The sequence below is a fragment of the Watersipora subatra genome, chromosome 2 (genome assembly GCF_963576615.1).
Source record: "Watersipora subatra chromosome 2, tzWatSuba1.1, whole genome shotgun sequence".
NCBI classification, from domain to species: domain Eukaryota; kingdom Metazoa; phylum Bryozoa; class Gymnolaemata; order Cheilostomatida; family Watersiporidae; genus Watersipora; species Watersipora subatra.
This window is the reverse complement of record NC_088709.1, coordinates 41,857,134-42,433,849: the sequence shown is the minus strand read 5'-3', so window position 1 is coordinate 42,433,849 and position 576,716 is coordinate 41,857,134. Positions and strand designations below refer to the sequence as shown.

Sequence of the window (576,716 nt, the reverse complement as noted above, 5' to 3'; positions counted from 1 at the left end):
CAGTTTTTTGTCTATAGCCTGTGTTTTGACATGGTATATACAAACAGTAATGAGGTTGTGTCGATAAAATGTATATGTTTAACAGCACAGGCGGTATGATGTCAATGCAGATACAGCATTATCACCTTACAATAATAAAACATAACGCCAACATGATAGCCTTTTTATGAGATACAATAAGGATAACGAAAATATGAAAATATAAATACATATATATATATACTAAAAATTATATTAGAAAATGCTGCATGTGGTATAGCAGAACATGAAGAACATAGCCTCACATAACAATAACACAATGTTAGTTCAACGCAACACTTGCGGATAGACAACATCTTTTGTTTTTCTGTCGGGTGTATAAACAAACAGTTTTCGGCTTGTGCCTACTTTTCAGCAGGCGACGTACAGCTAGTCATGGCTAAAGCAGGGTGACAGTAAGTCGATACCGGCTGCTCTCTTTCTTTTCACCATCGCCTATCGCAACCCTCGGAGTACTCGTGCAAGTTCTGTAGTAGCAAGTTCAAGTAGGCCTACTCGTAGCTGGAAAAAAAGTTAGTAACTCAGCTGCTGAAGGAAATGAACTTGTCCAACTATCACGAACAGTGGCAAATCCAACGTTAAGTAGTTAAGGTGTGGCAATTCATAGGCAATACAACATTAATTAAAAAATACTAACCTTTTCGATGTAGAAGTTTAGTAGGTAAAACGCAGTAGCAGTACCTGTGCAAGTTCTGTAATAGCTGTAGTTCTGTAGTACTCGTAGCTGGAAAAAAATTAAAAGTAACTCAGAAGGAAATGAACATGTTTGCTATCACAAACAGTGGCAAATCCAACGTGTTCAACCCTTTCACCGAAGTAGACTCATGCGTTTTCTATGGTCGACCGCCGTAGACACATTTTTTGCGACTTTTCCAGCAAGTGCTAGTAACTGAATTTTATTGTTTGTTGATAACATAACCAACGATCTTTAAGACTTTTATGGTAGTGACAGTGTTGTCCTAAGATTTCTATATAAAATTAGCCTAAAATTCAATATTTTAATATTTGTTTGTAGAATTCCAACTTAAAAACGAACATTTTTGTTTAAGTTCATCAAAGGCGTCCGAATAAGAAAATAAATGACTACTTATGTTGATGACATTTTAGCCGATTCAGATTTTGTGATTACAAAGTTAATTAAAATAGCAATAGCAGCACTGACTCTGATGGCAATGAAAGTAATGGTTTTGTAAAAATAAGGAACACTGTAGAGGATCGTTGTGCTTTGTAGCTTCACATTGCTTTATCAATGCACAAAGTGTAGATACAATAATTTTTTTGTGTAGTAGTGCTTGTTAACATGTTGGCAAAATAAAATATATAACCAAAACAAGCGTTCTAGATAGAGTTTGAAATTGAAAAAATATTGTATACATATTAGGCAATATCGGCAAAATGGCTGGCAGTGGGCCGACAGCTAAATTTGTACATGAACGCAAATGAAAGGGTTATGTAGTGGAAGTGTGGCAATTCATAGACAATACAACATTGAATAAGAAGTGCTTACCTTGTTTTTATGTAAAAATTTAGTTGGTGAGAACTGCGTTTTTTTCCAGTGACCGCAAGAAACCAACGTTCGCGTGACCTTTTCGGTACACATTTACAGTAAATATTAATTGCATGTAAATTACTACTAATTAATTTATTTTACTTAATGAGTAGTACATTTGTATAGCTGTATAGGCACCTTTATATAAGCCGCAGAACTCAGGACGGTGCTTTTTAACACGGCACCAACTTTGTTGTTTCAAATGCACCAGTGTGGTTGGGCACCGTAAAGAGGCGCGCGCTAACTGGAGATGATGTGTTTTTGTGTAAAACAGATGAATAGGTTATGTATAGAGGCATGTACTAACCGGAGATTTCCATTAGTGTGCCCTAGATACCTAGTAGCGGCTAATAGTTCGAAAAGTACGGTACTCTACAGGGCGGACACATACATACACAGATACACAGACAACGATTACCAACGACAGCTAATCTATATAGTAGATTAGCTGTCAAAGGTTGATTAGCTATAAATAGAAGATGTCTTAAAGAAGCGGGTAGTAAACAGCAATTACTAAATCTTTCCTTAAACCATGGTCTTCAGTGAAAGTAAGTTTAGTCAGCCATCTTGTATCTCACAGACAAGCGTTGGTGAGAAGACATTTGACGAATAAATGTTCCAAACTTTGTGGAGAAAGCATTACGGCTTCGGCAAATCACAATCACAGGAAATGACTACCAAACCAGCTAGCCATTCTGTAACACATGATATCGAAAAGGGAAAATTATGACACTGCGTTTGAATTGACAGTTTTTAATGTAGTTTTGGAAACTACCAACCGAAATTCCGCTGAAGTTTTAGAGATCAGGGAGAAGCAACTCTTCGAAGACCACAAAAGCTTGAAGAAAGTTTTAGGTGTGCAGGTGTTGCTTATCCATGAAGAGTTGCAATAGTTCACTTTAAATTGCAATGAATTATTTTACATTTTCTAGGGCTAATGGATAGATCTTTGAACACTCCACAAACATATTAATTTTTGCATTTTAGTGCTATATATAAAATGTTACTATCAATACTGTGTAACGGGGGTTTTAACAAACTGTATAATTTTTTAGCATATATATATATATCTGTTTAAACAAATAATAAGGTTTTAATATTATAATTTCTAACTAACTACTGTGAACACATGATTTCTCTGTTGACAAGCAAATGTTCAGATGCTCAAAATTTCAGAATCCTTTGTATTTAAAAATATACATGTATATGTGAAGCTTTGCTCTGGAAAAAGACATACATATGCATTCTGAGCTAAAGGATTGGCATTTTATTGGTGGATAAAAATGAGTTTCCATCATAAATATATAAACCTAGATTGGCCAATAATAGCTATTCCCATCGGTTGCCTTGTCAGACTTAAATAGGTAGCATGGCGCAATGTCATTGTATTGTACCTCATGCTTGACTGCACTGTTGTTAACAATGGAGCTAATGAGGAGAAGGTGACAAAATCACATTTATGTTCCCATAAAAACCTTCATGGATACATAATCCAGTAAACTAAAGCAATTATGTGATAATATCTGATAACTACCATAGATTAAAACTATAAAAGCTATGAATTGTTGCACACAAATCATGAGCCATCAGGGCTTCATTTGCCACCCTCTCCTATCCCCATTCTCTCTTTTCCCCTTCTCCAAAGAAAAAGAGAGAAGGGGAAAAAAGAGAAGGGGGAAAGAAGAGGGGCGATTAGCTCACAAACTCAAAGAGCCAAACACTGGCTAGGTAAATAGACTAATATCATGCTGAACTGAACATGACTAAATATGATGAGTATGCAAGTATGCCTTAAGTCAAAAATGAGACAGAATGATTATTTTACAGCTGGCTATGTAGCTGGGTAGGTCACCAAAGATGAAGTGTAATGATTGTATCACTAGCATCGTGGATGTTACAAATTATGATGTAAACCAAGCAACGAATTCCCTAATCACAGTTAAGAATCGTGGTGGCTTTACTTTGTCTTCGCCTGTGGTGATTGAGGTTTGCAACCACAGTGAAAAAGCGATGAGAGTGTTGCTTAGTTGTGCTGGATTGGTGAAAAACTTTCCCTGGCTAGCCCTAACTGCCACCATGGAGAAGTTGCTGAGGCTCACCATCATGCTATTGTTTAAGTGTAATCATCAAGCTAGTAGCCTAGCTCGTGAGATAGCGAAGAGATATATTTTGATTAGGGCGCATTATGAAGCTAAGAATAGGGCTGGCACGAGTAGCTCGTCTGGTCTTGACCCACCGGGTCAGAGGTGCTCGAGTCGGGCCACTCGACCCTTGGGTATTCTTATACCAAAACACGGGTAGGTTTATAGCTAAACAACAGCGGTTATATATTGCTTTTTAAGCGCGATTGAAATGGCGTCTCATAGTAGTTCTAGCGGGGAAGGACCAGGCGAAATAAAACAAGGTGAGTCAAGACTATATTTTTATGTCTGCGGCAATAGTCTTTGGATTATAGGTTTCACAACAATTTTCGGCAAAAAATAATCAAAATGTCGGTGGTCTGGGAGTTCATGAAGAAGCCAGTCACGAAAGGAAAATACCAAGTTATTTGTACAGTATGCAAAAGCAAGTTAAAGGTTGACTTGCAACAAAATTCAGATTTCAGTTATCTGGTATCATAAGATTCACCATGTCTTACTCTGTTGTGTTGTAGGTGGGAAATATATGGGAATGTGATTACAAGCTCTTAAAAGCTAAAAAGCGAACAGTTAATCGCAGCCACACGAGACAGCCGTAGTTTGGATTCGCTTTCCAAAACGGCTCAAATGGGACGTAGTTGTTACGGCATGGTTTCTGTTTACACTTTCATGCAACCTCATTCATCGAAATATTCTTACAAATATACTTCACGCATTCAATTAAACCATGTCTATTGTTCTTATGCGTCTGCTTTATCGTCATTGTAATGCTGTCACTTTTAGTATTGATATTTTATAACTTACCGTAAAAAATCGTTAAACTTTTTAACCTTAGCTCGAAGGAGTACATAATATCATTGTCTGATAATCATGACGAGCCTGTTGGTCACCTGTGATAATCAAAAAGTGCTGCAAAAATTGTTTTTGAAATATTGGGTCACGTGATCAGATTACGACTTGACGATTGAATTATGCCGAAACAAAACTGTAAAGTAGCGAGCATCTATATTTGATACGGGATATTCGGTAAAACCCGAAGTGTTTGTCACAAACTAGTGCTACGAAAAGTTTTATATTGAGCTTTTTATTGGCTTTTCAATTCACGTGAGAACATCACATGACAAGATGATAACCAAACTGTAATGACTACGCCAGAGAAATAAAGAGATTCCAATCTACGGCGGCTTTTCGTTTTTGAGCTTTTAAGAGCTTGTAATCATATTTTTACGTATTTGGCACTTACAAAACAGCAGAGTAAGACATGGTGAATCTTTTGATACCAAATAACTGTAATGTGAATTTTGTTGCAAGTCAACCTTTAAGCTACAAAGAAGGCTCCACCTCAATACTATTGAGGCATTTACAATGAGGGCATCCTGAGGAACTTAAAAGCGAGTCTAAGAACCTTCAATCCAGCAAATTTATTTTATTTTTAGTTTTTTCCCTAATACCAGAAGTTTTAGAGAAGTGATGGATTTTTGTTTTCCACTATACTGAGTTATCTATTTCTATATTTGAAAAGTATTTCTTAACTAATCTCTTGTTGATTATAATAACAGTTGAAAATAAAATCTGTAATAAAAACACTAGCCAAATCATGCCATTAATCTATCACCCATTGAATACCTTTGATCCCCCAATGTCTAGCCATAAATTGTAGATTGCATCTATAAACCAAGCCACAAAAGACAATGATTGGTGTAATAATAGTTTCTTTTATCTTAGTTTATTGATGTCACAACATTAGGCTGTCATAGAACTATCTTTTAACTTTAAATTAATAAAAAATTGTGCGTGCTGATCCAGTCCGACGTGATCTTGGCCCTCATTGCTGACCCTGAGTCTGGTTCGAGCCTGCATTCCTTGGTCTCGTTCCAGCTCTAGCTAAGAAAGCCATTGATTCCATTTCCCTGATCAGATCAAAACTTCACAGGCTCATCATATTTAGTCATATTTAGTTCAACATGATATTAGTCTTTTACATTTCCAGGGTCTGGCTCTTCGGGTGGGTGGTCTATTTGCCCCCCCCCCTCTCCTTTCCCCCTTCTCTCTTTTCTCCTTCTCACTTCTTCTTTGGAGAAGGGGAAAAGAGAGAATGGGGATGGGAGAGGGTGGCAAATAAAGCCCTGATGGTTCATGATTTGTGCGCAACAATTCATAGCTTTTATAGTTTTAATCTATGGTGGTTATCAGATATCATCACATAACTTCTTTAGTTTACTGGATTATGCATCCAGGAAAGTTTTTATGTGAACATAAATGTGATTTTGTCACCTTCTCCTCATTAGCTCCATTGTTAACAACAGTGCAGTCAAACATGAGGTACAATACAATGACATTACGTCAAGCTATTTAAGTCTGACCGGCTTTTTCTCTATTGGTCAATTTAGGTTTATATATCTATGGTTTCCATTTATTTCATTTTTAAAATGTATTTTTCAATCTATTTTGCAAAATTTCAGAAGCTTTTTAACCCTTGATGTGGCTAGAGGATACAATTGAACATCCTTACAAACTCAGGGTCGTTAAAAGTTCAGAAACATTTAAGGTAACGATATGGCCAAAAGACGCACATGGACATCGTTACAGAAAAAGATTGTCACTATTACAAAAACATAACTGCACATTGATGAGTACTCACTGATGCCCAGATGAAAATTGTAGTACAGTCACATTAATTTTTTTGTGGACATCTATGTGATTGCATTAGAAATGCAGTTGCAGTAGTAAGCATGTCACATTCACACAGTATAATTGCATTGTATAGTTTTACTACTTTGTCATAAGCTATATATACATTTACTATCACTATTTTCTAATGCACAGTAATCAGTATTGATGCAATGCAAATATTGCCTACTGCACAAAAGTAAGTACTGTGCGCAGTGTTGATACTGCGTATTCTGTAGTGCTAGATGTAGTAGGAGCTTTTGTTACACGATTCATACATGCACAGCACATTTTCACGAAAACTCATTACCAAATAAAACATTAAATCAACTTTGGCGCAACCACAGTACATTTGCAACATTGTAAAGATGTACAACACATATGAAAACTTTTTGGAGAAATCCCCTTTATAAACTAAAATGTGCTATTGCTGAAACAGCTGAAATGTTTGCTAAAATCGACTACATGGAGGTAAAACCAAAACATGACCAAGCCCAAAAATAACTATATCTAACAATACTCTGTCATATGCCTTGCTTTGAAGCGTACACTGTACATTCCTTAAGTAAAGTCTAGCCTACCTTGCAAAAGTTAATGGTTTGACCATATGAGGGCTGTTTTACAATTATTTACGATTTTCTTGTCTTAATTTTTTATGTGCAATCCTTACAAATTTTAAGCAGTTGATCGTCTTTTTGGCTTAACACTATGTATTTAATTAAAAGTAATTTTCGTTTCTCAACCCAATAACATAATGTACCGAAAAATAGCAATAAGAAAATGAAGCGCGACCTAATTAACTGCATCGTATTCACTATGTTGAATTAGGTTGGCATTTCTGTGCGTATCGTTATATGTTGTATTGTTATATGTCACATATTGTTATATCTTGTGTTTCATTATATGTGTCTAAAAATAAACAAACCGTGACAGCTGCTAAAATAGTGCTCGTTAATAATTTGTTCAGCCAATGAAAAGCGTTTCGTCAACAATTTCGGTGTGCATGCACAGCTTTGACTGTTCTGTAAGTTTTGATAAAATATTATTGTATATTTCATGAATTCAACCAAATACTTTAGGACTTTTAAACCAATAACCTGGTCAAAGAATTTGGTTTATTGAAGTGAAATTAAATAGATAGCTCTTAAATTTAGTACCCAGATCTACGCAGCTTAGGTGTGTGGTGCGCTTTGCAAAGTGGCAGCAAGCAATGGTGAGTAAAGCTTCTTCATAGCTTGTTGTAGATAAACTTCTAACAAAATTATCACAAGGTTTATTTTCTGGTGCAGTAATGGAATCTTGCTCTTCATGGATTAGAGTATATATATTTTTAGTTCATGCATTTATCCATTAATATAGGTCAATGGCTGAGAGAGCCATTACTGGAAGAGATATATTGAAAGAGGTGAATACACATTGTCCAAATCTACAAATGCCAGAGTGAATACACACAAAGATTGGCACATTACTCAGAAAAAACTTGACAGGTATGGACAGGTTTAGGTTGGAGACTTTCATGTTATCTCATTTGTGCCACATTCAGAGGTGTGTCCTTGCATTATATCCTTGCATATAAGCTGAGTTTGAAACAAGGAAGTAATCAAATTAAGGGGTCGATCTTACTCCGATCAAACAAACTGGCATTATGCTAGCTTAATGTCGAGAACTAAGGTTGTGGTTGGTAGCCTGTTACAGTTTACTTTGTACTGGAATGAGGGCATGCGCTTGAAGAACAACCGCATGTGAAGTTTCCTTGATAAAGATACAATCAAACTGGCGCATTTTGGTCTTTATTCTGTCATGATATGTGGTGCATGTGAAGCAGCGCTTGATTGATGAGTGTATGCTATGAGAACAATAACAGTCTGTGATTGGTTGATGAGTGTATGCTATGAGAACAATAACAGTCTGTGATTGGTTGATGAGTGTATGCTATGAGAACAATAACAGTCTGTGATTGGTTGATGGGTGTATGCTATGAGAACAATAACAGTCTGTGATTGGTTGATGAGTGTATGCTATGAGAACAATAACAGTCTGTCATTGGTTGATGAGTATATGCTATGAGAACATTAACAGTCTGTGATTGGTTGATGAGTGTATGCTATGAGAAAAATAACAGTGTGATTGGTTGATAAGTGTATGCTATGAGAACAATGACAGTCTGTGATTGATTGATGAGTATGTGCTATGAGAACAATAACAGTTTGTGATTGGTTGATGAGTGTATGCTATGACAGCAATAACAGTCTGTCATTGATTGATGTGTGCATGTTATGAGAATTATAACAGTCTGTAATTGGTTGATGGGTGTATTTTATGAGAGCAATAACAGTCTGTAATTGGTTGATAAGTGCATGCTATGACAACAATAACAGTCTGTGATTGGTTGATGGGTGTATGCTATGAGAGCATTAACAGTCTGTGATTGGTTGATAAGTTTATGCAATGACAGCAATAACAGTCTGTCATTGATTGATGGGTGTATGGTATGAGAGCAATAACAGTCTGTGATCGGTTGATGAGTGTATGCTATGAGAACAATAGCAGTCTCTGATTGGTTGATGAGTGTATGATATGAGATCAATAACAGTCTGTGATTGGTTGTTAAGTGTATGCTATGAGATCAATAACAGTCTGTGATTGGTTGATGAGTGTATGCTATGACAGCAATAACAGTCTGTGATTGGTTGATGAGTGTATGCTATGACAGCAAGACTAGTCTATGGTTGGTTGATGAGTGTATGCTATGACAGCAATACTAGTCTATGGTTGGTTGATGAGTGTATGCTATGACAGCAATAATAGTCTGTGATTGGTTAGTCATCCATATGAACACCTGCGTGTTCATGTTTATTCCATATTGCTTTACACACAGTTTATTTGCACTAACAGTACTGCTAGCAGCGCTGCAAATATGGAACAAGTGTAAACATCCAAGTGTTCATATGCATGAATAACCAATCACAGACTGTTAAAGTACTGCTAGCACAGTTGAAAAAGTTTACCATTATTTATAAAAACAAAACATAACAACGATGGTTGTCATTTTTATTAAATATCTTCTGCAATTTGTGCTGTAGTAGGTGTATCTGGCGTGCTATTATTTAGGGTCAACTTATATACACATTTTTTATAAATTCACTGCTTTAGTGCTTTTCTAGGGTTGGCCTACACGCGAGATTGCTTGATATGCAAAGATATATGATAATTTTTCTCAAATAAAATTTTTCTGATGAAAACATCTTTCCAATTTCTATTTGGAGACATATCATAGCAGCAACATTACAGGTATAATCGGGTTAGGCTAGGGAGTTTCATGTTGTCTCACTTATGCCACAATGGGAGGTATGTTCACACTAGGCTAATTAGTTAATGTACTTATACATGTATGCTGATTACTGGCATATATAACTCGGAGACATGTCTGACTATTGATATTAAATATTTCGTTGTTATATGGCATAATTTTGGTAATTAACATCATGATCTATTAAAACTGTCAACCACAAAAGTGACTCATAACAAAAAATAAATCATTAAAGGCTAATGTATAAATACTGGTACATTTTATTAGATGCTGAAGATGAATGACAAAGAGCTAAACAAGTTGACTGTCAAATTATGTTATTACCCCAATAAACAGCATGTTATAAATTCACGGGCTTTCATAAACATTTCTCACTGCAGTACCATTCTTGTTGTGACCCTTATTATTATTGCAGTTGTTTCTGCCAATATTGGACTAAATTGGGAGTGATGTTACGGCTGTTGTCTTGTGCTTGCCATTGAAACAATTTCAGAGTGATATGAAGTGAAATATTTTTAGTTTTTTTCTACTGAATGTGATGTTACGGCTTTACTTTTTATCATTGAAACGAGTCCAGCATGAAAAGAAGTAAATTATTTTTTCTATTTAACTAGTAAACTAGACAGTCTATCTTAAAACCACCTTTTTGTAGTGATACACAAAGTTAGAAGTTTACAGATTAAACTTTGGACATTTTGAGACTCAATCCTGCTACAAAAGTTTTTAATAAAATTATAACATGTACAATCTGTTGATTATTGGCCACCTTAACTGCCAACTAAAATCTCTGAAATCAATTCTGGCACCCAGCAGGTAATTAGTACATAAAATAAGTATATTTGAATATCCTTAGGTTCCTTTGATAACCAAATTTCATATTGCTTTTTGTGGTGATATGTATTTACTAGGTAAATATTTTTAGCTGGTAGCTATGTGTCAGTTAGATTGTCTATTGCAGGTGAAACTCATGATAGAGTAGGGATGAACCTGGTGAAGATAATAACCCAATTGATAACTGTGATGGTAGAGAAGCTAAGCTAAGGTAAAGCTACTAACTGTATGACTGGTGAGGATGATGCAGATTACCTTACAGGTTACAGAAAGATAAAGTAGCATTATGACTTATTCACTTCTATATTAATAGTGGTAATTGATTCTGTGTAGTGTTTATATCTAACTATCTTTATATAGTGTTACTAGCTTAATGCCCGGCATTGCACAAGTGTTAAAAATCAAATTATAGACAGTGACAGGTAATGTAGTTGCCTGCTACTTGCCATTAACCTGGCACATTTTCAATAGATAGGTTGAGTAAGGTATCTGATCTGCTGCTCTTACTAATATAAGCCATGAGAGCAAGCATAAAATGACGTATAATTTGTTGCAGCAAATCATCCAAGATGATAAAGGTGTTTTGGTACTTTTTATCAAATTTATTACTTTTTACATACATGCATATAATATGCCAGATTGAAGCTTCACATTTCAACATTGTAATGAGTTATATTGTATCTAAATATACAATTAAGTAACCTTGTTCGCAACTTTTCTAAACTTATTACTGTTTATAAGTGTAACTGGCTGAATAGCTTTTATAAATTTTCAGAGTCCAAAAAACCAAGATGGGCCAATTAGGTTGCCAAATAAACCATCTAGAAGATTATGTTTAAAAATAATATCTCCTTCACATATTGTCAGCAGTATTGCATGCAAAAGCTAAAAGCATTGCACAGGGCAGCATCTCAACCAAGCTTTGAGTGGGACAGATTGTAGTTTTCTCCTCTTGCTTCACAGAGACATCCGAGTACTCAAATTGTGGACAAATACTTTTTACTATCTCAATCCCTTAATTCTTTTAGATATCCTTTTATCGTTTTCTTCCATATTTTGATGAACAAATTTTAATATTTTAGCTTTAATAAATTTTAGTTTACTAAAAACATACTTAAAGCTAAGTGTTAATCTGCTACTGAACTTACTTCATTTTCTTCGTTTTAATTTTTCATTATCCGTTTCCGATTTGGTCTTGCTGCCTTGCGTTTAATATAACTTTTAGCCAACTTTTTAAAAACTTTTTTAAACTGATTTAAGGACAAAGACTTAGTGATTCTGTACTCAAAAGACTTAGTGATTCTGTACTCAAAAGCGGCATTTCATCCTAGCATTATAGTGGCTTTCGAGAACTGGCTAGTATCTCAAAGATTTTTTGTATTTCAAGAAAGAAGCATGCCTAAAATTATGCTCTTATCTTGATTTTCTCATATGTCGAGGTATATGACTGTATCAGCGTTTCTAACTTTGTTATTTCTTACGTCAGAGCATTATCATTACCAAAACTTGTGATAAAGATGTTGATTGTTGTCTACGTATGTTATTTTGTTTGGTAACTTTTCATGATGAAAAATGACTCATAAATAGAGAATATCTGCATTAATACTAAACAACTCTTCTTTGCTTATCTGTACAATATTACTCCCAATATAATCTGTAGCATACATAAGATAGGACCTGAGGGCATGACCTTTAACCTTTAGCCATGTTGAATAGGTACACAGTGTAACTGAGTTAAGCACTGTGTCAACATGGTTACCTAAAAGATAATTTGAGGTAACTGAGTTGCTCTAGCCGAGGGTAGAACACTCAGCAGGAAATGCTTTGACACAGTGCAGCTGTCGGATTACATCTGTACGGATATACATGTAGAAACATGTAAATTGTTAAAAAGTTCCTTATTAGTGAATATCATTAGGTATGTAGATTACTAAAACTTTGAGAATATACGAAAATCCATATTGTTAAAATCTGGTTCTGAATGAACTCAATTTTAAAAGTCTAAATTACATAATGTTCATTTAAGATTATCAAATACAGTGTAATTTCACTCATACAGATGCGGTTTGATCAAATTCTGCACTGATTCAATGGTTTGGAAAGTTCCACAACAAACACTCTCATTCACACTGCAGGTGTCTGTCAGCTACACCAGTGTTCACACATGTCAGACTATCATCAGGTTACTGCCCGTACCAGGGGGTTATTGAACCTGATGCTATGACACTGATAGCTGTAAGAGCCAATAGCATTTAAGGTAACTGAAGTGAACCCTTTGTCAAACTTAAAAGTCCCTTTGTTGGAATTGTACGCTTCCAAACCATAATTTATTTAAGTGAGTTATATAAATGTACACAAGATTGTTTAAAGACAAACATAGAAGTATTCAGAGAAGACCAAAGCAAAATGAATTTTACAAAGACAGCACATTCTAAGAGAAATATACACACATTAGAGCTAACCATTTGATTCGTTAAAGTGATTTGACTTTTAACCAAAGGGAGATAACCACAAAGATTAAATGCTATACCACTCAGTAGGATTATTAAAACATGAAATGTATTAAAGACAAACTTGCGTGGGAAAATATAAACATTTGGAATACTGTTAATACTTATACTATGGTATAATACAATATAACATGATATACATGTATATTGTTTTCAAAAAAAGTGTCAAGCAGGCATAGGAGCATACTAAAGATAAACTTACATATAAAAATATAAAACATTCAGAATTGGTATTTAGTATTAACTTTGCATGTGTTCAAAAATTAGCTATCTTCAAGCTTATATGCAGAGCCGTTGAGCATTCAATCATCAGTAAAACGATACAGCCAATCATATCTCATATAAGTTGGTATGTGTAGCCAATCATATTCCATTTAGACTGGTATGTGTAGCCTATCGTATCCCAAATAGGCTGGTATGTGTAGCCAATCATATCTCATATAGGTTGGTATGTGTAGCCAATCATATCTCATATAGGTTGGCATGTGTAGCCTATCAAAGCTCACACAAGTTGGTATGCGTAGCCAATCATATCCCACATAAGTTGGTATGTGTAGCCAATCATATCCCATATAGGTTGGTATGTGTAGCCAACCATATCCCATATAGGCTGGTATGTGTAGCCAATCATATCTCATATAGGTTGGTATGTGTAGCCTATCATAGCTCACACAAGTTGGTATGTGTAGCCTATCATAGCTCATATAGGCTGGTATGTGTAGCCTATCATATCTCATATAGGTTGGTATGTGTAGCCAATCATACATGTATCTCATAAAGGTTGGTATGTGTACCCTATCAACGCTCACACAGGTTAGTATGTTGTAGCTAATCATATATCACATAGATTTATTCACTCCAAACACAACTGTTCAAATATTTACCAAGTTAATAAAGCTAAACAGTTACCTACTAAAAGCAAAATAACATTTCTAAGCCAGAGTTACACAGATTTACTGGTATACTTTAATAACAGTTTTAAATACAGTTTAGTTGTAGCATACGGTGTCCGTAGAAGAACATCTCGGATTCTGGTATGTACGATCTCATCCGGCTATTATCATCACACTAACTTGCTATCTTGGTGTGCTTTGAAATATTTTGAGAAGGACTTAAACAAAGCTTCTTTATTCCCATTTGTCTTCTCAACACAGGGCAGTATCTGCAACAATATGAAGTTTTGAAAATAGAAGTTGTCTTTTCCATGAAGTCATTTTTGGTCAAGTCATTGTGAATCACTCAGATATCCAATTTATTTTATAGTTTGCCGCAGACTATACATCAAAACATGTCTAGACCAAGAGATAAATAATATAACAAATATAGATATAGAGGGCAATAATAGAATGTGCATAGATGTACATAATATAAATAGAATAAACAAAAATATATAGAAAGAAATAACAGAGTACTCATAGACATAGATGGGAACAATAGGAAATACATGTATCTAATGTAGTTGTAAATAATAGCAATGAAGCTTGTATAAGCATAGAGAGGAACTTTATAGAACACAAGTGAGAGTTTACATGTACATGTAGATCTAATACAGAATATGTAGAAGCATTTTTGTTAGACAGGAACCATGCAGTTGATTCATAGAGTCTATAGTTTATGCATAGACAAGCACTCCAGAGTAATAATAGAACACAATTGTTATCGATGTCTATAGATCAGTTATAAAGTAGAGAACCTTGAGAGCAGCTTTAATATTCTTCCTGTTATTCAATCGGTCCATATCAATATCTTCTAAAAGGAATATAATTGTACGCTTGTTTAGCGCCAGAGATAGGCTGAGAGACACATCTGACCAATCACAGGCCTTTTGCTCTTCTTCAAACATGTCATTGGATAAGAAGGCTATTACTTTATCCGATGCTTTTAGGTTGAATGATATTGACTTCGGAGTTGCTGCAATACGGAAAGAGTCTTGCTTCGTTATGATTAAAAGTAGCGTAACTCGAAGTTGCCAAATATAGACTCAAAAATAGAAAGACACAAAGAGACATGGTGAGACAGAGTGAAATACAGAGAGAGACAAGGTGAAACAAAAGGAAATATATAGAGAGAAAGAGACAAGGAGCCAAAGCAAGAAATACAGAGAGACAAAAAGACAAAGCAAGACCCAGTGAAACAGAGAGAGGGAGAGAGAGAAGGAAAGGGGGAAAGAGAAAGAGGGGGAGAGAGAGAGAGAGGGAAAGAGGGGCAGAGAGGGGGGAGGGAGGGAGAAAGGGGGAGAGAGGGGAGAGAGGGGAGAGGGGGAGATATGGGGAGAGAGGGGAAGAGAGGGAGAAAGAGGGGCAGAGAGGGGGAGGGAGGGAGAAAGTGGGAGAGAAGAGGAGAGAGGGGGAGCAAGGAAGAGAGAAAGAGAGATAGAGGAGGAGAAAGGAGGAGAGAGGGAAAGAGAGGGGAAGAGGGGGGAAGAAAGGGGGGAGAAAGGGGGAGAGGGGAGGGAGAGAGGGGGGAAAGGCGGGAGAAAGGGGAAAGGGAGGGGGAAGGAGAGAAGGGGAGAGAGAGAAGGGGAGGGAGAAAGAGGGAGGGAGAGAGGGGGAGAGAGGGGGAGGAAGGAGAGGGGAGAGAGGGAGAGAGGGAGAGAGGGAAAGGAAGATGGGAAAAACCTGTGAAATTCAGAAAGACCCAAAGAAACATAGAGATACAGAGAGATACAAAGAAGCAAGAAGATACACAGTAAATACAGATAAACAAAAAGGGCTTGTAAGAGACAAGGAGATACACAGAAACATATGTTGAGGTGCAGTACACCATGGAACATGGTGAAACACAAAGAGAAAGAAATGGATAGACATGGTAAGGCGAAATGAAATATGGTGAAGTGCAGCGATATACAAAGAGAGATGAAGAGCTGGAAAAAACATGAAAACAAAATTTGAAGATATTTTGTAGCTTTGCTGTAGCTTCTGTAGCTTCTGCCTCACCATTCAAGCAACGGACCACAAAAAAGTAAAGAGCATTAGCAAACCATCAAGATAAGACGAGTCCCAATAAAATAAACAAGAAAGAATTAAAGGAGAGAAATAAAACAGCAAAAAATAGTAAAAATATAAATTCAAAAGGGCAAATGATGAGGAGAATAGAGTTATACAAAATGTTAGCAATGAGAAAAAAGTAAACAATTTGGGGACAAAAAATAAAGACAATGAAAAAGAACCAAAATTACTAGCATTTATTGACTATTATAGATTTTACATTTCCATGAATCTACAAAGGATATATGTGGTACGCTTACAAGCTCCTGGAGTGAAATATCTATCAGCTATACAGAGTGAGAGGTTAAACTGGTCTTCTAGAAGTCTTATAGCAGTTGAGACAGATGGATGAGTAACACTCCTGTAGATGATGTAGGCATCATATTTATAGTCATCTACAATGTAATATATTAGCACAGATTTTAATTAATGATGTCAGTTCTGGAAGATGATTGAAATTACTAAATGAAGGCTCATTGATATAGTTATTGATAATAAACTTTGCTTCATCTCTATAGGAGCAGTCATCAAGGAACTCAAAAACTAAGCAAAAATATTAATACAGACATAATATACAGACTGTTTTCCTGTCAGTTCTTTACAATAACATATAGGACAAGGATAATTATAAAATTTCATTAAATGGTAAGAATTAAAATTATAATAAAGTAAAGATTTAAATTAGAGTATAAATTGAAATTATAAAATAATCAGTTATAATCTTGCACTTTGTAGTTAATAAACTATGGTTGTTTATGGTGTAGTTGTTACTATTTCACTAGAAAAACGCCTAAATATGACCTAAATACATGTATACTATGAGTGAACAGGTTGCAAAAATGCCTATTATCATGGAGTAGACAGCTCATCTAAAATACAAATGTTTGACCAGTTGACATAAGCTCAGTTTACGATTTATACCTTTTTAAAGGAATTGCATGCTTGCAAGCTGCCATGTTGCAATACGAGAAAAGGCAACTTCGCGAACTTGCAATGTTGTTAATTGTCAAAATAATTCTCGGTTTTTATTACTACCTCTTAAACCAGGAAATCTCAATTTTAAGAACTCTTTCCACAAAGATGATGTTGTTTTAATAACTATCAGTGTTCAGAGCAGTAATAACAAGGTTAAGATGGTTACATCTATGTAAAATACATAAAATCATAATAACAACTCATATGATTCATTAACTTTCATAGATTATGTTATTCTAGCTAAATACGTTCATCATAAAACTGAGACAAACTAGAGCTATTAAAGATCCTATGAAACCATTCTAGAGTAGAACGACAACTCCGAATTTTTTATTGGATATGTATACAACATTATTATGCTTCTTTGCCTCATCGTTACAGGATTAACCTATGTTTAGCCCTAAAAAGGAGTTATCACACCTTCGTACTCCAAGTTCTTCTTTATGATGTTGAAGAATACTGCAAACTGATCTAAAGCATTCCTTAATCAAACTACAATGTCCAGATGTGGTCCTGCTGGAGGACTGCAACTAACAATACGTCATAATCATGTATCATATGCATAAAATTGTCATAAGATTTTGAAAAAGCTTACCTGAGGCAGCCTTTAGTCTCTGCATTATATAGACTTTGTACCACAGGTTAGCATAAGAGTTGAACCTGACCACCAGGGCTATCACGATGGTGACCAGAACAATGATCACTGCAAGGGTGATGCCTGCCTTTAGTGACAGTTTGTCTTCTAATTTTCTTCCTTCAGTTGTCACGGTTATTTCTACAAAGAATCATTTGATCAGGTTTCATACGCTGCTATTACTACTTACATAGACTGTAATCTTCTGTTGCTAATATAGACAATATTTATTACTCAAAGGTAACAAAATTGTAATAGAGTTGGTTTCTACCACTAGTTGTTGTTAGTAATTAGCGATATATCATTCAGTTCTACGTGTGAATAACCAATGCTGATGTAGCAGTCAATCGTAAGCCAAAAGAAAAAGAAAAAGGACAACACATTTATACCAAGAAAGAAACGGAGAGACTTTATGCCACAGTGATGTAAGTGATGGTAGTACCAACCATAAACACACAGAGATTTTTGAATATTTTTTAAAGATATATATTTTCAAATTGTCAACATTAACCATGTGATAAATACAAAATTTAGATATATTAATGTGACAATAAAGCAATGTTCTACAATAGCAGAAAAATAAACAAAGTACATGCTTCGTTTAGAATTCTAGGCAGCCCTGACACTTGTGGGTTAGGGTTGCTTTAGCCACTCGGAGATGAAAGGCATAGCGGCTACCACTGTTTACAATCGTCAGTGTTAGTCTGCCAAACAAGTTGCCTGCTGTTTTCAGGATCGGAAGTCATATTGTCTATTAACTCTCCAGTCTTTGTCACCAGATCAATAAGACGAACATCGTTAATGAACATGGTCGATTTGTCGTTCGAATATAAGTATATTTATTTACATACAGTGTATCAGTATATTAAGTAACTTGATTGACTAACTTCGGAGATAGAATTGATTTGTACTGGAAAAGTCTACCTGCATATAAACATCAATAAGACTTCTAGAAAATTCCAGAATGGACATACACACTAGAAATTCCACTGTCATACAGCCCACGACCAAAGAGATGGCCAGAGATATTGGCAAAAAAATAAAGGGTACTGATGGTTGAGAAATGCAATATTAGCAATCAAATGGCTCTGCAGTGCAATAGGATAACTGCAATGGTAGCTGTAATGTACTGGGTGTGGGTGTTATTATATACAACAAACAGCAATAATGAATGGAAAAGATGTTTATATTTTCCCCCTGCAATAGGAGAAATGCAATATTGGCCAATATTAGAAGTAAAATGCACTGATATTCTTAGAATAATCAATTTTATTAATATAGTAATAATAGAAAACCAATACACAATTTTGTTTACATTTCAAAACGTCATAGGTAGCAATATCGAGAAGTTGTGGTATTTATATATGTTTTTTGGAAAACTTATTTAAAAAGTGTTTGGTCATGACAAACAACAACAATGAAAGGAAAATATTACACGTTTATATCTCTCCCTTGCAATAGGAGAAATGCAATGTTGGCCAATATTATAAGTAAAATGCACTGATATTATTAAAATAACCAATATTGTTAATATAGTAATACAGCAATAATAGAAAACCTATGAGCGTTCACGCGTCTCGAAGATTTCTGCAAACTGCAGCAAAATAAAAGCTGTTATAAAAGTGTTATAAAGCTGTATGCCTAATTTACTGTAATGTATGTAAACTGTGTACTATACACAGTTTGAAAGTTGGTTGCGTTGAATGTAGAATGGTTTTGATAAGCGATCTTTAACAGAAAGCCAGTAGGAGCATTCACGCGTAGAAAACTGCAGCAAAATAAAAAAAATGTTATCGTCATAAACGGGCGTTGTAGTTCGGCCCTAGCTGGTACGTAAGTTGTAAAGAATTTCGGCTAACGTTTTAAATAATGAAACCTTCGGTGATTGGACAAAAAACATAGGCTGATAAACGGTGTACCACAATTTCGTACCTGTAAATCGGTCTACACCTCAAACGGTCTACGTTTATTACAAAAACCTTCGAATAAACTCGATTACAAGTAAACAGCACCATAGACTGGTGAAATGAACACGGTTTTCTCGTGAAATACGCACTACTAAATAGTTCTACAATCGGTCGCATGGCTTTATTGGCGTTTCAATTTTCGGTCTTAACTTTTATTAAACCGAGCTTTTCAAGCTTTTTGTGGCAATTTCCGTTCAAATAAATCTGTTTATTTGTGTATAATCCGACCAGATGAGTAAGTTTAAAGATAATACCGACGGTTTACAAAGACTTGGTAACATATTTAAATAGGTTTAAATGTGTTTTGTATCGTTATTATACTTCAACGACTTTACATTCTGATGCTTAAATTTCTTGATGAAATTTCTAGCCAAGGGTTCGTCTCATTGTTGATGAATAATTTTCGCAAGTTGTGTGCACATGCATTTATCATAAAAACTCGCACACATCGCTCCGCTCGTTTGCTCGTGGGATTACGGATCAATTGGGCAATCATGGGAAATACATGATGAGCCATGCAGTGGCCATCCGCAGAGTATAATCAAATAAACTACGCAGTAGTCCTACAGTAAACCTTGCTGTGTCCACAAATAACATTAAGTGCCAGCAATACAATAAAGTTATTAGAAACAAAAGCTAAAGTAAATAACAATAAAAGTACACAGACATCTACATATACTAAACATGTACAGCTAAGCTCAGTCTATGTACCAATCTTGCAGTAGTTTTCTTTAGAATTTAAACTCTTTCAAACAGTAGAAATAGAAACCTACTATTCGTTGCCTCATACCATCACCATGATAGTGAATTGTTCGCCAATATAATTTTCTAAAATAGGAAAGGGCGTGATACTCAGAAATGTTAGCTCATGGTCCTTAAAGAAGCTGGTGTTTCTTAGCATTAGTCTCTTAGCAGTGCACTGCAATACTCATTGCACTGCAACTGTAGTCCTTCTGACATGGAAGTAAAATGGTTTCTTTTCTTTCTGTTTTGATGATGTCTTTCCTTTTCCTGCTATCTATTGTGTTTGCAGACTGGTATCACAACTTTTAAACCTTTCCTATTCTTGCACCTCCCCTACTATTAAGCAGTGCTTCATGCAGCGGCTATAGCCGCGTACATGGACATAACAGATCTGCTTCCACATTAGTAGGTACAGATTCTCTCCAAGCCATCTTTTTGGCAAGAAAAATCACAGATGGACAATGGTATAACAGGAATAATGCAACCGTGGACGCTATAGAGCCGAGAGCAACTAGTCAAATCTGCCAGTGTAAGTAAAGAAGAATGAGTAGGTCAGACAGTACCCTTAGTTATCTCCTACATCTTGTTTATATACATAAGTGTACGAGTAAAACAAGAGATGCTGCTAATTTCACCTCCTTATTTTGGTCTCAAGCATGAACAAATAGACTTGTAGAGATAAAGTCATGCTCTTGCCCACTTTGTAAGTGTCCACATTCATTAATGCTGACACATTCCTTCAGGCATCAATCACAGTGACTGTCCAACTAAGCTGAATATGCTTGCCCAATGTACTTGCCCAATGCTTTTCAAAAGGTAGGTCAACTTTTGAAAATACAGGTTACCTTTTGAAATATTTAGTCAATGGATATAACCAAATACATGAGATATTCATAAGTACATTTTCATTCTTTGGATGATTTCATTCATCACAGAGACAAAATCTGTGTCCGACTGCCAGCATTGAGCTGTTAATAAACTGTATGAATTGAGCTTAAGATGAAAATATCCAAAACTCTTCACACTTTTATAGTTACTCAGTAAAATTAACAGACAATTTTAGAGTATGATTAGAAGATTTCCTTGCTCACCTGGTAAACATACACTGATGTAGATAGTGTCAATATACTGAGAAGTTACTCGAGCTTGGCATAAGTATGATTGATTTAGGTATTCCTTGCTGATGTTCCATATTGTCACATTAAAGCTGACATCGTGTCCACTGTAAAATAGGATGTTCATTGAGCAATCAAGCTGACCGCAAGCAGGATGTAGAATTGTTATAATTGATAAACAGAAGGTACGGTGTATATTATAGTATACGACAGGAGGTAGACTGTAAACTATAGTATACAACAGAAGGTAGACTGTATATTATAGTATACAACAGGAGGTACAATGTATATTATAGTATACAACAGGAGGTAGACTGTATATTATAGTATACAACAGAAGGTACAGTGTATATTATAGTATACAACAGGAGGTACACTGTATATTATAGTATACAACATGAGGTACAATGTATATTATAGTATACAACAGGAAGTACACTGTATAGTATACAACAGGAGGTAGACTGGACATTATAGTATACAACAGGAGGTACACTCTATATTACAGTATAAGAGTGTTCAAAATTACAAGGCTGTTCTTATTTGAAGTTGTCTGCTTTGTTTTGATCAGCCTCTAAGAATTTGTATAAACAAATTAATTATGACTCATAAGGCTGGTTCAAACTATATCGCCGTATGGTGGTATTAACCACACTATACTTTGGTAAGTGTCTGTAATAACAATGTTCACACCGTCACAAACCTATCAAAGTTTACGTCAGCAAATAGTCTGTGGTATGGAGTATTCATTATACAATGTGGGTACTCAAACTCTGAAATACTAGTCTCAGCGATAGTCATAAAATAAAATATAAATCAAGCAATCATCATTGTCGAAGTGGTGCACATTACTTAGGCTGTCATAGGTGCTCAGAGTGCTATCGGAAAAAATTGATAAGTGCAATTTTTCCCGACGCATTCGTGCTGCCTTGGCGATGCCGTCAGTTACGGTGCACATAGTCAATTAATAATCATTGAGAGGATGACTCCAACATATAGCGATATAGTGTGATACAAACTATCAACTCGCGATTTATCTTTAAACAAAATTTTAATAAACAATGTACATGACTTATACAGGGTCTGGGTAGGTCTATGTGTGACTCATACAATACAATACAATACAATGCACTATGTGGACAACTCCAGAAATCATCATGCGTGTAAGCAAATTAGAACATCAACTTTAATATATTTCATAAATGCCTTGTGATTCTATGATACCAGTAAACTTACTTTAAACGTGGGGCTTTGTTTCTTACTGTTGATATTATAGTAAGATTCTATGTAACCTAAAGAGTAGTACATGGTAAAATAGAGAGATACTGAAACACCAATGTACATCAACAATAACATATCTATCACTGTGCCGGGGTTCTACTCTACTTGTATGACTTTTTGAAATGCCAAATTTGGTTACTTTTATCATTTGGTTTCACTTAGTTATCTCAGTAAAATTCAACTCGGTAAACTCTACTGAGGTTGGATTCACAAGAGTGAGGGTCAGATTAAACTAACAACAAGTTAGCATACTATTAGTAAGATTAGGCAAGAGAATAAGTGGAGTATAGTAGAAATACTTCTAAGGAAAAAATCCAAAAGAAGAAGAAAAACTGTTTTTATATTACTGAATGCTAACCGTAGTCAACATACTATATATCATTGTAGGAGTGACTTATTTCTCCTGGTTTCTCCTTTAGCTCTGTGTTATTTCCTATCAGGATTTGTACCTGTCGGTGCTGTTGTGGTTCTCTTTCATCATAAGTTACTTGACAATGTATGTGTAAATCATCACCTTCATTCACACACTCAGGTGCCTCAAGTTTAACAAGAGCTGGATATTGAGATACAGGAACAGCTATAAATTCAAAACATAATGTTAAACAATAGACTACAGAGTAAATAAATGTTTACTTTGCTGGGTAGTAGAAAATATACGGAATTAATAACACTTTTAGAATATAAATATAATTTTTTGTTTATTATTTAACAATACAATATTATTACCAATGTACTAATATTAATTTCAGCTAGTAGAGTGTTAAAGGTTTTAATAGCATCAAGTTCAACTAAACATACATTCAGACTACTAGTATTTACTTTCCTATACTGGTTTAGTTAAGGATAAAGGTCAGATCTATTCTAACATCAACAACATTTATTTTTCTGAAATACTTTGTTTGCTTGTGATATACAGATATATATAGATAGTAGTACTTCTTTGAAAAAAGTACTCTATGCACTTCTTTCTCTTGTTTATCAAGAGGGTAGAATGTGACAAATCTTAAAGGCTGTGTGACGTCATAACTTATCAACGTAAGATAGTAATTGTTTTTGTAGTTGTTGGTTTATAAACAAACTTATTTTAAATGTGCCTCTTTAAGTTATGTCTGTTCACTGAAGAGATAATATAACTGGTCAATCATTATGTTTCCTATTAGGCTGATATGTTTTAAGAATGAAATTGGTAAAAATGAAGGAGTCTCTGATGGGTTAAGGATATCATTAACAGCTGTACTTTCCACTAGACCTTGAAGTGTAATGTTAAACCTGCTCAACTTAATAAATTAGCTACCTACAACGGATATTCCATAACTGATCTTTAACACGGCTTACGTGTTTGAAACAGAAATACTGTTATATTGTGGGATATGTTCTCTTGTTCATCTGTTGAATAAGCAGCGCAGGTAAAAATGCACTTGTAAAATGGAGTGGATGAGTCTTGCCTGCAGTCATTTTCATCTAAAGAGTAATAGTGAAGGAATTCTCGTGTTGTATCATTGTTATATCCATAAAATCGCCCACTTCTATCTTCCAAAGCTTCACCATCTTTATACCTGAAAGGGTTGAGAGGACTGATTATTACAGATATATCTGGAGTTATCTATCCATAATTAGAATGGTTGGTAAGGAGATAACTTTGCAGTATTTCATAGACTAGCTCTCAACCTTGTAAGTTAACTATAATAATATATAATCATAATAATAATAAATATCGTCAAGATTAGCTATTCTTGATATCCAAAAATATATCAGTTCTAAGAATGTATAAGATAAACACAGTTGATCCATTTAGCAGAACTACCGCTAACCTCCTACACATTAAATAATTCTGGTTTCCATGACAACTGTGTATCTGCTGCTTGATGTTCATCATAATAGTCAACAACCAAACAAGGCGATTTTGAATATTTTTAAAGAAAATACAAGCCAGTTCTTACACTACAGGTGAAAAAAGTTAAAACTAATTTGCTTATATTTCCAACATCCTAGCACATTGGCATTGTAATAAACAAAAGAAAATACAACAGATGTGTACTTCTCGAACAGCAGGAAGTAAAGAGTTGTGTTTTATTTAGAGTCATCTTTGGACTTAACTACTTCTATCAGCTCACCATCTAACATAAGAATATGTTGTTGGACAGCAAGACAGCAGAATCTGTCTGTAGGTGTAGGCATGTACAACCGTCATTATCATAGTCTGGTTCACTTGAGGCTGCCACTGTAACTCTGAAAAATTAACACTGAGCTGTTTTACTATGTACGAACCGTGCCATTTGTTACTTGGTATATTGGAATTAAAATAACTGAACTAGTACCCTCTTCATAATATTTATTCTACACAAAACTGTTATTGACATGAATCTAGTGACCGGTGTGTTTGTGATATGTCTCTGGTTACATCTGGCTTTGTTACCTTTTATATCTGCTAGATATATGTTAGATAGTAATCATGAAAAAATTATAAAAAACCTATTAAAAACATTATGCTTACTGTAGTAATAATAAGAAAGAATAATTAAAAGTAACCTTTTATGTTTATAATATTAAAAATAATAATTTTTAGTGAGGGAAGCTACTCAAGTAGCTAAAGTGGAAGCTAGAAGTACTACTGAAGTATTACTTTGGTAATAACAAGAGGAAAGAAAATAGAGGATACAGGTGTCAATATGGCAGAAGGACATATGTTGCCAGACTAAGAAGACAGTTCCTATAAGTACCTAGTAGTACTAGAGACAAGTGAGATCAAGATGAAAGACATGAAGGTGTCAGTATGGTGGAAAAACAGGTGTTGCCAGACTTAGGAGACAGTTCCTATAAGTACCTAGTAGTACTAGAGACAGATGAGATTAAGACGGAAGATATGAAGGTATAGGTTAGGAAGAATAATAAAATTGCTTGAGTCAAAACTGAGTAGACGGGATATAGTTAAACTATGAACTTTATAGACAGCCGCAGCAGTGAATTACACAGCAAGAGTAGTTGATTGAACTGTAGATATAGACCTGCACAATTTGCTTCCCCATGCCAATTCAGTTATAGACCTCAACTTCAATCGAACACCGTTTATAACTGACACACATGATGACTCACCACAGTATCAAACGATGTCACAATTGCTTGCGGTTAACCTGACATCGAGATCACCTGAACATACTCATTTCATAAACCTTAATTTCGAATTTTTGTATTGAAATATAAACAGCTTTTAAGAATGGATGTGATATCTACATATATGTAAAGCAAAGATTAAAAAAACTCTTCAAGAGAAAATAGTATCAATTTCCATGGAAGATTCTGCGTATCCGGTCTAAGCGTGCAGGAGCAGTTTTTATGATATGGAAACGGAAACCGCACCAAAAAACCGCACTTCAAACTCTCACTGGTTAGCCAAAGTTTCTGGTTTTGTCCGATGTCCGAAAATAAAATATTTAACTCGATTTAATAGAAACTAACCGCAACCACTGGATCAGACCAAAACATTATGCAGGTCTAATTGTAGATGAGTTGAAAGAGCTGGATGGAAAAACAAGAAAACTGATGATGATGAACTATGCAATCTACCTAAAAGCAGATGTAGACAGACTGTACATCAGCAGAGATGTAGGTGGTTGAGGATTGGTTTCTATTGACGAATGTGTGAGGAATGAAGAATACAGCTGGTCAGACTATGTTAGGGAAGTCTCTTTAGTCGGAAATTCAGTTTTTGGTAACTTTGTGAAAGACAAGACACCAGGAAAGCAGAAGAGAGAAAGTACTACAGAAAGGGTTGAGGAAGGGAAGAGGAAGTCTTGTCATGTTCATTATCTTAGGAAGGTCGGAGAAACAGATACCACCATTTGAATTTGTTGAAAGCAGGATGCCTGAAGAAGGAAATAGAAAATATACTCAGCTGATCAAGATCAGGCACTTTCTATGATAAATTACAAAGTTACTAACATTATGAGGGAGTTGAAAGCAAGAAGTGTAGGATGTGAGGTGTGCGAGATGAAATGGTGATGCACTCGCTTAGTGAATGAGAGAAGTTAGTGTAGGGAGAATATAAAAAACCCGATCGTGTAGCCTCCGTCATCTAGTTTGTAATAGTAATAATAATAATAATAACATTAATCCCAAGAATACTAATAGTAATCATAATAATAATATTACTGACATGAATTACTGCCATATTGCTCACAAGATTTTGTGAGCAATATGTCACCAGCCTGGATATTATTACTACGTAAAGAGTACGTATGAGTCATCATGATAAAGTAGGAGAGCGTGTGATCAGTCTTGCTAGTGACTTTAGTATCAACACCATGCTCCTTGTCTAATATTTTTCCCTAAAATTTATCGTTACAAGCACTATACATTTCTCTAGCATAGTGGTAAAGCTAGCTAGCAGGCAATTTGTCTCTAGAAGCTAGGAGATAGATAAATAATTTTGTAATAGTCTATTATCAATCATTATCAATATCATTATTAGTATTTACTTTTTGTTCACTAAATGTATACCGTGAGTGTGAAATACATCACGCCATATCCTAAGGTTTGCTCACTTGCCATTGCTTAAGTAGTCTAGCTTAATATCAACAAATATGCTAAGAACTGACAGCTGCATGATTGGTTGCCTCAAAAGCACGCTTAAAGCATATTTATTGCTCTGTAATGGGCAGTAAAATAAACGTTTTATAGTCATTTAATAGCATTAATCTGCGTAGTTTAAACCTATAGTCACCTTCTACACTACTTGTAATATATGACAGATTTGATTTCTAATAAAGAGATGCGTACGAATTGCCAGAACTTTCTGGTGCTGCTTTTAAATAGTGATACTGTTGAGACCAACAGCAGTGCTCAGCAAACAGTACAAAATTAAAAAAAAATACACAAATTGTATAAAACAAAGATTTTTTAAAGTTAATTTTGATTTTTAATGTACTGTGAGTCTATATGTATCATCAACAATACCTTGCCTCTTTTCTCCCTCTACTCATGTACATCAATTAAGCACCACAAACTACTTGTATCAAAAGTCGTCGTGATCTACTTTTATTTCATGAATATCATTTTATTTATCTTATTTTCGTAACTTTGTGTTCAGATGCTTTTTACATGTCGTTAATTATGAGAAAATAATGTGTTATAATTATTCAGAGTTAGCCTGACAGATTCTGGAAGGACAGAAATAAATTAATAGTTTTTCATCTATTACTTATGAGGGAAATCTTTTTTTAAAAATATGAAGAATTCTATTACTATGTTAGTTGAAAGACTCCACTGCTTGTTAAAAGACTTTGATTTCTAATCTTAGCTCAAACCATCCTTGCACAACACTATAATAGATTTTATAAGAAAATATCAATATTTTTCAATCATTTGCAAATGTTTTTGATGTTTGTGGTGATCTGACTACCAGGTTGTTTTAAGATTAAATCAGAAAAACTTGATTGCAGTTAAAACGCTCAGGCCAATGTAATTATGACATCTATAGTAGCACCGACAGAATAAAGACACGTAATCCTACTACTCAAATACAATATCCAAGATCAACCCGAGCAACAATATTAACTAGTGACGTCATTTCACAAATATTTTTCTTGTGAGTTTTTGGACCCCGATTCAGTTTTGTTAACTTTAACCTTGCACTTAAAATCCTGGCAGTCAGATGAACTCAAACATTAAAACAATCACAAATAATAGAAAAATAATTATTATTTCCTACAAAATCTAATAAAATTCAGACAAGTTCATTTGTAAATGAATTTGTCTAAATTTTATGTGCTTGATAGTATAAACCTGTTGTATTCATAGTTCATGATTGTACAAAAAATTTTTTAAACTGAATTTACTTGAAATATTAAATCTGAAATTAATAGAGTCTTTGTGAATACAGAACTTTTGCTCTGGAAGTACAAGAACCAGGATAAAGGAAAATCATACCTGCAGTGCTGTTGCTGTCTGGGCATCGGTTATTTCTATAAATCGGATTCTGTTCTGTAGAAGTGCAAAGACATGGGTATAGTATCAGGCACCAAAGTGACAACAATGACAAAGTCATGACGATTATCTCCAGGTCTGTGTTATCTGTAGAGAAAATGTGTGAGTCTCTATGAATAAAGAGTATAATTAAACAGTTAAATGCAGACCCACTCTGTTCTAAGGTTGTGATATAACCTCAAAGTTGAGTAACACAAATCAAGATGTACCTCAGACTATTACACAACTCAAACTGCTGTATATCTTGAACTACTGTATAACTCAAACTATTGTATAACTCAAACTACTGTATAACTCAAATTACTGTACAACTCAAACTACTGTATAACTCGAACTACTGTATAACTCAAACTACTGTACAACTCAAACTATTGTACAACTTAAACTACTGTACAACTCAAACTATTGTACAACTCAAACTGCTGTATATCTTGAACTACTGTATAACTCAAACTATTGTATAACTCAAACTACTGTATAACTCAAATTACTGTACAACTCAAACTACTGTATAACTCAAACTACTGTATAACTCGAACTACTGTATAACTTAAACTACTGTATAACTCAAACTACTGTATAACTCAAACTACTGTATAACTCAAACTACAGGATAATTTAATAGGACAACTCAAACTAATAATTAAGTCACTCACACAGGTGCACAACATTGCATCATGAGATTATTAAAATACAACAGAACTGACAATAAACTGAACATTGGAAAATTATTAATGAAAAAATTTAAGCATTAAATTTACTGAAAGCTACAAAAATGTGTAGCAAGAAATAGTTATGCTATAGCTGGTTTCTTTTATTGCTAGATTATACGAGCTACTGTTGCATACACCCTGTGGACAAACACGATATAAAATTTCCTTAGACTAAGATGTTTACCCGTATTTACCTATCGTGTTGTAAACTAATTAATATATTCAGCGATGATATGGCTGTTCTGTTCTCCACTGTTGTAAGCCAAGCAATGTAACTAATAATCACTTATTTGAGCATTAGAGCTAGGAAATGGAGCAGAACCCGTTAGCATTGCCATAGATTTAAGAAAATATTTATGATATGTTGGCTTTACTCACCACAGCATGACATCAAAGATGTTTATACGCTTGACATTCTTTCATGTAAAGTTATCAGAGCAGAAAATGAGAGTTAGAGAGGATGATGATGCTGGCTACTTACAGCCCTAACAGTTATGAGACTTACTATAGGAACTTCACAATATGTGAGACTAACACTAGCTCTGTCAACATATACATGTTAATAGTTTGAAACAACTTAGTTTAAAATACAGTACTTTTATAACTAATAACAGTTTGTAGCTCTTTTGATACAACTAATTACATAATCTTGGCTTGAAGATTAACTTATACTAAATTTTAGCTGATTTTATCAGAAATTATCAGTATTGTTTTATCATTTGTGATTTTTTTCATTGTTTGAGGTGATCTGACTGCCAAGATGTTTATAGGTTACAATCAACCAAACTTAATTGTAATTAATACGCTCCGACCAAGTGTAAGTGTGATTATGACATCTATAGTTGCAAAGAGACATAATAGAGAAGCGTAATGCTGTAACTTGAACGCAAAAGCAGATATCAATTAAAACATAAATTAATCACATCATTTCAGAAGTATTGTTTTCTGAGTGTTTTAACCACTGTCAAGCTCTTTTGATTTTAATTTTGAAACATCCTGGCAGTCAGATCACATTGAACATCACAAACAATAGCAAATAATAAAAAAATACTGAAACATTCTGATAAAATCTAACAAAATTTAATCTTGAAATAATTCTTTAAAATTCTTTGTTTACTTTCAGCTCTTTAACTTCCTGTCATATTACTATTTTTAATAACTAGTTGGTAATTACTGAAATGTTAAAAGCTAACTGCTTATAATAATAAAGCTATTGTGAAAAGAATCCAATGAATACAGAGAAAATAATGGTGTTCTATTATTTACATTATTAGAATGATTATGATATTTCTTATTTGAATGTACTTGGTCATAATGTTCATCATGCACTTAATTTTATAGCAGCATAAAGTTTTGACAAATCCTACGATATTCTTCTTGCCTCATGATATTTTAGCTAATTTTTGTTTATGCACCATTTTATTTTGTATTTGCTTCATTAATGATTCATAAAGGTAACCTCATCTGATTGGCTAGAGCACGAGAAGTTGATCTCTTGATCAAGGATGTACGAGGAAAAGAAACAAACAACTTAAGGTCATTGATAATAATCTTAAACACAGGTTAGCCTCAGTACCACTAATTGAAGCTCACCATTGTCAGAGAATTGAGTCTATATATCTGAGTGATAATTCAAGTATAACAAGGCTTGATTATTTTGAGTTTTATGAAGTTTTATCAAAGATTTTTACTTGTTTCTATGACTAGGTATTTGTCAACTAATACTTAGTAATGTTTATCTGAATAGAGTGAGATTTAGTTAACTCTATTGTTTTCCATTCAAGTGTGTCCCTTTTAATGCGTGGCTATTTTAGCATTAACAAGTGCAAGAAATGATTTTAATATAAATAACTGGAGGTTTCCAGAAAATGTTTAATTCATTACTGGAAGTAATGAATTAAACATTGTCTGTGGTATAATACAAACCATTTGACAATTATATTACAATCACTGTTGTGCAGAAAGGTGGAGCTCATGTATTTACTAGTACAACTCCAATCTTTTGCATAAAGATGTTGATTGTATGTGTATTGACTGTAATTGTAATAATTGTAACATTATTGACTTGATTGCATACAAAATGATAAGAAATGTAGGGCATTTCACAGAACCCTTAGGGTTTATAGAGGAGAAATCATATCTAATAAACAGTGTATGTACGTGTTCTTATTGGGTAACTCATTGACCAATCGACATTGGATTGTGTTTCCTTGGCAAGTAATCCAGCTTTTATGACTATTTCCTTGTTATAATAAATATAGTTCTTGCTTGTAGATACAGGATAGAAAAGAAAACAAAGTAAAATATTTCAGATCTTTGTCAAGAATTTTAAGCTATATATCATGAAATGTGAATTTAGTATGGCAGTCTAGCCCATTACAACGATGTGACTATTTTTATCTTATAATAGTCTGTCATGTTAGTCTAAGGTATGTGACTTGGGCATATTTCCATCAATATTTATCTGAGGCCTAAGTGCTTACTTGACCAGGTAGATGATGTCTGTAGTAATAAGTGCTTACTTGACCAGGTAGATGATGTCTGTAGTAATAAGTGCTTACTTGACCAGGTAGATGATGTCTGTAGTAATAAGTGCTTACTTGACCAGGTAGATGATGTCTGTAGTAATAAGTGCTTACTTGACCAGGTAGATGATGTCTGTAGTAATAAGTGCTTACTTGACCAGGTAGATGATGTCTGTAGTAATAAGTGCTTACTTGACCAGGTAGATGATGTCTGTAGTAATAAGTGCTTACTTGACCAAGCAGGTGATGTCTGTAGTAATAAGTGCTTACTTGGCCAGGTAGATGATGTATGTAGTAATAAGTGCTTACTTGACCAGGTAGATGATGTCTGTAGTAATAAGTGCTTACTTGGCCAGGTAGATGATGTCTGTAGTAATAAGTGCTTACTTGACCAGGTAGATGATGTCTGTAGTAATAAATGCTTACTTGACCAGGTAGGTGATGTCTGTAGTAATAAGTGCTTACATGACCAGGTAGATGATGTCTGTAGTAATAAGTGCTTACTTGACCAGGTAGGTGATGTCTGTAGTAATAAGTGCTTACTTGATCAGGTAGGTGATGTCTGTAGTAATAAGTGCTTACTTAACCAGGTAGATGATGTCTGTAGTAATAAGTGCTTACTTGACCAGGTAGATGATGTCTGTAGTAATAAGTGCTTACTTGACCAGGTAGATGATGTCTGTAGTAATAAGTGCTTACTTGGCCTGGTAGATGATGTCTGTAGTAATAAGTGCTTACTTGACCAGGTAGATGATGTCTGTAGTAATAAGTGCTTACTTGACCAGGTAGATGATGTCTGTAGTAATAAGTGCTTACTTGACCAGGTAGATGATGTCTGTAGTAATAAGTGCTTACTTGACCAGGTAGATGATGTCTGTAGTAATAAGTGCTTACTTGACCAGGTAGGTGATGTCTGTAGTAATAAGTGCTTACTTGACCAGGTAGGTGATGTCTGTAGTAATAAGTGCTTACTTGATCAGGTAGGTGATGTCTGTAGTAATAAGTGCTTACTTGACCAGGTAGATGATGTCTGTAGTAATAAGTGCTTACTTGGCCAGGTAGATGATGTCTGTAGTAATAAATGCTTACTTGGCCAGGTAGATGATGTCTGTAGTAATAAGTGCTTACTTGACCAGGTAGATGATGTCTGTAGTAATAAGTGCTTACTTGACCAAGCAGGTGATGTCTGTAGTAATAAATGCTTACTTGACCAGGTAGATGATGTCTGTAGTAATAAGTGCTTACTTGACCAGGTAGGTGATGTCTGTAGTAATAAGTGCTTACTTGACCAGGTAGATGATGTCTGTAGTAATAAGTGCTTACTTGACCAGGTAGATGATGTCTGTAGTAATAAGTGCTTACTTGACCAGGTAGATGATGTCTGTAGTAATAAGTGCTTACTTGGCCAGGTAGATGATGTCTGTAGTATTAAGTGCTTACTTGGCCAGGTAGATGATGTATGTAGTAATAAGTGCTTACTTGACCAGGTAGATGATGTCTGTAGTAATAAGTGCTTACTTGACCAGGTAGATGATGTCTGTAGTAATAAGTGCTTACTTGGCCAGGTAGATGATGTCTGTAGTAATAAGTGCTTACTTGACCAGGTAGATGATGTCTGTAGTAATAAGTGCTTACTTGACCAGGTAGATGATGTCTGTAGTAATAAGTGCTTACTTGACCAGGTAGATGATGTCTGTAGTAATAAGTGCTTACTTGACCAGGTATATGATGTCTGTAGTAATAAGTGCTTACTTGACCAGGTAGATGATGTCTGTAGTAATAAGTGCTTACTTGACCAGGTAGATGATGTCTGTAGTAATAAGTGCTTACTTGACCAGGTAGATGATGTCTGTAGTAATAAGTGCTTACTTGACCAGGTAGATGATGTCTGTAGTAATAAGTGCTTACTTGACCAGGTAGATGATGTCTGTAGTAATAAGTGCTTACTTGGCCAGGTAGATGATGTCTGTAGTAATAAGTGCTTACTTGACCAGGTAGATGATGTCTGTAGTAATAAGTGCTTACTTGACCAGGTAGATGATGTCTGTAGTAATAAGTGCTTACTTAACCAGGTAGATGATGTCTGTAGTAATAAGTGCTTACTTGACCAGGTAGATGATGTCTGTAGTAATAAGTGCTTACTTGACCAGGTAGATGATGTCTGTAGTAATAAGTGCTTACTTGACCAGGTAGATGATGTCTGTAGTAATAAGTGCTTACTTGACCAGGTAGATGATGTCTGTAGTAATAAGTGCTTACTTGACCAGGTAGATGATGTCTGTAGTAATAAGTGCTTACTTGGCCAGGTAGATGATGTCTGTAGTAATAAGTGCTTACTTGACCAGGTAGATGATGTCTGTAGTAATAAGTGCTTACTTGACCAGGTAGATGATGTCTGTAGTAATAAGTGCTTACTTGACCAAGCAGGTGATGTCTGTAGTAATAAGTGCTTACTTGGCCAGGTAGATGATGTATGTAGTAATAAGTGCTTACTTGACCAGGTAGATGATGTCTGTAGTAATAAGTGCTTACTTGGCCAGGTAGATGGTGTCTGTAGTAATAAGTGCTTACTTGACCAGGTAGATGATGTCTGTAGTAATAAGTGCTTACTTGACCAGGTAGATGATGTCTGTAGTAATAAGTGCTTACTTGACCAGGTAGATGATGTATGTAGTAATAAGTGCTTACTTGACCAGGTAGATGATGTCTGTAGTAATAAGTGCTTACTTAACCAGGTAGATGATGTCTGTAGTAATAAGTGCTTACTTGACCAGGTAGATGATGTCTGTAGTAATAAGTGCTTACTTGACCAGGTAGATGATGTCTGTAGTAATAAGTGCTTACTTGGCCAGGTAGATGATGTCTGTAGTAATAAGTGCTTACTTGACCAGGTAGATGATGTCTGTAGTAATAAGTGCTTACTTGACCAGGTAGACGATGTCTGTAGTAATAAGTGCTTACTTGACCAGGTAGATGATGTCTGTAGTAATAAGTGCTTACTTGACCAGGAAGATGATGTCTGTAGTAATAAGTGCTTACTTGGCCAGGTAGATGATGTCTGTAGTAATAAGTGCTTACTTGACCAGGTAGATGATGTCTGTAGTAATAAGTGCTTACTTGACCAGGTAGATGATGTCTGTAGTAATAAGTGCTTACTTGACCAGGTAGGTGATGTCTGTAGTAATAAGTGCTTACATGACCAGGTAGATGATGTCTGTAGTAATAAGTGCTTACTTGACCAGGTAGGTGATGTCTGTAGTAATAAGTGCTTACTTGATCAGGTAGGTGATGTCTGTAGTAATAAGTGCTTACTTGACCAGGTAGATGATGTCTGTAGTAATAAGTGCTTACTTGGCCAGGTAGATGATGTCTGTAGTAATAAGTGCTTACTTGACCAGGTAGATGATGTCTGTAGTAATAAGTGCTTACTTGACCAGGTAGATGATGTCTGTAGTAATAAGTGCTTACTTGACCAGGTAGATGATGTCTGTAGTAATAAGTGCTTACTTGACCAGGTATATGATGTCTGTAGTAATAAGTGCTTACTTGACCAGGTAGATGATGTCTGTAGTAATAAGTGCTTACTTGACCAGGTAGATGATGTCTGTAGTAATAAGTGCTTACTTGACCAGGTAGATGATGTATGTAGTAATAAGTGCTTACTTGACCAGGTAGATGATGTCTGTAGTAATAAGTGCTTACTTAACCAGGTAGATGATGTCTGTAGTAATAAGTGCTTACTTGACCAGGTAGATGATGTCTGTAGTAATAAGTGCTTACTTGACCAGGTAGATGATGTCTGTAGTAATAAGTGCTTACTTGGCCAGGTAGATGATGTCTGTAGTAATAAGTGCTTACTTGACCAGGTAGATGATGTCTGTAGTAATAAGTGCTTACTTGACCAGGTAGACGATGTCTGTAGTAATAAGTGCTTACTTGACCAGGTAGATGATGTCTGTAGTAATAAGTGCTTACTTGACCAGGAAGAAGATGTCTGTAGTAATAAGTGCTTACTTGGCCAGGTAGATGATGTCTGTAGTAATAAGTGCTTACTTGACCAGGTAGATGATGTCTGTAGTAATAAGTGCTTACTTGACCAGGTAGATGATGTCTGTAGTAATAAGTGCTTACTTGACCAGGTAGGTGATGTCTGTAGTAATAAGTGCTTACATGACCAGGTAGATGATGTCTGTAGTAATAAGTGCTTACTTGACCAGGTAGGTGATGTCTGTAGTAATAAGTGCTTACTTGATCAGGTAGGTGATGTCTGTAGTAATAAGTGCTTACTTGACCAGGAAGATGATGTCTGTAGTAATAAGTGCTTACTTGGCCAGGCAGGTGATGTCTGTAGTAATAAGTGCTTACTTGACCAGGTAGATGATGTCTGTAGTAATAAGTGCTTACTTGACCAAGCAGGTGATGTCTGTAGTAATAAGTGCTTACTTGACCAGGTAGATGATGTCTGTAGTAATAAGTGCTTACTTGACCAGGTAGATGATGTCTGTAGTATTAAGATAAACAAGAGTGTTCTTCAGGCTGCTGTCAGTGATAAATCTGTTTCATTTAACCAAAGATGCTGTTTGATATTGTCACTAGCTTCCTTCACACTAAAATATCTGAGATGCTATTTGCTAGAATAAAGTTTTCACTAGCTTTCAGTTTGCGAAGAAAAAAGCAATACAATTTGTAAACCTACTGACCAAAAATAATACAGCATGTAAATCTGCTGACCAGCTATAATAACATTATATTACTAGTAGAAGTGATACAACTAGTAATACTATTGTTGAGATCCAGCAGTAATATTACTAGTAGTACAAGAGATACTACTAGTAATACTGTTGTTGATATCCAGCAGTAATGTTACTAGTAGTACAAGTGATACTACTAGTAATACTATTGTTGATATCCAGCAGTAGTATTACTAGTAGTAAAAGTGGTACTACTAGTAATACTATTGTTGATATCCAGCAGTAATATTACTAATAGTACAAGTTATAGTATTGGTAATACTATTGTTGATATCCAGCAGTAGTATTACTAGTAGTACAAGTGATACTACTAGTAATACTGTTGTTGATATCCATCAGTAATATTACTAGTAGTACAAGTGATACTACTAGTAATACTATTGTTGATATCCAGCAGTAGGATTACTAGTAGTACAGGTGATACTACTAGTAATGCTATTGTTGATATCTAGCAGTATTATTACTAGTAGAACAAGTTATAGTACTAGTAATACTATTGTTGATATCCAGCAGTAGTATTACTAGTAGTACAAGTGATAGTACTAGTAATACTATTGTTGATATCCAGCAGTAGGATTACTAGTAGTACAGGTGATACTACTAGTAATGCTATTGTTGATATCTAGCAGTAATATTACTAGTAGAACAAGTTATAGTACTAGTAATACTATTGTTGATATCCAGCAGTAATATTACTTGTAGTACAAGTGATACTACTAGTAATACTATTGTCTATATCTAGCAGAAATATTACTAGTAGTACAAGTGATACTACTAGTAGTACTATTGTTAATATTCAGCAGTAATATTACTAGTAGTACAAGTGATACCACTAATAATACTATTGTTGATATCCAGCAATCGTATTACTGTAATTCAAATTACAGTTTGCAAGTTTTTTTCTGAGAGTTATGCTTGCTGTGGAGCAATGCAGCAGAATCATTAAAATATTTTTGCTTGTACTGTATTAAATCCAAATTAAACACTGTTTTTGTCATGGTGGCACATGACAAAAAACTTTTAACTCGCTTTGACATCTTAACTGTAGTGGAGTTGCCTGTCCATACCTTGTAGTGACTAAATCAGTGATAAGGCTTACCGTTGCCGCAAATGAGAACATGATGAATTATTTTTTGTGTCATTTTTCCTGCTCAGGCTTTGCACATGTAGAGTGTTTCATAAAACCCACCAAAAATAATTGGATAGGTAAAGATTATTTAATAAAAAAGCACAACTTCTCTGTTGTTTTCAAAATCAGTAGTGCCAATGTTGAAGGGATTTATGGCTAAATCATTTCATTCTATTGTAGCATATAGATCAATATATTTGTAATAAATTTTATGTAAATTACATTTTATAACATAAATATAGATTATTAAATTTAATTTTTTTACAGTTTATTTTTAAGTTAAGTAATCTTGATGAAAAATATCTGTTTTTGACTAGCAAGTGTGATCAATGATATACAGCCCCCAAGGATAGGCGACAGCTATCATATGGGCGGGGTTTAATGATCATGCTCTGTTAAGATTGCGCTAGCCTGGGTTTCGGAGCTAACACAATTCTCGCGAGGCGGTCGCGTTGACTTGTTAGGTTTTGGAAAACAGGACTCGCTGTTATGGTGTCATTAGCTCATTCAGTCAGTAGGCCCCGCGGTTCACAATGGCAAACACCTTAACTAACAAAATGGATTCATGGAAAATAAAACATTTCAAGCTATCTACTTTTACTAATTTTGAAATTGATAGGTGTCATAGTATATGCTTGAAGTTAAATATAATTTACCCAAAATCCCCCGAACAACAGCCTTTTGTCCATAGTTTTTAATTAAGATTTTGCCACCCCTAATATAAAATGACAAAGTCTTTCATCGTTGTCATATTGTTTTACTTGGCCAATAAGATGGGACAGCAGGCAGAGCTGTGGAGTGTAGTTTTTATACTCAAAATCTAAACATAAAACCGAATTTGAGCTATTTTACGATTGTGACTAATAATATCACGAATGCTTGTGAACGGCAACTGGCTGATCATAATGGTGACAAAACTGGGCAATCATACTTATTAGACAACAAAATGAAACCAACAGATCAGTAAAATAACCACTATTGTTCATAATATTTGGAAATTTACAAGGGGCTTTATTCAGCATATTTGTTTGTTCGGGTGCTGTGTTTGGGTTCATCCCAAGAGAGCTCAATCATTAGGCCCCGCCCACATGATGCCCGTCGCCTATTCTTGTGGGGGCTGTATATCATTGGTGTGATGAACAATCAATGAGAGCTATTCACACCCATGAAGTTGGAGCTACCCTCTACAAACTATTTTCAACAAAATTTAGAAATCATCATGATCTGTTAGAAGAGGTTTTGCAGACGAGTTTATTGTTAACATTGGGCATTGCTAACGCAGTCAGCCAGAATAGTTGTAGCTTAAAAAGCGAAAACTACACTTTTTAACGTAGAGTCATAGAGTTATTCACATGGTTGAAAGAGATGATATCCTTTTAGTTAGTAAACAAATTACCAGATATTTGCTGAAAGTAAGGTACACCTGGTTAAAGCATTTGGTTTAATCGTGAATTTTTTTATAAAATTTTAATAAACTATATTATATGACTATGTTATATATACTAGAAATTCCACTGACATACAGCCCACAACCAAAGTGATAATGGAAAAAAGAAAGGGTACTGTTGATTGTTGAAAAAGTAGTTCTCAGCAGGAATCGACAGAGTAAAGTGTAAATGAGACTTGTTTGAGATGATATAAAATAAATTTGAGGGAGCACGACTCTAAAAAGGTGCAACTAACAATTTATTTTGGAGGTAAAGTTGGGTTGAAACCAGGTATAATAATAATTGGTTAATTGTTGATATTACAATATCTGTCATAAGTATACAGTATCTGTTAAATGTCGCGCAGTCTAGTCTCCTCTCTTTTGCGTTGTAAGATTTGGTCATTGATAGCTAATCGAGTGATGCGCTCCCTAGCGGAGTTGTTAACATGTAAGTCATTGATGTTTCGAACTCGATAAACGATATTCCAGCGGTCATTCCGTGGTGACCTATATCAATTATAGCTTTAGCCGTGGTAGGACCTTGACTCTTGTGTATTGTCAAACCTCATGCTAGATCGGAGGAATGCCTCGTCATAAAGGGCCATTGTAGTTCGGCCCTAGCTTGTACATAAGTTGTAAATAATTTCGGCTAACGTTTTAAATAATTCAATGAAACCTTCGGTGATTGGAAAAATAAAACAGGCTGATAAACTGTGTACCACAATTTTGTACATGTAATTCGGTCTACGCCTCAAACGGTCTGTCCTCAAACTGAAATTAGCACGGTTTTCTCGTGAAATGCGCACTGCTAAATGGTTCTACTATCTGTCGCACGGCTTTATTGGTGTATCGTAGACCGGTCTTAACTCTTATTAAACCGAGCTTTTCAAGCATTTTGTGGCGACTTTTGGCCAAATAAATCTGTCTATTTGTGTATAATCCGATCAGATGGGTGAGTGTTAAGAGAATTTCGACAATTTACAAAGACTTGGTAACATATTTAAATAGGCTTATATGTGTTTTGTATCGTTATTATTATTTAACGACTTTACAAAACGATGGGTAAATTTGTTGATGGGATTTTGGTACAAGGGTTTACGGCGGCCACTAATGAATAATTTTCGTGAGTTGTGTGCACATGTGCATTTATCATAAATCTCCCAACCAATCGCTCCGCTCGTGTTTGGTCGTGGGATAATATACATACATATATATTATATTTTTTTTTTCATTTTGTGCTATATATACTATTACACAATTTAAGATCATATAATATAACATATATGTATATTATGCAATATGATATTATACAATATAATATAACAGTAAAGTATAACATCAAACTAGTTTAGTTTAAGATACTGCACACACAGATACATTAACAACTAGCCTGTCTTGGCAAACTGTTGTTTTTGCGAAGTTGTCCCTCCGTCGAGCAGGCGAGCAACACAATAGCTTGTCATAAGACGTACTGCACCTGATGCATCAGCTGCACTTATAAGGAGTTGTTCTTATCTGTCTATGCGGCTTGGTTGCGATGTTATGTCAGTCGCTCCATTGGTAATCAAAACGAATTTCGCGCAAAAATATATGTAGAAAATTAAACTTACAACGTTTAACCAGCGACCAGTCTCTGCGGTAAACTTTAGTAAAACTTGAGAACTTAGGCAACAACGGCAACTAAACATGTCGTTATTTGTGCGCTCAGTCAGTTTTATTTCTATTTTTGTATCAGTTAGTTTTATTTGTTTTTATGGATTTTATTTTCAATTTATTTTATTCTTAAGTTCTACTAAAGTTTACAACAAAGACTGGTCTTTGGTTAAACGTTGTAATCTAATTTTTTTCTACATAAATCTTTGCGCAAAATCCGTTATGATTATTAATGGAGCGACCGCCATAACATCACAGCCAAGCCGCATAGACGAAAGAAAACAACTCCCTTTTAGTGCAGCTGATGCATCAGGTGCAGTAGGTATTGTTACAAGCTGTTGTAATGCTCGCCCGCTCGACGGGGGGACAACTCCGCAAAAACAACAGTTTGTCAAGACAGGCTAATTAACAACGTGCAAGTGATATTCCATAACTGAACTGTAACATTACTTACGGCTTCCAAACAAGGTATTGTTATATATCCAAAAAATCTTCCACTTCTTTTTTCCAAAGCTACACCATCTTTATACCTGAAAGTGTTGGTATACCTGATTACTACAGATCTATCTGGAGTTATCTATCTATAGTTAGAATGATTGATGAAGAGATAACTCTACAGCATTTCATAGACTAGCTCTCAATCTTGTAAATTAACTATAATAGTATATAATAATGATAATTATTATTATTCCATAACTAAACTGTACCATTGCCTACCTCCTTGAAATAAGAATACTGTTGTATTGTGGGGTATGTTCTCTTGTTCATCTGTTGAATAAGCATCGCAGGTAAAAATGCACTGGTAAAATAGAGTGGACGAGTGTTGCTTGCAGTCATGTTCATCTAAAGAGTAATAGTGAAGAAACTCTTGTGTTGTATCATTGTTATATCCATAAAATCGTCCACTTCTAGCTTCCAAAGCTACACCATCTTTATACCTGAAAGTGTTGGTATGCCAGATTATTACGGATCTACATGTATCTGTAGTTAGAATGGTTGATAAGGTAATAATTCTGCAATATTTCATAGACTGCCTCTCAAGCCTGTAAGTTAACTATATTAGTGTATAATAATAATATACAATAATAATATACAGTGATAAATATTATCATGACAAGCTATTCCTGATATCCAAAACATACTCGCTCTAAGAATACATCAGATAGACATATTGTAATGCATTTAATAGAACCACAGCCACCCTAAGTAATAAAACATTCTGGCTTCCATGACTGTTTCATACCTGTTTATGATTAGGTAAGAATGATTTGATCCGAATAGAGTTTATTCAGATAAATAAACTCATATCTGAATAAACTATGTATATCTGAATATAGAGTAAGATTGAGTTAACTCTCTTTGTCTAGCAAAGAGTTTCAGACTAATATCTTTAGTAGGTCAGGTAGATTTTTAACATTTTCACATTGCACTAAATTGCAGCTCCATGCTAACTTGTCAACGTGCCAGGAATCGCTGAACATCCTGGAATAACTAGATAAAAACTGGCACTTCTGATATAAGTGCAGATTATACACAATTAACATTTTCAAAATCTTGGTTTTTCTTTAATATTATTGGTTAGCTTATAAGCCAATCGGCCTGCAGCATTGACCTGTCTCATGTTTTTGTTTCCTTGTAACTGTAAATACAGTTTTTCGCTAGAAAGTAGACTTAGGATAAAAATAGAGAAAACAAAGTTCTTGGATGAATGTCAAATACTTTTACAGCCAAAACAGCCAAATCTTGGCAAGCGATGACAACCTGATTTGATGTTTACTTTGTTTGTCAGACTAAATCTATTGTAGATTAATTATTTTATATAAAATAAATTAGATTCTGTTGAAACTTGTCCTACACCCCACAAACTTAATGATACATACTTCAATCAGTTATTTACAGCAATGAAACTTCCTTTTTTTTAATTTCATGAAAGTTAATTTTTATAAACAACCAAATTAAATGTAAGAAACTAAATAAAGTAAAGATCAAAAGAGTTTTATTATCATTATTGCTAATATTATTTTTAATAATATTAACTTTTACTCTGAAAAAAGTTAAAAGTGTATCTGTGGGTATAAAAACAGACAGTGAGTAAACAGAGGTGGGAATATAGATATACAGTTACTAAAAATTAAAATATGTAAGCATCAAATTAGTAACTTTTGTTACATTTCATAACTTTTAGAATTTTTTTATTTTTATTGTTGTGACCTCCTTTCCAGTTCTACTGGTTTTAGGCTATGACTTACTTTGCATTGCTTTTATTCTCTTTCTTGCAATAACTACTAGCTGCTTGCACTTCTGTAATACCCTAGGACACTTATATTTCGCTAGTATTTAGTTTCGTGAGTAGCTCACAGACTAAAATTTCGGAGCAACTTAATTTCGCAGCTCTGATGAGTGCGAAAATATAGTAATGTGAAAATAAATGCAGTGGAACAAACATAATTAGATTCCTCAGGTTCAGTTCAGCGATAAAAAAAATTTCAATTTGCGACTAGGTTGTAATTGTGAACCGCAGGTAGAATGGTGTGGGCAAGGTCGATAATGCAATTTGATCGCTTGCTGCCATTTGTTTCTTGGACTATCAACAGGCCCGTTTTCACTGGGGCAGCTAGCTGGCCGGCTGAGCCGCCCCAACTTTTTGGGAATTTTTTACGGTAAGTGCAGTCCAACTCGAATAACTCGCCCTCGGATAAAATGTAACATTTCATCTCAAACACAAGGTCAACTCAAACGGATTTGTTTGGTCAATTCCAACGCATTGATAAATTCCTTCAGATAACTCGACCTCAACATCATTTATTCGAAAAGTTATTCGCCCAACGGCCATGGACGCGGTTTTTATCGCTGTGGAATATCACTTCATTCCAAGCCATAGAGACAAACCTCAACTTTTAGTAGTTCTTAGGCATCATTATTATCATCATCAGAGGCAAAATATTTTTGTTAACGACTTTTATAAAGGTTTGCAGAAGATTAAGTTTTATCAAACACCCGCTTGGCCATGTCCCATCGAAAACGTAAAAGCCTCCGAATGAACTTAAAATAAAATCCGCAAAATTGATCTTTGTTAAAACGCTCAAAAGAAAGAGATGTCTTTTTCTGAGCATTTTAACTGCGGTCATGTTTTGCCTATTTTAATTTAAAAACGTCTCGTCAGTCACATCACTTAAAACAAAACAAATCTCAAAAAATTACAAGTTATTGAAGAGGTGTCAGTGGTGAATCCAAACCTTTCCAGAGCCATGCTGCTTGTGTAGTACTGCGAGTGTCAGTGCATGTGTCTTATTTTCTTTCAACACGCGGTGCTCACTGCATTGGTTGATGTCCCCAGCAAACGATAATCTACTAATTCGTGTGCATTGACATCAAATTCCTATCATTATAAATCATTCTTAATGGGAAAATAATCATAATTAATTGCAAAATAATAACGTAATAAATTTTGATAGTCAAATTATTTTGTTGGTTTATATTTTAATGATGCTATGGTGGTCGTTAAAAACGTTAAAATAAATGTCGTTATAAAATTCCATTCTACAGTATCAATGAACAAAGCTATTTAGTTTCGCTTTTTCGCTCGTTTGTTATGATAGTTTAGTTTCGCACATGAAACTTTCGCGAGAGGATGACACCGCGAAAACGCGAAAGTTAGATGCCGCGAATACATAAGTGTCCTAGGGTATTGTACTTTATTAGCAAGGGCAGCATTGCCTTTTGTCACCACTACTACCGTAATACTACTATACTAAGTAGGGTCCTAAATTTTAAAACATAAAATTAGAATGTTTGAAGTACTGTTTAATATTATCCAAATACCATAAAACTGAACTATGCAAAAAAGAACAAAGGTCATTATATTTATTTAAAAACTGCAGCGTTTTAAGCAACTATAAACATCACGTGTCTAAATTTACTTAAGATGTCAAGAGACTGTACTTGCTCAAATTCAGCATTTCAAGGAACTCAAGTATTAAGATGATCATAACTCGATGTTTGACTGCCTCCGAGTTCTTAAACTTTGTCTTGCAGCCTTCTACAGTCACACATTACAAATGTGCTGCTGTTAGTACAGGTTCACTTGGAAAGTTGTCATGGTAGTATAAGGCATGTAGGTGAGGCTTGTTTTAGCATAAACATTTATTTGATGTTTACGCTATACCCTATGTGAGGTCATATGTGCAGTCTAATGTACCATGAATTGGCACTAACACAGAAAGTTTGTATTGATAATTGAGATAGCTAGCTTGTGCTCCTTGATTCACTTTTGTCTACTTATAATAATATGAAGCAATAGTTTACTAAAACAAAAGCTAACTTTTAGCATAGCTCAAACCCATTCTTTTCCGACTCAATGCAAGGTGGTACAATTCATAACACAAAGCATTATAATATGAAGCAACATCGTTCGAGATGATACGAGCTATTACAATACGATGCTAGATTGTAATTTGAAATATGATGTAATACGATGAAAGACGATGCAATACTGAGCAACGTAATACAGTAGGACTCGATCTTAGATGATATAATACAGTATAATACAACGCAGTCAAATACAATTCAATAAAATCAAATTAAATTTAATAAAACAAAATATAAAATAATAAAATAAATCTATATCACAGTGTGATAAAAACAATCCAATTAAATATAATCTGATACAGTGCAATAAAATATCATATAAAACGATATAATACAACATGATATAAATTAACTTATGATAATATACAGTCCAATGTTGTACAATTTCATGCTTCGTACAGCAGTCCAGCAGTCAAGCACAATGCACTATCTATAATGCTATGTAATGCAATGACATGAAATACAATATGAACAACATTGAATTATTGGACATTTTAGAAATATCAAAGTGTAATGTGACAACTCGTAAAGGTTCAGAAGTAAAAACACAAAATATTGTTTTTCATCCTGTGACACCAACATACTACATCCACCATCATATGTTTCAGTTTATGAACTTTTTGTTACTACAACCTCCAATTCACTATGTTGATTCCTTTGCAATACTATTATATGACCAACTTTTAAATACTTTTGTTTGAATAATTCAATAATTCCTGATTTTTGTTTTTTCCTGTTTGTTCTTTTTTGTTGGCATGTAATGAACATCATTTTGTTGATGAACACTAATGCGAGTGAAAGTTTATACATACAGCTCAATACAAATTATTCAATGTACATACATGAAAATATCTTCCATGTATGTACATTGAAGGTACTTGTATGTATGTCCCTTCTTACATAACTTTTTTGTATGTACTCTTCTATGTATTTCATAGAAGTACCTCCTATGTATGTACATAGAAAGTACTTCTTTGTACTTTCTATGGCACCTTCTATCTACACACATAGAAGGTGTCTTCATAAGTTAGTTTTCAGGTTTTCGGCACAATTAGACACTTTTTTGTCTTCTTATATAAAGTTTATTATGAAATAGCAAAAATTATAACGAAATATGTACACCATAGAAGTAACAGCCCAACTCACTTAGAGAGCAGTTAGAAGTCAAAGAGTATGCACATCTATATGTACATCTATGTCTAGGCAAATTCATGAATTAAACTCATGGATATAATCACATGTCTGAGAAAGATCATTTGTTACAGCTATAGAATACATAATAAAAGTATAGATTTATATCACCAAGTTTTGTATTTTTACAAGCCAGTAGAATTCTGAAATATAAACTAACATTCAGTAATGATGATATGTCAGAAGTTAATAAATTATTCTGTATTTCAGAATACATCACATAGAATTGCGAGTAAAGTAAAGGAGGCATCTTTAAAAATGAACTTACACAATATTTTAGTAGATTTTAACAGAAAGTATAAGTATTTTGCTATCATTAGCAGTAGTTTTTGATTGAAACGCCAAGATATTTTAAAAATAAAATTGGCGAAATTTTATTGAGGTTACGCTCAGAAAAATTCGAGCAAAATGATATCACTAGTTTTTATTGTTGCAATAGTAGATATCGGCTGTTGCAATCAAGTTTGTCTTTATCCTGATGGTCTCTTTCCAACTATAAATATCAAAATCACACTTTCTCTTGATCTGAGAGTTTCAACCATGATCACGTTTCGTCAATTTTAATCTATAAACATCTTGGCAGTCAGATCCCCTCAAACATAAAAAAAACCTCAAATGGTAGAAAAATATTAATACTTTCATGTAAAATCTATTGAAATTTTGTGTAAATTTATCTTTAGGGTATATATTGAGGCCTTTGAGGCTAGCTTTTTAATACGGATTTTTTTTTAAAGAAGGTGTGTATCATCTGACGTATTCAACTGTGTCAGCTCTTGTTTATCAGGAAAGAAGGTGTGTATCATCTGACGTATTCAACTGTGTCAGCTCTTGTTTATCAGGAAAGAAGGTGTGTATCATCTGATGTATTTAACTGTGTCAGCTCTTGTTTATCAGGAAAGAAGGTGTGTATCATCTGACGTATTCAACTGTGTCAGCTCTTGTTTATCAGGAAAGAAGGTGTGTATCATCTGATGTATTTAACTGTGTCAGCTCTTGTTTATCAGGAAAGAAGGTGTGTATCATCTGACGTATTCAACTGTGTCAGCTCTTGTTTATCAGGAAAGAAGGTGTGTATCATCTGATGTATTTAACTGTGTCAGCTCTTGTTTATCAGGAAAGAAGGTGTGTATCATCTGACGTATTCAACTGTGTCAGCTCTTGTTTATCAGGAAAGAAGGTGTGTATCATCTGATGTATTTAACTGTGTCAGCTCTTGTTTATCAGGAAAGAAGGTGTGTATCATCTGACGTATTCAACTGTGTCAGCTCTTGTTTATCAGGAAAGAAGGTGTGTATCATCTGATGTATTTAACTGTGTCAGCTCTTGTTTATCAGGAAAGAAGGTGTGTATCATCTGACGTATTCAACTGTGTCAGCTCTTGTTTATCAGGAAAGAAGGTGTGTATCATCTGATGTATTTAACTGTGTCAGCTCTTGTTTATCAGGAAAGAAGGTGTGTATCATCTGACGTATTCAACTGTGTCAGCTCTTGTTTATCAGGAAAGAAGGTGTGTATCATCTGATGTATTTAACTGTGTCAGCTCTTGTTTATCAGGAAAGAAGGTGTGTATCATCTGATGTATACAACTGTGTCAGCACTTGTTGATCAGGAATGACTTTGAAATATTTCTGTCAAGGTTATACTGACAAGTGTATTCTTCATCTAGCCAACTCTCTGTCACATTCCTTATCATCACATAGAGTGATACCGAGTCAGATCTGTAAATATAAGTTATACTGCTACTTTACAACAAACATAGACTAATATTGTTCCATTCTTAGAAACCATATTTCTACACAAAACACTTCTCTCATGATATGTAGTTTGAAAGTTAGAATGGCAAATGTTGTTATATGTTAAATACAAATCAATTTTCTGTCCAAAGACTTTTCTATTACCCGGGCAACGCCGGATAGCATCGCTAGTTTTTACTATAGTAAGATCCGTGTCTGCCCGTACATTCATCCGTAGTCACTTTTAGTGGTTAGGAAAAAATATTGCTTCAGGCAGGATTTGATCTCACAACATTGGTTTAGCAGCCTTACCACCTGCACCTATCAACTGTCTGATTACAAGGCAAGAATAATTGTGTGTATAGTTATTATATCTGATGATCTCTCACAACACCAGACTGCCAGAGTACTAGTAATAATACTACGATTCTGATCCAAAGAGTTTCTCAAGTCACAGGTGCATTATGGCTTACAATCTCAGAGAGATTATTGCACCGTCATGTGACTTGGTCTTATTAAAAATGAACTCGTACCAAATTTTACTAAACTTTATTCGAAAGTATCGGCACTTTTCTATCAATTGTGACTGTTTTTATGCTTGAGGTAATCTGACTGCCAAGATCTTTCAGGATTAAAATTGGCAGAGCTTGATTGCGATTAAATCGCTCAGAAGTTGCTACTGTTGATATACATGTAGTTGATATTGGCTATGGTGTACATGTCACCATGCATTATGTGACTTTATTCTATCAGTCTCTTTGCAACTATAACCATCATAATTTCACCTTCACTTGACTTGAGCATTTTAACTGGGATCAAGTTTTGTCAGTTTTAACCTTGAAACATCCTGGTAGTCAGACCACTCCAAGCATTAATAACATTCCCAAATTATAGGAAAATATTGATATTTTCTGATAAAACCTACTAAAGTATTGTGGAATTAGTGGATTTGAACTCACATCACAATTCAAAGAATATTCCAACATTACCCAGGCTCTAAACTAGGCAGTACTTGTTGAGTATTATGGTATTACTGTTCACAGTAAAGTTTCAACTATCAAATCTCTAGCACAAAGTTTATTTGCTTTAAAAATACCTGTTAAGATTGCAATTATTTTTATTTTTTTAACTCATTACAATGCCCAAGAACTTAAAATAGATACTTCAGTTATTTACGCTTAGCCTAAGTTCTTAGTCTAAGTGCATTATACGTAAAAACTGATGTATATGAAAAAAACTAAATGGATACAGGATAACCAATACAAAAGCTTTCATTTATTACTTTGTAGATAAATTCAATTAGATAATAAATTAGATAAATAAATTCTAGAAATAAGGTAATGATGAGTAGGTTATGCAATATGTACATGTAAGTCAGGGTGATGGTGAAGAGATGTGGATATAACTTACTCTTACTTACAGGTAAGTGTAGCCAGAACTATCATAGCTTATATATTTGTACGTTTGCAGTTTTTTTTAGCCTCACTACCCTCACATATAAAACTTCAATATTTTAAAAAAAGTCAAAACTTGTACTTAGAAGCAAATAATTTCTAAATTTATGTTGGCCAGATCTTAGCTAGAGATTTTACTGCATGTCCTAACATCAACCAGTTCTACACAAACCAGAACTTGTCTGGTACTGTGTTTAATCTCTTTACATAAAATATGCTAAATTAATTCACCTCTTAGTAAAAGAATTTTCTTACAATAGATATACCCGCTCTTGAGAACCCAAGCGTATCACAGTATCTAAGGCTATGTGGTTACCCAACCACAGCACAAGAGAGGATTTACCACTTAAATCAGCTAAAATGGCAGAAGGTGAAACTTGATGCATACCTTTTCATCCTGCTGTAGAGGCCATCTATTGAGGAGATGGCAATAGAGGTGCCGTTACGGTATGTCAGCAATATGTACCACATGTCAAGGGAGTCACTCAGTGGGTAGGAAAAACTGAGTTTACAATATATCCTTACAGTGTCTCCTTTTCTGTAACATGCCTTTTGATGAGGCATTATACTCAATGTTGGTGGTCTAGCCTCAGGGGGTGCATCTGCAAGTAGTGTGAGATCCTTAAATTTCAATGAGTTTGTTTAATGTTTCCATACTATCTCCCACTAGCTGTACAACAATTACTTCTAGTCAGAATTCTCTATACATACAAGTACATGGATTTTGTTAAAGGTCCACAGCTGCCAACTATGTTGGTTATTAGTTACACTGAGTGTTATTAGTATAAAAGTTTACCTTTTACCATGACTACACTAGCTGTTACCATAACTACAGGGTCACATTAGCGTAATGACGCACAGACAGATGTGTAGGCTCCCTGATTAGTAAGTAGAGTTGGTGTTACATGTACACAGTAGAACTCACTCTGACTTAGACTATACTAAATTTAAACAAACCTTTTAACATTCATCTAGCCCCGCCTTCCTTCAACTAGCCCTATGTTCTATTATACTTATTTTACTAGAGTGACTCTCTAGCCCCACCTTCTTTCAACTAGCCCTATGTTCTACAATACTTATTTCAACAGCATGAACACCATTGGTCCTAACAGCTAAAAGTTCAAAAACAAAAACTAGCTTTGACACTAAACAAAGATGGATGGCCAGTTAGAGTCTCTCACCTGCTGACACCCCCTGACACCTGCTGATAGCTCAATTATTCAATCACTCACATACAAGTGTCTACTTATGCAGTTAGCTGCCTGTATATATTTTCTCTCACTGTATTCTTATAAAACATAGAATATAACATAAAATTAAAAACTGTTTTCTGCCATGGTAGCATATGGTATAAAACATTTGACTTGGGCTAACAGTTTTACTAAGACGGAGTTGTCTGTCCATGCCTGGCAGTGGCTAATACAATTATAAAGCTTACCAAAGCCACGGACTAGAATGTGATGAGATATGCTGTGTGTCCTGTTTGCTGCATAGGCTTTGCACGTGTAGACTGTTTCATGGAACCCACTAGGAAGGGGCGGAGAGGTAAAGGCGATGCCATAAAGTAGCATAACTTCTCTGGTATTCTCAAACTCATGAGTGTCAAGGTTGGAGGGGCCTAAGGCTACTCCATCTCGTTCCCTTGCAACAAAAATGGTAGATTATTATATTTTTGAGCAGTTCAATTGTACTGCCTACAAATACAGCAATCATGAACCTAGACATGTAGATTAGAGTGGTGACAATGGTTAAGTCTGATTATAACAAAAACAAAAAAGGTTTCCATCTGTTCAAGATGAACTTATACAAAAATCTTTGTAGATTTTATTAGAAATTATTAGTATTTTATTTATTTGCAATTTATTTTAGTGTTTGAGGTGATCTGATTGCCAGGATTTTTATAGATTAAAATCAATAAATTTGGTTGTAATTAAAACGCTCAGAAGAAAAATCTATGCAAAATTATGTCACTGGTTAAATTATCGTTGTAATAGTTGATATCTGCTGTTGATGTCACTAGTGGCTATAATTGCTGTAGTTGATATCTGCTGTTGATGTCACTAGTCGCTATCATTGCTGGAGTTGATATCTGCTGTTGGTGTCACTAGTCGCTATCATTGCTGGAGTTGATATCTGCTGTTGGTGTCACTAGTCGCTATCATTGCTGGAGTTGATATCTGCTGTTAGTGTCACTAGTCGCTATCATTGCTGGAGTTGATATCTGCTGTTGATGTCACTAGTGGCTATAATTGCTGTAGTTGATATCTGCTGTTGATGTCACTAGTCGCTATCATTGCTGGAGTTGATATCTGCTGTTGGTGTCACTAGTCGCTATCATTGCTGGAGTTGATATCTGCTGTTGGTGTCACTAGTCGCTATCATTGCTGGAGTTGATATCTGCTGTTAGTGTCACTAGTCGCTATCATTGCTGGAGTTGATATCTGCTGTTGATGTCACTAGTCGCTATAATTGCTGTAGTTGATATCTGCTGTTGATGTCACTAGTCGCTATAATTGCTGTAGTTGATATCTGCTGTTGATGTCACTAGTCGCTATAATTGCTGTAGTTGATATCTGCTGTTGATGTCACTGGTCGCTATAATTGCTGTAGTTGATATCTGCTGTTGATGTCACTAGTCGCTATCATTGCTGGAGTTGATATCTGCTGTTGGTGTCACTAGTCGCTATCATTGCTGGAGTTGATATCTGCTGTTAGTGTCACTAGTCGCTATCATTGCTGGAGTTGATATCTGCTGTTGATGTCACTAGTCGCTATAATTGCTGTAGTTGATATCTGCTGTTGATGTCACTAGTCGCTATAATTGCTGTAGTTGATATCTGCTGTTGATGTCACTAGTCGCTATCATTGCTGTAGTTGATATCTGCTGTTGATGTCACTAGTCGCTATCATTGCTGGAGTTGATATCTGCTGTTGGTGTCACTAGTCGCTATCATTGCTGGAGTTGATATCTGCTGTTAGTGTCACTAGTCGCTATCATTGCTGGAGTTGATATCTGCTGTTGATGTCACTAGTCGCTATAATTGCTGTAATTGATATCTGCTGTTGATGTCACTAGTCGCTATAATTGCTGTAGTTGATATCTACTGTTGACGTCACTAGTCGCTATAATTGCTGTAGTTGATATCTGCTGTTGATGTCACTAGTCGCTATAATTGCTGTAGTTGATATCTACTGTTGATGTCACTAGTCGCTATAATTGCTGTAGTTGATATCTACTGTTGATGTCACTAGTCGCTATAATTGCTGTAGTTGATATCTGCTGTTGATGTCACTAGTCGCTATCATTGCTGTAGTTGATATCTGCTGTTGATGTCACTAGTCGCTATAATTGAGTTGATATCTGCTGTTGATGTCACTAGTCGCTATAATTGCTGTAGTTGATATCTGCTGTTGATGTCACTAGTCGCTATAATTGCTGTAGTTGATATCTGCTGTTGATGTCACTAGTCGCTATAATTGCTGTAGTTGATATCTACTGTTGATGTCACTAGTCGCTATAATTGCTGTAGTTGATATCTGCTGTTGATGTCACTAGTCGCTATAGTTGCTGTAGTTGATATCTGCTGTTGATGTCACTAGTCGCTATAATTGAGTTGATATCTGCTGTTGATGTCACTAGTCGCTATAGTTGCTGTAGTTGATATCGGCTATTGCATTCAAGTTGAAGCATTACGCATCTTAATTCTGTCAACCTCTTTGCTATTACAGAAGTCATAATCACACTTTCAATTGAGCTAATCGCGATAAAGTTTTATTAACTTTGATTTTGAAACATACTTGCAATCAGATCACCTCAAAGATCAAAAACAATCGCATATAATAAAAAATACTGATACTTTCTGATAAAATCTACTAAGATTTTGTGTAAGTTTATTTTCAAGCTAATGTAAGTCTCTGAACCAGTTCTGGTGTATGAAACTAGTTTTACAGATTTTAGTGATTTCTGTACCATTATGAAAAAGTGTCTCTCAGTGCAACAAGTTTTACCTAGAGCCGCTACTGCACCAACTTTATGAATTACAAAGTCAGCTGTTTCCTTTCCCATAGTTTTATATTGTTGGGTACTCAAACTATAGCTGTGGTTATTTACTTCAAAAGATCACAAGTATACCAGGATGATGGGTTATTCCAGAAGAGACACTCCCTGAACATTTGGAAGAGTGAAGCATTGTTAAGGTGGGAGTTGTCTTTTCTACATCTGTTTAATTCTGTGGCTATATATAGTATTCCCAAGTATAATTCAAGTTTTTCCTTTGCTACGAGTGCTATTTAACAACTCGAAGCCCATTAACTGATGTTGTAGTCATGTCATTATCATTTTCATTATTATTATTATTCCTAATACTATTATTAATGGATAGAATGCATCTAGAATTTTGCAATAAAAATGCTTAAACATGACTCACCATGTAATGCCAGAGAAGCCTGTAGAACAGCAGCTGATGATGAAAGGTCGACCAGTATATGTATAAATAATTACAGGAGGATAAACAGAAAGATACTCCATTCCAACGGGTTTCACATGTGAGAGATCTATAGGCAGAACAATAGAATATAAATGAAAACTGTTAACAGCATCATCTATATTTTTACTACTAATAATCGAACCACGAACAGCTATAGTCTAAGTGTACATCAGTAGTAGGTAGGTTTGATGTATTGGTTACAGGCTTTTTTCCTACCTGCAAGACATCTATGAATGGCAACCTAAAGTTATGGTTTATTTGAGGATAGCTGTTGGTGTTTTAGTCATTATCTTACAAAAGCTGCACATCATGGAAACATTATCTGATGATTACAACAGTATAGGAGCTATGCTAAGTACCTCAGCTACATATACAGTCATTCGCTTATCATGTATTCATGTGTTTTAGCTTCAGTTCCAACTGATGGATTGTTGGAGAAGTTGCTCCACACATATTTGCAGCTTGGGTAAACCTGCAGCGACTATAGTGCACCCTCGAGTTACGGTGTCCCTGTTATACATTTTTTTCAACTCATGATGTAGAACATAAGGAATTTTTGTCCGCGCCATATGATATTTTTTTCGCCATACAATATCAACAAAAAATGTCTTTGAAATTAAATTTTGGCAGTTGGTGGGCTGAATATGTCAAAATAACAAAGATACCGATATGCTATTCGCCGAAATGCTTCTCACAACTCCTGAAAGAGATACGATGTTCTCTCTCTCAGTTCAGAGCTATTTATTATAAGTTATAGGGAAATTGAAACCGGAGACAGCTCAGTGATAAAATATTAGACAATGATAAAGTTGAGTAAGTATTTTTTGATTTTGTAAAAAAAGCATTTAGAACCATATACATGGTATAAACTGCATAGCATTCCTTATAAAGAGAAAATGTTATAAATTGTTATATATTGTAACAGAGGGTTTAGCACATTCACATTGTAAGCTTATTAGCCTAAAAATTGCTGTTTGCAGGTAATTATTTATATACCCCCACTCTGCTTTTTTCATACCTTCGGTTAAACCTGAACAAACGCGTGGCTATAGGTATAGTAATATTAAGCTATGATTATCTGTAAACTTGGAGTTGCCTTCTACTTGACTTATTGAGCAATAAGTGACTGACAATAATTATTCTATTTTTAGCAGCCACCAATCTGTTTGCTGTAAGAGAAACGTCAAGCTGATGATCGTGAATTATGGGAATTTAATCAAGAAGCAACCTGCTTGTGTTTATAGATTGTTGATGAACACTCCTTCACTTAGTTTCCATCTACCCTTGTGTACTACCATGACAGTAAAAGTCAACAGTAAATCTTTTACAAGGAAGGAAGAGATGTTTCATCAGAGTCCAAAGATCTCAAATGTGCTTTAATAGGAAACTCTCCGCATGTCTCGGCCAAAAAATGAATCTAATGATAGATCTTATTAACTTTTTCTGCAGGTGTTTGAAATCAAACTATTGGAATGTATATTTGAACTGTGTTTGTGTCTATTTTACCGAGTTGTTAGCAAAATCAGTTGCTTTAGTTTAAGTAATCCTCGGAGAGAACCAAGTCTCTTTACATCTTCTCATCAGTAAAATACTCGTATACAAAAGTTGATAAACTCAGTAGCTGCATTGAAAATGTTCTGAAATTATAGTCAATACTGACACTAAGGTAATACGATGGTACTCAGACTATGGTACTTTACTCATTTAAGAAGTTGGTAAACAGTTAGGAGTTACTCCGCCACTGTCAGTAGATCGTCAATGTTTAATAGATTTTTAAAATAAATCATCACTATTACTCTTAGACCATTACTGGTTTATTGATTAGATCGATATATTGGGTAGAAAATGTACCACAGTCTATGATAGAAATTTGAACAGCAAGTCTTCAATACATTTGAAAATTAATAAATACCGTAAAACCTTTAATTGAACCCAACCTTTATTTGAAATCTTTATTTGAAAATTAGAAGTGCTACCTGTACTTAGGTCATTGACTGTGGCTTAATCAGAGCTCGTGACTCATTTCGCTGACTGAACAGCAAAGGTTAAATTATTACGCATTTAGTAGCAAGGAAACAGCAGAATCAACTTTTGCTATCAATTATTACAGAAAAAAACAAAAGATGTTTTTTTTCAAATTTGAAAATGTTTTCAAAGATTTCAAACTTCCAATTTTTTTAAAGATTTCAAATTAATCTTCATTATTCTACATGGCCAGCTGTGGTAAAGAATTGTGTAGTAAACTTTATGAAATGTGTAACAAGTTCAACAAATATTGTACTTGTCCAAATCTAAAAAGCAACAACAACATCTTGCAGCTTCCATCTGTTCAAATAGTTTATATCTTTAATAAAATGTCACTCTCTGTTTAACAGTTGAAAATGTTTTTCTAAAGCAGTTATCAAAGCACAATCACCTGAGATAGCAAATCCAAATTAAACCAGCATTCAGTTAAGGGTACATGTTTGTATCAGCATTCACTTAAGAGTACCTGTTTGTATCAGTATTCACTTAAGAGTACCTGTTTGTATCAGCATTCACTTAAGGTACCTGTTTGTATCAGTATTCATTTAAGGGTACCTGTTTGTATCAGTATTCACTTAAGAGTACCTGTTTGTATCAGCATTCACTTAAGGGTACCTGTTTGTATCAGCATTCACTTAAGGGTACCTGTTTGTATCAGCATTCACTTAAGGGTACATGTTTGTATCAGTATTCACTTAAGAGTACCTGTTTGTATCAGTATTCACTTAAGAGTACCTGTTTGTATCAGCATTCACTTAAGAGTACCTGTTTGGATCAGCATTCACTTAAGAGTACATGTTTGTATCAGCATTCACTTAAGGGTACCTGTTTGTATCAGTATTCACTTAAGAGTACCTGTTTGTATCAGCATTCACTTAAGGATATCTGTTTGTATCAGCATTCATTCAAGGGTACCTGTTTGTATCAGCATTCACTTGAGGATACCGGTTTGTCTCAGCCTTCACTTAATGACTTTAAGGATGAAATTCAATTATGTATTCTTTAGTATAGGAATAACACAATACTTATTCAAGTACATCAGTTAAGACCCCTTAAGTCAAGGCACTCAAACTCTTTTATACATACTGCTACCACCACACCTTAGTTGTGGTATCCTAGGAGAACCTGACACTCTTATCTTATATTAAGGTAATTAGGACAATATTAGACAATTTGAAGAAACAAACTTATATATCTTACTCATTTAGTAACATAGCAGGGCTATAAGAGTAATATTCTCAGACAGATAAGACCAACTTCTTCCACATACCTGAAGATATGTTGTTGCCAGGGCAGATGATCTGATATCCTGCTGACATGTGGCTTAACGCTGCCAACAATGTCATCACAAAATAACTTTTCATATGTTCTATTCCTTTTGGTAGCATGTTGTCTTCTTCCTTTGCAGTCTACCTTCCTTTTAACTACACAAGTAATCACCTGCTTTGTGTGTCACTCGTGATAGTGATTGTAAAGTGAACTTAATTGCTGAATGATTGCATCAACCAATGGAATCAAGCACTTGTATTACTCTGTCAAAACCTTTTGGTGGCTTAACTTTATGTAGTCAGCTTTGATTTATACCTGATGTGGCCTATCTATTGGGTGATTAAACAAGAGCGATTCATAGCCTTTATAGCCTTTGTTCCCACAAGCGAGTAATCATTGTATATTCTAAGAGAAAATGCAGGCACTGAGTCACCTTTGACCTCAGCAATGATTGGCAGTTAGGCAAAGCATTATAGCCGCTATGCTGCGGTTCCTTCCAATAAATTTATATGCAATCAAACCTCTTCTCACAATCATCTCTAAAAATAAACTTGCTGACACCTGATGTAAATTTTGAGCTAGTATTTGACTTCACACCCACAAAAATTCTAATTTACAATTTTCAAAGTTTCACAAAACATTGCAGGTTTTTAAGTGGAAAAAGGATAGGTAAAAGTTACAAGAGAAAATTTGAAAATAACTGAATATACTACATAAAAACTATAGAAAACTAAAAAAGCTAAAAGACTATATAAACTAAACCAGTTTAAGCATTGCTTAGTTCAAATTTAAAAAAGTCACATGCATATCTCTATAATATTCTCTACTTCCCAATCTACAAATACTGAGCCAACACTTCCTTTCACATGTTGAAGTTACATTCAATCATTCATTGATTATCATTCAATTTTGTTGATTTGTTCTTTTACATATAATTCAGTTTTTAACTGTTGTTTTATATAGTTTTCTGCAATGTGTATGTTTTAATACTATGCAAAATTAACTACCTGCTGTAAGGAACGACAATAAATTTCTGCTCAGTTAAACGAATAAAGATAATCACTGTGTATTCAGTTGAAAATATTTGATTCAAGATATGATCGTTTTAACATGAAAAGTAAATCTAAAAATGTTATATTTTTGTATGAAGAAGTTGGACTGTATTTGAGAAAATCAGTTATGAGATTTACCAACTGCTGTGTTAACAACTGCTGTTTTCAAATGTCAAGCTAGATGGTATTTAAAAATGATTTATCAAGTTATGCCTAATTGTAAGGCTAAATCCATGTTTGTGCCTATTCTATATATTTTTCACATACAAACTATAAACCAATACTCTGAGATCTCACATCTCAGTATAAACAAGTGTTTCCCATTCTTTAAAATATTACCAACTGAAGCGACTTAGTCTCTGTTCTTGTACAGAAAGGTCAGCAGAAGATGTCTTACAGCTGCCAGTGAAAGATGTTTGTCACTGCTTTATACTCAGTACATGTACATCTCTCCTAGTCTGAGCTGAGCTGTTTGATGTGAAGGGAGTTCATTGTTTCATTTCAAGTTTTTGTTTTTTCATTTTTGTATGATGTTAAGTTTTGAATATTAATCTTATTGCATATCTTACATTTTACAACTGCTAGAAGAGTAAAGTTCGGTCTAAATACATGCTCAGCATTGCATCTAATTTAGCTATGCTGGCCTAAACATACTGTTATATAATAACATACTACAACATAACATAAGAAGTTTAATAAAATATGTTATTCTATCATATGTTGTAGTATAATATAAGGTGATGTGATCTAATTCTGTTTAATACAACATAAAATTATATGTTTTTATATATTGTTATATAATACAATAGAGGATAATATAATAACTTATGATACTATATAAAACAACATAATATGTTGTAGTATAGAATAAAATAAAATAATATTATATGTTGTAATATATCATAATATCCTAAATTGCAATATGATAATATAGAATGTCATGGTACAACATAATACGCCAAACTTTAATACAATACAATGTTATAGCAATATAATATGACATGAAGTGACTTAAAATAGTAAAATAAAACAAAGTCTGATATAACACAATTATAATATATGAGTTATTAATTTGTAGCTCAATGATATTGTAAGATTTAGATGGTATTAATATGTATAATTAAAACTACAAAATAAGTTAATACCTAGCGTTAACAGGTTTCCTAGTAACTATTGGTTTAATGGTATCTATTGAATGTGACAAGTATTGTGTTTATAACCCAAAGGGGTGTCTTTGTTTACCAAATCACCATGAAACATATTTAACTAGGTGTGACTAGAATATCATGATTAGTATGCATATGCAAATAAAACATGTTGAAAAAATCCTTAATCTTATTTCCTATCACAACCTGTTGGCCAGCGCTTCAAACAAACAAGTGCTTGCTGTGAAATACTAGCAAATTCTTCATTTTCATTCCTTTAAAAAGTATTTCTACAGTTTGATATTTATTTTTTATTGAATGCTTGATAAGAAATCTTTATAATGACAGCTATACCGCCGGAATGTGAGTTGGTAAGCGACAGCAACAGAAGAAAGAGAAAAAGATATAAAATACCTATAATATACATGTAAGTCAAATTAGAATAGTATGTTGAACTAAAATATACAGGAGCAGGAACAAAACATGAAATCTAATAATACATTGGGAAAGGTAAATATATGTTTAAAAATAAATCAACTAAGTATATACATAAGGAATACTCCCTAAGTACTATTGTTAACTAAGTATATACATAAGGAATACTCACTAAGTACTATTGTTAACTAAGTATATACATAAGGAATACTCACTAGATACTATTGTTAACTAAGTATATACATAAGGAATACTCACAAGGTACCAGTGTTAACTGAGTATATACATGAGGAATACTCACAAGGTACCAGTGTTAACTGAGTATATACATGAGGAATACTCCCTAGATACTATTGTTAACTAAGTATATACATGAGGAATACTCCCTAGATACTATTGTTAACTAAGTATATACATAAGGAATACTAACTAGGTACTATTGTTAATTAAGTATGTACATAAGGAATACTCACTAAGTACTACTGTTAACTAAGTATATACATAAGGAATACTCACTAAGTACTATTGTTAACTAAGTATATACATAAGGAATACTCACTAGGTACTATTGTTAACTAAGTATGTACATAAGGAATACTCACTAAGTACTATTGTTAACTAAGTATATACATAAGGAATACTCACAAGGTACCAGTGTTAACTGAGTATATACATGAGGAATACTCCCTAGATACTATTGTTAACTAAGTATATACATGAGGAATACTCCCTAGATACTATTGTTAACTAAGTATATACATAAGGAATACTAACTAGGTACTATTGTTAATTAAGTATGTACATAAGGAATACTCACTAAGTACTACTGTTAACTAAGTATATACATAAGGAATACTCACTAAGTACTATTGTTAACTAAGTATATACATAAGGAATACTCACTAGGTACTATTGTTAACTAAGTATGTACATAAGGAATACTCACTAAGTACTATTGTTAACTAAGTATATACATAAGGAATACTCACTAGTTACCAGTGTTAACTAAGTATATACATAAGGAATACTCACAAGGTACCAGTGTTAACTGAGTATATACATGAGGAATACTCCCTAGATACTATTGTTAACTAAGTATATACATAAGGAATACTCACTAAGTACTATTGTTAACTAAGTATATACATAAGGAATACTCACTAAGTACTATTGTTAACTAAGTATATACATAAGGAATACTCACAAGGTACCAGTGTTAACTGAGTATATACATGAGGAATACTCCCTAGATACTATTGTTAACTAAGTATATACATGAGGAATACTCCCTAGATACTATTGTTAACTAAGTATATACATAAGGAATACTAACTAGGTACTATTGTTAACTAAGTATGTACATAAGGAATACTCACTAAGTACTATTGTTAACTAAGTATATACATAAGGAATACTCACTAAGTACTATTGTTAACTAAGTATATACATAAGGAATACTCACAAGGTACCAGTGTTAACTGAGTATATACATGAGGAATACTCCCTAGATACTATTGTTAACTAAGTATATACATGAGGAATACTCCCTAGATACTATTGTTAACTAAGTATATACATAAGGAATACTAACTAGGTACTATTGTTAACTAAGTATGTACATAAGGAATACTCACTAAGTACTATTGTTAACTAAGTATATACATAAGGAATACTCACTAAGTACTATTGTTAACTAAGTATATACATAAGGAATACTCACAAGGTACCAGTGTTAACTGAGTATATACATGAGGAATACTCCCTAGATACTATTGTTAACTAAGTATATACATGAGGAATACTCCCTAGATACTATTGTTAACTAATTATATACATAAGGAATACTCCCTAAGTACTATTGTTAACTGAGTATATACATGAGGAATACTCCCTAGATACTATTGTTAACTGAGTATATACATAAGGAATACTCACCGAGTACTATTGTTAACTGAGTATATACATGAGGAATACTCCCTAGATACTATTGTTAACTAAGTAATATACATGAGGAATACTCACTAGGTACTATTGTTAACTGAGTAACTACATAAGGAATACTAACTAGGTGTTAATCATTTTGGCATACATAAAGGGCTATATCCTTTCCTTGCTTCATTTATCACACATGATATGGAGTCGAAATCCTATTTAAAATAGGAATATTGCATTTTTGTATCATGGCCGACATCAATTATATTACTAGCAGTTGTTATATTAATAACTTGATTGATTCACAAATTATACAGTTTCAAGGTATATTCAGTAACACTTTTGAAAATCTCCAGACAAAACACTCCATTAAGTTTCAGCTATAAATAGAAACAATTGCTATTTGTACAGATTGAGACTTAATGGGTTGTCTGAGGTTTAGATGTACCATAAAATTCAGGTACAGGTGGGTTCTTACAGAAATTTCAATAGTATAAACCAACTCAATGATTAATAGCGTTATGATTTATAGCCTCAAAATATACTTTTTGCAGGCACTTGAAATAATACAAACTTACTAGAATTAATTGAATGTTAAATGTTCAATCATCTGTTGTCACGTATCTTGACTCTGACAATGAGTGCAGCTTGCCAAAGTTTTGCTAGCAACCTATATTTGATTGGCCAATCCTTCATAATCCAAAGTAATTTGTTACAAATACATTCCAAGTTCACATTGGTTGTCATGTTTATCGATTATCTCATTTCAATTTGACAGCTTTTCAACCAATGAACAAGTGCAGTTCTACTGATTCCTGAACTCTTATTGGTTGATATGTCAACCAATAGGCAAGAAAAGAAAATAGTAAGAAACTATTCATCCGCGAAAAGTGATGCGACTTTTAACAATTGAAATTATCTGTGATTCAAAAACAGCTAAAGGCCATATTTTAGGATATACAACATATTTGTGAATTTAGTCATCTGAGAACAAAGGTCAGAACTGTTAGGGATATATTAGCATATCACAAGAAGTATTTAATTAGCATTTGTAATAAGCCTGGTTAACCCTCTTCATTCTCCCTCTTAACTACTCTCTCCACTCCCCCTTCCCAGCACCTCCCACCCCATCTCTCCTATCGATTGATTATAGATCAGCCCTTTAGGTAAACAATAGGTCTGGATTAACTTGTCCGTCTCTTTAAAATTTTAATTAAGCATTCTAGTTGTATTTTTCAATATTAAACATAAATGTCCAATTTCAATAATTAATTTAAATATCTAATCTTAATATCTGTCCTAAATATCCAATCTATATGAATATATATATAAATATATATAAATATATATATAAAAATATATATGAATATATATATATATAAATATAAAAATATATATAAATATATATATACATATATATATATATAAAAAAATTGTTTCCTCACCCCGGTTAACCCGTATGGCTGGTAGTTTCTGCTCTCACTCGGGTCTCCTACCAGAGACCTGGGAGTTTGAGCACTCGCCTCAAGATCTTAGCTGTTCCCAGTAGCGCACTTTTCTGCAACTCACCTGAGTTGATTGCTGTTGGTATTTGGGCAAGCCACATTTTATGCGCCGGTGTTATTGCACCCAGTGCCCCAATGACTACTGGGATTACAGTTGTTCTTACATTTCAGCATTTTTCAATCACTTCTCCATGAGGGAGATATTTCTCTAGCTTTTCTTTTTCTTTGCTGTCTATATTGTAGTCATTGGGTACTGCTATATCTGTTATAGTAGCCCTCTTGTTCTCCTTGTCCACCACCACTATATCTGGTTGGTTTGCTAGAACATGCTTGTCAGTCTGGATGTAGAAGTCCTAGAGGATCTTAGCGCGATCATTTTCATTGACCTTACCAGGAGTTTCCCACCAGTATTGTGGTTTATTAAGGCCATACTCGTCACATAGACTTCTAAATACAACACCTGCGACATGATTATGCCGCTCAGTGTATGCATTACCTGCTAGCTGCTTGCATCCAATGATGATGTGTTGGATGGTCTCAGGTGCATCTTTGCACAGTCTGCATCTAGGATCGTCTCTAGTGTGTTAGATTTTATATATATATATAATAAATAAATGAAAATAAATAAAAAATAAAATAAAAAAATATATATATATATTCATGTATAGATGAGAGTATATATATTCTCAAATATATATTTGGAGTTGTCCTATGCCCGCTGCTTGTGATGATATGTGCTAATTACACTATCTATTAGAAAATAAGCAAATAATAAAAGGGTTCATATCAATAATTTTATTCCAATTGGGATAGGCTAGCAATTAAAAATGATTTTAAATGACATGCGGGACCTTATACACCCATCTTCTATTGAAAGGGTTTTAGCCAATCTAACTAATGATAAATTATATGTTTTGAATAAACTATAGACTAAAAAATCAGCAACTTATTGTATGTGTTTGACAGATTACTGCTGGTGCTACATGCAGCTCATTGTATGTGTTTGACAGTTAACTGCAGGTGATACGTACAACTTTAGAAATGAACAGGTGTCACAAGTTGGCCTCAGTTGTTCCTTTTCACTTCTTGCACTTTCATTGGCTGGTAGGCGATTTATGAAAGAGATTCTTCTTCACGACCATATCAATGCCTATCAAAGTATCAAGAATTATTTTGAGTGGAAATATATTTACAAAAAACAATAATAGTCTCTGACCCGTCAAAAATACTTTCATATAAAATGCAGATCAGCAAACAGAACAGAGCTTGCTTTTGTGCATCAAAAGCTAGCAAAAACTCTAACTTTTTTGGCATAATTCCAGGTTATTAAAACCTGTTGGCTATTTGTCAATCACATATCTAATCCCAATAAACCATGGTTTATCATATTTCCACACACCTCAGAACAAACCACACAGAAAACGTCACCAGGTACAATGCACCTATTAACTTTGATATTGAATGGAATCGCCGGGCAACTTGCTAGTTTTCTTGTATGAATAAGAGTAAACTGCACCTAAGGACACAAGATAATCACATAAACCTCTCAATGCTGAGCATGAGTGATTCTACACCACTGCATTTTATTCCCATAAATTAGACTCAGATAAGAACATGACTTTAAAATTTCAAGCTTATGTCCTACTCATTCATCTATGTACATTGTACATTTCACAAAGTAGATACATTTTTGTGTTTGCTGTATGCACCAAAGGGTATATACCAAATGCATTTTAAGTATACTTCTGTTACGTATAATATATATATATATATAATATAGTTTTAATAACTTCTAAATTTGTATTTTGTTTTATATATCTCACTCGTTGGGGTCTACTGTATGTTCTTAAAGGTTGACTTGCAACAAAATTCACATTACCGTTATTTGATATGAAAAGATTCACCATGTCTTACTCTGTTGTGTTGTAGGTGCAAAATATGTGGAAATGTGATTACAAGCTTTTAAAAGCTCAAAAACGAACAGAAAATCGCAGCCACACGAGACCGCCGTAGTTTGGATTCCCTTTCCAAAACGGCTCAAAGGTGGTGTAGTTGTGAGAGATGGTTTCTGTTTACACTTTCTTGCAATCTCATTCGTCGAAATATTTTCACAAATATGCTTCACGCATTCAATAAAACTATGTCTAAATTGTTCTTACGCGTCTGTTTTATCGTCATTGTAATGCTGTCACTTTTAGCACTGATATCATATAACTTACCGTAAAAAATTGTTAAACTTTTTAATCTTAGCTCGAAGGAGTACATATCATTGTCTGATAATCATGACAAGCCTGTTGGTCACTTGTGATAATCGAAAAGTGCTGCAAAAATTATTTGCGAAGTATTGGGTCACATGATCAGATTAAGACTTGACGATTGAATAATGCCGAAACAAAACTGTAAAGTAGCGAGCATCTATATTTGATACGGGGTCTTCGGTAAAACCCGAAGTGTTTGTCATAAACTAGTACTACGATAAGTTTTATATTGAGCTTTGTATTGGCCTTTCAATTCACGTGAGAACATATGTGACAAGACGATAACCAAATTTCGTGGTTACGTCATCGAATTAAAGATATTCCAATCTACGGCGGCTTTTTGTTTTTGAGCTTTTAAGAGCTGGTAATCACATTTCTACATATTTGGCACTTACAACACAACAGGGTAAGACATGGTGAATCTTTTGATACCAAATAACTGTAATTTGAATTTTGTTGCAAGTCAACCTTTAAGTTTCTCAATCTTTTTTGTTCCTTTCTAAAAGTTGTCTTTACCTGACAAAGTAGAGACAACTTTTAATGCTGTGCTACAACTCAAGTCTGTCATTCATTTATCGACTTGGATATAGTGAATGTTTGATCGACAGAGAACTAATTTAGAAGTATGAATAAATATCAATATATTTGTTCTTTAATATCTAAATTGCATACAAAAATACTATAAAAATTAATTGTCATACGTTAACATAAACTTTCACATATTCTTTCACATGTTGGTAATACAGAGTCACTATCATTTCTATAGAAATTTCTAAATGTGTAATTTGGAAAATATTAGCTTTAAATCCATACACTGCTTGACATTCATTTTATGTTTAATAAAGCTATCCAATTAGAAAGTCATTCAAAGTCGCCATACACTGCATATCAAATACATTCAAAACTGTTTAGTCGTTCAATCTATGCTATGATAGTTTCTCTTCAATTCCGGTAGCCAAGTGCTGCTGGGAAATTTCCATGATATCTGACCGGTTGGCAACGGGCATTGCCGAATATAAAACATTGTAGAAGCTGGATAGGTTATCTGCGTTTGCTTTCTTTGGGTATTTCAGAACTTTTGAAACCTGAAACAAATAATTATTATGTTTAAAAAGTTGCAGTTAAACATTTAAAAGCTTTATAAAAACCAGTTACATTTGTCATGCATATCATAGCAAAGCATTCTCAAGGTCAATAGGGCAAGTAAATATCATGTTGGTCCTAAATAAAGAAAAGTGTTTTATTAATATTTATAATTGTTTACTAATATATTATTATATTAATATTATTACCATAATTTAATACATTGATGTTATTAATTTATTATTTATATTTATTATTTTTTTGCTGTATTATTCATATTTATGTTTTATGTCCATGTTATTCACCTTTATTATAATAGATTTTTTATGAACAGATATTTTTATTAATGGTTAAGGGATTGTGTACATCTAGTGACTAGCAATTTCTGATATACATGTAGTAGCAAATGTAATGTCTAGTGGCTAACAATTTCTGATATACATGTAGTAGCAAATGTAATGTCTAGTGGCTAGCAATTTCTGATGTACATGTAGTAGCAAATGTAATGTCTAGTGGCTAACAATTTCTGATATACATGTAGTAGCAAATGTAATGTCTAGTGGCTAGCAATTTCTGATATACATGTAGTAGCAAATGTAATGTCTAGTGGCTAACAATTTCTGATATACATGTAGTAGCAAATGTAATGTCTAGTGGCTAACAATTTCTGATATACATGTAGTAGCAAATGTAATGTCTAGTGGCTAGCAGTTTCTGATATACATGTAGTAGCAAATTTAATGTCTAGTGGCTAACAATTTCTGATATACATGTACATGCAGTAGCAAATGTAATGTCTAATGGCTAGCAGTTTCTGATATACATGTAGTAGCAAATGTAATGTCTATTGGCTAACAATTTCTGATATACATGTAGTAGCAAATGTAATGTCTAGTGGCTAACAATTTCTGATATACATGTGGGAGCAAATGTAATGTCTAGTGGCTAACAATTTCTGATATACATGTAGTAGCAAATGTAATGTCTAGTGGCTAGCAGTTTCTGATATACATGTACATGCAGTAGCAAATGTAATGTCTAGTGGCTAGCAATTTCTGATATACATGTAGTAGCAAATGTAATGTCTAGTGGCTAGCAGTTTCTCATATACATGTAGTAGCAAATGTAATGTCTAGTGGCTAGCAATTTCTGATATACATGTAGTAGCAAATGTAATGTCTAGTGGCTAACAATTTCTGATATACATGTAGTAGCAAATGTAATGTCTAGTGGCTAACAATTTCTGATATACATGTAGTAGCAAATGGAAGTTGTCACTCCTCTGTCACTTAATTCTATATTAACAAGTTTCACTTAAACAGAAGTTGGTGAGAGTTAAAAGGTATTTCCACAGTATTTTGAAGCAGCGAAAAGTAATTACATATAAATGATTGAATATTTGTTATTTCAATCATTTGAGAGTGACAAGCAAATACTTCTTTTACTTTTTAACAAGTACCGTCTGATGACATAACTTTTCTTACTAAGAAGTAAAATAATATTTAAAAATATATCTGAATGAAAATGCTTTTGATCATTTTTCTTTTCACAGTGTCGTGGCGGAAATTTGATCAATTCTTTTAGAGAATATTAATACTTTTACACGTAAGTGCAACAAAAGAAGTTCTCACTGTACACTAACAAGTATTACATAAGAGCTAACTAATCAAATGTAGCATTTAAATAGTAAAGCTATTAAGTAGTAAATAATCAATAATCAATATCAAAAACCAATCAAGGTTATTACCTAAAATACATATAAATTTTAAGACACTCCGCAAAATAATAGAAAGCAACACGCAAGATAAAGACTGTTTTATCGTTCACATGACTTCTTAACGAATAGGAACGCGAGTACGCTTACAAAGGAGTTGTCTGTTCATTGTAATTATTCAGCCACTACAGATAGCATACTAAATTTCTCCAACCATTTAAAACCAGACAATAGCTATTGTCTGGTTCCAGCGTATAAAATATAGAATATAAAATGTGAACAATAGACTAGCTGCTATACTATTGTTCACATTGCTTTGGCAGTATCATGAGTTGTCTTATCAACAAGTGAAAATTAGATTGCGCTTAAAAAGGAGTTGTCTGTTGGTTGTAACCTATTTAGCCTTCACGAATCGCTCAAACTTCTTAAAACAAGGAAATAGTATTACGTTACAAAAATTGTCAGATGTTACTCACAGCAAGAGCAGCGGAAAGTTCTGGTCTTTCACTAATCATTTCATCTAGTTTCTGTTTGTCTGCTGGATTGTCACTAGAAGGAGGCTTGACAAAAATAAGAGGGATGTGGTTGGCTATAGCAACATTGATGGAAAGGTCACAGTAGTCTGTCTCCAGCAGATTAGAGCTTGTTATGACAATGACTCTGAGGCTACGCTTCACGTATTCCGTCATTTCTACTGGAATTACTGTAACAAAATTTACATGGGTTCATTAGATTACAGATTTGGCGCATTTGTGGAGATTCACTTCTCAAATTCCTCTATTATTGTTTTGGTGTTGTATGTGGTGGGGATATAGCTCAGTGGTAGAGCAGTCTGATAGGCTGTCAGTTCAAATCCCAGTGTTCCTTGCATCGTGACTTTCTTTCGATGAAACCAGTATATTTTTATTAATCATTACAGTTATTCAAGATTTTGTATTATTTTGAAAAGAAAAACTTCAAAAACACTTTATTTTGTTCTTGACAGTTTTATGATGTCAGTTGGGGATATAGCTCAGTGGTAGAGCAATCGGCTGCAGTCCGATAGGTCCTGGGTTCAACTCCCAGTGTCCCCTTTGTACTGGAATTTTTGAAAAAGAGTATTATGTGCTTTTTTTGAATGAATTATTACTGTTTCCGATTATTTTGTGTGCTTTTCCGAATGAATTAGTACTGTTTCCGATTATTTTTTATGCTTTTGAAAAGAACAGCTACGAAACGCATGCTTGTGATTTTGTCAGAATGCCTGTCAACTTTTCAGGATATAGTTCAGGGAAAGAGCAATCAGCTGAAGTTTAGTCAGCCCTGGGTTCTAATCACAGGGTCTCTCGTTTGCTACCAATCAATATAAGTAAAGATGGTTTTTGCATTGATTATAAATATCATAGCATATTCTAGATTCACAGCAGTGCACATGCCACTAAACTCAGAACAATGAGCTGTTGGATACAGAATAGAGTTTAAAACAATTCCCAGCATTCCCTGCTTACATAGCATTTCCTTAACGCACTCTTCATGCTTTAAAACGAGACCAACTGATAACTATGATGAATTGAAAACTTTGGGTTTACCTGAGCCAATGAGGAAATCTCTGTCAGGAATGCAAATGTTGTAGTACTTTTCTAGCTCTTTTATTAAATGGCTTGTAAGGAATTCCTGATCTTCCTGGGTTTTCGAGCATACAATATAGGCATCAAAGTGTCTTTCTTCTGCAATTTATGATATTTCACTCGGTTGCATAATAATAAGTGACAGAGGCATATATTTATTATATTTTTTTCAAGACCTGTTCCAACTATTGTATGATTAGCGCTGACCAGTCTTTTTGTAGCTTAGCCTTAGGCCTATGAAAAGGCGAACTTAATAGGTGTTCTATCTAGGTTTCTGGCATGAAAAATAAACTGGGTTTTTATTTTCAACATATAATAGAAATATATAAGGTATATTTCTAGTATTAGTAGCATTATATAACATAGAATAGAAATTTGCGTACAAACCACAATAGCAATCATATATTCAGTGCATAAGCTTTAAAAATAATACTTATATTTGGAGTTTTGTTCCCTTGGCTTATCTAAAGCCAGCAATTATTAAAAGGACATGTGTATATGGAACTCTAAAGTATTAAGCACTGGAAGAGTCTGGATACACTATAGACATAAATACGCAAACAGTCAAACATGGATAACTCAAACTTCACGGGACCGAGCAAAAGTGTTCGAGTTATCAGAGCGTTCAAGTTATCAGAGCACTGTCACAAGTCCATGTATTTATTTATTAGTAGATATATGTACATATACAAACTATAATATAAATCAACAGCATAAATGGCTTGTTTCAAATTAAATGTTGCTAATGTAAAATTTAAAAAATATTATTCAAAAGGTATAGAGATTTTTCTACCATTTGAGATTGGTTTGTTGTTTGAGGTGATATTATTGCCAGGAAGTTTTTTATATTAAAATCGGCAAAACTTGATCGCTGTTGAAATGCTCAGAAGAAAAGACATCTTTTTTCTCTGAGCATTTTAACCAAGATCAATTTTGCCAATTTTTCTTGAAGTTGATCCGAAGGTTACCTCACTTTTCCTTGCTTCCGAAGGGCCATCGCTAAGCGGATGTTTGGTAAAAATCAAATTTCACCAAACCTTTAGAAAAGTCATTGACAAAAATATTTTGCCGATGATGGTAATAACGAAGCCTGTGAACTACGAAAAGTTGAGGTTTACCTCTATGGCATGGAATAAAGTGATTTCCTAAAGCGATAACAACCGTTTGGGTAGCCGTTGGGCAAAAAACTGTTCGAGTTAACAGAAATGAGATCGAGCTATCTAAAGCAATTTATTATTACGTGGGAGCGGATCAAAGAAACCGTTCAAGTTAACCATGTGTTCGAGCTATTCGAGGGCGAGTTATCCATGTTTGACTGTATATATATTTTATATATAATATGAACTTGTATGATTTATAAATATATATATAAATCAATTTATATATATTTATAAACCAATTTATATTGGTTCATAAATATATAATTTATATACTTATAAGCTAAAAGGCCTTGTATTATTCAATTTTATTATATTATGTTTATAATATTAACATTATATAGTATAATAAAGGTAATATATGTTATATATAATATATATTATATATAATATAATAATATAAGTATGTATATTATACATGTAGATTATATTGTAATTTATTATATTAGCTGATGAATGCCTCTACTGCCTCCAGGCTTATGTCACCCGCAAGCAATGAGGTCTGTTATATGAGTTAAACTCAAGAGATATTCGGTTAAGATTGTTGGCTAAAGACGTAGGCTAAAGTTGTGGGCTGAGGTCGAAAGGTACGGCCACACGTAACGAATTATTCATTACTCTGACCGAAATCACAAAATTCACAGATTTATTCGACCGAATATCAGAGAACTATCTGAGCTGTGCATGCACACCGAATTCGTCGACGAAACACTTTTAATCGACTAAACGAGTTATTAGCGAGCACGATTCTACCAGCTATTGCAATTAGTATAGTCCAAGACACGTATTACGACACACAATAAAAGTACAAGTACAATTCAACGTAGTACACATGATGCAATTGCTTAGATTGCGCTATTGTCTGTGAGTGAGCACGATTCTAACAGCTTTCAAAATTTACATAGTCCGAAGCACATAAGGCGGCACGCAAGGAAAATATTACGACAATTCGCCGTAGTAGATACGATACAACCGACTTGATTGCGCTCAAGATGGCAACTCTTTCTACCACGGAACTTTTGCTGCTAAAAAGAAAATTGTTATTATTAAAAAAGAAAAGATTCGTAGCCATAGTGTCTGAACGATAAAAACCAACAATAGGGCAATCTAAGCAATTGCATCATGTGTTCTATGTTGAATTGCACTGGTACTTTTATTGTGTGTCGTCATACGTGTCTTGGACTATAATAATTGCAAACGCTGCTAGAATCGTGGTCGTTAATAACTGGTTTAGCCAATTTAAAGCGTTTCGTTTCGTTGACGAATTTGGTGTGCATGCACAGCTCAGATAATTCTGTGATATTCGGCCAATTAAATGTGTAAATTTCATGAATTCAGTCAGATTAACGAATAATTTGTTACGTGTGGCCGTACCTTTAGGCTAAATTCACCACTTCAACAGCCACAATAGCTGACAAAGTTCTGTGCCCACCTGAAATGTCTGAATGTTTCTGGCCTGCATTCCAAAGGCACTTGATGTATGTGTTCCAAAGTATCGTTAGCTCTTTTCTATAGAGATATAACAAGGCTGCAGCAAGCATGACCACAAAGGCTATAACCAGCACGAAAATTGTCACTCTTGTTGCTATCTTCTTGTCCAAAGGAGTGGTTGCTATAACGTCCATTGTTTTGTCTGCAAGGGATGTGAGCAGAGTTGAGGTTGATATCTACATGAGTGAACCAGTTTGATTGGTTAAACTTTCCTATCTGCTCTTTTAGAATACCTGAGTTGAGCTGTTAGCATGTACACTATACAGTCACCTTTTACACCTCTTGGGTTTGACTGTACAAGTTTAGGGTTTGACTGCACACGTTTAGGGTTTGACTGTAAATGCCTAGGGTTTGACTGTACACGTTTAGGGTTTGACTGCACACGTTTAGGGTTTGACTGCACACGTTTAGGGTTTGACTGTAAATGCTTAGGGTTTGACTGTACACGTTTAGAAATTGACTGCACAAATATAGGGTTTGACTGCACTCGTATATGGTTTGACTGTACACATACAGAGTTTGACTGTACACGCCTGGAGTTTGACTGTACAACATCTGAATTTTTTAAAAGACTTAGTGCTTAGGCAAGCTATACAGCCAACCCCTAACTATGGTAAAACTTTTATGTGTTATAATAAGTGTTTTCTTAGCAATATATTTCAACTCAATTAAGATGTGCCGCTCCTCTACAATCTATAATAACTCTTTGATGACTACTTTGGTAATTACGTAGCGTGAAAGAAATGTATTATGTTAAAAACTTTATGTAAAAAATTAAACTATCAGAAAAAAAAACTAATTTATAGGTGAAAAACTAAAATTTATGTAATAGAAAGCAAATTATAGGTAAAAAAATTAAGTTTTTTTTACCTATAATTTGACCAAAAAAACTAATTTTATGTAAAAAAAGTAAATTAATAAAGAGGTCATCAGTAAAAAGAGATTTTGCTTTCTTTAGAGATATCTACAGTAGGAACTGTAGTCATGGCAACAGTTGGGTTGGTGGTAGGGCTGGTAATAAAGATACAGAGCTTAACTTACTCTAACCAAGACTGTAAGAAATTTCAATTTCTCTCTCTTGTATAAAACTGTAACGCTTTGAGAGCCCTCGATCATCTTATGTTGAAAAGTACTCTGGGGGTAGAATTAAGCTTTATACTGAATGTTGGAAAAATTATAAGGTAAAGTGGTTATATGCAGGTGTTTGAAAGGTCACCCAATGTTAATCACAAGCTTATATTTGCATAATCACCTGGAAAATAGGAAAAATGTTGATCGTTCTCAGATCTTCCAATTCATCTCAAATATTAAGATTTTAATTGCCTTTTTGCGGTTTTTACAGTTAGATAGCTTCTGAATCGCTCACTATTAAAAATAGTATTTTGCTACAAAATTTATTTGGGCTTTAGGACTTTTCAGAAATTTTTTGGTAAAATGGATTGTTTCATACAGATGAGTGGAGAGGTCATTTATACAGCTGATGGAAAAGGTCATTTATTCAGCTCATGAGAGGTCCGGTATTGTACTTTGATTCAAAATAGAGTGAAAAAACAAGGATCAGAGGTTTGCTGTTTGGGAAAAATGCTGCCTCTCTCACAAACCCCCTCAAATACAATTTAGTCTAATAGAATGACATTGGAGCAAAGATTGTGCTGATGCAATACACAGTATCAGTGCTAACTGACAGCTGTAGATACTAACTGACAGCTGCCAGTACCAACTGACAGCTGTCAGTACTAACCGACAACTGACAGTACTAACTGACAACCAATTGATAGCTGTCATTACTAGCTGACAACTGTTAGCACTAACTGACAGCTGTCAGCACTAAATGTCAGTTGTCAGCACTAACTGACAGCTGTCAGCACTAACTGATAGCTGTCAGCTAAGTTTAGTCCAAGTTCTATTTACTAAGAAACCTACTTGAGCAGGATCCAAGGAAGTTGAAGCCAACTTTCATATAGCTGTGAGTGCGTGGCATACAGTAAAAGGTCATGTTGAGCTGATCCTTTGTTATCTCATAGAATGTGATGCTACCAAGTACTGAGGTTGCTTCATCATCTCTAAATAAATGTAAGAAAGGAACAATTAAGTTTCCTTTGAAAGAAAGCATTACTGAAGCATCTATTGCACAGATCTACATGTTAGTGTTCTCTATCCCATTGATGCGGTTTGGTAAGCGGATGAGGTTGTTCAGTAAAAAGTTGGATAAAGATCAGAGATTGAAGATTTTATTCTTATTCCAGTTTTGTGAGATAAATGGCTTGTTTGAAAAAGTTATTATCATTGTTATCAATGTTATCACTCTTTTTGAAATTGTGAGATAGAATGAAATGGTTTCAACATTCTGTTAGTTATGATCAGATTTTTTATGCCCATAAACATAGAGAGTAGACATCCTTTATGCTCATAAACATAGAGAGTAGACAACCTCTATGGCCATAAACATAGAGAGTAGACAACCTCTATGCCCATAGACATAGAGAATGTGACTGTAAATAATTAAAATTTAACTCTGCACCTATGGTTTTCCAGTCATCTGAAGTACTGCAATGCTGCAATAATGCGGATTTTCGCAGAGTTTTCACAGAATTTCATGGAATTTCCCAGAATGCAATACTGCATTCTGTGAAAAAATTTTAAATTTTTTCACAGAATGCAAAAATGTTATTTGCAAATGTTAAAGTTAAATATTGAAAAAAATTTCAAGATATAAATTTAAAAACATATAATGAAGCTTTTGGATGCTTTTAATAGTTTTGTAATAATCAATACGTGTGTGTAGATGTTTCAAATCAAAAATAATCAACTGAAGTTTGCGCTATAAAACCAAGTAACAGAAAGCGACAAAACAGAAATGAAAAAAGTCAAGTTACAAAAAAGGTCACAACTTAAAAGTGAACTGACAAAGATGGCTTAATGGATCTCTTCAAATCAAACAGATGTAAAGTCTCGACTTTAGTGATAGTTTGTCATGCAGCTCTGCTAACCGCACAAATAAGAGATATTGCAACGCTATTCACAGGTAAAAGGGAACACGACTTTATTTATAAATACAAACTGTATTTATAAACGAGAAGGAACACGGCTTCTTGTTTATAAATACAGCTTCTTAAACACACAAATAAATGTGAACATAACTCAACACAACACATAAATAAGAGAGAACACAACTCCATCTACAGATAAGAGGGAACACGATTACAATAAACATGAGGACAAGAGTTTGCACACCTCTATAAACAGTATAGATGAAACATGACTTAACTTAGAGCTACCATGTGGCCACTCTAAGCACAGATGATAGAAAGTGAACATCAAATTACAAATACCAAGATTACACAAGTTTTAGAAGGTATAATTTTCTGCAAAGATCAATAGAAACATTCAAGCTAGCCAATATAAGAGGGCGAAGGTGAGAAGAAACAGAGGAAATATACAACTAACACAAGAAACAGAACTCAGTACGTAAAGAATGTTAGACAGAAAATAAAATAAAGGAAAATTCACAAATGCAAAATGTGTCAATTATTGCGCACCGAGCTAAGGGAGGACACAATTGAGAACATACAAAAAATGTCTTATATATTGCTAATGAGAAACTAATAAGTTAATGCATAAATGAGCGACTTTTTATAATTAAAAAGTATGTCTGTCAGGTGCCAAATGGCGAACATTTATCTAATTAAGGTAGAGTCTGAGAAAACTATGGGTAGAGCTACAGTACAGCTGGACTAATGAGATATAACAATTAAAACTGTACTTAAATCAATTTTCCAATTAGGGGTGCGAGCTTTTGTTCACCGAGTGTAAGAATCAGTCATTATGACGACAAAACTGTATTTGTCGACGCAAAAAATCTAAGTTCAGATTTTTCTTCATAGCTAGTCACAACCTATCAGCAAATTCAATAACATAAAATCAATGTTTTTATACACTCTACTGAGTGTCTTGATAAAAATAATCACAAGTTATAAGTTATTAAAAGATTTTGTTCTGAGGTACCAATTGACAAATCTCTCTTTGCTTTCGGAGCATCGGTAGAATGGCATTCCAATAACATACTGTTTTCATATATTTCGAATATCTCTGCTTTTAACTATATTTGGAATGTTTTTTGTTTCACTCATAGCAAAGGAGTGTGAGATTGCTCTCATCAGCAGTAGGGGGGTGATGAAAATAAATAGTGAAGCACCAGCTTCAATGTAGATTTGAAGCTAATTTCATTCATCAAAATACCATCTTACGGTATATTTAGTTGGTCCTCCACTCATTGAGTTCAACCTATACTTATTGACCTCTTCAGAGGTTTGTATAAATAACAAACTTACGCTTTCACAGTCTCCACTTGGACATTCTCATAACCTTCATGAAATGAATTGATGAATTGACCATGTTTGTCCTCAAACATCACATCTTTGAAGAATGCATCTATGCAGCCGCCATCACCAAAGTGCACCTCGCACTGAAATGTAATGTTATCACCCGGTGATGCGCAAGAACTTTCCGGTGCTATCGTATAATAAGGCGCTGGCTCTTCACAATCTGTAAAAAAATAGATTTTTAGTTTTAAAAATGTTTCTACTAATATTTGCTTTCCTGAGAGCGTTTATGCTATGAGTAATTGCTTCTTTCAGACTGTCTACGCTACTAACAAATGCCTGTTGCGTTTGCTTATGCTATTAGCAAATGCTTGTTGCTAATGTGTTTTTGTCGTTAGCAAATGCTTATTGCTAGTATCTTTGTGCTACTAGCAATTGCTTTTTGCTTGTGCTATTGGCAAATGTTTGTTGCTAATGTGTTTTTGCTGCTACCAAATACTTTTTGCTAATAATTTTTGTTATTAGCAATTGCTTTTTGTTAGTATTTTTGCCGCTAGTTTTTCTTGTTGTTGTTATGTTTATTCAGAGACTTCAAATACAACATTCAAACACTGTAGACGACTAAAATTGGACCATCTTATGAGTAAAGGAAAAAGTCACAACATGGTAAAAGAAACAAAGTTAACACTGAGTTAATTAATGCAATATTATAATCCAAAATGTCTAATGTTTAGCTCCCTGAGAATAACATCATTATTCCAGGATTAGTGATACCAAAGCTGGAGGAAAACAAAAAGCTTGTATATTAAGATGGCTCCATCTGTTTTTATTAAAACTGTTTAATCAATTATATTCAGATTAAAATGTTTTTGTGCAGTTGTAAGCCTCAAAATGAAAACGTATTAGTAATCTAAGGGTCTTTGTACTACCCCCCCCCTTATTTCAAACTTTGCAATAGCCTTAGGAAAAAATCAATCAAGTTAATATTAATTAACTTTTCATATACCACTAAATGCCACTTTCAGCGTGATATTACTATAAGTGAGAAGCTCTGTTGCAATGACAGATAAAAACCATTAGCTTATTGCATCAAAGCTAGCCACGCGGCCTTCTCGTGGGAGAGCAATTATATTGTTGAGCCGCCTTAGCTCAATATTTCGTTTACTTTCAAACTCATTTCTGAAATATTCCATCATCTTTATTTTGCAGCATACTTATTAGTCATATTGGGGATATAGCTCAGTGGTAGAGCAATCGGCTGCAGTCCGATAGGCCCTGGGTTCAACTCCCAGTGTCCCCTGCATTTTAAAAAATCTTTTTACAGTTCCGAATCATTGTGTATTCCTCTGTTTAGGAAAAAACTTTCAAAAGTATTTATTACACTTGCTGGAGGTACAATTCAGGGATGGAGCAACTCGCTGCAGTCTGGTAGGTCCTGGACTTAATTTCTTGTGCCTCTCATTTGTTGGCATTACAATGATACAAGGGCTCTAGAACTAAGCATGTAAAATGCAAAAAGTTTCATAAAACCAATTTTTTTAGCATTAGTGTTACTGGCCATCGTGTTTTTTTTTTCGTTCAACTTACTTGTGTTAAAAAATAACCTACAGACGGCTAAGTCTGACAAGTGTGATTTAAAGGGAAAATTGTAGCAGGATTGAACATTGATTCTAGTTCAAGCCTGTGTACTGCAGGTGTCTAATTTCAGTCCTTCTTTAGTTTGGTCTTATATAAAGATGTAGATATTATTGTTATTCAAGTGTTAACAAGGCCAAAGTAACTCATAAAACACACTCAAGTTGCAGCATGACACGTCTCTATTCTGATTGTTTTAACATTTAAGTTGCGTCTCTATTCTGTCAGTCTCTCTGCAATTATAGACATCATAATCGCATTTTTTATTGATCTTACCATTTTAATCGCAATTGCTGATTTTAATCGTGAAATATCCTGAAATTCAGACCACCTCAAACATCAAAAACATAAATAAAAATAGAAAAATACGGATACTTTTTGATAGAATTTACTAAAATTTACTTTATGTTCATATTTAAATATTGTATCACGCTGTTAGTGACCACCAAGATATCGATTATAGTGACTCACTTGCAATCACTTCCACCAGCATGTCATGCCGTAGAGTCTCGCTCTCATTCTTTACCAGCTCACAAGAGATCCTGCTGAATCCTACTGGGTCAGGCTCCAGCCAATGAAGCACCTGACCTACATCGCTTATGTCAAACCTCTCATCTGATTGGCTGATCACCTCATTGTTGAAATACCTAAACAGATACAGCTTGTTGTTGGAATACAGTTAAAACCTCTACTTACAATCGCCTCAACATGTGATGTAAATTTTCAGTAAATATTTTGTTTTGCAATTTTTGGAAATCTAGCAACTTTTTTAGTTGCATGAAAAAGGCTGATTAAAATTGAAATGTAAGTTAAAAAAATGTTTTGAAACATTTGATTGGCTCGTCACCTCATTGTTGAAACAATTAATTGGCTCGTCACCTCATTGTTGAAATAGCTTATCTGTAGTATACATTCTGGGCAAAAGGATGATTTACCTTTCATACTTTAGAATATTACAATAGAACTATAAACTTTACCACAGAACCATAGAACGTCACAATAAAACTATAAACATTTTACCACAGAACTATAGAACATTACAATAGAACTATAAACTTTTTACCACAGAACTATAGAACATTACAATAGAGCTCCAGAACATGACAATATAACTATAGAACTTTACAATTGAACTATAGAACTTTACGTTAGAACTATAGAACTTGACAATAGAACTATAGAACATGACAATAGAACTATAGAACATGACAATAGAACTATAGAACATGACAATAAAACCATAGAACATGACAATAGAACTATAGAACATGACAATAGAACTATAGAACATGACAATAAAACCATAGAACATGACAATAGAACTATAGAACATGACAATAAAACTATAGAACATGACAATAGAACTATAGAACATGACAATAAAACCATAGAACATGACAATAAAACCATAGAACATGACAATAGAACTATAGAACATGACAATAGCACTATAGACACTATAAACATTTATACTCTTGCATTTTTTACAGCTTCGTTATGTTTTGTTCTAAGTATATGCTCGAGCCAGTCATGTGATAGTCAATGCTTGGCAATGGAAAGCTCAACAGGGCGGGTGAGAGGTACTTACTCCAAAGCTTATTTCTAAATCTACTCAGTGTTATTCATAAGTCCTGATCATAAATGTCTTTCTCTATTTTTTACTTATAAGTAATTAATCTTTTTTAGGCAAAAACATGCCTTCCTGACAGACTTAGCGGTACGGCTTTCGCGGTTGGCTTATGCGATCTACCATGAAACCTCAAATTCTATCATATCTAGCTGATAAAGTCCTATGAGACAGTTAAACCTGCCTAGTAAGACTCGGGAGAGACAAACAACACGCTCTATTTAATACTAGCCTGAGCTTTCACCGATTCCTTAGCCTGGAACAGCAGCCTTAGGAAAATTTATCAACTAGTGGCAAAGCTTTAGTAACTTAGGCTCTAGGATTATTTTACTCATGTCTTTCCCTTGTATCTTTTGGCCTTTGTTGCTCTTATATGCATATCATATCAAGTCTGTATTGGTTGTTTAGGACAACCTTGATTTATGTTTTGTAGAGATTATTTATATACAAAAGCAAAAAGAATTTTTAAGATTGCATGTAGGCATAGTTAAAACTCATGAACAAAGAGACACGAGGGTACAATAATGTCACAGCGTAGCAGCTGCTTAACTAGATAAATTCCTTTCTCACTTCTCACCTCTTACTTTTTATTGTCATACAATGTATATAGGACTAAAAAATAATTAAAATACTTCTTCTGCGGACATAAGGATTGATTAATTTACGGAAAAATGATTGATCTGTATGGTCGCAGCGTTGAAGAATCTTAAATAAGCATATTATTAGTTAAGTGATAAGTGGGGTACTTAAGTACGAAAGGTGACTTGGTTTGTAAGCTTACATAACATTAAGTAGAAACATGCACGTGTGTTTAGTGCAGTTTGTGAAAGGCATGATGGTAAGATGATTTGATGTGTGGCTGTTCTATTGGTATATGCTTTTCATTCTCTCTTCCTTGTACAGACTCTCTCTAACTCATACAGACACGCTGACCTTATAAAGATTCTTTTTTACTAATACAGACTGTCTCTACCTTATACAGACTTTCACCAACTCGTTTAGACTTTGCCTTAGCTAATACAGACTTTGCTACCTTCTAAAGACTCGTTCCATAGCTAACACATTGTTTCATAATCCATGTATCAAGCGACCCATATTTATAAATCTCATACTGTGACAACAACTTGCATCATACAGGTATTTTACAATTACTCACCATGTAACTGTCTGGTAACCTGTTCCACAACAGCGTACCACTTGATATCTCCCTTCCATGCAATATATCAGCTCTGGTGGAAAACTTTCAAGGTGCTCCGGTCTTGGGTTTATGAATTTCAAATCTGGACATAAATGGTTCATTGAAATTCATTTTTTACTATCTAACTTGACTATCTATTAAAATTGATTTAACGATGAACAATATAAACACTCTTTCAGAATAAATGGCATATTATTCTGCATTTCCTATTTATTATCAGATGTCTTCGTGAACTAATCACAACATTTTTAGAATGCACTTTGCAGCCATTGGTTAGTCTGAAGATTTAGCATTTTAACCTTTAGTTGGTTAGTTATTAACAGCATACTCAAGGCTGTTTTAGTCAAGAGGTCTACATTCCAAGTCTTGTAAAGACATGGAGGGTCTGTTTTTGTAGAAAAAACAATTTGATAAAAGATAAAGCATCTAGCCTAAGTTTTGCTGTCTGCCAAAGCAACTATGTCTCGAGCTACACAAAGTTCCTCTTCTAAATGAAAAAGCTAAGCAGTTTGACAGTTTATAATAATACTTTATTATTATAAGCTGTCGCATAATAATAAAATGTAATAATATTCTATTATTATTCTAATCTGATGCTTGCAAAACATAAGTTTATCATTTCTCTTGCTCTAAACCAGAGTAAAGAGATTTAATGATCTGCTATTTTTTAAATTTAGCATTCGCAATTCAAAATTCTGCGTGTATGGGACCGGTGCTCAAGGTTTTCACCAAAAACATCATGCAGTTTTTACTGATGGTTAAATTAAATATTGTGTTTTTTGAGCGAGGAGTTGTCTACGCTTGATGGAAGTCTATGACAAATAGACTGTCATCCATCATTTTAGTGCCAATATCAATTATAGTCAGAGGCGAAAACAAAAACATCAAAACTAATTGTTTTATAGAACTTCAGTGCATCTGTCATCTGTAACTGGCAGATGGCTAATTGGATTAGCGGTATTCAAAGTAATCTTTTGACTATAAAGTTTTGTGTAATTATTGGGACGCTAACAGAGCAGCCACAAGCGTCTGTGGTTCTTAGCCTAGGCAAAAACTTCTAATTGATTTTAGAAAGCTGTGACTAAGAAAGCCCTCAATAGTGTTGCCAGTAAAGTTTTGCAGTTGCCGGAGCAGATCTCGGTAAAATCTCACTCATTAACAATCATAGGCAAATCTTCTGTTATTGGCATTACAGAGGTATTTCATACAGTTTTGTACTGCTAGATGATAGAATATAGAGTGTAAAGCTGGTTCAATATATTTCTAGCAAATTAGTTTCTGTAAAGCGCCGACTATGCTATACAGTGTACTACTGTATACATGCTACTGTGTATTTTCCTCTCTCTCCAAATTCCCCTTTTTTTTCAAACCGGCAACCTCAACTCACTAGTTAACAAGTGTCAGTAGTTCATTCTACTGAATACCACCAATAGATCGATTTAATTGATTACTGAAATACAGTCAAACTTCTGCTTACAATGCAATTAATACATAAACTTTCCAACATATGATGTGAACTTAGAACAAGTTCAGTCACGTCTCTATTTGCAAGTACAGTCAAACCTCTACTTACAAGTACAGACAAACCTTTACTTGCAAGTACAGTCAAACCCTTGACTTGCAAGTACAGTCGAACCCTTGACTTACAAGTACAGTCAAACCTCTACTTACAAGTACAGTCGAACCTCTATACTTACAAGTATAGTCAAACCTCTCCTTACAAGTACAGTCGAACCTCTACTTGCAAGTACAGTCGAACCCTTGACTTACAAGTACAGTCAAGCCTCTACGTACAAGTACAGTCGAACCTCTACGTACAAGTACAGTCAAACCTCTACGTACAGGTACAGCCAAACTTCTACTTACAAGTACAGTCAAACCTCTACTTACAAGTACAGTCAAACCCTTACTTGCAAGAACAGTCTGACCTTTACTTGCAACCTTTACTCGCATTTCCAGCGCATGATGCAAATTTTGACCTCACAGTGGACTCTATATTTGATGTAATTTCCACAAGTGTTTGAAGATTTTAGAAAAGCTGTGGTTTTGTTCTGGTGAACATCAAAAACACACTCATACCACATATTTATAAACTGGGTTAGTTGAAACATCATCTAATGTAAGAAAGGGCAAGTTATAGCTATATATAGAAACCTTCTTTTGCCTCTGAACTTACGTATTGCCGCACCTTCATTCAATTCACGGGTTTGTAAGGTATGAAAACTCTTTTGTGTCAATGAACACTTGAATTTAGTTGTTGACATACAGTTTAGTATTTTACTTTCAATTGTTTAAATAGCTTCCTATAATACATCTACCTTATGCGCTGTGTAATCACTTACAGGACTTATTCATACAGTGTACTAGTAACCTGTAAGTCTGGTGTGCTGCGAGAGATCGTCATGAGTGCCAATAAAACACAGAGAATAAGTATGTGTACAATAATTCTGGCATTGTGGAAGGTGATTGATTGAGTTGCAGCGCGCTGGGTAGAAAAGTTAAAAGTTTAGGGTTTAGATTCTGTGCAATGTAATCTTTTTTTAAACTTCTAGCCGTAGTTTCACACAGATAGAAGGACAGATAAACACAGCCCTTATTATAGTCAAGATTTTAAAATTTTAGTACACGTTTCTGGATTGTGGAACAAATCAAACGAATAATTAAGTATTCACATGAAAATATCTGCAGCAACATCTGATGACTTTAATCTATATATATATAAATCGCACAGTTTGTCGTTGTCGCTGTCTGTCTGTCTGTCGTCATTCTGTGTCCATCCAGTTAAAGTGATTAAAGTCTAGCAATGAAAAATTCACATCAAAGAAGATATGATCGTGGAACCTCAAATTCATGAAGTGACAAGCTAGTCGAATAAGCTACACGGGATGCAATGGATCCATTCGCTGATATGAGCCATTATCTGGGTTAAAATACACATAGTGACTCTGTGATAATGTTACTAAAGCTTGCTCTCGCAGCTCTTATTAGTAAGTTTAGCAATACGGATACTAGCTTACTCAAATTAGACATCAACAACTACATTACCTGCCAATGTTTATAAGCCCCTTTTTAATACCCGTGCAATGCCAGGCATTCACCTAGTATATGTACAAAAAAGGCTTTAAAATGTGTTAATTTTATCTGTACAAGTCTCTAGACCCTTTAAAAGAAAGTCGACTAAACAAACATCAACGAACACACAGGAGGCACTTTTTAAATTATAAGTTTTACAGCTTATTGTATAGAAGCAGTAACATAGAAGCAGTAACATCCAAAGGGTCCTATGTTAGCTTTATTGTAGGAAGGTGAAAGATGGTATTCTTTTGTATTTTTATGGAACCTTCCGTAGACCTCTTAATATAACGCTTTTGTACACTTGCTGTTTCTATTTTACAAGTAAGAGGGGGTACAAACACTCACCATCATTTGGGCTGTAGGCAGTTGTACAAGCTGCAGCATTGTCCAGTGTCTCTGTAGTAATCACGGCAGCATCTGCCACCAGTAAAGTCGTCACACACACAGTCATCAAGTACATCTAAAATATATTACAAGTTAGCCCATAGAGTTATCATTCCTAGATTTTGCATGGATTTGTTAAAGTACTTTTTTGTTTAAAACAAATACATATATTTTTTAGACAGAATGGTAGTAAACTCAGAAATTATAGGAGCGGCTAGACAAGATGCTAACCCGATGACAAGTGATATCCATCTAATTATCTGACTGCTAAATGTTGCTCATGATATGCAATAAATGAAATATATAACATTCATCTAGTGAAATATACAATGTACAAGTTACCATGTAGGTACTTGTATATTGCAGGTAACATACACCGCAACAATGTGATTCATAGTAGACTATTCACTAGCAAGGTCACCAATGTAGGTACTTGTATATTGTAGAGTAGACTATTCACTAGCAAGGTCAAGGTCACCAATGTAGCAACATTTGCAAATTCCGACACAAGTTTATGTCAAATATGTTACGCAAAATATATTTCTGTTGTGTGATGACATACAATATTAATAGTATTGCATGTCGTTACACATTGTATGTATTTATATTTTAATGGTATATAAAATGGGGTGCTAATATGTAATGATAGCCCATATGGAGGGAAGACATCTCCAAGCACCCGTCAGTAGCTGACATGCATGTATGCAGTGATGGAGAGGAATGACAAGCTTTCCTATCATTCACTGTAGTAAATTGACATAAGAGTAAAGATAGTATCTCCAACTAAACAGTTTATGCGAGTAACTGTCTCACTGCTTCACATTCTATAAGACTTACCTTGTTTTGTAGAACCATTGTACGTTCAAGCATCAGAGCTAAGAGACTACCAAAGCAGAAGTGCTGAGAGATACATTCTGTCATTCAAATACTACTCCGCTATTACGTGGTAACCCACAAATCCTTGCATAATCCGTCCAAATGTTCAAAACAATGTCGCCAGTCCAATTCAAGCTTAATGTTTATTGGCTAGATTGTTCTTTGTTCAGAACCAACCAGAATCATTGGAATATATTAAATTTCTGCAGCCCATCTTCTACAAAGCTAGCCAATAGCACGAGTAAAAACAAAAACAGGCAAGCCACGAACTAGTTATTAAAAGCATATCTTTGGTGCGGTTTAAAGAGCGATAGTCCCAGCAACATACGAGTGATTGTTGATGCACAGCGCTGAAATATGTGAAAGGCATGTCATGCGGTTAATACTGCCTAGACATTACCGCTATACTAACCCCAAAAAAACATTGATAACGGTTTTTTGCCAATTACGTAAACAAGGATATCAGAGAATGCGAGTTGAAGTCTGACAACTTGTCAACAAGATATCTTTCTCAAAGTATAGAGTATTACCTCATTTCTTTAATTGTAAGGGTATTTTCCGTTAATACGCCAATACTAGCTGTACTTACTGACATACATGTACATTTTGTCTCACACCAGTAATGTTGATTTTCAACAAAAAAAGGTTGACCAATAAGTTGTGGCATCATTTCAAACAGTAGGTGTGGATTCCATGGCTCACTGATTGTACAGTGAATTGTCCCATGATTAATTACATAATTATATTAGATCTTTGTGGATACATTAGTTTTACCTCTTACCAAGAAACACGGAAGGTTAGAGGTTTCCTCATCAGCAATTTAATGAACAAAGAAGTATTTTAACCATAAAAGTGAGCTATATGTTGCTATTGAGGTAATAATTTTTATGAATTACTGGGTTATAAGACAGTATCCAGGCCTGTTGGAAAGAGAAATTAGCTAATCAAGTTTTGATGACCAAAAAAACATTCTACATTAATCTTTAGCCTTAGTTTCTAATACTGGCTTACAAGATCAAAGAGACAGCTAACCTCAGCTGGCGTCATTATAATCTTAATATAGTTTCTGAACAGTATCATGATACTCTTGTATTCACATTAAGCTAAAGTGCAATTATGGTGTCTATCGTTGCAAAGATACCGACAGAATAAAGACACACAACGCTGCAATTTGAACACAATAGATCAGGGATGGCCAAATGATTTTGGTCATGATCCGTTACAGCCAAGTCTGACTAACTAAAGATCCAAAATGAGCTAAAGAGGTGCTTTACTTTTTTTCACCATACATAAACATGCAATTATTATTTATGTATATCTTAAAACAAGGCTTCAAAAGCAACTTAAAAAATTTTTATTATTATACATGGTTTGGCGAAAAACCAGTGAATGAATGTGCTTTAATAAATATGTCTGACATCAGTGAGAAAAATGATGAGTGGGCTTTTACTTCACAATACTATCAAAATGTGGTTTCCTGCTACTTACAGTGACTCTTAAAGTTCATGAAAATGAGTAGGGGTAACGGGGGCACAGTGGACATAGGGGCACAGTGAACACCCCTCTTTTGTCAGAGGTACAATTAGTTGAGTGTTGTCACACCAATTATAGTTAATAGGAAATGATGGCAGGGGTTTACTTTTATTATTTGGTAATAGATAGCTAAAAAAGGAAAATCTCAGGTAAGCAAAATGTAATTTTTCATAGTAAAAGTAATGTATGACATGCAAGCTGAAAATGAACATATACATTACACCGTCATAGGTATGTATCTCTTAATGTGAACAGAGATAGGCATAAATGTTCTCTTCTTTTTTCAATATTCAACATAAACAATGGATGGAAGCTGTGAAAATTTCAGCTCAATTTTTCTCACATGGTATGGTTGGGGCACAGTGAACAATTTGAAGTGGGGCACAGTGAACATGGTTTACTATACCCCGCTTTATTCTCAATGCTCCTACACCAAAACAAGCGTAATAAAAAGGCAATTTTAAGCTAAAATACAAATAGGCTAACTTTGAAACGCTTTCCCCTCAGATCTCCAGCACTATTTGTACCAATAATAATCTCCTCAACCCACTAAGTTTAGTTGCTCAAACTTACTTTCCCTCATATTTGAGACAGGTTTTAAAAGGCATTTGTTTATATATGTTATTTTTAAATAAAAGCATCAAGATTGATAGTGCTATTGAAAAAAGAGAGAGATAGTGCATACATATAAGAAAATGGCTGACAGCCATGATAAAAATTGAACCCTTGCTGCTGAAATTAGGACTGCCATAAAGATGGTGCTTGAGGAAGGCCTAGCAGCGCACAGGGTCGCTGAGAACCTGAAGATCTTGAGAATTATCATGACTCGTTATGTAAATAAGGCAAAATACAAAGGAATAAATAATGTTGAGTCCATTTCCAAAAAGAAGCAAATAGAACAGTTTTTACAGTTCATCAAAAATTTTTACTGAAAGAATACCTGCTCACAGCTTTAAGGCATCATTGAGGGCTGACAGAGAAACAACTAAGAAAGTTAGCACGGGCCTATGCTAAACAAAACCATTGTAGCTATCCTCCCAGATGGGATGAGAACAAATGTGCTGGGGAAGACCGAATAAACGGGTACTTGAAAAGACAAAGAGAGTGACATTTAGCTGAATACATTGATTTTTCTTGTCTCACGCTTGCTTGTTATCCAGTAAAAATAGATAAAGTTTCATATAACTCACAAAGATAAATAATCACATTAAAATCATTGTGATTTGATAACATTATGACGGAATATAAGTGATGTCCAGCGTGCCCCATGTCATGGACCACTGTACCCCAGCCATGGGGCACAGTGGTCCAAAATTTTTATCTTATGTAATACGCAATATTTTTTACAAGGATTGGCATAGAGCCAGAAGGCTTTCAGATATGTTAGAGAACATATTTCTTATGCTTTCATATCAATTTAAACTTAGTTGATCGACTATGAGCAGGGAAATTTTGAGTAAGGTAAAAAACGGCCCACTGTGCCCCCGTTACCCCTATTTGTGAGTCATGTTCTAAGATTGTTTTTGTTTGAATTTACAAAAATTCTAAAAAAAGTTTACAATTTTTTTCAAACTAAATTTTTAAAAAAATGTTTCAAAACCTTTTTTGACAGTCAGCTTGAAAGATCCACAAAAATACTACAAAGATCCGAATCCGGATCTAGATCTGAAATTTGGTCACAGCTGCAATAGACCATGTAAACTAGCAACTATAGTAACTAGTGATGTCATTTAGAACATATTTTTCTTCTGAGCATTTTAATCGTGATTAAATTTTGTCGATTGTAATTGTAAAAGATTCTGTTAGTCAGATCACCGCAAACATCAAAAACAATTGCAAATGATATAAAAATACTTTCTGATGAAATCTACTGAAAAATTTAAGCAAGTTCAATTACTTTAGTGGTGGTTTCATGCTTTAGCCATCTGATCACAGGTATATTCTAGGTGGGTGGTACAATGATTGGATTAGGAGCTAACAAGGTCAGAGAGATTAAGGTAGAGGCATTTATTAGCCGCTGCACCAGATGTTTACAATTGTAAATCATGCCTGCAACTTAGCAACAAATGATATTTTGTTCAAGTAGGTCAACCAGAGTTGAGGTATGAATGTACATATACATTCATGTATAACTTTTTATTGGCCTCTGTAATCATAAACAAAAGTATTTTTATTGGTAAGTCACACTATTGGTTCACACTATATCACAGTATCTCGGTGTTGATGCCACAGTATCTCGGTGATCGTCAATGCCGACAATGTTCACACTATCACAAACATATCTTCGTTTGCGTCAGTGATGTAGTGTTCTCATTTTTTATTGTAAATTTTTATGAAGAAACCTCTTTTTTTTCGCATGACTGGAATCAAATCTGCAGCAACGGCCATAAGTGGAATAAACAAATCACGCTATCGCCGACCGCGAATTACCATCGCCGAAATGGTTCACATTTGAAAGGCGAAATATCGGAAAAGTTTCACAGCTGCAAACTTTTTCGGCATGTCTGCATTGTTTCATTGATGCCATAGGTTTACGGTTTACATAATCTACGATGAACACCAAAAGGCAAACACTGACATATGACGATATCGTGTGAATCAGCCTTTACATGCCAAAAAAAAGAAAAAAATGAAAAGTCAGAAATTAGATATAATTTAGTGAATTGAATAGAAGTGTTTTAAAATGCTTCTAAACTCTTCTATTTAAAACAGAAGTCTATCAGTGGGCAATCTAATCGTATTGTGAAGTCGGGGTAGTATATTGATGGGTGTAGTAACAGAAAGTTTATAAATGGAAACATGCGATGGTGGATGTAGAAGGTTGGTGCCACAAAATAAAAAACGAAGTTTGTTATATGTTAGAAAAAATAAACACAAAAAATCTAGGCAGAGTCTATACGAAGGATTTTAACACCTGTAAACACCTGTAAACACCTGTAAACACCTGTGAACGCCTGTAAACACCTGTAAACACCTGTAACATCAATACAACAAGGAGCAAGTTTGGAAAAAGACAATATGTTCAAAGATTTTGTGATATTATGGATGATGGTTGAAAGTGTGATTAGCTGGAACAGATGATCACAATGGGTCCACAAGTATTAGTGAAAGCTGGTGCTGCAATTGCTCTTCATTACCTGATAGCAGGTTCAATTATCACCTGGTGATGCCTGTCACACTTTGGCAGCGCAAAAGCTCATAGCTTAAAGGTTTACTTGCAACAAAATTCACGTTACAGTTATTTGGTATCAAAAGATTCACCATGTTTTACTCTGTTGTGTTGTAGGTGCAAAATATGTGAAAATGTGATTACAAGCTCTTGAAAGCTCAAATACGAATGGTTAATCACAGCCGCACGAGACCACCGTAGTTTGGAATCTCTTTCCAAAACGGCTCAAATGGGACGTAGTTGTACAAAATGGCTTATGTTTACATTTTCGCACAACTTCATTTGTCGAAATATTTTCACAAATATACTTCAAACATTCAATCCGCTGTTCTCTTTTTGTCATAGAGTCTCTTTTAAACATTTTTGGTTAGTTTTAATTTCTGTATTCAATAGCTAATATAATATCATTTTATTTTAGAATCTGTTCTAGAATAACAGATAAGTTAAACTGTATATTACAATATAGCATTTTATTATATCTTATTATACTATGGCATATTGTACTAGTGCACTGGCAGTTTAGTGTGTAATTGTTAGGTGTAATAACTATAATCACAATTATTCCAGAACGCCAGCAAATTATCAGATTATCAGATTGACGGGTGCAATTGGTAGAGCGTTGATGCACCATGCTGAAAGTCACAAGTTCAAATCCTGCACCACACATGCTTTTCCTCAACATCTGGCCTTGACTATAGACACTACTCTTATTATAATAAAGACTTCTTAAGACTGTTCGTAAATAATATAATAGTAATATAGTAGTACTATAATAGTAATATAATAGTAATATAGCAGTAATGTAATAGTAATATAATCGTAATTAAATAGTAATATAGTTGTAATATAATAGTAATATAATAGTAATATAAAAGTAATATAGTAGTACTATAGTAGTACTATAATAGTAATATAATAGTAATATAGCAGTAATGTAATAGTAATATAATCGTAATTAAATAGTAATATAGTTGTAATATAATAGTAATATAATAGTAATATAATAGTAATATAGTAGTAATATAATAGTAATATGATAGTAATATAATAGTAATATAATAGTAATATAAAAGTAATATAGTAGTACTATAGTAGTACTATAATAGTAATATAATAGTAATATAGTAGTACTATAGTAGTACTATAATAGTAATATAATAGTAATATAGCAGTAATGTAATAGTAATATAATCGTAATTAAATAGTAATATAGTTGTAATATAATAGTAATATAATAGTAATATAATAGTAATATAGTAGTAATATAATAGTAATATAATAGTAATATAGTAGTAATATAATAGTAATATGATAATATTATAGTAGTAATATAACAGTAATATAAGAATAATATAACAGTAATATAAGAATAATATAACTGTAATATATAATAGTAATATAACAGTAATATAAGAATAATATAGCAGTAATATAAGAATAATATAATAGTAATATAAGAATAATATAACTGTAATATATAATAGTAATATAATAGTAATATAATAGTAATATATTAGTTATCACCGGTCATAATACAGATTATATGATGTTGAAGTTTTTCGTTGTTGAAATTTTAAGAATGTTTGGAAAGTTCACAAGGTGCTCATCAAGGTGTGAACTAAATTAAGTCCAGCAACAATATATAAAAATGGCTTTGATAATCCAAGAGTTTTTCACTCTTTTTTCAGTTTGAAAAGAAAGAGGAAACTATTCCTAATAGCTTGTTTATATGGATTATCTTGTTTCAATGGGCAGCTGTTGGTGATATATTTTGGATCCAATCATGCAAATGCTATTTTAGGTTGTGAAGAGTCATGGTATGTGAATTTCAGGCTTCCCTGAAGTGGAAGCTGGTTGGTTTCCCTCAACCCTCCATTATCTGTAGTTCTGTTAGAATCCAGGTGTTACCAGCATGTTAGGCAAAACGGTTGCAACAAACATACAACGTGTTAACAGTAAATAGATAACGTGTTAACAGCAGTTAGATAACCTGTTAACAGTAAACAGATAACAAGTTTAGAGTAAAAAGATAACACATTAACAGCAGTTAGACAACCCGTTAACAGTAAATAGATAACAAATTAACAGTAAAATGAAAACGTGTTAACAGCAGTTAGATAGCTTATTAACAGCACATAAATAATATGTTAGCAGCAGGTAGGCAGCAATAAAGAAATTGACCTCTGTCACAAGTTAGGTTATCAAATTAAATGCTTTTGTTCTGTGGAATAATGATGAATGGATGCTACAATGTGTGTTCTATTCTTATCAGCTCATAGAAAAGGAAAGATAACTCTGCAGCAAGTAATCTTGCGTTGATAATGTGTGAATTACATGTAATATAATTGATTTTTTTATTCGTCTTCAATATATACTGTTTTTACCAACAACATAATCTATCAGTAATTGTGTTGGAACATACTGTAGGTTTCACAACTTCCAATCCGATTTACAAATATTTTTAAATAGAATCAAACATCCCATAATCAAAAAATGATCATAAAATAGAGATGGGTTTAAATTGTAGGGCTGCCTGATAACTCTTGCCTGACAGTTGAAAAGACAGCATGGCAAGTGCATACCCTTGACAACCCTTGGCAGCACCTGACTCCACACTAGAGTTACTCTACGCTCTTTGGCAGCACCTGACTGCACTCTAGGGTTACTCACGCCCTTTGGCAGCCTGCCTTATAATTGAGCAAGAATACTTGAATACATTACGCCTGAGGCTGTCTAACACCTCAGTCTAGAGATAATTCATTACGGCAGCGTACAGAGTACTAGACTTATTATCAGCCTGTCTGGCAGTAGGAAGAGAGCTGTCTCAGCTAATAGATCTCTGTGTATCAAAGTTGGAATGCTTTTCTTCTCTGACGTGTGTCAGAAGGGATTGTTTTCAGTTTGTATTCAAGCCGTCATAAGCTTGCAGTGTTCGAAAGAGTCAGGGGTGAGTTGTACGATAATTAAACATTTTTCAACCTGTATTCTTTGCCTGTGCTAAGTAGTAACATACTGGTTGACACAGGCACAGGTAACATACTAGTTGGCAGCTAACTCAAGTATTTTTTTTGAAATAAAATCTATTAAAAATTACTAAATAAATAACAAATCAAACATATAATTTTGACAATTGTATTGTTAAACTTAATAAAACTTGTTTTTGCGTACAGTTTTGATTTTAAAAAGTTTTCATTTAAAACTAAAACACTAAATAAAACGGTATGCTACTTTTTATTATTATATATCAATTAATAGATATAAATGCAAAGTTAGGTATGATAACAGATATAGATTAATTTAGATTCACTGACTATCTCTTAGTATTCTTAATTAACTACATATGTTCATAGGCAGCAAGCCTGAGAATACACATAGCAGGCTATGAAATAGCTGTGTGTAACTCAACTAAAATCGCTGTCAATGGAGGATATAAGCTGTATCCTGAATTGGCATTCTAGGGAGAAAGCCTTTTGCATTTGCGTATGTGGGCATCACTAACAAATTATTATTTATTTTCATTATTTTGAGCAAATATAATATATTTATTATTTTATTTTCATAAAATCGTTTTACTAGTATACCTTTGATGGATCAAAGTTATACTTGTAAAATGTCAATTTACATTTGTGTATTTAAGTTGGTAAATTAATGACATATTTTATAGAATATTAATAACTTATTTTTAATCATGCTGATATGGTCTAGATCTGTTGAAAAAATCCTTCAATGTACAACTTGTCACTAAAAACTGCCACATACGTGTATTTTAAGCGATATTCTCAATGAACAATGAATTATGTTTGAGTCTTGAAATTATCTTTCCTTAGAATCAAGTGATGCGAGAAATTAGCTCAGGATTATCATTTCTCAGCAGTTTAGTTTTATGTCAGTTGGCAGCCTTTTCAAGTTTTATAGACTGCAATTGCTTATCAACTCTGTCAGTCGTTGAGGGTGTTTTCAGGTTTTTTTATACGAATTGGTTTATCCGAGGCATTCAGATTCCAATCACGAAACTCTTGCTATTTCAAGAGAAGTTTCATTTTTTTTACCCTGGTTGAGGCACACAACGGTAGGTGATAACTGAGCCAGGAAGGTTTGCTGACAGTAGGTAGGCACATGCGCGGAGATATATCAGCAAAGGTTGAAGTCCAAGGTTTTTAGAAATATTGTAATGTTTTAGGCTGAGATAACAAAAGCTTTCTTTACAAAAAAAAACTCCTGGCATGTTAAAAATATCTTATTGGATTCCTTTGAAGGCTATTAATACAATGATTCCTATATTAATAATGTATCGCTAAAAGCGTCGCGTAGATGATAACTTCAAATTTGTGCATAGGTGTTGGCCTAGATGATAGCTGATCATGATAGACATTTTTTTCAACATTTTGTCTTGTCTACCGCTCTCGGGTACCCACGAGAATCGGAAAGCAAGCTGCTTGGAAAGAACATATTTTATTCAATGTAAACTTGCATGAGATTAACTGACATAGGGTCCCATTAGGATCATTGATTCTATTGTATATAGAAATATGGATATTAGGCTGAATGCTGCTCATGTCTCCTTTCTGCTGACAATGTCATGCATTCTAACATATTCCAAAAAACTCTTTTTGGACCATTTCTTATCTTTACACTCTCACACGACCATTTTATCCTGCCACCTTTCTGCAACCTCACTCACCCATCACTGTGAATGTTATAGCTGGTTATGTTTATGCTGTGGGGAATGCGTTGCTAAGAAGCACATTGAATAGTAAGAGGTATTTTCTCAATTTGCATCTTTTTATTCTCACAGGCCGCTAGCTTATCATATTCCGTTGGTTGACAACAAAGTACATATTTAACTGTGTTTGGTTACGGGTTATAGCAATGCTGATTTTATATCTAATCCATTAAGGTTTTAAAACTAAGTACTTTGCAACCATAGATGCCGACACAACCAGTCATATGTACTTATATAGCCAATCATACGACTGTGTCGACTTGAATAGCCAATCATACGACTGTATCAACTTATATGGTCAATCATACGACTGTGTCAACTTGAATAGCTCATCATACAACTGTGTCGACTTGAATAGCCCATCATACAACTGTGTCGACTTGAATAGCCAATCATACAACTGTGTCGACTTTGCTTTAACTTATACTTACATCCCTATTGTTAATAATAATCTCCATCTCATTTGGCACCTTAAAATTGTGGCAAGCTTCCAAAAAACTTAAAGAAGAACTTACAATAGTTTTAGTAGATTTTATCAGAAAATACGAATAGTTTTTCATCATTTGAGATTGTTTTTGATTTTTGAGGTGATCTGACTGTCAGGATGTTTCAAGATTAAAATCGACAAAACTTGGTCATAAGTAAAAATGCTCAAATCAACCTAAAGTGCAATTACAATGTCTATAGTTGCAAAAGGATTGACAGAATAGAGACGCAACTTAAACACTATAGCTGATATCAACTATAGCAACGATAGCAACTAGCGACATCAGTTCGGCACGTATTTTTCGCTTGAGAGTTTAACTGCAATCATGTTTTGTCAATTTTAATATTGAAAGATCCTGGCTGTCAGATCACCTCAAACATCAACAAGAATCGCAAATGATAGAAAAATACTGATACTTTCTGATAAAACATGTTAAAATTTTTTGTAAGTTCAATTTTAAAACGTCATCATTTGTTATTGAGATAGCAAATGTTCAAAGATGCCTTGTATCCGTCCATCATTTATACCAACCATGTTCTGATAGTTGATATCTGACTAAAGACTCAACATTCTAACAGCCAGAAATGGTTTTTAATCATCGTTCAAGAGGTGAAAAATATTGCGTGGAGTAAATCCTTTCATCTTGGTGCGAACAGTCTATGCGCATGTTATTAAATTATATAAATAGAGTATAACCAATATCATTCTGTATATTTAATTCTGCAACCCTTCATTGATTGTATATTGTTGAATGTTGAGTGAGTTCATACATGAGGTAAGGGCATCACAGGTGCCACTCAATGACTTAATAACCAAGCACTTGATGGCACCAGACTAATGTTCAATTATTTTACAAGTGTAGCCCTAGTTCTAGGTCAATTTTATTTGCATGTTACCCAAAAATGAAATTGCATATAAGTTTAGTAGATTTTACCAGAAAGTATCGGTATTTTTCTATCATTTGAGATTGTTTTTGATGTTTGAGGTGATCTGACTGCAGAGATGTTTCAAGATTAAAATCGACAACACTTGATCACAGTTTAAAGACTCCATTTACAAATTAACTTCAAAACCTGATTTATTGATTCAAAATGCGTTATTCTGCATTAATAGTTCAATGTGAGAAATGTAAAAAATGTAACTGGTGTTCACAGTAAATAATTTTGTTAGCGATATAAAGCGTGTTAATTGGCCGGTCATCAGTGTGAACACTGTGAGTATTTTTATACCATAGAAACAACAGTCGATATTTGTCACCAATGAAGACAACAATGTTTTTGATAGCACCAACACTATAAATAGCAAATCAGCTGTTGGTCTCTCCCTTCAAGTGACTTGGGTTGTTTAAGCATTATTAATAAATTCACTTATTGCCAAAGCATGCCTATTCTTTTTTCATTTTTAAAATTTACCATAAACAATCAGTCTTCTTTTAAAATAATTCAATTTAAAATAAAATTTAAAAAAAGACACTTGAAAATAGTTTTGGATCCTCAAATTCATCAGCCAGTTTAACGTCCCCCTCTCCAACCGCTTTTGACTTACACTCTTTCTCCATTCTGCATTGCAACTCACAGACGCATTGCCATTGTAATTATCAAATAATGACTTTGTAAAAATAAAACAGTTTTGTTCAACCTATTTCAGCCATGGTAACCTAGTAGCAATAGCCTGCTCATTAGGAAACTGACCCTATATCTATATGATGGTTTTTGTTTGATAAACTATGTTTGTCAAGGAGCATCCATCATCTAGTAGCTAGAGTTGCTGGTTGTGGTGCAATTACTGAAAAGGCTGTTGGTGGTCCAACCTTCAGTTGCCCTTTAGTGTTGGGCCACGTTTTTGGGTACAGTGCTCATACATAAAAGAGCTTACGCTGGCGTCGGATGCCTTCTCTCAAATATATTAGCCCTGTTTTCCTCTGATGTGAAGAGAGCTTCAGTGATAAAGCACTACTGGAATACTAAATGATAAATTGATGTCTTCCGCAAGTACCGGTCAAGCACCTGTGATTGGCAGCCATGACAAGTGCTTGCGGAAACTAAAAGGTTTTGTTTGCATAAATATAGCACCATTAGTTCAAAGTTTAGATCAAGACAAGTTCTTAAAAAAGAATAGGCCTAGGTGAGAATGTGTGTAAGATTCCATAATGTGACAGCATGTTGACCTGTGGAGAATTTTCATGCACAAACATTGGTTAAAGTCTGGTCCACGATTGATAAAAACAGCTTTCTGGTAAAAGATGTGGTTTAAAGCCCAGTTTACTCTTCAAAAAAACCAACGTTGAAAAAAAATATACGATATATTATTTTAATATTTTCTGGAAAATGTCGATATTGTATCTTCAATCAGTGAGAGCTTGCTAAAAGTTTAAGGCAAATTGATTTCGTGCAAAGAATACAGTGATAAGACATTGATGAACAGAGCTCTTTGACAGCCATCAGCCATTGGGCTATAGTAAGTACAAGGACCATTCATCAATGTGCCGACTCATTTTTGTAAATTGACACTGCATTGCATTCTGGGAACTTACCACCTGCCTATATTATGTTGTGCCGCAGTATGTAACCTTTCTGCAACATGTAACATGTTATCAATTGTTATGTATGCAAATTAATTTATAGTATTACTAAAATGTTGTGCTGTGTATGTAACACAGACTCTATAGGGTATTTTATACACGGTACATATGGTATGTAATATAAGTTGCATATACATCACTGTATCATATAGTATATATGTATATATCATATATATACTATATGTATCATATAGTATATAGACAGACCTCAGTCATAGGGCTATAGTAAGTTGATGGATTGTTATTCAATGTACTGACACATTTCCGTATGGGTGACAATCTTTGACACTGCATTGCATCATGGGAACTTATTGTGTGCTGATGGTATCAGAGCTGATCAGATAACAACTATGTGTTAGCTAAAGGAGCCACAGATTGACATGAGTTTAAGGGAAGAAAATTTTCTGTAATAGTAATGAAGTACAAAATGGACTCGCTAATGATAAATTAACCAATCAAATTTGTTAAAAACATCGCCATTTAATCTTTTCTAGTTATTTACTGTTTTGTTTTCTTGAATAAATTAGCAATTTAACAATAAAGTGATATAATATAATATACAATATAACATTATTGAACTGTCTAATCAAATTTAAGCATGGGTCGCCTGAACCGAATCAACATTACTCAGTGTTGCTAGCTGTCACCCATGTTTCTAGGCTGTGAATGCTCACCAAGTAAGCTATCCCAACCTACCAAAATTTTGGCCATCTTTTCCAAAGCTTCTAGCGTTTCAAGTTAGATTTAGATGGTTCCTTGGCCTCTCTTCATGTTGGCAGTTATATGGCTTCCACAGCTTCCTGAGGATAAATCAGAAACCTTAAAACATTTTAGTAAATATGTTATTTGACAACATTTGAAATTTTGAAGGCAGGCTCTATATTCAGAGACACCTAGGACCAACCGCTATATCTATGCTGATGACACAAACCAATGAGATTGCTCCTTCAGGTCACTGTTGCTGCCCCAATGTATCAGAGTAGCTAGTACTTTCTTATTATATATTCTTATGAGCAGCGCAAGAAGACAAATATATCTTAAGATGAGACTTATAACGACTCTTGAGCTGTCTCTGCCAGACATCAGATTCAATTAAAAGTGAGAATGCCAGTGATTTGCGCTAATTTATATCCAAGGGTGCAGAGGTGATTGCCATTTGAGTACTGCCTGCCTGTCCTCTTAAGCCTTCCATATGTACTTTAAAATGGCTGTAAATCACCTCTCGGTAAAGCTGCAATTCTTCCGCTGGCTGCTTTTTTTCTTGATGAACTTACATGTACTTTCTATAACTAAAATATTATTATGTTTTATATTAAACAATAGCTTTATGCCAAAATCATCTTTTACAACTACAGTGCTCTAAAAACTCTAATAGCAGTACAAACGAAAAAGTACAAAATTTCCTCAATTCCTTCTGTGTACCCTTAAAAAAAATGAAATTGATTTTATTTTTAAATTTATAGGTTTAGCTAATAGATTGATTAATTTTGGGTAAATCCATCTTTACAAGCTTTATATACTTTATAAAACTTGAGGTTTCTATATGTTCAACTGTAATTGGATTTTACTTGGAGTTTTATAAAATATTATAGAGTATTATATAATGAATGTTTATTATATGGTATTATATAGTGAATTATATGGTATATAGTGTATTACATATAGTACACAGTTTGTAGTATGACATATAACTTATAGTATAAATTATATGGTATGTATTAAATACTACATGGTATATAGTTTAAAGTATATGTTATATACTAAATAAACTACATAATAATACTATATCGCTCTGGTACATATATATATATATATATATATATATATATATATATACGGTAACTATTATTATAATATATATTATAATATATTAATATATAATAATATTGTATATTGTATAATATACTTTAATATATTAACTATAATATATTACAAACCATATTATATTCCCATGACCAAACACTAACAAAGCGATTGTTTGAGAGCTTTATGATGAGCGTATGTGCACACAACTCACGAAAATTATTCATGAACGGCCGTTGTAAACCCTTGTACCGAAATCTCATCAACAAATTTAACCATTTTTCAATGGTGTCATTCAAGTATAATAACGATACAAAACACATATAAACCTATTTAAGTATGCTATCAAGTTTTTGAAATTTGTAGACAATATCCTAAAGCTAACCCATCTGATCAGATTATACATAAATGGGCAGATTAATTTAGCCTACATTCGTCATTAAGACTTTGACAAGCCTTTTTTAATCAAAATTAAAACCGGCCAACAAATCGCCGATAAGGCCGTGCGACAGAGAGTAGACCTATCAAGTCATGTGCATTTTACAAGAAAAATGTGCACATTTCACCAGTCTATGGCATTGTCCAATTGCCGAAGGTTCCTGTAACTATCGTAGAAGTACTGAAAAGTAATCGTTTCTTTTTTGCCGATTTCAAAGTAACTGACATTTTGGACATTTATAATGAGTATTTCGGTATTCCAACTGATGTCTAAAGCAGTGAAAGTAAAGGAAATGACAATGATATTTTTCTAACAATTCTTATAAGATTATCACATTATTTGATTATAAGAATAATTATTTGATTTTATAAGATTTAATTATAAGAATAATCATTCTAATTTACAAGATCAAAGTATATAGTGACCGATGTTGGGCAATATGTTACTGTTATTATTTTTTCTAAATAATTTTCTTAAATAGATTTTCTTAAAATCTAGATAAATATCACAACTTCTTGATATTGGTTGCTATGACGTTTTGAAATGTAAACAAAATTGTGCATCGGTTTTCTATTATTACTGTATTACTATATTAATAATATTGGTTACTCTAATAATATCAGTGCAATTTACTTCTAATATTGCATTCTTCCTATTGCAGAGAAGAGGCATAAACATATAATCTTTTCCTTTCATTATTGCTGTTTGTTGTATATAATAACACCCACACCCAGTGCATTACAGCTACCATTGCAGTTATCCTATTGCACTGTAGTGCCATTTGACTGCTAATATTGCATTTCTTAACCATCAGTACCCTTTCTTTTTTTCAATATCACTTTGGTCGTGGGCTGCATGACAGGGGAATTTTTAGTATATATTATATGTATGATAAGTATTATTATATTTTTATTATATATTCTAAGTATATAGAATATAGCTTAAAGAATATACTATATATAGTATGTAGCATATACATGTAGTATTTAGTATAAAGCATTAAAGTCGTCGTATATATTATGTAGTATATACTATATATCATTATATAGTATATAATATATTCTAAATACCGTATAATATATATTATGTAGTATATACTATATAGTATATTACATAGCAATTACATATAGTATATAATCTGTGGACTATAATAGAGTATTTCTCAATCAGTTCTGATTCTGTTCAATAAAACACAAGAATAAGAAATCGTTTGCGAGGCTCAAAATATTCTTAATTAGTTTTTAGCAAGCTGACCTCTATTTGACCTCTATTCGTAATGTTGGTAAGCGGTGTTAATACTCTAAGCTTTTAACCAAACAAGTACTCTGTACTTTCAGTAGGCTGTTCTATGTGGGCGTGTGTGAATGATATCATACAGGGTATACTATATATATATATATATATATATGTATATTACTTTATTCAAATAGAAATGTTTTTTCAAATTATGCCATACAGCAATAGTAAAAGGAAAAAGGGCAAAAGTTGACATTAAAATCCAATAAATTGTTTGACAAATAGTGTTTAAAATGCCTTTCTCTGCTAAGAGAACGGATATTAGGTGGAAGATTGTTAAAGCAGCTGGCAATGATATTTTTAAAATGATTGTTAGTGATTGTATGCAATTTGTTCACATCACATAAGTTGAAATGAGTTGAGAACCTGTAACTGTCATGTAAAAATGAGGACACAAACCCTGAAAAATCTTGAAACCTTTAGTTGAAGCAAAATAAATATTTAGCATAGGCAGAGTAAGAAGATGCAAAGATTTGAAAAGATCATTCGTTAAAATAATATATGCTGGAATATGATGTAGATTTGCAATTAGTCGAAATGCTATTTGTGCACGATATCACTGATATCCTCAGTGTGTAGCCTCTCTGACCAGCACAACTGTATCACAGGTTCTCTAACCACATTAAGCATTATTAGACATGAGCCCAGAAGTGTTTTGTTTGAAAAAGTATATTTATATGTCTGGCGGTTATAAGGTTGCCTTGCCAGTTTACATTATACATAATAGAACAGTTTTATGCAAAAATAGTGGTTTCTTTCAATACACCTAATTCTACTTTAATATTTTCTGTTTGTCTCATGGTCTTATTTGCTTCAAATAGCACTGACCAGTGTAAACAAGTGGATATCTATACATCTAACATTTAGAACATTTTCAATATATTGATATAAGCTAAAACTCAATTAAAATTTGCCCACTTTGGTCTGTGTTTTAAACAGCAATACAGTCCCCATTCTGATGACTGGGCTATTGTGTATGTATGTGGTAATTCACCGTAACATTGTATGTAGTAGCACTAGACAGTTTACATATTATAAATAATAGATTCCTCAAATTGTGTTTATAATATTTCAGTAAGCTTCGTAATAAAATAAAATTTAAAACTCAGTTCTATTAACCTTTGCTGACTCTCTAAATGATGCAATAACAGTATAAGATGACTTATATTGACCAACTTAATTAAAGTTAATACCTATCTAACGAAAATGTTAAACATCGACCAACCTTTGTACACTAGAGAATTCTGGATACTTAGAACAATAAAAACGCTTTTTATTTATTCTGTGAGAAAAATACTAATATAAAAATAAAAGAATTTTATGAAATAGCTAGAGGAAAGAGTTAATACTAACTAACAATCATAAAAGAACACGTAAATAATAAACTGATAATTTAGTATTTTTTAAATATAATTATTTTAATTGTATTGGAAGGAACTAAAATGGAAGTTTGGTAATGTTTGAAAATCGAAATCTATTTTATTTTTTAAAACAGCAGTAAATAAAAAAGTGTTGTACAGAGCTGTTGGAATGCTGTTAGTATCCATGAATGCTCAAACACGTATTCTGTTAATTGTTCTGGCACTTTCAGGCTCTGCAAAACTTTGCATCACATTGATAAATAATTTGGCCAATGAAAGTTGGCCTCAACCGTGTCATTGCAGCGTTTTCTATTTCTATATTATTCATGTATCCTCAGCACATTTATGAACTAATATTAACTATTATATAATAACAATAATAAACATTAACTAATATGCATCATCAACATTTTGTGATCACAATAACATTCGTGAAGCTTTTTGCCTTGGTATACATCACCCAAAGAAAAAAAAGGTACGCATTGAAGATGAAAACACATGACATTCATACCATAAATCAAGCTATAGACAAGAAAGAATTATCAAAAGGTTTCATGAACAGTTCTGGTTTATACCAGTGGCCGTTTTATATGTACGTATCTGTTGCAATTAAGCATATTTATTTGTAATAGTTGTTTGTGGGAAGTTCTCTTGCATCATCATTTAAAATCGAATCCTATGTGAAACTACCTTGTAATGGAAATGAATAAAATGGAATCGTGATCATCATAATCAGCTATTTTAGCCAATTACAGATGCATCAGTTTTATCTCAACTGACGTACACTAACATGTTCATTTCAGAATGATATAATGAAAACACGCTACGAACAAGTCACCAACGCATTAGCTAGGTAAAAACACCTTATGTTAGTGAGTGTAGCCGTGTTGCTAAAACAGATGATTAGCTGTGGTGCAGCCCATAATCTTTTGGGCAAAACTAGTATGTCACAGCTACATCTCTAGGAATTCTAGCTCTATATATGCGCTATATCTCTATGGATTGCTGGATCTTTCTAATCACTATATTTCTCTCAGCACCATTTACGAATGTTGATTATGGTGTTTCTTGAAAGTAGGTTCAGACATCTCTTGCCTGAACTACAAAGAGCCAAATTGCATTATCAATATCATAATTAACTTTAATTGGATCATTTAGAAGGTTTCATTACATGTTAGTGGTTTTCCTTTAAGCATTGTTGGTGGTTTTCCTTTGAACATTGCCCAATAATCTCTTATCACATCTTCTCATATCAGTGTAGGAATAATTCTACTAGTTTACTCTATGATCTGTAGCACTTTGGTAAGACAATATATATCAAAATAGGTTTGCAAAGAGCTGCCACAAATGTATTCTAAGCATTGTAAAGAACTGTAGATGTTTCAACAGTGGCTGACGGTTAATTTTATCCAATCAGTTGTAAGCAGAAAACGTTAACAGGTAATTTGGTTCAAACAGTTTTGAGCAGAGAAGGTTAATGATTACATTGGTTCAATCAGTTCAAGTAGGGCGGGTGCATGGCTACTTTGGTCCAATCAGCTGCAAGCAGAGAAGGTGCATGGTTACTTTGGTCCAATCGGTTATCAGCCAAGATGGTAGTTAGTAAGTCTGTTCATGAAGTTACCAGTCAAAATACTCCTTGGGAAAGTTAGCAATAACTAAAAATATCTAAAGTATAAGGTCCTGCAATTGACACTTACATTATATAATAGCTTTATCATTACCAAGGTAACAGAAAAACAACAGCAGCAAACTACCTAGTAGATGATAGGTATTTCATGCAGGCTGTTCATCTTTGTCAAATACACACAATTTACCTACAGCGGGTAAACAGCAGACTACAATATTTGGCTAAACAGTGATACCACATCAGTCATAAACACCTGTATTTGGAACATTACAGCAATAAAAGCTGAATTGTTCTTATAGTTATATAGATCAAATGGCTTTACAGCAGTCGGAGTGTAGTCCACCAGCAGACCATAAAAGTCCTTTCTCTATTAACTCCGCTCAATCCTATTCGCAATTCATATGTCACTTTCGAGAGGTCTCGTAAGAAGCTCAGAGCTAGTCACTTTGGCTAATTATCATCGCTGACACATTCGGAGATGCTGATAATTAAGTAATAAACTCAATAAGAAATAATAGAGTATGATTTCATTATATTATGCGATATTATGTAACCTTTAGTAGCACAGAGGTAATAAGCTTAAGGTTACCCCTGGTCTTGTACTACCTTAAAATACCATTCGCCTTCACAGACACATCTGTGGAAACCTTAGTGTCTGCCTAGTAGAATAGTGCTTATAGATGGATTATTAGTTCCTTGAACTGACTTAGAAAACTTGAGAAAAACTTAAACAAGTTTCAAGTAGTGAGTGGGCGAGGCGGACGATGCACTTGGTTAAACTTGTTACAGGGTAGACAACTTTATTTCATGGGCCAATTTATAATTGTCTATCATGTTAGACCTATAATTTAACATGGGTCAACTACAAACGTGAGGTATTGTCATTGACTCACTGACAAATGAATGCCTTGGGAATTGGGCAATTACTACATTATTTTGTTGTTCAGGGTTTTAAAAAGAATCGTTGAAGATAGCCCAATATTAACTCTAAAAAAGAAATGATCTGCAGTTTAAGTATTTGGACTTCCCATAAATTTTAGATAAACTTTGCTAAAGAATTAAAATCTATCACATGCCTCTGTCAGTCATTCTTTACGATAAGAAGAGATGTGTCCATCTGTCTGTCTGTCTGTCTGTCTGTCCGATGCCAAGCAAAGAGCGTTAGGAAATAATGATTGAGAATCAAGCCTTCATATTTGGGCTCATACCCATGCTCGTTACCACTACCCCACTCGATCACCTTTCCACAATGAAAAATAATTGTGCACAGACTTATTCCACTTCATGATTTCTCACAGTGCACAGGACTGTCAGTGTACTAATATGAATATTATATACCACTACTGCGGCTAGAGAGTCGGCAATGTGCAATATTAGTTGTTTTTGTTACTGTTATTTAACTATTACATTAAAAATATGGAAGCCTTCAAATTATTCAATTTTTTGTGCGATTGGTTTTATTATGAAAAGTTTCATGCCTAGCAGTTGTGTTGCAGCATACCAAGAGAGGCAAATCTATAATTGGTAATTATATAAATCCAAGACGAAAATGTTATTGCTGTACGAATAGGTTAGACCTTTGTGTCACGCATTAGGATGAACTTGCAGAAAAGTTTTTGGTTAATTTTATCAAAAATTATCGCTATTTTTCTATCATTTGTAATTGTTTTTGGTGTTTGATGTGATCTGACTGCCTGGATGTTTTAAGATCCAATTGAAAAAAGTTGATTGCAGTTAAAATATTCAGATCTAGTGAAGGTGTGATTATGATGTCTATAGTTACAAAGAGATTGACTGTGTAGAGACACGTAATGCTGCAGCTTGAAAGCAATAGCTGATGTCAACTATTACAGGGATAACAACTAGTGATGTCATTTGGCACATATTTTTCTCTGAGAATTTTAATTGTGATGAAGCCTTTTCGATTTTAATCTTGACACATCCTGGCAGTCAGATCACCTTAAGCACTAAAAACGATCACAAATTTTAGAAAAATTACGAATACTTTCTGATAAAATCTACTAAAACATTGTGTAAGTTCATTTTCAAGACTGTCAAGTCTAACCTTGTAGACACAAGCAGGTCACTTGATCCTGGATCGTATTAACTACTTGAATTTGAATTTTCAGGGCCGTTGTTGTTGATAACATATGACAAAAAAATCCTGTAACAAGGGGATGGAAAAACATTGGGTTCCACATCAAAAGGCAAAAAATCTGTTAAACAGGGAGTCGTAACCCGGGGTGCGCTGTATCTCAGGGAATGCACTGTATCTCAGGGGATGCGCTGTATCTCAGGGGATGTGCTGTATCTCAGGGGATGCGCTGTATCTCAGGGGGTGCGCTGTATCTCAGGGGGTGCGCTGTATCTCAGGGAATGCACTGTATCTCAGGGGATGTACTGTATCTCAGGGGATGCGCTGTATCTCATGGGATGCACTGTATCTCAGGAGATGCGCTGTATCTCAGGGGATGAGCTGTATCTCAGGAGATGCGCTGTATCTCAGGGGATGAGCTGTATCTCAAGGGATGCGCTGTATCTCAGGGGATGCGCTGTATCTCATGGGATGCACTGTATCTCAGGAGATGCGCTGTATCTCAGGAGATGCGCTGTATCTCAGGGGATGGGCTGTATCTCAGGGGGTGCACTGTATATCAGGGGTGCACTGTATCTCAGGGGATACGCTGTATCTCAGGGAATGCACTGTATCTCAGGGGATGCACTGTATCTCAGGGGATGCGCTGTATCTCAGGGGTGCACTGTATCTCATGGGATGCACTGTATCTCAGGAGATGCGCTGTATCTCAGGGAATGCACTGTATCTCAGGGAATCCGCTGTATCTCAGGGGATGCACTGTCTCTCAGGGGATCCGCTGTATCTCAGGGGGTTCACTGTATCTCAGGGGTGCACTGTATCTCAGGGGATACGCTGTATCTCAGGGGATGCACTGTATTTCAGGGGTGCACTGTATCTCAGGGGATACGCTGTATCTCAGGGAATGCACTGTATCTCAGGGGATGCACTGTCTCTCAGGGGATCCGCTGTATCTCAGGGGGTTCACTGTATCTCAGGGGTGCACTGCATCTCAGGGGATACGCTGTATCTTAGGGGATGCACTGTATTTCAAGGGATGCACTGTATCTCAGGGAAGGCACTGAATCTCAGGGGATGCGCTGTCTCTCAGGGGATGCACTGTATCTCAGGGGATGCGCTGTTTCTCAGGGGATACGCTGTATCTCAGGAAATGTGCTGTATCTCAGGGGATGCACTGTATCTCAGGGGATGCACTGTATCTCAGGAAATGCGCTGTATCTCAGGGGGTGCACTGTATCTCAGGGGTGCACTGTATCTCAGGGGATGCGCTGTATCTCAGGAAATGCGCTGTATCTCAGGGGGTGCACTGTATCTCAGGGGTGCACTGTATCTCAGGGGATGCGCTGTATCTCAAAGTATGCGCTGTATCACAGGGGATGCCTTGCACCTCAGGGGATACACTGTATCTCAGGAGATACGCTGTATCTCAGGGGATGCCTTGCACCTCAGGGGATACGCTGTATCTCAGGGGATACGCTGTATCTCAGGGGATGCGCTGTACCTCAGGGGTTGCGCTGTACCTCAGGGGTTGCGCTGTACCTCAGGGGTTGCGCTGTACCTCAGGGGTTGCGCTGTACCTCAGGGGTTGCGCTGTACCTCAGGGGATGCGTAGTCCTATCTAAAGTGCAAGTTTTAAAAAGAAACAAAGCAAAACTACTTACTTAGGGTATGATTTGTTCTATTAAAAAATCTGTTTTACAATAGTAAAGCATAATTTCAAGGCTGAAAAAAGCCAGTGAAAGTCCATGTGGTAGCATCTAGAACTTTACCGTTCTAGCTGGTTACTATAGCTATATATCGGGGTGCCCCATCTCATCCCACTTTCAAACATAGTTCTGTAGCTTTTGAAAAACTTCCTTTATAAAATCACCAACGCCAAGCAACGTATTTTGTTAAGTATGGCTTCTCAATTGTTAGCTAATGACTGCTGAGCTCAAATTAAAAGCATACAATATGGGTGGTCTAAATTGTGCTATTGAAATGGGCTATTTGTTTGAAACGGACAGCAATTAGCAAATCAAAAAATTTCGAAATTGAATAAGGAAAAATGGTCCCAGAGACTCCAAGTAGAGATTGTTACAAGCAGGTTTGGATTGTTAGCAAATACTTAACAATGAACACTCAAGTAAAGTTGTTTTCTCACTAGATCCTACGCCCGAGTAAACTCGGGGGTAGGATATGATGGGAAACAACTCCCCGAATGATCTTAGGCCCAGGTCTTAAAGTGTTAACCATGCTATCTAAATAGTATAGTTTGATTCATTAACTTACCTCATATTTTACCATTTTTATAAAGTCTCATTTCAGCAGTCCCATTTAAAACATATTAAAACTTCCTCATCATTCCTTTTTATTTTTAGATTTGAAGGTTAAAGTTTTAAGAAAAGATTTCAACTACGTTTGCACCACAACGAGGACAAGTAACTCAGCAGAGATGACAAACTTTTCAATGAACTCATCCGCCAACCTGACAACTATAGACAACAGCTCCGAAGGCCTTAGCCCTGTAGCTGAGCGAATATTCTATATGCTCTACATTCTCGCTATACTACTCGGAGCCAGCGGAAACATTACCTCCCTCGTCGTCTTCACCAATGGCCGCCGATGTAACACTGACATCCGCGCTTTTCTTATCAACTTGGCTTTGGCAGACCTTCTAATGGCTGTTATATGTCTGCCGTTTTCGTTCTCATCTGCTCTTCTGTATAACTGGACATTTCCGGAACCTCTGTGTCCCATAATTCTCTTCATGCAAGTATTGTCCGTGACCGTAAGCGTCTACACGAACACGGCTATTAGCATCGACAGGTTTATAGCCATCCGTTATCCGCTGAAATTGCTGCGTACCACAAGGAAGCATGTGCTATGGGTAATTGCGCTTATATGGATTGTCTCTAGTTGCCTATGTTCTGTTCAGCTATGGGTGGCTAGAGCGAAAGCTGACGATCAAGGCCTAATTCTCTGTAAAGAGTGGTGGCCGGAAGGGACACTTATTGACATCAGAAAAGTATATACCATAGCTCTGTTAATAATAACATACGTTATACCAGTACTCGTCATTATAAGTATGTACAGTCTCGTGTGCGTGCAACTCTGGTATAGGACAACTCCTGGTGTCGAGGACCATGCAAGAGATATAAAGCAACTGAACAACAGGCGAAAGGTAAGACTCATATTGTGTCATAGGTGAAACTAATAGATTGAGCAAACACACTGATCTGACACACTATAACGCTGCATACTATATTATATTATAATAAAACTTGCAATAACATGTTATGATATAATTAAATATATAATTATAAAATTTAATATATTTTAATGTAATATAAAGTAATATGATTTAAAGTACAATATTATTTGACTATATTATATAATATTATAACCACATAATATTTTTTTCCTATATTATATTTTAGTAATGTATTATATAATTATATTAAATTAGTAACATAGTATATCATAGTATAATATAATACCACATAGTATAATTCAATATGATATAATACAATTATATATAGAGTGGCATTATATAATATAATGGAATGCAATTGTAGATGCGAGGCTCACGGCTAAGGGTAAAAATTCTGTTTTGTTTTAAAAAGACCCTACACTGTACCAACAGGCAGCACCATCCAATTCATCAAATGCTTATAGTTCTTATTTGTTCGCTGTCTGCCATGTGTGCTACAAGGTTCCGTAGTATTCTCATACATGTGCTCCTGAGATCTGTACTTTTTAGCAGCTTTATACAGCTATCTCCGCTAATGCTATGACAGAAACTTACCAATAACATAACTACTAGGAGTTATTTGAAAGTGATGAAAACTTATTTTATTGGCAAAAAGCAAATTTTGACAAATTTGTGCTACATGCACTATTCTAGTTGTACAAAAACAGCTACAAGTAAAAAAGTGTCTGTTTGAAGGAAAAGATAAGATAATATTGTTAGCAATTTATTTTTATTTGATGTGCCATTACTATGAAAGACAGTACTATTTAGCAAAGAATCAGTGAGTTATTTCTCTTAGCTGTCAGTCCGCTCTCAAAGGAGAAATTAACAGACAACAGAACATCTCGCTCAGTGACTATTTTTTTAAGGGTTCATTGTTAAGTATTTGATAAAAACTCAAACCTGTTGCTTGAGAAAATTTCAATTTGCAGAGTCTCTCGGACATTTCAACATTCTTTAATTTGCTAATTGTTGCCCATTTTAAGCAAATAGCACATTTCAATGGCGCAACTTAGACCACCCATATTGTATGCCATTTTATTTTTGTGCAGCAATCATTAGCTATCAATTGAGCGGCCATACTTAACAACATAAGTTACTAGGTATTTGTGATTTTATAAAGGAAGTTTTTCAAAAGCTACAGAACTGGGTGTGAAGGTAGGATGGGATGTGAGCACCTCAATATATAGCATGGTAACCAACTCGAACAGTGGTTCTAAACGTTTCTACATGAATTTTTACAGGCTTTTTTCAGCCTTGAAATCATGCTTTACTACTGTAAAATAAGTTTTTTGATAGAACAAATTATCAGTTATTTCTTAAAAATGGGATTATGTGTAGGGGTATGAGTTCTTTGTTGGTATATATTGCTTGGCAGATTAATTTATTATACAAAATCTGATGTAATATTGATACTTACTTTATTTGAATAAAGTATTATACTTTATTAAGTATGTTGTTTACAGCAGAGTAATGGCATTAATGAATATTTATATGCTGCAATATCATTGAGGAATGCGATGGCTCTCATAAAGTCTTTGGAACGTATTAATTCATTTGCCGCTTGTTTTAGACTCCATAAAAAAGATTCAAATTGCAAATTTTATGGATTAATTGCAGAACAAAAAAGAAGTATTTCTAAAGTTTTGATAAAAATGTGGAAAAAGATGTTACAGTTACAATGTCTTGAACTCGTCACCCTATAGAAAAATCTGTCGATCTAATAATGCAGCATTCAAAAGAATCACATCAACCCCTGTTATTTATACATAACACATGCCTGAACAAACCATATCCTATCAGTTAAAATGCTGCAAGATCATTTTTGTCAAGGTTTTATACTTTAAAGGCAACTTGCTTTTAGCCCTGTACATTACAATATTGTGTGTAGACAACAAAGGAGAGATATGATAACCGTACAACTACACTTTGTACATAAGATACACTTTGGAGCAGGAAGCGCTACTGCATTACATTATTTTTTCTTTTTCAAAGCAATGTATAATCTAAAATGGCATTTTAAACCGGCTGTGTTCAAAAACAAAAATGAACTAATTGGAATAGCTAGCATGCTAAAGGATTATTTTTAAATCATTAGACTTGCTAATAAAGGTTGAAGATCTCCATGAAATCTTTTAATATTTACCAAGCATCAGTATTCGGTGTATTCGATGAATTAATTTGATGTATTTATTTAATAACTTTAATGAATTTGTTAATGGATGTTATGAACGTTGTCTGCTGACAGGTCATAAAGATGCTGATGACAATGAGTCTGCTCTTTACGCTCTGCTGGATGCCCCTCTACATATTCTTCCTCATTGAAGACTTTGGTTTATCAGAAAGAGATATCTTAATTATCTACTTCAGTGTCAACTGGCTAGCCATGTCTAACAGCTTCCAGAATCCAATCATTTATGGCTTCCTCAATGACAACTTCAGGGTGAGTAGTGCACCTGCTGCGCTTGTCAAGAGCTGTAGATGACAGATAAGACGTGTTAATAAAAAGCATTCATGTAATAGAATTCAGTTCAGGTGCTCCTAATAAGATTGAGGCTCCACTGAGAGAAAATAGAGAAAGAGGATAGAAAGCAACCTTAGAGTGAGCTATTGAACATGCCATGTGTGAAGCAGATTTGTTTATAAAGCTCAAAAAACGAATTGGCTATTTGTAGAGGTGGAACGAGACAGGTTTTTTATGTTCGAGACGAAACTCGAGACACTGTCTTGTAAAAATTCGAGACTCGAGACACGAGACAGTGCAATAATGAGCATTTGGTGATGATATCACAACACAAGTACTAGCGTACTTGGTATATATAAAATTGATAAACCTCTTTTTAAATTGAATTTTCACCTGGTCTAAACGATTTGAATACAACATTTTAATAGTGATATGCATGTAGTTTTTGTAAACAAAAGTGACACAAACAGCTCTAAAATACCGAAGTTATATATTCTAAGAATATTGAGCTTGATTGATCATAACTATTAAAACATATTGCTTTGTACATGTATATTTTTAACATCTATTGAATAAGTCTTACATTTAATGTAATGTGTAATGAAACCGATAGCCGTCGCTCTACAAAGAAATACCGCAACTAAAAGAACACACGATAACACTTTCATTCTTATCGTTTCATTAATGTTAAGTTTTGTTTGTGTATTAACTGTAGTATGTGAATTATATTTAAATTGTACTCATGAAATTATATGAATTACTGTATACATGTACACGTGTATTCTTATATTGAACTAACAATAACGGCATTGTTAACCGAACACGGACTATGGTCGACACGGCCTTCTGTTCGTTTCTCTGTGTCCGGGCAAGTTTTACCCGCGATTGGTAGTATATAAAAGAGGCCCGAATTTTATGAAGGGTAGTTGGTGTTTAGACACGATACGATAAAATACAGACATTTTACCCGCAATAGTCTTATTATCCGAGGATTATCCGAAGAGTAATTAGATACGACCCCCCCCCCCGGTATCTGTTTCAAGGACACTGAACCGAACTACAATATTTTAACAGGGCCGTTGTCCGGACTACATGATTAGACTCGGTGGCCAACATAATCAATAGCAACAGGTAGTAACGGACCGGGTATAACTTTAAAGGCAGTTGCCCGCAATCCATTACAATATATGGAGTTGTTGCTACCGCAAGAAGCCATGTTTTAACAACCGTGCGCAGGCGCTTTAGTTCTATTTCCTGTCTCGAGTTTGGCAATAGTCAAGTCGAGACGAGACCGATACGAGACGACACAGGTCGATACTCGAGACGTCTCGTGTCTCGTTCCACCTCTAGCTATATGGCTTTTGTCCAAATGGGTGCATTATTAGTGGGCCACGTTTTATTAATGAGATAGAAGCTCATCATGCGTATCGATGCTCGTTGGTTTGTAAGGTGATTTTGTTAGCCATTTTCAACCACAATCGGAAGACCTAATTTTTTGAGGCCAAAAGAACTAGCAGTAAGAATCCTGCTACGCCATCATGACAGGTAATCTACCAAGGCGTACTTACCTGTGACAACTAATATTTGCAATCATGTCAGCTTTATAGCTTTCACATGGTTTTCTTAAAATTTAAAAGTGGCCCGCTACCAATTACTGGCATGGCCAAAAATTTCCCTAATAACAACATTGTCAGAGTTAGGATAGTTAGTATAGGCCATAAGTCAAGGTCACATATTAAAGCATATGAGAGTAGTCCAGTCTTAGCTCATCTATTGATATATTTGTAAAATTCGATTTAGTAAAATATGTTTTATTGTGTGACTTATTTGAATAAAACTGCCAATTATTTAAAGGTTTTATGCCAGGTGTTACTTAGAAGTCAACAATGTGCTTTGTTTTAAACAAGTACAGTGTATCAGGCATTTATAAATAATTAAATTGTAACGCTCATAGTAAATGCTCTGTTTTTAAATTATTTTTAATACAAATTCATGTTTTAGTTTTATATCAAGTGTATATTATCATTCTGATTAAAAATTGACCTAAAATTATCAAGTAATCAAGTGCAGTTTTAACAAACTTTGAGTTTTAATTGTACTGAGTGCCGGCAGCCATTTTTTGGAATTGATTATGACTTGGCTTACATTGAGATATAATAGAGCTCACAAATAGAGTGCCAGGTATTTCTGTTTGATGAAACGTTTTATATGTGAGATGCTACACACACAAGTAGCCATATTAAATATTGTTTCACTCAGGAATATAGATATATGTATATATATATGTATATATATATGTATATGTATATATCTATGTATATATATATATATATGTATATGTATATATCTATATATTTATGTATATATATATATATACATATATATATATATGTATATATATATATGTATATATATATATATATGTATATGTATATATCTATGTATCTATGATAGAATATGTATAAGAGATTTATTGAAATTAATCTTTTTCCATAAAAATGTTTTACAGATATGATATCCAGAAAAAAAGAGCATTTAATATAAAAAACACAATTATTTTATAATAAAAATATTAATAATAATTAATTATTACAATTATTACAATAAAATTATGCCTTTAAAGCATGGATTAAGTTAAACTGGTTTTTAAATAGTAATAGATAATATAATAGATTTAAAGTACATATAAGCATAACAACAAACCATTAAATATTAAAAGGTGGCCTATAATAGACTGGCTTATGCCAGCTTCTGTCACTGTCTTTACGTATTATTACTATTATTATTATTATTACTATTATTATTATTATTATTACTATTATTATTATAATTACTATTATTACTATTATTACTATTATTATTACTATTATTATTATAATTACTATTATTACTATTATTATTATTATTACTATTATTACTATTATTACTATTATTACTATTATTACTATTATTATTATTATTATTACTATTATTACTATTATTATTATTATTATTACTATTATTACTATTATTACTATTATTACTATTATTACTATTATTACTATTATTATTATTATTATTACTATTATTACTATTATTATTATAATTACTATTATTACTATTATTACTATTATTACTATTATTATTATTATTATTATTACTATTATTATTATTATTGCTTCTACACTGCTTCAATCGTAACTATTCCGGTTTATAAACATTTGAATGGCCTCATAACTGAGGAAGGATAATCTGCCTTAAAACCGAATATAAAGCTGGAATGTGGATTGACTGGTTAAACCAGAGGCGATGCCACACAAATGTCGAAACGATGTAACAACGTCCATTTTTGAGATGACAAGCTGCTAGTCATTAGGCCGCTGTTTGAAAAGATAAAGTGGTACACAGACTGGGGGCTGTTTGCAAAGCAGCGAGAATACGCCTGAAATATTGTCAAGAAGTTGAGTAGATTTGAGTACGGCTAGATGAGATGTCCTATTAACCTTCCCAAGGGACTAAAGAAGACAGCCATTAGCTATCCATTCTATGCTCTGAGGTCATTAATTGGAGTTGAAAGTGTAGGCTGGCCCCTACGCAGTGGACAGCAAACACCTAGTTAGAACTTGACCATTTTGAACTCTGAACTAGGCTGGACCAGATCCCAATAGTTTCACAAAGTCTCCCGACTAACGGTAGCGTATACGGGAGCTCGCTCGTTTCCAAACAAACAGACCGCGCCTACTATTTTTATATAAGTTATAATGGAGAGGTCACAACATTAACCAACAAAAAATTACTCCCATTGGCAGTCGCTTCTAAATTGATTGTTGTATAATACACCATTTGAAAGAGAACGGCATTTCCTACAAAAATCTACTAATAACGTTTTTGTAAAAACGTAAAGTAAATGCAAAAAAAAGCGGTATTGAGAGCGAGTTATGAATATTCCATTAGAGATCAGTCGCGTTTTTGTTTCCGGTTTTTGATCGCGAGACTTTGTAGAACTATACAACTCTGCCAGTACAGAGCTGTATAACTTCACAGAGTTCCGCGTAAAAGTTTTGCTCCACTAAAAAAATTGTTTTGACGCTAACATCGACTAGTTCTGCAGTGCAGAAGAAGATTTGAAGTCTGAAGACATTGTGGAAGGGACTGGACAACCATCGGGACTTGAAACCATGTTTTCAAATTTAGAATGAAATAAAAATTAAAAGCTCCTCTAAATGGCAAAGCAGGACACAGGCTATAATATCATCACGGATTAATTGCAAACAATAGATACACATTGGTAGAGATATTTGTTGACTTCTAAATGCAAGGTAAGTTAGTAGCTTTAATGCACTCAAAAAGGTTAATATCGCTTTATCGGAAACAGAAAGCAAAATATACATGTAGGTTGACATTCACTACACCTGTATTAAGGCTAAATTTATCTTCTCAAAGTGCTGACAAGCCATGTAAAATACAACGCCAGCCTCTATTTGACCTCCACTATTCAAAAAGTGCTGAAAAATTAACTCCATGGCCTTTAATTAGAAGTTTTACGGTATGTATAAGAGACACTAGCCAGTACTCCAGCCTATGTCAAAGTCGATGTGAATATCTGAACTAAAGCAATACACAAACATAGTTTACGTCTAAGTGTATGATGGTTGTATTGATTATATGACAAAGGAAAGGTTTTTATGGGCGAGATGGTTTAGTCTAAGTTACATCTAAGATTTGTTGAGGATGATAGAATAATAGGGCACCAGAGCAACATACAGTCAAAATATAGTAAGCAATTGCTGACGCCGCTGTTTTAGTCACTATGTTTACATGACACACATGATGTGCAAATTTGAGCCAATCTGCAAGCTAACCGCATCATGAAAACGGCATAAATCCGCAAACTAAGCGAGTTTTGAGATTCGCGAAACTTTATCGAATCTACCATGCTTGCGAATAATGGTAACAGCCTTTGTGAATAATGCTCATTAAAATACCACGCCAGCTATTCAATTCTAAACATTTTCAATACTGCCGTTGTCCTTTCTCGATCGAGTTTCATGTGTTTAGGTTACTAACACGTGCGTCGCTAATTATTAATGTATAGCGGACAATTCCTTACTTTTTTTCAACAAGGCGACGGAGTCAATCCGCATCATGCGAATGTCCATAGAAACAATTAATTTGCGTGGTAACGCAACTTGCACACATCTCCAAACCCGCATGATGCTCGTCATGGAAACATGGAAGAGCACAAGGAAACTAATAATAATAGTATAAATCATTTTGATAATTTGTCCGCAACATTGTGTCATTCTGATCAATAAAATATGCAAAAGGACCTAGAAGTATCCAACAAGAGAAGTTGACGCTAAATTGTTTCAATATTCTTATAAAATGTCATCCCTTCGACCAATGAGAATTTACTATAAGAGTCCATGGGAAATTTCCAAGTTTAGATTTAAACTGGGTTTCAACAGTTAAAGTTTTGATCCACCTAGTTCTTTGGTATATCTCATTTAAAGAACTACCCTATATTGCCATGATCCTCAAGACTTACTCATCTCTCTAAGTTGATACTTTGAAATCCAAGATAATTTGGGGAGTTGTTTTCCCACCAAATCATACACTGGATAAACTTGGTTACATAGTTTGCTTTGCTTTTCTGTACTTCTGATTTACATAGAATTATGGACTTTATGCACTGTGTGTAGTATATGCACTGTGTGTGGTAATATATGCACTGTGTGTGGTAATATATGCACTGTGTGTGGTAAAACATTGTATGCGCTGTGTGCGGTAATATATGCACTGTGTAGCAATATATGCACTATGTGTGGTAATATATGCACTGTGTGTTGTATGTTATTAGTATAATTCTAAAGTTTCAAGACAACTGAATTATTAGTTCATGAGATGTCGTCGAAATACTGAGAACTCTTTCAATCAATCAAAAAATGAAAATGACTACGGGCAAAACAGAAGTTTTTAATGACATACTGCCTGGAATTTTTAACATGAAATCAAAAGTAGGCAAAACTAGAAAGATTCTCTTCAGCGATAAGAGCTTTACAATAAAACTATTTGTTTTTCTATTCATAAAAATATATTTTTATGAATATTCTATTGTGCACAATCTATTAAACCCGGTGTACATCAACATTGTGTTTTTTCAGCTCCGTCCAAAATCCTAATTTTGAAAGAGTGTGAAAACTGTGAACTATATTAGATTATTACTGTTTTGATTATTATTATTATAGTAATAATATTATTATTAATAATAATATTATTATTATTAATAATATTATTATCATTATTATTAAATTGATTACTGTTTTTTTAATTTAGTTCTGCCGGCTTTGAGCTTTGCAATGATATTCAGTTCAGAAATAATTGTACTATCATAAGCGCTTTCACATTTGATAGATAGTTTTTACTATGGTCTAGGATCCGGAACTTTCTATATACGCTAAAGTATGCAGCTCCTAGCTGACCTTACGCATATTAAGATCGGCAAATGATGAAGAAACATTTTCTCTGTCTGTAGTCGGACTTGGCAGAACTAGTGCTGAGGTGCTGCCCGATCCTATCAAAAGTAAACAGCATTCAAAGAGCAGCAAGAGCTAATCCACCCTTACACCGACTCTCCACCAAAATGACACTCATTTCAGAAAGAGGTGACAGCAGAGCTGACCTTTTCAAACATGGCCGACGCTCTGTCTCAAAATGCGCTGAAACCCCAAGCAATGGATTGGTAAGTTGTAACTAAAAGATATGTCTGAGTATTGCATTAAGGGTTGATGTCTTAAAAAGGTCAGCAAAAATCTATTAGTCTCACACTATTCAAGAAACTGTTCTGTAATGAGTGCAGTAGAAAGATATTTCTATAGTCAACATCTCTAATTCTAACTCATAGTCATTATGTATCCAAAAGGTAAGCTATAATATAGTAAAACCTTTATTTGAGTGCCATGGGGCTGTATTTTTCAACCCTTCCCTTATAACGGCGTTGTATTAGAGGTGTCATTCAAGTAGAAGGAGGTACTCAAGTAGAGGTTTGTGTAAAAGTAGATCTTTACTGTAATAAGAGCCATGTTCATCCGTCTGAAGCTACACTAAGAGTGTCAGAAAACGATTTCACACTACACAGGTATCAAACACGTATATTTGGCTTCCTAGCCTACTATCAGTGACAGTTGGTCCCTTTTCGCATTGCTGAATACTTGTGCAGTTACTTATTACACCTGACGGTCTCTAACTGCGCAGGACTTTAGAGCAAAGGCTAAGAGTACTGCCAGAGTACTATTATAGTTATAAATTATTACACGTACATTTAGAGCAAAGGCTAAGAACGATTACGAAAAGAAAGATAATAGTAATGAATACGTACCTCGACATACGACTGCTCCAACGTACAAACAGAATTTCTATAGAATAGTGTATATAATATATGAAAAACATTTAAAGTACTAAGTAGTATTATAAGAGAATTCAGCAAAGACACATGACAATACAGCATTGATTCTTGTGGCATTCGTACAAAGCCTGTAAAGTGTCACTAATTCACTCAAGTCACTTATTGTAGAAAATGATATGAAGTTGATAAAATGTTAGATGAAAGTGAAAATATTGTTGAAAGAGTAAAATTGAGTATATACGTCGAGTGTACGTCGAGTATACGTCGAGTGTACGTCGAGTATACGTCGAGTGTACGTCGAGTGTACGTCTAGTGTACGTCGAGTATACGTCTAGTGTACGTCGAGTGTACGTCTAGTGTACGTCGAGTGTACGTCGAGTATAGGTCTGTTTGGAATTAAAACATGTTGCAAATAGGTTTTGGAGAAAAGCAACTGAAACTTGTTACAACACAATGATAATATATATTTTTTCAGGCTCGCAAACATAACAGACGACCAATATACGGCAAAAATGAAAACACAGAAGACTGCAGCAAAAGCAGACTCATTGAGGGCGGTGCCACTCATAGCAAGCACTTGCCAGACAATGTCGAGCCATGTAAATCCATCGAAGATGAATGCGTTGAGGGCAAAGAAGTGATCAAAGGAGAGGAGATGAAAGATGATGAAACTTTTAGTGAGCATCCAAATAAAAGTGTAATTGATGGCAAGCACCCTGATAAAGATGTCACTCGACGATCAGGCAATGACACTCATAACAACAGACGAAATAGAAGCGTTCGAATCAGATCTGCTTCCGCGACTGAAGAGGAAGAACTTTAGCAGGTGAAGATGACGGTTTACAAATACATACAGTGAACAGGTTTGCTGGCAAGCTGCCAACATTTTTTAATAGATTTTGATAGAAATTTGAACAGCATGTGTCTTTTTATGGATTTTAGAAAACTGAACCTACAGATGGTTTTGTATATATTCTGATGAAGACTGATGTTACATGTGCTTTTTATAGATTCTGATAAAGTTTAGAATTGTAGACAATAATTATTTTTAGACTTACGCATAAAAACAATATAAGAATTATAATATGGTAACAAAAATTTGTCGTGTGAGCAATAATACTAGAACAGTGTATTAGTTAATCTGCAAAGGTTATTATACATCAGTTTTTAGTAGTCGTCTCCTCCTTGCGTTATAACCTTCTATATTTCACTATAAAACTTTTACAGTTATAAACTTTTCCTAATTTTAAAATTTTGTGCTAATAAAGAGTAAGCAGATGCATCAGTTGTTAATACGTTGAATGACAAATAATATTTAATGTTTTAATCTTAACTTATTGTAAACCTGTAGTGTATGCTTTGAGAACTAAGGTCTATGTATGATAGTACAATATAAGTGTACCATGTTATCATTACGAGAATGACTGTTATTATATGTTTCAACTTTATTCACTCCTACCTGTAGAAGGGATACAATGATGTGAAAATATGATTTTTTAGCACTTTCAGATCATTACAAAATTTATTTAGTTTGAGGGGTTTATTTTAGCGAGGCCATGCACTTATATGTCTGTCGATTAACTAATTGGAAATATATGTCAGTTTATATAAAAAAAAAATAGATACCAAAAACAGTTGAGGTTTTAAAATATACATATTAACATGTATGGTCATGACTTGATCTTAAATGTACTTGTCTTGTTGGAACAACTTTTCTTAGCTATATCAAGACGGAATATTGAGATTCAAGCTGGAAAACTTGCTGAGTCCAAGTTGACCTTGCCACCGTCAGCCACCTTTTTTTAGTACATTTCATTGCCCTTGCGAGCTTTTGATAAACATGTTAGAGACTAAATCAATGAGTAAAAAATATGTATTATATAGTTTAGTGGTCGACAGTGTGGAAAAGATTGATTAAGAACTCTGTCAGTACAGGAAATGCGCTTGGATCTTCTTTGTATTGATCAAGCGAGAAGGGCAATATAAATACATTTAATGGAGGGCCACTTGAGAAATCTATGATCAATTGAACTGCTTTAAATGGGGTCCACATTTAAAGCAGTTCAATTCTTCTGCCACTCACATGTCCAAGTGGTGGCAGAAGAAGCTAATCAAGGTTAAATTTTTTTCCTGCCTCCAACAATGGTTTTTTTAGAGAATCCATGCTAAGCTGTTGTTTGTAGACCAGGTGCTCTGGACTCCTGACCAGGCCACCTATTCTTAAGCAGGACTTATAGGGTTGGTGGGTGATCCGTTTTAGCCGATTGTCCAGTTTAATCAATGAGTCTGTCAATATATAAACCTCAAAGTTTGCGTGTCTGTTATTCTGTGATTCTGTACTTTGATTTGTCCAGCTATTATAGCTGGACAATATAGCTATTAAAAATTGGAGTAAAGAATCCGTATTGCAAAAGATTTGATCTCGGAACCTACCATTTGCCAGGCAAATATCTTACCAATTAAGCTACTCACAATTGATAGATTCGTTTGGCGATATATGTCGATATGTGAGTGAAAATATGCTACCGCCCTCTGTTACGGCGCAACCTAATTTTATGCCTTCTCTCAGGGCTCTTATTCAAGAGCCATAGATGACTAGCTGACTCAAATTAGTCATTGGCAATGTGCCAAGCTGATGGCAAGTGGCAAGCTACTACATCACCTGCCACTGTTTTATACCCGTGCAATGGCCAGACATTCCGCTAATGCATGTATATAGGTCTAAATCACATTAATAAGGCCCTTATACTTGTACACTGCGCTATATGCTGAGAGCTGCACTACACTGTACTTTAAATATTTAGTCATTGAAAAAGGAATTTATACTTTAAATACAAACAAGTAAATATTTATTTACTTATAATAGTGGATGACCAATGAGATTGAGGTCATGGACTTTAGTTGGTGGTAAATGTATAAACACGGAGCACTATGGTGTAAATTTGTTGGAATAAACAAACTGAATTCTGGCGAGAACCTTGGCTGCATAGGTGAACGTAGAGTGTGTTATCTATTGGCAACTTTGGTCACTATCTTCTATACATCGGACAACTTATCTTTATGGCTGTAGATGTTCACCTAATCCGATATCTAAACTAACGGTGTCCATTTTAACATAATATGTTAAATAATCGAATGTTTTATAATATTATTATAAAACATTCGATTATAACAATATACAGTCTATAACCTCTAACTGACATAAGAATCTTCCGGAATACTGATGGCATAAGAATTATGGATTCATGCAAATAATTGCTGGTCTGAGAACCTATAATTACTAAAATATTAGTTGACTTATAGCACAGGCTGAAATGAGAAGGCTGCATATGGTGAGCTGTGGGAACATCATGAATGTAATCAGCACGGCTTAACACCTAGCTACAGCAGCCTTAACACCTAGCTACAGCAGCCTTAACACCTAGCTACAGCAGCCTTAACACCTAGCTACAGCAGCCTTAACACCTAGCTACAGCAGCCTTAACACCTAGCTGCAGCAGCCTTAACACCTAGCTACAGCAGCCTTAACACCTAGCTACAGCAGCCTTAACACCTAGCTACAGCACGGCTTAACACCTAGCTACAGCAGCCTTAACACCTAGCTACAGCAGCCTTAACACCTAGCTACAGCACGGCTTAACACCTAGCTGCAGCAGCCCTAACACCTAGCTACAGCAGCCGAAAAGTCTATAGAAACTTTGGCAGAAGAACATTGCTAGCTTCATGCAAAAGAGAAAGCCCATTTTTCCATATTAAATCCCAAATAGCATAGCAGTACAAAAGAAACTGCATCGACGTCCAATTGCAAATAATGGTAATCAAGATGAGAAGTCTTCAGCCTACCAGCTTGCAAATGTATTGATCTGATAGACATATTGCGTCATGGCATCGTTTTTATGTTATCATAACAAAACAAGTTATTAAGTTTTAATAAAATTAGTAGCCCGAAGTCACTGCATAACACATATTTAGGACCTTATGTGCGTCTATGGGACTTTGATTATTGCATAAAGGTAAACAGAGTTTTCCCATGGGTGACAGGCTCATCAGACTTCAAGCAAGAGGAGGGCAAGGCAAAGACATGAACGTCAAAGGTTGTATTTAATGCCATAACATCAAACAGTTTAGATTAAAGTAGGCTGTTTGTCATTTGTTGGTCATGAAATTGAGCAACAGCTGTAGATTGCATGATTTTATAGTATGTATACGCTGATTATTGATTATTATCTAATCAAAGACTACTCTTTCTAAAATAAATTATTTATGTTGTTCACGAGTGTTGACAAACTTTAATTTGTTTCAAAAGATATTTACATACTATGTGTTGTTTTTTATTATATTACTAGGCGTCAGATGTCAGCCAATAAGTGTGTTCCTTTTCTGAATTCCTCCAAATTATTAACGTGAATATTACGTATATATATTGTAATGATCACTCTGCTCATTGTTTGGTTTTACATGATCAAAGTAAAACCTTTTAGTAATGGTAAGATAACAAAATGAATCATCGCTGGTCTACACAATATACCCTACTCGCATGCTTTTATAATAACATCTTGGTACTTCCGATATTCAAGATGGTTTCATAAAATCTGTTTAGTTTATGAAAAATATTCACAGAAATCTTAAAAACTTTTATATTAAGAAGAGCTGATCCAAATGGGATATTTTTAATAACTGTGTTCAGCCAAAATTTATAGTTTCAATTATGCAAAAAAGTAATGCATCAAGCAAAAGGATGGCCAGCACATCGACCTTTCCCTAACAGTAAAAGATTTGCAACAATAACCAAACATTTCAGCATGCTTGAAGTTATATTCATCAAATTGACCACAGGGTAAATATAAAACATAGGACAGTCACAGAAGTGAGGACAACAATATAGCCAATTACAACTAACGAGATAAAGAAAGCTAACAGGAGTCATCATACTCCATTGGACAGAAAAGACAACTGCTAAACACACAGTTTCCTTATCACATGAGTATAGAAGTAAGGAGTGGGATAGATTAGCATACAATATGCTGTTGCTATTTAGTCAATATCCTCTTCATTTGGTCGGGCTGCTCTCGTAGGACCTGAATATACAACCAGAAGTAAGATATATGGTTGTTGAGTGTACACTAGAAACATGTAGCTATCCTATGTTCTAGCTGTTAGAAATCATAGAGCTATACAATCTCAATGAACAGAAATAACTGAGAGCGTAATAAGTAAGAGCAACATAATAAGAACCTTATTATGTTGCAATGGTTCTTTGCTTGCGTGCAAACTAAGCCATAGCTACCTAATGATTTAGCATTGACAAACCATAAAGTTGTACAAGCTCAATTGGTAGAAAGTAGTAGAACTCATTTGACCTATCAAGTTTTCATGGCTGTTGGCTTGTATGTCTGAGCATTGATAGTTAAACCATAGCTACCTCATCAGTTACCATTGAAAAACCATAAAGTTATACAATCCTAATTGGCAGAGAATACTGACAACTACAGAGTCAATCGGGTCGTATGTATGCATGCATATGAACTGATAGAACATAGGTAACCTCTTTGGTGATGATAAACCATAGAGTGATACCAAATGCATCGGTAGTGAGGAATGGAAACTACAGACTCTACAAAGGTATCAGCCATGTGGAACTATAATAATATACATGTACATAGCTTAGCATTATAGAGTCTCTACAAGTATTTGATAAAATTTATTTGTATCAATTATCATGATAAAATAATACGCAAGAGTTAAAGGAGACGTGGCAATGGTAAAGTATTAGCGCCAAATAAAACAGTTGAGGGTGGACAACCCTATTTATATGATGGGAAATTTCTATGGAATAGTTTATAACTTTCCAGCATATTTTCCATTGACAGTAGCACGAGTCGATAACAAATGCAGAAACTGCCATTACTATAAACTCTATGTTTTTAGTAACCAAATAAATTCAAAGAATGATATAGTCGTAAGTGGTTTGTTTCTGAAGCTAATTTTATTATGGATGCATTGCTAAGGAGCTGAGTGTAGGATACGGTATTATTATATCATCGCTGCAATGTCTTGTGTGTCAACTAAACCTATTATGATTCCATTTTCAATGTTATTTATTACCGAGATCACTGAAATATTATAAAGCACATTAATTATCCTACTTTTAATTGTACTAGAAATAAAACAAAAGCTGAATTGTACAAAATTTGACTATAAAATATGGTATTTTTACATATATCACAGAGCTGGTAGCAGCAGAATGCATGATTAGTAAGATTAGAATGTAGCATTATGCAATGGCACAACTTTGAGAAAAACCAATTTTTGAAATTATTTTTGATACTTTTTAACATTTTCAAATCATAGCTCATTTTAATAAAATACCTCTAAAAACAATACACAGGGTAAAATTTTGAGGGCATTAATTTTCCTACCATACCAAATTTATAGCTGGGCATTGCAGTTTACAACTTACAGTACAATGAAATCTTAACTCTATCGCGTCAAATAAACCAAATACACTCACTGAGGCTACCTGGTGGAAACCAGGGAAAGCATGGAGCTTCACTTAAATATGATTCACTTGTAATATGAGAACTCAAACTGTCAGCTTTTCCCTCAGTGCTTGATAGGATCAGGTCACTCTAAATGCGAACACAAGGAAATGTAACGTTTTAGTATATATGTTATATTTGTTAGTATAACACCAAGTTACACTGAGAAATCATTGTTTTAAACAAGTGAAATGAGTATGAAATAAAACTAATAAACTTGTAAGGCCTCATTTATATGCAAAGAAACAAACATAATGTTATATACAGCTGGAGTATTAAGGTTGATATCCAATTCCTAACTGGACTAAAAAAAATAAAGATTCAGTAAATCCCACAAGCTGGCTTATAAGGTTATGAAGCTCTAGATGGATCAGTTTCATAAATATAAAAAATCCAGTAGTATGTTTAGTATTGGAGTACAGTAGTAGCATTATCTTCTTCACAGTAACTAATCAGGATGTTACTATTCATATCCAGCTACTATCATCCACCCAGCTCCTATTAGATGGTATCTACATGTACTAGTGTGAGACAACCAATCACTATCAACCAATCAGCTACTAATGGATGGTATCTATTAGCGTGAGGCACCCAATTACTATCAACCAACCAGCTCCTAATAGATGGTACCTACTAATGTGAGACACCCGATCACTATCAACCAACCAGCTCCTAATAGATGGTATCTACTAGTGTGAGGCACCCGATCCCAGTGTGTCATGATAATTTGTCTAATCAATTGCCGGATAAAAGAATAACATTTCTATTTGAGTGCCATAAGTAAACCAACTATGTTTTAAATGACAGCAACACGTTCCAATCATCTTGTCAGAATATTCAATTAGGGCTTTAGATTTTAACTTTTGATCTATGGAATTCTTTAAACCTGCATGGTAATCAGTTTGAACATAACTGGCCCTTGCTTGTAATTGCTGTTTCACCAATGCATACTCCAAGACAGCCAGAGAGAAGTCAACATAAGTTTTCATCTGTATTGCAACCAAGTTTAATGAACAAACTATTCTGTGGAAATATACATTCTAAACAGATAGGATATATGCTATGATATATGTTCAAACCGTAACACTTTATTTCCTTATAAAGTGAAAAGTGAAAAAAGATTGGAGTTGTCATACCTACACAATACAACAAATCTATGAGTAAAGTCAAAGCATGTGCTCACATTGATCTCTGGAGATAGTCTCATAGTAATGTCTTCTTTTATAAGTTTACCCTCCGAATCAACAAAAACATTGACTCTCGAGTTAGAGACACTTGCTTTGGGACAGTTACTTGTAAGCCTGTTTTCCTAAAATGATAACCATTCGTAGAGATACCAGAGCAAAATGTGGTCCATAGTATATCAACTTTGGCTACCCAGTAAGTTGAACCAACTTAACACTCTTGAGCTATTGACAATCATAATAAAATGTCATTATTATATAATTATTCAATGATAAGAACATACAGTTGAGTAATATCTCTGTTTATTAAAGGAAAAGTGGTTAATCCTTTTAGTCCTAAAGAATTTAAGTCTTGACTCAAGGCACTCCTAGTAAGCTATTGTAGCTACAGAGTCAAACATTTACAAACACAGTTAATGTTTTTTGACGCTTTCTAATTTAATGTTTTTCTGTTAAAATCATTTGTATGTTGGAACAAATATTTATATTAGAATTTACTGCAATGCATTTAGTTTGTTTAGCAGGCAGCAACTTCATTAGTAGGATGTGTTATACATGTATACATAAAGTAATGATGCGCGGATTTTCTTTTATTTTTACTCTGATTTCCAAGAGGCGGGTGTTTAGAGGCTGTTTCTCAGGAATCAAGCAGAGTTTTTAAGTCAAACCTTTTTGGTGACCTAGAAGATGGTGCAGAATAAATATGTGTAAATTTAGGACAAAGCCAGCCAAAAAATGTAGAAATACATAGTGCTTACGCAGACTAATAGACAGACAACGCGCATACACATTCACACACAGAGACACTGCACGCACACACCTCCTTGCGCACACGTACGCACACACACACACGCATGCGCACCTCCTTGCGCACACGTACGCACACACACACGCATGCGCAAATACGCATGCACACACACGCACACACACAATGGCAAAGTAGGATTTATTAATATAGATACAAAAACAATGATCACACGTCTAGATGGTTACATCATGCTGCATATCATTACGGTCACAGCTTGTGAGCTTTTTTGACAAGTACAAGCACGTTGTTGGCCATTTAACTAATTTAATATAAAATTCACAAAGGTTTAAATGTCTATACTGGAAGAAGCTTGTACGCATACATGCATATACTCTTTGAACCCATAATTTAGCTACCAAGGGAGCAAGTCTAAGGAGCCCTGCATGTAAAATTGCACCTAGCATTTACAGTTTTGGTGTAAGCTGTTTCAATGGTTGCTTGTATGTTAGCAATGGTGACATTAAATAGCTATTAATACAGATACACACCCTGCAATATGATGTGGTGCACACAATATATAAAGGAAAAATAAGTTCTCGCATCAAAGCAACCATTACACAAAATAATGACTGCTATGAATAATACAGAATAGCAATTATTATGACTTACCTTCCTAATGACAGGTGTTGGTCTTTCCTTTTTAGAAATGCTTTGTCTCTTACTCTTTAAATGTGAGCATTGGCTAATCGGAACCACCTGTTCAACGTTCCATGTTGGATCGGTTGTAAGTAGAGATACATCCTCACAACTCGAGCAGGCACTAGCAACAATGTAACTTTGGTGTAATGGTTCAGCAAAAGTTCTGGAGGCCGGTGGTCTAGAATTGCACATCAATTGTGGAGTCCTATCCTGAAACTTTGACAATGAGGATGGAGTGCTTTTAGACAAGCCAGGGCAAACAACAGCCTTAGGCAACCTTTTTGGAACATTCGGGGGATTGTAAGAAGGGCAAGCATCAAAATTGCTACACATCCTTTGGCCTTTACATTTTGGTTTAGGGAGAAAGCCACTGTTATTTTCTGAGAGGGAATTCTTTAAACTAGCACATGCCAATGACATAATGTATTCATCTGTTTTAAAGTCTGATTGTGGTTGACTATATAAAAGCTTGTAAGAATAGTCGAGGCTGTGTTTACTGGCAGTCGATGTTATACCATCTCCTTTGTGTTTTGCACTAGAACTTGACCTTTTTTCTTGTTGGCACAAGCTAGCAGCTTTAGGTAGGATGGCTAAAATTGGCTTTGGATCTTTTGCAGATCTATTTAAGCAATTATTCACGACGTCCAAGCAACTTTTATCTGTAATTGATATAGAATCAGAAGCAATTGAAACCAGCTTCTGTTTTCTTTTTTGATAGGGCTTGTTAATGTCAGCAGCATCTAATTGCCTGTTTTTCTCACTGTTAGAAATGGTGGCATCCAGTTGTGTTCCACTTTTGCAAATTGCCATAGTTTTATTCAACGGTCGTCCTAAGCTACCATTCAGGGTCACATCTTCCAGTTGCAGTTCTGTGCAGCGGTTTGTCATATTACTGTTCAAAAGCCCTCCGCTCTCATAGGTTTTAATCACACTATTTGGAGACTCATCATTACTATCATCTGGGATAACATGCAACCGCTTTCCATTTTCACTATTACTATTAACATCACTTGGCTGTATTATTTTTTCATTGCCTCTGCTGATTTCTTTTAGTTGACATCCATAACAGGTTTTGACACAATCCTTAATTAATACTTGTTTCCTATTGGTTTCGTCGTATGCGAATTGTTTCCTCTTTTCATCGGGCAAAACAGAAACTGTTGACTGCACTGCATTGACATCAATTACTTGTTTGGCTTCTTTTTTAGAGTTAACATTCTCTGGCCCTCTATTTCCACAGCTTTCAGCAATATCAATCAGGTGCATTCCCATTTCCTTCGGTGTGTTGGTATCATAAAAGCTGCTTGAATGCATTTTGCCAGCCTCATCTATATCATGAACCGCTACGACAAACTCATCAGCCTTGTTCACTAATTTATTTTGTAAATTGGTTAAGGTAGCATCAGATTTACTGAAAGAACTTCCAGTAGAAGGTAATTCTGCGAAAGCTGTTTTATTCATATCATTCTTCTTGGGCACGGAGAAGTGCACCTTTTTCAAGCATTTTGCAGGAAAATCACATCTAGTTGAATCATTCACATGTGTGCTACAAGGCTTGATACTTTTAGCTTGACCAGTGTATGAATTGTAACAGGTGTCCTTAGAGAATTGACTAAAGGTAGTACGGCCAGTGTCCAACTTGCAGTCGCTAGAAGATAATGTAGAAGCAGTTTTGGTCAACAAACTAGACTTTTTTACAGCTAATGTGTCTGCAGAAAATGATAGTTGCTTACTGCCATAGTGACAAGGAGAATTATCAGCATTATGTTGGGAATGAGTAGCAGAGAGTGAATACTCAACTAATTTGGATGATTTGCATTTCATGCTTGAGGTATTCGGTGCACTCTGAGTGACAGAGGATGAACCACTTGAGTGATAATTTGAATTGTCAGCAACTTTTTTACCACATACATCTGAGTCATATTTAAAAGTATCTGCCAGAGAGGGTTGATCCTCATTTTGTAGTTTATTTTGAGCGTTGTTAGCATGAGTGCAAACACTGAGCTGATTCGTCAGATTATGATTTGTTATAAAGCTTGAAATATTCTTGGAGTCGGTAAAATGTGAGCCAACAGGTTTAACTGAGCATGAGATAGTAGGAGCGGATATGGAGGAATTACTTTCGCTCTCACATGCACTGTTGCCAATATTACAGGGTGATGCATCATGTAGTGACTGGCGATTTGACTGAAACACTGCTGATGTTGAGTTGGTGCCATGAGAAGTCAATTTTGAATTAGCATTAGTATAATCACTAGATTTTAGCGCGGCCTGGGGCATTTCACAAAAACTCTGGCTAACATTGTGATCCGTATTATGCCTAAAATTATTAGGATGAAGTAAATTTTGGCAAGGTTTTATCACTGCTTCAAAACAATCAGTGTTGGTTTGCCCAGGAAGTAAAAAAGTATTTGTAGTGCATGGCCTGACTATTCTAACCTCCTTGATTAACGTTTCACCATCTATTACACTTTGTGAAGGAGTTGCTGATACCGGATCTATTAAAGGCTTGACAGCCTGCATTTCGGTTAGCAAGTGTTTTTCTACAGCGACAATGGTCGCAGGGCCTTCTAGAATTGGTGATACAATAGCACTTTCGGCACAAGTCCTTGGCAATTCGTTGTTTAAAAATGACCCTTTGTTGGAGTGTGGAAGATTGGGTGAAGATTGATATGTGTCAAGACTATTGTTGTTATTTTCAAAACAATCTACACTAAACATGCTACAACTTGTTGTTTTAACAGCGACACGATTCAAAACCAGTGTACCATTTGGCAGAACTTGGTGATGCCTTTTCACCTGGCAAGTCATTATTTTGTCTGCTGCTTCTTTTGTGCTACAAATTTTGATGTACGGTACGGTTTGGAATTTCTGAGAAGTTGAAGGGTCTCCAGAAGCAGCACGGTACCCATAGCGGTCAGGATAAATTTTATCAGTAGGTTTATGGGATTCACTTCCTATTTGGGAAACAAGTTCTTGCAAGCCATTTGGTGAAAATGCGAACGTGTCAAGCCCATCTTGTTTCAATACTGCCAAAGAGACGGAATCCTTAATCGTTTTCTGCGCAACACCGTTTTTATACATATGATGGTTAAAATACATCTTAGTATCTACTTCTGAAAATAATGAATTTTCTTTGTTTACGCAAACCACTTTAGCGCCATCGTGAATTACTTCAGCTTGATCCCCATTTAACGAAATTGTCTGAAATGGTTCTTGTATAATACTTGTTTCCCTTGTAGCTGATATTTTCTGTTTAGGAAGTTCAGCAATACATTCAAAATGGTGACCTTCATGGGTCTCAGTATCTGAAGAGGTAGTTATATATTCACCAATCGATGCTACTTTGATTGAGTCTACAGTTGTATCAATAGATTCGTCATGACAAGTAATCGTTTTCATTGCATCTGGTGGTAGTAAATGTGCAGAACATAATGGTGATAGATTTCCTTTTGAAATGTTTTTAACGCTCAATAAATTCTCAACCTCCTTAGTTGAATCTAGAAGATCACTACAAGATATTAAACTTTCAGTTACATTAGATAAGGTCTCATCAGCAAGAAATGATGAGTTCATAGTAGAACCATTGCTGGGGCCAAATTTATGCTTGTCAGCAAATGTGTTATACAATGAAGATTGATGGCATTCTTTGTTGACATTTCCACATGGTACAAAACAGGAAATCATAACATGACGTTTTTCAGATGCTTGGGCTGAGCTTAAAAAAACATCAGCGTTCTCTGATGGAGGTAAACAGTCAGTTACTTGAACCTGTTGCATGCTGCCAGTATTGTAAGTTTGGATCTGGTTCATATCTGAAATAGAAAGAAGCAACTCTTCTCCTATATCAGCCCGCTTGGAGTGTGTCTTGTCATTTTCAACGTGTAGACTCATCATTGAGTTGGAGCTTGTACTTTTCCCAGCAGAACCCATACATTCACCCTTAACTGGAAAACATTCAACTTTCTTGTCTTCTACGTTGGTTGGCAGCTGGACGACATTGGGTTTGTTTTCAACGCCAATGCTCTCTAAATCTATTTCCTTCATTCCTTCGCAAGACTGTACAAGAGATTTCAACAGACTACTTGATGAGTTTAAAGAATAATCACTTGTTTTTTGGGGGTTGCCGCAAGAGAATTTGCCTGAAGATGGTTCTGTTAAATTATCGTCTTGCACCGCATATTTGTCACAAGTGAAATCCAATAACACATTATCAGCTTGGGGTTGGTCATCATTCAAGCCACTATCCCTGACAACTTTTGACGATTCGTTACTGACAGCCTTATCAAGATCATCGGCATCTGACAGTGACACAGACTCTGTACAAATGCCGCAATCTGATAACCCAAGCACGATTCCACTACTGAGGTCTTGTTTGTGGAGTTGCTTGACCGATTTCTTACAAAGGAGCAGTTCTGATGCAGGTTTGGAATCATCTGTGTTGTGCTGTGAAGAAATGAATCGTACTGTACATTCCGGATCACCTGGTTTCGAAAGCTGGAAAACAAATTGGTCTAGTTCAGTTCAACAGTTACATGTACTGAAAGCCACTATCAGTCAATGCCAGAGTAAATTTCTTTACAAACCGGTACTCATCACCAGTGCATATAATGATATTTGGAGACATGCTTCTACAGTGTCAAGACAAAGCCTGAGTGCCACAATCACAGGTATACACACAAATATTATTAGTAACCCTTTTTCAGGCATAGCGACATTATTGTCGTTGTGCGATACTGATGATAATGGGCAGAGTGACTATTATGTCGCCAAACAAATGGTTTTTATAAATTGATTTCTGGTTGGCTTATCGCCTTTTTTTGTTTAACTTTTTTACCAGTAGTAAACTACAATATACTGGTCTCTGTTAGCAACAAAAATACGCCGTTTAAAAAAATGGATCGTTTTTGCAATACTGAACAAATGAAAAATCTAAAATAAAAACATACTTAAATAAAATTTGGTCATTTTGTTAGCAGCTTGTTTCTGTTTTTTTCTGTTTCAGAATGTTTTCCCAGAGTGCAACAACTTTATTTTAATTTCATGGTTTCCTCCAAAGGCTTTAGACAAAGACAAGGCTATAGACTACAGAGGAACAAGAATAAGCACATGGTGTCAAGACTGCTGTGTAAGCCTCTGAAAGGGCAAATGCTTCCAAAGGTACCATAGCTAGAGAAACAGTTATATGAAGAGTTGACTTGGAACATGTTTATTTGTATTTACCTGTATCATAAAATCATACAAGTTTAAAATATCATAAATAAGAGTGTATTAAAGATATTTTTAAATCGATTTGTGAAAAATTAATCTGCCCAAGGGTTCTCAAATAGTCCAAAAAGCCCGCCTGCAAAAGGGTTAAGACGTAAAGCATTCAAACAATCAACGTTCACGCTGGCTCACATTGGAGGCAGTTTGCGAGCAGCACTGATGTGAAATTAATGGGTCATTTCTGTAAATATAGAGTTAACTATACAGTAATACCTTAAACATACGAGTGCCCCAACAAACATGTAAGAGGAATTTAAGATACAATAAGAATTTAAAGTTTTTGCCTTGAGATGCATATTTGAGATATGAGCATACAAGCCGGTTCTCGATGCAGCAGCTAGGTGGCCAAGATCATCAGATCAAGTTGAAAAAGTCCTACGAAGGCCAGCTAAAAGTGATCGCGAAAGCGAAGCACGCAGCGCCAAGCTGGAAGACAATAATAAAAAGTGAAAAAAAAGACAAAATTAGAATTAAGTGTGGTGTAAGATTAAAACTTATTTTTTGGTGTGTGCGGAGGGGGTTTAATAAGCTAAATTCATTTTAGTTAATTTACAATTATTTTTAAATTATTTTATGTTATGAAAGTGTCACAAATGTGTCACGTGTTGAAAGAGTTGCCGTCAAGTCTTTATCACACTGTCATTAGCTACTACTGCCTGTCTTGAAGGTAAAAACTATATGGTACTGTACACAGTAATGTTACAGTTTATTAGGGCTCATAACCTCTAGATAAGTATTTGTTACTTTCTGAGTGCGAGTAGTGAATTGAAACAGCTAAAACACGTTTTTCATCATAATATCCTGTTTTTAAGTGTTTTTTAGAAGATGGGGAGGTGTTTTTTGTATTTAGTTAGTTTATATAAAAAATATTGCTTTGAGATATAGAAAAATTGACACACAAGCTTAGTCCTATAATGCATAAAGCTCGCATGTCGATGTATGCCTGTATACGCGTGTCTTCTAATGCCAACAGCAAAGTATGAAATCAAAAAGATTTCACCTCCATAATCCAATGTGTGCCACGACTGCGTAGAGAGCACCTGTGTGGAAGGAATTGCCTTTCAGTTGCTAAATTATCACAAATTTTAATCGTTTCACGAATAGTTATGCTGTATACTGTTTAAGCATGTTATAGCAATTTGGTTTTCCTACATTGTATCGTACACAAAAAAATCTGCAAAACATTCAACCGATTATGCAAACAGCTTCAATTTATATATCAATTGAAACTATAAATATTTATCTCAAACAGCATTCTTCTAACAAATAATCATACTTCAAAAAGGTTTCTTGTTAAATTTCATGGCTAGGTATGTTGAATAATAATGTTCATACAGTTATCAACCTTGTCATACAAATCGGACCCTTTACCTAATTTATGATAATGGAAGTTCTGATTGCAAACAAAAATTATCGATTCTGAAAAACAAGTTCTGATCACCTTCACCTGCAAAAAACATTGCAACAAACCAGTTTTTATAGGGTGAGTCTAGATTAGCATGAAGACCAGACAATTAACAAAAAACCCAAAATGTTTGCATTTCAGAATAATTCCTGAAGGTATAGACAGCACTGTTTTGAATTTGGTTCAAACGGTGCCCAGTGTGAACAAGATAAAAAAATTCATACATGTTCTAGCGATGACCAGAAATATGCAGTTGTTTACAACCTTGTTTACAATTCGGTGCTGTCCAACTTTGTTCCATCTATCAGGTGCTGATGAACATGTCTTCAAGGCAGGCTTGAGGGATTTTGTGGAATGTGGAACTGCTCGAGTAGTGAGCAAGGGACTTCGCTTGTACTTCAAAGATTTACGGGCAACGGTGGAAGAAGTAGCTTTACCAGCAATAGAAACAGTTTTGCTGTGAGTTGCCGCAACGGAGGCAAACCTTGCATAAGGGTCTGATGATGAGCAAGTAAGAGATTGCAGAGCTGAAAAAAGAGATTAAGGGAAACTAAGTAATAAATAGAAGAGATGAAACAGGCTGCTCTGTTAGCATTTTCATCGTAGACTAATATGATGAGGCATCCAAGTGTTAAGAAATATAAGGTGACCTTCCTCCAAGTAGAGAGTCAACCTATACAATAAGCTCCAAATTAATTAGTGTTGACTGGTGAAAACGTAAATGTAAACGAAAAAGCAGCAGGCACGAAAAAAAGGAGCGCAAGGGTGAGTAACACTTAGACAGTCCGGTTATCATAAGTTGATCAGAAGAAAAACAGTAGGAGACTGAATGTTAGCAAACCAGACTTGAAGTCATATCAGAAGGCATACCTGGTTCAGGGGAGTTGGCAGTCAAATATGACTTCAAGCATTTCCTCGCCTTTGCATAACTTGTCAACCCGTAGCGTGAGCTCCCTGGCCGCTTTGGAGCATCTATTTTGTCACCTGCAAAATGTTATGCCATGTGGATGCTTAGAGCTATATAATGGAAATATGCTAGCACCCAAAATTAAAACAAGTTTTTTAAAGGTTGACTCGCAACAAAATTCACATTACAGTTATTTAGTATCAACAGATTTACCATGTCTTACTCTGTTGTGTTGTAGGTGCCACATATGTGGAAATGTGATTACAAGCTCTTAAAAGCTCAAAAAGAAAAGCCGCCGTAGACTGGAATCTGTTTATTTCTCTGACGTTGTCATTACAGTTTGGTTATTGTCTTGTCATGTGATGTTCTCACATGAATTGAAAGGGCAATAAAAAGCTCAATATAAATCATATCATAGCACTAGTTTATGACAAACATTTCGGGTTTTACCAAACCCGTATCAAATATCGATGCTTGCTACTTTACAGTTTTGTTTCTGTTTGGTCAATCGGCAAGTCGTAATCTGATCATGTGACCCAATACTTCGCAAATAATTTTTGCTGCACTTTTCGATTATCACAGGTGACCAACAGGCTCGTCATGATTATCAGACAATGATATGTACTCCTTCGAGCTAAGGTTAAAAAAATTACACGAATTTTTACGGTGTTATAAGATATCACTGCTAAAATTGACAGCATTACAATGACGATAAAATAGACGCGTAAGAACAATAGACATGGTTTTATTGAATGCGTGAAGTATATTTGTGAAAATATTTCGACGAATAAGGTTGCATGAATGTGTAAACAGAAACCATCTACCACAACTACGTCACATTTGAGCCGTTTTGGAAAGAGAATCCAAACTATGGCGGTCTTGTGTGGCTGCGATTAACTGTTCGGTTTTTAGTTTTTAAAAGTTTGTAATCACATTTCCACATACTTTGCACCTACAACACAACAGAGTAAGACATTGTGAATCTTTTGATATCAAATAACTGTAATGTGAATTGTGTTGCAAGTCAACCTTTAAAACACTAACACGTAACAAGCAATGAATAGGATAACTATAACTAATGCCAATATTACTAGAAGGTAAATGCTTATTTAAAGGTTGACTTGCAACAAAATTCACATTACAGTTATTTGGTATCAAGAGATTCATCATGTCTTACTCTGCTGTGCTGCAGGTGCAAAATATGTGGAAATGTGATTACAAGCTCTTAAAAGCTCAAAAACAAACAGTCATGGCAGCCATCACGAAAACGCCGTAGATTAGAATCCCTTTCCAAAACGCCTCAAATGGGACGTAGCTGAACAGGATGGCTTCTGTTTACGCTTTTATGCAACCTCATTAGTCGAAATATTTTCACAAATATACTTCTTGCATTCACTAAAACCATGTCTATTGTCCTTATGCGTCTATTTCAGCCTTATTGTGATGATGTAATTTTGAGCACTGATATCTCAAAACCCACCGTAAAAAATTGTTTTAATTTTTTAACCTTAGCTCGAAGAAGTGCATATCATCCTCTGATAAACATGACGAGCCTGTTGGTCACCTGTGATAGTTAAAAAACGCTGCAGAAATTATTCGCGCTGTTTGGCAGAAAGTATGGGTCACATGAACAGATTATGACTAGACCAGGCCGAAACAAAACTGTAAAGTAGCGAGCATCTATATTTGATACGAGCTTTTTGGTAAAACCCAAGTGTTGGTGATAAACTAGTTCTACGAGAAGTTTTATATTAAGTCTTTTATTAGCCTTTCAATTCACATTCCAACCTATGGCGTTTTCGTGATGGCGGCGATTAACTGCTCGTTTTTGAGCTTTTAAGAGCTTGTAATCACAATTCCACATATTTTGCCCCTACAACACAGCAGAGTAAGACATGGTGAATCTGTTGATACCAAATAACTGTAATGTGAATTTCGTTGCAAGTCAACCTTTAAGAAGGGCTTCAGGTTAAGTAAAAACAATGCTCTCTACTTTTACAGCATATGAGTAATTTCAAGAGTTGATACTATCAATCCTATCAACGATAATCAGTATCTATCAACTTGATAGATGCTCATTAGAAAAGAGCATAAAACACAAGTATTAGTTTTACCATGAGAAAACTTAGAGATAGGCTTTGAATTGGTCTTTATTGGTAAAATAGACTTTGTTTTATTTGGCCTCTTGGGAGAGCAACTGTCAGGTTCTTTGTTTTCTGGAGTTTTGGTTTTAAGCTTAGCCAAACTGCTGACTGGTTTGCCTTTAAAACTATATAAACTTGGTTTACTTCTAGGTCTGCTTGTGTTTGGTAGAGAGGTACGACCACGCAACTTCAATGGTTTATTATGATTAACTCTATCAACAATAGAGGTAATTCTGCTCTACAACAAATAATATCAATAACACTATTTTGAGTAAATAACATGCAGAGAATAGCTAAAAAGTTTCATGAAAGAGGAAATACAACTGTTAGGGAGTTATCTCCACTGAAAGATGGATACAGTATTAATGTTTTCAGCTTCAATAGAGATGATTTTACAAAGCTCAAACAGGTATTGATGAAGTTTACACATGATGATTATGAGCATAATGTTTAATTCAGATGTTCTTGTAGATTAAAACGGTAATCTTTTTTGTTGTTTCTATTGCTTTCACAGAAAACTTTCTAAAATCACTAAAGTTCAAGGATCGCTACGCTGACCAAGATCTGAACAAGGCACTTATCGAGCAGGTCTCTAGTTACGCATACAGCAAACGTAGGTGCACAAGTTGACCCGGTGCATAGGTCGAGGAGGTCTAAAGCTCTGAAATGTACCTGCCATATAAGTCAAATCATTTTTTTGGCTCAAATTGTTTGATTGCCAATAGTTCAGATGGCATCAGAGGCGGGCGATATGTAGTTGAGGAAATGGCATTCAAAACCGCTATCAGTAACAACGGCAATTTTTGTGTCGTCGACAATATGTGCAACAATTAAAGAGACAAAAGTTTTAGTAAAGACCATAAGATATGAAAAACAATACTTCGCCATTGTACTGGCCCGCCTCGCCTATAGAACGAAACTGTTACCTTTGATAATATGCGCATTTTAAACAGAAAAGCCATGTCACATGACAGATTTCTGTCAGGAATCATAATTAATGTACAAGAAAATGATGGATGGATGATAGCGGATGTCGTCAAATGGATAACCCAAGTGTGGGCTTGTGGGCAAATACTATGAAAAAGCATTAACCTTAAAAAAAGCACATTATTCCAGAAGAGAATCTTAGCAATGACAATTTGAATGTTGAAGAATGGGACTTGGTTTTTGATCCATTTCATGGTAAGTAGGATTACTAGTATTTCACTACTTTATAAATAAATCCCTATATGTCATATTATGCAATTTTAAATTGTGATGGTTTTTTAAAATTGAATTTTACTAAAATTCATGTCACGAAAAATGTGACTGCCGTGTAAATCAAAAATGGCGGTGACACATTTTTTTGAAATTCGGTGACACATTTTTTACTTATATGGTGGAATTTGCGGTGCCTACAGGTAAATAAACCAATTTTGTTATATTTCATGGAAACAGTTACCAAAACACATGTCACTAAAGCAACTTTTATGAATTTGGGAACAATTTAAAGCTCATCAGTTAATTATTAATTTTAAAATTTAAAATTAAGATAAATATTAATTTAATTTTTTTGAATTTTACATATTCCAGAGTTTTTCATAAAACACTCTGAGTTTTCACATTTTCTCCAACTATACTTATATGCGAGACAGGCATATAAGTATAGTTGGGGGTGCAGACAGGCAAAAAAAGGAAAAAGTTTTTGTTATTTAACAATATCTCATCATACTTGCATACTCAAAATCAAGTTATTAAACCTTTGAGAATGTTGTTTCTTTGCTTAATTGTAAGAGAAAACCTGTTTTTTATTTAACAATTCATATGCTTAGTAAGGGTTCCAAAAAACGAATATTTGTTAAATATAAAAACCAAGTTTAATCTTAAAGCAAACCATCAGTTTTAGAGGGTGAATGAAAATTCGCTCAGCAAGAGTTTCATGTTTAATTGAGCTACTTTTACTTAGGGCATGTCAATCAGAAAGCAGAAAATGACAAACTTTGCAAGCATAGCACTTAGATGGGATGACAAACAAGGTCTCTACTGAATTTCCATACATGAAGTTATCATGGATTTTCTAAGCAATGAATACTACTGAGGCAGATCATGGTATGGAACTATCAAAAACTACCGTGTGACTTCAATAGCTTAGCTCAGAGGTTTTAGACCATAACATAAAATACACCTTGGCTAACACATTAGACTGTAGCTGCTGTGCCACATAGCTGTCCAATTGTTTAAGCTGCTCTGTTGAACCGTCTTTCTCTGCTGACTTAGCATTTGAAGCCTTTGCCTTTTGCTTAAAAACACCTTTGGTGGATTTTTTGCTAGAAGGGCTCTTAACTGGATGTTTTGGTGTGTGAAGCTTGATATTTTTTGATGATCCACTTTTGAGTGACATCTAAAACAACTATTACAGTATAATGCAGGTCATTGATTTAACTATTGGCACAATTAAAAACGAGCAGTAGAAAAATGGAGGTTGATTTACTTCCACACAATATTGCAGTTCAAAGTTAATTCCCTTTTAAAAGAATTTTGGTTGTTCATATTACGAATTACTGGTAGACTATTTAGCTGTCGAAAACTGGAGCCCTATAGCTTGTTAGTTGTTTTTTTAAACATCTTATATACTCTGTAATGAATATTGAATATACAGATTTCAATATACAGAGTAAATTTGTTAGAAAATTTGTTTTACATGTTAAAACCAATGCATCTTCAAAAAATTATTTTGATGACTATAATTATGGTGAAATTCGCTCCGCAATCTGAAAACCTACAACAGCCCCTTAATAAATACTGCAGGTGATTTTACATAGCATTAAAACAAATGCATTATATAAAGAATGTTAAAAAATTATGTAAGAAATTAAATTACATAAAAAAAACTTTCTGTGTACTACGAGCTGTGTAGCGCAGCTCGGTACAGAGTTTGTGAATGGCCAAGAGTTGCATGGTGCAGCTTAAGCGGACTTCACACAAAACATTTCTGATTAGTGTGTAATTAATTATTTGGCTTATTGTATCAGTACTTGAATGAAAAGAAATAATAGCCTGCCTGCATTCAGCCAATAGAAGCTATGTTTGTAGCCTACCCTGAACTTAATTTAGCTTTGCAAAAACTTTTTTTATCGCAATTTCTTCTTTGTAATGACCAGTCGCCTTAGACGTATTACAGCTACGGAAGTTTCACAATTGTTGATCAAGGGACTTTGGATGATCAGCTATTGAACAATAGCATAGATATATAAACCTAGATTGGCCAATAGGGAAAAAGCCTGTCAGACTTAAATAGCATGACGTTACATCATTGTATTGTACCTAATGCTTGACTGCACTGTTGTTTACAATGGAGCTAATGAGGAGGTGACAAAATCACATTTATTACTACATAAAAACCTTCTTGGATACATAATCTAGTGAACCAAAGCGACTCTGTGATAATATCTGATAACCACCATAGATTAAAACTATAAAAATTATGAAATGTTGCGCACAAATCATGAGCCATCAGGGCTTTATGTGCCACCCCTTCTTCTATCCCCCTTCTTTCTTTTCCCCTTCCCCTAAGAAGGAGGAAGGGGAAAAGAGAGAAGGGGAAAAGAGAGAAGGGAAAAGAGAGGGGGAGGGCAAATAGCCCACCCACCCGAAGAGCCAGACCCTGGTTAGGTAAAAGACTAATATCATGCTGAACTAAACATGACTAAATATGATGAGTGTGCACTAATATTTGAGTGTGCACGCAGCAAGTTGAAAACTCAACTCTGAGATTGGCCCTCATCGACCTCTCTTATGAGAAGGATTGCAAATTTGGCCACTGTGGCACAGTATGTGCCAAAAACTAAGATTCACACAGTTAAACATCAGTGCTATTATTGGATTGACTTTACAATTTTTCACTTATATCGTTCATCGAATTTACAGTAGCTTTCTGTTTAATCTTGTTGTAAAATATATTTAACTGTTGAAAAGCATGTAATACATTTTGTGTTAGTTGTTCACTGCTACCAGATACCAGATTTTTCTTCTATAAAAAACTATAATAGTTTTTCTGATGGTATGGTAATAATAGAAATGGTTCTGCAAAACCAATTCTATTTGTTCATTGATATTTTATTTTCAGCTCAACCCAAGCTTGTTTCTAGTAATCTTGACAAGCAGTAGTATTAGAGCTATATTTCAGTTACTTCTGCATTGATGTCATGATACCTAAACAAAACTATTTCTCCATTGCATCAACAAATGCACAGAAAACTGAGAAATAGCGTTTGCAGGGCATTATGTTATCTTAGTTTACTTTACTACCTTTTCTGCTCGAGAAAAAAAGGGTCAAGTTATGAGCAATAGCCATTATTATAGATATAATATCTGTAAAAGTATTTTAAGGTGTACATTCTTTCGCGCTTAAGTCAATGATACAGATTGTCTATACTGTTCAGAGAGAAGCACACACTTGTTCATATGCTATGCGGGCTAACCAGCGTTTAAAAATTAATCAGCGTTTAAAAATGATTAAATATATCTATTAACAGCTTAAACTAGCAATCTCCATAGTACTTTCCTAACCTTTTAGTTAAAGAATTTACGTAGCAAAACGTTAGAGCTTTCCAATGAAACTGTATACAACTACTGTGAAACTAGTATGTCCACGATCACCAACCTCAAGTTCATCAAATCATGACTCAATCGTAGAAAGCAATACCCTTTGGTCATTCACAACGTAGTGGATTAAAACGTGTAATGTTGTAGACGATCGACAAATAAGCCTAAAACGATATAAAAACTGCTACATCTTGTACGATTCCAAACACTGGCAATGTTCCAATCAACTGATACTTGCAGTCAACTGATACTTGCTCAGACGCTAACCAATAGTTGAGGTCGTTCTGTTTGCTGCCATATTATAATAAGATAACGTTCGGTATCCGTTCAAAAGCTCGAAAGCTCTTCTGCACTGCTTAACCTCGCAATACGCAAACAATCGGTATTCGAAGATTGTTTCATAGCTGCAGGCTAACACATGTCAGATGAATCGTCCGACTGCAATTGCAATCATAAGCGAGCTCATGATTGCAATATGTAATATATTTATTTGTATCATGCCCATTTATCTACAGTTTTAGGCGAGTTAGTTCGATTAGCAGCAGGCAAACGAGTAATTGCAAAGTAATATGATTCGTTAAAAAGTATCGGCTGGAAGTGAGGTCATATACCGCCAAACATTTTTTATTCGAATCCCGTAATTCCCAGCCGCACATTTGCTTTTATTTAGTTGTCAAAAGAAAAAATAGGCAGGTAGTTTATTTTCTCATAATTTCTCATTTTCTCTTTTTTTTTGCAACTTTCGTCAATCAAATTAAATTTCTGAATACTTTAAGCCAACAAACTGGAAGTAATAACATAGACACATTAAAAAGGACATCGAAACAAAAATAAATATATGTAGGCTACACTATTCCATCAGCCCTACACGAGTTATTTAATGAGAGTAAGGCTTAAGCTGAATAGGATGCAAAGTGAGTAGCAAGATATTAGTGAGCGATTAGAGAGGGTAGCGAGATTAAATATTAAGAAACGTCAATGCAACTATTTGGAGTATTCTCTTGTTCATGGCTAATCTTTGAGTGGCTAATCTTTGTTTTATCAAATTTGTATAAATTATTGTTATATTGCCAGACTAACCAAGAGACGAATATTTAGTATGGCTGAAAGTGATTTTGTCACTCCTATCAAGCCTGTGAAAAGAAAATGGCCATCCAGAGACTCTACCAATGTTTCGGTATCCACTCCTTTGAACAAGGAACCAAAGACTTTGACAATTCCACCATCACCGTTTTTGAAACAACTTGGCTATGGCACTGGAATTAATGTATATTTGATGCAGCAACCTGCTACACCTAGTGGCAGGGTAAAATCTCCATGGGCTGTTAAGAAACTGAGCTCTTTGGTGAACAAGAGCCCAAATGGACTTAAAACGTAAGTTTTTTGAGCTGTAGGCCTACTATCATATATTGAAGCGGATCACAACTGCTGGAATGAACCAATAGTAATTGCAGTTGTAATTAGTTTTGTTTGTAAAAAACGATTTCATGATCCTTCGAAATGGAAAGTACTGCAGAGAAGCATCTTTATATTGTAAGAACAGTGTTGTCAGGAAACTATCTAATATTATTTATAACCTAGTCACCTACATGTGCCAATTTGAACTGACCGTAACTGATGTATTTTACTGAGCTGTAGCTAAATCAAGTTTGTATTTGACATGAAATCAGTTACAAACTGATTTGATTAGACATCTAACAAATCGAATTGATCATTTGCCTGCTGCACACTAATTAATGATTTTGAAATAATTGACACTATTATGTGCAAAAATGTATATAGGAAGCAAAAAAAGAAACTCTTCAAGATAAGGCTGATTACCTTATGGTAACCTCGAAATTCCTCAAGGTTACCATAAGTTCTTTCTTTTCAGCCGCTGATTGAACAATGATGTTGTAAAGTGTACATGCAAGTGATTGTAATATGTAGATGACCATTAAAGTAAATTTCTAACTTTCTATTAATATGTAAGTTGGGTATATTACATGCATCTTTCTATCAATAGATAAGTTGGGTATATTACATGCATTTTTATGTGAGAACAACACTAGGTAAAACATAAGATATTGAAACTAACCAAACCTATGCCATTGAAAATTTATTGCATTCTCCGATTCATAGAGAGAATATTCCAAACTCATTTTATCACTCACTTATGGCCATTGCATTTCACAAAAACAAGTTTGAAAAATTGATCTAGCACTTGAGAATTTCACCTTGGACACGTTATGATTCTGCTTTACTAAAAACGTTTTCACTTTGAGCAGTCACTACAGAATAAACAATACACCAAAAACAAGCTTAGCTAGCATTTGTTTTATTTTACTTGTCAGAGTTATATAATATATATATATATATAATGTGATTCTACATGTTGATGCGATGCATTAATTCTAAAATCAATATAAAAGTAATAATCATTTGCAGGTTTTAATTATATATATATGATGATTCCGTTCTGATTAGTTTCACCAGTAGTATCATATCAAGGAACTGTAATTAGTTAACCACAAAATTGGCATATAGAAATGTGCAACCTAACAAAAGCTAAAAACATCCAATGGTTAAATGCAGATACGTAATTTTTGTACCGTTAATGTCTGCCATTGATTTTCATCGTCAGAATTTCAATATCAGAATCATTACCAGAACTGTTTTAACTGCAATTACACAATAGCTAATTTGCTTTGGATAACGTACGCATACACATTTGTTTCAAATATTCGAAGCATCACTGATTTGATTGCGGCTATGGTATTTTGCAAATAGTTTGCCTTGGGAAACTGCTATTAATGATATATTCGTATATGAACAGGTATGAGACACGGCTAGCATATGAAGCAAACATATTAAAAGGCCTTGACCACCCTAACATAGTAGGGTACAGGGATGCAGTAAGGTGGGTACCAGTTTTCCCTAACATGCTAACATTCCTGAATGCGCTTACCCTACTACTATATGTGAAAGTTTGTATAAATAAGTGTATGTTAGACCCAGATACTACTTCTTGTTACTATTGTTCTGTTGATAATGTAATCAGCCTGTAGCTGAGGGTGTCTTGTGCTCATTCTGGGTAATATATTAGCTGACTAAACAGCTATAGTAACCATGGTTGTAATTGTATGTAGCGGCTGCCATTCTTGCGTGATTCTTTTGGGCACTTCCTCATTTTACTAGAGTAGGTGGGCTAGGAAATAGTCACCACACTCGCTGAATGTCTAAGGGAGAGTATTTTGGTTCTTAATTCCTTATCAAGCAAAGATTCTTGGCTCTGTTGCAGAGGTGATGATGGCAGATTATGTCTCTGCATGGAAAGTGGTGAGAAATCACTCAATCAACTAATTGAATTACGACAAGAGGAAGGAGAGCCATTTCCTCCTAACAAAATTCATAAAGTAGGTCTGGTCAATTGTACTGGTCATTGACTCGGTTTTAGAAGCTTGTAAACAATATTATCACTCTAACCAATATATGTTCAATCAGACAGCGGCGTAGTAAGATAACCCTTTCTAAAGTTTTCTCCGTATGACATGATTGTACATCTTGGAACAAATAATCTTTTATGAGTACGTTGTATTTTATTTAAGTAAACCAATATCTCAGAGCAGTAATGATAAAAACTAAAGGTTATATATAGCTATAAAACTATTTGATATAACAAATCTGTTTTATAACATTATGTGAAAATCAAATGAAAAAAATATTAAATTATATGTTAAGGAACTAAATTAATTGAGTGATAATAGTCATTAAAAGAGGTGTTTGTTGTTACCCTGGAATCATGATGAAGGAAGTGCAAGTACGGCAATATGTATGCTCTTAGGTGATAACTCTGTTGCAATATTTGTTTTATTGAAACAAAAATATTTGTCGAAACTCATATGTAGGAGCAAATATAAGTACTCAATATGTTCTGTTGATTTGTTCACCAGCTTGAACGTTTAATAATGAAAATTTTTTATAATTATATATAATATTAATCTACCAAAATAAATGCATTTCATAACATAAAATTTTGGTGCAAAAAATCAAGTAATAGTAAAAGAGGTGTATTTTTGTTACTCTGTTGGAGAAATTCACAATCGTAAATTAGATTTGACTTACGCACTAAGTTGATTTTAGAGCTGCAGTATCCTGTTTATTATCTGTTGTTGAGATGTTGAACTACTTGTTATCTCTACTTAGTATTGCTTCTTTTTGTAGAAGCAAATGTTATACGAGGAGTTGTCTTCTTGTTACCATTTAACCATACAACCCTTAAAAATGATTTTTTGTTCTCTAACGTTTAAAAAAAATGGAGGAACTGTTTTTTTATATTATTATGCAAAGTCCAAGTTGTACCACAGCGTAATATTGATGAGAGCTTTTTGATGTACACTTAGTTTATAGTGATGGCCAACCGTCATATATTTTCTTAACGTTTTACAAGGTTGACAGGAGTGTTTCGGTAATAGCCTCGAGTGTTCATCAGTGAAAAACCACCTTCATTGTTTGCACACATGAGCTCCTTTTTGGAGAATCAAATTTAACTATCAATTTTACCTGTTTATCACTGACGTTTTATTGTTGGTCAGTGATTATCATTAATATTATCATGCTACACTCAAATTGAACGGACAGCCATAGCTGACATTTGGTGGATGGAGGTCAAAAGTGAAACCACCGAGGGACATGATCATGCATGTTCAACTTTGTGAAGCTTTGAGTCACATGAGCCAGAAAGTGTTAACTCAATAGCTCTTACTTCGCAGTTGTCTCTGCACGAGTCCACTCATTTTCTTTATTCTTTTTATGATCATTACGTTGCGCAACATAAAAGTACTAAGACCGAACATCATACCCATCACTGAGTAAAACTTTTGTGGAGGAGAAAACTCTCTACATGCATTCTCGAAGGGGCCCTGCAATGTCGGTTTGTCTACTATCATCTCTACTACAGGTTGTGTATGCAGCCAGTTCAGCTCTAGACTACCTCCATAACAACAAAAAACTACTTCACGGTGATATCAAGAGCCACAATATTCTTGTAAAGGGAGATTTTGCAGAGGTCAGTGGTATTTTTCAAGTCGCAAGTGATATACAGTAGACGCTCCTATAACATAAATTCAGCATATTGAAAATAGTTTATGTGAAGTTTTTGCTCCGTACCACGTAAACGTTCCATATAACATAAAGTGTCAGTTTGGTGGAAGTTCTTAAATTCGATTTGAATAGCGAGAATCGTGTGTTCGCCTTACAAATATCGCTTTTTCTTCCGTTGCACTTGGGAGTGTAAATGACGTGTGGGGTTACCTTATCTCTATTATATGCTAGTACCCTGGTATTCTTGCTCGCCATGATAGATCGACAGGCGTGTTGACAAAGCATGGAGAATGAATAGCTGCACAATTAATCAGAAATACTTAAAGGCGATCTATTGGTGCAGGTGTTAGGGTCACGAGTTGTAGTCTTGCTAAAAGTTAATTTTTGTCCGAATCTCAAAATCTGGTGATGGATAGACAGATGGACTGATGCCGCACTTAGTATAGCAAAAATACATTTTTCTTTTGTCTTGTTTTAGACTTGAGGAAATTTTTTGTTATTCTTTCTTTGAAGAATGAACATGGTGGTCTAGAAGAAAGATTGGACAAATTAGATGTGAATTGACATTGAAAGTGTGCACTCCTCATGACCTTTTTTGTTGTAATCATAGACCACAAACTGTGTGAAAATGATTAAAAAAATGAGAAAGTTGCCGATACAAACTAATACTACATTTACTGTACAATCATTAAATGGAAACATTAAGTCTAGTTTTTCCTTTTTGAAGGGCTAAAGAGGTGAGTTTGGGACGATCTTACAACACATTAATCAATTTACATGTGTTTTACAATTCATATAACATAAAATCCCTATTATGGAAATGTTCCTGAAACGGATTATTTACGTTGTAGGCGCATCTACTGTACTAACTAATATATAGCAGTTAGTATGTAGCAAATAACTAGTGTTATCGGTGTATGTAATATAATATCTATATGCAGATAAAGCTTTGTGATTTCGGAGTTTGTATGAAACTGAAGGAAGATCTGCAGGGCCTGGCTGATGACTCTGATGAATATGTTGGTACCTCGGCTTATACCAGCTCTGAGGTTCTTAGTGGAGGTACTCATATCATATTTTCACACTTGTCATCATTGGGCTAACAAGAATGAAAAAATATTGTATGTCTACAATAAAGTAAACCAGAAATATATATTTACTATTCTAAGAGCTGTGTCTTTCGAATTTGGCAACTTGCTCCCACTTGATGCTTCATGTTATATGGAATTTCTTATGTAATATGAAGCAAAAACTTTACATGAATTCTTTATGTCAAGTGAAATTTACATCATAAGATGTTTACGTTATTTAAGCATCTACTGTAGTACCGCTATGGCACAAGTATGCTAAGATTAAAAAGTTTTCCACGACACTCATAACTGTTTCCCCAAAGTGCGATGATTTTGCGGGTGTCACTTCTTCAAGTTGGAGGAGAATCCTTTTAGTAGAAATTGATCACGGTATAGTTTGGAGGTGGAAATGCTGAGATTAAAAGGTCAAATATCAGACACTGAGCTAATATTGTGGATATGCTGATATATGCATTATGATTAATGTAACCAAGGAGCTATGCGCCTAGCTTCTAGTTTAGGCAATATTAAGAGAACATTGTTGTTGGATATTCAGACTATTGGACAGGCTTGTCTAGACATGAGGGTATTCTGACTTGGAATTTATTCGAAACTTTTCCATAAGGTTTGTCAACCTTAGTCCAGTGTGTCATTTTTTATGTCTAAAAAGCGTGTGCGTGTGTTTTATCTCATCAATTAGTAGAAATATAACATTAAGCAAAAATGAAGATATATTTACAATATTGATTAAATGAAAAAAATTAAAAGCCTAATTCCTTCATATTAAGGAATTATTATGATGAGCCCTAAATGCAGTAGCACTGCAGCTAGTCAAGGCGCTTGGTTCACAGAAATTGGCATATTTTGACTGGTCAGTCTAAATATTTTGTATATTTCATCAAAATTCAACTAGTAGGTCTTGATTAAGGCTTAACAAGTGGCTCCTCACGTTTCTTTTAAGGCTAGTAAATGCTGAAATTTTTGCCAAAGCATTTTGGAAGACTGTTCCATTGTGATGGAACTCTGTATTCAATTGTTTTTTGACCGGAAGTGGTATAAAATATTGATAATGGTAGATTGGTTTTCAAAAATCTAGTATTATAGGGAGAGTTTTTTAACTTTATAATCACTTGAATAAAATTCTGAATGCGCCATCAAAAGAATTTTATCCTGGTAAAGTTTATCAACAGGCATAACAAAAAAGTTTAACTAACAGCCAGTGAGATGAAGTCGGCGGTGGTTCATCAATAATTATGCGCATTAGATGCTTTTGTGGTATTAATAGTTTTTTGAAACAAAAAAATGGAGCATTTTCCTATGACTCCAGGTAGCAGCTAATTTTAGAGTCCATAAATGTGTTGTATATTAGTTTCATAATATTTCTGGGTAAAATTTTAGAAGATTTCCTTATCAGGCTCAACATGGATCTTATCTGCTTATTTAGCTATTTAACGTATGCAAGTTAATAATTAGGAAAAAAGTCTTGTTATTACGTTGTTGAGGCAACAGAATTGTAGTCTTAGTCCTGGATTTCAACTTTCCTTCCTTTTGGATTAATTTGCCCCAACTTCTATAGTTTTTACCATTCCTGTGTAATTTTTATTTGGTTCTTTATCTTTGCTTATGAAACTGCAATGTTTTGAGAAACTTCAAAAGTAGTATGTTGGAGGTTATTTCTGGTGTAGATTCATGTATTTGTTAAAAGTTTACATCGAATGCGTGTTTGAGAAGTCATACACTGAATGGTCACTGTACAGTCATACCTCAACATACGAGTGTCCCAATATACCAGAAATTTGGGATATGAGGAAAATTTTGAACAAGTTTTCACTTCTACTTACAAGGTAAATTTGAGGTACAGTAGATGCCCTTATAAAGTAAACCTCCTTTGATGTAGATTTTACATAATGTAAAGAATTTATGTAAAGTTTTGGCTTCATATTACGCACGAAATTCCATATAACTTAAAGTGTTAATGCATTGAATGGATTTGGATAAATTGATATCATGAGATGATCACTGTGCATGAATTCCTTGTATGCTACACTCAATAGTTTCTGTTCTTTGTTTTAGCCATGGTTGTTATTTTCCAGTGTTTTACACTTGTGTGTCACCACTCTGAGGTATGAATGTTGGTGTTACGCTACATGTTAGTATCCCTCATGAAATGGGCATAATTCTTGCTTCAGTTTTAAAAGTAATGATGATGAAAAGCTATCATAGTATCAATTGGCGTATGAAATTCCTTGATTAACTGCATCTTTATTTCTTGCGTAGGGCTCATCACCGACAAGGCTGATATCTACTCTCTTGGTTGCGTTATCTATGAGATGCTCTCTCTTACGATGCCTCACATGCCACACATGCTGGATGACAGCGAGCTGTCATTCGACGAATCAGCTTTCAGGTAAGTTAGTGTTTCACATCAGCGATTGCAGGTTTTGGGAGGGAATTCATTAAATGTCCGCTGAACGATCATCTATATTCTATATATATATTTCTTAAAAGTTGGTCACATGTATATATGTGTGTAGTTCCAGCTATAGCTATTAAAGTCACAGGGTGATTGCGTAATGGCACGGAGAGGGTAGCTCTTATTAGTACGCTTACTCAAATTATCCATTGGAGATGTGCCACGCTAATAGCAAGTAGCAGGCAACTTTCATTACCTCTCATTGTTTATAAGTTGATTTTTACTACCCTGGCAAAGCCGGGTAGCACAGCTAGTTTAAAGGTTGACTTGCAACAAAATTCACATTACAGTTATTTGGTATCAAAAGATTCACCATATCTTATTCTGCTGCGTTGTAGGTGCATAATATGTGGAAAGGTGATTCCAAGCTCTTAAAAGCTCAAAAAGTTAATCGCCGCCATCACCAAACCGCCGTACATTGGAATCAATTTATTTCTCTGATGTAGACAAATGATTTGGTTATTGTTTTGACACGTGATGCTTTCACGTGAATTGAAAGGCCAATAAAAGGCTCAATATAAAACTTCTCGTAGCACTAGTTTATGACAAACACTTCGGGGTTTTACTGAAAAGCCTGTATAAAATATAGATGCTCGCTACTTTTCAGTTTTGTTTCAGCTTGGTCTAATTGTCTAGCCGTAATCTGATCATATGACCCATACTTCCTGCCAAACAGTACGACTAATTTCTGCGACATTTTTCGACCATCACAGGTGGCCAACAGGCTCGTCATGTTTGTCATAGAACGATATGCACTCCTTTGAGCTTAGGTTAAAAAATTAAACGAATTTTTACAGTAGGTTTTGGGATATCAGGGCTCAAAATGACAGCATTACAATGATGATGAAGGACAATAGACATGGTTTTATTGAATGTGTGACGTATGTTTGTGAAAATATTTCGACGAATAAGGCTGCATGAAAGTGTAAACAGAAGCCATCTTGTTCGATTGCGTCCCATTTGAGCCGTTTTGGAAAGGGATTCTAATCTACAGCGTTTTCGTGATTAAAGATGTGGTTGCGTCAAATTTGATTTGATGTTAAAAGAAAGCAATTTTTTATGTCTATCAGTTGATATGTTGTTTGTTGTGTTAGCCGATCTCATTGTCAAGATATTTGAAGATTAAAATCAAAAATAGATGATTGCGTTAAAAACGCTCAGGCCAAAAAAACTGCCCAGACTTGCCCAAAATGATGTAACGAGTGATACAACCTGTCTTTATCTCTCGTATTCACATCGGCTATTGCAATAAAAGCCTAGTCCTATGTGGCTCTATTGTCATAAATTTTGTTTTGCTAATGTTGGCTAGAATAAAATTTTTAATCTAGCTACAGATACATTATTATGAATGTCTCAAACGCCTCAAATAAGGGAAATTAAAAACTTGTCATATTAGCTTCATCTAAATGCTGTGTAAACATCTGAGTACCGATTACGATTCTGCCGGTCTACGATTCTGCCGGTCTACGGTAATTACAGTGGTGTGCATAAACTTGGAATCACATTGTTTTGTTCACTCTATATCGAATGGATTTTCCATTTGCTTTCTATTTTCCCGCTAATTATGATGCCATGCCAGATATTATACATCAATCTGATCAGCAGAAGATGTGCTTTCAAACAATGCATTGATTGATTTAACACAATCATTTCTGAGTGATTTATAATAATCCTATTAAACAGATTAGCAATTTTATCTCGACCGATTAGCAAGATCTCGACGGTGTCAGATGGTGATCAAGAACAAGGGCTGGCCAATAAAATACTAATGCTCAGCTCAAGACACCTTACCAGTCCTTCTGAAGACCAACAATAACCCAACGGCCCTTTTCAGGGCCACCAATTTGTATAAAAGAGTTTGTTTGTATCCTATTTTATCAATTTTCATTAACAACATTCATAGCCTGCAATAAGTCTGCCTTTCGGTAGATCCACCCCCAGCGATAAAAATCTGAGAATATTTTCGAATATTTGGCATCATCTTGTTCTTCAGAATTTTCCCTTTCAAATGATATATATATTGATGGGGTTGAGGCACTTAACTCCAAAGAATTTCTTAGACAACAGCATATGAACATACATATTTGAAGATTTAACTGGTGATTCCAAGTTTATGCACACCACTGTAGGTTGCCGAGTTAACTTATTTCATCGCGGACTTTGTATCAGCTAAGTTTTCAGTTACTACTCACACCGGAAACTAGCTACTAAACAAAATAAGCACACCGCCATCTTTGGAAATAATATGTTGAATATATGGCGAAACCAACTGCATCCCAAAAAGTCATGTATAGTCAACGTTATCTAGTCATTATCATCTAGTATCATTATCAATTTGTAGAAAAAATTTGCTGGTCACATTCGATTGGTTAATTCAAGTACAAAACAAATGGTTTTATGAGTTGACCGAAATAGTGAACGGAAAACGTCAATTTCGTTGAAATAGATTAACCCACCTATTCTGGCAAAGGATTACTAAAGCCATTCTCGCACCTGGTTGGCGGTTTGTGGACTCACCCGTTTTCACTTAGTAGGGTGGAGCATAAAGTTTTTTGAACTTAATATTTAGTCCGTTGGAATTGAGTCGAGCTATGCAAAAGTACCTGCCAATACAACTCATTACACTTCATAAATCCATATATCAGACAAAATTTCAGCACAGAAGGCAACAGGGCTATGATGTATTCAATATGTTCTGCAAATTGTTTTGCATTGTCTTCAACAATATTATTTTATTATATACTTTTACAAGCCAAAGAATTTCCGTCGCAGCACAAAGTTTTTATTAAACCATCTATCCAAGTCGTGGCCATTTACATAGTTTCATCTCATATAATAAGACAAATTAATCTACTGCAGCAAACTCAAACAAAACATATTATGGTTTGTGCAGGACCCGTTCGTGTCTCTCTTTCCCATTTATGGCAGTTTCCAGACCGACACGACTGCTTCGCTAGTGAACCACATGAACATCCTGTAACAATAAAACAAAAATGTCATTCGTATATACGTCGTTTTAACGCTGATGGCTTTCTACTGATGGCTTTCAATTTGAGAGTTAGAAGTAGTATAGTGAGAGCAGATCTACACATTTATGCACTTAAAGTTGGATTTTGGGTACATTTTAGCCCGAGAACCTCGGAGAATGGTGTTGTCTGATGGAAAGTTTGGGGGGGTAGGTGTGTGAGTGTTGGGAGCTAAGGTTATGAAGTTTGAGAGGAATTGTGGGAAGGATGCGGTGCTGGTCGAGAGGAATTGTGGGAAGGATGAGGTGAAGAGGGCGATGGTTTCGGGTTTCGATGGGTTTGGGGTTCGGGTGTCGACGAGTTGAGCGATCGATCGTCGAATGGTTGGGGTTGGGTTGGCGACCGGTGGGGTGAACGGTGTTATGTCGTTTCGGTTGAATGAACGCTGATGTTGGACGAGTTCGGGCGTGTCTATTCGTGGAATCGATTAACTGTCCATTCACTATTTATAAGTTAAGAGTTTTATATATATGAACATTATATCATTGAGAAGTTCAACTAGAAGGAATATAAAATTATGGAAACTATTCATAAGGATAATTCTAAAGTTTACAATTCTTGTGAAGAAGAAAAAGATGAAACAGATGGATTAGTTGAAGAGGCTGTATTATTACATAATCATTTTGATAACATCACTAAATCTACATCAAAACCGCTTCGACAAAGTTTGCTTCAATTTTTTGGAGTGGTTTTAATATTAATTGCAATAACTGTAGCTTCATCTTTGATTGAATATTTTTTTATTCGGATTACAGGAGAAAAGATGAATGCTACTGTGAACTATGTAGAAGTATTTTTTCAAAATCTTGTGAATAATGAAAGTATGATTTTTGAAACATCTCCTCATCATTATAATTAGTTTAAATGAAAACTTCAAATGTTAGTAATTATCAAAACATGGAGAAAGACGGACTACAATCAATTGATGTGAGGTTACATTCTCCTTTCACATCTATGATAACAGGACCAACAGGATCAGGAAAAACTCAACTCGTTAAACGGTTGATTGAACAATCTCAATTAATATCTACTCCTCCTCCTCCAATCGAAATTATATATTGCTATGGAATATGGCAGGAAGCTTTTGAGGATATGAAAGGGGTGGAATTTCATGAAGGATTGAAAGATCCGAGTACTTTTCCCAAAGATGGAGAAAATAGATGGATGATCATTGATGATCTAATGGAGGAATTATCATCAAATATCAAGATGGCTAACAATTTGTATACTCGAGAAAGTCACCATCTAAATATTAGTATTTTTACTATTACACAAAACTTATTCTTTGGTAAACTTAGAACAATTTCGCTGAATAGTCACTATTTTTTTATAGGAAAAAACCCCAGGGATTCTACATCAATCACATTTTTAGGAAAACAAGTTTTTCCTGGACAAGTTAAATATTTTCAGGAATCCTACCGAGATGCAACATCTTCACCATATTCCTTCATGAGACTGGACCTCCGACAAGAAACCGATGATACAATGAGAATTATGGGAAATTTCCCTCCTGTTGACTCTACGCCTATGATTATTTATAAGCCTAATTAAGCAAACGATTTTGATTTGTATTCCATAATTAAATAAAACAAGTATATATTCCAAGTTCTCTTTAAATATTCATCATACCACTTCTGTATCTTCCTCTGAGTGATTACTATAACATCACTAAAATTATCACATAGATATGGCTGAAACAAAAAGAATTCAACGAAATTTACTAACTTTATTATCTCTAGTTGGAGATTCTATTTCTTCTCAACAATCGATTATTAAAAATGCTAAAACGGATTTAATTTTAGCAATTATTGATTGTGTGAAATTACTCATTAAAAGAAAAGAACGACTAACTGATGCTCAGTATAAAGCTTTGAGTCGACAAAGTAAAAACATCGCTCGACTGATTAGTCCTAGAACATCGAATTTGGAAAAGAAACAACTTTTGCAAAAAGGAGGGTTTTTATCGGCTTTACTAGGTCCGATCGCGGGTGCTATACTCCCAGGATTAGTTGAACCATTGCTCGGAGGATTGTTTAAAACACGAAGAAGAAAATAATTAAGTTATCATGGATAATTCTCCACTTTCTAAGAGAATGAAAAAAAACAGAGTAATTCTGCAAATACTGAACAGTCTTACCGATGAACTTGCAAGTTCTGCTTTACCTCATATGAAAGAAGAAGTAATTAGAACATTACTTGAAATTGTTAAAAATATTATATATGGGAATGTACCTTTAACGAAAAATCAATACCATTCTCTGAGTCAACATAAAAAGGAGTTGATGAATATTATCGATGAAAACAAACCTCTTAAATATAAACGAAAGATTTTGCAAAACGGAAAAGGATTATTGAAACGGATTATAAAGCCATCCCTCAACTTGTATTAATCATTCAGCAGGAAGATGAGCTTTCCTAAGTATACAAAAAAATTTTTTTTGGTTTCTGAAGACGAGTACAAAAGGAACCAATTTAAAAGTCAACAGGATTCAAAAATTATCAATGATGGCTATAGTTCATCACTTCGTTTCAATCCATTAGAAAATCCAAGAGTAAGTAAGGTTAAGAAGACCAGAGATAGGATGCGTCAAATTAATAACGATAACACTATTTCAGACTATAACAAAGTTAATTTGTATGCAGCTGAACTTCAAAAATTTTTAGATGAAATGAATTCAATTCGGAGTTATCCAATTCAACAGTCTCCGACTATTCGAAATCCGATTTCAATGATGTCACAAACACCTTCAGCTCCACAAAATTCAAAAGAAACTCTAAAGAAAGATACACCTGAATTACCCGAAGATAATTCGTCTCAAGACTCTACAGTTTTAAAAGAATCGCCAAAAAAAGAAGACACATTATTACCACCGAAGTTAAACGAAGAAGAACCATCGTCAAATTCTTCTAGATCTTATTCCATTTCTTCAATAGTTGAAGACTTCGGTTCGATTCAGGATCGAACTAAAGCGAAAAATCTTCTGGAAAAATTGAAAAAGTCTGGAAATTATGATTCTTTAACCGGGAAAATAACAGGATCTACAGGAGAGATTAAACCTGAGAACTTACGAAATCTTCTTGAAAGAAAGATTCGAGTTAAAGATAGTTCAATTGTATCTTCTCCCTTTTCTCCAAATTCATTTGAGAAACAATATAACTTATTTGAAAAAATTATCAAGGAGCCGAACTCGAATTTATCAAATAAATCAAAATCCAATTCGAATAGATCGTCTTCACGAAAACCTTATGTAGGAACAAGAGGAAAATGGACGACTTACTAAATGAATTCTATTATACCCCGGATCTACCATCTTCATTAGGTGGAGCACGAAAACTGAATGAAGCACTTCGGAGAAAAGAAAGCGAACAAGAAGTTAGAGATTGGTTAAGTGGTGAAGATGCTTATACGTTACACAAACAAATAAAAACGAAATTTAGAAGAAGACCTACAATTGTTGCAGGAGTTGGTGAACAATTACAGGCTGATTTAATGGATGTTAGATCTCATCGAGCTGAAAATGATGGAATTACATTTTTACTTACAATGATTGATGTTTTTTCAAGAAAAGCATGGGTAGAGCCTCTTGTTAACAAATCAGGTATATTGGTAGCAAAAGCCTTAAAAAAAGTATTGGATGGAACTAATTATAGAGTTTTTCAAACAGACAAAGGAAAAGAGTTTAATAATCGAGATGTCAAAAAAGTTTTGAAAGAAAATAAAGTAAAATGGTTTACATCTGAGAATGAGACAATTAAAGCTTCCATCATAGAACGATTCAACAAAACATTACGGGTGAAGATGTATAGATTCATGACATATTCGGATGATCGTAGATATATTGATGTTTTACCACAAATGGTAAAAGCATATAACAATACTATTCACACAACATTAGGAATAAAACCGAATGATGTAAATTATGAAAATCAAGAAAGAATCTGGAATAGGATTTATGAAAATGGAGAATATAGTTCTGACAGTACTCCCAAATTCAATATTGATGATTACGTTCGTATTAGTAAAGCTAGAACAGTTTTCGAAAGAGGTTTCACAATAAATTGGACAGTTGAAGTTTTTCAAATTACAGAAGTGCTTGATTTTGAAAGACCGATTATCTATAAATTACGTGATTTAGCAAACGAACCGGTTGATGGAACTTTTTATGAAGATGAACTACAGAAAGTAAAAAAACCCGTATTTTTTCGAATTGAGAAAATTCTCAAATCTCGGAAACGAGGAAGAACAAAGGAAATACTCGTTAAATGGATGGGATATCCTGATTCATTCAATAGCTGGGTCAATGAAAGAGATTTTGTTAAATAAAAGAGGATGATAAGGAATTGAACTTCATTGAAAGAATTGAAAATGTCGGAGTTCGTAACTCTTCCTTCTGATGCTAGTTTTAGTGACTTTCCTAAAAATACTAATTCAAACTTTACAGTTAGACTAGCCAGATATGTAGATTTTACAAAAGGACAATGGGAAGTTGCTCTAAAAGATATATCGTTTTTAAATAATTGGCCAAATGTAGTAGAAGGAATAATAAGCATCACAAAAGCGGAACTTAATGGGAGATTTCGTCGTTTTGACATAAAAATTGGAAATGGAAGATACGAAGATATAGATGAAGTAATTCAACGAACTCATGATGTTCTAAAACCCTTCAATCTCCATCCAACTATAGAATTCGAATACGACAAAATATCCAACAAATCTATGTTGTATGTAAGAGATTCGAGTGTTCAGGTTTCGTTTTCACAAGATTTCGCAAATATCTTAGGATTAGATCCGAAGATAACTTATAATGTGGGAAAACACGGAAACATCACATCTCCGGATATCAACTATGGATTTACATCATTATACGTATATTCATCAATTGTAAGTAACAGACTCGTTGGAGATGCAAATGTACGATTGCTACGAGTTGTCCCAGTAAGTGGAAAGAAGTTCTCTCGAGTTTATACAGAATTCAGTCAAGCGCATTACGTTGAAGTGGATAAAATTTCTACTGATGTGATAGAGACCCTTATAACAAGTGATGATGGAGAAAAAGTACCATTTGATGGAGGGAAGGTTATACTAACGGTTCATTTCAGAAAGAAACAATGAATTCCATATTAATTCCATATACTCCAGAAGACTCAAAAAACTTTTACATTCAATATTACACGTCTAATCAATCAGGAAATGGCGGATTGACACCATATAAAGGAAAGAGAGTGATGGGAAATGGACGACTATCAGGAATATTTAAAAAATTAGCAAAAGCTGTTGCGCCTCTAGCAAAAAAAACGGCTATCTCATTAGGGAAAAAAGGGTTAGATGCTGCATCCAATTATCTTAATAACATGGTAGAGAGACCAAAAGAAGAAGAAGAAGAAACAGATGAAGTAGTAATTCCAAGAGTTAGAAAACCTGGGAAAAGAAAATTAAATAACCGTAGCAAACCTGCAAAGCGACGGAGAAAAGCCACTCCAAATATTTTTTTAAATTTGAAAATGCTTTATATATTATTATCTCAATATTTTTTAGTTCATTTCATTGACATACATCAGTAGTGAAAGATGAGTTCTGGAGAGATTGGTTCAACAGGTTTAAAAATATCGGGTTCTCCTTTTACGATAAACGAAAGTTTGGGTATATTTGATGTTCCAGGCACACATAGTTCGGTGGAGCGCGGATATTATAGTGAATTAGCTCCGTCACGTCTCAGTGAATATGGGCCAATTGAAATTGAAATACCTGGAGATGTAGATCACTATATCGATTTAAGTAATTCATATTTGCAAATCGAAGGAAAAGTAGTCAAGGACGATGGTTCCAATTTAAACAATACTGCTGCTAATGTAAATGTTGTACCAGGGGATGCGTTTTTTCATTCGCTAATCAAAACAGCAACATTCAAAATTAATGGATCTGTTGTTGAACATTCAAGTGATTATCCTATGAGATCGTTCATAGAAACCCTTCTCAATAATAGCAGAGAAGCAAAACAATACCAATTAAAAGCAGAAGGATGGTTTCAAGATGATAATCTTGCAAAAGATGGTGCGGAATTCGATAATAGTGCGGCTACAGCAAGAAAGAATCTTATTAGAGGTTCAAACTCATTTGAGTTTTTTGGACGACTCCATCTTAGCATTTTTCAACAGGAAAGATATCTCATTCCAGGATTGAATTGTAAATTAGAACTAGACCGAAGTAAACCAAGTTATTGTTTGATGGCAGCAACAGCTACTCCTGGAGGAGGGGGAAAAGTAAAGTTGACGAAATGTGTACTTCATCTTCGAAAATTAAAAATCAACCAAACAATTCAGCTTTTACATAACGAAAAACTACTTAATGGTGTTAATGCAAAGTATCCTCTTTCTCGGGTATACACCAGATCTTATAATGTGAATACTGGATTAACCCATACTCAAATAAAAATTGCTGATAACACACTTAGACCAAATTTAATACTTGTTTCACTTTCATCACACGATGGAGAAAATGGATCATACAATCGTAATCCTTTCAAATTTGGTCATTACGATGTGAGTCATGTAGAACTACAAATTGATGGACTACCTTTTGGAAAACGATATACTCCAAATTTTGTAAATAGAATGTATACTCGACCATATGTACAACTTCTAAATGCAATGGGAAAAGATCTTTCTTCTGAAGGAAGTGGAATTGGACTTAGTGAATATGAAACTGGACTTGCAATATACGCTTTCGATTTGACAGGAGATCTCTCATCCGAAGGATTTCATTTAATGAGACATGTTTCACTAACAATCGATATCGGTTTTCGGGTTGCAACACCAGAAAATGTCTATCTTAATACATATATACAAAAAGATGGAATGATGGAAATCGCTTCTGACTTTAGTGTTCGACTCAGTGGTGGAAGCATATTCTAAGGATGAATACAGCAAATATTTTCGATGTTCTTTCCCAAGATCACATGACTAATAATCATTTTTTTGCTGTCTGTGCAAGAAATTAATTTATAGAACAATTTTTATCGAATGAAGGAATATATATTTTTAACACATACTATTCTTATCAACCAGGAGAACACTGGATAGGAGTTATTCGAACAAAATCCGAAATTAATTATTTCGATTCAACAGGACGAGATCCTTCAACATATCCAGATGTCGCTCAAATCTTAAAACTTTCTGGAATAAAGTTAATTAAATGGAATGATGTTCTACTCCAAGGTTTTCTTTCAACAACATGTGGAGATTACTGTCTTCTCTTTGCAATATTTTGGAGCAGAGGATGTTCAATAGAAGATTTTCTAACAGTTATGCTAAAAATTTCTGAAAAAGATACACGAGATCATGTAGTTCGAAAAACTATACTAGATAGATATGATTGGAATGGAAAAATTAGTAAAAGTCTTAATAACGAAGAAAATGAAGGTATTGACAATGTACATATTCAAGGAACTTCCCAAATTGTTAAATTACTAGAAGAACTGACATAAAAATTTTTTCTATATTTTACAATTGAATATACATATATACTTTATATCGAAATAAACTTGGTAAAAAATACAACCGAATGTTATTTACTTTTTTTGTTGAATATGTGTGTAGTTAATGCTGTAGAACGTATATTATGAATAACGAACAATAGTACATGTGAATAAGGAATACAATACAAGAGCATTAGAAAAACGTGTAACGCATCCTCGAGGATAAAAACAGAACTGCGTGCGCATGCACTAACCGGAAACGGCAAAGCCAATGATTCAATAACGTAACATTTTTGATATAAGTTTTATATATTGATATACTCACGCTGAGTTGGAGTTATCCTCAAAATAATCCACATATTAATCCATGTATGCCTCTTTACTAGTTCATCATCTTCATCTATTTACTGGTCGAGAGGCTGTTATGGAATGGTTAAGCCAAACCAAACAGGAGAATTCCATAGGTAAACCTAGGAAAACAATCAGGTCGAATGCCAAGGCGCTTGTCCACACAACAGCCCCTGAAAACAGCGACACTCAACGAACTTAATCGCGAGTAGCCGACTAACCGAATTCTAGCTGAAGCATACAAGCCTTATGGTATCAACGCTCGATCGACCCAAATTCTCAAATATAAGTAGGCATCAAGAGATGGTTAATGAGGCAGAATATTCCATCAGATCATGCAATGCTTATATAGTGAATTGAAGAATGATGGGTGTGTCCAAAGGAATTAATGAGGCGAAAATAGCAAACAGATTTTCGCGAAATTGAATTTCGCGAAAGTTGACTATATAATATATATGATGTGAAATTTCGCGAAATCCAATTTCGCGAAAGTCACTTTCGCGAAATTCAATTTCGCGAAAGTTGACTATATAATATATGATGTGAAATTTCGCGAAATCCAATTTCGCGAAATTCACTTTTCGCGAAATTGAATTTCGCGAAAGTTGACTATATAATATATATGATGTGAAATTTCGCGAAATCCATTTTCGCGAAATTCACTTTCGCGAAATTCAATTTCGCGAAAGTTGACTATATAATATATATGATGTGAAATTTCGCGAAATCCAATTTCGCGAAATTCACTTTCGCGAAATTCAATTTCGCGAAAGTTGACTATATAATATATATGATGTGAAATTTCGCGAAATCCAATTTCGCGAAATTCACTTTTCGCGAAATTCAATTTCGCGAAAGTTGACTATATAATATATATAATGTGAAATTTCGCGAAATCCAATTTCGCGAAAGTTGACTATATAATATATATGTGTAATTTCGCGAAATTCATTTTCGCGAAATTGTAAGCATAGAGAAATGTTTTGTAATCTATTTATAAATTTTCATTAAACTCACTCAAGCGTTTTACAGATGCTCAACTTTATAAAAGCAATCGAGAACAAATCATTATTATCATAACACTCTTCATAAGCTAACAGAATTCTGAGAAGGGTAAAATGTCAGAAGGGAAATGTACAGATAGTTGTGTTCAAATTTGGGCTACACCATGGGAATATTGTACACACGGACTACTTTCCTGTACATGTGGACATGTATATGATGGATTAGCACAATGTGTACATTGGTAAGTACATTTTGAAATTTTAAATTCTAAAGTTTTATATGAATATATAATTATTCATTTTATATACATCATCTTTTCTCAATTTTCAATGGATTTTCAAAAAATTATACAGGTATCAAGAAGATGGTGAGGAAAGTGATGAAAAAAACATCTCGAAAGAAACAAACTCTCAAAATAGTGAAACGGAGTTGCAATTGGATTTACCATTGGATTATCCTATAGACAGATTACCTTCCTGCACATGTGGACAAGACGTATACGATGGCTTAGCTCAATGTATATTTTGGTAAGTAGATTTTGAGAATTTTAAAACCAAAGATATATAGTTATCCATTTATTTCATCCTTTCTCATTCTTCAATGTTTTATATATTTAAACAGTGATGATGCAAAACAAAAAGAAGATGATGAGAAAAGCGAGTCAAGCAGCACATACTTCTTTCTCGATAAGAAAGAATTACAATATTCTGAAGTGACAAGCTCTTCATCTCCACAGAAAACTGACAATTAGTATTTATAAAAAAGATTTTTTTTTTTTTGAATGAATATATATGCAAATCAATAGAACCTTTAGAAATAAAATCTTCATCTCCAAAGATGGAGAATTTATATTTTATTGTATATTTTAAGATACTATTATTAAAATAAAATCAATACAATATTCACATATCATTTTCATTGTGGAATAAAAATTTAGGAAAGCATGAAAATTAGATTACAACTTTAGCAGCAGCATGTGATTATGATAAAAAATTTCGACATCCTGTAATTTGTCTACAGAAAAACTTTCATTTCCATAGCCTCTTTCTTTATTACTTGGAGGGGTATTAGTTATATTTCCCTTAAGATTTTCAGATGATGGAAGAGTTGTGATTCCACTTGCTAGAATGATGGTAGCGAGTGTAGTTGTGGTGGTAGTAGGAATTGTACTAGCGAGTGTAGTTGTGGTGGTGGTAGGAATTCTGGATGTATGTGTAGTTCTGATGGTGGATCGAGTAGTGGAAGAATTAATTGGAGCTGTAAATCTACCATTATTTTCTTCGAATTGTGGATGATAACAAACAAACTTAATAGGCATTGATCTCCATCCACAAAAGTTTGAACGAGCTGAGTTGCCTACACAATATCTCGCTGATCGTGAAGATGGATAAGCCCATTGAACAAGTCGTTCAGTAATTCCCAACCTTTGAATAATTTCATAACTAGCTATACCATAAGTACAATCCGAGGGGTTATGTTCAAATTGAATTAAATTTCGTAAAAATTCACCGTTAACCGGAAAAAATCCAAAACTAATAAATAGTATTGGAGAAATTTGAATTATATCATCTAGTTTTCTATAAAGACTCTTCATGTCTTCTCAAAAGAAATTTTTCATAATGAATAATTCATTCGACTTTCCCCTTTTTTATTACTCATCTTTAAAGAGTTTTATAACGAAGGGAGACTTAACCGATTCCACGAATAGACACGCCCGAACTCGTCCAACATCAGCGTTCATTCAACCGAAACGACATAACACCGTTCACCCCACCGGTCGCCAACCCAACCCCAACCATTCGACGATCGATCTCTCAACTCGTCGACACCCGAACCCCAAACCCATCGCATCGAAACCCGAAACCATCGCCCTCTTCACCTCATCCTTCCCACAATTCCTCTCGACCAGCACCGCATCCTTCCCACAATTCCTCTCAAACTTCATAACCTTAGCTCCCAACACTCACACACCTACCCCCCCCCCCAAACTTTCCATCAGACAACACCATTCTCCGAGGTTCTCGGGCTAAAATGTACCCAAAATCCAACTTTAAGTGCATAAATGTGTAGATCTGCTCTCACTATACTACTGTTAGATAGATTGCGAGTGTAATTTTCAAAATGAATAAATGTTTAACAAAAGCATAAATACGCAAAGCCAACAATTCGAAGCTTTGTTTCTGAGAGTTGAAGATGAGCATTGATCAATCGATTTTTCTCACTTTCTACAAGGGAGAAATGAACATGAATTCTAATCTTAAATTTAATTTACTAGCTCAAATTGCAAAGGAAAATTTTCAGCAAATGTTATAGCTAGATGAAACGATAAAAAGTTGTGAAACGATGATTCGTGATAGCAAAAGGTTATAACTTTACTTATTAGTAGATGCATTCATGAGTAATAAAATTATTAGCGTTAGTTTAGAATATATGCAAAGGATACTCATAGTTAAAGAATAGAGAAAGCATAATATTATTATGCTTTATTAGTTATCTTGAGATGTTGACTGATTTTCTAAAATAAGAATCAAGGAGATTGACCTACTAGAAGCTGAGATATAGCCAGCCAAACACAGGTCTACTTAATAACGAATCAGAGGAAAACCCTTCGAAAATCCTGGAAATTGTGACGTATAAAATCGACTTATTGGTCATATGCCGGAGTTGTGCACCCTTACCGCCGTTACGTATAATGATTGTTTTAGGCTACGAGATGTGAAACGCCTCTCGCGATAGTAAAGAATTTACAGACTAGCTCTGGTTTCTCAGGAAAATCAAGCAAACATTGTGTGGTAAAGGCATTTGCCCACAACCCCTCGCCATGATTTTTCAAAACAGAAGAGCAGATTTTGACTATTGTGCTTCAAATTTTAACTCGATCTCCACGGATATGCTCCGAAGATCCTCTGTTCAACGAACGGCGCGTGTATAGTCTATATGCGACATCCGCGATTTGCAGTTTGTTTAGAATAAGAAATGGGAATGTGAATTTTTGTTCATTCATCATTTTTCTACTGTGTACCTACGGCAGCATTCAGTTGATTTTCATGATTATCATCGTCACTATTAACAGACTGTAAGTTCACTACAGCCATAATTTTAAAAAGAATAACTTGACCGTGCTGCTGTTGCTGTAAGAAAAGAAAACGATAACTTTTGATTTGATTTTTCTATTTATCTATTATCTTATCTATGATTATTTTTTATGATTAATATAATAATCATAATGCATATTATGCAAAATAATAATATAACTGCGTATAGAATAAATGATGTAACTAATATAATTTGTAGAAAATTTCAAATGATAACCGAGATTCAAGATTGATTTAATTGATTCCATTTATTAGCTATAGTTAAAAAAATCTGAACAGCGCTAAAGATGAGTCTGAATAGGGAAGCTAAATGGGAGAACAACAAAACTGAGCTGAACTAGCAAGATGGCGAAATGTTGCGAAATAATAGATGCGTGTAATTATTTTATGCTAAAACTAATCTACGCGTCAGAGGGACTGGTTCGGAATTCTCAGAGCAATGATTGTTAGGCCCAATTTGATTGTTCTATACTTTCAGGGATTAAACCAATTAAAACGCCGTGATTGTTATAGGAGAGCGCATTAATTGGCTTAATTGACCAATGGCACACAAGTCGATTTCATACTTCATATAGTGATGATTACCAAAACATGTTTTTTGGTAGACCTGTGTTTGGCTGGCTATATCTCAGCTTCTGATCAGTCAATCTCCTTGATTCTGTTTTTAGAACATCAGTCAACACCTCAAGATAAATATTAAATAATAAAGCATAATAATATTATGCTTTCTCTATTCTTTAAAGATAACTTTACCTCTATTCTCCTATCTTCCTCTGCAGCATAACGCTGTTGACTCCTGTCAGCTGTAACCATAACCGGTCTGCCCCAATCTTTAATCACCTGACACTCAGAAAACTTAGTCACCTTCGCATTGTTACAATTCTGTTGTTCGTCAATAAAACGTGTCAGTGCAGTAATTCAGTAAATTAACGATGTCAATTAAATATCGATGTCTATGCGCGTAGCTAGTAGAATCTAATACTAGTCAATGCGCGTGACTAACTAGTAATATAGTAAGATCCCTAATAACCAGAATCTTCAAAATCACAGACAACCCATTTTACGAGCGATAATATTTAATATGACCTATATAAAAATTTCGTGCTAATGATTGGCTAATAAAGAGATTTTATATTTATCACTAGTTACGTCACGAATGAAGCACCCGCACGAATCTGAGCTTTTTAAAAGATGGCCTCATTCAAACGCGTATATCTCTGGACAGGGTTAGTCTACAAACACAAAAATGACATCAAATTGTAGCTGATGTTTTAGCCTTTTATTGGTCTTAATTTCATTCAATTAACCTTTTTGACGCAACCACACCTTTAACTGTTCGTTTTTGAGCTTTTAAGAGCTTGTAATCACATTTCCATATATTTTGCACTTACGACACAGCAGAGTGAGACATGATGAATCTTTTGATAACAAATAACTGTAATGTGAATTTTGTTGCAAGTCAACCTTTAAGTATATTTCGGTAGCTGTGTGGTGAATATGTCACTAATGCATCGCTCGCTACTAGTTGGTGACAACTGTTTTATGGTCTAACTTGCCCTTAATTGTCCAGTTGTCTGTATGTTGGTAGATTTTAACAGTTGCTTATTTAAGGAGGCCTAATAATTGATACCAAGGGTTGCGAAGAATCTCAAATAGAAGGCTTTAGTTTGTGAAATATTCCATGATGTTTATGAAATTCCAAAATTTTATAGGTTTGCTTACTTTAAGTGTTGCATCATTGATACAGCATGACACAATGAATGATAGTGAAATTCACACATGGCCTTTAATGTAATTTAACTAAATCATTGTCAGTAGTAAAGCAGTCAACCAATGGTTATTCATTGTGACTAATGGCTATTCATCATATGACTAGTAGCTATTCATCACATGACTAATAGCTATTCATCATGTGACTAATAGCTATTCATCACATGACTAATAGCTATTCATCACATGACTAATAGCTATTCATCATGTGACTAATAGCTATTCATCACATGACTTATAGCTATTCATCATGTAACTAATAGCTATTCATCATGTGAGTAATAGCTATTCATCATGTGAGTAATAGCTATTCATCACATGACTAATAGCTATTCATCATGTGACTAATAGCTATTCATCATGTGACTAATAGCTATTCATCATGTGACTAATAGCTATTCATCATGTGACTAATAGCTATTCATCATGTGACTAATAGCTATTCATCACATGACTAATAGCTATTCATCATGTTACTAATAGCTATTCATCATATGACTAATAGCTATTCATCATGTGACTAATAGCTATTCATCATGTGACTAATAGCTATTCATCACATGATTAATAGCTATTCATCATGTGAGTAATAGCTATTCATCATATGACTAATAGCTATTCATCATATGACTAATAGCTATTCATCATATGACTAATAGCTATTCATCATGTGACTAATAGCTATTCATCATGTAACTAATAGCTATTCATCATGTGAGTAATAGCTATTCATCATGTGAGTAATAGCTATTCATCACATGACTAATAGCTATTCATCATGTGACTAATAGCTATTCATCACATGACTAATAGCTATTCATCATGTGACTAATAGCTATTCATCACATGACTAATAGCAGTCATGATGAAGCTATAATAATTCAGTCACATGATGAAGCTATTCATCATGTGACTAATAGCTATTCATCATGTGACTAATAGCTATTCATCATATGAGTAATAGCTATTCATCACATGACTAATAGCTATTCATCATTTGACTAATAGCTATTCATCATATGACTAATAGCTATTCATCATGTGACTAATAGCTATTCATCACATGACTAATAGCAGTCATGATGAAGCTATAATAATTCAGTCACATGATGAAGCTATTCATCATATGACTAATAGCTATTCATCATGTGACTAATAGCTATTCATCATATGAGTAATAGCTATTCATCACATGACTAATAGCTATTCATCATTTGACTAATAGCTATTCATCATGTGACTAATAGCTATTCATCATGTGACTAATAGCTATTCATCATGTGAGTAATAGCTATTCATCACATGACTAATAGCTATTCATCATATGACTAATAGCTATTCATCATGTGACTAATAGCTATTCATCATGTGAGTAATAGCTTTTCATCATGTGACTAATAGCTATTCATCATATGACTAATAGCTATTCATCATATGACTAATAGCTATTCATCATATGACTAATAGCTATTCATCATATGACTAATAGCTATTCATCATATGACTAATAGCTATTCATCATGTGAGTAATAGCTACTCATCATGTGAGTAATAGCTATTCATCACATGACTAATAGCTATTCATTATGTGACTAGTAGATATTCATCATGTGACTAATAGATACTAGTCATATGAGTAATAGCTATTCATCACATGTCTAATAGCTATTCATCATATGACTCATAGATACTAGTCATATGAGTAATAGCTACTAGTCATATGATGAATAGCCACTAGTCACGTGACTGGTGGCTATTCCCCACGTGACTAGTGGCTATTCCTCACAAAAAAAACAAGTATTTTATGTTTATTTGTGTATGCCATTACCTCAATCCTTAATTCTCCAGATTCTATGGCCATAATGCTCGTATTCTTTGTGACGCCATTGTTGAAATGCTCAGGCTTTTAAGTGCCACCAAATTGCAAATTCTTGTTAGGTATTATCTCTTGAAAGCATATTTAGTTTGTAAGCATCCAATTATTAGCATTTTTGGCAGCCAAAGTTTTTTTATAGCGAAGCCCTAGGAACTGTTCCTGCCTTACCTGACATGTCTTATGACAAGTTGCTACACCCCTACATCGCTCTCATGATGATATGCTGCCGAGAGGATGCGGAGAGAAGACCAGCTGCACGTGAAATCTGCGAAACACTACAACAACTCGTTGAGAAACCAGGATTACTTGAGTAGTGTTAGTGTTAAAGGTGACCTCGAAAACTACAGCCAGTTACCAGTGTCAGTCATACTGTACATCCTCATGAGACTTACTATACATTAGTGCATTTCTTACACCTTTCACACTTACCATGCTCAGTTTGTATAGCTAGCAGCTCTCTTACACCTTTCACACTTGCCATGCTCAGTTTGTATAGCTAGCAGCTCTCATTCGTATGCTTCATATAAGTTGAGATACTTTTTAAATAACATTTGTACAAATAGCATCATTTTTTCCAAATAATCTAACAAGTTATGTTTTTTATAAATATTATTAGGATTCATAAAAAGTGTGTAGAGAGATAATATATGTACATAAAAACCATGTGGATTATTTTTGGTTTGCAATGTGAATAAACTAGTTATAATATTCCACTCTAGTGATGTCATCGAAATGAGTGCATTTTTCTATAGTGACATTGTAGGCAGCTGCAGGCCAGTGCATGTTACAAACAGCTGAGGACAATCATGTCTAAGCTTCACTTTACGCCCGATGATATTTGTCACCATGACAACATTTCTGTAAAGGAGACGCCATCAGGCGCCTTTGAATTGGCCTATCACGGAGCAAGGGGAACAACTGTGAAGACCAAAGTAAAGACTGCAGAATGTTTTGATACCTCCAACAAGTTGGATTCAGGAACGCTAAGTGATGGTGACCGCGCCGCTTTACAGGCTGCCGGAAATCGAAAAAAGGAAAGAGTTCTCAAGGAAAGGAGTGACAAAATAAGAGTAGTGGACAACAAAGTGATGGCTACTCCTACCAAACATGACCCTCTTTCAAATAAAGATGCCGTTACAGCTCCATTTTCACCAACTGCGAAACGCAGGCTTAATCGTAGTCTAGGTGTGCTAGATCCTTCCTTGATTCCAGATGACATTAAAGTGAAGCTTGATGATGTAAAACCTGCGTCTAGAGTTGCGGACGTTCGAAAGAGTACTTTGCTCACCACACCGCTAGACAGTTCGGCAGCCAGAAGTAAAAAAGAAGTAAACATAACGCCATCGACGACATCTAAAAAATCAATGATGCAAACAGAAAAGCCGGTATCATCAAAAAAGTCTGAGAATACCCAAGAGAGAAGAACCGAACTACCCTCCGCTCAGCCATCAGCTGTAATAAACCCACCCAATGAGTCGGAGAATGAATCTCTAGCAAGATCTGGAAAAACTACTGAAGAATCTGTGCAGAGGTGCAACAAACTGGCTACATTTACCGCTGCTTTATATGGAGATGCAAAAAGGGTTACAGAGCTTTCTGCCGAAGTGAGTAAGCTATGCAGAAAAAACAAGCTTACTATTATGTCCAAGTCTATTAGCATCATTCCAGATATGTAATTTTGTGGACACATTTAATTAATAAACTTTCAGATGTAGAAGCCCTGATGTACACGTGACATTTTAAATAAATTTACATGTTTGGTGTTAGCCAAGGTTCCATTAGGATGTTTAACATCTCTCTGTTGAAAGGGAAGCAGAGCAACAACTAAATTCATTTGTCATTACTTAGCTGATGTTATGTCTGTCTGTGACAAGAATAAATACTACTGTCACTGGATTAAAACCAAATAACCTCTCTTTATTTGTAATTATTTTGCAATTTTTTACAAGTAATGCCTTTCTTATCTGGCTTATATCATATACAGGTGGTATAGCTATATATCATAATGCAACCTCTTCATTGTGAAAAGTTCTTATTAACACAAAACTTACATATCATGATTGTGTGAATCAGAATCTAATTTGATAAAAATGTTTGTATTCTTGAAGCATGTACCTACATGTTCTTGTAGAGATTGCCTTCAAAATAACTTGGTATGATTCGTCAGTTGTTGTTACTTAGCGACCCATTTTACTGTATAAGAAGAACTGTGAAGAATATTATTAATGTACAGATTGTGAGCCGACACATTGATTGATAAGCCTATTTTCTGATCACAATGCTCAAATTAAATACACTGTAGAAAGAATAATTTATAAGGCTGTGATGGCCCTCAATAATTATTTTATGATAGAGTCTTGTGAGGTTAAATGCTGAAAGCGATACAAAGCAATACATTCCCGTTGTATGCATACAATTTTATGTGGAGGGAGAAGCAGAGTTGCGTATCACAAAGTTAGACCATCAAATACAAGCGACATATGTTAAAGCAGGAAGTACAAAAGCTAAATAAACCAATAAATAGCAGACATGGTTTGTCCTTTGATGTGTAATGATGCTACTCTGTATAAAACACTCGGACCGAAGCTGGTTAGACAAGACCGTAAACACCTGAAGACTTGAATGAGTGATAGATGGTATATCTAGAAAGTGGCTTGATCTCCTTGGCAGACATTCTTTGTCAGCATAAGTCTTTAGTCGCTGTCACTATCCAATGCTGCTCGTCTCCTGTCAAACTGCAACATGTATGATATGCTAGCCACGTACAGTCAAACCTCTGCATACAATGCTTTGTAAATAAAACCTGTGAAAGTGTATGGAAGAGTAAGTAAATATTCCAATAAGAATATTATAGTTTACTGCAATTGATTTAAATCTCTCCACAGATGAAATACCTGTGATAACTTCTTAACAAACATGGCAGGCATTAAAGCAAATTCATCATATGACACTGTAAAAAGCTAAAAGGAAAGTTGTATGTAAAATCCTAAATTAAATAATATGTGTTTCTACTACGTGTATTATACAGCCTTGAAGCGCGTTGACAAAAGCGCAGGCATGGGAATGCATAAGCAGAGGTAGTGAAAAAATACTTAGCTTATATATTTTCTTTTTATTTACATATTTTTTTGAGTTCTATTTTAATTTTCACTAATCTCCTCACTTATAAAACACAATAGCTTGAGGAACTGGGCTTCCTATGCAGTAAGTTACATTGAGAGTCCATCCAAATGCGCGTTAAAACTGTACAACAGTATTAATACTTGGTATGTTGAGGTCATTCATTGTATGTTGCAGTTTTACTGTACTTGTTTGCCTCGCAAATTTGAAAGCCTTCAAATTTTTGACAAAAACATTGATATTGTTACTGATTCACAGATAACAACGAAATAAAAATCGTTTTGTGCCAGCCTGTAGCCTTCATATAAATTTGGTGACTAAACCACTTTGCACAAAGCACTAGTAAAGGCAGTAATTAGTAATAAACCAGAACCTGATATTTGTTCCTACATGTTTCTTACGTAAAAAATTCCATATAATGTAAAGAGTCAAGTCAGTGCAATACCTCAAATTGAATAATTAGGTCTCATAGTTAGCCTTAAAATTATCGTTTTCTCTCTTGTCACACCTCGGAGAGAAAATGATGTAAATATATATGGGTAAATGTAAACTCCTATGTATACTAGTACCTTCGCAGTGTCGCATTCATCAGGTGTGCCGATGAGCACAGATAATAATTAGCTACACAATTATTCAGACATACTTCAAGATAGTTTATTGGTGCAGGTGTTAGAGTATCGGTCTATCAATCTAAATGTCACGAGTTGGAGTCTCTCTGAAAGCAATCTTTTATCTCAACTAACCCTGGCTTCGGAAAAAACAAATGGTCAGACAGACACCGCTCTTATGATAGTACCAGCTGGCTGCCCGGCGTTGCACGGGTATTAAAAACAGCGTATAAACAGTGGCAGGTAATGTAGTTGCCTGCCACTTACCATTAGCCTGGCACATTGCCAATGGATTAATTTGAGTAAACTGCTATCCCAATTGCTCAACTTACTAATAAGAGCCGGGAGAGCAAGCTTTAGTGATGTAACGTAAAGAGCTATGAGTATTTTAACCGACATAACAACTCACATCGTCTAATGAATTCATTGCATCTCATGTAGATTAATTGGTTAAGTTATCATATGGTGAATCGGGAGGTGCAAAGATTCTTTCATACCTAGATTTAATTGTTATAACTGGACACACCAAACGACGGACTCTGAGATATATATAGACGTATATATTGTTGTTTTACTTTATTTTAGGCAGACAATATTTCTTTCTGAAAGTGTTTCAGTTTCCTTAGCATAAAATTACAATAATCATGAATCCTACACCAAGTAAAAGTGATTGAAAAATAGAGAAAAGTACCAATGATACCGGTCAGTCACTGTACGGTCATTAAATTAAAAAGTCATGTTTAATTTTTTTTAAAGAATTCAAGGGGTGAGTTTGGGATGGTCATAAAATGCATTAAGCAATTTCCATGTATTTTTTGTTTGTACAATGCAAAATCGCTATAACGAAAATGTTCTCGGAATGGATTATTTACGCTGTAGGAGCGTTTACTGCATCATTGAAAGTAGGCTTTCATGCTAGCACCTATTATGAAAACATAGGAGTCATCTTCTACCTTCACTGAGGAAGTCTTTTGAGTCTGTCCACTGATTTGTTCCAGTAATGATTTGAGCTGTGCCTCTCCCAACTGTAATCACAAAAAGTCATAGAAAGAATTCTCAACGCAGATCAAAGCACTGAGATTTGTTGACTTTTTATTTGCAAATTTTTGTAGATTTTACAAGTATCAGTATTTTTCTACACTTGCGATTGTTTTTGATGATGAGGTCATCTGACTGCCAAGATGTTTCAAGATTAAATCGACAAAACTTTATCGCTGTTTAAACACTCAGATCAAGTGAAGGTTATATTATGACATCTATAGTTGCAAAGAGACCGACAAAATAGGGACGCGTAACGCTGCAACTTAAACGCAATAGACGATATCAACTAGTGACGCACATATTTTTCCTACGATCATTTTATCTGTGATCAAGTTTTTTTCTATTTTAATCTTGACTCTTGAAACATCCTGGCAATCAGATCGCCTCAAACACAAATTCGCAAATGGTAGAAAAACACCGATACTTTCGGAGAGACCTACTACAATTTTGGGTAAGTTTATCATTGAATGTGAATTAAAATTTTATTTCAATCATATAATTTGCGAACAAAAGCAATATTTTCATCATGCATTATTAGCTTGCAACATCACTGCATCATATTGACCTGCAAATAGCCTTTAGTATAACATTTGAAACGCAAGGATAGATCTTAGTTGGAATGATTGCTGTCATAAAAGGAGATGATCATGCTGTCATTGTAGCAACAAGACTGAGGTAATTGCAAGCCAACAGGCTTCTCTATTGCGATGAGAGTTATCTGCTTGGTTCACCTTGAGTGTGTGACATGCAGATGTATCAAGTCTGTTAGGGCGATTAATTGAACGGAATTACCTTCTCTTGTATCTGACCTGAACGAGCCATCTGCGCGATCATGTATTCCACCTTCTGCGCCTTCTCTGGTTTTGTTAGTGCAATCGTGTTCACTGAAATATTATGAACACTGTACCAGTCAGTAGGTCTGGTAGAAGGTGACTGTGTTACATAGCAATTCAGGACAGCTATGAAATTTTTAGTAGGCACATTGAGAAATACCATTTGTATGATTTGTGATCACAGGTGATCCATATGTGACAGGCAGATTGTCGACTATATTTTTTCATGCACAAAAATCATATACACAGCTATTCTGGAACCCCAAAAATCAGTCGATTGGGCTCAGGTGTTAGAGTATCGGTCTACCATACTGAATGTCGCGAGTTGGACTACAGCTTATAACGATCGCTGACGAGTGTGACACACAGTGAACACACACATGCTATTGTAAGAAGCTATCTACTAGCCTTTTCCACCTACAATGCATAAACTTTCTTGGAACGGTGACATTGGGAACGCAGACAGACAACAATCGTTGTTAACAGACGCTTGACATCTACATATTTTAGAGCAGCGACCAAAATAAAATAAATAGTGAACAAGTTTACCTTTTGTTGGATCTTCTCAGCGTCTATTTGGGCTCGAGCCAAGTATAAAAGTTGCAAACTAGCCAATTACAATTGGGACTGTTTACAATTTTATTATCATTTTATGTAAATTAACATAAATCAACAAAAATTCAATGTTCAATTCAATTCAATCATACAAAAAATCACATTAATTCAAATCTGAGACGTCAAGTTGGAACAAATAACCAACACAATGCAAAAAAGATTATTTGATTATTCTGTAGTAAATTGAAAATATAATTCTGTGAATCCATCAACCGTTTTTCTTTTGTTCCAGCAACCGTAATGACGATATGACAAAAACATAAAAACAAAGCGATTGATGAATTTCAATTGATTATTAACACATCTATATTTAAGATAAAATAGTGTGTATAAACTGTGTGTGTATAGTCATGTGTGTGTATAAACTGTGTGTGTATAGTCATGTGTGTGTAGAAACTGTGTGTGTATAGTCATGTGTGTGTATAAACTGTGTGTGTATAGTCATGTGTTTGTATAAACTGTGTGTGTATAGTCATGTGTTTGTATAAACTGTGTGTGTATAGTCATGTGTGTGTATAAACTGTGTGTGTATAGTCATGTGTGTGTATAGACTGTGTGTGTATAATCATGTGTGTGTACAAACTATGCTGCTGAGAATCAGCTTCTTCAAGATTAATGATAAACATACACAAATTTTAGTAGATTTTATTAAAAAGTATCCGTCTTCTTCTATATGACTTTCAAGATATTTCAAGATTAAATCAACAATCACGGTTAAAATGGTCAGATCAATCAAAAGTGCGATTATGATGTTTATATTCGCAAAGAGAACAACAGAATAGAGACGCGTGACGTTGAAAGTTGAACGCAATATTACATAATTACATAATTTTTCATGTAAGTTTCTTCTAAGCATTTAACTGGGATGAAGTTTTGTCGATTTTAATCCTAAAATATCCTGGTCATCAGATCACCTCAAACATAAAAAAATTGCAAATAATAGAAAAATACAAATATTTTCTGACAAAATCTACTGAAATTTTGCGTAAATTCATCTTTAACAGGTTCTAGCCAAGGTCTCTTATAACCAACCTGACATGGAGGTGTTCACTCCGCCGGATAACACAACTGATATTCTTTACTTCTAAGGTTTATCTCCCTATTGGTTATAAGAATACACAGTCTAAAGCGGTATGTTTGTCAGGGGTATGCAGCTTTAGGTAATACAGAGGTGTTGCATTAGAGCGATTGGCCAATTTTAAAATGACAGCCGCAACAAATTTAATGCTGGCAACTCCGTCGTAAGCAGTTGATTAAATGTTCACGGATTTAAAGTATTCTGATGTTTCCCATATCATAACCATGCGAAAAAGACTAACTCTATTGATGGTCATTTTTGTTTTTGCCACAAAAATATTATTGCACATGTTAGACATGTTTGATATGTTAAATAATTGCCTAATCAAAAATAGATAACGAGAATTAGCTATACACGTAATTACTGACTTCAATCCACTCCAAATAAAACTCTTTGTTGGTTTAAGATTACTTTAAATGACTGTTTCACAAATTGGAACTTCACTAAGTATCTAATGACGTTCCGATTTTAAGTACGTTATTAATTTTCAAGCGTTTAATTTTAATTTTTAGTAAGCGTTATAAGCAAAACCTGGTGAAATTTGTGTCGCTCTGTACACAACTTTCATCAGTAGAAAGTATTACTACTAAGTGCATTTAAAATTGAAACTGATTTCTGTTGGTGATTAGATCAAATAAACCTCCTTAAGTGGGATTTCGAGCTTTTTTCAGGTTTTTAGGTAGTCAGAAGTGAAGCTATCAAAATGAATTAAACTTATTGTTTTTAATATGCTTCTGATTGGCTACTAATCAAAAAGTCATCGGCATCATCGGGCTTTTAGCTAACATTGTCTGATAACCAATTAATGCACACGAGCTCTCTATGTGTGTACATTAATATTTGCATATAGGAACCTAGTATAGATAATGAATACGGTATAGTAAGAAGCAATAAGACAGCGTGATGTGCAGTAAACCTACATCGAGCTCTCGCTTCTTGATTTAGAACTTGAGAAAGTATGCTATTTTTCATTTCTTCTTGCTGCCTTTGCATTTCCTCCTGAGAATTTCTGGCCTCCCCACCGGCCTGTAATAGTTACTATGTATTTTATAAACTCAACAACATGCACAAAAGTGAACTAGTGGACCAGTTTCCAAGACAAGCCATCCCATGTCCACTTGCCTCACGTCAACGCATCGCCAGACAACTTGTGCAGCCACCCGGCTGGTCTGATGGACCTGTTAAAAAAACTAGACAGTTCAACAAAATTTTTTGATTAATTTATGTAATTTTTTCTCGGGAATAAAACTTTACCAGATAAACTTACTTATCTTATTTAAATTTATTATATTTTTACTTATTTTGATTGAGTAATGAATCTACTGAATGCAATGCATTTCTACATTTAAATTTATTATTTGAATAATAAATTTAAATTAATTAAATTTAAAATAATAATTTAAATTTATTAGCTTTGCAGACAAATCACAAAGCCATATCCATGATAAAAGCATCGCCATTAAACATTTTGGTTGTGCTTTTCTCGTGACGAAGATGAAAAAGATGGGGCATTACTTGCAAAAAAATACTACTATTGATGTTAGATACAATTACGGTATAGAAAATTTCAAGCAGCTAAAGTTGGAAGCCGATTCAAACAAAGCACATACACCTGAAATAATTTACGGCTAAATTTGACATACGGTATGAAATAGTTCCTTCTTAATAAATATTCACATATTTTCAACTGTATTCTAGACAATTTGATGACATTTATCTTAACAAAAGGTTAGTCTGTTGTAATGTGATTTACTTGCAAGCAATGGAATTATTTTACAACACAATCTAGCTTTTCTGGTTATCATCATGAATTTTAGGGAGATACAGACACTGATCAGGTCCAATACTACTGCCATAACAGCCAACAGACAGACATTGCAGACTAAATCTGTAAACTAACTAAATCTAAATTAATATGAACTGCAGTGCCAACCATATTCTGAATTGGATCAAAAATCAAATTCAGAATATGGTTGGCACTTTTAAATGTATGTCTTTTTACATCAAAGATGTAAAAAAGGTGTAAAAAATACATCAAAGAAAGATCTTTGACGTATTTTTTACAAATTTTGGTGTACAAATTTTCTTTTTTATATCTTTGATACATCAAAGATGTAAAAAAAGAAATTAAAAGATTTATGCTAAAAGCAAGCAAATCCTTCTAGTCATAAAAATCTCTCTAAGTAAAACTAGCAAGTAAAGTCCTTCTTATTTTTCATGCCGCAAGTACGATGCACTTGAATATCCCAAATGAAGTTTTCTTGAGTTCTCACAAAATTGAAAATATAGTGGCTTCTTTTTACCATTCATCTGTTTTGGTTGTTAGTTTTTATTTTTGAGAAGCATCACCCTAACAACAAACCATCCAAATCACCCCCAGGTTAGACCATTCAGCTGTTAAACTGCTAAAAATACATTTGCCTGGATCTATACCAAAAACACCCCATGGTATATCAGGCAAACCAACAGTAAGATTTCACTTGACCTATATCAAACTTTTTGTCATAACTATTAAATAAATTTACGTTACCTTGGTTAAATGTATTACTTTGGAACCTTTCATATAGGTATACTATGGAGAGATTACAGGTGGTAAGAAAATTGGCATGAAATGCAAAAACAATTATGCTCATTGACATCCCGTTGGGTAAACGAAGATTTTCATGCCAGGACACTAATAAACTGACCAGAATAGTCCACAGATATCTTTCAACTCAAAGATAAGTCACGAAAGTATGGAGTACTCTTTTTACAAATACCTGAATTATTTCAAGAACTACTTTAATCGAAAACAAAAAAAGCTTCAAAAACTTTGTGACCAGTCCACTTGAGAAAACAGATTAACTATTTGTGATTTACTCAGAGACTATGAACAGACCAGCTTGCATCTGTTCACATGAAAAAGCTTGCTCAACAAAGTATGCTTGAAGAACACAGGCACAACGAAAACTGGGGATGATTACCTAAAGCCACATGTGCGAGTTGAAGGCTTCTTGACATCTATAGAATCAGCCTTGATCAATTTTGAGAGATTACATACAGCATTTTAGACGCAATAAAATTCTTAATTCATTATCTTATAAATTAAACATTAATTATCATATTTTTGCTAAATTTTGTTAGCAGTCTTGCGAGTAGTAGCATATTAGTTACCTACATTCGTAGGTCAGCCATGCATATTTACTTTGTTCATATTTACTATGCATCACCCTGTTCATAGACCAGTCTTCTACAATTGTATACCCGTCACCCCAAAACAAAATTGTTTGCTCTCTCGCTCAATGGCTCAAATGGAAAGAGTTGACTATAATCCTGTACAGGAAACTAATCAGCAAAAATTATTTAGCCATGTTCTACTGACTAACCCAATAAAACATCTACAATATACAAAACTTGAGGCTGCATAGACGCAATTAAACAGTGGTATCTCTTTAGGGTTAATAGTTTATTAATACATCTGACACTCAATTTTGTTCCGGCGGCTACAAACGATAAGACTTTTTAATGTTAACTGCGGTAAAGCTTAAATAACAAACCTGTGATGATTGTGCCTGTAATTCCTTCATCCTTTGCGCTCGTATTGCTTCTAAATCGTCAGACATCTTCGAAAATGATGTTTTACTGAATTTAGTAAACTCGATGAAGATAATGAACTTACAAACGCTGTAAAAGCTACGTAATGGAATCGTCTAAGAATAATGGTTTTTATTTCATTCCTGCTACCATTCAAGTTAAAATACATAAAAAACGTAATTCAATTGTTAAATTTTATTTATAGTGTTAATAAATAAAAATATATGCTTATTACCAAAGCAAAATATTAAAAATAACAATTTGAGGCTATATTCTTCACAAGTTGAGAAAAGATAACTCTTGTGAAACAAGTACCTGGCATTGCAATACACTTCTCATTGCAATATTTTTAATGCATCATTGAGAAATCACTGTAGTTAATATAGTTAACGAGGTCAACCTTACGAGTCAATATAGTCAAAAGTACATTGCGCTGTGATTGAGCTGTACTGCACCTTGTTACTTTGCATTCTCATCATTGTAAGCTTCTGACATCAGTTTGATACCTGCATAATTCGCATGCTTAGAGTAACCTAGAAAATTTAACTTATACATTTACAAGCATAGTGGTCAAGTAATGCTAATGATTTGCAGTTTATACATTTACACAAAGAATGTTAAGATCACCAAACTATGGTTATGTAGAACAACTCTAGTGACATGTACATCCTTGAAACATTCAATTTACATTTGATGTAAGAGTCGCTTCATAGTAACCTTATAGATAGGTGGTATTGAATAACCTTACTTTCAAGTAAAGCTTTTAATTGGTTAATTGCAAAACAACCGAGCTGCTGTTTCCAAACTAAGCCACTTCTGAACAAAACTCGAAGCTGGAATACACTAAAAGGTAGATATACCAATGAACCATTCAACAAATAACAAGCCTTTGATGAGCTGTCTAGTTTTTACTATATTTTTAGCTTATATACATCTCTTATCATTAATTAATAATTATTATCTTATTATTAATTATTATCTTATTATTAATTATTATCTTATTATTAATTATTATCTTATTATTAATTATTATCTTATTATTAATTATTATCTTATTATTAATTATTAATTATTATCTTATTATTAATCATTATCTTATTATTAATTATTATCTTATTATTAATTATTATCTTATTAATAATTATTAATTATTATCTTATTATTAATTATTATCTTATTATTAATTAATTTTTCACCTCTTATTATTAATTATCTGCAAAATCCAATTGAGTTAATGGCCAGCTAGCAACTGATGGTCCTGAATGATCTGCAAACAAGAAGATGTGATTCAACTACCAAGAAAGGCCACTAATGGTAACAAGAATGGCATCCAATCTTAAACTGCTCTCCACAACTGGGCATGTCTATGTCTATGGCCAGTTATCAAAGTTTCTTTGTCTCTGGGCTCAGACATGTACATCACAGAATTATTGTATGTGCTACATTTTTCCTACACGCCCCGCCTCTGCTGGCAAACATCGGACATGACATTTTTGTAGATGTTGACACCTCGTGATCTTTCTGTCAATGTCTAAATATATTGCCCTGCCTATTTTTGCTTGGCTCACTGCTTTTTTTAAACTTTTTTTACACTAGTCACTGCTACACTATTCACTATGTTAGACAGCATTTTTTATAAACTCTGCAGCTATAAGCTATAAACTATAGCTTCTATCAATATACTTTGATCAGCTTTTGACATTAAACTCTGGAGTGCATTTAGTGTCAACCTGCAACATAAACTTAAACACAATCAAGGTCAAAGGTCAGATGCCATCATTACTCATAATCTAGTTACATAGTTAATGCAATGAGTACTTTTGTAAGCGGAATACCGATTTATAAAAAACTGCCTGCATCACTCGGAGAGTTGCAGTAGTTAAATCTACACATTTCTTCAGCAAAAAGCTTCTCCGCTAGCAAGTCATCAGCAGTCATAGGTTTTATTTATGGCTTCACGTAGATGTATCCTTCTTTGTGTGGCTTATGCAGTGAGATAAAAATAAGGGAATATTGAATTATGGGTGGCGTGAAAAATTATAGCCTCATTTAAGATGTAGGTAACTATCATATTATACTTATCCTGTCTAACTGCCTTAGCCCTGCTTATACAAGTGTCTGTTTCACAGCTTTCGCACTCAATCAGAAAAATCCTTCTTTTTAAATTTCTGGTATCTACTATTTTAAAATTCCATCATTTTATACTTTCTGTTGAAGGGCTTATTTATTTTTAATGAGCTTGCTTCTCGTTCTCTTTTTTAATTTTTTATAAAATGAAATTGTATTTTAGGCACTTCTCTGATGTCAAAGTTTTATATCATATTATAGGTTTCACATTGAGATGAAAGTTCCCATCGAGGGTTGTTGATCATGTTTGACATTCAGAGTACCTTGAAGTCTAGCAGTTGATAATATAACCATATTTATGTAAAGTAAGTACCCTAAAGAGGTGCTCAGAAGCACTTGAAGTTTAGGTTAAAGTAATTTGCATTGAGATGTATTGATCTTTTAATTGCTTTCAATGATCTGACACTTCTTGTTTTAAAAGGAATAGAAATTACTGATACCTTTTTGAAAAAATCTAAAATTGCTATCAAATTTAAGTCAGCAGTTTGAAAAAATCCAATTGTTATCAGAACCATTATCATTATCATCTTTACAAGCCATTATCTTTGTGTTAACATCTATCGTAGTGTAAGCTAACCACTACCTTTATGATAACTACTATCTTTCTGCTTTCAATATCCATAACAGTCTAAATCAGCCTTCAGGCTGTTATCAGCCTTCATTTTGTACCTAAAATTCATTTAGGCACAAAATTCATTTTGTACCTAAATGAATTTTTGCAGCATACCAATTATAGTTGTAGTGAGTTAGTTTCAATAGATAGATATTCAGTAGTTTTTCATAGTTTTCTTACGAGTATTCATATAATTTGCATTGGCTACTTAATAGCATTGTCTGTTCAGTTTCACTTACAAAGAATTAGATGTGTGAGAATTATAGTTGTTCAAAAGGGAATTGCTTGGAAGTTCAAACTGTAGTTCACCCAAACTATTATTTTTGACTGGAACAATGGCGGAATAAAAGTGCTACATAAAACAGAGTATATTATAGTTTACATTTATAAGTGTGTTTCTATTTACTACCCGAGAAAACAATCTGTTATTACTTTCTGTCAGGATGATGCTTTGTATTATAACTGTTCAGAAGCTCAGAATGGTCAACTAACTTTTCAAGTTATTTAGGCAAGTTGCTTTATTTTTAAAAATAGGCAAATTCTTTAGTTGTACGATTAGTAAAAAATCATACTGTTCATATGATTTAACCTAGTTAATAGAAATTCTACTTTTACGCATTTTAAAATAACAAAATGTTCAAGGTAACTACATGGAAATGACAATTTTACCTACTTCAATGAGTTTTCAAGTGCCTTTGCCAAGCTGCAAACTTGTTTCTTGTTTTCTAGCTGTTGGCGTCTGTCTATAAAACTAAATATACAACCCTTAGTCAAAGACTTGTATCAGGATAGTAGAAACATCCGCAAGCAGCTTTGAGACCAGCAGCATGAGACTCGATGCTACCTATAAAGAGTTTTTTGTGACATTCTCAAACGCTAAATCATCATGGAAGGCTTGGTAGCTCAACAGAAAGCTATGGAACTTTCTGTAAACGACTGCAGTATACCGATTAAATTAGTTGAGATTATTTGTTTTATGAAAAGTACTAGCTTATTTACCACTTGAAATAACAATTTTCTTTCTTGATAATCAATTAAACAGCACCAATTAAATGTACTTCTGCCTTAAAGTTGCAAAAACTAAATTAGGAGACAAACAACTGCCGAAACCATACAGCAGGGGCTATGCCTACAAAAGGCACTACAAACAAAAAAATTGTTACAAAACACTAAAAAATCATGTATTTTTGAGAGAAATTTTGGAACACAATAGATAAAAAGTTAATAATTTTATTTTTCATTGACTTAGAGAGGTTGCAGTGTGTTGGCATATTTACCTAACATCTTTGTTTTCTTTCAGCTCAATAGCATCACCGAAGTTTCAATTTTAGCTAGCAAAGTTCAGTCAAACACAAAGTGTTCATATAGGTTTTCACCAGATTAAGTTAGTTTTCTTTTGCAACTTCACTTTCATGTACTACATTAAGTGTAATAATACTATGACTCCATAGAAGGGCTGGAGAATTGGGTGAGAAGAAAAGAGTTGTCTGTTCATACAAACAAAGTTACAGATAACCAGAAATTTACAAAATGATACATTTATTTAATCCCTCTTAAGAGTTTGGCATAAAAAAACAAAAAAATGAACTTTTACATTCCGTACAACTCTCAGTTTTATTAAATGCACAATATTTGAGCTCGAACATGTACATGTTTTTGTTGCAGGTTGTGAAGAGCATTTGTACTGTAAAACCTTTTAAATTTTAGGTGCTTTGAACTTGGTGCTTAGAGTCTTTTATGGTAAAGAATAACTCCTTATTAGAAAAATCTTTGCATTACAAAAAAGCTTTCAAGCCGAATACCTATCTTGCTCATAAACTTTGGAATACAAATACCATGAACCATGTATTTTATGACTCATGCCTACAATTTTGAAGATTAAAGTGACTAGAAAAAATCATTGTAGGCCAGACTTATTTTCTCTTTCCATAATTTGCTCCTAGTATCTGATGTTGTGCAGCTGTGAGCTTGTTCTCAGTATTTTTAGAGCTCCTGCTCGTAACCATCAACACGATCCTTTTGCAATAATGTCTCTAGTTTTGCTTATATGTAATCCTTCAATCTTTGCTCTGCGGTTTATTCCTGTTTTCATTTTATAGGCTCTAGATTTTACATCGCTTATTTACTGTCACACTAAACACTTTGATTAGCTGTTCTCATTGGTTAAATTTTACAAACTTCGGTGTTCGTATCGACGTTGATATTTATAATCTACTGTTTCTTTGATGCACATTAATCCTTGTCTCCCTTGTCTCATATATTATCTAAAATTCAATAAATACAGCCATTTAATCTTTCTATAAGCAGCTGTTTATTACTTTTCAGGTTGCGATTTTAATTTTCTTCCGCTCCTTTGTTTACAAACATTTACTCTATCAATTTTCCAGTTATAGGTTCTAACCTAATGACCTAGTGACCTAATAAGATAAACAACCACACTTTAGTTTTGTCTTCTCCTAAACCGACACATTTCCAATTAATCTTTTTATGCAATCTATAGAATATGTCAAAACATACTTTTATATGTGACCCTTGACTCACTATCATGACATTTGTAGGTTTTTCTATCAATAATCCCCATTTCCTTTACAGTATAATGCAAAGTTTCAGCTATACATTGTTGCTTTGTACTAGTAAGATGCTTCTTACTCTCATGATGAGATTAAGGAGTTCATTCTGATTTAAAACACCTAAATGAAGTACTTTTTATAAATAAGGCAAACACAAAGTGTTTCAGTTGCTACTATGGTGTTTACCAGTGTTAATAAACATTGATTCCTTTACCATTGCACAGTTTATATGATGCGCTAGCCATGCAGGAAAAAGTCCTACGCAAAGGCGATGTCTTACTGCTATGTAGCTTCAACTTGATATACATAATTGAATGTATTTGATTAGCTGAAAAAAAATCCTGTCAAATACTTTCTACAAAATCTATATCGTTGTGAAAATCTAGAAATCATCATAATTAAAACACATACAAGTATTATATCATGAGTTCAACTTTTGCTGCTAGATGTTGCTTCAACTTCTCACAGAGTCAAACTTTAATAGTTTTAGTTTAATTGACGATTAAAGTGGTTTAAGTGTCAATTAAACTAAAATTAAAATTAAACAATTAGTCTAAATTAAAATATGTGAATGAAATCAATTTGTGGTTTAAAATAAAATTCCTATAATGAAATAACCTAATTATAACTTTGAATGATTTTGAGCTCTTAGAAACTCATATAAAACATAAGTCATGATGACGCTTGAGATGGTGTTTGTTAACCCTTAGCTTTAGGAGTGTTCAAACTACTCATACATGAATTTCCAATGATTCCCTATTGGCTTGCATATAGTGACTACTCATCTGACATATGCAATATGTTTCAGTGGCCATAAGGTTAGTGAAGAAGAATAAGCGGAAGATAGGTAATTGAAACACAAATCTCTGTTATTATGCTTTGTTAATTTTTTGTAGAGCAAAGCTGTTGATTACTTTGGCTTTCAAAATTAACTTGAGTTTTTAAAAGGAGCTGCCAACCATTAGATTGAAGGCATGAAGGAATCAGGAGAAAGCTATCAATAGAAATGACTTGACAACCATTAGGCTCCAAACAATTGTAAACTAGATTCTAATTGGGTGGAGAGTGAGCCCAACCAAGGCCTCGACTACTGCATGATTAGGTATGTAAGTTATAAATGGTTTGAAGATAGCCGCGATACATAAATAAAAATTCTTATGTGAAGAAAGGTAAAGCAACTAATTATAAACTTTGGGAGCTAAATTTGAGGAGCTGAGATGGTTTTCCATGTAGTACAACACATTTATAAATGCTCAACCCAAACCACATCATTCCTGTTATTAGGAAACATAAAAATAATGTTTTTGTATCAACATATTATATAAAAATATGCATGGCCATTTTGTTGAACAAAACATTTAAAAAGTTGGACTTTCTCTGTATAAAGTTGCTGCAGCTTAACATCTGTGGGTGTATCAAACTAGTCTTCCTACTGATTTATAGAGCGTTAATCAACTTCAACAGTGATTACCTAAATAAAATAATGTGTTTGTATACAATGATATTACAGGAATACCAGCTCGCATCGCTGTTGAAGCATTCTGCAGTAAACTTTACAGTACAGTAGTGAGAAAGCAAAAATAAATAAGGGGAAGTGTTTGCTAAACAAGTATTTCTAAGCACCGTGGTAGATCATGATTGTTCAGAATACTCATTTTCAACGAAGGAGTAGCGCTATTTTATATTCGTACTTTTGTGGCACTATACAATAAATGTAGAAGCACTACTAGAACAGATGCATCTAAAATGAAGTGATTTCCGAATACTTAGTGAGATACATTTGATTTGCTATGTCATACGAACTAACTCAGAAACAGTTGGATCAAAGGTAAAACCAAGTTTAACATCATCCTTTTTGAAGAGAAAGTAAGAGTATTCTCTGTCAGTATATTTCCAAATATCTGTTGTAAGCTGCCTCACACCATTGTAACAGCCAGCAAAAATACATTAGGTAAAAAATTATTTAACTAACCATAATCATATGTTAGAGATTAGTAACTGAAGCGCTAACTGAAAATTTCACATACACTCTCATAAAACAGTAAATATTAGTTACACTCTGAACAAAAAAAAGTAAAATGTAAATAGGTTAATAGTATGCTTTGCGCTGTCTAATCACTTTCTAGAGATACTAAAGTACAGGAGTAGTATATATAGTTTTACCTGGTATCAAAAGTATGACATGTTTTATATAAGTATTCAGATTGCAATTTATTACTGTACTAATTCCGTTAAAATGGTAATTATTTGTTTGATAAAACATGTTTTTACACAGAGTATATTTATAGCTGAAAGAGAATAAATATGAAATTATACAAATCATGCTTGTGGATACTGAAGAGCTGATATTGTCAAAGGATACTGGTGGATGCTGATATTGTCAAAGGATACTGGTGGATGCTGATATTGTCAAAGGATACTGGTGGATGCTGATATTGTCAAAGGTTACTGGTGGATGCTGATATTGTCAAAGGTTACTGGTGGATGCTGATATTGTCAAAGGTTACTGGTGGATGCTGATATTGTCAAAGGTTCCTGGTGGATGCTGATATTGTCAAAGGTTACTGGTGGATGCTGATATTGTCAAAGGTTACTGGTGGATGCTGATATTGTCAAAGGATACTGGTGGATGCTGATATTGTCAAAGGATACTGGTGGATGCTGATATTGTCAAAGGTTACTGGTGGATGCTGATATTGTTAAAGGTTACTGGTGGATGCTGATATTGTCAAAGGTTACTGGTGGATGCTGATATTGTCAAAGGATACTGGTGGATGCTGATATATTGTCAAAGGTATACGTATTTGTTCAGGTCAAAGTATGTCTCTAATGGAAGTCTGTTTAAAGTTTTTTCATAAAATAAATAATGAAAGGCAGTTTTTTATTATTTTTTAAGAATATATTTTATTTTTATATAATTATTTTTGTTCAAAAGGAAGTTACTTTCTGACGGATCAATAGAAAAACTCAATGAATCAGTTTGAGAATACTAGCATTAGTAAGCTACGCATTGAGAGCTAAAACATTCCTGCATTACTGTCAAAAAAAGTTAGTTTTGAAGCAGCCAATCTTAAAAGTAAATTTGCATATCAAATCGAGACCAACACAATTTTCACGGTTTACATATATAACATACTATTTCTGACATTTCCTTTATTTACTAGCAGTTTAATACCCTGTTAGGACTAGACGGCTCTGCAATTATTTAAGCAAATTTGACATGAAATAAGAGCTGAGAAAATCAGTTCATCAAATGTTCAAAGTAAAACTAACATGTTTAACAAAGCTATGGCAACAATTGAAATACTCGTGAAACAATAAAGTGAGTTGGGAAAACAGGAAACACAGCAGCGATGAAGGTTATTAATAACTCAGGGGACCAAAGCGACTGTAATAAAAATCAATTAAAGTGTTAATTGCAGTTCATAAAAGAACAATCGTCCTATGGGTAATCAATAACTCCAATATTCAAGACCACTGTGTTAAAGTCAATTCACACATCGTCAGTACCTTCTCACGTAAACACCGAAAGTTCTCTCTACTATTTAGCAGTTAACATGCTGACATTGTTAGTCATCTGCTTTGTAACGTTTAGAGAAATGGTATGTAGAAAAATAAAATATCAGATTCACAATTTTGTGATTTATTGAGTGTTTAATAAATACTCAAAAACCTAATAAGCTCAATAAGTAGAGCATTTTCATGAGTTATGAGCAATAATAATAATAATAATAATAATAATATGTGCATAACTGAATTAACTAAAGGTTACTAAGAGTTATTTAATTGAAATAAGGCAACTCTTACTTAAATTTTTATATTTCAGACATGAAGGTGATTTTAAACCATGTTAATATTTAAAATTGCTTCACAGAAGCACCCTGATGCTACGCTATAAACTAGACATGATTTTAATATAAGATAATGTGTAAAGTACTGTGATATGCAAATTAAGTGGATGTTACAGTTTAGGCTCACCCTGCACACTTTGTCTCAAGTAACTACAGTAGCAATAATAATAATAATAATTTTAGGAAGCATTGGGAGTGAACTCAAACGAGCAGATGTTTCACCGGGAAGATTACTGTCTAAAGGAGGATGAAATGAATCGACAATCCGACGTAAAATCTGAATTGGAGTGCATGATTCTGTGTATGTCAACAAACAGCACATGTATAGCATGTTATTATGAATCGAAAACATGTTTCTGGACAGATGTTTTGGGACTCCGGTGCCAACCTCAATTTCCAACTTACCGTGGTAAGTTTTTACCAGTTTCATTATCTTCCATATAGATTCTGCTTACTTGTTGTAACTCCTCTTTTAAGTCTGAAATGTTGTGAGCTAGGCTTGCTATGTTGGTCAATGTTGTCAATGTGAGCTATGTTGGTCATCTAAATAAATAAATGAATAAATGTCTTACTGTTGAATAAACACAAAAGGTAAACAATGAAGTTTTTTCAACGTTTCTTATGTTTCCTAAGATCGAAAAATCAAAAACTTTCTTAATTGCAAACATCTTTTTAGACCTGAAAAACAATTTATTTGCTTGAGTGATTTTTAAGCATCTGAAAAAAATCAGATAATTTAAAGATCTTTTATATATTTTAGCAATCGACGTCTGTCCAGAGAACTACATATACAACCCTCATTCAGAGACATGTATCAGGCTGGTAGAAACAGCAATGAGCTGGTCTGATGCCAACAGCACGTGTCGTGATGCGGGAGAGTATCTGGTGACATTTGCAACTAGCGAGTCATCACAGTGGCTCAGAAACCAGGCAGCTGAACGTTCTACAAGCAATCCTTGTAAGGTCCAGCATCTCATGAACTTCACTCGAAAATCTTTTGGCTTGTTGTCAACGATTTTTAGTCATTTCATATTTGTGCCGCTTGTTTAGAAAAGTGAAGCAGTATATGGAAAAGGAAAGTTTGAATACTATATTTGAGCGCAAATTATTGATGTTTATTTTACTGATAGTTTAAAATCTGGAAAATCTCCCATCAAAAGTGGTAAAGCTAATCATTTGATCAAAAAAACTTTGTTAACGACAGTGTAATAGATCTGTGAGAACAATATTTTTATACGTGTATACATATTTCTTCAAGTATGTCCGTGGATATGTTGGTACACATTCCTACTAGAGATCTTAAAATCTTGGAATAAAGATTCCTTACCAAAGAAGATTTGAACTAGTACTCTGCCCTTCACCCATTGGACACCCTACCCATTAGCCTACAGAAATTGAATTGCTCGCTTGCCGATATAAGTAATTATAGGGGAGCAAATACCTACCGGCTTTGCATACGACGCAGGTCATCGCATAACGTCACAAGAAGCAGTTCACTCACATTATTAAATGTACTGGCTAATAGCGCGCAGGCTAATAGTGAGCAACTCTCACCACTTCTCATTGTTTATAAGACAAAACACTTTTCTCATGACATGTACAGTAGTTTGAAAGTTAGAATGGTAAATGTTGTTATAAATTAAATACAAATCAATGTTCTGTCCAAAGACCTTTCTATTACCCGGGCAACGCCAGGTAGCACAGCGAGTATGTATATTTAGTATAAACATATTAGATGGAGATATATTGTATAATTATAATAAATGTATAATTTTAGCTATATATAAAAAGGTATTTATTGACAATAATTTATATATACATACATGTATATAGGTGAAGGTACAAGTAAATACATTTGTTTATATATTCCTTTATATTATATAACATAATATATATTATGTTATATAATTTGGATATCATATAACTTATATGTTATGTTCCTGTATGAATAATAGCACAAGATGTGGTTTATTCACTCTCATAGTATGTATTGAATTAACATGTAGAGACAACAAGGAAAGTATAACAGTAATAAATTTTACCTGTGTGAATAATAACACAAGATGTGGTTTATTCACTCTCATAGTATGTATTGCACTGTTGCCTTCCAGACCTAGTTTATATAAGCCTGAGCTATGACTATGTAATAAATAGCTAAACAAAAGCATCACTTGTATTATAATATTTAGCTATAGTAGAATAGATAGCTCAAAGTTAGCTTTATTTAAGCTTTATGATGGCAATCTAACAACTCCTCACTAGTCTGAAGATAATATGAACAGACGAAACGTTACGGATAAAGTTGTGTTTGCTGTCTCCTAGATGACCTGCGTGGATTATCCGATCCATAGTCACTGTCTATAGGATGTCTAAGATTTGGTCTCTTCGGTTGACGCACTGGTTCTTTGGGAGGTACCGGGATAGGTAGTCTGTCATTATCTTAATCCGATGTTTGAGATAATATCTCCAGGGTGTAGGTTTTCTTGTGTGCTAAATCTAGGTTGTAGTTGTTCTACATGCCTTTTCCATGTAGGTCCACTTGGCCATACTCTAACGTTAACGCTTCGCTGGCCATAGACTTTAGTCACTAATGCTGGAACCCATCGAGGCTGATTAGGTCTTTTAGGGCCGCAGTATAACGCATAGCATGGTCTCTAACTTGATAGCTGTGAATCTTGTTTACCGTGTCATTCAGAAGCTGTGTACTTCTAGATTGTCTCTCTTGAGCCGAATGGGCTGGTAATGGAATAATTGTGTCAATTTTGCATCGGAATTGCCTTTCATTTAGCAGTTGGCTTGGTGAATATCCAGTCTCTAAAGGTGTTCTTCCATAATGCATCAGGAATTCTGACAATGCTGCATTAGGTGGTAGGGTAGACTTCCTCAAAGCTTGTTTAAACGACTGCACCATTCTCTCAGCAGCTCCATTTGTTGCAGGACGATAAGGAGCTCCTTATAAATGTGTAATTCCTCTTTCTTTGCACCAATGTTGAAACTCTTCTGATTTAAAGGCAGTAGCATTGTCTGTAACTAACGTGTGTCGATAGCCAAAGTGTGAAAAATCTTGTTCTAAAAGGTCAGTAGTTGATTTTGTCAATGTAGAACTGGTCCTGTGAATGCAGGGATATTTAGTGTAAGCAGCAGTGAACTAACCAGTTACTTCCCATTAAGTTGATAGCATGATCTAAGTGTAGACAACTCCATGGTTTCTCTGGTAGCATCCACGGATGTACAGGATACTTTGAAGGTAGTCTCTGATTTTCAGCACACGATGTACACAACTTACTTGTCTCCACAATGTCAGCATCCATTCTAGGCCAGTATACTGCTGTGCGTGCTAGCTGCTTCATCCTTTGTATCCCAAACTGTCTGAGATGCAATATCTTCAGTACTTCTTTTTATAGGCTGGTAGGAATTACTACTCTGTTTCCATAGTGTAGACAACCATTACACACAGATAGTGAGTTTTTCAACTTCTTAAATTTTTTGATTTCAGAAGTAACTGGAGTTGCTTCTTCTCGATGTGGCCATCCTTCTGATGTATATCTCATTACTATAGAGATAACAATGTCTTTAGAAGATTCCTTGACTATTACTCCTGGATCTGTAGGATTTAGTTGAGCTCCAATAGTTTTAATGGTGCAAATGATGTCTATGTTGGCATTGCCTTCCTCTTTGTCAAACTCAACATCTGGTCCAACAGGTAGCCGACTAAGAGCATCTGCATTCCCATGTTTGTTAGTTTTTCTACATGTATATTCAATTTCATATTCATAATTATTGACTGAGTAAGAGAGCCCTTCTTGCTAATCGGTGGCCATCGGTTAGCAGCAAGTGCAGGAGTTCTTTTGTTAGGTGCAAACATTGATGTCAATGCTCTGTGGTCAGTAACGATGGTGAATTTTCTGCCATAGAGAAATTTGTGAAACTTCTTCAACGCAAATATGATAACTAGTGCCTCTTTTTGAATCTGACCATATTTTCTCTCTGGGTAACCGTCAGTGTTTTAGAAGCATGCATAATAGGTCTTTCACTATTATCCTCATAGCTGTGAAATAAAACAGCTCCAATTTCTTTTTTGGAGGCATCACATGCTATTCCTATAGGCAGCTTTGAGTTGAAATCTGTAAGAACTGTGTCAGCAGTTGCTTTAGCTGAAGAAAACTGGTTTCCTGTTCTGCACTCCACTTCCACTGCAAATTCTTTCTAGTTAGCTGATGTAATGGTTCTGTAATCGTTGACAGGTTAGGTAGGAATTTGCTGTAGAACTGTACTGATCCAAGGAATGAACGTAAACTGTTTATGTTAGTAGGTGCAGGCATCTGTTTAACAGCATCTGCTTTTAGTCCTTTAGAAATTCCTTTTGCTGAAAGGTTATGACCAAGATATTCTACTGAGGGTTGAGCAGGATGGCATTTTTCTTTACGACATCGTAAACCTTTCTCATTCAGTCTTGTAAGTAGTCGTCACAAATTTTGTAAATGACTTGTAACATCAGTACTACTAACCAGTATATTATCTAAATATACGGCTATATACGCGTATATACGGCGTATATGCAGCGTATACGCCTGGTAGATCAGCTGTCAATTGTTCCATAATTTCCTGAAAATATCCAGGTGCTGAACTGATTCCAAACGAAAGTCTCATCTGTAGCAGTACCCCTTTTTGAGTGCTAAAAGCAAGCTTTTTTGACTGTTTGGCTCTAGGGGGATTTGGTTGTATGCATCAGCTAGTGTATCCGTATCCTCCTAACTTGTTCATCCGGTCTTCAGGCAGAGGTATAGGCTGTCGATGAATCTCTAATTGTGGTTTGGCTGTTTGTGAGTAGTTTCTACATACTCTGATCGATCTTTGAGGACTGTTAGAAAGTTACGCTTTCCTTACCGGAACTACAGGCGTAGCATATTGATTAAACTGTACTGGTTTTCAAATTCCTCTTTGAATTCCAGTTTTGTAGGCTAGATTTAACTCATTTTGAATAGCAAACGGAACAGGTCGAGGTTTGTGAAACACTAGTTTTGCATCTGCTTTAAATCTTATTTCCAGCTCGTAATCCTTTAGACAGCCTAAATCGTTGTTAAATAGATCAGGAAATTCATTGCAGAGTTGCTCGCAAGATTGTTGTAGACTTTTGTCAGCTGTTTCCTGGTTTACTACTTTACAAGTCATAGTAGTTTGTTGACTGAGCAGGTTGTCTATTGATATCCCCAATAGTTTGATTGCTCCTCGTCCTATCAGGTTGAGATTTGGAACCCGGCTAACTACAAAGTTCGAAGCAATATGATTTCCCTTTACGGTTTTAGTATTCAACTGGCACTGTCCAATTACTTCAATAGGATGTTTTGAAGCAGATTCATAGTTTGTCATTGTTGTAGAGAGTACAGGTTTTCTAAGTTTACACCAGACTTCTTCAGTAATAAAGTTGTCACAGGCTCCTGTATCTAACTCCATCACTATGATCTGTTCTTTTATCTCAATATTCTGTTGAAGTTGGTCCATATGTATTCTTCGAATAGTTTTAAGCTGTTGTTTTGGTGTAGATTTCTGTGCACCAGGCCTTTTATTAGTAGTTGCTTTTCTTTTTCGGGAGGCAACTCCTACATGTCCTAACTTCTGGCACAATTTACAATACATGTAGCAGATCTGTATGGACATTTCTTAGCAGTATGTGTAGTTTTAAGCATTGAGGTGCGTTGGGGTGAGTTTTGGCTGAGTCTGTGGGTGCTGAGTCTGTGGGTGCTGAGTCTCAGCCCACTGGCTGAGTCTGTGGGTGCTGAAAAAGATGACGAATATGAGTTAGTTGTCGATTTGTCATACAGTAGCGTGGGTATTGTTACATGTACCATGTACAAATAATAAAACTCTCTATATGAACTACGTACCTTCACTAGGCATCTCAATACTAGACTCAGTCTGATTGACATGCACCGTCGCTGCAAGAAACATTAGGCTGGTGTAGTATGGCCAAGAAGGTTGATAAGTATCTCCAGCCCCTGCACCTGACCTCTGGGAACTGAGGACTTTTTTGTATTCTTTAAGCCAGTACGTGCGTAGCCCTTGATACTTGGCTTTGACAATTTGAACTAAAATGAGACAAAAAACTAAATAAATAATTAACACATTGAATTCTTGTGTAGGTAAACCAACGAGATTGATCTCTAATAAAACCATCAGCATTGATGAAAATAGGTTGCAGTTTGGCGAGGGTTCAAATAAAAGCGATCATTATTAAATTTGTTGTAATAAACAAACTATTAACATAAACATTAATAATTTTTAATTACTACATGTTTACTACCTTTGCTAGATCAGCTGTTTACACAATAGATAACACTACACTGCGCACTAGTGCTAGACCTACTAACCTGTACTGTTCAGCGACTTGGCTAAATCCACATACTGTCGTTGAGCCCGTGAAAAATGCTCCGGATGCGTATGGTTCCATATGTAGAACCGTGGTTGTAACTCTGTGATTAACTGCTCAGAGCTCAGTGTTTTCAATGCTAATCTTAACTGATCTTTAGGAACAACGGAATAAACAGCCATGTTTTATGATTGCTACGATTGCTAATGATATTACCCGCGCAATTGCGAAGTTTTGCAATTTTACGAGATATGATTGGTCAATTTATTGTTTCACTCCGACAAGGACGGCCGTCAAAATCGGACCAACATAGTATGTAGCATTTCACCGATTTTGTGTCTTTGACGGAGACGATGCAGTTTTTACAACCGATTTGCCTTTTACACCAGGCCGATTTTGTCGGAGTTGAAACAACTCCGACAAATCGGCCTGGTGTAAACGCACCTTTACTTGTATTAGAATATTTAACTATATTAGAATAGATGGCGCAAAGTTAGCTTGACTTAAGCTTTATGATGGCAATCTAACATTATATATGAATGTATGTAATGTATATACATTATATATGAATGTATGTAATGTATATACATTTTCGTAACAGCAATTGTAATCTAAGGCATAATTTTATGCTATAGTCAAACTAACTTACTACTGATATATAAAACAGAAACTAAAGATTTAGCAATGAAAAGACCTTTAGCTTTTCATTCATTTCCATATTTTGAAAGATGAAACAGCTTCAAAGATATGAACTTACTTAATCGAGTCTTTTATCTTCTGTATTTGCCGACTTATGATGGGAATTAGTAACATATATTTTTGGTTTCATCATAGCATGGAATGAGTTTGTATGGATAGGAGGAATGGAAGAACCAGGACAAGGGTACCAGTGGAAGGGACTGAACACACATGATGTTCCTGGTAATGGTAATTTAGAATCTGATTGGTCAGCTTCAGAACCCAACACAGCTACTGAATATTGTATGGCTATGTGGTCAGCAGACGGATGGCATGATGCTGATTGTGATACACAACAGTTTCTATTTTTTTGTGAAGGAAAGTAAACAGTTGAACTTGGTTCTATTGAACGCTGACATTCTTACACACAAGAAAATACACCTTTACAGTAAACATGTAGATATATTAGTAATTTTACTGCAGTGAACTTTTCATATAATGGTAACTCTGTGTGTGTCACTTGATTGCTGTGATGAACAGATTTTCAGACTGTTGTACCAAATTTCATAAAATATTGGATAATACTTTAAATGTTCGTTTAATAACAGTATTAGGTAGAAGCTTTACTATAATTTTATGACAGTGTGAATCAGCTTTGAACGTGGGAGTATCACAACTAATGTGTCATAGGTCAATAGGTCAATTGAAACAATTATTAAACTTGTGATCTTATAAACGTCACAATCTACGATTTATGAAGTACAGGTAAAATTTGTTTCTTTTTTAAAAAATCCCTCTACGTTTCATCGATACATTTGATGATCTTTCATGTCAAACTAGACTGACATGATCTGGCATGATGTGTATATGATAGTGTGACCAGAGAAAAAGCAATATGTTTAGGCTAACTACAATATTCTGGTAAGTAAAATAAAAGTTATGAAAGCATCTAGCGTATTTGTAACATGATGGGAAAGTGAGAAAATCAGTTTATTAGGTGTTGATATGAGAATTATTAGGTTTTGACCGCTCAAGATAAAGACTCAAATAATATAACCGGAAACGAATTATTGATTCTAATGTAATCTCTGAAGTGAAATCTGAGCCAGAATACATGTCACTATGTGTGTCAGGAAATGTGTATAGCATGTGAGTATAAAGCATGTGAGTATAGGTAAGAAGGCTCCCTGTTGACAATGGCCTAATGGCCAAATGGCCTTCATTATTTTGGGTGTTAGTTGCAAAATCAGCTAGGCTATCAAGGCTATACTCAGTTTTTTTTTGGCTAAAACAAGTCACATTATAGCTTATATATTGAAGCCGAGTAGCATACTGTACACAAGACCAGCTGAGCTTGAAGGAAGCAGAGCCTACAGTATATATAATGAGCACTGTTGACCCAAGGAAGACAGGTATATCAAGCAGTCTATTACATGCAGACTGATACAAAATACATTTTTTATTGATGACGAATCTGTTACCCTTCTTAACAGAATTTCAAAAGAAGCTTATTTAAAGGTTGACTTGCAGAAAAATTCACATTACAGTTATTTGGTATGAAAAGATTCACCATGTCTTACTCTGTTGTGTTGTAGGTGCCAAATATGTGGAAATGTGATTACAAGCTCTTACAAGCTCAAAAACGAACAGAAAATCGCAGCCACACGAGACCGCCGTAGTTTGGATTCCCTTTCCAAAACGGCTCAAACGTGATGTAGTTGTGAGAGATGGTTTCTGTTTACACTTTCATGCAACATCATTTGTCAAAATATTTTCACAAATATACTTCACGCATTCAATAAAACTATGTCTATTGTCCTTACGCGTCTGTTTTATCGTCATCGTAATGCTGTCACTTTTAGCAATGATATCTTATAACTTACCGTAAAAAATCGTTTCATTTTTTAGCCTTAGCTTGAAGGAGTACATATCATTGTCTGATAATCATGACGAGCCTGTAGGTCACTTGTGATAATCGAAAAGTGCGGCAGAAGTTATTTGCGAAGTATTGGGTCACATGATCAGATTACGACTTGCCGATTAGACCAAATAGAAACAAAACTGTAAAGTAGCGAGCATCTATATTTGATACGGGGTTTTCGGTAAAACCCGAAGTGTTTGTCATAAACTAGTACTACGATAAGTTTTATATTGAGCTTTGTATTGGCCTTTCAATTCATGTGAGAACATACGTGACAAGACGATAACCAAATTTCGTGGTTAAGTCATCAAAATAAAGAAATTCCAATCTACGGCGGCTTTTCGTTTTTAAGCTTTTAAGAGCTTGTAATCACATTTCCACATATTTGGCACTTAGAAGACATCCGAGTAAGACATGGTGAATCTTTTGATACCTAATAACTGTAATGTGAATTTTGTTGCAAGTCAACCTTTAAGATGAACAGAACTAAAATGGAAACTATGATTGGCTGCATGAGGGCCAGTCAGTGCAACCTAATCACACGTACCAAATTAAATCTTTCTCGATAGCGGGTGGTGGCTAGATGCCAAGTAAGCGACTTTAGAATGTAATGCAGCAGTTTTCTACAAACTGCACAAAACTAAACAAAACCAGAATCATAATCTCCATTTTTAATTTATAATTTAATTTTATAATTTAATTTTTAATTTATCTGTTTAAATTCATAAGGAGTCTAAAAAATGAAAGGTAATGTAAAACTGCCAAATCACATATAAAGCTGTTTGTGCAGCTTTAATATTAAGTTCATAAAACTGAGGTTCTTATACACTATTTTTGCATTTTTTTGTGAGTTCTAAAAGGCTGTTGCATTATTCACTCTGAGTGTTTATATTTAGTACATATTTAGTACAAATATTCAGTGTTTAATAGAAGTGATTAGTAGGTTATCAGATGGTGCGAGATTCCTATTTAGTCATTAATTACTTTCATAAGCAAACCCTTTATTTAGTTGTTACACGGGTAGTCGGGCCCTTTGTGAGAGATTGTCGCTCTGTAATAACTATGCGGCCGACTACCAGATGTAGAGGCAATGAACTTGACCATTTGGCTACACGAAATACAATTGGTTATTGGGCAAATAATCATTACATTCGTTATACCTCTTAAGGCAGTTGCTTGGGGTTAATAACTAGCACTGTTGGCAGATAAAGATTGTTAAGCTGGCCCAATTTGTGATAATTGCTTTGGTAAAGATTCTAGCTTTCTAGGTAAGTTACTCAAGTTCATTAGGTAATTATTCTGTTACCCGTGCAATGCCAGGCCCTTGGTTAGTATTGAACTATTACTGGACGGTTTTAATAAAATATATAATTTGAACCTAAAATAAAACAATGTTTTTCTGTTTGCATGAAATTCTTTTCCTCTCTCCGGATATCTGTAATATTAAAATAACTCCATCTGCAAAAATTTTTCCATTGGCTTGATAGCTTGGAAAGCATCTATAACTGTGGAAAACTTTCTGGTTCTTCTCTACATAGTATGGTGAGAAATGGGTATGAGTGCGCTTCATGTTATATTATATATAGTTATATGTTATATAACTATATATTGATCTATCTTATTGATCTATCTTATTCTAGACTGACTGAGTCATAAGACATGATTAATATATGAGCCTGTATGACAAGAGAATAGTCAATGACCTCTAATCTAGAAACCTGGCTATGTGCTGGATGAAACAGATTTTATAAGATCTCTAGCTCACCAATTTCTAAATTTTTCCCCATGATTTTTTCACAAGAAAATACTACGGTTTCAGTGAGAGCAACACTTAGAATAATTCCTGCTACGGTTGACAAGACGAGATGCAGTGTTTACAGAGATTTTATTAATTACTTTTGGAAAAAATTTCATAAAACCTCAGGGTCAAAATAAAATGTAGTTCAATACTCAAACGGGAGCAGTACAACCGCAATCAACTATTTAGGTATAGAGAACTCAAGCTAATGTAGGTTAAGATCAGGTTCTCCTAAACTGATCGCTCACCATCGATAATATATACAATAGATTTGATTGGTCAAATGAAGTGAGCACCTTTGGCTTTCAAATTTAGCTTGTGAACTATTTTTATACAGTATTTAGCCTAGTTTACAGCAAAATGCATTACATAAGTGATGGCGTGTACGTTTTCCGCGCAGCCATATTTTATAGGTCAGATATAAACATGTTGCTGATCCAGCCCAATGAGATCCGAATTGACAATATTTGGGCATATAAAATAAACGACTCAATAGAATTGTTGCTCTGTTACAACACAGAATAAAGAGCAACTTAAGATACATATATAAGTGCAAAAACGTGTAGACTATGATAATATAGAATATTGTAATAATGATGATACAAGTGCATTTGCAAATAATATTTCTAATAAGCTCGAAGAGGCTAGTCACTGCCTTCCCCATAGTGTCTGTACTCTGACTTCAGTTCATACATATTCTTATGAGGAGCCTTGAGGTTGTACTTGCAGATGTCCTTCAATATTTCTTTTAGATGGGGCTAAAACAGGAAGCATTCTAAATATCAAAACAAACCTTCACTGCTATGGTAAAGGGATGACAAACATAAATAGTTCAGCATCAACATGCCTATGTGTGAAGAGACATACACGTACCATGAAATCAGATGTAATAATCAAAACAATTAAAAGATTAATTGAGCAACACAAACAACAGAGCAAATTAATAAATGCGAAAAGAGAATGTCTCATCCTTCCATTTTGACTAGAGTCTCATAGCGGTGTCATCCATGTATACAACTAAGCTCCATATCACGCTGCTTATAAACGCTATACTAGTGGTTTTAGCCTTATATTCATTGTACTATTAAACAGAAATAATAAATGAATTATAAACCTTCAGTGATTAAAATTAAGCCCCAACCTTTGGCATTTCTCAAAGTATGTGTGTATGTGTGTCCCTCCAGCTATAGCTAATATTAGAATAGCTGTAGCTGGACAACGCTGACACAACGTCATGGTATACATCATTAGAAGCCTAGTGCTTATTAACTAGCTTACTGGAACTTTCCATTGGCAATGTGCCAGGCTTATAGCGCGTGGCAACTGTCATTACTTCTCATCGTTTATAAGCTGATTTTTAATACCATTTTCTATTGGCAATGTGCCAGGCTAATAGCAAGTGACAGGCAACTCTCATCATGTCTCCTTGTTTATAAGCTGACTTTTAATACCCGGGCAACGCCGGGAGGCACAGCTAGTTATAACTAAAAATCAAACATGGTGAATAACTGCTATTAATGTAGGACAATTTGTGTCGCAGCGTCTGGACATATTTAAAGACTGAATAAATCAAATTGTTTAGCATGGAATTAATAGCAAGAAACTGAGTTCGCTATCGCAAAGAAAGCAGCTACAACACGAAAGAGCTTCTCAGTTGTAATAATCACAAAAAAACATATTTAAAGTAAATTACAAAACATTTGGAAATAATTTGAAATTAATTTTTAAACTAGAGAGAGAGTAAAAGAAATTTGTAATACACGGAAAGGCTGAATGGTTTATGATGTAATAGCAGCTGCTAAGCAGTTGCTAAACATTGAGCTCTGATTCATGCCGATCATTTGGTATATTATAAAAGTTCTATAATATAGATGTTTGCAGCTGTTATAAGGCTGGAACTGTTTATTGTTTCTACAAAAATAATGATATCCAATACCCAATGATCGACATGAATCAGAGCTCAATGTTTCCAAATTTTGAACATTGATGGGCAGACTGTTTACTAGCCCAAAACCTTATATTGGATGGAGGCAGAAGGACATCCCCCACTTAATAACATATGCTTGATTGAGTTCTTAGGCTGTATGAGGTGAAACCTTGATAGTAGAGAGCAGTTGGTACTTTTTCTAACTAAACACACCTGGAAGAGGGTCCTATCAGTTGACCGTTTTAAAATGCATGTCTCAGCTGATCATCACATTAATAGCAGGTCTGTATCTAGTTCATAACACACAACTAATGCTGGTTCACACTATATCACAATATGTTGACGTTCATCACACAATACATCTGTAGACGTCTGTGACTACCATGTTCGCACTATCACAAACCCATCTACATTTACACCGTCGAATAGTCCCCGACATACTTTTCTCATTAAACAATGCGGTTGCTAAAACGATGAAATACGAGTACCATAGGAATAATCAAGAAGGGAAATATAAATGTAGATATAGCAATCCATCACAGCAAATCGCTATTGCCAAAGTGGTGCACATTAAACAAGATTGTCACGGACGCCTGGTGAAATATCGGAAAATTTTGACAGCTGAAATGTTTTCCGACATACCTGTGCTGCCACGGCGATGCCATTGGTTTATGGCGCACATAGCCGATAAATAGCCGTTGAGAGAACATGCTGTGATACAGTGTGAACTAGGTTTTATAACATTTAAATACCGACACGTTTGTTATCAACTGCAACACCAGAGCAGAAGAGGTTCCAAAAGTAGAATGATAAAGAACGGTATAAGAAATAGAGACATTATATCCTCTGGCAAAAAACGTTTGAGGATTAGTGATATAATATCGTTCACTTGTGCAAAACACTGCCGAAGCTAAACCAAACTAACCATCGGTTGTTTGGTGAGCGCGTGGAGGTCCTTCAGAGCATAGTACTGGTGTTTCTCAAATGCTTTAAACAAGAGCTCCTTGACATGCGCAGCATCATCGCGAGATCTCTTGCCATCTGCCTTCTTCCTTGCTTCATGCTCAGCCTGATTAATACAATATCCTTCACATTCTCCATACAAGTTTTTTCTAACACAAGCCTTGAATATGCACATAACAGCAAGCTCCAGCTAGACAAGAAGTCTTATATACCCTAGGGCACTTATATTTCGCTAGTATTTAGTTTCATCAGTAGCACACAGAGTAAAATTTCGCCGCAACTTAAATTCGCAGCTCTGATGAGTGCGAAAATATAGTGATGTGAAAATAAATGCAGTGGAACAAACATAATTAGATTCCCCAGGTTCGGTTCACCGATGAAAAGTTTTTTCAATTTGGGACTTGTTTGAAAATGTGTGAACCGCAGGTAGAATTGTGTGGCCGAGATCGATAATGCAATTTGATCACTTGCTGCCATTTGTCTCTTGGACTATTAATGAACAAAGCTATTTAATTCCGCGTTTTCGCTCATTAATTATGATAGTTTAGTTTCGCTCATGAAATTTTCGCGAGAGGACGACTCCGCAAAAACGCGAAAGTTAGATGAGGCGAATACATAAGTGTCCTAGGGTAAGATTTAGCTCTAGGTTGTAAAGGCATATAATTGAGCTTTAATAATTGTAGATTAGAAAGGCTAGTGATTGGATAACTCTAGATAATAGAAGTTTATGACTAACTCTATGTCGTAGTCAGGGTTTATATTTTATAATTTCAAACTTCAAAAGCCTATGGCAGGCTAAAACATACGTGACAGTAACAGTGTGGCCAAATGTTTCAAAGAACAGACATGTATATCTTCATCTGAGACAATGTTCTAAACAAATAAATTATAAGACAAGAAGTTGTGGAGGACAATTATGAACGCACACTACTGGCGTTATGGCTATGTAACAGACTATTCACTGGTCTAACTAAACACTTTAACAATAATATTATTACAATATAAATATTTAATACACTTAATATTAATTTAATACAAATAGTTAATACACTTTATCACACTGACGATAAAATGACTAAAGGACAGACTGAGGGCACATTTGAGGGTGGCATCTGACATCTGAAATTGGTTTTGATAGAAAACCAAATAGTAAGAGGTATCATTATACAAACTATTTAAAACTCTTGAGCACACCTACAGGCATGGAGAAATTAAAACAAAATTAATTTTATTCATTGTTATTATGGTTTCCTGGATTGTCTATGAACAATATTAGGGAAATAACTCGACTGAAGGAAGTTATATGTAAGAGAGGAAGAAGATAAGTAAGAAGGAAGTCAGGTAAAAGGGAAGGAAGTCAGGTAAGAGGGAAGGATGTCAGGTAAGAGGGAAGGAAGTCAGGTAAAAGGGAAGGAAATAAGATAAGAGGGGGAAGATAGGTAAAAGAGAAAAAAGAATAACTGAAAGTTTTGCATGAAAAGTTGCAAAGAAGAGCTTGAAATATTTATGTAACCGAGAATATAAAAAGAAATCCAGCATTATTCAAGACTGACACTCCTCTATTTATCACAAAGGACAGACTGTTGAAGTCGGGTACAATATGTATCAGACAGATGGCCTGTTGGTAATCTGTCAGTTCAAACAGTCCGAGAGAGGATAACGTACTTCACAATTGGCAGCATATTTAGTCCCGCTGCTACCACCCCGAGCAATCTTAGGCAAGATAAAAACCTACACTATTTAGATTGGCTAAAAACAAGGTGCATAGGTTACCTGTAGGTGAAACACAAGTTAAGAACTGAACAGAAACAAGACAAAAAAGTCTTGTCAAGCATGGCAGAAAAAGGAATTAAACACTTGCTTCATTTAAAAATGAAATTTACCACTTACAATATGAGCGTGAGTAGAAACTGGTTTGTACGTGTTCACGGGGTTGTCTATCTGAATGACATATCTTTCAGGTTTGTTACTCTCTTCAACCTGGTGTTTCTTGTACTTAAGGTAATTCTGATCAGCCTGGGGCCTACATTCCATTCTCTGTATAACTTTTCCATCTATGCTTAATCTTCCAGCCTCTATAGATAAATCCAACATATTCAAACCAGCTTGACCCTCAAGTCATACCAGACAGTAGCTGTCAGTAATAGGAATGATCGAAGACTCCGTCCTAGATTAACTATTGTCAGGTAACATGTGACACAGCCTACTCATAGATGAGCAAAATTTGTCCGAGTCATGCAAGGAACAATTGTTGGAGGATCAAGTCATCTGACTCGCCCTCGAGTGGAGACAACCTAGTATAACACATGAGTGGCAGCTCATTAGTTTTATAGTTTACAAAGCAACTTATTCGATACATGCGCGTCATTTTATATTTGTCATCATGACAGAATAACAAAACTACACGTATTCAAAAGACAAAACAGTGATGCGATACGATAATGAAGAATACAAAATAAAAAGAATTAACCTTTAAAATAAACTTGCACAAAGATTTGGTATATTTTATCAGAAAGTATGTTTCTATCATTTGTGATTGTTTTTGTTGTTTGAGGTGATCTGACTGCCAGGATGTTTCAAGATTAAAATCGACAAAACTTGGTCATAAATAAAATGCTCGAATCAACCGAAAGTGCAATTACAATGTCTATAGTTGCAAAAAGACTGACAGAATAGAGACGCAAAGTAAATGTTAAAACAATCAGAATAAGATTATGTGCAAAACGAGGTCACTAGTTGTTATCCCTGTAATAGTTGACATCAGCTATTACTTTCAAGCTGTAGCATTACGTGTCTCTACACAGTCGATCTCTTTGCAACTATAGACATCATAATCACACTTTCATTTGATCTGAGCATTTTAACTGTAATCAGTTTTCATCAATTTTAATCTTGAAACATCCTGGCAGTCAGATGAACTCAAACATTAAAAAACATAATGATGGAAAAATACTAATACTTTCTGATAAAATCTACTAAAACTCCGTACCAATTCATCTTTAAAGTCAAACACTCATAATAAGAATGTCAAAAAAATGACTATTGCAAACAGATAGTGGCTCGTGCTTACAAGATTTCCTGTTTGGGAGCCCAACCAGGAATCTCTGTTAGCTGGTTTAGCCTAACAAGGAATATGTTAGCTGTGGTGGCCCAACCAGGAATCTGTTAGCTGGTTTAGCCTAACAAGGAATATGTTAGCTGTGGTGGCCCGACCAGGAATCTGTTAGCTGATTTAGCTTAACAAGGAATATGTTAGCTGTGGTGGCCCGACCAGGAATCTGTTAGCTGGTTTAGCCTAACAAGGAATATGTTAGCTGTGGTGGCCCGACCAGGAATCTGTTAGCTGGTTTAGCCTAACAAGGAATATGTTAGCTGTGGTGGCCCCACCAGAAATCTGTTAGCTGGTTTAGCCTAACAAGGAATATGTTAGCTGTGGTGGCCCAACAAGGAATCTGTTGGCTGGTTTAGCCTAACAAGGAATATGTTAGCTGTGGTGGCCCGACCAGGAATCTGTTAGCTGGTTTAGCCTAACAAGGAATATGTTAGCTGTGGTGGCCCAACCAGGAATCTGTTAGCTGGTTTAGCCTAACAAGGAATATGTTAGCTGTGGTGGCCCGACCAGGAATCTGTTAGCTGATTTAGCTTAACAAGGAATATGTTAGCTGTGGTGGCCCGACCAGGAATCTGTTAGCTGGTTTAGCCTAACAAGGAATATGTTAGCTGTGGTGGCCCGACCAGGAATCTGTTAGCTGGTTTAGCCTAACAAGGAATATGTTAGCTGTGGTGGCCCCACCAGAAATCTGTTAGCTGGTTTAGCCTAACAAGGAATATGTTAGCTGTGGTGGCCCAACAAGGAATCTGTTGGCTGGTTTAGCCTAACAAGGAATATGTTAGCTGTGGTGGCCCAACCAGGAATCTGTTAGCTGGTTTAGCCTAACAAGGAATATGTTAGCTGTGGTGGCCCAACCAGGAATCTGTTAGCTGGTTTAGCCTAACAAGGAATATGTTAGCTGTGGTGGCCAAACAAGAAATCTCTGTTAGCTGATGTGGTCCATACTGAGTGTGCATTATAAAAAGGTAATATTTCCTCCGATAAGAGGCGTGTCCATCCAAAACCATGTTCACAAGTTGGGGAAAAAATTGCCTTTGAACAAGATTCAAACTTGTAACTTTCGGTTGATAGACTATCTCTCTATTTTTGTCACATTCAGGAATACTTGTGCAGCTAGTTATTACATCTGAGGATCTGCCTACCAGAGGATTAGTTATTATAAAAAGAAGGAATGTGGAATTGAATTGGACAGAGATCCAATAGCTACGAGACATCTCAAATCTATGTGAAGCACATCTCAGCTAAAATAAGAATAGAGCCAATGCTGATACACATACCATAAAACCTGTAATTGTGTAAACCTCTAGTGTACCGAATGCATTGCTGTCAAGTTTCTTTCATACTGCAGTTAGCCACTACGTCTGTCTCGAAGGTAAGAGCTCCATACAGTACTGTACCTAGTCATATTACATTTTATTGCAGATCATACCCTCTAAATAGGTATTAGTTATTGTGTGAGTGTAGGTACTGAACTACGACAATTAAAAATGCGGTTTTATCGTAATATCCTGTTTTAGATGGTTTTCTCATATAATGGGAATAGATTAATTTTTGTATTTAGCTATTTATATAGGAAATAATGCATTGCGATACGGGAACAATGACAGACAAGCTCAGTTCCAGAATGCATCAAGCTCGTATGTTGACGTATGACTGTAAAGACAAGTTTAATTGTAAAATGTATACCAGTGATGTAATTGTAAAGTTGTCTTCTCTTCACTGCCCAGGGTTGACAAGTCCCATCAGATGTTGATGCATATTGACACGTAAGCATTATAGGAAGTTCAAATGAAGACAATGCCTTAGCTATCAAAGTTAGCCTGGGCATGGCTCTCTTGTGGGGTGGGGGAAGAAAGAGAGCCTGGGACACATAGCAACACCCAAGGAAGACAAATTTAAAAGTCGACTTCTGCAGTCGCTAATATAACAATCGTTATTTCCGAAGGAGTATCATGTGACGGTCTTATTTATGATCTACGTGAGTATTATGTATTATTTTAATCTGAATTGGCAAACAAACAAACGCAGGTTGGTAAGTATGAAATGTTGGTTGCATAATAAATCAATCACCGGAGTTATATTATTTCATGTTTAATTAAATGTGTTTTGATTTAATTATAATAAAAAAATAAATCAATTAAATAAAAAAATGTCACAATAACAATACAAACATAGCAAACGAATAGCAATAGAACAACAAAAATAAACCACACGCTGCTAGTAAAGAAAAGTTTATCTAGTAAAAAGTAATCTGTTTTATTTTACTCGCAAGTAATATGATTACTCGCGACAGTTATTATGAACAACTCGGACCTACCACTTCAAAACAGTGCCATCTGAAAACAAATACTCTTTCCGAAGCCAGTAGGAAAAACTATAAATTGGCCAAAACCTGTAATAACATGTTGTAAAGCTTGAGACTGTTCCGGTCTAAGTGTGACTATGCCTAGCTTTGATAGATGATTTTTGAATCGCTCCATTTTTTTACCATGATATGAAACTGCAAACGTGAAACCGCGAGAGAATAGTAACCTATGGTTCTAATCGTTTTGTTATCAAACAGGGTTTTACGTAACCACCCAGCCTATTGAAAACATAGAACCTTTTATTAGATCAAGTCACGTGACTGTGACGATAGGCTTTTAAACGCGCCACATCCAATACATCATGAGATCTGAATCTATCGACGCGCTTCCATTAGTAACAGTCTGAGCGTCATATGTAACATATGTCGCTCGTTTTGCAGAAGTTACTTTATCTTTTTTTCGCTATGTGTCCCAGGCTCTCTTTCTACCCCCCTCAAGAGAGCCATGCCCAGGCTATATCAAAGTAAACAGTGATTGATACAGCAATCATGTGAATCAACCTACACTTTTGACCAGAATAAACAATTTTGCAAAATAACAATGAAGAGATACATGTAAAGTAGATGGAAATACCTGTCTGTCCAAGAACAGCAAGATGCTGTTTGTACTGTGGTGTAATGATGACCTTGTGTGTAGTTGGGGTGGATTCTTGGGGCTGCTTTAATCTATCGTCTAATGAGTACAATATTTCCGTCTTCCCGCTCTTACTGCAACGACAAACACTAAAACTGAAACCTAGCTAATCGCTTAGATTGGTTCACCCATCAGTAACAAGAGTGCGACTTTCCATCTTACAAATCGGTAGTTGCAGCTGGATGCATGTTGCATGTGAACTTGACATACTTCGTAACAAACACCTGTGTATTTATTGAAAAATTTAGCAGATATTTCTAGGAATCACTTGTGCATGAAATATGGGCTATAAATTTCCTTCTTTTTGTTGACAAGTTCATATGATATGACACAGCAATCAAATCTACACTCCGGGTATATCTGTAAAGCTATGCAAGTTAATCCTGGATTATTTTAGAAAGATGAATACCTAATAACCAATGTATAGTAATGTGAACCTCCTATAGCTTGAGACTCATAGATCAGACTCTGACATGTCCCCAACTAATACTGCTGCTACACGAACCACTTGAAACTCATAGATCAGCCTCTGACATGTCCCCAACTAACACTGCTGCTACACGAACCACTTGACACTCGTAGATCAGACTCTGACATGTCCCCAACAAATACTGCTGCTACACGAACCACTTGACATTCGTAGATCAGACTCTGACATGTCCCCAACTAATACTGCTGCTACACGAACCACTTGACACTCGTAGATCAGACTCTGACATGTCCCCAACTAATACTGCTGCTACACGAACCACTTGAGACTCATAGATCAGACTCTGACATGTCCCCAACTAATACTGCTGCTACATGATCTACATAAAGGTGACCCAGCTTGAAGGGCTCTATAGAAAAACACTTTTCTTCTCAAGCCCTACACGAGTGGCCTAGCAACCGAGTTGCTCTGTGTGTGTATCACTAGGTTTTTGCTTCATGTGAAAAAGAGAAAATGTTGTGTGAACCTGCTGTTTAGTTTGAAAAAGTTTTTGTGATCAGTCTCTAGCAGAAGACCTCCTTTCCGGTGGCTAATTTCAGCTAAAAATGCAACATGTTTAAAGGTTGACTTGCAACAAAATTCACATTACAGGTATTTGATATCAAAAGATTCGCCATGTCTTACTCTGTGTAGTAGGTGCAAAATGAGTGGGAATGTGATTACAAGCTTTTAAAAGCTAAAAAAACGAACAGAAAATCGCAGCCACACGAGACAGCCGTAGTTTGGACTCTTTTTCCAAAACGACTCAAATGTGACGTAGTTGTGGGAGATGGTTCCTGTTTACACTTTCATGCAACCTTACTCGTCAAAATATTTTAACAAATATACTTCACACATTCAATAAACCCATGTTTATTGTTCTTGTGCGTCAATTTTATCGTCATGGTAATGCTGTCACTTTTAGCAGTGATATCTTATAGCTTACCATAAAAATTCATTTAATTTTTCAACCTTACTTCAAAGGAGTACATATCATTGTCTGATAATCATGACGAGCCTGTTGGTTACCTGTGATAATCGAAAAGTGCTGCAAAAATTATTGGCCAAGTATTGGGTCACATGATCAGATTACGACTTGCCGATTAGATCAAGCCGAAACAAAACTGTAAAGTAGCGCGCATCTATATTTGATACGGGTCTTCGGTAAAACCCGAAGTGGTTGTCATAAACTAGTGCTACGATAAGTTTTATATTGAGCTTTTTATTGGCTTTTCAAATTACGTGAGAACAACACGTGACAAGACAATAACCAAACTGTCATGACTACGTCAGAGAAATAAACAAATTCCAATCTACGGCGGCTTTTCGTTTTTAAGCTTTTAACAGCTTGTAATCCCATTTCCACGTATTTGGCACCTACAACACAATAGAGTAAGACATGGTGAATCTTTTGATACCAAATAACTGTAATGTGAATTTTGTTGCAAGTCAACCTTTAAAGTTATTAAAATGTCATACCCCTAATTTTAAGAATATTTAAGCTGCCCTTGCAATAAAAGTTAATTTTGCCTATTGCATTTTGTAATGTTCAGGAAATAGAGAGAAGGAAAGATGAGAAGAGAAAGAAAAAGATAGAAAGAAAAATAGTGAGATAAAGAGACAAATCAAAAGAAATTAAGAGGGATAGGAGGAGATAGAGAAAAGATAGATAGTGAAAAAATATAGAAAGAGATAAAGCAATTTGTTGGATATCTCAGTAAACTCCAAGGCACACATTTTCTGGATGATATTGTATGCTCATATGTTAAGTGCTGTTTCATATTACATATACACGCAACTGTATACATAATATATGTATATATATCCGATTACGTTTATATATACGTAATTAAGTTCTTTGCAAAGATTTTATTAATGAAATATTTAAAGATAGTCATCTTCATCTCTTCCCGAAATACCTTGGAGTCAAATAACCAGCAAAACAAATTATGTTGCAAGGGAAACCTTTTCGCCCCATTGAATCCTTAAACGCTACAAAGACTAATTTTAGGAAACCCAATGCTAAACAACAGTCAAACCTCAACTTACAATCACCTCCACATATCAGTTTGTGGAGGTGATTGTAAGTTGAGGTTACATATCTGCCCATGTTTTAAGTTGATTACAACTTAAAACATGGGCAGATATCTTTCTTGACCTACAAACTAGTTATAAACTTCCAGCATATGATGTTCCTGAAACATTGTAGTTTTGTAAATCAGTACACTCATACGAAGTTCGTCTCTATATACATTTGCTCTACATGCATGTCGATCGACTAATATTTAACAGTGCTTTATATTTCCAAATATTTAGTTTTAAAATTATGGATCACAAGAAGACCAGGGTGAATAGTAATCCTGGCAACGGAGACAAAAGGTAATGCTTCCCTTAGACTTGATAACTAATGGTTGTTTGAACAAAACCTTGTTAGGCTATCTGCATGAACTAACCAACCTATGCTGACCATCTATCTACAGGTATGAACTAAAGGACCAATCTAGCTAATCTATCTGTATGAACTAAAGGACCAATCTAGCTCAGCTATCTGTATGAACTAACAGGCCAATCTAGCTAATCTATCTGTATGAAAGAGCAAAAAACTTTCTCCCTATCTGCATGAACTAGTGGACACTCACTGCTAATCTACCAGTTGATTCACAGCACTTTCGTAGTCATCTGTATAAACTAGTAGACAAAACCAATGAAAGACAACAAAAAACTGGCTAGTCCTATCTTGTAGGGGTGATACTCGTTAACTAGTCTTCAGAGGCTCAGCTACTAGTCTCACTTACTCCAGAACCAAATTAAAAGTAAAAATAATAACAGAAGATCTTAGGCTACAACTAAGTAGGCATTTAAACAGTCTATTAAGATTATATAAGACTTACAAAGTAACCTTGAGCATTGTATATAACGCATATCACAAAATATGACCTTTGCATTTATATGACACATGAAATGCCACACACTAAAGTGCAAGAAAAACTGACAGAAGTGGATTAGGTGATTAACCTCGACATATGCATAAATTGACACAGTTACTGATAATCATAGTTACTAGTTAAACAGCTTGAAAATGTTTAAGACTGACCTGGATGGTATCATTGAGATTTGGCCTAAGACCCCGTTAGCCTTCTTCATCTTCTCTGCTACATATTTAGGCACCTTCAAAAATTACAGGACACCAATTAATAAATGTGACAAAACATCACATTCCCTCTTTCTTATAAAATATAGGCTACAATTATTATCGACATAATTTATAGATAATATTGTCCAACATTATTTTATATATCTTAATCTTTTCATTACCTAGAATAAACTGAAAATATTGTGTCATCCTTTTACGCCGTAAATCCTAGCTCGATATCATGTAACAATCTTATCTCGATATCATGCAAACAGTGTCAAAGTTTTAATTTGGTTGCTACATAGACATTTTACTATCTACTAAGCCAGACAAGGGTAACATATCAGATTGATAACAATCAAGAAAAAAACTTTGGGAAAGTTTTTATTGGAATTTATGTGAGATATATGTAACTACTATTTGGCCTAACATTGACCGATTGCTATATATATATATATATATATATATATATATATATATATATATATATATATATATATATGAGCAATCTTAATCGTGGTAATCAATAGTAATATCAATGATATACAGCCCAATGGGGCTGTATATCATTGGTCATATATTGCTGTTGCACATCAACTACTATGTCAATAATAACTGATCTGCAAACAAATTTTCGTTTTGGTTACAATTCAAATCTGTATTCTGTTTACACTGTTCTACATCGTTAATATGCTAACAAGCAACCGAGTAGCTGACAAAAACTTTATATCTAGAACGAAATCATCTGTAATCGAAGATACCACCCAACTTTTACAACCAAAATACTATTTTGGCTGAAGTTGAATACTGTTATAGATTTAGTTTAGTTATTAGTTTAGAGGTCATATTGTGACTTCCGGTAGACCGTGAGACAACCTCGATGCTGCTTGTGTTATAACTTACATAAATAAATCCTAATAAATACTTGTTTATACCTGACATCTGATCCTGTAATTAATCAAAACTAAAACATGGCGCTGCGAGTAGGGTCACCAAGCACCCTATGATTGAGGTGAACTGTCAGGAGTGAGACATTGTCTCAACAAAGCGTGCCACAGGCAAATCAGTCTATCAATGTAATATTGATCTGACTTTAAACCTCTCAGATAAGTGCAGTATAGTAACCATATAGTATTCTTCAATCTACAGAAATTATGCCAGCAGTAAAACCTCCCAGTGAACTGGATTTCACTAATGCCAGTGAAATGTGGCCTGAGTGAAAAAAGCGTTTTGCCAGATATAGGAGTGCAGCTGACATTGATGCCAAAACAGCCCAGAAACAGGTGGACATACTCATTTTTGTAATGGGGGAAGAAGCTGAAAAAATATTCCTTTTGCTAACAGTAGCACCTGATACTAGTGGTACACCTGCGAATACATTGTATGCCAGAACATTAGCTGCGTTTGATGCATATTTCCAACCCAGAGACTGCTCACTACACTACAGTATACTGTTTTCTAACCGTGTTCAGGGTAATCATGAATCTAATGAGGAATACATTAGGGCGCTATATGAGTTAGTCACCAAATGTAATTGGGGAGATGAACAACAAGTGTCTGTGTTGAGAACAAGAATCTTGGCTGGTATAAAAGATAAAGAGTTATCCAGGGAGTTGCAATTAGATGACCGTGTGACTTTAGATGCAATTAAATCAAAAATGAGGGCCAAAGAAATAATTCTCAAGCATCAGAGAGAGGAAGTAGATGGGCTAGGCAGCTCTAGCAGCTCAGTAGTAAATTCAGTAGGCCTAGGTGCTGAAGGAGGAGTGGCACCAGTGAATGCAATAAACCGAAAGTGGAAAGGTCAAACGACACCTCATTCTGACAAAAAACTGGTTTCTGACTGTAAATATTGTGGGGGTAGCCATGCACAAGGCCGGTGTCCCGCGTATGGAAAGCGGTGTAACACATGCAATCTATTCAATCATTTTGCCCGAGCGTGCAAACAAGGCCGACGACAGAAAAGTGACAATTCTCTAAAAACTCTATCTGTAGAAGTAGATTCTCAATAGGAGGGTAATGCGTATGGAAAGCATCAGGCACTGGCGGTGTCTCTAGGAAACCCAGACTCTGAAGAAGAGAGTGACATTGAATTTTCAGTTTTTAGTGTTAACGGGGGTAATGGGGGTTGGTTCTTAGATATTTCTATTGTGAACAAAATTGTAAAATGTCAAGTTGACACGGGGGCCCAGGTAAGCATTATGGACATGTCTACTTTGAAGAGTTTGGGGGTTAGTCGCATCAAGAGCACTAGGATTTCACTACTGGGTTTTGGGGGCCAACAAATTCGGCCACTCGGTAAAGTCTCATTGCGGGTGACAATCAATAAAAGGGCATGCGAAATGATGTTTTATGTAGTCGATGGTTCAGCGCATCAGAGGACTCTGTTGGGATTACCTGCCATCAAGGATTTGGGGCTCATACCGGGTGTAAATGTAGTAAACGAGCTGTCAATCAGCAATGCTGGTTCTAAAAAATGTGAAGACATTGTGAAAAGTTATGAGTGTTTTCCAGGGTTTGGGTAAGCTTCAAAACGAAATCAAGTTTCAGTTAAAGCCCTCAGCTGTGCCTAAAGCAGTAGCACCTAGAACAATACCACAGGGTATTAGACAAAAGTTCAAAGATGAATTAAACAAACTGGAAAATGATGGCATCATATGTAGGGATGACGAGCCCTCCGAGTGGCTAAGTCCAACAGTAACTGTTAGAAAACCAAATGATAAGATCAGAATATGTTTGGATCCACAGTACTTAAATACTCAATTGATCAGAACACAGTGTCTCATTAGTACCAGCACAGAGATATTTGCTCGTCTACATGGGGCTAAGTATTTCAGTTGTTTAGATGGGAAGCAAGGCTTCCACCAGTTGCCGTTGACTTATGAGTCTTCGAGGCTCACCTGTGTCGTCACACCATACGGTAAGTTTAGATACCTCAGATGCCCTATGGGTATATGTTACGCACCTGAGCTATTTCATGCCAAAATGGTTGACATGTTACAAGGCATTGAGGGAGTAGAGGTATATATCGATGATATTTTGATCCATGCCAAAACGTTAGAGCAGCATAATGATAGGCTACGCCAAGTTTTAGAGAGATGTAAAAGCGCTGGCCTAACCCTAAACAAAGAGAAAAGTGTTTTTGGACAGCAAGTGGTGACTTTTCTAGGTCATGAGTTATCCGAACACGGCGTCCGACCTGGGGCCGACAAGGTAAGTGCTGTGAAGAATATGGTCATACCCACTGATAGCAAAGCAGTTGAGAGGGTACTCGGATTTATAAACTACTTGTCCAAATTCATTCCAGGGCTGTCTGAATTGACTTACCCTTTGAGAGATGTGTGCAAAAAGTCGAAGGAATTTAACTGGGAGATTAAGCAAGCCCAGGCTTTTGAGGCATTGAAAAAGAGTATCCTCGATGCTCCCACTCTTTCTTACTTTGATCCAAACTCTCCAGTCACCCTCTCAGCTGATGCTAGCTCTCATTCTTTGGGAGCCGTACTCCTACAGGATGGTAGGCCCATTGAGTTTGTGGCTAAGTCTCTAACGGAAACCCAACAAAGGTATTCGCAAATCGAGAAGGAGCTGTTGGCTACTGTTTTTGCATGCAAACGATTCCGATATTACTGTTTGGGCAGACATGTCACCATTGCCACAGACCACAAACCGCTGTTGGGTATCATGGAAAAAGAGATAGCCACGCTTTCCCCTAGGCTGGCCGCCATGCGACTGGAGCTGCTAAGTTACTCATTCACGCTGACTTATGTTCCGGGTAAGGACATGGTAATAGCTGATACTCTCTCCAGAACGTGCCCTGCAGGTACAGGGCTGGTAGAAGATCTGGGACCGGATCCGCTTATGCAGGTTTGCAATGTGGTAATTAGATCTGAAGAGACTATGTGTAAGTATGCCCTGGCTACGAGGAATGATGAAGAACTGGCTGTAGTGCCGCAGTTCATCAGGGAAGGGTGGCCAACTGCCAGACGAGCATGCCCAAGTCGGGCTTTACCCTACTGGAGTCTGAGAAATAACCTAGTTGAGGTAGGGGGTATTGTATTTTACGGCAGCAGACTAGTAATTCCGGTAACATTGAGAAATGAGGTTTTAGATACATTACATTCTACTCATCAGGGTATAACTAAAACATTACAACGCGCTCAGACAGCTGTCTTTTGGCCTGGCTTAAGACGGCGGATAGAAGACAAATGCATGGCTTGTGAGCCTTGTCGTACAGTGGAAAGAAAAGGTAAGAAAGAACCACTGATTCCGGTACAGATACCAGATTTCCCATTTCAGAAAGTTGGTGTCGATGTGTTTAGTTTCAAAGGTAAGGAGTACCTTATGGTAGTAGACTATCTTTCCAAATGGCCGGCGACAAAAGAATTGGCGACCACAACTGCTAAAACTGTGGCACAAGCACTATCACAAGTGTTTTCAGATTTTGGGACTCCGCAAGTACTGGTATCAGATAACGGTCCTCAGTTCTCGTCTTCATATTTTAGAGGATACTGTAATTCAAAAGAAATTAAGCATGTCACCAGTTCGCCGCTTCATCCCTCAGGGAACGGCCAAGTTGAGCGAACTATTAAAACGGTAAAGTCGATGATGGGTCGATGTGTTGACTGGTGGGAAGGGTTGACCACTCTCCACAACATGCCGGTTGCAGAGGGCTTGCCTATCCCTGCCCAGCTGCTGCAGGGGCGCTCTCTGCGGGATGGTCTGCCCTCCCAGAAAGTAGGTATCAAGTTCAGACATACGAGTTAGGTGATATCAGATTAGCATTAGGCGAACGCAAAGCTAAGGATAAGTATTACCATGATAGAAAAGCTGGGCCTGAAAAAGAAATGTTTAGATCAAAGCAACAAGTATATTTCAGAACTGCAAAGGATACATGGATACAAGGTGAGATTGTGGATACACATAGTGATAGATCATATTTAGTGAAGACAGCCAACAACATGATATTCAGACGTAATAGTATAGATATACGAAGTAGTCAAGTCAACAGCTCAGGGCCTCCTAAAGAGTTTCCTATGCCCAACAATGATTCAGAAATTATAAAAAATGCAAGTGCTGGGGATCCAAACAGAGTCCGCACAAGCGAACCAGGGGGTTCTGATGAACTGTCGACTAGCATCGCGAGCGCACCGCAAATTGTCCCAGCATCGAGTCCGGTGGTAACGCAGTCTAGATTTGGCAGAGAACTAAAAAGACCTGCGTATTTAGATCAGTATGAGTGTTCATAAGTGGGTCCTGAGCCGTGGTCGGCTGATACCTCATGCTCTTGGGTGGGGTTCCGGGTGCTTGGGTGGGATCCCGTGTTTTACTTAGAGATTATAGTTTTTCTGGGTAGTTAGTAGTTGTAGTTTACTTGTTTGATATTATATTGTTTGACAATCACATTTACAAGTTTGGGTTCTACCTTTTATCTCTGGAAATGGTTTATGGTTTAAACATTTTGGTAGTGAAGGGAGATGTTATAGATTTAGTTTAGTTATTAGTTTAGAGGTCATATTGTGACTTCCGGTAGACCGTGAGACAACCTCGATGCTGCTTGTGTTATAACTTACATAAATAAATCCTAATAAATACTTGTTTATACCTGACATCTGATCCTGTAATTAATCAAAACTAAAACAAATACCACCCTTACACATATCATGTACGCACTAGTCTGAAAAAAACACGAAAACCTCTAGCCCAAAAAAGGGCCATTCGTGAGTAAAACAAAATACAGAAGGACGCAATGAAATATAGTTATGCTGTTGTATAAAACACCAAAACAAGATACAAACAGGGCGTGAAGCCAGACTACAAGATACATACCCAAAATGCAAGTACATAAAATTAAAAAAAATTCACTTACTTTAACCAACCAAACGTTTTTAGCTAACTGATTATCAACTTCTTGCAATTTGTGAGCTTCTATCAGGTTAGCTTTGGAATCCATCACTTTTTATGAATTATAAAACGGATGCGAACTGAATAATCCAAACGCGTCGACACATCATAGAAAGAACGGACAAAAACCTACAGTTCGTTTATGCAATAGAGAATATTAATTTGGGCGAATTTATTATCATAGGGCAAATTTTAAGTCCGCCTTTGTTACAGTCGTCACAGAAGCGTGTTATCGTACAACTGATCGCATAAAGGCAATGACCTGAGTAAAGATTTGTTTAAAACTTGCTATTCAGACAAGGGCGTCCATCGAAAGGCCATACAGACAGCAGCTTAGGTTCGCACATGTGTATATCTTTTGCGGACCCATTCACTTCATTTATGTTTACATTTGCGGTGAGTTTGTTGGAATTGGCGCAGTGAATAGTTCTCGCACTCAATTCAGATTTTCCACCGAAAATCGTTTGTGCGTACTTACATATAGTAGTGGGTAAGTTTTGAAGTTTTCTAGATTTGGTGCTTGTTTTTTGTTTTGCTATACATCCAAAATTCAGCAAAACTGGTAGATGCTGAAAATAAAATTTAACCAAGTGTACTGGTTTTTGTCTTGGTCTACCAGTGTACCTAATGGCGACCTGACAGGTCGGCTTACATTAAGCTTGCCGTGCCTATAACTGTATGTGATTATAGAAGACCACGTCAACCCTAAGGTCCGTCGTCTGATTAGCTTAGGTCGACCTCTCTTCTATCAGATCAGATAAAAATTTTCCGCAAAAGACCCTCCAATGGAGGTAAAAAACAAAATAGCGGAACTCAGCTTAAAAGAGCAAGCTAGCTATTCAACCTCGGCACGAACTTCCCTCACCGTCCGAGGCCAAAAAGAATATCTTAACTGATCGGTATTAATGTGGGGCAAGTAATACTTCCCAAATCGAGTAGACAATGCAGGAGGCCTTTCCTCTTTATCAGAACCGCTTTCCCTGACTTTAACTCCCACATTTATATCAATATCGCCTCCGACGATTCTACCAAAAATATTTTTACGCAGTCTGGATCGTCTCTCCTCCAGGGATTCAAAAGAAGTATTCTCTCTTAAATTAGTGAAACTAGTAATTCCTTTTTTCTTAAAAATAAATCTCAGTGCTAGGTTTTGTGTCTGCTCTAATGATAAAATATCTTTTTTAAGATGTGGGTCCCAAACCACGCACCCATATTCAAGGCCTGGTCTTACCAAGGATGTATATGCAGCCTTTCTAGTTCGAGCATCCGCATCTCGGAGTACCCTTCTAAGCATCCCAATTAATCGCTTCCCTTTAGATTCAATTTTGCAAATGTGTTTATTCCATTTTAAGTCACTCTGGAGCTCTACTCCGAGATACGGATTAGATAAAACGCTTTCTAGTTTTTGGGCACATAAGAAAAAAGAAGTCTCTTTATTTGACACGAGATGGGATTTTCCCACTGAAAGGTGGTAACATTTCTTTGGATTAAAACTCATCTGCCAGAGATTCGCCCAAGCCTCAAGTGCATGCATATCTTGTTGCAATGTATTGGCTTGATCTCTTGTGGCATATACCAGGGCATCATCTGCAAAAAGTCTACACTGAGAATTTACCTTATCAGGAAGGTCATTAATATAAAGTAAAAACAACAATGGTCCGAGCACCGAACTCTGCGGCACACCAGAAGTTACAGACACAGTATTTGACAGTTCATTTTCTACCTCGACTACTTGAGTTCTATTCTCTAAAAATGATGTTATCCAGTTTAAGACTTGATCTTGTATTCCATAATTTCGAATTTTATAAACCATTTTTCGATGATTCACACAATCAAATGCTTTAGAAAAGTCTTGTATTATTATATCTGTAATCAAATTTCTATCAATGTTCTTAGCTAGATCATCTATTGTGCAAATAAGCTGTGTTTCACAGGATCGTTTAGCACGAAATCCGTGCTGCACATCTGTAAGGATATCATATTTATCTAGGTGGGCACTTATGTGGGAATGGATAATATGTTCCAATAACTTACAACATACGCTAGTTAATGATACTGGCCTATAATTGGCCGGATCATGCCTTGAACCTTTCTTATAAATAGGCACTACTTTTGCATGTTTCCACACTGAAGGTAATTTCGCTGTGTTTATTGAATATTGAAAAATATTTGTGAGTGGCCGAGCAAGAAAATGTTTTTAGTGTAATTCCTTTTATGTTGTCAGGACCCCCAGCCTTGCCAACTTTTACACCATTCAAAAGTTTAAGTACACCAATTTCAGTTATTTCTATGGGATTAGTGTCTTTAAAACGAGGTGAAGCTGTTGCAGGTAAGTAATCATTTTTATCCAAAGTAAAAACAGATTGAAATTGTTGGTTTAGTGCATTAGCTTTTTCAATTTGTGTTTTAGCCATCATATCACACCCTCTCAGTTCAGGAATGATTCCACCATCATTTGAGCGACTGTCTCGCAAATATCTAAAAAAAGGTTTGGTTTCACCCTCCTGCAAGGGAACAAATAACTTGTCAGAGAGATACTGAGCCTTTCTCTTTTTTATAATTTTTTTATTTTGTTTTCTAAGTTTTTCATATTCACTGATGTATGTTTGCAACCCGGTCTGCTTCATTTTGTTGTATGTATTACGCTGTTTTTTAATAGCCTTTCAGTTTGCCTATCCATCCATGGTGGTTGAGAGGATTGTTTTTGTATCTTAGAAGGCACACATTCAGTGATAACATTTTCCATAGCATGTTCAAAAAGTGACCAGAGGACCTCAATGTTATCATTTTGAGCTATTTTCTTATCAATGTCCTCACTTAAAGCAGACAAGATAACTTCTGCCTTTGTCAGGTCGGCTTTTTTATAGAAATATATCTTTCTCTCAGTCCTCTCATCATCTTTTACATTTAAGTGTGTCTCTATGTCAATGATGGAATGGTCACTTAGTAATGATTTATGAACAATGATAGATTTAATGCAATGTACATTACTGAATACTATATCAAGGATATTTCCTTTTACATGGGTAGCTTCATGTATATGCTGGGTTAAGTTTAGGTCTGCAACACTGTCTAGTAATGCTTGTGGTACATCCCCAGTTGGTACAGTATACTCTGCCCAGTTAATAGATGGCATGTTTAAATCTCCACAAACAATGAGGCGGGTTTTTCTAGAATTAGCTATACCAGTCACCGACTCTAAAAGGTCCGGAATCAGGTGTGGCTCATTACTCGAAGGAGGTCTATAGAACACAAGAATTAGCAATTTGCTATTTACTATCTTTAGTTCAACTAAAAGTGCTCCTGTTTCTGGAAGCTGCATTGGAATCTCAGTTGCTTCAATATTTTTGTTTACAGCAATTGCAACTCCCCCTCCGTGACAATTTCGATCTTTCCTAAAGATTTGAAAACCACTTGGTGTAATTTCTCCAGAAGCAATACTACAATCTAACATAGTTTCTGAGAGGCATAACACTTGTGCCCCAGATGTTTTAACCTCCCATTCAAGCAAATTCACTTTGTTTCTCAAGGATCGTATGTTTGTGTATGATATATTGACATTAGCGCTCAAAAGTATTTTACTTTTGTTTCCTAGTTTTTTTGTGTAGGTCTACTGACAACTGCTCCCCTCTTTATCATCACATCTTCACCATTTTCTCTCCTTTCTTTTAACTCTTGTCTTAAAAAATACTGTTTCTCCCTTTCTCGTTTGGTGAGATCAGGATTTACAAATATAGCGGCAAAAATGCCGTCATTCTGCAGTGCAGCTCTAGCCTTACCAGCAGTCATTCACTTTTCTCTCTCAGACCCAAGTTTGACAAGCAGTGGTCTATCAGACCCGGTTCCTAACCTAATAGTCTCTCCTATGTTTATAGATCTATCAATCTTATGGATCAACCTTTCAACCAGGCTCTCATCTCCATCTTTTACCCCAGAAATCACTATATTGCACTTTCTCTTTTCTCGCTCACTAATCTCTTGAGCAATGAGATCAATATCAACTACTGCTGGTGCTGGAGGAGAAAATACAGGCATGTTGTCATGCTTTTTTGACAAGTTTTCAATACTCTTCTTAATTTCTCCAAGCTGCTTTTCAACAGAAGTCAACCTATTTTCAACAATAACCATTTGATCGAAGAGTTTTTTAGACCCTATTTCACATACTCGACAATACCAATGAACCCCTGATTTCTGACCATCCTCAGATTCTAAAAACTTAACCAATGCTTCACTAGCCTCTGCACAAGGAGATTTAGCATGATACCAAAATTTACACAAGCTGCATTGAATAACAGACTGAGTTTCCTTTACAGTCTTTTTACAACTTCCACACTGGTCACTCATTATGAGATTAAATATCAAAATCAGAAACAGAAGCAAACAACAAAATGAACAAGCAAGATCACAATTGTGAAGACCGGAAGTACAAACAAAGTGGCTCTGAGTACAAGCACACAAAACGAAAACCAAAAACTGAAGATTATATTACATAGAAAATTTCCAGTTCCACACACAGAACCCAAAGTAATCAAAAAGTAAATACCAGTTGCACAGACAGCACTTCAACACTATATTATAGTGTGCAACAAAGACTGAAGTGCTCCACAACAAAAATGACAAAAACAAAATATATTCACACTCCAGGCAGACAGAACTAATTCTGAGACCTCAACTAGTAGTTTTCTTTTCCTTTTATAAAATTTTAATATGCATATAGTTGGTTAGTAGTTAGTAGTAGTATAGTAACAAGTATATAAAGAGTTAGTAAAGAATGAGAATAATAAATAGGTATGGAAATGGCTGTAAGCAAGAGCGATCACAAAAACACGTCTGCGCGCTAGCTATAACCGGAAACAACTCCCCTATAATTAGGTCGACCCAGTCAGGGCACCTTTAGCTGCTGACCCCGTAGTCAACTAGCTGACCGATGATGCCTATACTGGTCGTCTATCCGGCATTAATTCTTTTGCTGACTGCTCAAGCAAGAAATGAAGAGAGAGTGTATGTGTGTATAATTGTATTGACTATATTACAAACAACTGCCCCCACTGCGGGCTATGCCTTCCTTTATATAGGTTGCAGCTCGCCCATATAAGGGCATAATGACTATATATGGTAATAACGACCATATAAAGGTTAATGACGCGGGGTTGACTAATAATATAAGTAAGCATGCACTTGAAATGAGCTGGATAATATGAGGAGTAACAAATCTGCCACATACGCCGCCCCTATAGACGGCCATCCGTCTATATATACATATATATAAAAATAATAGTAAAAATAATAATAAGAAAGGATAGTAATGGTGATAAAATAGCGAAGGAAATGAGTTCCAACTACTTGTTACCGTCGTAGCTACGGTCTGGCCTCTTGCTGGTCTGCCAGCTTTTCTAAGTATGCGGCCGTCTTACGCAATTGCCGAGCTTCTAACCTCAACCGGTCAGCGGCCGACATTGTCTTCCTTGGAATCGAAATTTCTAACCTCTCCTAATGTACATTAACAGTCCGAACGGAAGTCTGAGGCGAGGGGTCGGAGGGTAGCGCCGGCAGGCACCTGGAGGTCGTGGTGGGTCGAACTATTTTGCTTCTCACCGCTACCGGGGGTGACGGAGATCGACTGGCCTCGGGTGCAGGCGCCCTTCTTTTCTTAGCAGAGTGGGTCGGAGCCTCCTTCCGATTGTTATTAGCCGTCCGGGAGTACTGATTGTAAGACTCCGGCTTTGGGAAGGGATTCCGGTCATCTAGAGCGACGTACTCGGCCCACGTGTAGTAATTGTCTGCGTCGACCTCATAGAGGAGGCCCTCCTTACCTCCGTGTTCCTTGGCCGCGTCCATCTCCCTCAACCGTTTTTGATGCTTGGACATCATGTCTCGGGAGGTAGAATTTCTCCCACACTGGCAGTAATATCGAGTAAAATGCTGTCGATTATGGATCTTTCTCCGTCTAGGGGTCGTACAGCTGTATTGACATATCGGACAGGCCATTCCTTTCTGGTCGGTATGTTTTCTTATTATCTCTTCCGTATGGTCGTCCACCCATCTTAAAGTAGCAGGGGCGACTCGAACTTTCTTGGCCTTGGTTGTAATTGTTTCGAAATCGTCTAGGTATCCTTCTAGTTCTTCCTCTATAATTAGTTCTACAGGGTCGTCTTTATTTGGAAGCATCGGTAATACGTTAGTAGGAAGAGGCGACTTCTTAACCGTTTCCGAAGTGACATTCATGATGTTGGCACCGCTTGTAGAAATCTCTTGACAGGAAGGCTGGTATTGACTGAATGACTGGGGCATGGCAGCACATTTTAAATTAGCCGCTGCCGATGACGTAATCGCTCCCGAATCGTTTAATTGGATACTGTTCAACTCATACTCCCGCAGGTGCGGAGGCAAATTCCTACTCCTCTGAGGCCTGCTAACATTGTCTGGCTGTCGGTGGACTGCTGGCTCTCTTGCCTCCGCACTTGCTGGAGTGCAGTTTTCTGTATCTTGGCATTGTCCACTGGAAGGCTGGCCCTCTGGGTTGTCAAAAGCTTCCTTAGGAGTTGTCCCATCGCCACCTTCGGAGTTGTCTTTCCTATTTGCCTTTTCTGCATTTTCAGCTTCTAAGACGGGCTCTGCCTGAGTTTTTCCATTGTTTTTCCTTACTCCACGCATGTTAGGTCTTCTACTAGGCTCAAGCAAGACTGGGGCTTTTCCATGATAATTGCTGCAGGGTTTGTAAGCTCTCAACCGGTGTTCAGACTGTACAGAACGCTGTCCCCGGCGTTCGATTGTGTACGTATGATTTGGAAAGCTTTGGATTACCCGGTAAGGCCCAATTCTCTTGGCCAACAACTTGGAATTCTCCCCCTTCCGTCGACGTCTGCGGGTCATCCAGACCAGGTCGCCAGCCTTGGAACAGTGGTGGTTCAGTGGTGTCTTCATCCACGATTTCTAACTGCCTGTGCCTGAGAATCTCATGGGCTTGTAAGAGCCGATCTTGGATTGCAATAGCGTACTCTTTCATACTCTGAAAAGATTCCACCGAACTCCCATGTTGGAGTTGGTCAGGGAGGCGCAACTCCCGACCGAGCATCATGTAATTTGGAGTTTCTTTGGTGGCTGAATGGGGAATCCCCCTCAGTGTTCTCATTAAATGTGGTAACACGAGATCCCACTCCTCCTGTTTTCTTCCAGTAAGGAGGGCTCGCAGGGAGTCTCCGAGTATTCTGTTATTCCGCTCAACTATACCGTTACCTTCAGGCCGGTATGGAGTCGTCCTTGACTTCTCGACTCCCCAAAGTCGACACAGCTCCTGGAATAGGTCGGATTCGAACTGGGCCCCCTGATCAGTATGGATTATTTCTGGCAATCCGAAATAACTGAACACCCTTTTCTCCAGCGTACTGGCCACGGTAGGCGCCACGGTAGGCCACGGTGGCATCTGGAATTGCGATAGCGTCTGACCACCTAGTGAAGTGGTCGGTCATCACAAGAGCCCAGATCTTTCCTTGGGTGGTTAAGGGTAGGGGGCCGACCAGGTCTACAGCCAATCTCTGCCACGGTCGACCAGCGTAGAGCCTCTGTTTATTGGAGGTTGTTGCACTAGTGCCATGTTTGGCCTGTTGGCACACTTCACAGGACATTACCGTCCGACGTACGTCACTGGTCATTTCTGGCCAATACCAGTCCAACTGGACCCTTTTTAGTGTCCGATCTACGCCACTGTGGGCCTGTCTATGTGTCTCCCAGATTAGGTCTTGCCGCACAGGTAAAGAGCAGACGGTGACTGCTTTGCTTCTACCATTTCCTGGGATTGTCGCTGTCAAGACCCCGTCGGGATCGATCCGTAGCTGCGAAAACATGTTGGCTAGCCTCTTCAACTCTGGGTCATCAAGTTGTAAAACTTGGGCATCTATGGGTCTACCACCATCTATGGGCATGCACTTGAAATGAGCTGGATAATATGAGGAGTAACAAATCTGCCACACAAGTACCAATAGTATGATGAATTGCGCATTATTATCAAATAGTAAACTAATAGCCAAGTATTACTAAAACTATTGTTGAAAACATTGCCGCTTTATTTAGTTTGACTACTAATAGGCGAACGACTCTTCTTACATTCATTTTAACCAATAATTACATTAGAGGTAAAGTTCAAGTCTGACATAGCCACAGGTGTCCTTTAGCGGGATATTGCCGAGGCCGGGCCGTAGTCTACACACACAAAACAACGACAGAAAAGAGAGAGCCAAAGAGTTTGGGAGCACTCAGCAATGCCCTGATAGTTAGTGAGATGTTGAATCAGGACATTAGGTTAGGCTAGCGGCGACCATTACTAAAACAGTAATCAGACAGTCTCAATTAATAGGGACTTTGGTGCACGTTTTGAGAAACCATAAGGTGAGTTGTGTAAGACATGATTGAAAACTTGGAATATTTTGACATGATGGGTGGCTCTTGTCACAGTTTAGCTGGTATTAAGTTTTTATTTTGCAGATACGTCCATCCAACTTGCACGCGGTCAGCAAAAGTAAAAATACGCAGATCAACTCTGCTCACATAAGGGTAAAGGTTATCTGGAGAATATTATTATGTATAGCAAAGGAGACAACTCCGATATGTAGCACAAGTATATAACATCCCCTTTTTTGGGTTAAAACTAAGTAAACTGAACACAACTACGAGTAATGAATGGGTACTACAGGACAAACAAAGAACTAATATAGAACAAAGTCCTTGAGAGCCATTTAGGCCGACTAGTCTGGCGACCTGCTCTAGATGTGTGTATATGTGGTCTCAATGTGGGAGGGGAGGCAGGTAACTCAGCGAGTTCCTGATCAGTAGCATCGAGAACTGCTTCGGGTTCAGGCACAGCTTGAGCCTCAATAGAAGCAATAGGAGCTGGTTCAGCCTCTGCAGGAGCAACTAATGTTCTCCTTATATCAATTCGATTACGCCTGTACTCAAAACCTCCCGACTCAACCATGTACGACCTATCACCCAAAACAGCATTGACCTGACCTGGTATCCACAAACCACGAGCCGTGCGGAAATGCACCCAATCTCCAACCAGAAAACCTGTCTTGTCACCACGACTGTGGTTATCATGGTAGTGCTTTTGCTTAGACTGCCTCTGCTCCAACTTCTGCCTAACAACCTGTAAATCTGTGATCTGTAATCTGTAAATCCCTGAACCACATAGAGCTGAGATGACACTGGTAATCTAACCCGCAGTGTTCTACCTTGGAGTAACTGCGCGGGAGAAAGCAAACCCTCATCCACTGGTGTATTTCTGATCGCTAACAAATCTTCCCAACACTAACCCCCGGACATCATCACTTTCTTCATCATAGCCTTAACTGTGCCTATGCACCGTTCCACCTGTCCATTGCCGGACGGATGTAGCGAAAAACTAGTAGTATGCTTAATGCCTTTGGACTTGAGAAACTCCTGGAGTTTACGACTGGTCAGCTGTGGACCATTATCAGATATGATATAGCAAGAGACTCCAAAATCAGCACACACTTCTCCAAAAGCCTGAATTAACGACTCAGACCTCACAAACTCCAGCAACTTAACTACATGCCATTTCATCAAGTAATCTACAACTGCTAGGTAGCTCTTACCGGAAATTTCAAAAGGATCGATACCTATTACCTCAAAAGGAAACTTGGGGATTGGCATGGAAATCAAGATCTCTTTAGTGTTAGCCCGCTCTACACTAGCACAAGCCTCACAAGACATACACTTCTCCTCGAGTCTTTTTCGCAAGCCCGGCCAGTACACTGATGACCGGGCTCTTTGTAGAGTCTTAATCACCCTTTGATGTCCTGAATGCAAACTTTCTATCAATTCTGACCGACAAGCGTTCGGCACCACTAGACGAGAACCATAAAAAAGAAGACCCTCAGCTACCGACAACAAATGCCTAGTGCGCCAGTATAAAAGGGCACGTGTGGCACATCGTTTTCTCTCCTTAGGCCTTCCACTCTGAGTAAGTTTTGTAACCACAGACAACTCTTCATTCGCAGCTGTGTAATGTTTGTAATTCTCAGTGGTATCCTCAGAGCCAAAAACCTCACAAACAAAAAAAGACATCGGATCTGTATCTACGACTGAATAACTCTGCTCGTGCTCCGACGGACACGATCTAGAGAGAGTGTCCGCTAACACTAACTCCTTGCCAGGCTTGTACTCGAGAACAACACCAGGATACGCCATCATCTGCAAACGCATTTTTGCTAGACGAGAAGTGAGGACCCTCACTTCCTTCTTCACAATACCCAAAAGCGGTTTATGATCCGTCTCAACTATTACCTCTGCACGACCCACAATGTAGAATTGAAAACGCTGACAAGCGAAAACTATAGCCAGGAACTCCTTTTCCGCTTGAGAGTAATTCTGCTGACTTGCAGACAGTGACTTCGCGACAAATTCTATAGGCCTATCATTCTGCATCAGCGCTGCACCCAGAGCATGTGAGCTGGCATCACTTTGAGCCGTTATAGGCAATGCAGAGTCATACAAAGCTAGCTCAGGTGACTTAGCAACAATACCCCGAATCTTCTCAAAAGCCTCAGCCTGAGCCGACTCCCATATGAACTCTTTGTCTTTCTTACACACCTCCCGAAGTGGGTGAGTCAGTTCAGAAAGATTGGGAATGAACTTAGCTAGGTAAGTAATGAAACCTGAATACCTGTGCACAGCCTCTTTGTCTGTCGGCACAACCATGTTCATAACTGCCTCCACTTTAGACCTCTGCGCCTGTACCTGTGAGCGTGTGACCTAAGAAATCAACCTTTTCCTGTAAGAACACACGCTTCCTCCTGTTCATCGTTAGTTCTGCCTTCTGCAGCCTATCGAGAACCTGTCTAATCCTTTGATTGTGCTCAGACACACTAGCACTATGAACTAGAACATCATCAATATAAACGCAAACTCCTGGAATACCCTTCAGGGTATCAACCATGATCTGGTGAAACAACTCGGGCGAATTACACGTACCCATCAGCAGCCTCACGTACCTGTATTTGCCAAACGGTGTCACAAAACAGAACAAACGAGAAGATGCCTCATCCAAACAAATCTGGTGAAACCCCTGTTTGGCATTAAGACAGCTAAGGAACTTGCTACCATGCACGTCAGCAAAAATCTCTGTTGTAGTAGGAATATGGCACTGTGTTATGATCAACTGTGTGTTTAGATATGCAGGATCAAGACAGATGCGAGTAGACCCATCTGGTTTTTCAACCAAGACCAGCGGGCATAGCCATTCCGAAGGCTCACTATCAGGCACAATAACACCTTGACTCACCAGACTGTCCACCTCAGCTTTCAGACTGGCTTTCTTGCTATGAGGTACAGATCTTGGTGGAACTGCCTTGGGAATTGCTGTGGACTTTAGATGCAGTTTCACTGGTTCTCTGAACTTGCCTATGCCCTGAAACACTGATTCAAACTCCTCTAGAATTGAATCTACAGATTCTGAAACTTCAAAAACCCGATCAGGCTCAGAATCAACTATCTGCAGCTCACGAGTAGTATGTAACCCCAATAGAGTTATATCAGATGCAAAATACTCATCATCTACTATATAGAAAGTAGCAGTAACTGTACAGTCGGGAATATCTGCACGCGAAACTTTCAAGACAGTCTTACCAATGACTGGTATCTTATGACCTGTGAATCCTACCAATGACGATTTGAACTTGGTGGCTTCCCTCCGACCAATGGACTTCAGGACCGACTTGGGAATTACGTTCACTTCAGCGCCTGTATCGATTTTTACAGAAACCAACGAGTCATTCACATACAAGGTCTTACGCCACTCTCATTTACAGAAAAAAACATAAAAATTTTCATCATTATCTTCAGTCTCAAACTCTACTACACTACAAGCATGCATTCTAGGTTTAGTACTGGGTTTACTACCACTAGATTTAGAGCTCTTACACACTTTAGCAAAATGATTGAAAGATTTACAGTTATTACAGCGTTTACCATACGCTGGGCAGGGTCCATATACATGATCTCTGCCACAATACTTGCAGTTGGCAACGCGTCTTGTCTCTTTACCTTTTTCTTCACCCCTCCCCTGACCAGGGAATTTTGGCCAAATGCCCTTGATACTCGGTCTGCTTACAATTATTCACTGCAGCGACAGACTTCTCACCGTCGATTTCAATTCTTTGTTTTTTTAGAATTGTCTCTTTTGCTCGCATTTTTGTCTTAATAGTCTCTAGTGTGATGTTTGCATCTAACTGCAGCTCTCGTGAAAGTGCTTTGTATTTCATTCCCGCTAATAGTCGCATCTTTATCATCATATTGTGCCGGGCATTGTCAAAGTCGCACTTACTTCCCAGCTCATACAACTCGGAGATAAATTCCTCATTAGTCTGACCTGCTTTCTGCTCGCAGCCACTTAGAAGAATACGAATAGAGTAATGAAGAGAGTTGCTAGTCGGGTTGAAGTAGTTTGTGAACGCAATTACTGTGTTGTCATACAGTACGTTAGCATTATCTGCTATCTTTTGCTCTGTTGGAGCTGTTATAGTTAGCTGTGTATACACTTTTTCTGACTTTTCGCCCATTACGTATATCAAAGTATCTATCTGTTGTTGCACTGGCTTTCCTGCCAGTCTACTGGCTGTTCTGTAGCGACTGAACCTCTTTATTCAGTCTCCCCAGGTCTCCTGGGCATGAGAAAAGTTCAAGGGATTAGGTGGTTTTATGTCGGGCATTCTTCTTACTCAGTTACTGTCTTCACTTCTGCTAAACTGCTTTATTGAACAGTTTAATATGTGTATTATTAGTAATGCTGAATTATTTCTTGACTAATGGTTTTTACACAATCCTGCCTACGACGACGCCATGTCACATTTTAGCTGGTATTAAGTCTTTATTTAGCAGATACGTCCATGCAACTTGCACGCGGTCAGCAAAGGTAAAAATTCGCAGATCAACTCTGCTCACATAAGGGTAAAGGTTATCTGCAGAATATTATTATGTATAAAGAAGGAGACAACTCCAATATGTAGCACAAGTATATAACAGCTCTGTCGAGTGGTTTAGTTTTTGTGTGCGCTGCTCATCAGATTGGTGAGATATTTGGGTGGATACTTATGTTTTTGCTCATAACTACGTGGACCTTTGTTGTTTTTTGTGTGTGTAGACTACAGCCCAGCCTCGGCTACGGCAATATCCGGCTAAAGGACACCTGTGGTAAACACCATAATTTACGGGAGCATATCTGTGGTATTGTTGATGGATGCATCTGATAAAGTAAGAGATTAATCAATGTCGATTGATCCATGAGATAGGTGACAGGAAACTGTTGATTGACAGGAAACTGTTGATTGACAGAAAACTGTTGATTGACAGGAAGGTACAAAGTGGGACCGACAAAGTATGCAAGTAAAATACCAATAAGGTAGAGGAAAAATAACTTTAAAGTACATACAACGATATTTAAAAGTATCATCAATTGTCTCATTTTTGATAAAGAAAAGTCTTCTTTGATTGGGACTTCCTAAAATTATTTTTAGAATTTTGAACAACTCTTTGTAATATGATGGCTCTGAAAAGGGTTAGAAAATTAGCTGTGGTTTTTTGGTGGGTTTTCCTTTTTGGTTGCTACTCTATTCCTTGCATGCTACTCTATGCCATGCCTTGACAATTCAGTTTCAGCTTGCTAGCTTTTCAGTGTTTCCAAGATGCTTTTCCGTCTCGTCCATAGATTTTTAATGGGTTTTAAATCTCGTGGTTAGGCGGGACTTACCATTCTAGTGATTCCATGATCCTCAACCCACTTGTTAAACACCATGTATTGATGAGATGGTGCATTATCATCTTGAAACATCCAACTTGTGCCTTTAATATAGTTTTTGTGCAGTTGTCAGCTGCTTGTCTTCCAGGATCTTCAAGTAGTTCTGGCTGTTGATAGTTCCCTACGGAAACTCTATTTTGCTGAAACCTTTTGCAGACATGCATACCCCACCTTGACCGTTATTGGTTGTTTGGTAGTTTGATGTAGACATTCTTGAAGAAACTCTTCACAGATCTTTTGCTAACTTTTGCGTTACTGTGATGACACTCTACGGTGAAGGAACTTTCATCACTTAATATGGCTTTATGCCAATTTTCAACAGCCCAATTCTTATGAGTCTTGGCCTATTCCATTATTTCTTTTTTATGCGCAGTCATCTGCAGTGGGCCTCTTTCTGGTACACTCTATAGATCATCCTAATTTACAGAACGTTCTGTCTTGCTGCTCACTAGACATTCGTCTTTGGCTAGTCATATACATGTACATAGGTATGTTGCAGGTATGTTGTGTAGTCAATATGCCAAATCCCTCATAGGTTTAGTCTATGTTACATATACACTAAAAGACTAAAAGTTCAAGTCTTGAGTGTAGACAGCATTACAATTAGTCTGCAATCATAACTCCACAGCCCACTCACAGCAAAGAGTTATTTACCACTAAAAGGCTGTTTGAGCAGACCTTAGTGTAATATGACCTTGGAACTCTCAGTGTCGCTGTAGAGCTCAATGTGATATTTTGGTAGATGTACTTTTTTGCAAAGTTGGGGATACTGGATATATGTTTTGATTGTTTTGATGAAACACTGTCCAAAGGGCACTTGATAGTCTGAGCTTATAGCCTTCTGATGCATTTTAATAAACATAGGTTATGGTATGCTTTTACTCTTGGCATTACTGATGTTCTATTTTGCCTACACAAAACTTTTACTAAGGTGATCTGTCAGTAAGTTAGTGCATTGTGAAATTACTGCTCGTTGCACTCAAGATACGGTAAGAAACTGAGGTTGACAGGGTGCTGACGTAATAAATGGGAGCTGAACAGTAAACAAGGTGTAATCAGTATGGCAATTCAATGCAAGCGAAATCCATTTAAATTTTGAAATTTCTAGCATGAATTACTTTTTAGTTAGCCAAACAACTACAAAATTAGATTTTATGATCAGCTTTAAGACTAGTCTGCCCTGATATTAGCAAATTTTAAGCTGCTCAATGACATCAAATATTTTTTACCATGTCCACATATGTGTACACCATGCATCCGTTCACCGATTCGCGTTGTCCACATAAGTGGATGTAGAGCTAATTACAGGAACATTATGCTGTTTACGCTGTCATATTTGAACATTTTGCAAGATCTATCACATATACGTGTAAGACATATATATTTTGACACATATTTGTATCACTCAGCCAACATATATTTCACATACATCACAAAATTGCAAATGCACTGTGACGACCTCAAATCATGAGGTGATACAGCAATAGTTTTTGTATACAGACGAGTGTCTGCTCGACGAGTTGCTAGTGATAGTCATCAAAGCACTCTGGACATAGGTAGACTTGGCAGACACCACACATATACCTGCATCGCCTTGTGCAAGCCATGCTTCTGCATCGTCAAGCATTTTTCTGCTCTTTTTTTCTGGAAAATGACAAAGCGACAGATTCTTGCGGATGATAGCTGGAGGTTGTAGCCGAGATAATTTAGCAGGAAGTACTGTTTGAGCAGATGGTGGAGGACCTCTGCCTTTCTTGCTTCCCATTGATAAACCCTTACCGATTAGGGTTGTTGCTACGCTGCTTCGAAAAGCCAACAGATCAAGGGGAGAGTCTTCTTGAAGCCATCTGTAAATGACCCAGCAGTTTGAAATGGCAAGATTCAAGAAATGAAAAAGATCCGAAGGCACCATTTCTTCTGCTTCAAATTGTGGCGATAACAAGGCACAAGGAAATCTGTCAAATCCTCTCACTCATGTGCTGATGGTAAATTGCTATAGCAAATGGCCTTTTGATGTTCACTTTCCCCTTCTCTTTTTGTCCCATCTCTCTACATAGCTTAGAGGCTCGACTCCAGCAAATGTGCATGCTGTATAGACAAAGCTGTTGTCATTTTATTTTACAACAGTGACATCACACTGGCTTGTTGCATGCACAAATTCTTTTCGTCTTTTCATGCTCTTATCCTCAGCCAAAACGTTCTCAGGGCCCAACAGCCTGTTTTTCCTCGGCGAACCAGTGATGAGAATTTTTTTTCTCACAAAGTGTTTTAACATCTCCATGGTGGCGAACAGGTTGTCGAAAAAACTGTGGTACTTTACTTCTAACCCTAAACACACGCGCATCACTACATCTGCACATAAACCCAACTCTTTATCAGGCCGATTTCCATTAGCTCCTTAGTAGATTTAAAAATCGTAAACATACCCAGACATACCTGACCTTGTATTCTCACTCATTAGGTTTACTGCGTATGTACTGCTTTAGCGAACTTCATCATGGTACCATCATCTCATCTACACTATGAAACTCCTCAGGTGTGACAGCAGACTTGAATGTTGAATTTATTGCATCAAGAAATGGTCGAATCTTTTTCAAGCAAAGTGTAGAAATTGCCGAATTCTCTCAAATTTATTCGCAGACATGGCATTAGCAATCAAGTTGCATCTTATCTCAGCTATACTCCTCATCGCTGCTAATTTCAGTCTCCACGTATTCTTTCAACTGATTTTGTGGGCTCCAATCCTCATCTAGGTCACTGTCACCACTTATCAAGTTATCCTCGCTATCGCTGCCAAGTGCAGCTGCAAGCACATCATCTGAAAAAATCCTTGGATTGGTACGCTGCCTTCTCTCCATCTAAAAACATAATAGTACATGTAGTTGTGTAACAGTGCATTAGTCTCTCCAATAGCATACTGTGCATATATTTTATGCTCATAAAGCAACTCATGCTTTGAAATCTGCATTCCAGCAACAATGGATGCCATGCATAATGTACACTTGTTGGTGCAATGCAAGTTCAATTGTTGCATGGCATACATGTGTGTGGACATCTAATGAAGTGGCCTTACTTCTTTAGCCACATAATTTACTTCAATTTCTGTTTTTATATTGCATGTTTGTCACTTTGATACACAAAAAAAACAAAAATCAGAAGGCTTTACAGATGCACAGCAACCGAATGGCACAACAAAAAATACCAGCATATTTCAGTGCTAACCTTTGATTAGCACTCCAAACTGATTTTCTCTCCAAAACATTGACCTTGACCTCATAACCAAAATTCCACTCACATGGTGAGAAGCCAACTCCAGAATCTAACTAATGATTCAACTGAAGTTGCAGTATATGCTCAAAACAACATTTTGTAGCTTCTATAAAATAGTGTACACATGTGTAGATGTTGCGCATGAAAGGGGGTTAAATTTTGAAAGTACATGCAGAAATTACATGCATTTTAATTACATTTGAAAGTACACGCAGATCTAACAATGGCTAAAATGTCCATAAACTTGCAGTAATTGTTAATGTAAACCAGTGTCAAAATTTCTTTTCACTATAAAGTCTTTGAACTGGCCGTCAGCCTCTGAAATTGCCTCCTCATTCGCTCATTAGCCATCGAACTGGCTGCCAGCTTTCGCATCTTTGTAATCGGATCTGAAGTTGGCAGCCAGTTTTAAATGTTTTCTTGTTGATCATCTTGTATGCAGCTGGCAGCCAGTTTTCGCCATCTTATTTGACAGAAGGACTGGCAGCCAGTGTCACATTCATTCCTTTTTTATCTTCAAGTGTTGAACTGGCTGCCAGCTTTTGAATTCTCCAAATTGTCATTGGCTATAGAACCGGCTGCCAGCTTTTGATATTCTATTGTTTTCTGATGCGAAGCCAGCAGCCGGTTTTACACATTTTTTTCTGACCTTCCTGTATGCAGCTGACCATCTTCTGACATCTCCTCGTCTTTGGAAATGAAGCATTCAGTTTTTCACTACATATATATATATAGTAAGCGTTATTGTTTTATGATGTCATTGAGAATTTCAACAATGCAGTGTGGCTAGTTCAATTTATATTATCATACATATGAAAGCTCTGGCACATCGATGGTGTAGCAGTTTACGAGGTCTGCTTTGTACATACATGTACACCAGACAAGCTAATCGTAGTTAAGTAATTGTACTGTTTGTGGTGAGCGTTTGATTTCACTGGTGTTTATTTATTGATTCCAACTTCCACCGACGCTGGCTAATAAGTAACATCTACAATAAGGGAAATCTACAATAATATGTTAATTACGGATAAACACGAGTAAGTTTAAAATCAAGTAAAATAGATATCAACAGTTGCTGAATGAATGGTATCTGAAAGCTCAAAATAAAAGATTATAATAGTAGTTTAAACACAAAATAAAAGATTATAATAGTGGCTTAAACAAAACGAACCTTTGGCTCTCTGTCACGTTAGCTTGCCATAGTTTCTGATAATAAAATTCTATGTATTCAACACTTTATTTGCGTTTTAAAGCTAAGTATAATATGTTCGGTTCAGCTTTTAGTGGGTTCAAATGGCTACTAATGCAACGATCTTTCCCTTAGTCTAATGGTAAACAAGTCCTGCTCCCCATTGGTCGCCCATACCATGCCATCCTAACCCACCACTCCCATTCGTCATTGTCCAATGCAGCGGGTTTGTCAAACTCATTAGTCAAGTGATCAAACGAGCGAGCGTTAACTACTGAATATAGATTCTGTATGGATATACACAAATTTGTGGTTGATCAGCCGCCTACTATAGTTACAAAATTTGCTTGCCTGATAAACAACACACAATAAGTCCTTGCTAAAACTATTTTAAAACTGATTTATTTATTTAAGCAGTGTAGTATAGCAGTGGTTATAATAATAAGAAAAATTACAAGTTAAACAAATTTCAAGTTAGCTACACTCCTACCTTAATTTTTCCTTTGCAAATTTATCAAGAGTTTTAGTTTTATTATAAAGTGGTTATAACGTATTTTAGCATTTTATAGCATTACAGGATCTGCATGCTGTGGAAGTTGGATGGAGCTGACGATCGTCTCACTCGTCTCTCTGGAGCAGTACTAACTTTTGAATGGGTCTTTCTAAGGTGGAGCCTTTCGTGATGAACTTCCCTTTGCTGTCAATTCCTCGGCTGGACATCTTTACCTTCACTTTTCTTATTTTACTATCTGCGCTAGCAATCGTCTCCTCAACCATTCCGTAAAGCCACCGATTCCTCGAAATGTTTTCGTCTGTTAACATAACTAGTTCACCTTTCTGAATATTGGGTTTTGGGTTCTCCCACCTTTGTCTCTTAGTGATTCTATTCATGTACCCAGTTTTCCACAATGTCTAAAACTCTTCAGCAAACTGCTGAAGTTTTCGCCACATTTTCCTGCTATAAATGTCCGTTCTTCCAATGTTTCCTGGTGGCGAAGTCACCTCCTCCGCTTTCGATGTGATTAGGTGGTTTGGCATTAGAATTGGCACATCTGGGTCATCCACGTGGTTGACTGCTATTGGTTGGCTATTAACGATGGCCATCGATTCATAGAAAGCTGTCCGAAGTCCTGCTGTGTCTAGTCTAATGTGGTATATTTCGACGAGCATTCCATCTAAGACAGCTCTCACGCTACGAATTTGGCGCTCCCATACTCCCCCGGCGTGGCTTGCTTGGGGTGCGGTGAATTTGAACGTTATTTTTTTGTCCAAAAGGAAAGTTCCTAAGGCAGACGTCTTCTTGTTCAGAGACTGTAGCTCTTTTGAAAATTCATTTCTCGCTCCGAGGAAGTTGGTCCTTTGATCGCAGTATATGGTGTTTACTGCTGCTCTGAGGCAGATAATTGTGCGAAGGGCATTAATGAAGGAGTCGGTTGTCATCATTTAACAGCTCGATGTGTATAGCTTTTGAATAAAGGCATGTGATGAGCAGTCCCCATCTTTTTATTTCTGATCGTCTTTCTTTTACAACAAATGATCCGAAGCAATCTATCCCAATATTCAGGAAGGGTGATGCAGGCTCAACTCTCTCTAACGGTAGGATCGACATTATTTGCTCCACGGGTTTACCCCGTAATCTTTTGCAAGCAACACAGTTACTCAGAACGGACTTTGTCAGTCTGGGTACACTTATAATCCAATATCCAGCATTTCTCACGGCGCTCAGGGTATATGTTCTACCTTAATGATGCGTGCTGTTGTGATAGCGGCGTACGATCAAGGATGCTACGTGGGTGTCACGTGGCAAGATTATTGGGTGTTTTTCTTGGGAATGTAGGCTCTGTGAATTCTGTAGCCTTCCACCTACTCTCAGAATTCCTGTTTCATCGACAAATGGGTTTAGCTTAGACAGAGTGTTTTTTGCCCAGTCGCTGTCCACTCTTTATCAAGGTGTAAGAATCTTCGAAGTGATGCTTTTGAACTTCGCAGATGATCTTGTTTTCGGAGGTGCGGCCGTCTTCTACAGCAATGGGTTTTATGGACCACGATTTAGTACAATTTTTTTTAATGTTCCTAATTGCGCTAATGGAGTCTGGTCCATCTTAAGAATTTATCAAACCTAGTGACGACTGTAGTAAGCTGCTTGACGTTTGCAGTTTTTGACACATAGCTTTTTCAGCTCAGAATATGTTAGATCTAGAACTTCCAAATGTTGCGGATTTAGCGTGTACTGATCAATGGTTGCAGCGTTCAAGAAATCTGGTCCAGAGAACCACGCCAAATCTGCCAATTGATCACATGAATTTCCTCTCGATGCAATGTCTGCCGGGTTGCACTGTCCCGGTGTGTGATTCCATTGTTTAATTTTTGTTTCAGAAGTTATGATCCTGATCTGATTGTGAGCGAACGTGTTGAATCGTCTAGAGGCGTTAGATATCCAGCCTAGAACAATTTTTGAGTCCGACCAGAAGAACTCATCGTATTCCATATCTAACTGCTCACGCAGCGTTTTGATAAGTTGTGTTGCCATGACGGCGCCCACAAGTTCCAGTCGTGGTGTTGTAAATGAGCCTTTCGATGGTATCACTCATGACCACGTGTACATAAACCCTGTCGTTAACCTGGCGGATATAAGAGCATGCTCCAATCCAACGTCACTTGCATCACAGAAGTGATGCAGTTCAGCTCTGACAACTTTACCAAAATCTTTTGGCTTGAAGCATCGTGGTATGTTGATTCGTTCTATTGCTGGCAGTTGGGAGGTCCATTTGTTCCATTTAAGATATATTTCTTTGGGTATTTGCACGTTCCAACTAATATTGGCTTTGTTTATTTCTTGCAGGATGTTTTTGCCAATTAATGTGTACGGAGCTATAAAACCAAGGAAATCGTACAATTGGCCAACGATCGAGAGGATTCCTTTTCGTTTGCTTGGTTTTTCCTGAATCTTTTTCACGAATATGAATGTGTCGGACTCCATCGACCATTGTAGGCCCAGGGTTCTTTGTTCGGGAAGTGAGTTTGCAAGTAGGTCTCTGTAGTGTACTGATCTTTCAGATTCGGGGAGGGGCGAGAGGACTTCCACGCTACTAGATAAAAATTTATGTAGTCCCATGTTACCCTTTTTACAAATTTTTCGAGATTCGGCTATAAGGCTAACGGCTTCTGTCTCTGAAGCTACACTGGTGATGCCGTCATTGACATAAAAGTCGCGGATTGATAAATGCTGCTGCTCTCTTGGAAATGCTGCTATGTGCTGAAATGCAATCTTGCGTAATCCGCATTTGGCCACAGCAGGCGATGACTTGGCACCAAATAGGTGCACCTTCATTCTGTAGGTTTTTTGTTGGCCTTCTTCGTCGTATCACAGGAACCTTAGATCATCTCTGTCGTTAGGCGCTACCAAAAAATTATAAAACATTCTTTAAATATCGCAGCTAATAGCCACTTGCTCCCTCCTAAATGTCCCTTATCTCCCTTATTGTCTTCGCCTTTGATAGCTTCGAGAGGGCAGAAGGCGGAAGTACAGTGGCACCGATCAACAGGCTCACGGGTAGGTTCATTGGTGGTGGCAGTTTTTCCGCTATCTTTTGCAGGTGAGGGTGATCCAATACGTTGGTGTGATTCGCAAACTCACCGGTCGAGTTTGGGATACTTAACCACTCATTTGCTGATGGTAGTTTAACTTCTCCGCCGTTATAACTTTGAATGGTGATGTCTCCGACCATGTTTACCTTACTCAGTTGTACTTCACCAGTCATTGTTTTCAAGTTAGTTACAGATGGAATAACTGTTTATATAAATAGCAATACCTGGAACTTGACAATCTTTATATAGTCCATGGAAACTTTCCAAATACATGAAAAATAGTAGTGGTAGTACTGGTGTTATATATCAAAATAATGCTCATAAATTAAATGGAATAACGCAACAAACAGGTCTGCTATTTTTAGATGTCATCAAAAGTTGCAATTACAAATTTATTCATCACTAGGTATCAGCTCAAATTCAATCATAATGCATTTAGTAATTCTCAAACTAAATGCAATCTTAATGCATTTAGTAATGCTCAAACTAAATACAATCATAATGCATTTAGTAATGCTCAAACTAAATACAATCATAATGCATTCAGTAATGCTCAAACTAAATACAATCGTAATGCATTTAGTAATGTTCAAACTAAATACAATCATAATGCATTTAGTAATGCTCAAACTAAATACAATCATAATGCATTTAGTAATGCTTAAACTAAATACAATCATAATGCGTTTAGTAATGCTCAAACTAGCTACAATCATAATGCATTTAGTAATGCTCAAACTAAATACAATCATAATGCATTTAGTCATGCTCAAACTAAATACAATCATAATGCATTTAGTAATGCTCAAATTAAATCAATTATAATGCATTTAGTAATGCTCAAACTAAAATCAGTCAAAAGTATTTGTAAGAGTCTGTCTTCATATAACATTGCGTTGGAAGTTTTAAAGTCATGCTGTAGAAATTATTCATCCAAAGAACTGGTAGTCATCTGAGCTTATGCTTGTTTATTTGCTGCCGTTAGAAAGGACCTTGGAAGGCCAGCTCTTTATTGCCAACATCCATCCAGACCTTTAAAGGTCATGCAGTTTTGCATGACCTTTAAAGGTCATGCAGTTTTGCATGCATTAGTTGATAATATTGTTTAAATATTGTTTCAATCCAAACCTTTAAACCTTTAAAGCATGACGAGTATAAAAAATGTTCCACTTTTGGCTGAGTAAATTAAAGAATCCATAAAGCGCAGACAATACCTGTTTTAAACGTATAACGCCTTCAGCCGCCTCTATCTTGAATTGGTGTTACCTGCCAACATACGTAGCTCACATCCAATAAAAGAGAAGGAAATATAGTTATTTGAGAATTTTGTAAATAAACTAGTTCCGATAAGAAGCATGTCAAGCATTAGAACAGATTATCCGCCGCACTTGCTCACCATCACAAATGCCATCAATCTACCATCTGGTTGCTGTAAACATCGTTTTAATCTGACACGATTGCATCATTTTATAAAAACTCAGTCAAAAATCTGCTTTCTTCAGCAAAAATAGTGATTAATTCTTGTGAATACTTCGATGTACAGCCAAATAACAGACCATGTGTTTGTAGTTTGTTTGTGCTGGTGCCGCTGTTTTTTAGCTTGACCTATGAACTTTCCATATAAACGATTAACGGAAGAATCATGTAGAATAAAAAACAAATAAGTTAATATTCTGGTAAACATTTAATAAAATCAAAGCTTGTCGCGTGTCATTGGTTCTTTACTCATGGCTATAAAAATCATCGCGAAAGGGTGAAACAGTTTGATCTAGCAACCTACTCAGGATTACTTACCCTTGTTCAATGAGCTATTTAAGTTTTCGAAAGTTTGAAATTACCCTAGGACACTTATGTATTCGCCTCATCTAACTTTCGCGTTTTTGCGGAGTCATCCTCTCGCGAAAATTTAATGAGCGAAACTAAACTATCATAAGGAATAAGCGAAAGCGCGGAATTAAATAGCTTTGTTCATTGATAGTCCAAGAAACAAGTGGCGGCAAGCGATCAAATTGCATTATCAATCTCAGCCACACAATTCTACCTGCGGTTCACAATTACAAACTAGTCCCAGATTGAAAAATTTTTCTTACCGATGAACCGAACCTGAGGAATCTAATTATGTTTGTTCCACTGCATTTATTTTCACATCATTATATTTTCGCACTCATCAGAGTTGCGAAATTGAGTTGCATCGAAATTTTACTCTGTATGCTACTCACGAAACTAAATACTAGCGAAATATAAGTGTCCTAGGGTATTAGAAACATTCAACTGTGCGATCTCTCCTCTGACAGTTTTAACATTACAGATAGACTAAAATATCCATGTCAGTTGGTAGTGTCAGTTAATAGTGTCAGTTGATTATGTCAGTGGAGAATAATAAGCATTTGATATTGCCAGTAAGTATTGCAAGTTTATATAGATTTTGGGTATGTTACAAGTATGTTGTGTAGAAGATATGATGAGCTGTTCACATATATGTACTTGGGTATGTTGCAGGTATGTTTTGTAATCAATATGACGTATCACTCATAGGTTTAAGGTATCCTACATTTATGCTAGAAGCCTCAAGTGCCGATCTCAACTCTTGAGTATAGGTAGTATTACAATTTACCAAAACATTCAATTTATAGGACAATAGAGGCAACGAGTCAGACCACTAAAGGGATGTGTGAGCAGACCTCAGTGTAACATCACCTTGTAACTCTCAGTCTCTCTATAGAGCTCAATGCAATATTTTAGTTTGAGCACTTTTCTTGCCAAGTTGGAGATTCTGAATATCTTTTGAGATGGAACACTGCCCAAGGGACACCTGATTGGCTGAGCTTATAGCCATCTTATGCATGTTGATAAACATAGCTCATTGGGTACTTTTACTTTTCTCATTACTGATGTTGTCCAACACAAAACTTTTACCAAAATGATCTGTTAGCAAATTAGTATGTTGCAAGATTACTGCTGGTTGTACACTGAATAGGGAGAGGAACTGAGTTTGACAGGGTGTTGAAGTAATAAATGGAAGCTGAACAATAGAAAAGATATAATCAGTTCAATTCGAACATATATTTATTTAAAGTTGAATGCACATGCAGAAAGTACATGCATTTTAATTACATTTGAAAGTACATGCAGAAAGTACATGCATTTTAATTACATTTGAAAGTACATGCAGATTTAACCGTGACTGAAATGTCAGGAGACTTGCAGCAGTTATTAATGTAATCCAGTGTCAAATCGTTTTTTATCATGCAGTATTAAATGGCCGCCAGTCGCTTCAATTCTCATCCCATCGAACCAGCTGCCAGCTTTTGTGTCCTCTGTGTATTTGGATCTGAAACTGGCAGCCAGTTCTAAACATTTTCTTTTTGATCATCTTGTATGCAACTGGCAGCCAGTTTACGCCACCTTCTTATTTGCCAGAAGGACTGGCAGCCAATGTCACATTCATTCTTTTTCTATCTCCAAGTGTTAAATATACTCGTCAGTTTTTGAATTCTTATCTTCGTTGACTAGAGAACCGGCTGCCAGCTTTTTGATATCCTTTTGTTTTCTGATGTTGACCCGGGCAGCCGGTTTTAAACATTTTCATTCTGACTTTTTCGTAGGCGACTGGCTAGCTTCCGCCATCTCCTTATCTTCGAGAATGAAGCATCCAATTTTTTCCTGCATATATATAATATGTTTTTGTATTATGATGTCATCGAGAATTTCAACAATGTAGTGAAGCCAGTTCAAAATATATATATTATCATACATATTAATGCCATGGTACTTTATTAACTGACTGCTTTTATAAATAGCAAAATCTTGGCCTGACAATGTTTAGGAAGTCTATAAAAAGTTTCCAAAGACATGAAAAGTTGTAGCGTTCGTACTGGTGTTAGATATTACAATAATATTCATAAATTAGATTAATGCAGCAAACATGTCTGCCCATTTTTAGATGTGTGTTGGATCCTGCGACCAACACGTAGAGGCGACCTGGGTCGGCTTACTCTACCGGTCTGCATTCACTATCCACAGGGGCTGTGTAAGGGTTGCCCGTGACCAACACGCGGAGGCGACTAGGTCGACTTACACCACCGGTCTACATCAACCACCTTACACCAGGAATTGCTCCCTGAGTGATATTATACTCGTTCGACAAGGTCGACCTGAGGTCGACGGGGTCGACAGTGTTTCTGTGGCTCTACGCCCAAAGCACAGTCCATAGACTGAGTCTTGGAGTAAGGTAAGTGCTCAGTGTGATTCTGTTATTGCGCAAAGTAACAGAAGAGTGTGGGTCCAAATGCAAAGCATGTATTGAACGCTTTAACTGAGCCGAAGCTCGGCCTTAAATACAATCAAATATGTAAATGAGGTGGCAAGGGCCAGCCTCCTCTAGGGGCGTGACTACATAAAGGAACAAAAAAAAGAGAACACAACTCTAACGACAATCAGAAAAGGAGATGGTAATGCACGTTTCCATCACACACGCCGCCCCTATAGACGACCACCGGCTATATAAACCAAAAGAAAAGAAAAGAAAAAAAAAAAGATACAAGAAATGTAAGAAAACACCAACTAGCTACAACATACAAAAACAAGAAGATATAATAACATGAGAGACACCAATTACTAAAACGTACCAAGAGAAATAATGATAAACAATGTCGATCGTATCTTCTAGGAGGTCGACATGCGGTTCGCCAGGTCCTCCAGACGACGAGCCGCCCGTCGGAGGTTAGAGGCCTCCTCCCGCAGGACGTCCACCGTGACCCGGGGTCGAATGTCCCCCAGCCGGCTCTGGACGCTGCCTATCGTGGTCAATTTTCTGGGAGCTGGAACCGGTCGTTCCAACTTGGGCGGACTGAACCACTTCTTCTTCGGGGGAGAGGGGAGAGGTGCCTGGGGCCCTCTTCGCGTAGGCGGCTTGGCTTTAATTGGCCCGTAGGGTGTGGGCTTTTCGAAGGCTGGAGGATTAATTAGTTGGACCTTCTGGCTCCATGCCGGGTAACTAGCGCGGTCGACTTCGTAGATGGTAATACCTTTTCCGCCGTGAGCCTTCCGTACCTCTGCATCTTTAATTCGAGCCTGATGTTTCGAAATGGTATCTCTGGACGTGGAGTTTCTCCCACACTTACAGAAGAAGCGTGTGAAATGTTGGGCTATATGTATTCTGCGCCGTCGAGGGGTAGATAATAGTTGTTGGCATAGTGGGCAGCTAACACCCTTCTCCCGACATAATTTCGAGATTGTCTTAGCTATATCCTCCGAGATCCATTTTGTCGGTAGTGGGGAGTGTGGAGCGTGATTCTCCTTCAACGAGTCCGTCTCCGAGTCATCCAGGGTCTCACCCGGCGCTGGGTGGAGCTCCAGTGGCATGGTCGTCACTTCAGACAATAAGGGTAAGGCTCCGATGATCGGTGCAGCCTTCTTCACTGTTTCTTTAGTAATTTCCATGTTTAGAAGGGGTATAGGTGCGTGCGCTTCGAGTTGACAACAAGTAATGAGCGCGCTCTGTCTGGGGCTCAAGATGGCCGCCTTCTGACCTTGAACTCTGATGGCTTCTCCCGATTGGACGGCGCTAGTGTCGTAATCGGCCAAATACGCGGGAGGCCTCCTTATTCGTTGGGGCCGTGATGCATTCCCAGCCCCGGTATTACTAGCCTGGGCTCCCGTATTTTCCGTGGTTCTTTCCTCTTCGGTTGTCAACTCGCCGCCAGGGTCGGGGTCAGTCATCGAGTTAGGGTTGCGTTCCCCTGGGGAGACCAAGGAATCTTCGCTGGGCAATCGAAGTGCTTCTGACCTTCCTGGCGACTGGGGTGTTCGTAACTCCGTCAGTCGGCTAGGCAGGAGTGGTTCTGGAATAGCGGCCTTTGGATTATGGTTTCCTCGTGAGATTTGTCTTCGGGGTTGACCCCTCATGTTAGGACGTCGAGCAGGCTCGACTTCAACTGGGGCTCGTCCTTGTTGCACCGGACTGGGGCGACAGAGTCTTAACCTTCCCTCAGCTTGAATGGATCGCTGTCCATACCTCTCTATTTCGTAAGTATGATTTTCGTGACTCCTTAATACGCGATAGGGTCCCAAGTACTTGGCCGCTAGCTTCGGGTTTTCCCCTCTTCTCCGCCGCTTGCTTAGTAACCACACGAGGTCACCCTCATTGAATAGCGGAGGCTCTCTCACATCAGTTGACACAATTTCCTTCTGTCTGTCTCGGAGGAGAGTGTGGGCTTGCATCAACCGGTCGTGGACAGTCTGAACATACTCATGTATGCTTGTGAATGATTCCAGCCTGTTTCCATACAGCAACTGGTCAGGAAGACGTAGTTCTCGACCCAACATCAGATAATTGGGTGTTTCTTTAGTGGCGGAGTGCGGTAACCCTCGCAGCGTCCGCATGATTTGTGGCAGTAACTGATCCCAATCTTCCTGTCCTCTGTCCAGTAAGAGAGCTCGTAGGGAGTCACCCAATACACGATTGTTTCTCTCAACCACACCATTCCCTTCGGGGTGGTACGGAGTGGTCCTAGATTTATCGACTCCCCACAAGTCACATAGCTCTTGGAATAAAGAGGACTCGAATTGGCTCCCCTGGTCGGTGTGGATAACCTCGGGTAGCCCGAAGTAGCTAAATATCCTCTCGTCCAGGACCTGAGCTACCGTTGGGGCCGTAGCGTCGGGGATGGCTAAAGCATCTGACCACCTAGTGAAATGATCAGTGAGCACCAACACCCAGCTATTTCCTCGAGGGGTCTGAGGTAGGGGTCCCACCAAGTCTACGGCTAGGCGTTGCCATGGCCTCCCGGCGTACAGCCGTTGTCTGTTCCCGGAGGTCCGGCCTTTTCCTGTTTTGGCCCTCTGGCAAACTTCGCAAGAGAGAACTGCTCTCCGGATATCTCCAGCCATACCCGGCCAATACCAGTCCAATTGGACGCGTTTCAAGGTCTTCTCCACACCGCAGTGTGTTTGCTCGTGGGCTTTCCACAGGATTTCCTGTCTCAGTGTTTTCGGGCATACCACCACCACCCTTTCTCGCCCATTCTGGGTGATATGAAGGGTCAATACACCCGACTCGTCGAGCTGGAGCTGGTGGAACATCCGGGCCAATCGCTGCAGCTCGGGGCTGCCTACTTGCAGCACGGCCTCTTCTACTCTCCTCCGGTTCCTGACGGCCTGGTAAATGACCCCTAGGTCGGTAGCGGCTCTCTGTTGTAATGCCCGTACTTCATCCAGCGAAGTCTGCACCACCGTCAACCGTTCTGGAACCTTTGGGACCGTGCTTTCACCAGTTCCCTCAACGATTCCGGTTTCGCCTGTTACCTTGATGGCCTGTAACCGAGGATTCTGAAGCCTTCTGGGAGGGTCGTCCGACACTCCGGGTGACCCCGCACCGCCCGGCAGCTGTACTGGGACTGGACTGGCTGGTGTGGGAGTCGGGAGGCCGGGCCCTAAGGCAGGTCCGCTGCCAGGTAGTCGAGGCCATTCATCTTCATCCAACTGGCGGAGGTTGGGACTGGATGTTCCTGTGCCTCTTGGTGGCTGTACCGGAACCTGGTTCACTGGCACAGCAGTTTCCCAATTTGTTCCTGGGGTTACTAGAGAGTCGCACACTTGTGACCTCGTTGGCCCCTGATCCCGCTTCTCAATAGCAGCACACTGCCGGCAGTCGACGCACTGTCGTCGACTCAATCCATCGGCGTTCCCGTGCTTATCGCCTTTTCGATGGATAATTCGGTACTTGTGCTCGGCCAGGCTCTCCAGCCATCGGGCCACCTGGCAAGAGGGTTCCTTCCTCCGGTGCAACCAAACCAAGGAGGCATGATCGGTCCGGATGGTAAACTCTCTGCCATATAGGTAGGGCCGGAAATGCCGGACAGCCAGCACAACTGCCAGCAACTCTCTTCTGGTTACGCAGTAATTGCGTTCGGCGGAGGAGAGGGTCTTGCTATAGTAGGCTATGGGTCGCTCCTTTCCCTGCTGGACCTGGGATAACACAGCCCCGGTCCCTACGTTACTAGCGTCGGTATCTAGCACGTAGGGCAAGGAGGGGTCGGGATATGCCAGTACTGGAGCGTGTGTCAGCGACCATTTGAGCCTAAGGAAAGCTTCCTGTTCCTCTTCTCCCCATTTCCAGGGGACCCCTTCGCTTGTCAACAAGGTGAGAGGTTTGGCGATCGAGGCGTAGTCAGGCACGTATCTGTGATAGTACCCAGTGGTACCCAAGTATGACCTTAACTGCGTCACATCCTGGGGTACTGCCCATCCGCTTATGGCCTGAATCTTCTCAGGGTCGGTAGCCACTCCCGTGTCGCTGACTATGTGGCCCAGGTACTTGACTTGGGTCTGGAACAAACTGCATTTGGAGGGCTTTAGCTTCAGCCCGGCCTGTCTCAATCGCTCTAACACCTCTGCCAGCCTAGTGACATGACTAGAGAAGTCGGCTGACATGACGATGATGTCGTCTAGGTACAGCAGCAAGGTTTTCCAATGTAGCCCTTGGAGGACGCGCTCCATCAGCCGCTGGAAGGTAGCCGGGGCGGAGGTCAGTCCAAAGGGGAGCACCTTCCACCTCCACAACCCACTGCGTGTGGCGAACGCCGACCGCTCCTGGGCCTCGGCGGAGAGGGGTACCTGCCAGTATCCGCTCATCATGTCCAAGGTACTGAAGAACCTACTGCCAGACAAGGCGTCCAAACTCTCGTCAATCCGGGGGAGGGGGTAGGCGTCCTGGCGAGTGACACTATTAAGTTTTCTATAGTCTACACACAATCGCCACGCCCCGTCCTTCTTCCTCACCAAGACCACCGGAGAGCTCCAGGCCCCGTGAGCGGGCTCAATCATGCCTTGCTTTTTCAGGGCCGAAACCTGTCGTTCGATTTCGACTTCTTTCTCGTGTCCTACACGGTACGGGTGTTGACGGATGGGTTGTGCCTCTGGGAGGAGGGGGATCTCGTGTTGTACCAGGGTGGTACGCCCCATGTCTTCACTCCCTTGGCTGAATACATCCGCATAACGGATCAAAAGGTCTTCCATCCTTCGGTGCTCGGTAGGGGACGAGCAATGTGGTGCCGCCTGTTGGAGCAAGTCCAGCATATGGGGAGGTACGTTGGAAACAGGAGGGGGAGTTTCTTTGGAAATCTCGGCTTCTCCCTTCGCTGTCCAGGGGACCCCTATTTCGTCCGGCCCGACTCCAGTGTATTGTCCCACGACCGTTCCTGCCGTCACGTTGACGGGATGGTCGGTGGGGTTCATACAACGGATGGCCACTCTCCCCTTCTCACCGGGTTGGTGTAAGCTGGCGGCCACCATATATCCGTTTTTTGTTCCCTCGATTAACCCGACCGGTTGATAGGATGAGGACGTGAGACGTCCGGCAACCAGGACCTCGGTTCGAGGGGGAAGCGTTGTGGCTCGCATTATTTGAACGCTGCTTGTCAGAGGTCGACCCTCTCGGTCAGTGCAAGTCAACTTCTGTCCATTTAACACCAACGTGGGTTGCTGAAAGTTCATCTCACAGTGGTGGTCGACCAAGAAGGGCATGCCCAGGATGGCGTCCTCCTTCAGGGCACACACCACGAGAGATACAGTAACCTGGACACTCCTGACTCTGACCGGGAGAGTGATGAGTCCGTGAAACTGCAGCCGGGTACCATCTGCCATTTGTCCATAGTCCTCCCGAACCTCTAATTTGCTTTTGACATCTTTAGGTAATCGCTCAAAGACATGTCGTCCCAACAAATTAGAGGTGCATCCGGTGTCCACGAGGAATTGGACGGGCTGACCTCCGATGCGACCTGGCAAGAAATAGCTGCTATTATGTGGCTTCCATGATTCGTCTCCGTGAGTCCGTCTGGCTTTGCTTGTCCTCTGGGGGCCTTTTTTGGAAGGCCGAGACGGCTTTGGCCAGACGTACGTTTCGTCCTTGGCTTCTGAGGGTGGGAGACCTGCACACTCAGGTAAGGGTTGATATTGGTTATGCAAGGGGACCGGTGGCGAGCAGGGGGGGAGCCTGTGTCGCCTAGTCCGTCGTGGCCGTTGCCACTGACCTTGCAAGGGTATATTTGATCCACAGTCAGTACTTCCCCCTACTGCTGTGGATGGTAGCCGTTTCCCGACCTCGTGACTTGAGGCTGTTGTCCTTGGGAGGCTTGGGGGCACCGGCGTTGGGTGTGCCCTGTCTGGCCGCAACCCCAACAATTTGGTCCCCTTTTTTCCACTCCCCGTTGTCCCAACAGCTTTCCTTTCCTCAGTCCATCCGCTAATCCCTTTATAGCCATCAGGACGTCGTTCAAGGTGGCTGATGGGGAATCCGAATGGACGGGGGCGACTGTAGCGGGGGTAACCTCCTCCTCCTCCACCGTCATTATTAGGGGTCGGGCACCAGGCCGAGGAAGAGTGGGCGGGATTTGCAGGAACTCATTCCCCGCCTGCACTGCTTCCTCCAAGCTCTGGGCCTTCATTGCTAACAGGTGGCGTTGGAGGGGCGTATCTCCCAGAGTCAGAGAAAACGCATCCATGGCCATACTGGACTGGTAGGAGTCTGGAAGGTCAGCGTACGCTATCTTCACCAGACGCTCCATCTCTGTGGCATGTTCTTGGAGGCTCGTCTTTGGTTCCCTCTTGAGGTGGAGCCTACTCCTAGCCTCTCTCGGGGAGAGCCCGTACTTCGTGCGTAAAGCCGAGAAGATGGAGGCAGGTGAGTCCCCTTGACTACAGCTTCTGGCTCCCTCCTTCAGGGTCTCCCGCAGGTGGAGGAGCGTGGCCTTCTCACTCCACTCATTAGCTTCCGCAACCTCTTCGAACTGGGAGATGAATAACTCTACATCTTCACTCCCATCGAACTTCGGAGGCTTGAAGCTAGCTTCCCCTCTGGGTATCTGTAAGGCTCTAGTGATAGCCTCTGTCAGCTGACCAATCTGGTCGACCTGCTGTAACTCTGCCTCAGCCAGATCTCTGGTAGCACTCCGTCGGCTGTTTGGCATGGTTACTAGGTTCGTCTTATAAGTCCTAATTACCGCAGTTAAATCCCACTGCTGCCACCAGTGTGTTGGATCCTGCGACCAACACGTAGAGGCGACCTGGGTCGGCTTACTCTACCGGTCTGCATTCACTATCCACAGGGGCTGTGTAAGGGTTGCCCGTGACCAACACGCGGAGGCGACTAGGTCGACTTACACCACCGGTCTACATCAACCACCTTACACCAGGAATTGCTCCCTGAGTGATATTATACTCGTTCGACAAGGTCGACCTGAGGTCGACGGGGTCGACAGTGTTTCTGTGGCTCTACGCCCAAAGCACAGTCCATAGACTGAGTCTTGGAGTAAGGTAAGTGCTCAGTGTGATTCTGTTATTGCGCAAAGTAACATAAGAGTGTGGGTCCAAATGCAAAGCATGTATTGAACGCTTTAACTGAGCCGAAGCTCGGCCTTAAATACAATCAAATATGTAAATGAGGTGGCAAGGGCCAGCCTCCTCTAGGGGCGTGACTACATAAAGGAACAAAAAAAAGAGAACACAACTCTAACGACAATCAGAAAAGGAGATGGTAACGCACGTTTCCATCACAGATGTCATCAAAAGTTGCAATTACAAATTTATCCATTGTGAGATGGCAGCTCAAATACAAACAAAGCATTTAAGAATTCTCAAGCTAAAGTCAATCAAAAGCAATTTGTAGTTTTCGAAAAAAATTCAATGGTTATTTCGATGATTTAGCTCTGTAAAAAAGAAGTGCAATTCAGTGTTTCTTTCTCAAGTAACTATTTGTTTACAAATTAAGAATAGAGTGTTACTACGGAAAATCATAGATTATCATCTTTTAATTATCTCAATGAATTTCCTGTTTTACTAGAAACGTCATTTTGTTTGATCCATATCAAGAAATAGCAGCTTTATGAAATGTTTGTGTCTCAGCTTTAGGTTAAAAGTTGTTAAGTATATCAACAACAGAGTCATAGACATAGTCTAATCATAAACACCAACTAAATGGTTTGGTTTCATATAAGTAATGTAATATTAATCACTTAGTTTGTCTGAAAAAATTGCTTCATATAATATGGCATTGAAAGTTTTAGTCACGCTTTAGATATTGTTCATCCGAAAAACTGGTAGCCGTCTGACCTTTTGCATTTTTTGCTGCTGGTAGGAAGGGCCTTGGAATGCCTGCAATTCATTGTCAACATCAACCCAGACTTTTACAATTCAAGCAGTTTTGCATGTATTAGTTGTTAATATTGATGATCATAATGGGGTCTTGAGAGCACACAACTCCAGTTCTGTGCATATTGGTTGGCGTGCCGCTACAGCAACACATCAGCCTATACGCAGAAAAGGGGAATGATGTCAGTGAGATATTGTAAGGATTATTCTTCAATGTGCCGAGTCATCTCTGTGAAGAAGCAATGACAATCTGCAGCTTAGCATTGCATCATGGGAACTTAGTGAATGATTATTTTTGTGACGGGATAACTCCCATATTGACTGGAATTGGTTCACAACAGTAGTTTATTTGAAACCTGTACCCTGAAATACGACATTTAAAAATAGAATAATAGTATTGTAAATAATAGTATTGTAATAAAACAATTCAAGCAAAATTAGATATTATAAAATGCTAATACTATAATATAATACATGTGCTTACTAATCTTAATATCACTGTTGGGTAATTGGCCAATTTGGCAGACCAATTAGAATACCAAATACTGGAAAATATCATAACCAAATACCAAATAAAATATCAAATACTCACAATTTTGTAAATCAAATACCAAATCAAATAGTACCATTGAGAAATTTAAAACCAAATACCAAGTGAAATACTAAATACTGGCAATTGTTCAAACCAAAAATCAATTCAAATAGTAATACGTGAAAATTCCAAGACAAAATACCAAATACTAGCAATTCTTGAAACCAAATTCCAAATCAAATAGTAATACTTGGAAATTTCAAAACGAAATACCAAATAAAATATCAAATACTTGGAAATCTCAGTACCAAATACCAAATCAAATAGCGATAATGGGAAATTTTATATAAAAATACCAAATAAATTACCAAACACTGCAATTTCTCGACATCAAATCAAATGGCTATTTTGTGAAATTTCCGAATCAAATACCAAATAAAATACCAAAAACTGAAAGTTTTAGACGGTTGATGCAGATCTCTTTCGTACAAGTTTTACATGTTACTTTATAAGATCCAGTGGGTGGCAATATATCCGGAAAGGTGAAGTAGTCGCTGAATTGTCGTGTACGTTTATCTGCCATGGTCAACTGAGGTTTAATTCAAGTAATGAAATACCCTGCTTTTATACCTTTTAGGCTTTTAGCCTCTACTGTGAAATCTAAATTGTAACACATTTTTTCTGAGTGACGAGTGAGTGGATTACAATTATTATTATAACGATTATTATTGTAAACCGGTATTTTCGAGTCAGAACAAAGATTTATACATTTCTAATCCATAACTCCCACCAGCGGTCCGGAGCCAAGAGCCCAAAACTGGATTATACATGAAACATTATTGTCTTTTCCTCCAAATTTTCGCCAATTAATATACTGTGCACAGGGTTACAATGATTCAACATAGCCAGCCAGGCTGCAAAACCATTAGATAAGTATTAGTGGATTCTTTGATGTTCTCTTTGCCTTCATTGTTCATAAGTACTTACTGCTTTTCGCTCGGAGTCCGAGGTTATAAATCATGAGTAACATGCGACTTGGGTGGGTGTTGTTTTACATACAAGCGCAGTGCAGACCAAAGACAAAAGGGAGGTTTGATGGTTTCTGTACTGGGTTGCCATTAAATGTGCGCTGTGAAGGAGAAGCTTTCTAAACATCAGTCGAATATCCATATTACATGTATTTCTAGCTAGCGGTTATAAACTTACACCAACCGAAATCAAAATTGATGATCAGAATGCAAAATATTAACGAATATCAAACACCAAATACTACAAAATATTCATACCAAACAATTAACCAAAATACCAGAAAAAATATTGGCCAATTATAAACCAAATTATGATACCAAAGCAAATGCCAGATACTGGACAATCTCAATTATACCGAACTTTACCAAATAAATTAGCAAATATTTATAAATTCAGAACCAAATACCCAATAAAATTTTAAATACTGGGCTATCTCAGAACTAAAATATCAAATAAAATACAAAATACTAAAAATTTTCCAAACCAAATACCAAATCAAATGATATAATACACATAAGAGTCTCTAGTCTACTTTTCAACCAGCTTCAGCTGGCAGCTAGCTTTTCACTGTCTTCTCCCTTTGAGCTATCATGCTCTATTGAACATGGCCTATGACCTCATGATGAGTAGGTTTGATACCAAATATGGTCGTTAGAAAAGCTATTACATCAATGCTATGCATGACATGACACAATAGTACTGACAGAAAATACTACTGACAGATAATACTGACAATAAGATAATACTGATAGAAAAGCTATCGCACCAATGCCCTGTATGTCGTGACACATAATAATACTGACACAATTTTATACAGACTACGTACTTATGATGGTATAGAATAAGTAGTGTACAATACATGGTGTAGGTATAATTTGTTCTTCATGGATTTAGAATATGTTACAGGTATGTTATGTAATCAATATGGTTAGTCACTCTTAGGTTAGGGTATGTTACATATACGCTAGAAGCCCAGACTTTTAAGTTCAGTTCTTGACTATAATAGGCAGCGTTACATTCCGTCTGCAATCATAACTCTATGGTACACCAGCAGCAAACAGTTATTTATCACTAAAGTGCTGTGTGAGATGACCTATGTGTAATATCGCATTGAAATTCTCAGTGTCACTGTAGAGCTCAATGTGGTATTTTAGTATGTGTAGTTTTCTTGACATGAAAACTTTCCAAAGACATGAAAAGTTGTAGCGTTCATACTGGTGTTAGATATTATAATAATATTTATAAATTAGATTAATGCAGCAATCTAAGAGAATCTCTAAGCAACAGAATCTCCAACTTGCAAGTTGGAGATTCTGTGTATCTGTTTTGATGAAACACTGTAAAAGGGCATTTGATTAGCTGAGCTTATAGTCATCTCATGCATTTGATAAACATAGGTTATGGTATGCTTTTATTCTTGGCATTACTGATTGTCTAATTTGCCAACACAAGACCTTTACTAAAATGATCTGTCAGCAAATTAGTGCATTGTGAAATTACTGCTGGTTGTACACCGGATAGAGAAAGAAATTGAGTTTAACAGGGTGCTGAAGTAGTAAATGGGAGCTAAGCAGTAGAAAAGGTGTAATTAGTATGACAGTTCAATGCAAGGAAATATTTATTTAAAATTTGAAAGTACATGCAGAAAGTACATGCATTTTAATTACATTTGAAAGTACATGCGGAAAGTACATGCATTTTAATTACATTTGAAAGTACATGCAGGAAGTACATGCATTTTAATTACATTTGAAAGTACATGCAGATTTAGCCATAGCTAAAATCTCAAAAAACCTGCAGCAGTTTTTCATGTAAACCAGTTTCTAATTTTTTTATCATAGTGTTATGAACGGCCGCCAGTCGCTCAATTCTCATCCCATCGACTCGGCTACCAGCTTTTGTATCTTCTTTGTGTATTTGGATCTGAAGCCAACAGCTGGTTTTAAACATCTTATCTTCCTGTATACAACTGGCTGCCAGTTTCCGACTTCATTCAGCCTCCAACTGGTGATGATAAAGGCAGCACTCGTCACATTCTTTTTTATCTCTAAGTAAGCACAGAACTAGCTGCCAGCTTTTGAATTTCAATGCAAGAATATATTTATTTAAAAGTTGAAAGCACGTGCAGAAAGTACATGCATTTTAATTACATGCAGAAAGTACATGCAGAAAGTACATGCATTTTAATTACATTTGAAAGTACATGCAGATCAAACCATGGCTAAAATTTCAGGAGACTTGCAGCAGTTGTTAATGTAATCCAGTGTCAAATTTCTTTTTTTCATGAAGTTTTGAGCGACTGCCAGCCGCTGACATTCTGTTTTCATCGTTGGCCAACCAGCTGCCAGCTTTCGTATCCTGTTTGTGTGTTCGGATCTGAATCCAACAGCCCGTTTTAAACATATATTTATTTTCCTGTATAAAACTGGCTGACAGCTAGCGACTTTATTCATCTTTTAAGTTGTGAAAACGAAGGCAGCAGTCAGTATTTCATTTTTTTGTTATCTTCAAGTAAGTGTAGAAATGGCTGCCAGCTTTCTTATCTCATCATTGGCTACAGAACCGGCTGCCAGTTTTTAATATCCTCTTGTTTTCTGATGCGAAGCCGGCAGCTGGTTTTAAATGTTTTTTTTTTATTTCCTTTTATGCAACTGGCATCCAGGTTCCGCCATCTTTTTATTTGCCAGAAGAACTGGCAGCCAGTGTCACTTACATTCCTTTTTTATCTTCAAGTGTTGAACCCAACGCCAGTTTTTGAATTCTTATCTTCGTTGGCTACGAAACCGGCTGCCAGCTTTTGATATCCTTTTGTTGTCTGATGTGAAGCCGGCAGCCGGTTTTAACCCTGTTTTTTCTGATTTTTCTGTATGCAGCTGGTTAGCTTCTGACATCTCCTTATATTTGAGAATGAAGCATCCACCTTTTTCCTCCATATATATAGTATGTTATTGCATTATGATGTCATCAAGAATTTTGACAATGCAGTGAAGCCAGTTCAATATATACTGTCATACATATGAATGCTTTGGCCCATTATTAACTGACTGATTATATATATAGCAAACTCTTGGCCAGACAATGTTCGTGAAGTCTATGAAAACTTTCCAAATACATGGAAAGTTGTATCAGTCGTGCTAGTGTTAGATATTAAAATAATGTTCGTAAATTAGATTAATGTAGCAAACATGTCTGCTATTTTTAGATGTCATCAAAAGTTGCAATTACAAATTTATCCATCGCTAGATGGCAGCTCAAATACAATCATAATGCATTTAAGAATGCTCAAGCTAAAATCAATCATAAGCATTTGGTAGAAGTTATCAAAAAAAATTCAAATGTTATTTTGATGACTTAGCTCTGCAAAAATGAAGTGCAATTTAGTGTTTCTTTCTCAAGTAACTATATTTTTACAATTTGAGAATAAAGTGTTATTATGGAAATAGTAGAGTTTTGATGGAAACTCTCAACTTTTTTTAACGCATAGGATCATTTGTGAAGTGACTTCACTGGCTAGTATGCAGGTTGCAACCTTTATTGAGTACAGTGAAACCTGTAATATCTAGTAAATAATCTCATGGCAGTCGACAACTTAATAATTAAGATCAGTATTTCAAATCTGGCTGCCTTCTACAGAAGATAGAGAAACGTCACGCTATGAGTTGAAGGTTGACTTGCAACAAAATTCACATTACAGTTATTTGATTTGAAAAGATTCACCATGTCTTACTCTGTTGTGTTGTAGGTGAAAAATATGTGGAAAGGTAATTACAAGCTCTTAAAAGCACAAAAACGAACGGAAAATCGCAGCCTCACGAGACCGCCGTAGTTTGAATTCTCTTTCCAAAACGGCTCAAATGTGATGTAGTTGTGAGAGATGGCTTCTGTTTACACTTTCATGCAACCTTATTCGTCGAAATATTTTCACAAATATACTTCACACATTCAATAAAACCATGTCTATTGTTCTTACGCGTCTGTTTTATCGTCATCATAATGCTGTCACTTTTAGCAGTGATATCCTATAACTTACCGTAAAAATTTGTTTAATTTTTCTAGCCTTAGTTTGAAGGAGTACATGTCATTGTCTGATCATCATGACGAGCCTGTTGGTCACTTGTGATAATCGAAAAGTGCTGCAGAAATTCTTTGCGAAGTATTGAGTCACATGGTCAGATTACGACTTGCCGATTAGACCAAACTGAAACAAAACTGTAAAGTAGCGAGCATCTATATTTGATACGGGGTCTTCGGTGAAACCCGAAGTGTTTGTCATAAATAGTGCTACGATAAGTTTTATATTGAGCTTTTTATTGGCGTTTCAATTCACGTAAGAACATCACGTGACAAGACAATAACCAAATTTCATGGCTATGTCATCGAAACAAAGAGATTCCAATCTACGGCGGCTTTTCGTTTTTGAGCTTTTAAGAGCTTTCAATCACATTTCCACATATTTGGCACCTACAACACAGCAGAGTAAAACATGGTGAATCTTTTGATACCAAATAACTGTAATGCGAATTTTATTGCAAGTCAACCTTTAAGAAAAACCTTAGCTTATGACTCAACACTAGCAACTACCATTGGTCAGCATGGATTAGAGCTCTATAGATATTTTAGTTTTTGCTCTTTTTGCCAAATTGAAGATTCTGAATATCTGCCAAGGGGCAGTTGATTGGCTGGGCTTATAGCCATCTCATGCATGTTGATAAACAGCTCATGGTATAATTATACTCTTGTCGTTCTATTTTGCCGAACACAAAACCTTTACATAGGTATTTACTTACTTTTACTAAAATGATCTGTCAGCAAATTAGTATATTGCAAGATTACTGTTGGTTGTACACAGGATAGGGAGAGGAAGTGAGTTTAACAGGGTGCTGAGGTAGTAAATGGAAACTAAACATTAGAAAAGATATAATCAGTTCATTGCAAGCATATATTTATTTAAAATTTAAAAGCACATGCAGAAAGTACATGCAGAAAGTACATGCAGAAAGTACATGCATTTTAAATAGATTTGCAAGTACATGCAGATCTAACCATGACTAAAATGGCAAAAAACTTGCAGCAATTTTTAATGTGAACCTGTGTCAATTTTTTTATCATGAAGTATTTAACGGTCGCCAATCGCTCCAATTTTCATTCCATCGAACCGGCTGCCAGCTTTTGTGCCCTCTGTGTATAAATTTGGATCTGAAGCCGTCAGCCAGTTTTAAACATCCTCTTTCTATCTACCTGTATGCATCTTGCTGTCATTTTCCATCTTCGTTCGGCTGTTGTCTGGTGATTATGAAGACAGCAGTCAGTGTCACATTCTTTTTTATCTTTAAGTAAGCGCATAACTGGCTGCCAGCTTTTGAACTCTTCATCTCATCGTTGACTAGAGAACTGGCTGCCAGCTTTTGGTATCCTTTTGTTTTCTGATGTTGACCCGGGCAGCCGGTTTTAAACATTTTCATTCTGACTTTTCTGTAGGCAACTGGCTAGCTTCCGCCATCTCCTTATCTTCGAGAATGAAGCATCTACCTTTTTCCTGCATATATATAATATGTTTTTGTATTATGATGTCTTAGAGAATTTCAACAATGTAGTGAAGCCAGTTCAATATATGTTATACATGTGAAAGGTTTGCCACATTGATCGACTGCTTATATACATAGCAATATCTTGGCCTGACAGTCTTTATAAAGTCCATACAAACTTTCCAAATACACGAAAAGTAGTAGTAGTAGTGCTTCTGTTATATATTACAATAATATTCATAGATTAGAATAATGCAGCAAACTTGCTTGCCTATTTTTAGATGTCATCAAAAGTTGCAATTACAAATTTATCCATCACTAGATGACAGCTCAAATACAAACATAATGCATTTAAGAATGCTCAAGCTAAAATCAATCAAAAGCATTTGCTAGGAGTTTTTGAAAAAAGTTCAATTATTTATTTGATGATTTAGCTCTGTAAAAATGAAGTGCAATTCAGTGTTTCGAAGTCAAGTAACTATTTATTTACTATTCAAGACTAAAGTGTTACTATGGAAATTCATAAATTATCATCTTTTAATTATCTCAATCAATTTCCTGTTTTACTAGAAACTTCCTTTTGTTAATTCCATATCAAGAAATACAAACTTCATGAAATGTGTCTCAGCTTTAGGTTAAAAGTTGTTAAGTATATCAACAACAGAGTCATGGACATAGCCTAATCATAAACACCAACAAAATGGTTTGGTTTCACATAACTAATGTAATATTAATCATTTAGTTTGTCTGAGAAAATTGCTTCATATAATATGGCGTCAAAAGTTTTAGTCACGCTTTAGATATTGTTCATTCAAAAAACTGGTAGTCGTCTGACCTTTTGCATTGTCTGCTGCCGGTAGGAAGGGCCTTGGAAGGCCTTCAATTCATTGTCAGCATCAACCCGTACCTTCAATATTCAAACAGTTTTGCATGTATTAGTTGTTAATATCGTTGACCTTAATGGTGTCCTAAGAGCACACAACTCCAGTTCTTTGCATATTGGTTTGGGTGTCGCTACAGCAACACATCAGCCCATACGCAGAAAAGGGGAATGATCTCAATGAGATATTGTAAGTTCGAATATTATTCTTCAATGTGCCGAGTCATCTCTGTGAAGAAGCAATGACAATTTGCGGCTTAGCATTGTATTATGGGAACTTAATTAATGAATATTTTATACAGACTACTTACATATGATGGTATAGAATAAGTAGTGCACAATGCATGGTGTAGGTATAATTTGTTCTACATAGATTTAAAATATGTTAGGGGTATGTTATGTAATCAATATGATTAGTCACTCTTAGGTTAGGGTATGTTACATATACACTAGAAGCCTAGAATTTTAAGTTCAGTTCTTGACTATAGACAGCGTTACAATTGGTCTGCAATCATAACTCTATGGTACACCAGCAGCAAACAGCTATTCACCACTAAAATGCTGTGTAAGTCAACCTCTGTGTAATATCGCATTGAAATTCTCAGTGTCACTGTAGAGCTCAATTTGGATTTTAGTATATGTATTTTTCTTTGCAAGTTTGAGATTGTGTGTATCTGTTTTGATGAAACACTGTACAAGGGCATTTGATTAGCTGAGCTTATAGTCATCTTATGCAGTCTGATAAACATAGGTTATGGTATACTTTTATTCTTGGCGTTACTGATTGCCTATTTTGCAGACACAAGACTTTTACTAAAATGATCTGTCAGCAAATTAGTGCATTGTGAAATTACTGCTGGTTGTACACTGAATAGGGAGAGGAAGTGAGTTTAACAGGGTGTTGAAGTAGTAAATGGGAGCTAAGCAGTAGAAAAGATATAATCCGTTTAATGCAAGCATATATTTATTTAAAACTTGAATGCACATGCAGAAAGTACATGCATTTTAAATACATTTGAAAGTACATGCAGAAAGTACATGTATTTTAATTACAATTGAAAGTACATGCAGAAAGCACATGCAGATCTAACCATAGCTAAAATGGTAAAAAACTTGCAGCAATTTTTAATGTAAACCAGTGTAAAATCGTTTTTATCATGCAGTATCGAACGGCCGCCAGTCGCTCAATTCCTCATCCCATCATTAACCATGGAACCGGCTGCCAGCGTTTGTATCCTCATCTTGTATTCAGATCTGAAGCCGGAAGCCAGTTTTAAACATTTTCTTCTTTATCTTCTGGTATGCAAATGGCAGCCAGTTATTGCCATCTTATGATTTGCCAGAAGAACTGGCAGCCAGCGTCACTTACATTCCTTGTCTATCTTCAAGTGTTGAACCCATCGCCAGTTTTTGAATTCTTATCTTCGCTGACTACAGAGCCGGCTGCCAGCTTTTGATACCCTCTTGTTTTCTGATGTGAAGCCGGCAGCCAGCTTTAAACATTTTTTATTCTGACTTTTCTGCATGCAGCTAGCTTCCGACATCTCTTTATCTTTGAGAGTGAAGCATTCACCTTTTTCCTCCATATACATGTATATAGTATATGTTATTGTATTATGATGTTTTAGAGAATTTCAACAATGCAGTGAAGCCAGTTCAATATATATTATCATACATATTAATGCTGTGGTATTTTATTAACTGACTGCTTATACATATAAAGCAAAATCTCAGCCTGACTGTGGAGACTTTTACATCCCGCTTATAATTACTTGGGGTTGCTTGAAGAAGGAATAAGTTTCACTGCTAGTCTTTGTTATATTTAGACTACCGTGAAGTCCTTGTTTCCTTTCAACAACCTTTGTTTAATAACATTGTTCTGTAGTAAACACTGTTTTCAGCACTAAGCTTTCTAAATTAACTGTTTCCAGTACCATGGCTTCCAATTAACTGTCTCTGAAATCGGCTGACTTATTTGAATTTAAAGAAATATAAACTAGAGCATCAAATGGGTCCTCGGATTAGTCAATTTCTCTGTGGGTGCACCTGACGGTCCAATCAACGTCAGGACACGCAACCGGCCGACGCAACAGGCCAACGGTAAAAACATGGACTTCACAACCAACGCACATAGGTGTGTTTAAAAAGTTTCTACCCTCCCACTTAAATTTGCAAAAATTTACAACCAGTAAATAATATGTAATTAACATCAGGATAAATCAAGGCTATAATAGCCTTGATTTATCCTTGTAATAATTGTAATATATAATGTAACATACGTAATGTAATATGTAAGCATGAAATGTTGTAATTTTTACTCAGCGCTTACAATTCTGATCAATTTTTGAATGGGCCTGTCTAAGGTAACTCTTGGGTGCCTAGGCTTGCCAGAAGTATCCAGGTCAGCTGTACCAGTCATGATTGAGGTCTTCCTTTCCAAGCCGTCGGATCCTTAATGGACGGCCACTACTACTCCAGTTTTCCAGGAGTTCCGGGGTTCGTTATTGTCAACCATGACAACCAGGTCTCCCACTTTGTTATTTTGTCGGGGTGCCTCCCACTTTGGCCGGTTCTCAATCTTCGGGAGATATTGCGCCTTCCAGATGGTTGTTGAAGTGGGAGATCATGGATCTGCACTGCGGTCCTGCTAGAAATAATTCGTGTGGAAAGCGGAGGTTGTGGTGATCGTGCGTTGCCAGGCTCTAGTCTTTTCCTTGCGGTGCCTTCTGTTATATCCGTTGTAAGGCGATTATCAGGCTTTGTTGGTGTACTGGTAACTCAACTTTGTGAAGATCGTAATGAAAGAACTAAAATAGGTGCTAATCTCTGCCTGCTTCGCTTTCTCTCGTTGTACAGTCTCATTTTTTCCTCCAGCTGCTTCCTCATCTCTTGCATTGCTGCTTTTTCATCTTGCAGCTCTTTCTCTTCATCTTGTTGAACTTCCAATTGCTCTATTTTTTGCTGTAAGTGCTGCTCCACAGTTTTAAGCTCTTTGATATGCTCAGCGGACATGTTTGTAACAGTTCAATAAACTTTATTGTCAGAAATAATTTGCAATTCCTCATACATTGAATCAAATTGATTACAAAACTCATTTAGCTCTGTCACATTATTTTGTAACGTTTCAATGCTAACATCAACACCATCAATGTTTTTCCTAACCAAATCGATAACATTCCGGTGATCTAAAATTGTTGTGCCGATAATGTTCATTAGCTGCATAGCGTCATTGAACTTCTTTAATGCAGCCAATCTTGAAGAGCGTCTAACAGTGCTTTCATTGATTATAGCGACATCTACATTATTGTCAGCATTAATTGCTTGCTGATGACTACTAGCACTATTTGAACTGCTCAGTTTTTCAGTTTCAACTTGATTTTGCAATCGTGTACCTTCACCGTCAGTGTCTGAGGCGTCAGTATTGTGACTCCACCGTTTCCTCGCTCAGCTCGGCATCGGCCATCCCGGCGCAGCACCAAACACGCAAGCAGCACCACAAATGAGTTAAGCCAATAGCGATTAATTTCTAGCATAGCAAATGTTTTTGAACCTTGAGTAATGATTTTAAATTTCAGCCAATTTCGGAAACAGTCAATTTTACAATAACTGAAAAGACAAAACTCAAGATATGTACACTTGTGTATAAGTACAATAAGCTCCTATTGAAAAATAAGAAATGTACTGAATACTAATCTGCCCTCTGTTGCTAAAACCACTTATCTCCCTTAAAAATGATTTTTTGTTATGCAGCTGGTCAATTTTGCTTTAATAGGTTAGTTTGAGCTAAATTCTGTTACATAATCGCTTCAACTATTATGTAATTTAATTTCATCAATAAGGGATTAATCCCTATGTTAATCTATTATGAGTAGTTCTATCTGCAGTTCCCTATAACAAAGTGCGAGAATTCTGCAGATAAAACTAGTTATCAGCTGATAAGTCATTTTATGCGCAGTTGATATAATCTTATTTATGCAAGGGCTGCTGCTTAAACTAGTTATGAATTATGCAAATATATCTGTTGTTTTGATTAATTTAAATTTAATAATATCCACTATTAAAAACTAATAATTTTACGACAAAATTTTCAAAACAATACAAGAGTTGCCGAAACCACTATCTTTTGATGAATATATATTTTGTATTTCCACACAAAACTAATAATTAAATTAATTATTAGTTTTGTGTGGAACTAAAACACAAATTAATAATTATGACAAACAAAAAACAGCCAAAAAATAAAAATTGTATATAATGTTATATTTAGCGGTGTATGTCCCAATTTAAATTTAGTCAAAGTTATCTATAAGATCATTAACAGATTCAACAGGTAATTCCTGCCAGAATGCTCGTCGCGATTCAGGCATAAGTTCGATCAAATGTTTTACAATATCGGTCTTGTTTGCTAACAAAATGTCACGTGGTGCGTTCAGTGCTGCCGGCTTTGATAGGTCAGGTATTGATTTCAGGTAATCAAATGTAGAGAAATCTTCATCTGTATGTCGCAGCTTATAAAATAGTACTTTATGGCAACGGCAAAACTGAGCAACTTTGATGTCAGATAGCATCGGTCTATCAGCCCGTTTTAGTTTAGACTGGCTTTGTTGTCCCTCGTACTGACAAAAATCAGAATGCGTGAAAGAGAGAGAGAGAGAGAGAGAGCACTTTTGCTCCAGCCCCACTGACACTTTCAAAATCTTTGAAGTCAAACACATTTTCTCCCTGTTTCATGTCTTTCAACAGCGACATGACAGCTGTCAGCACTCATGAAAGTGTGGCCAGCTTCCAGATATTTTAAAGTAATTGTCCTAGCTTCAATTTCTCTGCTATTTACTACTCTTATAAGAGATGTATATAAAGTGTGATGTTTGTTCTGACCAGCACAATTATCCATAAAATAGACAATGTGTTGGACGTCACGATCCTCTCTGCGTGCAGCGTAAAATGCAGTCGTAATATCTTCACATCTTCTTCCTGATATACATTCATTCCAAATCGTGGACGTTGTGATGGTACTTTTTGTATATTCTCCAACTGGTGCAAAGGTTAAATGAAAAGCAACTAGACGTCTCGTGAAACAAGCTGACTTGTAACCAGGAAGTCTCGGGAGCATAATAACTTTTTGCAAGTCAACACTACGAACAGTGGTATTAGGAGTAATGGTTTCACCTTCTTTCTCATATACACTCCTCACTTCATTCACAAGTTCCATTTGGAGTTTTCTTTTAATACAGACTTCACAGGTTGGCATACAGCCCGCTCCTGACCTCTTATGAACTTTCAGCTTAATTTTAGCGCACAACTCACACTCTTCTTAACCAAGAACTGCAAAACTGATGTTCATGTTGCTGATTCGTCTCATATATGTTGTGTAGTCAATTTTTCGATTGCTATTCACTTCATTAAAGTTAGCATGCATATCTTTAATGCATAGTTCATGTGGGAGGTAATATCTGTTTGGAGCATGCTCATGACGATAATGTGATATGCAAGGATTGTATGACCTTATGTGAGAATCGATCATCTCATGAAGTAGACTAACATCAAGCTTCTTTTTGCCTCTTTTATCAGGTGTGGCCGTCAGGCTGCTGGGGGGCTGTTTTAGCAGTTCTTACTACAGTTGAGGTTTTGCTGTAGCCAAGCCCTCCTAAAAAATTTCTTGCAAACGATTTGTTGGACACTTCTCTCATCCCTCATTCTGTAGGCGTAATAAACCTAAAAAATAATGCAGGAATAATTACATTAAAGTAAGTAAACCTTGCATGTACTTGCGAATAAATATTTAGCAAATTATATGTAGAGTATTATACAGAGCAGCATAAGCAAGATTATGTAAAATGGTATTTGGAGAATAATTGAATGATATATGAAAAATGTTCCATGCACAGTTTCATATATTAAATAATATATGAATAATGCCATGTTATGATTACTTTGAACGCCATGTAAAGAATAATATAAGTAAAATATATAAATTATTATGCATACTTACTTCTCTATTTCTTGTAGCAAAAGTAGTTTTATTGGCTGTTTGCTGGTCAACGCTCTGATGAATAAACGTTTTTCTGTCATTGTAACTGATGTTCCAAAATTCTATATATATTCGAACTCTTCTGAGCTGATTTTTTTTAGAATGCATAATTTTGAACAATCACAGGAAAGTCTCAACGGATGTTTAGATCTTTGATGCTGGAGCTGGTCTTCTAAAACACATCGCTGCTTTTTAGCTGGTTGTCGGATAACTTCTTGAGATGCTGCTGATTACATTTGCTATTACATACAAATGAAATGTAATTTGACAAGCTGCCACTAAACGCTGTCAGCTGCTACTTAGCTGTCGGGCTATGCTCAGGGTTGCGGTCATACAGCAATCGTCTTCTCTTGAGATAACTCTGTAGCCATGCCCTCGCTTGCTATTCTTTACCTTCTTTTAGGAAATACTTCACTGTGGAGACTTTTACGTCCCGCTTATAATTACTTGGGGTTGCTTGAAGAAGGAATAAGTTCCACTGCTAGTCTTTGTTATATTTAGACTACCATGAAGTCTGTAAAACATAGCTTCACATGAACTAGGAGAAAATGTTACATAATACTAATTAATTAATAAAACATAAACTGGACAACACAATAGTGTAAAATAGCACCCAGTATACATTATAAAAGTCATGGAACTAACCTTGCCATTAAAAGCTTTCCAATTGCCAAAATTAACTTTGTTGAAACATGTATTTTTACAGCAAATATAAGGTATTACATCAAAAATACATACATTAAATTTATTGACCTTTGTCTCCTTTTAACAACCTTGGTTTAATAACATGGTTCTGTAGTAAACACTGTTTCCAGTACTAAGGCTTCTAAATTAACTGTTTCCAGTACTAAGGCTTCCAATTAACTGTCTCTGAAATCGGCTGACTTATTTAAATTTAAAGAAATATAAACTAGAGCACCAAAAGGGTCCTCGGATTGGTCAATTTCTCTTTGAGTACACCTGACAGTCCAATCAACGTCAGGACACGCAACAGGCCACCGCAACGGGCCAACGGTAAAAACATGGAATTCACCACCAGCGGACATGGGTGTGTTTAAAAAGTTTCTACAATTGGTGTCCAACTTTTTTGCGCGTCCACTGTTTGGTTGATAATTTCTGAATACCTGCCAAGGGGCTCTTCTCTTAATTGGCTTATATTCATCTCATGCATTTTGATGAATATAGGTTGAGATAATTTTACTTTTAGCGGTGTTCTATTTTGCCAACACAACATTTTTATTAAGATGATCTGTCAGCAAATTAGTGCAAATGCAAATTAGTGTGAAATGACTGCTCAATGTTTACTGAATAGGGAGAGGAACTGAGTTTGACAAGGTACTGTATTAGGGGAAGAGTAGGATATATGGGCCTCGAAAACGGCATTTTTCTTTCGACGCTAATATCTAAATAGTCTTGCTAAGTACCTTATTGAAAATCAGTGATGGAATAGACCTACATAAAGTCTACCTGAGCAGCAAATAGCAGCATGGTGCAACTACATGTAATCACAGAATCTGCCATTCAAAGTGGTGGCCCATGTATCTTTCAAATCAGGACACATGGGCCACCATGTAGGATACATGGGCCACCACCAAGGATACTTGGACATGGGCAGTTCAAGAATCCTCTTCAAACATGAAAATCACAGTAGTTTGTATTTCATGTTAGGTTATATTGGTGGTCATGGAATATATGAAATTTGACAAATAGTGTATTGCACTCAGGCTTGGGGCCACTAGTGAGTATTGAGCGCACTGCACTATTTGCTGGCTAGACCACAGTAAGGTGCACTAGGCACTGCACTAGCACTAGTGCATGGCATAGTAATAATATAAAATGCACTAGGCACTGCACTAGCAGAAATTCTTGTGCACTAGGCACTGCACTAGCACTAGTGCATGGCATAGTAATAATATAAAATGCACTAGGCACTGCACTAGCAGGAATTCTTGTGCACTAGGCACTGCACTAGCACTAGTGCATCGAAAAGTGAACTCAAAAATGCACTAGGCACTGCAATAGCAAAAATTCTTGTGCACTAGACATTGCACTAGCACTAGTGCAGTGTAAAATCTTAAATGCACTAGGCACTTCACTATTAAACTTCACTAGGCACTACACCAATGAGCTTTTTTGCAATAGCAGCTGCAAGAATTGCTTGCTAATCAACAGATATCTACTGCTATCCACTGCAATAGTACAATTATAGTCGTGCAAAGGATGTCAGCCATGTATTTGTCAAATAAACTAGCCTCACCTAAAATTTCAAACAAACCATAGACCTACAACAATGCTCAATATTAAATAGTGCAGATGACAACAGATATCAAATAGTGCAATGTATTACAATTACAATACCTAAATATACTAAGCAAGCATGGAATGGAAGAATTCACTTATTACATAAATGTACTATGTACAACAAGAAAATCTACCCTTGGATAAACCAGTATCATGTAAACAGTAAGTCATATTGATGGCAAAATTGATAAGCAATGATGTTCAGAGAAGATGTTTTTTAGACCGAAGGAACATTAGCCTTTCAAAGTTGGCGTCAGTCAGTTTAGATCTAGTTTAGACTAGTGCATACTATGTCGCACTAGGCACTGCACTTGCACTAGTGCATTTATGAAAAAGTTTCCAATCCGCACTAGGCATTGCACTAGAGCATTTTATGTTGCACTGTGCACTGCACTTGCACTAGTGCGTTTATGGGAATTTTCTAATCCGCACTAGGCATTGCACTAGTACATACCATGTCACACTATGCACTTGCACTAGTGCACCCAGAGACTCATGTCAAATTTGCACTAGCATTGCACTAGACATTTCTATTTTTAAATTGCACTGCACTATGCAGTGCACTAGTGCAGTGCGCACTGCACTGCTAGTGGCCCTAAGCCTGATTGCACTATGACTAAACTATTGAATGAAAAGTTACTAAATGTTTATCTGAGCTCGTTTCCAAACTCCACGTCGAATTTGAGCCCTTTCTGCTCCCTAGTTCGACTTCCAGATAAATTGGTGGGCTCAGGGAGCATGGCATGTAAATCTACCACGCTGACTGTCGCGAGATCCTTTGTAGCAGAAAGTTGGAAAATATCATCAGCTCCTCTGCGGTAGAATATCATCTCTACGCTGGAATCACCGACTAGAGTAACAATCTTTCCCACGTAAAACACCTGAGCTTTCTTAGTATCAAATCGTACCACGTAGTATTTACCAACTTCTGCTTTGATCTCCTGAAAGGAAAAAAAATTTTCATGAATAACTTTTGCATAGAGCTTTTTCACCCATCTGCTATAAAAATGCTTTATGTATTTAAGAAATTGCACCAAGTTCCCAAGTCCTTTAGTCTGTATTGATGGACTCAACTAGACATAGGTCACAACACACTAACCTCTGGGAGTTCCACTGGAGGCTCTTCGAGTTCATCCCCAGAAGAATCATCAAGTGGTACAACACCATCAATACAGTAGCAACGGTAGCAACAGCCATCTTTTTTGAAAGTGATCTGACAACTGAGGCGGGGTTTTTAAATCCGCCTTGCTTTTGCAGAGGTCTAGTCACTACCTCACTCCTAGAAGGTTGCTGGTCCGATGCTCAACCTGCACCACTCGAGGAAAGTTGCTGGTCTAATGCCCCACCTGCACCACTCGTAGAAGGTTGCTGGTCTGATGCCTCACCTGCACCACTCGTAGAAGGTTGCTGGTCCAATGCTCCACCTGCACCACTCATAGAAGGTTGTTCTTGGTCAGGTGTAGGAGCTGTATGGACATTCTGAAATGCTGTGGATAGGAGGTAATCAACATCAGTAAAGACATCTCTGTTGAGTGGCCAAATTCCAGCTGCCTTAAATCCATTTATGATATTTTCAGCGCTGCAGGCTCGTGTGTATGCAGATCCAATAAGTTGAGCACTTTGGTAGATGGTGATTGGCTGCCCTGCATGCGTGATCTGCCATGAGTTAGCTCCTGAGTTGAAATATTGAGTCATCGGACCAAAAACCGTGCGATTGAGTGGCTGGGTTTTGTTCTAAGTATGAGGAGGCAATGTGGCGATATGAATGCCATTATCTCTGCACATCTTCAGCACAGTGTAGCCACAATGGCTTGCATGGTTATCCATCACCAAGACCATCGGGGCTTCCTTTGTTGGCCTGGCATGCTTTATGATATGATCAACAACTCTGATGAACAAGTCAGATTTCATCCATGCGGATCCTGTTAGGGTGTTTGTTAGACCAAGACTTCCCTCTGGTGCTCCATTCATGAAGGTTTCATTACACCTTTTTCTTGGGAAAATCAACACTGGGGGCAACTTGTTACCGACTGCATTGACTATTGCACAACAGGTGACCAATTCACCTCTCACTCTACTTGTCTGTTGCCCGACCTGCTTTTGACCTCTTGGTGATATGACTTTGGGTAGTTCTTGTATGGTAGTGAACCCAGATTCGTCAAGATTGAATATCCTAGAGCCATCAACATTTGTACGTTTGTACACTTCTTCCAATGAATCAAAGAAGCTACTGACATTTCTTCTTGTGAAGGCCGCTGCTCTGGCAATGGAAGCTGCCTCAGGTTGTCGCAGAGATAGCTCCTTTTTTCTCGCCATGAAACCAACTAGCCATTTCTCTCCTGCAGCTTTGTTTGTTATCTAGGAATTGGGCATCTTGCTGTTGTTGTCCTTGGCCAAATCATAAACAAACTTTCGAGTAGCTTCGCGAGTAAAGCCATAATACCGATTGGAGCAGTTGATAAGTTATTCTTTGATTGTAGTTTCCTGTTCCATGGAGAACAACATTCTTTGGTGGAAGTTTGGAGTGAGAGTTGAAGAATTGTTGGCTTCGTACTTTTCCACATATCTGAAATGATAATTTGATAATTCATCTATAGCATCATGTGAAAATGACTGTTCAAACGCACAGCTTGATAATGAGGCACCAATGCAGTATTCATTGAGATATAATCTGCAACCCTATATAACTTTCACACTTACAATTTCTGTGAATATAAAAAAGGGAACTACGCTAAATATACCGACGCCAAGTCCAGAAGGCCAATTGTCAGTAAGCACAGTAGGCCATAGGGCCATGTGAAAGTAGGCCTATAGGCCTACAGACAAAAATTGTACTCACTTCTAGTAACTCACCTACTGAGAGTTGAACGCGAAATGTTCATCGCTTTTGACACGCTCTTCAATGATTCCTTGTCCTCTACCACCTTTTGTACAGTCAGCTTCATCTCCTCATGTGGAAGATGACAGCGATCAGTTTTTTCTTGTAGAATTGAGGCATTATCTGTTAATATAAAAACATAACTGCAAGAGGATGGTTGGGCCATTTGACCCAAGTATCCTTTTTACAAAAGACCAATAGAGGAGGGTACATGGACCGGTTGGACCATGTATCCTTTTCAAAAATGTCCCATGTATCCTCAGACCATGTGATTTGCAATAAGCAATAAAATCTGACAATTTATTTCAACAGCTTTTAATCTGGTGAAAATATGATCTTAACAAACTGTTCCAACATATACTTCACTGTCTAATCACTGTCATCAGTTTTATAGTGTGTACACAATCTTAAAATCAAGAAATTTAACAAAAAATATCCTGCATAAGACAACCTGCCTCCACAGCTCAGTTTTTGTATGATTTGACCTAAGATGGCAACCGTGACCTTGCTGATTGGCTTGAAGGATTATGGCAGCAATTACCAAGATAAAAAGACACAACTCTAGATATAGGGGGTGGTCCAAGTAACCTTTATGTCTATGTATCCTACTCTTCCACTACAAAGTGGGAGCTGAACAGTAGAAAAGATGGAATCAGTTCAATGCAAGCAAATATTTATTTAAAATTTGAATGCACATGCAGAAAGTACATGCATTTTAATTACATTTGAAAGTACATGCAGATTTAGTCATAGCTAAAATGTCAGGAGATTTCCAGCAAGTTTTAATGTAAACCAGTTTCAAATTTTTTTATCATGAAGTATTTAATGACCAGTGTCCCATTCATTCCTTGTCTTTCTTCAAGTGTTGAACCCACCGCCAGTTTTTGAATTCTCCATATCGTTGTTGGCTACAAAACCGGCAGCCAGCTTTTGATATCCTCTTCTTTTCTGATGTAAAGCCGGCAGCCGGTTTTAAACATTTTCTTTCTGACTTGCCTGTATTTTCTTTGGACTTTTTTCTGCACCAAAACATTGAATCTATAGTACAATAGAGGCAACGAGTCATTGACCACTAAATTGCTGTATGAGCATGACCTTAGTGTAACATCACCTTGTAACTCTCAGTCTCATTGTAGAGCTCAATGGGATATTTTAATTTGGACAATTTTTTTGCCAAGTTAGCAATTCTGAATATATTTTGTGATGGTATGCTGTCCAAGAGGCAGTTCATTGGCTGGGCTTTTAGCCATCTCATGCATGTTGCTAAACATAGCTCATGGTATAATTTTACTCTTATCGTCACTAATGTTCTATTTTGCCAAACGCAAAACTTTTACTAAAATGATTTGTCAGCAAACTAGTGCATTACAAGATTACTGCTGGTTGTACACTGTATAGAGAAAGGAACTGAGCTTGACAGGGTGCTGAAGTAATAAATAGCAGCTGAACATTGGAAAAGATATAATCAGTTCAATGCAAGCATATATTTATTTAATGTTTGAATGCACATGCAGAAAGTACATGCGTTTTAATTACATTTAAAAGTACATGCAGAAAGTACATGCATTTTAATTACATTTGAAAGTACATGCAGATCTAGCCATAGCTAAGTCACAAAACTTTCAGCAAATTTTAATGTAATTGTTTTTATCATAAAGTATTTAACGGCCGCCAGTCGCTCCAATTCTCATCCCATCGAACCGGCTGCCAGCTTTTGTATCCTCTTTGTATCCTCTTTGTATATTTGGATCTGACGCCGGCAGCCAGTTTTAAACATCCTCTTTCTATCTTTCAGTCTGGATCTGGCTGCCAACTTCCGATTTCATTCGGCTTTTGTCTGGTGATGATAAAAGCAGCAGTCATTGTCACATTCTTTTGTCTTTTTTAAGTAAGCGCAGAACTGGCTGCCAGCTTTAGAATTCTTCATTTCATCGTTGACTAGAGAACTGGCTGCCAGCTTTTGATATCCTTATGTTTTCTGATGTGAAGTCTACAGCCAGTTTTAAATGTTTTCTTTTTTATCATGTATGCAGCTGGCAGCCAGTTTTTGCCACCTTTTTACTGGCCAGAAGGACTGGCAGCCAGTGTTACATTTATTCTTTTTCGTTCTCCAAGTGTTAAACATACTCGTCAGTTTTCGAATTTTTATCTTCGTTGACTGCAGAACGGCTGCCAGCTTTTTGATATCCTTTTGTTTTCTGATGTTGACCCGGGCAGCCGGTTTTAAACATTTTCATTGTGACTTTTCTGTAGGCAACTAGCTAGCTTCCGCCATCTCCTTATCTTCGAGAATGAAGCATCCAATTTTTTCCTGCATATATATATAGTATGTTTTTGTATTATGATGTCATTGAGAATTTTAACAATGTAGTGAAGCCAGCTCAATATATGTTATACATATGAAAGCGCACTTTGATATACATTTTGATGTGTACTTGTCATCAAAAGTTGCAATTACAAATTTATCCATCGCCAGATGGCAGCTCAAATACAATCATAATGCATTTAGTAATGCTCAAACTAAAATCAATCAAAAGTACTTGCAAGAGTTTTAGAAAATAATTCAATTGTTATTTTGATGAATTAGCCCTGTGAAAATGAAGTGCAATCCAGTATTTCTCTTTCAATATCTTTTAGTTTCTAGTATCTACATGTACATGTCTATGATATTAAATAGGTGGTATTTAAGCCATGCAGAGATCAGTTTTATGTAGATTTATGGTATGTTACAGGTGTGCTATGCAGTAAATATGCTGAATCATTCATAGATTGCGGACGTGTTACTACTATGTTATGTACGTATGATGAGTTGTTCATATGCTTAGGTATGTTGCAGGTGGGTTGTATAGTCAATTTGACTTCGTAGGTTTACGCTATGTTACATATACGCTAGAAGACTGAAATTTCAAGTTCACGTCTTGAGTCTGGACACCATTGCAATTTTTTTTGCACCAAAACGTTGAATCTATAGTAAAATAAAGGCAACAATAATTGATCACTAAATTGCTGTATGAGCGTAACCTTAGTGTCACATCACCTTGTAACTCTCAGTCTCACTTCAGTAGAGCTCAATATGATATTTTAGTTTGTGCACTTCTTTTGTCAAGCTAGAGTTTCTGAATATATTTGTGATGGAACACTATCTAATGGGCACTTGATAGTCTGAGCTTATAGTCATCTTATGCATTTTAATAAACATAGGTTATGGTATGCTTTTACTCTTGTCGTTACTGATGGTCTATTTTGCCAACACAAGACTTTTACTAAAATGGTCCGTCAACAAATTAATACATTGTGAAATTACTGCTGGATGTACACCGGATAGTGAGAGAAATTGAGTTTGACAGGGTGCTGATGTAGTAAATGGGAGCATTAGAAAAGGTGTAATCAGTATGACAGCTCAATGCAAGCAAAATTTATTTAAAATTCGAATGCACATGCAGAAAGTACATGCATTTTAATTACATTTGAAAGTACATGCAGATTTAACCATATCTAAAATGGCAAAAAAACTTGCAGCAATTTTTAATGTAAATGTGTTTCAAATATTTTTTTATCATGCAGTATTGAACAGCCGCCAGTAGCTCAATTCCTTATTCTATCGAACCGGCTGCCGGCTTTTGTATTCTCTCTGTGTATTTGGATCTGAAGCCGACAGCCGGTTTTAAACATTTTCCTATCTTCCTGTATACAACTGACTGTTTCCGACTTCATTCAGCCTCCAACTGGTGATGATGAAGGCAGCACTCGTCACATTCCTTTTTATCTCTAAGTAAGCACAGAACTAGCTACCAGCTTTTGAATTTTCCATGTCATCGCTGACTAGAGAACCGGCTGCCAGCTTTTGGTATCCTTTTGTTTTCTGATGTGGAGCCGGCAGCCGGTTTCAAATGTGTTCTATTTGATCTTCTTGTACGCAATTAGCAGCCAGTTTCCGCCATCTTAGTATTTGCTAGAAGGACTGGCACCCGCTGCCAGCTTTTAATATCCTCTCGTATTCGTAAGCCGGCAGCCAGTTTTGAACATCTTTTTATCATCCTGTTTGAAACTGGCTCCCAGCTTTTGATTTCATTCAGCTTTCGACTTGCGACGATGAAGCCAACAGCCAATGTCACATCCCTTTTTTATCTTCCTGTATACTTAGAAATTGCCGCCATCTTTAAAGAACTTTTCATCCCATCATTTTCCATCGAACCGGCTGCCAGCTTGTATCCTCTTTGTATTTGGATGAGAAACCGGCAGTTATGGTTCTAAACATTTTTTTTCAATGTAGGGCTGACTGACAGCTTGCAACTTCATTCAGCTTCAAAGTTGTGACGAGGAAGGCAGCAAGTCAGCATCTCATTCCTTTTTTATCTTCAAGTAAGTGTAAATCTTATGAATTTTCCATCTCGTCGTTGACTATAGAACCGGCTGCCAGCTTTCAATATCCTCTTGTTTTCTGATGAGAAGCTGTCAGTCGGGTTCAAATGTCTTCTATTCGATCTTCTTGTATGCAACTGGCAGCCAGTTTCCCCCATTTTTTTATTTGACAAAAGAATTGGCAGCCAATGTCACATTCATTCATTTTTCATCTTCACGTGTTGAACTGCCCACCATCTTTTGAATTCTTCATTTCATTGCTGACTACGGAACCGGCTGGCAGATTTTGATATTTTCTTGTCTTCTGATGTGAAGCTGGCAGCCGGTTTTCAACATCTTCTTTTTGACCTTCCTGTATGCAAATTGCCAGGTTTCGATATCTCCTTATCTCTGAGAATGAAGCTTCTGGTTTTTCCTACATACATATGGTATGTGTTATTGTATTATGATGTCATTGAGAATTTCAAGAATGCTGTGAAGCCAGTTCAATATACATTATCATACATGAAAGATTTGGCACATTGATGGATTGACTGTTTATATACATAGCAATACTTGGGACTTCACAATCTTTTTAAAGTCCACAAAAACTTTCCAAATACACGAAAAGTAGTAGTAGTAGTGCTTCTGTTATATATTACAATAATATTCATAAATTAGAGTAATGCAGCAAACTTGCCTGCCTATTTTTAGATGTCATCAAAAGTTGCAATTACAAATTTATCTATCGCTAGATGGCAGCTCAAATACCAATATAATGCATTTAAGAATGCTCAAACTAAAATTAATCAACAACACCTGCAAGAGTTTTAGAAAAAAATTCAATTGTTTTTGTGATGAATTAGTTCTGCGAAAAAGAAGTGCAAATTAGTGTTTCTCTTTCAATATCTTTTAGTTTTTAGTGCCTACATGTACATGTCTATGATATTAATTAGGTGGTATCCAAGCCATGCAGAGATAAGTTTTATGTAGATTTATGGTAGCGGACTACATGAGCAGAATAGACTCAAAATCTTAATGCTGGAAATTTGACTATAAATTTCCTCTTGAATGGTGAGTTGTCACAGATTCTGAGTGCTGTATATAGTATCATAAACAAAGTTATAGCATGACAATAGCTATTGCGCAATACGCTGATGAGTCATGATCATAAATTTAGAAGCATTGTTCTATTACTAGATTTTTCCTGAATGGATTTTCTGGAAGTTTCTAGAATAATTGTAAGGAGGTATAAATAGCCTGACTGCAGCAGTTCAAAAGAATTCAGTTTACAGCGTGCATGTCTACAAGTCAGCAATAAAGGATTATATCATACTCTCACAGCAATCTTCTGCATATTATTTTATAGACATTATATTACTTATACATAGTTAGCCGCAATATTACACCCGGACGTCTTAACTCTTAGCCTTGTGCAGACATCAGGATACAATCACAACACCAGATATCTCGAACCTGTCACATTGCATCACCACTTTGTGACAATCTTTTAGTTTTTAGTGCCTACATGTACATGTCTATGATATCCAAGTAGCAATATCAATAGCTTGGTATTCAAGCCATGCAGAGATAAGTTTTATGTAGATTTATGGTATGTTACAGGTTTGCTATGCAGTAACTATGCTGAATCATTCATAGATTGTGGATGGGTTACTACTATGTTATGTAGATATGGTGAGTTGTTCATATGCTTAGGTAGGCCTATGTTGCAGGTGGGTTGTATAGTCAATTTGACAAGTACTTCGTAGGTTTACGGTATGTTACATATGCGCTAGAAGACTGAAATTTCAAGTTCATGTCTTGAGTATGGACACCATTGCAATTTTTCTGCACCAAAACGTTGAACCTATAGTAAAATAGAGGCAACAATAGTTGACCACTAAATTGCTGTATGAGCGTGACATTAGTGTCACATCACCTTGTAACTCTCAGTGTCACTGCAGTAGAGCTCAATATGATATTTTAGTTTGTGCACTTTTTTTGCCAAGTTGGAGATTCTGAATGTATTTTGTGATTGTATGCTGTCCAAGGGCAGTTGATTGGCTGGGCTTATTAGCCATCTCATGCATGTTGATAAACATAGCTCATGGTATAATTTTACTCTTGTTGTTACTAATGTTCTAATTTGCCGTACACAAACCTTTTACTAACTAAAATGATCTGTCAGCAAATTAGTATATTGCAAGATTACTGCTGCTTGTACACTGAATAGGGAGAGGAACTGAGTTTAACAGGATGCTGAAGTAATAAATGGGAGCTAAACAGTAGAAACGATATAATCAGTTCAATGCAAGCATATATTTATTTAAAGTTTGAATGTACATGCATAAAGTACATGCATTTTAATTACATTTGAAAGGACATGCAGAAAGTACATACAGAAAGAACATGCAGAATGTACATGCAGAAATTACATGCAGAAAATACATGCAGAAAGTACATGCATTTTAATTACATTTGAAAGTATACATGTATGTAGAAAGTACATGCATTTTATATATATTTAAAAGTACATTCAGTCTTTCAATCTCATCCCATCGAACCGGCTGCCAGCTTTTGTATCCTCTTTGTGTAGTCGAATATGAAGCCGGCCGCCGGTTTTAAACATCTTCCTAACTTCATGTATATATACAACTGGCTGCCAGTTTCTGACTTCATTCAGCCTCCAACAGGTGACGATGAAGGCAGCAGTCATCGTCCCATTCTTTTTTATCTTTTACAAGTAAGCGCAAAACTGGCTGCCAGCTTTTGGTATTCTCTTGTTTTCGGATGTGAAGCCGGCAGCCGGTTTTAAATGTCTTCTATTTGATCTTCTTGTATGAAACTGGCAGCCAGGTTCCGCCATCTTTTTATTTGACAAAAGGACTGGCAGCCATGTCACATTCATTCTTTTTCTACATCTAAGTGTTAAACATACTCGTCAGCTTTTGAATTCTTATCTTCGTTGACTGCAGAACTGTCTGCCAGCTTTTTGATATCCTTTTGTTTTCAAATGTGAACCCGGCAGCCGGTTTTAAACATTTTCATTGTGTCTTTTCCGTAGGCAACTGGCTAGGTTCCGCCATCTCCTTATCTTTGAGAATGAAGCATCCTATTTTTTCCTCCGATATATATAGTATGTTTTTGTATTATGTCTTAGAGAATTTCAACAATGTAGTGAAGCCAGTTCAATATACATGTATATCATACATATGAAAGCTTTGGCACATTGATCGACTGCGTATATACATAGCAATATCTTGACCTGACAGTCTTTATAGTCCATACAAACTTTCCAAATACACGAAAAGTAGTAGTAGTAGTGCTTGTGTTATATATTACAATAATGTTCATAAATTAGATTAATGATGCAAACATTTCTGCTATTTTTAGATGTCATCAAAAGTTGCAATTACAAATTTATCCATCGCTAGATGGCAGCTCAAATACAAACATAATACATTTAAGAATGCTCAAGCTAAAATCAATCGTAAGCATTTGGTAGAAGTTTTCAAAGAGAATTCAAATGTTATTTTGATGATTTAGCTCTGCGAAAATGAAGTGCAAATCATTGTTTCTCTCTCAAGTAACTATTTTTTTACCATTTAGAAATAAAGTGTTGCTATGGAAATTGTAGAGTTTTGATGGAAACTCTTAACTTTATTTAACGCATAGGATCATTTGTGAAGTGACTTCACTGGTTAGTATGCATGCTACAACCTTAATTGATTACTGTGAAATCTGTAATCTCTAGTAAATAATCCCATGGCAATTGACAACTTAATAATTAAGAGTAGTAATTCAACTCTGGCTGCCCTCTACAGAAGATAGAGAAACGTCATGCTAGGAGTTAAGCAAAACCTTAGCTTATGACTCAACGCAGGCAACTATCATTGGTCAGCACGAATTAGGCCAATTTGACTCGGCATGAACTCCAGGAATGTAAACTAATAAACTTTTCCTACACTCCCATCTAATTTTCTTAAATTTATTGCAATACGTAGGTTTTTTTAATTTGTTTGTTTTTGTATTGCTCTGGCAAAAGATATGCGAGGTGAGAGTCTATAATCAGCGTTATAATAATAGCGTTGCTTTAATCAGTTCAATGCAATCAGTCAGTTCATATTTATTTAAAAGTTGAAAGCACATGCATAAAGTAAAGTATACATCCATTTTATCTGCATTTGAAAATACATGCAGAAAGCACATACATTTTAATTACATTTGAAAGTACATGCGGAAAGTACATGCATTTTAATTATATTTGAAAGTACATGCAGAAAGTACATGCATTTTATCTGCATTTGAAAGTACATGCAGATCAAACCATGGCTAAAATGTCAAGAAACTCGCAGCAATCTTTAATGTAAACCAGTTTCAGATTTCTTTTTTATCATTAAGTATTTTAATGGTTGTCAGCTTCTGAAATTCTCATCTCTTCGTTGGCTATCGAGTCTGCTGCCAGCTTTTAATATCCTCTTGTATTCGTAAGCCGGCAGCCAGTTTTGAACATCTTTTTATCATCATGTTTGCAACTAGCTGCCAGCTTCTGATTTCATTCAGTTTTCGATTTGCATAGAAGCCAACAGCCAATGTCACATCCTTTTTTTATCTTAATGCATACTTAGAATTGGCCACCAACTTCCAAGGTTTGTTCATCCCATCATTTGCTATCGAACCCGCCCCCAGCTTTCGTATCCTCTTTTTGTATTCCAATGTAAAGCCGGCAGCTTGTTTTAAACATATTTTTATTTTCCTGTTTAGAACTGGCTGACAGCCTCCGACTTCATTCAGCTTCAAAGTCGCGACAATGAAGGCAGCAGTCAGTATCTCTTTTTTTTTTCAGCTTCAAATTTCGATATCACCTTATCTTTGATAATGAAGGGCCCAGTTTTTCCTACATGCATATGGTATCTGTTATTGTATTATGATGTCATTGAAAATTTCAACAATTCAGTGAAGCCAGTTCAATATACATTATCATACATGAAAGATTTGGCACACAGATGGTCTGACTGTTTGAATAAATAGCAATACTTTTGACTTCACAATCTTTTTAAAGTCCATGGAAAGTTTCCTAATACATGAAACGTTGTAGCGGTAGTACTGGTGATATATATTAAAATAATGTTCATAAATTAAATAGATTAACACAGCAAAGATATCTGTCTATATTTATAGATCATCAAAAGTTGCAATTACAACTTTATCCATCGCTAGATGGCAGCTCAAATACAAACATAATGCATTTAAGAATGCTCAAACTAAAATCAATCAAAAGCACTTGCAAGAATTTTAGAAAAGAATTCAATTGTTATTGTGATGAATTAGCTCTGTGAAAATGAAGTGCAATTCAGTGTTTCTCTTTTGATATCTTTTAGTTTCTAGTGTCTACATGTACATGTCTACGATATTAAATAAGTGGTATCCAAGCCATTCAGAGATAAGTTTTATATAGATTTATGATATGTTACAGGTGTGCTATGCAGTAAATATGGTGAATCATTCATAGATTGTGGGTGTGTTACAGCGATGTTATGTAGAGATAATGAGTTGTTCAAATTTGACAAGTACTTCGTAGGTTTACGCTATGTTACATATGCGCTAGAAGACTGAAATTTCAAGTTCACGTCTTGAGTCTCGACACCATTGCAATTTTTTGCACCAGAACGTTGAATCTATAGTACCATACAATGTAGATGCAAAGAGTCATTGACCACTAAATTGTTGTATGAGCGTAACCTTAGTGTAACATCACCTTGTAACTCTCAGTCTCACTGTAGAGCTCAATGCGATATTTTAGTTTGTGCACTTTTTTTGCCAAGTTGGAGATTCTGAATGTATTTTGTGATGGTATGCTGTCCAAGGGCAGTTGATTGGCTTGGCTTGTAGCCATCTCATGCATGTTGATAAACATAGCTCATGGTATATCTTTACTCTTGTTGTTACTAATGTTCTAATTTGCCGTACACAAAACTTTTACTAACTAAAATGATCTGTCAGCAAATTAGTATATTGCAAGATGACTGCTGCTTGTACACTGGATAGAGAATGAAACTGAGTTTGGCAGGGTGTTGAAGTAATAAATGGGAGCTAAACAGTAGAAACGATATAATCAGTTCAATGCAAGCATATATTTATTTAAAGTTTGAATGTACATGCATAAAGTACATGCATTTTAATTACATTTGAAAGGACATGCAGAAAGTACATACAGAAAGAACATGCAGAATGTACATGCAGAAATTACATGCAGAAAGTACATGCAGAAAGTACATGCAGAAAGTACATGCATTTTAATTACATTTGAAAGTACATGCAGAAAGTACATGCATTTTATATGTATTTAAAAGTACATTCAGTCTTTCAATCTCATCCCATCGAACCGGCTGCCAACTTTTGTATACTCTTTGTGTAGTCGAATATGAAGCCGGCAGCCAGTTTTAAACATCTTCCTAACTTCCTGTATATATACAGCTGGCTGCCAGTTTCCGACTTCATTCAGCCTCCAACAGGTGACGATGAAGGCAGCAGTCATCGTCACATTCTTTTTTATCTTTTACAAGTAAGCGCAGAACTGGCTGCCAGCTTTTGGTATCCTTTTGTTTTCGGATGTGAAGCCGGCAGCCGGTTTTAAATGTCTTCTATTTGATCTTCTTGTTTGAAACTGGCAGCCAGGTTCCGCCATCTTTTTATTTGACAAAAGGGCTGGCAGCCATGTCACATTCATTTTTTTTCTACTTCAAAGTGTTAAACATACTCGTCAGCTTTTGAATTCTTATCTTCGTTGACTGCAGAACCGTCTGCCAGCTTTTTGATATCCTTTTGTTTTCAAATGTGAACCCGGCAGCCGGTTTTAAACATTTTCATTGTGACTTTTCCGTAGGCAACTGGCTAGGTTCCGCCATCTCCTTATCTTTGAGAATGAAGCATCCTATTTTTTCCTCCGATATATATAGTATGTTTTTGTATTATGATGTCTTAGAGAATTTCAACAATGCAGTGAAGCCAGTTCAATATACATGTATATCATACATATGAAAGCTTTGGCACATTGATCGACTGCGTATATACATAGCAATATCTTGACCTGACAGTCTTTATAGTCCATACAAACTTTCCAAATACACGAAAAGTAGTAGTAGTAGTGCTTGTGTTATATATTACAATAATATTCATAGATTAGATTAATGCAGCAAACTTGCCTGCCTACTCTTATATGTCATCAAAAGTTGCAATTACAAATTTATCCATTGCGAGATGGCAGCTCAAATACAAACATAATGCATTTAGTAATACTCAAACTAAAATCAATCAAAAGCATTTGGTAGGAGTTTTCGAAAAAAATTCAATGGTTATTTCGATGATTTAGCTTTGTAAAAAAGAAGTGCAATTCAGTGTTTCTTTCTCAAGTAACTATTTGTTTACAAATTAAGAATAGAGTTAAGAATTTTAAGAATATTTTAAGAGCTAGAAATTCCACTGTCATACAGCCCACGACCAAAGTGATATTGGAAAAAAGAAAGGGTACTGATGGTTGAGAAATGCAATATTAGCAGTCAAATAGGATAACTGCAATGGTAGCTGTAATGTACTGGGTGTTATTATATACAACAAATAGCAATATTGAAAGGAAAAGATTATATGTTTATATCGCTTCTCCTGCAAAAAAAAGAAATGCAATATTGGCCAATATTAGAAGTAAAATGCACTGATATTATTAGAATAACCAATATTATTTATATAGTAATAATATAAAACCAATGCACAATTTTGTTTACATTTCAAAACAGCATAGCTAACAATATCACGAAGTTGCGATATTTATATAGATTTTTAGAAAATCTGTACTACGTCGTCATTGTCCTGTAGCCATCCAAACTTATAATTAATTATTGCAATAATCTCATTAGAACCGTTAGAAAAAATATCATCGTCATGCCTTTACTTACACTGCGTTAGATTTTTAGAAAGTCTGTACTATGTAGTCATTGTTCTGTAGTCATCCAAACTTATAATTAATTATTGTAATAATCTCATAAGAAACGTTAAAAATATCATCGTCATTTGCTTTACTTATACTGCGTTGGACAACAGTTAGATTGGGAAAGTATTCAAATGTGTCGGCAAATGAAAATGAAAAGATTGAAATCGGCAAAAATGAAACGATTTCTGTATTCCTATGTTAATTGCCAAAACCTTCGGCAGTTCGACAATGCTATAGACTGGTGAAAAGTGCACGTTATTTTTTCGTGAACTGCGCAAGACTTCATCGTTCTATTATCTGTCCCTCGGCGTTTCAATTTTCGGTCTTAACTTTTATTAAACCAAGCTTTTCAAGTGTTTTGTGGCAATTTTCGTTGAAATTAATCTGTCTATTTGTGTATAATCCGATCAGATGGGTAAGTTTTAAGATATTATTGAAGGTTTGCAAAGACTTGGTAACATATTTAAATAGGTTTAAATGTGTTTTGTAACGTTATTATACTTTAACGACTTTACATAACGAAGCTTAAATTTGTTGATGAAATTTCTTGACGAGGGTTCGTCTCATTGTTGATGAATAATTTTCGTAAGTTGTGTGCACATGCATTTATCATAAAAACTCCCACACTTCGCTCCGCTCGTTTGGTCGTGGGAATATATTAAGAAATTTAAGAATAAACTGTTACTACGGAAAATCATAGATTATCATCTTTTAATTATCTCAATGAATTTCCTGTTTTACTAGAAATGTCATTTTGTTAGATCCATATCAAGAAATATCCGCTTTATGAAATGTTTGTGTCTCAGCTTTAGGTTAAAAGTTGTTAAGTATATCAACAACAGAGTCATGGACATAGTATAATCATAAACACCAACAAAATGGTTTGGTTTCACATAACTATTGTAATATTAATCACTTAGTTTGTCTGAGAAAATTGCTTCATATAATATGGCGTCAAAAGTTTTAGTCACGCTTTAGATATTGTTCATCCAAAAAACTGGTAGTCGTCTGACCTTTTGCATTGTCTGCTGCCGGTAGGAAGGGCCTTGGAAGGCCTTCAATTCATTGTCAGCATCAACCCGGACTTTTAAAATTCAAACAGTTTTGCATGTATTAGTTGTTAATATCGTTGACCATAATGGTGTCCTAAAGCAGTTTTGCAGGTGTTAGTTGTTAATGTTGTTAGCCTTAAGGGAGTCTTGAGAGCACACAACTCTCCTTCTTTGCATATTGGTTTGGGTGTCGCTACAGCAACACATCAGCCCATATGCAGAAAAGGGGAATGATATCAATGAGATATTGTAAGTTCGAGGATTATTCTTCAATGTGCCAAGTCATCTCTGTGAAGAAGCAATGACACTCTGCAGCTTAGCATTGTATTATGGGAACTTAGTGAATGAACATTTGATACAGACTACCTACATATGATGGTATAGACTAAGTAGTGTACATACATGGTGTAGGTATAATTTGTTCTCCATAGATTTAGAATATGTTAGGGGTATGTTATGTAGTCAATATGACAAGTCACTCTTCGGTTAGGGTATGTCACATATACGCTAGAAGCCCAGACTTTTAAGTTCAGTTCTTGACTACAGACAGCGTTACATTTCGTCTGCAATCATTACTCTATGGTACACTAGCAGCAAACAGTTATTTACCACTACAATGCTGTGTGAGTCAACTTCTGTGTAATATCACATTGAACTTTCCGGTGTCACTGTAGAGCTCAATGCGGTATTTTAGTAAGTGTATTTTTTTTGGCAAATTGGAGATTCTGTGTATCTGTTCTGATGAAACACTGTACAAGGGCACTTGTACTCATCTTATGCATTTTGATAAACATAGGTTATGGCATACTTTTACTCTTGTCGTTACTGATTGTCTATTTTGCCAACAAACACAAAACCTTTACAAAAATGATCTGTCAACAAATTAGTATATTGCAAGATGACTGCTGGTTGTACACTGGATAGAGAAAGAAATGGGGTATTTTAGTTTGCGCACTCTGTTTGCCAAATTAGAGATTCTGAATATATTTTGTGATGGTATGCTGTCCAAGGGGCAGTTGATTGGCTGGGCTTATAGCCATCTCATGCATGTTGATAAACATAGCTCATGGTATAATTTTATTTTTGTCATTACTAATGCTCTATTTTGCCGAACACAAACCTTTTACTAAAATGATCTGTCTGTAAATTAGTAAATTGCAAGATTACTGCTGGTTGTACACTGTATAGGGAGAGGAACTGAGTTAGACAGGGTGCTGATGTAATAAATAGGAGCTAAACAGTAGAAAAGATATAATCAGTTCAATGCAAGAATATATTTATTTAAAACTTGAAAGCACGTGCAGAAAGTACATGCATTTTAATTACATTTGAAAGTACATGCAGAAAGTACATGCATTTTAATTACATTTGAAAGTACATGCAGATCAAACCATGGCTAAAATGTCAGGAGACTTGCAGCAGTTGTTAACGTAATCCAGTGTCAAATTTCTTTTTTTTCATGAAGTTTTGAGCGACTGCCAGCCGCTGACATTCTGTTTTCATCATTGGCCATCTAACCAGCTGCCAGCTTTCGTATCCTGTTTGTGTGTTCGGATCTGAATCCAACAGCCCGTTTTAAACATATATTTATTTTCCTGTATAAAACTGGCTGACAGCTTGCGACTTTATTCACCTTCTAAGTTGTGAAGACGAAGGCAGCAGTCAGTATCTCATTTTTTTGTTATCTTCAAGTAAGTCTAGAAATGGCTGCCAGCTTTCTTATCTCATCATTGCCTACCGAACCGGCTGCCAGCTTTTAATATCCTCTTGTTTTTTGATGTGAAGTCGGCAGCCGGTTTTATATGTCTTCTTTTTGATCTTCTTGTATGCAACTGGCAGCCAGGTTCTGCCATCTTATTATTTGCCAGAAGAACTGGCAGCCAGTTTCACTTACATTCCTTTTCTAGCTTCAAGTTCTAGCTTCCTAACCCACCGGCAGCTTTTGAATTCTTCATCTCATCGTTGACTAGAGAACCGGCTGCCAGCTTTTGATATCCTCTTGTTTTCTGATGTGAAGCTGGCAGCTGGTTTTAAACATTTTCTTTTTGACCTTCCCGTATGCAGGTGACCAGCTTCCGGCGTCTCGAATATCATCAAAATGAAGCATCCAGTTTTTCCTTCCATATATATAGTATATAGGTTATTGTATTATGATGTCACTGAGAATTTCAACAATGCGGTGAAGCCAGTTCAATATACATTATCATCCAAGAGAGATTTGGCACATTGATGGTCTGACTGTTTATAATATAAATAGCAATACTTGGGGCCTGACTATGTTTATGAAGTCCATGATAACTTTCCATATACATGAAAAGTAGTAGTGGTAGTACTGGTGTTATATATTAAAATAATGTTCATAAAATAAATAGATTAACACAGCAAACATGTCTATCTTTAAATGTCATCAAAATTGGCAATTACAAGTTTATCCATCGCTAGATGGCAGCTCAAATCCAATCATAATGCATTTAGTAATGCTCAAACTAAAATTAATTAAAAGTACTCGTAAGAGTCTGTCTTCATATAATATTGTGTTGGAAGTTTTAGAGTCATGCTCTAGAAATTATCCGTCCAAAGAACTGGTAGTAAGTCATATGACTTTTTGCATGGTCATCTGCTGTCAGTAGGAAGGACTTTAAAGTTTAGAGTGTCTCTTTATAGTGCCAGTTGATAGTGTCACTTGATAGTGTCAGGTGGTAGTGTCAGTTGCTAGTGTCAGTTGATAGTGTCAGTTGATAGTGTCAGTGTTGATAGTATCAGTTGATAGTGTCAGTTGACAGTGTCAGTCGATGGTGTCAATTGATAGTGTCACTTGATAGTGTCAGTTGATAGTATCAGTTGATGGTGCCAGTTGATAGTGTCACTTTATAGTTTCAGTTGATAGTGTCAGCTGATAGCGTCGGTCGATAGTGTCGGTCGATAGTGTTAACTGATAGCGTCAGACGGTCGATAGCGTCACTGATACTAGCAACTAACACTCATACTAGCAGTGTTAGTTGCTAGTATCAGTTGATAGTATCAGTTGATGGGGTCAGTCGATGTTGTCAGTCAATATTGCCAGACGATGCTGTCAGTTGATGGTGTCAACCCATAGTTTGTTTACATGTAACAGCTACAGCTTAACCATGTCGAGAATAAAATAAATAGAGGTGCTACCATTGAGTTATTCAGTATGTTAAATATTTTTATATTGCACCAATAAAAAAACAAGCTTTTTGGTGCTTTTATGTAGGACATCAATAATTTAGATTGATAGACTTCAAAGTCCATGGCTCCGTATTCGAGTTCTCCACTTCTTTACTGTTTTTTTTACAAACCCAAACAATGTTGTCCCTCCAATCAGTGAGAGCTCAAAGTTTAACGTAATGTGATTTTGTACAAAGAACCTGTATTAAGACATGAATAAACAGAGTTCTTTGACAGCCCTCAGTCAGAGAGCTATAGCAAGTGAAATGACCATTATTCAGTGTGGCGGCTCATTCGTGTCAATGGACACTGCATTGCATTCTGGGAACTTGCCACCTGCCTATATTATGTTGTAGCACAGCCACTTTAGGTGATGTCAGCATGGCTACTGCTGTTGGCTCTCCTTTATTTTGTCCAAGGAATGCCTTATGGGATACAGATAAACTTCCTACCCATAATTCTTCGCACACACGGCTTTTCCCTCACTAAGATCGCTCTCCTTAAGCTCCTATTCCTTCCCTGGCTGTTCAAGGTATGCTTATTAGGTGCTGTTTGTTTGACTGGTTAAATACATGTAATTTTTATTTTGTAAGGTTTTGCAACATTTATTATTTTGTCTTCTAAGCTATATTGAATGCGCAACTTCCTTAGATATGTAGTTGGCTTCTATAGTTAGTTTACAATGGGCGCTGGTATAACTAGGAAATAAGTTCTTTTGTGGAACTTTTTATTCGTGTTCAGTGAGGCAAATGCTGCCGATTCAGCTTTTTTATAAATGTTTCATGTTTTTAGCTCTACCAGACATTTAATCTGTTTGAAAGAACCACTCAGCATGCAGGTTAATTGTTATTTTAGCTGAAGTTTCTGATGTGAATAGAATTACTCTTTCATACCATAACAGGAACACATAAATCCAAATTAGGTCCCTGAAGTTGTTCAAGATGCTATGTTGTACAACGCTGAGTGTTTCATGAATACCTTTAATTGAATCCTCTAGTTTTAGGGAGTGCTTGCTGCACGCAGCCCCAATATTGAAAAGAGCATCCTTTAGGTTTGCAGGCCATCTGCTTGGTTTGCAGAAATTTTGTATATTATGTGCATTGAAGGCCAGTGCAGGTGTTACAACTCATGTGGTACAGCAGAGGTTTTTGTTATGACCTTAAAACGGCCTTCTTTGCAGTTATTAGCCTAATTACCCAGCCACTGTCCATCACCTGCAGCTGAAGCAAACCATAAAAAACCTCTTTTTATTGGTTTGCTGCTTAAATGTTTTAGTTTCTTCCATATAATTTAGCTTGTCTAGTTAGTTTTGCTCTAGGTGTTGTCTAATTACCTACCTTTAGAATTTATCATTAGGGTCTGCGAGTCAAATTAATTGAAACTGTTTAAACAAATTAGGCTCTTTGCTCCAACATATAATGATAATGGTTCTGAGTTGTAAAGAAAATTTTGGAATACTTTAACTTTGTATACAAAGATTTAACTATGCATATAATAAAATACAGTCAAACATGGATAACTCGAACTTCACGGGACCGAGCAAAAGTGTTCGAATTATCAGAGCGTTCAAGTTATCAGAGCACTGTCACAAGTCCATGTATTTACTTATTTATTAGTAGATACATGTACATATGCAAACTATAATATAAATCAAAAGCACAAATGGCTTGTTTCAAATTAAATGCTTCTAATGTAAAGTTTAAAACGTTTTTATCAAAAAGTATAGAGATTTTTCTATCACTTGAGATTGGTTTGTTGTTTGAGGTGATGTTATTGCCAGGACGTTTTTTAGATTGACATTGGCAAAACTTGATCGTTGTTGAAATGCTCAAAAGAAAAGACATCTTTTTCTTTTGAGCGTTTTACCCACGATCAGTTTTGCCGATTTTTCTTGAAGTTTTTGCAAAGATCACCTTACTTTACCTGGGATTCGTTAAGAGCAACACTCCGAGGCAGTTCAATTAAAAGTTTTACGAGGTTTTACGGTACATTGTATATCACTCACGCTTTTTGAATGGATACTTATTGAATGTACACACGTATTCTGTGTTTAGGTCAAACGATGAATAGTTTTTTTAGCTAAGACAACGTATACGTTTAATTACAACATATTTTAAGACGTTTTAAACATTAACATTCCGACGTTGATTCAACACGGAATCAACGTCGGAAAACTATTCGTCACGGGCTAGCCGGGTCACGCACTCAAGGATTTTCGCCACGCACATACAAAACAACATGCTGTTTTTGTTTTGTATGTGCGTGGCGAAAATCCTTGCGCGCGTGACCCGGCAAGCCCGTGCTATTCATCGTATAGCAGTATAAATCAAATTTGACCAAACCTTTAGAAAAGTCGTTGACAAAAATATTTTGCCGATGGTGGTAATAACAACGCTTATGAATTACGAAAAGATGAGGTTTACCTCTATGGCTTTGAATAAAGTGATTTTCTAAAGCGATAACAACCGTTTCGGTAGCCGTTGGGCAAAAAACAGTTCGAATTACCAGTGTTGAGTTCGAGTTATCTATAGCAAGTTACCATTATGTGGGAACGGACCAAAGAAACCGTTCGAATTAACCATGTGTTCGAGCTATCCGTGGACGAGTTATCCATGTTTGACTGTATTGTGAGCATTCAGGTGGAGTTGTCTACTCTCAGCATGGCTTAGTTTACAGCAGAAGACAATCTACTAGGTTTCCCTCTTATCGTATCCTATTTAGAGTTTCCTCTTTTCTATATGCCCTGCTTGTAATTCTTGAATAAATTCTCCATTTTTTTCTTGTATGGCATAGTTTCAGGTTTAAAATATTTTGCTAGCACGCCTTAGCTTAGTGTCTAATCTCTCTCCCTCGACATCATAGTATGTTATCAGCGTATCTACAACAGAAATCCTTTTCAAAAAACAGTTCAACAATATCTTGCTGAGTGTCATCTCTTGTCTCCATATTCTCAAAGTATTAAGGAGTTATTCTCTTTTGCTAAGTGGTGGTTCTCTAGCAACTTGGTGTGGTAAAAATGGCTGGTTTTTTGTAAAAACTTGACTGAATAGTCTTTTATATCTGCTCCAACACGTCAGAAACAAAGGCCAAATCTAGTCCCGTGAGTTGTAGAAAGCCCTCATTGACATTTTGTGTGGCGACTAGGCTAAGTTTGATATTGCATTCCTTGCACATCTTTGTCTGGAATAGTTACCGTTTAATGGGGTACTTATTGAGCATTTAAGGAGGCTCAAACATGTCTGTAAGCCTCTGGGTTACCTTCTACAGGTTGTTTCCGACAATATGCATCAACATGATCATTACATTATTGATTAGAGGATGTCCCATGTGGAGGAATCCTATAAAACAGTTTTAGTGGTCACTGAATACATTTGTTGTATGACAAATGTTTGATTATTATAGCCTACAAGCATTAGCTATTTCGAAAGATTTCGGGCTGTGATTTTTAATGATTCATTGAGAAGCATAGGCTTGCATACATCTATGAGGCCTTGGCATCTTGGTTGTAAACATTAAATCGCTTACATTATTCAAATTATTAAATTCCTCAAAAGTTGTTTGCTCTAAATTGATCAAGACCAATAGAGCACAACTCCAATAATTTATTGTAATTTTTCATTTGCCAAGCTATAGCCCTTGTTCTATTAGAATCACTAGCATTAAAAAGAGATTCTTCAAATCAGAAAGAAGTGCTCAATTTTGTTTACAAAAGCAATTTGTCAAAATATACTAGAATGTTCTAGAATATTCTAGAATGCATGAATCAGGCCCATTTGTCCTTATAGAATAGATGGCTGACCTTTTAACGCTGAATTTACTCTCAAGTTTGTTTATATTCAAAATAGTATAATGCACTTGCAATGTTTATTTATTTATCCTTATATTATGTACATGTAAATCACCCCTGGGTAGGCCTGGCAAGCCTAGAACAGTAGCTTCTCATACGACTGGAAGTGACACGGGAGAAGCAAGGGGAGGAATGCTGACTAAATTTGAATGTTATACCAACTTCTATAGCAAGATATTCTATCTTTGTTACGAACACAAGGAGCCAATTACCTATGACATTATCAAAAGTTGTCTGCCCTTTTATTTATTAGCCTTTGTTTTGGCTCACAAAAACTATTGAACTGTTATAAATATCACATTCAACGCGATAACACCAAAGCAAAGAGATATGCTGAAAGTGGTGTCAGTTATGTTGTAGTGAAGGCATCAGCAGCATTGGCTGTGGCAGGCACAGCCAACATTGTTTCATTTCAGAATAACTTTCCCTTTCTGAGGAAAATGACAGATGTAAATGGATTAGGCCTATTGTAATTACCAGTATCCCATCAGTTCAGTGTGCTGTGAGAGACCATCACGTGTGCCAATAAAGTGCAGGGAATAGGTATGTGCACAATAATTCTAAAGCATGGAAGGCGGAATGCTTGGCGCTGTGGTTAGTGCGTCTGTCTGTCTGTCTATGAAGCTGATGCTCATAAGTGTGAATCCCGTGTAATGTGTTCATTTTACCGTGTCTTCAGACGAACAGACGCGATCTTCACTATAATAAGAGCCGAAAGTTCAGCCGACCTTGACATAGGCTCTAGCCATTGTTTTTATAGAGCCTTGTTTAAGATAGCCTCACTTACCAAGTCATGGAAAATTCTGCTGTTGATATAATGGTGAGTGCTTGTCAAAGGAATTTATCAGCTGTCTCTCATTGTGAGTCTTGTTGTATTGTTATTGCTTCATTTAGAGAGTCAGCAAATGTTAATAGAACTGAGTTTTTAATTTTATTTTATTACCAAGCTTACTGAAATATTTTAAACACAATGCGAACGATCTCTTGTTTATAATACGGAAACTGCCCAGTGTTTCAATTTCTAGCTATATGCGGTTATATGAATGCCCACATACACAGCAGTGCAGTTATCAGAATGGGGTCTGTATTGTTTTCTAACAGTCAGAACAAGGGGTCTACTATATCTTATAGCATACATCAGGATATTGAAAATTTTACTTGTTAGATAGATAAATATTAACTTTATCTACACCAGTTAATGCCGTTTAAACAAATTAGACCATGAGACTAAAATAAAAAATAGTAAAGTAAAATTATATATATTGAAAAAAAGGCTCTTTGCATAACACTGTTCTATAATGTAAATTGGTAAGGTATCTGGTATAAGGTGACATGGTTTGTCTGGGGAAGTAGGAATGTAATGGATGGTCACGCAGATTGGAGATACAATCTGAGTATTTTAGACAGCGAATATCTAAAACACGGTTAGTTCATCAGCTGTTAGATGTTGATCATACCTGTCCATATCAACTAGCATACCCTGAGGTAGCATAATTTATGTTTCAAGGTGTTTAGTTTTCAATTTTTCTTTATCAGTTTTCGATAAGCGTAAAACAAAATAAAATGAACACTATATTACTCTGGTAAAAGGGGTAATGGGATTTTTTTGTTTTACACTTCTCTTTCTAAGCTGAATTAGAGCGTGAGTTGATGGTCTAGTTTTTGAGTTGTTTGCTCATGATGCTCTCCTGTGGGGGGGTCTTCTTTAACAAGTAGGCTACCTATAGATTACAGCTGTATCTTGGCAAAAGACACCATTATACCCAATGCATGACTTCCAAATCCTGACGTTGCATAGCTTCTGTGATAACTTGAGGTCATCTCCGTGTTATAATGAAAGTAGATTAAAAGGGCAGTGACAGTATTTTTATTGTAAATATAGTATATTTTACTAATGAGTTACTATAGTATGATTGTCGTGCAAGGCTAAGAAATGAGCTGTAACCAGTACTGGTTTCTCTCACAACAATAAGGTTGGATAGTCCCGAGTGTCTACTCATTACGCTTTAGGCAATAAAATGGCATTCAAAGGAAGACTTTTATAGTCAAATCGCTTGAGTTCATTATATCGCCATTACTTCCTCTGTGGCCATCTGCTGATAAGTATTTTATAGCCCTGATGGTCGATCAAAGCTGACTCCCGCCTGTCGCTGACCTGCTGAGTCTGCCTTGGCTAATGTGCAGTCTTCGTGTGAAAAAGAGGATGTAGAATAGAATCAAGCCTGGGATTGTCAATAGACTGCTAATTATACTCAATGTTACCGATAGATTGTAGTACTTGTCCCATGAGTTCCTGTCTCCTGCAAGTAAGAATACGGGCTAGTAAAGATGAGATTTTATTGCACTTTGTTCTATAGTAGGGTGTGTGCTAGTAACCTTTCTGTAATAACATGACATTTAGGTTGAGGAACATGCTGCAAAGATTGTACTGTGTAATTAGTTTGATACAAATTTCTTTTTGCTTGGATAGCGTTACGTCTGTCTATACTATGTTTCCAAAATCATTTACAGTGGAATCTTGGTTCTCGAACGCTTCGGTTTTCGACCAAAAAATTTGAGATTTGTTCGTCTCGGACCTCGAACATAAATTCGGTTCTCGACCAAACCGGAGCATGCGCAATAGAATTAAACGTTCGGGACAGCTCTGGAAGCGGCATGGAAACATTCGTTACCAAGGCTAATAAGTACCATGGCAAAACCTCATAAACCATCGTATTTTTTTTCATATGATTTTTGATGTAACTGATCTGTTGCATTCTTTGCTGTTTCATTATCAATTTCTGCAATTTTTGGTACTGTATTTTAACCTTTAATGTTTTTAATGTTTAAAAAGCAAAACATAAGAAATGTTTACTTTTTTGTTTTCTTTTTTCATCATCATAGATAGAAAATCTTTTACTAAAATTAACCCCACAGAGCCCCCTGTGACGCATACGTAACATAACATTTGAGCAGCTATGATGCCTTGTAAAATTATCATTTTCTTATTTAATTTATCTAGAGTACATAAACTGTCCTATATTTTACATACATAGACAATCTTTCCCTAGTTTACTGGGTTGTGCATTCATAGCCCATCCTGAAAAAGAGCAGGTGCCACATTGCCAGCCACTGACACAAAATGGCTAGAATCTTCAAATAATCTCAAGTCCAAAGTGCATTTCCACTGCCAAAATCATCCTTAATATTGCTTAACAGGATCTTTACTCAAAATATTTATGTAATAAATCCTTTGATGTCTTGGTTCTTTTCATAAGCAAAATTAATTCATGTTACACCGGTGTAACAGTGGGCCTTTGTTCTCATTTCCCTCACTTCCTAGCTTATAGTTGAATTATGGCTGACAAACATGCATTGTAAAACTAATCTGCATTGGCTAATATGTGGTAACAATAATATGCACTGGTGAAGTAGAAATTCCGTCTAATTATGTAGTTCTTTCTGTGTTTAAACTGAGGGTCGTCACCGATACAAATGGATTATCAAGTAAGGTAAAGGTGTATATTTTTTGCACCAAGTGAGTTGTTTTGGCAATGGTATATAAGTTGCAGAGAACTTGAGAAGAGCATAGTCACACTCTGTAGTTGAGCATAGTGAGTTCTGTGAAATAGTAGTCCAGTGTAATTAAATTTGTGAATTTTGTTGGTAACCAACATGGCTTCTTGATCTCGCATGAAAGTAGAGGATATACTAAAAATTGTTGATGGTGACGACAGTGAAATTGAAGATTATGAGGAGAGTGATTCAGATGAAGATTGGCATCCAGACTTGCAGGTATTTAGTTGTGAATGCTTTATATGTAGGAGTAAGCACAGCTGGTCTCGATATAATTGTTGCTTTAGGGTGCTAAACCTGTCCTTCGACAAGAAAATTTACATCTATAACATTGTTTCTTGATCTACTGTAGACTATTGGTGGTAATGATTGTGAGCCAAGTGATGAAGAACCTTTATGTAACACAGTGCAGGCAACTGAACCTACAGCCGGCAATGTACCAAAAAGAGTCTGGCCCTCATACCGCTGGAGGAAAAAGGTCTTTCAACCACCAATTTTGGCATTCACCGGTGCCAAAATGGAGGCTCCAGCTAACCAGAATATAAAAACACCATATCAGTACTTCCAACAATTTGTGACTGCTGATATGATTGATGGCATGGTTGACGATACCAACCTCTACAGCACACAAAAAATGGGAAAAAGCATCAATACCACGAAGAAAGAAGTAGGGCAGATGATGGGAATGTATTTTCATATGGGCCTTGTACGAATGAGCAGTGTGAGACAATACTGGAAACAAGGTACCAACTATGTACCAGTAAGTAGTGTAATGCCACGAAATAGGTTCCAACAGCTTACTACCCAACTGCACTTTGTCAACAATGGCAGCATATTAGATGAACAGAAGAAAGACAAGCTTTGGAAAATTCGACCATGGTTAGACAGTCTGAGGGATCAGTGCCTAAAAGTAACAGCAGAAGAGTGCAACTCAATTGATGAAACGATGGTACAATATCGAGGAACAACCAGCCCAATCAGGCAGTATATAAAAAGCAAACCACTTCCATGGGCATTCAAGGTATGGGGTAGAGCTGGTACCAGTGGAATGCTCTTTGACTTTGACATTTATCAAGGTGGCGATGGCACCCGAAGCTATCTTGGCCAAGGTGGAGATGTAGTGATGAAGCTAGTCTCTACACTAGAAAAGAATTCAATTTATAAGATCTATGCAGACAATTTATTTACCAGCGTTCCACTCCTGGAGAAACTTTTAGGGTGAGGATTACAGAACACTGGCACTGTCAGACAGAATCGGCTTCCAAACTGTAACATCAAAGGTGAAAAAGAGCTCAAGAAGGAAGGCAGAGGGTCATTTGACTTTCGGGTCGAAGACACTCACAACATTTCGGCTGTTAGATGGTTTGACAACCGAGCAGTGACATTGCTCTTGACCCATACCTGTGTAGAGCCACTGCGCATGGCTGGAAGATGGGAAAAAAGGCAAAGAAAAGGATCGATGTTTCCATGCCTGCAATTGTGGCAGATTACAACAACCACATGGGTGGTATTGACATACTCGACTCCTTTCTGGCAAAGTACCGATTTAGAATACGGTCTAGGAGATGGTATATCTACCTTTTTTGGCATTTTCTCTCCATGCCTCTGGTCAATAGTTGGCTAATGTACAAGCGAGAATGCCGCTTGTTGCAGTTTCCAGACACACAAATGCTCCCGCAACGTAGGTTTTAGGCAATAGTAGCTGAGTGCCTGGTATCAGTTGACAGCGACAAGAAGCATGGCCGACACACATCTTCTAACCCGCTGATAACCAAGCAAAAGGTTGTGAACATTCCATGTGCTGATGTGAAAAAAGATCAAGTGGTCCATTGGCTGGCAAAGAATGAAAAGAGAGGAAGGTGTAGGCTGTGTGAAATAAATAACACTAACACAATGTGCAGTAAATGTGGTGTGCGTTTGTGCTTTGTGGACAGTTGTCATGTACATGATTCAAAAAGGTCCTGCTCAACTGTAACAGTTCTCAATCTTATTTTCCTATCATTTATGTCATTTCAGTGATACTGGCACATGCAATTTTATAATTATAATAAAACATTCAATATTCAACTCTTGCTCTTAATTTACACTGTAATGCCCAATGTGACATATTCGTCACAAAGCAAAAAACATTAAAAAAAAGTCATGATGAATTTTTTTCTTTTTACCCTTGCAAAAAGGAAGCTGAAACAACCTAGAGTACAAAAGAAAACTTTTTTATCATGGCTTCAACCACCTGGGTTCTGCGGGGTTAAACACGATCTATATCTACTTGTTTTTGTTTATAGTATGTAGTATACAGTACAGTTTATGGGTTTAAAATGTTAAAAAAATTCTTTACCGAAGTTGTTTTCTCGACTCGAAACGGATTAAAATTTACATACATTAATTCTAATGAGAAAAATTGTTTCGGATCTCGAACATGAAAAACAGGTTTTTCATTGAAGCTCCCAGATTGCATGTATGCAGATACAGTTGAACTTCAACCTATTATTTTTTCTATAAAGAAATTCATCGATATGTGACATAGTTTTCGAGTAAATATTGGTGGTGAAATTTGAATTTGAAATTTTATTCCAACACACGATATCCAAAATTTCTCCAAGGTTAAAAAGCTGTTGGGAACTAAAAATGTAAAAATAACATGTAAGTTAACTTATATTATATCCAGTGTAAGTTGAAGTAAGTTTTGTTACATAGTTCTTTCACTTGGTCTATTTCCGAATTTGCACATTCCTAAACTTACACATTACTGAGCATAACAGTTCCCACTGTCACTAAGGCAGAGTGACAATACAAGCTTTTTGACACAGTTGTATATAATACGATAATTAAATAGCAATTAATAATGACATAGTAAACAATAGTAATGTTTGCAAATATTTATCCTAGCTTTTAGTTCTGGAACATAATAAATAAAATAAAATGTATTCCTATAAGCTCCAACATAGAGGATTTTGATGTATGAAGCAAATATTAATGAGAGATTCACTTTGTATGCCTAAAAGGCTATCATGCAGCCCTGTACGTATTCTAGAAGGTTCTACACACTTATTATTACAGTAGAAATTTAAATTTTATGAATGGCTCGGTAAGTTTTTAAGAATATCATGAAAATTTTAAAGTTTCAGTAAAGCATGACTGATTATCAGTAAATTTATCTGCAGTTTTTAATAACTAACCAGATTTGGTTCTTCATTTAGATATTCTACAAGATTGGCTGATAAGTATTCACCGCTGACAATCACATCTTTAAATACTAACTCAAAAAATTTGGCAACAAATATGACTCTTAATGATACAAGTAAAACCTTAATGTATTTTATAAACATAAATTTACAACACACTTGTGTTAAAATCAGATAAAATTGATCTTTATCTCCTACACCTCTCATAAAAGCTATGCATAGTTTTTATAAAGATACTTGAGGCGACCTTTGACCTTATGTTCTTGCGCAGTATGAGCTACAAGTGATTTGTCTAGCTTAGGTAAACCAGTTGTCTTTATAACTACCATAATAAATATTGACCCGCTGCCAAGCGCTGACACCTGCTGCCTATAGGACTAGTTAGAGCAAGTGTCAACTAGAGCAATTCCCAAGTTCTGCCTTAACATATTTTAACTTACAATCTAAGGAATAGTTCAATGAAATGCTAGTAAGGGAGTAGTGTTAGGTAACAGCTGGGGCAGCGCTTTTTATGGCACATGGTTGCTGACCTCATTGATAATCTTTCACCCAGACGGTCTAAAGTTGCAAATTTAGAAGAAATAAGAGCAAAGGTGAGCTAGGAGATATTTGTAATAACAACGTATTATTCACTATGACCAATCTATATCAACTACTATATTTTGTAATGTCGCTGTAATGACTAATGTGGATTATTATTACTGCTTCCCTAGTAGTCTGGTCCGTCGTGAGAGATTATCGGGTGTAATAAGTAACTGCATAATTATTCTGAAACACGTGAAGTCAGTCTAGAGAGTCGAAAGTTACGAGTTCGAATTTTGTTGAAAGAAATCTAGCAATCTTTTTCCTGACCTCTAAGGGTGACTTCGAACAGACAGATGGCCATGGCTCTTGTTATAGTAAAGACTGCAAGCTAAGATAGCCTTGACCTTGGCTATAGTCATTGTTTTATAAAGCCATGTTTAAAATATTTCAACTTTTGCATGTCAAGAAACGTCCTACCAGAGCTTGTGGTACTCTGTAAAGGCAATTGGTGATTTATTGAAAAAAGTATTTAATGTTTACTAACTAGTGTTAATGTTTACTAACTAGTGTTAATGCTTACTAACTAGTGTTAATGTTTACTAACTAGTGTTAATGTTTACTAACTAGTGTTAATGTTTACTAACTAGCATTAATGTTTACTAACTAGTGTTAATGCATAAGGCTGGTTAAGTCTTAGCTTCTCAAATACTGTCTTCCGTTAAAAGCTGACACTTGAGAGTTACCACTTTATCACCTTTTTCTTTGTACACATTAATTTGTGAAATACTTTAATACTTTAATAATGCTGCATAAATTGTAAACAGCAGCATTTACACGGAGGACATTGTTTACATTGATATGTTTTGCCCTTTTCGAACAATAAATGTATGGGAGCACAGACCGCTAGCGAGTAAGAATATAAAGACATTTAGCAGGTCTCTTTCAACTCTCTCGTGTCATCGAGATCAAGTGTAGTGTCTTTCAGGTGAGGGACACGATTCCCATGACCTTAGCTTAGCTTTGTTTATTGTGAGGAAATGGCAAACTAATAGCCACTTAGTAGTTTCGTATCTAGAAACCAATCGGTACATAAGCATAATTTTTCCATGATGAGCATTTTTGTTGTCATTCGCAAGATAAAAACAGCAACAATCTGCAAGTGATTTTTGTTGCTCGAGTCTTTTTTGAATGTTACATGTTTGCGAATGATGGAAATAACACTTGAAAATTATGCTCAAGAAAATGCTTTGCCAGCTCTAATATTTTTAACATATTTACACTACAGTAGTGTTTATTTCGATTTGAGCAGTTCTGAATGCTCCTAAGAGTGACAAGACCGTTACACTAATTATTACCCACATTATTACCTAAGAATTCCTCACCTTTTTCAACGAAGTGCCTGCATCAAACTGCGGCATCAGAATGCCCTTAGAAACACTTATTACATGGTAACGCGACGTGGGCACAACTCTGAATTTGCATCACGGCGCGTCATGGAAACAAAGTGATTGGTATGCTTTGAGCTTGCCCGGACACATGACTGAGTAAAATACTCCTAATTGCTCAGATGCCACATAAATGCGCTGGTGGCCAGTTGTTATTGTGTAAGCACTTTCACACAACTGTAAGATATTCAGGTTATTTGTTGAGCAATACCAAGTTTTGGTTAAGATGTCGGTAACAGGTGTATTAGTATGGTAGTTGTCTCCCTCCTACGTAATGACTATGACTGGAAGCAATACCTCAGGTTGAGTATGTTGGCTCTGTGATTTGGCTCTGTGATCTTGGCTGGACATGTCTGAGTTCAGTGGTAAAGGAACCTCGATGACTGGAGACATGCCCAGTTGCGGAGAGCAATTGAATGTTGCATGTCACTCTTTTCACCACCAGCGGTCTTTTTGGGAATTGAACCCCCAACCTCTTGCTTGCAAGTCAGTCATTCTAGACACTTACCCACGACTGCTCTTCGTATACGAATAGTTAGAAAATTTGAATTTAGATACGCCTGTTTTGTCAGTTTATGGAAAAGGCTTAGCTTTTTTTTTTCGTAGCCGAAAATTTTTAAGGTTGTTTCATTTTAGCATATCCATCATATTATAGCCGCTGTTCAAAAGAAACACATACCAGTTTGTGGGGAGATAACTAACAAAGCTAATTGTTGGAAAAACCATATTTTATAATAAATTAAAATGACACGTGTCTTGAAGCACTTGGCGTGTGGAAGAGCCAGTTGCCGGCAAAATTGATTAATATGTTTGAGCAGATACTGTTTTTTTAGTCACCTCTTCCGTATACAAGCTACGGCAATACCATTGGCACGCTTTTAACTTCTTCCGTAAAAATTATCTTGCAATGACTTCAATGAGATGGTCTCAGATAACATGTAAAGATAATATCTATAGGTAATTAGGCCAAACTTCCATCGCATACCTTGGGAAGACGCTAGTTTCGCTGTAACTGAAACTATCATCGAAAGGACAGCGAGGGTGATGCCGATGTATGTTGTGTGTATGATAGCCCACATAAATCTCTGTCTACAGTTGCTGCTTGTCTCTCTGATATCTTCCGATTTGTGATGGCATCGGCAGGTGCTTGCATGTCGCTCTGATGGTGTGTAGGGTGGTGGAGAGGATGTACTTTCCTCGTACGCTGGAAGTGATGACTGTGGGTGGGCTGAAGGGTATCGTGTGTCTTCCTCAGTTTCATTGGTCAAACCCAAAACGTCGTTATCTGAAAGTAAAGGAATTCTATGTTGTTATTTTGTTATCAAATATTTTATGCTATTATGTATGTTAGCTGTTTTATTAACACTATTAAACCTAGTCTTGCTTTTAAAAAGGGGTCCCCCTGATTCTTGACTGCATTAACAACATTTCACCGACTGTGAAAGCACTTACAACAGTGCTATTCCTTTTGAACTGAGTATCATATTTGAGCTCCATGCTTGCAGAACTCAATAAAAAAACAAAAATTAATTAAAGTAAATAGTCTTTACACTCCCAAAGAATTGATGTTTTACAAGTTACTGAAAAAGCACAATGGTTGTAGAACACTGAGTCAGATAGCGCCCGTGTAGTTATGATGAATAGGAACACAAATATTTTTAGTGCAAAGCTATTTTTTGTTTAGGAGAAAAAGCTTTCTAGCTTTTCTGACCTTTCCTTACCAAGAGTTTCAATCAGTGTCTCATTAGACACTAATGTTCTGTCAGAAGTAAATTTTTTTATTTCTCGGTTAGATAGAAGTGCCCCTAGTCTTTCAGCGATATCTTAAAAACTGATTGTTCAATTGTCTTAAAACTGGAGAATTATACTGGAATTGTATTACGCATAAATTGACCAAAACTTCGTAACCTCTCATAAACTGTAAGTGCAGAAAAACATTCAAGTTTACTGGGTCTATAGTCTCAGGTCAGGAAATAGTTCATTGAATTATCAAGCTAATTGGAGATTTAATATCCAATCATATTTTAAAGCATGGTGTCAGAAATCTTTCTATTATTCTGTGTATCTGAGATAATTTAATAGAACTGACAGAGCTACCCAGTTCTATTAAATTATTTCTATGATAGAATCTGCATTCGTTGCAAATAGACTGCATGATCATATTTTTTTAACTAGAAAGTACTTATCGTGGTGTATTCTATGTTTCCTGATTACACATGATGTTTTAAAACAGCAGTAGATCTTGAAAATCTAATTTGTGACAAATTAAAGTGTCATCACTCATAAATTCTGATCATGTGAAAGTAATATAACTTAACTCCCTGTAGGAAGTAGAAAGTGACAAGCATCACAAGTGAAAGTTGTCTTTGTATTATTTATCCGTTTAATTTTTTGCTCTCCATAAAGTGGGCTCCGCTATAATAGATACAAAATACCATTTGGAGAAATTTGAAGTCAATCTCCAATGGTTGCATAGTACAACACTAAATTAGCTCGCTGCGTCTCATTCTTCGCGTCTCACAGTTTTTACAGAGTACAGATGAACAGTATTTTAGATACACGCTACGGCTGTACTAACCTGTTAACGTCATGTTGCCTTCTGCTTCCATCGCCACTGCAGTAATTTCAGATGCTAAAAATATGAGGGTACCTTTTCCTTTTCAAGCCTTAACAACTCTAGATACGACTGCAGCGTCTTCCCACATTTATTAATTAATGATTCCCACTTGCCAACCAATCAAACGCTTCGAGATGCTACTACCGTAATTACCCTAATAAGTGCCCTGCCATGTGCTCTTGACGTCAAGTCGGCACACCACGGTACTAGAAAGCTGTGAATCAGAATGCAGGGGAAGGATGTGATATCCTTTGACCATTTAGTGTTGATTTGGTTTATTAGGATAGATCTTATAGATTCCAGAATTTATCATACGTACTATACTGGGTTTGGCAGTAACAGTCGTTACGAAATATTTCTTGCATAGGAGGATTTGCTTCATTTTGTGATTTTTAATGAATCAAATTTATTTTTATCTTGAGAGTGCCAAGCACCCCCAAGTAGAATTCTCATTGCCTCTTAATAGAGCGATGCAGAAAGAAAGGGATGATGGCTATATCATAACTAACAAGATTATATCCTTTGGCCCAGAGGCTAGTGTCAGCCTGATCTTTACTGAGCTTTACAGCCTCTGTTTAGCTGTTGGCACCATAGATATAGTAAACCCTAGATATGCGAATAATCAAAACAAGTGAGGCCTATAATTAGCATGACGCAACGTCATGGTGATGTGCAAAGCGAATCAGCTGATCTATTAACTCCTATTGACTTAGCACTAAAAACTGCTCAATTTTTCCATAGTTTGTGCATCTGAGACTGCATATTTTATTGAAAATATGTAAAACTTATATGCGGTAATACTTCAACTTACGAGTGCCCTAACATACGAGAAACTTGAGGTACGAGCCAGCTTTTAAGCAAGTTTTAGCACTAAAATACGAGTCATGTTTGAGATACGAGCACATGAGACAGTTGCCAAGTATGTCAGAGGTGTTTTATGAGAACAGCATCACTCTGTATTTTTCAACTGCTCAGATTATACTTTTGTACCATGTTTTTTGTACGCGATTTTCAGTGCAGAATTATGTGCATTAAAAGTACGGTGCGTAGACCGAAAGTTTGCCAGTAAAAGGATAGATAATGCAAAGAAAAAGCTAATGATAACAATTGATATTAAATGGAAAATTATTGAAAAATATGCAAAAGATGTATGCGTAATTGAGCTTGCTCAACAATATGACAGAAATACATCCACAATTATCAAACACAAGGATTATATTCAAGGCATTCAGTCGACAAAAGGACTAACCATAGTTTCTAAACGATGCAGCGATCTTCACGACCACTGATGGAGAGACTGCTCAGGTTTTGGATAAAAGACAAACAATTGGCCGGTGACTGCGTAACTGAAACGATGCTACGTAAAATGGCCGGTGCTATCTATCAAGACTATAAAAAGTAGACATTCAGACAAGTTGGCTAGCGGTCGTGCATTAACTCTTGGTGACAACAACTGTGTTCGTCCTGATCGCAACACGTTGAAAGGGTGACAAAGGCAAACGTCCTTAGATAGGTTTCTTTTAAAACGGCAGGCTGGTCGTGAGAGCGAAACAGAAAAAAAATTAGCTAACCAGCGAGAAACTTAAAACTATGAACGCCGAAGAAACTTTAATTACGTTAAGTTAAAGATTAAAGTTTGCTTTTAGGTTTGCTTTTAAGTTTGTCTTTTAAGACTTGGATAAAATCTAAATTTATCAAAGTCAACTGTTGTAATGAAGGATAACTTATCTCTCCCTCTCTGGCAAATGCTAGCGTTAGCCGTTATTGTATGTATTTAATTTTACATTTTAATTAATCACATTTCCTTGCATTATTTTTATTTGTTGCTTTTTGAAAGCATGTGGTAAGTTAGGACAATAACCAACATGTTCTTTCTGTTACAATATACTGTTTTGAGTGTTTTATTTGCATTTTCAGAGTATGAAAACCTATCAATATATATTTAATTGTTCTATATATAAATAAATTGCACCAACATGCAAGTAAATTGACATACGAGCTCAGTCTCTGAACGCATTAAGCTCGTAAGTCGAAGTATGACTGTAATGACTTTGGATGAGAAAGGCAAGAATCTTACACACATGGTAATGAATAATACCAATGATTTAGAAGCTTCTATATTATTGATAATACAAAGAGTGACCAAATAGAAATCAAACTAATAACAAACTATTGAATCAAATGAGGTTTAGAAGCAGTTACGCTGGACCACTGTATTAAACACCCATTAGACATGACTGAAAATAACTAGACGAGATAGTTTTTGTCTAAGGTTGGTTGAACTAGATTCCTGTTTTGAAGCGGCATAGTGTTTTCTGATTTTAGTATAGCGATTTACTATAGTTTTGAGTAGACTGTTGGCATGCGCTGTACATGTAAAACCTTGATGGGGGTTATGCAATAAGACATATATGTTACTGTCTGTGATGTTACTTGTTTAAAAGCTCTCTGTGTGATACCACAGCTCTCCATGTGTGAACGTAGGCACTTTTCTGCAGCAATTCATATTCGGCCTATCAATCTGGTCACCAATCCTCCTCTGTTTTTAACTGAGATTAAGGTTATGTCATCACTATTTCTACTTCCCACTACTTCGACATCGGTCAAGAACTTGATACGTTCATCACATTTGAGTTAGAAAAAAATCCTCATCACCGAACTCCTCATCTTCACCTTCCTCAGCTTTTGTCTCTTCTTTCTTTTTCTTTCTAGCCAGAGAATGTAGCAGGAGTTGGCCAGTTTTTTCAGCCCTGCTCACATCCAGATCAATACAGTTAACATTGGAACTTGGTGTGATATCTGCTTTTATGAGCAGTGCTCGAAGTGCAGATCTAAAGCACTGCACATCCGGGTTATTGTTATAGCCACCCTTAGATCGTATTGTGGAAAACAAAATCTCAATGTGATCCTGGTTGATCTTAAAGGTTAGGAAGTAGTTGATGTAAGGGTAGTTGCTGAAAAGATATTGAGTAATGTCATGTACAGATTTGGCTGCTGACTCAAAACCAATGACGAAATGATGATGATTTTCCTATTATTTTCCACTAGCAGCTTTCAGCTTGGTGTCCTTAATCGGCATAGATAGCTTATGATATTGTTGAGAACTTCTTGTTTTGAGTTGAAGTTCTGTTATGTTATGGGCAATTCAGGATATACCTGGGGTGTTGTGGTCTCTTCTGATGACATTTCACTAAGAATTTGGTCTTATTGTTATGTTTATGACTTAAAAACTAGCATGCCAAGCCGCTTCCACTACTAAACTTATTGCTCAATTGAAGGCTTTGATGCTGTGATGCACATCACTGCAACGTAACGTCGTGAAAACAACAGCCAATTATAGGCCTCACTTTTGCTCCATTGTATTGATAGCTATTCGCCAATCTAGGGTTTACTATATCTATGGTTGGCACCCTCCCTTGTACTAGTTGGAGTGTTTATAAGTATAGCTTTACTGCGAATGTTTACAAAGCCTGACAAAAGCAGATGGTTGCATTATAAAAATCAATGAAATTATGTAGATTGCATCGGCCCAGTTAGCTGCTTGTCTGAATTGTACTCTGCACTGTCATCAAGTTTGATATTCAGCATATTTCATGGTCTGTCCGTCTAGTGTTTGTGATAAGGTCAATATTGTGGCTAGATAGCATGATAGTAGCAGACACTCTGTTTGTCCTTTCTCTATTCTTATCCCTTCAGAGCGTGCATACATATCTATCGTTGCATGTGGGTGCAAGAGCGGTCAGTTCTGAGGCTTACTCATGCCCATAAACTTGGAGTTATCCTCTTTTGACGATACATCATTGAAACAGCAATTACCCTAACAGTTGGAAGTATCTACTAAAAATGTTTTTAACATTTTTCAAACTTCTTTGTTAAACAACAAACTTTTGTCTAGTGCAGCTAAATGAACATTAGCTATTTACATACACTAGGTTTTGACTACGCTGTGAATATTTGTGTCGTCTGCAAGATGGAACCCGCGAGTCAATGCTTGCGGAATGCTTGCTCGCAAGATACACTTGCGAATGGTGCGCAAGAAATATTGTTCAAGCTATTCCATTTCAAACATTTCCACTCTTTAGTCCTTGCTATTTGGAGATGTGCTGCTAAATGAGGCAGGATTCCGCCGCTATGACCTGTGGCGTAGAAACCTTATCTTTTTAACAAAGTGCCGGTGTAAATCCTTACTTACCCACCATCATTAATACCTCAACCACTCAGTTGTCCTGTGTCATTCATTATTCAGATAGCAAACTTTGATGACTAGGTTGCGTGTGATTAGACTCCCTTTACTCGTATAGGAAGCTAAAAGAACCTCTCCTTATCGTTGTCATTATCGCCCTTTAACTTTCTTGCCCTAACCAACTGTACAGTTTGACCCCTTTTAATCTCGCTTTCATTTTTTTTATTTTTGCATTATATAATTCCCTATCTACAGTGTTCCGGTATCTTCTGATTTTATCAATGTGAGTCATGTTTGAGACGTCAGTGATTGACCATTCCTTTCCATATCACGTATCTCCATAACTACGGCCTTTTCAATAGGCTATTAGATGCTTACAGCATTTCTCATAAAACATTATAGAGATGTTCATTCTATAACACCAATATTGCAATAGTATGGCAACAATTTTTTCTATGTCCAAAATCTAAATCTTGCAAAAGGTCTATTAAGACAGAAAGTGCTCTTTAGGTGGGATAATTCGATGGTTGTAGACCTACTAACAAAAGACTGTCGAGAGGAACTGTGAATATTTAACTATAGATTCAATAGGTGAAGACATTAGTTTGTTGTGCACGAAACTAGCTCTATGCTGTTTGCTTGTCAGAAATAATGTACATTCTACCAAGCCTCGTAAAATCTTTAAAATGAGGAGACAACTCAGGTCCAAGTAAGCTTTCGTGGCTGCCAGCTAACAGATCCCAAGGAGGTTCGTTGTTTTTATTTTCGTTAGTATGCTGCCAGCCCCGAGTGTGCTGAGAAGTCATCATGTGTAATAACTATGTCCATAATTATTCCATAGTATGGGAAGGTGGCTGAGCGGTGCAATGGTTACTACAGGTTAACATTCTGACATCTGAGTTCAATTCCCATGTGTTACGTTTCTTTTTGCTAGGGTTTTAATTGTGGCTACGGACGGACAGCCATGGCTGTAGTCTAAGTTGGGGATTTTTTCAATTTTACTTCAAATCAGTTACCCGCCTTGATAAGTTTATATGGGTCAGAACTGAGTACGGGCAAGGGCCGCAGTGAATAACTGTTGCGATGAGTTTGATGAGTATATCAATAGTATGGTTTGTACTCGATGTGTCCAAATTTATCTTAGTGCAAAGATACTCAGTTTCTTTCTCCAACTTAATTTACATACCAATTGTAAAAGTTTCCTTACAAAGCTACAGGTACAGTTCTGCAAGGAATGCTCATACAAGCGCGCAACAAATAGCAGATTCCTTCGGGTTCAGAAAAATCTTTACATCGCTTAGGCCATTTATAAATTATAAAGTTAATTTTTGTTAGTTGATTTGCCTTAGAACGGTTTACTATTTCCTTGGGTTAGCAGAAATCTGGTCCGTATCAAGAGGTAAAAATCTCGCAGTTCATATTTGCTTGTCCTAATTTGCCGATTTTGTGGTATTATATGGGCTCTCTCATTCATCAGCTACGAGCTTTTAATAAATATACTATTTTTAACATTTATAGATGACATCGTTTTGAGAATACCTCAAATGTTTAAGTACAGTCTAACCTTTATTTGCTATGGCAGTTTGTCTCGAGATCCACTCGGTATGTCAAAATGAGCAAAATGACAAAACAACAGGTTAGAACAAATATTCCCAAAAGAATACACTTTAGTTTAACCTAAAAACTTTTGAAAACTTAAGTTCTGTAATGTTCTATCACTTCTGTTCAGAGGTAGACATAGGTTGACAGAGATAATTGGTTTGATTTAGTTTAACACTAGACTAGGTAGAGTTGAAACTAAATTAGTTTCTATATTTTGTTACTTTAGATTTTAGTCAGGTTTTTTACTTTCACTTTTAAAACTGTTTTGAGAAACTTTGAATATTGGATCTTTGCAATGTCTTCAAATGTCGAATCAGGTATGCGCTCAAATTTTATCACGAATCTTAGGAAATTTTGTATGTTGAGGCGATCGCAAGAGGTTTGACTGTAATTAATATCTATTTTCGGGTTCATTAAATGGGCTGATTTTTCAGCACTCAGTTCCTTTTCTAAGCAATGCTTCAACTGTATCTCGACTAATAATTGAATATAAAGTTTTGCTATACTGGCAAAAATACCATCATCTGTCAACATCGACATAAAATTGCCAAACAAAAGAACAGTGACATTTCTCCTAAGTTGGTTGTTTCTGATTTGATTGGATTTATCATCTGAATATTTAATATATAATTGTGCTGTTAATACCAAGTTGATTGTTATGCTCGAAATGCCATGTTACACGAAAATCTACAGATGTACCAATAAGCCTGCCGTGTGTCAAAAAGAATTCTTTTACATAATCGTAACCGGCTACAGCATTCATTTAAAAAAGGAAAATGGTGTACCTTGTGCTTCGATAGCCACACTTGATTTTATCTCTTCTCATCATGACTCAGAACTCTGATCATGAAATGAAGTTCTATTTATTTCATGGCAATAGCAAACACTCTAATGTTCACTATTCCATGAATAGCTCTATGGTATTCAGATTTGCTTACAATGCAAGAATGACACAGGAATGTAAGACATTTCTAATTAGTGTCTTACATAGAGGTGTGCCAACTCCCTGCGCCTCATCATCTCTGTTAAAGTGGTAAGTGATACATGTAATTGTGACATCCATCAGGTGTTGTTGCTATAGACACAGTTCAATATATCACATTTAGCTAGCAAATATGTTATTAAATGTTATCTGATCTGTCACATGTCTCTATTAGTTGTGAATTTAATCTACTTGTTTTGCTCCGAGTGAAGTTGATCAAACTAAATGGTTTGTGAATGACTTGGAATGCTACCTAGATTCATGGATTTATCTCCCCTTGACCACAGCTATACGCATCATCGTCCAAGAAACTTGAAGTTGATGCTAATAACATGCAGGATAACAAATCTGGCTCATTTTTCATCTTTAAAATGTTCTTACATTTAAGACTTCAAGATAGCCTGGGCTCTAGAAGGTTCAGCTATATGATATGGGTAGTCTGTGACAGTTGAGGCAAGAGACTCATACGCAATCAGTTGGTGGGCAAGAGAGGTCAAAGGTCAACATGCCAGAGTTTTCAGTTTGGTTTGTGTAAGTTGGAGCAGGTATGACTCGGAGCTGGATGTTACAAATCCAGTTCTGTGAGTATACGAAAAATTATTAGTTAGCTGGGATAATTCATGCTGTATTACCCATACATAATCCATGCTGTACTACAGAAAGATAAGCCATGCTGTATTACCCATAGATAATCCATTCTGTACTACCTAAAGATAATCCATGATGTACTACCTATGGATAATCTACGCTATACTACCCATAGATAATCCATACTGTACTACAGATAGATAATCCATGCTGTATTACCCATACATAATCCATGCTGTGCTGCCGGCAGAAAAATAATCCATGCCTTGCTGCCTGCAGAAAAATAATCCATGCTGTATTACACCTAGATTATCCGATCGGTACGGCCTAAAGATAATCCATGCTGTATTACACATATACATTCCATGCGGTACTACCCATGAATAATCCATGTTGTACTACCCATGGATAATCCTTGCTAATCCATAATCCCTATAGAATGAAATGTTTAAGGTGAACAAGTTGTTTTTTTTAGCCAGAAAATGTAAAAATAAACTATGTGGTAATTACTGAAGCACACAAAAACCTTAAAATGTCCAGAAGTTACACACAGTTGGAGAAACTCATCTAATTGCCATTCAGTTCATTTTCATAGACTTGTACATGTAAAGGACTAAGGCTTCTTCGTTACAATAACGCATGCCCTGTGTTGAATTTATGTATAGTCAAAGCTCTACACGCATATTCTTTGGTCCCAGATCTGCTCCGTATGTTAAAAAGGTCGAAATTGTATGTTGGAATTTCTTTGAGTGTAAAGTGTTGGAGAATTTGAGTGTACATTGACTGTACATTGACCATACATGGACCGTATGTCGACTGTACATCGATTTTACATCAAATATACTTCGACTGTACAGCGATTGTACATCAAATATACTTCGACTGTACATTGACCTTACATCAACCGTACGTTGATTGTATGTCAATTGTGCATTGACTGTACATTGACTGTACTTTGACTGTACATTGACTGTACATTGACCGTATGTCGACTGTACATCGATTTTACATCAAATATACTTCGACTGTACAGCGATTGTACATCAAATATACTTCGACTGTACATTGACCGTATGTCGACTGTACTTTGACTGTACATTGACTGTACTTTTTTACATAATGTGAGTGATGTGATTAATTTGCAAGGCATACAAATGTGTGCTTGCAGTTTACTGCATATATCTATGTACAATTCCTAGCTGTCTGTCTCATTCATATGGAAGCTTTATCCTTTAGTAGAACAGGGCTTTCAAATAACATTGGTGATGATCCATTCAAACTTGTATGAAGATTTTAAGATGTACAATGAGTCAAATTTCCAACTTTTTACTCTGATATCTTGGCACGGTGTTTATATTTTTATAATAAAAATGTGACACTTCAACCAAAATAACTTAGTTTTGAATAAAAAAACATAAGCGTGTGAGGGATTTGGAAGTTGTAGAAGTGTAAGAAAAAAGTGCGTAAATGTGAAAGGGAAAAAGTGATTGCTAAAAATTCAATATAATCAAGTATAAAAATTAGACTTAAAAGACCCAAAAACAAGATTGAAAAATCTACGATTAGATGGAGATATATTTTATGATAATTGTACTAGTATTGTTGTGGTTGAAATCTTGGATTAATCGGACCCTTGAAACACTACTAACGACAAATCCCTTTGATTTACATAGCTATACCCAATAATAGTTTTAAAATATTTCAAACTCCATTCTATAGTTCAACTTCTACTATAGACTAATGGTCAAGGTCAAATCGATCACGCCTAATGCTGTGCTTGTCTATAAACGTTAGCTTCTGATTGGTGTGGAATCTCTGAGCCTTAAGCTTGTCATGTCAAGCATGAAAATTAGCATTTCCTGATTTCATATCCCCTAGCAATTGTAGAAGAATTACAGTAGGTTGGGTGATGGTATGTGATGGTAGGTGACAGGCAAGTATTCTTTGCAGTTTGTGGCGTACATGAATGGCACATGATGGGAGGTTTGACTGTAATCAATATGTGATTTTTGGGTTCATGAATTGAGCTGATTTTTCAGCACCCAATTGCTTGCCTAAGCTATGCATCAACCATATCATGACTATTAGTTGAATATAACATTCTGCTGTGCTGGCTACAATATCATCCGTCAACATCGACATAAAATTGTTGAATAAAAGAACACTGACATTTCTCCCAAGTTGGTTGTTTACGATGCACCATGTTTTATCTTATTGGATTTGGCCCTGTTACAGAGGTCTTCACAGTCTCCCTAAGTATATGTATGTCTCTTGATACATTATTGATAACTCTAGCCTGAGATCTTTATAAATAGTTAATGTCCTCATGCTATGAAAGGTTTTTATTTTTATTGCATCCGTTTGCTGGTCATCTTCCAATCAATAGAGTTATTACTGTGTTCACCATCATACTTTATTGAAATTGGCGAGTAGAGCATAACTCCATGTTTATTAATATGTTGAAAACGTACGAAGAGTGCGTACAGACACTCTAAATACTAAAATTGGCAAGTTTTTACTAACTGCTGGTAAAGTTACATGTTTCGTGCAAATAATTTATTTTTCATATAATCTACACATGTTATATTTGCTGTTAAACATATTAAATGCATTTAATGTGATAAAAGTGTCCACTTTGTATTAATTATTTATAAAGAGCCCAGACCACATTTGTCAGTAATGTATTAGATGATATTTAGCCTACTCATGGTCAGGCCAAGCTATTACAAGGTAATACATGTACATGGGTTGAGTCGACCGCGACCAACTCGTCTACCACTGTACATACTGGAACTGGACATACGGTGAACTGGACACCTTGCAAAACCGAAAGCATAATCTGTGAAAGCCCTGCACTATATGAGTGATGCGCCATGGCAGAATCGAGATGGTGAGGATGCCCAATACAAACCTATCTATTGGGCATCCGCAGCGACAAGATCGAAATGCTAGCGTGTTTAAACCTGTTGTTGGCTGATGAATACCCTTTCCTTCCTGTCGAGAGATTCTCTTGTCTAGCGAAAGCCAGAAATCACCTAAATGCAGCTCTATGGAATACAACGATAGACAGTCTTAGTCACCCCGACCGACTTCAAGAGAGAGATATACAGGTATATAGAACACCAGAAACCTTTAAAAATGCTTTCTTAGTTTGTTCAGTAGGAAAAGTGCTAATATTGTTGTGTACACCCGGCTTGCTCTCCCACTCACCCTTCCAAGCAGTCTAAATGACTACGGATAAGTGTGGCATTGGCTGGCGTAATACGTCCAATCAGAAAGAGGCGCATATCATGAAATGTTACAAGTGATAAATTAATCATCATTTCGGTGATGATCACTTCCGAAAGACTCAGTAGGTGTGCATGGCTGATGGCAGTGACGCATGGTGCCACCTCGGCGTGGATGTTGGCCTATAATCATTCCTACCCATCTGTCACTGTATTGTTATCGGTGCCGGAGTCGTGTGCCGGTGACAATTTTTTTTAATGTTTCGATAGTGTGTTTCTGGCAGTTATTGATATTGATGCCTTGTTGATGGGGATTATCATGTCCGTACACCTTTGTGCCTGCAAGAAGTTGCTTTCATAAAGCGCTCCGGTTTGAAATCTTTAAGGAAATAGATGCCCTAGCAGCTTATATATATGTTAAGCCTGTCCGTATGTATCAGTTGACCCTGTATGTTACAGCAGTTTAGGTTCACATTTGCATCCTGAAACATTTCTTTCCTGTTTCCTATCAAAGGAATTAGTACAGTAATGCAATCTGTACTCAAATCTTGCCTAACCATACAATTCATACGAACACAGTTCACCAGGGCAAGTCTGTGCCATCTATTCACTAATCTTTGCTATAACAAGTGCCAGTGCAACCTAAGTTTGTCTGTCTGTCCTAAGCTATAGCTAGAGATTAGGAAAAAAAATGCATCATACTGGATTCGAACCTGTGACATTTGGCTTTCTAATCTGACACCCTTGCAATTGGCCTTCTAATCATCCACCTTCCAGCACATCAGAATAGCTGTGCCCGTACTAATTCTCTGCGCTTTATCGGCACACCTGACAATCTCTCACCTGACAATCTCTCACCTGACAATCTCTCACCTGACAATCTCTCACTGCACACTGGATTGCTAGGGTACTAATTGGGAAAGTTAGGAAAAAGCGACCAATTTATTTCTAGCCACTCATGTGAAAGACATAGAGCTACTATGATTATAGATATTAGGAGTTGTCTGTTTATGGTTCTTGTCTTTTCTTTTGGCTGCTGAAACTTTGTTCGTTTCGTCCTGGTTATGAATGATAATGGCACTGGGTCACCAATAACACTGCCTTCTAAACTAAAGAGCACCAGCGCTCGCTATTTTTTCTCTCACATGGAGTGACCCAACAGTATTGCGTACAGTTAAGGCTGGTTTACACTCGCTTGCAGTCTGTCAGAGTCGTCCTCTCCGCAGTTATTTGTCGCCTCAGTGCGCTGAAAACCGATGACATCACTGAGGCAATGCAAATAATGTATGTTAGGAAGCATTGCAATTGTCAAACCTTCCCGATATTTCGCCGTGCATCCATGACAGTGTATGCAATGTGTATCACCTTCACTATGGTAATTGGCCGTCCTGGATTGCCCAATCTATGTTTTACATCATGATTGTTGCCGCAGGATTATAATTTCATCGTCTCAGCGATCGCATTGTATGATGAAAGAGGTATACCTCGGACTATTCGCTCATGTAAACGCGTACAAATTTGTGATTGTGTGAAAGTTGTTATCACAAATGATCAGAGTTGTATTGTGGGATTAATGGTGACATACGGCGATATGTGAACCAGCCTTGAAAAGCAGGCCAGAGGCTGAGTCTAAAAAGGTGTTTCTCTCTGATGTCACTCTTATTGATTGTCTCCTAGTACTCCATGTACATTGTAACAGTCGTATCTGCCTGGTCTGCCCTGGTGACTTTTGAACCTTAAAATAATATAAAAATGAATTTCTCACTAAACGCCAGTCAGAATACATTCCGCACAGTCGGTTTGATGGAGAAGACAATTTTCAAGTCAAAAGTCTTTCCTGTCACCACTGGCAGCCTTTTCTGGGAGTGACCCAAATCTCATGTTCGCATGTCAGAGGTTCTATAGGCCACTGGTTAACTTTCACTTACATTTTTGATTGTTTGGAAACCTTCGACGAACAAATCACAATATCACATATAGTAGCTCGAAACTACTCAATGGCAACATTATCTATAAATTGTATATAAACATATCTCAATGTTTGTCTTTTTGTTAAACCCTGTGTCCAGTTATAGCAACTAAAATCTAGCGGTGAAAAATACACACGGCACTGGATTTGATCTCAGAACCACCAGATCTAGTCGTGGCAAACTTAACCATTAGGCTACACGGAATACAATGGATTGGATGGGCAAATAGTCATTATATTGGTTAAGAAACTCATGTTTAAAGTGCTTGCTTGGGGGTAATAACTGGCACTGTTGACGTTACATATAACGATTGTTAAGCTGGCCTAAAACGAGGGTATTGTTTTAGTAAAAATCTAGCTTTCCAAGTAACTTACTCAAATTTATTAGGTAAGTATTCTATTACCTAGATAACACCGGGCATTCAGTTAGTTGAAAATAAAATTCCAAGTGTCAATTTTCGGCACGGCATTGGAGTAAACAAGATGAGCGGAACCAATGTAATGTTGCACAGCAGATGATGAAATGGAATGCAACAAATTTGCATGCAGTTGCTCATCTTGATTCACAGGCATAGATCGATATTCATTTCAATCAATGCTGGAGAAAACAAGCTGTTTATCCAGCTAATGTTGCTCTCTGGCTCAGGCTGATGAGCTCGAATATGAACCATTAAAGATGGTCTTACACAAAATATCAGAATGTATTGATAATTTTCTATCATTTGCGGTTGTTTTTTTTAATGTTTCAGGTGACCTGATTGCCAGAATGTTTCAAGATTAAAATTGACAAAAAGCTCAGAAAAAAATACATACGAAATAATTGCTGTTGTTTTTATAGTTGATATCAGCAATTGCGTTCACATAACTACGTTACGCGTCGCTATTCTGTCATCTTTTTGCAACTATAGACTTCATAATCACACTTTCACCTGATCTGAACATTTTAACTGCAATCAAGTTTCATCGATTTTAATCCTCCTTAGTGCATGAGCATGAAACTAAGGCTATTTTAATCCTCCTTAGTGCATGAGCATGAAACTAAGGCTATTCTCTCAAATTATCATGTTTTCCCCGGTCAAACAGCGTGTTGCACTTCACGAAGACGGAAGTAGGGCCTCCAGAAGAACCCTTTGACTGAGCAAACACGAATGTTGACATAGCTATTGATAAAAATTGAACTGCATGTTAACATGACTATGAATCAGCTCAGTGCTTCTGAAAGGCCTATTAGCTAAAATAGAGATTTTATTAAATACACAACGTGTGAATTGACTAGCATTCTTACTCATTCTTTTGCTTGAACAGTTTTGTCATTCATGGTAGTCAATTTGTTCCTCCAGATCACCTCTAACATCAGAAACAGTCACAAATGATAAAAAATACTAATACTTTCTGTTAGAATCAACTAAAATTCTGTGTAAGTTTATCTTGAACTGCATATAAGTTCGGGACAAATACAAGTCGGCCATATTTTAAGCGATGGGCGCACATTCTGTTATCATCCTTCACAAATTGCTTGGTAATACTTGAAGATTTTATTTGTCGAAAAAAGCTTTTTAATTATGCTTATTTTATAAAATTGTAAATATCAAGAGAATGAAGTCAGTAATATTGAAATATTTCAGCCAAGTGATATCACATTAACATAGTGAGTATTTGATCTGTGCCAGCCAGCATGTTATCAATGACGCTGAATGAACAGCTAATGGATGCATCGTGTTCTACAAATAAATAATAGCAAACGATATATCTGAGATTTCTCTTGAAGGTCAGTTTAGTTACGAAGAGAAGTTTTGATGAGAGTATCTCTGACTAAGACAGCACTAGTGAGGGTTTCTCTTATGCTAATTGTATTGTTTATCTAGGGCTGGGGTCAAGAATGCTATTCTATGTTTCGCTGCTTATAGATTACAGGAAGTCGCTCCTTGCTTAACTGGATAACAGATAAGTTGCTACGTCTGAGATTCTTACATCGTATTTGTAGCATATTAATATTTATACAGTTTGAATGTATCTTATTTACTACTATTAAAGACAATTTATAATTAAAAACCATTTAACATTTATCATAAGAAATGCAACACTCAAAATTGTTTTCTACCAGTAAAAACCACGAAAGTATTTATTTTATTACTGCAGTTGTCCCAAAGTTTGAATCCAGTTCACAGATAAACTTCTCAGATCTTATGCCTTCTTAACTTCCTTATTTGGAGTTATTATCTCGCTTTGCACAGCTTGGAAGTATTTTTAGCAAATGTATATCAAGTCTAATCTGTGTTTAGAATAAAGGCCATATATCAGCAACTTTCTGAAATGATAAATACAGTCAAACATGGATAACTCAAACTTCACGGGACCGAGTGAAAGTGCTCGAATTATCAGAGCGTTCAAGTTATCAGAGCATTGTCACAAGTCCATGTATTTACTTATTTATTAGTAGATACATGTACATATACAAACTATAATATAAATCAAAAGCACAAATGGCTTGTTTCAAATTAACTACTTCTAATGTAAAGTTTAAAACGTTTTTATCAAAAAGTATAGAGATTTTTCTATCACTTGAGATTGGTTTGTTGTTTGAGGTGATGTTATTGCCAGGACGCTTTTTAGATTGACATTGGCAAAACTTGATCGTTGTTGAAATGCTCAAAAGAAAAGACATCAGTACATATACAAACTATAATATAAATCAAAAGCACAAATGGCTTGTTTCAAATGAAATGCTTCTAATGTAAAGTTTAAAACGTTTTTATCAAAAAGTATAGATTTTTTTATCACTTGAGATGGGTTTGTTGTTTGAGGTGATGTTATTGCCAGGACGTTTTTTTAGATTGACATTGGCAAAACTTGATCGTTGTTGAAATGCTCAAAAGAAAAGACATCTTTTTCTTTTGAGCGTTTTACCCACGATCAATTTTGCCGATTTTTTTTAAAGTTTACGCAAAGATTACCTCACTTTACCTTGCTTCCGAAGGACGATCGCTAATATAATATCGCTAATATAAGCGGATGTTTGGTATAAATCAAATTTCACCAAACCTTTAGAAAAGTCGTTGACAAAAATATTTTGCTGATGGTGGTAATAACTACGCTTATGAATTACGAAAAGTTGAGGTTTACCTCTATGCCTTGGAATAAAGTGATTTTCTAAAGCGATAACAACCGTTTCGGTAGCCGTTGGGCAAAAAACAGTTCGAGTTAACAGTGTTGAGTTCGAGTTATCTGTAGCAATTTATCATTACGTGGGAACGAACCAAAGAAACCGTTCGAATTAACCATGTGTTCGAGCTATCCGTGGACGAGTTATCCATGTTTCACTGTATTTAGTGGGCGAGTTATCCATGCTTGACTGTATTTAGTGGGCGAGTTATCCATGCTTGACTGTATTTAGCGGGCGAGTTATCCATGCTTGACTGTATTTAGTGAGCGAGTTATCCATGTTTCAGGTTGAAACATGGATAACTCGCTCACTAAATACAGTCAAGCATGGATAATCTCGCTGGATAAACTCGCTGGATAATCCATGAAAAGTTGAGGTTTACCTCTATGCCTTGGAATAAAGTGATTTTCTAAAGCGATAACAACCGTTTCGGTAGCCGTTGGGCAAAAAACAGTTCGAGTTAACAGTGTTGAGTTCGAGTTATCTGTAGCAATTTATCATTATGTGGGAACGAACCAAAGAAACCGTTCGAATTAACCATGTGTTCGAGCTATCCGTGGACGAGTTATCCATGTTTCACTGTATTTAGTGGGCGAGTTATCCATGCTTGACTGTATTTAGTGGGCGAGTTATCCATGCTTGACTGTATTTAGCGGGCGAGTTATCCATGTTTCACTGTATTTAGCGGGCGAGTTATCCATGCTTGACTGTATTTAGTGGACGAGTTATCCATGTTTCACTGTATTTAGTGGACGAGTTATCCATGTTTCACTGTATTTAGTGGACGAGTTATCCATGTTTCACTGTATTTAGTGGACGAGTTATCCATGTTTCACTGTATTTAGTGGACGAGTTATCCATGTTTCACTGTATTTAGTGGACGAGTTATCCATGTTTGACTGTATTTAGTGGACGAGTTATCCATGTTTGACTGTATTTAGCGGACGAGTTATCCATGTTTGACTGTATTTAGTGGACGAGTTATCCATGTTTCAATGCATTTAGTGAGCGAGTTATCCATGCTTCACTGTATTTAGTGGACGAGTTATCCATGTTTCACTGTATTTAGTGGACGAGTTATCCATGTTTCACTGTATTTAGTGGACGAGTTATCCATGTTTCACTGTATTTAGTGGACGAGTTATCCATGTTTCACTGTGTATAGTGGACGAGTTATCCATGTTTCACTGTATTTAGTGGACGAGTTATCCATGTTTGACTGTATTTAGTGAACGAGTTATCCACGTTTCACTGTATATAGTGGACGAGTTATCCATGTTTGACTGTATTTAGTGGACGAGTTATCCATGTTTGACTGTATTTAGTGGACGAGTTATCCATGTTTGACTGTATTTAGTAGACGAGTTATCCATGTTTGACTGTATTTAGTGGACGAGTTATCCATGTTTCACTGTATATAGTGGGTTGATATTCTGCCAACCAAACTTTTTGTTTTGAGCCACCTAGTTTGGCAGTTAGAGAAATCAATAATATTTTTACAGTTGAGAGATCGAACATGATCTCTCACAAATATTGAGTTCGCAGATGAACCTTTTCAGCAAACTAATGCATATAGTAAATGGGAAAGATTTTTATTGTTGTAATAAATGAAAAAAAATGGATTTACTGCTATTGGAACTGCACAGTGATTGGCTCTCTTGAGTGATTTTATTGCTCTAACTATACAGTGGTATATTTTAGGATGTTTATGGTTTGTGTTGTTTTAACAGTTACAGGGCAATCTTTACAAGGTTTTTAAAAGTTGATTTTTTTACGAAAAACATGTTTGAATCATTCACTAAACAGTAAACGCGTATTTAGGCTATGCCTTGGCTGAATACAGTGTGTTTTGGTACATGAAGCTTATCTGTACGCTGTATTTGGTTACAGAGGCTTACCTATGGAAAGAAAGATTCAAAAGCTAATCAGTCATCACTTAGAATTCCGACTCTTTACAGGTAATTCATACCGCAAAAAGAGCAAGAATTATATTAAAACATAAGAAAAACAAACAGCTGACTGTAATGCGTAAAAAACAATATGGTGGTATATTATGGTACTTGCAGTTAATGATATCGGTAATATCATTCACTGCAAGAAACTGCAACTAACTTAAAAAAGAAATATACAGATATTTCTTTAAAGTTAGTTTACCACCATGTTCCATATGCTCTTCTCACCTCAATCCCAGCTTCTTACAACCTATAAAAATTTTGTCTAATAATAAAAAGATTCTTTTAATAAAATTACTCATGAGAAAACCCTATAACTCTTAACATATTAGATTAAGATCAGGCAAATTGTAATTCTCAGTCTACGGCATTTTTATTGTAATTTTGTTTCGTGTTATTCAAAGACATTCTAATTTCGGTTTACAATTTACACGCTTATAGCGGTCTTTAGCTATAAACAAATTGTGTTTGTTCAGCAAAGATTGGCAAACCCTAATTGGTTTTTCTACTTTTATTAATTCACTTTTCAAAAATAAAAATGAAAAATTTTAATTTCCTGTGAATATCTTATCTTACCAAGCAATTACACATCAGCATGTTTGACTAGAAACTCTCCTAAATTATTCATAGTCGCCTGTTTTACCAGTTATATTGGGTTCAATTGTATTGTCTACTGCTATAATCTACGGAGGAAGTGGGTAGAGATCTACAGAAATAAGACTTGTTTTCTGTACCATAATGCTTGCCTAATGTTAGCCTTTTTTATGACTTCAGATAATAGAGGAATCACGCATACGATAGTCTTGTGGCAGTGCCAGACAATACAAAATAAATGTCACTCAAGCATATCCATTGTTAAGAAATGATTTATAGGGTTTTAAAGAAACGATTGTTTGAAATGATGCGTCTCCGAGTATATCTGATGCAGTCATGAGATGAAAACTCCTTGTCATATTCTCTTTAGCTACCATGTTAAATCTTGACTGTATTTGCTGGATTTTACTGTTTTTTGATCTTTTTATAGATTACATTTTAAAGTTAGTTTGTTGTATAGTAAATTATTTATGAAAAGATTTCGTCTTTCCATAAATAATATTTAGTGAACGGATGTTGGTAATTACAGCATAGTTTCTCGCCACATGGGTGTGATGCAAGCACAATACATTCTTCAGTGAAACATAATCACTTTAGTAATAGTGCAACAGTTTCGTGTGAAATCTGTGCAAGAAAAACCTGTAATACGCCACCAATTAAGCATATGCAGATAATAATATGAGGTGGAAGATGCACTCGAGTGTGAAATCTTGGAAATTCAATGGGAATTTTTATAGGAAAGTTTTGCTGCAATCTTCACGTCAAATTTCTTAGTTTTAGTTATAATTTAGTTTTTCCTACTGCGCTTTTTAAACCTAGACAAGGTTATTTTAAAGTTTTCCAGTCATCTTCCTATCAGCAATCTGCTTATCTGTTTAGATGTCACCAAAAATACTCAGCTATGGTAACCATGATATGTTGGAGCACATGTTTTTGTAAGAATACTTCGTATTTTATTTAATTCCTTTTCTAGCACTAAACTTGACTATAAATACTTCAGGTAATTATATATTATTAATATTATACTATAAAGCTTTCTATAGGCTTTTTACATAACGCTATTATATTAAAGATTAAACTATAAAAAACGAATAACTCGAATGAAATATAAAAAATTGAATAAAATAAATCATCATTAATAAAAAGAGGTTTTTGCTGTCATCTTGCTTTTACATTAAAAACAAGTGAGTAGGGCTGTAGCTCTCGTGTTACATGACATGAGTAGTGCATCTGTAAAGATGGTGATACAGGTGCTGAGCTAGTTTTTTTTACCTGAAGTACAGTCGCCAACCACTCCACTTTAAGTTGTTTCGCGCTTTACATTTGCCATTACATGAACTTAAACAGAAGTCGAGATTGGATAGTATTTCCCTTCCATGTCTTTCCAAACACCTGGATGTGATGACATCTTAAAGCATTCATGGTCCTCTGGCGAGGACTTCATTGTGAATTTTAAGCTGGTTCAAAGAATTGTATGCAATCATTTCCACTTACCTCACATCAACTGGTTATTACTGTTACCGTTCATTCTCAGCTCAAATTTACATTTCTGGTTGCGCTTATTTGTTGTTCTTTGAATGCCATCATCAACTATGGAAAGGTAGGCAAACATTACTAGAATAGGCAGAATAGTACCTGGTTATGTGAATATTTAATTTGGCCTCATAATTTTATAGGCTCACCAGATATAGATTGCAGATGACTGTTTTTTCTAACTTTGTAAAGATGGCAGTATTTATGAAACCAGCTTGTCCTTCCTCTCATCGCTGCATCTGGCTGCGCGATAGAGTGACTATTAATTATTGGCTCTTTTCATGATAGTGCATCAATGTGTACATCTGTTCACTTATTTGTCATCTATAATACTCATCCTTGTCACCACTATTGTCTCACTTTATGACATTAGTTTTATTACCGCTCCTAAAATATCACTTTGTGCATTTTTTACTTATTGTTGAGCAAGCATGTTATTAATAGCTCTTAGTGATTACAATTTTACACTTTGTTATGGAAATACACTGACAATGGCAAGATATTAAAGTAAAAAAAAATAATTTATTACGTTTTTTACTGTTGATCACCAGCAATCTTATTTGATCATCTCTGCTCTATAGGACTTCAACAATAGCTAAGCCATGGATGACTGGCTTTGAAATTGCATCGTGCAGCGGTCAACCGATAAGCTCATCAAATCATAGAGCAGCTATCAATAACACAGCTGTGATTGACAAATGATTGATGCATTAGGAACAGGGAACAATATAACTCTGGTCAGACATGGCACCTGCAAAGAGTGATTAAAAGTGGGCAACTACTAACTAGTGACATCATTTTGTATGGATTTTTCTTCCGGGCACTTTAACAACGGTCAAGTTTAGTCGATTTTAATCGTGAAACATCCTGGCAGTCGGATCCCCTCAAACATCAAAAACAATTGCAAATGATAGAAAAATACCGATACTTTCGGATCAAATCTACTAAAATTTTTACGAAGTTCATCTTCAATAAGATATAACAACCATTTCTCATGGCCATAAATACTCCATATTGTTATATTGTAGTTGCTATGGTCACCATATGTTGATAAATACTCCATATTGTTATGTTGTAGTTGCTATGGGCACCATATGTTGATGAATACTCCATATTGTTATGTTGTAGTTGCTATGGAGACCATATGTTGATAAATACTCCATATTGTTATATTGTAGTTGCTATGGGCACCATATGTTGCTAAATACTCCATATTGTTATATTGTAGTTGCTATGGGCACCATATGTTGATGAATACTCCATATTGTTATGTTGTAGTTGCTATGGAGACCATATGTTGATAAATACTCCATATTGTTATATTGTAGTTGCTATGGGCACCATATGTTGCTAAATACTCCATATTGTTATATTGTAGTTGCTGTGGGCACCATATGTTGATGAATACTCCATATTGTTATGTTGTAGTTGCTATGGAGACCATATGTTGATAAATACTCCATATTGTTATATTGTAGTTGCTATGGGCACCATATGTTGCTAAATACTCCATATTGTTATATTGTAGTTGCTGTGGGCACCATATGTTGATAAATACTCCATATTGTTATGTTGTAGTTGCTATGGGCACCATATGTTGCTAAATACTACATATTGTTATATTGTAGTTGCTGTGGGCACCATATGTTGATGAATACTCCATATTGTTATATTGTAGTTGCTATGGTCACCATATGTTGATAAATACGGTAGCAGAAAGCAATGGCTGATGGGTACCTTGGTCCTGCAAGCTACAGTTTGCCTTCTCACAGCATTTCTACCTTTCAGCGACATCTCAACGCTGGCCTTCATGCTTTTTCTGTTAAATGTGTGCACCTCTGTCTCAGATATCTCTGTAGACGCATTAGCCGTAGAAATTCTCTCCTCTGAAGATGTTGGACTGGGCAATGTCGCTCAGGTGGTCGGCTACAAACTAGGTGGAGTTACAGCTGGTAAGAGACTAGACTGTTTTTTCATCCTTAACAAAGCAGCACATATAAAATTATATAAAAAAATTGAGTTATATTTTGTGAGTCGCCTACAGAGGGTACTTTAGTTATAGCTAACATAGGCCTACTTGTTGCCACAAAATATCGGAGAATATTTTCCTAGAAAGGCTGCCATAGCGACAATGTCATCAATAGCTACAATTGATTTGCTGCATAGTTGCCATTGGTTGCTTTGTATGTTGTTTGGCACACACAATAGGTGACAATCATTGGCAAGTGTCCCGCAACACTACTGAGCAGGCTTTTGACATAATGCAAAAATATTTGATAGATACAGTGTATGGCGAAAGCTTTACAAGTGTTCATGTCTTGTTATCTTAAGCCTGGTACAGTCTTTTTTGACAGCCATTTGAAGATGTCTATGGCAGTATGGCATTGTATAGTCATGTGCTTGCTGCTGCAATAAAAACTGGGGTAGACAACTCCATTGTGTAATATTTAGCTCTTAGATATTTCCTGCACAGTAGTCCATCATTATTGGTTACTTATTTATAGCTATAACAAATATTCGCAACTGCCTTGTGTGTGTTGTACCATAGTCTGTCTTATGAGGTTACACGTTTTAATGGTATGACAAATTCTTGCAGGTGCCCTCTACATGCTGCTCCATCATAGTTTTGGTCATGGATTTACATACCTGCTACTTGCTGTCGTCTATATGGCAACACTTTTTGTTGTGATTCCTCTCAGCTTGGGGACACATAAATCTACTTCAAGCAAAGAGAAGACGACTCTTTCACCACCTTCTCATACCATCAGAGAAGCTCTTCTAGTGCCAGGAACTATTTGGATGGTTATTTATACCACATTTTATAAATGCGGTAAGAAGCAGGTTCTGTGTTCAGTCATGAACCATGTGGTCTTAGACTCCTGCAGTATCTAGAAGATGCTGTGTTCGATAAAAATAGCTCTATCATAGACTGTGGTCCAGCACTGGTACCTTTCCATCAAACCTTATACTACTAATTTCAGTAAACTTTGAACATGTTACCTTGACACATTTTTTTCCAACTCATGAAGTGAAGCTCTATACTCCAAGTTATTTCATTCCAAATTCTGTTTCGTGTATTCAAACTGTTTTACATGTGAGCGGAATTCACATGAGAATATTTACTATAATAAGCACTGTGCTCTTATTATAGTTGTCATACTATCTTATTATCAAGTTCATATGCTTGTTCGAAGCCTCGGATGAATGTTGAGAAAAAGCATTGCACCATACAGGATATGAACTCACTGCCTTGAACGTGTTAGACTGTCAGTCAGTGTCTGTCACAGCACCTGAGGCTCTTTGATACATACTGTGGATAATTAGATTTATCGATAGGATAAATGCCTTTTATAACAGAAGTGTACCCAAATAATAACATATACAGTCATACCTCGACATACGAGTGCCCCACAATATGAGCAGCATTTTGAGATTTGGGTAATCTTTGAGATACGAGCATACGAGTCGGTTATCGATGGCCACTATATGGCCAAGTCCGTGAGATACCTTAGCTACCCGTAGCTACCCGTAGCTTTTGAGATCAGCACCGTTTAGTCTTCCTCCTCAAACAAGTTTTTAAAGGGTTGGCTAAAGGTTATAGTGAACTCAAGGCAAAAGAGCCAAATCGGAAACAGATAATAAAAATTACAATGACAACTTAAATAAGTTTAGTAAAAGATTAAAACTTAGAGATTAAGATTAAAACTAAGATTGAAACTAAGATTGAAAATGTGTTTAATAAGTTAAATTCAAAGTTTCTGTTACGTAGCGTCACAAAAGTTTAGTGTAACGAATGAATTGCTGCCAAGTCTCTCTCAGACTGCCATTAGCCACTATGTTTGTCTCGAAGGTAATAACTCACGGATGTGTACATAGCAATGTTACATTTATTGCAGATTCAACAACTAAGTAGATATTTGCTACTTTGTTAGCCCAAGTACTGAAGTACAACAATTAAAAACACATTTTCCACCGTAATAGCCTGTTTTATGTGGTTACTTTCATAGTGTGGTAACGGATTAATTTGTATTCAGTTATTGTATGTAGTAAGTAATGCCTTGAGACACAAGTTGAGATATGAGCTCAATGTCAGTATGTATTGAGTTGGTATGTCGTGGTATGACTGTATAATGGTTGGTTTTACTTGTCTAATATAGTCCATGTAGGTAATTCCATATTTTAGTTGTATTTATTACAAGAGTATGTTGAATTCTTGACCAGATTCTTCCTGCTATATATATACTGCTATATATTAAAAGACTTCAATATTTTATATTGAAAATTACTTAAAATGAATTATCGAAGGTCTTATATAGGAACTGTAAATGGATGCCGGATTGCTCGGCCAACTTGTCTACAACTGCACCCTCCGCCACACTAACTAACTAACACTACTTGTAGCACACTTACCTGTGCATTAGTTACAGTAGATACCTTGGGGTATCTACTGTAACTGTACATCTCCTTTAGTTAGCTTCATAGATATATAAACCTTTATATATCTATGGTTAGCATCAACTACTTGTAAATTCAGCGGCTTTTCAATTAGTATGATACCCTTAATTATGGTGCTTTGTTATTGCTTGATAGGAGAGAATGGAAGTATACACATGGTGCCGATGTTTTTATTGGACAATGACATTCCAGAAGGGAAAGTTGCATTATGTTCAGGAGTTATTGGCTCATGCATGACAATACTCGGCTCTCTGTTCGGTGGTTCCGTCCTAAAAAGGTTTGTTAGTTATATATGAAGTGAAGTTATTCAATGCAAATGCAATGGAACCTCTACTATGAAAGACTGCATACGAAATTTTCATATTACAAAACGTCTTTTTGTAGAAATTTTGCTAGATACGAAAGGCCTTTTGTACTTGGGCCCGTTGGTTAGTTTCATTACTTGGCCCGGTTGCTTTCTGAGGGTATAATGTAGAATGTGTTCCATCTAGTGTTTTTTGCTAGCAAAAGTCAATAAACAAAACTTTAGTTTTCATTTGTTGTGTAATTTGGAGTTATCATGTATCGCATACGGAGTAGGACAACTTTTGTTTGTGGTGATAGAAGTTTTGGTTATGAGTTTTTTAATTCATGTTGATGTGAATAAATCTTTTTACTTGTATTTTTAAAAACATGTATTTTGAGCAAAACAATACCAAAACGACAATACAACACCCCGTCTTCTGACCGCCATCATCCAATTTTCCACCGTCTTATTTTAGCCTCGACTAAACGGCCAATGCCAAAGGTACACAAATAAACCGTTCATTGTTTTTATTTGTTATTTCTGTTTTTCAATGTATACTTTTTCTAGTAAGTATTCTATTTCTATACATAATTCTACATGTATTTGTTACAGGTTTTAACCATTGCATGTATTATTTAGTATTTATACAAATGTTATTTCCATGTTTTGTAGCGGCTTGGAACAGATTAATATATGCATGATTAATAAGATGCATTTATATGGTAAAATTGATTTCTACTTAAAGGTTGGCTTGCAACAAAATTCACATTACAGTTATTTGGTATCAAAAGATTCATCATGTCTTACTATGTTGTGTTGCAGGTGCAAAATGTGTGGAAATGTGATTACAAACTCTTAAAAGCTCAAAAACGAAAAGCCGTTGTAGATTGGAATCTCTTTATTTATCTGATGTATTCATTACAGTTTGGTTATCGTCTTGTCACGTGATGTTCTCACATGAATTAAAAGGCCAATAAAAAGCTCAATATAAAACTTATCGTAGCACCAGTTTATGACAAACACTTTGGGTTTTACCGAAGACCCCGTATCAAATATAGATGCTCGCTACTTTACAGTTTTGTTTCGGCGTTATCTAATCATCAAGTCGTAATCTGATCATGTGACCAAATACTTCGAAAATAATTTTTGCAGCACTTTTCGATTATCACAGGTAACCAACCGGCTCGTCATGATTATCAGACAATGCTATGTACTCCTTCGAGCTAAGGTTAAAAAGTTTAACGAATTTTTATGGTAAGTTATAAGATATTACTGCTAAAAGTGACAGCATTACAATGACGATAAAACAGACGCGTAAGAACAATAGACATGGTTTTATTGAATGCGTGAAGTATATTTGTGAAAATATTTCGACGAATGACCATCCTGTAACAACTATGTCCCATTTGAGCCGTTTTGGAAAGCGAATCCAAACTACGGCGGTCTCGTGTGGCTGCAATTAACTGTTAGTTTTTTAGCTTTTAAGAGCTTGTAATCACATTTCCACATATTTTGCACCTACAACACAGCAGAGTAAGACATGGTGAATCTTTTCATATCAAATAACTGTAATGTGAATTTTGTTGCAAGTCAACCTTTAAGAGATTTTCTATAAATGAAACAGCTGCTAGAACGAATTACATTCCCAAGTAGAGGTTCCATTATATATTTCTACATTAAGTAGCCTTTTATCTTAATCCTCTGTCATTAGATCTTTAAAAATATGGCAAGACTTAGTTTCTTGTAAACTGAATGTAATTGTTATACCTCGCTGTTTTGCCAGCAAGAATTTACTAATGAGCTCTGATCACCATGTTCTATACATTGTACAGGTATTCAGCCTATGAGGCTAGCTGCTGGCTCAACCCTACTAGACTTTTTATCATGACAGTCATACTCATATCAGTATCCATATGGCCTTGGGTACCTAGTCTACACGCCACTATATCCAGTGAGTTATTTTATGCTATAGAGTTACTTTAATCCTAGGTACCTAGTCTACATGCTACTATATCTCTCCCTTATTTATTACCTCTCTCCCTTATCTATTACCTCTCTCCCTTATCTATTACCTCTCTCCCTTATCTATTACCTCTCTCCCTTATCTATAACCTCTTTCCCTTATCTATTACCTCTCTCCCTTATCTATTACCTCTTTCCCTTATCTATTACCTCTCTCCCTTATCTATTACCTCTCTCCCTTATCTATTACCTCTCTCCCTTATCTATTACCTCTCTCCCTTATCTATTACCTCTCTCCCATATCTATTACCTCTCTCCCTTATCTATTACCTCTCTCCCTTATCTATTACCTCTCTCCCTTATCTATAACCTCTTTCCCTTATCTATTACCTCTCTCCCTTATCTATTACCTCTCTCCCTTATCTATTACCTCTCTCCCATATCTATTACCTCTCTCCCTTATCTATTACCTCTCTCCCTTATCTATAACCACTTTCCCTTATCTATAACCACTTTCCCTTATCTATTACCTCTCTCCCTTATTTATTACCTCTCTCCCTTATCTATTACCTCTCTCCCTTATCCCATTTTAAGATTAAAAGTAATTTGAGTTCTGAAATCATTACTGAAGGTAGGAAATGGTGGAACAGTCAAAGGGTCAAGGCAGAGAATAACTCACTAGCAGTATGTCATTCATTACATTAATGCTAGTAGATGTTGCTATTAGTTGTACAGTTAATACTGGTGCGCACTGTCTCACCCGTATATCGGAGTTGTCCTCTCGGCGAACTTTTATTGACTGTGTACCATAAAGCTATGACACAGCTGAGGCAAATGTCACAAAAAATTAAATTACAGCTGTGAAACTTTCCTGATAGTTTGCCAAGCATCCATGACAGTCTGTGCAATGTGCACCACTTTGGTGATAGTGATCGGCTGTGTAGATTACTTTATCTACACTTACCTTCATTATGGCTGCTGCAGGACTGGTATTTCATTGTTTCAGCGACAGCGTTGTCTAATTTGAACATCTAGCAGTTGACTATTCACTCATGTAAATGCGAATGGGTTGGTGATAACGTGAACATTGTTATCAAAAAAATCACTGATGTATTATAGGATTAGCACTAACATGCTTCAATAAAGCGTGTGAACCAGCCTTTAGCTATATAGCCTGGTAATCTTCAAGAGTTAATTCTCTCTCTCAACCTCATCAGAAATACAATGTTTGAATTGTCCTTAATTCCTTAGAGGTGAACCTTTTAGCTCTTGAGTTTAAACTGTTTCATGATATTGTGCAGTAATGTCCATTCAAGGTCATATCAGGCAAAGCTTAGAGAGGTGGCCCCGCACAAACCAAACTAAATCGTTGGACATACATGTAGCAACTTTGGTTGAGCGAAGCATCTCAAGGCTAAAAGCCTACATTCAAATGGCCTGCTAGGCTCCTTGCGGCTCGGTCAAGGGCAAACAAATCTTTGATTTTATTGTACATCCCATCATCTCCAAATGCTGTTTATTTTATTCCTATACAACTGGTTGATTTGATCATGATTCAGAGCGCGGCGAATTCGTACAAAATAGATTGTTCAGTTCGGACTCATTCGATAGCATCTCGCCAACTTTGTTTTTTCTTTTGATATATCTGAACATTAGACTATGAGTAGCCACATCTACCCAAAGAGGGGCGGTTTATACTCCTCCCATCTTCTCTATTCCTTCGCACTGATTAAATATGCGCCCAACGCAAGTTCATCAACATTCCTTTGCTTCCAGGTTGGTAAAAATGAAACCATCATGTGACAAAACCTGTTCATATATTTTGTAGATTTGTTACTTCTCCTCGCCTGCTGCCAACTTTTCTGTAGCGGTCTCTCAACCACTGTCGCCTTCACTTGGATGATGCACCTTACCCAGCGTGCACCAGAACACCTACAGATAACGCACTATACAATCTTGGCTACTAGTGAGGTCCTAGGCAAGCTTCTATCTAGTTCACTACTAGGTTATGTGGCAGACTCACTCGGATACTCATCAACATTCCTGTTGTTGTCAGTCGCCGTCGGGGCTATTACGGCTATGATTGTACACCCCCCACCGATTCTCAAATCGCTAGGAACTGCTGCTAAGGAATGACAGCATGTGTCTGGCCAGCATGTGACAGTGAGGTTTCATATATTTTATTTATTGTTTCTAATAGTTCTAGGCAATTCAATCAAACAACCAAAGCTTTGGTTGTTTGAACATTTCATGTAATGACATAAATGAGAAAGAGAAATAGCCTTCACAGCCAGTTGTACTTGTTGATTAGAAATAGTTTTATGATTGTGTTTTGTCTTAGCAATATCCTAGCCCCAATCCATGATACAGTTTCAAGGATTGAAGAATATTAAATTTTAGTTTTTTAACTTTAGAAAGCTCAGACATACTCTATTACCGGTTGCTTTCTATGTTAACATGCAATAATCTGGAAGCTTTTCCTTCAATTTTGATTAACATCACAGAATTATTATGTTCTTCATTGAACTTTTAACAGTCTTTTGGAAAAAGCATTTATCATCTTACAACACTCACCGTGAGTTTTTAAAAAAGTCAGCAGTTATAAGCAAATACTTTGTAAGTAAGATAAATAAATAATATCAAAAAGCAATTTCCTATAATATATAATTTTACATATATAATTCTTATATAAAATTAAGTAAGATGAAAGTTTAAGATCAGTTTAAAACAATTTTATTACTAGTTTCATATTGCGAAGCAATAATCATCAAATAAAATTGCTAACACTAAAAGCGTCATGTTATCACAAAATTGTTTTACACAGAACTTTCATCTTATTTAATTTTACATTGCCCTATTTTATTATTGAGCACTTTTACCCAAGAGACTGAAAATACTGCCTCTATTATATATATAATTTCTATATATATACACATGTAACTTCCTATGACCATCTCTTTGGCAGTGTTCACTTTTTAAACTGAAAAACACAATTAACTAATTTTTCAAATGTTGATTAGACCAGATGTTGCACTTGTAAGCTTTAAAGCCCTGATATGAGGTTAATAACATCTGATTGCATGATCAAACACTGTCAGCGCTGTCACATGTCACAAATCATGTCAGTACCGGTAAAACTTCTTGCTCGACAATCATACATTACAGGAGTCCACTTGAGAATTAATCCCAGAAGATATTGGATTAATTTTTACCATTTAAAACTCGGGCAATCCTTTGCTTACTATTCCCTTCCTCACAATTCTTTCATCAAATGATTTGTAGCTCCAAAAAATATATAACTTTACACCCACGTTAATTCCCATTATACTGCATTTGTGGCGAAGAAGTTGATGAAAATTAAAAAACATGATAAATATTAAAATAATATATAGACTGATTTCTCAGACAAGGATTCACACTAGTTCAGAGAACTATAACAATTGCTACGAAATGCAAGACCGAGCTATCTGCTTTTTTCCAATGATAGCTAGAATAGCAAAGAAAATACATTTTTCAATATTTTAATTGCTAACTCTATGTTGTGAGTGTCTGGGGAACACACCACATACTTTTGAATTCAGGGGGTTACTCAAGCCCGATTTTAATATTTTATCAAAATTATAGATATTTGTCTATCAATTGAGATTTGGTTTGTTGTTTTAAGTGTACTGACTGCCAGGATGTTTTAATATTAAAATCGGCAAAACTTGATCGTGGTTAACATGCTCAGAGGAAAGACTTAGCAAAAAATGACGTCAATTGTTGTACTTCCTGTTTGTCCCTCTCATTATGACAAATGGCTATTGTGCTCAAGTTGAGCTGTGTTACGCGTCTCTATTGGCGTACACATGTATTTAATTTTGTATTTACTCATGATTGGCGGAATAAACCTTGAAATAGAGCCTCAGACACACTGCGATGTTTCAAATGATTTAAAAATAAGTTAGAAATTGGCCAGTTGTTTTCCTATAAATGCTGTGTAAACATATGAGTAGCCAATGTTAATGAGACTGTATCATTATCACTTGTAAACAATATGCATGACTACTGACATCATTTTTAGGGAAGTCTGGGCATGTCTTTTTCTTTTGAGCAATAAAGTCTTCAACTTTAATATTGAAACATCCTGTCAGTCCACATAACTTAAAGCCACAAACACAATCTAAAATGATAGAAAATCTTTCTATACGTTCTGATAAATTATTTTAAATTTTGACATGAGTAACTCTTCAAGCTTGAAATTATACAGATTATAACACCAGCGTGCCAGAGCAGTGATATTCATTTTGTATCCATACCAGGTTTAAGTGTCAAGGTTAATATCTGTAATCTATTTGTAGTGCTAATCCATAGTTACATGTTTCATGCAAATAAATTTGAATTTTATTTAAATACAATTTGGTTCATCAACTCCATCAGTACAAAATAAAAGCTTGATAAAAATCACATCACTAATTTTCCTATAAATCTCCAAAATCTTATTTCTACCTTCTGGCTTGAACATGCAAAAGCTCATGGGAAGGACGACTAGGGTCAGTCCTTGGAACATACGACTTTCCGGCTTGGCTGGCGATCTCATCGTTATATCTGTCGAGGTAAGGCAAGGCTAGTAGATAGTCCTTGTAATCAGGAAGAATGTAGCACCAAGCTTGCACGCAGGTATCGCTGAGTGTGTCATCCTCGTTGAGCTGTATTATCATGTGGTCTTATTAAATGCAGATGAAACATTAGGAGTTATCTGCACTACCAGATTCATTGTACAGTACTATGCTTTGCAGTACCTACCTTGTGCACAGGTATGAGCTCTCGTACGTAAACAATCGGGTGTCTTTCCAATTCATCCAATGCTAATAGCTTCTCTTTGGTTACCTCATATAGCTCTCCATATATTTGCTAAAACATTGCTAAACTTGAGATCGTCCAACTCAGGAAGGAGAAACCACACTGTCTGGTTGGATAAGAGAAGTGGAGTCTAACTCAATGCTTCTGAACCTTTTTGGAGGTATATGTTCACTTATTAAACTCTTTATAGTTGGGAAATATATTATATAGGTAAATATATATATTATATAGGTAAATATATACAGTCAAACATGGATAACTCGTCCACGGATAGCTCGAACACATGGTTAATTCGAACATTTCCTTTGGTCCGTTCCCACGTAATGATAAATTGCTATAGATAACTCGAACTCAACACTGTTAATTCGAACTGTTTTTTTGCCCAACGGCTTCCGAAACGGTTGTTATCGCTTTAGAAAATCACTTTATTCAAAGCCATAGAGGTAAACTTCATCTTTTCGTAATTCATAAGCGTCGTTATTACTACCATCGGCAAAATATTTTTGTCAACGACTTTTCTAAAAGTTTGGTGAAATTTGATTTATACTGCGATACGATGAATAGCACGAGCTAGCCGGGTCACGCGCGCAAGGATTTTCGCCACGCACATACAAAACAAAAATCGCATGTTGTTTTGTATGTGCGTGGCGAAAATCCTTGAGTGCGTGACCCGGCTAGCCCGTGATGAATAGTTTTCCGACGTTGATTCCGTGTTGAATCAACGTCGGAATGTTGAATGTTTAAAACGTCTTAAGAATTGTTGTAATTAAACGTATACGTTGTCTGAGCTACAAAAAACCATTCATCGTTTGACCTAAACACAGAATACGTGTGTACATTCAATAAGTATCTATTAAAAAAAACATGAGTGATATAGAATGTACCGTAAAACCTCGTAAAACTTCTAATTGAACTGCCTCGGAGTGTTGCTCTTAACGAATCCCAGGTAAAGTAAGGTAATCTGCATAAACTTCAAGAAAAAACGGCAAAATTGATCGTGGGTAAAACCCCAAAAGAAAAAAATGTCTTTTCTTTTGAACATTTCAACAACGATCAAGTTTTGCCAATGTCAATCTGAAAAACGTCCTGGCAATAACATCACCTCAAACAACAAACCAATCTCAAGTGATAGAAAAATCTCTATACTTTTTCATGAAAACGTTTTAAACTTTACATTAGAAGCATTTAATTTGAAACAAGCCATTTGTGCTTTTGATTTATATTATAGTTTGTATATGTACATGTATCTACTAATAAATAAGTAAATATATGGACTTGTGACAGTGCTCTGATAACTTGAATGCTCTGATAATTCGAACACTTTTGCTCGGTCCCTTGAAGTTCGAGTTATCCATGTTTGACTGTATATTATATAGGTAAATATGTATATTATATAGGTAAATATATATATTATATAAGTAAACATACTGTATAGGTAAATATATAAAATAAATAAAATTTACTAGCTCTGTTGAACAACTGAGACTGACTCGCCCAAAATCTGAGGTTTGCTTCAACACAAGTTAAGAACAGTTAGTCTATATACCCTAGGACACTTATGTATTCGCGGCATCTAACTTTCGCGTTTTCGCGGCAACAGCCTTTCGCGAAAATTTCATGAGCGAAACTAAACTATCACAACGAACGAGCGAAAACGCGAAAATAAATGGCTTTCTTCATTGATATTCACAATAAAATCGTCATATTAGAAATGCAGGCAATTTTCGTATGTGATTGGCTCATTGGGCAAGTTTTGCTAAACTCATTATAGCTAATACACCGACTGAGCACCTTGGCAAAACAAATTAAGATAATAAGTTTTTTTGAAAAAGCCTAGACAAATGAAGATGATGATATTAGTTTTGCCATTGAATTTGTAACTGATGAGGATGACAGTCTGGTAGGGAAAGTCATAAAATTGAATAATAATTATTGCGGTGATGAATTTTATTACCAACCAAAAGCAATAACAACCCGGGGCCATGGCCACCGCGTGCTATAAATACTTGAATTCTAATATTGGTACAACATCAGTCACTGCGGCAGTGACCTTGACGTCATTGATAGTCCAGGAGACAAGCTGCAGCAAGCGATCAAATTGCATTATTGATCTCGCCTACACATTTCTACTTGCGGTTCACAAATACAAACTACCGTACTTTTCGGACGATTAGCCGCTACTTTTTCTGATGATTTGAGCCATGCGGCTTATAGGTAGGCCTACAAGGGTGCGGCTAATCACTGTGGCTTATTCTGTGGCTTTTTCTTTCACCGCTAGGGCGCACTAACGGGAATCTCCAATTAGTGCACTTCTAGCTGTGAAAGAAAATACGAAACAATGCCTCACGGTACTGTCCTGTTAGTCACTAAGTTAAAAAGCGTCGGATAATACGAAACTGTGCCGTTCTGCACTGTTCCGTTTTAAATGGCTTAGTTGCTGCTACGTTAAAAAGCAGTCCTTAGTTCTGCGGCCTATAGTAAGGTGCAGCTTATGTATTGTTTTATTATCGTTTCTGGAAAATAAAGCACATGCAGCTTATATAGAGGTGCGGTTCCAAACAGTACGGTAGTCCCAAATTGAAAAATATTTCGTACCAGTGAACTGGACCTGAGGAATCTAATGTTTGTTCCACTGCATTTATTTTCACATCACTGTATTTTCGCACTCATCAGAGCTGCGAAATTAAGTTCCAGCGAAATTTTACTCTGTATGCTACTCACGAAACTAAATACTAGCGAAATATAAGTGTCCTAGGGTATATGAAAACTAGCTGAGACTGTTATGACAGGTCTGATATAATAGCTCTTAGGCAGCCCTGACCATGAAATATGAGGGATGCTATTTAGTAAAAAAGGGTGCTCCAGGTTCCCACTTTTTAATTAATTCGCAAAAAAATGTGCCTTTTTGTTTGATGGCTGTTCGATAATATTCATTGTACAGTCACACCTCGACATCGAGTGCCCCAACACACAAGAAGAAAACTGAGATATGAGCAAAATTAAAGCAAGAGGTACGAGCGAGTTCTCGATAACCGCTAAATGGCTACGTATGCGAGAGGCGGTTCTTGAGGACAGCATCGCTCGGCCTTTCTTGGCGAATAAGTTTGAAAAAAGATAAAAAGGTAGACTAAAAGTTATGGTGAAAGCAAGTCAGAATGCATCAGAAACAGATAATAAAAAATTGAGACAAAACTGAAGTTAAGTTTACTAAAGAGTTAAAGCGTGGCTTCAAATGGGTGTTTAGTAAGCTAAATTCATTGAAGCTAAATTCAAAGTTGGTTTTACGTTGTGTAGCGTCACAAAAGCCTTGTGTACCAAACGCATTGCTGTCAAGCTTCTCTCATACTGCCATTAGCTTTTGTTTGTCTTGAAAGTAAGAACTCCATACAGTACTGTATATATATAGTAATGTTATATTTTATTGCAGATCATAACCGGTATTTATTACTTTGTGAGTGTAGGCATTGAGTTACAACAATTAAAAACATGTTTCTCCATCATGATATCATGTTTTAGGTGGTTTTTTATTGTATAAAAATGGATTAATTTGTATTTAGTTATTTTCTAAAGGAAATATTGCATTGAGATTCGAGAACATTGACATACAAGCTCAGTCCTGGAACGCATTAAGGTCATATGTCGAGGTATGACTATAATTGCTATTTTCAATTTTTCACTGTTTAGTATCTGTTAGCATGTTGCTGGGATATACTAACATTTTTATGATATTATTGTTATAGTACAGATATCTATGGGTATACTATATATAACTATATAGTATTAGCGTCACATCCAATTGACTTCTCAGCTTATAGTTGCCAAAGGGAAGACAAATATCAATCGGAGAAAAGAGACTTTCTAGGTTACCAATAATAACCTACCAAAATTTCATATAGTTTTCTTGGTTACAGAACTGGGTACTTTTTACTTCAGAGTAGATTAAACTGCTGTATTGTGGTCTGCTAACTTACCATTCCTGCTCCAAGTTTGTTCAGCATGAATGGAACATTTAGAGTAGATGCTATCACCAAAGGTCTCTTTTCCTGGGTCTTCCCTTTACCTGACATTAATCAGAACTAAATGATGAATAACATTTGAACAACTTCTACTTCGATACTAGGACTATACAGGATTCACATTACAACAGACAATGGTGAGACTGTGCTCAAACCGAAGATGGCTACTTCAATGAAAATGTATTTTAAATATGGTGTAATAGTGTTTGCAGCTTTTAACTTTTATCTCTTAGAATATATTAAATAATTAGCACTTTCATCTCCAGACGATTTATTTTGCCCGTTCAACTGTCTATTATTGGCGCAAGTACAATGACGATTCATTTGAGAATCCTCCATTTGTAGACTGTTTAATATGTATGAACGCGTATAAACATGTATAACAAGTATAAACATGCCATAGTTGTTACAAACTGCAGTCTCAGGTAATCGGAGAGACTTGAGCTTCAAAGACTAATATATACACCGTCAGTAAGAGGTCAACTGGTTAGTATCTCTGGACAGATAGTATGATCTCCAGATCAGTGCAAAGAAGTTTTCTCCCTCACTGACTTGCAACTAAAGGATGAAAAAGTAAATGTTACTCTTGTTCAATGTCTAAGTTTGTCTGCCTCTACTCTGTGAGCAGATCAAACAACAATAGTAGCCACAAACAAGACACAAAAGCTGGTTTATGTCTCCTTAGTGACAACCATCAACTAAAATAACCTCTGCTTCATATCGACTATCTTCCATTCTGTTTTTGCACTCCATATGAAATTTGGATAACAATTCTGTTGGTTTCATACGGCCATTCAATGTTATGTTAGTCAGGACTCAGGAGTAGCAAGCTCCCCACTGCCACAAAAACCCATTTAATTTGTGACTATGAAGGGCTATGAATTAGAGCCATTGCTCGGCTGTTGTTTACCAGACACTTACCTAGATATTTGACAGAAGGGTTCTCACTTGTCTCATCTATTTCAAGTAGGGGGTGATTGGACCCGCCCTTTTGTAGCGTTCCATACACGAACACTGTTTCCATCGTAATCACTCAAATGAAACCTTTTTAAAACACAGAAATTGTTTTAATCAATCCAAATTAAGCAATTCCAAAAAATGAGTGAGAGGGTGTGGTCACTACATGAGCCCACATTCTACAGTCTCCCAGTTATCACACTGAACTGATGGTACCGATCCAGTAAATGGTAGATTTCAACATGAATTTGTGAATTGATACATGTAGGTGTTTGGTGAGCACACTTTTTCCTCTACACCAACGAGCTTGTTGCTTTAAGAACTTTATAATTTTTTTACTGCTGTCAAATTGAGTGCGACCAAACGCAACTATTGTGTGTAATAAACTAGCAGTAGAAATAACATGGAAATAGTAAATATTTCCATGGTGTTTTAATAAATGGTAGTAACTAGACTCAGTATTATGTAATCTAAGTAGTGATTGGTAGTCACAAGTGATGCACTCACTGCAATCAGTCGGTGCTTTTGGCAAAATCAGTGGTTCACTAACATTTTTTATTCATTATTTTTTACTGATTTCATCAGATTTAAAAAAGTTTTTAAATATTTAAAAGAAGGGCCTAACACAAAACCACCTAACACAAAACAAAACCACCTAACACAAGGTATGATTTTATTCTGGTCTGCTGAATCAATAACACTATAGCTGCAACACACCTACATCATTGTAAGAGCAACTGGTGTGGTCTGCTGGCAATGACCTTGACAATATAAAAAAGCACTGATTCGTCTTAAGTTTATTTTTACCAAGTGGAATTTAACTTCATTGCAGAATCATATTCGCGATAGCATCATTTTCAGCTGGTTTGACCTTCACCTTCCCTTGTTAGGAAGCCACATTAAAGAGAGTTTGACATGGGGGATTTTAAAAAACATGAGACAAGGAGAAATATTATACACCTTGGTTTATGCAAAACCATAATACTAGTTGCCTCTCATGGTTAGTCCGTTTTAGGTGATGGTACTTTTAAAAACTGCTGCCAATGCTTTTGCATCAACTGTCTATACATGTGGTTAATATAAGCACATACTATCAGACATTTACGTATGAAGCTGATTTACTTGGATGTTTGCTTCATATGTCAAAACTGTTGTATGTTGGAACAAATTATCCCATTAGAATACACTGTAATGTATTTAAACCATAACTGTCATGAACAACTGTTATCATATTTTCTAGGTAAATCAGCAGTAGTATAGTGAGAGCAGATCTACACACACTAGGCGGAGCTTAGGGAGCAGGAAGTGACATCACATCAGGATCTGTTTGATTGACAGTTGGGGGGCGGAGCTAGGCGGTGTTGAGTCATGGTGTGAGTCATGGCGATCTGTGTGATTCGTGGTGCGAGTGAGTAATGGTGTGAGTTGGTTGGTGACGTCGCGGTGGTGGTGGTGTCGGTGGCCGAGTGGTGAGTCGGGCCGCGAGACGATTCGCGGTTGTATTTGGGATTATCGGATTTCGTTGGCGTCCGGTAGAGGTCGCTCTTCCGTGCCGTTTCGGGGATTGACGGAGAGCTCGGTGGCGACGGGTTGACGGACGGTGGCGGATGGATTTCGAGATCGTCGGAGCTTGTATGTATTTTCTTTTTTCCGATCCCGAATGAGAATGATGTGTCTGCGAACGAATATTCATTTTGATTGTAAACTTCATAAATTCTGAAATTATCTATCGCCTCTAAGTCTTCATCAGGATTAAAACTTTTCAGAATTGACGGAGCATGCAATCTGAAGGAATTCAGAGAGAAATTAAAACAAAGATTATAAACTCTGTATATCAAGACAGTAATGAGTTAAGGAAATGATTTATGATTAAATTTTATATAGTTTATTTGATGATATATCATAGGGATTTAAACTTACTATCAATGGATATGTTATTGAATAAAAGTTTTGTATATAAAAATGCTAAAACATAATATAAAAAAGACTATTGAATTTCATTCAATCCCAATTTTCTTCTTCTTCTTTCATTGTCGAATGAGAATGAACTGTCTACAATCAAAACATACATTATTTTTAGTGAGATATAGTAAAAGTAAGACATACAATCAGATTAGATCATTCATTCAAACTAAAAATCAAATATAATGTAATACTTACTGAAGAAGAAGAAGATCCATCCTTTTTCTGAATGGAATCTTCCTGTTGAGATACGGGAGCCTGCAATTGCAATGATTACAGTCAGGATGGTTTACTATATCCTTGCTGAGATAGTAGACTCTACATTCACAATGGACTCCAACTTAAATTGTAAATTTCAATTGCATTAGTCATCGAATCATAGAATTATATGCAAGATGTAATGCAGACAGAATAGGATATGCAATCAGCTAGAGTAGGACATACAGACAATAAGAAAAACAAATATGTTACATCACATAGTCAGACTAGGACACACAGACAGAGGAGGATATTCAGTTAAAATAATCTGTTTTAATCTGAGTAGGGATATAACATACACTTTGCTAAGATATTGGAGTTTGCAATTGCAATGAATACAATCAGCCTAGAACACATAGTTACTACTCAGAAGAGAAGATTCATTGTATCATTCCTACATAACATCTAGATTGAATTTGTAGTACTTACTGTAAACCGTAATCTTTCGTTGAGATCTTGATAGAACTTTTCACGTAAGAGAAATCGACAAGCTTTTCGCTTCCGAACGCTTATTTCCATTCCATGAGAGCAGTAACCCCATCGCTTCACACATTTATCTACACAATGTAATCGTTCTTGAAATTTCCTTTTTCTGTTGTCTCTGGTACTCATTGTGAAGTTATGAACTGAATTGAAAAGGCATATTCGCTCGAAGGATTTATAACAAGTAGAAGTGTTGTCGCGGTTCAATAATTTTGTGATCTAATGATATATATAAACAGTTTTCGCGAAATTCACTTTCGCGAAATTCAATTTCGCGAAAGTTGACTATATAATATATATGTGTAATTTCGCGAAATCCAATTTCGCGAAAGTTGACTATATAATATATATGTGTAATTTCGCGAAATCCCCTTTCGCGAAATTCACTTTCGCGAAAGTTGACTATATAATATATATAATGTGTAATTTCGCGAAATTCAATTTCGCGAAAATCTGTTTACTATTTTCGCTTCATTAATTCCTTTGGACACACCCATCATTCTTCAATTCACTATATAAGCGTTGCATAATCTGATGGAATATTCTGCCTCATTAACCATCTCTTGATACCTACTTATATTTGAGAATTTGGGTCGATCGAGTGTTGATACCATAAGGCTTGTATGCTTCAGCTAGAATTCTGTTAGCCGGCTACTCGCGATTAAGTTCGTTGAGTGTCGCTGTTTTCAGGGGCTGTTGTGTGGACAAGCGCCTTGGCATTCGACTTGATTGTTTTCCTAGGTTTACCTATGGAATTCTCCTGTTTGGTTTGGCTTAACCATTCCATAACAGTTTCTCGACCAGTAAATAGATGAAGATGATGAACTAGTAAAGGGGCATACATGGATTAATATGTGGATTATTTTGAGGATAGCTCCAACTCAGTGTGAGTATATCAATATATAAAACTTATATCAAAAATGTTACGTTATTGAATCATTGGCTTTGCCGTTTCCGGTTAGTGCATGCGCACGCAGTTCTGTTTTTATCCTCGAGGATGCGTTACACGTTTTTCTAATGCTCTTGTATTGTATTCCTTATTCACATGTACTATTGTACGTTATTCATAATATACGTTCTACAGCATTAACTACACACATATTCAACAAAAAAGGTAAATAATATTCGGTTGTATTTGTTACCAACTTTATTTCGATATAAAGTATATATGTATATTCAATTGTAAAATATAGAAAAAAATTTATGTCAGATCTTCTAGTAATTTAACAATTTGGGAAGTTCCTTGAATATGTACATTGTCAACACCTTCATTTTCTTCGTTATTAAGACTTTTACTAATTTTTCCATTCCAATCATATCTATCTAGTATAGTTTTTCGAACTACATGATCTCGTGTATCTGTTTCAGAAATTTTTAGCATAACTGTTAGAAAATCTTCTATTGAACATCCTCTGCTCCAAAATATTGCAAAGAGAAGACAGTAATCTCCACATGTTGTTGAAATAATTGTTTCCAATGAAACAACCTTGTTGCCAATGACGTGCAACTAAATTTTTGGTTCAACATTTCCATTTCTAATTATTTTTTCAAAAACGGTAAAACCAGACCGTTATCGTCATGACAATAAGAAACACACCGAGTTTGTTCAACGCAAAGAAAAGCGTCAGGAATTTTGTGAGAGTAAGAGTTGCTAAACAATTTTACACCTATCTTGTGGAGAATTTTGTTCTGAATAAGATACATTTAAAAGTAAAACGATATATGTTTTCATTTTTTGAGATATTGCTTAAATACTAACGGTATATCGGATTTTTTAGAAAATCCGTTTGAATTAACTTGGGCAGAATAATCGTTTGGTCAACAATTAACGTGGTAGCGAAAGAGTTAATATACAAGTGAGCAGTGATTATAAATGTATATATAATAATAAAATGTGAGTAAGATAAAAGCTACTGAAGATACAATAAACAAAGCTAGGATTGTGCTAGTCCATGTTGATATACAAGGGAGCAGTGATTATAAATATATATATATATAATAAATCGTGAGTAAGATAAAAGCTACTGAAGATACAATAATCAAAGCAGGATTGTACTAGTCTATGTTGATGTACAAGTGGGCAATGATTATAAATGTATATATAATAATAAAATGAGAGTAAGATAAAAGCTACTGAAGATACAATAAACAAAGCTAGGACTGTACTAGTCCATGTTAATATACAAGTGAGCAGTGATTATAAATATATATATAATAATAAAATGAGAGTGAGTAATGTGAGTATATATAATAATACATTTTATTATTATATATAATTATAATCACTGCTCACTTGTATATTAACATGGACTAGCACAGTCCTAGCTTTGTTTATTGTATCTTCAGTAGCTTTTATCTTACTCACATTTTATTATTATATATACATTTATAATCATTGCTCACTTGTACACCAACATAGACTAGTACAATCCTAGTTTTTGTTTATTGTATCTTCAGTAGCTTTTATCTTACTCACATTTTATTATTATATATATTTATAATCACTGCTCCCTTGTATATCATCATGGACTAGTACAATCCTAGCTTTGATTGTATCTTCAGTAGCTTTTATCTTACTCACATTTTATTATTATATATACATTTATAATCATTGCTCACTTGTATATCAGCATGGCCTAGCACAATCCTAGTTTTGCTTATTGTATCTTTAGTAGATTTTATCTTACTCACATTTTATTATTATATATACATTTATAATCACTGCTCACTTGTATATTAACATGGCCTAGCACAATCCTAACTTTGTTTATTGTATCTTCAGTAGCTTTTATCTTACTCACATTTTATTATATATACATTTAAAATCATTGCTCACTTGTACATCAACAGGGTCTAGCACAATCCTAGCTTTGTTTTATTGTATCTTCAGTATCTTTTATCTTACTCACGTTTTATTATTATATATTCATTTATATTCGCTGCTCACTTGTATATTAACATAGACTAGCACAATCCTAGCTCTGTTTATTGTATCTTCAGTAACTTTTATCTTACTCACATTTTATTATTATATATACATTTATAATCACTGCTCACTTGTATATTAACACGGACTAGCACAATCCTAGCTTTGTTTATTCTATCTTGAGTAGCTTTTATCTTACTCACATTTTATTATTATATATACATTTATAATCACTGCTCACTTGTACATTAACATGGACTAGCACAACCCTAGCTTTTATCTTACTCACATTTTATTATTATATATACATTTATAATCATTGCTCACTTGTATATCAACATGGCCTAGCACAATCCTAGTTTTGCTTATTGTATCTTTAGTAGTTTTTATCTTACTCACATTTTAATATTATATATACATTTATAATCACTGCTCACTTGTATATCAACATGGACTAGCACAATCCTAGCTTTGTTTATTGTATCTTCAGTAGCTTTTATCAATTATTCTAAAGTGCTGTAAAAGATCATCAGGAGTGTTAATAAAGTACTGAGAATAAGTATGTGTACAATTATTATAAAGTGCTGTAAGAGAACATCAGGAGTATTAATAAAGTACAGAGAATAAGTATATGTACAATTATTATAAAGTGCTGTAAGAGATCATCAAGAGTGTTAATAAAGTACAGAGAATAAGTATATGTACAATTATTATAAAGTGCTGTCAGAGATCATCAGGATTGTTAATAAAGTACAGAGAATAAGTATATGTACAATTATTATAAAGTGTAGTAAGAGATCATCAGGAGTGTTATTAAAGTACAGATAATAAGTATATGTACAATTATTATAAAGTTCTGTAAGAGTTCATCAAGAGTGTTAATAAAGTACAGAGAATAAGTATATGTACAATTATTATAAAGTGCTGTAAGAGATCATCAAGAGTGTTAATAAAGTACTGAGAATAAGTATATGTACAATTATTATAAAGTGCTGTAAGAGATCATCAGGTGTGGTAAAAAAGTACAGATAATAAGTATGTGTACAATTATTATAAAGTGTAGTAAAAGACCATCAAGAGTGTTAATAAAATACAGAGAATAAGTATATGTACAATTATTATAAAGTGCTGTAAGAGATCATCAAGAGTGTTAATAAAGTACTGAGAATAAGTATATGTACAATTATTATAAAGTGCTGTAAGAGATCATCAGGTGTGGTAAAAAAGTACAGATAATAAGTATGTGTACAATTATTATAAAGTGTAGTAAAAGACCATCAAGAGTGTTAATAAAATACAGAGAATAAGTATGTGTACAATTATTATAAAGTGTAGTAAGAGATCATCAAGAGTGTTAATAAAGTACAGAGAATAAGTATGTGTACAATTATTCTAAAGTGCTGTAAAAGATCATCAGGAGTGTTAATAAAGTACTGAGAATAAGTATGTGTACAATTATTATAAAGTGTTGTAAGAGAACATCAGGAGTATTAATAAAGTACAGAGAATAAGTATATGTACAATTATTATAAAGTGCTGTAAGAGATCATCAAGAGTGTTAATAAAGTACAGAGAATAAGTATATGTACAATTATTATAAAGTGCTGTCAGAGATCATCAGGATTGTTAATAAAGTACAGAGAATAAGTATATGTACAATTATTATAAAGTGTAGTAAGAGATCATCAGGAGTGTTATTAAAGTACAGATAATAAGTATATGTACAATTATTATAAAGTTCTGTAAGAGTTCATCAAGAGTGTTAATAAAGTACAGATATTAAGTATATGTACAATTATTATAAAGTGCTGTAAGAGATCATCAAGAGTGTTAATAAAGTACAGAGAATAAGTATATGTACAATTATTATAAAGTGTTGTAAGAGATCATCAGATGTGTTAACAAAGTACAGATAATAAGTATATGTACAATTATTATAAAGTGCTGTAAGAGTTCATCAAGAGTGTTAATAAAGTACAGATATTAAGTATATGTACAATTATTATAAAGTGCTGTAAGAGATCATCAAGAGTGTTAATAAAGTACTGAGAATAAGTATATGTACAATTATTATAAAGTGCTGTAAGAGATCATCAGGAGTGTTAATAAAGTACTGAGAATAAGTATATGTACAATTATTATAAAGTGTAGTAAGAGATCATCAAGAGTGTTAATAAAGCACAGAGAATAAGTATATGTACAATTATTATAAAGTGTATTAAGAGATCATCAGGAGTGTTAATAAAGTACTGAGAATAAGTATGTGTACAATTATTATAAAGTGCTGTAAGAGATCATCAAGAGTGTTAATAAAGTACAGAGAATAAGTATATGTACAATTATTATAAAGTACTGTAAGAGATCATTAGGAGTGTTAATAAAGTACTGAGAATAAGTATGTGTACAATTATTATAAAGTGCTGTAAGAGATCATCAAGAGTGTTAATAAAGTACTGAGAATAAGTATGTGTACAATTATTATAAAGTGTAGTAAAAGTCCATCAAGAGTGTTAATAAAATACAGAGAATAAGTATGTGTACAATTATTATAAAGTGTAGTAAGAGATCATCAAGAGTGTTAATAAAGTACAGAGAATAAGTATGTGTACAATTATTCTAAAGTGGTGTAAGAGATCATCAGGTGTGGTAAAAAAGTACAGAGAATAAGTATGTGTACAATTATTATAAAGTGTAGTAAAAGACCATCAAGAGTGTTAATAAAATACAGAGAATAAGTATGTGTACAATTATTATAAAGTGCTGTAAAAGATCATCAAGAGTGTTAATAAAGTACTGAGAATAAGTATGTGTACAATTATTATAAAGTGCTGTAAGAGATCATCAAGAGTGTTAATAAAGTACAGAGAATAAGTATATGTACAATTATTATAAAGTACTGTAAGAGATCATTAGGAGTGTTAATAAAGTACTGAGAATAAGTATGTGTACAATTATTATAAAGTGCTGTAAGAGATCATCAAGAGTGTTAATAAAGTACTGAGAATAAGTATATGTACAATTATTATAAAGTGCTGTAAGAGATCATCAAGAGTGTTAATAAAGTACTGAGAATAAGTATATGTACAATTATTATAAAGTGCTGTAAGAGATCATCAGGTGTGGTAAAAAAGTACAGAGAATAAGTATGTGTACAATTATTATAAAGTGTAGTAAAAGTCCATCAAGAGTGTTAATAAAATACAGAGAATAAGTATGTGTACAATTATTATAAAGTGTAGTAAGAGATCATCAAGAGTGTTAATAAAGTACAGAGAATAAGTATGTGTACAATTATTATAAAGTGCTGTAAGAGATCATCAGGAGTATTAATAAAGTACAGAGAATAAGTATATGTACAATTATTATAAAGTGCTGTAAAAGATCATCAAGAGTGTTAATAAAGTACAGAGAATAAGTATATGTACAATTATTCTAAAGTGCTGTAAAAGATCATCAGGAGTGTTAATAAAGTACTGAGAATAAGTATGTGTACAATTATTATAAAGTGCTGTAAGAGATCATCAGGAGTATTAATAAAGTACAGAGAATAAGTATATGTACAATTATTATAAAGTGCTGTAAAAGATCATCAAGAGTGTTAATAAAGTACAGAGAATAAGTATATGTACAATTATTATAAAGTGCTGTCAGAGATCATCAGGAGTGTTAATAAAGTACAGAGAATAAGTATATGTACAATTATTATAAAGTGTAGTAAGAGATCATCAGGAGTGTTATTAAAGTACAGATAATAAGTATATGTACATCTAATCTGATTGTATGTCTTACTTTTACTATATCTCACTAAAAATAATGTATGTTTTGATTGTAGACAGTTCATTCTCATTCGACAATGAAAGAAGAAGAAGAAAATTGGGATTGAATGAAATTCAATAGTCTTTTTTATATTATGTTTTAGCATTTTTATATACAAAACTTTTATTCAATAACATATCCATTGATAGTAAGTTTAAATCCCTATGATATATCATCAAATAAACTATATAAAATTTAATCATAATATCATTTCCTTAACTCATTACTGTCTTGATATACAGAGTTTATAATCTTTGTTTAATTTCTCTCTGAATTCCTTCAGATTGCATGCTCCGTCAATTCTGAAAAGTTTTAATCCTGATGAAGACTTAGAGTTCATGTAAATCTCACTTCGATCCAATATCATGAGAGCTGGTGTCAACCATTGAAATGATGAGGGAATGTTATACTTTTGAGGTTCGATGATCGAACATAATACCACACGCTCTCCCTTACGTTCAACGAAGAATTGCAACGCAATCTCACAATTGTCATTTTCTTCAGACTTATTTGCTTGTATTACTTCTAACGAAGCTGGAATATCCAAAACTTTTAGATCAATCCATTTCCATGGTTCTTGCATTTCCTCGGTTTTAAAAACTGTTGCAATAGGTGACGTAATTTTCTCATCTCCTTCCATATAATTTTCCTTGGATTCGAATAACCGCTTTACTACCGAACTTTTTCTTGATGATCTTCGTAATGACGTAGTTCTGTTCAATCTAGACTTGGTTGGTCTTCTATAGTCTCTTTGTTTCATATTCAATTGGGAAGTTCTTTCAGAAATAATGTCGATATTCATACTATTGGAAGTTGACTCCTCAGAAGCTCCAGTAACAATCAACACTAACTAATAATACTTCATCAATTTATACATTATCTTTAAAAAAGTAGTGGAACCATAACAGCGATGGATAATTTCAGAATTTATGAAGTTTACAATCAAAATGAATATTCGTTCGCAGACACATCATTCTCATTCGGGATCGGAAAAAAGAAAATACATACAAGCTCCGACGATCTCGAAATCCATCCGCCACCGTCCGTCAACCCGTCGCCACCGAGCTCTCCGTCAATCCCCGAAACGGCACGGAAGAGCGACCTCTACCGGACGCCAACGAAATCCGATAATCCCAAATACAACCGCGAATCGTCTCGCGGCCCGACTCACCACTCGGCCACCGACACCACCACCACCGCGACGTCACCAACCAACTCACACCATTACTCACTCGCACCACGAATCACACAGATCGCCATGACTCACACCATGACTCAACACCGCCTAGCTCCGCCCCCCAACTGTCAATCAAACAGATCCTGATGTGATGTCACTTCCTGCTCCCTAAGCTCCGCCTAGTGTGTGTAGATCTGCTCTCACTATACTACTATCAGCCATGCTGATTCTGATTTTGTACTCAAAATAAAGATTGGTCCACTAACCCTCAAAGTCATTTAGGCTTTTTTAAAGCGTTTCACTATCCGTTTCGAAAACAACACAGTAGGCATTACAAGCTCCGCCCATAAATATGTGACGAAACCTAGCTTTTTCAGGAACGGAAGTTGGGAATGTTTAGTCCAATTTAGAATAATAGAGATAAACTCATTATTATCTAATTCCAGCCCGTAAAATAATCTCAGTCTTTTATGAAAGGTATATAAACTATATAAAATTGCTCGTATCTTGTTACATGATGTTCAAATGGGCTGAACGCCGAAAAAAATGAGCTCAAAAAGCGCGGTTTTATCACAAGCTAGCGTTGTTATCGCGCTTTTTTAAATATGCAATGCTAAATAGCTTATCTACCTTTCAGAAAAGACTGATATTATTTTTAAGGCTGAATTTAGATATTAATGGATTTTAAAACACCCATCTCTATTATTCTAAATCGGTCTAAACATCCCTACGTAACTTCTGTTCCTAAAAAGCTAGGTTACGTCACGTATTTATGGGCGGAGCTTGTTGTGCCGATCGCGTTGCTTTCAAGACCGATATTAAAACGCTGTAAAAAGCCTTCATTACTCTGAAAGTTAGTGGACTAATCTTTATTTTGAGTACAAAATCGGAATCAGCGTGTCTGATTTACCTAGTAAATACGATAAAAGTTGTATGTGACAGTTATGGTTTAACAGTCGGAAAAACCCTCCATCTTTAGCAAATACTGCAAGTAATTACATTCAAATTAATGTATTATGTAAAACTGTAAAAATAAATCCAAAAAAACTAAACTTATATTATACGTAAAAACTAAATGAAGTAGCTAGCAATAAAAAGATGCGTTTCATTTATCAGATATCGGGTAGAAAAGTGTAGGCTCTGCAATACAAAGGTTTAGCAATGGTTCGGAGGTAAAGGTGGTGAGAAAGCAGCGTGCCCTAACAAGCTTGACTTACATAGGCTATATTTTATTTATATATACTGCTATGCTATATTTTTAATTGTCATTAGCCGCTTTACTTCCATTTACAATTTGTAATTTTTGTAAAACTCCGAACACTGTTTGTTGGGAATTACTTCAAGAACAGAGTCAACATTTGTTTACATTTCACATGTTGGAAAAGTGTGTACATTAAGTTGATTATATACAGTTTTTATTGTAGTTTTATGCATAGCTAAACATATCAGTTATACAAACTGTATATTGCAAATGTAAAAGTCAGGCTGAAGTTTAACATTTTGAAGATTTTCTTTCATAATATTCCAGTTTCGTTTGAAAAAACTTGAACCAAACAATGAGAAAACAGAACTTGGAGGAAATTGCATGATAAAGGTTTAAGCATCACAAATTTCTATTACTTCTAGAGACTAATTCATGTGTAGCAACACGCCTTACTAGTAGTGACAGGATCATAAAATATATAAAGTTAAACAGAAAAAACTGATTTATTCTTTTTAAAAACATTGAATTCGAAAGAAAATACATTCAGATATCTAATAAAAACTCAGGTTCATAATTAAGCCATAAGCATTGATCTCTAGCCTTTTGAAAAATAGGAGTATATACATGTATAGGCTACTGGTGCGGTGGAGAAATCAAGCTAGGAGCATCAGTGTTCAAGTCACCTACTGGCTAGAAGCATCATGATAGGTGTGATGTTTCAAACTGAGTACGGAATTGCTCTCTCTCTCTTTCTCACTAAATAGCTATTATGTTAACACCTTATCCCGGTAACCCTGTTACTACTACCAAGTACTATAGAATAATTGTAAAACTTTGATGCAAATTGTTTAGTGACATACTACGGGCTGAGCGCAAAATTGTTGTAACTTCATATAGAACATAAGAGAAGTTACAACAATTTTTGCGCTCAGCCCACAATACAGACATTGAAAAAACACTTTGGAGTTGTCTCCACATGAAATGCTTATATTATACATACTGTATACGCCTATAATTGTATATTAACGCTTGGTTATGGTACACCATTGCGCACTCTTCTGTTTGACTTGAATTGCATTCCATCTATGCCTTTTTTCAATCATAGTTTTTCAATTTGGATCCAACACATTTTAATATTTGTTTTGTAAACCTACGGACTGACTAGTGTCACTCATTCAGGGAGAGTTTTGGGTTTGCGAAATAGAGTGAGCTTTTATCTTAGAACCTTGTTTTCTGCTTCTAGGAAACCTACAGCACAGAATGAAATGAAATGCTGACACATGCGTTTAATAAAAAAGTGATAAGCAATGATAACTATTCTCAGCTATAACGGTATTATTCTTGCATATACATTGGGGCTGGTTAGATCTCTTCTCAAATTCAAGAAAAGGCAACCCAATACAGAATAAGAAAAACCTACATCAACAAAACCCAAAGAATTAGCTGTAACTTTTGGTTGTAAAACATCAATTAAAACAAGTCTATGCTATCGATGACTATTGCAAGGTCACGTTAACAATCCTCATATGATATGAATACCTCATGCTCTGCAAGATACTAGAGACAACAGTGGTAACATATGTATGTAGGAGGAGAGATAATCACAAAAAATCAAATAACTAGCTATTTACCCACTTTATTGTCCAAACTTTGCTAAATCATGCATTGACACCTGCTGACAGCTTACCTCTTACAAAGCTTCTCAATAGAAATACTCCCACAGTTAGCAACTCTTTGCAAATCAGTGTAGAAAATGTAAATTATTTATGAAAGAACCTGACTTGGCTACATCAGCTAAGGTCAAAGGTCATCACTAACGTCAGATGGATACTCTTTGCATAAACACCCAACATTGTTGCTTATAAAGGTGTTGACCTCGGAGAGTCGCAAGGAATTCTTTGAAATGCACATCATTTTATTATAATAGTTTGCCTACTTAGCTCATGTATATAGGTAAGTTTCTAAAATGCAATGTAATCCATTATGATATACAAGACCTTAGGAGTGTGACAAAGAAGATTTTGGTTTATCCGTCACTAAAAACTAGAATATTTCTTTTGCATTGACATTGTACATCGACATTGTACATGCTCAGGTCTAAGCAATGCCATCGAGAGAAGTCAATGGTTAAAAAGTTTGCCCTTACTGCAAAAATATTTCATACGCTTTTAATGACACTGAAGTTTCATAGAATATTGAATAAATATGTATGAATTTCTTTTTACTACAAAACAAATCTGTATCTAAAACAAGGGTTTATCGCTTATGCTTGTATTTGCTGCTGTTTTGATACAGATTGTGCAGAATCTTGTCTTCTACTGAGGTGACCAGTTCACTGAATTCGGTAAACACTCTGTTAGCAAATGAAGGTTAAAATCAGTTTAGGATATTTGAACCATAATTGGTTATTTCACTAGTTTCACTTATTAGTAGTGACACTTTAGGGAGTTGAAGTTATAACTTTAAGATTTGTAAGCTGCAATCAAGTTCCTCAATTTTGATAAACGTACATATTAGGTCCAAGGAAAAAACTTAACTGCATTAAAGATCGGAGATGGATCGATTTAGCCCAAAAGCAGTTATTGTATATGAAAGATATATCATATGAAACAGTTATTCACATAGAACTTGATAAGCCAATATTAAAATAAATGTTTTGTAAGCTTATGAACACTGGTGTTTAGCATGTTAATAGAAAGTATTGTAAAGAATCATGGGACATCTAACCAAAAGAGCTGAATAAAAAACCACTACGATTATATTTTAGATTGTTGTTGACTCTGGCTACTTGGAAAGGCTGTATTCGCAAGGATGTTGAAATATTCGCAATGAGAAAAGTTAGTTGTTAATTGTAGGAGTTATCAGCTCGTATGAACCACACGGTTTCGAGAAAATGGTCGATGCTGGCAATCAACTAATAGCAAGACTTGCCTATCAACTACCGGCTTTTGGATTAGATGCAGAGTAAGCATATTCACAACACATAGATTATACTAGTTTCAGTAACAGCAAAATCTGTCTACTGGTCAGCAGTCTTTTATACCAAGTCAGTGATCAAGACATGCAGCAAAACAATTGCAAAAGTTCAATATTTCATTCAAACATACATGTTTGCATCTAATCCAAGCACATAGTAAGCAGAGTGTCTCATTTTTTACGCATGCTGCTGCCTGTGCCTATTTAATCCCATTGCATATTAAATAGCCTCAAACTACAAACAATATTCATGTTTGTAGTTTGAAACACACACACAAAAACAACTGTTTTGTTGTTTTTTGTGTGTGTAGACTACGGCCCGGTCTCGGCAATATTCCCGCTAAAGGACACCTGTGATGCAAACAAGCAACAAACCTGAGAAAATGTTTGTTGCATAACAAAACCGAGACAGCTTATACTTTGTCTTCTATTTGCTGTATACGATTGAATGGTTAAATCTACAGAAAAGAAATTAACCTATTGTGCGAATTAGTTTCAAAATGTCAAACCAAAACGCTGAGGTCTTGTAGGTTCAGAGTCCGTAGTATAGAAGCGGTATGCGCTTATATAGCAAGAGCTTTTTGCACCGCTAAGCATTGTGACAAAGGAGTTATCAGCCTCGCTAAAATTGACACTAAACCTAAATTGGTTCGTTTTGAAATTGTCCAGATACACTTGAATGTATTTTGTTTTACGTATTCACTATGAACGTTACGAAGATCTGAAGCTAATTAATAAAAACTTTAGTAGCGATTCCAACTAATATTAAATTTCTAAGTCGCGCCCATAGCTGGTTTCATATAGCTTGTGTTCTTTGTTATTGTGTAAAAATTTAAAACGTTGTCGAAGTATCGACACAACTTTCGACCCAAAGGCCAGTTAATTAATTGGTTCTTTAGCATCGTGCGTTCCACTGTAATTGGATTTTGAGTGACCGCACCAGGTTAGGTTTCCCTCTAAATATTTTTCATCGACTGTCTTTGGTCAAAAAGTTGCTTTATAATGTTGTTAAAATATATACATTTGGCTTTACTTGAATAGTTACATTTTATTTACGGAATGTCGATGTCTCTTACCAGAGCCTTAATTTTTTTTGTTTTAGCTTTGCACTTTGATTCGTCTGGTTTCTTCGGGTTTGCCAAAATCACGCTTAAAAACGGATTTTTGACTACAAAAAATGGGAATATGAGTGGTATTTTAAGAGTAAGAATAGGTGTGTGTCAAATTGATTAGCGTAGCACTAATCTACAAGAACAAAGACTCAACTATCAGCATGGGCTAAGATCTGACTGATCGTCCAAGCTGGCTGCACACCAGCGAGGATTCTCCTAAATATTTCTTTGAAACTACTTTGGATAAGATCGTGTTGTTTTAACAGAAAATGAATGTACTCAAGATTTCAATGTTTTCATTTATCAACTAAAACTGTTGCGGTGAAATATGCTGGCACAGCCAATCTGTAACTCACAGAGGCCATGTCTTCCTGGTAATTTTTGAGAAAATGGGCAATTTATATTCAACCTGTTAATCTTGTTATAGTCAGGGTATTTGAGTTTCATGATCTCCTGAATATAGGTTAACATGGTCATGCTGTCTAACAAGGTCATGTTGTCTTGAACATTTTTCTACTGCAGCTAGAGTATTAAGTTTTATGCTTCACATTCTATTACATCTTTACTTGAAATATTTTTTGAATTTAAGAGAATTTTTAATCTCAAGGTAATTACTATTATAATTATCAAGCTAAAAAACAATATGTTAGTCAGTGCAGACTAATCAATTGTTTTTGTATCAGTTACTGAAAGTAGTAGTAAAATCAATTACAACCAATCTGGGCACAACGGAATTCTTTGGTTTATCTAAGTTATGTTAGCAACAATTGCAACATGTCCTGCTAACTTGGTATAAGTACCTGTGCTATCAATGGTGTTTGGGATTCATAGACTTAATATGCATTTACTGTATTTCAGCTTTGTCTCAACAGCTAATTTCTATGCAGAAGATACTCGTGCAATAAAAACAATATAGCTGCTGGGTTATAATAGTGCAGAGTGATTAGGGTTTGTTGATTTAAGAATTTTTTGCTCATATTTGTATAGTTTACTTCAAAGCCAAAAAGGGCTCCAGGATGTATTTTCAGCTGTTAGCAGCTTTGCTATTATGAGCACAATCAATAATGATTAGCAAGTAAATAGTAGATTTATTTTTTAAGGTTACTAGAGTCATATAGAGTCTCTAGTGAATTATGTATACACTTTTAATTTGGCGTGTGGTAGCTTAGGATTATCTAGATCAAATGGACATTTTCAGCTTTGAATGAAAACTGGAATGCCTCATTTCGAATAACTTCTAACCAAAGGGGATAACTCTTAACCTGAGAGAATGCATGCGCAATTTAGTGACTTCCTAAAATTAACAATGTGGAAGATTCAATTTTACAAAAGTTCAATCACTTGAGTCTTACAGCTATCAACTTATCATATCATCATATCATTTTACCAAACCATCTATATCATACCATCTATATCATACCATCTATATCATACCATCTATACCATACCATCTATATCATACCATCTATATCATACCATCTATACCATATCATCTATACCATACCATCTATACCATACCATCTATACCATACCATCTATACCATACCATCTTACACGGATAAACTGATGAATTATCTTTCAACATAAAAGTTGAAGTTCATATTAAAGCAACGTTGATCAACAATTTTATGTGTGATGAGATAATGATTTGATTGATTTAATTGGAACATCTCAAATTGTAGGAGCTAACGTAAATGTCAAAGTTCTTACGGTCGCTGTTTGGAAAGATCTGGCTACGCACAACTCCCAAATACATATTTCACGGTATTTACAGGTAGTTTTGCTGATTTTTCCTGTTATGTTTGTAATACCAATATTTTACATAAATGTCAGTCAATATAATTTGCATCTACAATATTTCATTAGAATCAATTGTCATATCTTAAACCTGTAACAGTCTGAAATTATTGTCCATCATTGGTAGTTACAAAATCGAAATATCCCAATTTTGATGTAATATTTTTACAAATAAGTTTATTTTTCTTTTCTGTGAGTGGTTTAAAATTATTGCTGTGTATAACTCAATCATGTCACTGCCTGCTTCCTATTTGTCACTTTTAGTCAAAGTTTATGCTTCTATATATTTAAACAGTAGCTGAGCGACCCGGTGTTGCCCGGGTATTAAAAATCAGCTTATAAATTATGAATGAGAGTTGGCTGCCACTTGTTATTAGCCTGGCACATTGCCAATGGAAAATTTCAGTAAAGGTTGACTTGCAACAAAATTCACATTACAGTTATTTGGTATCAAAAGATTCACTATGTCTTACTCTGCTGTGTTGTAAGTGCAAAATATGTGGAAGTGTGATTACAAGCTCTTAAAAGCTAAAAAACGAACAGTTAATCGCGACTATCGCGAAAACACCGCAGATTGGAATCCCTTTCCAAAACGGCTCAAATGGTACGTAGTTGAGCATGATGGCTTTTGTTTACACTTTCATGTAGCCTCATTCGTTAAAATATTTTCACAAATTTACATCACGCATTCAATAAATTGTCTATAGTCCTTACGCATCTGTTTTATCATTATTGTAATGCTGTCGCTTTGAGCGCTGATATCTCAAAACTTACCATCAAAATTTGTTTAATTTTTTAACCTTAGCTCGAAGGAGTGCATATCATCTTCTAATAAACATGACGCGCCTGTTGGTCACCTGTGATAGTCAAAAAATGATGCAGAAACCATTCGCGCTATTTAGCAGAAAGTAAGGGTCACATGATCGACTAGATGATTAGACCAAACTGAAATGAAACTATCAAGTAGCGAGCGTCTATATTTGAGAAGGGCTTCTCGGTAAAACCCGAAGTGTTTGACATAAACTAGTGCTACGAGAAATTTTATATTGAGCCTTTTATTGGCCTTTAATTTCACGTAATAATATCATGTGTCAAAACAATAACTGCAATGTTTGAGTATGTCTTCGAAATAAAGAGATTCCAAACTACAGCGTTTTTGTGATAGCTGCAGTTAATTGTTCGTTTTTGAGCTTTTAAGAGCTTGTAATCACATTTCCACTTATTTTGCACCTACAACACAGCAGAGTAAGACATAGTAAATCTTTTAATACCAAATAACTGTAATGTGAATTTTGTTGCAAGTAAACCTTTAAGCTTACTAATAAGAGCTCGGCTTCTAATGACGTACGTCATGACTTTGTGTCATGGTATTTGCTCCGATATAGCGACAAATATGGCCTAGCGAGTCTATCAATCTCTGTGGCTGAATCAGTATGGCGTTGGACTGGTGAACGGGAGGGTTTTAGATCAAACCATCTTTGGTACGGATTCTTTATTCCAAGATTCTAATAATATCTATAGCTGGACATACTGAAAGCAGACGACAAACTTTGAGAAATATGTGTATAGATAAGCATATACATGAACTAGCCGAATGCTCGGCGTTGCACAGGTATTAAAAAACAGCTTCTAAACAGTGGAGGGTAATGCAGTTTCCTGCTACTTGTCATTAGCCTCGAACATTGCCAATGGCTAATCTGAGTAAGCTAGTATTACTATTGCTAAACTTACTAATAAGAGCCGTGAGAACAAGTTTTAGTGACATTGTGCGTAATCTAGACTACTAGGGATATTTTAACCCAGAAAACGGCTCATATTGCCCAATAAACAGGCATCTTGCGTAGCTCCATGGGTTAGGTTATCGCCTGGTGAATGGGAGGTTCTGAGATCGGATCTTATGTGACATGGATTTTGATTGCTAGACGCTAATCTCTATAACTGGACAGAGGAAGGACAAACTGAGATATATAGATAAGATCTAGAGTCTGTCTGTCATTCAAATGTCCAGTTAATTGACTTTGGCTAAAATCCGGCACTTGTAGTCTGTGAGATATCATGTGTAGTCTGTGTAATGACTATATGCACAATTGTTCCGAAGCCTGGTAAGGTGGATGCTGTGGGTAGTGGGCTCGGCTTCACATTCATACATCTAAATTTATCGGTTCAATTCCCGTTAGCCACAATCCTTTTTCCTAAAACTCTTAGCTGGCTTCGGACAGACCCGGCCCTTATTATTGTAAAGATTAAAATATTAGCTTAAGTTACTCAAATTCATTGTGATAAAAACTTAGCCAAATGCAACTGCATTACCTGTCACTGTCTATAAACTATTTTAAGTGAATGTAGCATAAAGAGTAAGGAATGTTTTCCAACAATCTGTTTTAGCTATGCTTTCAAATATTTGCATTATTCATTGGCCGGACACATACAGAAACAGACAAATATTTCCGTTTAAAAATTATTATAGTAAATGTTGTATATATGTGGATTAAAAATAAATTTTTTATGACAAAGGTGACAAAAACTTTTTTATCACCAGTGCGATGCCGGGCATTCAGTAGTATTTATACATTTCTAAGGCATCACCTTTGCAGGGGAAGAAGCATGTCATCTGCTGACTCCCTCCTGGCAGGCCTGGATCAAACTCAGATTGATCTGCTGAAGGAGGAGTGTATACTTGTGGACACAAATGATGTCAAGGTTGGCTCTGCCTCCAAGAAGGACTGCCATCTCCTTAAGAACATAGAGAACGGCATGCTGCACAGGGCCTTTAGCGTTTTCCTCTTTAACAGTGACAACAAGCTGTTATTGCAGCAGAGGTCACTCGCTAAAATAACTTATCCAGGTATTTCTAAGGTTTGCCAGTTTACCTCCCCTGAGCAACTCCTATACTGTTACAGTATAGGAGTCCCCTCCATTCATACCTCCCTTGAGCAACTCATTCCATTCATGAACGCTCAGCTTCTATGATGGAGTGATAGCAGATTTGACAGCCTGATTGTCTCCACATCTTAAACTTTCCTAAATTTTTATGTAATTTTTTGCTTATATGAAGTTGCTACTACCTAATCCTTACTAGAATAAAAGCCGTGTCCATCTGAAGCCACGCTAAGAGCGTTAAGAAAAATGATTGTTCCGCACAGAAATCCACCCCAGATATTCGGTTTCCCAGTCAAGCATGGTATAATCTCACCACTCGATCACCTTTCCATATTTAAGAATAATTATACGCATACTTATTACATATTATGATCTCTCATAGCACACTGGACTGACTGGGTACCATTAACAGGTAAAAAAGCAGAGTATGACCACAGATACTTTCACATACGAAGTTAAACTCTTTCTGAGATATACCTCAAATGTGGGAATATGTTGTGAGCGCTGATTTTCTTCTAAAACCCATACCTGACAACAGCTCCTTGATAACTGCTGCTGATGAGTACAGCATCAAAATAAATGTTTTATATGAAGTTGTGTGAAAAAACTAAATTAATAACAAATAATTAATAATCATTGAGGTTCTTATTGATAATTTATTTTACTTCACCTGAATAGAAGTGTGGGCTCAGTGATTTGAAGGTCGAGAGGTGAAAGGTGGTGATAGAAATATGCGATGTAAACTAACTTAGCATATTGTGATTTATCATTTTATACCTTTTTACTTTTTAATTTTTATGAGTTTCTTCATTTTTATTTATAGAGTTGCAATGTTTCTAGAAACTTTAAATGTTGGATGTAGCTTCAGGTGTAGAGGCGGTTATTCATGAAATTTTACATCATATATTGGAAAATAGCGCTTCGTGGCAATCATACATGTTGGTAGGAGTTTTATTGGGTGACATTTCATATCCTTCCATGTCAAATTTATACTGATGAATGCATGGTAAATAACGCGTGGTCGTATCACAACTTTGCTCTCATCTACATAATTGACACTGCTGGAGTAGGAGTTTGCAGATGATCAAGAAAATGTTACACTAGAGGTTATTTTCTAAATAAATGCAAAGATGATCTGGATTCAAGTGCATGCGGAAGTGGTTGCTCATCTCTTCTACATTCTTATAAATTACCATTTTAATTTATGATATTATATTTATTATCCGTCATTTTTAGTCGTGAAGATTTATACACACCAATTTATCTCAAGAGAAAACATGTTAAAAATAAAGTTACCATGGAAGTCTTATTATGATTGTAGGGCATTTTACAAACACCTGCTGTAGTCACCCCCTCAACATGGAAGGAGAGATTGATGAGGAGAATGCTATAGGTGTCCGCAGGGCAGCACAACGCAAACTTAAACATGAACTAGGCATAGAACCTGCACAGGTATGGGCACCCTATTGTACATAAATTGTATAGACGGCAGCAGCTTTCAACTGTACTAGTATCAGCATGACTGGTCTAGCCATGTTTCTCACTAAACCCGTCTGGTTTCGACACAAAATTGAGAGGTAGCTTGTTGATGGTATTAAGTTAGTGTTTGTCATTGGTTTCCCTTGCAGCTTGCGTAATCACATTTACTAGTTACAGTGGACCCTCGCCCATTTACTAGTTACAGTGGACCCTCGCCCATTTACTAGTTACAGTGGACCCTCGTCCATTTACTAGTTACAGTGGACCCTCGCCTATTTACTAGTTACAGTGGACCCTCGCCCATTTACTAGTTACAGTGGACCCTCGTCCATTTACTAGTTACAGTGGACCCTCGTCCATTTACTAGTTACAGTGGACCCTCGCCCATTTACTAGTTACAGTGGACCCTCGCCCATTTACTAGTTACAGTGGACCCTCGCCCATTTACTAGTTACAGTGGACCCTCGCCCATTTACTAGTTACAGTGGACCCTCGCCATACGATTTTAATTCCTTCCAGTGTTGGCATTGTAAGGCAAAAATTTCGTATAGAACGATATACAAACCCATAGTAAATATCTAATGCAAACATCCTTAGTAAAACTCATCAAAATATTATAACAGTACTGTACATATTAGAAATTAGTAACAAAATAATATAACCATAGTAACTCCAGTTGCCTACAGTAACTGGAGTTACTAAGGTTATAGTACAACACAGTGGTTTAGTTGTTATGATCTGTAATAAAATGTAAGGTTATAATGTACTATATGCAGTACGTATGGTAGGAAGTTCTTACCTTCGAGGCAGACATATAGCATAAACGTCGAATTTAGCTTACTAAATACAAACTTGAAGCAAAGTTTTATGTTATATTTTTTACTTAACTTCAATTTTATCATTGTTAAAAATTTTATCATTTCACCGTTTCCAGTTTAATATCACCAAACTAATAATGAATAACTCTGAACTAACCGAGATCAAGTATCATATTTCTTTCATTCGTTGTTAGAGGGATTTTAGCGAATAGCATATCGGCATATTTGTTATTCCGATGTATTCAGCACACTTACTACCAAATTTAAATTTTGTGAGAATTTTGCAGATGGCGAAAAATATTCCATATGGGAAAGGCGAAAAATCATTGTGTTCTACACCAAAGAATGAAACAATTGTATAACAGGGTCATTGTAACCCGAGAGTGCACTGCATACATTTACCCCATTTTACAAGACAGGTACTATCTAGATCAGTGGTTCCCAACTACCTTGGAGCCATGGACCCCTTGAGCTCCTTAGCTAAAAGTCACGGACCCTTTTATAAACATCATAACATATGGTGTTTATAACAATGCATTGTAAATTGTAATGTTTTATTTTCCATGGATCTTAGTATATCGCTGAAATTGAAGAGGGAGATAGAGATTTACGTGTTGGTTGGTTACAGATTTTGTTGTTTCGTACTACTAACCGGAAATCAGGTACTATCCAGCGATTGATGCACATAGGTGATAAAAATCTGGACCCAAAAACCTAACAAGACAACGCGACCACCCACGGGAATTGCATTAGCCCCGAAACCCAAGCTAGCACAATCCCAACAGAGCTCGATCATTAAATTCCGCCCATATTATAACGTCACCTATCCTTTTAGGGTTTTATATCATTGACCCAACCACTATGAGACAGGAATAACTGTAAATAACTAGCTAGAAAACCCAATACTGGCACCGGGTGGTGGACCCCCTCAAAACCACCAGTTGGGAACCACTGATCTAGATAATCAATTGCGTTCGTTCAGGTTCCTGTGGACGACTTCACTTATCTGACAAGGATACACTACTTTGCACCCAACTGTCCAAATGATGACAAGTTTGGAGAACATGAAATCGACTACATTCTCTTCATAAGGTGTGATGTTGACCTTGACGTAAATGAGAATGAAGTAAAAAGCATACGTTATGTGAGTCAGGAGGAGCTCCAGGCATTCATTAGTAAGTATTTCTGCTAACTTGATTGTGCGTAAACTGTGTGGGTTATATGGCTGGGTGTAGTTTGGTGGTCATTTGTTATCAAAAATTTTAGGTTCACACTAAGCTTTTAAAAAGATTTTACCAAAGACTGACACGATTTTTAATGATTACAAAAGGTAATAGTTTGCATATGTGAATAAAAATCGTATGGTATTGTGTGAACAACCTAGCAATCGTTAATTGAGAATCTCCTGTGGGCAAATGTCAAACTCAGATATCCTGTCGAGCGCCGGAACACAATAACGACGTCTGTACTGGATGGTTTGACATTTTGTTTGTTATAGTAGAAGTGCCTACTGAAAGTCGGCCTTTAACCTATTTGTTTCAGATACGCAAAAGCTAGTGGAGATCTCGTAAAATGTGTCTGATATCCCTGTGTGTGAGTTTGCAGGCTTTTTATGTGGAGTCTCCAGACTGGGCTTATGCAGCAAGTTGGTGGTTGGTGTGTGTCTCGATCTACTGACTTATTGTCTTCTACTGATCATAAGTTCCGTTGTAAACACCACTGCTGCTGCTTCAGCTGACTAGTGTTGACCTCGCATATATACGGCCAATTCACAAAGTTGTTTTTTCACTTTTTTATATTCGTTTCGGATATAACATAAAATTACCATTTTGCTGTTCATGCATGCGGCAAGGTCAAATGGTTGTAAGGGAATTGAGCACAGAATTAAATGCCTATTCAATATATTCTGGTCTGTGGTTGGATGTCTCAAGGCGCGCAAAGCACCAAATACATGTATAATGGCTGGCAAATTATGCTTTTTTCTTAGAAACGATTGAATAAAAAACTGCAAAGTTGTTACATTTTTGGCCGTCACCATCAGCTTCAACTATCCTGCAATTAAGCGTTTGATTCTTATTGCATCACCTTTATTTTGTGTGGGAGACAGTTTTCTTGCAATCACAATGATTAGGATGATGAATCCCTGTTTACTAATGTAAAAAACAGAGGACATAGCCAATTGGCTTGTTCATAGACTCCATATAATTGAGACAGTTTTACTATAATCCATCTTTAGTTTTTGATTCCACGCTTATCTTTTTTGCTCGAGTTGTCTGACATTTAGCATCTGATTGGTAGCGTTTAAGTAGATAGATGGATAAGTGGGTAGTGTCCACCTTGGGATGGACAAGTAGTGTGTCATCATTGCGATAAGCACCCAACTAATCAGTCATTTATGATTAGGCAAATCTGAGAGTGATGGAACACTCATCACCCCCTGGTTTCAACATATCGTAGAAAGATTCCTCTATCCCTGGTGGGACAATCTAGATAAACTGGACACACAGCTAGACAGACAGACAATCCATCGAGTGTGACACTGCATGACAATCACCTGCTCCGCAATGTTAAACTATATGAAGAAATTTAATGCCAACAAAATATATGCTTTCATAACTAACTTTTTGTGCCATTTCTTATATAATGCGTCATCTTAACTATATTGCATCATCTCACTATAAACTGATTTTTATAGATTTGTATGCAGCTACAGTGGTTTCATGCAAGAATGATAAGGTGGTTAATAAGAATAGTCATATTACAGTTTCATGTTTGAAACTATTAGCTTTCATGTCTCACAGTGAAAGCTAATAGGTTATGTAATGGCATTCCTCAGTAAATATCTTGCTAGAAAAGGTTTTTACAGTTTTATAACAGTCTGTAGATTTTGGTTCTGTGGTTTGTATTTAGTGGTGCCATCAGTTTTACATATACACTATATGTATCATCTGAATATATGAGTTAGCCTTTTTCAATTCCTGCATAATTGGTTAATAGTTGTTTACCTGCTAACAGATCTACCAAGAAGTGAAGGCGAGCACATATTGTTGCTTCAGGGATATTTGTACATGATTATCTGAAAACAACTACAAACAAGAATACATACGGCTGTCTATGCACCATTAGACTTCGAATCACCCTTTTAAACATAGAACCAGTGAGGTAGCCATCTCATTTTTGTAGATTTCCATTTAGATTATTATTAATTTAGATTCTAATTATAGATTTACCTAATTTATTCTGAATTCATATTGAATTTTTCATTTCCAACAGCTCCACACAATTTAACTCCCAACAATATCAAAAAGAAATGACCGACACTAAAATCATTTTTTGAAACAAGCAATCAGCAGAATTTGGCCAACATCTATCAGTGTAATGTCGAATGAAATAACTTGACCAACGACCTTCAAAAAACAATTTCAAACTTTTAAAAAAACAACTCCTTTGTAATATGATCAAAGGTCATTTCCAAGAAAGATAATTTGATTAAGTACAGTGTATTTCCTTGAAATTTAAAAAGATGTGTGTGTCGCAAAAAGAATGTTACACTTTAGAAATTGGGAGTTATGCTCTCATTATGTAAACAAGAGTTCATTATTTTGAATTAAGATTCACTCCACACATGAATACACTTGTATGCTAACCTTTTATGTAACAAAATTGCATCAACAAACTGGCCAAGTAATAGTGCTCAAATGTTAGTTGGCGTACTGTTGGCGTACGGTCGAATTACCGGTAATACAATTTTTGGTGAAACAGCCTGTTTCCAGAACATATTGAAGAGCTAGGTCAATTCTATAATCCATACAATTCTTTGTCACAGTTTTTTCAGGTGTCTGTGAACCAACTCTTCAACAGAGCATGACCTCATGGGAATCTACCTATTAAAATATGCTTAATAGTTAAAATAAATTATTTCAAAAGACAAATGTGTTCCATGAAAAAACCATGAACAATATTGATCAATCATAGGCATTATCGATACTGGAGATGTAATAAGTGAAATATCTTTCTCTACGAAGATAAAGCACAACACACCAAGTTTGTTTGGCGAAACAGACACCCTTTAGTTTTTCAATGACATCTGCGTTCAGACTAGTATTGAATGTATGTAAATTATTTCCTTGATCCCAATTGCCATAGAACATTTCCTAGGTCATTAATATATGCAAACCAAATGGACAGTTTCATGAAAATGTTGCCACCACGTACTAAACTGTTTTTAGGGAATCAATTTTTAAAGAATCATGTATTAGATTCTATGTCAGCCCAGTCATCAATTGCAGTCATGCAAATCATCTCTACTCCATATCTTACTCCAAACTCAGTCGCAATTCATCCTCAATTCTTCCGGATCCAATTAACCAAATTGTAAGTAAATCCAAGCTGTTGGATAGGATAAAATAAGTTGAGAAAGAAAACCAAAATCTTACATACAGTAAGTTAAGTTGCCTACAGAACAAATACCGCTTACATTACTTCAGATGAGCCAAGACCAATAACCTCATGAAAAGCAAACAGATCAAGTCATACTTAAAATTTTGAGCTATCTGCTAGAATTACATACAGTTTTAATAAATATTTTCACCACAGCAAATAGTTGTTTTACTAGTTTTTCCTGACTTTCAAATGTGATCAATAAAACCATCTTGTCTTGTAGTCAACAAAGACAGGAGTGCATCACTTTTGTTTTTTCAATTACACAGCATCATTCCATGCTGGCCCATCCTTGAATGAGCCAGATGAGCTACAACCTCAAGTGCGCTACACGAAATTTTCTTTATATGTACTCTGCAGGTGGTAACAACTGATCTATCATGCATGTGATGTGACAACACTAGAAGTTCCTCATCAAATTATTCACCAATTATTTAATCAGTATGTAAGAATCAATAGATCATCCACAACCGTCTACAGTGGAACCTCTACTTACGAAAGACTCTACTTACAAAATTTCCATGTTACAAAACGTCTTCTCGTAGAAATATTGCATTGAATTATGAAAGATGTTTGTAGATACGAAATACAGCGTCCTTTCCTCTTTGTAGCTGACCTCTTCTTTCTAGAGTTCATTAGGTTTTAAGCAACAAAAAGAATTGATGCACATCTTCAACATGCTCCTACCAATGTAAAGGGAAAATCTCTACAACCCAATGAGAGAAATAACCCAACTTGGAATATTATTTTCATGTCAAAATGGGCAAAATTTTATTCTTTACACTTGATCATCTCTTTAAGCATAAAAAATTTGTTAATGAATATTTAATGCGATATATATATATCTTTAGCAAACCCATCAATTAAAATATACCATAATTTTACTGCAAATAAAAAGGTGTGAGACACGGCAATGTAGGGATCCATCAGCCCGTATCAGCACAAGCGTTTGAAGCAATAATGATGATGCAATGCCTGTAGAATTTTTAGCAAAAAGAAATTGTGAAACAAATGCAGGAAGTTCATTTGTGATTTAACAGGCTGTTACATAACGAATATTTAGTAACCATGAACAAACTTCTATAAAATTGGCAAATACTGTATAGAAAAAAGAACCAATACTGCATTAAACCCCTAACCGTAAGTATAACAGTAGGTATTGCAAAAATGATCTATACCAAATACAAAGTTGCCTTTCAATAGATTCTGCTCAGAGCAAATATATGTCAATATATACATGCATATCTCACCATATCATATCTGCATCATATTGTATATACCGTATATACACATTATCATCATATATATTATCACTCACAGTCACACATCCTATATAAGAACACATATAATTTATTTGGCTGTTGAATCACGTGGCATGCAGAAGTTGGATACAACAGTGAAAAACTTACCTTTCAAAGCAGGTAGATTGGCTGTAATTTAACTTGCACTGCAGCTGAGGTTCACGGGGAAATGCTATTGGCTATCTGATTGAGAAATAGTTTTATGAGTGTGTCTAGGAAGGAGAGAATTATACATGTACCACTTGGGAAGAGAGTGTATCTGTACAAGTGGTATAAAATTAGCATAATAGGAAACAGAGTAAGAAGTTTGCTTTGACAATAATTTAATAATTTTATATCAAAAATGTCCTAATAATGTCAATAATAACAATATCAGTATACATCCAATAAACAGTTCAGCTGTCAAATATACCTCCTTCATACCAGATGTGTAGCACATGACCATAACAATAAATGCATGTGTATGTACATGTGAGCGCAAGCTAGAAACAGAATTGTCAGTAGTGAATATACTCTACTTCTCAATATAGAATGAATGAGATCCAATAACTTCATAGGAAAGTTATTCACCTCCAAAGGGCTATACCAGAGGCTGGCTACACCATTTATGGATGTGCAGCGCCAACAGGGAATGAGGTATGCTGACAACCACCTCCTACATTCCAAGAACAGGGAGACAACTACTATGCTAGCCCAGTGTTCTGCAACTTCATTAAAACATGCATGATAAATATCAAATGCTGTTCGGTTCCTGGGGCTCACCAAAGATGAGTTCTCGGTCAAAGTTGAGGGAGCCAAGTTTGCCATGGTTGAAATCTTTAAGCATTCTATCACAAGCAAACTTGAAGTTGGGTAGCATTTGATATTGACCTATAAAAACAAAGACATGATATTGACCTATAAAAACAAAGACAGATGACATTGACCTATAAAACAAAGACAGATAATATTGGCCTATAAAACAAAGACAGATGATATTGGCCTATAAAATTAAAGACAGATGATACAGTGCACCCTCAGGATGATTTTAATCCGTTCCAAGGTTGGCATCGCGTGGGGAAAAAGTCTATGTAGGAGTATAGAAACCATAGTAATTATATAATGCAAACACCCTTTGGTACCTTGGTAAAAACCGTCAAAATTTTATATAAGGGCTGTACATATTAAAAATTAGTAACCAAATAGTACATTAACATTAGTAACTGTAGTTACCTACAGTAACTTTACTGTATTTAGTGTATTGATTGGTTATGACCTGCAGTAAAATGTAATATTGCAATGTGTCATGTAGTACGTACTGTTGAGAGTGCTTACCTTCAAGACTAGACGTACGCATAACATAAACATTGAATTCACCTCATTTAAGTTAAACTTACTAAACACAAACTCCACCTGTATTAGTTTCTGGCTTCGTTTTTAATACAATTTTAGCTAGTCTCATTAAAACCTTTTACAATCTAATCGGGCAACAAAGCCCGAACGATTTTCGTAATGAAGTGGATTTTTGTTAGCAGGTTAAGAGAAGTTGTCTGACCACTGAATCTCTGGGTTTCTTTTTTAAAGGGATTGCAACTCCAATTTTGCTGCAGGTTTTAAAGGTAAAATATCAATTTTACAAACGAGAATTGCTGAACTGAGATAAATCGATCATCGTGTCTCTTTCAGGTGTTGTGAAAACATTTTCGGCAAACAGCAATGCGATGTCTTTGTTATTTTGACGTACATAATAAGCACACCGACTGCCAACTCGAACTCCGGCGAAAATTTTGCTGAATTCGTATGGTGAAATAAGTTCCTTATGGTGAGGTGAAAAAAATCATTGTGTTCCGCTTCATGAGGTGAGAAAATCAGATATCAAGGTAATCCTGAGTATCCTGAGGGTGCACTGTATTGACCTATAAAACATAATGACAGACTAAGATGAGAATAATTGTAAGCAATGAATATTTTATCCCACTTAAGCTTCAAGTCGTTTCCATGAGAACTGCTCACATAACCATCAGTCTCTAAACAGAAACTTAACATCAGCTGCTCAATACTTGATGCTCCCATTAAGTCAGGCGCATTTGAGCGAGTAAATAAACACAAACCTCAAATAGGTAACGATGAACTATCAATTCATAGTTGACCAAAATTACATTATCTAAAACTATTTTAAATCTTTTTAAAATTAAATTAAATTTTAAACTATTTTAAATGCTGAGCGAATGTAGCATAAGAAAGAAATGCTGTTCAACAACCTGTTTTAGCAACACCTTGAGCTGTCGAATATTTGAATCATGCATTGGCTGGGCACAGAAATAAACAAACACCTTCATGTAAAAGTTAAAATGGTAAATGTTGTAATGTTGATTGCAAATAAATTTTTTGTGCAAAATTTTTTATTACCGATGCATTGCCAGGCATTTATCTAGTAGAATACATATAACCATGAGTGGTCAACAGTCCAGGACTCTCGAGGGCAGTATATAAATAAAGAGTTTCCTAACTAAAGATGTGAAAATTACAGTCAAACATGGATAACTCGAACTTCACGGGACCGAGCGAAAGTGTTCGAGTTATCAGAGCGTTCAAGTTATCAGAGCACTGTCACAAGTCCATGTATTTATTTATTTATTAGTAGATACATGCACATATACAAACTATAATAGAAATCAAAAGCATAAATGGCTTGTTTCAAATTAAATGCTTCTAATGTAAAGTTTAAAACTTTTTTATCAAAAAGTATAGGATATTTTTTTATCACTTGTGATTGTTTTGTTGTTTGAGGTGATGTTATTGCCAGGACGTTTTTTAGATTAAAATTGGCAAAACTTGATTGTTGTTGAAATGCTCAGAAGAAAAGACATCTTTTTCTTTTGAGCGTTTTAACTGAGATCAATTTTGCCGATTTTTCTTGAAGTTTATGCGAAGGTCACCTCACTTTTCCATGCTTCCGAAAGGCGATCGCTAAGCGGATGTTTGGTAAAAATCAAAATTCACCAAACCTTTAGAAAAGTCGTTGAGAAAAATATTTTGCCGACGGTGGTAATAACGACGCCTACGATTTACGAAAAGTTGAGGTTTACCTCTATGACTTGGAATAAAGTGATTTTCTAAAGCGATAACAACCGTCTCGGTAGCCGTTGGGCAAAAAACTGTTCGAGTTAACAGAGTTGAGGTCGAGTTATCTATAGCAATTTATCATTAAGTGGGAACGGACCAAAGAAACCGTTCGAGTTAACCATGTGTTCGAGCTATCCGTGGGCGAGTTATCCATGTTTCACTGTGTATATACAGTACTTGTTTGTTAATGTCAAAAATTTGAATGAGCATGAAATAAATGGGGTGAATTCACGGTCATTAAAATGTTTCTTCTCTGTCATCCGATTCCAAAATGCTCCATTATAAAATCCTATCAGACTTTCAAGCACCAGTCAATGTAATTCGTACCAGCAATTGTGTGCTTAGTAAACTTGTCCTCTCTAACTGCAATGGCCCGCAGCACCTCAAGGATCTCATCACTAGGCTGCTCCATACCATACAACTTGACATACCTACAGAAGGAAGTGTTGCTAACTGCATGCACCTAAGTCGTATCAGTCCATAAATGCATAAGAAAACAACTCATTAATTAAGGCCAAAAGCTATTTATGATCTTTTATAGTTAATCAAAATACAACGACCAGCAGAAGACCAACTATTGGTAGGACAAGAGTTACCATATTCCCTAATGTTGGAGTCATCCAATGACAAGAGTTACCATATTCCCTAATGCTGGAGTCATCCAATGACAAGAGTTACCATATTCCCTAATGCTGGAGTCATCCAATGACAAGAGTTACCATATTCCCTAATGTTGGAGTCATCCAATGACAAGAGTTACCATATTCCCTAATGCTGGAGTCATCCAATGACAAAAGTTACCATATTCCCTAATGCTGGAGTCATCCAATGACAAGAGTTACCATATGTCCTAATGCTGGAGTCATCCAATGACAAGAGTTACCATATTCCCTAATGCTGGAGTCATCCAATGACAAGAGTTACCATATTCCCTAATGCTGGAGTCATCCAATGACAAGAGTTACCATATTCCTTAATGCTGGAGTCATCAAATGACGTACCACACTACCATAAGTGTTCCTATGACTCTCAACGTTGTACATACTGTAACCTCTACTACTGAAGGACTATTGTTGAGCCTATCCCGATCTTCATTTGGCTTTCACGTTAGAAGTCGCCACCGCAAATAGTCGTCCTCCTGGTGTGGGATGTATTGTGACCATTTGCTCGTGAGATTTGGCAAAATTGTGGTTCAATAACAACATAAAAGGTTCTTGTGTTACACGAACCACCGATCTGTTGATCATCAGCCAGTGCCCTAACCATTGAACCACGGGTTGAGCCTATTTCAGCCTATTTTTATAATAGCGGTTCAAGTAGATGGAAAAACCCATTAAACTTCTACCATGATTTGCAGCTTGTTTTGAAAACTACAATATTCACTATTACTATTTTAATATGAAATTAGCTTCTTCAGCACAGGCCTCTTTGAGGAAACAATGGTGACCAAAAATTTAAATACACAATATTCAGTTTAAGCTCCAATTATTACCATATTATTCTGATTAGCCGACACTAAAAAACTTATATTATAATTTTCCCTTCGAACACATACAATGTCACTTCAAGTTCAGATATCTAAATTTTACTTTATATTCCACCAGCGGCTGTCAGGTCCAAAGGTGCTAATTTAATGGCGTGTGTACATGCCAGTTATTTTACCATTCAGCTCCATGTATTTCTAGCCTTAACAACTTCGTCTGCAATGACTACAGGGTTAAACAACCTCTCTTTGGTGGACTTTCTGTGTCCACTGGAGGAGTAAAGCTAGAGTTTTAGTTTAAGGTTGACTTGCAACAAAATTCACATTACAGTTATTTGGTATCAAAAGATTCACTTTGTCTTACTCTGTTGTGTTGCAGGTGCAAAATATGTGGGAATGTGATTGCAAGCTCTTAAAAGCTCAAAAACGAAAAGCCGCCGTAGATTGGAATCTCTTTATTTATCTGATGTATTCATTACAGTTTGGTTATCGTCTTGTCACGTGATGTTCTCACGTGAATTGAAAGGCCAATAAAAAGCTCGATATAAAACTTATCGTGGCACTAGTTTATGACAAACACTTCGGGTTGTACCGAAGACCCCGTATCAAATATAGATGCTCGCTACTTAACAGTTTTGTTTCGGCATTATTCAATCGTCAAGTCGTGACCCAATACTTCAAAAATAATTTTTGCAGCACTTTTTAATTATCACAGGTGACCAACAGGCTCGTCATTATTATCAGACAATGATATGTACTCCTTCGAGGTAAGGTTAAAGAGTTAACGATTTTTTACGGTAAGTTATGAGATATCAGTGCTAAAAGTGACAGCATTACAATGATGATAAAACAGACGTGTAAGAACAATAGACATGGTTTTATTGAATGCGTGAAGTATATTTGTGAAAATATTTCGATGAATGAGGTTGCATGAAAGTGTAAACAGAAACCATCTACCACAGCTACGTCCCATTTGAGCCGTTTTGGAAAGCGAATCCAAACTACGGCGGTCTCGTGTGGCTGCGATTAACTGTTCGTTTTTAGCTTTTAAGAGCTTGTAATCACATTCTCACATATTTTGCACCTACAACGCAACAGAGTAAGACATGGTGAATCTTATGATACCAGATAACTGTAATGTGAATTTTGATGCAAGTCAACCTTTAAGGAGTAACTGGTAGCAATGCCTGCCCTTACCCCTGTTGCCTGTTGAGTAGATTTCGAAGTGCACTTGCAGTGTAGTACCTTTGGGACACTGAATGGCAACTGTGTGTTCGTGGCTGTCCTCGGTCCCCTCATATTTGGCCTTTGGACCAACTCTAACAAAATGCTTTCCTACTGATTTGAAAATAGCATGACAAAAACTCGATATGTATTCATTTTGACCCGAAACACGAACCTATTTTTGAAACTTAGAAAAAGACTGCGGTATTACTCGATAGGGCATCACATATTGGGGCCGCTACTTGAGGAGCAACTTTTTTTCCGTTGTTGAGTCTATGCCTCTTCTTGAGCTCTGCTCTAACATTGGTCAGGCAACTCTTTGTCATGCAAGGCCCCATGTAGCATCCCTGCCAATTGCTCTTTCATATACCAAATGCATGGAAAGTCACTTTCTTTCCTAGAAGTGTTTGGTCTGATGATTTAATTCTACTAAGACTTCCAGCCGCTGGACCCCATCGGGTGTTCTCTCATTCCTTACTTGCAGCCACTGGACCCCATAGGGTGTTTTCTCATTCCTTACTTGCACCCTGGAGGGGCACTCGTGACAAAGTAGTCAAAATATTGATTGTGGAATGGGCTATGCGATAAACATTCCTCTAGACCTTCCACGATCCATAAACTTAGAGTTGTTATCCACACGCAGCTTTCAACAATATGTGACCAACACAGTAATTACAATATCAATGAACAGCAAACACATCCAATTAAAACCTTGTTAGCATACACGGAACACAGTTATTACCCTAGGACACTTATGTATTCGCGTCATCTAACTTTCGCATTTTCAGGGTGTCATCCTCTCGCGAATATTTCATGAGCAAAACTAAACTATCATAACGAACGAGCGAAAACGGCGAAGTTAAATAGCTTTGTTCATTGATATCCGCAATAAATTCGTCATATTAGAAATGCAGGCAATTTTCGTCTGTGGTTGGACTCAATGGGAGATTTCTGGTAAACTCATTACTATTGCTAATACACCGACTGAGCAGCATGGCAAAGCAAATTAAGATGATATCAGTTTAGTCACCGAATTTGTAACTGATGAGGATGAAAGTCTGGTAGGTGAAGTCATAAAATTGAAGAATAACTATTGTAGCGATGAATTTTATTCCCAACCAAAAACAATATCAACCCTCATCAGATCCAACCACATTATTTCTTTCACTGCCAACCATGCACAAGTTCGCTATCGGCCTAGTGCCAGCCATTTTACCGAAATTGCCGATATTGCTTCATGATATGTATACAGTATTTTTTCAAGTTCAATCTCTATCTAGAACATTTTCGTTACATATTTTATTTTGCTAACATTTTAACCAACATTGCTATGCAAAAATTCAATGTATCTCTACTCTTTAATTATTAAAAATTTTGTATAATCACCAAAATCTAAATCTGAATTGGCTATAATGTCATCAACAACTAAATACCTGTTTTATGACTCGCGCGCGGTAGTTAATGAACTCACACAAAGATGTACGTTTTTAGATTAGAAATTCTCAAACAAAAGTTTAAAATTGCTTCGTTGTTTTAGGCTGATTTTATAGAGAAATCTTCGGACAACACAGTCAATTTCATAAAACTAAAGATCGTGGGTTTTGTGGTCAACGAATAATAAGATCAGGTTACCACGCAATTGCTGAGAAAGTCCAAAAATGCGTTTATGGCAGTGGCCCCTAGAAAACGCATAAATGTGTTTATAGCAGCGAAAGGGTTATACAGTTTTGGTTGTGAAGTTGGTTGTTTCCTATTTATTTTCTTCTTCTTGGGATTCGAGTGTGAAAGTCCTAGACGTCATTGATAGTCCAAGAAACAAATGGCAGCAAGTGATCAAATTGAATTATCGATCTCACCCACACACTTCAACCTGCGGTTTACAAATACAAACTAGTCACAAATTGAATTTTTTTCTTATTAGCGAACTGGACCTGAGGAATGTAATCTGTTATTTTCCACTGCATTTATTTTCACATCACTATATTTTCGTACTCATCAGAGCCGCGAAATTAAGTTGCAGCGAAATCTTACTCTGTGTGCTACTCACGAAACTAAATACTAGCGAAATAAAAGTGTCCTAGGGTATAAGGTAAGCGTTCAGCTATCATACATTGTATAATCACTGTCAATCGCTTGCCTCTTCCAGCAGCAGAAACACCAAATATGTCTGATTAAGCAAAACTTTAGCAGTAACTAAAACCAAATATATTTTACAACCACTAACAGGAGTTCCTGTATTTGGGATGCTATAAAATCTGTCTTCAATTATAGTCAGTCATAAGCAAACTGAACACCAAACCAAAACATATTCGACTGCCTGCAGTTCAGGTGCCCAAATATATTACTTGGAACCATGACATGCGCTATCTAATAGCGCCTAAATGGTTATTGCTATATATATATATATATATATATATCTAAAATACAAGGAAAAATCTAGTAAACTTTAGAACAAATAGCTGGCTGTGTTTGAGCTAGTTCGACAGGCGAATAGCGAAGAGGATCAACCTTGCTAAAGAGAATTACTCACCTCAGAATGTTATTTTTGTTGAGGTGATAAAGGATAAAGTCACATATCATTTCCTCACCAATCACACTCGATTTGACCGTGTTACACGCCGCGAGTTTCAGTGCTACATCAGCACTCTCTACTCTAGGGGAGACGATTCCAGGGGTGTCATACAGGAACATTGGAGGCTCATCGGATATCTACTGTGAATTATACTTCACATAAGTATATAAAAGAGTTTAAGGTCTGATACAGTTATTATACCAAACAGCGTACCAAAGCATGATAACAATGCTTTCAGAAAGTGTGTAGATACATTAGACGCCCCTATAACGTATACAACCTATGACATAAATTCCAGATAATGTAAAGAATTCATGGTAAGTTTTTGTTTCATACTACATAAAAAATTTCATTGACGTAAAGTGTCATGTCGGGCGAGGTCTCAAATTCGATTTAAATGTTAGTTTATCTCGCCGCACTCGCGAGAGATAAAACGGTGTACGTATAGCCTTGTATCTATTATATACACAACTTCCATGACATTCTAGTTCGTCGCGATAAATTGTGAGATGTTTTGACAAAACAGAAAATAGGTAGCACCGCAATTGTTCATGCATAAAGGCCATCAATTGATGCTGGTGTTAAAGAGACAGTCCACCAATCTGAATGTCATGAGTTGGAGTAACGTCAAAATTTATGTTTTATACTAACCTTGATCCTCTGGTTACAGATGGACAACGAACAGGTAGTACAGTACCACTTTTTATAGAAAAACTATTTTGTCATTTTGCTTTGATGTAAACGTACGAAGTATTTGTTATTAGCTTTACTTTGCGCAATAGACTTTGCTGTTTGACAAAAATTAAGCAAATCGTTGTTAATGGACGTGGAAGATATGCGTTCCCATCAAATTATTGTAAAATTACCGCAATTAAGGTCTATAAAAACTAGTGAGATTAATCAGAAAAAGAGAAAAGTTGTCGATGCAAACCAATATACTGCAGTTAAACGAAGTCGGGACAAGCTTTTCATCTTTGCATGGACAAAAGGGTGAGTTTGGAAAGATCATGCAACAGATTAGGCAATTTACATGTATTCTACTGTTCATGTAACGTAAATTCCCTATAACATAAACGTTCCTGGAATGAATTATTTACGTTTTAGGAGCGCCAACTGTATGTGAATGAGTACACGGTGGGTCTCCAGAGCGATGTTCACCATAGACATCCTTGCTATGAGTGCCATATTTGGAAACGGTCACTCAAACCAAGAATTAAATTGGAGCAGTCACAAACAACTGACTAATAAATGACTCCAATCATATAAACTGGACTTAGTATTTGTTCCATTCATGACTAAAACTTGGCAGAAAATAACCAATAACAAAAATCCAACTCGGCCTTGTCTTGTCTTTTCTGCAGTAAACCACATGAGACTGACTGAATAAATCATATTACAGTGATTCCAACACATATTTTCACAGATGGTTGTTATTAAACAATGCTGATGTTAACGCGTGTCCATGACGTGTTAAAATAATTAAGAAAATACTAAACTGTTCATGAAACTGGTATTTAAAAGATCAACTTAAAACATAATTAGACAAACAAATACAAAACAGCAGATAGAGTTATATTAGCCATTTTTCTTATTAAACAATTCACTTTTCTTAATATGTAAGCATTACTATAAGCATGACATCTTTTAGAATGAGCGCATACCCGTATTTTTTCAAGCACAGCTCTCGTCACCCCTGGACTCGCGCCAACTCGGGTTGACTTGCCTGAAATGCGTAGAAGAGCGATAACAGAACCTCAAAGATAAGTTGAAACAAGTTTAACAATATTTAACCGTGATGATATGTTGAAACACCAGAAAAGCTTGATAAAATGGAGCTGATCAAACGGGGCTATAGGATAGTAATTCAACTCAATAACACTGAAGGGTTCATATCAACTGCTGTCGTATATGTCACAAAGCTTGTTCTGAATATATCAGTCAAGAAGTGTTACATGCACAATCTTAAACACCATGTACCTGCTTCTAACCCAATGTAGAACGTATTGCCATTAAAATTCCTACGAAGTACACATTCATGGCGCATTTACAAATGTGTCATGAGTTTACAATTAAAATTTACAAATCATTATAATGTCCAGCAAGGATGGAGTGCAGTTATGCATGTCATTTTTTCCCTTCAAATAAATAAATAAATTTCAATACATATGAAATTTTTACATAGCAAGAGACAGATTAGAAAAATCTTACAGAGATCAAATCACTTTTTACAGTTTCAGCTAGCTGTCTGAATTACATAGAACTTTCATAAATGTTTTCACCGCATCGAAGCAGCAATTTCACTATTTTTGGTGACTACCCTTTCAATTGTGATAAACAAAACCATCTTGTCTCGGAGTCTACAAAAAAGGAGTGCATCACTTTTTTTCCAATTACACAACGTCATTCAATGCCGGTCCATCCTTAAATGAGCCAGATGAGTTACACGCACCAAGTGCGCTACACAAACTTTTCGTTATACTCTGCAAATCATACATGTAACAACTAATCTATCAGACATGTAATGTGACAACACTAGGTAGTTCCTCATCAAATTATTCAACAATTATTTAGTCAGTTTGTAAGAATTAATAGTTCATCCACAGATCTAATTCTCTACTCATGCATAACCTTTGAGTTCGTAAATAGTCTGCTTACGAAGGCAAGACAAAAAGCAAAATCCAACTCCCATGCATCTGATCTGAATAGTCAATCGCAAGGTGTACCAAAATCGGTTTAGCGATTTGAAAATTGCTAAACTAAAACCATTCTTCATTTAAAGAGATTGTATTTTTGATATCCCAGTTTCTAATCTTTTCAATAGTCTTCGTCCACTTCAAAACCAGGAAAGCTATTCGTCTTTTGAAAGAAGTGGGGGTACTGCCCACAACTATGGTTTATGATTATGAAGGTTTTTGGGATAAAAGGCACAACAGATTTTGGCATAGGCCTCATTAACTCACCTTTCTTCCTGAGAGTAGAGTTGCGCAAAAAATTTATCAGGGAAGATTTTCCGACATTAGGGATGCCCATAATCAACAAGTTGAACGCATCCTCCTAAAGCAAAATGTATGATAGCTTATCTTGTAACCTTGTGATTTGACTCCATAACAACAAACGTCTATATGACTCCATAACAACAAATTTCTAGATGACTCCATAACAACAAACTTCTATATGACTCCATAACAACAAACTTCTATATGACTCCATAACAACAAACTTCTATATGACTCCATAACAACAAACTTCTATATGACTCCATAACAACAAACTTCTATATGACTGCAATGATATGAAAACTGACTAAGTATACTCTGACTAGGGAAAGATTTTTGCTAAGGACTAAAATGAGCGCTAATATACGCAATTGAGAAATTAATGTAATTTGAACATTCGTAGTACAAACATAACAGCACGACTACTTGTAACAATGCTATACAGCTAGCATAACTACATGTAACAATGCTTTACAGCTAGCATGACCACATGTAACAATGCTCTACAGTTAGCATGACTACTTGTAACAATGCTCTACAGCTATCATGACTACATGTAACAATGCTCTACAGCTATCATGACTACTTGTAACAATGCTCTACAGCTAACATGACTACTTGTAACAATGCTCTACAGCAAGCAAGGCTACTTGTAACAATGCTCTACAGCTAACATGACTACTTGTAACAATGCTCTACAGCAAGCAAGACTACTTGTAACAATGCTCTACAGCTAACATGACTACTTGTAACAATGCTCTACAGCTAACATGACTAGTTGTAACAATGCTCTACAGCTAGCAAGACTACTTGTAACAATGCTCTACAGTTAGCATGACTACTTGTAACAATGCTCTACAGCTAGCATGACTACATGTAACAATGCTCTACAGCTAACATGACTACTTGTAACAATGCTCTACAGCAAGCAAGACTACTTGTAACAATGCTCTACAGCTAACATGACTACTTGTAACAATGCTCTACAGCAAGCAAGACTACTTGTAACAATGCTCTACAGCATACATGACTACTTGTAACAATGCTCTACAGCCAACATGACTAGTTGTAACAATGCTATACAGCTATTATTACCATCCCTATTAGTCTGGTCTAATGAGGGTCAGCTTTGTCTTAATCCAGTCAAGCAGTCTTATATAATCCTTAGGTACTTAACATACCTTTATACGATGTGCATATCTGTCACTGTTCTCTAACACCTGCATTGTCTCGTCAAGTATCTACAGGTGCAAATGACCAAATTTATAAGTCAACTTTCAATTAATTAATTCAAACAAATAATACAAACTGAGAATACAAAATAAAAATCTGAATATGTTGAATTAATAATAACAATTCTTGCATAGAAGTATGTGTGTATAAAAAAGGTTACTGTTCCACCAGAAGCTATCCATCAAAACTTTGAATACGACGATACTGGTGACAAAAAGGTCTTTGCACAGAAAATGGATTTGTATTTAACATATAATAACAACATTTCCCATTCTAACTTTCAGACTACATGTCACGAGAAAAGTGTTTTGTGTAGTTGAAATGATTTGAAAGAAAATGAAAGCAATTGTAAAGGTTTTTAAACATTTGTCAAACAACTGTAATATTTACACTTCATATCATGAAGAAAATTTTTTGAGCGGGTCAAATAAATTAGAAAAATAAAACAATTATAAAAGGGTTTAGATATAAATGTAAAATAATTAGCAAGTAATAACTAAATTATGTCGGTATTGTTACGATCACAATAAACGATGATTCGGTAATGAGAAAATTATTACGAACTGAGAATACAAAATAAAAATCCTGAGCATGTAGAATTAATAATAATACTTCTTGCATAGAAATGTGTGTGTGTGTATATAAAAGGCTACTGTTCCACCAGAAGGTATCCATTAAAACTTTTCTGATGATATGCAGTTTGAAAGTTGGAATGGCAAATGTTATTAGATGTATAATACAAATAAATTTTCTGACCAAATACTTTTTTATTACCCGGGCAACGCCAGGTAGCACATATTTACTTATGTAATATAAATATTTACCTATATAATAATGCAGTTACAGTTGTTTGACAAAGTTTGATTTACCTTTACAGCTGATTTTATTTTCTCCTAAATTATTTCAACAATAACAAGACATTTTCTCATGATATGTAGTTTGAGAGTTAAAATGGCTTTTCTATTACCCAACGCTGGATAGTACAGCTAGTTATAAATGTAGATAAAACCACAGAAATGCGGTTTACACGTTACAAACATTTGAAATTAACAAGAAACAAACTAGTAAGTGTTAAATGAAACATCTGCAACAATTAAAAAATGACGGCTTTTATGAAATTTTTGAAACACTAAAACAAATCAGATCAGAAAGAAGCCCACATGCAGTTTTTCACCAGCCAAAGAAATGGTGTGCTATGTATAGAGCAACTCCACTGAGATGTATAGCCTGACTCCTTGTACTGATATCGAACTCTAAATAGGGAAATTCAAAAAACAAATGCTTTCAATAAGGTAGTTTTATCAATACACTAAATTCTTTATAAATGTCACACAGCTGTTAAAACTAAACAACATGCTATAATAACTGATATGGTTTCTTAATGTCACCCATCGACAGCAACCACTAGTATTACCTGATGAGCTGCCACGTCTGTCTTGTTATTCATATCAGCAAATATAACTGCATTGCAACTAAGCTTGTCTGAGTTAGCCCGCAGCCATCTGAGGCTCTTGGAGTCGACCATGTCAATCTATCAAAATAAATTCGATTAATTTTCAGCAATCGTTTAGAAATAGATATATATATATATCCATAGCTAGACATGAGTCAGAAGATAGACTATACCAAGGTGAGGATATATCATAGCTAAACATGAGCCAGAAGACAGACTACACCAAGGTGATGATATATCCATAGCTAGACATGAGTCAGATGACAGGCTACACCAAGGGGAGGATATATCCATATCTAGACATGACTCAGAAGACAAACTACACCAAGATGAAGATATATCCATAGCTAGACATGAGCCAGAAGACAAACTATACCAAAGTGAGAATATATCCACACCTAGACATAAGTCAGAAGACAGACTACACCAAGGTGAAACTATATTCATAGCTAGACATGAGTCAGAAGACAGACTATACCAAGGTGAAACTATATTCATACCTAGACATGAGTCAGAAGACAGACTATACCAAGATGAGAATATATCCATAGCTAGACATTGACTCAAAAGACTATACTATACCAAAGTGAGGATATACCCATATCTAGACATGAGCCAGAAGACAAACTACACCAAGATGAAGATATATCCATAGCTAGACATGAGCCAGAGGATAAACTACGCCAAGGTGATGATATACCCATATCTAGACATGAGTCAGAAGATAGACTATACCAAGGTGAGGATATATCGATAGCTAGACATGAGTCAGAAGATAGACTATACCAAGGTGAGGACATATCCATAGAGTCAGAAAACAGACTATGCCAAGGTGAGGATATATCCATAGCATGGTAAATGCTTAAAGTAATGCTAATTAAGGTTAATAAGGCAATAGCGAGAATAACACTTAGTGAGGTAGGGGCAGTCATTGTTCCACAGTAGGTTAAATGAATAATAAAAGAGATGGACACATGGCCACAAGTATGGTGCTCATTACATAAAGGCCTACAACCTATGTAGGTTAAAAAGTTATCAATTTGCTCCACAGTTTTATTAGGTATGAAGTTGGCGTTATTATGATGCTCTAATGGGGCAATGTTGTTAATGCAATACAGCGTTAAAGGTTGACTTGTACCAAAATTCACAGTACAGTTATTTGGTATCAAAAGATTCACCATGTCTTACTCTGTTGTTTTATAGGTGCCAAATATGTGGAAATGTGATTACAAGCTCTTAAAAGCTCAAAAATGAAAAGCCGCCGTAGATTGGAATCTCTTTATTTATCTGACGTAGTCATTACAGTTTGGTTATCGTCTTGTCACATGATGTTCTCATGTGAATGGAAAGGCCAATAAAAAGCTCAATATAAAACTTATCGTAGCACTAGTTTATGACAAACACTTCGGGTTTTATCGAAGACCCCGTATCAAATATAGATGCTCGCTACTTTACAGTTTTGTTTCGGCTTGGACTAATCGTCAAATCGTAATCTGATCATGTGACCAAATACTTCGAAAATAATTTTTGTAGCACTTTTCGATTATCACAGGTAACCGACAGGCTAGTCATGATTATCAGAAAATGATATATACTCCTTCGAGCTAAGGTTAAAAAGTTTAACGATTTTTTACGGTAAGTTATAAGATATCCGTGCTAAAAGTGACAGCTTTACAATGACAATAAAACAGACGCGTAAAAACAATAGACATGGTTTTATTGAATGCGTGAAGTATATTTGTGAAAATATTTCGACGAATGAGATTGCATGAAAGTGTAAACAGAAACCATCCTGTAACAGCTACGTCCCATTTGAGCCGTTTAGGAAAGGGAATCCAAACTATGGCGATCTTGTGTGGCTGCGATTAACTGTTCATTTTTTAGCTTTTAAGAGCTTGTAATCACTTTCCCATATTTTATGCACCTACAACACATGGTGAATCTTATGATACCAAATAACTGTAATGTGGATTTTGTTGCAAGTCAAACTTTAAGAATGTTTAAACTACATGGCCATGCTTCCAACATACTAACAAACATGAAAGAATGACAATCAATATGAAGTGTAATCTGATCAACACAGGTGAGTCTGGCGGAATCCATAAGCCGCCAAAAGATAGAGAAAAAAAAAACAAATAAGCAAAGGCAATAAAATATTATCAAATATTGTCATTAGGTATTTTCGGAGAAAAGGCAACAAGAAAGCTATACAAGAGAAGAGTGCAAAGACAATTTTAGTTGCAACTTAATAAGCTATTACGAGATTCAGATAGATTTAAGACATGAACCTGTGCAGGACTGGTTAGTTAAATGTATCTTCACATTCCAATAGTTTGTTCTTATCTGTTTAAAATATGTAATTAGCAGAATCAATGACATTGAAGCGTAGTGATTGGTTCATAAGTTCATCTCATTCAATTGGACATTATTGAAAAATTAAATTTAACATACGATTAAAAAATGGACCCTTTTGGCAAAACAGCTTATCCACAGCATTGCTATATAGGATCAAGTGGCTGTAGATTCTGTACCAAATTCAGTGACAAATTGAATGAAGTTGCACATAATTGCAACGTATTCACCTTGCTCAGAACGAGGATGTGAGGTCGCATCTTAGCGTGCCGGCTGAACAGTGGGTTTCGACCGGAGAAAGGAATACGAGCATCATGCACCTCTATAACGCAGTCCATGTCACCTATTTTCTGTTGCATTTTTTGTAGCCCTGTCAACCAGTCAAACAAACAACTTTAAATTTGTTCATATTGTAGCTAGTCTTTTTATTAATTCCACTACTATTATCAGATGTGAGTGAGACTAGATTTAAGAGACTGATTTCCATCTTTTATATTTTGTAAATGTAATTCAACCATCGTATTCTAAACGCAAATTAATCAACGAGGAAGTAAAATGGTTGTCTCTGTCACTGGATAGCTCTAATAGAAAAACATTCAATTCATGTTAAGCTACACTTTAGATCTGGTAGTGCTAGCTTTTTAAAAATGACTTGGCAATGCTTGCCTTTTGTTAGCTTGCTATCGAATATATTGACAATTACAATACACATTTGTAGCAAGGCTCTTTATAGCACTGTGTTGAGGTACTAATGACATATTTGACATATATTTAAGACATATTTTGAGGACAGATTTTACAAACATTCCATTGGTTCAAAAAACTGTTATCACCATACTTTTGCTTTGTGGGCCAGATAGAACAAAACTTGCGTGTTACCTTTAAGTTGGCAGATCTGTTTTATGAGCAGGATATAAATGTATGTCAGTTAGCCTTTGCAACAGGTTGATCTATGAAGCAAAAGTGTTATTTTCCCAGAGGTATCCCCATCGATACAATATTGATTTCTGTGTTAAGTTGCCCAATGTTACGTACAACCTAGATATAGGTTCACAATCGTAGGGTTTGACAGAACATTCTTTAATGTCTGTTTTAATAATACATGTAGTTTCAGCAGTTTCAACAATATGACAATTTAGGAGTTTTTGGCAAACTTAGATGACCATGGGTTTTTCCGAGCATTAACTCCTTCATTGCTGAAACCAACCTTTGCTTGTGTGAACAAATAGAGGTGAATAGATGCAAACAAATGCATGAAACTTTGTGTAGCTGACGAGGAGAACTGATTAGCTTCTTAGAACTACTATACGTATATAGTATTTTATAGCATAGCCAAGTTTATGGCCACTAGTAATTTGTATTTGCAAACACTCACACAGTAGTATGGCTGATAATTGTCTCTATCTGTACAAAGGCCAGCAACAACCTAGTTGATAGTGGAAGCTCCGAGAATTGTCTTACCTTTAAACATGTGTCCGGGAAACCATGTTGCCATGTCATAGTGAGGAAATGGAAAGACTTTTCGCATGTTAAATCCACTGATGATAGTATAGGGCTGTTTTAGATGATTTGAAGACCTTTGACTGTAGGCAGATTGTTTGCCACGAAAGCTATCCTACCAGATTGAAAATAGCAGAGGGTGATATCCTTACTTGTCTGTAACCAAGCAGCTAAGCATCAGAACTTCCTTACTATCAAATCTGTTTTAGATTCAGCCCTGCAAAATCAAATGTCATCATTTTTATGCTCATTTAATGCATAGATATGCAAATTAACAATGTGGTTTGTTTCAGTTATTTGATGAAAAAAATTGTTGCAACTTTGTATGTTTTATTAGACAGTTCAGCATCAACTGCTAGAGTCAACAACTCGGATGAAGGTGATAGTACAGACTGAGATTATTAATCGAACCCAAAATCATATATTCTGGGTCATATTTTGAAGTGAAGACTGCCTGGAAACATGAATGAATTTAAATAGAGTGTATTTGAGACCTAATCCAACTAGTGGCAACTACTTAATGGCTGCTCATTTGACGATAAATCCCTGTGGCTCATTGAATTACTGTGCCGAATCGGGGGAAAAAACAGTCTATGAACACTATCATACGAAAGTGGCTCAATCAAAAATTGAATTCAATTTTTGGTGGTCATTTAGCATCAGATTATGAGAATACATAACATTGATAGCTAATGTAATAGACCTCTCTCACTATATTAAAGGTTGACTTGCAACACCATTCTCATTAAAGTTAATTGGCATCAAAAGGTTCACAATGTCTTAATCTGCTGTGTTGTAGGTGCAAAATATGTAGAAATGTGATTACAAGCTCTTAAAAGCTCAAAAACGAACAGTTAATCGCGGCCATCACGAAAACGCCGTAGATTGGAATCCCGTTCCAAAACTTAGAAATTTGAAATAAAATACTAGCCTTAGGCTCAATTGCTAGGTGCCATTTTCATAATATTGTTGGTGTGTTACAGGTTTATAGGGAAGCACCAATATCCCAAATGTGATAGGCGAATAGGACAAAGGCATAAAGCTAAACGAAAGCCAATACTGGCAAATATATTTCGATCAATTGGGCTATTGCCAAATGTCTTGAAGCTACTGACAAACCAGCATTGTAATTGACTACACGCAACAATAGATGGTTTCTGCTAAATTGTACATTTTGAGTTTACTATATTCAAAATGGAATCTTCTTCAATAAGATAAAAAATCGAAAGTGATAGAATATCTATGAAAGTTCAGAATATACCGATTAATGGTGTTCATATAAATCGCATGTTCCATTTTTCCAAAATATCCTGTTCTACGAGAAGATCAAAAACTGATAGTACACACTTTGTAGAGTGACTTTTACGCAATCGTTATCACAAATGCAAATATGTTTACCATGTAAGTGAAGAATAGAGAAAACAGATTAATAATTTACAACTATGGGGTATAAAATTTTACCATGCAACAGTCGCGTTAATTAAGTAGTGCGTGTAGGGTGAGAAGTAGTTGATGACCGTTTTAATTTAGTCATTTCGAGTTTATTCACGGTAATTGCATTTTGCGGTAGTTGAATATCATTCCTTGAAAATAGTTAGTCTATTTCATGTGACCTCACCAAGCTATCTTAAACTGTCCTATTCAAAATCCGATGACCAAACATACACCTTCAGATATACACGTAAAGGGAATTTGTTTAAATTCAGCGAAATTGCCCCAACCTTCACAGAAATTAGCCAGCAAGCGTAGACAGTGTCTTGTATAGAAGCGATAATGTTTGTATTATAAGTCAAAATTGTAGTAACGATAATAATAATATTATATGCGTATAACCGTAGTGATGCAGTAATAATATGATTCGCAGTTGATAATCCGGTGTAAGCTCGTGATCAAAATCTAAAGTTACTCAAGAAAAAGCGCTTTTTTCTTATATCAGTCTTGAGCTCTTCCGTCCGGGTGGATAAAATGTAGATTAAATACGAGAGGATATCATGCGTTAAATACGAGAGTAATGCGTAAAGAAATTGCCATCGCTAGATTAAAACAATTATAAAAGGTACTTACGGCTATACTATTACAATAAAAATAAAATAATAAAATATTAATTGATAGTCTAGGTCAAACAGTACGGAACAGTATATGACAGTCTAGGTCGAACGGTCTTCATCTATATAATTTCACTTCATCGCCCCCTCCTTAAAGTGGAGTCCGACCTCGGACTCCGGGGAGATAACTTATCGCATGGGTCACGTAGTCTTTCCATCTTTCGGGTACCCGTCGCTCCCGCTCTGAGCGCCTTGGGCAAGGAGGAACCGCTACTTCTGGCTCACCCTCCTCATCACTAGCAGACTGATATGTCCCTTCTTCGGACCCCGTTTCTAACGCTGGGATTTCTTCGTCTTGGACCGGCGGGGGAGTTCCTGACGGTGGGTCTATGATCTCCTGGTCTTCCTGGACCGCTGCGTCGGGTACTTCTGTCTCGGCTGGGCCTGTGGCAGAAATCGGAAAAATTTCATCCATGGTTATCTCCTCGTACTCAGCTGGAGTTGGATCTGGTGGTGTTGTCGTTGTGGTTGTCTCGGTAGCGATGGATGTAGTTTCGAGATACAATTTGATCCGTCCTTCGTGTTGGACTGTACGTTTGCCGTGTCGTTCCATCTCGTATACCTGATACGGAAGACTCTTTGTAATTTTGTATGGCCCGATATACTTCGGCTGGAGTTTAGCCCCCTTTCCTTTTCCCTTGTAGAACGATTTCAGCCATACTTGGTCTCCAACGGTAAATAGAGGTGGGACATCCACTTCTCCCCGGGGTCGATACTGTTGGTCTCTCAGGAGTTGTCCGGCTTATTGCAATCGCTCCTGTAACTTGACAGCATATTCCTGCTCTGTAAATTCTGGAGCATCTACTGGATGGTGAATATCCGGGGGTAACCGAGTTTCCCTTCCCATCATCAGGTAATTGGCGGATTCGCCGGTTACGCGGTGGGGGGTGGCCCGAATAGTCCTCATTATCTGTGGTAACAGTCTGTCCCACTTATCCACCTCTTGTCCTGCTAGTAGGGCTCGCAGCGAGTTGCCCACCGTTCTGTTGAGACGTTCAACCACAGAGTTGCCTTGTGGTCGGTACGGAGAGGTTTGCGTCTTGTCGCATCCCCAGATTTCGCAGCATGCTTGGAAGAGCTCCGACTGGAACTGAGCTCCCTGGTCGGAATGGATGACTTCTGGAATGCCAAAATATGCGAATACTCGCTCATCCAAAATCCTTGCGATGGTGGTTGCCTTCCCGTCTGGTATCGGTATGGCGTCGCTCCAACGGGTGAAATGGTCTGTGAGTACGAGTATAAGATTATTTCCAGCTGTGGTAGGGGGAAGTGGACCGCACAGATCAATTGCCACGATCTGCCAAGGCCGACCGGCGTACAGATGATTCTCAGCTCTGCTGCGGCGGTGATCGGTGCCCTTGGCTTGCTGACAAGCCATACACGTTCTGACCAGTCTCTTTACATGACTCGTCAGGCCAGGCCAAAACCAATTTCGTCTCAGCGCAGCTATGACTTTGTTTGCCCCAAAGTGAGCCTCCTGATGAGTCTTTTCGATCAAAGACCTCCTTTGCGCACGGGGGCAGATTGCCCGTCGTTTTCCTTCAAGTCCCGTGATCTGAAGCTCCTCTTTTTCTGTCAGAAACAGGTGGCTCCGGATTTTCCACAGCTGTGCTGTTTCAGCGCTCACCACTCGAGAGTCGATGCTGGTCTGTCCCAATATGGCCCGGATGATGGGCCGTAAGTTGGGGTCATCTTTCTGTTGCTGACTCAAATGTGAAATCTTTGCGGTTTGCACTTCCCGGGCTCGGGGGAGAGCTATGTTTTTCGGAGTGGTGCGCACTACCTCGCTCCATCGACGTGGTAGAGGCGACGTCGTGTTCAGCTCTTCTGGATTCTTCCGAGTTTCTTGATCGCTGGCTATCACTTGGCAGCGTTCCATAGGAACAGGGGCAAAGAACCGTGGAGGTCGTGAGACTTCGACATTGCTCTCTTGCGGTGTAGGGGCCCAACGGTTGTTGAGCTGGGGTACCATGCTACCCCGGGTTTGTGACACGACCCTTGGGTCTGCCACCCGACCTGGGTGCAAGTTCGTACTGTGATACGGTGGTCTCTGTTTTGTCGAAGGGGGTAGAGGCCACCGGTTGGTGGGTGCAAGGTTTGTGTCCTCTGGTGGCCGAAGAACCCGCGAAGGTCCGGCACGACTCTCCAGAGATACATTCGCAGGGAGCAAGGGCGGTGTATATGCCGTGGAGTGAGTTGGGAACCAAAGATCCTTGGTCCGGCGTACCATGCCTTCCGGAAGCAGAGGAACCTGGGGCGGTCCTGCGTGGCTCACCGGTGGCAAGTCCGTACGATTCACTCGGGGTGTGATCTCCGACAATTGCTCGTGGTCCTGGAGGTGCTTGTTAAGTATATCGTGTTGGGTCATGCGGTTGCATTGCCTGCAATCTTTGCACACCTGACGACTCAGCCCATCCACATTATTATGCTTCCTGCCTTTACGATGTTCTATCGTGAAGTTGTATGGTGCCAGTGTCTCCATCCATCGCGCGAGTTGGCCATGAGGATGGGTGGTACGCAGTAGCCACGTTAGTGAGGCATGATCGGTGCGCACAACGAATCGCTGGCCATACAGTTGGGGCTTGAAGTGTCCTATTGCCTTGACTATAGCAAGTAACTCCTGGCGGGTTACGCAATAATTACGTTCTTCCGCCGACATCATCTTGGAATAATACGCAATGACACGCTCTTGCCCGTCTTGCACTTGTGACAGTATGCCGCCTAGTCCCACGGCGCTGGCGTCGGTGTCCAGGATGAAAGGTAGGTTGAAGTCTGGATACGCTAGAATCGGTGCAGAGACCAGACGTTGTCGTAGCGTGCTGAACGCCTCCTGGCACGCGTCTGTCCATTTGAATATCGCATTCTTCGAGCTCATCTGGTTGAGTGGTCTGGCGATCTCAGAATATTCGTGTATGAAGCGACGGTAGTAATTACACGTCCCGAGGAACGATCTTAGGTCTCGTTTGTGTTGGGGTGGGGGCCAGTTCTTAATAGCCTCTACCTTGTCTTCGTCTGTTTCTACACCAGCCTGACTGACAATGTGGCCTAGATATTTGACTCTATCTGCAAATAAGGCACATTTACTTGGCTTAAGTTTCAGATTCGCGGCCCGCAGTCTGGAGAAAACTTCTTCTAGTCGTTGGATATGAGTATCCACATCCGGTGCAAACACGATGATGTCATCGAGATAGATCAAAACAGTCTGCCAATGTAGTCCTCGTAGTACTGTCTCCATGAGACGTTCAAACGTCGAGGGAGCCGAAGTGAGGCCAAATGGTAAGACCTCCCATTCGTATAGGCCAGATCTCGTCACAAAAGCTGCCTTCTCCTTGGCATCCGCATCCAGCTCGACCTGCCAGTATCCACTGGTCAGATCTAAGGTGCTGAATACCCGGCTATGCCCCAGCGTGTCGAGGCTATCATCAATCCTCGGTAGAGGATACGCGTCCTTTGACGTCACGGCATTCAGCTTCCGGTAATCAACGCAGAAGCGCCAGCTGCCATCCTTCTTCTGGACTAGGACTACAGGGGAACTCCACGCCCCTTTTCCCTCTGAGATTAGCCCCTGTTGTTGCAGTTCGGCCACTTGCTTTTCAATCTCGGCCTCCTGTGCCGGTCCATGCCTATAAGGTCGCTGTTTTACTGGCTGAGCTCCTTTCGCTAACGGAATCCGGTGGCGTGTGAGACCTGTCCTCCCCAAATCAAACTTTCCTACGCTAAACACATCCTGGTTTTGCGTCAGCATTTGTTTCGCTTTGGCATGGTCTTTTCCTTGTAACCCGCTCTGGTCGAGTAACGTTTCTAACACCTTGGGTAACTGTGTGGACGGTGGCATTGGTGCTGTTGGCTTTAAGGCTTGCCTCGCCTGGCTACAAGTCGCGATATTTTTTCCTGGCGGTAACTCGATGGTATTCGCCGAAATATTGCACACTCTAATCCATAGTTTTCCCTGCTGTGGGTGGTGCACTGACGAGGCCACTCGTATATCAGTGTCTGGTGTTTTTCCTTCGATTAGGGCTAACTGTCCATTCCAATTCTGGTTAAGTCGGCCTGGGATGAGTATTTCCGAAAATGGAGGGATCTCTGTAGCTTCTACTGTTTGCACTCCCACTTGTAGTGGCCCGCCATATTGGTCACAGCATTTGATAACCTCGTCGTATAGATGTAGTTGCGCTTTTCTGAAATCTATGCGGCACCCTTTTTCTGTGAAAAAGTCTAAGCCAAGCAACACGTTTTCCTGTAGGTTAGCGATTAGAAATTTGTGTTCAAATTTTTGTTGCCCAAGCTGTATTGTAATCGTTGTTAGCCCCTCTAGGGGTAGCTTACTGCCATCCGCTAGTATTCCTTGACAGTGTACGGGTTCGATAGGCTTATCGTGTTTTTGCCGTATGCGATTAAATAGGCTAGTTGGCAGTATCGACTTTGAGCAGCCACTATCTAGTAAGAAGGTGGCTTCTGCTGTTCCCGCCCAACCGGTGATGTAGTAGGCGGCCATGTTATCGGTATGCGTGGCTTGTTGAATGCCCAGGTGTATCGATTTCTGTCCAGGATCCCCTGGGTGTTTTAACCCTGAACATAATCTTTTCCCGCCGAGTACTCTCTCTTCCCTTGAGTTGCTAGGGGAGGCAGACTGCACTGTCTTGCCAAGTGCCCCTCTTTGTGGCACCTCCAGCATCTCCTTGTTTCTCTGCGAGGTTCCTTTCGTCTCTCTGGTAGTTGTGTCACTTGATTGACTAACGCCGTCACTTTTTGTAGTGCCTCTTGTGTTTGTAGTTGTGTTTTAAGTAGGCTTTCGTACATGGCCTTTGGTATGGCTGACTCCTCTTTCTTCACTTCTTCAGTTGCTATGTCTATGTGTAGCACTCCGGGGCTACTATTGTCGAATGCTTTGAGCTTGTTTTGAATTTCTTTTAAGTTCTTGGGTGGGTCCAAGGTCATGGCCCATGTGGCCGGGTGGTTAGTTGGTAGTACTCCCAATATTTCCTTGATAGCTATATCTTCCCTATCTTTGTCGCTTAGCGTGGGGTGTGCTATCCTTATGACCTTCTGGAGCTGGCTGGTGAAGGTGTATATGTCTTCTCCTGGCCTATACTTTATTCTTTTTAGTAGTTGATGAGCCTGTTTTTCTTTTATTCCATATTTTTCCAAGAGTTGGCTTTTTCTTTCCTCGTAGTTTGTGGTTGGTAGGCCTTTTGCGGCGTCTCCTTTCAATGCTAGTTTAAAACGTAAGTTAGTTTCTTCTTCGTTCCATTTGTTGTGTTGAGCTATCTCCTTGAAACTTTCTACGAACTCCTCTACATCTGTTGCTCCATCGTACGTTGGTGCTTGTATTTGTTGCCCCTTTGGTTGGGCATTTTTCTCCGCTTGTTGTTTCAAGTACTTTAGTATTTCCTTATTCTCCTCTCCTTCTGCCATTTTCGGTGTGTATTCGTGATAGCGTTATCCCACGAGGCTGCCACCAATAAAGGGAATTTGTTTAAATTCAGCGAAATTGCCCCAACCTTCACAGAAATTAGCCAGCAAGCGTAGACAGTGTCTTGTATAGAAGCGATAATGTTTGTATTATAAGTCAAAATTGTAGTAACGATAATAATAATATTATATGCGTATAACCGTAGTGATGCAGTAATAATATGATTCGCAGTTGATAATCCGGTGTAAGCTCGTGATCAAAATCTAAAGTTACTCAAGAAAAAGCGCTTTTTTCTTATATCGGTCTTGAGCTCTTCCGTCCGGGTGGATAAAATGTAGATTAAATACGAGAGGATATCATGCGTTAAATACGAGAGTAATGCGTAAAGAAATTGCCATCGCTAGATTAAAACAATTATAAAAGGTACTTACGGCTATACTATTACAATAAAAATAAAATAATAAAATATTAATTGATAGTCTAGGTCAAACAGTACGGAACAGTATATGACAGTCTAGGTCGAACGGTCTTCATCTATATAATTTCACTTCACACGTAAATAATCAATGCAAAACGCGCAAAGCAGTCATGCCTCTAAAACTCATCGCAAAAAGGTAGATGTAAAAGTTTATCTTCGACGCAAGAGGCGATGTCACTCGTTTGCACAGCCATTGACCTCTTCCTTTACACTATTATACAGAACAATCGAACGTCAAAAACCATACTAATGTGAATGTTGGTACGGTAAATCGTTCGGTATCGATTTTTTACCGACAACTGAGACGGCCAGACACTGTTGTGTAGAAACTGTTGTAACATGGCTGCCCAAGGAAAGTCTTCTGGGGTGCAGCATGGAGGATTTTGGAATTCACAACCCGCCACATATACTCCAGCCACTCAAAAACTTATGCGAGGTGATTAACACATATTTTAATTTTATGGTAATTTTAGTTTAAACTAATCAATAGGTTCAGTGATCTAACTTGTCATTTTTTATTCAGTCGGTGCACCCAGGATCGTCCTACTCTCACTCGTAAGTTTTACGAGATAGATGTTTTTCATGAAAGACTGCAGTTCTATTGCTCGCAAAAAATTGAATGCATGTCTTAGTTAAATTTTATTTGTTTTTTTTTGTATTTATATTCACGATAATAAGCCTAATTTTATATTTTAATAGCAATAATAGCTTTAATGGTAGGTGTTTGCATGATATATAGAAATTTGTTTGTTTCGCTTTTTGAATGTGGTAATTTTGCTGGCTTAGCGGAATTAACTCAATCAATTTAAATGACGTCTTTACAATTAAAACCGTTCTGTTGTTTTGCTAGCTAACATTACAATTAAAATAAAATCTAAGTCAATACGTACGTCAACTGCCTTGGTGTTTTTTACCTCAGACTCTCACCTCAGACGAGGTAGAACTTCCTAGCAATTTAATTTAAATCTAAAAGAAAGCCTTTATTTATTAGGTTTGTTTTGAGCCAGGGTATGATGTGGAGAGCAGCACACTGCTGCTTAGGATTATTGAGTTTTGGTTGCGTGCCCTCTGATGTCTCGAATTGTTCGAGGCAAAAAGCCATTGTGGTAGATACTTTTGTTTGTTGTTACAGAGTTAAGTTCTTCCCTGGAGACTCTTCTAGTTGTTATCATCATATTTTCTCTGTTTTGGTTGATTTCATCGTATGCTTCAGAGAGGGAATGGTGTTTTTCTTCATTCTGAAGAATTCTAATGAGCTGAGAGAGTCGGTGGCTTTTTCGCCTGTCTTCCAGTGATTTTATACCTAGCTGGTTTCTTGCTTCCGAAACACTTTTTCCACGCTCTCATTTTGTACTAGCTTTATGCATTGGATTGTGCTTTTATTGGTTGGGTCCCAGACTGCATCTGCATATTCTAGAATTGGTCTACATAGACTTGTGTATGCGAACAGTTTAGCCTCCTTTGGAGCCCTAAACATCGGATGTTTAATGCCCCCCAGTATCTTCCTTGATTTACTACATTTGCTCTTTATGTGTTGATCAAATTTTAGATTATACCTAGATGATCACACTGGATGATCACACCTAGATATATGGTGTCCTCTGTCCAGACAAAAGGCGAGTTTCCTAGGTTATACATACACTGCTGGCTCATTGTACAAAGCATATTGCTTGGCACTTTTTCTCATTGAATGGCATTTTCCATTTTTTTGATCAGTTGTACACTTCGTTAATGTTACTTTGGAATATTTTGGCATCTCCTGAACTATTACTTGGTAAATTAGTGTGCCATCAGCATAAAGGCTAACATTGCAAGATAAACACTCGGGTAGATCGTTAATGTAACATAGGAAAAGGGTAGGTCCCAGTACCGAGCCCTGGAGACTCCAGATGTTACAGCACATTTTTGAGAACTCTTTCCGTTAAGTACTACAGATTGTTGCCTGTCAGATAGGAAGTCGTGGATTCAGTTAATGTCAAAAATTACTACAGCGTTATGCTGAAAATCGCTCAAAATATAGTGATTGTGAGTTTTTGCTTTGTTAACAAGAAACTTATAGCAATAGTTATTATTTGCCGATCTAAAAGCTTACCTGATGACTAGGTGCAATAATATCACACTTTCTTTAGCTCTTTGAGCAAATCTTGTTTATTTTAGAGATGATGAAAGAATCTAAATTAAATAGCTTTCAACAGAGGCAGCTAAACTCTAAAATAAGTAGTGGCCAATCACTACCCACTACCTGTCATCCTACAACTAGTGCAAAGCCCAGAAAACCTGTTCAAAAGGCTCCATTGCCCAAAGTTTTAAACCCAAGAAACTATTCTGGTGGTGTTAAATCTCGTGAGGTTATAGAAGCTTCTGGAGCGTATGAAAAAACTGACTACAAACCTAGACCAGTCGGTAAGCACATTCATTGCTGGCCTGAACTGTATGAAAAATCAATTATTGTTTTGTATTCCTACAGCAGGTGTTCAACGAGTATTATATATTGAAAAGATTGAAAGAGGAATTTGTGGTAGTATGTCTTATCATTGAAGAAACAAAAGAAAAAAGTGACGGAAGAAATGTTTTAATTAAGTGTAATGCATGTATTGTGAATTTTGTTCCATACAATTTTATTAAGTTTCTGGTACCTATACTCCAAGAGCTATATTTAGGCCTACATGTATGTTTATTGTTCGTTTTTGGATATCAATTTGTATAATTCAGTTGCCCGCACACAAAAAGACAAGGATAGATTGAGCAATATGATGGCTTACGGAGAGGATATTGCACCACCTTCTTCAGAATCCCTTCAGGCAGCCAGAGAGAAAATGTGGAGAGCTCAGTTGGCTGACCTAGATGATGTAGATGATGACAGATTTGATGAATGTAAGTATTTATCTCTTCCTTTCGTGGTGAATTCTGCATACAGTTAGTCGTGTTGCCATCACTCTGTTAATAATATTGAACTCACACTGTTAGTAATATTGACCTCATACTGTTATTAATATTGACCTCATACTGTTAGCAATATTCACCTCGTACTGTTAGTAATATTGACCTCATACTGTTAGTAATATTGACTTCATACTGTTAGTAATATTGACCTCATACTGTTAGTAATATTGACCTCATTCTGTTAGTAATATTGACTTCATACTGTTAGTAATATTGACCTCATACTGTTAGTAATATTCACCTCATACTGTTAGTAATACTGACCTGACACTGTTAGTAATATTCACCTCGTACTGTTAGTAATATTCACCTCATACTGTTAGTAATATTGACTTCATGCTGTTAGTAATATTGACCTCATACTGTTAGTAATATTGACTTCATACTGTTAGTAATATTGACCTCATACTGTTAGTGATATTGACCTCATACTGTTAGTAATATTGACCTGACACTGTTAGTAATATTCACCTCGTACTGTTAGTAATATTCACCTCATACTGTTAATAATATTGACCTCATACTGTTAGTAATATTGACCTCATACTGTTAGTAATATTGACTTCATACTGTTAGTAATATTGACCTCATACTGTTAGTGATATTCACCTCATACTGTTAGTAATATTGACCTCATACTGTTAGTAATATTGACCTCATACTGTTATTAATATTGACCTCATACTGTTAGCAATATTCACCTCGTACTGTTAGTAATATTGACCTCATACTGTTAGTAATATTTACCTCATACTGTTAGTAATATTGACCTCATACTGTTAGTAATATTGACCTCATACTGTTAGTAATATTGACCTCATACTGTTAGTAATATTGACTTCATACTGTTAGTAATATTCACCTCGTACTGTTAGTAATATTGACTTCATACTGTTAGTAATATTGACCTCATACTGTTAGTAATATTGACTTCATACTGTTAGTAATATTTACCTCATACAGTTAGTAATATTGACCTCACACTGTTAGTAATATTCACCTCATACTGTTAGTAATATTGACCTTATACTGTTAGTAATATTGACCTCATACTGTTAGTAATATTGACTTCATACTGTTAGTAATATTTACCTCATACAGTTAGTAATATTGACCTCACACTGTTAGTAATATTCACCTCGTACTGTTAGTAATATTGACCTCATACTGTTAGTAATATTGACCTCATACTGTTAGTAATATTGACCTCATACTGTTATTAATATTGACCTCATACTGTTAGCAATATTCACCTCATACTGTTAGTAATATTTACCTCATACTGTTAGTAATATTGACCTCATACTGTTAGTAATATTGACCTCATACTGTTAGTAATATTGACCTCATACTGTTAGTAATATTGACCTCATACTGTTAGTAATATTGACCTCATACTGTTAGTAATATTGACCTCATATTGTTAGTAATATTCACCTCATAGTGTTGTTACTACCCTCGTAGTAACGCTATTTACTAACAACTCAACTGTAGCTCAGGAGTCATATTTATTTGATCAGTGCAGAAAGAGATAAATGAGAGGCAGAACTTCCTTGAGGAGATGATTAGTTTGGGACAGGGAGACAAGTACAGGACTATTATCAATACAGAAATCTCACAGGTTGGTGGTGTTCATGTTGAATGGAGGGCATTGGTTATTTGCATTCTATTGTAAGAACTGGCTTCTTTATCAACAACATGTTTAGCATAATTGTCATTTGCAGAAATAATTTATTATCCTTAACGAATATTCTAAAAAAACTGAATTGACACACAACTAGCATTCGATAGTTGTATTAGTCGCCTTGTGTGTAGTCACCTACACACTAGTAAGTTTAGAGCAAGAGCTAAGTAGGAAGCCCACTAATCCACTAGCCATCAAGGATTAACATACTTGTGTCACTCAGCTTTCATAATTACGGTGAATAAAATGTCTTGAATATTTCAAATACTATTATTGACCATTGAATATACCATATAAAATACTGCATTATTTTCAAAAGTCAGTTTTTGTGGAGGTTATGTCCCAGACCCAACTGCAAAAGAGGAAACTTGGTGACATGGAAACTAGATTTTTTTTCAAGTATGAGCCATCATTTTAACACATTGGAAAATCTAACATAAGTTCAAAACTTTGGCAAGTACTATATATGTATTTGCATACATATGTCCTAGTACATGTGACGAACTTGTACAAGGTATAATACATTGTTCATAAAATATTGAAATCTAAAAAATTCAGGTCATTGACTGGTGAAGCATGATGCACGGGAGAATATAAGTATCAAGGTCAATGCAAAATATTCTTGAGCCAATCAGCCTCAGGATAAATTGTTGGAAAGAGCTTATTGACAAATTCTCTGTAAATTGTGGAGGAATCAAATTCGATTCAGTAGTTGACAGGTGGTCTTGAGCTATCCATGAAAAATATTCTATTATTATCAGTTTCATATCAGTAGCGATGATACTGACAGCGTAATTCTATATGTATTCAAATAAAAGAAGGAAGGACTACTGTATTACGTTGTTACAATATTTTTTTTACCTGCAGATTGCATGACTTTGTTTAAGCCTAAAAGTATGCGGAATTAATAGTATCCTTTATAACTACCTTATTTGTGCCTATCTCTCTGCAGACAATTAACAATTTGTGTTCGACTGTAGCAAGTAAACTACTATCATAACATCATCTCCTAGAAGGCAGTGCTTTAGGCTTTGTGCAAATGATTTTACTTCAACCCTTGTAGACTGTAATAGTGCAATTACAACTGGAATGTTCTAGAAATGAATTTGTCTACATGACCAACATACAAGATGTGTTTTGTTAGAAACTCAGAGAGATGGAAGTCATAGATGCAGAGAGATCTGCCGAACTTGAAAAAATGATCTCTCGACATGAAAAGGCCAAGTCAAAGCAATCATGACATCCTTCACACTGGATGCTCCAAGTTTTTCATCTTTTCCTAGCTCTAAAGTCGTGTATTTCCTACTTACATCCTTTCAGTCAACTTGTCTTTGCTGTGTCTAAGCTTTCGACTGCTCCAATAATTAATATTCCTCGATTCAACTTACACATCTCTTTCCAATTTTCATTTGCAATGATTTCACTTTTGTATAGTAAATCGGGTATGTAGAAAATATCATCAATGTATAAAATAATATTATTTATTATTCTAGTATCAAATTTTATTTAAATATATGAATGGATTGCGTAACCATAACCTAAAACCATCATCTCATTGCATAAACATTGAGTGAGCCATTTGAGAAGTGAATAAACTGCATGATATAGTTGATGCATTATAGCCAGTCAATTACATACATATTTGAAATTGTATACACATACAGCATTGAGCAAACAGTTCTTGCATCAATATTGAATAGTGCTGACATAGCAAAAAATGAAACATTTAACTTCATACAAAAAATGAAAGAAGACCATATATAAACCAATGTTTTGGGTGTCCTTCACAAGTATCAGCCCAGCCTATGGTGTTCAGAGCGTAAGACACCAGGCTATCAGGTGTAACAGCCAACATTTCAGCAAACTTTCTGTCTTTGGCCATTGTGAAGAGATCATTTAATAGATTCGTCACTGTTAGGCCAGGTGTCAGGGTCTGTATGGTTATCCCTAAAAATCGCATCTTTCATTTTCATATTTATCAATAACTTGTATTACAGGTCAATAATACACTACTCAACATATTTATGATGACAGCGATAATAAAGATAAATAAATATATAGAGTGAGATATTAAAACTTTTTGAGGAAACTCACCAGAATTCCTACAGTCAACTCGCATGCAGTTTGAAAGTGAGTAGAGATATCCCTTGGTGGCTGAGTAGAGGCTGACCTCTTTAAGATGCAGGTAAGCAAGACACGAAGATACATTCACGATGACCCCCTTTCTTTTGGCCGCCATTCCAGGCAGCACCATGAATGACATTTTTACAGCAGGAAGGCAATTCACCCTCACCAGCTCCTCAGATATAGTGCTACAAAAGAGAGGGGACAGGCGATCAGACATTCCAATTGAACTCTTAATGTGGAATCAATATTCCGCCGTGCAGTGGAGAGTATGTAGTGTGAGTATTTAGTGGTGAAACAGTGGGCCACTCTAGAGATTCCAATCACTACACTCTCATAACGTAATGAGTTCACTTAATGCTAACCCTCTGCAAAATAAAGAACAGAACCTGCGCGCCTAAACCCCTTCTCACAGGCTAACAGAGACATATGTATATAAAAGAGAACAATTCTAACGACTCGCATTTATCTCTCTTTCTCAAGGACCTGCGGAGTCGCTCTCTCTCTTTCCTCTACCTATCGAGCCTTCTTCTCCATCATCAGCTGATCATCTTTTACTTCCCTATCTCAACTGCCAAGCCTCTATATATGTACGAGACTGCCACGACTCTCATTTGACTGTCGAAACTCGCAGCCGTACGGGACCGTGCAAGCAGACATGAATGACTGTTTGAATGAGGGTGTAACTTTAATTGGCTGCTTTAACCTTTTGTCGCTAATACTATAATAATCGTTTAATACAATCGTTTGGTTACTAAAGACAGTAATTTATAGAGTAGAAAAAGTATGTGAAAAGCCCAAATGTGAACATCACAACTGGTTTAACGTAGCTGATAAAGGTGAACAAATGATATAATGCAAGAAACTACATGCTCCAAACAAACAACAGGTCTAATAAGAGTAAATACACCGCAGAACTAAACACCAGAAGCCAACTGACAAAGAACATTCTGAACAGAGTTGAAACCTTCAGCGTATCCGTGAAAAACCTAGTGAATGTCAAGTACCCAATATTACATTATATGAACTAGTTCATTCAGATCAGCGTAAGAGCTACAACTTGCAACAAATAGATTCGGCTCCGTATAGAGAGTAGGTTGATTTATTCTCAAAATCAGTGCTGTCATGTTGTTCATTATCAGCGTGCCAAATCCTAAACCGTTCTGTTGTGGAACTTCCAGCAGTTCAATTTTGTTAACCTGTTTGTTTGTAGATTTTCTTATGGAGGAAAGTCTAGGATTGTCTCTGACACCCAGCCCTATATGCACTATACACTAATCCATATTAGTATACAGTATTAGTATATATCTAGTTTTAGAGAGGATCATGAACTAAATTATTACTTGTATTATATGATTACTCGAGGAACCCTAAGTGGTCTAAAATGAAGAGAGGAGTACCACACATCATAGTATAGAATTTTTACAGCAGACGATAAATATCTAACATAGCAGCAGTTTACCAAAGCACAGATTTGCATCATGTCATCATGAAATTTCTTTAGTAATAATAACTTAAATGAATAGCAATAGGATATTGACAAGTGAATAACTTATATTGTAAAAATAAAATAACCAAGTCTCTAAACAAACTCACATATCAGGAAAGTCTAGGATAGAGCACAAATTGTGAGAGAATCCGACGTTGTTGATGAGGACACCGATGTCAAGGCCAGCCAGTTCATCTCGTATACGCCCATAGATGTCATCACGAGCAAAATCAGCTTGGACAGTCTTTACCGAGCATGAATAGTCTTTTACTAATTCTGCCTGAACTTTTTCAAGTTTTTCATCAGATCTACTTATCAGTACAATATCTAGGCCCCTTCCAGCTAAAGCTCGGGCATACGACTTACCTGAAATTCAAAATAATACAATAGCAGTGTTGCAAAATACACTGTGAAATGAAGAAAAGCAAAAAGTAAAAACAAGTGTAAAAAATTGCTTTGCTTTTCTGGTGATACAAAGTCTACCTTAATAGGTGAATGCATATTGGATATAATATATCAAACCGGGATACTTCTGCCAAACCCTTTAGCAATACATGCATAGCAAGAATATTATACTGCATTCTATAACATTGTTAAACAAATGTATGACTATACGTACCATTTAGGTGATTGAACCATAAATACAGTGGGTATCGTAATTATGAGACGCCTAAAATAAATACATTATTCGGTAATTCAGTTTTTTAAGTATTTATTACATAAATCTTGTCCATATGTGCATCAATGAACAGCTAAGGATGTTCTACACAAATCAAATTTGACATGGTTCTTAAACATACAAGTACATGCATGTAATTATGTGAAAGTAAATCAGTGGCCTTTAGACTATTGGTAACATATTAATATTTAGTTGGCCAACCCTGGGCTGTAAATCGTAGAATAAGATAAAATGCATGCCCATGGGTGTCTGTAAACATGCTTCTTGCATATCTATAGTACATATGGTCCGATATAATAGACTTTATGGGTGTCTGTAAACATGCTTCTTGCATATCTATAGTACATATGGTCCAATATAATAGACTTTATGGGTGTCTGTAAACATGCTTCTTGCATATTTATAGTACATATGGTCCAATATAATAGACTTTATTGGTGTCTGTAAACATGCTTCTTGCATATTTATTTACCTACGTATTTGACTCATATCGCCCAATTGATTCATTGGGCGATATGAGTCAATACGTAGGTTAAAATACGCATAGCACTCTGCATTTCGACGCAACATCACTAAAGCTTGTTCTCACAGCTCTAATTAGTAAGTTTAGCAATACAGATGTTAGCTTACTCAAATTAGCCATTGGCAATGCGCCAGGCTAATGGCAAGTGGCAGGCGGCTACATTACGTGCCGCTGTTTATAAGCTGTTTTTAATACTCATGCAACGCCGGAAATTCGGCTAGTATACATAGAAAAACAAATTGTTGGCTTAAAACACCCAAATCCTTGACATATTATCAGTGTTGTTTTCCAGTGTGACTTTTTGTTGTTAAACAGGCTCAAAGATGCAATGACTGCAGCATACTTCAAATATGATCATATCTCAACACCTTATAAACTAGTAGAGCAGGATAGTGCAATAGCTTGACACTAGATGTAGGAATGCTTACAATACATTACTAACTCATAGCTGTAGTCATGTGGCTCACATTAGTGTGGCTCCCTATAACCGTTATATTCTATTCATACAATGCTATGCTTAGGATAGTCTTGTCAATGTGTATTGGACCTTATCACTTTGCGTTTCTGCTGTCTATAAACCACAAGCATGTTGTTATATCAGCCAGTTGCTGCACAGGCTATAATAGTAGAGCAAGAACATAAACTTATCTTTCAGCCTTTTCCTTCGGAGGGCGGGCTACTCAAACTAAGATGTTTTATAGTCAGAAATTTATGCTGAATTCAATTGTAATGTTTCTACACCTATGTGTTTGCACATTTTTGAGTTAGAGAGCATTTTCGAAATGGGAGGGGGCAACTCCAAGTTTGGTTGGAAAACCTTACATATCAGACAAAGAAAACTATTTTATAATCTCAAAAATTAATAAATGCTTTTATTTGAGATTAAGTGAGTCAAATCTTGCCAAGGATGCAGCAAGACCGCTTGTTTCACTGTCTTGATTAGTCTGTGGATGAAACCCTAGTCAGAGTGACTAAACTTCAATATGAGACAGCCAAGCAGTATTCAAACAGATGGTTGATATTGGAAGAAGAGAGCATTCAATGTGAAATTGCTCAAAAAGTGCTAATCATTGAGAACTTCGATGAGAGTTCAGACTTCTTGTCATTATGCCTGTTATAAAAAGTATTGTAACAAACTCGTTATGGAAAGAGCTGAGAAAAGACATGAGAAGAGACAGAAAGAATGTGATACAGCAGAAGAGGTGAGATCAGATATTTATAGCTTTACAAATTCATGATGATTACTCCATGATGATGGTACTTTGGTGGGAGAAAAAGAAAACATTTTCATTTTTGTCCGCACATTTTGTGAGCAACAAAACTAACTCTTTGCAGTTTACATGACTTGTTATAGTCTACAATTTGGACATAAATTTATAGATAAATTACATGTATGATCTTTCCTTGGTTTTTTGCATATGACCACACAAACTACGCTAGATATTGCATGCTGTACTATGCGGAGATGACTAATCTGAAAGTATGGCGTAGCAAGGTGTATGAGGCTCTTATGAAAAAGGGGTATTTTGCTTATCAATCACGACATCACTGTCCATTCAACTCTATAGCTTGTGATCAATTTATTGAGCAAACAGTTAAAAGAGACTATGCTAGTACCTGGTGATTCGGATGCAGCAAGTTATGAGATGCGTGAAAAGGCATGGAAGGCTGATGAGGAAATGAGGGAAGTCATGAAAGACTCATAACAGCAAGAATAAATCCGTTTGCATGTTTGCATTTCAAACCACCAAGCTAGTACATATTACCAGTGGTGCAAGTCTCCATTGAAGTGAAGCAGGATCTTGAAATGGCAAATGTGATAGGAGAGAAACAGCTTTCAGAATTTGTCCAGAGGAGGTTAAGCACCCAAGAGATTGATTTCAATGCATCCATCAAGTCAAACAAGCTCAAAACCTTCCCCACATTACCATCAGCTAAGAAAACATCAAAAGAAAAAGTCCTAGCATGTTCGCACAGACTGTTTGAGAATTTGTTAGTGATCAGCCAACAGCGTAACTTGGATTTGAGAAAAGTGTTATCATTCTCTCTTGGCAACATCAGCTGGTCCCTGGCTAACTCTGATGGCTCTATATTGAAGACTGCCAAGTCGGCTTTGATGGCTGCTGTTGAGGAAGATGCTGATGATCAACCATCAATCTATGTTAACCAGGATCAGCTATCAGTCTTTGACGCTATTGTGGTTGATGCTATGGCCGAAATTCAGACCCTGAAAGCTCCTCCAACTTTTGGCATGGTTGCAAGTCAGCTTTTGCAACGGATAGTTAGTATTGCAAACGTATATCACACATGTCGTGTGGATTTTGTTTGTGACACATACCCTGATATCAGCATTAAAGGAGGTGAGAAAAGTCATAGAAGTGTGGAAGGAAGGCAGAAGGTTGCTGTGTTTAGTCCGAACTTCTGAATTTTCAGCAGATGGCTCAAACAAGACTGCTTTAGTGAAATTTTTAAAGGATACACGGAGGAAGTCAACTGTGAAGCAGAAACTAGATCTTGTAATGGTGCGTTTACACTGGCCGATTTTATCACCGATTTTGTCGTGCACAGACAAATTTGATGAGTCGGTGTCAGTAGGGGTGAACAGAAAGATCGGTGTCGGCACCGATATGAAAGTCGGTGTCGGAGAAACCCAGCAGTTCCCGGTTGCATCGACAAATCGGACGCTCATCAGCCAATCAGAAGCTAGGACCCTCTGATTAAATGAGCCTAGACTTTAATGACAGTGCTGAGTTAAAGAAACGAAAGGGCTAGGTTTAATGAGAGGCTAGGAGACTGTCATTAAACTTTCCCTCGATCTCTTTTTGATAGTGAACCAGCATGGCTAGCAACGATGTGAAAGCGAGAGTACCAAAAAATCAAGTTAGTTCTTTAATTTAAATTAATTAAAAGTGAATAGCTAGTTGTACGACTACTACTAGTACTACTACTAGTTCTACTACTAGTACTACTGTAAAGGAATTTGCCGACCCTTACTTGGCACGATCTAGATTATGTCATACAGAAATAAATTGCGTGTGATTTCATTCAATGTTTTATTAGCGAAGGAAATTCACTAGCCGAGGAGCGTACAGCCATTTGCTCTATCTACTAAGTGAGCGTTGCTCCCTTATATACAATAAAATTGTCCGTTCCGGCTAACGGGACCGAGTGAGAACACCGGCTAACAATGTTTAAATGGCCAATAATTAGGCCCGCTTGTGCGTTGATATGACAACATAAACGACGACAATTGATAGCATAACGAGTAACAAGGCCAACAATAAAAAGGGGATAAAAAGGACAACCCATATAATAAAATATTTACAGACATATAAAATATATACAAACATATAATTACAAGAAGTGTAAAGTGTTGGCCCGGCGTCCACCACACTACTACTACCACAAATATACATTCACCATTCAATCTTCTTCATTATTCATTTTATTTATTATAATTACTCGGACGAAAGAACTGTACGTACAGTTCTTTGCTCGGACTTTCATTGCCTCATTATTCATCCATTGCTTGGCATTCAGTAGTTGCTTCTAGCGGTAGTAGTAGGAGCAGTAGTAGTAGTGTAGTACTAGTATATAATTTTCCACATCAAGCGCGTTGATTTTGATGTGTACTCGTCTTCGCGTGGTCGGGTAAAGGTCAGAACGGCGAAGCGCTGTAATTGGCTGTTGGTACCAACAAAAATCGTTTGATCGTTGCTGGTTGAGTTTTGATCGTTGATCGATGGAGTTGGTGTCGGCACCCATACGTGAAATGTCTGAGGTACCTGTCTGAGTCGGGGTATTGGCACCTAATCGGAGTCGGTGTCGGCCAGTGTAAACGCACCATAACAGCTTTTTCTCAAGAATGCCACATGATCAGCTATGACCTTGATGGATCAATCGCTGTAAACCAAATAGATAGCTTGACACCAGACCACGAGGAAGCAGATATGCGCATGTTATCACATATCGCAAAGATAATGGAAGACAAACCCAGCTCAAAAGTTCTAGTCAAGTGTCAGGACACGGATGTTTTCCTAAGCTGTCTATCTCTAGTGAATGAGCTGCCATCACAAAAACTCATTTACTGCTGTGGTAAGAAGCAGTTGAGATATGTAAACAGGCTGTCTGTCTACTGTCCTCACATCCGAACGATGCAAAGCACTGCTCGGGCTCCATGCTCTAAGTGGATATGACAGTGTAAGCGCATTCTGTTCCAACGGGAAGATAACTTTCTTCAAGCTGCTAAAGAACAACCTTGAATTCTGTAACACACTGAAATCATCGGGAACAGATTTTGAAGTTGATGGTGCAATAAGATAATCTATTGAGACATTCATATGCAGATTATATGGTGAAGAGACAAATTCCATCAATGAAGCAAGGTATAAGATCTTCTCCTCACCGTCTCGCACATCACAACCAAACCTACCACCCACACTAGATGAGTTAAATCTCCATATATCTAAGGCTGCCTATCAGGCCGCGATATGGTGAAGAGCCAAGCAAATCATCATCAATGTCCCATCCCCCAGCAACATGGATGGTTTATGGAAGATGGAGAGCTTAAAGCAAGATGGATAACACAACAACCAGCACATCCTGATGTGCTCGTGGACATGTTTTGTCGATGCAAAACTTGGTGCCAGTCTGCGCTGTCAGTGCAACAATACAGATCTCAAGTGTATGGACATGTGCAGAAGCAGCTGCTGTAGCAATAGAAATAAAGAGGATGAAGATGAAAGTAGTGATGCAGAAGACTCAGATGACTGAATTAGAAGGTTAGTATTTGAGTGGTATTGTAACCAAAGGTGCGCTTCATGTTTGATTAGAATACATGTATATGTGTCACACCGTATAAAAGACTGACTAATTGCGATTTCACTTGCATAATAAAGTAAACGGTTCAACATAATAAGCATTAATGATGAATATATGTATACTAAAATGTTATATATACATGGTCTGAGTCTTTAAAAATACTTTTAATTTTGTTTTGCAGATCTGTAATGATATATGAGTTGCGGAATAACAAGGACAAACTGTAAAGCTGCCACAATATCAACCAATCTGAGAACACATAATATTATATAATACAATTCTAATATTATAATATTTGAAGAATAAATATTTTAATGTTATCAGAATTGATTCCAACTTAGGTTCCAACTAATTATTTAGTATTTATATGCCATTTTCATTATTACATTGTTGGTAGAAGCACATGAAACATTACAGATATTTATTTAATTTAAATAATATATTAATTAAATTGCTCAAAAATGAACAATCTGAGAGGTGTAAAAACCAGATATTTGAAATCAGCTCAAAATTCTGATCTAGATGCCACTCTTATCACATAGCCCACCTCCAAAAGGAATAAATCACTTTTTTTGACAGCTTTTTGATGCCCTCCTGCTCTACTACTATAAAATACAAATGATTTATGTGTGCACTTCGTGCACATCATGCACTTCCTTTTTTTCTGCTAAACTCACAAACAGAACAGATAGCATGTAAAGCTCATTTCAAACTCCATCATACAGACACCTACAAGACACCTCAAGATGTAACGTAAAATGGTGCAAACATTTGTTTAATTATAAATACGAAGTGTATGTATCTTCCGACATGCATGTACAACATTCAAAATAACTCGAATCATTATTATTTTAATTAAAATTAAAGAATGTAGTGAAAAAAAAACCGGAAAACAATAATATATATTTGCTATTTTAATCTTTACATAGTATGAGTTAAAGTATATAAACATGTATATACTTATAGGCCTATATGTATATATAAGTATAAGTCAATCAGTCTAACACTGAACCTGGCCATTGCTGAGTCTATATTACATCTTCTTTCATTAAACTTTTTAATCTTTTACTGTATGTCCCCGCATAAGCCTATCTCACACATCAGCTGACCCTAGAAATTGTAACCCGCCCGACGTGCCTGTCAGAGCAAAATTTTGCGGAAACAGAGCGACTTTTGCAAGCTTAGTACAAAATGTTTCTAATCAATGAGTCGTTGTATAATTAGCCTACAGTGTCTTCACGTAATCAAAAGCAAACAATCATCTGTTTGCGTTGAGCCAATGGAAAACATGTTTGCATCTCACACTGACTTTAGTTTCGCTTTACAAAAAACACATTTTTTAACGATTTCTGCTTCGCGATGATTAGACACATAACAGCTACGTAAATTTCGCAAATTGTAGATCAATGGACTTCTGATGATTATGTTTTGGGCAAGAGTAGTGACAGCGAGAATTCCTTTTTACCAGTAATAATAATGTCGTAAGCCATAGTAATAGTAATGCTTAACTCGTCAACCACGATAGTGTGAAGAGGACAAAAAAGTACCTAATTCATTCTGCAATACATTTCATGGCATCAGGTGATGTGAAATTTCATGCTAACTAATTTGGTCAGATATTTTCACAACTTATTGCGTCAATGTCAAATATTTGGTTTTACCGAATATTTGACATTGTCTCGGTAAAAAAATTTATTTGGTAACGAAAGAGTTAATGATATATTATTGTTATGTTTTAACAAAGTAGAGTGAATAAAGGTTCAAGTTGAGTTGTTGAAATTAATGTCATTTAATGTCATTAATGTCATAATGTCATTTCATTTGCTTTCAATCAGAATTGCATGAATATAAGCAAAACTAACCTTAGTTTGGTAAAAATTTTTAATGTTCTAGATTCAGTTTATATGTGGGGATATACAGGACATAAAGTAACATCAAAACTGCCTTCTTACGAATCATTTTAGAGATATGCCAAGTCGCAGAGAGCAATTCAATGTTAAATGTTATTCAAGTCACCATCACTGGCCTTTTTGAGAATTGAACTCCGACCCTGTTGTTTGCAAGTTGGGTGCTCTGGACCACTAGGACACAACTGCTCTCCATGTAAATTAATGATAAGAACATGCAGCTCCACTTTGGACATACTCGATTGTAAATCATGGTGTTAACATCATGTAAATCATGTTAACACATTATGTATGACAAATCATGATATGCTTAATCTATATATATATATATATATATATATATATATATATATATATATATATATATATATATATATATATATATATATATATATATAGTATCTCAAAGTTTGTGTGTGTCTGCGATTCCGTGTGTCCAGCTATAGCTATTAAAATTTTGGGATGAAGAATCCGGATCGCAGAAGATTCGATTTCAGAACCCCATTCCCCAGGCATTATGCTAACCCATTGAGCTATGCGAGATTGATGGATTCACTGGCCGATATGAGTCGATTTCTAGGTAAAAATACGCATGACACTCTGCATTACGCAATGTCATTAGAGCTTGCTCTCATGGTTATTATTATTAAAGCAATAGGAATACTAGATGACTCAGATTAACCATTGGCAATGTGCCAGACTAATGGCAAGCAACAGCACCTGCAACTGTTTGTAAGCTGTTTTAAATACTCATGCAACGCGGGCAGTCGGCTAGTCTGTTATAAGTACAATGATTGACCATTTATGTGGTCTGTTATCTGATTATGATTCATGTGATATAGCTGCATGAAAAGCACTTCCAGATGTTAGAGCTTCATAATAAATTTTTAAAAAACAGCAATGTTCAAATATATTCTATAAAACAAAAGCTTTCAATTTACTCAATATGTGCTGGCATGTTGACTAGTAAGCACATGCCTATGGCTCAAAACACTTAGTTTAGGCTTATTAACTTATGAGTAATTAATTTTGAAAACCTTATGACAGTCATTAAATTTATTGTTTATGATAAAAAGTGTGGTTCAAATAACTAAAATCTTAATATTGGGAAAGTTAGATGATAAAGTACAAACGTAAAGCATCACTCTGGTTAATACAACTGAAATGTTGGAATGTCTGTGACATGTCTTCTTAGTTCACACCAAAATTTAGGCTATTTTCAATTAATTCGTGAGGTAGCGTAAAAGGTTGCGCGTTATCAATTGTATTCAATATGTAGGCTACAATGTACTCAGCACCATAACGAACAGTAGGTGTTAAAACTGCACAAACTATAGGTAGAAAGACCAATTTTTAATAATCAACATACAGCTGAAAACTTCAATATTGCTATCTTATGTGAGGAACCTAGCTTTTCTTGCAAAAGAGCTTGTTCAAAGGCCACGCCATCATCGCAGCGTCATGGGTTATTAGAGATATCAACATGCCGTCTTGAAAGGAGGGATTGTTGCAATTGTTAGATTAGGAATATGTGAAACGTTGATACAAGCTTAATAATTGTAACTATTATAACGCTAGCAATACATTACCTATACCGTTTGTGGCTCCAGTGACGACTGCCCATTGGCCATGTTTACGCAAATCTACACCGGGCAGACATTGAGCAAGCACATATAACTTAAACGGTGTCCATACTAACTTTTTAAATACTACAAATAATATAATGGTAGAAAAAATGGCAAGCCAGTTCCGATAGTCCACGATGTATTGAAGACATTCCACTAACAAAACGTTGAGGCTCATGCTTTTTGAATAAAATACATGTACAAAAAACTACACGCTAGGAAATTTTCGCCAGTTGCGTTGGTTCGCTGGATTCTTAGTCGCAAGTCCATTTTCTTCACGAGGTGTACGTCTCCTCGCCCAATGTTATGCAAGTATATTCTTGCAAAATGTATACACTTTTCGTTGTCGATATATGGTTGTCGTTTGTTGGACGGTATAACCACTGAAAATTCGCCCTATTCACAACTTAGCACAAATATCCATACAACGCCACAAGTGGTTAATTTGGAGTTGTCTAGTTATTATATTTGTGTGAGCACAACTCCATTTTAACAAATTTTATGGTCGAATGGTAAATACCATGGTAATTGCATGGATCGTGAGGGGATCATGACAGCAGAAGTCATGTTATGAACTGGTTTTTTAAAAGAAGAACGACTCAACAAGCCTTTAAATGGTATTGTAGCTAAAATCAAGTGTCAGCCAAACACAATTTGGTGCAAGCTACTGGTTTAACTGGTAGATGTAATTCAAATTTGTTTGAAACTCATTTCACATTAATATGGGTGGTCATCCTCTTTGCAGTTTAAGTTGCATACAGTTTGCACTCCTACTGTTGAAATTTTGTGTTATATTGTAATATAAGCCTGTTTATTGTGATAGCTGAATGAGTAGTTACCAAAACAACTCTTATCAATTCAACTCATGAATTTTTCGTCAATAAACCGGTAAAGTAAGAAAGAACTTCATTGTGAAGTAAAATCAAGGCAATGTTTATACCAGGCCAAGCTGAGACTCATGTTTGGTTATAGTTGCCACGCACTTTGGCGCAACCAGCGTAGAAGACTGTGTATATACCAGCAGAACTCCAGCTAGAGCCACATTACAAAGTCTCTATATCATAGCTGATAGCAGACTGTGTGCTACCAGCACAATCCTTAATGGTAAAGAAGATGTGTTATACTTGAATAAATTGATTACGGTACCATAGTATGGCTCACCATACTAGTTAGCTTCTGACTGACTATTAAACACAATAACAACTGCTTTTATAAGTGAGCAGAAATAACCTCAAGATATGAATGGTTGTTACAAGTAGTTAAAACTTCTATGTCACAGTGACCATTGTTTTTAAAAAGAACAAACGTTATTTACAGGTAAATATATGATATAAAAATTGGCTACATTTTTGTAATACAAAAATTAATACGGGAAGAGAGTTAATAACAAAACAAACAATTAATGAATATCCTTTTTCTATTTTTGAAGAATTCTCTGCTTGCAAGTCCAGAGTCCAGGTCCAGGTGGACTCCAGGTGCAAGTCCAGGTGGCGAGTACATTAAAATCCCTTTCGGGGGTGCATTTTAGCCTGTATTTATTTTAGCAAGCGCAGGTTAATTCGCTAGTCTGGATTACTCAACATAGCAATCAATCGTAAGCATTGCAACTTCACTACCTGCAAGCTGCATTCACTGTACGCAGTCATGAATGTACGCATGCTCATTGGTACACACTTTATGATGGCTATTTCAACTAGTGTGAGAAGCTGGCTATGCACAAAAAACACAGTCACCATAGGTCAATTGACACCCAGTCAAAATTCATTGTTCCAAAAATGTTTCATTTTAACTGCATGATTTTACCAAAAGTTATGTGATTTTTTTCCAGTTTTGTAAATAGAAACTAGCAGTGTATCTTTATCAGCTTTATCCCAACAACTACCGTATGTTATCAACTAAACAATAAGGGAGTTGTGTGCTTTCTTTATGCAAGTACCTTGCCACTTTTTTACTCAATGTACATCATGTAGATGTGTTGACTTATAAGGAAGCTGGTGTATAATTGAGTCATTTTATAGACCAGTCGTTTTATAGACGAGTTAACTTATAGACGAGTTGAGCTATAGACAAGATGAATTTTAGATTAATTGACTTGTAAATAGTTGTCTTATAGACGTGTTGACTTATAGACAAGATGACTTATAGATGAGTTGACATATAGACTCGCCTTATAAACAAGTTAACTTATAGACCAGTCGTCTTATAGACGAGTTGACTTATAAACAAGATGACTTATATACAAGTTGACCTATAGACGATTTGTCTTAGAGCCGTTCTGTTGACTGTAAACTTGAAGCAAAAAAAAGAAATTGTGAGTACTTGCATCACATGCAAGTACTCACAATTGCAAGTATAATGCAAGTACTTGGGATGCAATTCGGAAACCTGCTCTGCTTCTTGCAATAGAATAACATTCAGAATCACTCGAACAAGATGGCTTTCCGCGGCATTGCTCCAATACCCACCGTCAACACTTGTTATTAACATTTCATTACTTACGAGTAAGATTTGAACAATGCTATGATTCTAAAATAACCTGTGCTCATAACAATTTAATCAATATTTGGGAATTCATATATATTTATTCTCTCCGCACAGTACTAATCTAAAATGGTTAATGCTTCCTATGTCACTACAATGTAAGGTAAATGATATTAGAGCAATGATATGTAATGAGATTCACAACTGCAACAAGACAATCATTGCAATTATAACAAAAACAATACTATTTCCAGTCTTTATATGAGATTTATAGTGATAGCTATAAACTAAACCAATCAATGGGTGTTATGAAAAGATTAAACCTTACTACTAACTAATAGAAAACATTTAAGTTGACTGTTAAATGTTGCCAGTACTATACAGTGAACAACTAAATACTCTATTGCACAATTATTGCATAATATAAACACTCTAGTTAAATAAAAGAATTTGCTTTGACACTATACAACCACTTTATTACTTGAAAGTTCTATGCTGTTAGCCTGTGCTCCTCAGATGACTAAATGACTTCTTCTTTTAACTATGTAGATCATTGCTCTGAGCACTCCTTCCAACAGCACAGAACTAACATTATGTAACATAATAATTACATAATTGTTTACTATTAATAAATAATAAATAAAAGTATTATTTTGTTAAATTAATGTATTTATATAGTCATTATCTGTATTGTTATTCTATGACTTTGGCCTAAAAAAAGCATTGATATGAAACAGGACTAGCTGCGTGTTGCACCCTTCCCCAAATCATAGGTTCTCCGCTGTAATTACATAGAAACGGTCCTAACACCTCTCTTCCCAACAATATATCTTGTCTTAGCAGACTCTTCTCCATCAGGTTTATAACAACAATGAGCTCATCAAGATCTGCAGATGCCAAGACAAAAGTGAAAAGTTTGTTTATCATATACTGGAGTTTGGTTTTCCGTAAGAGGATTCCATGGGTCTTCATGCTTTTAATCTTCTTGTACCGGTAGTATAGTGTAGCTTTTATGTACAGATCTAAAACATACATAAAACTATCAGACAATACCGTACAGGTTGTTTCTATGGTGACCTACTCTAGTGAACTGTTAAGAGGTGTTACCTTGACCTAAACTTAGAAATCCCACTACTCTTAGATACCACAGAATTAAACTATGCAAAAAAACAAAGGTCAAATTTATTGATTAACAAAACTGCAAAGTTCTGGGCAACTTCAAACATCGCATGTTAGAATCTACTTCAGATGTCAAGACAGATATTTGCTCAAATTCAACATGTCAAGGAATTCAAGTATGAAGTTGATCATAGCTCAATGTTTGACTGTATTTATCTTCTTTTACTTTCTATCACGAGTGAATCAACTACAGCTAGAAGTAACAATAAAGTAAAGGATAAGGTTTATTAGTATTTATAATTCAACTAGCTGAAGTATGTAATGGTACTAGTGAGTCAGAGAACACGGGTTTAGTTATAATGTTGTTCGTTTGAATAACAAATTATCATAGTTGTATAATAAATAAGTTTTTATTTTATTCATAACTTACAGAAACAACTCTAAAGACAGACTGTTCCTTTGTTTAAGGCCAAGTTTCTTTTTAAATATGTCTGCTGTTTTTCTTCAGAGACCAAAGCAAATAGATTTTTACAACTCTTAACACTAAAACATCCAGCATAAAAGGCTCACGAGAAAAAGCAAGATCTCTCTAAGTGGTGCTTCGCCACTGTCCATGTTGGTCCTCAGGACTTGTTTATAGATCTCATTAACAATAAACACCGCCTAACTTTATATTCAGTTGGGCTGGCCATTTATTGATGTTCCACATTGTTACTTGTGTGACACTCTTATACCCTGTATATTCTATTTAACTAGACATCGTCATTAGTATAATGATTAACATTGCAGTTATATTGATCACTCTCACTATACATGTATAACATCAACTTAGAGGTATATTCCTACTTAGAAATGTTATACAACATATATTATTAGAAAAACAATAGAAATATTTGTTCAGATATAATTATATGTCTGTGAATATGTCAAAATACAGTGAACAATTTAAACTAAATGATGGCATTTACTAGTAGACGGAGTTCTCTGCTAGATGGTAGGGCATTATGGCTTTGTTAGTATGAGTATCTCAAAATATTTTTTCCGTTTTTTTAATAGAAAAAAAATTTGAGGTGCGTGCGTGTTTTTAAAATTTGAAAAAACATATTTTTTCAATAAATGAAAGTGCAGATCGGTGGAATTATTGAATAATAAATCAAACACAAAGCAATTTGTCTAGCATCATATTAGTTTCAGGTTCAGAATGAATTTGATCATTTCATAATATCAAATGATAAAAATTAAATATTATTATAGGTATATTAGAAGCATCAGAATTTTAAGCAAAATTATATTTGGTTACTCAAGGGGCAATGAAAAAGGATTTCTAAATCATTTTTTCATTACGATACAAAAGAAATGCTTCATTATTCTTATACTTTCTATGTTTATTTTCACACAACTGCAACGCTTTAAAAAATTTGAAGCATTGTATGTTGGGGTGACTTTGAACGTTGAGTCAAATATTTGCTAAAACTTCATGCCATATACTGAAATATATATGTGCGTGTTGTATATTTAGTATAATATTATTTATGACTATATATACATGTATATATTAAATACATATAGTTGTGTACATTGCATGTTGAAAAATTCATGTTTTGGGTTATCATGGGTCACACTTTGACTTAACAACATAATCTTCAAGTATACTGGTTTGAAAGAACAAAGAAACTGTAAGAAGTTACGTCACTAGTGCAACAAAACCTTCAAGTACAGGTTTGAGAAAACTCCAGTATAACACAGGCCAATTAAAAATTTAAAATCGTCCTTTCAACTGAAGGTTAGAAAATGCAAGGCAGTTGGTATGAAGCTCAAGTAAAAGTTTGTGATAAAATCTTATTTAGTTTATGTATGTAAAGAGGAGATTCTAGGTCTATAGGTATATATATCTATGGCTCAGCCCATAGGTATATATATCTATGGCTCAGCCCATAGGTATATATATCTATGGCTCAGCCCATAGGTATATATATCTATGGCTCAGCCCATAGGTATATATATCTATGGCTCAGCCCATAGGTATATATATCTATGGCTCAGCCCATAGGTATATATATCTATGGCTCAGCCCATAGGTATATATATCTATGGCTCAGCCCATAGGTATATATATCTATGGCTCAGCCAGTCTTTTGCTGGTCTGATGAAAGCTATCACCTTAATAACTCTATCAACTGGTTCTCAATGATTTTTAGTTATGTAAGTTTTCTGTTGATGTTTATCCAGAGCAACTACTGTTGCCCTTTTTGTTTTATGATTGTTGTACAGCATGATTTGAAAAACATTTTTGTTTGAAATGAAATAATTGCCTATAAAATAATAAAATATTACAATGATAGGAGCAATACTAGAAGTTAAAAATGGATCAAACGTAAAAACCATTAACTTTCACAGTGATAACACATGCACAATATTTTTAAGTGTCTTTTGTTAACTGCTGAGCTGATAAAGAAACATAACTTGCAAGGACAGATTGTAATGTGTTGACGACTGGTCAATGTAAAATTTGAATTAAAAAAATCCATTTGAAACTGAAACACTGATACCGTAATTATTTTTTAGAATAATTATATTGATAATTCTAGTCTATATATACTGAAATATTTAGATGCATAGTTTTGTCAATAGAATGTTTCAAACATAACTTGCATTATAAACAGCTTGTTTTGTAAACTGCCTCAAGATTTTTTAAGGTTTAGAGTAAACTTGTGTACGAAATTTCATATTCAGCTAAGAGGGAATATTTTTTTCATGTATTTGCACTCACTGACATGCATTTTATTTGAGGTTAAGCGTTTGAACACAACTATAATCCCAAAAGAATGAATAACTGGTTTTGCTGAAAAGCCATGTTAAATTTGGTTTATTCAGTCTGAAAGCCTTAAACAAACATAAATTCTATGAACTTAAGCGAGTTTCAGTAGGTTGAATACAAATGTCAACTATGGCGATAGCCTGAGAACTTTTAGAAATATGCTCTATTGTTTTTGTTTAGTATCAGTTGTACTAAGACTACCATAAACGTTGGCAAAGACAAAAGCAATTGTTTTATATTTCCATACTAGCAGAATAGCCGGTGTTGCACGGCTATTAAAAATCAGCTTATAAACCGTAGACCTATTAACTATACATATAGTATAGTTATTGGGTCTATTAGTTAATAGGTATAGTTACCGGTAATTAAGTACAGTTAATACATGTAGGTCTATGTTATAAACAATTAGAGGTAATGTAGTTGCCTGCCACTTGCCATTAGCCTGGCACACTGCCAATGGTTAACTTGAGTAAGCTTACTAATAAGAGCTAAATACTTGCTCTCACGGTTGAGAACACATTAAATTACTTTACCACTGTGTCGTTGCGCCATAACAAAGAGTGGTAGTGGTATTCGTACCATATAACGACATATTTTACCTAATGAAACCTTCAAGCTCGTAGTTCTTATTTGGTAGGGAATTGGACTGGCAAACGGGAGGGTTCAAGATCAAATCTTCTGTGATGCAGATTGTTCATTTGAAGATTTTAATAGCTATAGCTAAACACACAAGCGCTCATGCACACAAACTTCAAGAAATATAGATTTTAAAGGTGATCAGTCAATTTTTATTGCCAGTGCATTTGTAACCGGCCAGAGGTACATACTCTCGGCTATTGAGTAATTACAAAACTAGAGCACTTACACTTGTCACAGAATATCTCAATGTCTTTAAACTCAATCTTCCTCAAGTTCAGATAAAGTTGCTGAGTGTTCTTGCTGTACTCTATAGATGCCTGAAGCTTGGCTCCTGAAGGATTCTGGGTAGACCATGAAAAGAATGCTTTAGTATAATATATTTATAGCTAAAGCACACTTTTCGACCGTCAATATTTATCAGTAAAGTAAAAGGCCCATTTCAGACCAAGTCAATATTTATAGCTAGTGTAAAAGTGCTACTTGAGACCAAGCCAATATTTATAGTAAAGATCAGAGCTACGTTTTAGACAAAGTCGATATTCATAGCTAAAGTGAAAGCCCTCTTCCAGGCAAAGTCAATATTTATAGCCAAAGTGAAAGCACCAATCCAGACAAAGTCAAAATCTATAGCTAAAGCGAAAGCACTATTTTAGACAAAGTCAATACTTATAGTAGAATTCAAAGCTACATTTAAAATAAAGTGAATATTCATAGCTTAAGTGAAAGCACCAGTTTAGACAAAGACGAAACCTATAGCTAAAATGAAAGCACTACTTCAGACAAAGTCAAGACTTATAGTGAGCCTAAAAAGCATATACTGAAATTCTATGGCTTTGAACTTGATAATTTGGCCTAAAACTTTGTTTGTTGATAAAGGTTTTTTCAGTTACTCATAAGCTAGTAGCAGGTTTGAACGACTACCTAGCCATCTTACCACCAACTTTATGTTGCAACTATTTATCAAACACATCATAACCTATGTATGCGGCAACCACCATAAGCATGCTGTCATACTTATAATAAGATTGAATTCTTACGCATGATCTTCTGGTTAACATATCAGTTCTTTCAATTCTGTAGCTCCTGTGGGTATCAGGTGACTCTGGACTACAGTCATCGACCTTTATGGCTACGCTGCCATCATAGAGTATTCCATCCTGACATTGCTGATCGATAAGTGTTACTTGGATGATACTTCCTGCAACGATATCATAGACACTGATCTTATATATAAGTAAATTGAAAGCTACATTTCCAACAAAGTTAATTTTTTGTAGCTAAAGTGAAAGCACCATTTCAGACGAAGGCAATATTTATATAAATTAAAGCACCATTTCAGACAAAGGCAATATTTATATAAATTAAAGCACCATTTCAGACAAAGGCGATATGTATAGCTAAAATGAAAGCACTATTGTAGACAGAGTCAATGTTTATAGCTAAATAGTTAGTCATAGTCAGAGCATGACAATTGTAAAGGGAGAAAATGATGAAGAGAGTGAGTAAATAAGAGGTTAAAGGGTACAGGAGAAAAGTGAGAAAGGGAAGGAGAGGTACGGAATGAGAGTTCAAAAAAGAAAGTTGGAAAGAAATAGGAAAGAAAAGCGATGTAAGGAAAGAGAGGCAAGGAAAGAGAATTAGAGAAAGACAAAAGGTAGGGGAAGAGAGGTAAGGAATGAGAGGTAAGAAAAAGGAAATAGGGAAAACAAGTAGAAAAGGAGAGGTAGTGAAAGTGAGTTAGAGAACGAAAAATATATGTAAAAGAGTTAATAGTCTGAGGGTTTCGGAGAAAGAAAAGACACAACTACTAAACAGCTATTGATTATCATACCTGGTGCAGCATACAAGACTTTGTTAATGCTCACTGCGCACTTCTCTATTGAGCATTCAATCGTTTCCACATGTTTGCTGTCAGATTGATTTAGCATAACAACCTTCAATGTCTGGCTATGTGAACGCTGTGGCAATCTCACCGCAGACAAAATGTGCACTTTCATCCTATAAATCATATAAAGGATAGACTTAGAACTAATGAAAAATAAGTGTAATGGGTTTAAGAAGTAATGGCTGGGCAATAACAAAGAATACAGTTCATGATGTGAAGAAAGTGAAGGGAACTTGACTTAATCATGGTCAAGATTAGATGACGAGTCTGATGATGAGGAGTAAGATATTATAGAAGAAAGTCAAGAAAAAGATGGAACAAGTGAGCAAAGTGAAGGATAGGGAATAATACGTATAGAAAACATGCTAAGATAATATAGACAGCTGCTTTGTAACTAGCGACAGAACTTTAGAGACTTATCAGATCATCCAAATTAGCTTGACAAGCGAGTGGAATGTTAGAGAAGCAGAAAGTGCTGGTGCAACAGACAAAGTCCAAAAACTATTAAACTAGTGCTCTGTTGAAAGTTATACAAAAGCATGAGGTTTTGCTCATTGTCTGTACACACCTCCCTTCTCGATTTGCCTCCTTTTCGAGACTGTAGACTAACTCTCCTAAATACTCCAGCCCGTCACCGATTTCTACACCAAAACCATCCCAGTCAGTCGTATGGTATAGGTCAGGCTTGAAGTCTTTGACAGAAAGCTGCGAGTCAACAGCCGGTGAATGTGGTCGAAAATAAGCTGAAGAAGGCATTGTGTTTCTGCGGCGAGGAATGGGAGTTGTGGCAGGAGTGGAACATTCACTCTCGGTGAAACTGTTGGAGACAGATTGGCTACTAAAATATTCCTCTCTCTCTGCAAATTTAACAATTCAGGTTCTTTTGACAACAGTTTGTAACTTAATTGTCTCCTCTTGCAGGTTATAATATTTATCAATTCAGGTTCTTTTGACAACAGGTTGTAACTTAAGTGTCTTCACTCGTAGGTTATAATATTTAACAATTCAGGTTCTTTTGACAACAGTTTGTAACTTAATTGTCTCCTCTTGCAGGTTATAATATTTATCAATTCAGGTTCTTTTGACAACAGGTTGTAACTTAAGTGTCTTCACTCGTAGGTTATAACATTTAACAATTCAGGTTCTTTTGACAACAGCTTGTAACTTAAGTGTCTCCACTTGCAGGTTAAAATATTTATCAATTCAGATTCTTTTGACAACAGCTTGTAACTTGAGTGTCTCCACTTGCAGATTATAATGACCAATGACAAATTGTGGGCAGTTTTTGGAAAAAGTTTTGAGTTAAAAATTTGATGACAAAAAAATTCACAACTAGCATTTGTTTCAACAATTCTGCAGCTTCTGTTACTTAACTTGTACTAACCTTTGACCAATAGTGAATGCACTTTTTGAAAAATAAAGTTTTAGTTACACATTTGGCATACCTAAACAGTCCTTCTAACGATTGTTGCTGTTGCTCTGGCTAGTTCTCCCTAACAATGTTACCAACAAGATATGGAACCAAATTAATTAGGTATATCTGAAGAACGATACCGACTAGGCATATGACCAAACTGGCTAGTTGTCTCTAAACCATGCTATCTACAAGACATATGACTGATGTAACTGATTACAGTCAAACATGGATAACTCGAACTTCACTGGACCGAGCGAAAGTGTTCGAGTTACCAGAGCGTTCAAGTTATCAGAGCACTGTCACAAGTCCATGTATTTATTTATTTATTAGTAGATACATGTACATATACAAACTATAATATAAATCAAAAGCATAAATGGCTTGTTTCAAATTAAATGCTTTTAATGAAAAGTTTGAAACTTTTTTATCAAAAAGTATAGAGATCTTTCTATCACTTGAGATTGGTTTGTAGTTTGAGGTGATGTTATTGCCATGATGTTTTTTAGATTAAAATTGGTAAAACTCGATCGTTGTAGAAATGCTCAGAAGAAAATACATCTTTTTCTTTTGAGCGTTTTAACCAAGATCAATTTTGCCGATTTTTCTTGAAGTTTATGCAAAGTTACCTCACTTTTCCTCGCTTCCGAAGGGCCATCGGTAAGCGAATGTTTGGTCAAATCAAATTTCACGAAACCTTTAGAAAAGTCGTTGACAAAAATTTTTTGCCGATGGTAGTAATAACGACGCCTATGAATTACAAAAAGTTGAGGTTTTCCTCTATGGCTTGGGATAAAGTGATTTTCTAAAGCGATAACAACCGTCTTGGTAGCCGTTTGGCAAAAAACTGTTCGAGTTAACAGAGTTGAAGTCGAGTTATCTAAAGCAATTTATCATTACGTGGGAACGGACCAAAGAAACCGTTCGAGTTAACCTTGTGTTCGAGCTATCCGAGGGCGAGTTATCCATGTTTGACTGTAATTGTTTCTGATAATTCTACCAAACAGAATGTATGGCCAATAATACTGGCTACTTGGCTGAAAACAATGTTACCAACAAGGATGTATGACTATTATAAGTGGCTAGTTGTCTCTGAACAATGTTACCAACAAAACATATGATCAATATAACTGGCTACTTGTCTATAAATACTGCGACCAATAAGATATGATCAATGTAATTGGCTAGTTGTCTGTAACAGTGGTGCCAACAAAACAGTTGACTGATGTATCTGTCTTTATTGTAAAGGTTAGTAACAGTGAGAACCAACACAGGAAAATAAACAAGTTGAAAAGTGCCTAACCTGGTTGGACTCCACAGATCTCTGGCACCCAGAAGTCTACAGCATTTCGAGGAGGTATACTGCTATTGGAGAGGGCAAAGGTTAGAGACTGTTTAGTTTGTTCCATTGTTTTGAACTCTACATGCTTCTGTCTTGACGTCTCTTTAAAGTCTGTTCAAGTAACCAAGTAAGGGATGAGATACTGGGTGTGGAACTGTGCAAAATGTATGACATTGCACCTGGTCAAGCATGCTGAAAACTTTGATCACCTTTAAATTTGTCATATGGTGATCGTTTTCTTAAAATGATTTTTGAATTTTTTATAAAATCAAAATGTTCCAGAGTATAGTCTTTATTCTTTAAAATAGTTTAACTAAAAATGCTTCTAGCTAAAACGGAGAAGGAGTCAGGATGATTCTGTTACCAAAATGTGATGAGATTTCTGTAAGTGAAGCCCTCATGAGTCCTCCATTTCTTCTATTACAAATCTTATACAGAGAGTTGGGTCACACCGGTAACACCGGTAACACCGGGTCACATCGGTAACACCGGGTCACACCGGTAACACCGGGTCACACCGGTAACACCGGGTCACACCGGGTCACACCGGTAACACCGGGTCACACCGGTAACACCGGGTCACACCGGGTCACACCGGTAACACCGGGTCACACCGGTAACACCAGGTCACACCGGTAACACCGGGTCACACCGGTAACACCGGGTCACACCGGTAACACCGGGTCACACCGGTAACAAATTTCGTTATTTTGAGGTTGCAAATGGGCTTTATGAAAATATGTAAAATATCTAAAATAATATTTAATGTAGTTCTGTCTTAAAAACGTAAACAACACACAGGGGATGAATATGGTTTGTGGTGCTGGTGGGGAGGAGGATGGCATCAGTGAGTCATTCAGTTTCAGTGATAAGTCATTTTAGTTCTACCTGCCGGTTCTCTCTATCTCTTCTGTGTAATTGGTCAATTTTTTAAATTTTTGCACTTCGTTATGACTTCAAAGCGCAAAACAAATTCATTTAATGGTTAGGTATTAAATATAAAAAGGACTATCATGATAGAATGAAGTTGGATATCATTAAGCGATCTGAAAATGGTGAAGCGCCAACAATAATTGGAAAGGCACTTAGCCACTCAATTAGTCACTCAATAGTCACTCAATCAGAGCTACTATACTTACAGACAAATAGTACATTATGCAATACTTTACAGTACAGTAACTCGTTTAGGACGATACGACTTACACTAAAATTCAAGTTATACATGTACCACAATTTATGAATGATTGATCGATGAAAGTCGACGATCTCCTGAATATAAATTTATGTTCCGTTTGTAATAATAAAAAAGGCTAACAAAAAAGATAATAGAGTTATTCATTATTAGCAGCTGTGATGGTCTAGCAAGCTAAAAAATTGGCCTTAGTCAACGAGGTAGGTTTGATACTCGCTGACTATGCAACAATGCAGTTGAACCAGCTGCCACTAGCTAAAAAGACCTGCTGACAGATGAAGAATAACTTTGTCTCCTCTGTATCATACCTATATCGTTATATATTCATATCGTCCTATTTATATCGTTATATCTATATCGTTATATCTATATGCTAGACAAAAAGATGTTGAGACGGTTCTGAAAATCATGGCTGGTGTAAACGCTGCCACTTTTAAGCTACAAAAAAGATAACATTAAGTTTGAACAGAGTTTTACTGCTGCCAAAATTACTACAGCAAAAGGACTGCAAACAACAGCGATTCCAGAACTAATCAATAACAAATTGGGATAAGTTTTGGTACCTGGCGTATCATTAGGTTTCTTAAAGAGCTGCTGTTCCTCTTCTGGAATCTTCTCATCTGTTTTGCTGGACTGCAGCCTTTTGCAGCAGAACAAGAAGAGTGCTATATCTCTCAGACTCCAAACACTCCAACAATTGCCCTTTGTTAATCTTTCCATCTCACTGTGGTGAATACACATACAGGAGTTTTTGAGACTGCCTAGCAATTTCTTGCGGTATTTGTTATTTACAGAGTAAACTTTCTTTATTATCTCAGACCACAAATACTATACATATGGGAGAAGAAAGTTTTATAGTCACTCTGCCATCAAAAATCTCAAGAAATATTATTTATTTACTGGGCACCCATTTCTTATTCTGCCGTTGATAATAAGGGCAGTACAACTAAATAATAAGATGCTATTTTTACTCCAAAGGCTACCAATTTACTTTCCTATAGCTACTTCTATATATATATTCCTCAAAGTATGTCTGTCTGTGAATCTGTCATTCTACCTATAGCTATAGCACACGCTGATTATTTTTCTGATGCGACCAAGCGCTACGATGCCCCTGTTAAAAAATATTTTTCGTAAGGTTCGATTACTGTATTTGGGGTCAAGGCGAATTCTTCTCACGTGGGCAATTATATCTCCTTTTTGGAAAAAGCTTCTACAATCTCTCACTGTTCAATCAGACAAAGACAGTCCAATATCTCATTTTTACATTTGTACCATTGTAAAAAAGTACCAGTATCGTCGTATTCAAATTTTTTATGGATAGCTTCTGGTGGAACAGTAACATTTTTTATAGTCACACACTTCTTTGCAAGAATTGTTATTATTAATTCAACATATTCATAATTTTTATTTTGTTTTCTCAGTTTGTATTAATTGTATAACTACTGAATCATCTTTTATTGTAATCGTACCAAAACCAACCGAATTTAGCTATTACTTGCTAATTATTCCACATTTACATCTAAACCCTTTTTATAGTCATTTTATTTATTTTTAATTTATTCGACCTGCACGAAACATTTTTCTCATGATATGAAGTTTAAAAGTTGCTTGACAAAGTTTAAAAACCTTTACAGTTGTTTTTATTTTCTCTCTCAATCTATTTCAATTACACAAAACACTTTTCTCATGATATGTAGTTTGAAAGTTAGAATGGCAAATGTTGTTATACGTTAAAAACCAAACAATTTTCTGTCCAAAGACTTATTTATTCCCCGGGCAGCACAGCTTATGTATACATATGTTCCAAAACTGTGTTAAATTTTACAAATTTTGTTGACGAATATAAAAATAGTTTTCCTAGCTTTTTATCATAATGAAATGTACAAATACCGCTACGTTATACCAAAGCCAAGCTAATAAGGCAAATATCAGTTGATATTTAATAATATTACTGTGGAGAACATTCTTAGCTTTTTATTTATGTTTATATTGCCATAATTCACCTAATAAACAAACTATAAATTATTAACAAATAACATTATTAATTTAAGCCGTCTCATAATTATAGGCTGTAGGCAATGCCAGATAAGCTAACATTAAACACAGGAAATAAAGATACACCAGATAAGGTTTGAATTAAGTTGGAATTTTTAATATTTTTAGCCTCGGTAAAGGCACTGTTTCGAACCTCCTTGGTAGGTTGCCCGTTTCACTGCACAATAAATATGCAGTAAAATAAATATAAAGATAAACATACACAGATCTTTTTAGAGCGTATCAGTAATTTTAAAGTAGCAGCAGCTATATAGAAGTATTCATCTCCTAGCCAACCGTAAAGATATGGTGGTCTGAAACAGCAAATCACACCAGAAGTATTATAGGTGTTTTATAATGGTGACAAGCATGAGTGTAGTGGGCGTGGCTTATGTATCTGTCATGTGATGCGCTACGGCGCAGGGATGGCCAAATGATTTTGGCCATGATCTGTTACAGCCAAATCTGACACATTAAAGATTCACAACACACATTAAAGATCCACAACAAGCTGTAGATGTGCATTTTTCTTTTTCACTATACATAAACATGCAATTATTTGTGTACATCTTAAAACAAAGCGTAAAAACAATTTAAAAAACTTGTTATATATTTAATTTGACTAAAAATCAGTGAATGCATGTGATGTAATTAATATATCTGATATCAGTGAAAAAAGGATGAGAGGTCTTTGACTTCACAATACTATCAAAACGCAGTTTACTGCTATTTGCAGCGACGCTTAATGTTCATGAAGATGGGTATTTATGAGTCATGTTTCATTATATTTTTCACAAAATTCAATGCTGAATACAATGAATTTACGAAAAAATTTTAAGAAAAGTTTATAAAAATCTTTTTAACACCAAATTTTTAAAAAAATACTTCAAAAATATTTTTTAACAGCCAACTTGAAAGATCCACAAAAAACTAAAAAGATCCACATCCGGGTCTAGATCCGCCATTTGGCCATAGCGGCTACGGTTTCCTTGCCTCTATTTAGGTCCTTATACTCTTTAGTATCCTGGCAGTTGACTGTGTCACTGGTATCAACAAATCACAGAGAATAAGTATGTGTACAATTATTCCAAATCATGGAAAGTGAATGATTGGTGCAGGTGGTAGGGCGCTGTGTTGAAAGCCAAATATCGGGTGTTCTAATCCTGCACGGTGTACTGTTTTTCTAACCTTTAACCATTGTTTCAGACAGAAGTTTTCATTTTAGGAAAGATTAAAAATGGAGAGCTTTTATTAGATGTGTATTTAGCCCAGAAAAGCAGAGAACATGCTATATTATTTAGTCAACACACTTACTGATTTGATGGATACGAGTTGTGATTATTGTGAATTGTCTGAAATTATATAAAAGCATTACTTGTGAATCAAGCTGAGTAAATTTATAAAGTTTTCGCGATTTTACTAAACATACAATTAAAAAATTTCATTCAAAGTAATATTTTCCGAAAATATAAGATCTTTGCAAATTGATTCGGAGAAGCTATATGCGTATTTTATAATTGGTCAAAGTTTAGGTTTCATCACATGTTTGCTATTACAGCCTCTAATCGACTATGCTAATGGCATCAATCTCTCTCATCCACTCAGCTTACACAGTATATAGGAAAATGGTACATAACTGCGCAGTAATCTACTATAGACAGTGTTATGACTGCTGGGCATCTGTATTCAAAATTGATAAGAGGATAACTTCAAAGTTCAAAAGAGTCACTTATATGACTTGCGCCGAGGTATTATCCGAACTGGAAGTTCATTACTCAATGTCGAGATGTGCAATTAGACTGATGTGGTGATATAATGTCAACTACATGACTAACAAGCTTAAGTGGTCAATGTTCTTCCTATTAAACGTTTACAAGTTATATTGATTCATGCATCTCGATGGAAACATGGTGGATCTTTTGCAAGACTTTTAGTGGCTAGAGCATGGGTTTTATAACATAATTGTGGTACATGGAAATTCCAGACATATTTTTCAAGTTTGTGCCTTGCATCGATTTTTTAAATGTCAATATTTTAATCAAATATTGAAATAAAAAGACATGCTGTCAACTGATAGCCTTAGCCCATATTTAGGGGCTAAGGACTAAGCACCCCTAGGAGTTGCAATTGCAATGATCAATCTCAGCCTACTTCACTCATGGATACAATTTCTTTTCTCTCACACTCAGTAATGCTAACAAATTATGGGTATACCAGTTACTCAATGGCAGGTATGTTCATGCTTGAAGGGAGAATTCTCAGACCCACCAACAGTAAAGCTTGATAAACACAACGGCAAATTGCTTCACAACGAATCCCTAAGCTAATAATTTTTCAGAGCCTTTGAAGATGTTACGACGTACATGTAGATTAGAATAAAAATTCAATGCTCATGATCCTACCAAACTATGTTTGCCCACCAGCTCCCCTACAAGAATGAAACAGCCAAAGTCCAACATCAATTTGATTTTCTAACTGTGGTTCCTGCTATTACTAGCTTAAAATAATAAAAGGTGATTTGACTATGCTGACAGCATACCACAACTACTGAAGCTACATTTAAAGTTATATTTATAAATTTCATGTTAATATATTTGTACTTGTTAATATGTTACTTTTCTAGTACATGTATCCTTCATTTTTTCGTGACATCATTTTATCGTTGTCGGCCATCTTTATAGACAATTTTATCGTTAAAAACTTTAAGTTTTTGCAATAATAATTTGAAGACGATGTTTTTGTTTGCAATTTTTTACTATAGTATCAAAACAACATCTAAAAGTGCTAGTAAATAAAAGAAAAACGGTCATTTCTACAAAATATGGCGGCTTTTTCGTGAATGAGCGCATGTGCAAACGGCTTGATGACATAAAAAAACTATGGATTGGTGCTATTTGAGAAGAAAGGAGGTCAGCTCCGATGCCGACCCAATGACATTCTATCGATGGTGCATAGATAAGATCCATTGTACTTCGTGGCACGGATATCGACAGAGACCCTGCACATCAGTGTGTAACTTAAAAAATAGTAGATTTACTAGGTCATCGCTGCCTCATAAAATTTTAACAACTATTCGGCATCATTTCCGAGGAAGATGGTCAAACAACGGAGACCTGAGCTGGAGACAGATGGTTGTAAACCCAGCCGACCTTTAGTAATGCACATACAAGTGTATGCACCAGCTGCCAAATATGTACCAGCTGCCATATATGTACCAGCTGCCATATATGTGCAAGCTGCCATATATGTACCAGCTGACATATATGTACCAGCTGCCATATATGTACCAGCTGCCATATATGTACCAGCTGCCATATATGTACCAGCTGACATATATGTACCAGCTGCCATATATGTACCAGCTGCCATATATTACCAGCTGCCATATATGTACCAGCTGTCATATATGTACCAGCTGCCATATATGTACCAGCTGACATATATGTACCAGCTGACATATATGTACTAGCTGCCATATATTACCAGCTGCCATATATGTACCAGCTGCCATACCTATGTACCAGCTGCCATATATGTACCAGCTGCCATATATTACCAGCTGTCATATATGCACCAGCTGCCATATATGCACCAGCTGCCATAATGTGCCGTAACAGGCAAGAGAACCAATCAACCGCATAAAAACCCTTAGAGCCATGTTCAAAACTCTTAAAGCAATATTTCCTTAAACAAGAGCCTTAAACTCAGCTCTTGGCTAATTCGGCAATAGGAAGGACATCTGGCTAATTGTTCCTATGCTCTTCTACAAAGCCATTGGTAACAAGGTAATTTCACAACACTCCTAGCTATTTTTCTACTGTAAGCAGTACAAGCTAGTGAATGTCGTTAAACAAGAGACAATGTATCAAGAGAATTTTATTTGACAGATTTTTTGAAAACTAAAAAAAAATATTTTGCAACAGAAGGAAATATGTGATTATACTAGCAAAATGGAAGCAAGCAGAGGTTAATTTTAATTGCGGCTGCATTGCTGCCTCTTGCTTGGCTTAATCGTATTTATCTCAGCTTGTTGTAAATATTAAACATCATTATAATATATCGTTTATATTTAATTTCTTGCAACAATCGCAATGCCGAGAATAAATCTGGTCATCTCTGTAGGCGTAAAAGAGATTGCTGTTCAATATACCTCAGTTATAAGCTATGCCCTGAGCATATTGCGCTGACTGCTATCACAAGCATTTATGTTACTGTCAAGCTCTCGTGTCATGTTCTGTTTGCATCGTGCATCTCTGCACGAGAATTCTAAAGTACATGGCTGTAAGTTGAAGTGGCTGATCAGTATGAGCCTCAAGCAGCACGTTGTTATTACTCATACTGGATATTAATAGACATGAAGGCTGCCTGAACTGTCAGCAGCCTCCTAACTCTTGATAGATAAATAATTAATATGGTATGTTATGGTTTGAATGAATTGCTACATTTTACATATGGGCTACTGATATTGAATAATTGCGAGTATTTTTATAGTACATAGCCTATTCTCCTTCATTGCAGTATAGCCTATCTTCCTGTTGATAGATGACCCGTTATTTCTCATTGACACAAAAGCTTTCTCAGTATTGTCATACAATCTTCTATTTTTATATTGATCTCTAGTGTCACTTCCTATTGCCAGATAGCTTGCCTTACATCAGTGGATAGCCTGTTTTTCCAATGTTTAAATTACAGGCTACTGTTTTCTCTCATTACCAGATAACCTCTATCTCCCATTGTCAGAAAGCTTTTACTCTCTCATTGCCAAATAGCCTTCCTTGTTGCCATTGCTACATGGCTCTATCATTTCATTACCAGATAACACTCTCACATCATTGCCAGATAGCACTTTCATGTCATTGGCAGATAGCCCTCTCTTCTCATGCCAGATAACTTTCTCACACAATTGCCAAATAGCCCTCTCTTCTTATGCCAGATAGCCTTTGCTTACAATGCCAGATAGCTCTCTCAAATCATTGCCAGATACCCTTCTCTTACATTACTTGATAGTCCTCTCACATTGTTGCCAAATAACTTCTTTTCCTCCATAGCATACAGCTACCTTCATAGCATACAGCTACCTCAAACAAATTTCCACATAACCTCCTTGTCTGTGTCACCAGACAGCCCATATAGTTCCTCTATTACTAGGCAACTTCCATTTTTATTTATTGGTTCATGTTTTCTGATGGGTAGCGACATAAAAGTGATATTCAAATTTGGCAACCAGTTTATCCATATAATTAATGGACCAATAAGAATGCCACAAATAGCTTTCCAGTGTGGAAAAGGGAGCCACAGTTATATAAAACTGTATTTGAAATGCTGTTTAGGACGGGCCTTGAACTCCGATCTTAAAAGTATTACTCGAACCAATGATAACTAATGAGGACATTCAATTTGTTTGCTTTGCTCGAACCAGAAATTAAAAGATTTTTTTCTAGCTAACTAATTATTTATCTAGTCAGGCGAAAGCATGCATTACCTAATGAAACCTTGGAGCATTAAAGTAATCTGGCTATTAAACAAAGGAAAAAAATAAAACAAATGTAACAGTGAAGACGTACCGATGTTATGACCAGCGTAGTGTCCTTGCCTGTCTGGCACCTTCTTACTCAAATCAGCTTGTGTGGGCTTTTAGAGAAAGATAATGTATCGGGTCACCTCTAAAGAAATCAATATTTAATATAGGCTGAGCGAAGAAGGGAGAGGATTACTTACGCCAAGAAACCTAATGACAGTCTAACGAAGGCCTCAGGGACTCTACCACCGGCATTGCGATGCTAAATGGAAAAACCTGAGATAAACAAGTGACCTCGAGCATTACTAACTGATGATAACAAGGATTCATTCAAAGGTTCCGGCACCTACAAGTAGGTGCCCATTTACATTAATGGGCACCTACAAGCAGGTGCCCATTGATATAAATGGACAAGCTGTGCATTTGGCTAGCTATATTCAGCAAATGTAAAATTCCTGTGTATTTAATGGATTGTTCTTGCTTAAATTTAGGTATATAATATTTTTATATAAACTCGATGTATAAAATCTGTTTGCAATGGATAAAAATTTTTAAAAAACTTTGTAGTTGATGTAGGCTAAAAGTTCATCCTATTCAAAATTTGATTTTCAATAAAAGTATCAATGTACTGATGCTCCCATTTCATGTTCAGGCTTGTTGCATTTTGTAGCATCTTTTTATAGTATTTATATAAATGGTATCTCTATATAGTATCTCTGCGGCTGACATCTCTATATAGGCCTAGTATCTCTATGGTTGGCATCTAATGTGAACATGCAGGCTCATTACTGTAATAAACTACTGTCTGGGATTATATACAATATTTCTGACCTACATTATTAAACCTTCTGTACAATTGAGAAATCATAATACAATATTTTAGGGTTTGTATAATAATCAATTGCAAATATAATTGCAGCCAATCTTCTACATATGACTTCTGTCAAAACACGTCACGTGCTCAAGTAAGCATTTTTCAAAGGATAAACTGTATCCTTTGTTTTTTGGTGACGTCATTTTATCGTTGTCGGCCATCTTTATAGACAACTTTATCGTTAAAAGCACGAAGCTTCTGCAATGAATTTTTGAAAACGATGCACTTGTTTGCAATTTTTTTATTATTGTATCAAAACAACACCAAAAAATACTCTTAAATAAGAGAATGACAATCGTTTTATACAAATATGGCGGCTTGTTTGTGAACGAGCGCATGTGCCAACGACTTGATGATGTCAAAACAAACGATGGATTCTGTTTAATACCTTCAACAGCTTAAAACTATCATGAGAAATTACACATAGGTCAACTATTAGAACAAATGTATTACAAAGTACCTAAAATAATTGACTAAAAAACTAAGTTATATGTAAAAGACTAAATTATTAATTATTACCAAAAATTATTTTGGATGCTGAGGAAAATATTGGCTGAAATTTTACATCACATTACATTTTACATGGTTTTTGGAAATTGTAAGATGCTGAGTAGAGTTTGACAAATAGGTCAATGTAACAACAGTAACAACCTCTTTGCGTTAAGTAGGGTAAGATTACTGCTTGTAATCGCATGGTTTTGATCAGGTAGTATTTATAAATATAATCGCAGCCACTATTCAAGTGGACAGAATGACTCGATGCTCAACACATCTCTGACTGTGCATGCTCCTTAGCTAAAAGTTCAAACACCTAGCCTAGCTATTCTTACCTCTATATTTCTTGACAACAAAAAATGATTTTAAATGTTTCAGACGAACTGAACAAAACTTTGCTTTAGATATCATCAAGAAATTGTTGTTAAACAAAATCAAAATTATCTAGCTACATTGGACGGTTGCAAAAAGGTCCCAAAGCTTCATATCAGACATGGCAGTATTATAGATACTGCGAAACCTCTATTTGAGCCCCATGGCGCTGTATTCCTCAACCCTTCCCTTCTAGTGGTGTTCTGTTAGAGGGGCATTCAAATAGAGGTTTTATGGTATCTTTAGCAGATAATTTAAAGTACAAACAATACCGTAAAACCTCTATTTGAGCCCACTGGCCCTGTATTTTTCAACCCTTCCTCTATAGCGGTGTTTTATTAAAGGGCATTCAAATAAAGGTGGCGTTCAAATATAGGATTTATGGTATCTGTATAGCAGATACTCGAAAGTATAAACAAAACTTGAACTACTTTGGGAAGTTTTGAAACTGTCACTTGTCTTATACTGTCACTTGTATTATACTGTCACTTGTCTTATACTGTCACTTGTCTTATACTGTCACTTGTCTTATACTGTCACTTGTCTTATACTGTCACTTGTCTTATACTGTCACACTGGTTTCACAATTGATACCTTTCACAGGCTTATTGTTGTCTCAAGGTCAACCCCAGTGCAATCAAGTAGGTGTTTCCGACAGCTCAGTGTTAAATTTAAATCTCTATGGACTAACTATCTGATGTTGTTTTTCTCCTCTTACTTAGAAATCATAATCAATTCCTTATCCAAATCGACTCACTTGAGATGAAATGTGATTTTGCCGATCATTTGCATGTCTGCCACGCTTCACATCTTGAGGTCTAAATAGGGCTAACGACGAAAAGCTTTAAATAAATCAATGATATTAACGAATCAAAGAAACCATTTATAATCAGCAACAACCTTAGTATAAATGATCACCAGCTAATGATTGGATATTCGTGTATGTTAAGTTTAGGAGCAATATCATTTATAACAAGTCTAGAGTCGCCCTTAACAACCTTGAGCTCTGAGAATTGTAGCTGTTGTGTCATGAATCGCATGTGTTTATGTGATGTAACACTGTAACACTGTAGTATAGATGCTACATCCATAGGTTGATGGGCTCAATTATGCGTTATAGTTAGCTAAGGTAGCATGCATGCACTGTAGGATAGATGAGATAGCACAGATGATATGCATACTAGTAATCATAGATAGTATGTTATAGATTAGATGATATACATACTAGTAATCATAGATAGTATGTTATAGATTAAATGATATACATACTAGTAATCATAGATAGTATGCCATAGATAACATGATATACATACTAGTAACCACAGATAGAGCAGAACGTTATAGATTAGATGGTGTACATACTAGTTATCATGGGTAGTGTATAATGTTATAGATTAGATGATATAAATACTAGTAATCATAGAGGAAGCAACAAGTCATAGAAAAACTCTGATGTATAACATATAGCGTGCAAATTTTCTAGAGATTGCAAAACTTGTGCAATCCATGACTTCAGCCTATTCTTAAAATTACCTAAACTTGTAAAATAAAGAGAAATTTTATAACTGATTTTTGTCATCTCTAGCAGATTTTTGTAACGCTTACTTATGGTTCAAACTGAACAGTTTGAATAAAATTGCAAAAGACTAAGGAGTTCTTACCGAGATTGACGAACTATGCATTTCAGTATATACGCTTCTTACAGTTGCGTTACACGCTGCTGCTTTCCAAGACTCTACCAGTAAATAACATCTGGAGTCCATTAATACTACATCAATAATCGTGGTAGGGTGAATGTAGCAACCCTTATTCTCTCGATGTTAGAAACTAGAGCTAAAGATAGCAATTAGAATAATGACAGCTTTTATCTTTTATTCTAATACTGAGCCATGTGAGGGTGAGGTCAGCTCCCCATCCGTCTCAGGGGGATCGAATCCTTCTTATTATCCAAGCACTATAGCAGATTTACAATGACCATTATTTACAAAGACCGCTTATCAAAATAGGCGATCACGTTTTGCTTTCAGCAAGCAATAGTCAGCAAAGCTTTAATATTACCAAAATTTTTTAGTAAATTACATAATTGAAAAAGCATCCATATATTAGCATAATAATTCATAATAGTATGTATATGCATTTATTTTAAAATAACATATATATGACATGCTTCAATAGCAAACTTGTTAAGAACTGTTTTATATTTTTTGAGCACTTTTATATATTTTTTTGTAGACCATACTGTTTATACACGAACTATCTGTGTCAGCTCATACAACAAAAGCACTCGCCTCACTCAATGTCATTGATTTTATAAGTGTCAGTCTATGCTTGGATACGAGTTGCTATAGCAGACTTTCCCCAGAGCGCTGCGTCATGACAATTAGAGCGAGTGCACATGTGCAATGAGACACTAACTTTCTAACTATAAGCAACCACGATATCAAAAAACTTGTACTTTGTTGGCAGCATGCCAGCTAGTAACTCCGTTCAATGACTTAGAATATAAATGAACTGTGGAACCTATCCTGCGGCTGAATGTCATCTTGACTATCTAAGACTATCTATCTAAGACTTGGCTATCTAAATTCAGAAACGAAGCTATGAAAAGAAAATCCATTCCTTAAAGTTGACTCTGCTACCCTAGGACACTTAAGTATTCGCCTCATCTAACTTTTGCGTCTTCGCGGAATCATCCTCTCCCAAAAATTTCATGAGCGAAACTAAACAATCATAACGAATGAGCGAAAACGCGAAATTAAATAACTTTGTTCATTGATAGTCCAAGAAACAAATGGTAGCAAGCGATCAAATTGCATTATCGATCTCGGCCACACAATTCTACCTGCGGTTCACAATTACAAACTAGCCCCAAATTGAAACTTTTTCTTACCGGTGAACTGAACCTGAGGAATCTAATTATGTTTGTTCCACTGCATTTATTTTCACATCACTATATTTTCGCACTCATCAGAGCTGCGAAATTAAGTTCCAGCAAAATTTTACTCTGTATGTTACTCACGAAACTAAATACTAGCGAAATATAAGTGTCCTAGGGTATATTATCAGTTAAAATATGTCTATTCACTAGCGCCACATCTTCTGACGTATCACCACATACCCTATTTGTCATACGTTATTACTTAGATATCATCGGAGAATTACTACAGGTATTTCAATTCATTGCCGTACGGCTGTACAGTACACAATTGACAAGCTGTTTTAAGGCAAATATCTAATCTTGTACATGGGTGACCAAGTATTCCTACTAAACTCTAGTATTTCCTGTTTATATAAATATAGATGGCAGTAATTAAAACCTTCAGATTTATTCAACAAGTGTTTTTCGATGTTCATTCTTGATCCAAACATGGAAAACCACAATTGTGGTGCTCTATGAAGCTGCAAGATTGTTCACAGCAACAGAGGGTTAACTTGTAATTTGCTGCCAGAGATTAATTGGGATAACACAGCTGCATCAGTTTCATATGTTTATTGCTGCATTTCTCCTATTCTCAATGGCTGCGCTTCATAAATACTGGTTCACACTACATAGTCATATCTCAGCGTTGATGAAAAATACTTCAGTGATCGTCGATGATAACAATGTTCACGCTATCACAAACCCATCACACCCATCAGTTTGCATCAGGAAATATGTAGTGTTTCCATTCATCATTTTAAATTTTCGGCGAAGAAACCTCTGTTTTCGCATGCTGGAATAAAAAAATAGACCTGCAGTGACTATCATAATCACGCTATCGGCGACCGCGAATTGCAATCGCCGAAATGATTCACATTCGAACAGCGACTGTTGATTCTTGGTGAAATATCGGGAACGTTTGACTGCTGCAAACTTCCCTGACGTGTCCGCGATGCTTCGTCGATGCCATCGGGTCAAGGTTCATATAATCGACGATGAACGCCGAAAGGAAAACGCTGACAAACGGCGATATAATGTGAACCAGCCTCAAGTGTAGAATGATGAAATGTAGCTGCAGATGTACTGACAACTAGTGAGTGAGAAGCCTGCAGCAACACAGTAAGTATTTTGAAAGTCTTACAGCTACAAGGCTCTATCAAATAGCTCATAATCCAGGAGCAAAACAGTGGGACTTGGAAGCTGCAGCAGCACAAAAAGCATGCTTATCATGGGAAGCCAGCCGTGCTCAATAACGAGCGCTATGGCTAATCATGAAATGGGGAATTTGAAAAAATAAAATGGATATATCAATACTTGCCACCTCTCAATTATCAGAGGTTACTACAGGACTTGCTCATGAAAAGCTAAACATGGATGTAGAATATGCCATTCACCATGCACAGACATGTAGGTGAACATGCCACCTTAAAATCCTTTTAATATTTTAGCTTCAGTGATGAAAGATTAAGTTGACGCTTCACTTAAAACGACTACAGAACATGCTTCAACCCCATCAACAGGTACATGTGAACGCAAAGAGCCCATCAGCAGGTACTTGTTACCTTGCTTCAACCCTATCAGCAGGTGCTTATAAACATACATCAACCCTATCAGCAGGTGCTCATAAACATACATCAACCCTATCAGCAGGTGCTTATGAACATACATCAACCCTATCAGCACGTCCTTGCCAAACCTTTAAAGATGTGGTTGCGTCGAAAAGTCGATTTAATGAAATTAAGATCCATAAAAGGCTAAAACATCAGCTGCAATTTTATGCCATTTTTGTCTTTGTAGACCAACCCTGTCCAGAGACATATGCGTTTGAATGAGGCCCTCTTTTGAAAAGCTCACGTTCCAGCGGGTGCTGCTTTCGTGACGTCACTAGTGATACATCTGAAAAGAAACCACGCTCGATAAATATAAGGTCGCGTCCTTAGCCAATCATCAACGCAAAATTTTTATATAGGTCGTAATAAATGTTATCGCTTGTAAAACGCGTGTCTGTGATCTCAAATTTAGGGATTTTACTCTATTATTAAATCGCACGGCCATCGATATTTACTAAATTAATTACCATCGTTACTTTAATGAATTACTCGATCGACACGTTTTATTGGTGAACAACATAATTGTAAAAATTGCTGTGAAGTTACTGCGAAGGTGACTCTGAGTTTTCTGGGCATCAGGTGGTTACAGTGCTACAGAGGAAGATCGGAGACTGGAGGTAAATCTATCTCTTACTTTGAGTCTCTTATAGATATACTGTTGAATTTACATTCAGATTATATTTCCCTGTTTGAGGCTAAAATGTAATTTCCTGCGCGTGCGAGATACGTATGTACAGTGAGTTCTTGACAGCTTCTTTTTAATCCATAGCATCTAGCAATACAATGGCTTAGATTGATGAATATACTAAAGGTAATATTTTTAGTACTCATTAATACATGTACTAATTAATAAAATTATAACTTTTTGCTATCACTAATCATCGTTTTACAATTTTTTATCGATTTGCCTAGCTACATTTGCTACAAATTTTCTGTGGCAGTTTTATCTAGTAAATTAGATTTATGATTTGACTTTAGATGTTCACTTCTCACTTGTAGAAAGTGAAGAAAATCGATTGATCAATGCAAATCTTTAACTTCCAGAACCAAAGCTTCGAATCATTGGCTTGGCGTACTTATGCAAAGAAGTTGAAAATTGTTAAACATTTATTTGTTTTTAAAATTACACTCGCAATCTATCTAACTCCCAATTTGAAAGCTTTCAGTAGATACGAGTTAGAACGACATATCTATGAATGACATATATTTATTGCATTTGTTTTACTGATTACAGGATGTTTATGTGGTCCCACCCGACGAAGCAGCTTTGTCAGTGTGGAAACTGCCATAAATGGGAAAGAGAGACTTGAATGTGTGCTGCATAAACCATGATGTTTTGTTTGAGTTTGCTGCAGTAGATGAATTTGTCTTATTGTATCAGCTAAAACTATGTGAGTGGCCACGACTTGATGAATATTTTTAATAAAAGCTTTATACCAAGGTGAAAAATTTTTTGCTTGTAAAAATTATATAAAATAATATTGTTGAAGATAATGCAAAACATGATTTGCAGAATATTGTAGTGAATTGGATACGGTATATGGATGTTCGCAGAACTGGAGAATGTGAGTTCAAATCCAGTTTGCAGCAGATTTCTCATCCTTAAAACTCTATTCCTATGTATATTCTTTTCAAAGACGCAGCTTGCTTATTTTACTTACAGTAGTAAGAAACTAGTTTTTGGTGTGGGCAATGATCTAAAGCCCCACCCCCAGGATAGGCGACGGGCATAATGTGGGAGGGCTTTTGGGAGGCTGTATATCGTTAGTGTGGGTAGTGACGGAACTGTCGATACAAAGACCTTATTCTACATAGTTTGCTTGACAGAATTACCGTAGACCGGTAGAATTGGTAGTCGGTACTCAAATGTTTACACAGCATTTGGAGAAAGTGAGTAAGACAAATATTCATTTTTCGTTATTTAAGGCCTTTGAAACGTTCATAATAATGTATCTGTAGCTGGATTTAAAATTTTATTCTAGCCAACATGAGCAAATACAAAATAAAATATATGCCAATAGAGCCACGTAGGACTAGACTTTTATCGCAAATAACCGATGTGAATACGAGATATATTGACAGATATATCACGCGTGACATCATTTTGGGCAAGTTTTTTTGGCCTAAGCATTTTTACCGCGATCAGATTTTTTTTATTTTAATCTTCAAATATCTTGGCAATGAGATCGCCTAACACAACAAACAACTTATCAACTGATAGAGAAAAAAATGCTTTCTTTTATGATCAACTCCAATTTGACGCAACCACATCTTTAAAGAGCAAAAGAAAACAATTTTGACAAGTAAATCCAGCTTGTTAGCATTCGCGCAGATGAGACCACTGGCTCTCCTAGGTACTCAAGCAACAGACCTATGACATATCATCAGATATGTACAGGTACTCTTTCACTGGCCATACATATCAGTATTACAGGTACTCTCTCAATGGACATATATATCAGTATTACAGGTACTCTCTCACTGACCATATGTATAAGTATTACAGGTACTCTCTCCCTGACCATATATATCAGTATTACAGGTACTCTCTCACTGGCCATATATATCAGTATTACAGGTACTCTCTCACTGACCATATATATCAGTATTACAAGTACTCTCTCCCTGACCATATATATCAGTATCACAGGTGCTCTCTCACTGGCCATATATATCAGTATTACAGGTACTCTCTCACTGACCATGTGTATAAGTATTAAGGTCCGGCCACACGTAACGAATTATTCGTTCAATCTGACCGAATCCACGAATTTCACAGAATTCACAGATTTATTCTGCCGAATATCATAGATTCGTCTGAGCTGTGCATGCACACCGAATTCGTTAACGAAACGCTTTTAATTGGCTAACCAATTTTTTTTAGCGAGCACGGTTCTAGTAGCTTTGACAAGTGGTATAGTCCAAGACAGGTACGACGACACACAATAAAAGTATCACCGCAATATGACTTGATACATACGATGCAACTGCCTATATGCGCTAGAGATAGCGACTGTTTTTGCGACGGAGCTTTTGCAGTATAAAAAGAAATTATTATTATTGAAAAAGAAATAATTCATAGTTTCTAAAACATATAAAAGAAAATTTTGGATACACGATGAGAAGTTCCTGTCATGGTGAACCAACGAGAGAGAACCAACAATAGCGCATATAGGCCGTTGCATCGTATGTATCAAGTCATATCGCGGTGATACTTTTATTGTGTGTCGTCGTACGTGTCTTGGACTATACCACTTGTCAAAGCTACTAGAACCGTGCTCGCTAAAAAATATTGGTTAGCCAATTAAAAGCGTTTCGTTAACGAATTCGGTGTGCATGCACAGCTCAGACGAATCTATGATATTCGGCAGAATAAATCTGTGAATTCTGTGAAATTCGTGGATTCGGTCAGATTGAACGAATAATTCGTTACGTGTGGCCGGACCTTTACAGGTACTCTCTCCCTGACCATATATATCAGTATTACAGGTACTCTCTCACTGGCCATATATATCAGTATTAAAGGTACTCTCTCACTGACCATATATATCAGTATTACAGGTACTCTCTCACTAGCCATATATATCAGCATTACAGGTGCTCTCTCATTGACCATATATATCAGTATTACAGGTGCTCTCTCACTGACCATATATATCAGTATTACAGGTACACTCTCACTGACCATATATATCAGTATTACAGGTGCTCTCTCACTGACCATATATATCAGTATTAAAGGTACTCACTCACTGACCATATATATCAGTATTTCAGGTGCTCTTTCACTGGCCATATATATCAGTATTACAGGTACTCTCTCACTCACCATATATATCAGTATTACTGGTACTCTCTCACTGGCCATATATATAAGTATTACAGGTACTCTCTCACTAGCCATATATATCAGTATTACAGGTACTCACTTGCTGGGCATATAAACAGTGTTATAGATATAAGGTACAAATTGAACAAAAAATTTGCGAAACATTGAAACCAACTGAGGAGCAATAATTAAAGGGGTAAATGCAAATTTTAAAAGTTTTATTAATTTTCTTTCTATAGATATACATAGATAAAATATGTATGCCAAAGAGGCAGACAACTCCCAAACAATATATACTAGTTACAATATATACAGCCTTACAAAATCATTAATTTTTCAAAGAATCCCCGTGTCTAGCCTTGGCTTTTTTGTATTCACTTCATCATCCCCGCTTCCTTTCTCTGCAACTCTTTTTCTCGCGCTTACATTCGCCACTATTTCCATCAGATCATCTTCATCTGACTCTACAATATAACAAACTTGAACAGCTCAGACTCTTACCGACTTCACTTACACACTTACACACCAGACTTGTAGAAATAACAAAGATAATAATACTGAAAAATAACCTCAGCAACTCAACTCGCAGTGCCTGATATTTATGGTAAGAATAGATCAATGTCTTTGACACGGCTCACTATAAATTTGATATTGCCTCATTCCAAGCGAGATGTTCTTAATTGCGGTCTCAGATCTATTAGCCATCTCCCAGGAGTTCCTTTTACCAACTGTGTACATCTAAACAACATTGTCAAAGATGAAAAACAAAATTTACCACTTTTGGATCCATTAGCATTGCTTTGCTCTGGCTTAGCCTGAAGTTTACTTCTGTCAACTATGAGCCTGTATGTATCACCTCCCTCCAGCTCTTCGCTGTAACAAATACTAGGCTATACTAGGCCTATATTAGTCATCTACATGTACACATCTGCATGCATTGCCCTCTAAACTCTAAAAACATGCGCACTGGTGATTAGCAAACGGAAACATAGTAAACAATATGGGCAGACGACCAACATAGCTCAGATCAAGCACTGCATAAGTACGAGGAAGCACAGAGCTGGTAGCGATTGAATGAAAACTCTTACTGAACCAGGGCTAGATTGAGATCAAGCTTTACCACCAACAACCGAGTGGATACAATCTAACCGCCCATGGCTTACCACATCGAGCCATGTTTCACTTTGCTACCACCGCAGTCATATCAGGGCTAACATCTGCTGGTAGTAAACCAATACATCTGATGCTCTTGAAGAATCCAGTGACACCGGATGTCATCTGGTATCAATACTCTAATCGATAAGCCTTTTTTAGTGTCAAGAGTAAGTTATGCCAAAGAATGAAAACCAAGTGTCATCTCATGTCATCACGCTAGTCATCCCATGTTGGCACTATAATCAAAGAGACTTGTCTCACCCATAATTAGTACTACCACTCGACGTGACAGTGTCGCTTGGGATGACAACGAGTTGAGGGTTCCCTGTGAAGGCAATGAGCGAAAGTCGATACCTTGACACCGATTAGAGCCTTGAACTCAGGAAATGTTATGACCCTTGCCAAAGATTATATGGAGGACAGACTTTAACAAAATAGAATGAAAGATATATTAAATTTTCTTATCGGTCAAAGAAACTAAGCATGGATAATATCAATTTTTCAGACAATTGCAAATAATTACCAGCTGAATGAGCCCACGAATGATTCTCAATCAATTTCCAGAATCGAAAGGCACACGGCAAAACGAAGTGAGGCCAACAATAAAATCCCTACTTGCGATACATGGAGATTTCTGGGGCAATGTTTAGACTGAGTGGAGCTTAGAAACTAAGTAAATACTGACATAGTTATTACAACTTGAATTGATGAATAAAAATTTACATGCGCCCAATTTTGTAGCTGGAGAACCTTGTGCAGCCAAGTTTGAGACGTGCAGTGAGCGCCTATAAAAATTGAGACATAAGTTAACATGCAAGACTCTATTAAAAGTAACTGATACGCAATAATATTCTTCATCATTCATCAAAAGGCTAAACACTGGATCCAGATGATAACAATATAAAATACAGCACCGTCATTACACTAAACATTAGTAATAGGAGAGAGGACGACTACCGTGATACTACATACAAGTGGATTAGTATCGAACATACCAGTCATTAAAGGCTCATGATTAAATTACCAGATAAACAGACATATTAACACAGTTTGTGAAAATCATCGGGTATTATTGACAGGATATCATAACCATCTCAGAAATGGCTTTGCCTAACTCTGTATGACTGTTCAACAACCGATTCTCCAAGTGGTAAACAACGAAAAACCATAGTGATGACATTTTAGTATTAATTTTCAGGTTATGTTAAGTTTTTCATTACAAGACACCCAACCCCTCCTAACCCCCTCCTAACCCCTTCCTAACACAAAGTACACTCTGGCTATACCTGCTCGTGCTGTAATGCACTAATGCTCGACAAGAAGCTTTCTTAATGATACTTAACTACCCGATTGACATGATGACGGAATCATCGATGTCTTATATGCACTTGCTGATCTTTAGCAACACATAAACTGATAATAAATTGCCGAATAAAACTACAGACGGAATGAGATTTTTAATTATAAATTGATATTGTATAAAGATTTTGGTGAAGGAGATCATTTTCAAATGTTTCAAAATGAAAATGATTGCGTTCAGCCACAACAGAATTTTCAGTGAGCCTCCAGCCAGAAGTGTTTTGAACAAGCGCCTGCACCTGCATAACAAGAACCTGCATGCCATCGAAAGCATGTGTCAAGTACAATTTTACATGCCTGAATGATAAACCTCAGCCTGCCTAGCTAAAGTTTGCAGCACTACCATAAGTAATAATGTCCGCGCCACAAAAAATTTTGCCACGTTTGGCGTCGCCGAGCTATGGGAAACTAGTCCAACCTTAAACATGAGCTTGCGCAAAATTTTGGTAAAACTTATCAGAAAATATTGGTATTTTTCTATTATTTACAATTGTTTTGATGTTTGAGGTGACCTATAGGCCAAGATGTTTCAAGATTGAAATTGACAAAATCGATTAAAATTAAAACGCTGTAGATTTGTAGATTTTAATATTGAAACATGCTAAAAGTCAGACCACCTCAAACATAAGAAGAAATCAAACAATAGAAAAGTACCGATACTTTTAGATTAAATCTATAACACTTTTGTGTTCATCTTGAAGGATATGCATAGACATAGAAGGATATGCATAGACCTAGAGGGATATGCATAGACATAGAAGGATATGCATAGACCTAGAAGGATATGCATAGACATAGAAGGATATGCATAGACATAGAAGGATATGCATAGACATAGAAGGATATGCATAGACCTAGAAGGATATGCATAGACCTAGAAGGATATGCATAGACCTAGAAGGATATGCATAGACATAGAAGGATATGCATAGACATAGAAGGATATGCATAGACCTAGAAGGATATGCATAGACCTAGAAGGATATGCATAGACCTAGAAGGATATGCATAGACATAGAAGGATATGCATAGACATAGAAGGATATGCATAGACATAGAAGGATATGTATAGACATAGAAGGATATGCATAGACATAGAAGGATATGCATAGACATAGAAGGATATGCATAGACATAGAAGGATATGCATAGACCTAGAAGGATATGCATAGACCTAGAAGGATATGCATAGACCTAGAAGGATATGCATAGACATAGAAGGATATGCATAGACCTAGAAGGATATGCATAGACCTAGAAGGATATGCATAGACCTAGAAGGATATGCATAGACATAGAAGGATATGCATAGACATAGAAGGATATGCATAGACATAGAAGGATATGCATAGACATAGAAGGATATGCATAGACATAGAAGGATATGCATAGACATAGAAGGATATGCATAGACCTAGAGGGATATGCATAGACATAGAAGGATATGCATAGACCTAGAAGGATATGCATAGACATAGAAGGATATGCATAGACATAGAAGGATATGCATAGACATAGAAGGATATGCATAGACATAGAAGGATATGCATAGACCTAGAAGGATATGCATAGACCTAGAAGGATATGCATAGACCTAGAAGGATATGCATAGACATAGAAGGATATGCATAGACATAGAAGGATATGCATAGACATAGAAGGATATGCATAGACATAGAAGGATATGCATAGACATAGAAGGATATGCATAGACATAGAAGGATATGCATAGACCTAGAAGGATATGCATAGACATAGAAGGATATGCATAGACATAGAAGGATATGCATAGACCTAGCAGGATATGCATAGACATAGAAGGATATGCATAGACATAGAAGGATATGCACAGACATAGAAGGATATGCATAGACATAGAAGGATATGCATAGACCTAGAAGGATATGCATAGACATAGAAGGATATGCATAGACATAGAAGGATATGCATAGACATAGAAGGATATGCATAGACCTAGAAGGATATGCATAGACCTAGAAGGATATGCATAGACATAGAAGGATATGCATAGACATAGAAGGATATGCATAGACATAGAAGGATATGCATAGACATAGAAGGATATGCATAGACATAGAAGGATATGCATAGACATAGAAGGATATGCATAGACCTAGAAGGATATGCATAGACATAGAAGGATATGCATAGACATAGAAGGATATGCATAGACCTAGCAGGATATGCATAGACATAGAAGGATATGCATAGACCTAGAAGGATATGCATAGACATAGAAGGATATGCATAGACATAGAAGGATATGCATAGACATAGAAGGATATGCATAGACCTAGAAGGATATGCATAGACATAGAAGGATATGCATAGACCTAGAAGGATATGCATAGACCTAGAAGGATATGCATAGACCTAGAAGGATATGCATAGACATAGAAGGATATGCATAGACATAGAAGGATATGCATAGACATAGAAGGATATGCATAGACATAGAAGGATATGCATAGACCTAGAAGGATATGCATAGACATAGAAGGATATGCATAGACCTAGAGGGATATGCATAGACATAGAAGGATATGCATAGACATAGAAGGATATGCATAGACATAGAAGGATATGCATAGACATAGAAGGATATGCATAGACATAGAAGGATATGCATAGACCTAGAAGGATATGCATAGACCTAGAAGGATATGCATAGACCTAGAAGGATATGCATAGACATAGAAGGATATGCATAGACATAGAAGGATATGCATAGACATAGAAGGATATGCATAGACATAGAAGGATATGCATAGACATAGAAGGATATGCATAGACATAGAAGGATATGCATAGACCTAGAAGGATATGCATAGACCTAAAAGGATATGCATAGACATAGAAGGATATGAATAGACATAGAAGGATATGCATAGACCTAGAGGGATACGCATAGACCTAGAAGGATACGCATAGACCTAGAAGGATATGCATAGACCTAGAAGGATATGCATAGACATAGAAGGATATGCATAGACATAGAAGGATATGCATAGACCTAGAGGGATACGCATAGACCTAGAAGGATATGCATAGACCTAGAAGGATATGCACAGACCTAGAAGGATATGCATAGACCTAGAAGGATATGCATAGACCTAGCAGGATATGCATAGACCTAGAAGGATATGCATAGACATAGAAGGATATGCATAGACATAGAAGGATATGCATAGACCTAGAGGGATACGCATAGACCTAGAAGGATATGCATAGACCTAGAAGGATATGCACAGACCTAGAAGGATATGCATAGACCTAGAAGGATATGCATAGACCTAGAGGGATACGCATAGACCTAGAAGGATATGCATAGACCTAGAAGGATATGCATAGACCTAGAAGGATATGCATAGACATAGAAGGATATGCATAGACATAGAAGGATATGCATAGACCTAGAGGGATATGCATAGACCTAGAAGGATAGCTAAAAAAATAATGGTTTTGATCATTACTTTCTCTTAGAGACATGTAAACATAAGGGGAGACTCTGTGATAAGTGGCAAGATGATAGCGGAGAGTAATAACAATAATACATTGATTAAATTAGTGTAACTCATAATTATGGTTTAAATTAATTTAAAGATTTATTTATGAAGTTCTTTCAGCTATTTTACTTCACTAGAAATTCCACTGTCGTACAGCCCACGACCAAAGTGATATTGGAAAAAATAAAGGGTACTGATGGTTGAGAAATGCAATATTAGCAGTCAAATAGGATAACTGCAATGGTAGCTGTAATGTACTGGGTGTGGGTGTTATTATATACAACAAATAGCAATAATGAAAGGAAAAGATTATATGTTTATATCTCTCCTCCTGCAAAAAGAGAAATGCAATATTGGCCAATATTAGAAGTAAAATGCACTGATATTATTAGAATAACCAATACTATTTATATAGTAATAATATAAAACCAAAGCACAATCTTTTTTACATTTCAAAACGGCATAGCTAACAATATCACGAAGTTGTGATATTTATATAGATTTTTAGAAAATCTGTACTACGTAGTCATTGTTCTGTAGTCATCCAAACTTATAATTAATTATTGTAATAATCTCATAAATGTTAAAAAAATATCATCGTCATTTGCTTTACTGACACTGCGTTGGACATCAGTTAGAATGCGAAAGTATTCAAATATGTCGGCAAATGAAATTGAAAATGAAAAAATTGAAATCGGCAAGAATGAAACGATTTCTGTACTCCTATGTTAATTGCCGAAACCTTCAGCAATTCGACAATGCTATAGACTGGTGAAAAGTGCACGTTTTTTTTTCGTGAAATGCGCAATACTTTATCGTTCTATTCTCTATCGCCCGGCGTTTCAATTTCCGGTCTTAACTTTTATTAATCCAAGCTTTTCAAGCGTTTTGTGGCGACTTTCGTCCAAAGAAATCTGTCTACTTGTGTATAATCCGATCAGATGGGTTAGTTTTAGGAATTTGCGGTAACCTTTCAAAGGCTTGGTAACACATTTAAATAGGTTTATATGCGTTTTGTATCATTATTATACTTAAACGACTTTACTGAAAAATGGTTAAATTTGTTGATAGGATTTTTTTGCAAGGGTTTGGTGACGGCCGCTAACGGATAATTTTTCGGGAGTTGTGTGCACATGTGCATTTATCATAAATCTCCCAATCAATCGTTTCACTCTCGTTTGGTCGTGGGAATATGCATCTCTAAAGTTCTTAGAAATTTTGAGCATTGAGTGTTTGAATTTATTTCGCATTTCAAAAGAAATATTTGTTTTAATCCAATGTAATCTGTTGAGAAACTTATATGCAGAGATGATCCAGAATTGAGGCTTGACTAGACCAAGGATGGTGGCTGAAATCATGGAGTAACGTTGAACATCCATAAGATAAAATAGAGATTAAAGCTAGCATACCTACAAGCTGAATCAGTGAAGATAAATTCACTCTTATCAGATTGTACTAATGAATTTGATGGACACTATACACGGGACCATCCCAATAAACTACACCTCCTTTACATAAATCCCACTGAATGTAAACAATTTATGTAAAGTTTTTGTTGCATATTATGTAAGAATTCCATGTAACATAAAGCGTCAAGTTGGAGTTTGTTATCTGTGTGTGATAAGGAGTTGGAGTCTGTTATCTGTGTGTGATAAGGAGTTGGAGTCTGTTATCTGTGTGTGATAAGGAGTTGGAGTCTGTTATCTGTGTGTGATAAGGAGTTGGAGTCTGTTATCTGTGTGTGATAAGGAGTTGGAGTCTGTTATCTGTGTGTGATAAGGAGTTGGAGTCTGTTATCTGTGTGTGATAAGGAGTTGGAGTCTGTTATCTGTGTGTGATAAGGAGTTGGAGTCTGTTATCTGTGTGTGATAAGGAGTTGGAGTCTGTTATCTGTGTGTGATAAGGAGTTGGAGTCTGTTATCTGTGTGTGATAAGGATAAAAGGGAAAAGTTCTCAATACAAACTAATAATAATACTTCTACAGTATTGTCATTAAATTAAGAAGTTATGCTTAGCTTTTTTCATTTTGAAGGGCCAAAGGGGTGAGTTTGGGAAGATCTTGGAACAGATTAATCAATTCACATGTATTTTATGTTATATATAGCATAAAATCATATTACAATTTCTAATTTAACGAATTTATATCAAGGAGAAATTTGATAAGATAAATTTACATCAAGGAGACATCCGATAGGATGAATTTATATCAAGGAGACATCCGATAGGATGAATTTATATCAAGGAGACATCTGATAGGATGAATTTATATCAAGGAGACATCTGATAGGATAAATTTATATCAAGGAGACATCTGATAGGATGAATTTACATCAAGGAGACATCTGATAGGATGAATTTATATCAAGGAGACATCTGATAGGATGAATTTGAATCACTCCATTTTAAAATTGAGGCAATTTGGCAGGCTTTTAGCCATTACTAAATGATTATCTTACACTTTTGGGATCGTAAAATACTTGACAGCGGCATAAAAGCTTGATACAAGACCAAACCAGCTGAACCTTTTTGACTGTGAACATATGAAGGATATGCATAGACCTAGAAGGATATGCATAGACATAGAAGGATATGCATAGACCTAGAAGGATATGCATAGACCTAGAAGGATATGCATAGACCTAGAAGGATATGCATAGACATAGAAGGATATGCATAGACATAGAAGGATATGCATAGACATAGAAGGATATGCATAGACATAGAAGGATATGCATAGACATAGAAGGATATGCATAGACATAGAAGGATATGCATAGACCTAGAGGGATATGCATAGACATAGAAGGATATGCATAGACCTAGAAGGATATGCATAGACATAGAAGGATATGCATAGACATAGAAGGATATGCATAGACATAGAAGGATATGCATAGACATAGAAGGATATGCATAGACCTAGAAGGATATGCATAGACCTAGAAGGATATGCATAGACCTAGAAGGATATGCATAGACATAGAAGGATATGCATAGACATAGAAGGATATGCATAGACATAGAAGGATATGCATAGACATAGAAGGATATGCATAGACATAGAAGGATATGCATAGACATAGAAGGATATGCATAGACCTAGAAGGATATGCATAGACATAGAAGGATATGCATAGACATAGAAGGATATGCATAGACCTAGCAGGATATGCATAGACATAGAAGGATATGCATAGACATAGAAGGATATGCACAGACATAGAAGGATATGCATAGACATAGAAGGATATGCATAGACCTAGAAGGATATGCATAGACATAGAAGGATATGCATAGACATAGAAGGATATGCATAGACATAGAAGGATATGCATAGACCTAGAAGGATATGCATAGACCTAGAAGGATATGCATAGACATAGAAGGATATGCATAGACATAGAAGGATATGCATAGACATAGAAGGATATGCATAGACATAGAAGGATATGCATAGACATAGAAGGATATGCATAGACATAGAAGGATATGCATAGACCTAGAAGGATATGCATAGACATAGAAGGATATGCATAGACATAGAAGGATATGCATAGACCTAGCAGGATATGCATAGACATAGAAGGATATGCATAGACCTAGAAGGATATGCATAGACATAGAAGGATATGCATAGACATAGAAGGATATGCATAGACATAGAAGGATATGCATAGACCTAGAAGGATATGCATAGACATAGAAGGATATGCATAGACCTAGAAGGATATGCATAGACCTAGAAGGATATGCATAGACCTAGAAGGATATGCATAGACATAGAAGGATATGCATAGACATAGAAGGATATGCATAGACATAGAAGGATATGCATAGACATAGAAGGATATGCATAGACCTAGAAGGATATGCATAGACATAGAAGGATATGCATAGACCTAGAGGGATATGCATAGACATAGAAGGATATGCATAGACATAGAAGGATATGCATAGACATAGAAGGATATGCATAGACATAGAAGGATATGCATAGACATAGAAGGATATGCATAGACCTAGAAGGATATGCATAGACCTAGAAGGATATGCATAGACCTAGAAGGATATGCATAGACATAGAAGGATATGCATAGACATAGAAGGATATGCATAGACATAGAAGGATATGCATAGACATAGAAGGATATGCATAGACATAGAAGGATATGCATAGACATAGAAGGATATGCATAGACCTAGAAGGATATGCATAGACCTAAAAGGATATGCATAGACATAGAAGGATATGAATAGACATAGAAGGATATGCATAGACCTAGAGGGATACGCATAGACCTAGAAGGATACGCATAGACCTAGAAGGATATGCATAGACCTAGAAGGATATGCATAGACATAGAAGGATATGCATAGACATAGAAGGATATGCATAGACCTAGAGGGATACGCATAGACCTAGAAGGATATGCATAGACCTAGAAGGATATGCACAGACCTAGAAGGATATGCATAGACCTAGAAGGATATGCATAGACCTAGCAGGATATGCATAGACCTAGAAGGATATGCATAGACATAGAAGGATATGCATAGACATAGAAGGATATGCATAGACCTAGAGGGATACGCATAGACCTAGAAGGATATGCATAGACCTAGAAGGATATGCACAGACCTAGAAGGATATGCATAGACCTAGAAGGATATGCATAGACCTAGAGGGATACGCATAGACCTAGAAGGATATGCATAGACCTAGAAGGATATGCATAGACCTAGAAGGATATGCATAGACATAGAAGGATATGCATAGACATAGAAGGATATGCATAGACCTAGAGGGATATGCATAGACCTAGAAGGATATGCATAGACCTAGAAGGATATGCATAGACATAGAAGGATATGCATAGACATAGAAGGATATGCATAGACCTAGAAGGATATGCATAGACCTAGAAGGATATGCATAGACCTAGAAGGATATGCATAGACATAGAAGGATATGCATAGACATAGAAGGATATGCATAGACCTAGAGGGATACGCATAGACCTAGAAGGATATGCATAGACCTAGAAGGATATGCATAGACCTAGCAGGATATGCATAGACATAGAAGGATATGCATAGACATAGAAGGATATGCATAGACATAGAAGGATATGCATAGACATAGAAGGATATGCATAGACCTAGAAGGATATGCATAGACCTAGAAGGATATGCATAGACCTAGAAGGATATGCATAGACATAGAAGGATATGCATAGACATAGAAGGATATGCATAGACCTAGAGGGATACGCATAGACCTAGAAGGATATGCATAGACCTAGAAGGATATGCATAGACCTAGAAGGATATGCATAGACATAGAAGGATATGCATAGACATAGAAGGATATGCATAGACCTAGAGGGATACGCATAGACCTAGAAGGATATGCATAGACCTAGAAGGATATGCACAGACCTAGAAGGATATGCATAGACCTAGAAGGATATGCATAGACCTAGCAGGATATGCATAGACCTAGAAGGATATGCATAGACCTAGCAGGATATGCATAGACCTAGAAGGATATGCACAGACCTAGAAGGATATGCATAGACATAGAAGGATATGCATAGACCTAGAAGGATATGCATAGACCTAGCAGGATATGCAATGACCTGGTCGGAAATAGTTTTCAACAAATTAATAATACAAATTTAACCACCAACTCTGAAAGTGTATAAACGAACAACAAAAAATCTCATTGAAATATGACTCATTTGCCGAGAGTCAAGGTAATGAACTTCTGCAAGAAGGGCCCTAGACGATGACAAAAGCATTCATACTGGGAGTAGAACTAGCGCTACTAGTGACAACTAGTGAACTGAAGCAGCAACTTACATAGCGTCTATGATGACGATGAGGTTGTACTCTTGCAAAAAGTCATCACACTTTAACCTCGAGCCTTCAGAAATGCTGAATTCCGAGAGAAATTTTGTCTCATTGCCATCAGTGACTCCTTCTTCATCCGTCAGCAAGATGGTTCCCTTACCATCATCGAGTTCTACATCTGGTGACTGCATGCCAAGTTCCCTTTTCAGCACCTGTGAAGCAGTGTTGGATGCAGCCGTAACAAAAGTGTTTGATACCATCATATAGTTGGGCACCTGCTGTATCATATCATGCGCATGGGTTCTGGTTGGCGGCTAAAGGTTTGTAGCTGCCAACCAGTGACATTTCTAAGTTAGTGGATCAAGACCAAAAGGATTTAAAATCTTGTAAAAAATCTTTACTTAAAAAATTACGACTTAACTTTCAGTGCCAATGAGTAACATAGAAAAGTTGATATAAAAATGTTGTTGATAACAGGTTTGGTCCAGTCGGAACCAATATGCTAATAAAAACATCGTATTCATTTTACTGCCTAAGACACGAAACAACACCAATTAATATCATATATAACTTAAAAAACAAATGTTGAAATTAAAACTATCTAAAAATTTAAAACTATAAATTACATTTAAAAATTGAATTGATAACATAATAATAAAAAAATAATGGTTTTGATCATTACTTTCTCTTAGAGACATGTAAACATAAGGGGAGACTCTGTGATAAGTGGCAAGATGATAGCGGAGAGTAATAACAATAATACATTGATTAAATTAGTGTAACTCATAATTATGGTTTAAATTAATTTAAAGATTTATTTATGAAGTTCTTTCAGCTATTTTACTTCACTAGAAATTCCACTGTCGTACAGCCCACGACCAAAGTGATATTGGAAAAAATAAAGGGTACTGATGGTTGAGAAATGCAATATTAGCAGTCAAATAGGATAACTGCAATGGTAGCTGTAATGTACTGGGTGTGGGTGTTATTATATACAACAAATAGCAATAATGAAAGGAAAAGATTATATGTTTATATCTCTCCTCCTGCAAAAAGAGAAATGCAATATTGGCCAATATTAGAAGTAAAATGCACTGATATTATTAGAATAACCAATACTATTTATATAGTAATAATATAAAACCAAAGCACAATCTTTTTTACATTTCAAAACGGCATAGCTAACAATATCACGAAGTTGTGATATTTATATAGATTTTTAGAAAATCTGTACTACGTAGTCATTGTTCTGTAGTCATCCAAACTTATAATTAATTATTGTAATAATCTCATAAATGTTAAAAAAATATCATCGTCATTTGCTTTACTGACACTGCGTTGGACATCAGTTAGAATGCGAAAGTATTCAAATATGTCGGCAAATGAAATTGAAAATGAAAAAATTGAAATCGGCAAGAATGAAACGATTTCTGTACTCCTATGTTAATTGCCGAAACCTTCAGCAATTCGACAATGCTATAGACTGGTGAAAAGTGCACGTTTTTTTTTCGTGAAATGCGCAATACTTTATCGTTCTATTCTCTATCGCCCGGCGTTTCAATTTCCGGTCTTAACTTTTATTAATCCAAGCTTTTCAAGCGTTTTGTGGCGACTTTCGTCCAAAGAAATCTGTCTACTTGTGTATAATCCGATCAGATGGGTTAGTTTTAGGAATTTGCGGTAACCTTTCAAAGGCTTGGTAACACATTTAAATAGGTTTATATGCGTTTTGTATCATTATTATACTTAAACGACTTTACTGAAAAATGGTTAAATTTGTTGATAGGATTTTTTTGCAAGGGTTTGGTGACGGCCGCTAACGGATAATTTTTCGGGAGTTGTGTGCACATGTGCATTTATCATAAATCTCCCAATCAATCGTTTCACTCTCGTTTGGTCGTGGGAATATGCATCTCTAAAGTTCTTAGAAATTTTGAGCATTGAGTGTTTGAATTTATTTCGCATTTCAAAAGAAATATTTGTTTTAATCCAATGTAATCTGTTGAGAAACTTATATGCAGAGATGATCCAGAATTGAGGCTTGACTAGACCAAGGATGGTGGCTGAAATCATGGAGTAACGTTGAACATCCATAAGATAAAATAGAGATTAAAGCTAGCATACCTACAAGCTGAATCAGTGAAGATAAATTCACTCTTATCAGATTGTACTAATGAATTTGATGGACACTATACACGGGACCATCCCAATAAACTACACCTCCTTTACATAAATCCCACTGAATGTAAACAATTTATGTAAAGTTTTTGTTGCATATTATGTAAGAATTCCATGTAACATAAAGCGTCAAGTTGGAGTTTGTTATCTGTGTGTGATAAGGAGTTGGAGTCTGTTATCTGTGTGTGATAAGGAGTTGGAGTCTGTTATCTGTGTGTGATAAGGAGTTGGAGTCTGTTATCTGTGTGTGATAAGGATAAAAGGGAAAAGTTCTCAATACAAACTAATAATAATACTTCTACAGTATTGTCATTAAATTAAGAAGTTATGCTTAGCTTTTTTCATTTTGAAGGGCCAAAGGGGTGAGTTTGGGAAGATCTTGGAACAGATTAGACTATTTACATATATTTTATGTTATATATAGCATAAAATCATATTACAATTTCTAATTTAACGAATTTATATCAAGGAGACATCTGATAAGATAAATTTACATCAAGGAGACATCCGATAGGATGAATTTATATCAAGGAGACATCTGATAGGATGAATTTATATCAATGAGACATCTGATAGGATAAATTTATATCAAGGAGACATCTGATAGGATGAATTTACATCAAGGAGACATCTGATAGGATGAATTTATATCAAGGAGACATCTGATAGGATGAATTTGAATCACTCCATTTTAAAATTGAGGCAATTTGGCAGGCTTTTAGCCATTACTAAATGATTAATATCTTACACTTTTGGGATCGTAAAATACTTGACAGCGGCATAAAAGCTTGATACAAGACCAAACCAGCTGAACCTTTTTGACTGTGAACATACATTCCTTCCAAAGTACAACAGCAAGCGTCCATCTACACACTAATCATTAGTAACAGCTCACCTTATCTCGAAGCACCTGTAGAGTCATGGTAGCGGGGTTAACCTGAAGTGTGACCTCTGGCTTCTCAGAACAGACATAACACTTGCTATTCGGTTTTTCTAGCTGGCAGGGATTGAGAAGCTTTTTCTGAGTGTTCGGCTTGCGGACCAGATACGTCTGGAAAGTTGTTTAAATAAATTAAAATAGATGCAAACCCAAACATGATATCTGGTGAATATTATCAACCCTGAGCACCAAAGCATCCATATCATTGCAGATATTCATACTGGACAAATAGCTGGACTGAATGTCACAAACTGAGAGAAAAAAGTGAAAAACAAACATGAATAGAGAAAAACTGAGAAGAAAAACGTAAGAAAGAAAAGCTGAAGAGACAAGAGCATAGTAATAACAAACAACATTACAAATGACAAACAGGAAAAAAGAGATTGACATACAAACGGCATAGAGTGATGACTGCGTACAGGAAGTACTTACGGCCTTACATCTGTCTATTCTTCCACTGACAATTTTCAGAGATTCCATAACTTGGACAGCCGCTATGATAGCATTGGTAGTAGCTATAGCTGGTATAATATTTCCTGCCATTGCTGTGGGAAACAACAAAATATATTCTATCGTACTGCTAGAAGTCATTCAACAGTAAACCAAAAAGAAACTACCGACATTAAAGGATATCTGATGGGAGAATTCTAAATACTTTTTAGTATCAAGATTTATCCTAAAAGGCTAATTTCAACTTGCCTCCTTGATCAGCACATCTTACTGGTCATACAAGCAAGTATTTCAAAATCTTGAAAAACTGGGCTGTTTTTATATAACCAATGCAGCAAAAATTCAATGTTTTTAAAATAATTAACAGCGTCTGATTAAACCAAATTCAACTGAGAAGCCATACACTTGTATGACTTGAAGAATATTGCTATAGATGTGATATAACACAAGTGATGGACAGTGGAGAACAATAGAGTAACATTTAATCGCAATTCGTACTTGAGTATGTTAACTCCAGTAACTACTGTATGTACTCCCAATCATAGTACTTGTATGATTCCTCTTTTTGACTACTACAGTGATGTCTCCACATACGACTGTCCTAACATGCGAGTAAGTTATGATGTGAAGAGGATTCCAAGCAAATCTTGCCTGGAGACATGAGACACATTTGTGATATGGGACAGTTCTCGATGAGGCGGATAAGTGGCCACGTATATGAGAAACTCCTTATGAGAACAACATCAATCGGTCGTCTCGTCGGGTCAGTTTTAAAGTTTTAAAAAGGCTAAAGGTGAAGGTGAAAGCAAGGCAAAAAGAGCAAAGCCGGAATATGATAATAAAAAAATGAAAACGAAAACAAAACTAGAATTGAGTTTGGTGTAAAATTAAAAATTATTTTAATTGTGTGCTTAAGATAGATTCATTAAAGTCAAATTTGAAGCTTATGTTATGTAACGTAGCATACCGAACATGTTGCCAAGTTTCTCTTGCGCCGTCATTAGCTGCTACCATCTGCCTCGAAGGTACGGACTCCATACATACAGAGTACATGATATTACACTTTATGCTGATAATAACCACTAGATAGATATTTGTTATGTCGTGAGTGTAGATGGTGAATTAGATCAATTAAAAACACATTTTCTAGATTTTTAATTGTACTTGTTTCAAGTGGGTTTTTCAGAGGAAGGGTACGGATTAATTTGTATTTAGTAATTTTATATAGGAATTATTGATTTGTGATATGAGAAAATTGATATACCAACTCGGTTCCAAAATGCCTTAGGCTCGCATGTCGAGGTACCACTGTATTTGGCAACCTTAACAAAAGTTCTACAAAAAGCTGGAGCATGAAAACTGGTGAGGTCTTTATACATTATAATGCGTTCTGGCCAAGATGACAGACGTCTGGTTGCATAGCAACAGCGAATGCAATCATCATTTTCTATTGAGCCGAGCTACAGGTCTGGTGTATGCATAGTCTATGACTAAAAAATATTAAACACGGAGATTATTTTAGGTTAAAGTAAGGTTACTACTAATACGACCTTTAACCCTTTGACCAGGTATAAGCCCCCCAAAAACAACCGAAACTTGTGTAATTTATTTTCGAAAATGCATAGCTCAAATCTTTAATTTATTTCTATGAACAAAATTTTTTATACATAAACATTCATTCACATATCTACTACTAAAAAATACAACTATGTGCAATTGTCCCTGTATGAAATGCTTGGAAGCATTTTTTTCGGTAGAGTCAAACGCTATAACGTAGCAGTGCGAGCCACCATAACGATCGTTTTCTCTGTATATTCCAAGTATATTAAAAGTCCAAAAAGTTTGCATCACTTCTATCATTTGAATTATTTTTATTCTGATCAGACAAAAAATCACTAACGATCGCAGGATCAAATAATCTTTTATTTTACCGTTTTGAAAGTCGAGCCGATGTTGACTGGTTTTTCCAACTTTTGTTCTTTTCCAAGGAGGCGCGATTTGTTTAGCTTTTAGCACAAAGCAACGCCTCTCAGATAATCGTTTCATATTGTAAATCATCGACCGATATCTTGTTGATGATATTTAAAACTTACTAGTGTTCATATCCTTTGTTACTAGGCGACAGCTTTATAAACGTCTACCAAAATCGATATAAATGTCGTTTCCCCACGCAACCGGTAAGCGACATTTTGGTTGTTTCCCCTGCCAAAGGGTTAAGACTCCAACAACAACAGATAGAACAAGAAACAATTTATAAACATTTGATCAACAGCTACAGTTTATCATCTATTTAGAACTCTAACTACAGGCTGCCCCCCTACAGACCAGTATGTCCTGCCGAGCGTATCTGATGGAAGCATCTCTTACATATAGACCAGTAGTTTTAGTGGCACAAATACCAGTGTCAAAACATAATGATATAATGCATTAATCCTTGAGAACAACAGCGACTGCAAGTGGCTTACCATCGCAAGTGACCTGCACCATGGTAAGTGACTTACCATCGCAATCTAATCTACAGCAGTTTCGTAATGGCGGCGATTAACTGTCTGTTTTTGAGCTTTCAAGAGTTTTTAATCAAATTTCCACATATTTTGCACCTACCACACAGCAGAGTAAGATATGATGAGCCTTTTGATACCAAATAACTGTAAGGTGAATTTTGTTGCAAGTCAACCTTTAACAAGTTATTATATACCGTATAGCAGTATGCGCATGCTAATTATTTTAGGACTGCGACCACGCGTTACAATCCCCCTGTTAAGAAATATTTTTGTAAGGTTCAATTACTATATATGAGGTCAAGGCCAATTCTTTTCACGCAGACAATTATAAGAAGAGCCGTGACATTCTCTCACCGTTTGGTCAGACATTGACAGTATGATATCTCATTTTTACATTTGTACCAGTATCGAGAGGTACCAGTATCATCGTATTCAAAGCTTTGATGGATATAGCTTCTGGTGGAACAGTAACCTTTTTCTATATACACACACCCCTATGCAATAATTGTTATCATTAATTCAACATATTCAGGATTTTTATTTTGTTCATATCAGTGTTCATATGATCAATGTTCATATGTGTTCATCAGTTCATATTAATTGTATCATTACCGAATCATCTTTTATTGTAATCGTAGCAAAACATACTTAATTTAGCTCTTGCTTGCTAATTATTTCACATTTACATTTAAACACTCTTATAGTTGTTTTATTTTGTTTAAATTTATTTGACCTGCACAAACCTTTTCCTCATGATACGAAGTTTGAACGTTATAGTTGCTTGGCAAAGTTTGAAAACCTTTAGTTGTTTTTATTTCCTCTTAAATTATTTCAACTACACAAAACACTTTTCTCATGATATGTAATTCGAAAGTTAGAATGGCAAGTGTCGTTATATGTTAAATACAAATCAATTTTCTGTGTAAAGATTTTTTCACTACTGGGGCAATGCTGGATAGTACAGATAGCTATTACTAATTTTAGATAGTTTATAAAATAAAACAAACAACCACCATACATAAAGAACGAGAAGGTAAAATAAGGTCAGTTTAGACTCAACTTACATTTAATATCGAAACGTGACTTGCTGCCGATGTGGAATATGTGCATCCTAAGGTTGGCAGCACTAGCAACAAAGTCCATGGCAGCAGTCTCATCCTGCAACACAATCATACAACTGTATCTAAGAGCATTATGGCAGCGATAACAGACCTACTAAGTTACTAACTTCATCACTTACAACTTGGTATAGAAAAGTTATGAATGTCTTCTTTCAGCTTTTCCTGTTAGGAGGCACCATCGTATGCAATCTTCCGCCTGGTATGGAATTTATTATGAACAATGAGATTTAGCAGTCGTAGTTGAATGCCCTTCCAATACCTCCGATGGTTCTTGTGGGACTCGAACCACCAACTTACTGAACATAAGCCGGCGCCCTAGCCACTGAACCACGGTATGTGGGATTTACTTTAAAACTTAACAGCTGTAACACTCTCCAATTGAACAGAGTTTAGGTGATATCTTAACTATATGCATCAAACAGAGGTTTTAGCATACAAAATATTTTGTTGTTAACATGCGCAGTTAACATCATCATGAAGATGCTCTGGAATAAGATGCTCATTGTCTGAAGATACATAGACATAGACATAAAGTTGAATACCATCACATGGTTATAGTGCTAGAGTTCCAATGTTAGAGAATTATGGCATCTGCTCAGCTTTAAATATATACAGTGTCTAGTAGCTGCTAATCGCAATGTTTAACAACCTTGAACTAGCTGTGGTAAAGACAACGGAATGTCTTGGCAATTATTGACCTCTCAAAGCTACGTTGCCATGACAACAAACATCCTTTCTACCCCTTACAGTACTTTTTATCATGTCAAGTTATCAAGCATGTTATCGAGTTTATGTCAAGCATCTCCGTCGTACATACTGATACCAACACTACATATAAACATACTGAGTACGAATGAGACAGCTAGTACAAATGAGTCGGACAAACCTTGTCCCAGACGAGGGTGTTATCAGTTTTTTCTTCCTTGAGCTGCCGCAGGTCAGCGAGAGAGTCAGAGAAAACTTGTTTGCACTCATCAAGAGACCAAACTCTCTGATCAGAGATACCTCCATCGCCATTAGAACCATTTTCTGAATCTATGACACGCAAGCACAAAGATTCACTACAAGAAAAGTCAGGAGCTGATCGATTAGCGTAGCTGATAGAGCATCTGGCTGCTAAACTGAATCTAATGGGTTCAAACCCTGTGTAGAGGAATCTTTTTTCCTACCTATAACCGTGGTTTCGCACAGACTAGATTCTTATTATTTTAGAGAATAGCACACCGGTAGTAAGAACAACTTTCAATTAAATTTAACTAATTTAAGTAAATTTAACTTTCAGATACCCATAAAAAAGGCAAGATTGATGATGAGCACTGAGAATTGGGGCTACAAACCGAGTGGGAGCAGGAGCACGTGTTCACGAAGGTGCATGTAGCTAAAAACCTGTGTGGAGTAGTTGTTATTATCACGAGTGCGGATACCGTGCGATGCAATGTTGTTCTCAACCTGCATCCGTGGCTTCGAGCAGGTGGACAAACAGTCACAGCTCTTTTTCGATTATTACAAGTGGCCAACAGGCTCTTCATGATTATCAGACAATGATATGTACTCCTTCAAGCTAAGGCTAAAAAATTAAACAAATTTTTACGGTAAGTTGTAAGATATCACTGCTAAAAGTGACAGCATTACAATGACGATAAAACAGACGCGTAAAAATAATAGACATGGTTTTATTGAATGCGTGAAGTGCATTTGTGAAAATATTTCGACGAATAAGGTTGCATGAAAGTGTAAACCGAAACCATCTACCACAGCTACGTCATATTTGAGCCATTTTGGAAAGAGAATCCAAACGACAGCTGTCTCGTGTGGCTGCGATTAACTGTTCGTTTTTGAGTTTTTAAGAGCTTGCAATCACATTTTCACATATTTTGCACCTACCCTAGGAAACTTATATTTCGCTAGTATTTAGTTTCGTGAGTCGCACACAGAGTAAACGCTGCAATTCGCTGCAACTTAATTTCGCAGCTCTGATGAGTGCGAAAATATAATGATGTGAAAATAAATGCAGTGGAACAAACATTACATTCCTCAGGTCCAGTTCACTGGTACGAAATATTTTTCAATTTGGGACTACCGTACTTTTCGGACTATAAAACGCACCTCTATATAAGCTGCATCTGCTTTATTTTCCAATAAACGATAGTAAAACAATACATAAGCCGCACCTTTGAATAGGCCGCAGAACTAAGGACTGTGCTTTTTAACATGGCAGCAACTTTGCCGTTTAAAACGGAACAGTGCAGAATGGCACAGTTTCGTATTATCCTACGCTTTTTAACTTAGTGCCTAACGGGACAGTACCGTGAGGCATTGTTTCGTAGTTTCTTTCACCGCTAGAAGCGCACTAATTGGAGATTCCCGTTAGTGCGCCCTAGCGGTGAAAGAAAAAGCCACAGATTAGCCGCATGGCTCAAATCATCAGAAAAAAGTAGCGGCTGATAGTCCGAAAAGTACGGTAGTTTTTATTTGTGAACCGCAGGTAGAAATGTGTAGGCGAGATCAATAATGCGATTGGATCGCTTGCTGCCATTTGTTTCCTAGACTATCAATCACGTCAAGGTCCCTGCCGCAGTGACCTATGTGGTACCGATATTAGAATTCAAGTATTTATAGCACGCGGTGGCCATGGCTCCGGGTTGTTATTGCTTTTGGTTGGTAATAAAATTCATCACCACAATAATTATTATTCAATTTTATGACTTTCCCTACCAGACTGTCATCCTCATCAGTTACAAATTCAATGACTAAACTAATATCATCATCTTCCTAATTTGTCTAGGCTTTTCCAAAAAAAACTTATTATCTTAATTTGTTTTGCCATGCTGCTCAGTCGGTGTATTAGCTATAATGAGTTTAGCAAAAATTGCCCAATGAGCCAACCACACACGAAACTTGCCTGCATTTCTAATATGACGATTATATTGTGAATATCAATGAACAAAGCCATTTATTTTCGCGTTTTCGCTTGTTCGTTATGATAGTTTAGTTTCGCTCATGAAATTTTTGCGAGAGGATGTTGCCGCGAAAATGCGACAGTTACATGCCGCAAATACATAAGTGTCCTAGGGTACAACACAACAGAGTAAGACACGGTGAATCTTTTCACATCAAATAACTGTTATGTGAATTTTGTTGCTAGTCAACCTTTAAAGTAAATTTTGCGTTCTTTTGCTACAAGAGAAAATACAGTTGTGGCCAAAAGTATTAACACCCCTCATCATTTTGTGATATCAGATGGGTTTTTGCTCTTTCACCGTCACTCAGTTCTACACAGACCAGACAATATACATGTTAAATTTCTTCAAAGATTTTATTTTCTTAAAACATTTATCTGAAACAAAAAGTATCCCAACAGTCTCTGGAGGCATGTGAAACCAAAAAGTCTGATTATAGAAAATTATGAGTTATTTATATTTATATCATAGCATTTGAAAATGTGTTTAAAAACTCTCAACTTGCCTAAAATAATAAAACAAACTCTTTGAATTGAGTTGATGACCCAAAAAAGGGCGTTAGGGTTGGTTTTCTTGTTAATATTTTGATAGAGTAACAGTGTTGAGCTGGCCTGCACAGTCACCAGATGTTAATCCTATAGAAGAATTTTGGCAGCAGATGAAGACTCTGGTAGCCAGAAGTAAACCAACAACGTAAGTCACTTTAATAGCAGAGATAATAAAGGCATGGAACAGGGTGATCAGTCGAGCGAGTAGAGACATTTAAAAATTACAATTGAAAAATAGGTAATGGCAGCAAAAATTGGTTTTTAAACAATTTCAAAAAATAACAAATTCAAAAGGTAATATTAGTTAATAATCAAAAGGGTACATTTAGCGGGTGCATACATATGGTATGCGATAAGAGCATAGCGATAAGAACAGCATAGCTTAGTGGCTAAATGCACGGTTTGAAACTTGAGGTTGCAATCTTCGTGAGTTCAAATCCAGCAGAATGCATGCTTTTAATTCCAAAATTTTAATAGCTATAGCCGGACAAACCGAAGTACACACACAAACTGAGATTAATATATATAGATGACAGTTAAAGATTACTGACAGCGATTGAGAAAATATTGCTTTGTTTATCTGATCATATTGGAATATATTTGTTAGATTTTTTCAGTTCACTTGGCTATACGCAATCATTTTACAATTTTTCGATGAACATCCTCTCAGCCTGGCCTTCAGCTCCGAGTGAAATTCCTTATTTGGCCGTCTATCCATTTGACTTTGACACCTGTACTGTATGTTCAAGCATGGAACCAGTTTAATATTAAAAAAATTGGAAACACCAGAAAGCCTAGTAAAATAACTACACAATTGTTGCTGGACAAACACAGTAGAAAGTTACCTGCTCCCTGAATAGACTGGTGATCAAAGTCTAATGGCACTGGAGGCTGCCGTTTTTTCCAGAGATTCTCCATAGAGAGGAGGTAATGTACATCATCTCGGAATAGCTGAAAAGCCAAGTACAATGCAATAACCTGTGTTTAATATCAGCTCCGCAGATATATGGTTAGAGAGTAGTGTGAAGAAAGCAGCTTCCTGCGTTAATAATTAGGAATCCTTATAACAATGACTCACTCCTCAAAAAGACCCTTTACTAAGTCTCTCAATACTTCCCTTGCTAAAACACTGAAGTATTTCGGATGATCAGAACTGTTAATAGCAAACCTGCCAAACTCAGCAGTCTTTCATAATATATATTTATTATATATAATAATACATATAATATATATATAACTAGCTGTGCTACCCGGCGTTGCCCGGGTATTAAAAATCAGCTTATAAACAGTGAGAGGTAATGAGAGTTGCCTGCTATTAGCTTGGCACATTGCCAATGGATAATTTGAGTAAGCTTACTAAGAGTTACCGCTGTCTATGCCGTTACACCATCGCGTTACGTCATAGTGGAGCGCGGTAGCGTATTTGCTCCCATATAACGACATGTATCGCCTAATGATTCCATCAAGCTCAAGTGCCTGAATTGGTAGAAGAGCCGGACTGGCGAACCGACTCTTCAATTCTTCTGCAATACGGATTCTTTATTCAAAGATTTTAATAGCAATAGCTGAAACAACACACATACCAACTCGAAGAAAAAAAAATATATAGATTAAACCATTATCACCTTAGCAATTTATCATAGGAGATATGCGGATGTACCGTAGGCCCTATGCATGCTGCCTCTAATGACTATACATAGTACTGTGGACCCCTGGGTTATAACGCTTGTCTTATGGTTTTTTCACCCTACGATGTGGAATAAAAAGTTTTGTCGCCTCTCGTCATGATATTTTCTCTGACGTTCAACATCTACATATTCCTCTGAAATTCAAATTTGATCAGCCTCGCTCAGTCTTTCTTGTTGAATTGCTTTGAAAAAAGTTTTAATAAGGTCGGCAAAGTTATAATGGAAGTAAAACAAAAAGCGCCAAGCCTAAGGCGAGTAATAAAAAATTAAGATAATGACAAAAATTAAAGTCAAGTAAAATATTAATTAAAACTTAGCTTTAATGGACGGAATTCATTTAAGGTAACTTCAAAGTATATGTTATATATATTCACAAAAGTTTAGCGGTTGGCCACTACGCCTGTCTCAAAGGGGAGGACTCCACTACGCCTGTCTCAAAGGTGAGAACTCCACTACGCCTGTCTCAAAGGTGAGAACTCCACTACGCCTGTCTCAAAGGTGAGAACTCCACTACGCCTGTCTCAAAGGGGAGAACTCCACTACGCCTGTCTCAAAGGTGAGAACTCCACTACGCCTGTCTCAAAGGTGAGAACTCCACTACGCCTGTCTCAAAGGTGAGAACTCCACTACGCCTGTCTCAAAGGTGAGAACTCCACTACGCCTGTCTCAAAGGTGAAAACCCCACTACGCCTGTCTCAAAGGTGAGAACTCCACTACGCCTGTCTCAAAGGTGAGAACTCCACTACACCTGTCTCAAAGGTGAGAACTCCACTACGCCTGTCTCAAAGGGGAGAACTCCACTACGCCTGTCTCAAAGGTGAGAACTCCACTACGCCTGTCTCAAAGGTGAGAACTCCACTACGCCTGTCTCAAAGGTGAGAACTCCACTACGCCTGTCTCAAAGGGGAGAACTCCACTACGCCTGTCTCAAAGGTGAGAACTCCACTACGCCTGTCTCAAAGGTGAGAACTCCACTACGCCTGTCTCAAAGGTGAGAACTCCACTACGCCTGTCTCAAAGGTGAGAACTCCACTACGCCTGTCTCAAAGGTGAGAACTCCACTACGCCTGTCTCAAAGGTGAGAACTCCACTACGCCTGTCTCAAAGGTGAGAACTCCACTACGCCTGTCTCAAAGGTGAGAACTCCACTACGCCTGTCTCAAAGGTGAAAACCCCACTACGCCTGTCTCAAAGGGGAGAACTCCACTACGCCTGTCTCAAAGGTGAGAACTCCACTACACCTGTCTCAAAGGAGAGAACTCCACTACGCCTGTCTCAAAGGTGAGAACTCCACTACGCCTGTCTCAAAGGTGAGAACTCCACTACGCCTGTCTCAAAGGTAAGAACTCCACTCAGTACTGTACATGATGATATTACACTTTATTTCAGATCGTAACCCCTGAATAGGTAGCTGTTGTTACTAAAGTTACTATCCTTCATTTTTTTGTGACATCATTCTATCGTTGTCGGCCATCTTTATAGACAAGTTTAAGCTTTTGCTTAGAAGCTTTTGCAATGAATTTTCGAAATTGATGCTTTTCTTTGCAATTTTTTTATTATAGTATTATAACAGCACCAAAAAATACTATTAAATAAAAGAATAACGATCGTTTTCTACAGTTATGGCGGCTTTTTCGTGAACGAGCGCATGTGCAAATGACTTGATGATGTCAAAAAAAACGATGGATACTATTTTATTACTAATTTTTAATAAGTAAAGGATGTATATAAAATTTGGATGTTTTTTACCATGGGGTGTTTGTATTAGATAATTACTATGTGCTTCTACACCCTTCCATATGACAATTTCGCCTTACGATCTCAACACCAGAACGAATTAATGTCCTATGGCGGAGGTCCACTGTATATCTGCCGACCCTAACGACCTTTTGTAACATATCTGCAGCTGACCTTGCGACCATTCTCGAATACATGCTGACCTAATGTATACATGCTGTCTTTAGTGACCATTCATAGTATATATGCTGACCCTAGCAACCTTTCATAGTATATATGCTGACCCTAGCGAATAGAGGGAGAGGCACTGGCTTTCATTCAGTTACAGATAATATGTTCCACCTTGAAGGTACGACCACACGTGCCAATTTTTTTCGTTAGTTCTGACCGAAATCACGAAATGAACGAAAAACACAAAATTTTGCACCTACAACACAGCAGAGTAAAACACGGTGAACCTTTTGATACCAAATAACTGTAATGTGAATTTTGTTGCGAGTGGAACTTTAAGCTTTAGCATGTACTTTTCAACTACAATGTACATGTACTTTACTGAATTCCAACATTTTATTACGAAAATTTTATCCCATATCAGCTTCGGTCTTCGCTGTCACTACAACTTTTGGCGGGCCTGTTTAAAACTGGTTTCAACCTGATTCGGCAAAAAGCCAGAATGTTGCTGTTATTGAACTAAAGTATATTTTTGTTAGCAGGTTAAGAGAAGTTGTCTGACCTTCTATTGAAGAGATCGCGACTCCAACTTTCCTATTGGTTTCCAAGGAAAAGTATTTCCTTTTTACACACGAGAATTGCTGAACTGAGAGAAATCAGTCATCATGTTTATTTCAGGCATAATAAAAATATTTTCGGCAAACAGCGCATTGGCGTCTTTGTTATTTTGACGTATATAATAAGCACACAGAATGCCAAAATTGAACTCGGACCAAAATTTCTTTTATTTCATATAGTGAGGTGAAAAAATCATCCTGTTCTACTTCGTAAGGTGAAAAAATCATACAACAGGATAATCGTATCCTGAGGGTGCACTGTACCTTTGATTACTAATTAGCATGATGAATGTCAAAGTATCGATCAAATATAAGTGGCCAAAAAGGTGACCTTCGAATAAAGGGCGGCGCTCTATTTTTTAACCCTTGTCCTATAATGGCGTTCAAATAGAGATGGCCTTCAAATAAAGGTGGCGTTCAAATACAGGTTTTACGATACATGTATTAAAATTTAGTAATATTCAGAGATGATAACTCCTAATTGAGTTGATGACAAACATTGACCAGTACAAAAGCATTGCAGGGCTTGTAATATTACACACAGGTGCTGGTTTAGACAGATGGCAGAACAATTACATGGACGTATAGCGCTAGACAGAAAGCTAAAGGAAGGTGGGTCTTGTGGTTTACTGCTTGACACGGGTAGTACCGCAGCTGAACAGCTTTTTAATAAACGATAGTAAAATACTGACCTTGTTAAATAGCTTCGCAGCATTGTAACCCGTTTCCTCTGCCCAAGTACGAGTACTTGTACGCTCTATTCCACCTGTCACATCTGCCTTTGCCTCTCCTATTAGTGCTGACTTGCCAGCTTCTCCGGCCAGTTCGGGATCCTCTGTGTCAGGAGAGACATCCTGATCAGGGTCGGGTTCCCCAAACAACTGACTACAATGAGCAACAGAACTATTTGGTGAGAACGAAACAATCTGAAGCAGATCCATCTCACACCATACACCATGCCCATTTTTCATAGTTTCCAAATGAAAGACCACCTGTATCCACCCTTCACATGTTCCAGAAATCATGGAGAAATCTGTTGAAAAAATTGCGATAGCAAAGAGATATCAAGGAAACAAGCAAATAAGATCAGAGTGCAGAAAAGTAGGAGATAAAACCAGAGAGCGGAAGGGAAGTAAAAAAGATGACCTCAGGTCATTTGTGTTTAAACCACCATTTGTGTTACTCCAATAAAAAGTGAAAAGTGCAAAATATAAAATAGCCAGTGATAGGTGAACTTATAGCTCGCGTTTGTAATTTTTCACGATATTACTGATACCCTCATTGGCTAATTTCAATGCTAGAAACATACTCATACATGACCAGCAAAAAGGACATACATGATGGTGAAATGACTCGATGTTTGCTACAAATGCATAGCGAGCCCTATGACATAATTACTCCCAGCAGAGTTGGTTCCAAAAAGACCACAGGTCATATTTGAAACTAACTTGAAAAGATGCTTGGCCCAAACAATACAGTGCACGGGCTCAGATGGTGTGTTTCTGATTGTGCAACCGGGATATGACTTCTGAGCCGGCTGTGGTTGACATTCGTAACATTCTGTAAGACCCCTGAAATAGATTGACACAGTTATGCGAATAAGCCCAAAATAATGACATACAGCGTCGGTAGTCCGATCTCAACTTTTTTTTGAAGTTTTGACAAGTTTGAATTCTTCTGAAAAATAGATAACAAATCAAAGTTGAAATGGTTTTAGCATGAAACAAAAAGAGCTTGTTTCTACCGCCGCACAAGTCCCCACACCCCAGGAGTTTGCTAATGCTTGTACAGGCCAAATCAAAACAGTACTAAAGGCAATTCAGACTAGCATTTCCTAATATTTGCTAGATGAGTCACAATACTCTCTAGAATCAAGCGACAAGCTACCAGAGCAGATGACATCAGCACAGTTGTAGCGCATTTGCAGCTAGCAAACATGACGCAATGTTAGAACACATCAAAAAACATTTATTTTATTTGGCAAGTTATAAAAAGCACTCGAACAAATAAAATGGCCATGCAGGAAAATTTCAGACTGACATATCATAATAATCGGTAATCAGCACCAGCCTAAATAACACATGCTTGCTCTTGAGATTGCGAATAAATTTCTTTCATAAAAAATGATTAATTCTTGTTTCAGCTGATGATTTTTCATGCACGAGCAGGTATTGGCTCACAATCTACTTATTAATATTTTATTCACTCGAGTACAAAACAGTTACTCATAAAACGATGCTAAGTGAAACTGGCGTCTGACAAAACTAACTAATTTAGCTTACTACTTTTTTCCATTTGTTTGTAAACAAGCTTCTTTATTAAAGGAATCAGGTACAAAAACCTTCATCTAACGCATGGAAGATTCGATTACAAACTATTTTTATTAAATCTAAAGAAACATCTAAAAATAAACAACTTTCTAACATTCGTGTTCTTCACCTACATGTAGATTTTATTGCAATAAACTTTTGTATCTTTCTTGATTTACCAAATACCCCTTACAAAGGTAAATCTTTCTAGGTCATCCCTCTATGATTTTCTCACCTGCAAGGATTTTAGGCATGCCTAAGTACAACATACGTAATATTGTCTGCCTTTATAGCTGATTTACATAGATGAGGTTGCAACTATTTCTTAGATTCCCCTAGCAACGACGATAAGGCCACAACGCTGGGGCCACCATATTACGTTGCAAAGACAATGTTAGCAGATGTTCGATGAACTTCACCTGGCTTATGCTGAGGGCATATTTAGGGGTGGTTTGTAACACGTATAAATAATCGATAAACTGCAACAGCATTGCTTCTGTCGATTACTAAAGCAATCGTGACCTGACAGATGTCTCGTGATCTTAAAAAAGGTTTTCATACATGTTCTTTAAAAACTTGCTAGCAGCTTAATAATATTTTGGTTAGAATTTTAATCTAACTAGCTGTACTAATCGGCATTGCTTGGGTAATAAAAGTCTTTGCACAGAAAATTTATTTGTATTTAACATATAACAACATTTGCCATTCTAACTTTCAAACTACATATTAGGAGAAAAGTGTTTTGTATAGTTGAAATAGTTCAAGAGAAAATGAAAACAACTGTTGAGGGTTTCAAGGTTTGTCAAACAACTGTAACTTTCAAACTTCGTATCATGAGAAAAATGTTTCGTGCAGGACAAATAAATAAATAAAAAACTATAAAAGGGTTTATATGTAAATGTGAAATAATTAGCAAGTAATAGCTAAATTAAGTCGGTTTTGCTACGATTACAATAAAAGATGATTCGTTAATGATACAATTAATACGAGCTGAGAGAACAAAACAAAAGTCTTGAATATGTTGAATTAATAATAACAATTCTTGCATAGAAGTGTGTATATATAACAAAGGTTACTGTTCCATCAGAAGCTATCCATCAAAACTTTGATGGATCAAAAAGTTTGAAAATGGTGAGTCAAATTGTCAGGTCTTTATAACTATTAGTGTTTACTTTCCATATAATTCGTCTCAATCCATTATGCTACTGGTTGCAAGCCTGGTAAGTTTAAACGATAAGGTTAGACAACTCTTAAACTGATCAGCCTGTTACCACTCCAGTGAATAAAATGTCATCAATTAGCTACATGTACTTTAGCAATGTGACTACTAAAACACTCAGTTTAGATAATGGTGACTCACCTCTGTATAACTTGAACTTGACCAAAATAGCCTGCAGTTCCTGCTTCTATAAGGGGCACTCTTGCAGCCAGACACATTCTGTTTACATGAGTTCTAGCAGCTAACAAAATAAGATCAAACCTCGTAGCTTACAACATTGAGAGAGTAGAACAGGTTGGCTGCTTGTCAGGTCACAACATGAGAATTAGTCTACTCAGGTCTCAGCACATACTAGGAAAGAGACAGAAAATGGTACAAACCTCTGTTGTCTAAAGCATTCAATACGATATTAAATTGCTTAAAAAAGGAAACGCCATAGTCGGAGCTAAAAATGCTGTCATGGTATGCAGTGATCTCTACGTCTTTGCCGTAGGCGAGCACGCTCTCACGAGCTACCTAGAACAAATGAATGACAAGAGATAATAGAAAAGCTTTACTGCAATACTGGTGAACAATATTGACAACCAGAGGGTGCCAAAAACTCCGTTTTTCTGGCTACAACGAAAAGGTTAGCAATCGGATGATATGTATGATGCCAAAGCAAGGTTTTGGTTTACATGGTGCATTATATACTTGCATCCAGCACAAGTGATGATCATGCAATATCACCACATTACAAACAGTTTAATGCACTTTAAAATCTGAGTGAAATTGAGAAATTAATTTACAAAACACAATTTTTGTAAGGAATTAGCAAGTGATAGAATGTAACAGAAGAGACTAAAAGTATTCTCTAAGCACGATATAAAAGAAACCAAGATAACAACTGTCCTCAAGACCAGCAAGATAAAACACTATACTATCTATCAGCATGATAGCATTTTAGAATATTTTACTTTCGTTACTTTCGTAAAAATTGTTTGTGACAATTGAGACTTTTCCACAATGTTCTCATTTGGTCTAGATGACTAAACTGGCCAATTTTATTGTCAATTCATCACAACCTGCAAAATTCATCATCTCCAAGGATTAATAGATTGAATCTAAGCTTCAGTATGACATAAAAGACTGAATGAAATCCTATAAATCTGGCGAAAATGAACTTCATTCGAATATAAATACTGTTATTATTAGAGCTAGAAACAAAACACAACCAGTATCACATACTAACTTAATAAGAATACCTATTGAAACACAAATATCGGTCAATGAGCATAAAAAATAATTGCTTCAGGAGCCTTACTGTGATTGCATGACATCAAATGTCTGATAGTAATACAGAAGTCAATATGCCTTGACTCAACAATATAAATCTGTTCTTTGCACAGTTTAATAAACAAAGCCACCTTGGCTATCAATATTAGCAACTGTTTTGCTTATTTATAATTTGTAAAATTAGTAAATGTTCACTTGTAATTTGTACAAAGTTCACTTAGTTTTATGACATAAGACTTTCTTCAGACAGGTTATAAAGTATGATTACCATATCTTTTAGAAGCTTACCTTTGCTTTAGATTTTTGAACATGTTTTTTTCGGAACAGGAATTGTCGATTCAAGTTACTCACATCTATTGTGTCAAGGTCTATCTATAAACAATACAACCAGATATAACCAAAATATGGACATAGAAAAAATGGAAGACCCTAACAATACACTAGGTCTGTCATAGCATTTAAGACTTAGGATCCTTCATGAGAAAAAAACTATACAACAAGGACCAGAACTACATCATTATTTGCAACAGGATATTGTTTTACCGTTCTACCGAGCTTCCACGTTATCAACGGTATATTGCGTACTAACAACCTTGGTATCACACCTTGGTAAATTATGATGATAAAATATATACAAGTTGTAATGGCCCTTGCTTAGCAAAATAGTCATTACTATTTGGCAATAAAACCAGCTTCAAAGATAAAGTAAAAATAATAAATAAGTACATTCTTATATAAGGAAGGTTCAACTGATGTACTTAAATTTTACTAGCCACTACATAAGCAGCACTTTACAGATCAGTTTAAATGAGGAAACTCATTATTTGGCTTGGAGTAGCACAGCGGAACATATGTACCCATTTGTGTTGCAAAAAACCATTTAAACACCAATAATAGCATTAGAGAGAGAAGCATACCAATTGGTACGCACTCCGACCTCCCAAAAATGTCATCAATGAATAGCTGTTATGTAACGCTGATTTGTTCAATTATCTGATGAGATGATGGATGGAGAGAGGCCTAAAGGTTCAAACACTATAGGCGATTTTATCGCGAGCGTCATGAGGAGGGCGGAGATATCGCTGGAACGTGCCTAAACACACTTGAGCGATTCACTAGCAAACGATATAATGGCGCGCTCACAAACTGCCAATAAAATTCCGTATCATTCGTTTAGTCATAGTTGGTGATAAATTTAGGTAAGTCAATATGACGCCGTCTCGGCAACGACATAAACAACTTCTGCTTTCGTTATTAAACCTATCTTACTTTCACGGATTGTACACTGCCTACACCACAAGACCTAAGAAAAAACGATTATGGTATTTTTAACTGTAATATTTTACGAATTTTATATATATTTTATTTTCTAGTGGCCTTTTATATTTAGTATTATTAAATATTTACCATTCTCAAGATTGTCAACCTGCGCAACAATTGATTCTAAATGTTGGTTTTCTACTAGGATTTTTTGTAATTTTTGTTTGTTACGATGTACAGGACTGTGAGCGCTTTTCTTAAATTTATGAACAATTCAGTGTTCGTTCTGAAGATGTTTCAATCATAATAGAATAGCAAATTAGAATAGCTATACGTTGGTGAACATCGATAAGAAATAATTACCCGCCATAAATATGCATTTTGGTAAAAACCAACCAATCGAAATGCCTCTCGCTAGCGATAGAGTTGTGTAGAGAAATTCTCACATTATTGCTCTGCATGAGCTCGGTGAGCGAGTTCTAGCGCAGATTAGCGCCACGTAGCGCGATATTGCTCTAAATTGTAATTCTGAGTTTTAGCTGTTATCACTTATGCAAACAAGCGTTAGCCAACATACCTACACTGAAACACATGGGGTGCTACTAGCTTGAGGTCTACCACACTATAGCATGATATCTATGATAGAATGTTGCAATGTTCCCCACTTTCCTCTACATATTTTAGAAATTACTTGTAAACATAATTGGATTTCTTATTACAATAAAAGAGGAATAGAGGTAAAAATAAACATATTATCATATAGTTTCAAGCATTTATTCCATCAATTCATTTAGTGTACATTAGACATGTTATCATATATTTCCAAACTATACATGATAAATCTGTTATATATTTTATATATATTATAAATAATATGTTTTCATACTCTAGAACAATGGTTACGCGGTAGACCTCACCATTCACACGGGTAGGCAACACATGGTGGTAGAACTCAGCAATAGCAGTACCACACAGGCTTAAAACCTTGTACCTCTGTAACAAATATTTGTATACTTAATAAAAGTCCAATTGACTACTATAAATACCATAACAGCAACTAAGTCTGCCAATGATAACCCTATGCAGGGACGAGATCCATCCTGCTCTAACTAAGTCACACGATGAAATTATGCATCAACCTGACGACTTTATCACGACTCGCACTCAGTGTTTGAGCCAAAACACCTCCGTGCAAACAAACAGCATACTCTATCACAATAGCTTTCTACAAAAAACCACCAGAGAGCTCAAAGAAACCAGCAAAACAAAAGCCAGACATAACGAACAGCCGTGCACTACACCTATCTATCTATCTATCTCTGTAAAATATTTCAAGTGGCCGCTAGGCCTGTAGAAATAAAATGGTGCATTAGGCATAAAAATAAGATCACAAATAAGCATAGACTTATTTATCTAAGACTGAAGGATAAAAGTATAAGATCGCTTGGTCTAGTTATAAGAGAATCAGATGTTAAAATTTCATCGCACGGTTAAAAAAAGAGTGTTTCATTGCACTTGTATTGATTGTGTGTCTGATATTGGAGCCTCGAGTAAAATAGGATGAGTTCTTAATTACAAATCTATTAAAATCGACCATTAGGTCTTGGCTTAAAATTTTTTGCAGTGTGCTTTCGTCCTTGATGCGTCTTCTCTCTGCAAGTGATTGCCATCCCATTTTCACCATTTCTGATGATATACTATCAAATTTTCTTAAATTGTTGGCCCACCTAAAAGCTTTTCGGTTAATGGACTCTAAATCTTGTATACTATAATCAAAATGTGGACTCCAGATTTCCGAAGCGTACTCTAGCAGTGGACGACACACACTATAGTATGCTGTCCTTTTGACATTAGGAGATGTTTTCTTAAGGGTCCGCATAAGCATAAAAAGAGTGCCGTTAGCCTTACGTATGATGCGATTTATGTGTTCATTAAAATTGAGGGTGCTAGAAACAAGTATACCCAAGTATAAAAAGGATTGCGAGGATATAAGAGATGTACCGCAATAGTTGTATATATGTGAAAATCTAACTGGTTCCACAGATGTAGATGTGCATTTATTAGCATTAAATCTCAACTGCCACGACTCAGCCCATGCAGCCACTCTGCACAGTTGGTCCTGTAGCAGAAGGCTGTCGGACGCACATTCTATTGGTCTAAAAAGTATGGCATCATCCGCAAATAAACGTATGGATGTCTTTGGACAGTTCAGAGACTCTGGAAGGTCATTGATATATAAAAGAAAAAGCAAGGGTCCAAGCACCGACCCCTGGGGCACACCTGATGTTACCTGGGTAGGTGGACACCTCTATACAAGACAGGCTGAGCTTGCCTGTCATGGTATGAATAAATGCTAAATATGAATCTAGCTTTTGAATACCTGACCTAAAATTGTTTGTACTGGCATTTATATGAGGTGCGCCTCTTACACCCCTAAGTGGTTTAGCGTGAAAAAATCTACGAGGTAATAAATGCTATTCAGTGGTTTAATGATAGTAGAAATGGTGAGTTGACGTACCAACGATATATTTTTATATCCCACCAACACCAAGTTTTTTAATAGTTCACAGCCTATACCTCCTGCACCCACGACAAACACTTTTGAGGCATGAATTTGTTCTTTCAGACTTTCAGAATAGCAGCTTTTCCTTTCTGCCGAGGGCGCAGCCATTGTTGGTACCGCAGCAACTAATTTATTTCATTATTATTGGTCAAAGGTTTCATAGTGGAAACTCGAACTCTCGTCATAAGACAAGGTTGCGTTCTTTGGTACCCAGTCTAATTACCGACCCAACCTCGTAGCCTGTTTTATTGACATCTCGTGCAGATGAGAAGATAGGCCTTATTGATCAGCTCGTAAGCAATGCAGGTAGATTGGCTAGGGCGAGGTGCGCGGCTTATTGGTAAGATATAAAGTAAAGTTACGGTAGTAACACCTTTACTACATTTGTTGAACAGAAAGCCACTATTGAGAGGCAAATTAAACCAATAATGATCACATATACGGTAGTTAATGTAAAGCAGTTTACATGGTTTTTCTGTGAATATATACATTCGAGTCGGTGAAGGGTTGTTGTTTTTGACAAACAGTATTGCGCTGCTCAACAAGGTGCATTTTTGCTCAACACGGGCAAGTGAATTATTTTTTCAATTCAGTACTATTGACTGTTCATCATTTTTCAGCAAACATTTCTGCAGCAGAAATATCAGCAGAGCTGGTAGGCCTTATTAGAAGTGTCAAATACCAAATCAAAAGTTGCCAGTTCGTGCCGACATGAAGTAAACAATCAGGTTTAAACACGACTGGGTTTATACGGTTTATGAATTGAATTATTAGGTCATCTTCATATGTCTTTTGGTCGGGCCTAGTTAGAAGAATCGAGATATGTCTTTGATTCGATAAAACCATAATTTAGTGTAGGCTTGCTGGTTTTGCTCTATTTCACTATGGTGTCGTTTATTTGCTGCTATACTTACCTATATTGCTTCTTGCTTAATAAAAATAGACAATAGCCATTTATACAATGTTTTAATTTGTAGGATTGGCATCCAGTATACAAATACTCCTGTGGTTGATTATTGGACATAAAATTGGGAAACAACAATTACTGTATCTGCTTTGCTGATATTCTTTCGGTTAGTAACCAAGCTTGGATAATTATCACGTTCACTCTATTTGGTTTGAACCTGGAGGTGGTTTGATCTAAACCTGACCTTGAAGATGGTTTAACCTGAACCCTAATTTACCACTCTCAGAAGATTGTATCAATTTTATTGAGCCACATTGTGTGTCTCAATAAAATTGGACGAGACATACATTGCCTAAAAGATGAGATGATTAAGATGAGTTCGACTATCAATTCATAATCGCATTGTGTTTGAGCCAATTATTCAAAAAACACATAGGCTACAACACATGCCCAAACAACAAAACATTTAGTGGGAGTGCTTTAAAATTAATTTATACTCAGTTGTTTCCCCTAGCCATTGCTTGCGTATTCTTGTCAAGGCAAGCAGCAATACTGTTTATTGCTCTGCTTTAGTCTCCACTGTGATACTTTTAATTTTTTTAATGAATATCGTATTACGTTTAGTTTTGCTATCATAATTACTGGTGTTATTCTCATAAACTGAGGAAATGAACTAATGCTATGTTCTCTCTTTAAATACTTATAGTTGTTCTTTCTTTGATTTAAATTCTGATATTTTCATAGGTGCCTGATACATGGAGGAAGCTCTTGTGCAGAAGGTGCGCGAAGCTGCATCACCTCGCGGGTTCGATGTTCATTTCTTCAAGGTAGAGTTGTTAAGGTTCATTTCTCTCCAATAGGCTTTTGTCATTCATCCCATCGTATCAAGTAGGGGAATCGCCAGCTTTTATAGTTTAACATTTAACAAGCCATTGCATCAAAGGGATCAATGTGAAATTTAATAAATGTGCAGATGATAACGCTCTCCGAGGTAATCCCGGTCATCTCAACATAAGGAGATAGCTCCAACATCATATACGTATACATAAAAGCCTATTATACATAGGTACATAACTGAAAACTACATGTACAATAACTATTGTTATGTAGCTGTTATTTGCATTCATGGAAAAATAATATATATATATATATTATTAATATTCATTTATAGTTATATTCAGAGAATGATGTGCTTCTGATATACACTGTGTTTCCATGCTTCAAATGGGTTTTGAGTCACTAACTGCAGACGTATTTGCACCCTACCGTTTCAACGACCTTTGGGTTACATTATAGATCTTCCCAATATTTGCGTGATATCCCCAAGAACCAAACACGTTAAAGTAGACTCGCTTCGGGGTCTCTCTGCTATAAATTTGCAAATTTATCATTTATATAATAATAATCTATCAAATGCTACAAATATATATTCAAGAACAAGTGACATAGACAAACCGTACTTACTATACATGCGGAAACAAAAATACCATTTTTGAAACAAAAATATTTGCATCGCTTGTTTGGCCAGTTTTGTTTTGATTGTTGCTTGGAACAGTTTTATCTTCAGGCTGTTCAATACCTTCCACAATGTCTATTAACATCAACTTTTCTTCTGCACTGCTAAACTAGTCGATATAAGTGTTCAGACAATTTTTCACATACACGTCGAAATATAAAAACTGCATTAAACAAGAAACTATTCTTAGCCTGATACAGTTGATAATTATTTCTTTGGTGCTGCTTTGAAATTTTTAACGCAAAAAAGCCGCAAAGCTTTGGAGTTGGTAAACAGACTTCAGTACAAACAGAAACAACAAAAGAATTAATTGCTATTGATGTAAATGAACCATTATTAGTACGATTTTATAGACACTTCTACTGAACAAATAGAGGTGATTGAATTGAACGCATGTTGCTTCTTGTTATTATGGGTTCGTAAAGAACAAAAAATGTCAAAGTGGCATTCAAATAGAGGTGGCGATCAAATAGAGGTGGCGGTCAAATAGAGGTGGCGGTCAAATAGAGGTGGCGGTCAGATAGAGGTGGCGGTCAGATAGAGGTGGCGATCAAACAGAGGTGGTGGTCAAATAGAGGTGGCGGTCAGATAGAGGTTTTACGGTATATATTTGTAGGTTGGCTGGTATAATGAGCTGGTAGATGAAAGTTTTCACCTACCATACGACCATGATGCCTTAGCTCTACTCTTACTCAGTAACCCTGACATGTTTGAGCTGAGTTTTATTCCCTTCCTTCGGAGCTCGGCCTATGAGCCAACTAAAAACGACCCACTAGATCAGTTCATTAAGCACTATGTGTCTCACCTACGAGAGGTAGGTATAGTTAGCTGTAAATAGAAATATATATGTGCTAGTTGACATTTGAATTGTTAAAACAAGTTATCTGATAGAATGTGATTACTGGAGGTTTTGAATGGCAATACTGCAGCGATCATTTCTCTTTGCCTTTTGAACTATCGGTATCTGGCTCCAACATTTCACAAAAATCATCTCTGTTTTATCATGTAAAAGTTTAATACTGGAATGATAGTACTATTGCTAAATAGAATTTTAACCACTGCACCAACTGAGCTGAAATTTGAGTGGCATGTTTTTTACCCTGTCATAAGGCTGGTTCACACTCTATCGCCATATGTCGGAGTTGTCCTCCCACTATGATTCGCCAACCATGTACACTGTACTGTAATTGTTAGCATCGTTGAGGCAATGCGGATATGTTGGGAACGTCTGCAGTTGTCAAACTTTCCCGGTAGTTCTCCGAGCATCCACAAGATCCTAAGCATTGTGCACTGCTTCGACGATGAGGATTGGCCGTCATGGATTGCTCGATCTATATTTTTTCATGCTCATTGCTGCGAGACTAGTATTTCAGGGTTTGAGTACCCACATTGTATAATGAATACGCTATACTACAGACTATTTGCTCATGTAAACCTTGATAGGTTTGTGATAGGTGTGAACATTGTTATTACAGACACTTACCAAAGTTTAGTGTGGTTAATACCGCCATACGGCGATATAGTGTGAATCAGCCTTTAGTTAGCCTCAGGCTTTGATTATTTCATTTGTTTATCCTAGTCGAAATAAATGTGATTACTCCCCTGGCTGACTTGCGAAACTTACCCAGTCTGGGCTTTTGCACGATGTAATCAATATAATCATGTAGACTCGCTGACATTTAGGCAGCGCAGTGATATGCTGTCGAGAGCAAAGAACCACTCAGTTCTGCATTCGGGCTGATTCTTGGTGGTGCTGTAGCTTTTTTTGAGTAATTTGATCATTTTAGGATTTTAAACTAAAACAGCAATAGATGAAGTTTGTCATAAGCTGTCATAAGTTTGTCACCGTGAGGCTGTCATATGCTAAACTGCCGCTCAATGTTATTTTCGTATCATCAAAAAATATTTTAGAATAAATAAATAGAATAATAAGTTTACAATTATAATAATAGGTTACATTGTGTTGATTAAATTCTTATGTTCTAAAGTACATTAGTCGTGGGGTTGTAGTAGAAATCATAGACAGCATTATGGTAATACCATTTGTGCAATGGCTATTATGTAATGCTATTGCATTCACTAATTTTTAGACTGCAGTCTTTGATTTTCTAAACTGATAAAGAAAGCCCTGAGTGAACAGGTTATTAAGAGAAAATTGAAAATAACCAATACGGCTGGAGTAGGCCTATTTCACGTTGACTTCTGCGAAATTATGTCTGAAAAGCGGAATAAAAATAATAAATGGAATTTGTCATTGAACAATCGCTATGACTATAATCACAAGGCAATATTCGGTGGCCATTACAAATGGTTTCTCAGAACAGACATTGCGTGAATTCCATGAAGGTATCAGTATTGTTTGAAGCTGTAAGATATTTTCATACAGTTCTTTCCCAAATTCGAAGCTCTTCTAAACAAACGAAAGACTTATCTAAGTTTAGATCTTATTTTCATTCCAGATGTTTGTCTATATTCATAGTTTTTTGCACAGATTTACAATTATGTATCGATATGCAGGCCAGGTACTAATTTTGCTAGGGAGTTATCTTTCCATTTGTGTTAGAGCATATTAAAAAAGTTGAAAATGTATCCCTTTCGTTGCTACCTTTTATCATTGCTAGCTTGCATTGTGTCAGCAGATAATATTTGCCTATAAATTTACTTACGCAAATAAGATTTTCCGCATAGATGTTTTTATATGTACAAGCCAAAATATAATGCATAGATATATATTTCAAAGAGCCGCTGCGTATATATATTACATAGACATGATTACATAGACATATTTTGTAGACAGTGCTTCGGGAACGAGACATTGAAGTATATTATGATTATGAAATGGATCCTCGTACAAGAAGGCCGAGGATTATAATGCAGACTGCAGGACATGCTGCAGGAGCGGCCTTTTATTACCATCAAGGCCTCATATCTCATCTCCTTCCAGAGAATAGCACTCATGCTAAGGTATTCTACTGGATAAGAACAATAGACCTAGTTTCTCTGTTTATCTCCCTCATTGAACCTTTTCTGTGCTTTTCCTGTTGCTAAACCAACAGGTAGAGTTTTGGATGTTTTTATTGTATTCTCTGTTTTAGTTTCACAACAGAAATTGTTTAAAATAGATAAACTTTCAGATTGACTCTGTTGTTTTGTGTTCAGGTTTGCAGGTTATATATATATCAGACTAATTATGATTTCAACTTTCCTACTCATAACAACTTAGCTCTCAGCTTTGCAATCGTTTTACAGTTATGCTTCTAAATTCAAGAGAATTGCCAATAGTAGCTAATAGTGCCTATTATTTGCTACCATTATGGTAGAATAGAATTATAATAGAGAATAGCCTATAGTGACTAAAATGGCCTGTTTAGGTTTACAGTATTTCCTGATCAGCCAGGATTACTTGATGTGCCGACAGACCCAGCATCTTTTATTGCTGTTCACAGTTCTCCCCCAGGCTTTGTGTGATGCTAGTAAAACCATTCAGCTTACACCTTGTTTTATACATACACTAGCTGTGCTACCCGGTGTTGCCCGGGTAATAAAAAAGTCTGGACAGAAAATTGATTTGTATTTAACATATAACAACATTTGCCATTCCAACTTTCAAACTTCATATCATGAGAGAAGTGTTTTGTGTATTTGAAATAAATTAAGAGAAAAATAAAAACAACTGTATAGGTTTTTAAACTTTGTCAAACAACTGTAACTTTCAAGCTATTAGCCTGGCAAACTGCCAATGGAGAATTCCAGTAAGCTGCTAGGCTTCTAATGATGGTACTCCATGACGTTGCGTCAGCATTGCTGTATAGCTACAGTTATTCTAATAATAGCTATAGCCGGAATGCAGACAGACATACGACATACAGACATAAAACATACTTTGAGAAATCTATATATAGATGTAGTTGTGTAATTTCTTCTTAACACACTGTAAAATCTTTTTTTGAATGCCATCTTTATTTGAACACCACCTCGAATGAAATGCCCTCTATCAGGGAAGGGTTGAAAAATAGAGCCGCCATGGCATTCAAATAAAGGTTTAACAGTAAATTAAATGTTTGGAAAATTGCTCTTAAAAGCCATTGAGAGCATTATTTGCCAATCTGTGCTCCTTAGGATTATAAATTAAGAAATTTTAGAACATAGAGGGTCTTTAATTTTATTTCCTATCATAACTCATGCTTCTAAAATCAGTTTATTGTTTTTCATTGCATTAAATATAATATTAAGTGCAGTAGATGCTCTTATAATGTGAATCACCTACAAGGTAGATTCCATTAACCGTAAACTATTTATGGAAAGTTAATGCTTTGCCATACGTCAGAAATTCCTATATTTAGCCATAAAAACATCGTTTTCTCTCTTTCCGCACTTGGGGTAGAAAACGGCGTGGAGGGTTGTCTCTATGTAACTAGTATCCTGATATTCCAGTGTGCCGTGAGAGATCGTCAAGTGTACCAATAAAGCGCAGATAATAAGTAGCTGTACAAGTATTCAGAAGTACTTAAAGGCGGATGATTGCTGCAGGTGTTAGAGTTTCAGTCTACCATATGTTGAATGTCACGGGTTGGGGAGTATTGCTGAAAGTCACCTTTTATTCGGACATTTAAACCTGGTGAAGGATGAACAGACATATACCCGCTCTTATTATAGTAAATATATATTTTTGTTTTTCTTCATTTTAGACATACACAATATTTCTATTATTTTTCTTCACATCATAGACCTTGCTGTCTAGAAAAAAGGGAAAAAAATTGATTTAAATTTGAAGGTCTGCGCTCTTCATAACTATTGCAAAGTTAGTGTAACCATAATCCCTAAACCGAGTGAAAGTGATAAGAAAGAGAAAAGTTGTCAATACAAACCAATAACACCACAGTTACTCTACAATCATTAAATTAAAAACTCAAGTCCAGCTTTTTCCTTTTTGAAAAGCCAAGAGGGTGACTTTAGAAAGATCTTTCAACGGATTAGGCAATTTACATGCATTCTATGGTTCATATAATGTAAAATTCTTATAACATAAACACCTCGGAACAGGTTATTTACATCGCAGGAGCATCTATTGTACCTGTTTAAGCATCATGATTTGAGTTCTGTACTCAACTTTATCATTTTTTGTAGAAGCTGTTTCCTGTTAGCATACACCCAGAATACGGCGGCTGGTTTGCATTCAGAGCTGTGATAGTGCTGAGAGACATTCGCCTTCCAGAGGAGCTAACTTTAACTCAGCCCATAGACTGCGTACCTCGCGATGAGGACCGTCTCCAACTTCTCCAGTTGTTTAATGGACAATGGCAAGATGGCCTCTATAGAGACATAAATAAACCAAAGAAACGTTATAGTTCGATACAAAAGGAATATTTCATCACACCACCAAAGTCAAGGTCTTCAATCATCGAAAAAATAATAAATACTTCTATGTAACTGAAGCTATTAATATTATATTATTAATAGCATATTTAGTATAATACTTAGTTCAAGCTTTTTGAGCATCCTCGGTAGTTGTCTGCACTTTGCTGGAATAACATACGGTTAGTCTCTATACTCAATGAATAGGTTTATCAATCTTGAAGTAATACATAAGACTTCTGCTAAGGAAGTACTACATAAAAATACTGCTTTCTCTGTGTGCCAATGATATCTTTCTTTTCTCGGATAAAAATCTCTAATATAGGTTTAAAAGATGATTTTCTATAGCATTAGCTTTAGCAAAATTATGACATCTGCTTTATAGATTCTGTATAACATGGCATTTGTATGGCTGTTAACTTTATATGATTTGTATTTGGTTGTGCATATATGTATATCTGAACTACTGGTTTAAAAATCAAGTGATGACCTTTTTTCAATACTTATTGTTATAGTTAGTGTTGATATTTAAATGATAATATAACATCTGTTAGGCACTATTAATTTATCAATGTGTTTATAAACATATTGAAGTATAAATTGTTTATACATTTGGAAACTAAACAAGATTTTCTATGATATATTTTGGAAATCTTGTAAAAATGTGTGCGATTACTGTTCTTTGTTACTATTTGTGTTGGCTCGCTAATACCAGGAAAAGCTCGATTGGTAAACCAATCAGATTAGAGTAGGTGCAAGTCTTTGAACCCGATCTGTTTTTTATCAAATAACTTTTCAAGCCAAAATTTATCAATTGTAACATGAAGTCTATATAAATAAATCTGTTTTTGTGAAACTGTCCAGTTAAAGCAATTCATATCTAGCAATGAAATATCCTCATATCACTGGATTTGATCTCAGGTCCTGATCTAGATTCAAGGTAATTAACCATTAAGCTCCATAGAACACATTATATTGGTTAAGATGTTCAAGCTTGAAGCGCTTGCTTGGGGTTAATGACTAGCAACATTGACGTTGTTACACGGTAATAATTGTTAAGCTGGCCCAAAACAGAGATATTATTTTAGTAAAGATCTACCTTTCCAAATAAGTTACTCAAATTCATTAGGTAATTATTCTATTACCCCTGTAATGCCTCACATTTGACTAGTCAAAACATAAAACACCACCATTTAATGACCCGTTATTGCAGCTGGGTGTGTGTGTTGAGAAGGCACATGTATGATGGGAATCCCTTAAATCAGTTGTCTTTGATAATTTATGTATTTGCATTACAATAGCGGTGAATCTGTATAATAGCAGGTTTGATCTTGGAACCTCCTTCTGCCAGGCAAATACCTTAGCAATTGAACTGCGTGAGCTTGAAGAATTCATTGGGCGATATAGGTCGCTATATGGGTGAAAATATGCTACCGCTTTTGGTTACGGCACAATGCAATTTTATGCTTGCTCTCACAACTCTTATTAGTAAGCTTACAAAATTTAGCCATTGGCAATGTGCCAGGCTAATGGCAAATGACAGGCTATACATTACCTCTCACTGTTAATCAGCTGATTTTTGATACCAGTGCTACGTCGGGTGCTCCGCTAGTATTGTATACTGACTGTACAGCCCGGCGTTGCCCGGGTTATGAAAGAGTCTTTGAACAGAAAATTTATTTGTATTTAGCATATAATAACGTTTGCCATTCTAACTTTTAAACTACATATCATGAGAAAAGTATTTTGTGTAATTGAAAGAAATTAGGAGAAAAAAGAAAAGCAACTGCAAAGGTTTTCAAACTTTTGAACTTTATATCAAGAGGAAAATGTTTTGTATAAATGTGTGAAATATTGAGAAAGATGTAAATGTGAAAAAATTAGCAAGTAATAACATAACGGTATTGTTACTATTACAATAAAAGATGATTCGGGAATGATACAATTGATACAAACTGAGAAAATGAAATGAACATATTGAATATGTAGAATTAATAATAACAATTCTTGCACAGAAGTGTGTGTGTATAAAAAAAGTTACTGCTCCACCAGAAGCTATCCATCAGAACTTTGAATACGACAATTATTATACTGGTACCTCTCGATACCAGTACAAATGTAAAAGTGATATATCGAACTGTTTTTGTCTGACTGAATAGACAATGTCGAGGCTCTTCTCACGAAGACAATATTATGGTCCGCGTGAGAAGAATTGGCCTTGACCACAGATATAGTAATTGAACCTTACGAAAAATATTTCTTAACAGGTGCATCGTAATGCTTGGCCGCATTGGTAAAATAATCAGCGTACGCTATTATTAGCTATAGGAGTAATGACACACATGTCCACATACTTTGAGAAATCAATGTATAGATAGATATAAGACATATATACAATAGTATATGTATGCATCATATATATAAAAAAAAATTGTTTCCTCACCCAGGATACCCCGTATGGGTGGTGAATTCTGCTCTAACTCGGGTCTCCTACCAGAGACCTGGGAGTTTGAGCACTCTCCTCAAGATCTTAGCTGTTCCCAATAGCGCACTTTTCTGCAACTCACCTGAGTTGATTGTTGTTGGTATTTGGGCAAGCCACATTTTATGCGCCGGTGTTATTGCGCCTAGTGTCCCAATGACTACTGGGATTACAGATGTTCTTACATTCCAGCATTTTTCAATTTCTTCTCCAAGAGGGAGATATTTCTCTACCTTTTCTTTTTCTTTGCTGGCTATATTGTAGTCATTGGGTACTGCTATATCTATTATAGTAGCTCTCTTGTTCTCCTTGTCTACCACCACTATATCTAGTTGGTATGCTAGGACATGCTTGTCAGTCCGGATGTAGAAGTCCTAGAGGATCTTAGCGCGGTCATTTTCATTTACCTTACCAGGAGCTTCCCACCAGTGTTGTGGTTTATTACTCATCACATAGACTTCTATACACAACACCTGCGACATGATTATGTCGCTCAGTGTATGCGTTCCCTGCTAGCTGCTTGCATCCACTGATGATGTGTTGGATGGTCTCAGGTGCATATATATATATATATATATATATATATATATATATATATATATATATATATATATATATATATATATATATATATATATATATACAGTGAAACATGGATAACTCGCCCTCGGATATAGCGAACACATGGTTAACTCGACTGGATTTGCTTGGTCCGTTCCCACGCAATGATAAATGGCTCTATATAACTCGAACTCAACACTGTTAATTCGAACTGTTTTTTGCCCAACGGCTACCGAAACGGTTGCTATCGCTTTAGAAAATCACTTTATTCCAAGCCATAGAGGTAAACCTCAACTTTTCGTAATTCATAAGCGTCATTACTACCTCCATCGGCAAAATATTTTTGTCAACGACTGTTCGAAAGGTTTGGTGAAATTTGATTTATACCACAGGTGTCCTTTAGCGGGGATATTGCCGAAGCCGAGATCGGGCCGTAGTCTACACACACAAAATAACAACAAAGGTCCACGTAGTTATGAGCAAAAACAAAAGTATCCACCCAAATATCTCACCAATCCGATGAGCAGCACACACAAAAACTAAACCAATCGACTGAGCCACCCATCATGTCAAAGTATTCCAAGTTTCAAGTCATGTCTTGCACAACTCACCTTATGGTTTGTCAAAACTTGTCCCAAAGTCCCTATTAATTTGAGACTGTCCAATATCTGTTTTAGAAATGGTCGCCGCTAGCCTAGCCTAACGTCCTGATTCAACATTTTAGTAACTATCAGGGCATTGCTAAAAGAGGGAATCAAAAAGTTCGGGAGCACTCAGCAAAGTCCCGATAGTTACTGAGATGTTGAATTAGGACGTTAGGTTAGGCCAGTGGCGACCATTTCTAAAACAGCAATTAGACAGTCTCGAATTAATAGGGACTTTGGGACAACTTTTGATAAACCATAAGGTGACTTGTGTAAGACATGATTTGAAACTTGGAATATTTTGACATGATGGGTGGCTCAGTCGATTGGTTTAGTTTTTGTGTGTGCTGCTCATCGGATTGGTGAGATATTTGGGTGGATACTTTTGTTTTGGCTCATAACTACGTGGACCTTTGTTGTTATTTTATGTGCGTAGACTACGGCCCGGTCTCGGCTTCGGCAATATCTTCGCTAAAGGACACCTGTGATTTATACTGTTATACGATGAATAGCACGGGCTAGCCGGGTCACGGGCGCAAGGATTTTCGCCACGCACATACAAAACAAAAACAGCATGTTGTTTTTGTTTTGTATTTGCGTGGCGAAAATCCTTGAGTGCGTGACCCGGCTAGCCCGTGATGAATAATTTTCCGATGTGGATTCCGTGTTGAATCAACGTCGGAATGTTGAATGTTTAAAACGTTTTAAAAATTGTGGTAATTAAACGTATACTTTGTCTTAGCTAAAAAAAACTATTCATCGTTTGACCTAAACACAGAATACGTGTGTACATTCAATAAGTATCCATTCACAAAACGTTAGTGATATACAATGTACCATAAAACCTCGTAAAACCTTTAATTGAACTGCCTCGGAGTGTTGCTCTTAACGAATGCCAGGTAAAGTAAGTTAATCTTTGCATAAACTTCAAGAAAAATCGGCAAAATTGATCGTGGGTAAAACACTCAAAAGAAAAAGATGTCTTTTCTTTTGAGCATTTCAGCAACGATCAAGTTTTGCTAATGTCAATCTAAAAAAACGTCCTGGCAATAACATCACCTCAAACAACAAACCAATCTCAAGTGATAGAAAAATCTCTATACTTTTTGATAAAAACTTTTTAAACTTTACATTAGAAGTATTTAATTTGAAACAAGCCATTTGTGCTTTTGATTTATATTATAGTTTGTATATGTTCATGTATCTACTAATAAATAAGTAAATACATGGACTTGTGACAGTGCTCTGATAACTTGAACACTCTGATAATTCGAACACTTTTGCTCGGTCCCTTGAAGTTTGAGTTATCCGAGTTTCACTGTATATATATATATATATATATATATATATATATATATATATATTATATAGCCATGGCCATGAAATGATTCTGGGTGGAGTGCTCCATGCATGGTCAGCAGTTTACGAGTTGCTATATCTGTTTCTTTGATGGCTTCCTCAGTCCACTTTATTATGCCTGCTGGATATCTTATTACTGGTAGTGCGTAGGTATTTATTGCCATGATTTGGTTTTTGGCATTGAGCTGGCTCCGTAAGACCTGCCGAAGGCGTTTTTTGTATTCGGTAATGGCTTTGTGACGTACCTCGGCTTCGTGGTTGATGTTGCTTCGCATAATCCCCAAGTACTTGTATCCTTCTTCCATATCTTTGATGGTACCATTTGGCATTCTTAGGCCATCTGTGAGCATAGAATGGCCTTTCTTAAGAATTAGCCTTCCACATTTCTCAATACCGAAGGTCATTCCGATGTCCTTGCAGTATACCTGAGTGAGGTGTATTAGCGAACCAATGTCCCTTTCTTTGTTAGCGTACAGCTTGATGTCATCCATGTAGAAGAGATGGTTTATCTTGGTGCCACTCTTAAACTGGTACCCATATTGAGTCTCCTCCAGCATATTGCTTAGAGGGTTTAGGCATATGCAGAAGGGCAGCGGTGATAAGGAGTCACCTTGATAGATGCCTCGCTTAATTTGTACACTCGCCAGCTTTTTGCCATTAGCCTCCAGTTCCATCTTCCATTTGGTCATTGACATCTTGATGAATGCCACAAGAGCAGGGTGAACATTGTACATACTGAGACACTCAAGTATTTAACTATGGGGAATTGAGTCATAGGCCGTTTTGTAGTCAATCCAAGCCATGGCAAGATTGGTTTGCCTTCTCCTGCTGTCTTGACAGACCGTCCGATCCACCAGTAACTGATGTTTAGCTCCTCGGGTGTTGCGCCCAATTCCTTTCTGAGCACTGGTCATATAGTGGCTCATGTGCTCTTCCAGTTTGTCTGCAACTATTCCTGAGAGCAGTTTCCAAGTGGTGGACAAGCACATTATTGGTCGATAGTTTTTGGGAATTGGCCCCTGCTTTGGATCTTTTATCAGAAGTACAGTTCGTCCTTTGGTCAGCCATTCTAGATGGTCACCTTGTTCTATTAGGCATTCCATCTGCTTAGCCATTTTAGTGTGAAGTGATGTCAATTTCTTTAACCAGAAGGCTTGAATCATGTCATGGCCAGGTGCTGCCCAGTTCTTCATACGCTGCACTCTGCACTTGATGTCCTCTTTGCTGATGGTGAGTCCTTGCTGAGCCACAGTGTGTTGATGGTTCTCTTTAAGCCTCTTCAGCCAATTTGCAGTGGTGTTATGAGTAGTCTCTTTCTCCCAGATGTCCTTCCAGAACTTTGAAGTGCTAGATCGGGGAGGCTCAGACATTGGCCTCTGCAGTTCACCTTTGAACTGGGAATACACTCTAGATGGATTATTGATGGACAGTTTGTTCATTCTCTTGTTATCCCGCTCTTTGGTGTACCGCTTCAGTCGTGCCGAGAGTGCTACTAGCTGCTGTTTGGCAGATTCTAGAGCTTCTATTGTGGCTTCTCTTTTTGGACGCTCCAAACTGTGGTTAGATCTCTCACTGAGCCGACTAACTTTCTTGCGCAAGTCCTTGATCTTATTTTGTAGCCTCAGCTGCCAGGATGGATATAGATCTTGATAGGAAAGATGGCGGTAGGGAACTCAAAAGTGTACAGCAGACAGTCAAAGAGGAGGAGCAAAGCATCAAAGCATATGCAGCCTCCATGGCCATCTCAGATAAGTTGCTAGCTGAATTTCAATCGGCTGCTCTTACAACAGACCTACGCCCTGAAGATGAGGAAATTGGCTGGTACACGAAACCTCTTCATGGTGCTTACCACCAACAAATATCTAAGGTTGGCGATCTTCACCAGACATATATGTGGCTGAACAAAGGAAACCTAACGGCCAATACAGAGTCGCTAATCATGGCAGCCCAGGAGCAAGTGCTCCCAACAAGGCAACTCCAAACAAAAATCTATCACACTAGAGACGATCCTAGATGCAGACTGTGCAAAGATGCACCTGAGACCATCTAACACATCATCAGTGGATGCAGGCAGCTAGCAGGGAACGCATACACTGAGCGGCATAATCATGTCGCAGGTATTGTGTATAGAAGTTTATGTGATGAGTATGGCCTTAATAAACCACAACACTGGTGGGAAGCTCCTAGTAAGGTCAATGAAAATGACCGCACTAAGATCCTCTGGGACTTCTACATCCAAATTGACAAGCATGTCTTAGCAAACCAACCAGATATAGTGGTGGTAAACAAGGAGAACAGGAGGGCTACTATAATAGATATAGCAGTACCCGATGACTACAATATAGCCAGCAAAGAAAAAGAAAAGGTAGAGAAATATCTCCCTCTTGGAGAAGAAATTGAAAAATGCTGGAATGTAAGAACAATTGTAATCCCAGTAGTCATTGGGGCACTGGGCGCAATAACACCGGCGCATAAAATGTGGCTTGCCCAAATACCAACAACAATCAACTCAGGTGAGTTGCAGAAAAGTGCGCTATTGGGAACAGCTAAGATCTTGAGGCGAGTGCTCAAACTCCCAGGTCTTTGGTAGGAGACCCGAGTTAGAGCAGAATTTACCACCCATACGGGGTATCCGGGGTGAGGAAACAATTTTATATATATATATATATATATATATATATAAATAGCCTTTGTGCAAAGCTCATCACTTTTGTGATTTTAGCACTCTGGTGCCAGCACATTGACTTTCTTAAAGTCTGCGAGGCAACTTAGTTGTTTCGTGGCAGGAAGTCAACTCTCATTGGTAATGGGATTTGCGTCCCTTACCTAAGCTCTGAGCTGCACTGATGAGGCTTCAATAGCCGAAACAGTACTGTCTGTAGCATGAGTATATGCTCCCTTACTTCGGTTTGGTTGAGCACTCTGTGAGAGGTGCGGCACTATTAGCCTTTGTGCAAAGCTCATCACTTTTGTGATTTGAGCACTCTGGTGCCAGCACATTGACTTTCTTAAAGTCTGCGAGGCAACTTAGTTGTTTCGTGGCAGGAAGTCAACTCTCATTGGTAATGGGATTTGCGTCCCTTGCCTAAGCTCTGAGCTGCACTGATGAGGCTTCAATAGCCGAAACAGTACTGTCTGTAGCATGAGTATATATATATATATATATATATATATATATATATATATATATATATATATATATATATATATATATATATATATATATATGTATGTATATATATAAACATACAATATTGTATGCAATAATGTCTATATAAATACACCTATATTATTCTATATAAATACATTACTAGCAGATTGCCCGGCATTGCGAGGGTATTAAAAATCTGCTTATAAACAGTGAAAGGTATTCTAGTTGCCTGGCACATTGTCAATGGCTAATATGAGTAAGCTTTTAATAAAAGCTGAGAAAGAAAGCTTAAAATTATGTTGTGCCGTAACAAAAAACGGAATCCTATTTTCACCCACATAGCAACATATATCGCTCAATGAATCCATCCATTTCGGGTAGCTTAATTGGTTTGGTGTTTGCCTGCGAATGGGAAGTTCCGAGACCAAATCTTCTACAACGCAGGTTCTTCATCTTAATATTTAAATAGCTGTAGCTAGACAAACCAAAACACTCACACACTTACACCCACGAATACACACAAACTTTGAAGTTTATATACATATAGATGATGTATATACTATACCGTATATATTTTTTATCGTACACACATATTAAAATGTTGTTAATATATATTCGACTGAATACTGCCTAAATTTGCCAAGACAAAGCTCAGCACCTTATCTAGCTGCAGTACTATACCAAACATGGGCCTCAGGATTCAAGCAAAGTTGCAACTGCTTTTTTGGTTTTCTTATAACTATTACCTGTTTCTACTTTCTGTTTATTTGTTCTGGCTGTTACTTATAATTAAACGAAACACACAGGCAAAACCCGGCACACTCATGAGAGTCTGGATTCTGATACCCTTAGTTGATTTAGTCTTAGCACCACTTCATGTGTATCATTCCGGATTAGCTGTATATAAACAAGCTACTGCTGAAATTAGAATGATATCGAATTAAAAAACTGAACTCTGAGTTCACCTGATCTTATGTTGTCAGATAGCTGTGTTCTTGCATAGTTAATTCAAACATTCAAAACTGTAAGTGTTCATAATAATAAACTCAAAAGTGTAATTAGTGTCAGTTATTCCAAAACTCCAGCGTGTCACTGTGATGAGTGTTTTAGGTAGAGTAGTACTGTCTGTGATGAGTGATGTGATACAAGTTCCAGTGTGTCATTATGATAAGTGTTCTAGGTAAATTAGTACTGTCTGTGATGAGTGATATGGTACAAGCTCTAGTGTGTCACTATGATAAGTGTTCTAGGTAGAACAGTACTGTCTGTGATGAGTGATATGGTACAAGCTCCAATGTGTCACTATGATAAGTGCTCTAGGTAAAGCAGTACTGTCTGTGATGAGTGATATGGTACAAGCTCTAATGTGTCACTATGATAAGTGTTCTGGTAGAGTAGTACTGTCTGTGTTGAGTGATATGGTACAAGCTCCAGTGTGTCTCTGTGATAAGTGTTCTAGGTAGAGTAGTACTGTCTGTGATGAGTGATATGGTACAAGCTACAGTGTGTCACTATGATAAGTGTTCTAGGTAGAGTAGTACTGTCTGTGATGAGTGATATGGTACAAGCTCCAGTGTGTCACTGTGACAAGTGTTTTAGGTAGAGCAATACTGTCTGTGATGAGTGATATAGTACAAGCTCTAGTGTGTCACTATTATAAGTGTTTTAGGTAGAGTAGTACTGCCTGTGATGAGGGATATGGTACAAGTTCCAGTGTGTCACTATGATAAGTGTTCTAGGTAGATTAGTACTGTCTGTGATGAGTGATATGGTACAAGCTCCAATGTGTCACTATGATAAGTGTTCTAGGTAAAGCAGTACTGTCTGTGATGAGTGATATAGTACAAGCTCCAGTGTGTCTCTGTGATAAGTGCTTTAGGTAGAGTAGTACTGTCTGTGATGGGTGATATGGTACAAGCTACAGTGTGTCACTATAATAAGTGTTCTAGGTAAATTAGTACTGTCTGTGATGAGTGATATGGTACAAGCTCCAGTGTGTCACTGTGATAAGTGTTCTAGGTAGAACAGTACTGTCTGTGATGAGTGATATGGTACAAGCTCCAGTGTGTCACTATGATAAGTGTTTTAGGTAGAGTAGTACTGTCTGTGATGAGTGATATAGTACAAGCTCTAGTGTGTCACTATGATAAGTGTTCTAGGTAGGGCAGTACTGTCTGTGATAAGTGTAGCTTGTGAGCCTTGTTGTTAAAATTTGGGTATTATTTTAGGCAATTGTAACCACTTCAATAACGAGATTGAAAGTTCATTGTATTGCCTTTTCACGATTTATTTGAAATCCACACTATATCAGGATCAGCTTACCATGTTTGTCTAAAATGTGTGTGCCATTACAAAAGGTAGCTATTTCGGCTTACGAAAGCTTTGGTTTCTAGGATTTTTGAAGCGTACATTTTGTTGTGCATTTGGGTAGTACGTCTTTCTCTTTTGCTTCCCCTGCCCCTTGTCACCCTTTATCAACCCCAATTACTCTTCCATATCTCACAGTAACCACATCATGGTTTCATTCTTTGGGATTGCTTCAAGTGCACCTCTTTGTACGACTGTGTGGTCATGATGTGCAAAACTTCAATCTTATACGTAAGTTCACAATATCATTATAATAATTCCTATGTATTGATTTAATATTGATTCTTTTTATAGTCCTCGTAAACCTAAGGACTGCAATGCCTATCAACACTGTCAAGCTTATGCTTGGCAGATCAGGTTACAAGCTTGTCTCCGTGTCTCCTTGTGAATACTTCTCTGTTCTATTTTGATTGTATGGCATAATGTCATACGGAGACTCAAAATCAATAGGTTTGCTGCACAGCTAGCATTCTTTTGTGTTCAGGGTTAACATTGCTGACAATTGATTTAAAACCTTTAATTGAAAAGTTTGTATTCATAGTTAATACTGTATATAGGAAAGGAGTTCAGACGTGACTGATTAGGTTACTAGCTTGCTTGGAGAGCCTGCTTGTTGATTGGTGTTTGGTTTATTCTGATTGGCTGATAAACCTGCTAAAGTATGACTTATAAGCCAGCAGTTACTGCTGGCTTATAGGGTAACTATACATCTAGCCTTCTTCAGTAAGGAGTTGAACATCGCTGCCATTTGAGAAGAAATCCTTTGTCCAGTAACCAAATTTCCAAAAGGAAAGGTAAGCCAGATATTATATTATTAAAACATATGTCATGACTGTTGTGATGCATTTTCACCTGATGTTTCTAAGGAGTCAAGCTGCAAACAAGGGCTAAGCGCTTCTTTGTTTTTAGCAGGTGGTAACCATTTTCCATTTAATTAACCATTGGAAAGAGCTCAACGTACCTAGACAGTTTCAATCTACTGTGAGTATTTCTATAAATATTTATAAAGGGCTGTTGAGGTAACAGGCTAAGTTAGCACAACCAAACATCTACATACTCCATGCTTGTACATCTACTTACAATTGAAAAGCTATTTGGCTCGGTTCACTTGTTGAGTTCACCTAGTTTTTTATTCCAACAGGAACACAGTGTCACACCTTCAATGTATTGTCAAAAGGCTATTAGGATATTCACACATAACTCTTATGTAAGTATCTAGTTATAATTATTAAGTAGGTAGTTTTGTAAGCAAGCTAGCTTGTACTGTTGGTAATAACTATCTTGTACTGTTAGTAATAACAATCTTGTACTGTTACTAATGAGTATCTTGTATTGTTAGTAATAACTATCTTGTACTGTTAGTAATAACTTTCTTGTACTGTTAGTAATAACTATCTTGTACTGTTAGTAATAACAATCTTGTACTGTTACTAATGAGTATCTTGTATTGTTAGTAATAACTATCTTGTACTGTTAGTAATAACTTTCTTGTACGGTTAGTAATAACTATTTTGTACTGTTAGTAATAACTATCTTGCACTGTGATTAATACTCATTTTTTATTGTTAGTAATAACTATCTTGTACTACTATCAGTAATAACCATCTTGAACATGTTAATAATAACTATCTCATACTATTAGTAATAACTGTTTTGTACTGTTAGCAATAACTATATTGTACTGTTAGTAATAACCATCTTCTACTGTTAGTAATAACTATTTTGTACTGTTAGTAATAATTATTTTGTACAGTTGGTAATAACTATCTTGTACTCTGAGTAACAACTATTTGGTACTGCTAGTAATAACTGTTTTGTACTGTTAGTAATAACTATATTGTACTGTTAGTAATAACTATCTTGTACTGTTAGTAATAACAATCTTGTACTGTTACTAATGAGTATCTTGTATTGTTAGTAATAACTATCATGTACTGTTGGTAATAACTATCTTGTACTGTTAGTAATAAATATATTGTACTGTTAGTAATAACTATTTGCTACTGTTAGTAATAACTATCTTGTACTGTTAGTAATAACTATCTTGTACAGTGAGTAATAACTATCTTGTACTGTTAGTAATAACTATCATGTACTGTGAGTAATAACTATCTTGTACTGTTAGTAATAACTGTCTTGTACTGTTAGTAATAACAATCTTGTACTGTTACTAATGAGTATCTTGTACTGTTAGTAATAACTATCTTCTACTGTTAGTAATAACTATCTCATACGGTTAGTAATAACTATTTTGTACTGTTAGTAATAACTATCTTGCACTGTGATTAATACCCATTTTTACTGTTAGTAATAACTATCTTGTACAACTATCAGTAATAACCATCTTGAACATGTTAATAATAACTATCTCATACTATTAGTAATAACTGTTTTGTACTGTTAGCAATAACTATATTGTACTGTTAGTAATAACCATCTTCTACTGTTAGTAATAACTATTTTGTACTGTTAGTAATAATTATTTTGTACAGTTGGTAATAACTATCTTGTACTCTGAGTAACAACTATCTGGTACTGCTAGTAATAACTATTTTGTACTGTTAGTAATAATTATTTTGTACTGTTAGTAATAACCATCTTGTACTGTTAGTAATAACTATTTTGTACTGTTAGTAATAACTATCTTGTACTGTTAGTGATAACTATCTTGTACTGTTAGTAATAGCTATCAAAAACTTATTGTAGGTAATTAAACTTAGTAAGTATATACTAGGTTACCAACATTCAGAGAGGATACTTACCTAAAGTACAAGTGACTCTAGTAATTTGATGTTTGCTATCGTCTGCTATGGTTATAATATCTATAGTCAGAACAACTTAGTAATAGTACATGTCATAGACACCATGTAAATGTTAAAGCTTGAAATGTGTTGATACTCATTTACATATCCACAAGACAATGCATTGCTTTGTTTGATCAATGATATCAACCATATTTCCATTTGTTATTCCATTGGGATTTACAAAAGAGAACCTCACAGGGCTTCAATAAATATTTATTTATGTCACTGCCGGAGTGATATGGCTCACAACTACTTCTTTCCTATTACATTAGAGAACATTTATAAATACTGATAGCTGCTGTGGCCACTGTTACTGGATTAACTGGTTCATCCGTACCTATGGCTTAGACTACTAGAGTGTTCCATTATTAACCCTATCATAGGGAGAGGTATTGCTGGTTCTGATGCTTCTAATGTTGGTACTACAAACTGATCTTGGGACCTAGAAACGAGCACTACTTTCAGAGGTAGATCCGTCATTATCATAGGGGTCACCTGGCACCAGTGATAGTGGAAGATCAACGGTAGTTTGAAACCCTCTAATGCAGTGGAATGTCTTTGTCTGTAGCTCTTTTGATAACTAGTTTTGATTAAACAACACTCTCTTGTGCAACAGATTGTCATTTCTATGTTTGTCATTTCAGATTGTCATTCTTACATCAGTGTTACTAGTGTGGTCTACTAACTTCCTACACTTTTTGGCTATTTATAAATGTTAGCTCCTGATATTACAACACTACGAGCATTATTCTTTGAGCCTGTTTATGTAAATAAGTGAAGCGGGTGACATTTCATAACTAAAAAGTCCACGTACATGGCTGATAAGAGCTTATAAATGCATATGACCTTCGCACGTTAATTTGTGTAATATCATATGATATCACCTTTATCAGATATCAAGATATGAAATGATATCTTAGTCACACTGCATGTACACGTATACTTCCTCCCTTCTTCAATCACATACAATACAATGCTGGAATGTCATGAGTCACTGTTATTGAAAAGCTGTCGGACTCTGTTCTCTTGTTTATTTAACCTTTGTTGGGTTTCAATAGGAACACAACAAAGGTTAATGTAAATATGTAATAGATATGTAAATCTTTGCTAATGAGATGCATTTTCACCTGATGTTTCTATGGAGTCAAGCTGCTACCATGGTCAAAATTATTTTTGTTTTTAACAGGAGTTTACAACTTCCTATTTAATTTAGCATCAGAAGGAGTTCATCATACCTACACAGAGCTTCTATCTACTGTGAGTATTTCTATAGATGTTTATAAAGGTCTGTTAAGGTAACTGGCTAAGTTAGCATAACCCAACACCTGTATACCCCATGTCTTGTTCCCTTAGTTCCAATGTACCATGAGTTATTGAAAATCTGGCTGGTTCAGTTCTATGAGTAATTTCCCCTCGTGTTTTTTTTTCAACAGAAACACAGTATCACTCATTCAACTGTTATTAAAAAGCTATCAGGATATTAACTCAAACTTCTTATGTAAGTATCTAGTTATATTTGGTAAGTAGGTAGAGTCTCAACTACTTGCTTCACCATTGAACTATATGTAGTTATGATTTTAGTACTGCTCAAATAAATAAATTGTTTACTTTTTATAGAGAGTGAAATTCACTTTATGCGCCAGAGAACTGAAGGGCAAATCTCCAGTCTCTACAGAAAAGAAACCTTCACTTACATTCAGCTCATCCAGCGTACCAATAGAAAGACCTACTCAGATACCTGAAAGAGTAAAGAGAATGTTCTAGTAAAGTGAACTGTGAGTAGTACACACTTGTTATAAGTTCTGTTAGACCATTTTTTTCATGGGATAATGTGTTAACACCAAGTTGTCAAGTAAGGTCTTTTTTAGGCTCACCAAACGTCATTTAAAACATCAGCCATTTTGTTGGTGATATTCAAATACATATTTGGTAAAAATAATTGTGTTTTATTGTTTACTAAATGCTAGTCTAACTTCCTAAATTCTTAAACAAATCACAATTTATTCACAAGAAAAAAGCCTTTTTGATATTGCTAGTTTTAGTGTTATATTTGCTCAAACACTAGCGGTCAGGGTTGTCATCATAACTACACATTGATAAGTACTCACTGATGCCCATATGTAGCAATTACTGTTCATGTCTTCATAACGTTATAAATCGTTGACGCAAATATTCTGAATCAGAGTATAATCAGGTAGTCAACTCGCTGATGGTGAATCACTTTCTTGAGTAAATAAAGTGATTCACCATCAGTAGCTGTAAAAATACCAATGCCTTTAGAAGTGGACACAGGTATTTACTAAAATACCACATCCTACCTGTATTCTGTGAATTCGTGACTCACTGCAGAAAGGACATAGCTTAGCTGCTAGGATTCCACATCCTATCATTTGGGCACTCTCAGCTAAAGTTTATTGTTATGAGAAGGAAAAATCTTGTTCCTAGGATACCTAATTTCTTTAGGTTTCATCCTTGTTGTCATTTTGTAGCACTTGATGGGAGACTTTCCATATTTGGAGTTTTTGACTAGATCATATCTCTTAAAAGCAAGAACCTCTGGTCACTGGAAACATTACCTTCAGGTGAATTGTGTGCAGAACTTCACTCAGATTAGACCCTGAAACAGCATTTGTACAGAAAAACTAAATCTATTTAGTGAGTGTGTCAATTGTTGTGTTAGTGACCTTACTAGTAAGATGTTTAAATATGATTCAGTTAATCTATACAGAATAGAAAATCATGACTAACTAGCTCAAGGTATAGCACTAGTCGAGTGATTAGTCACTAGTAAGTCAATAGTGATTGTATGATACAGTTTAGATACTGTGGTGAAAGAGTGAGGATGACAGAGAATTGTTAACACTGAACCCTAACCTTTGTCTCATGTGATCGTATTTTGAAGACTTAATTATTAACACTTTGAAGTCTAACCTTTTATACACAAGCAAGTCCCAGCATCCTAGTCCATACTAACAATTATCTATCTACTGTAGAAGCACTTAGGGTAGCACAACTCCTGTGAACTGAATATCATTTTGAAGCTCCAAGCTTGTAGAACTCAATAAAAAAACAATATTGTAAATAGTTTTTTCACACTATTTAAAAAAATGTGATGCTTTAAAGGTAACTGAAAAAACAAAATTGTTGATGTAAACGGAGCCTGATAACGCGTGTATATTTTTAAGAATAGAGTGTGTATATTTTTAGTTGGTTGGTTAGAAGTGCCTTCCATATTTCGGCAATATCTCCAGAACGATAAAGTGCATGTTTTTGTGAATAGAAAAAGAAAAGGTTTTGTGTAACACTCATGGTGCAAAGAAGAAGCTTTTTAGTTTGTTTTCTAGTTAGCTTTTTTGTGTTTTTATCTTCGTTATAAAGATTTTGAATCAGTATGTCATAAGAAACTTCTGTTCTTCACTCGTTTATCATTTCTCACTCGATTGGAAGTGTCCTTCGAATTTTAGCAATATCTAGAACTAATAGTCTAGTCAATTATAAACTTTTGAATTTTTATAAAAACATATACCGAACAAAGCAATCAAAATGTTCACATTTTAATCTAACCGACAAGTATGGAAGTGCAAAAAGAACTAGTGTTCCGTCGGGAGCTATTTCTCATTCAATCAAAATGCCTTGAGTACTTTTAATATATCTCAAAAACCAATAGTTGTATCAACTTGAAACTTCAGAATTATCCTAGAATCTTATAATCCACAAAGTTACCACAATTTCATAATCTTTTGTAAGCTATAAGTATATAAAAAAACAAGGCGAAACTACAAATCTTAGTTTATTCGGGCGGAGGATCTGGTGGGAAAATATCTTCCCGAATTATCTCAAGTTCAGGTTTCACAGAGTTAACAATTCAGCAGGAAAAATTTGAAACTGTATCTTACTATAAAAGTTCTCTATTGCACTTTATAGATGCAATGTTTTTCAAAAAATACCTTTTTGTAGGCTCATGGGCTAGCAAACTATTGCTTCTCGTATGATCCATCAGATGATAGACAGAGACTTGTCTATGAAATAGAAAAATGCTGGTATCGTAATGAACACCCCCTCAATTATGAAGAGTTTCAAAAGCTTATTAATGAACACAAGCGATTGCTGGAAGATTACAGAAGAATGACCAAAACAGACTTTGAGAATTTGAATAGTTTCGTAGAAAATTTTGACATTGATGACCCATTCTCTGAGACCAATCTGACTCATGCCAAACAATTTTCTGACAAGCTGTTTCATGTAAATGGATTGTGCAGTAAAAACTTTGTAAAACTTTCACAGAAGATTATTAAATGTAGCTACCAACTTGTCAAACAACGAGGCTATCAGGCTCCCTGCAAATTTTCAGCCATTGCTTTAGGGTCAGTTGCCAAAGGAGAGGCAACACCATATTCTGATTTAGAATATGCATTCATTGTTGAAGAAAATGATGGGTATTTTGAGAAGCTTGCAGTGGACACATACTTCAGAATAGGAAACTTGGGTGAATCTCCTTTGAAGAGTTTTGACATTGAAGAACTGGAGTCATCGCATAACCTTCATATGCGCGAAAACATTTCTGTAAAGCCAGGTTATCGCATAGATGGGATAACAAAATCTTCTGGAAACATACCAACAGGAAACGGCAGAGATGATGGTCAACGACTAACATTTACATTGGATGAGCTGAAGAAACTTTGTGTGAAATCTGCTGAGGCACCTTTTGATGAATTTCCTGGTGATAAATCCGATATGCTCTCATCTTCCATCCTTCTCTTTACAAATGAATCAAATGCAGATAACGATTTTTTGCTCTCAGCATTCACCCAAGCAAGGCATGACTATGAGTGCACTGAAGCCAGTCAAAGTGAAATTGTAATTACAAAGCGCTTCAAGACTTTTGCTCATGACATGAGAAAATACAGTTTCTTACCCGAATTTATACGGTATCAGCCACCACAAAATCGAGATATCAAAGTCAAATCGGATATTTTCAGATACCCTACTTTACTTGCAAATAACTTAAAGATGTGTTTGAGGTTGAAAACTAATAGCTCTTGGGAACATTATGACTGTCTACATCAACAAGGTGTGCTTTCAGATGATAACCATATGTACTTAAACATCATACTGGCTCTATCTATCTATATACGGACTGCTTCGTATTTCAAAGAGGGTTGTCAAACAGAATCAATCCAAGTTGATCCAAAAATCAATCCAGATGCAGTTACAAGATACTATGTTCCAGTCAATCTTTTTGTGCTCCTTGGATGCCTTCTTATCCCAGTCAAACAGTCAATTGAGTCTGCGCTAGGGCAAATTGAAAAGTGTAGCACTAGATCAGTTTTTCAGAACGCCTCAGCTGAACTAGTTATAAAAGCTGTTTCTGTCTCTCGAGAAAATTTGTTGCCCAAGATTCAAGTTCTCTACTTCACCGGTCACTACCAAAAGGCAAAATATGATTTATGTAAGGTCGTTGGTAAGCCAATTGAGAAAGCAAGCTACTCCGAGTTCTGCCAATGCATAGAGAGCTTGACTACAAAATGCAGTACCTTAGCAACACCGCCAGCTTCAACTTCTACAACGCCCACAGAAGGTCCCTCGACGCACCGCAAGTATTCCGAACTTTGTGCCTACATTCTCTACTACACACACTGCTATGATCGTGCTGTAGAATATTTCAACCAGTTTCTCATTGCCTCCCCTGAACAACAAGGATTATGGAGGCTCTGCATTGCTCATTGTCACCAAAAAATGGGAGACCTGAAAACTGCAAAGAGTTTCGTGGATGAGGTGAGTATTTCATAAGATGTGTTGGTTTGTCACTGTCATATCTTCTTTAAGTATTTAATTAATAATAATTCAAACTGAATCACTCAAACCTTAACCTATGACCATCTTCATCCAAAATTTTTCAACATTCATCATAATACTTGAGTAAATTTGCGACACAAACATACGAGATAAGATCTAACAGGCAGCATTTGATGCTTTTACAAACATTGTCATTTTTAATTTATTTATGCACCAAGTTGTCATTCACCTAATTTGGTTTTATTATTATTATCTATATATAAAAATCTCAAAGTTTGTCATTTTTTGTTCATCGTTCGTCTGTCTGCCGTCTGTCTGTCGGTCTGTCGGTCTGTCCAACTATAGCGATTATTATCTAGCAATGAAAGATCTGTACCACCAAAGAATTGATCTCAGAGCCTCTCATTCACCAGGCGATAATCTAACCCATTAAGCTACGCGAGATGCAATGGATTCATTGACCGATCCGTCGTTATCTGATTTAAAATGCGCATAGCGACGTTGCTATGTTGTAATGTCATAGCAACGTAGCTTATCACTAAACTAGCTTATCACGCAACGTCACTAAAGTACCGCTCTCATTACTCTTATTACTAATTTTAGCAATACAGATACTAACTTACTCAAATTAGTCATTAACATTGTGCAAGGCTAATAGTAAGGGCAAGTGGCAAGCAACTACATTACCTGTCCCTGTTTATAAGCTATTTTTTAATATTCATGCGACGCCGGGCATTCGGTTAGTATTATTATAATGTATCATTATTCTATTAAATAACACTTCTTTGTTTAGTTATAAAATCATAGATTCCAAAACGTGCAAAAAGGAAAAGTTTTTAGATTTATAATCTTTACTATAATAAGAATCGTGTTTTGGCTACTGTCTGAAGCCACACTATGAGCGTTAGCAAAAAGATTCCACACTATGGAACCTAACCCGGGTATTCAGATTCACCTCTACCACATTTCCACATCTAAGAATAATTGTGCGGTTATTACACATAATGATTTGTCATTGAGCTTAGAATGGCCAGCCTTTTAGTAAAAATAGTAGAAGAACATAAGCAAACACTTTTGGATTGATTCTTTGATAAATCTCTAAAGCTGTCTGGTAGTTATCATAAGGAAGAAAATGCAATTGATGTAAAAATTGATGTATATATAAGTGATACAATAAAAAGAAAAGATAAATGAAATGATAAATAAATGGAATGATAGAAAGCAAAAAGGTTGACCATGATGAATAAAATCTTAAAAACTATCAACTATAAAAACGCAACATCTACATTTATATATAAATAAGTTATTCTGAACTAGATTTCACATAATCGAGGTAGAGTTAACTCTATCTCTAACTTGCTACATCTAATTACACACCATCCTTCTCCTTCCTCACCAAGGGTATATCTCAATTCACCAGTCTCTAAAACAAAAAACCTTTAATTCTTCGTAATACAATAGCCAAACCTTTCATGATTTTAAAAAGTTATATATTCTTTACAAATGAAATTAATATAATTGTGGTAGTGTAAACATTCCTCAAGGCAAGCTGGTGTACTCAAAGATTTCCCCATGAAACTCTTAACCTAGAGTACAGGTAACTTTTTAGCTGCCTCAGAACGGGGTCTGACGGCTGAAAGCTAGTTGGCATCAGATCGATTTATGTTTGAGCTCAATGGATTGGTGGAAATAATCATAGAGTTATGATCCATTACACAGATCTTGAATAAATTGTAGGCAAAGGTGGACTTAAAAAGTCTGAGCAACCCTTCTGACCAGAGTCTAACAGATGTATTGAGTTTAGCCTTTGGACCCAACTGCAAGCATGAGGATGCGCCTACAACCTACATCAACATTGGTTGGCTTTTTCAATGCTTGAGTGACTACAATGAGGCACTGGATAATTATTTAATGGCTTTAAAATTAGATGTAGCTTGTCGTGGGCAGAATTGTGATTCTAGCATAGCCAGTGATTATCAGTACATTGGTATGGCATATCGTGAGCGTGGTGAGTATGAGAAGTCTTTAGAGTATCTTACAAAGTCATTAGCTATGCAGCAAGCTATATATGGTGCAAACGCTAACCATAGTAGCATTGCTAGCTCCTACAGTAACATGGGCTTAGTATACAGTGATTTGGGTGAGTATGAAACCTCTCTAGAATATCATACAAAGTCATTAGCTATCGAACAAGCTATATATGGTGCAAACGCTAATCATAGTAGCATTGCTAGCTCCTACAGTAACATGGGCATTGTCTACAGTGATCTAGGTAAGTATAAAAAGTCTCTAGAATATCATACAAAGTCATTAGATATCGAACAAGCTATATATGGTGCAAACGCTAATCATAGTAGCATTGCTAGCTCCTACAGTAACATTGGAATAGTCTACACGGATTTAGGTGAGTATGAAAAGTCTCTAGAATATCATAAAAAGTCATTAGCTATGGAGCAAGCTCTATATGGTGCAAACGCTAACCATAGTGACATTGCTTGCAGCTACAGTAACATTGGCCTAGCATACAGCGATTTATGTATGTATGAAAAATCTCTAGAATGTCATAAAAAGTCATTGGCTATGGAACAAGCTGTATATGGTGCAAACACTAACCATAGTAGCATTGCCTGCAGCTACAGTAACATTGGCTCAGTGTACAAAGATTTAGGTAAGTATGAAAAGTCTCTAGAACATCATACAAAGTCATTAGCTATGGAGCAAGCTATATATGTTACAAACGATCACCATAGTGACATTGCTTGCAGCTACAGTAACATTGGGGAAGTATACAATGAAATAGGTGAGTATGAAAAGTCTCTAGAATATCATGAAAAAGCATTAATTATGTACCAAGCAGTATATGGCGCAGATGCTCATAATCTACCCATTGCTAATAACTACCATGGCTATGCTGAAACATACCAAGGTATGGGAGAATACTCAAAAGCATTAGATTATTGCAGCAAAGCATTGACTATGTATCAACAAGTACTTGGTGCAGACACTAACCATAGGGATATAGCTAAGTGCCTCAGTACCTTTGGAGAAGTGTACAGTATGGTAGGTGAGTATGAAAAGGCTTTGCAGCATCATACACAGTCACTAGATATGTACCAAGAAGTTTATGGTTCAGATGCTAGCCATGTACATGTAGATATTGCAAGGTGCTACAAAAGGTTTGGAGATGGGTACAAAAGACTCGGTCAGTATTCTAAGGCTTTGTGTTACTTTGAAAATTCGCAAAAAATGTATAAAGTTATATTTGGGATAAACTCTGCTCACCCTAAAATTCTCGAGCTAAACACTGCCATAGCCAATGTAGGGGTAACAAAGGAATGAGAGTATATGATAGGATGGGTATATGTTATTATTGAGCTACGTAGAATATAGTGACTTTGATGTTTCCATTTTGATGAAAGTTTTATAAAAGTCTGTGTAGATATATCAACTATCCAACCACTCCCACAAGTACATATGACTCATATACTACCTGTTACTAACAACTTTACTAGTTTATGATCAGAGAAATAAAACTGTATTATCTTATTATACCCTTTATTAACACCTTTCATTCTTTTCATATGTTTATTATTTATATTGTTATACTGCTCTATTTTTATTATTGTATCACCTGACACAGTTTATGATTGTGCAGCTGCTATTATAATAAAATTAAAATAACTATTCTATTGGCTGGAATACTCACAGGCTGTCATACAAGAAGTTTGATACTTGTCTTAGTGTGAGGGAAGAGCATCGCGAGCAGAGCCGGTGCCAGCATGACGGTCGATTGGCAGGCTGGGCCGGGCCTCCCCCTCTCGCCCGGACACTAGGCCGGCAATAAGGATAGGAGTGACGCAGGTCACGTAGCCACAAAACGTTATGGGGGGGAACTCCCACGCGAAATTTTTTTTAAGATAGTCTGTCTTATACCTAATTTCCACAGCTTTTCAGTGAGAGAACAAATATTTTGTAATGGTATAATTGGTAATATTTTATTACACAGTAAATTCATCTTGAGTGCTTAACTTCACAGATATGTTCATTAAAATGGAAATGAAATGAGTTTGGAAGAAACAATCAGTGCAACAAAAAATAAGAAGGGAATTTCAAGTTTTCCCAAGAAAATCAACTGCTCAGGAAAAATGAGAATGGTTTAATTTTTAAGCAAGCACATACAGCCTCATCTTTTAACATAGACACAAAAGGAAACCTAGCAAACAGAGATCACCTTAAATCTCAACAATATCACCCATTAAAGGTGTGCGCCAAATAGCTAAAAAACCCGCAGGTCTAAAATTTAAATTTTATGGCCTCAGACTTTCATCATTCCTAATCAACTAAGATAAAGCTTAGGCTTGATGTAGTATTAGCATAGTTTAGGTAATGAGTCAATCAGTTATACATAATACATTAATTTACAAGCATTGCCTTGCATGATATTAAATATTTGGAGCTGTGTGATACACATACACTCTTTGTCAGAAGTTCTGGAAAAAGCTTTGTGATTAATTGAGGTTTCATAATAGCCTGTGCACCTGATGTAAAAATGCTACCCTTTCCACTTGAAAGCTATTTGGGGTACACCTTTAAATAGACTGAGAGATTCAAGTTGGCATCACAATGAAGGTAAATGATCCTACCATTTCTTTGCTATAATTCCATCATTTTTAGTGGCAGGGCTGTGATCAGCTATCATTTCTAGTTCAGGTTATGATAAGTAAGGGATTTATAAGTTTCTAGTGCAAAAGGTATGATCCAATAATTTCTAATGTAGGTAAGGTAAATCAATCATCACATGCTCTCACTCACCTTTGAAGTAACTATCAATTGGTCCATGACGTTTCATTATTAATCAAATAAAAATGATAATGATGAATCAATTTGCTTTAGAACTCAAACTAGATAAGTTTTCTGAGAAAGTTTACTTCGTTTAGCAAAATGTCAAAAAATGCCTGCGCATGGAATAATCTCAAGCTATTTGATTATGTTTTTGGACAGGTGACAAGGACGCCCGTTGATTGTGTTGCTTGAAGAAAAGTTGAAGGAATTCATGCTTTTCACAAAGTAGCATAGTTGATTCGTTGACGCGAAGAACTTGCTCAATGATTGGTAGCGCGGACGTAGTGTCACCCCTTCCGATAGTGCTTACTGCTTTTGGTTTAAGAGACACTCGGGTTAAAAGATTGAGAAAAAAGTTATGTGAATATTTGTTGACTTCGTAGCGATTTTATCGCATTTTAATAGTATATGATCAACTAATGTTAGGAGATACGCTTTCCAGAGAGTACCCCCATAATTTCTTCTTAGGGATACGCCGTATCCCTGCGTATCCCCCTATTTCGAACACTGAAAGTAAGGCATGACATGAACTGAAAACAAGACTTAAGAGACTGTCTTGTGTGGTTTGTCTGTCAGTTCTTTGATCTTCAGTTAAGTCAGGGGAAGAGTAGAGCAGAGATATAATCATTTGATTTTTAATTTTGTATATAACTACATTGTAACAAAACCAATCACAAACTACTTACTCTACTTGCACTTTGTGTTATCTAACTGAATACTGAACTCGATTTTGCTTGCTCATACTAAAGACAAGCCAAGGAAAACCTTTTCTCATACAATTGCTTCACAGAAGAAATATCATATGCCTGCCAAGCATATTATATTATGAATCAGTCTTTTAAGTCAGGCCTACTCTGTCCAAATTACATGCAGCGCTTCATAAATGAGCTCCCCTTTCAGAACGTACTTCGCTTTAATATGACACCTTGTTTGTCAAAATCCCCCAAAATCCATGCATTTCATTTGCCCCATTACATTATTTTGTGGGAGGTTGGTGGGCATTTGCCGCCAGCTACTCACTACATTGGTCAAACTAGTAATGATGAAGCAACTATATAGTGTATCTTTGCTATCAATCATGCTCTGAGTATGATTGTGATGTGTTCACCAATGAAGGTATTTGATGATACTTTTTGTTCTTAGAATATCCTACTTGAAAGTTTTGCCTACCACTCTCTAAAGCACGAGATAGTTCGAATAACCTCCAAGACGACCTTTGTCTTCTCTGTGAAGGAACTAAAATCAAAATCCAATATCTTGGCTTGGAAGGCCTCGTTTCAGGCAAACAACATATGGCGCACAAAGGAAATCAGGAAGCCTACAGAAAGACTCCTGTTTAGTGTAAGTTAGCACAAGTATAATAGGAATGGAAATACTCTAGTGTTGTTAAACCAGATTTATCACCAGCCTACAAAGTATAACCAGAAGCGCTGGTTGTGACTCAAGAACAGATTCAATCGTTTTCTAACCTCACCACACTCAAAAGACACAAGACGGGCACAAGACCCGAGTCCGACACACTATACAATTGTGTAAGAAAAACCTCAAAGGCTTTGGATTGGTGCAAGCATGGTATACACTGTCATGTTTGTACTCTGTGGATCTAATATATTACTTACCTTTTTCAGCTTAGAGCTGTTTGTCAGCATCAAACACAGTATCAAAACAAGAATAGCTGCAAAAATAAGCAGAAGAGGAAGCGAAAATATTCCAACATAAAAAACACTGGATGTCCAGCCACACTCACAATAAATTTAAAGTCAAAGGAGAACATGTAAGTAAGAATATAGCGAGTCCCTCTTATCAATTGCTTTAGGAAATAAATTTTGAGGTAATGCCTGTATTTCAAACCAAAATTGGTTATCAAAGTCAATCGGTAACAACAATTAAATAAAACATTGTTACCCCTGATTCTATGCCTCTAAAAGAATTTTGTAACTTGTTAAGCGACTGTTGGACTGAATTCATCAGATTAGTTAATAGAAATAGATGTTTTCTGTTTCAAGGGGATTTAGTGAAACAGTGGTTAAGCTCAATTTGGCCCACAACCACCAAACAGCTTCTGCTGCTTCATATGGAAAGAATCGTGTCCCTGAAGAAACCACTAGAGCACTAGAACAGCTTTTTGTTGATGGACATTCTCCGACCTCAGTTTTAAGTCATTTGAAAACGACTGTTGAAGAGGATGTTGTCAAACTTGCAGACAGGTCAATCATCCCATCATCCAAGTTCTGCTCAAGGTGTATAATTTGTGTGAAGGAAAGGCCAGTTGAACATTGTTTATACGCTCTGCGTACATTGTCTGACCCACAAATTATTTGGTAACCATTCAAAATGCTAGCAATTCTCATGTTTTGCTTTTTAGACTTGATAACAAACTGAAAAAAAAAAATGGTGAATTTCAAAAGACAACCGCAGAGATGAGAGAGGCTCAACAAACAAAATTGGAGAATTGGGATGTCAAGTTTTTGACAGGTCTAACAGAGAGCAGCCAAATGGTTGTTTCTCTGATAACTCCACTGATGGAGCGCCCACACAATTTAAGGTCAGCTTCTAAACATTACTGTGGCTTTACATAGGTATAGTCTATGTACAGCATGTACTTACCTGATAGGACATAGGATTTAGTGACCCCAACCACCGATTATATTCCTCTATTAATTGTCATTCAGTGTCATTTATTGTTATTTATCATTTAAATGTGCCTTTATGTTCAAACTGGCCGTAAAAATAACATGCATGACACATAATCTGTTGCAGAGAGTCTGCAGAGATAGTGTCTTTAGATGCCAGTGGTGGAATGGATGGTCTCCAGACTCGCCTCTTTCTACTTCTAACCCATTGCCATGGAGGAGGTGTCCCTTTAGGTATGAATAAAACTTAAATACAATGTAATTCTTCATTCACTAATAACAACCTGATTTGATGTTGTTGTTCAAGACAATGCATGCTATAGTTGCAAAAAGCCACGAAGGCTTTGAAATGCTAGAACATCGAAAAACCCAAACTAAACATATTGTGATTTTATTGCAGGTGCATTTCTGACCACAAGTGAAAGTGAAGATGCCATCACCATGGGATTAGACTAGATCAAACAGTTTGCTGACAGTTCTGGCTTCTATAACAGAGGTTTGTCATTATTTTTTTAAAGATAATTCATCTGAAACTATAATTCATTGAATGTTGGTACTCGAGAAAACGATGTAGGCTGAGAGATAGGTGAAAAAAATCCCCACTCCGCTTAGTGGTTAATGAGTGAACTTGGTAGTACCCAGAACAATGCATTTCACAAATCACATAAAAACTTCCCTTGGCAATCAGTGTTTTGGTGACAAGGAACCCATCTCTGCCCTTCTTCTTGTTTGGTATGATCAACACCCATCGTTTAACAACTTTAGGCCTAATTGGACCAAGGTTGTTTATGGTTGATGACTCAAAGGCTGAACACGCGGCCATTAACACTGTGTTTCCAGAAAGTCGAGTGCTGCTTTGCACATTCCACATACAGCAAGCGGTGTGGAGATGGCTGTGGAACAGCCACAACAAGATCCACTTGAGAGATCATAACACATGCATGGAACTGTTTCGTAGGCTTCTCTACAGCGATAGTGAATCTGAATACATGGAAATGTAAGTATAATTTATAATGCTATGTATTTGATATTTCTATTTTACAGAAAGCAATTTTCATATACTTACTGATATTTTGGAGCGAGAGTACTAAATGGAGCAGCAATGATTACCCTGTGTTATGGATAATGAAAATAACAAAAGCAGAATATCAGCACCAATCCTTGGTGTTGTTATGTATATGTTAGTGTTTATTTGGTGTAATTTTAGCCTAACTATTATTATCCAAACCGCAGAGGGGGTTGATGACTAATAGTTAGGCTAGGTGTAATTTTTTGTAGTTTATCTGGCATACTTTAAATGTATATTTGATGATTTGAAAGGCAGCCATTAACAACTTCCTTAATGATTTATAGCTATGAGAGTGACCATTCGTGTCTGGCAAAATATCCAAATTATGCCAATTATCTTGGGGTGTTACATGGCAGGCGAAGTCTTTGGGCTTTGTGCTTCCGCCAGAGCAGTCTCACAAGAGGTGACTATTAAAATAAGCTTGTTGCATGCAATTCACTGTTCACTGTTCCTTGCTTCTGCTCTTCACCTCCTTAACTTTTTAGGTGTATACATGGGCTATGGTCAATTGAATGTGGTGTTGCATTGCATGTCATACATATAGTGTATACCACAAAGTTCGATGCTTGGCATGAGTCTGCAATTGATATTATGTACAAGAAGAAATTGCATGAAATGTTATTGTCCTTTCATTTGTCTAGTTTATACTCATTTAAGCCTGAATTGTATGGCCTTATAGCTTTATTATATATTGCCTCTTGTATGATTTATGTGGGCTTGTGCTGCCGAATTATTTCTTTTATACTTAACATCTATGTTAGATCTTTAAAGTAACAACACTAACAATTTTGTGGAGGCAGCATTCAGACTTCTCAAGGACACAGTTCTTCATCGAGCTAGAGCGTTTAACTGTGTCCATTTGGCTGAGTATCTGATCACACAATTTGAGATATCAATTTGTAATAGACTTTTTGATATCGGCCATGGCAGGACAGAGCTGAGACACAGAAGGAAACGACCTGTAACCTTATCAGCAGTAATAAAGCATGTGAGTAGCAAGTGGTAGATGAGTGGAAGTAGTATAGTAGGAGCAGATCTACACACATTTGCACTTAAAGTTGGATTTTGGGTACATTTTAGTCCGAGAACCTCGGAGAATGGTGTTGTCTGATGGAAAGTTTGGGGGGGTAGGTGTGTGAGTGTTGGGAGCTAAGGTTATGAAGTTTGAGAGGAATTGTGGGAAGGATGCGGTGCTGGTCGAGAGGAATTGTGGGAAGGATGACGTGAAGAGGGCGATGGTTTCGGGTTTCGATGCGATGGGTTTGGGGTTTGGGTGTCGACGAGTTGAGCGATCGATCGTCGAATGGTTGGGGTTGGGTTGGCGACCGGTGGGGTGAACGGTGTTATGTCGTTTCGGTTGAATGAACGCTGATGTTGGACGAGTTCGGGCGTGTCTATTCGTGGAATCGGTTAAGTCTCCCTTCGTTATAAAACTCTTTAAAGATGAGTAATAAGAAAAGGGAAAGTCGAATGATTTATTCATTATGAAAAATTTCTTTTGAGAAGACATGAAGAGTCTTTATAGAAAACTAGATGATATAATTCAAATTTCTCCAATACTATTTATTAGTTTTGGATTTTTTTCGGTTAACGGTGAATTTTTACGAAATATAATTCAATTAGAACATAACCCCTCGGATTGTACTTATGGTATAGCTAGTTATGAAATTATTCAAAGGTTGGGAATTACTGAACAACTTGTTCAATGGGCTAATCCATCTTCACGGTTAGCGAGATATTGTGTAGGCAACTCAGCTCGTTCAAGGTTTTGTGGATGGAGAGCATTGCCTATTAAGTTTGTTTGTCATCATCCACAATTCGAAGAAAATAATGGTAGATTTACAGCTCCAATTAATACTTCCACTACTCGATCCACCATCAGAACTACACACACATCCAGAATTCCTACCACCACCACAACTACACTCGCTAGTACAATTCCTACTACCACCACAACTACACTCGCTACCATCATTCTAGCAAGTGGAATCACAACTCTTCCATCATCTGAAAATCTTAAGGAAAATATAACTAATATCCCATTTGTACCAATAGCCTCAAGATTATATAATCCGAATAATGAAGAAAGAGAATATGGAAATGAAAGTTTTTCTGTAGAAAGATCCACCATCAGAACTACACACATTTCCACGATTCCTACCAACATTGCAACTACGGACGTTACCACTATTCCAGTGAGCAGAATGACAACTCAGACATCATCTGAAAATCTTAAGGAAAATATAACTGATATCTTATTCATACCAAGAGCCTTAAGATTATATAATCCAAGTAATAAAGAAAGAGAGTATGGAAATGAAAGTTTTTCTGTAGACAAATTACAGGATGTCGAAATTTTTTATCATAATCACATGCTGCTGCTAAAGTTGTAATCTAATTTTCATGCTTTCCTAAATTTTTATTCCACAATGAAAATGATATGTGAATATTGTATTGATTTTATTTTAATAATAGTATCTTAAAATATACAATAAAATATAAATTCTCCATCTTTGGAGATGAAGATTTTATTTCTAAAGGTTCTATTGATTTGCATATATATTCATTCAAAAAAAATTCTTTCTTATAAATACTAATTGCCAGTTTTCTGTGGAGTTGAAGAGCTTGTCACTTCAGAATATTGTAATTCTTTCTTATCGAGATAGAAGTATGTGATGCTTGACTCGCTTTTCTCATCAACTTCTTTTTGTTTTGCATCATCACTGTTTAAATATATAAAACATTGAGGATTGAGAAAGGATGAAATAAATGGATAACTATATATCTTTGGATTTAAAATTCTCAAAATCTACTTACCAAAATATACATTGAGCTAAGCCATCGTATACGTCTTGTCCACATTTACAGGAAGGTAATCCATCTATAGGATAATCCAATGGTAAATCCAATTGCAACCCCGTTTCACTATTTTGAGAGTTTGTTTCTTTCGAGTCGTTTTTTTCATCAGTTTCCTTACCATCTTCTTGATACCTGTTTAATTTTTTTGAAAATCCATTGAAAATTGAGAAAAGATGATGTATATAAAATGAATAATTATATATTCATATAAAACTTTAGAATTTAAAATTTCAAAATGTACTTACCAATGTACACATTGTGCTAATCCATCATATACATGTCCACATGTACAGGAAAGTAGTTCGTGTGTACAATATTCCCATGGTGTAGCCCAAATTTGAAAACAACTATCTGTACATTTCCATTCTGACATTTTACCCTTCTCAGAATTCTGTTAGCTTATGAAGAGTGTTATGATAATAATGATTCGTTCTCGATTGCTTTATATAGTTGAACGTCTGTAAAACGCTTGAGTGAGTTTAATGAAAATTTATAAATAGATTACAAAACATTCCTCTATGCTTACAATTTCGTGAAAATGAATTTCGCGAAATTACACATATATATTATATAGTCAACTTTCGCGAAATTGAATTTCGCGAAAGTGAATTTCGCGAAATTGGATTTCGCGAAATTTCACATCATATATATTATATAGTCAACTTTCGCGAAATTAAATTTCGCGAAGTTCAATTTCGCGAAATTGGATTTCGCGAAATTTCACATTATATGTATTATATAGTCAACTTTCGCGAAATTGAATTTCGCGAAAGTGAATTTCGCGAAATTGGATTTAGCGAAATTTTACATCATATATGTTATATAGTCAACTTTCGCGAAATTGAATTTCGCGAAATTGGATTTCGCGAAATTTCACATCATATATATTATATAGTCAACTTTCGCGAAATTAAATTTCGCGAAATTGGATTTCGCGAAATTTCACATTATATATTATATAGTCAACTTTCGCGAAATTCAATTTCGCGAAAATCTGTTTACTATTTTCACCTCATTAATTCCTTTGAACACACCCATCATTCTTCAATTCATTATATAAGCGTTGCATGATCTGATGGAATATTCTGCCTCCTTAACCATCTCTTGATGCCTACTTATATACAGACTTGAGAATTTGGGTCGATCGAGCGTTGATACCATAAGGCTTGTATGCTTCAGCTAGAATTCTGTTAGCCGGCTACTCGCGATTAAGTTCGTTGAGTGTCGCTGTGTTCAGGCTGTTGTGTGGACAAGCGCCTTGGCATTCGACCTGATTGTTTTCCTAGGTTTACCTATGGAATTCTCCTGTTTGGTTTGGCTTAACCATTCCATAACAGTCTCTCGACCAGTAAATAGATGAAGATGATGAACTAGTAAAGGGGCATACATGGATTAATATGTGGATTATTTTGAGGATAGCTCCAACTCAGCGTGAGTATATCAATATATAAAACTTATATCAAAAAAGTAAATAATATTCGGTTGTATTTGTTACCAAGTTTATTTCGATATAAAGTATATATGTATATTCAATTGTAAAATATAGAAAAAAATTTATGTCAGTTCTTCTAGTAATTTAACAATTTGGGAAGTTCCTTGAATATGTACATTGTCAATACCTTCATTTTCTTCGTTATTAAGACTTTTACTAATTTTTCCATTCCAATCATATCTATCTAGTATAGTTTTTCGAACTACATGATCTCGTGTATCTGTTTCAGAAATTTTTAGCATAACTGTTAGAAAATCTTCTATTGAACATCCTCTGCTCCAAAATATTGCAAAGAGAAGACAGTAATCTCCACATGTTGTTGAAAGAAATCCTTGGAGTAGAACATCATTCCATTTAATTAACTTTATTCCAGAAAGTTTTAAGATTTGAGCGACATCTGGATATGTTGAAGGATCTCGTCCTGTTGAATCGAAATAATTAATTTCGGATTTTGTTCGAATAACTCCTATCCAGTGTTCTCCTGGTTGATAAGAATAGTGTGTGTTAAAAATATATATTCCTTCATTCGATAAAAATTGTTCTTTAAATTCATTTCTTGCACAGACAGCAAAAAAATGATTATTAGTCATGTGATCTTGAGAAAGAATATCGAAAATATTTGCTGTATTCATCCTTAGAATATGCTTCCACCACTGAGTCGAACGCTAAAGTCAGAAGCGATTTCCATCATTCCATCTTTTTGTATATATGTATTAAGATAGACATTTTCTGGTGTTGCAGCCCGAAAACCGATATCGATTGTTAGTGAAACATGTCTCATTAAATGAAAACCTTCGGATGAGAGATCTCCTGTCAAATCGAAAGCGTATATTGCAAGTCCAGTTTCATATTCAGTCTGTCCAATTCCACTTCCTTCAGAAGAAAGATCTTTTCCCATTGCATTTAAAAGTTGTACATATGGTCGAGTATACATTCTATTTTCAAAATTTGGAGTATATCGTTTTCCAAAAGGTAGTCCATCAATTTGTAGTTCTACATGACTCACATCGTAATGACCAAATTTGAAAGGATTACGATTGTATGATCCATTTTCTCCATCGTGTGATGAAAGTGAAACAAGTATTAAATTTGGTCTAAGTGTGTTATCAGCAATTTTAATTTGAGTATGGGTTAATCCAGTATTCACATTATAAGATCTGGTGTATACCCGAGAAAGAAGATACTTTGCATTAACACCATTAAGTAGTTTTTCGTTATGTAAAAGCTGAATTGTTTGGTTGATTTTTAATTTTCGAAGATGAAGTACACATTTCGTCAACTTTACTTTTCCCCCTCCTCCAGGAGCAGCTGCTGCTGCCATCAAACAATAACTTGGTTTACTTCGGTCTAGTTCTAATTTACAATTCAATCCTGGAATGAGATATCTTTCCTGTTGAAAAATGCTAAGATGGAGTCGTCCAAAAAACTCAAATGTGTTTGATCCTCTAATAAGATTCTTTCTTGCTGTAGTCGCAGTATTATCGAAATCCACACCATCTTTTGCAAGATTATCATCTTGAAACCATCCTTCTGCTTTTAATTGGTATTGTTTTGCTTCTCTGCTATTATTGAGAAGGGTTTCTATGAACGATCTCATAGGATAATCACTTGAATGTTCAACAACGGATCCATTAATTTTGAATGTTGCTGTTTTGATTAGCGAATGAAAAAACGCATCCCCTGGTACAACATTTACGTTAGCAACAGCATTGTCTAAATTGGAACCATCGTCCTTGACTACTTTTCCTTCGATTTGCAAATATGAATTACTTAAATCGATATAGTGATCTACATCTCCAGGTATTTCAATTTCAATTGGTCCATATTCACTGAGTCGTGACGGACCTAATTCACTATAATATCCGTGCTCCACCGAACTATGTGTGCCCGGAACAACAAATATACCCAAACTTTCGTTTATCGTAAAAGGAGAACCCGATATTTTTAAACCTGTTGAACCAATCTCTCCAGAACTCATCTTTCACTATTGATGTATGTCAATGAAATGAACTAAAAAATATTGAGATAATAATATATAAAAAATTTCAAATTTAAAAAAATATTTGGAGTGGCTTTTCTCCGTCGCTTTGCAGGTTTGCTACGGTTATTTAATTTTCTTTTCCCAGGTTTTCTAACTCTTGGAATTACTACTTCATCTGTTTCTTCTTCTTCTTCTTTTGGTCTCTCTACCATGTTATTAAGATAATTGGATGCAGCATCTAACCCTTTTTTCCCTAATGAGATAGCCGTTTTTTTTGCTAGAGGCGCAACAGCTTTTGCTAATTTTTTAAATATTCCTGATAGTCGTCCATTTCCCATCACTCTTTTTCCTTTATATGGTGTCAATCCGCCATTTCCTGTTTGATTAGACGTGTAATATTGAATGTAAAAGTTTTTTGAGTCTTCTGGAGTATATGGAATTAATATGGAATTCATTGTTTCTTTCTGAAATGAACCGTTAGTATAACCTTCCCTCCATCAAATGGTACTTTTTCTCCATCATCACTTGTTATAAGGGTCTCTATCACACCAGTAGAAATTTTATCTACTTCAACGTAATGCGCTTGACTGAATTCTGTATAAACTCGAGAGAACTTCTTTCCACTTACTGGGAGCACTCGTAACAATCGTACATTTGCATCTCCAACGAGTCTGTTACTTACAATTGATGAATATACGTATAATGATGTAAATCCATAGTTGATATCCGGAGATGTGATGTTTCCGTGTTTTCCCACATTATAAGTTATCTTCGGATCTAATCGTAAGATATTTGCGAAATCTTGTGAAAACGAAACCTGAACACTCGAATCTCTTACATACAACATAGATTTGTTGGATATTTTGTCGTATTCGAATTCTATAGTTGGATGGAGATTGAAGGATTTTAGAACATCATGAGCTCGTTGAATTACTTCATCTATATCTTCGTATCTTCCATTTCCAATTTTTATGTCGAAACGACGAAATCTCCCATTAAGTTCCGCTTTTGTGATGCTTATTATCCCTTCTACTACATTTGGCCAATTATTTGAAAACGATATATCTTTTAGAGCAACTTCCCATTGTCCTTCTGTAAAATCTACATATCTGGCTAGTCTAACTGTAAAGTTTGAATTAGTATTTTTAGGAAAGTCACTAAAACTAGCATCAGAAGGAAGAGTTACGAACTCCGACATTTTCAATTCTTTCAATGAAGTTCAATTCCTTATCATCCTCTTTTATTTAACAAAATCTCTTTCATTGACCCAGCTATTGAATGAATCAGGATATCCCATCCATTTAACGAGTATTTCCTTTGTTCTTCCTCGTTTCCGAGATTTGAGAATTTTCTCGATTCGAAAAAATGCGGGTTTTTTTACTTTCTGTAGTTCATCTTCATAAAAAGTTCCATCAACCGGTTCGTTTGCCAAATCACGTAATTTATAGATAATCGGTCTTTCAAAATCAAGTACTTCTGTAATTTGAAAAACTTCAACCGTCCAATTTATTGTGAAACCTCTTTCGAAAGCTGTTCTAGCTTTACTAATACGAACGTAATCATCAATATTGAATTTGGGAGTAGTCAGAACTATATTCTCCATTTTCATAAATCCTATTCCAGATTCTTTCTTGATTTTCATAATTTACATCATTCGGTTTTATTCCTAATGTTGTGTGAATAGTATTGTTATATGCTTTTACCATTTGTGGTAAAACATCAATATATCTACGTTCATCCGAATATGTCATGAATCTATACATCTTCATCCGTAATGTTTTGTTGAATCGTTCTATGGTGGAAGCTTTAATTGTCTCATTCTCAGATGTAAACCATTTTACTTTATTTTCTTTCAAAACTTTTTTGACATCTCGATTATTAAACTCTTTTCCTTTGTCTGTTTGAAAAACTCTATAATTAGTTCCATCCAATACTTTTTTTAAGGCTTTTGCTACCAATATACCTGATTTGTTAACAAGAGGCTCTACCCATGCTTTTCTTGAAAAAACATCAATCATTGTAAGTAAAAATGTAATTCCATCATTTTCAGCTCGATGAGATCTAACATCCATTAAATCAGCCTGTAATTGTTCACCAACTCCTGCAACAATTGTAGGTCTTCTTCTAAATTTCGTTTTTATTTGTTTGTGTAACGTATAAGCATCTTCACCACTTAACCAATCTCTAACTTCTTGTTCGCTTTCTTTTCTCCGAAGTGCTTCAATCAGTTTTCGTGCCCCACCTAATGAAGATGGTAGATCCGGGGTATAATAGAATTCATTTAGTAAGTCGTCCATTTTCCTCTTGTTCCTACATAAGGTTTTCGTGAAGACGATCTATTCGAATTGGATTTTGATTTATTTGATAAATTCGAGTTCGACTCCTTGATAATTTTTTCAAATAAGTTATATTGTTTCTCAAATGAACTTGGAGAAAAGGGAGAAGATACAATTGAACTATCTTTAACTCGAATCTTTCTTTCAAGAAGATTTCGTAAGTTCTCAGGTTTAATCTCTCCTGTAGATCCTGTTATTTTCCCGGTTAAAGAATCATAATTTCCAGACTTTTCCAATTTTTCCAGAAGTTTTTTCGCTTTAGTTTGATCTTGTTTCGAACCAAAGTCTTCAACTATTGAAGAAATGGAATAAGATCTAGAAGAATTTGACGATGGTTCTTCTTCGTTTAACTTCGGTGGTAATAATGTGTCTTCTTTTTTTGGCGAATCTTTTAAAACTGTAGAGTCTTGAGACGAATTATCTTCGGGTAATTCAGGTGTATCTTTCTTTAGAGTTTCTTTTGAATTTTGTGGAGCTGAAGGTGTTTGTGACATCATTGAAATCGGTTTTCGAATAGTCGGAGACTGTTGAATTGGATAACTCCGAATTGAATTCATTTCATCTAAAAATTTTTGAAGTTCAGCTGCATACAAATTAACTTTGTTATAGTCTGAAATAGTGTTATCGTTATTAATTTGACGCATCCTATCTCTGGTCTCCTTAACCTTACTTACTCTTGGATTTTCTAATGGATTAAAACGAAGTGACGAACTATAGCCATCATTGATAATTTTTGAATCCTGTTGACTTTTAAATTGGTTCCTTTTGTACTCGTCTTCAGAAACCAAAAAAAATTTTTTTGTGTACTTAGGAAAGCTCATCTTCCTGCTGAATGATTAATACAAGTTGAGGGATGGCTTTATAATCCGTTTCAATAATCCTCTTCCGTTTTGCAAAATCTTTCGTTTATATTTAAGCGGTTTGTTTTCATCGACAATATTCATCAACTCCTTTTTATGTTGACTCAGAGAATGGTATTGATTTTTCGTTAAAGGTACATTCCCATATATAATATTTTTAACAATTTCAAGTAATTAGAATTACTAATTACTTCTTCTTTCATATGAGGTAAAGCAGAACTTGCAAGTTCATCGGTAAGACTGTTCAGTATTTGCAGAATTACTCTGTTTTTTTTCATTCTCTTAGAAAGTGGAGAATTATCCATGATAACTTAATTATCTTCTTTTTCGTGGTTTAAACAATCCTCCGAGCAATGGTTCAACTAATCCTGGGAGTATAGCACCCGCGATCGGACCTAGTAAAGCCGATAAAAACCCTCCTTTTTGCAAAAGTTGTTTCTTTTCCAAATTCGATGTTCTAGGACTAATCAGTCGAGCGATGTTCGTACTTTGTCGACTCAAAGCTTTATACTGAGCATCAGTTAGTCGTTCTTTTCTTTTAATGAGTAATTTCACACAATCAATAATTGCTAAAATTAAATCCGTTTTAGCATTTTTAATAATTGATTGTTGAGAAGAAATAGAATCTCCAACTAGAGATAATAAAGTTAGTAAATTTCGTTGAATTCTTTTTGTTTCAGCCATATCTATGTGATAATTTTAGTGATGTTATAGTAATCACTCAGAGGAAGATACAGAAGTAGTATGGTGATTATTTAAAGAGAACTTGGAATATATACTTGTTTTATTTAATTATGGAATACCAATCAAAATCGTTTGCTTAATTAGGCTTATAAATAATCATAGGTGTAGAGTCAACAGGAGGGAAATTTCCCATAATTCTCATTGTATCATCGGTTTCTTGTCGGAGGTCCAGTCTCATGAAGGAATATGGTGAAGATGTTGCATCTCGGTAGGATTCCTGAAAATATTTAACTTGTCCAGGAAAAACTTGTTTTCCTAAAAATGTGATTGATGTAGAATCCCTGGGGTTTTTTCCTATAAAAAATAGTGACTATTCAACGAAATTGTTCTAAGTTTACCAAAGAATAAGTTTTGTGTAATAGTAAAAATACTAATATTTAGATGGTGACTTTCTCGAGTATACAAATTGTTAGCCATCTTGATATTTGATGATAATTCCTCCATTAGATCATCAATGATCATCCATCTATTTTCTCCATCTTTGGGAAAAGTACTCGGATCTTTCAATCCTTCATGAAATTCCACTCCTTTCATATCCTCAAAAGCTTCCTGCCATATTCCATAGCAATATATAATTTCGATTGGAGAAGGGGTAGATATTAATTGAGATTGTTCAATCAACCATTTAACGAGTTGAGTTTTTCCTGATCCTGTTGGTCCTGTTATCATAGATGTGAAAGAATGTAACCTCACATCAATTGATTGTAGTCCGTCTTTCTCCATGTTTTGATAATTACTAACATTGAAGTTTTCATTTCAACTAATTATAATGATGAGGAGATGTTTCAAAAATCACACTTTCATTATTCATAAGATTTTGAAAAAATACTTCTACATAGTTCACAGTAGCATTCATCTTTTCTCCTGTAATCCGAATAAAAAAATATTCAATCAAAGATGAAGCTACAGTTATTGCAAGTAATATTAAAACCACTCCAAAAAATTGAAGCAAACTTTGTCGAAGCGGTTTTGATGTAGATTTAATGATGTTATCAAAATGTTTATGTAATAATAGAGCCTCTTCAACTAATCCATCTGTATTATCTTTTTCTTCTTCACAAGATTTGTAAACTTTAGAATTATCCTTATGAATAGTTTCCATAATTTTATATATTTTTATATTCCTTCTAGTTGAACTTCTCAATGATATATAATGTTCTTATATAAAACTCTTAACTTATAAATAGTGAATGGACAGTTAATCGATTCCACGAATAGACACGCCCGAACTCGTCCAACATCAGCGTTTTCTTCATTATTCGGATTATATAATCTTAAGGCTATTGGTACAAATGGGATATTAGTTATATTTTCCTTAAGATTTTCAGATGATGGAAGAGTTGTGATTCCACTTGCTAGAATGATGGTAGCGAGTGTAGTTGTGGTGGTGGTAGGAATTCTGGATGTGTGTGTAGTTCTGATGGTGGATCGAGTAGTGGAAGTATTAATTGGAGCTGTAAATCTACCATTATTTTCTTCGAATTGTGGATGATGACAAACAAACTTAATAGGCAATGCTCTCCATCCACAAAACCTTGAACGAGCTGAGTTGCCTACACAATATCTCGCTAACCGTGAAGATGGATTAGCCCATTGAACAAGTCGTTCAGTAATTCCCAACCTTTGAATAATTTCATAACTAGCTATACCATAAGTACAATCCGAGGGGTTATGCTCTAATTGAATTATATTTCGTAAAAATTCACCGTTAACCGAAAAAAATCCAAAACTAATAAATAGTATTGGAGAAATTTGAATTATATCATCTAGTTTTCTATAAAAACTCTTCATGTTTTCTCAAAAGAAATTTTTCATAATGAATAAATCATTCGACTTTCCCCTTTCTTATTACTCATCTTTAAAGAGTTTTATAACGAAGGGAGACTTAACCGATTCCACGAATAGACACACCCGAACTCGTCCAACATCAGCGTTCATTCAACCGAAACGACATAACACCGTTCACTTCACCGGTCGCCAACCCAACCCCAACCATTCGACGATCGATCGCTCAACTCGTCGACACCCAAACCCTAAGCCCACCGCATCGAAACCCGAAACCATCGCCCTCTTCACGTCATCCTTCCCACAATTCCTCTCGACCAGCACCACATCCTTCCCACAATTCCTCTCAAACTTCATAACCTTAGCTCCCAACACTCACACACCTACCCCCCCAAACTTTCCATCAGACAACACCATTCTCTGAGGTTCTCGGGCTAAAATGTACCCAAAATCCAACTTTAAGTGCAAATGTGTGTAGATCTGCTCCTACTATACTACTAGTGGATTAGCTCAATTTCTGTTATTGGACATCATTTTAGAGTAGGGTAAGTTGAGTTACATGGGAGATGTATTGTGTCGGATTTCTTGAAGGCATGCAGTCCTATTGCTTAGATAGAGATCATTCAAGAAATTCTCTTGGTTGTAGTTTTTCGTGGAGCAGAAAGTTACTGAACTTCATGAGGCTAACAATGCAGGGATAAGTTTATCTCTATAAAAACTATGTCGTGATCGCTGGTGCTGTTTGGGATAACATCTGCCTTCAGTGGGGACAGGTTCTTACGTGTGATGATGATGCCAATGAGAGTTTTGCTAGTGAGGGTTATTCTGGTGGGGCTTGTGATATTTTGTCTTAAATTTAGTCGTTCTGAAAGTTCCAACATCTTTTTTCTCTCGCTTTTAGTCTGAGGCATTGGGCAGTTGATCCCAATTGAAGTCTCCCAGGATAACTGGAGTGCAACTTTTAAGTCCAGATATTTCCATTAAGCGTTCCTCAAGTATAGTAAGTTCTGCTGCAATAATGACCTTACGGTTTTTTATGTATTTATAACTTACTTGGTCTTTGCAGAAGGTGGGTGACCAGTATGAGGTTGTCATAGGGAAGACCAAGAGACTTGTCCAAGCTGACCTAGGTTTGTGTAGCTGCACTTATGGCAACACAGGAAACCTCTGTAAGCACCTGTGGGCTGTGATGGAGAGTGCATTTGAACGTGGAACAAATGAACACCACTACAAGCCACTCCAGCACCAAAGGGAGGATTTGTTTTGGCTTTCAACAGGCAATACCATAGGACTAATTATTGTTTAAAATGATAAGAAGTCAACTAGTTTGCTTAGCCTTGTTAGATGTAAAGCTTGACCATTCACAGTGAATTCTCATAAAACATCCTAAAATATTTTACAGGTCAGAAAGCACAGAAAGGCTGGTTGGAGCCGCTCCAACACAATACTTTTATAGATAATAAAACGATTAATACAGAAGAAGTAGAAGAACATATTGAATATGAAGAGATTGTTAAAAGGTACTGGCCTAGTATTAACCATCAACGCTTCGTAAAATGGAGTGGTCATGTATGACTAACAAAAGCCAGCTATAAAGCTTACTATTACTAAAGATTGGAATTTTTTGAGACCAAGAATTCATTCGAACCACTTGCAGTACGAAACTATAAATAGTCTTTTTCAAATAGAACCTACTTGTGTTATGCAATATAAAGTTTGGTCATATGTGGGTATGATTACTCAAACACTAAAATTCATTAGGTGGCTTGATATGTTACATTTTGTGAACAATTGTTTTGTTTTTATCATTCTAGCGAGAACAGTTATTCAGAAGTGGAAGTGGTACCAAAGGTTTCTGAACTACAGCGCCAGAAATGGTAGGCCACGAGACAAGGCACATGATCAACATATTTGTACATGTTTTTTTATTTATAAGCTATTTTGTCACACATGCCTGTTATGACATGTCAGCAATCACCATGGCATAACATACCTGATGGTTATTATTTGCTACTGTGGTGATTGATTTGATAAAATCACGTCAGAAGCCCCTTTTCCTATGTTCTCTGTTCAACAAACTTACCACCTTCTGCTTCTTGCTTCATTACTCCAGTGGTGTGTTTACTCTCCTGGTCAGTTTATTCAGTAATGATTTCTGCTTCTCAAATGATTGTACATTTTATGATTCATGCCGAAGTACATACTCTGTGTGAACAATGATGATTCAATAGTTAAAAGACAAGATTACATAACACTGGGAGATATTACTGTTTATAATATGCACATCATGTACATATTATAGTTTTTTTAAGGCAAGCAGCTATTGATGCATTCCATAAGGACATGTCGGATAAACTCGAAAACTACTATGAGGTGGCTATGTATGGTCCGGCCTTTGATACCTTCATTGAACGGTGGAAGGCCCGTACAGCGAGTCAGAAAATCGCTCTCCTGAACACACCATTGTCTTCAGGAGAAGGATACAGTTGTACGCAAAAAAGGTGAATTTTAGGGTGAATTGGCAGGGTGTAGTATTACCATAGTTTAGGTAACAAGTCAGTCAGTTATACATTAATCTACAAGCATGCCTCATATGGTATTCAATATTGATAGCTGTTTGATACATGCCTAACTATTAGGCCCACCCCCCGCGGTTTTGGGACTAATAGTTTGGCTGGTGTCAGACACTCCTCATCAGATATTCTGGATAAATTTTTGTGGTAAATTAATTGAGGTATCATCAGATTTATACCATGTAAGACATAACGCAAAACATATTTCACATGAAAAAGAACAAACATCATAATAATTACAGGACTAAAATTGGAGTGCAGCCTTCAGCAGTGGTCAGAAGAAAAAGGCCACTCGGCACAACAACGAGCCAACATGGAGGTTTCCGTAGGAAGGCTGCTGAACATGCTTATGGGAAGGAAACCAAGAAGAATCACCCTGCCCCACATAGTTTATCATTCTGTGTGGAAAGAACCATTTCTTTAGGCAAAACTCACTCCAAGAAATGATACCGGTATGTTTATAGGTACCCTAGGACACTTATGTATCTAACTTTTGCGTTTTCGCGGTGTAATCCTCTCGCGAAAATTTAATGAGCGAAACTAAACTATCATAACGAACGAGCGAAAACGCGAAGTTAAATAGCTTTGTTCGTTGATATCCACAATAAAATCGTAATATTAGAAATGCAGGCAACTTTCGTCTGTGGTTAGGATAAATGGGAAATTTCTGGTAAACTCATTATAGCTAATACACCGACTGAGCAGCATGGCAAAGCAATATCAGTTTAGTCACCGAATTTGTAACTGATGAGGATGAAAGTCTGGTAGGTGAAGTCGTAAAATTGAAGAATAATTATTGCAGTGATGAATTTTATTACTATCCAAAAACAATATCAACCCTCATCAGGTCCAACCACATTATCTCTTTCACTACCAATCATGTACAAATTCGTTACCAGCCTAGTGCCAGCCATTTTACCGAAATTGCCGATATTGCTTCATGTTATTTTGTTGTTCTTTGTTTGTTTTTTGATACTTCATTGTTATATTTAGATTACGTTTAGTTAGTTTCGCTTTCAGTTAAATTCGGAAATACGTATGTGCGTGACATGTGCAAAGCATTCATAAAAACTCGTGCTAGATAACTGGTTGTCCTTTTAGCATGCTTCTGTTATTAACAAATATATAACCAATCAATAACATCTAACAAGCTAACATATAACATGGTGTCAGGGCACTGAACCCAAGGCAAGAATTGCTGTGTCGACTAGGCAGCCCTGATTGTCTAGACACAGCACGGAGGCTATTGAGCTAAGTATTCCGGTGATATGGTGTATATTGTGAAGCTGAGAAGGGCTATTATAGGCGCAGACAGAAAGAATTTACCCGTCTATTTCGCGATCAATGATATATCATTGTGACAATCCGAATCTATGCTGATGTTTAGTTCCTTGGCTTATAGATACATTATATTTAGTAAATATTTTATTTGTGTTATTGGCAAGCTTATATTTTTGCGTTTTATTGCAAGGGCTTTGCAAACATGTCGGAAGACGCACAAACTGACACACCAGCGGCACAACAGCCTAGAGTGCTTCCACTGAGAATTAAAGTTGACAATCCTAAGTCTTTTGATTTTGCTAACGCTGCTACTGAATGGTCTGACTGGCTCAGACGCTTCAAGAGGTTTTGCAATATAAGTGGATTGGCATATCAAAGCAATGAAGTGCAGGTTGACACTCTTTTGTACATTATGGGGCAAGAGAGTGATGACATATATGATCAGTTGGAGTTTGATGAAGAAGAAGAGAGGACACTTGATGTTGTTACAGAAGCTTTTACTCAGTACTTTCAGCCACGAAGGAATGTTTTGCACTATAGAACTCAATTTTATCAACGTAAAAAAGGCGCTGATGAAAGTGCTGAAGAGTACATTAGGGCCATACATGCATTGGCATCTAAATGTAGATTTAGCACCGGGCTTACACAAACTGACATGGTCAAAGATAGGCTCCTTTCTGGAATGATAGATACATCATTGAGCTCTGAACTTCAACTTAATGAGGATGTTTCACTAGCCACAGTCACCTCTAAAATGAGAGCTAAAGAAACTATTTCAATGCAAATGCAAAATGAAACTAAAGTAGCTGCTGTTAAGCTAGGTTTATCAAAGTCAAAATTCAATAAAGCAGGCGTTTCTAAACAGGCAGGAGGCATAATACGTGATTGCCGATACTGTGGTAGATCACATGCTCCTCGTTCATGTCCCGCGTTTGGTAAAAATTGTAAACTGTGTGAAAAACCCAATCATTTTGCAGCTGTTTGCAAGCAGAAGCTCCGACAAACCGATGAGGTGACTGTAGACAGAGAAAATTCCGAATATTCAGATCAATTTTTTATACAGTCTAGTGATACGGTACATGCTATTGAACAGAGTTCTAATAGGAGTGTATTTATTGATGGTTTTTGCTAGATGATGGTTGTGATGTCTCTAGTGTTGATAGTGAATGGCTAATCGAGCTTGTGTGTAATGGAAATGACATTTTGATGACCAAAGTTGATACTGGTGCACAAACTAATGTTATACCGTACGCTGAGCTTTAGAGAATCTCACCAAAGGCTTCCATTACACCTAGTTTAACCCGTTTGACTGCATACTCGGGTCATGCGCTGCCCGTTATAGGAGTGGCGCGTATTGAGCTTTGTTACAATGGAAAATCTTATACAATACCATTTCATGTGCTGGAACAGGGGTTAAAAGCAAAAACTTTGCTAGGCTTTCCTTCAATCAAACAACTAGGGTTACTAGGGGCTGCTGTATCACTAGTTAACAAAGATGACCCAGACTGTCACAAATCAGAGATAGCAAACCGGTTCCCAGAAGTGTTTACAGGGCTAGGCAAGTTACGCACTATTCACAAAATCAGGCTCAAGCCAAATGCTGTACCTCATGCTTGCTCACCTAGGACTGTGCCTTATGCCATAAGAGACAAACTCAAAAATGAACTTGACAGATTAGTTTCTTTAGATGTTGTTGCTAAAACGGATGAAGCAAGTGAGTGGTTAAATCACATAGTGCCTGTGCTTAAACCAGATGGGTCATTGAGGATTTGTTTAGATCCGCAAGATTTGAATAGGGCAACAGTGCGTGATAGGTACACACTTCCAAAAGTGTCGGACATATATGCTAGACTGTCTGGCTCCAAAGTATTTTCGACGCTAGATGCGAGCTCAGGCTTTCATCAAATACCTATTGATGAAGAGTCATCTATACTTACAACTTTCCTGACACCTTTTGGGAAATACAGGTATAAACGCCTCCCTTTTGGAGTTACAAGTGCTCCTGAATTCTTTCATAAGACCATGGTCGAGATGGTAGGCGATATATCTGGAGTAGAGATCTATATGGATGACATGCTGGTACATGCACCTACTAAGGAGTTGCATGATACCATATTGAGTCAAGTACTAACTAGATTAAAGAAAACTGGTCTTAAGCTAAACCTGAAAAAGTGTCATTTCAGTAAACATGCTGTTCAATTTCTAGGCCACACAGTGTCAAAAGACGGCATCAATCCATCACCTGCCAAGGTAAAGGCTATACAAGAAGCAGTTGCACCCAGTAATAAAGGTGAGGTAAGGTCACTTCTTGGCTTGGTGACCTACTTAGCCAAGTTTTGTTCCAACTTGTCAGAGGTGACTAAACCTCTAAGAGAGTTAACTAGAAACAATGTGGAATTTCACTGGGATAAGGCTCAACAGGAGGCTTTCAAAAATGTGAAAAGTATGGTCAGTAAGGCACCAACTTTGGCTCATTTTGATCCCACAAAAGCTGTGGTTGTCAATGTTGATGCCAGCTCCCATAGTCTGGGAGCAGTTTTGACTCAAGAGGGCAAACCCATAGAGTTTGCTGCTCAATCACTAACACCGACACAGACTCTTTATGCTCAAATAGAAAAGGAACTATTAGCCATTCAGTTTGGGCTGACTCATTTCCACCAGTATGTCTATGGTCGTACTGTACAGGTTGAATCAGACCATATGCCTTTGGTAAATATTACCAAGAAGCCTCTACATGATCTGACGCCTCGCATGCAGAGGATGAAAATGCGAATGCAGCACTATGACTACGAAGTAGTTCATGTACCAGGCAAATTTATGTACATGTCGGACTATCTATCACGTTCATGCCCTGTAAATACCATAGTGGAAGATTTAAACATAGACGATCCCCTACCTGAAATCTGTGCAGTCATTCTCAGAACTGACACTGATGTAAATAACTATAGTGAGTCGACTGTAAAAGATACTACTCTACAAGTAGTCTTAAGATACACACAGAATGGTTGGCCAAAGCAGAGAAGGCAGTGCCATCCACTGGCAAAATCATTCTGGCAATATCGCAACCAGATAAGTGTTCTTGACAATCTCTTATTCTATGAAGATCGTCTGATAGTTCCTTATGAGAAGCAGTCTAGGCTTATTGATCAGCTACATGAAAGTCATCAGGGCATAATAAAAACCTAGCAGCGAGCTCGTACTGCTTTGTTTTGGCCCGGTATGAGTAGACAGATTGAAGATCGAGTTGCTGGGTGTGACATATGCAAACTACATAACAGAGCTCAGGTGAATGCACCCCTAACTCCAAGTGAAATTCCCACACATCCATGGCAAGTCATTGGAAGTGATATGTTTCAGTTCAAGGATGCTCATTATCTCATTACTGTAGACTACTACTCTAAGTGGATTAGTGTGTCTAAGCCCTGTGATACAACTAGCAAAAGTGTTGTACAAGAGTTTAAGAAACTGTTTGCTGATTTTGGTTGTCCTCTCACTATAAAGTCTGACAATGGTCCTCAGTACTCCAGTCATGAGTTTAGAGAATTCACAAAACAGCTAGGTATTACTCATGTAACATCATCTCCAGGTTATCCCAGATCAAATGGTCAAGTAGAGCGCATGGTTCAAACCGTCAAGCGTCTGATGATCAAAGCTGATGAGGATGGCAAGTGTTTCTGGCGGTCTTTGCAGATGCTCAGAAACACTCCTTTGGCAGCAGATTTGCCATCTCCAGCTCAACTTCTGCAAGGCAGAAGTCTCTTTGATGGTATTCCAGTAAAAGGACATTGTTTGTTTCCTAGAGCTTACGACAGGAAATACATTCATGCCAAACTGTCATCTCGACAAGAAGTCATGAAAGCAAACCATGACGTGAAAGTCTGCAAGGAAAGACCTGTTTTGAAACCAGGTCAACCAGTTAGGTTTCATGGTCAGGATGGCAAGTGGCATAAAGCTACAGTGATAGATCATCACCTACACGACAGGTCTTATGTCATTCAAAATCATGCAACAGGACATGAGCTACGACGGAATCGTCAGCACCTACGACCAGATTTTACTAAGCCAGGTGCGAGCAGACAGATCTCACAACCTGTGACTATGACAGACAATACTTTACCTGCAAATACCTACTCTGACATTGTATCAAAACCTGTAGGAAAACACACTAGTGATACAGCATCAAGTCCCCCTATGGTTTTAAATGTACCACTGGTTGGCACACCTATCAAGCAGCCTGTTGATTCAAGTGCTAGTCACATGGAAAAATCCATTCCTGTTACGACCCCGGCCTTACGTACTCGTTCTGGTAGAACTGTGGTGAGACCTCTGAGGTATCGTGAGTGACAATTTTCTTCAGTATCTAGTACCTTATTTTATCATGTCTGTACTCTTGTTTTCTCACATTTGCTGCTTTTAGTTCGTTGCTTTCTTACTGCCTCTGTTTGTTCTACAGAATGGGAGATGTTATATTTAGATTACGTTTAGTTAGTTTCGCTTTCAGTTAAATTCGGAAATACGTATGTGCGTGACATGCGCAAAGCATTCATGAAAACTCGTGCTAGATAACTGGTTGTCCTTTTAGCATGCTTCTGTTATTAACAAATATATAACCAATCAATAACATCTAACAAGCTAACATATAACAATATGTATACAGTATTTTTCAAGTTCTACTTTAATTATCTGTATAATCACGAAAATCTAAATTGTCTGTTATGTCATCAACAACTAATTACCTGTTTTATGACTCGCGCGGGGTAGTTAATGAACTCACAGAAAAATGTCCGTTTTTAGATTAGAAATTCTCAAACAAAAGTTTAAAATTGCTTCGTTGTTTTAGGCTGATTTTATAGAGAAATCTTCGGACAACACAGTCAATTTCATAAAACACTTAAAGACCGTGGGTTATGTGGTCAACAAATAATAAAATCAGGTTACCAGACAATTGCTGAGAAAGTCAGAAACTGCGTTTATGTCAGTGGCCCCTAGAAAACGCATAAATGCGTTTATGACGGCGTAAGGGTTATACAGTTTTGGTTGTGAAGTTGGTTGTTACCTATCTATTTTCTTCTTCTTGGGATTCGAGTGTGAAAGTCACGGCAGGAGGGACCTAGACGTCATTGATAGTCTAAGAAACAAATGGCAGCAAGCGATCAAATTGAATCGTCGATCTCACCCACACATTTCAACCTGTGGTTTACAAATACGAACTATTCCCAAATTGAATTTTTTTCTTATTAGTGAACTGGACCTGAGGAATGTAATGTTTTTTCCACCGCATTTATTTTCACACCACTATATTTTCGCACTCATCAGAGCCGCGAAATTAAGTTGCAGCGAAATTTTACTCTGTGTGCTACTCACGAAACTAAATACTAGCGAAATATAAGGGTCCTAGGGTATAGAATAGTCTATGGCTGTGACTTGCGCTTTTAATTAACTGTACACATCAGAATTTATAAATGATGATGTCTTATGAATGATAATGGTTTCTTGTTTACACGTCTAAAGCTCTGTGAGAATGTCAGCAGGCCATGCATTTTTATTCACAGCTGTCCAATCCACATGTTTGAATGGAACATAAGTGTAAAATATTATAAATCTAAAAAACCATCTCCTTAAATCTTTTATCATTCATTCAATCAATTTTATTGATCAGTTTTTTGGAATTACTTTTCATTATTGTTAATAAGATGCATGTGAGCACATCTCAAGTCCCATCTGTTAGTTAACACTTATGTATACTTTCTGTTCGTAACACTTTCTTTTGTTATTATTGTAGTAAATTTTATGACACACTGAATGATGATCAGTTGCCAGTGGCTCAAGAAGATACCATTACTACATCAGAAGATGTTCCAGCATCTCCCATATATGACATGGAAGCTCACCTCTTTGCATTATTTTGTTTTATTATTTTAGGTGTGTTAGGTGTGAGACTTCATCCTCGTGCAGTCTGAATAGCATCTTACTGAGTATTTCCAAATAAGGTTTTTATATATTAAAACTTATTGAAAGAACACAATGAACATTTTGGATATACATTGTAAGTGTTTTCAAACTTCATCTCACATTTTATCCCCTAATCCGCCACATCATAAAGCGGACATAATTCCTGGATGAGGCACAAACATGAGTCTTTTTAATGGCTAACACCAGACATTGTTAGTCAAGCTCTACTAATTTATGCTGTAGCAATGGTGAGGATTTCGACGATTTTGGCATTTGTAAAAAGATATAAAGACACAGCCTGGCCAATTGTCCTACTTATATTTATTGATACAGCTTGATGATAAAACTGAGCCTCTTGATGGGTTGATGCCTGCATTTGTGCCAAGAATTGTCTATGTAGGTCACAGTTGACTTGATTTGATCAAGAATTATTGGTTTGATATTGTTATTTACTCTTACAACTGATCTGTTTCAAAAGTCACATGATGAAATGCGGATGTGTAAGTGAGTTGTGGCATGTAAATATTCTGCACCAGTTGTATAGCAGCAGTGCTATTCACCACTGTAAATAAATCTTTATTAGATCAGCCAAGCCAAAGGCGTTTTTATAGCTTACTACCCAAAGTGGGAGTATAAGTTCACTCCATTCAATAGTACACTCACAAAAACTGAGTTAACTTTTGTTCTTGGCGTTGAGAAAAAAGATGATCAGTTCCAAAATTTACATAATCTGCAGTGACATTGCATTTTTCTATAAGCAATTGCTCAATCATGAACTGAAGCTTGGAAGACAGAGTATCAAATATCAACAGAGCTAGTTCCTTGTTTTGATCAGAGCCGTATAGTTTCACAGAGTTTCGTGGCCAGCGGAAGCGTTTATGGGAGCTCTATTTTTATATAAGTTATAATGGAGAGGGCGCAACATTAACCAACAAATATTACTATCATTGGCAATTGCTTTAAAGTTGATTGTTGTATCATACACCATTTGAAAGAGAACAAAATTTTCTACAAGAGACAACAACTTTTTTTGTAAAGAAATAAAATAAATGCAAAAAAGTGAGATGTTGAGAGCGAGGTAAGAATATTCCATTAGAGATCAGTAGGGCAAACTTTTGTCAATAAAGTCAATTTTTTTTACATGTTTTGATCACTTTAAAACACAAAAATACCGCGTATGAGCACCCTAGGTACATTAATAGCCAAGTTATAAGGTCAATAAATTGTCAATTTTTATCTTTTAGGTCAATTTTCACTCTTTATGCATACTTGGAATTCAGAATTTCCCCTTACTAAGGTATTTGGGTATTTCCCTTTCCTAATGGAAATTTGGTGGGTTTTTTCCTTTTGTTTTATTCGTTATGTATAAGATGAGTCAGCATGGCATGATGAAATCTGCTCAAGCCACTGGTTGCCATTTATAGCATTCGCTGCCCAATTATATTACTAGTACATGCATGTAGTCAGTTTTACACTGACAAAAAGGCCAAAAGCTAAGCAATCAGCTCATGGGAAGGTTCTTCAGATTATAAGAGAGTTTCATACCGAGTTCACCAAGACACCAGGCAATGAGCTGTATTGTAAACTTTGCAGTTGTGTGGTAAAGATTTCTAAATTATTTTTTTGTGGAAAGCCATCAGAAAATTGCCAAGCACAAGAAACAAGTGGAACAGCCAAACCAGTCAACGCAAAAGTTCTTCCCAGCCACATGCATTGCATCCAATATGTAGCTACTTGTATTAATGTTATGTTTTCAAACTACACTTGGACAGCTCGATTTGTTAATTAATTAGAAAACTATGTATTTTAAATTTAAAGTCAATAAAGTCAATTTCCAAAAACAATAAGGTCAATTTTTCTGATTTTGAGGTCAATAAAAAGTTTGCCCTAAAGATCAGTATGTCGATCGGGTTTGTTTTAAAACAGCATTTTTGTTTCCGCTTCTTGATGCAAGACTCTGGAGCTATACGGCTTTGGTTGTGATAATGTCATATATCGCGGAACAATCGCGCTTTCTTGACTTCTCTCACGAGACTTTTTGGGGTGCTAATTTCCTCTCGCGAGCAGCGCAGCTCGGTGCATACAGTAGACACTATATTCTCATACTGTTTATTATTTATTTATGCATGCTGGACCTTGTTGTATTAATACAAATATACTTATCATGTAAATATACATTGTATGCTTAGATAACAACTCGGTCTTGGTAATTTACTTGGCTTGTGGGTAACCGTGAAAGTGCCACGGCAAAATCCTCCACATTTGTATCAAGACTCTGAAGTGCTACCAGAAATTAAAATGAACTATTTATGTCAGACATTGCTGACTCTCTGAGCACAACTGGTAAAGACTTGTGACAGCAGTAACTGCTAAGTGCTTGTAAACACTAGCGTGGGAAGACAACTTCTATTAATCAGTCATCCCAGCACACTACAGTTAAATATTTATTTATCTGAAATATTTCCTTGTCTTTGTCTTTGACTATTAATAAAAGGTTAGTAACAACCTTCTAACACTCTTCAAAATCCAAATACCTTATGGCCAAGTTGAGAGGTTCTCTTTTTGTATAAAGTACAGTATATCTACCTGTCTATGTACAAATTACGCTATTGACAAATTGACAACATGTGAATGGAACCCTGCATGTGAGAAATTGAAGTGACACTTTAGGTAATGATGCAGTGTTTATGGCACAAACATGTCAGGCCTGTGTCATGTGTCAATGTTGAAAATACAGAGTTATGGTTATAAAAATTACATATTAGTGTAAATATTGACCTCATCTTCTCCATTCCATCCTCTTCACATTAATACTGCAGATAATTACCCATAAAACCTGTTTGCGGTTCTGATCATCGACACAAACATAGGACAATAATAAGAATAGATGCAACAAATGGTGTCAAGAAATGTGACAGACTTTAGATATTGACCTGTCCAAAATAAACACAGCCATTGTTACCTACAGCTTGCTATAAAGATAGTGTATTAACTGGCACTAGTGTAAGTGTTCACATACAATTTCATTCTTCTCTCTATTAATACATTAACGTAAGACCTCAAACCTGTTAAACCTTGTAGACAAATCTTTAAGTTCATGTGGATGAGGGCTTTCTATGGAGGATATACCTAATAGACAAGTTCTTAAGTAGGTGAGGGGTCTATGTCGGCTTCCTCAGGTTACTCACCAATTGAGGATTATATGACCAAGGTAAATATAGTTAGTAACGGTGGCTGTCAACTGCTCCAAGATGAGGTCAGTTTTTTAAGAACTAGTAACATACTAGTGCTGTACTCTAAAGAGATAAATAAGCATGCAATATTCGCTAAAGATGAGTAGTTGTGTTAATCTGGTTGGTCATGTGATCAAACATTTCTAACTATCTGTAGATGAATAATTGCTAGGGCTGAAAGTCCTCTAACATTATTGAAATGCTTTCATTGGGATTGTCTCCCCATGCCATATTGTAAACACTGCTAATAGTCATATTGTACACCTAATACACCATTCTATTAAACTGGTTTTGCTCTATTTGTTATTATATTTGGTTTTCAAAGCTATTATATTAATATGTAATGTGCTACTTCATTGTATAGTAATATATAGGTCTAGTCTTCCAGATCTGCACTTTTCTTACTCACCTCTATTTGCCTTATCTACCAGCCTCTTACAATTTCAATACATTGTATCCTTAAACTACTCATGTTGATAAGTTAATGCAATAAATATTTTAGCAAACAGCAGTCACTTGGTGTAGTTGTACATGCATAGCTCAAGTGGTACTGCTGCTCAGAGAGGGAGAGAGTAAAAGTATCAATGCAAGCATTGTTGAAAAAATGAGGAAAGTGGTGGAGAGCTATGAATATGGCTGGCAATGAATAAAAAATCTCGTCAAACTTGCGGGTTTATCTTCTCTAGAGTCTCGCGAAATAGAAATTTTGAGTTTTTCGATCTTGCTGGTTCGAGTTTTGGTACATGAATTTGTTGAGCAGAGTGGACAAAAACTAGTCTGTTGCGCCCTGCGCAATGAACACTGTTTAACAACCCGCCTGTTAACACTGCGAGCACGAATACCAGTCGATGGAAAATAGTAAAAAATAATAAATATATTCGATAGAATTATAATTGCATTGTAAATTTTATGATGTATCTGATGTTTGGAAATTTTAGACACGAAACCCATATCAACAAACTCAATACCCAAAAAACCTGTCGGCCAAAAAGTACTGGTGCCCAGCACCACTCGATACTCAAAGAACTCGAACGAAAGGGGGTGAGTCTAAACTCGTTGGCCAAGAAGTACTCGTGCCCAACACTTCTTCCCATGATTACCTATGTACTTACAAGAAAGGCATATACACTGTAATCATGCGTCTTTTTGAGGCACATGATCATGTGCCATGATGGCACATGATGTGGCATCATGTGAAAGGCATCATATCAAAAGCACATCAAGTGCCATTATGATGGCACTTGATGTGCCATCATAATAGCGCATGTGCCATTATGCCAAATGGCAAAGGGTTCTTACAGGACTTTTTGGTACAAATCATGTGCCAAAAAGTCACTTCTAAAAGCTACTTCTAAGTGCCATGTCCTGTACATGCCCTTACAGGAAATGACACTGAGAGATTACTGAAGCAAATTCTACGCACAGGCTTAGTCACATACGTGTGACAAATTTAATTGCTCCACTGGAGGTACTAAAAGATGCATTGAGTAATAAATCAATTAATCAGTAAAAATTTGCTTAATTCATGCGAAGCCCATGATTTTCAGGCTGGATTTTAACTACACCTATTTAAGTATCATCAGAATACTGATTATCTAACTACAGTAGATGAAGACCCGACATGACACGGGCGGTTAAAAAGCTGCCTATAATCAGTGGCAGGTAGTGTAGTTGCTGGTGGCTAATGTTCTTTACCTGATGAATTTGCGTAACTTAAGATAGTAACTTAAGCTAAGCTATAATTAAGTTATAATCTTGTAAATTAACTTATTATAATAAGATCAGTCATATTATGTTATTTATGTTTCGAGTCATGATCTATCATGTAATCATGATCTTCAAGTATGCTAGTAGTAACCAATAGTATTTTTGCAAGCTATTTGAGCCCGTGAGTTTAACTGATGTAATAAATATGTGCACACTTATTCCATTGTATGGCAAGTAGACCGATTGGTGTGGTGGAAAAACACACCTGTGTGAAAAAATAAGTTCTGAGTTCAATTTCAGTACAAAGTGGTTTTTTGTTCCGAGAACTTAATCACTACAACTGGACTTGCGAACAATAAACAAACACGGAGATATGTAAATATAGATAATCAGGGTTGTGATAACCCTGATTACAAACAGCATTTGCACAGCTGTTTGTATTGTTCTATTGGGCTCAGAACATACTCCTGTTGGGTAACAGTAATAACCACAAGCAGGAAAATACTGCGAGTTCAGCACATGAAGTTAGCTACATGCAAAAAGATATTAACACATTTAACAAACAAAAAGGTTATTTGAAATACCTCACGAAGCATTGCAACATGTAATACTAACCGGTATGTAAAAGAACTATTTTTGGTATGTTCATTTTAGAACAACTCATTGAATATGTGTCACCAATGAGATGGCCACACAAATAAGTAATTTTATTGGTGTATGTAGCCAAAACTCACTTCTATGTTATTGCATAATTCCTTTTTATGAATTAATTTATCTGTTGTCCTTGCAAATAGTAACAACTTGTAATATCTCTTCAACTTTATATTCAGTCATATTATGTCTTGTATATAGGGAGGCCCTAATGAATATATGCTACTCTATCAAAACTTGTAAATGGAATGGTCTAAGTGGATATAGCTTCATATATATCACAGTATTGTTGAAGAAATAAATCCATTAGCAACTACCAAAATTTTATCAAGTGCAAAGGTTTCCAGTCGATGGTCCTAATTATGTGCATAAAGAACGCATCTTAACTATTTTATAGTCTTAATATCTTCTCCATATCCTAATTAGCTATATAAATCAATATCACTCATGTAGTGGTACATAGTTGGATAAATCAGTGACTTGTTCTATTAATTTTACTGTATATCTTCAGTAATTGCCCTTCTACATCATTTGTACCATCATATCAGTACAATTGGAAGTTGTGTACTCCTGATACTCATCAATAGCCTTTTTAAGTTGAAATCTTTCCAGACAAACTGTATAATGAGGTTTCCTGCATTTAAACTCCCTAAAAAACCAGAATGAAGAAAAGCAGCATAAGTTTCTTCGTGAATTTTAGAATGAAAATACAAGCAGATGTACAATAAAAGGTTGTGACCTCCTTTCTTGTATGGACTTTTGCATGCAATCATAGTTGTGAATTCTTTCCAGGAGCTATGGTTAGATATACATGTACTTTTACTATTATGTTCAGTATAGATTTTCTTACAATAAACTGCTCAGTCTGAATTTCCTATATACGTATATATTTGTCAAACCTTTGGTTGTTCCACTATGTAGTGCTCAACAAACAGTAGTTTCGGTATACATAAGTGTGCTAAGGAAAAGTTAAAGGTATGTCTATTCTACAATGCTCCCATGGCAATTGTAAGATGGTGCATTTGTCTTGCATCATGCATGATAATTTTTGTTATTTCTATTCTATGTCCTACCAATGAAAGCTGAAAGAAAATGGCTGCTTCAACTCATTTTGCCAGATTTGATTCAAATGGAGTGTTTTACTAAGAAGACTGTATTATCAGTTTACGTAGTTTATAATTTTATTTAAGAAAGACATAGCCTTTACTAGATATAAAACGCTTGTTTACACGTATAGTCTAGTTATACAAAAATGGAAGCTAAATGACAATGATGGACAAGTGTTATAGTATGGTATAATAGGGTAAATGAGAAATGGGTCCACCTATGGGGAACAGGCTGACACAAGGCTCCTATTCACTGGTGCATTTCGCCTGCTGTATTTTTATCCTGGGCTAGTACACCTTAAAGCACTGGTTCTTAATTAGAGGAGCCCTAATTGTTAACTTTAATTGTCACCCCGAAAGCATTTGAAAAATCTTGGAAGGAAATGGAGCATTTTTTAATTTACTACTATTTCTCTCACACTAAAGTTTACTATAAGAAAGATAACGGTAAGACCTGTCTCTTATACGTACCTACGCAGTCTGAGAGTCAAAGCGGAGCCATTGTCAGATGGTACACTTCTCTACATATAGAAACTTTGCTTATGTACAGCTAGTTATTGTTACCCTCAAGAATTTGAACCATTACCTCCAAAGATATTTCCAGTAAAGACAAACAAAAGCAGAAGTAAGATAAATAATAGGGTTGTTTAGATAATATGCATGTAACAGTGAGATAATGACTAGTGATCCAAATCTTTACCGAATATTTAATTGTCACGGTAAAAATATCATTCGGTAGAAAAATAGTCCATAAAAGTAGTAACCATTATTGAAAAACCAGCTCAAGACATTCATTTCTTTTTTGATTGGTAACCAGACAATTCTTAGTAAAGTCTTTCAACTGCACTAGCGGTATTATTAAAGGTTGACTTGCAACAAAATTTACATTACAGTTATTTGGTTCACAGTTCATGGTTAAAAGTTCACCATGTCATACTCTCCTGTGTTGTTGGTACAAAAGAAGTGGAAACATGATTGCAAGCTCTTAAAACAAACAGTTAATCGCTGCCATGATGAAAACGCTGTAGGTTGAAATCCCTCTCAAAACGGTGCAAATGGGTTGTAGTTAAACACGATGTGCTTCTGTTTACACTTTCATGCAACCTCCATCGACGAAATATTTTCACAAATATACCTCACGTATTCAATAAAACTATGTCAATTGTTTTATGCGTCTATTTCATTATCATTGTAATGCTGTCGCTTTTAACACTGATATCTCAAAACCTATCCTAAAAACCAGTTTAATTTGTTAATCTTAGCTTGAGGGTGTGGATATCATCCTCTGATAAACATGAAGAGCCTGTTGATCCCATTTAATTGTCAAAAAATGCTGCAAAAGTTGTTCGCGCCATTTTGTTGGAAATGTGGGTCACATGATCAGATTATGCCAAAATGATTTGACCGAGCTGAAACGAAACTGTAAAGTAGCAAGTATCTCTATTTGATGAGGGATTTTCAATGGAACCAGAAGTGTTTTTTCATAAACTATTGCTACGAGACGTTTTATATTGAGCCTTTTATTGGCCAATTATTTTCCATGATAATGTATCGTGTCAAAACATTAACCACGTCGAGTTGAACACGTCATCAAAATAAAGGTATTCAACACAGTCTTTACACAGTCATAAAACTATTGTTTTAATTTATGTTAAAGCCAAGTTTAGATTTTAAATATTCGTTCTTTGATTATTACTACCTTAGGAAGCGTGTTGAAGAAAAATATTTCAAGTCAGAGAACAGTTCTTACCAAGTAAATCAAGATTCTTACGTTGCTTCTAGTTAGCATGTGGTCCATTTGTCTACTGATATGGTTTCTAACAGAAACATATATATGTCAGGTATGATTAGTCTTCTAAAGATAAAGACATCTACTATATTATCAAAGACCTCACTAGCATTGAATGACTTACTTGTGTAGCTATTGCTGTGGAGTGTGATCATAGACAACCGTTCCTTTACACCATAGTGGTAGACTCTGAGTCTACACGCTGGGATTAACATGCAAGATGAATGTATTGCATGTTAATCCCAGCGGATAAAATCAGTAAGTTGTATTAGTAGATGTTACTCAGTTCATAAGTTCTGTGAACCTGTTTGTTGAATGTCCCTTTGATTACATAGTCTGCTCTATAGTAGTAGTTGTACCTAATTTTGTGTGAGCACTTGTATGTAACTATAACTGTTGTGTACCAACACTTCTTTACAGATTACATAGTATTCTGTTTGTAATAAATTTTACATTTAGTATGGTGATGTTGTTAGTTACCAATACTATATTTTGACAATACCCTGTTATAACATTTTTTTACCATAACAAAGCTCCGTGCTTTCCTTGTTAAATTAGAGACTGGAGTTGTTCTCTCACAAGTTCATCACTATGTATGGCCAAACCAATAGAACAGGCAATGATGAATGAATTTTGCAGTAATAGCACAGGTGAGCTAATGGAAATGCACAACATACATTGATGATTTCAGCTGTCTTCAGACCAAATCACTGTTCACTGCATCGGTTTGAATAATCTGATTTCTATTTCTTGCCACAAATTACGCAAACAAATTATAATATTGGTTGGTTTTAATAAATGCTTGGCTAAAACAAAAATTCTTTGTTCTAAACAAGTTTGAGCAAGTTGAATGAGAGTTGTCTGCTCATGCATCAGACCGCTTTTTGTGAGTAGGCAATTGTTTCTTAGCTTCTAGTTTAATTAAAAATGTAACACCTTCAAAGTAGATAAGGTATTGTGAATCCTGCTGTTTGGTTGAAGTCTACCAGTAGTACCAGACAGGATGACATATTAAATATGGCTGCCTGTGTAAGCTCATTAATCTTCTATTCATGTATTGGCTAGTAAGGAGTATTTGGGTTGTTAGTTCATAACTATATTATAACATAAAATGGCTCCTTACATCCCAACTGAGAGCTTGCTTAGCTTGCTTTTGTCCTCTAAACTGTTTATTTTGTACTTCTAGTGTTAGACTCTTTGCTCTATAATGACATTTCACAATGGTAGTGTTATCAGTAATTGTCACGCTGAAATGCTGTCAGTGTTTAGGAAGGTCACTTATTTATAACAATACCATAATGGTATGGTTATACATGTAGATAATAGTCAATCTAAAAAGGGACCTTGCGATTGTTTCTAAGATACCATTCATTTATTCTCTGTTGCCTTGTGACTTTTTGTAAATCCAGTTTACTGTCCAGGTTCACTTTGACATTACAATCAACAGATCACAGAGTTTATTTCAGATGTTAACTGGCATTGACTTAGGATCTCCTCACTGTTTCCTTTGTTAGCTGTATGTTTTCTGTTCCTTATGGTTTCTGTTTATAGACTACAATAAGAATGATATGGTTTTGATATATAGAGTACGACTTTTTAAAGATATGACAATACAATGTAGCGGAGTTGTGTTTTTTAAGTATTCATGTATATTGTACAGTTTTCCATGTTGACTCACTAGACATATTTTGAGATGACAGCTTACACATTATTGAGAGTCTCTCACAGGCTCTCAAGGTGAGCTACTTGCTTCTCTCACCACTCTAGCTATTGTCAGTATTCCTTTGGTCTCTATTTTCTTAAACCGCCTGACTGAATGCATGTATACTTCTATTGACACGTCAATAGTTTGTGATCAACTCAAATATACGCAGTGAGGAAACTGCTATTGACGTTGATTCCGTGTTGAATCAACGTCGGAAAACTATTCATCACGGGCTAGCTGGGTTACGCCACGCACTCAAGGATCCTCACGCTTCCTAGTGAGGAAGTGGAGGGAAGCTTGCATTTGCTAATAATATATGCTGAACATGGTCTTCTTGTGTACACATTAGACTTGATCATTTTCATTCACCTGTTCATATGGTGTTAGTTCAGCAAGTGGAATAAATGACTGGTTGAAAGTCAGTTTTTATACATTTAATAAAGATTCTCATGTGACAGTGTCAGGAAGTCTCAGGAGGAGCATAAGATTCACAAACAAGTTTAGTTTGTAGTATAAATGGGCATCTACCTCTACCTGAGCTAAGTGAAGTACTGTGAAGCACTGCTCTGGTAGTTGTCTACTCATGACAACAGGATGACACAGAAGAGCAACAGTTAATTTGTTGCTATTCTATTCATCGAGCGACAAAATACCTATTTTGTTGCTTAAAAAATACGGTTTTTATGGTGAAGATTTAATATATTGTCATAACAGTTATCCTTTGGATGTTACTTTCAGACTTGAACAGCAAGGTAAAGATTGAAGAGTGTTGCTTCTGTTGTAGATATTTTTAGTATAGAGGTTCAACTATATTTCCTTCCTTCATGTACTGCGCTATGAAAATTAAAAGCAGCCTAACGGTTTAGTGTCAAATATGTACCAGGTAAGCGCTATTATTCCTACTACAGTCAATGCAATGCTGCCTTAATCGTGACAACCTTACCTTAGTCATAACAATCTTATCTTAGTCATAACAATCTTACCTTAGTCATAACAATCTTACCTTAGTCATAACAATCTCATCTTAGTCATAATAATCCTACTTTAGTCATAACAATCCTATCTTAGTCATAACAATCCTACCTTAGTCATAACAATCTTATCTTAGTCATAACAATCCTACCTTAGTCATAACAATCTTACCTTAGTCATAACATATCTACCTTAGTCATAGCAATCCTATCTTAGTCATAACAATCTTACCTTAGTCATAACATATCTACCTTAGTCATAGCAATCCTATCTTAGTCATAACAATCTTACCTTAGTCATAACAATCCTACCTTAGTCATAACAATCTTATCTTAGTCATAACAATCCTACCTTAGTCATAACAATCTTACCTTAGTCATAACATATCTACCTTAGTCATAGCAATCCTATCTTAGTCATAACAATCTTACCTTAGTCATAACAATCCTACCTTAGTCATAACAATCTTATCTTAGTCATAATAATCTTATCTTAGTAATAACAATCTTATCTTAGTCATAACAATCTATCTTAGTCATAACAATCCTACCTTAGTTATAACAATCTTATCTTAGTCATAACAATCTTATCTCAGTCATAGCAATCTTACCTTAGTCATAACAATCCTACTTTAGTCATAACAATCTTATCTTAGTCATAACAATCTTATCTTATTCATAATAATCTTATCTTAGTAATAACAATCTTATCTTAGTCATAACAATCCTACCTTAGTCATAACAATCTTATCTTAGTCATAACAATCTTATCTCAGTCATAGCAATCTTATCTTATTCATAATAATCTTATCTTAGTCATAACAATCCTATCTTAGTCATAACAATCCTACCTTAGTCATAACAATCTTATCTTAGTCATAACAATCTTATCTCAGTCATAGCAATCCTACCTTAGTCATAACAATCTTATCTTAGTCATAACAATCTTATCTCAGTCATAGCAATCCTACCTTAGTCATAACAATCCTACCTTAGTCATAACAATCTTACCTTAGTCATATCAATCATATTTTAGTCACAGTACTCCTACCTTAGTCATAACAATCTTACCTTAATCGTAACAATCCTACCTTAGCCATAACAGTCCTACCTTAGTCATAACAATCCCACCTTAGTCATACAAAACCTACTTTACTTTTTAAAACCTTGTTAAAACTTCTAAAAAACTTTTTAAAAAATATGAAAGTAGGTAAAACCTACTTTTATATGTAATCAGATGATTTTGAGAATTTTGGACCATTTTGATAAAAATGAAAAAGGTTTTATTTTGATTTTGACCAAGTTTTCTAAAAATGCTCAATTCGACACAATTAGAAGATTTTGAAAGTTTTGACAAATTTGAGATAACAAAAGTTACATATCGATTTTAACCAAACTTGCTGAAGGCTTAATTCGACGTAATTACATGATTTTGACTGTTTCAGACCAATTTGACAAAAACGAAAAACTTAACATACCGCTTTTGATCTAACTTGCTAAAAAAGCTCAATTCGGCGTAATTATATGATTTTAAGCGTTTCAAAACAATTTGACCAAAAAATAAAAAATTTACACACTGATGATTTTGACCAAATTTGCTAAAAATACTAAATTCAGTGTATTTAAATGATTTTGAGCTTTTTAGAACAGTTTGACGAAAATGAAAAAGTTACACACCAGTTTCTGTTTACATATCACAGTAGGAAACGTGGTGATGTGCGGGTTTTCTTTAATTTTTGTTAAAATGGCCTGCCGGTGAATGTTTTAGAGGATGGTTTTTATGAAATGAAATTATCATCAATAAAGTAATGTACTTGTATATATACATTGTTCTTAAGAACCAGTCAGAGTTTTGACACAGAGTGTTTTAGTGATCGGGCAAAAAGCTCGGAGCATATTTGTGTTGAGTTAAAGTGAACTTGGCCAAAAATGTGGACACACACACACAGATCAACAGACAGACACATGCACACAATTGCACATAAACAAAATGGGCTTTATTAATATATATAATGTGTATATACTGCATATTTCTTTCTAAACCTCTCCATATTTAGTCAGAGGGCCTGTGGTTTCCCGTGGAATTCGAATGATTAAAGCATGCCACCTGTCTAGATGCCTTCAGTAGGTCCCAAAGAGCAAGAAAAGTTTTGGTGGCAAATTCTGAGGGGTGCGATCTGGTGTAAATTCTGAAGGCGGCCATCTTGGTTTTTTCAAAATGGCCGCCATTTGAATATGTTTTTCACCTATAACTCGAGTACGAGACAAATTATTTCATTTCTAAAATAGTAAGCATGATAAATGAGAGAATTGATTTAAAAAAAAAAAGATGATGATGATTATGATGATGATGATTATGATGATGATGATGATGATGGTGGCGGTAATGGTAATGACTGCATACATTGTTTTATTTTTCAGGGCTGATTGGTCTACCACAGTATAACATGGCTAACTTCGAACCCCCTTCTGCAAAAGTGCCGAGGCAAGATACTGACTTTCACCTTTGCTTCATATGCCAAAAAGACACATCCGAACGTCTAGTTGAGAAACCTTCTACCCATGGTAAAGTTTTGGAATGCATCAGAGAGCTGGCAACCTATGGTGATGGAAACTTTCCTGAAATCAACAGGAGAGTAAGTGACGCTTCTGTAGAATCCATAGCCTCACAAGGTGCAACTTGGCATAGAAGCTGCCAAAAGGACACTTGTCATTCATCAAGGCGTAAAAGGGCAAAAATACGATATGAACAGTTATTAGCACAGAGAAAACAATCTCACTCTGCACCAATTTTTTTGCCTGCTGCCACCAATTTTACACGGTCTCAGTCGAAACCATATGACAGTGATGTCTGCTTCTTTTGTGAGAAAGAAGGTTCTTATCGCCATCCACTATCTAAAGTACAAACTGATGCTGCTGGATGGCATCTTCATTCAGCCATTAAAATGAGTAACAATGACAACTTCCGTGTGAAGCTCAGCACTGCTATAAACCCCAAAGATGCACCTGCTATTGATATTCAATATCACAACAAGTGTTGGACCCCTCATGTAACCAATATTCTCTGCCGTAAATCATCTGAAACACCAACAGACAATGTAGCAAATAAAATTGCAGCTGATATTGAATTTATAAGTCTGGTGGAAGAGACTCTACTTGATGGCAAAATTCTCACAATGCCTAATCTACACCAAGCGTATGTGGATATTCGGTCAGCGAATTACGTTAAGAAGCCAGACTGTGTCCGGAAAAAGGTCAAAGATCTTATTGAAAATGAGAGTCCCGGTGTAGAGTTTCATACACCAAAGAGAAAAAATGAATCTGCCCTTGTAAGTTTGAAAGATACCAGAGATGTAGCAGTACAGATTGTGTCTGAACCACAGAAGGCCAAAATTGCAGCTGACATGAAGACACTCTTTGAAGCTTCCATTATCCTGAGAAAAGCTGTTACAAAAGCAAAACTGTGGAACTTCAGTGGATCACTGACAGATACAACTGACGAGAATGTGTCACCAGAGTTGTGTACATTCTTATGATGGATTCTGCAGGGACACAAGTCAAATCTCAAGACTGACATACCCGAGGGGAAAAGAGCAGCTGTGAATAGACATGCCAAGAGCCTTGCGCAGGGTATAGTATCTTTCCATCTCTCAGATTGTCAAGTAAAGCGTACATCTGATAGAGTACGACATTACCGTGAAATGCCAGTTGAGTTGGGTATTGGAGTATCCATACTACAAGCAATAAAAGGTAAAACGGTGATCAACCTGCTACATGGTTTTGGTGTTTCAGTGGCTTATGAGCGGCTCCAGAAGCTAGAAACTCAAATAGCTAATGCTGCTCTTCAGAGAATGCAAGACAATAATGGGGTCTACATTCCTGCAAAAGTTGTTTCTGGTTGGCACATATTCTTTGCAGTAGATAATGCTGATTTTGCAAAGGATACACCAAATGGAAAGCGTACTTTTCATGGCACAGCTATGGCAATTTATCAGAGGCGTTTTTCAGATGACATAACACCAACACTAGAACTCGCAGGGAAAGCCCAAATGAAGACAGTCAAAGAAATTCCTTCCACTATCTCTGAGCTTCTTCCATGTCAGATGCCAAAATCTCCCAAACCAAAGAGCCCAGTTTACCCCACATTTGCTTTCAACCAACAGAAACCACTCGGTTGCGACAAGCATGATCTGGCGTGGCTGCTGGGAAAAACTCTTTCAAACTAAGGACAATCTACAGAACAGGAAGTGCAATCTGATGCTGAACATGCTGAACAAGTTAACTCAGAATCCAATGATCAAATTCCCACTTGGGCAGCATACAACTCTCTTGTAGGCGGGCCAAGGCCACTCATATGTGTGAATACACCACCATTAATAGCTGCACCATAGCTCTTACGAAGTTCATCTTGTGTTTGATCATTATGACATTATATGGTCATTCGCTGAAGACAGCAACACATGAAAAGCGACAAGTCAGTGCCAAGACTTGTCGCTAGTGCTGGTTTTCACAATGCTAGCCCATGTGAAAACCAAAGATGAATTAACTGCATATCTAGCCAACAAGATACTTCAACATGCTGAAACAAATGGCAAGTGCCTTGTAGTTGCTTGGCGTGACCAAGCAAAAACCGCGCATAGAAAAGTTGACGGTCTCTCAAGCTCACAAGAAGAAGCAGACACTAAGCTAATTCTGCATTGTGTTAATGCTACAGAGAATGGTGCCACATCAATCAGGATTCATTCGCCAGATACAGACGTTCTCGTTCTAGCCATCAGACGTTATCCAAACCTCTGTAAAGATACATGTTTGGTAACAGGAGTCAAAGAAAAGCGTAGAGTAATACCCCTTGCCCCTATCTACAATACCTTGGATGAAAGGAAGGCTGCATGTCTCCCTGGCTTTCATGCACTGTCAGGGGCAGAGGTCACTGGATGATTTGCTGGTAAGGGAAAGCGAAAATTTTGGAAAATCCTGAAAGAACTTGACTCGGATGATGTCAAAGTGGATGCACTTGCACAGCTTGGTGTTGCAGAAAGACCATATGAGGCAATCATTGATGCCATTGAAGCATTTATTTGCCAGCTGTATTTGCCCCACACAGAATTGACCAATGTAGCAGATGTACGGTGGTGGCTTTTCAAGAAGAACCAGGCGCGATCTGAGGGTCTGCCTCCAACTAAAGCTGCACTTTTGCCAGCTATCATGCGAGCCCACTACCAGGCTATGATTTGGTACAATAACATCATCCCAAACCCAGAGTTACCACGCCCGGAGTATTATGGCTGGGATTTAGTTGACAACAAATTCAAGCCAGTGACGACATTTTTCCCTCCTGCTCCAGACGCCATAATCCATTTGGTAAAGTGTGAGTGTCACCAGTCTCACTGTGCCAACAACATGTGCAAATGCAGAAAGAATGGACTAAGCTGTACAGGACTTTGTGGGTGTTCCATTGATTCAGACGAATGCGAGAATGCAGAAAGTATGGCCTTAACAGATGATGAGGACAGTGATAATGAACTATAATGCATTATACTTGTAAGAAACTGTTGTGTCAGGTGCCATTGAACATTCCACTTTAGCAGAAATTATGTCCTAATACCCCATAATGTTCAGCATTTCAAAGGTTTATGGTATCAAAGTACTTGGCTGTATGGTGCATAAGTTACGTCGAGAGAAGTTGAATAATTTTCACAGTTAACGCATGCTCATGCATTATTACCATTACTCATACCATTACTACTATTACTCATGCACTATTAACTCCTATTTGGAGTTTTCTTGAAAATATATCAATTGCATGATAGATGGTGGCACCTTTGAAAAACAGGATGGCTGCTAGCCTTACTTACCTTAGCAATGTCATACCATGTTTTTTGGACTACTTAGTGTTGTAAAAATTGGTATTGCCACAAAAATTGCCTTCATAGCATGTTCACAATTCGAGTTACACATGAAAATGTATTCAAATGGCAGCCATTTTGAAAAACAAGATGGCTGCCAGCCTTCCATTTTACCCTAGCAATGTCAATCCATATTTTTCGGACTCCTTGGTGTTGCAAACATTGGTATTGCCACCAATATTAGCCTCATAGCATGTTCACAACCTGAGTTATGTGTGAAAAATCGTATTCAAATGGCGGCCATTTTGAAAAACCAAGATGGCCGCCCTCTTACACCCCTCAGATTTTGCCACCAAAACGTTTTTTGCTCTTTGAAACCTACTGAATGTATCTAAATAGGTGGCATGCTTTAATCATTCGGATCTCACGGGATAATCATATTGAACCACAGTCCCCCCTGACTAATTGGAGAAAAGAGCAGATAACTTCCCATATTTTACACTTTTATTTCACTGTAGTTGATCGGCGAAGCTGAACACTTTGAAAGCAATTTTCTAACAATAAATCTGTTTTAAGGTCTGTTAGAAGACAACTTCAGCTAATCATTTCTAATGGAATAAATGAAAGGACATATTTGCAGCAAACCATGTTTTATTTTCAATAATATCAGTCATAGCAAAACTATTCTTTCAAGATGTATTTTACTTGACCATCTCAAGCTTTAATTACTTTTCACAAATGAAAGCATTTTGAGTTGAACAAGCATCATCATCAAATCTAAACCAGGTCTTTGCTACCGGAACACCTTCTATGGTATATTCTCCAAACAAGGCAAGACAATTTTGGAGGCCTTCATAATTATCTGGCTCAGTTTCTGCCCAATCAAAAAATTGAATAGGGAAGTCTTGTTCCAAGCCCTTCCAGCTCCAAACATCACCTTTTTTCTGACCACCAATCCAACTGTTGACTCTCAGCCGTTCATGGAAACTCCTGAAGCCATGCATCCATATGACCTCTTCTTCAGTTTCAAGAGTGGCGAGATAGCCTCCCTTGTTTTTACAGGCTGTTTGAGCATCATCCCAAGATGTTTTCAAGTTAGTAAAGAACAATTAGCAAGAGTCGGAGCCTGGTCTGTGGATCCAATCCTGATCACAAGTTAAGCCATTAGATCCAGTACTAAAACCTATATCAATTTCACCAGTTTTATCGCATGAAGAGATGTAATAAAACATACTGGTGATGTAACTTGCTGTGCTTACATGCTTATACTAATTGAGCAGCTATGTCATTACCTTGAACATATAAGGAGAAAAAGGATAAATAAAGTGATAGAGATAGCCATAGAGTGCTACATATGAGATAGCCATAGAGTAGTACATATAAGATAGCCATAGAGTACTACATATATGATAACCATAGAGTACTACATATCAGACAACCATAAAGAACTACATATAAGATAGCCATAGACTATATATAAGATAGCCATAGAGTACTAGATATAAGATAGCTATTGAGCACTACATATAAGATAGCCATAGAGTACTAGATATAAGATATCCATAGAGTACTACATATATGATAACCATAGAGTACTACATATAAGACAACCATAAAGAACTACATATAAGATAGCCATAGACTACATATAAGATAGCCATAGAGTATTAGATATAAAATAGCCAGAGAGTACTAGATATAATATAACTATAGAGTACTAGATATAAGATAGCCATAGAGTACTAGATAAACGATAGCCATAGAGTACTAGATATAAGATAGCCATAGAGTGCCAGATATAAGATTGCCATAGATTACTACATATAACATAGCCATAGAGTACTACATATAAAACAGTCATAGAGTATTACATATAAGATAGCTATAGAGTACTAGATATAAGATAGCCATAGAGTACTACATATAAGATAACCATAGAGTACTACATATAAGATAACCATAGAGTACTACATATAGGAAAGTGTTGTAAGCTGACTAATCACACAGTACTATATAATCAATGTTATGGTAACTGGCCATAAGGTGCTGCACATATCAATGAGTAGCTGATCATAGTATGCAGCATATATAGGCATGGGGTAGACTTGTAATATATAATTTTAAGCATGATTATAATGAGTGAAGTCTAACAATAACATATTTATTGGAATATTATTTACATTAGGTTTTACAGTTGAATAATCAAAAGTAGTAAGTAATAGTTTGTTTCTATTGCAGAATCACTTTACAAAATTTACTTACATGAAAAAAGGACAAAGATCAGACAGAACTGTAAACTATGCAAGGCAGCCATGATCATGGCATAAAGAACCTATCATATGGTAAGACGGAAACTATGTGAACAGAACACTCCTATCTACAATGGGCTTAAGCACTATTATCTACTGTGGGTAGAGGCAGGTGTTCGGCTTCCTGACACTCAAACTATCGTTATCTATAATGCTGACTTAACTCGGTAGTTTGATAAATATATATTGGGAAAGAACTCAGTCTAAGGAAAAAAATAAATATTTTTAGTGTGTAATCATACTTTTGCTATAAAAAGAAGAGCTAGTTTGTTTAAAAAAGACAACTAGTCCGTTGTAACACAGGATATGTTATAACCATTTGACATACATAGTTTTACTGTTTAGTTTTTTAAAACCAAACCCGTTGAAGGTTTTTTGCTAACAGTGGTTGTGTGAGTTAGACTTTCATGTTTGAAAGATAAATATGGTATTGAAATTGTCACAAGAAAAATCTTGAAACTTACAAACATGTAGGGCATCACTTAGATAAGACCAGGTGAATGTACGGCCTTGATCTAGTAATAAAAGTCTTGGCACAAAGAACTTATTTTTATTTAACATATAACAGCAGTTACAGTTAACAGCAGACTTTCAAACTTCATATCATGAAAAAAGTGTTTGGTGCAGTTCAAATAAATTTAGAGGAAAAATAAAACAACTTTAAAGGTTTTGAAACTTTGAGAACAACTGTAACATTCAAATTTCATACGATGAGACAAATGTTTTGAGCAGGTCGAATAAATTAAGAAACAATATAAAGCAACTATAAAAGTGTTTAAATGTAAATGTGAAATAATTAGCAAGTAATAGCTAAGTTACGTCTGTTTTGCTACGATTACAATAAAGTATGATTTGGTAATGATACAATTAATATGAGCTGAGAAAACGAAATAAAAATCTTGAATATGTTAAATTAATAATAAAAATTCAGAGGTGTGATTGTTTAAAAAAGTTTACTGTTCCAGCAGAAACTTTGAATATGACAATACTGGTGCCTCTCGATTCTGGTACAAATATAAAAATGAGATATCAAACTGTCCTTGTTTGACCGAACAGAAAGAGAATGTAGAGGCTATTCCTACTCGAGTTAATACAATTGTCCGCATAAAAAGTATTAGCCTTGGCCGTGGTTTAGTAATTAAACCTTACGAAAAACTGGAAATAGAAGTTCACAAAAACACGAAAAATCATTGCGTTTCATAGAGTTTCAATTAATGCGTCATTTAGAGCCCGCCCAGTCGGTAAAAGGGGATATACAGTATATAGTAAAATCTATAAATTGGAAGAGCTTTCATAGACTCATGGTTAAACAATTGGATTACCAGCCTTCGGTGATGATCTTCATGAGTTCGGAACCAGCAAGATGCGAGCTTTTAATTCCAAGATTTCAATAGTTATAGCTGAACAAATGAAATGAAAAACTCTAAGATTTATATCTAGAGCTCTCTAGATCTTAGCTGTTACCAATAGCGCACTTTTCTGCAACTCACCTGAGTTGATTGTTGTTGGTATTTGGGCAAGCCACATTTTATGCGCCGGTGTTATTGCGCCCAGTGCCCCAATGACTACTGGGATTACCGTTGTTCTTTCATTCCAGCATTTTTCAATTTCTTCTCCAAGAGGGAGATATTTCTCTACCTTTTCTTTTTCTTTGCTGGCTATATTGTAGTCATTGGGTACTGCTATATCTATTATAGTAGCCCTCTTGTTCTCCTTGTCTACCACCACAATATCTGGTTGGTTTGCTAGGACATGCTTATCAGTTTGGATGTAGAAGTCCCAGAGGATCTTAGCGCGGTCATTTTCATTGACCTTCCCAGGAGCTTCCCACCAGTGTTGTGGTTTATTAAGGCCATACTCATCGCATAGACTTCTATACACAATACCTGCAACATGATTATGCCGCTCAGTGCATGCGTTCCCTAATAGCTGCCTGCATCCACTAATGATGTGTTGGGTGGTCTCAGGTGCATCTTTGCACAGTCTGCATCTAGGATCGTCTCTAGTGTGATAGATTTTCGTTTGGAGTTGCCTTGTTGGGAGCACTTGCTCCTGGGCTGCCATGTTTAGCGACTCTGTATTGACCGTTAGGTTTCCTTTGTTCAGCCACATATATGTCTAGTGAAGATCGCCAACCTTAGATATTTGTTGGTGGTAAGCACCATGAAGAGGTTTCGTGTGCCAGTCAATTTCCTCATCATCAGGGCGTAGGTCCGTTGTAAGAGCAGCCAATTGAAATTCAGCTAGCAACTTATCTGAGATGGCCATGGAGGCTGCATATGCTTTGATGCTTTGCTCCTCCTCTTTGACTGTCTGCTGTACACTTTTGAGTCCCCTACCGCCATCTTTCCTATCAAGATACAATCTAATAGTATCAGATTTTGGGTGGAGTGCTCCATGCATGGTCAGCAGTTTACGAGTTGCTATATCTGTTTCTTTGATGGCTTCCTCAGTCAACTTTATTATATATATATATATATATATATATATATATATATATAATAAAGTGGTATATATATATACTATATATATATACTGTATATATATATATATATATATATATATATATATATATATATATATATATATATATATATATATATATATATATATATATATATATATATATATATATATATATATATATATATATATATATATATATATATATATATATATATATATATATATAGAAGATTAAGGCATGTCTGATCAAGGTGACCACATAATATCCAAGACTAGACCCCCCTACTCACTCCTTAATCACTCTCTAAAAAAGATAGCATTAAACCAGCAAGTCTATCACTATTTGAACCAGAGCAGAGTGTTATCAAGGTTTTTAGGTTTTGCAGGTTTTTATACTTATAATGGGGGTAATATAAAAAATCTAAAAAGGCTGCGAAGACTTGCTGTTAGATCGATGATGTCGGACAAGGACAATTATGACCAACTATTGGAGGTCCTTGAGCTTGACGATTTTTGGTATTTCTGAATGTCTACTGCCTAAAGTAGTCTGACAGATTACCATATGCACCAGACCACCCACTTCATAGCTACACACCCCAGACTACCCACTTCATAGCTACACACTCCCGACCACCTACTTCATTGCTACACCCTCCCCTGCATAAAACTACTGAAAGCACCAGACATAAACAACTTGTTAATCCAGACCATCTGGATATCATAAGGATTTATTCTTCAAATACTATCGATTACCTACATGTATGTTATTATTATATTGATTTACGACATGATTTACTTTTGTCGGCATTGCCAGCAAAATAAAAATAAGAGCCAATAAAACCAGATACAAAGCTCTCTAACATTTGTTGCTCAAAATGAGTCACACACTGTTGTGAGGGCAATAAATCCAACAGGGCCGTGGAAGTGAAAAAGAGGAAAGTTGGGAGACTTTTATGAGTAAAGTTTGAATTCGATTTGCTGGCTGTGTGGCTATACATATTCAGGGTTCAAGCAAGGAAGTGTACAAATATACATTCTCTGCCAAAAAAGAAGATGTGTCTAAAACAAGATTTCCAAAACAAAAGGTACTTACTCTTCATACCAATTTGTAGTGGGCACTTGGAGAACGCACAGATGCACATAGATGAAGCTACTGTCTAGTTCATATAAGTAGTATATAGAGAGCAGATCTACACATAAAAGTGACGGATCCAGCGGGGGGATAGAAAAAGGGGGTTGTGAATTAAATTGGCTAGGGGTGTAGATTGAATCGTGTGGAGTTGAATGAGATGTTGGGGTTTGGGGGGAAATTGTGGTGTAGAGTAGGGGGTTGAATTCGAGGGGTTACGGATCCGCTCCTGGCGTAATCGGCGGATTATCTGTGGATGAGTCATCGGATTAGCGGGGGATGAGTCATCCGATTGAATGCGGATTATCGCGGGATTAGTCGGGGGAATCGTCGCGGATTAGTCGGGCGAATCGTCGCCGATTATCGGTGGAATAGTGGGGGTGAATATCTGGGACATCGAGGGCTGGATGGTTTTCCGGAGTGGATCTCGCGGATTATCGAGGAGAGCGAGAGATTACCTAGCGGATGAGTGAGGGGGTTAATATCTGGGACACCGAGGGGTTGATTTTTCGGAGATTGTTATATATTTGAAACATGGAATATATATGAGAAAGTGTTTATGTGCAAAGTGGAGAATGTTATATATTTGAGAACGTTGAATATATATGAGAAAGTGTTTATGTACAAAGTTATTTTTTTTGAAGATTTGATGTTTTTGTAATGTTGAAGCTCTTGAATGGTTAAGAATTTTAAGGATTTTTATTTTCGGTTTTTCATATATGTTGAATGAAAGATCAGTTTTATTACAAAATTATTCACTTTAAAAGATATATTTATATGTATTATTCATTATTTCCATCATCATTTCGTTTCAATAAAAATAAAATAGTTTATGTTTAACTTGAAATATATGAAATGTACAAGTAGATAAGTCACAATAAAGATAATATAGTATAAATGAAACATTGAATATATATAAGAAAATGTTCATGTACATTCTTTAAAACGAAGTGTACAAGTAGATAAGTCAGAATAAAGATAATATAGTATAAATGAAACATTGAATATATATAAGAAAATGATCATGTACATTCTTTAAAACAAAGTTTGTATCGAGTTGTTCATCAATCACTCATCGTCATCGGAAATAAGTGAGATAGAAGGATCCTTTTTGCATTGTACCGAACTCTCGTAAAATCTGCTTGCTTCTTCATGTCCCATGACTACTACATCGTAGTATTCGCGAGTATTGTGAGATGTTACTAGCCCCTTGTATATAATGATACCCGGACAATTTTCTTTCAACGAAAGGGCACATCTCGAAGGCATCGTTAAAGTTCCTTGAACTTCCTCTCCATCAACTTTGGTTGAAAATGCTACAGTTGGTACCACATCCACATTGCCTTCACCATCTTTGTATTCACTTGCTCCAACATTGTGATAGTGGAAAATAGATGGTGCTTTGAACTCCTTGAGATGACGAATCTCGAAATGTTGTATAAGTTTTTCAAGTTTCTTCGATCTCAGATTGGCTAGAGTACGTTTCATATCTGAGGGAGTTGAGGTTCCTTCTGTTACTCTTCTTAAATCATGGTAACTTCCCTGTCCATTAGCCTTAGGTTTTAATCCAAGATATACCATAATACTTGGATAAGACAGCGATCCATCCAGAAATCGTTTTGGAGCAAATACAGCAGTAGATTTACTAATCCCATTTTCCACATAGTTGAAGTGAATGATACAGCACGCTCCATGGATCGAATGAGCTTCTTCCGTTTTTGTCACCTCCATAATCAATCCTATTGAAAGATCTGACATTCTCTGCAGTGATTTTGCTTCCATTAAAGTAGCCTTACTTAATGTTCTTAACTTGTCTGCCACATCTTTTACCCTTTGCTCCAAATTCGTTTCGATTTGGTTGGATTTCTTCTTCTTCGTTGAAGGAGTCGTGTTAGAAAGAGTTACAGGTGAAATTCTCTTTTTCGTCATCTTCACTGAACTATTCGATCCAGGTTTTATCACTCCAGATTGAGTATTATCCTCCATAGTTGTGTAGTGTGTTAATTCTCTGAGTTTGAATGAAGAACTGATATCGTTTTAGTAAAATTCTGCTGGTTATATACAATTCTCCTCATCAAATGATTAATGAGTTTTGATAAATTTAGTTGCATCATCCATAATATCAGAAGACTTTTCGCGAAATTGAAAATCGCGAGATTCAATTTCGCGAAAGTTGACTATATAATATATAAAATGTGTAATTTCGCGAAATCCAATTTCGCGAAATTCACTTTTCGCGAAATTCGATTTCGCGAAAGTTGACTATATAATATATATAATGTGTAATTTCGCGAAATCCAATTTCGCGAAATTCACTTTTCGCGAAATTCAATTTCGCGAAAGTTGACTATATAATATATATAATGTGTAATTTCGCGAAATCCAATTTCGCGAAATTCACTTTTCGCGAAATTCAATTTCGCGAAAGTTGACTATATAATATATATAATGTGTAATTTCGCGAAATCCAATTTCGCGAAATTCACTTTTCGCGAAATTCAATTTTGCGAAAGTTGACTATATAATATATATAATGTGTAATTTCGCGAAATCCAATTTCGCGAAATTCACTTTTCGCGAAATTCAATTTCGCGAAAGTTGACTATATAATATATATAATGTGTAATTTCGCGAAATCCAATTTCGCGAAATTCACTTTCGCGAAATCCAATTTCGCGAAAGTTGAGTGAGACAAGTTGGATTAGAAGTGATTTATAGCTTTTGTGCAGGTTCCACCTCCTTGAACTTGACTAGTATAAATACAGCCAAGTTTGATGGACTCACCATTATCGAGAGTTTTTTTCGAACTATTTCTATACCTAACTGGATTATATATCTCACAAAAGTTTGGATTAATTCTACAATTTGGATATCTACGTATAATCTTCTCTCAGAACTTTGGATTATATTTCTCCGAACTAACTGGATTATATATCTCACAAAAGTTTGGATTAATTCTACAATTTGGATATCTACGTATAATCTTCTCTCAGAACTTTGGATTATATTTCTCCGAACTAACTGGATTATATATCGCACAAAAGTTTGGATTAATTCTACAATTTGGATATCTATGTATAATCTTCTCTCAGAATTTTGGATTATCTCTGTTTCACTGGATTATATTTCTCCGAACTAACTGGATTATATATCTCACAAAAGTTTGGATTAATTCTACAATTTGGATATCTATGTATAATCTTCTCTCAGAACTTTGGATTATCTCTGTTTCACTGGATTATATATCTCCGAAATTTGAATACACCAAGGAAATGTATCCGGCATCTTCCCATTCAGAAGGAGACTGGAGCAAATCTGATGAGGTGAGTTGATTTACAATAATTGGTGGAAAAAATTTTTAATGAATGAATAAATGTAGAGAGAATAGTAAAATGAGATTTTTAATTCTTGGCAGCTGGAAATCTTCCTCAAAGATGTTCAAGCTTTCACGAGAGCATAATTTAATTTCATCGGAAAATTCTGCTCCTTCCACTTCAATTGATAATAGAGAAAGAAGCAGAAGTAGGGAAAGAAGTGTATCATCCGTTTCAGCTAATAAATATATCTGCTTAGAATGTTCGACTTCATTTAACAAAAAATCAAACCTCAAAAGACATGTTAAACACATTCATCTCCAATCGAATGAAAGTTCAGAATCGTTTACAACATCAACTAATGATTCTTCGGAACAATATCACGAATATGATGATGATGATGATGCCTCGATTATTATACAAGTTTCCAATCCCCCTTTCATTTTCGAAAAAGTAAAGATTGTTTCTCATCATTCTTCATTTCGTTCTGCTTCAACTCAAATTGGAAGAGGAGATCTTAGTCGATCTAAGATAACAGTAACTCCTATTACTCGAAATCTTGCTGATGATGAATCCGATGAATCAGATGTATCAGAAGAAGAAAATACAAATGAAATCGAAGAAAATAGATATTTATCTGATCAACCTACAAATCAAATCGAAAGAAACGAAAATGAAGTGGACGCTGATGATGACAATTTAGTTGGTATTAATGATAGAGTCGAGCCCATCGTTCCTATCGAAAATGAAAGAGAACAAGATAATCAGGATATCATTCCTGTTAATGATGATGAGGAATGGGATGAGTTAATAAGAAGATATTGGAATGCTATGAAAACAAAAAGACGACGAGGAAAAGTTGTTGAAACGTTAAACGTAAATTTATGGAATGGAAATATTCCTCAAGCAGAACTTCCAACTCCAAACCATTCGGAAAGAATATGGAACGAGATGTTGACAACTTGGAATGGGTTACAAACAAGAGCTAAGTTAAATTGTAGTGTGGGATGCATTCTTGAACATAAAACTTCAGGAGAATTAAGATATTTTCATGCTTCATCGAATAATGCTACAATTTTCAAAAAAGCAAAACTGATTACAACAAGACAGGAACTACAGAATTTCTTTGAAGAATTGACAAGACAAGATCTTGCTGCTATAGCGATTCGAGAACGCCCGAATACAGCTTGGAAATTGAATGTAATTACCAATATTTCATTCTATTTCTATAAATTGATTGGAATGGGGCAAATAGGAATGGCTTCAGATCTTCCGACTCACATTCTTAACAATCGACATGTAATCACTATGCATAACATTCCTCATAGCTGCACTCCTTACACAGACAATCTCTGTTTCTTCAGATGTTTAGCATTGAAGGAAATGTGTAAGTGTTCAAACCGATGTAGTTGCACCAGACAAAGACCAAAACAGCTACTTGTGAAGGTGCTATTTCAAAAGTACTCGAATCACATTTCTTCTTCCTCATCCAACAAAGTTCTGATGAATAATTTTCCTGGAATTGAGTTAGGAGACTTAATTTCTCTTGAGAAATGTTTTGACCTCCGTATAACCGTATTTTCTCTGAATGCTGATGAAACCTCAACAGTCATCTGGACATCATCCCAAAAAGAGGGAAAGGAACTCTTCCTCGATTTGCAGAACTCTCATTTCAGTTTCATCAAGGATGTTAATGCTTATACTAAAGGGTTTAGTTGTCCTTCCTGTGAAGTGAGCTTTACAAAAAGAGGAAATTTCAATAGACATAAATGTAGTCAAGAAGTAGTAACAAACTTCATCTTCGAAGGAGGAAAGTTTAAGGCAACACCTACAATTTTCGAACAACTGAAACGAGAGATAGGAATATCCGTGGCTGAGGAAGATACTTATTATCCCTTTTTAATCACCTATGATATCGAGTGTTATCTTCCAAAATCCGACCTTCCACCAAATTCCAATTCGGTTACATTCACATCGAGACACGAATTGATGAGTATATCAGTTTGTTCAAATGTACCCGGATTTAAGGATCCAAAGTGTTTTGTAAGTGAGGGAGATACTGATTCTTGTATATCTTCTTTTGTTCAGTATATTTCCCAAATTACTGATGAAGCCCGGGATATCCTTGAAAAAAAACTTTACTACATTAGACAGTTGATGAAGGCAAAAGCTGAAAAGCAAGGAAAAGTTGAAGAAAGATTTAAATCCTGCAAATTTTCCAATCCTCGAGTATACCATTCAAGAGAGGAATTTTGTCATTTATTTAATCGTTTCGACAAATTCATCTCACGTATTCCGATTCTAGGATTTAATTCACAAAACTACGACCTGAATGTGATGAAAGGACCTCTACTTCGATGTCTTCAAGACACAGAAGACGAAGATTTTGATTTTGTAGTGAAAAGAACAAACAAGATGAGCTGTATTCAATCAAGAAGATTCAAATTCTTAGATATTTCCAACTTCATTGCTCCAGGATTTTCCTATGCAAAGTATCTCAAAGCTTTCAAATGCTCTCAACAAAAAGGATTCTATCCTTATGAATATATGGATGATCTTGAGAAGTTGAAACAACCGTTTCTACCAGCTAAAGAATGCTTTTACAGTTCTTTGAGAGATGAACATATTTCGGATGCTGATTATGAAATCTGTTTAAACAATTGGAAACAAGAGAAGATGAAAACGTTAAAAGATTTTCTAGTATGGTACAACAATCTCGATGTAGTACCATTTGTTGAAGCTGTAGAAAAACAAAAAGAAGTTTACAGAACCATGGGAATCGATATGTTGAAAGATGCCATTTCACTTCCTGGATTGGCAGTAAAATGGATGTTGAAACTTTCAGATTCGCCTCCTCATCCTATGAGTTCTCATCATCAGACAATCTCATCACATCATTTCAAAGCTTGTCAACCTGTCTGTCTGATCAAGGAAAGTGATAAAGATATTTACTTTACTATCAAGGACAATATCGTAGGTGGACCTAGCATTGTTTTTCACAGACTTCATGAGTCGAAGAAAACACTGATTCGAGAAAGAAAGTTTGGAAAGGAATCCAAACTTTGTGAACTTATTCTAGGAGTTGATGCAAATGCATTATATTTGTGGAGTATGATGCAAGAAATGCCTACTGGAAACCCTAGAATAAGACGATTCGAAAATGGATTTGCATACACTCATTCTCGAAAAAATAGCATGGCTGCTCATGGATGGTTACAATTTTTGACTTGGAAGGACAATATTCAAATCTTACATGAAAACAACGATAAAGAATTTAGAATTGGACAACATAATCTTCCTGTTGATGGATATTGTGAAGAATCGAATACAGTGTTTCAATTTCATGGATGTTTCTGGCATGGACATAACTGTAACAAGACCAAAGGAATAAGTATACATCCATATAAGAATCGACCCATGAGTGAAGTTCTGGAGGAAACGATAAAGAAGGAAGAATATGTTAAAGAACTTGGATATCGTTTAGTAAGAATCTGGGAGTGTGAATGGAACAAGATGATTGAGGATAACACCGAGATTAAGAACTTTATTAGTATCTTCAACGAAGAGTTTTATCCTTCCAATTCCTTTGCCACCGAGGATGAGATTATTCAGCAGATTATAAAAGGGGAGATATATGGATTCATTGAATGCGATATATCTGTTCCTGAAAACTTATACGAAAAGTTTTCAGAAATGAGCCCCATTTTCAAGAATACATCTTTGAATAGAAATCATCTTAGTGAAAGTATGAAAGAATTTGCTGAAAAGGAAGGAATGCTACCTCAAGAACAACGAACTTTGGTGGGGAGTATGTTTGGAGAAAAAATTTTACTACTCGCCACTTTAGCAAAATGGTATCTTAATCATGGATTGATTATAACCAAAATATATCAAGTCATAGAATACACCCCTAGAAGAGTTTTCCAGTCATTTGGAGAATCTGTCTCAAATGCTAGAAGAGCTGGTGACAAAGATCCTGACCAAGAGTTGATAGCCACAACCAATAAACTCATTGGAAATTCATCGTACGGGAAAACAATCACTGAGAAATTAAAACATCGAAATGTCAAGTATATTCAAGAAGATTATGAAGCATCCTTGAGAATACGATCACACAGATTTGAATCTTTGGAGGAAATCGATGATAGCTTCTATGAGTTGACTCAACACAAGCCTTCGGTTAGTAGTATATATTTATTATCTTATTGATATAATTGAATCATAATGAAAAATTTACTTGAGCTAATATATGTAAAGGAATCTAATAGGACTGTATATATATTTATTCAGATGAAAATGGATATACCTGTACATATCGGATTCTCCATATTACAACTGGCTAAACTTCGGATGTTGGAGTTCTACTATGACTTCATGGATAGGTAAGTAATCTCATTTGTATCTTTTAGAAAAAATATGTATAATGGTAAACATTTGAATGATAATTTTTGAAATGGGAGTATTATAATACTAAGATAACAAGAATTAAGGATTGAAATTTTTTTATTTTAGATACTTCGACAGAAAGGACTTCCAGTATGTGGCGATGGATACAGATAGTGCCTACATGGCTCTTTCAGCACCTATGGATAATATCGTTAGAAAAGAGATCGCTGATATATACTACAAAGAATATGGAAAATGGTTTCCTAGGATGTATTGCGATCGACACGCGGATGATTTCCAACTCTGTAAATCTGTTCCTACAAAGTTGTGGGAATTACAAAATTGTTGCAAAGAAGTATATCAATATGATATAAGGACTCCTGGTTTATTCAAAGTAGAATTTTCAGGACATGGAATAGTAGCCTTAAATTCTAAGACTTACTTTTGCTGGAATGATGAAACTCATTCTACAAAGCATAGCAGTAAAGGATTAAGTAAAACTACGAATAGTTTTACAAAAGACACTTTTTTAAAAGTATTACATTCAAGATCTCCTAAGGAAGGGGTAAACAAAGGTTTTGTAAAAAAAGACAATAGAGTGTTCTCATACACTCAACTTAGAACTGGATTAACATATTTTTATTCAAAAAGAAGAGTATGTAACGATGGAGTGAGCACAGAATATATTTTAGCATAATTTTTAGAAGTGAATTTGTTGTTAAGTATATATGATAGTAGAGTTTTGCTCCTCGATGTATTATTACTATAAAATTTTATTTTCTTCATTGGCTCTTCTTTTCGTATATACAATATCAATAATATATAACTAAGCTCATATGAATTCAATATACTATCCAATGTAAAATCATTTCGAATGTAGACTTTCTCATAGTAACATGACTCAAAACATTCTGATTAAAGATTTTGTTCCATTCGAGGTTGCAGAAATAATCCCAGATAACATCTTGGTTCATCTTGACAAAAATGAACAAATTCGTACACATCTTACCGAGGAATGTTTATACTACATTCTAGGAACAGCTGCTTTTAGAAAAGTTGTGTCATTGAAAAGATTAAAGTCCAACTGTGTCTGCAGTGCGTTGGAATGCAGGGAATGTTTGGAATCAACATTATGTGTAAAAGAAATATCGATAACACCCTCAGATTTGAAGATGACCTTTGAATGGGTTGATCTTGAAGCTACCATTCGAGAAGGTAAAATTGGAAAAGAGGTTGATTTAGAATGGATTAACAGATTTATCGCGACCGACTTTAAAACGATGGAAGAAACGATTTTTGAAACCGTGTTTTGGAATAGAATTCGGCACTACATGACTCATCCTACTCAACGTGATGAAACGAAACAACTGCTCTTCAGAAGACTCATTCATATAGCACAATTTCCATTAATCGGAGAAAGCGTGGAAGAGGAAATCGAGCATGAAATTGATGATGTAATTATAGATGAAAAATCTGTTGGATGAAAATAAAAAAAAAGATTCGGAATGATATTAAGTCTACTCCTCTAGATTTCTCCACCATTCTTCAATTTAGCTCTGTTGGTGAAGGAACCAAAAAAAAAAAAACGAAGAAAACAGAAACAATGTCGGTTATATTTCTAGAGGAGTTTATTCCAGCTCATCTTAAGGATGGACAATTATCAAGAGTGGTTGTAAAGAAAAACACAAAAAAATTCATCAGAAGAGTTACTGAAGAAACTTTTTACTATGTTATCGGATTCTATATCTATAAACGTTTCGTAACATATTTAGAAAGTCGGTGTGGATGCTTCGAGGGAGCTCGAGGATGTCAATATTGTATTAGAATAATGCAAATACGATATGGAAATGAAGGATTGACTCGACAAGAACTTCATGAGACTTTTGCCGAACTCGATATTGGAACGTGTTTGGAATCTGCTCAAATCGGACCAAGGAGTGACAAAGTCCAACTATCATTATTATCCTCACTTGATTGGAACACACCTTCAAACATAATATTAACCGAAACAAGACTTTATCCATATTTGAGAGGAGAAACCAATGATCAACATGCTACAAATCGTTACTTCAGTGAACTCCTACATATCAATGGGAAGAATTGATAATCATCACAGTTAGACTTTGCATAATTCTTTATATTTAATCACTTTATATCCAAGAAGGATTGACTCATCAAATAGAATTGAATAACTTTTTTTTGTATAGTATTTCAAGATAATTTTGAAGAATGAACTATATATATTATATTGACATACTTTTTTATGCATTTTCTTTGCCTACTTCAGTCAAGAGAGTAGTATTTTAAAAAGACACTATGACTATAATGAATTTGCACATTATAATATTTCTCATTTTACGCTTTACGGGAATAATAAATGGAAATCAAAGAATTCAATATGTTACCGATGTGAATAACTGCTTAAGCAGAACACTCAATGAATTTGAAGTTTCATTACTACTTCCATTCGAAGAAACTACTTTATATCACAAGAATAATGAAACATGCGGAAGAATATTTCCATTGGACTACATTCATTGTGGTTATCCATTACCAGGCAATCACAGATTTGCGTGTAAAGAACTACTAAATGAAGATGAAACAGATGGAAAAAACCTATACTTTAATCCTATAGTGTCAGCTTCATCGGAGCAAGTTCTAACATATTCTGAATGTGAATATTCAGTTCAAAATTCCACAATCGATATTCTAATTGATTTCAAATTATTCTACAGAGGAGAATTATGTGGATATAACTCTACTCTTTCAATGTTGCAATGTCCTCCAGGATCGAATTTTCAAGATATTGACTTTATCTGTAATCTTCAACCTATTTCAAATTCTACTACACCTAAAGATACCTTCATATATGATAATATTGGAAATAATGAAGGATTAGATTTGTTACTTCCTGTTCAGTTTCTCAATTCTTTGGGAAAATCAACTCTTATTTTAGTTCTTCGATGTGACACAGAAATTGATGAAAGATGTATTCCAAAACTTTCCTTTTTAAAACGAATGACAGAATGATTTTGAATTTTTTGTAACATTTATAGTTTATATTTTATAATAAAAACTTATCTCTCATTCAACCAAATATATAACAATCTCCGGAAAATCAACCCCTCGGTGTCCCAGATATTAACCCCCTCACTCATCCGCTAGGTAATCTCTCGCTCTCCTCGATAATCCGCGAGATCCACTCCGGAAAACCATCCAGCCCTCGATGTCCCAGATATTCACCCCCACTATTCCACCGATAATCGGCGACGATTCGCCCGACTAATCCGCGACGATTCCCCCGACTAATCCCGCGATAATCCGCGTTCAATCGGATGACTCATCCCCCGCTAATCCGATGACTCATCCACAGATAATCCGCCGATTACGCCAGGAGCGGATCCGTAACCCCTCGAATTCAACCCCCTACTCTACACCACAATTTCCCCCCAAACCCCAACATCTCATTCAACTCCACACGATTCAATCTACACCCCTAGCCAATTTAATTCACAACCCCCTTTTTCTATCCCCCCGCTGGATCCGTCACTTTTATGTGTAGATCTGCTCTCTATATACTACTCATATATACAGTGATGCTACAGGGATGCTACAGAAATGTTACAGTGATGCTAAAGTGATGCTAAAGTGATGCTAAAGTAATGCTAAAGTGATGCTACAGTGATGCTACAGTGATGCTACAGTGATGCTACTACACACTATTTAGACGAGATTTGTATCAAGGCTGGATGTACCTACAAAAATATCGTTTAACCAATCTTGACTGACAGTGTCTCTAGAAGAGTTGACGTAAGTTCTTATTGACAGCATTTATATGTAAGGTAAGTAATATTTAGTGGTATTCATATATAAAGTAATTACTATTTGGCAGTATTTATATATAAGATATGTACTATTTGACAGTATTCATATATAAGTAAAGTACTATTTGGCAGTATTCATAAATAATACAAGTACTATTTGACAATCTTCATATATAAGGTAAGTACTACTTGACAGTATTCATATATAAGGTAAGTACTATTTGAGAGTATTCATATATAAGCTAAATACTATTTGGCAGTATTCATACATAAGGTAAGTACTATTTAGTCAACTAGTAATGTCTTCAGCTGGTCCTTCAAATAGGAACGAGCTGAAGAACAAAATACAAAATTCTGTTTTGCAAACTTTTTGTTTGATTGCTTAAAATTGTTTCAACAAGCTGCAATGCAAAGACTTTTCATACTAATAAAAATACAGAATTGAAATACATGTATTTTTAGCGATTATGCTGAACACTTGATTTGCACTTCAACTCTAAGTTAAACAATCACCTTATTTAACTGAGAAGAACGTTATTAGACTAACATTTGTTTCAGAATCAGTGTCAGCTTATACATGTATGCATTCTTTTCTCATCTGTTTTCGTTAAATGATTGAGAGTTGAGACAAACATTTTCTGGCTCCACAAACTTTGAACGGAATACTTTCCGTTTAAGGTTAGTAAAAAAACACTTTGTTTGTTCCGACTACATTGACCCAATTTTCAGGTCTTGTTTGATGAATACACTTTTGATTTGGCGTGACACTTCACACTCGCTGATTTATGAATATTTATGCTACTGAGACGTTTATAGAGTTATTGACACCATTTGACAAAACCAATCTTTTCATAACTCCTATTTGTTGAACATATCACACGCTGGTTTTTCTGTTTGCAGGTTTTTAAATAGCAGTGCAATGATTTGTTAGTTATCGCAATCACACATGTCTAAAAATAGAACTTCTCTGGAAGTTTACAAGATTCATCATGCTAGCGAACTACTTAGTGGAATCTTGGAGAGATCTGTCACTCAGACAACTAGTGAACCATAAAGGCCTCGCTATGTTGGTTTATCTGTAATTGATAGTCAATAGTTCTCAATGGTAAACATGTTCCGATGTTTGTTTGTGAGTTTCTTTTATTCCGTCTGCTCATTTGGATTACAATCCTCTAAAGGTTAGTAGATAGACTTTGTGAATAAATAATTTAGTACTTTGACCCCAGAAGCATTTCAGCCTTGTAACTAAGAACAATCAGTGAACTTGGAAATAAAACATCTTTATTTTTTAACTAATGAGTGAGTCGAAGAGAATAGCCTGGATGTATCGCCTGATCACCCGTAATGTACTTCTCAGGAGATTGAAAGTTTTGGGGTTTAAGTACCTCGGAGTCTGTAATATCAAAAAAGTCATAGGCAACCTCAAGACAATTTTTTTAACACTAACAAAATACTTTTGAAGAAACTTTATTCATTGATTCTGAGGTAAACAACTAGTTCATTAGAAATTGGTTGAGAATGACCTATATAGTAAGCAGAGTTTTCAAAATGGCGGTTGAAGTTTTGAGAGGAAATGATTATCAGAAAAAAGAAAACTATGTCATGACACAGACATCAGGCTAGAGAAGTGATAAGACGGCTCAATAGACATATCTAGCTGTTACATTTTAGGAAAAAGTAAAGAGTAATAAGTCTATAAAGTGTGCTGGATAACAATGCTAAGAATGGAGATTGTACAGTGAAACTGACAATGAGGTTGCAGATTTGGAAACAGTGGTACAATGTACAAAGAGAAGTAGTTAATGAAAATTGAGTGTTAGTATTATTTTGCTTGAAGTGACAGGTCAGCGAAGGTCAGCGGATCACAGGAAAAATGCTGTAGCAATTCTTTTTGTGTTCCTCAGCATCTCTCTGCTGGTAGATTCAGACCAATATTTATGAAAGTATTACCCACCTACTATAGAAGCGGGTACTTCTTTAGATACTTTGTGACAGCTGAAGATAGCGGGCATGCGTGACAGTAAGAATCCATTTTGGATCAGAGTAATTGTGAGCTATGTGACCCGTTTTTTGTGTTAGAGTAAAGACAACAATGCGTGACCTAATCTAACTAGGTACCTGTACTTAAATAAAGCGAAAGGCTGCCTGAAGAACCCAAATAAGCTATTATTAAAAATTGAGAAACATTCATTGCATTTAATAGATACCTCTATTGATGCCTCTATTTATATCTTGATAGATACCTCTATTGACATCTCTATTGATACCTCGATTGATATTTCTTTTGGAACCTCGATTGATACATGTACCTCTATTGATATCTCGATAGATGTTTCTATTGATACTGTACATCTATTGATATATCTATTGATATCTCGACAGATGTCTCTATCGATATCTCTATCGATATCTTTGTTGATAAATTATTGCTATAAAAGAATCATGGTGAGACTAAATTGTTTAAGTTGACCCAAAAACAATTTAGCTGAGTGTAAGCTAAGCTTTCTGATCAACTTAAACACAGGTACACTTATATTTTAATGGTCTTTTACATTCTGGTGTATCATATGTATTATATGTATAGCATGTGTTCATGGTTGTCCTGAAGAATTTAAACTAAATGCTAGTGACAAACCCACATAATAGTTGATAATCCATCATTGAGATTTCCACTGCAGAACAATCTGGCTATAAAATTTATAAAAAACCTAAGTATGACACACACAATTACAAGTGCTTATGCAGCTGTCTCTTTTTATGGAAAACAGAGTCATAAATTATTTTTTTGCAAAAATGCACGCAGAAAGTAATAACCGTTTATCATGCTGTAGCCAATGATTTCTTTTATTGAATTTTTTCACAAAGTCAGATTCTAATTGCTCTGTTGAACATTTGTAAGTCGAGTCTCAGCTGGAGATCTGAGAATCAACTGCAGGGCATCTGTTTAAAAGTAGTTGCTAGTAACTCACCGGGGCTTTATAAGGTCTTATATGACCTTATATGACCTTTTATGACCTTTTATGACTAACAATGTATTGTAACTTGCTCATTGTATCTCAAGCCCTTTTTTTAGCCTTTGCAATATTACTCAAATTATTCGTGAACATGTTTGCCTACCAATATAGTAGCAGATGCTTTGCTAACATTCTCATGTATACATTGCAAAGCAATTTGCTCCTACCTTCCGCTACTCCCCTCTCAGTAGCCATGTTCTTAAGAACTTGAGAACTTAGGCAATAACAGCAACTAAACATGTTGTTATTTGTGAGCTCAGTCAGTTTTATTTGTATTTTTGTATCATTCAGTTTTATTTGTTCTAAAGAAAATTCAGTTTCATTGCTGGCTCATTCATTGTTTTCAGTTAATTAGATTATAAATAGAGAAGTTATATACATGTAGATGCCGAATTTCAGTTACCATGGCCACATGGCTACCGAAGTTCCACATTAGCCAGATCAGGCCATTACAATATGACTTTTTGCAACCTCAGTTACTGTTTAAAGATATGTTAATGTTAACGCTTTTATCTTCTTTTTTTACATTAATTTTTGGGCTAAATCCGTTATAATTGCCAATGGAGCGATCGACATAACATCGCAGGTAAGCCGCATAGACAGGAGAGAACAACTCCCTTTCAGTGCTGCTGATGCATCAGGTGCAGTGCGTATTGTAACAAGCTGTTGTTTTGCTCGCTTCGCTTGACGGGGTACAACTCCACAAATCAACTGTTTGTCAAAAGAGGCTACTCCCCTCTCATTAGCCATGTTCTTGTGCTATTTCAACTTGATTCAATGTGTGAAAACAAAATCAATAATTAGAACTTTCCAGTTTTTTTAGCACCACAAAAACTTCTGAATTCTTTTTTATTGGTTTTGGTATATGTTTGTATAAGACATAGGCAGCTGTAGGAATGGAATTTAGTTTGGACACAGTATCAGAATATTAAAAAATTATCACTTTTTAATTGTTTCAAAATTTTAATATTTTTATATCTATATCTTTTTACCCTTATTCTTATTTTACTAGTAAACGTTATTACTACAATTAACAAATAAATATGAGAGGCTTGTCTACTCGTCTCAATAATAACCTTTGGGTTCACTAAAGACTCTGTGACAAAGATTTTCATCTTTTCAGATTGCTTTTTTTTGTTCAAAGTATCACATCAATAGCAATCTCTCATTCAACTTGCCCACTCGACTCACCTGCTCGACTCACCCGCTTGACTCGCTCGCTCGATTCGCCCGCTCGACTCGCCCGCTCGACTCGCCCGCTCGACTCGCCCGCTCGACTCGCCCGCTCGACTCGCCCGCTCGACTCGCCCGCTCGACTCGCCCGCTCGACTCGCCCGCTCGACTCGCCCGCTCGACTCGCCCGCTCGACTCGCCCGCTCGACTCGCCCGCTCGACTCGCCCGCTCGACTCGCCCGCTCGACTCGCCCGCTCGACTCGCCCGCTCGACTCGCCCGCTCGACTCGCCCGCTCGACTCGCCCGCTCGACTCGCCCGCTCGACTCGCCCGCTCGACTCGCCCGCTCGACTCGCCCGCTCGACTCGCCCGCTCGACTCGCCCGCTCGACACGCCCGATTGACTCGCCCGCTCGACGCGCCCGCTCGACTCGCCCGCTTAACTAACCAGCATACATATAAACTGCTACAGCACTCGACACACTCGACAATGAGCATATCTAAATGTACAGCACTAATAATGAAATTAAAAATAAAAAACTTTAAACGTAGCGTGACCAAAGTAATATGAAAGCGAAAAAAGCAATACTTTTGTCTTGTGAACAATAGCTGCAGTTCTACCATGTTCTGTTCTACAGATTTCCTTGAGCTAACTAAGCAATAAAAAATTTTGAGCTAAGCTTTGGCTTAGCTCAACCGAGACTAATATTTTCACTGATACCCTAGATAAAACCTCTTACTCATCAGCCCTGGTCGATACGTGGATCCACTTTATCATACCATTTATTTATGACAACCTGCCAATGTGATCATCATATCTATCTCTATTAATCATTGGTCAACTAGTAGATAGATCTACTGATGTCTTATGGCAAACATAGCAAAAATACTAAAAATTATATAGTACATATAAGGCCGCCATATAGTACAGGGTCAAACTAATGTCTTAAGACTTTTATCATTCCAGCTAATTTCTGTCTGATTGACTATCATGACTATTCTGTCTATGACTATCATGTTGTCTTTTTGTCAAATGCATTCGCATCC

General features: G+C 36.1%; 22 protein-coding genes, 1 long non-coding RNA gene, 2 other non-coding genes and 1 pseudogene across 35 annotated transcripts in view; 12 read left to right on the top strand and 14 right to left on the bottom strand.

The window, feature by feature from the left end:
- Positions 1 to 14,078: 14,078 nt before the first annotated feature.
- On the bottom strand, positions 14,079 to 29,703 carry LOC137387704 (interleukin-18 receptor 1-like). Its single transcript, XM_068074196.1, has 10 exons — positions 29,640 to 29,703; positions 28,676 to 28,819; positions 24,865 to 24,979; positions 24,086 to 24,306; positions 23,123 to 23,327; positions 21,446 to 21,576; positions 17,605 to 17,784; positions 16,295 to 16,429; positions 14,741 to 14,958; positions 14,079 to 14,209 (listed from the first exon to the last, which is right to left on the bottom strand). Exons 2-10 carry the CDS (start codon positions 28,791 to 28,793, stop codon positions 14,111 to 14,113), a joined length of 1,422 nt encoding a protein of 473 aa, XP_067930297.1. The 5' UTR covers positions 28,794 to 28,819; positions 29,640 to 29,703; the 3' UTR covers positions 14,079 to 14,110.
- An 18,193-nt stretch (positions 29,704 to 47,896) lies between these two features.
- Positions 47,897 to 57,709, bottom strand: LOC137387578 (uncharacterized). The gene is made up of 5 exons (XM_068074042.1): positions 57,461 to 57,709; positions 54,106 to 54,232; positions 51,117 to 51,319; positions 50,067 to 50,280; positions 47,897 to 48,209 (listed from the first exon to the last, which is right to left on the bottom strand). The coding sequence occupies exons 1-5, from the start codon at positions 57,576 to 57,578 to the stop codon at positions 48,083 to 48,085; spliced, it is 789 nt and encodes a 262-aa protein (XP_067930143.1). The 5' UTR covers positions 57,579 to 57,709; the 3' UTR covers positions 47,897 to 48,082.
- An 8,701-nt stretch (positions 57,710 to 66,410) lies between these two features.
- Positions 66,411 to 86,149, bottom strand: LOC137386992 (interleukin-1 receptor accessory protein-like). Its single transcript, XM_068073258.1, has 10 exons — positions 85,917 to 86,149; positions 85,041 to 85,155; positions 81,579 to 81,702; positions 79,267 to 79,442; positions 77,170 to 77,383; positions 74,762 to 74,901; positions 72,780 to 72,980; positions 70,152 to 70,289; positions 69,060 to 69,286; positions 66,411 to 66,871 (listed from the first exon to the last, which is right to left on the bottom strand). The coding sequence occupies exons 1-10, from the start codon at positions 85,998 to 86,000 to the stop codon at positions 66,713 to 66,715; spliced, it is 1,578 nt and encodes a 525-aa protein (XP_067929359.1). The 5' UTR covers positions 86,001 to 86,149; the 3' UTR covers positions 66,411 to 66,712.
- Positions 69,585 to 69,656, top strand: Trnac-gca (transfer RNA cysteine (anticodon GCA)). Its single transcript has one exon. It is a non-coding gene; the product is annotated as a tRNA-Cys (tRNA).
- Positions 78,389 to 78,460, top strand: Trnac-gca (transfer RNA cysteine (anticodon GCA)). Its single transcript has one exon. It is a non-coding gene; the product is annotated as a tRNA-Cys (tRNA).
- Positions 86,150 to 109,599: 23,450 nt separating the features above from the next.
- Positions 109,600 to 120,975, top strand: LOC137388221 (RYamide receptor-like). Its single transcript, XM_068074723.1, has 4 exons — positions 109,600 to 110,235; positions 112,553 to 112,747; positions 119,283 to 119,489; positions 120,628 to 120,975. The coding sequence occupies exons 1-4, from the start codon at positions 109,600 to 109,602 to the stop codon at positions 120,973 to 120,975; spliced, it is 1,386 nt and encodes a 461-aa protein (XP_067930824.1).
- Positions 120,976 to 125,078: 4,103 nt separating this feature from the next.
- On the bottom strand, positions 125,079 to 141,426 carry LOC137388220 (serine-rich adhesin for platelets-like). Its single transcript, XM_068074722.1, has 9 exons — positions 141,211 to 141,426; positions 139,605 to 139,718; positions 139,017 to 139,284; positions 136,866 to 136,979; positions 136,287 to 136,522; positions 129,293 to 133,819; positions 127,875 to 128,000; positions 126,664 to 126,781; positions 125,079 to 125,230 (listed from the first exon to the last, which is right to left on the bottom strand). Exons 1-9 carry the CDS (start codon positions 141,424 to 141,426, stop codon positions 125,187 to 125,189), a joined length of 5,763 nt encoding a protein of 1,920 aa, XP_067930823.1. The 3' UTR covers positions 125,079 to 125,186.
- A 2,840-nt stretch (positions 141,427 to 144,266) lies between these two features.
- On the top strand, positions 144,267 to 171,731 carry LOC137387767 (lymphokine-activated killer T-cell-originated protein kinase-like). 2 transcript variants are annotated; one of them, XM_068074277.1, is made up of 9 exons: positions 144,267 to 144,323; positions 144,705 to 145,004; positions 146,446 to 146,529; positions 146,911 to 147,025; positions 148,570 to 148,677; positions 149,654 to 149,774; positions 152,060 to 152,189; positions 170,990 to 171,178; positions 171,614 to 171,731. In XM_068074277.1, the coding sequence occupies exons 2-8, from the start codon at positions 144,730 to 144,732 to the stop codon at positions 171,162 to 171,164; spliced, it is 1,008 nt and encodes a 335-aa protein (XP_067930378.1). In that variant the 5' UTR covers positions 144,267 to 144,323; positions 144,705 to 144,729; the 3' UTR covers positions 171,165 to 171,178; positions 171,614 to 171,731. The 2 variants fall into 2 exon arrangements, with proteins under 2 accessions (XP_067930378.1, XP_067930377.1); XM_068074276.1 differs by lacking the exon at positions 171,614 to 171,731 and having other exon boundaries at positions 170,990 to 171,288.
- A 1,080-nt stretch (positions 171,732 to 172,811) lies between these two features.
- Positions 172,812 to 181,816, bottom strand: LOC137387671 (programmed cell death protein 5-like). Its single transcript, XM_068074155.1, has 5 exons — positions 181,682 to 181,816; positions 179,066 to 179,171; positions 176,412 to 176,503; positions 175,532 to 175,603; positions 172,812 to 173,585 (listed from the first exon to the last, which is right to left on the bottom strand). Exons 1-5 carry the CDS (start codon positions 181,745 to 181,747, stop codon positions 173,544 to 173,546), a joined length of 378 nt encoding a protein of 125 aa, XP_067930256.1. The 5' UTR covers positions 181,748 to 181,816; the 3' UTR covers positions 172,812 to 173,543.
- Positions 181,817 to 201,713: 19,897 nt separating this feature from the next.
- LOC137387445 (general transcription factor IIF subunit 2-like) lies at positions 201,714 to 220,246 on the bottom strand. The gene is made up of 6 exons (XM_068073871.1): positions 220,113 to 220,246; positions 214,208 to 214,281; positions 210,585 to 210,718; positions 206,424 to 206,608; positions 204,496 to 204,639; positions 201,714 to 202,401 (listed from the first exon to the last, which is right to left on the bottom strand). The coding sequence occupies exons 1-6, from the start codon at positions 220,194 to 220,196 to the stop codon at positions 202,288 to 202,290; spliced, it is 735 nt and encodes a 244-aa protein (XP_067929972.1). The 5' UTR covers positions 220,197 to 220,246; the 3' UTR covers positions 201,714 to 202,287.
- A 316-nt stretch (positions 220,247 to 220,562) lies between these two features.
- On the top strand, positions 220,563 to 333,768 carry LOC137387322 (major facilitator superfamily domain-containing protein 3-like). Of its 2 annotated transcripts, XM_068073701.1 has the most exons (7): positions 220,563 to 220,637; positions 290,253 to 290,428; positions 326,542 to 326,815; positions 327,460 to 327,693; positions 329,454 to 329,595; positions 331,437 to 331,555; positions 333,395 to 333,768. In XM_068073701.1, the coding sequence occupies exons 2-7, from the start codon at positions 290,270 to 290,272 to the stop codon at positions 333,700 to 333,702; spliced, it is 1,236 nt and encodes a 411-aa protein (XP_067929802.1). In that variant the 5' UTR covers positions 220,563 to 220,637; positions 290,253 to 290,269; the 3' UTR covers positions 333,703 to 333,768. The 2 variants fall into 2 exon arrangements, with proteins under 2 accessions (XP_067929802.1, XP_067929801.1); XM_068073700.1 differs by lacking the exon at positions 220,563 to 220,637 and having other exon boundaries at positions 290,252 to 290,428.
- On the bottom strand, positions 236,630 to 240,946 carry LOC137388218 (uncharacterized; annotated as a pseudogene).
- On the bottom strand, positions 295,626 to 305,112 carry LOC137387323 (uncharacterized). The gene is made up of 3 exons (XM_068073703.1): positions 305,032 to 305,112; positions 303,439 to 303,738; positions 295,626 to 296,043 (listed from the first exon to the last, which is right to left on the bottom strand). Exons 1-3 carry the CDS (start codon positions 305,060 to 305,062, stop codon positions 295,871 to 295,873), a joined length of 504 nt encoding a protein of 167 aa, XP_067929804.1. The 5' UTR covers positions 305,063 to 305,112; the 3' UTR covers positions 295,626 to 295,870.
- A 2,127-nt stretch (positions 333,769 to 335,895) lies between the features above and the next one.
- On the bottom strand, positions 335,896 to 356,757 carry LOC137388432 (putative gamma-glutamylcyclotransferase CG2811). 2 transcript variants are annotated; one of them, XM_068074917.1, is made up of 6 exons: positions 356,693 to 356,741; positions 354,895 to 354,939; positions 341,346 to 341,468; positions 340,380 to 340,468; positions 336,352 to 336,459; positions 335,896 to 336,254 (listed from the first exon to the last, which is right to left on the bottom strand). In XM_068074917.1, the coding sequence occupies exons 3-6, from the start codon at positions 341,446 to 341,448 to the stop codon at positions 336,051 to 336,053; spliced, it is 504 nt and encodes a 167-aa protein (XP_067931018.1). In that variant the 5' UTR covers positions 341,449 to 341,468; positions 354,895 to 354,939; positions 356,693 to 356,741; the 3' UTR covers positions 335,896 to 336,050. The 2 variants fall into 2 exon arrangements, with proteins under 2 accessions (XP_067931018.1, XP_067931019.1); XM_068074918.1 differs by lacking the exon at positions 354,895 to 354,939 and having other exon boundaries at positions 356,693 to 356,757.
- Positions 345,063 to 351,031, top strand: LOC137388754 (uncharacterized). Its single transcript, XR_010978018.1, has 2 exons — positions 345,063 to 345,198; positions 350,843 to 351,031. It is a non-coding gene; the product is annotated as an uncharacterized lncRNA (long non-coding RNA).
- A 340-nt stretch (positions 356,758 to 357,097) lies between the features above and the next one.
- Positions 357,098 to 367,268, top strand: LOC137386853 (isopentenyl-diphosphate Delta-isomerase 1-like). Of its 3 annotated transcripts, XM_068073026.1 has the most exons (6): positions 357,098 to 357,126; positions 358,978 to 359,069; positions 361,687 to 361,937; positions 363,294 to 363,424; positions 365,252 to 365,444; positions 366,673 to 367,268. In XM_068073026.1, exons 2-6 carry the CDS (start codon positions 358,990 to 358,992, stop codon positions 366,804 to 366,806), a joined length of 789 nt encoding a protein of 262 aa, XP_067929127.1. In that variant the 5' UTR covers positions 357,098 to 357,126; positions 358,978 to 358,989; the 3' UTR covers positions 366,807 to 367,268. The 3 variants fall into 3 exon arrangements, with proteins under 3 accessions (XP_067929127.1, XP_067929128.1, XP_067929129.1); XM_068073027.1 differs by lacking the exon at positions 358,978 to 359,069; XM_068073028.1 differs by lacking the exon at positions 357,098 to 357,126 and having other exon boundaries at positions 359,020 to 359,069; positions 361,672 to 361,937.
- A 3,036-nt stretch (positions 367,269 to 370,304) lies between these two features.
- Positions 370,305 to 388,145, bottom strand: LOC137386852 (mitochondrial ribosome-associated GTPase 1-like). Its single transcript, XM_068073025.1, has 9 exons — positions 387,890 to 388,145; positions 386,659 to 386,798; positions 384,038 to 384,154; positions 382,572 to 382,631; positions 381,355 to 381,448; positions 380,056 to 380,117; positions 378,353 to 378,531; positions 373,443 to 373,546; positions 370,305 to 370,880 (listed from the first exon to the last, which is right to left on the bottom strand). The coding sequence occupies exons 1-9, from the start codon at positions 387,954 to 387,956 to the stop codon at positions 370,744 to 370,746; spliced, it is 960 nt and encodes a 319-aa protein (XP_067929126.1). The 5' UTR covers positions 387,957 to 388,145; the 3' UTR covers positions 370,305 to 370,743.
- An 8,109-nt stretch (positions 388,146 to 396,254) lies between these two features.
- LOC137387212 (UPF0193 protein EVG1-like) lies at positions 396,255 to 402,012 on the top strand. Its single transcript, XM_068073550.1, has 5 exons — positions 396,255 to 396,360; positions 398,082 to 398,327; positions 398,637 to 398,798; positions 400,388 to 400,488; positions 401,696 to 402,012. Exons 1-5 carry the CDS (start codon positions 396,264 to 396,266, stop codon positions 401,789 to 401,791), a joined length of 702 nt encoding a protein of 233 aa, XP_067929651.1. The 5' UTR covers positions 396,255 to 396,263; the 3' UTR covers positions 401,792 to 402,012.
- A 46-nt stretch (positions 402,013 to 402,058) lies between these two features.
- On the bottom strand, positions 402,059 to 413,939 carry LOC137387211 (very-long-chain 3-oxoacyl-CoA reductase-like). Its single transcript, XM_068073549.1, has 4 exons — positions 413,684 to 413,939; positions 404,272 to 404,530; positions 402,646 to 402,863; positions 402,059 to 402,498 (listed from the first exon to the last, which is right to left on the bottom strand). The coding sequence occupies exons 1-4, from the start codon at positions 413,895 to 413,897 to the stop codon at positions 402,284 to 402,286; spliced, it is 906 nt and encodes a 301-aa protein (XP_067929650.1). The 5' UTR covers positions 413,898 to 413,939; the 3' UTR covers positions 402,059 to 402,283.
- A 2,383-nt stretch (positions 413,940 to 416,322) lies between these two features.
- LOC137386902 (uncharacterized) lies at positions 416,323 to 444,612 on the bottom strand. The gene is made up of 9 exons (XM_068073107.1): positions 444,586 to 444,612; positions 434,211 to 434,309; positions 427,173 to 427,333; positions 425,379 to 425,528; positions 423,230 to 423,518; positions 422,608 to 422,774; positions 421,814 to 421,974; positions 421,003 to 421,117; positions 416,323 to 417,222 (listed from the first exon to the last, which is right to left on the bottom strand). Exons 3-9 carry the CDS (start codon positions 427,327 to 427,329, stop codon positions 416,912 to 416,914), a joined length of 1,350 nt encoding a protein of 449 aa, XP_067929208.1. The 5' UTR covers positions 427,330 to 427,333; positions 434,211 to 434,309; positions 444,586 to 444,612; the 3' UTR covers positions 416,323 to 416,911.
- Positions 444,466 to 479,806, bottom strand: LOC137386903 (SUMO-activating enzyme subunit 2-like). The gene is made up of 14 exons (XM_068073108.1): positions 479,654 to 479,806; positions 476,164 to 476,247; positions 474,981 to 475,116; positions 474,742 to 474,841; positions 472,521 to 472,643; positions 471,765 to 471,957; positions 467,705 to 467,810; positions 464,238 to 464,386; positions 463,295 to 463,388; positions 459,709 to 459,821; positions 459,232 to 459,387; positions 456,168 to 456,370; positions 445,040 to 445,137; positions 444,466 to 444,728 (listed from the first exon to the last, which is right to left on the bottom strand). The coding sequence occupies exons 1-14, from the start codon at positions 479,804 to 479,806 to the stop codon at positions 444,601 to 444,603; spliced, it is 1,836 nt and encodes a 611-aa protein (XP_067929209.1). The 3' UTR covers positions 444,466 to 444,600.
- A 164-nt stretch (positions 479,807 to 479,970) lies between these two features.
- LOC137387411 (cyanocobalamin reductase / alkylcobalamin dealkylase-like) lies at positions 479,971 to 488,339 on the top strand. 2 transcript variants are annotated; one of them, XM_068073826.1, is made up of 6 exons: positions 479,971 to 480,038; positions 480,676 to 480,771; positions 481,350 to 481,432; positions 482,738 to 482,935; positions 484,915 to 485,085; positions 487,249 to 488,339. In XM_068073826.1, exons 3-6 carry the CDS (start codon positions 481,361 to 481,363, stop codon positions 487,549 to 487,551), a joined length of 744 nt encoding a protein of 247 aa, XP_067929927.1. In that variant the 5' UTR covers positions 479,971 to 480,038; positions 480,676 to 480,771; positions 481,350 to 481,360; the 3' UTR covers positions 487,552 to 488,339. The 2 variants fall into 2 exon arrangements, with proteins under 2 accessions (XP_067929927.1, XP_067929928.1); XM_068073827.1 differs by lacking the exon at positions 479,971 to 480,038 and adding an exon at positions 480,045 to 480,141.
- Positions 488,340 to 498,765: 10,426 nt separating this feature from the next.
- LOC137386991 (uncharacterized) lies at positions 498,766 to 510,324 on the top strand. 5 transcript variants are annotated; one of them, XM_068073255.1, is made up of 8 exons: positions 498,766 to 498,834; positions 498,950 to 499,021; positions 499,182 to 499,247; positions 502,031 to 502,101; positions 502,462 to 502,619; positions 503,334 to 503,426; positions 504,802 to 506,619; positions 508,378 to 510,324. In XM_068073255.1, exons 6-8 carry the CDS (start codon positions 503,340 to 503,342, stop codon positions 509,977 to 509,979), a joined length of 3,507 nt encoding a protein of 1,168 aa, XP_067929356.1. In that variant the 5' UTR covers positions 498,766 to 498,834; positions 498,950 to 499,021; positions 499,182 to 499,247; positions 502,031 to 502,101; positions 502,462 to 502,619; positions 503,334 to 503,339; the 3' UTR covers positions 509,980 to 510,324. The 5 variants fall into 5 exon arrangements, with proteins under 5 accessions (XP_067929356.1, XP_067929354.1, XP_067929358.1 ...); XM_068073256.1 differs by having other exon boundaries at positions 498,809 to 498,834; positions 498,953 to 499,021; XM_068073253.1 differs by lacking the exon at positions 499,182 to 499,247.
- Positions 510,325 to 528,652: 18,328 nt separating this feature from the next.
- On the top strand, positions 528,653 to 537,345 carry LOC137388753 (uncharacterized). Its single transcript, XM_068075206.1, has 5 exons — positions 528,653 to 528,761; positions 529,056 to 529,118; positions 529,554 to 529,742; positions 530,057 to 530,266; positions 536,878 to 537,345. Exons 3-4 carry the CDS (start codon positions 529,585 to 529,587, stop codon positions 530,259 to 530,261), a joined length of 363 nt encoding a protein of 120 aa, XP_067931307.1. The 5' UTR covers positions 528,653 to 528,761; positions 529,056 to 529,118; positions 529,554 to 529,584; the 3' UTR covers positions 530,262 to 530,266; positions 536,878 to 537,345.
- A 17,435-nt stretch (positions 537,346 to 554,780) lies between these two features.
- On the bottom strand, positions 554,781 to 557,891 carry LOC137388217 (C-type lectin 37Db-like). Its single transcript, XM_068074721.1, has 2 exons — positions 557,855 to 557,891; positions 554,781 to 555,118 (listed from the first exon to the last, which is right to left on the bottom strand). The coding sequence occupies exons 1-2, from the start codon at positions 557,889 to 557,891 to the stop codon at positions 554,781 to 554,783; spliced, it is 375 nt and encodes a 124-aa protein (XP_067930822.1).
- Positions 557,892 to 572,580: 14,689 nt separating this feature from the next.
- The window catches only part of LOC137387755 (uncharacterized), a 20,118-nt gene continuing 15,982 nt past the window's right edge, over positions 572,581 to 576,716 (top strand). The window contains exon 1 of the mRNA XM_068074260.1: positions 572,581 to 572,661. Coding sequence (XP_067930361.1) covers positions 572,586 to 572,661 — 76 coding nt within the window. The 5' untranslated portion in view covers positions 572,581 to 572,585. The remainder of the gene's footprint in view (positions 572,662 to 576,716) is intronic.

What these genes read in the sequence shown, in the direction of transcription:
- LOC137388220 (XM_068074722.1), bottom strand. Translation starts at nt 141,426, where the DNA reads ATGTCACTCAAAAGTGGATCATCAAAAAATATCAAGCTTCACACACCA. An exon ending in TGCCAACTCCCCTGAACCAG is followed by an intron (nt 136,523 to 136,865) that starts GTATGCCTTCTG and finishes CTCTTTTTTCAG; the next exon opens with CTCTGCAATCTCTTACTTGC. An exon ending in GACTATCTCCAGAGATCAAT is followed by an intron (nt 126,782 to 127,874) that starts GTGAGCACATGC and finishes GTTCGCATTTAG; the next exon opens with AGTGACCTGATCCTATCAAG.
- LOC137387323 (XM_068073703.1), bottom strand. Translation starts at nt 305,062, where the DNA reads ATGGAAGCAGAAGGCAACATGACGTTAACAG. An exon ending in AGGCAACATGACGTTAACAG is followed by an intron (nt 303,739 to 305,031) that starts GTTAGTACAGCC and finishes CTTTACTTTCAG; the next exon opens with ATAACGACGTTTTGGGTTTG. An exon ending in GAAACTAGCGTCTTCCCAAG is followed by an intron (nt 296,044 to 303,438) that starts GTATGCGATGGA and finishes TCTTACTTGCAG; the next exon opens with GAGACAGGAACTCATGGGAC.
- LOC137386853 (XM_068073026.1), top strand. Translation starts at nt 358,990, where the DNA reads ATGTCAAAGTTCTTACGGTCGCTGTTTGGAAAGATCTGGCTACGCACA. An exon ending in ATATTTCACGGTATTTACAG is followed by an intron (nt 359,070 to 361,686) that starts GTAGTTTTGCTG and finishes TCACCTTTGCAG; the next exon opens with GGGAAGAAGCATGTCATCTG. An exon ending in CGCTAAAATAACTTATCCAG is followed by an intron (nt 361,938 to 363,293) that starts GTATTTCTAAGG and finishes TTATGATTGTAG; the next exon opens with GGCATTTTACAAACACCTGC.
- LOC137386902 (XM_068073107.1), bottom strand. Translation starts at nt 427,329, where the DNA reads ATGGAAAGATTAACAAAGGGCAATTGTTGGAGTGTTTGGAGTCTGAGA. An exon ending in GAGGCAAATCGAGAAGGGAG is followed by an intron (nt 422,775 to 423,229) that starts GTGTGTACAGAC and finishes TATGATTTATAG; the next exon opens with GATGAAAGTGCACATTTTGT. An exon ending in TGAGATATTCTGTGACAAGT is followed by an intron (nt 417,223 to 421,002) that starts GTAAGTGCTCTA and finishes TGTATGTTTTAG; the next exon opens with ATCTGTACATAAAAGCTACA.
- LOC137387211 (XM_068073549.1), bottom strand. Translation starts at nt 413,897, where the DNA reads ATGAGCCTCAACGTTTTGTTAGTGGAATGTCTTCAATACATCGTGGAC. An exon ending in TGGAGCCACAAACGGTATAG is followed by an intron (nt 404,531 to 413,683) that starts GTAATGTATTGC and finishes TTTGAATTTCAG; the next exon opens with GTAAGTCGTATGCCCGAGCT. An exon ending in AGTTGACTGTAGGAATTCTG is followed by an intron (nt 402,499 to 402,645) that starts GTGAGTTTCCTC and finishes TGCGATTTTTAG; the next exon opens with GGATAACCATACAGACCCTG.
- LOC137387767 (XM_068074277.1), top strand. Translation starts at nt 144,730, where the DNA reads ATGGCTGAAAGTGATTTTGTCACTCCTATCAAGCCTGTGAAAAGAAAA. An exon ending in GGGTACAGGGATGCAGTAAG is followed by an intron (nt 146,530 to 146,910) that starts GTGGGTACCAGT and finishes GCTCTGTTGCAG; the next exon opens with AGGTGATGATGGCAGATTAT. An exon ending in TTCGACGAATCAGCTTTCAG is followed by an intron (nt 152,190 to 170,989) that starts GTAAGTTAGTGT and finishes GTTTTTTTATAG; the next exon opens with CGAAGCCCTAGGAACTGTTC.
- LOC137387411 (XM_068073826.1), top strand. Translation starts at nt 481,361, where the DNA reads ATGGAGGAAGCTCTTGTGCAGAAGGTGCGCGAAGCTGCATCACCTCGC. An exon ending in TCGATGTTCATTTCTTCAAG is followed by an intron (nt 481,433 to 482,737) that starts GTAGAGTTGTTA and finishes ATATATTTGTAG; the next exon opens with GTTGGCTGGTATAATGAGCT. An exon ending in ATGTGTCTCACCTACGAGAG is followed by an intron (nt 482,936 to 484,914) that starts GTAGGTATAGTT and finishes CATATTTTGTAG; the next exon opens with ACAGTGCTTCGGGAACGAGA.
- LOC137386992 (XM_068073258.1), bottom strand. Translation starts at nt 86,000, where the DNA reads ATGACAGAATGTATCTCTCAGCACTTCTGCTTTGGTAGTCTCTTAGCT. An exon ending in CAAGTGGAGACTGTGAAAGC is followed by an intron (nt 74,902 to 77,169) that starts GTAAGTTTGTTA and finishes ACATTTATTTAG; the next exon opens with AGATGATGAAGCAACCTCAG. An exon ending in CTTCCTTGGATCCTGCTCAA is followed by an intron (nt 72,981 to 74,761) that starts GTAGGTTTCTTA and finishes CATCCCTTGCAG; the next exon opens with ACAAAACAATGGACGTTATA.
- LOC137386991 (XM_068073253.1), top strand. Translation starts at nt 503,340, where the DNA reads ATGGGAGACTTTCCATATTTGGAGTTTTTGACTAGATCATATCTCTTA. An exon ending in ACTGGAAACATTACCTTCAG is followed by an intron (nt 503,427 to 504,801) that starts GTGAATTGTGTG and finishes ACCTTTTTGTAG; the next exon opens with GCTCATGGGCTAGCAAACTA. An exon ending in CAAAGAGTTTCGTGGATGAG is followed by an intron (nt 506,620 to 508,377) that starts GTGAGTATTTCA and finishes AATAAATTGTAG; the next exon opens with GCAAAGGTGGACTTAAAAAG.
- LOC137386852 (XM_068073025.1), bottom strand. Translation starts at nt 387,956, where the DNA reads ATGCGAAAAGTCTTTCCATTTCCTCACTATGACATGGCAACATGGTTT. An exon ending in TCCCGGACACATGTTTAAAG is followed by an intron (nt 386,799 to 387,889) that starts GTAAGACAATTC and finishes ACTGGTTGACAG; the next exon opens with GGCTACAAAAAATGCAACAG. An exon ending in TACTAAGCACACAATTGCTG is followed by an intron (nt 370,881 to 373,442) that starts GTACGAATTACA and finishes TTGTTTTTATAG; the next exon opens with GTCAATATCAAATGCTACCC.
- LOC137388753 (XM_068075206.1), top strand. Translation starts at nt 529,585, where the DNA reads ATGTCGGATAAACTCGAAAACTACTATGAGGTGGCTATGTATGGTCCG. An exon ending in TACAGTTGTACGCAAAAAAG is followed by an intron (nt 529,743 to 530,056) that starts GTGAATTTTAGG and finishes TAATAATTACAG; the next exon opens with GACTAAAATTGGAGTGCAGC.
- LOC137387322 (XM_068073701.1), top strand. Translation starts at nt 290,270, where the DNA reads ATGTCAGCATGGCTACTGCTGTTGGCTCTCCTTTATTTTGTCCAAGGA. An exon ending in ACTAGGTGGAGTTACAGCTG is followed by an intron (nt 326,816 to 327,459) that starts GTAAGAGACTAG and finishes AAATTCTTGCAG; the next exon opens with GTGCCCTCTACATGCTGCTC. An exon ending in TACCACATTTTATAAATGCG is followed by an intron (nt 327,694 to 329,453) that starts GTAAGAAGCAGG and finishes ATTGCTTGATAG; the next exon opens with GAGAGAATGGAAGTATACAC.
- LOC137388221 (XM_068074723.1), top strand. Translation starts at nt 109,600, where the DNA reads ATGCTCTACATTCTCGCTATACTACTCGGAGCCAGCGGAAACATTACC. An exon ending in AACTGAACAACAGGCGAAAG is followed by an intron (nt 110,236 to 112,552) that starts GTAAGACTCATA and finishes GTCTGCTGACAG; the next exon opens with GTCATAAAGATGCTGATGAC. An exon ending in TCCTCAATGACAACTTCAGG is followed by an intron (nt 112,748 to 119,282) that starts GTGAGTAGTGCA and finishes CTCTGTCTGTAG; the next exon opens with TCGGACTTGGCAGAACTAGT.
- LOC137387212 (XM_068073550.1), top strand. Translation starts at nt 396,264, where the DNA reads ATGGCTGCCCAAGGAAAGTCTTCTGGGGTGCAGCATGGAGGATTTTGG. An exon ending in CACTCAAAAACTTATGCGAG is followed by an intron (nt 396,361 to 398,081) that starts GTGATTAACACA and finishes TGTTTATTTTAG; the next exon opens with AGATGATGAAAGAATCTAAA. An exon ending in CTACAAACCTAGACCAGTCG is followed by an intron (nt 398,328 to 398,636) that starts GTAAGCACATTC and finishes TGTATAATTCAG; the next exon opens with TTGCCCGCACACAAAAAGAC.
- LOC137388432 (XM_068074918.1), bottom strand. Translation starts at nt 341,448, where the DNA reads ATGGAAACAGTGTTCGTGTATGGAACGCTACAAAAGGGCGGGTCCAAT. An exon ending in CCCTTCTGTCAAATATCTAG is followed by an intron (nt 340,469 to 341,345) that starts GTAAGTGTCTGG and finishes GATTAATGTCAG; the next exon opens with GTAAAGGGAAGACCCAGGAA. An exon ending in AGCTCATACCTGTGCACAAG is followed by an intron (nt 336,255 to 336,351) that starts GTAGGTACTGCA and finishes ATGATAATACAG; the next exon opens with CTCAACGAGGATGACACACT.
- LOC137387671 (XM_068074155.1), bottom strand. Translation starts at nt 181,747, where the DNA reads ATGTCTGACGATTTAGAAGCAATACGAGCGCAAAGGATGAAGGAATTA. An exon ending in TACAGGCACAATCATCACAG is followed by an intron (nt 179,172 to 181,681) that starts GTTTGTTATTTA and finishes TAACTATTACAG; the next exon opens with GCCGGTGGGGAGGCCAGAAA. An exon ending in CAGGTCAGATACAAGAGAAG is followed by an intron (nt 175,604 to 176,411) that starts GTAATTCCGTTC and finishes TTGTGATTACAG; the next exon opens with TTGGGAGAGGCACAGCTCAA.
- LOC137387445 (XM_068073871.1), bottom strand. Translation starts at nt 220,196, where the DNA reads ATGGATTCCAAAGCTAACCTGATAGAAGCTCACAAATTGCAAGAAGTT. An exon ending in TGCTGTTCTTGGACAGACAG is followed by an intron (nt 206,609 to 210,584) that starts GTATTTCCATCT and finishes ATTTATCTATAG; the next exon opens with AGGCTGGAAGATTAAGCATA. An exon ending in TTTCTACTCACGCTCATATT is followed by an intron (nt 204,640 to 206,423) that starts GTAAGTGGTAAA and finishes TGTATTAATCAG; the next exon opens with GCTGAGCATGAAGCAAGGAA.
- LOC137387704 (XM_068074196.1), bottom strand. Translation starts at nt 28,793, where the DNA reads ATGACTTTGTCATTGTTGTCACTTTGGTGCCTGATACTATACCCATGT. An exon ending in AGACAGCAACAGCACTGCAG is followed by an intron (nt 24,980 to 28,675) that starts GTATGATTTTCC and finishes TTAATTTTTCAG; the next exon opens with AGTTACAGTGGCAGCCTCAA. An exon ending in ATATTAAAGCTGCTCTCAAG is followed by an intron (nt 14,210 to 14,740) that starts GTTCTCTACTTT and finishes ATATTGTTGCAG; the next exon opens with ATACTGCCCTGTGTTGAGAA.
- LOC137388217 (XM_068074721.1), bottom strand. Translation starts at nt 557,891, where the DNA reads ATGTGGCTTGCCCAAATACCAACAACAATCAACTCAG. An exon ending in ACCAACAACAATCAACTCAG is followed by an intron (nt 555,119 to 557,854) that starts GTGAGTTGCAGA and finishes ATGCTCAAACAG; the next exon opens with CCTGTAAAAACAAGGGAGGC.
- LOC137386903 (XM_068073108.1), bottom strand. Translation starts at nt 479,806, where the DNA reads ATGGCTGCGCCCTCGGCAGAAAGGAAAAGCTGCTATTCTGAAAGTCTG. An exon ending in TGGGCCAAGCATCTTTTCAA is followed by an intron (nt 471,958 to 472,520) that starts GTTAGTTTCAAA and finishes TGCTCATTGTAG; the next exon opens with TCAGTTGTTTGGGGAACCCG. An exon ending in GTCACGTTTCGATATTAAAT is followed by an intron (nt 459,822 to 463,294) that starts GTAAGTTGAGTC and finishes TGTTTCCCACAG; the next exon opens with CAATGGCAGGAAATATTATA.
- LOC137387578 (XM_068074042.1), bottom strand. Translation starts at nt 57,578, where the DNA reads ATGCTACCAAAAGGAATAGAACATATGAAAAGTTATTTTGTGATGACA. An exon ending in TGGCAACAACATATCTTCAG is followed by an intron (nt 54,233 to 57,460) that starts GTATGTGGAAGA and finishes TTCTGCCTATAG; the next exon opens with ATCTCTCACATGTGAAACCC. An exon ending in GGCTTCTCTGGCATTACATG is followed by an intron (nt 51,320 to 54,105) that starts GTGAGTCATGTT and finishes TTTTGTTGCAAG; the next exon opens with GGAACGAGATGGAGTAGCCT.